Source organism: Callithrix jacchus, chromosome 3 (genome assembly GCF_049354715.1).
Source record: "Callithrix jacchus isolate 240 chromosome 3, calJac240_pri, whole genome shotgun sequence".
Classification (NCBI taxonomy): domain Eukaryota; kingdom Metazoa; phylum Chordata; class Mammalia; order Primates; family Cebidae; genus Callithrix; species Callithrix jacchus.
In genome coordinates, this window is record NC_133504.1 from 89046308 (window position 1) to 89623023 (window position 576716).

A 576716-nucleotide genomic window follows, 5' to 3' on the forward strand; every position below is an offset into this window, starting at 1 on the left:
CTCTCTTTCATCCAGCATTTAAGGGGAAATGTGGAAGGAAAAGTAAAAGAGACTCTTCTTCCCAACCTTCCATGGAACCCACATTCTTTGATAGAGAGTAATCAAGCAAAATATACTCCTTAATGGCACAATTTTACAGAAACAAAGAGAGATTATAACACATGGCACGTGATTTCAGATCAATGTGAAGTTGTTTTCTGCATGTTTGCTGAGATGTTACAAACATACATGTTGCCTCGTGCTGTGGTCATCTCCCTTACATGGAGTGCACTGTTTCTTTCCTACCTCTGCTAAACTCCTCAATTTTTCTGGTAGAACACTTAGTCAAGGAAAGACTTTGAAGGCAGGAAACCATGCCCAGTTAAACCTCCCATGCCCATCAATGGTGGGTTGGATAAAGAAATGCAGTAAATATACATCATGGAATAGTATGCTACCGTAACAAATAACAAAATTATATTTTTTGAAACAACATGGATGGACATGGAGACCATTATCCTGAGTGAACTGTCACAGGAACAGAAAACCAAGTACTGCTTGTTCTTACTTATAAGTGGGAGCTAAACATTGAAGACACAGGGATACAAAGAAGGGAATAATAGACACCAGGGCGTTCTTGAGGGCGAAGTTTGGGAGGAAGGTAAGGATTGAAGAATTACCTGTTGGGGTATTATGCTGATAACCTGCATGACAAAATTATCTGGAAACCAAATCCCCACAACACATACATTTCCCATATAACAAACCTGTGCATGTACTGCTTGAACCTAAAATAAAAGTTGGAAAAACTAAAACTAAAATAAAATAAAAACAAAGATTCTAGTGACTATAGACTAAGACATTTAAATAAGATATGAATTATATATGGTGCACTATCTTACACACCTGATGTGAGCTACAATTTTGCATAGAGAATGTCCTCACCTATGGTAAGTGAATGAAATTAGAATATCATCAACTTCTTTCCATTTGTGTATTAAACATTTAACTTACTTAAGTATAGGGTGATAAGGTAAATCAGACCATGCAGACAGGGAAGAAAAGTCTAGTCAGCTTAGAACTGGTCTAATCAGCTCTCCATCTCTTCTTTCCTGGGCTGTCTTTTCTCCATCTCAATGTCCACAATCTGGAGGAGTTATAGAAGCTTGGGGATATGCCTGCACATAGTGGCTTGCTTTTCTTTTGAAAGCTTTAGAAAAAGTTCTGCCTGCAACTGAGTTTAAACCTGGAAAACATTAAAGTAAATGACATTTTCCCTCTGGGTTCTTATCAGGAAAAATGTTCATCTCAACTACTGAGGTCTCAAGGGTCTCCAGAGGTTAGTGTCTTTCAAAGACAGCTCTCAGGACTCCATTCCTGCTTAAGCCAGCAATCCCCACTCACATGTGTGTACTGTACACGCAGCTAGCTCTTGGAGGGCAACATGTGTTCACTGCCAAGAATAACAGGAAGAACATATGAAGGGTCTAGAAACTTATTACATATATGTTTTAACTGACTTTAGGGATGGCAGCTAGAATTTTCTGGCAGAATGCTGCTCGACCCTTGGGGTTGAAGGTATTCCTGCCCCAGCAGAAACAGAAGTAAGCTCATTTTTACCAATATTTGAAAGGATCATGGGAATAGAATAGATTATCATGGATTCCTTTCAAAATAGTTTTTAAAAATCAATTACTCTTTGGAACATCAAAAGCCACGTAAATCCATATTACATATTGTAGGAGCTGAATGAATAATTGTTGAATGAAGAGATGAATATTAGAGTCTGATAGACCTAACATACACAGCTTCTAACCAGGCTTTCAAGGTACTAGATTTTTTTCAGGAGCATAATTCTTACCATATCACTGAATGACATTCTAGAGTATTCCCCCTTAAATAATTCAACGCATGGGTTTGAAAAAAAAAAGTCCTTAAACTGATTCTGTTTCTTATTGATTGGTTTCAGTGCAGTCATGAGGCAGGTTATGAGCTACATTGTGCTTTCTTCTTAAGGTGTTTGTTGGTTGGTTACTAGCTAGGATTTTTTCTCTTTGTGCACATCTCACCGTCAGGAACACGGCTATAATAACACATAGCATGGATGTCATTTTTCTTTAGCATTCACCTCGTCTTACACTTCTTCCTTGCCTGAAGTCACTGTGCTTCCTGATTACACTGTCAAATACTTTGTTAATGAGGTTTTATAGTTTATATTAAGTTACTAAAAGGTTGACATGATTTTAAAAAGTTAAGCTAAAGAAGGAAAGAAAGGATGAAAGCCATGTGCATCCAATGAGGCATCGTGGGGAAGTGGGAGTCCTTGCCATCTTGCAAAACTCTCTGAAATGCATCAAGCAGAGTCTCAGCAAAACAAGAATCTGATTCAGAAAAGTACCTTGCTTGCTGGGAATTTAACTCCCAAGATTGGGATTGAATTCTCCATGAGAAGGTCTACTAGAACAAGATAGGCATGGCACAGATGTCTTAAAAAATTATAACAACTCTGCTTTGCCCTGTGAGAAGCCAACTTTGCTGATCTTGGGTCAGTCATTTAACTTCTGTGGTTTGGTGTCTGAATCTGTAAGAATAATAATTTTGTAACCCTTCGCAGAGACATGGGTTTGATAAATGAGCTGTCGTTAAAGGGCTTCTGGTGCCTTGGATACAACTTTAACTTTAGGCTGTTTATTTGATTGGTAGGTGAGATTATTATTAGATTGAATGGAATTCTTATCTCTGAAAAGACCAAGCTCTACACCAAACAGTGGTGTTCTTAATTCAAAGAAGTTGGTGCACTTAGTATGCGACAGTAACATTTAATACTCTTTATTCACTGAAAGTAAACTTCTTTAATAGTGAGCCCCATGGTGTCTTTGTGCTCTGCCCAAGCTGGTCAAAAGCAAGGCACTCTTCGGCTCTAAAAGCAAGGGCTTGTCTATGTCTGTATGTGGGAACAGTAGCATTTTAATTCCCTACACAGAGTTTAAGAGTTGTCTCCTTTATTTCCTGTTGACTCAGCTATCTTCTTCCCACATTTTGGGATTTGTGGTAAATGAAGAATTTGTATTTGGCCCACTGGAAACAAGGCCTTTGAATAAGCTGAGAATCATGTGGACCCTGTGATTTTTCTAAATGATCTGAAATTCTCCTTTTCTCACAGATTCATCAACATTAATAAGAATTATATATGCATTTGCTAAAAGTGGGACCTCAGTGATAGGAGAAAACTTACTATGAAACAAAACACAGTTTTAAGATTCCCAACTTCCTTGAAATTCCTTCTAAAACAAACCAGCCCTTGTGAAAGATGCACAAAGCCGTGTTTTGTTTCCACAACTTTTCTCTCTCTTGAGAGGCAATAGACCTCCACCAGGGAAAGGAATACTCAAACCCACAATGAGAAAAATAGAAGCTGTCTATGCATATCCCGCACACACTGCAAAAATACTTGATGTAAATTTGACCCAATTTATTTAATATTTTTGAAGAATTTTATAAAATTTTCTATTTCTCTTTCCTTATTCTTTACACAGCTATGGGAAAAAATTCAAAGTATGTAAATGTTCACAATTTTAATTTTAAACTTGCTGAATCAAAAGAATGAATCCATTTTAGTCATTGCCATTATACACACACACACACACACACACCCTATTTTAACCATCTTAAAGTGTACAGTTCAGTGTTGTGTAAGCATCACCATCATTCATCTTCAGAATGCTATTTTCCTTTGTTTTTCCTTAGACACAAGACCTCATTCTGTCACCCAGGTTGGAGTGCAGTGGCCTGATCATAGCTCATTGGAACTTTGAAGCCCTGGGCTCAAGATCCTCCTGTCTCAGCCTCCTAAGTAACTAGAACTACATGCACATGCCATCATACCCAGTTAATTTTTGAATTTTCTGTAGCAATGGAGTCTCACTATGTTGCCCAGGCTGGTCTCAAACTTCTGGCCCCCAGCAATCCTCTCACCTCAGCCTCTCAAAGTGCTAGGATTACATGTGTGAGCCCTCATATTCAGCCCAGAGATCTATTTTCTTTTTAAGCATCAATGTTTAAAACTATAATCCAAAAGACTTATTCTGGATCTTAGTTTAAGACTGGTGGTTACTGGATCCAAGTACAAGAATGGCAGAGTTTTTCAGGGATAGGTCTTGTTTGGAGTGATTAGAGTTTTAGTCCAACTGGTGGAGGCCTGTGTCGAGCAGAAGGAGGAGGCAGATGGGTCAACATAGGCAAGTCTCTCTTCAGAAGACAAACAGGCTATGTTACAATTCTGAGGAACACAGCAAACTACGATGGGAAAATAAATGGTGAAGTCAGTGGCAAAACTCCCGAGGGATAGAAATCAATGTACAAAGTACAGCAGAGGTAAGAAGTTCTTCAGTTAGATCTTCAATGGATTAATGTCCAGAAGTCTTTTTTTTTTTAACCAAGTCTCTAAAGCACAGGAGTCTTCCTGATATGCGTTCTTTGTATAGCTGCAGGACAAAAGCATCATTTAAGACGTCATTTCCTAATTTATTTATCTTCTTCTTCTTCTTCTTCTTCACTCTTTTGGCTCCCATTTCCCCATGTTTACTAGGGAAAGAATAAACTCCTTTTTCGGCAGTCATAATGCTATATTTCATAATATTTAAGGCATTTTGAAACAGCATTTTGAGTAGGAAGAATTGCTACCTAAATTCTGCTAGTGAAGACAATATCCTTCTTTCTTCCTTCTCTCCCCTATTCCATTAAACTTATTTTTTCCTTCTCTTAATATGCATTGGAGTTTTGTGGCTGCTGTTGTTTGGTAACTGGAAAAGAAGAGAGGAGTTTTGGTGAAGGCCTTGCCAGAAGAGTTTGAAGGGGATGGTGCAGTATTCATTTCCGAACTTTTTCCATGAAGGTCTTTTTTATGAAAGGGGATAACCAGAAGCTTACAAAACTGTGAGACCATGAGCCTAGGAGCTCTGTGATAAAACGTGGCCCAGAATTATGGAAAAAGTTATTTTCTCAGCCTCTGCATAGAAGCTAATATTACTTTGATATGCCAAAGATGGAAAGCTTCACAGCTTTTTCCATGGCCATTACTGTTCACATCACAGACAGAAGCAGCATATTTCTAAGTGGCTTCCCAGACAGCAGACATCACAGTTTGGAACGAAAGCAAGAGAAGAGTAGAGTGGGTACCATGTGACGACAGTATCAGACAGTCTGATTTGTGGACGCAAGAAATGCATCCCTCTAGGGATTTCTTCAAGTAACCTATGGATACTTTGAGGAGGGTCTTAGAAACCTACTATTGCAGGGTGGAGGCTTTAAGCTAAGTGACCTTTGGGTTACATTGTATTACTCCAAAGTATTGGATTATTTATTCCTAAATTTTCTCTGCCAAGTGGCAAATATACTAATTACCTAAAATATGGAACTGGGTGGGCCCAGTGGCTCACTCCTATAATCCCAGCACTTTAGGAGGCCAAGGTGGGTGGATCTCTTGAGGTCAGGAATTGAAGACCAGCCTGGCCAACATGGTGAAACCTCATCTCTACTAAGAGTACAAAATATTAGCTAGGCATGGTGGTGCGTGCCTGTAGTCCCAGCTACTCAGGAGGGTGAGGCAAGAGAATCACTTGAACTCGGGAGGCAGAGGTTGCAATGAGCTGAGATCATACCACTACACTCCAGCATAGGTGACATAGAGGGAGACTCCATCTCAAAAATAAATAAATAAATAAAATAATGAAATAAAACATAAAACTTACCATCCTATAGGGTCAGTATCTCAACAAAGGCATCGCTGCTTGGAAGTATCTACAAATATTTATTTGCAGGCCAAAGATATGGCACTATATAATCTTAAAGTGGCAAAGATGCTGTAAGATTTCAATTCAGTGCCGGATGCACCAAAGTTAATTCATTCATCTGATAAATATACTCTGAAATTCAATTATAAGCCAAGCTCTAGAGGTAAAAGTATGAACCAACATCCATGCTTTAGACTCAAAGACACAAATTTGAGGACAATCTGTGTGAAACATGAGCTACGTTTAGGGCCAGAAGAGCGCTGGTGTGGAGAAAGCATCAGCATTGGAGGAACAGAAAGAGGAGGAGGAGTCCTCACAAGGGACACAAGAGCATTTGAGAAGAGTGTTCTCTACAACCCAGAGTCCCTCTGCACCCCATATTTCCAGCAGGGGCACTTGGGACATCTGGATATCTTCTATGCCAAGTGGAGGGATTTAGGGAGGACACGACCTATATCAGGGCTTCCCTCCACCTAAATGTGGCATTTCTTTAACTTTTCTTTCTTGACTGTGGTTACTCCATGTTACCAGGACCATTGTAAGGAAGAGCCTCATTTCAGAGTCTCAGCTGAAAAGGATTACACAATTCTTTCGGTTCCAGGATTCCCAGATCTTTCCAGGAGATATCCATGCTGCCTCCTTACCTTCTACCCCAACCCCAGTAAAGTTTTCAACCCACAGTCACCTCTCAGTGTTCTAGTGTTCCTATGCCTCTCGCATCAAGTTACAGTCCTTCAGACCAGGAAGAGTTTCTGTTTTGTTTTGTTTTGCTTTGCCTTCTTGCCCTCTGGTTTGACAGGAAACCGCCATACACCACAGCACATCATTCATCCTCCCCACTCTATGGTTTTTGCGATAAACTATGCTCTAGTTTTCCATTTTGTTTCCTTAGAACCCACAAATCCTCTCCTCTCTCAACAAAGCCTGGATCTTGCAAATGAAAATCTTGGCTTTCACATCTATTTTCCCTGAAATGAGCTTCAGAAGCCTGTTCTGGAAGTCAGAAGCTCAACACTGACTCCTTTGTTCTTGGCTGGCTACTACTGCCTTCCCCCTGAAGTAAGGGATGCTCTTGGCTTCAAATGGATGGCAGGAGGAATGACCAGAAAGGAAAAATACATCCGATAATATTTTAAAATATTGTCCCATTATAGAAGACCATCAGATAGCTGCCGAGGTTAGAAATCGTGAACTTGTAGCAGTGCTAATCTCACAGTTGAATGATTTTCCCTAGCAACACTCAGAAGACTGGGTTTAAGCCTGGACTGTCAGGGGTGGGGTGTTTAAAGGCAAATGCTTTGAAAAGACAAGAGACAGACCAGATGTGGTGGCTCACACTTGTAATCCAGCACTTTGGAAGGCTGGTGCAGGAGATCACTTGATATCAAGAGTTCAAGACCAGCCTGGCCAACATGATGAAACCCCCATCTCCACTAAAAATACAAAAAAAAAAAATTAGTTGGGCATGGTGGCAGGCACCTAGATCCAGCTACTCAGGAGGCGGAGGCAGGAGAATTGCTTGAACCAGGAGGTAGAGGTTGCAGGGAACTGATATCATGCCACTGCACTTTTAGCCTGGGTGACAGAGAGAGACCCTTTCTCAAAAAAGAAAGAAAAAGCAGTTGAAGCTATTGACAAGAGAATGATTACTAGATAATAGAAAAGTAAAGTTAAAAGAGGGGTGGAGGGTGAAGAGGCTAGAATTTTTGGTACTACAATGAGTAACATTCCTAAATTTGTGAGTTCAGAGATGAAACAGTTTATGGAAATTCAACTCAGATGGGGTCACACTCAAACATGCAGAAAAGCATCTTGTTGCTCTCTAAATTATGTCATTTTATGGCTACTAGAAGTCACCTAAAACCTAGTGCATTCTTTCTTTTGTATGACCTTGAGTGGTTGCTGCCAGCATGAAAGGACTGTACCAAAGGCTTTGTCCCCTGCCTTCTTAACACTCCTCACCACAGCACCTGAACCTCACCTTACAGAGGGCTTGGTAAACCACACCCAGGGAAGAGCATAATGTTGGTAACACTGAAGTCACTCAGCCTTGGCTGGTCTTAAATACCATGTCTTCGCTGCTTAGCTTATGAAAAACAACTAGAAGATATGAATAATAATTGACATTTATAAAGCATTTTATAATTTACAAAATCATTTTCTTTATTTTTTTAACCCGCACGTTGTTATTATACCTATTTTACAGATGAGGAAATGGAGGCTTAACGAGGCTAAATCCAAGTTCACAAAGGTAATCCATCTTCTTCATCCCTCACCCCTGGCCCAGGTACCAGCTCCTTGCCTGACATGGCTCCCCATCCTCTTAACTGTATCCCAGTTCATCTTGCCCCAAGCTACCTCCTGACCTGTGCCTACCCCCCACATATCTCTTTGCATTGGACTTAGGGCACTCCATCGTAATGTAACAACTCACCTATCTGTGCTCTGTACCAGGCCCAACAACTAGCACAGAGCATAGCTCCTGCCAAGCCCTCTCAAGTGGTTCTTCAGTGAAGAAGTGGGAAACCTTGAAAAGAACACAGAGGACAAAGAGCATCTGTGAATAAACCATGGCTTTCCCTAGTCCATTTGCTGACAACTCTCAAGCTATCTGGGGTTTCCAGTCTGCATGCTCACAAATTGATTTGCGAAAACAGAAGGCCTTAGGGCCTGGAGTACACTGCAGGTTATACTATAGGGGAGACTGGTATTTACGAAATGGAAGTTTCATAGGCAGATAATCTCTCCTGGACCTTTGGGCTTAAGGGAAAAAAAAGGGCAGGAAGGAGAACAGAATTTTTACAGCCTTGTATATAAAGATCTTCTTGTAAAATCAAACTTCAAAGGACTAGAGAATATCACTCTTTTCCAAGGAGTCTCATTAATTATCACAGCATCTCTGCAAGGCAAGCACATTGGATGGCATATTTCTTAAATGAAGAAACTGAGTGTGAAAGGTTTGATTATCAGCAAACTAGGAAAGTATAACATGGTACTTCCAGGCTCCTCTTCTAATAATGCCAGCAACCTCCACCAGGCCATTTAGACACTTGTTAAAGACACATTTATGGAGATCCTGCTTTTTTTTGCCAGGCACTGTGCAGGAAATATGGTCCCTGGTTTGTAGGGTTCCACATGTCACTTGGTCACCAGGGAAGTTTGTGGAGTCTAAACAGGCAAACAAATATGTGTGACACAAGGTGCTAAGTAGAAGGATAGAAGAATGGAGAAAGGGCAAAGAAGTTGCAGAAAGGAAAGTGAAGATTATGTTTGCCTGGGAAGATTAAAAAAGAGGTTAACTGAAATCGTTGGTTCCATCACAAGGTTTTGAGAGCAGGCATTAGCAAAGTTCTGGATTAACACCTTGAACAAATTTGTTTAATGAGGATAAGCCTTCCCTCCACATTACTGTGCTTTCACGATCTTACAGAATTTGTTATCCACACCTCACCTCCGTCCGCAGTTGAAATGTACTGTGTAGACAGCTGTCATAATCCGCAACATTTACTCACTACTTACCAAGTACTATGCTAACGTCGTTCCATGAACTATCTCATTTAATTCTCACAAAAAAAATCTATAAGTAAAAAATATGTGTGTCTCCACTGTACAGATGGAGGTTAAAGGGATTAAGTAACTTGCCCAAGTGTTCACACTGAGAAAAATCAGATTTCAGACCACTGGTATTTTAGGAGAAACAGTCCTTGCTGGAATTTAGGAGGGTAATTAGTTGTTTTGGTTACATGTTTATTGAGTTGCACAAATTGGCATTGATTTTTGGAGCTGAAAATTAATTAATAGCATTTATTTAAATACAGTAAATATTCACCTTTCGTGTAAAATTTTCCTGCTTCTCTCTTTGTAACACCCAAACTGCCTCTCCCCTAAAAAACACTCTTAATAGAAATGTAAATAAAATCACTAATTTTATGTCATATGATGAGCTACATAGCTGAGCTGATGGACACTAGTTCCCCAAGTTCAAAATACCTTTCATCCAAGCATTAATCGTGACTTATAAAGAGGCAGCTTCGGCTCAAAATATCCTTGACTGGGTGTGTTAAACCAAAGCACCTAATTAGAGATGACTTAAAATAATACCTTCCTTTGTCACTTAATATCTTCTAACACGAAAATCCTGAGGTTTTTACCTGTACCACAGAAACCTCACTTCCAAATACATATAATCACTGTAGGCTTTTAGCCTCCTGAATTCAGGCAATGTGGAATGCCAGGACTCATCTCCACAGTTTCCATAGTGGAACATTTCTGATTACCCCCAATCTTCCAGCAGAGCTAAGTAGAATCCCACAACAAATAACCATTTAGAGGAAAAGTGTCTCGCCAATGAATTAATTATTCAGAGAGTCAGTGTACGTGGCATTTAAATGCTCAGTTTTTAGCCTCACATTGCCTGGGTTTGAATCCCATTGCCTCTACTAAGTATGTGACATTGGGCTAGTTCTTTAAACTCACCAAATCGACGTTGCCTCATTAGTAAAATATAGATGATAACTGGTGGAGACTGAAAGTTGCCTGGAGACCTAACGGGTTTAGTTAAAGTTTCAAAGAAGACTGAATGTCTATAATTAAATGACAAGTGCCAGCACTGAAATCCTTTCTATCACTGTAGTATAATAATGGTTGAGTACATGCCTGTTCTACCAGACTGTATTTCCTTCTCTCTCTTATAGCCAGGTGCAGTGATGACTGAATTATCTCCAAGGGAATAGGAATGGGAATGAGATCAGGACACAGGGATCCTGGAGGTGCACTCCTCATGCTCTCATTTCCCTTTCTCCTGCCTATAGATGGTAACAACTGCAGCAGTTATGGAAGCCACATGTCAAGGAACCACACCAGCATCCTGGCTCCCTGGATGGAACAGAGGCATATATTTACTAAACTTAGGAGAAAAATAGACTTCTATCTTGTTTGAGTCATTACATTTTGGCATATTTATATAATAATAGTACCTAATCATAAAATGCTTATAAGGATAGAGAAAGCTAATGCATAAGCTCTTAGAACATTGTCTGGATTTTAATATAACTAAGCATCAGCTATCCATGTAAGAGACAGTTGTAGGGGGTAACAGGGGAGTTTTGCACCAAGAATCTGTGTTCAAATTCTGGCTGTGTTTCCTAAAAAACTGTTTAAACTGAGAGATGTTTTGCAATAGGGAAAGAAAAAAATCAAAAAGTTTTTCCTTCTTATTCAGGATCTGGCTGAGAAAACCCGGGGGCAAAGCTGGGGATTCTTTGCATTATCACCCTGATGTTAGTTCGTGTCTACAGTGAAATCACGCTACTTCAGAGTTCCAAGTGCTATGACTCAGAAGCCCTCAGCTGACCCAGAAAACCTTCAGCCAGATTATAGAAGACCCAAGGTCAAATAGATAAGAATCTAAAAGCCAAGCAGAAGTCTCTAATTAATGCCAGCAATCTGCCCTTTATAGCTCCAGTTTGGTCACTAGTTGACGGTTAAATTAACTGTAGTTCATTTCCTGGTACAGTCAACTTACAATTAGACATAATAATGAAGGGAAGTAATGGCACTCATGATCTAAAATAGCAAGTAATACAAAAATAATTTTATTTGGCTTTGGAATTGTGTGCGTGTAGCATGTACATGTATATTTACTCTTTATTGTATAACCAGGGACGTGCCCCCTCCCAAAAGAACTGAAAACAATTGGTTATACCACTTTTCTGTTGTTAATTTTCTATTCCTGTGATTAACTTCACACAGGACTAAAATAAAATTAATTGCTTTTTTACTAATTATGTGAAATCATTTCTGGACTGATATTTTATTAAAAGACATTCACATCTTTTAAATCTTAACTTGACTCATCAGGTTTCTTGAAAATATGAACTGTATTTCCTCCAGCACAGTCACAAGCTCTGTTCTGGTTGAGGCTGAAAGACCATGTCCAGGATGCTATGGTCCAGCTACGTCTCTCTGCCGATTCCCTTCTGTGCATGTGCCCTGTTATAAAAGGAGGGTCAATGTAGAGACCTGAAATTCTTTAATGAACCATTTTCAGTCTGGTTGTTTTATTTCTAAGGAGCTTCACTTTTAGTGGGGCTCTTCAGGAAGAAGGCTATTTAAGGACTACAGGAGACAATTTGCTTCCTAACCTTTTGACCCAAGTTGAGGGTCTGGTTTTCTCCAGGCACATTCTATTATCAACAGCAGGATATACAAGACCACAGAAGAGTACAGAGGGGATAATTAACACTGGGAGGAAAAAAGTAACCTGCACTCCATAGCTACTGATAAGAAAGCAGCAACATTACCTCCTAAATCAGTGCCTGGAATCTCAAAGAAAGTTGGGTGAGTAAACATCATTTAATATATTTCTGACCCTTTAAATGCTTCCCTTAAACTCTCAAATTCTGTTGGTGTTAAAAGCGATTTGGTAACATCTAATAACGGTGAAGATACATGTCCCTAAGGACCAGCAATTCTACCCATTTTTATTTATAATGTAGACAAGCACTTGCCTATACACAGAAGAACACATGCAGGTATGTGTTTATTGGGGTATTATTTAAGTAGAGATAGTCTAAATGTCTACCAATGAGAGAATGGAAAAACTAATTCATGAAATGGACATTTCAACTGCAGTACAAATCTATATCTATTTGTTTATAAAAATAAATAAATATGACTAAATATAAAAACATAATATTAAGAGAAAAAGCCAGTGGTGGATTTATATGTTAAGTATAATACCACTTAAATAAAGACCAAATTATGAAATTAGCTGGATGTGCACTGCCTCCCATATTCCTCAAGACAGGGAGAAAATGCAACGATTATTCCCATTTTATAGATGAAGAAACTGAGTTATTGAGAGTGATCTGGCCAAGGTTTCCTGGTGAGTGGAGAAGCCAAGAGTCAAACTATGCCCTCTTAGACTCTAGCCACCCCTTTATACTCCCTCCTCATGCTTGGTGTCCACTGTCTTTACAAGTAGTTATTGTCCAGAATTGTCAGATTCAAAAGGTCATTCAAGTTCCCAGTAGGGGAGGTATCGGAGTTACTGTGTAGTAACCCTCTGACACTGGTGGTAGTTCCACAAGGAATCTCACTGCTTCACACCTGCCTGGTGCAGCTGCCACTGTGTGCTCATGACAGCACCCCCATGAACTTGAAAGTTGTCCTCCCGTAAGACCTTGATGCGTGAGTCAGATGGACCGAGGCCTCTTGTCATGATAGCATGGGAGGCAGCTACATTCATTCACAGTTTAGATCTATTCAGCAGCAGGCCTGAAACAGAGATGTCGCAAATCCCATCAAAATCTCCTCCATTATGTGACACACTTTGTTAGAACAGAATAAGGGGTTCGGCTCTGTTGGACCAAATCAAGTTGGTCTATGTGGAGTATCGCATTTTAGATTCAAATCCCTGTTAAACCCTCTGCTTAGGCTCGTGGTTAACAATATTTTTATATCTGTCTGCAGAGATGACAGGCAGCCCAGCTCTCGAGCAGGCCTAGAGGCCTCTGCACGGCTGCTTTTAGAGGCAGGCTCCATAGATGAAAGGCAGAAATCCCACCACCCCAGTGTCTCCTGATTAGCCTGGAGAAAAGCTGAATGACAAACATGTTTCCAATCTGCCTGGCCCATGCAGGGAAATGGGGCAATCTGGCCTGAAAAGGGATTTAGACTTTTGTTATGTGCAAGGGAGGTGGGATGGAGAAAAAAAGCTGATTTAAATCCATCCACAATGCTTTCCCACTTGGTGAACTCTTCGATAAGAAACAGGCTGGCTGTGGTTCAGACCCCCCCCACACCCGTGCGTCTTCCTTCTGCCTGCCTTGCCAGTAGGTAATCTTGGCCCTGTCAGACAAAGTCAAATGCTATGGAGATGACTGCAACTGGTCATTTCAGAGCACTCACCCTTTTGGCCAGAATTCTATGTGTTTGTTGATGAATAAAATTGGCCTAGACTTTTTTGCTTAAAGCAAAATTCTCTATAGAATTTCTAGGCTAAAATAAGCATCGGTAATAGGGTATACATTTCCTAGGTAGCTATTTAGTTGTTGTGCTAATTACATTGCAATACACTAGTTTCACAGTAGTATAAAATACTACATTAAATGACTGCAAGGCTCATGTGGCAAATACTGAGTTAAAGACACTGCATTAAAACAGGGTATTTTCATTTCTCTCTTCCCAATAGAGAGAAGAGCCTCACAGATACTGAAATTATACACAGTTGATACAGAGCTTTTATTAACTGTGTAAGTTAATAAATCATTTTCCACATTTTATTACATAATTGTATACTCAGGTGGGCAGGGTTTCCGTGTTAAATATGTTTTTTAATCCACAAGCCACATAGATAGAAACACCGTACTCTGATGACATTTATTCTGGCTTCAAACAAATCATCCTTTTCCTCTCTCAATGTATACACTTGTGTATCAGGCTGATGGAATAAATGGTAGAGTTGAGGGGAGTCTGTCCCCTCCAATAGTCCCTTTCTTAGGATGTGGATATGTAAAAAGCACCTGTAAGATGGCTGCCTGCCACATGGCGGTGGCTGCCTGGGTATAGCTAAGTTGCCTTGCTCTGCCGACATCAATACAGGGCTTCTTCAAACGCAATTATCAAGACAGTCCTCCACGACCTCTTATTGCTGCCCTATTTGGGAAACAGCATTCAGATGCAGATTGACTTAAATCCTATCAATCCATTCAACCATGTGTGTGAGTGTGTTTGTATGTGTGTGTGCACATGCACGTTTGTGAACACACATCACACATGTATTTGCACTTCTATAAGTTTTCCCTAGGGCATTTAAACCCCCAACCTAAAATGTCCAAATGAGGAGAAATGCTTATTTTCCCAGGCAACTTTGTCAATTGCTCCTGTGCTCTTCTTATAAATATTTCATAGCAAATATTTAACATGATTCTTTCCCCAATCGGATCAGCTTTGAAATGCTACTCAAAGTGAATTCTCCCCTAACGATAGCTTGATGCAAAAGCACTTCTTTTCTCTCTCTTAAGCACAAGGTCTGCTGCCATAGCAGCATGAATAGTTCTTATTTAATGGAAAAGAAAAGATACTTTCCATTAATTTAGTAGTCAGTGCAGGTGCGGGTGGTGACAGGCACAGCACATGCGTAACTTGGGTTTCCAATATGGAGGCACAGCCTACCTTGACCTCCCCTCCTCCAGCACGCCTGTGATTATTACCCAGCCGACATTAGAACTGTAATAGGAAGTGACAAGTTTATGTAAATGATCCGCATACGGATTTTGCCCTTGTAAAACAGAGCAGTTACTCTGGGTTTTCTAATTATTTCATGCCTCGTGGTTCTCTGATGGGGCAGAGATGACTATACTTGAAAAGTACCCTGTGATTGACAGACTTCTGTCCCCCTGGAGCTCATTAGGGCTTAGGCTTTGGAAGATGGGAAATAACCCCACCAGGCACCAAAAAAGAAAAAAAGAATTCTCCCCAGCACCAGTGATTCTGTAAGATTCATTTGTTCAGATTTATGTTTTGTTGGGGAAATAGTGTTATCAGAGAAGTGCACTATTGCTTTCCTGATCCAACCAAACTCGCTGCTTTGGTGCTTTTGATTTTTAAAACCTGCGTTTAGAGCCACACCAGCTGTATGATGTAGAACTTGAAGGGTATGAAATGCCAGTGGAATTTTTCACAATGAACTATTCTCAAGAAGGAAGTGAGGAAGAAGGGAGGTGAGAGAGGCAATATGCCATATAGAGCAAGCTGCAGAATCTAACTGGACTTGAACCACTGTTATCATTTTGTAGACACAGCGTGACCTGTTCCTATGTCAAATCCACAGAGACATCAGTGAAGAGAGCAAATAAAATGGAATCATTGATTAGGAAAGTCTGACTATCCTCTCACTTGAAATATACCCTGATGAGAAGGAGAAGAAAGAGCTGGGATAGCGGAAGACTATGAAAAAAAATATCTATAAGCTGGAGAGACTTCAAGGTTTATTTCTTTTAGTCTTCTGATTTTATGAGTTAGAAAATTAAGAGGCAGAGTAGTCACATAGCTGGCTAGCAGTATAGCCAGTATGGACTGCAGCTTCCTACCCAGTACCCATTTCTCTGGCACAGAACAAGGGAGGGGATAGGATCTGGGGAGGAATGGGAAATGAGGTCTTCTATGGGTAAGGTTACAAAATAAGGAAGCCGAAATTATTAGTCTCATTGTAGTACGGTCAGATTTTTATCCACTGCACTGAAATACATAAACATTGGAGCATTCTTTATGCTTCTATAACTGAATAGTAAGAAAAAAATACTAAAACTTCAGTGTCTATCAGTATTAAAACTTTCATTCGGGTTGGTTTATTTTCATTCAATTTCGATGGCCATTTGTCTAGTATTAAAAGTTCCCCAATCCCCATGACTACTTCCCCAAGAAGGCATCTAGTATGTTATCTGCCTGTGTTGTGATTAGAGGGACTGAATGGTTCAAGTTCAAATGCTTGGGCTGCTGTCTGGTCCTCTGACGCCTCTTCAGTGTGTTCACTGCCAAGTAAATGCACATGCAGATAGCCAGCTTACCTTCCCCTCATCGACACAAATGCAAGAAAAGGTCCCTCAAACCTAAGAAATCATCATAGGACCTAAGAGAGAGAGAGAGGGTGAGAATATTTATTCAAAATGCAATTGTGTTAAAACATGTTGCTGACATACTTTCTTTATATTTTGCAAATTTCAGTACCACCACATGCCCTTATAGTGTCCTTCCCTACCTCTATTATTGACAATGAAGTGATCATAAGGAAGTCTGAGTAAGTCATAAAAAAATTATTACCATTAAATGCACATCTGAGCCAAATCATATAAATCCCCACCCCCCCCCCGCCCCTGCTATATAAAAACAACACAGACTCAGAAAAGAAGGCACAGACCATGAAGGAGTGCATGTAAACCTAACCAGGCATGAGAAGATGGAAGTGTGGAAAGGAAAAGAAGGCCACCCTGTAACAGAGGCATGCCACAGAACTTCCAAGTTAAAAAATACAGAAAAGGAGGAAAGCTGCTTAATCCATTTCAGGAGACTAATAAAATACTGATTTCTAAAACCAACATGAGCAGCACAGGAAAAAAAATTGCAGGTCTATTTAATTTATGAATATAGGTGGTAATATCTTATAACATGTGATAAGTAAATACAATAATGTATTTAAAAACAAGACAAGTGTGGTTCTTCCAAAAAATGCAACAATGGTTTAATATCAGAAACCCCAATGTTAAAAGAGAAAAGAAAGAAAAAACATCTATGAATGCAAAAGTGTTTCATGAAATTTATATTTCCTGTGTATAACAACAGAATAGAAGATAATGTCTTTCATTTGCTACGGATGCTATACCAAAAAACCAAGGTCAACATTATAGCTGGTGGAGAAACCCTGGGCTCTATTCTTTTAACATCTGGAACAAAACAAATTCCCCTTTGTCTCTGCGACTCTACAACCTGTCATGGGATGTTCTTGCCAACAAGAATTAAAAAATAGAAAACAAGAAGGGTCCAAGATTACAGGATGTGGTGGCTTGAAATATATTCACAGAGTCTTTGAAAGTCCCTTGAAAAAGTGGAGACTAATTTTTCTCCCCTTAGTTTGGACTGAATGTAATGTATTGCTTCTAACAAGTAGAATAAGGTGAAGTAATGCTTTGTCATTTATAACACTAGGTCAGAATCCAGGATTCTTAATCTCAGAGACTGTATGTATGATCATAAATGTCTATCGTTTTAAGCTTCCAAGTTTTGAAATAATTTGTTTGCAGCGATTAATAACTGGTTTACACCAGCACTGGAATAAAAGATGTTAAATTCATTTAACATCATTCAAAATATGTTCATTGCTGACAATATGATCATCTCCATAGAAAATCCAACAGAGCCAACAGACTATTCAAAGTAGTGAGAGTTTGGCAAATTTGTCTTATGGCAAGATCAACTTACAAAAGTCAATAGCGTTCCTCCGTCCAAGCAATAACCAAGTGGAAAATTAAGTACCATTCACAGTAAGAAGAGAACTGTAATGCATCTGAGAGTCAACTTTATAATAAACGTACATTTAGGGAAAAACATTAAAATTCTACTAAGAGACATAGAAGACTGAATAAATGAAAACATATACCACAGTTATGGTTGCTGACTTGATATTTAAAAATATTTTAATTCTTTCTCAATTGATGTATAATATCTACACAAAGACAATAAAAATTCCAGCCGGGTTTTACACCTGGATGGATGGCTTATTATTGCCTATCACTGCATTCTACACTGAATACTTTTAAATATGTTCAAATATTAATCTATGCCTCTATCATTAGAGTTCCTCAGGTTGCCTTCAGCTGGGTCGATATCAAGGGCCTGTCTCACCTCACTGTCCACATTTCTTTTCCAAGCCTCCATCCTATGTGGTTGGGCTCACTTTGTTATTTACTGAGCTACAAGATTCTGTTGTGAGTTGAGTGATGATAAGAAAGGGCAAACGAGGAGGGAAGGGAAAGGAGGAGGAGTGAGAAAAGCAGGAAGAAGACAGGCACTACAAAAATAGTAGTAACAAATTTGGATGCTGTGAAGATTGGACCCCTTTCAAGACAGTTTTATTATGAAGTCAAGAGAGCATAAGATGGGAGGGAACCTGGTTACCAATTTATTTGAATAAACCCATGGGGCATATTTATTTTCATTAATTAAAACTATTAAAAGTGAGGACTTTTACGAAAAGTTTAGAAAATATATCAGAAGAAAGATGTCAGAACTGTGTGGCTATTTTAGCTAACAGATTAATGCAACAACATTTTTATTGTCTTCATGAATACAATAGTAGTTTTAAAAATTATAGACTAGTTTAGATTGGCAGTGAGGAGATAATTATAAATAGGGCTTTATCAAAAAAGAACACAGGATTACCTAAGCAGCAATTCTTTTCATTTATTAGCCAGGGAAGGTTATAGTTGAGAAGGAATGCAGCTACAGGACATCCTGTAGCTAGGTTTTAATAAATCATCTGAAGCAATGAGTAGTCAAGTGATTAAGCTATGAAAGATTTTTCCTCTGTTTTTTATTTTAGATTCAGGGGTACATGTCCAGGTTTGTTACAAGATTATAGTGTGATGATGAGGTGTAGGGTCTAGTTGAACCCATCACCCAGGTACTGAGCACAGTATCTCAGTAGTTTTTCAGTCCTTGTCCCCCCGCTCCCTCCTGATTCTAATAGTCTTCGATGTCTGTTGTTCCCATCTTTCTGACCATGTGTATCCAATGTTTAGCTCTCATTTACAAATGAAAACATATGGTGTTCGGTTTTCTGTTTCCACATTAGTTCACTAGGATATTAGCCTCCAGTTGCATCCATATTGCTGCAAAGGACATGATTTCATTCTTTTTATGGCTGCAGAGTATTCCATGTTGTATATGTACCACATTTTCTGTATCGAATCCACTGTTAGTGAGCACCTAGCTTGATTCCATTACTATGAATAGTGCTGTGATGAACATACAGGTGCGTGTGTCTTTTTGGTAGAATTATTTATTTTCCTTTGAGTATATATTCAGTCATGAGATTGCTGAGTCAACTGGTAGTTCTGTTTTTAGTTCTTGAGAAACCAAATGGTTTTCCACAGTGGCTGAACGACTTTATATTCCCCAACTATAAAGGATTTGACTCAATGCAGAGTCAAACATTGGCCCCTCCACTACTTAGAATCAGCACTCCCGACATATTCACGCACCACACCTCCTGCCTTATTTCTTTTCGTGCTTTGAAACTCAACTCTGATGTCAACAGTTCTGGAATGCTTTCCTTCATACTTCTTCCTTCCACCTCAATTTCTACTAATTGCCCCTTCTCAATTTACCCTGTATTGGCCCTTTCATAGACATGTTACAGAAGTGAAATTTGTTTATTCTTCTGCTTCCCCACTAGACTATGAGCTCTTTAAGAGCAGGAACTGTGCCTTTAATTTCTGTCTTCCAAAGACTCAATCCAGTTCCTTGAAGATGGCAGGCTTTTAATAATATTCACTCGATGAATGAATAAATGAATGCTATTTCTCTTTATAGAAGACAATTATATGTAATCTCTACAAAGATGAAAAGAACATGTACGCGTAAGAGAATAGTGTCACTGAGCCAAATGTGAAGGACAAGTATGAAAAGGGAAAAGAAACAAGAGTGTCCAAGGGCACAATGGAAAGTCATCAGAGACTGGAGGAGATGGAAGAGGTGGTAAGCAGGAATGTAAATAAATCACAGGAAATAAAGAAGATAGAGTTCAAGGGCACTATAGGCAAAGAATGGTATTTCCAGAAGCTGAGGATAAACAAGAAAGTACAAGAAGACAGGAGGAACAAAGTGCCTGCTAAGAAGTGAAGACAGGGTAGCAGCTTTCAGAGTACTTAATCTCATGTGAAGTTTCCACAGAGGAAAGATGAATAAGGAAGAAATTGGGGAAACTAACCAATTAATGCCTATACCAAAAAGGTATAGAAAGGGCAGAAATGCCCAAAAGAAGAGTGGCATAACAGTCAACATTTTTTGGGAATTTTCTCAGGCCACTGTGCTACCTTGTGTGTGTTAACACATTTACTCTTCATAAGTAGGTGCTATTTTACAGATGTGGACACAATGACCCAGAGTAATAAAACATATTTAAATTCACAAAGTTAGTACACGGTGGAGATAAGATTCCAGTTCAAATCTTTCAGTCTCTGCAGCTCAGAACCTGAGACAAATAGGCACTGAGGGGAGGGGAAGAAGGAATGGCTTATGGAGGAAGCCTGAGTGTACCAAGTACATCCATGAAACACAGGTAATGCATGCCTCCCAGTAGAATCCCACCATACGAATAGCATGAGAATGTCAGAATTTGACAGTCAGTGCTTTAAGGAAGTAACATAAGGGAAAAAAGAGAAGGACAAATGTTTTCCTCGATGTAGTTAGGGTCTGAGAATTTCTTTGTAGGAAGAGACACAAACAAATATGTTGAAACCTAAAGAAAACAGGACAAGCTAGAAGCAAACACCTGCATCTCTACAAGGAGCCCTGGTTTCATAAGAAGGTGAGCAGGTGCTGTACTGGTGAAATAGGGGGAGCCATTTAAGTTTTGGGGGAGAAAATGCAATCAGGAGAATGAAGAAGGAAGTAGGCAAGAATGTGGCTGGAAGAAAAACATTCCCCTAGTCAAGAGAGCATCCTTAGAGAGATGATACAGAAAAGTAAATGTCTGACTGGGATTTATGAAGTGTTTTGTTGTGGGTTGTGTTAGAATTAGGGTTAGAGACTCCTGTATGATCTTCAGCAAAGGCAATGAAAAGTACAAATTTAACGTTCTGAATATGGCTGTGTTTTTTATATAAAATTCTGAAGGATGCTGGGTCAGAATGGTGGTTTTACATTTGGTCCACGGCCTGTTTGACAAAAGGACAGCTAGATCTGGAGTAGGTACGTAATATATGAATGCTTTTAGAGCAAACCCATGAAGCATCACATATCAAAATCCTGAAAAACTGAGAGTAACACCTTTTGTACCAGCAGTTGTACTACTTGGACCTCATCTTACGGAAGTAGTAGGTGACGATTTTGCCTGCCATTATTTCAATGGAGAAAGAATGTGAGGAATATAAACTGCCTGAAGTGACTGATTGAGTAAATTACAATAAATCCTTACAATTGAGGACTATCTGCCTGCAAAAATTACACTGTAGAGTCAGTCATTCATTCATGTGGCAAATGTTTATCAATTGCCTGCAATGTGGCCAGTGTTATTCTAGGCACAAGTGACACAGCTGAGAACAAGTAAATGTCTCTGATCTGCTGGAAATTGCATTCTAGTGGAGGAGAGAGAAAGACAATATGCAAGTAAACATATAAATAAGCAATATAATTCAGATAGTGATAAGTGCCAGGCAGAAGAAAGAGAGATAGAGACTGATTCAAATGTAGAAGAAATGGCTATTTTGTAAGGGTGCTCAAGGAAAGTCTCCTTGAACCTAGGGTCAGCTACACACAAAGCCATGTGTCCCCTGGCCAGAAGTGTTTCCTGTTTGGGAATCATGATCTCTTTGGATGAATAGGTAATCCCAATGGATTACCAGAAGAGATGGTAAGCAGGATCGACCACTCCTACTTCTGCTGGTTCCTAGACACATATTTCACTTACTGAGACATGTCTTCATTTAAGTTTGTTGATTTAAAGTGACCACTGCATTCGCAAGGATTGCTCCCCATCCTGCAAGCTGACCCTGCAACTATGCCTTCTCTTCCCGTTCCGTTGTTCTAGCAGACTGGCAATGTCTGGATGTGTCACATGAAGTTTGACCAATAGATCCCATGGAGATTGAAAGGAGGGTCTTGGTCTGATGTAATGTTATGTGTAATCCCATGCAGGTGGATCAAACAGTTTTTAAGCTTCTGGAACATGATGCTGGCTGAGATCTTGAAGTCAGAAAAGGCAAACATAGGTTTGAAATATTGTATCTCTTCCAGTCAAGGTAAATGCTGCCCTTTTTCAGGTAGAAGGAGCCCAATGTAGTCGACTTGCCACAGGCCCTGTATCTGGGACTCACAATAGATCTCTGTTACACACAGCTTGAACATTTGGCAATGACAGCTATATCGTCTTTGGTTAATGAGATCGTACAGGGATTTCTAACTCTACCCTGGCCACACAGCAAAACACTTCATAAATTTCCATTCGCTTATATTTATTTCAGTAGACATTTCAGTTCTTCCAGCCTCTAAGGCTACTCTTTTGGCCCAAAGCTTTTCTCATCGAGTTTTCTCTTCATAGAGCCTCATTCTGGCTTGCTCACTTCTCATTTCCATTCTTAACCGCCATGACTAATCTGTTCAGGCATTCATGTGGCAGGACTGGGGTGATGACAGAGACTGGCTGATGTCAACCAGGCTAAGTCATTGTGACTACTCACTAAGTGGCTAGTCTCCCATGGTGGATGCTTTCTCATGGGCATTAACAAGCAATGTGAAGACCGTCACACTGCATGGCCATCCCTTTGTTGATCCACAGGCCTCTACCCCTGGTCTCCTCTCTTCTAATCCTTCTCCCAGGACCCTCATAAGCTGGCCATTTGCCACAGCCTAATAAAGACTCTACCCTCAGGCCATTCTCTTTCCACACAAAGTGGGTGACTGTGTGCACCACCCAAACTTCTGCCATTGGGAGGATTTCCCACACTGAATATGGTAGCAATGCAACTGCCTTCCGTTTTCAGTTTGCACACACAGATTACACCCAGGCTGACACACCCACGAACCAAAGAGGGCTTGCTACTCCTCTGTCAGTTTGTCATGAAGGACCCACAGGAGGCCACAGATACAAGCTGAGAGAACGGCCAGCCCAACAGTGGTGGGTGGCGTGAGGGCCTGGACTGCCTTGCACAGCTTGCCCATGCTCTCCAGCCTTGCTCCTGCTGGATCCTGGATATGCCATTTGCATCCTCTGATGATTTGAGCTGGGCTTGTCTCCCCTTATGACTTGGTCTGACAGGACCCAGCTCAAGATGAATTGTTCTGGTGGCCTGATCACTTAGTGTTCTATGATCCAGCACTTCATCTCTACCGGGGCACAAGGCTAGAAGCTGTTTTTCAAAAGGTGTATAATTCTCCATGGCAGATGGCATACTTCTGCTCCAAAAACCCAGGGCTCTGTCATCTGATTCTTCCACTGGGGCCTGTCACAAATACCACATGGTGTCTTTTCCTACCATGACATCTCTAATACCATAGGTTCTGCTGGGTCATGTGGCCCAAATGGAAGGGCTGCTTGTACCACAGCCTAGACCTGCTGCAGAACTGTTTCCTGATTTCTACTCAAATACAGTAGCTTTTTGTGTCATCTGACATATGGATCAGAACAGTATTTGCAAGTGTGAAATACACTACTTCCAGATCCCAATGACGTGTTATGCTTTCCTTTTTTTATGATGGGAGATACAAGATGAAATAATTTATTATTTATTTTGGAGTGAGTTTAGGGATTTTCCCCATGCCCACACCACTGGATCCTCAAATTTTTCACTAACGTGAAAATGCCTCTGGATCTTTGTCATGTTTATCTCTCTCTCTCTGGAGGGGATGTTGTCTCACCAACAGACAAGCCAGCAGGATGTCATCACTACAGTGGACCGGTGTGATGTCTGGTAAACTGTTCAACTATTCAAGACTCTTCAGACGATATTATGATAGAGGTCAGAAGACTTAATATAGTCGCAGGGCAAGATTGTAAGTGTATTCTTTTGTCCATTCCAAATGAATGTGAATGGTATTTGATCCTTTTTACAGATCATCGGCAACATATCATGGACCTAATAGCTAGTTAATCTGTTGTAGCAAAGAGACCACACCTGACACAGCAGCTGCAATTATAAGTACTACATGTCTGAGTTTGCAGTAGTCCACTGTCATCCTCCAGTATCTGTTTTTCACAGGGGTCAGACCGACAAATTAAATAGAGGTATGATGGGGCCCAACACCTCGGCATCTTCTCATTTTTAAAGGTGGCTGATGTATGATATTATTTTTGACTATTTTGGCTGTGAGTGGCAAGCGAGCTGCAGGATTCAGAGCTCCACTTGGCCTTCCCACCATAATAGATATCATTCGAAAGTTGAGGGAACCGGGACAGGGTTGTGCCAAATACAAAGTACACGTGCTCCTCATTTTACAAGGAGGTTGTGTCCTGATTGACCCACCATAAGGTGAAAATATTAAGTCAAAAGTGCGTTTAATACACCTAACCTACTGCACATCACAGTTTAGCCTACCTTAAATTTGCTCAGAACACTTACCTTAACCTACAATTGGGCAAAATTATCTAACACAATGTCTATTTTATAATAAAGTGTCAAGTAGCTCATGTAATGTATTTAATACTGTACTGAAAGTGAAAAATAGAATGTCCATATAGGACTCGAAGTACTGTTTCTACTGAATGCTTAGCACTTTCTTTTCCTTTTTCTTTTTTTGAGTTGGAGTCTCGCCCTGTTGCCAGGCTGCAGTGCAGTGGTGTGATCTCTGCTCACTGCAACCTCTGCCTCATGTGTTCAAGAGATTCTTCTGCCTCAGCCTCCTGAGGAGGCATGAGCCTCCACTCCCAGCTAATTTTCGTATTTTTAGTAGAGACAGAGTTTCACCATGTTGGCCAGGATGATCTCAATCACTTGACCTCGTGATCTGCCCATCTCAGCCTCCCAAAGTGCTGGGATTACAGGTGTGTGCCACTGCACCCGGCCGCTTATCATTCTTATACCATCATATGGCTGAAAAATCCTGTCACACCACTGTAAGTTGGGGACCAGCTGTATACCTTCTCCCATTACACATCTGGGAACAGCGAACTGACCACTGGATGGATCTGTGGACACAGTGGAGCCATTGTGAGCCAGGCCTGAGTCAGGATTCTACTTATTACTTGACTTCTATATGACCACACGATGATGCTTCAGGTCTCTGGATATCAACGTTAACTTTGAGCCTGTGTTTAGTTAGGTACTCCCCTTTCCCTAGTATATGGTCACCCAAGTAAACAGCCATAGGTCCCTTTGAAGAAGGACTGGGGACCCATTACCATGTCTTCTTGTCATGCATGATATCGCAGGATCCTTCATCCTGCAGATGGCAGCTCCCTCAGGCAGGGATTTCTGAGAATCAAAACTGTCTCAGGGTCAGAAAGTAAGCAAGAGACTGTGATTTTTTTTTTATAAGTGTGATGACTCTCAGTCTCCTGACCAGTTATCCATGATTTCTTTTGATCAAACAGCTTGAGTAGCACCCCTGTTGTCTGCCTATCTATTTTCCCCCAGGGGTGCTATATTCTATTAACCAACTATATAATTTTCTCTTTTTTCATTTTATTTTAAAAATTTTATTATTTTTAATTTGGGCGCACTTAGTAGGTGTATATATGTATGGGATATGTGAGCTGTTTTGATACAGGCACGCTATGTGTAATAACCACCATGGAGAATAGGGTGTCCATCCCCTCAAGCACTTTTCCTTTGTATTACAAACAATCCAATTATACTCTTTTAGTTATTTTTAAATGTATAATTAAGTTATTGACTATAATCACTCTGTTGTACTATCAAATAGTAGGTCTTATTTATTCTATTTTTTTTTTTTTGGTACCTATTAATCATCCCCTTCTCCTCCACACCCCCTGCTATCCTTCCCAGCCTCTGGTCACCAATCTTCTACTCTCCATGAGTTTTATTTTTTTGGCTTTTAGCACTCACAAATAAGTGAGAACATGTGATGTTTGTCTTTCTGTGCCTTGCTTATTTCACTTAACATAACGATCCCCAGTTCCATCCTGTTTTTGCAAATGACAGGATCTCATTCTTTTTCATGGCTGAATAGTATTCCATGTGTACACATATCACAATTTCTTTATCCACTCATCGTTCATGGACACTTAGGCTGCTTAAAAATCCTAGCTATTGTGAACAGTGCTGCAACAAACATGGGAGTGCAGATATCTCTTCGATATGCTGATTTCCTTTCTTTTGGGCACATACCCAGCAGTTGGATTGCTGAATCATATGGTAGCTCTGCTTTTAGATTTTAAGGAAACTCCAAATTGTTCTCCATAGTGGTTGCACTAATTTGCATTCTCACATAGTGTATGAGGGCTTCCTTTTCTTTACATTTTCACCAGCATTTGCTATTGCCTGTCTTTTAGATATAAGCCATTTTAACCAGAGTGAGATAACATCTCACTGAACCAACTACATAACTTTCTGTGGGGCAGGTACCCCTGCACTTCATTCTGACCTTACTCAATATATTAACTGCATTTACTTGGCCTCTGATGGTCAAATGCTGCCACTTAGCCTCTGATGTTTGGGATTCTCTGATCCCCATTGCTATTGATGAAGCCATAGCACTATTTGGTGCATGTTTCTTCTGTTAATATCCCATTCCACTTCCCCATTCAGTGAAAGCTTTAACAGCGCTCTGCTTCCTTGGGCCAGTGGTTGTCTATTTTCCACCCACCACCACTCACAGGGTCTTGGGGAGAAGATGAACCAGCCAGAAACATGTATCAGCTGCTTTCTTAGACCATTCCTGATGTAGCTGTTATAGATTGGGCCACCCAGAGAAAAAATTCTGAGGCCGAGATTAACATATAGAAGTTGATAAAAGAGTACTCTTAGGGTTGTGTCTCTGGAAAGGAAGTCATGGGTTGACAGGACTGAGCAGAGGGAGAGGAGGGGCCATAGTGCTGTCTCAATGAAGGCCTCAGTCTACCCCAAAGTAAATTCTGAAGCTGGAATAACCCTTCAGATAACTACTGATGGATTAAAGATCTAAACATAAGACCCAACATCAAAAAACCTTAGAAGAAAACCTAGGCAAAACCATCCAGGGCATAGGCAAGGACTTCATGACTAAAACACCAAAAGCAATGGCAGCAAAAGCCAAAATAGACAAATGGGATCTAATTAAACTTCAGAGCTTCTGTACAGCAAAAGAAACAATCATTAGAGTGAATTGGCAGCCAATGGAATGGGAAAAAATTTTTGCAATCTACCCATCTGACAAAGGGCTAATATCCAGAATCTACAGAGAACTAAAGCAGATTTACAAGAAACAAACAAACCAACCCACTAAAATGTGGGCAAAGGAAATGAACAGAGACTTCTCAAAAGAAAACATATATGAGGTGAACAAATATGTAAAAAAATGCTCATCATCACTGGTCATCAGAGAAATGCAAATTAAAACTATATTGAGATACCATTTCACGCCAGTTAGAATGGGGATCATTAAAAAAATCTGGAGACAACAGATGCTGGACAGGATGTGGAGAAATAGGAACACTTTTACACTGTTGATAGGAGGATAAATTAGTTCAATCATTGTGAAAGACAGTGTGGCGATTCCTCAAGGACCCAGAAATAGAAATTCCATTTGACCCAGCAATCCCATTACTGGGTATATACCCAAAGGATTATAAATCATTCTGCTATAAAGACACACGCACACGTATATTCATTGCGGCACTGTTTATAATAGTTAAGAACTGGAACCAACCCAAATGCCCATCAATGATAGACTGGACAAAGAAAATATGGCACATACACAGCATGGAATACTATGCACCATAAAAAATGATGAGTTCGTGTCCTTTGTAGGGACATGGATGAATCTGGAAACCATCATTCTCAGCAAACTGACACAAGAACAGAAAATCAAACACTGCATGTTCTCACTCATAGGTGGGTGTTGAACAGTGAGAACACATGGACACTGGGAGGGGAGCATCACACACTGGGGTCAGTTGGAGGGGCTAGGGGAGGGACAGCAGGAGGTGGGGAGAGTGAGGAAGGATAACATGGGGAGAAATACCAGATATAGATGGTGGGGGAATGGAGGCAGCAAACCACCTTGCCATGTATGTACATATGCAACAACCCTGCATGATCTGCACATTACCCCAGAGCCTAAAGTACAAAAAAAAAAAAAAAGAATTATCCCAAGTCAGGGCAAGAGAACCTGGTCTTTATATCCCTCCATCTTGCAGGCACTGGAAGCCTGCAGCTGATGGATATGGGTTTACTCTTGGGCAAGGCAAATACCTTCATCCAACAGTTCTAAACAGAGCAGAGGGGTTAAGGGGTGCCTGGCAGCAGCATGCAGATGGGTAATTAAGTCTTCTAATTTTGAAGGGAGATCTGGGTGGGATAATATAGCATCGGCTTATCATTATTTATAATGAACAAGAATGATACTGAAACTAGACTAATAAATGAAAAAATAGTCAGGTTATAAAAGGATATAACTAGATGATCCCTTCTGGAACAGCAGACGGTACCAAGATTTCCTGTCTACCTCCTGTCACATGCAGAGCCTTCCCCGTTATCAACATCCCCCAGCAGAGGAGTACATTTGTTACAAATGATGAACCTGTCTTGACACATGATTTTCTGATTTGTTTTTCCTCCTACATATCTACATTTTCTGATATTCCTTCAGTTGATTACTTCTATAATAAAATTTTAATTTAAAAATTTTCTGAGGATAAAATTGGTCATTATATAAGAAATTAGAAATAAAGTGTTATTTTTTATTTCCCTTTATATTTTAAGCTATTTAATTTAAAAGTTTTTTTATTTTTTATTTTTTTTGTAGATGGAGTTTTGCTCTGTCGCCGAGATTGGAGTGCAGCGGCATAATTTTGGCTCACTGCAACCTCCTCTCCCTAGGTTCAAGAGGTTCTCCTGCCTCAGCCTTGGGAGTAGCTGGGATTACAGGCGCCCACTACCATGCCTGGCTAATTTTTTGTATTTTTAGTAGAGATGGGGTTTTACCACATTGGCCAGGCTGGTCTCGAACTCCTGACCTCAGATGATCTGCCCGCCTTGGCCTCCCAAAGTGCTGGGATTACAAACATGAAGCACTGCACCGAGCCTTAACTTAAAACATTTAAATTGTGACCTTTATTGATTTAAGCAGGTAAAAGTATAAATGTGAGTTAAGGAAAATATATTGGATTTCATAACTAGTAAAAATATTCACATTGCCTAGTTCTTCTAAAAGTTATATTGCTATCATATTGTGATTTTCATCTGTGCACCCAAGAACTCTTAATGAGAATTGTAACTCCTATTTAACTGATGGACAAAATAAAATATAGAGAGGTAAAGGCATCCAGCACAAGCTACACAAATTACTGGCAGAAAAAACTTCACAGCTTCTGATTTGGAACTCCATTTTCTAATTACTCAGCTATCCTTTCTCCAAGTAAAGTTTAGGTCAAGGACATTCAATACCCAACTCACTGGTTCTAAAATGGCCCTCTTAATTACCAGTGCTCATTAACTTTATGTGTCATTATAGAGCAAGGAGGTGGGGAGGGAAGTGAGAGATATAAAGGAAACAGGAAGTAATAAATTAATTTCTAACCAAGGTCAGCTGTTCCCCAGAGTGCAAAGCAATGGATGGTGGATTGCCCCAGGGGCTTATATTGGCAAGAAAGTTATTTTGACAAAGTTCTTATGAAGTGGACAAAAAATTCTTTCAATGACAGCAAATATTCACCAGATAAAAACTATGGTTTTTTTTTTTTAAAGATATTTGAGTTTAAATGTTTCCCTACAAGTCCTTTCTTCTGTATGTCTGTTCTGCATAGAATAAGTTTAAATAAAAGCAACCTAGAGGGAAACAGAATGAGATGGTCTTAGTAAAAGGAATCAGAGAGAGAGAGATAGAGAGAGAGAGAGAAACTGAGAGAGAGAGGCTGAAAGAGATGAAAGAGACACAGATAGAGTCATCTCTAAGCATTCTTTCAGTTTGCCAGGCAGTTTGGACAAGCATTTCAGTTTCTGTCATCCTCTTCAAGAAGCCATGAATGTTTCTGAGAATCATACATTACTATAGCCATCAGTTATAGTAATGAATAAAAAAAAAAACAAGCCTGTAGATATAAACAAATAATAGTTTGGCATATGAGCTACATAGATATTCAAGACATAACATTTTCTATATAGACACTACAAAGTCTGGAGATTTTGTAGACGAAGACCAAAAAAACTTAAACAAGTGACCAATGTCCAGCTGACACTGAGTCCCCTGAAGGGAGGCAAAGGGAGACACTCTCAATGGGGTAGTCTTATTAGAAGGCTTTATCTGGACCTATTAGCAAGCCCAGCCCAGAACGCTGGCTGGCACCCTCACAATGTCATTGCCATGAAAGAAAAAAAATTCAAAAGTGGGAGTTGGGGGGTCTGTTCTAGATTAAAGTTGACTAAAGAGACATGACAACTAAATGTAATGAATGATATTTGACAGAATCCTAGATTTTTTTTAAAAAAAACACTATAAAGAATGTTTTATTACAGCATACCTGTAATCCCAGCTATTCAGGAGCCTGAGGCATGAGAATTGCTTGAACCCAAGAGGCAGAGGCTGCAGTGAGCCAAGATTGTGCCACCGCACTGCAGCAAGGGCAACAGAGTGAGGGAGATTCCATCTCAAAAAAAAAAAAAAGGTCAGGAAATAACTGAATGTTCATACATAGAAATGTTTATACGTGTGTTTATATACACATTCTATGTATGTACATATATAGAAATGTTTATATGTGTGTATATAGAGAAAAAGAGAGAGAATATGACAAATTGATAAATGTTAATTAGTAAATCTAGATGATGTTCTGTTTTTTCAACTTTTCCATAGGTTTGACTTTTTTCAAAACAAAAAATTGAGGGGAAAAAAAAAGAATGAACTCAAAATGGAGTCAATTCTTTGTCCATAGACGTGATCTACACACCAAAGGAACTATGTATCCTGTTCTCTGAGCTTTACATCCTTGAATTGCAGGCCAAAGGAAAAGGTGCTGGCTCTTAATTCTAAGGTTGGAGCCCTTTTCAAAGAATTGATGTTCAAAGTCATAAATCCAGTCTTTTAATTTTCATTATTTGGTCAAAGGAGATATATTTTAACACTACTTTTTGATCTATATGAAATACTATCTATCAGATACACTCTGCTATAGTATTTTTTTTATTCTGAAGAAATTTGAACTCCAGTTCCTTCCTTTAGGACTATGCAAGAAAACTTTGAAAATACATAAAATATAATCAAAAGCAACTAGTGATCTGGCTACAGAAATTAAAATTTTGAATTATAAAGATCTAAGACTATTATTATAAAAATACATTTTTCTAGTTAATGATGTCACAGAAAAATATGTAAATTTGGTTGAACATATGAACTTGACGTTTTTATAAATCAAAGAGTTGAGTAGAGGCAATTTTATATCATTCAATTATATATTTTTCTATTTACTATACAGATCCAATTAAAATATAAGGTGCTTTTATTTATTAAAAAAATCATTCTGAAAAACATTTATTCAAGTCCTTGCAAATCCTCTAGCATCATAGGGAGCTCTATAATTACTTTATTTTGAACCACAAAATATCTGGGGGGAAAACACATGATCCTGAACTGACATTTCCCAATATCTACCTTGCAAAAAAATCAGTTAAAATTGTTTTTAAAAAATAAATTAACAGAGATTTAATAATTATTCCCCGTCTTAAATGTTCTAATTCATTTAATTTTTGTTTATTTATTTCAGTTGTGGTAAGATATACATACACAGAGCCAATCTCATGCAGAGAGACGATGACGATGATGATGATGATGATGATGACAGCAACTTCCTTGAGAACTATATCACAGGCACATTCCTAAGTAATTTATGTGAATCAATTGCTGTAATTCTCACAGCAATCTGTGAGGTAGCCTATGAAGCCCTCCATGATCTGGCTCAAGGATCTATCCTGACCTCATTTCCTAGCATTCTTCCTGCTGGATGGTCATTCTTCTTCAACCACACCGGTCTCCATGGATTCCTGAGCACATCAAGAAGGTTCCATTCTCAGGGTCTTAACACTGCCTGTGCTCCCTCTGCCTGGTATGCTCTTTCCTACGATATCTGCAAGGCTTAATCTTCTCTGTCTTCAAATCTCTCCTCGAATGTCGCCATGTCAGAGAAAGCTTCTTTTGCCACCACATAAATAGCACATCCCTTATAAATGTGTGTTTTTAAATATAAAACTGTGTTATAATCTATGTACCCTATCTATAGTGGAGACGGTTATATGCCACCTCCATCCCCTTCAGGACTGAAGGGTTTATTCTTCCAGGTGCTGGGAGTAAGGTCCGTTGACAACCCTAAATTCTCAGCCATCTCTAAAAATTGCCATCAGCTGAAGAGAGCCATTTTTCTAGGGGCAGCCCATGCCCAGTGGCTGATCAAGGCAGGGGTATAAAGACCCGAAGCTCGTGTCCCAATTTAGGCCAATTCAGAAAAGCCATCCTAGCTTCAGAATCCCCATGATTCTGAAGTCAACTGAGCCCTTTCCCCTTCTCATATCTCTCTGTCCCCACCAGGTATTGATCCCGTGTCTCCATCACAAAACCTGTTTTTCAGGAAACGCAACCTGCAGGATCATCCATCATTCTCTTTCCCACTCTGCTTTATTGTTCTTCAAATAACTTAGCACATCTGGATATATTACATGTTTATTTACTTGTTGTCTCTCTAACCCTCTGTAGGTGAATCCATGGAGGCAAGGACTTGTTTTGTTTGTTGCTGTATCCCTAGAGGACATAGATGACCTAGAGTAGCACCTGGCATGGAGGCAGAGCTCTTGAAACACTTGGTGAATCAGTGGACGGGCAAATGAATTAACAAACACCACTAGGAAGTTATTTTTTACAGTTGAGAAAACCAGGATTCAGAAAGATTAACTTGCCCAAGGTCACACAGCTAATAATCAGTGAGGGGGATAGAAAGATTTACATGAAATGTTTTAATAGAATGTGGGCAGGAAGACCTGTGCAAAATGTGCTAGGGAAACTTGAAGCAAGTCAAATAAAGGGACACACTGGTCGGGGAGAGAGCCAAGAGAGACAAGACACAAATCGTGGTTTCTGCATCAAAACTTGCAAAGTGTCAGGGTGTGACACTTATTTTTTTAAAAATCAAGAAAGCAAAAAGAAGCATTTTACCACCCTGTTGAAAGGCTAAATACTCTGGACTCTTAAGTCCAGAATAAGTGATGAAAGATCAATCACTTCCTAATCTATGCCTTCATTTAGATCCAGAGCCATCTAAAATTAAGTATTTCCACTGAATTTTTTTATATTTCCTAAACCATCAGTTACTGAGTGCACCATATAAACTAAGATTTGAACCATAATGAAAAATCAAATTTGTTATGTCACTCCCAGTATTCCTGGCTGTTCCAAAGTGGTGAGGGCATGGTAGGAATAGAAAAGGAGAACCTTTCCCTGTCACAGTCACGGAGAATTTCAGTGACACCAACAACTGATGGGTGACAAAGTTGTGGAATATCATTCCTTAGAGAAGCCTCAACATTTCAAGTCTAAAACTCCATCTTTAAATAACTGAACAGCTGCTTAGAAAAGTTACCATTTCTTTGTCTCTTTTGTCTCTTGTAAGAACCAAAAAAAATTTTTTTTTTGAATAATCTGTGTCTCTGCCACAGACAGAAGCAGTAGAAGATTATACTATTTTTTGGAACCAAAACAAGGAGCATTTAGGACCTGGGTGAATGTAGTGTGAAGGGTGGGGCAGAGGGATATTGAAAGCAAGTTGGGTGTCCTAGGGCCGAGAAGGAGTCTTGACTTTCTTTTCCCCACAACAAGTAGCAGTCACTTTGACCTTGTGGGGGATATTTCAAAGATCACAAGGAAAAAAATCTACATAAAGGTATGTGGGACCATAGAAAGAAATCAAAGGCGAACACATGACTTTCGGTGGCTTGCAAAAGAAAAGATAAAGGAAGCAAAGAGACAAAATAAGCTACATACACCACAGAGTTAGAAAAAAATAATGCTTTCACAAGTCTATCAAAGGGAATAAAGTCCCCAAAGGGAAGCATATCACTACATAAGGAAGGCAAAGATGAGATGAAAACTCTAACGATTAAAATGCTTCACAGACCATACTGCAAACTGAAACCTCGCAGGCTCATTAGAAATTCCCAACACACAGTATATTTTCCCCTAATTATTGAGATATCTTGGTTGACCATCAGTGAATTGAATTCAATGTGATTAAACTTTGCTCATTCATCATCTCTCCTCACCAGACGCTAGTGTGGAGCTGATCTGGCTTCTGAGGATGACCAGATTGGGAGCATCAGGTATCTGAGCCTGGAAGTCAACAGGCAAAGGACATTCAGCTTCGCTTCAGATCCTTCCAGAGGTTACCTCCCCTCAGTGCACCTCTCACCTCAATAACCTCTTCCCACCCTCCCTTCCACCCCCTCCCCCCACAACATCTCCAGACAGGATTACCCTGGGCTTCTCCCTTATCCTTCCCTTTCACAACTGTTTACTGAGTGTTTGCTGTAAGTGCCTGGCACTGTGCTAGGCCTTGAACCTACAAAAGTGAACAGAAGACACACAGTCCCTGCCTCATGTAGAACCACATGGTAATTGAGACACTAATCCAATGATCATACAGAGATTTAATTACAGATTGTGGTAGATGCTGAAGAAGCACCATGAGAATATACAACATGGGGTTCAGTTTAGCCTGGTGGGTCAGTGCTTTCCTGAGAAATTAAGGTCTGATCTCAGAACTGAAGGACAAGCAAGCAATAGGAGCCAGATCTGGGGAGTGGGGCTGGGGAAGAGTATTCCAGGCAGAGAAAACAGACTGGGCAAAGGCCCTGCGGTAAGAGGGGACGTGGTGCAGTTGAGGACTGCAAGAAGGCCAGAGTGCAGATAGCAAGAAGGAAATTGGCACAACCCAGGGCTGGAGAGTGAATTGAGGCCCCACAAAGCAGGGTTTTATACACCATCATAAGGACTTGTGTGTACTCCAATAACAATCAAGAAGAGTGTTAGAGGGGCAGGGGGCATTTGACATCCCAGATATTTTTAATGTGTTGTAAGTGGAGCCAGGAGCAACTATAATACATAATGAGCAGGATTCAAACCAAAATAAAAATACAGGGTCCTTTGTTTCAAAATAATTTAAAATGTCAAGGCTCTAACAGCAGAGCATTATAAACAAGCAGGGCCCTTCTAAGCCAGCCCTGGAGGAGCAGCCCTGAGTCCCTGGGGTGTCTTGGTCTTGGGTTAGTCAGGATGGCTCCAGGATTGGTCTCAGCCTTTGTATAGTCAGCCCCCTCTGAGCTCAACAAGAAAGCAATGTGGGCCCCTTGCTCTGCATTTTAAGATGCATGCAAGGTTTCTGGTCTTCAGATTCTTTAAAATGACTAATATAGAGAGAAGTTAGTTGAGGTAAACAGAAGAACTATCGAGAAGAATGAGAGTGATCTGGCTGTGAGGCTTCCTGAATTAACACAATCCACAGATCCCTCACCAGAGACTCTGGAGTCAAAGGCCCGGACTAGGGTGAGGCAAGGGAAGCTCCTGGGTGCAAAATTTAAGGAAGAACTTATTCTCAAGGAAGTATGAAAGCAGGTTTGGAATCTGAGATGGAGTGCCTCCTTAAATTTACCCCTCCCACCCTACAGTCTGGCTTGCCTCTCATCCTGGTTCCAGCCCTGATGGGGGCAATGCACCAGAGGTGATCTGGAGTTTTGGAAGCCCAGTAGGCAGCAAGTCAGCTCTGTGCCAGGATTAGAGAAATGCCTGAAGGTTGAGAAAGCAGGCCATCTTTGGGGTGGAAACACCTGAAACTCAGTGACAACGGGCAGGTCCTTTGGAGCTCTCTACTTGCCAACTCTGGACAAACAGGCTTGAGCCAACTAAAGATCTAGGTGACCCAATGGGCATCTTTGCTGTGTTATACTTTGTATATTACGGTGACCTATATAGGGTCTGGTCAGTTGGAAATGCAGTTTAGCTGACTTATTTGTCTAGGAATTCAGACAGTACATTGCTGATAGGAAAAGGGATCTACCAGTGTTAGCTCAGCCTTGTCTTATCAACGCTGTATTTATTTCAACCAAATCTCAACATACAGGCTCCAACTCTTTTATGTGAAGAGAAGCAAGACAGTGATTCTGTTATCTTATCTTTCCTTCCATCTCAGCACTTGTATTCTCCTACCCTCTTCTCCCTGTCCCTTCGTGAAGAAGAGCACTTCTTCATGCCCCACTGTTCATTAATAAACTTTAAAGTTGATTTCATTTGTGGCCAAATAAAAGCTCTCTGCAAGTCCCATCAGCAGCCCAGGCAGGCAAGCAGATAAATTTCCCGAAGTGCAGACTATCTCCATAAAGTAGTTTGACCCAGCAACCCTGTCTGATTTTGTCTGTCTTCTGTCTATTGCTTTGTCTGGATTTTTGCTCCCCTTTGCATGGAAAAGTGCAATTATTCCATAGTAACTGATTTTCCTGTTAGAGGATGGAAAGGCCGTTATTAATTTGTCCTCACGTTAATATACTCCATTTCCTTTCATCTTTATTACCCATCTATATATTCCTCAGAGGTCTTGTTTACATAAAACAGGACTCTTAGATGCAGAAAGTACTTAATGAGTCTCAGCATAACCACTACAGAGCAAACATGGTACATTCACCCTTTATAATTACGAATCATTTGACAGTATTAAAAAACATCTTCAGCAAATGGTGCCAGGCAGTTTCTTTCTAGATTTTTTTTATTACCATAAAGATCACCCATAAACTAAATTATGAGCTTGGTCTATGACATTCTGGCTTTAAGCTCTAACAGTAAGGGCATATATCTTAAACTGTACTCAGATTATAGGCTTAAACAATTTGGTTCTTCTTACCCTTACAAATTCTCCTTCCTTCTTTCTCTCCTTCCCTCCTTCCCTCCCTCCTTTCTTCCTTCCCTCTTCTTACCCTCACAAGTTCCCCCTTCCTTTTTTCCTTCCTTCCTTCTGTCTTCGTACTCTCAGAACTTCTCTTCCTTCTTTCCTTCCTTCCCTTTTCTTACCCTCACAAGTTCTCCTTCCTCATTCCTTCCTTCCTGTTTCAAGCATTTGCACACAATTGGAGCATTATGCACAGAGAATTAAGTCTTCAGGGGCATCAGCTCCCTGAATCCTACTCACATCCTGTTTCCTCACTTATGGTACTCTGCTTTAGCAAGACTGATCTGAGAGCCTGAGTTGCTGACTGGCATTCTTTCTTCTAACTGAAACTGTGCTATAAACAAAGAACTTGGAGCAATGGATTCAGTTTCAACAACTAGTTACTGAGCACTGACTATGGCAGCTGGCATTATTTTAAGCACTGACAGAAAACAAATATGAGAGCAATTAATTCTGTCTTGGTAGGATGAGAAAGCCTATGAGATTCACAGGATATTTTACCGGGCTTTGAAGGATGAGTAGGAGTTTGCTAGACAGATAAGGAGAAAGGACATGCCATACAGAAGGTCCAGGATAACAAAAATCTGGAAATACAAAAGGGCACCAGGGATTGGAGAGCCCTGCCACATCCTGGTATGTTTGGGTTAGAGGGATTCTAGGAAGGTGTGACTGGAATGGAAGATGAAAATGGAAATGAGGGATGGGTGGCGTGTGAAGAGTCTTGTTTTTATGCAGTCATAAGTTACACAGAGGTGATCTCCTCTAGTGTTTGTTAATCATAAACACAGTTCAAAGGGAATTCAAGGGTGAACAATGTAGAATAATCCATTCTTTCATATAAACATTTTCCAGTGTCTTCTACATGCAAGTAGGTGTTAGGGTGGAATACAGAATGTGGTCCCCAACCACTGGGGGGCTTACAGCCCACCTAGGAATAGAGAGGTCCATAACTAAGGACAACTCAAGGCAGTGTGAGACAAAGGGGTCATAAGAAGCCTATAACGCAAGTACACAGGAGGGAGCAGTGAATAACAGAAGGATTGGCTTCAAGAAGGGTTGGCTGGGGGGAGATATGTGCCTAGGGGTACAAAGAATGGAGTAAAACAAGGCAAGAGAAAGCCACGTAAAAAGACTGGCCTGAGCAAAATGAACAGGATGTGAGAGATCAGTTTGCTTTTAGAAAAAGGTGGAGCATAGAGTTTGGCTTTGAGGTAGAAGATGATGGTGGAAAGATGAGCTGGGATGAGTTCACGGAAGGCCTTGAATGCCATAACAAGAAACCTAGGCTTTATCCAGGAGAAAATGGAGATAAATAAATGACTACTTAACAGTAACACTTTTTCAGGCATAAAGTTGAAGCAAATATATTTCATCTTTAGCAAGTACTTATTTTAATTTATTAATACCCATTACTGCCAGGGAAACACGGGATAGTTCCCTTGACCCCTTTGCGGGGATCACAAAGGGGTTGGCTCCTTTACTCAGCCTGCAGCTCTCAACCCCTCATGGGGGGTGGGGGGCAGGCGAGGGAGAGCATGCAGGTGAGCAGGGGCAGGGACCGGGAGGAGTGCTTCTGGGCATTGGCAGCAGTAGAACTCCATGAGGCCCCACAGCAGCATCTAGTAGGCTACCTGGGACCCCTGAAGCCCCAGAGGCTGTGTGTTACAGTGTTTTCTTTTAGCTTTGTCACCCATGGATGGTTTAAGTGTTTAACAGCTTAGTGGAGCATCAGGGTGACAGTCTTTTGCACCCACCCTCTTGGTACTCGAGTTCTTGTCTGGTGTTCAGGAAGAATCAGGCTGCATGAACAAATTGAGAGGTGGCAAATGTAAAGGATATTACTGAGCGGTAGAAGTGGATCTTAATAGGATGGGGAGTGGGAAGGGGATGAAGTGGGAAGGTGAACTTACCGCAGAGTTGGCCATCCTCAGCTGAACTCTTCTCCAAAGTCCCACTGTCAAACTTCCCTCTGAAGTCAAGCTGCTTCTCTCTGATGTCTGGCTGCTTCTTCTCTTCTCTCCTTTTCTGCTGCTCCACTCTGCCTCTCAGCCACTCTGGTGCACCTCTGCCATTGGAGCCTGGGGATTTTCTAGGTACAGAATCAAGGGGAGGGCAGGCCGGGTGGTCTTGTAAAAGGCAACATTTGGGTGGGAAAACAGGAATGCATGTTGTCACTTTGGGCCATGGTCCCAGGCTTGAGGGTGTGGCCCTCACTGGGGGCTGTCCACTTCTACCCAGGATTTCCCTGCCTCCTGTCCATATCACCAGGAATATTGTCTTGAGGAGGATTTGGGGTTCAGTGAGGAAGAAATGGATTCATTTATCCACATAGTTATATGCCATCACTAGCCTGAGGGGCACATCTTCCATGTGAGTAGTAGACACTATCTGGGTCAACAATAGTTTAATTGTCCCTGGGCATATTTCCCTTTTATTCACCTCAATAAGATCTCAGAAATAGTGGGGCAACATTCACCAGAGAAAGCAATCCTACCCTCAACAAGTCAACATTAGAACTGAAGTATCATTAGCTATTAATACTGGCCAAATCTTTTGAAGTTCAAAAGTACCATAAACACAGTACAAATTGTTATTAGTAACCAACGAAGGAGAGACATCTTTCCAGCACCCAACATGAAAGGACAACTAGAAAGTCTGAAGATCCCAGGCTGGGCACAGTGGCTTACGCCTATAATCTCAGCACTTTGGGAGACTCCTGTCTCCTGCACAGCAGGTGGATCACTTGAGGTCAGGAGTTTGAGACCAGTCTGGCCAACGTGGTGAAAATCCACCTCTACTAAAAATACAAAAATTAGCTGGGCATGGTGGTGCATGCCTATAGTCCCAGCTATTTGGGAGGCTGAGGCAGGAGAATGGCTTGAACCTAGGAGGTTGCAGTGAGCCAAGATTGTGCCACTGCACTTTAGCCTGCGACAGAGCAAGACTCTGTCTCAAAAAAAAAAAAAAAAAAAAGGAAGTTTGAAGATCCCATAAGTGGTACTCCCTCCTTCTTCTCAGCAATAAGCTACAATGTCTCAGGACATTGCTTCAGTTCATGTCACGGGCAGGTTTGATTTCAGAAGACACTGGGAATATGCAGGGGGTCACCTGGCTCTAGAAATCACTGGCATTACTTGCCAGACAACAAAGAGAAAAACAGATGAGTTGTTAAAACCTTAGAAGACAAAAATGGAACATAGCAATAGTCTTTGAGATAAGGAAATTGGACCAATTGTATTCTAGGTCTAGACAGAGCGTCCGTAATCGGGGATCCATAGGATACCCTCCTCCCCGAAGGGTGTCCTGGATGACATTTGAGGAAGTGGTCACTGAGCTGGGATGGAAAATAATTTCCATCTTCATTTTCAATTACTTGTAATTGAAATTTAGCATTTCCTTTCATTATCAATGTAATAAACCACAATAGAATTAGCAGTACTTGTGATTTTTTTCACCAATAGAAATCAGAGTCATTTTCATGTCGCATTACAATAGTTTTGGATATCTTGAAATATTGTTTATAGTCATCACTAATTTGAATGATGGTAGTTAGACTCAGTGCTAGAGCTTCTTAAGTGTTAATAAAAAAATGTATTTATTAGTATAGTACAAATGTAGGATTTTAAAAACATACCAACTATTTCTTAAAGTACTGTTAGGTTCACAGCAAAATGGAGTGGAAGGTACAGAGTTCCCATGTTCCCTCCCCGACATGCATGCCTAGCCTTCGCCACCATGGATATCTTGCACCAGAATAGTAACCATTTGTTACAATTGATGAACCAACATTGAGAAAGCATTGTCACCCAAAGTCCATAGTGCACATTAGGGTTCACTTTTGGTGATGTACATTTTATGCATTTTGACATGTATAATATCATTTACCCACCACTGAAACCCCGATTGCAAAATTATAACTAGAAAATGATTACAGTGAAAGAGATCTGACCTAACTCCATCTTGCTTCTAACCTCCATGCTGTCCTGTTTATTCCTGGGCATAGGCCAAACTAACTTTAGGAGGAACTTAGTTTACAGTTTAACTTTGAAACAAAGATAATAACAGCCCTTTCCCAAAACAAAACCCCTTCCTGCCTGGAGACTTGACTGCCTTCGGAGGACTAACAAATTAGCCACAAGATTAGAAATTATGGTGAAGGAGTCAGGCATCTGGAAGCTACAAGATTCTGACCCTCCCCAAATCTCTCCTGGGGTTAACATCACTATTGTAAAACCCAAGATCGGTGCTTGAGGTATTGTGCAGACCCTGCACTTGATGGATCAGCTGCCACCACCCAGATCAATGAACTGGCTCATCTGGTCTCATGGCCCCCACTCAGGAACTGACTCAGGGCAAGAGGAAGCCTTCGACTCCCTGTGATTTCATCTCTGACCTAACTAATCAGCATTCCTGACTCACCGGCCCCCAACCCCCCACCAAACTATCCTTAAAAATTCTGATCCCCAAAAGTTCTAGGAGACTGATGTGAATAATAATAAAACTCCTGTCTCCTGCACAGCAAGCTCTGTGGGAATTACTCTTTATTGCAATTCCTGTCTTGATAAATCAGCTGTCCATGCAGCGGGCCAGAGGAACCAGTTGGGTGGCTACACCATTACAGTATCATGCAGAATAGTTTCACTGCCCTAAAAATCTCCAGTACTCTACCTATTCACCACTTCTTCCCCCCAAACAAATGTGATTTAAAATTTTTTTATTACTATTTTACTATAACTGTTTTTAAAAATCCTGTATCTCTTGTGTGTTTAAAAATTTTGAAAAGGGGCCAATTGGCTTTACTGAACTCCAAAAGTCCAAAGCAGAAATCAGCTTAAGGACACTGTGTGCCTTTCCCCAGCTCCCACATCCCCAGGGGTGGGGTCTCCTCTCTCTCTCCCTTCCAGCATACTGCCTTTTCTCCTTCATCTTCTTGGTACCTCTCCCATCTCTCCCTTTTTATGTAAAGCTATTTCACTTTTCCCAGTTTCATTTTCTAAGTTTGCATACTTAATGCTTTATACTGAGATTGAGGAATTTGTCATTAGAAAACAAAAGATTATCTAGTTACCAAGATTCACCCTCCTTGAAGACAGTGGAGATTATACACAGCAATTTTTTCCCCTGTGACATGTTCAAATTAAGAACCAGAGATTACGCAGGGCACGGTGGCTCAAGCCAGTAATCCCAGCATTTTGGGAGGCTGACATGGGTGGATCACCTGAGGTCAGGAGTTTGAGACCAGCCTGGCCAACATAGTGAAACATCATCTCTACCAAAAATACAAAATTAGCCAGGCACCTGGTGTGCACCTGTAATCCCAGCTACTTGGGAGGCTGGAGCAGGAGAATCTCTTGAACCCAGGAGGCAGAGGTTGTAGTGATCAGAGATTGCACCACTCAACTCCAGCCTGGGCAACAAGAGTGAAACTCTGTCTCGAGAAAAAAAAAAACTAGAACCAGAGACTGCATGTCCAAAACAGGAGCCAGACCACTTTGCATTTTACCCATTACATAATAATGTGGGAAAACTACAGCCAAACATATTTCTTTCTCTAGAGGTATTTTCCCCATAATAATGTGGGAAAACTACAGGCATCATATTTCATTCTCTAGAGGTATTTTTGTACCCTTTCTAGAAAGGCACCTGGGAGCCAGTGGCTTGCCCATCCTTTAGTTCAGTTCTCCCTCCATCTGGAGTGCCCTTTCCCTGCCCCACTTGGTCTTGTCCATCTGCCTTGTTACTACCACCTCTTCTGTAAGGTTTTTGTTTCCTAGCCCTTTAGGCATGGTCTCCTGTCTATGGACCTAGCATTTACTATATAAAAATTGTTTGCTTAGTAATACTGGCTATTAGTATTACTTAATAAGTAAGACTTATTAAGTATCTGCCATGTGCCGGGCACTTCTTTCCACCATCTCAACAGTGGTTTATTAAATGCTTAACATACACTGCATCATACTAGGACTTCATAAAATTTATCCAATATTCACAACTCTAATGATATTAGATTCTTCCCCAGGTCACAGCTAAGGAATCTGAGGTCCAGGAAGGTTATATAATATTTCAAAGGTCACAAAAACCGGATCAGCTTGACTTTAAACCTTGTGTCAAAGTCCAAAATTTGAACATTAATTGGATGTTTTACATTAAGGAATTAGTGTGAACTGTCCTTGTGATAATGGTATTGTGGGTGTTTTTAAAGTCCTTATCTTTTAGAAGTACACTCAGAAATATTAATGATGAAAAACATTAAACTCGAGTCAATCAATCAAATCAGACTCTAAGTATTCCATCCATGCAAACCCCAGGACACAGTGGTCTAGAAAGGGCCAAACCCAGTGGCCAGAGCAGGGTCTTTCCTAATAAGCTTTTGTTACCACTTCACCCCTTCCTTCCATAAATGAAGGAGCTGGGCATGTGGCTTTCCATGCCCTGTTGAGTTGGTGATTCTCAAGCAGGGTAATAGTTACTTACCTCAGTCTTGTGGACAGTTCCATCATCCATGATGATTCTGTAAGAGTATAGATCGTAGCCAGGTATGATCCAATCTGCCTGAGTTTAGACATAATTTTAATCAAGAAACTATTCTCTTATACGAAGCCAGAAGCCTTGATATTTAAACTTCTTGTGTTTGTTTGCATATGCAGTAGAAACTTTTCTTCAAATGAAATGTTACACAGATGCCTAATTTATAAAACCTTTGAAGATAGTTGCCCTGGTTTGACTGAGAGATGAGACTCTCCCAAAATATCACTCTTTAAAAACTCACTTGTCTAATACCATCCAGAAAACGTTTCAATGATCTATAGTTGTTTATCAACGCATTTAATTCTCATATCATCCAAATGAGATGGACCCCATTTGAAAATAAGGAAATGGAGGCACGGAGAGGTTAAGAAAGTTGACCAGGTCATACACAGGAAACGCATGAGCTGAGATTCATGTCTGAGCAGGCTGGCTCCAGAACCTGTGCTCTTAGCAGTTACACTGCTCTCTGCTCAAGGTGATTACACACTGATCCCCATTAAACTGCAAGCTCTTGGGGGAAGGGTGGGACTAGGTGACTTTGTATCCCTAGTGCCCAGCCTATTGCCCAGTTCCAAATAGATGTACAATGAACATTTGTAGAATAAATGAAATGTATTGAACACTTTCCTGGGAGGCTAAATCAAAGCTCATTAAACTTTGTGGGCATGAATCCATCATGAAGATCAACCGAAGCCCCTTATTTTAAAAATTAAAACAACTGAAGCCCTGCAAAGTTAAGTGATTTGCCCAAAACCAGTGAGTTATTAGCAGAACTAGAACTAGCATCTAGGTCTCCTGATTAGTAGATACTAAATATTATAAAAAGATTAATTTAATAAATGCTTATGTCTCTTCTATCTTGAAGCTGTTGTTTTTCTGGTCATGGGATGTTGATGATTAGGGGAGTGGGAAAATCGTCCTGTTCACAGGAGAGCCAGAGGGGACCCAAGAGGTAGACTCCAAGGGAGGTCCCATTGTATTCAAAATACCCTTAAGGGGCACCAGTTGGCAAACCACGAAGTGTCTACTAGCTAATATCATTACTAACAATACTGCCTGGCTCTCCCAAAACTTTTCTTCCCTCGAGCTTGAGCGAGGAGACCACAGACTATAGCCTGAGCCCTTATTCTAGGCCCCACAACCAGTAGGATATATTATAATTGAAGAGTCCCAATTCAATATTCAGGTGACTGAGTAGTAAATCAATCTATATGTCTAGTCCTTTGCTAGCCTAGTTCTAGGAACTGGGCTTCTTTCTTGTTTTTGAGAACAAACTCTCACATATAACCCAATTCTGGACCATGTCTTTTTTTTAATTGGGCCTAAGATATAATCTTAGTAGTTGGCTTACTACAAAATGCAGGAATAGAAAACATCTCAGCAGATGTCACTAATTGATCACAGCATTCTTTCCTGCAGGCTCGAGAAGTGACTTCAGGATCTTTTTCTAGGAAGCCACGACACTCAAGAGGAAACCAATTTGGCACAGCTGTATTCCCTTAGGGTCTGGCACTTATGTCAGTCTGGTTTTCTTCTCTTGAAGAACTAGAGTTCTACCACGGGCCTTGCTGCCTGCCAAGTGACCTTTCTGATGCCAAGCATGACCTGCACTCATAGGATCACTGGAGAAGATAGACTGCCCTCCCAGCCTCCCTGAAGGAGTGATTTAGTAGAGGTCACTGGGTTAAAGCCAGAATAATACATACATCTCACTTAGAATTCAAGGACATAGTATAAGAAAAATAAAAATAAGAAATGTTAACTTCTTACAGCCAGGAAAGGAATTTGAGGAAGACAATAAGCAGCAACTGAGGGCCAGCAGAGAGAAAGGAAACTGGAAAGCGAAGCACACTAGATGGTGGTGGAACAGATCAAGCCAGTGGGTGGGTGAGGGGTGAGGACATAATTATACAATCCAGCACACTTCTCTTATTGTTACCAGAAGCTCAGAGTGAAACTTATGATATAAAAATAGTAACTATATTGGTTCTCATCACTAGACTATTTGCTCTCACCTCCCTTTAGATGGTTTAGGGTTTTTGTTTTGTTTGAACAATACGAGGTGTACCTAAATAGGTACATATTGCATATGTATTAATTTTTACATTTTTAATTTACTGATTCACAGATCAGTCCTATTTTGAAAACCCTCGCTAAAAGCCCATGTGACCTCAGACTTCTATATGGAAGGAGCAATTTTAAAAAGTAGCATGAAATAAAAAGCCAGAAATCTGTTGATCGTCCTCTCTCAGTATAGCTCAAGAAGTCTACTTTGGGAATTGAATTCTGAATTAAATGCTGTCAAAAACATAAACTCAAAATGGTGACCATGCTGCTTAGAAGCTTAGCATCTTGGAGAGGCTGACTATACGAAAACATAATAGTCTGCAGAAAAAGCTGACTCATGTGGATATGTTGTATGAGCAGTAAACCTCTGTTGTTGTAAGCCATTGAGATTTTGCAGGTCTCCCTCACACAGCATATCCTCACCCAGTTATTCTCACGGTGTGGGGCCCAGACCAGCCTCATCAGCATCACCTAAATATTGTTAAAAACAAAAATCTTCAGGTCCCACCTTAGACATACTGAACCAGAAACTCAGGGGTGGGGCCACAAATCTGTATAGTATGTCAGGTGTTTCTGATGTGCCAGAGTTTAGAAAATTCCAACCACAATATTCTTCATTTTTTTTGGTCTCACTCTGTTGCCAGGCTGGAGTGCAGTGGCACAATCTCGGCTCACTGCAACCTCCACCTCCTGCGTTCAAGCAAGTCTCCTGCCTCAGCCTCCTGCCAGCCACAGTATTCTTTACCATGCTCCACATTTCCCCCTGTTCCAACTCCTGTAACACAGGGCCAGATCATGCAACTCTACATAATCCAAAATGCAATGGCAGATAGATGAGGAACAGAATTCAAACAGAAGCCACTTTACTGAAGGTCAAGCTAACTGTTCCCTTTATAAAATTAACTCAAAGATTTAAGCAAGAGGCTTTGTTTAAAATGGTCTGAGCTCAAGGGAAGATGGCCTGAAAGACACAAAGAACAGAAAAGACCACAATCATTGATCGTCTCTTATGTGTTACTTGATCCACCACTTCCTTACCTATTTCCCTACCCCAAGCCTATAAAAGAAGACCAAATTATCACTTCCAATTTACAGAGGAAAACACAGAACCTGAGAGCATTCAAGGTACTTTCCCGAGACTCTACAGTTTGTATATGGTAGAGCAGATTTGAATGCAAATCTGTCTGACCACAGAGTCTGTGTCCCCCACAACTCAACTCTATTAAAGAAATGAGCTATTTTGTGAGAGTGCCTCAGAGCTCAGAGGCCTGAGTAATGAGTCAACCCCATCATCTTATTACCAACTCTACCCCTAATTTGTTGGGCGTCACTTCACTATTGTGCCTTTAGGGTTTTTTGCTTGAAAAATGAGAGATTCTGCTACTTACCACCCACTTACTTACCTGGAATGAATCGAGGTATGTAAAACTTGAGAGAACTAAGGATGAAAAGTGTTATAAATGGTATTATTACAAGTAGCAATAAATCAGGTAAAGAATGTAATGTGCAAGTTGGAACATAAACTGGAATTAAGTCTCATAAATATAAAATAACCCAAGGAATGTGGCTCTTTGAATTCTAACAGTAAAAGGTTTCACCTAAATTTTAGGTTACAGAGGCACTCAAGGAGCCACCTCAGAAAGGCACCCTCCAAGAACACTGGGGTAGAAAAATAACAAGGATCTTTTTTTTTTTTTGGAGACAGAGTTTCGATCTTGTTGCCCAAGCTGGAGTGCAGTGGTGTGATCTTGGCTCATTCCAACCTCTGCCTAGTGGGTTCAAGTGATTCTCCTGCCTCAACCTCCCAAGTAACTGGGATTACAGACATGCACCACCATGCCTGGCTAATTTTGTATTTTTAGTAGAGACAGGGTTTCTCCATTTTGGTCAGGCTGGTCTCAAACTTCTGACCTCAGGTGATCCACCCACCCTGGCCTCCCAAAGTGCTGGGATTATAGACGTGACCCACTGCACCTGGCTAAAGAACATTTTGCAAAGGTGACTAATCTGGTGTATATGTTTAATGTTTTTAGGAACTATTATAGTAATAAAACTTGACCAGTTACTATGTGCCTGAGATGGTCTCTAAGCCCTTTGCATTATTTAACTCATTTACTTTTCACAACAATTCTTTGAAGTAAATCATATTATCCCGCATTTTAAAGATGGGAACACCAAGAAACTGAGTTCACATAACTGTCAAGTGGCAAGCTGGAATAAGAACCTAGGTTGTCTGGCTCCAGAGAGTACAGTCTTAAGCCTAATGTTATGCCTCTGCCTGCTGGGTTCAAGCAATTCTCTTGCCTCAGCCTCCTGAGAACCTGGTACTACAGGTGTGCACCACTACACCTGGCTAATTTTTGTATTTTTAGTACAGACGGAGCTTCACCATGTTGGCTAGGCTGGTCTCAAACTCCTGACCTCAAGTGGTCTGCCCGCCTCAGCCTCCCAAAGTGCTGGGATTACAGGCAGGATGTATCTATTGATAAGTCATTTTAAAAATCTCTTCCTCTTTTTCCACTGACTTGCTCATTTATCCCTCTTCTCTGTTTTTTACCGTTATGCCTGGCTCACTCTCCTTACACAGAATTCCAGTAGTGGGTCAATGAGTGTTACAATAAGCTGTTAATACAATAAAACACCACTGCAATGATACATGAACTTTTCAGTCTTCTCAGATAAGACCATCTAGACAAGAATGTTAATTACACAGATTTGTGTGGAAGAACCCCCAAACAAGAGGCAACTATTTTGCCCTGGCACACAGCATAACAAAAGGAAGAGCAGATATTTATATCAATTCTTTGTTCTTAGTGATAACTGCTGCTCTAACAACCTCACACACTTCCTTCCTCCAGCAAGTCTCATCACTCGGTTTCTCTTATCTAAAAAGTCTGCCCCAAATTGATGCTTTCTAGATAAACTTTCCAATGTAATTCAATTTCAGAGTATCTTCGAGTTGGTCAGATTCTTAGAAATCAACTACCTCGATCCCATGAGTCCCTGAGAAGTGAGATTTGCTTAGCCTAGAGCAATGGGTCCATGCCTACCACAGCAGGCCACGCTGTACCTGCCAGATCTGCCCTGAGCTTGCCTGAAACATTCTTGAATAAACAGGACATCTGAGCACAGACTCATCTCTCCAACAGATTCCAGTGCTGGGTCCAGTTTCACCATTTCCTAGATATGTTATCTTAAGAAATTAAGCAGACGTTACTATCAGAATGAGATTCAAATAAAATTATTTGTGAAGGGTACATGATTGCATACTTTAAAAAGCCAAAAAAATTCACTAAAAAGCTGTTTACTTTCATAGATAATATTTTCTCTCTCTAGATGCATAATAAACATAAAAATCAATCACATTCCAGTATGCCAATAATAACCAGTTAAATCTTTGATTAATTTCTTCCTGAATAGCTACCAAAGATACAAAATACAAATTTTTGAAGAGAGATATATTACTTATATGCTGAGAGAGAAGTCAATTGATTAGGTAGAAGAAAAAATGTTTCTTCTCCTAAATAGAAAAATTAGATATATAAATTATGTGTAATTTTTTACCAAAATAATGTATGTCTTAACTGCAAAATAACAAATCTGGAAGCATCACATTTGATGGCATTTGCAGCAATCTGGATGGAATTGGAGACTATTATCTAAGTGAAGTAACTCAGAAATGGAAAACCAAACTTCGTATGTTCCCACTTACAAGTGAGAGCTAAGCTATGAGGATGCAAAGACGTAAGAATGATACAATGGACTTTGGGGACTCAGACGGAAAGGGTGGAATGTGAGTGGCAGATAAAAGCCTACAAAGTGGGTTCAGTGTATACTGCTTGGGTGATGGGTGCACCAAAATCACATAAATCACCACTGAAGAACTTACTCATGTAGCCAAATACCCCGTTTTCCTCAAAAAATCATGGAAATAAAATAATAATAATAATAATAATAAAAGAATTAAGGGGGCCAGGTGTGGTGGCTTATGTCTATAGTGCCAGCACTTTGGGAGGTAGAAGCAGGAGGATCACTTGAGCGCAGGAGTTCCAGACCAGCCTGGAGGCTGAGGGGGGAAGATTATTTGAGGCTAGGAATTTGAGACCAGTCTGGAAAACATAAAGACCCATCTCTGCAAAAAATTAAAAATAAAGCTGCCTGGTATGGTGGCCGGGCCTGGAGCCTCAGCTTCTTGGGAGGCTGAGGTGGGAGGATTGCTTGAGCCTGGGAGGTCAAGGCTGCAGTGAGCCTGGGAGGTCAAGGCTGTGGTGAGCCTTGATAGCACCACTGCATTCCAGGCTGGGTGATGGAGCAAGACCCTGTCTCGAGAGAAAAAAAAAAAAAAAAAGGAAAATAAAATAAAAGAAAGAGCTCATGTTAAAATTTTTCTAAAATTATAAATATTAAAATGAAAAGGCAAATAGACTAAAAAGAAAATCAGTAAAAAATGTCAAATTGTCATGTTTATATCATCTTTACAATGTGAAACACCAGTTTAAATGAAAACATGTGGACACAGGAAGGGTTACATCACACACCAGGGCCTACTGGGGATGAGGGGAAGGGGTGGGATAGCATTAGGAGAAATGCCTAATGAAGATGATGGGTTGATTGATGGGTGCAGCAAACCAGCATGGCATGTTTATACCTATGTAACAAAACTGCACGTTCTGCACATGTATCCCAGAACTTAGAGTATAATTTTTTTAAAAAAACCAGTTCAAGTCCATTTTTAAATGATATTGAAATATTACTAAAATAAATTATATAAAGAGCTCTCATACATAGACAAGAAAATAATAAGACCTTAGTGGACAATTAGGCAAAGGACAAAACACAGACAATTTGAACAAGAAGAAATACAATTAATAAACAAGTCTATGGAAAAATATAAACATCACATTTGCAAAGACATGCAAATTAAAGCTACAATGGGTCACCATTTTCTAGCTGTAAAATTAACAAACATTATTTTCCACCAAAAATATTCAGTGTTGGTGAGGTTATAATGAAGCTGTACAGGCATGTATTTCTGGTAGCAGTGTAGAGGAATATAGACATTTTAAGCCATAAAAGTATAATTCACTTTGTGTTAAAAAAAAAAAAGTAGTTCTAAAAAAAAACAAGAAAAACTGGAAGCACAAAGGTGTTTACAGTAGTTTTGTATTTTTTAGTAACAACCCCCTGACCTGCTGCTTCCTCACCTTGAGGCCATGTCAGTGTCACTCCCCTGTGTGTGCCTCTTGCTGGCATGTCCTTGACTGCTGGCACAGGACCTGGCACATGGTAGGGCCTTAATAATTATTTGTTGAATGAATGAATAAATCAAATGAATCCATCTTAAAGAGTACCAGATTGCCGTAGTATCGTTCTTGATGAAATATGAACCTATTAATTTGCTAATTATGAAAATTATGTTGCAACTTGGAAAATGCTTCAGGGTAGTAAAGCAAAGTGGGGGGAAAACAGAATGCATAATTGTACATATATTATGATTGTAACTAGATAGCTGTTGTCGGCACAATGACAAACCCTGGAAGATAATATGCAAATTTGATAATGTTTTTGTTGGAATCGTGGCATTATGGATGTTTCAAAATTTTTCTTTTTTAAAAAACATATTAGTTTTTCTCTTTTTACAATGGAAAAAAGAGGCAGAGGAAAAAATTCACTAGCTTTAGAGTCAGAATAGCTGAGTACCAGCCCCGGCTCTACTGTTTAATAACTTTGTGACCTTGGACAAATTACTGAAACTCTCTGAGCCTCAGTTTCTTCATCTATTAAATGGAAACTATAATAGCTACCTCTCAGAGCTGCTGTGAGGTATAAATGACCTAATGCATGTGAAAGGATTTTATAAGCAATAAAGTGCTATATAAATGTAAGGTGCCATTATTATTGAAGTAGGTACTGTTTCCTGAGAAATAAGCTTTTTATTTCTTCCAAATTGTTTACATTTAGTAATTTACATACAATGCAAAAATAATTTTAAAGTCACTGAAACACACACCATCAAAACTATGTTTCACAAGCCCTAAACACAACCCACCAGGCAGCAATGGACTTCTAACTGGGTAAACAGAAAGGATCTAAGAGATTCTGGGAATGAACAGGAAATGCACCCAAGGTGAAAATTTTCCCTGGGTAATCAAATAAGAAAAATCACAGAAAATCTATCACCAACTGTATTAGTCCATTCTCACACTGCTATAAAGAACTGCCCGAGGCTGGGTAATTTATAAAGGAAAGTTTCCTCAGGAAACTTATAATCATGGGAGAAGGGGAAGCAAACATGTCCTTCTTTGCATGATGGCAGGATGGAGAAGTGCCAAGCATAGAGAGAAAAGCCCCTTATAAAACCATCAATCTAACTCGAACTCACTCACTCTCTTGCCAGAACAGCAGCATGGGGGTAACCACCTCTCATGATTTAATTACCTTCCACTGGGTCTCTCCCATGACATGTGGGGATTATGGGAACTACAACTCAAGAGGAGATTTGGGTGGGGACACAGCCAAACCATATCACCTACTTTTAAATGTTAATAATTTTATTATTTCAAAACTCGAAAATATATATAAGGAAAAAGAAAAACGCCACCCTCCCATTCCTGTCCCTAATCACCTAGTGCCCTTTCTTCCAGATGGCTACTATTATTTGTCCTGTATGTGTCCTTCTAGAATATGCACATGTAGACAAACACAAATGTGTTACTTTTTCCTATTCAAAAATTAGCAATACATCTTGGTGCTATTTATCTACTAGTCCATAAACCACTTCCCTATTTTTTTTTTTTTTTTTGGCAGCTGTGATCCATCCATTGAACTAATGTGCCTTTATGTTGTGCATTTTATCAGTCCTCTTCAAATAAAGAAACATCTAGGCTGTTTCCAGTCATTTGCTATGCCCTCTGAGGAAGGAAGTTTCACTTTGCCCTAAGCAGTGACAGCTAGACAGGCAGGGAAAGAGAGCCCATTGCTTGCTTCTCTTCTGATCCATGAGACAGGCCTTTGGAATCTCTTCAGTTGTTTTTCTCAACCTTGCTCAGAACTACATGGTTGGAGAGCTGTACCTCAGCCTTTTTCATAAAAGTCAGTATCATGTTATGTTTAAGACTCTGAAGCCAGACTCCCTGAGTCCGAGAGCTGGTTATTCTTTTACTATTCAGATTATCTCTGCCTCAGAGTGGGGATAAACATAGTACACCCCTCACAGGGTTTCACATGATTTAATGAGTTACGATGTACACCAGTGGCTCTTATGAAGTCCTCCATCTTTTGGAGGATATTTGGTTAGAAGGATCCACCACAGCAAATAAAAGGCATCTTAATCTCAAGAAATTATGCCCTAAATATTCCAAGTGTAGTCATGGACCGACAGTATCACCTGAGAACTTGTGGGAACTGCAAACCTACTGAATCAGAAATTCTAAGGGTAGGACTTAGCAATCAGTGTTTTAACAAGCCTTCTAGGTAATTCTGTTGCATGCTATAGTTGAAGAACTATTGCTCTAAAATATAGGAATTGGCAGGGCAAAGTGGTTTTTAAACATATTCAGATCATGGAACACCTGAAAATCATGTCACCATGAATTGCTGACAATTTTTTGAGACATTGTCTCACTCTGTCACCCAGGCTGGAGTACAGTGGGTGCAATATCGGCTCACTGCAATCTCCACCTCCTGTTCTCAACTGATCCTTCCATCTCAGCTTCTTGAGTAGCTGGGACTACAAGAAGCTGGTTACCATGCCCAACTAATTCTTTTTTTTAATAAGAAATTGAGTTTCTTCATGTTGCCCAAGCTAGTCTAGAACTCCTGGGCTCAAGTAATCTGCCCACCTCAGCTTTCCAAAGTGCTGGAACTAAAGGAATGAGCTACTGCTCCCGGCCATTTTTTTCATTCATTTATTAATTCAGCACATATGTACTGAGTATTAACTACATGTCAAAGACAGCTAAGCGCTTGGAATGCTGGTGCAAACAAGGCAGGCATGAGGAAGACATTACTTTTCCATAGATCTATCATATGATCTCTCCACAGAAAATAACAGTCTACTTGTACTACACCCATGTTTTCAAGGTATTAGGCAGACCTTCCAGAAAAAAAACAAGCAATTACTGTTCCTACTCTTCTGGGGTCCAGCACAGTGCTTTCCCCAATAAAGAAATGCCGCTATCCTACAGCATAAATCAAGGATGTGAAATCAGTCTGAGGTTGACTTCAGCCAGTTGGTAAGGCCTCCTTGGAACATTACTTTGAGACGGATTCTCAGAAGATATCCTGGCTGGGCAGGAAAGAGTGCTGTGATGAGCTGTCATACACAAGAAAGAAGGTAGTACCAAGAAAAAGGTCTTTCATTTGCAGCCCCTGAATAGTTCAGCCTTCCTTTTCCTTTGAGATGTGGTAGGTTTTTTTCTCAGCATTTCTTGGATTACAAAATCAGAACCTGCCTAAGGCTACCAGTATTGTCCTTCTCTGTCCCCTTGTACTTACCAATGGCTTCACGAGTCATTGGGAATGGCCTGGCCAAGTTTAGAGTCGGTGAACAGTGGTTTCCTGATGTCAAATACATTCCCGTGGAAGATGATCTCTGCAGCGTTTGGGCTGAGGTCCAAGTGCCCAGCCCTTATGCTTTCTTCCACTGGCTTTGAGACACCTGGCTTCCTCCTAAGTATGAAGCAGCAGGATTTATACTCCTGAATGAGAGAGCACGCACTTTCTCCTTTGCTATTTGGCTTGCGTTGCATAGATGTGAATAAACAGTTCTTTACTTTCCACCTCCACGTAAACCACCCTCTCCGAATAAAAATAAAGAAAAGTCACACTGCAAGCTTTATGCAAGAGAACACAAGAGAAGACAAGGTGGGCATTATAGTCAAGAATCCACTGGTTGGGATTGTTCTTCATTTTCTCTACAATTTAAAGGGTGGATAAGATATTTCTAGATAATTCTTTATTTGCTTACATGCCTCTCCTATAAGAAAACCATAAATCCCTATTTAGGCTCCATTACACTCACAGGTATAGTAGTTTTATCAGCTCAGTCTGGATCATATGGTCAGCGAGAACCATAATTTGGAATGTATGGTGCAGGAAACCTGTTCCATAATTTAAGAAATGACAAGGACCCAGGATCTCTAAGTCTGAAGGTCAGAGGTTTTGTTTTCTAACCAATTTTCTTCAAGAAGATCCAATATGCAACATTCCTAGAAGATTCTTCATTAGTTCTACTGAAAGTAAATGGAGATTGTATTTATCTTCATTTGCTAGATATCTAGAAATCATTTTTTCCCAAAAATGTTATTTTATTTCCCTTTCCTCATATTTTGCTTCTTTATTAAAATCCAAAAACGTTCACAATACTCACTTGTCATTTGATTATTTTGGGGTACTATTTGGATCTCCATTTACTGGCTTTTCTCTCTAAATATTTCTGTTTTTAATTAGTTTTCTATTTTAAGTATCAAACATACTGTTTTTAAGATCTTATTTTACTTTTCTTTCCAGTCATGAAAAAGTACATACATGTTCTGGAGTTATCTAATTCTAAACCCCACCACGAAAGCATGCTTTATACTTTCCGTAAAGTTGTAAACAGGAAATTAAATCAATCTTTCCCACAAGATAATTAACTGTAAAACTAATAGGTTTTCACTTGGTTGATTCTAATTTTAGATCACTATGTCATCTGATTAAAAGATGAACAACTCTCAGTTACTCCCTAGTAATAATGGACAGGAAGAGCAGTCTATAATACATTAAATTATAAATCACTTTTTAAAAATATTATTTTTAGAGACAGAGTCTTACTTCGTCACCAAGGCTGGAGTGCAGTGTCATGATCGTAGTGCATGATGGCCTTGAACTCCTGCGCTCAAGCGATCCTCCTGCTTGAGCCTCCCGAGTAGCTGGGACTTCAGGCACATGCCACCATGCCTGGCTGTAGATTGCTATTGTACTAAATCACTTTCCTTCCTCACCAAATGTGTACACAAAGGTAACACTGAAGAGTAAAACTGATCGATGAATGCTCACTTTCTGGTCATTTTCCTTCCCATCTTCTTTCAGAAGAAAAGCAAACAAAGAGTAAAGGGGAAAAAAAGAGAGTAAAGTGGAGGGAAGGTGCTCTGCTGACATGTTAATTTTGGACTTCGAGCTTCCAGAACTGTGAGAGAATTCCTTTCTGCTGCTTTTGTTTTTAAGAGAGAGAGAGTAAAGGATGAACATCAGAAAATGGAAAAATGCCATGTAGAGTAAATGCCCTGGAGAGCGAAAAATTGGCTTTGGTTGGGACTTTCAAGATTGTGGACAAAAAAAAAAAGAAATGTAAGCCATGTCCATTCATTGGCTCTAAGCAAGTTTTTTACAGCCAGTCATAAAAGGGAAAGTAAAGGTTCATTGTGAAACAGTTGGCACATATTTAACAAAGGTAAGACAAGCTGGCACCACTATAATTTATACTTATTAGTCTTAGGTGGTGATTCTATGGTGGAGGGCACAGCTAATAAAGGACTTCAAAAGAAGAGAGAACAAATGATGAAGCATAGATTTGTGTGAGCAGTTCACAATTTCAACCATGGTGAAACTAAATTCTACTTGCAAAGATTAGAAAATATCACTATTAGCACATATAAATAGCCCAACCATTCTGTACATGAATACAGACTTCACACAATGAGTTTTGCCATAAAAAAAGACCCCATTATCACTGCACTATTTAACTTTTAAAAGAAATGAAATGGCAGCTCTTGAAAGCACTTAAGAGAGGTTATCTGTCAAATCTTCCCTTGTAAAGATTGTCCTAGTGAAGAAAAATAGCTGGATCTCTTTGCCTTGTAATGACCTTCCATATTTCTAAAAATGAAAATTAAGTGACTCCTTCATCTATACCTTTGCAGGTAAAACAATTCCAGCCACATCAACTTTTTCTCGTAGAACCCATTTCAGTCTCCACGGTTATTTGGTTACTTTCCTCTGGATCTTCTCCCTGCCCCCACTTTTCTTTTAAAATAAGAACAGTAGTTAAGTCTCACCAAAAACTCTTCCAAACCTCACCCAGAAGCATTTCCACTTCTTCCCCTTGTGTACGTTTCTTTAGCTTGGGCAATTTCATCAAAAACAAAATGAGACAATTTTAAATTCCTGAGAGAAGAGATTTGACCACAAATCAAAGATGACAACTCACCCCCCAACATCGTAATAATACCAATCTCTCCATTAAGTGTATGGAGGGTCTGCAAACCACAAGAGCTCATCCTAGCAAACATGCTCTTTACCTGTGAACCCACAGCTTTACATGAGTGAGGCTCTCTGATCCTCTTTTAGGTTTTGGCCAAAGAGCTTACAGTGTAACACAATATAGAAGGGAGGGAGAGCAAAATGTTGTGATTAGGACGCTTAAATTTCTTTGGTTTTGGTACCTTATGTTAATTGTGAGAAAGCTGAATGAGTCAAAGTCTTTCTGAGACCCCAGAGATCAAAGAGAATTCAGTTAAGGGAAATTGTTTGAAGAGTAGCAACTATACTATCCTTTGGCAAAGGTTCTGTGAAATGTGGGTCTTGACACATTTATTTCTGTCATTGTTAGGCACATTTCACATGTCACGGAAATCTGTGAAAAAGTGTCTGTGTGACCATTTGAAATTTGTATGGACGAGCATTTTGTTGTAGGATGGCAGATTGTGCCATGGCTCAAACTGAAGGAAGGTCTTGATGCTATTTACCACTGCCACAATGGTTACGTCAATCAAATCCCTCAAACGTTATGAAATAAATACACACAACTGCAAAGTGCTCGGTAGTCAAACCAAAACAGAGACTTTATTTTTGTTTAACCAGAAGGACTACACTTCAGACCTGAAAGAAGTGCCTTAGAAACAACATTCATAAACCCCTATCTCTGTTTTTCGCCCATGTCCTTTAGCGCCTTGTTGCTCAAAGTGTGGTCCCCAGATCAGCAGCACAGGCATCACCTGTAGCCTTGATAGAAATGCAGAATCTCTCATGCGTGTAATCCCAGTACTTTGGGAGGCCGAGGCGGGTGAATCACGAGGTCAAGAGATCGAGACTATCCTGGTCAACATGGTGAAACCCCGTCTCTACTAAAAATACAAAAAATTAGCTGGGCACGGTGGCGCATGCCTGTAATCCCAGCTACTCAGGAGGCTGAGGCAGGAGAATTGCCTGAACCCAGGAGGCGGAGGTTGCGGTGAGCCGAGGTCGGCCATTGCACTCCAGCCTGGATAACAAGAGCAAAACTCCGTCTCAAAAAAAAAAAAAAAAAGAAAAAAAAGAAAAAGAAATGCAGAATCTCTAGTCCCATCTCAGATCAGTTATTAAATTAGTTAAAAACACTAATTTAACAAAAAATATAGCTGCTGCAACTCCCTTGTACAGTCATCAGCAAAGCCTTCTTTCTGTCTTTGATTCATAGGCTGGCCTACTTCACCATTTCACCCAAGCACTAAGGCAAGGGAAGAAGAAATAGTTAAAAGAGTGCTCTGGGTCATCAGATACACCCTTCAGTGTCTTACCTTGTCTACTGAAGGATCTCTCTAGAAGCAGCTTTTTTTTTTTTTTTACTTCACACGCATTCCTACTACTTAGAATTTTTTAAAACTTCAAAGAAGAACCACTTACTCTAAGATTAACAGCCATTCCTTAGTGTAATTAATTTACTGAAATAGATTGTTTAATTCCATAGTCATCCTAAGGAGATTTTGAACAAAACCAAAAGAGCGAGCAGACTATAGGTATAGTCACCAAAGATCCCTCTATCCTGCAATTTGTAACAAATGAACCTTAAAAGATAGGGAAGGGGGGAATATTCTATTACCAAAAGTTCTTGGAATCTTCACCTGTTCAAATGAACACAAGAATTGAATTTTGCAGATCTAACTTGAGGGGAATTGCTTTTCTTTTGCAAGGACCTCCAAACAAGCCTGTGGTTTAGTCTCTCATGATGTCAAGCACTGAGCAAAACTTCCCTGTGTGAGGATTTTAGGAATGGAGGCATGGGTTCTGATGGAGGTAGATCTGAAGGGTAGATTTCCAAAGTTTGGTTTCAAATTATTTCTCATAATTCTAGATCATTTTCACTGGGGACAAAACAAAAATTGGTGGTCATTCTTGCTGGTTCCGTAACCTATCCTTCTCCAGAAAGTACTTATTTTCGGGCATTTTAAGGAATCCATTATAAATGGGTTGTTAATTTCCCCTTTCTTGCTTTTTCTGCCTACGATATCTGTAGCAGCATCTTCAGGGGATAGTCTGTAAGACAAGTGCTGTAAATGATTCCTCACAGTAGTGCTTTTTAAAAACTGGACAGAAAGTTGCCTGTACCAGAATCGCTTGGAATGCTTGTTAAAATAAAGAAATGTGGGTTTCACTCCAAATCTACTAAAATGGAATATATAGGAGTTACATTTTAGGATCCCCTTTTTTAGCAAGCTCCTGGGTGATTTTTGCTTGTGTGAACTCCTGCTTACTGTTTTTAATCAGCTGCATTTTGGCCTGCATAGTACTCTAACATTGAGCTAGAGGTGTGTAAGCCTGAGGTGTTTTATTAGCCTAGAAAATTCAAACCCAGCCCAGGTTGTTTCTCCATGTAAATGTATTAGGGGAAGGAACAAAGTGTATCAGTAGACACTTTGATACACTGAAATGCTTTCCCAGTGACTTAAATTGTAGCTTGGTGGCCCGATGTGGTGACTCAGGCCTATAATCTCAGTACTTTAGAAGGCCAAGCGGGGTGGATTACCTGAGATCAGGAGTTTGAAACCAACCTGAACAACACAGAAAAATCCCATCTCTACTAAAAATACAGTCAGCCAGGCATGGTGGTGCTTGCCTGTAATCCCAGCTACTCCGGAGGCTGAGGCAGGAGAATCGCTTGAACCTAGGAGGCAGAGGTTGCAGTGAGCCAAGATTGCATCATTGTACTCTAGTCTGGACAACAAGAGCAAAACTGTCTCAAAAAAAAAAAAAATTGTAGCATGGTGGATCTCTAATCCAGATCCTCTCTGCCCAGTTAAAAGGTGTTTTCACACCAGCTAGCTCCTAACTGTGGGAATAGAACAATCACTGCAGGAAAAGAAGTGGTACTCCAGCTATATAATTGTAGAAACCTCTGAAGTTTCACCCTAGGAGAATGCCTTGGGACATACAGACTTCCCATTCGGTATCTGGTTAGTCCATGCTTGAATTTACCTTGCAGCTGATTGATTACATCTTGTGTTGTTTTAGAATTTGAAATGCCACCAAAATTATGCTCCCAATTCTTGGTTTGTACACTAATAAATGGTTAGGTTTAAATTTTCCATCCGGGTGAGTAGTAGTCAGCTGTGGTTGAGTGTGCCTGTTCATCAACCTCTAAATTCACTGTGTTTTTGTCACACTATAGGTGTTGGGTTGTTTTTTGTCTGTTTCTGTTTTTTGTTTTTATCTTTCTCTGGTAGAAAGTGAACATTCATATGAACAGTAGAATAAGAAGGTGGTCCAGAAGGAGAACCATCACAATAGTCAGTGTTTATAAGTGAGTACTGACGCACATTTTAATTTAAGCTCCAAAAACAAGTGAATTAATTATCCAGTACACACTTTAAGAAGCCTGTAAAGCAAAGGAGTTCCTTTTCAATTATCTATTTCTTATCAACATAAATTCAGTCTTCCACTGAAATCAGCAATGACATAACAGATTTTCGACAGGGTTTTCCCACAAACCCACATACCCAGTCCAGATTCATAAGCCATAATCTGGACACCTATATATTATGATTAATAGCCAACAGTGTCATGTTTCACTTAATGTGAGATTTCCTCTTTGAGGTCCTGTATTAAAAAAAAATACACAAAGAATTAAGTTGCGCTTCAAAGGAGCAATAAAGAAATGTTATGCTTGGCCCAAGATCTAAATGCTTTCCATTCTCATGAAAAGCAGACAGCCATAGGAGTATGACCAAGGATTGATTCAGACCCCTAGTATATAGTCATCAATTCTTTTTTCCTAAAATGACCTACAACTAGCAAAACTCAGAATGAAGTAAGCTTGGCCTTTGAATGACAGGAAGTGAGCATACCTGAACCTTGAGTGACATGTAGCCACTCTCGCTTACATTTTCAACCCTTTGTTCTTTGTCCTCCAAACATCACTGATATGTAAAGCAGAGATTTATTCAGGATGACTCAAAAAAATTATTAGTCAGCCCTAAGAGCTACCTATTTAGTGTTTGGCATTTCTTGATCTGAAGTGTCCACATACTTTGCCAATTTATTTTGAATGCTTTAACAAAGCTTTGTGTGCTCAAATGATAAAAAGGCAAATCGTGTAAGACAGCAAGTCAGAGGTAGGGGAAAAAATGGCTGTTTTCAATATGAGCTTTGCGAAGCACACTTTCATGATCAGGTAGAAGTGAAGAAGTGGCTCCCTGAGCATTCATGAAGCCCTGTGGAGACACGATGCACCCTTATTCCAAAGTTCATATTGCTCCCAGCAGAGGTGTGCAGTTTTCACTGATCATCAGTTTACGAAATTATTAAGAGCTTGTTTTCCCTTAATTTCCAAGATTAGTGGAAAATATCATCAAAGATTATTGAATAGATAAAAAATACAGTACTTTTCAAATAAGTTGAATGATTTGACTCAAGTTATGTAATATTACATGCTGAAGTTAGGTTAAAACTCAGAATATAAAGAGGCCTGGGAATAGGATGTAGAGTGTGTTCTCTAGGTCCATACCTTATCTAACATAACAACATAACAAAGTAGGTTTTCTTATACCCATTTTAAAGGTGAAGAAATAGAGACTTCATTTAGGTAATTTGGCTATCTTTGCAGCACTAGAAAATGTAAGAGCCAGGAATTAAACACAAGCCTCCTTCAAAGCTCATGCATGCTAAGTTCTAAATCTAGTGTTTCCCAAAGTATAACGAGCACATCACCAGCTGGTATATGGAAGAAAACTTTTCCAGTTCCGCAGTAGTTCTCAAACTTTATTTTTTATTTTTAAGACAGGGTCTCACTCTGCCACCCAAGCTAGAATGCAGTGGCACTGTCTCAGCTCACTGCTGCCTTGACTTTCTAGGCTCAAGCAATCCTTCCACCTCAGCCTCCTGAGTAGCTGGGACCACAGGCACATGCCACCATGTGTGGTTAATTTTGTATTTTTTGTAGAGATGGGATTTCGTCATGTTGCTTAGGCTGGTCTTGAACTCCTGGAATCAAGCAATCTGCCCACCTCAGCCTCCCAAAGTGCTGGAATTACAGGTATGAGCCACCGCCCTCAGCCTCAAACTGCTTTGGGTGAGAATCACCTGTGAAGCTCATTAAGTGCTCCCCTGAGCTTCTGAGTCAGTGCTGTTCACCAGGTGATTCTCCAGCAAGTTCTGATGGTCTCACACTAGGGATGAAAATGTAATTAGCACTATAAGCCCACTTCATAGGCATTTTCCTCTTTCAATAAACTTATGATTTGGGTAATAGGTACACTAAAACCCTAGACTTGACTCCTACACAATAGATACATGTAAGAAATCTGCGCTTGTGCCTCTGAATATATAAAATAAATTTGGAAGTTTTAAAATAAACTTGCCTCAAAAGACTTGGGTGAAAAAGTGGGGGTGGGGGGTGGGGTGTTAAACCCACACACATTAACACTATTTTTAAAATTTTACTTTATTTGAAGAGGCAAACAGTAAGGAAATAATAGTAGCAGTGATGGCAGATCTGCCAGTTTGGAGAGGTGGTCTGTGATAACTGACATTTGGGAAACCCAGTAACTCACTATTCTGAGATTGAAAAGAAAGAAACATACCTCTGTTTGTCCAGATATAGGCATAATCTGGTGAGCAAAGACCTGTCTGGAAATTGCTTCAGAGCCTGATCCTGATACTGGGGACATGATGGAGGTGAGGGCACAAGAAAGATCACTGGAGTCCAGAGAGCCAGACCTTCTCCCCAGTTAGCCAAAGGCACAAAGAAGCACCCCTCTACCACAGTGGTTCCGTTGCACAGAGGAACATCACAGCTTGTGCAGCTCCCCCTGGGCTTTGAGGGTTCGTGAACTTTGGGGTCACAAATCCCTTTGATAATTAATAAAAGCTTTCTACCCTTTTCCTAGAAAAATGCTCATACACAGAAAAAAAAGTCTCATAACATTTCAGGAGATTCTCAGGCACCTTGAAGTTCAGTCAAAGACTCCAATTTAAGAATCCCTTCTTTATGTGAAAATGGAGAACATTTCAGCTCATGGCAAGCTAGTTCTATTAACTTCATTTGCTATGATTAATATTGAATTTTGTTTGAATTCACCTTATCCCTCCCTGAGTGAAATGTATTTTAAACAGGATTTCTTTATCTGGAGTTCATAGTTCCCAATGGGGTGGAGCTGGGGAGGTGGGAATTGGAGGTGTCCACAGATCCCTCAACACCTCAAGAAAGAATCAGGTGTTGGTACAGTTTTCTGGTCAGGACTTTGATCAGAATGTCAGAGACGCTTATGAATTAAAAAAAAAAAAGTTTTCAAAATACATCTTTTAAAAAAAACTTTTAAAAATCTTTAGAAATCTACAATAAAATACAGATAACAGAAAACCCTCACAAAGCAAAAGTCTGGCTTAGTGAATTATTACTGAGGCAGGAGAATAGGGTCTGAAGGCAGGTTAGTTCACAACTTCCTAGAACCAAATCAAAAGGAAAACCCCAATTTTCCATGCTCAAGTAACAAAAGGACCAGAAGTTATTCCTTTTGCAACTCCCCTGCTTTTTTCTGCATGGCAGGTGAAAAATTAAAAGTACCTCTGATTGGTCCCCTTCCACAACCAGTCAGGTTGGTCATGGGCCAAGTCTTCATTTGCATAGGGTGTAACTTTATAACTTCACTTCAGCCTCTGATGGCTCCCCTCCCACAGCCAATCAGACTGATAACAGGCCACTACTTCATTTACATAAGGTGTACACCATGTAACCAATGGGAAACATCTAGAGGGTACATAAACCCCAGAAAATTCTGTAACTGGCTTGGCCCACTCCCACCCTGTGGAGTGCCCTTTCATTTTCAATAAATCTGCTTTTGTTGTTTCATTATTTCCTTGCTTTGTTTGTACATTTTGTGCAATTCTGTGTTCAAAGTGCCAAGAACCTGGGTACCTTCCATCTGTAACATTATCAGGGTAACATCCTGTAACCACCAAAGTCAAGAAACAGAACTTTGCCATCAACCATTGCTATCAACCAGCAGCTCCTCTCTGTGCCTCATTCCAATTACAGCCTCCTCCCTCTTTCCAGAATAACTACTATGCTAAGACTAAAAGTAATCATGTCCTAATAATATTTTGCTTGAGTAGTGAATGCTATGTGATCAAATAGACTTTATTATTTTTAATATCTTATATTGAAACTTTGTGATTCAACAGTAATAGTAAATGTAATCATGTCCTTGCAATTCTTTATGGTTTTATCACCCAAGTGTGCATCCTGAGACACTATAGTTAATTCCTGCCCACTCTTTAATTCTTTAACATTTTAGATACATTTTCCATTTCTTTTAATCTACTTGTTATGTTCCAATCCTTCTTTTGATTATTATTTTTAATTCATATGTTTAAGGTGTGGAACATGATATTTTTATACACTTATCTTGATATACATATACATCGTGATCACAACAGTCAAGGAAGTTAACATACCAAGGATCTCATATACCTTTCTTCTTTTCTCCATATCTTGGCTATTGTGAATAATGCTGTAATAAACATGGGAGTGCAGCTATCTTTACAAGGTGATGATTTCTTTCCTTTGGATATATACAGAGAGGATTGCTGGGTCATATGATAGTTCTATTTTTAATTTCTTTAGGAACCTCCATAGTGTTTCCATAATGGTTGCACCAATCTGCATTCTCATCAACAATATACAAGAGTTTCCTTTCCTCCACATCCTCCCCAACTCTTGTTATTTCTTGTCTTTTTGGTATTAGCCATCCTAACAGGTGTTAAGATGATACCTCATTGTGGTTTTGATTTGCATTTCCCTGATGATTAGTGATTGTTAAACATCTTTTCATATATGCATGTTGGCCACTTTTTATGTCTTCTTTTTAGAAATGTCTATTCAGGTCCTTTGTCTATTTTATAACCTGGTTATTTGGTTTTTTGCTGTTCTTTGCATGAGTTTCTTATATCCATTGGATATTAACCCCTTATCAGATATATGGTGCACAAATATTTTCTTCCAATCTGTAGACTGTTTTTATTTCCTTTGTAATTTATCTGTTGAAAAAATCTCTGGCTATTTGATCTGTAGAGTTTCCCACAGGCTGGATTTTGCTGAGTGCATACCCTTGGTGTGGTTCAATACGTTCCTCCATCCTTGGTATTTCCTGCAAATTGGTAGCTGGTTTCAGAAACCAGATCAGATTCAGTTTGTTAAAACTCTAGACGGTGTTGTGTTCTTTCATCAAGAAGTACAGAATGTCTGGTTTCCCTCCTTTTTGATGTAAGCAGCCACTGATATTCATTGTCTGGATCTGTTAATTCGTTAGGAGTTGTAAAACTGACATTCTAATTGTATCATTTTGTTTTTGTTAGCTGTAATAATTTTATAAGGAGATATTTATTTAGTAGTACAGTTCACAGAAGAAAAGCAGATAAATGCTTGATTTTTCTCTTTTATCAGCCCAGTTTTCAAATCAACAAATTGGCCCTTGTTACATATGCACACATAGCAGCTTGCTCTCTAAGATGTCCTGGGCCTGTGCTCTCAACCCACCCACTTTTGCCTGAATCTTTTCTTCTCATCTCTCTGGTGTGGGTTTCTACCTTGGAAGAAAGCCTGGGAGGTCAGTTTAAAAAGCTCACAAGGGATATGCAGCTCCAGTCATTTAAGCCTCACCATGGGCATCAGCAGCAACTGGGTGCGCAAACATTTGACAGCTTCAACAGTTGTTATCAAATTGACCTAGTGTGATTTCCACTTTCATCTATTTTGGGTTCTTCCATTCTCAAATCCATCCAATTCAACCTCATTGCTTCCCTGTTTTCTCTTACACAGATGCCAGAAAGCCACAGTCTTGTGGCTAATATTTTAGGGTTCCTAGGTTCACTTTGTCCTCTGGTTTTGTCATACATGTTGCCCATGAGTTTTTGGTTTTATGATCTATTTGGTCCGGTTTTTTCCTTAAGAGTTTAGGATCCTGAGCTTTCACATATACATGCATAGATGTACAAATGTATATATATGTATATACCACATAGTTTTAAATATAGGATCTCACTCTTTGGCCCAGGCTGCAGTAGCCTCAAATTCTTGGGCTCAAGAAGCTAGCTGAGAGTACAAATGTGAGCCACCAATGCTTAGCTACTTAAAAAAATTTTTTTGTAGTGACAAGTTCTCACTATGTTGCCCAGGCTGTTCTTGAACTCCTGGTTTCAAGCAATCCTCCCTCCTCAGCCTTCCAAAGCACTGGGATCAAAGTTATCAGTCACTGTGTCCAGCCATGTTAATATATATGTGTATGCATATATATTATTACATATTATATATACTTGTAATATGTATAATATATACATATGTAATAATATTATACATATTATATATGTATGTATACATATGTAATAATATATACATATGTAATAATATTATACATATTATATATGTATATATACATATGTAATAATATATACATATGTAATAATATTATATATATTATATATATGTATATATACATATGTATTATATATTATACATATTATACATTATATATGATACATTTTATATATATGATACATATATACGTATATATATTATATATATGATACATATATATAATATATATTAATATATATGTATTTTTTCCAACAGCTTTATTGAGAAGTAATTCATATACCATACAATTCACCCTCTGGTTTTTTTTTTGCGGGGGGCAGAATTCAGGATAATCCAAAAATCACAGTGCCACATTTTTTCAGTATTCCAAAACCACCCTTTAAGACTATCATCAACATTAGACTTTTGAGATAATGGAGATTTTATTATGGTAGCAGATCCAATGGCTAGAGACAGATTGGGAATATGTAATGGGTGGCAGAGACATGGTGCTGTAATTTTCCGTGTATTTAAAAGCAGAAATTCCAAGGGCTTATTATCACATGTGGTACATGAGCAGTTCACAATTATTGACAGTGCTATGATAGTGACATTGATAAGGTTTGGCTCTGTGTCCTCACCCAAATCTCATCTCGAACTATAGTCCTCATGTATTGGAGGAGGTGCCTGGTGGGAGGCGATTGGATCGTGTGAGCAGATTTTCCCCTTGCTGTTCACATGATAATGAGTGAGTTCTCATGAGATCTGATGATTTAAACATGTGGGCACTTTCCCCTTCGTGTGCTCTCTCCTGCTCCGCCGTGGAAAGACATGTATGCTTCCTCTTCGCCTTCCACCATGATGGTAAGTTTCCTGAGGCCTTCCAGTTATGTAGTTAATAATACTGTGTTGAACACTTAACATTCATTAAAAGCACAGCTCTCATGTTAAATGTCCTTACTACAGTAAATAAATAAATAAAATTGCACAAGTGTAAATTTTCCACCTTCTACCAGGGCCTCCCCATCTGTGTGGAATTTTCCCTTTCTCACCTAAGAAACACAGCTCTGCACTGAAGAGGGTCTCAATGATTAAAAACCCAGGTCATCTTGGAACAATCAACACACTGTGAAACAACATATTGGGTTGGCACAAATAGGCCATTTTTTACCATTACTTTTAATGGCAAAAGCCACTATTACTTTTGTACCAATATAATAGCTCATTTCCAGGGGCTCATTTCTGAAAACTTCTAAACACAAAAACAAACAAAACACCCAAGGTTTCATCTGTGTCTCTTCTGGCTTTTACAATTTGGAGGACACAGAAGCCTGTAATATTTTGAAAAGTGTGTTCCAGGCCTATCTGAAAAGAAGGCTATATTTTCTGTCCAGGCCTATGAACTTCTGAATCTACTATTAACTCTGATAGACATTTCTAGCAGAGCCTGATCATACAACAGTCTGTAAACTGCTAACTAAGCAGAATTAAACTTGTTGGAAAGAATCTATTCAGCCTCCAACAATTTCTTCCCAGAGGTGTTAATAAGTCTCAGTATAAATGTATACAAATCTCCTCTCTTCTGTCTGCCCTTGCCCATTCTTTAGGCAATGTGTTGAAAGGCAGCCAAGGAGAGGAAGTAGAGCACCCTCACATCACCCACAGTGTGGATAATCAATCCCTAAGAAACGGATACGAGGATTCATAATTTTTTATTTTACATAATATTCATAACATTTTATTTTATAGCTGCGCCTGTACCTTGTAGGTACAAGACAGCAGCTCTTTCTCCCCAGAACAGTCTAAGGACAGAGGCCACCCTCAGAATGCCACCCTAACACAAACTGGTTCTCATACACACCCCACTAGTCATGATTTGTTTTCTTAAACAGCAAAAGTTTATTTTATTTCACTGCTCCATCAAAATTATTTATCTCATTTATCATACAGTTCCTGTCTAGTGCATTTTGCCAGAACTAACATGCATGAAAATTATGTTAATGGACCTTGGACTGGTTCTAATGTACTTCATATAATCAAGAAACTAAACTAACAGAAAGTGTTCTGAAAGGTGCTCATTCTACCAGGAAGGATCTCTTGCTCTCCTAAGACACGTTTTTGAGGGAAGGAACTGCCAAGAATCAAACCACCAGCAGTGTCCTTAGAAAAAGACCCGTTTATTCAAAGAAGAAAATCTACTGAGGACTTATCGTCGTATCCCACTCCATCAAGTACCCGAGGTTTCCATTAACCAGCAGTGGTTTCATGGAGAGAGACTGGGAAGTGATTTGGAAAAGATTTTTAACACGAAAACTAACCGACAGAAAAACGAAGTTTTGATTTTTGAGGAGCCGCCAGTTTGGTGAGACTGGTCCACTGCATGAGGAAGTCACTGTGGGAACACACAGGATGTCACTATCATGCCGGCTGGTGGGCCACTCCAGAGCACACTGATGTAGGGAAAAGCCGGATTATAAAGAGGTCTTTCTGCTGCTTCTGAGAAGTGAATACCCTAGGATTTAGTAGAAGAGGAACTCACATTATCATAAATCTTCCTCTGTAAATAGGTCTTATGGAAAAGCTCTATTAAACTTGTTCAAGAACTGAAATTTTGAAGTGCAAACTTTAAATAGCTTTGTGATACTGCTTGGAATAGTGATACTCACATGCTGATTTTTTATAAGGAACTACAAAAAAATTATTGAGAGCCAGGAATTGGGCTAGTCTCTGCAATACAACCACCCTCACAGGAACAACACCACAAAAAGCCTTACTGGCAATATCAAAAGAATGCTAAAATCAAGTAAAATCTATTATCTGAAATGAAAATAAAGACATTGATTTTTTTAAGCTAATTTAATGATAGTAGCAGATAAATCAATTGATGAATCAAACCCGTGGAACTGGACTTAGTAGTTAAGAGGGTCAAAGTATGTGATCTCTAAAGGATTTCAATGGGCAAAATATATAACTTTTATTTTTATCTCAGATTTCATCCAGGACATTGACATCATCTCTGTACCAGTGACAGGAGGACCTTTGTGGATTTTACAGGAGAAACGGCTTCCAAGTTTTTGTTTTTGTTTTGTTTCATTTTTCCCTTATCTCTCTTCCATTGAGAACAAGTATTTTGATTGTTTAACAATAGGAGAGCAAAAAACACAGCTAGACGTCACCAAGCTCAGAAGAGCAGGCCCTAACCATGCTGGGCCATGGGACAGGTTGCTGGAGGAGGCTGGAGATTGCTGGCTGGCAAAGAATCTACAAATGAAGTAGGGAACAAAATACATGATATAATTTCAGAAAATCAACAACAGCTACAGCTCCACAATTGGAACATGTGTTTTTCTTGAAACTAATCAAGTCTTGGTGTATGGAAATAAAAATCTATACTCCTGAAGAGAGGTGGCATATTAAGCTTATCACTTATTTTGCACTTCAACGCAAATTCACTCCTTACTGTTTCTTGTCATAAGGACCAGCATGGTGGGAAGGGGTTGTGGGGTGGAGTAGGGATAAAGGCAGCAGTGGTGGGGCAGACAGAAGGGGACAAAAAGTGAGAGGACCCCTATGGTGGAAAGAGAAAATAAACTCTGAAGGAGTGAAATAATAGAAATAGAATTAAAAATAGAAATGGAAGTCAAGTCTTAATCATGTATTTCCACACTTCACTTACAATCAGTCCTGCGGATAGAACAAGACAGTAATTCCTCTCTAAACTATTCAATTTTGTGACAAATGTTAGGTCTATGAGTATGCCACATGTAAAAAAAGACATTGACCAACTTTCATATGTCCAGCACAGTATGACTAGAAAGATGAGAATTATGTAGAATCTTTTAGGAGGCTAAGTATGTTTAGCTAGGGATGTCTTAGCAGAGACATCGGAGTCTCTGCTAAACTCTGATAATTAACTCAGAGTTTATAAAGGGCATAAGACAAGTACATGTACACTTATGACAAGCCTGGCCAACGTAAGGAGAACTTGTCTCTACAACAAAAGTAAAAAGTTTGAGCTGGGCCTGTAGTCCCAGGTACTCAGGAGGCTGAGGCAGGAGAATCTCTTGAGCCCAGGAAGTTGAAGCTGCAGTGAGCCATGATCTCACCACTGCACTCTAGCCTGCGTGACAAAGCAATACCCTGTCTCAAAAAAAAAAAAAAGTACAGTCACAACACAAGTGTTGCCACTGATAGCAGATTTAGGATCAATGAGCTCACACCAATTTGGAATCAATATAGAACTTTGTAATATTCAGAATCACCAAAAAGGAAATGAACTGCTTCACAGAATGGAGGCGACACCTATCACTAGATGAATTCAAGAGTTGGCTGCTGAGTACTCATTAGATTTATTATAGAAATGAATTATATTTGTCAGAGCTTTCAATTGCAAGTGACAAAATACCAATTCAAATGGCTTGAGCAAAAAAAAAAAAATGGATTTGGTTCAATATAATTCCAGATTCAGGCATAAATGGGTCCAAAAACTCAAATGATATTATCAGGAATCTCTATCCATTGCTCAGTTCTGACTGCTTTTGTGTTGGCTTCATACATAGCAATGTTACCCCTAAAATAGCAACCTACCGCTCCAGTCTTACACTCCAGCAGCAATGCCTTTTTCTTGATAGGACCAGCGATTGGTAGAATCACTCCAGCTCAGGTCAAGTGCCTCACCTAAGCCTATTGCTGTGGCCATGAGAAAGCCATGGTCCCATCAGCCAGAAGGCATTTGCTTACTCCTGCACACATCTTGGTGGCCATAGGCATAGAGCATTCTCTCTGGCCAGGTCTGAGTCATTTGTATACACCAGAGCAGAAGACAGGGGTGAGGACCAAAAATCCCTCCTTCCTAGATCATGTGGACTGAGAGCTGGCAAGAGAAAACTCAAGATGTTATTGTCAGAAGAGGGAAAGATTCACCACAAACAAAACTAAAGGCCATCCTGTAACAAGAGTTCTTCGTAAAATTGGAGGCTGGCCCACAAAACTTTTACAGCCTCTTCCAGTTAAGTTTATATTTATTTCTTTTTTTTTGAGATGGAGTTTCGCTCTTGTTACCCAGGCTGGAGTGCAATGGCGTCATCTCGGCTCACTGCAACCTCCGCCTCCTGGGTTCAGGCAATTCTCCTGCCTCAGACTCCTGAGTAGATGGGATTACAGGCATGCGCCACCGTGCCCAGCTAATTTTTTGTGTTTTTAGTAGAGACGGGGTTTCACCATGTTGACAAGGATGGTCTCGATCTCTTGACCTCGTGATCCACCCGCTGCGGCCTCCCAAAGTTCTGGGATTACAGGCTTGAGCCACTGCGCCCGGCCAAGTTTATATTTATTTCTAAGTCACACATGCTATGTCCAAAACTAGGTACTCATTCTATAATTTAAAGCCGCATTTTTGACATTGTAGGTACTTAATCCCTTTAGATAGTCTGTAAAATCAACATAGAAAGTTTTATTTAAGTAGTAGCTTGTTACCTTCCTTTGTAGGATGAGTATAGACAGAAACAAGCAATGTGCTAATATGATCTGATAGCTATCTGAAAAATGAACCCCTGATTTATAGCATTTGCCAATTTCCACGGTGTTAATACTCCCATAATTGCCAATTTCAAGCTATCAATATTAGGTCACTAAACACAGGGTTGGGAAGAGATGCAATGCTCATGTATCTTCATCTCCCTGAGCTGGTGCCATCCGGCTCTAACACATCACTTGACAAGAGCTATTAAATGTTACAAGTCTGTGAAAAATGATCTCAGATGATGGTGCCCAGTTTTATCCCATTTCATCTGAGGACATAGTAAAAGACTGTGGATCGCAGTGGCTCACCCCTGTATTTTCAGCACTTTGGAAGGCTGAAGCCGGCAGATCACCTGAGGTCAGGAGTTCAAAACCAGCCCGGCCAACATGATAAAACCCCATGTCTACAAAAATAAAAAAATTACCCGGGCCAGGTGGTGGGCACCTATAATCCCAGGTACATGGGAGGTGGAGGCAGAAGAATCACTTGAACCCGGGAGGCAGAGGTTGCAGTAAGTAGACATTGCTCCATTACACTCCAGCCTGGGTGATAGAGCGAGACTCCATCTCTCTCTCTCTCTCTCTCTCTATATATATATACACACACACACACACACACACACACACACACACACACATATATATACATATATATATACACGCATATATATACACACATACACACACATATATATACACATATATATATATACATACACACACATATATAATATAGATAGAATATAACTAAATATATTTCTTAGTTTGTTCATAAGTGTATCAATTTCCCTACAGCAGATGCTATTAACTACATCAGCGGGTTTTTTTCAGCACAATATGGAATTCTTAGTGAGGTCATCATAAAACAGTTCTCATTCTCAAAGTTTGATTGGAATGATCTTGAAAGGAAACAGAAGCACTGTTAATTATTGATAGCTAATGATGACACCCCCAGCCCTGTTTGAAAAGCTTCATATAAGACCCCTCTCCACCTAGCAAAAACTGGTATAAATTTTGGCAAAAAACACCAAACTTAATTGGGAATGCAACATATTAAGTTTATGATAGCTTATCAATGACTTATTTTGTAATTAATACAAAAAAATCACAAAAACAAATATAACTACTTATCAATATCACATGGCAGGCAATCAGCCAGGGCAGAAAATATGGGGAAGTGACACAGAAACTCAACAGGAAAGTCATTCCTTATAGTGTGAGAATGCATTAAAGGTTTCTTTAGCCAAGCTTCTTCTTATGTTTCACTCTCAAATGCCTCAGATCCAACTTCAAGCAGCTTGTATCCCAGAGCGACAATGGCTTATTTAAAAGGAACTGCTTATAATTCAACCTTCTACAAATATTGTAAAATAGAATATAGCTAAATATATTTCTTAGTTTGTTCATAATATCCTGTATAAATTTTGAAAATTAGTTTTTGTCCTAACCATCAGCAGCCTCAACTATTTAACTATTTTTGAATGGTGATAAAGATAATTTCAATTCAACACTTGGAAATAGTGACAGTTAACACTTACACAAGCTTATTTGTCTCAGGCACTGTTTTACTTAACATCAGTCCTTTGATGCATTCATTCAATAAACAATATTACACCAGACTGTGGTCTATAGGCCCAATAAATGGGTCCCAAGAGGTCATTCAAACATGTAAGTGCTGAATCAGGGGTCAGCAGCTGAAACCCAAGCCCAGAGGTTGCACAGAATGACAAGAATGAGGGAGGCCTGAGAATAGCCAGGAATGCCAGAAACAGGATCTTTCTTTGCTCTTTGAAGTCTCTCAGAGTGTTTGTTCCACTTATTCCATAGATAGAATAAATATAGAACACCTTTTTAAAAATTAGAAATCTGGGGCCGGGCGTGGTGGCTCACGCCTGTAATCCCAGCACTTTGGGAGGCCAAGGTGGGTGGATTATGAGGTCCAGAAATCGAGACCATCCTGGTCAACATGGTGAAACCCCGTCTCTACTAAAAATGCAAAAAATTAGCTGGGCATGGTGGCGCGCGCCTGTAATCCCAGCTACTCAGGAGTCTGAGGCAGGAGAATTGCCTGAACCCAGGAGGCGGAGGTTGCAGTGAGCCGAGATCGTGCCATTGCACTCCAGCCTGGGTAACAAGAGTGAAAACTCCGTCTCAAAAAAAAAAAAAAAATTAGAAATCTGAATTTACAATGAGATAATTTTTACAAATTCTGTAGAGAAAGTATTTTTAAGGAAACCAGAAACCACAAAAAAGATTAATCTACTGAATTTGTCCCAAAATTTAAAACTACTATAGGAAAAATATGCCACAAATAAAGTCAAGGGAGAAACAACAAGCTTGAATACAACTTTTGCAATACATGTTGTTTCACACAAAAAGATCTCTTATAAATCAGTGGAGGGAGAGAAACAGAAAGAGAGCGAAGGAAGAAAAAAGGTAGCCTTAAGAAAGAAAGGCAAAAAAAGCAACAAACAAACACAAAAAGCATCTCATAATTTTATATACAGTATTCAAAAGTTAAAAATAAAAACATCCCTCATAATTTTAAAAAGTCAAATTAGCACCACCATGAATTATCCCTTTTTAACCTACACATTCAAAATTATAGCAAGCATGTCAGCAAGTGTGTGGTGAGAGATAAATTATACAACTTCTCTCGAGGACAAATTTGGCAAAACATCAATTTAAAATACATATATTCTTTGACTTTGAAATTTGATCAGAATTCAGAAAATAAATGACATCAGGATTTTGACTAGTGAACAAGCAAGCTACCTAAAAATGAATAGTACTGTCCCTAGGTGACTGATGATGTGACTTGTAATATGGGAGAATCTGAGTTTTCTTGGACTGTCCTAATGGATACAGGTCAACTTAGCGGAATATTTATGAACAGAGCTAATAACAAATTCTGGGCCCAATTTGATCTGTGACTTGCTTGAATTGATTTTGCCTTTGCCCTCCTCCAGACTTATCAACCCAGAGAAACCAAGGCTGTTCAATACCCAGCATATTCCAACCCACATTAGTAAACCATGTGCTGCATTGTGCTGGGGACCTGGGAGGAGAGAGAGAATGAGAAAGGCCAAGTAACAGGGAAACCAAAGGCTGTGTGAATGCATGACGGAAACAGCTTCACAGAAGAATACTACACGAAACGGACCCTGAATGACAGGAAGAAATTGGAGAGCTGCAGAGGATTAGAAGAGCATTGCAAGGGTACGGAAGACCAAGGCTGAGTCAGAAATGGGCAGGAAAATTCAAGACTTAAAGACAAATCTAGAAGATACTGGAAAAAGAGCCATAAGATTCTTGGCACTGATCCATAGCCATCAACAGACAAAGGAAAACAGTCTCTGTATCACAAGATGCCCTATAATGGTGTCTCAAACTTTACACATTCATGAATTTCCTTCAAAAGTCTTGCCATATTGACTTATAGGCATATGTACTGTAATTTTTTTAAGTCTACTTTTTGTTTCTTCAGCCCTATTTTAGAAAATAATATCCATGAATTAGTAGGTTTGGTATGCTAGAAATAGTCTTCTAATACATATTATATAAATATATAGCCAATAAGATGGCTTTAAAAGTTCATGGTATACCACCATATCCCATTGTGAGGAATGTTGCTCCTTAGAGATAGTCACTTCAAACTGAGCACCATGAAAGCTATATTTGTTCATGTTTATGCCACATACGACAACTTAGACCAAAAATGGAGTGTGAAATTGGGGATACCCGATGGCATCGTAGAAGTGTGCTGAGGCATAAATTAACTTACTCAGTAGAATGAGAAACTTACATATTTTGAACAACAATTATGTGCAGCCTCTGTACTACTTACATAAAACAGCTTATGAATGGAGATGGAGTTTATGCAAAATCAAATAATGTAACCAAGTAAGTAAGCTCCTAATGCAAACACCTTCATATTCTAAAACCTTGACAACCTGATATTAAATATCATTTCAAAGTCATTTGGCTCAGTTTTGACTCCCAACCTTTGAGGAAGGTTGTTGGATCCCACTTAAAAGGATGACTATCCTTTAACGGGGAAGACCACAATACCACAAGAAACAAGAAAAAAGATACAACCATCAATTATCCTACAACATTTACTAAAGACGGGAGAGGTTTCATAATAGTGTGGCAGCTGGTTGGAGTCATGGTGTGGTTTCTCTTTATCTGTTTATTTGCTCAAGGTACATGCATTCATGTCTCCCACCAGCATAGTTTCCTGGGTGACTAAGGAAGATGTTTTAACTAGAATTCTAATTGTGTTAATATACACCTCTCTTCAAGGAAAACTAAATGACTCATCTTCCATGGGTCACAGTAAGAAATAAAGAAATTGTTGTCTTCTCTCCTAGTTAAATGGCCTATGGCTTTGGGAATTTGAGCAGTCCTGTTTCTGTTCCCCTGTTTACCCCTAAACCATACAAAACCCCTCTTCTTCAAGTAGCCATATGTGTTTGCTGAAGCGGAACAGGACAGAAGGTACCAGTTGAAGCATGTTCTGGGACACTTGGAGAGAACAACCAAAATGATTAAATGTTTGGGAAATAATTTTCAAAACAAAAGAAGTAAAGGAATTTAGGTATATTGTGTCTTAAGAAGGCTGAAGGCAGACATGTGACTATATTCCCAAGGGATGGGGGTGGTTATTGACAGGCAGAGGACAAGGATATGTAGGCATATACATGCAAGTGAAGCAACATCGACCTTAACACATGTGTAATGTGAGCTGTAATTCCCTGTAGGTGAGAGGCAGGACAGAAAACAATTTAGGTAACACGAACTTTGGAGCTACATTGCAGCACTCCTGATTGCATGACTATGAGCTCTCTAAGCCTCAGTTTCCTTGCCTGTAAAATAACAACAGTAATAGTGCCTACCTTAATAAGTTTTTTTGTGAAAATTAAATTTGTTACTGTATATAAAATGCCTGAACCGGTACCTGGTGCATAGTAAGTGCTATGTGTTTGTTACTGTTGTGGTTTTGTTAGGATTACATTAATTCTAAGCATTTGCTGTATTTCCATTAAGAATAAGAAGTTTGGGAATTAAAGTGCATGAAATTGAGGTGAGATGTTGAATAGAATGAAATTTGTTACTAAGGGAGGCTGGGAGTTTTAACCTTCAGGATTGTTTTGACTTATTTTTATATGTTTTTCTTGTTTAAGCTAGGCTGGTATGGACATAGTTCTTCCTAGAAGGTAAGGTGGATACAAGATGACCCACTGAGTTGTTCACAGCCAGCTCATTTGGTATTAACAATGTGACCACACCAGTCTTAGATAGAAAAATTTTTCCTAAATGCAACTCATAAGAAACATCTCTTGTCAAGGTCAATGTTGTTTCACTTGCATGCATATGGCCAACAGATCCTTGCCATCTACCAGGCAATAAACAGGTGTGATGACGTCTCTTCCTACAGTAGGAGCAGGGGTAGGGGAGTGTCCCTGGATCCAAACTTTACAAAAGGCTCTGTATGTCTCTGCAGTCCACGTCAGTTAATAAAATTAGATCCTTAACATCTCCCTTTTCTTGCAGGCACTTAATGAGTTACATATTCATTGTTTTAAGAAGCACACTTGAGTAACAATACAGCTTGTGGGCAGAAAAAAGGAACAGTCAGGCTGGTTCTGATGCCATTAAAAAACTTGGTGATAAGAAGTAACCTCAAACCCTGGTGAAGTTTTCTGAGGGAAGTGGGAGTCTGCCTGCTGAAAAACTATAGGATTCGATCTGAGGGGAGCCACTTAGTAGAAGACAGATGTGGCTCAGTGGGTGTTTAAATCCTGTAGAGCCTCAACATTTGCAGATTCAGCTACTCACAGTAGACCATTGGAGAGAAACTTCAACAGTAATCATGTGCAATTCTACTGCAAGACTGGAGTTCATGAGAGACCACATAGCTAGTGATGGAATACAGTGGACTATCCGAGGGCAGCTCAACATATTGTCAAAATTGAGACAACTTATTTATTGTACATATTGGGACAACTTTTGACAGTAAAAGGGGGGTTATTAATAATTACAAGAGTACAACAAGCATAATCTGAGTATGTTTTGGGCAAACAGAAACATACTATAAGCCTATCTGTCTTAGTCCATTTTGTTTTGCTGTAACAGAATACCACAGACTGGGTAGTTTATAAACAATAGAAGTCTATTCAGCTTACAGTTCTGCAGTCTGAGAAGTCCAAGATGGAGGAGCCACATCGGTGAGAGCCTTCTTGCTGTGTCATAACATGTGGAAGGCATCACAGGATGAGAGTGTGCAAGAAAGAGAGAGAAGGGGGCAGAACCTATCCTTTATAAGGATGCCACTCCCAAGATAGTGGCATTAATCCACTCATGAGGGCAGAGCCTTATTATCTACCCATCTCTTAAATGTCCCACCTGTCAAATGCTGTTGCACTGGGAATTAAGTTTCCAAAACGTGAACTTCAGGGGAACATGCAAACCATCACGCTACCCAGTGTCCAACTCCAGGATCCTCTATTAGTGTAAGCCATTTCTCTGATTACTTTTTAAAAAATAATTTCTTTATTTAAAATAGCAATAAATGAGACAGAAATTTTTAATTGTTCGATTAACTTGTGTGAAGCTTTACAGACAAAATGGATAATGGTGGGAAAGCCAGGGAGCTATATAAACATTTCCATTTTGGAGACTCATCAACATCTTGCCCTAGAACCATTGTGAGACTCCAAAGACTTTACTAAATTGTCACACAGATAATAAATCTGAAGATTGTATGTCCTAGTCCTATTTCTATCAAGTTCAGCCAGGGCACTTAAATAACAAGACCACCTGAGGTCAACTCCAAACACCAGCACCAGGGTTTGTTATTATTCTGATAACTAAAATAAATGGTCAAGTGGGTCATTGGTGATATTGATTTCTTGTAAGGCATTAATGGGTAGCTGAAACTAATTATTTGACTTGGAAAATTTTGAAATCAGGAACATCAAATTTTGGTATTAGCAGCCCTACTAAGGCTCCAGGTAAAAGGAAATAATTAACATGTGTCATATACTCAGAATTGCCAGGCTCCAGGCTAGATTACTTATATGAATGCTTTAATTTAATCTTTCCACTCTGTGAAGGAGATATCATCCTCATTTATCAGCTTGAGAAATCAGACAGTTGGTATAACTTGCTCAAGGAAAGTCATTTGTATTTTTCCTAAATGTTTTTACACAATCATGGCAAGAGGCAAGCTTAAAGTTGACAGCAGAAAAGCAACTTTTATCTTCTGTTTACCTGGGAAGATGAAGAGATATTAGTTCCTTGCTGCTCCTAAGAAACCACTACTATTCAGTCTATCATGCACAGACAAACTTCTAGAAACTAACCGGGCTAAACAGAGCTTTCCTACAAACTAGTCTGTCTATCTGTTGGTCGTGACTTTGTTACTCTGCGCAATTCCCAGGAGATGTCGAGGAATTTTGGAGCCTAAGTGACATAAACAGGACAGTGGTTTGCAAATATTTTACTATCAACAATCAGAAAACCCTGTTCTGGGTAATCTTTTTCCTAATCTTCAATTAAACATCTGTATTGAGTCATTAAAATGCAGAGGAAGAAATTGGCATTACAGGGTGTAATGGGAACAGACAGTAACTTCAAACTGAAGCCAAGAAGTGGCTGAGAAGCATTTTCTTACAAATGCAATGATAAAGAGAGCACCAGTGTGTTCAAAAACTAGCCACCATCTGCAATATGTGACCTCCAGTTGAACTCACTTCAGGTTAGAAGGTGAACAGACTGAGATCTATGCTACAGTAATTACCTGTAATTATCATTTTGGAATGTTTTTTACATAAAAGGAAATCGGTTATAGTTATGCTGTAATCATCTACTTATGTATAGTTTTTGTCAGTTCTGCCTATGACAGAAGATGGGAGGGTACAGGGAAGAACACTCTCCAGTCAAAGCTCTATATGAAAATGTGCCTCATGTTACAAGTTGAGCAAATAAAATGACCCAGGATTTTTAAAGCATCTATGAAACATTGAAAGTCTGGCACTGGCAGATTTCAAAAGTTAAATAAAAATTTGAATAACCTAGCAACGATCACCTGGTTCTGTATATCCAGCTGGGAAATGTGTTCAAAGATGAAGAATCATTTTTGGCTGACTTTCTCCAGGACACCCCTTCGCTCTGGAAAACTCCCTTGGTAGAAACAGCCTTCCCACTCCATGCATGCCCCGTAGCAAACTCCTGCTCCTAGTTCAAGATGCATCTGAAATGTCGCCTCTGCTGCGAAGCCTCTCCTGAACTTCAAGGCAAAGGTGTGTAATCTTTTGGCAGGCTCTTCTAGCTTCTTCTACAGAAACACCTTTCCCATGGCTCAGTGCACACGGTGTGAGTGCTTGAGAGTGGTCTGCCTCCAGCATGTCAGCCCACTGACCTCCAGGGCTGATTCTAGCAACCTTAAGGATTCAACGCAGGAATTCTTCTTCATTCAATATCCAAGAAAAGGATGTGCTCACCTGGTGGAAGGCTTTTGTTCAGTACAGGGCAAGGAAGTAGGTCACATATGTGTGTTTCTGTTGTTCATATGTGTGTTGTCTGCTAGATGTGAGTTTCTAGAGCCCAAGTAATTAGGTCTGATGTTTTATAATCTGTATGTATGTAATATAGAGTATAAATGTCTTATACATAAGTGTATCCTCATACAATAAACCACAAAGTAAATAATGTAACCCTTCTCCTTTTCTAGAAATGCCACTTTCCCAATTTTTACTTGCTAGGATTTATCTCAATTTGAAAACTTTTTTTTCACCGTTACTGAGGTAGCCTCAAATTAGCAAAGGAATTCAAACTTCTATCTCCAGCCCTGAGCTCCAGATACGTATATGCAACTTCCAACCAGACTCTCTACTTGTAAATCTAATAGGCATTTCAAGTTTATCAACTTAATAGAACTATGGCGTTTATCTTCACCCCATCCCTGAAAGTGATCTTCCCCAACACTTCTTATCTCAGCAACTTCAATCTCAAATCTCACCACAGCTATCACTTTGATCCCAGCCATCACCATCTACCTGAATGATTTCCATCTAGTCTCCCCATTGCCATTCTTGTTCCCCTATACACAGGAATAGCTTTAGTGTTCTTCTTAAATTATTATTGTCATGTCATTCTTGAGTTCAAAAGTCTCCAATGTATTTTTAAGATACAATCATGCATTGCTTAACACAGGTACACTCTGAAAAATTTGTCCTTGGATGATTTCGTTGTTGTGCAAACATCATAGAGAGTACTTTACACAAACCTAGACGGTAGAGCCTACTACTTACCTAGGCTATCTGGTATAGCTTATTGCTCCTCGGCTACAAACCGTACAGCATGTTACTATACCAAATACTGTAGGCAACTGTAACACAATGGCAAGTAATTGTATATCTAAACATACAAAAGATGTAATAAAAATATGGTATAAACATGAAAAATGGTCCACCTGTCTAGGGCACATATCATGAATGGAGCTTGCAGGACTAGAAGCTGCTCTGGGTGAGTCAGTGAGGGAGTGGTGAGTGAATGTGAAGGCCTAGGACATTGCTATACACTACTATAGATTTTATGAACACTGTACACTTAGGCTACACTTAATTCACACAAAAATTTTCCTTCTTCAATAATAAATTAACCTTAGCTTACAACTTTTTTACTTTATAAACTTTTTAATATTTTTAAGCTTTTTGACTCTTGTTACACGTAGTTTAAAACAGATTGTACAGCTGTACACAATGTTGTCTTTATATCCTTATCCTATAAGTTTTTTTCTATTTTTAAAAAGTTTTGTTTTTTACTTTTTAAACATTTTTGTTAAAAACTGAGACACACACATATACATTTGCCTAGGGTCAGAATCATCAAGACATCACTAGGTAACCAGAATTTTTCAGCTCCATTATAATCTTATGGGACAAGTGTTGTACATGAAGTCTATCATTGATGGAAACGTTGTTATGCAGCCCATGACTATACTGAAGACAACATCCAAACCCTTTAAGGGTCTCCAATGTTGAATATGGTCTGTGTGCTGACAACCTCTCTGAGTTCATCTCCTACCTCTCTCCACCGTATACATTGGACCCACATGCCTTCTTTTCCAGGAACCTGCCAGGATTTTCTCCTCTTAGGACATTGCTTTTGGACTTCCCTTTCCCTGGAATGCACTGCCGGGTCTTCTCCTGGCTGGCTCCATCTGGTCATTCTAGTTTCAACCTGAGCATTGACAATTAGAGAAACCCTCCTCAACCAACCCTCTACAACAGATCTCCACGTACTCTCCAGAGCACCCCACTATTTTGTTTGCTTTGAAAGTTATTTTGTTCATTGTCTTACCAACCGCACTAGATGTACACACCATGACAGCAGGGACCTTGCCTGTCTCATTCACTACCGAATCACCAGCTCTTAGAACAGGAGAAGTGTTTGCTTATGGAAAGTAGAGGGAGGAATCCTGACAACAAAACAAAAACACTGTCATAAGAAACTGAATTTTAGTGCAAATGCCAGGAGGTGGCTGTCCTATAGACACATGATGCCTTCTTTGTCGTGAGCTGCAGGAGTAAGTGAGAACCACACACAAAGAATCATCTATTGACAAATGTGCAACAGTTTGCTTGGTGACCTCCCTAACATGGAAGTTTGTCAGTGTGCTGGCAGAACAGATGTTATCCAAATTGCCTGTATGGCCAACACAGTTATATTAGACATGTGTCCTGCTCAAAAGTTAATGGGCAGGACCCTCGCCTCATGGAACAGGTTCTCATGACTGAAAACACGGTAGCAGATCCAAAACATACTGAACCAAACAAATAGCCCAGCCCTTCAGTACAATGGAAAGAGGGTGAAGAATCGGTCAACGTTATAAGTTACAAATCTCAATCCTACGGGTCTCAAATCCAGATCAGGGTGACTAATTAGCTCCAAATTCTAGTACCCTCGTTGTGTGATGGACAAGTTAGTGAACTTTTGTGATCCGTTATTTCCTCCGGTATTTAATGTCCCTGTTTTAAGCCCTTCTGTGATCAACAAGTAACAGTATGGCCATCACCTATCACCTAAGCAGAAATGCTATATGTCTTAAAAAATATCTTTCTGTGCTGTTTCTTACACAACGCAGCTTACCTTCTAGTGACAGTGCAGCGATGGGAAGAGAAGGACCTCCAGGTTCTGGGGAGAGGTTACTGGAGAAAGAACACAGGGGCATACCCCATATCTTCCACGGCTGTGAGCGAAATAAAGGACATGTAACAGAACTGGGTTTTGAATGAGGCAGTTAGGAATTCAAACTCTGGAATTTAAAATGCCAGATTTTTGCCATTTCTTGGTTGTGTGATATCAGGTGACTAACAATCTCTTTAATTTTAATTTCTGAAAATGAAAAAATAATACAGCACCTAAATTGCAGGCTACTGAAAGGATTAAATTAGGTAATACATGTGAAGGGTTTAGCATAGTTCCCATCAACAAACAGTAGCTTTTATTTTGGCAGTATGCAGAATTTGAGTTTTCAGATGCTATTTACTGATGAATAGTGGTTAAATGCATCCTCAGTTACACTTACTGTTTGATGACTTTGTTGGAAGGGTTTGGGCAAGAAAGGTGGCAGCCCCTTCCTGCCATGTATTTCCAATGTTCCTGCAAGGGCTACAGGATACAGAGAATGTGCCGACAGAGGTTTTAGTCCACAGAACCTGATTACCTGGGAGTCTAATGCACAGGTGTCCTGGCGTGGGTAAGGCATGAAAAAAATGATAGAAATGATCACTTTATAGGATAATTATGAGAAGTGAGATAAATTATGTAAAAGTACCTGGAGTCTAAGAAGTAATTTTTTTTCCTGTTTTCTTTGCACGGTTTGGAAAATGCTTAGTCTTTACATATTAATTAAAAATAATTTTGTTTTTACCTGAAATCTAAAAAGAGATTGTTTCTTTCCATGATAAATTCCTGAAATGCTATGTGTTTATTGAACATTTTTTTCTAATAATCTCCCTTTCCCTTTTTTTTTCCCTTCTCACCCTTTGATCCTTTCCCTTGCAGTCCCTCCATTTTTCACATTCCATTAATTTACATGTTATTGCAGAATTCAGTACAAGAGCTTTATTGTGGCACCAATCATAGAAAGACTTTTTTAAATGGTCAGTTTCTGTAGAAAAGAGAAGAATCCTAGCAGGATACATCCTGCCACACTCTGATAGATATTCTTTCTCTGAATTAAAAAAAAAAAATGGCTTTTTTGGTATTCTATGCAAATGATCTTTGACTGTAAGTTGGAAACACATTCAGCTGCCTCCTGAAGCAAAGATGTCTTTTCAATGTCAGAATTCTTAAAAGTCCTTGAATAAAAATTCACTTCCCTCTAGAGTTGTATTTGATGTATTTTTAATATTGCTATTTTTCTTTCATTGTTGCATAGAGATGTATTCTAATTTTGTTTGTTTGTAGTTTATAATAAAAGGGAACCAAGGGAAAAATTACTAAGAGTCTATTGAAAGAGTTAAATCATTTCCCTACAGCTTCCCTAAGCGGAACTGATAGTCTTAGTCTGACTTAGGGAGCTGGAATAGAAAGGCTGCCAACATCTGTTTTGGTCAGAGTCAGATAAAAGAGACTAATTCATAGTGGGAATAACCCATGTATGGCATTCTGTATTCCATTACCCTTTTCACAAAAAAACACGCATGATATAGATACACAGATATATTTCTACCTAAACTTTTCCACAGTGGAAGTAAAAGAAAGATGAAAGGATCAAAAGAGCTGTTATTGATTTATTTACCTAGAATAAAGCCAGGAGGCATAGCACATCAACATTACCACCACTATACTCTAGGGGCTAGGTCTCAGCCATTTGACAAAACTGATTTTGAATTTTTTTAAATAGATGTGAGAATAACTTATCAAATACCAATAGAACCAGAGGTTAGAGCTGACATAAACAACCAAACCACCAGAACAATGCAAAATCCTAGTTTTATGCATTAGTTGCAACTTTCCTTCTATTAAAAGTAATTCAAGAACTGTTAATACATGACCAAATGCAAAAACAAATGAACTAGTTCGAGATCATCTTCTCTCATTACTGGTAAAGATGCTAACAGGTAGGCAAGAGAAAACTATCTGAATAATTGACAAAATGAGCAAGCCACAAAGAAATAATCAGTTCGTGGCTATATCAAGAGCTCAGCAACAGAGACAATGTTTTACATTTGGCAGGGGTGCAGCAGTAGAGATGAGTGAAGAGACTGGTTTCATTGATTGATTGGTTGGTTGTATGGGAATGAAGACTCAGTTCCATTTCTTACCGAAGGATACACAAAAAGCCTCCAACATCAGGGTCATCAAGAAACTTGTTTACCTCTGAATTCCTTAATGCAAACAGCTCAGGCTTAACTTTTTTTTTTTTTTTTTTAGAAATCTTTGCATGATTGAAATAGTGTTATGATAGGAAGAGAGTTTTATGATATCCTGTTGACAATGGGCAGGGAAGTCTTGAGTCAAAACAGCCCAGTGGAGGAACTGCATGCCACAGTTTTGATACCTAGAGCCTATGATTCCCATTAGAAGACAGGCTCCACCTCACCTCAGGCGCTCCAGAAGTGGATGGCACTGGCGTTCTTTGTAGAGTTTGAATTCTGCTCTCCTTAACTTAAAAATTAAGCACAAGTTCTGTGTGACTAGCCCTGCTCTTTTCCTCTTCTATCTCTTTCCTTCTTGCTTATCTTTCTCACACTCCCTTTCTCTTTCATTGCCTTGGAAATTGGTCTTGGTCTGGGCAGGGAATATATCTGGTACCTGAACACTAGAATGCAACCTCCTTGGAGGCTAAGACTGCATAAAGAGAACACAGAGATGGTGCTCCAAAAAGCACTTAAAAATTGAAGAGTAAAACCATGACAACCCCAAAATCCAATACTGAGAAATTAATTGCATCTGAGGAAAAGTAGCTCCTGCCACAGGGTGGGTCAGGCTGAAAACATTTGCTTATGAGCAACTGTCTTGTTAAATAACAACTGTAGTCTTTGATACCCAGAACACAGTACAAATGTTTTATGTTTCTGGATTCTTTAAACATCTTAGCACTTTAATTAAGCAGAACCTAGCAAAATGGAACACTACCACCACCACCACCTAAAAAATATTTGAAACTTTTTTTGAAGTTCCAGTTTTATGAGAAAGATTTAAACTTTAAGTGATACATGGAGAGCACAGACATAATAAATAAAATATATTATGTAATCAATAAAAATGTCTAAGCATGAAGTAAAAATACAATTAATAAATGCTGTCTCCTAAGACAGTATATGTTCAGGACAATCTCTTGAATCTTCTACAGTAAAAGTAAATGATGCTGAATGCATAACGATCACTCATATTCTGAATCTCAATCCTACAGCAGAACAGAGCCATGATAATAGGAAAAATACTGTTATTTTCTCTGTTTTTACGAAAGTGAGAAAAACTGCTACTGCCCTTCAAAAACATTTTCAACAGGAGAGAACACTCTCTTTTTTTTTTTTTTATTTGCATTCCAGATAACTGAATTTCTTTTTTCATCTGCCAAAGAATGTCAGTGCTCTGATCCTTCTAAGAAATCTGGGAGTAGAAGCCTGGAATTATTTATGATTTATGCCCACTGCCATAAAGAATTTGAGGCCTGGGATTCAAAGAATTGATATGACCAATATGCTAGAGTCTGCCCTTGACTTTCTGACCAAAGACCTGTGTGTCATTTACCCCGTGAAACAAAAGACGAAGTGTCATAGAGTGACAGAGTTATAAGGAACCATTTCTACTGGAAACTGTTGATAATTTTATACAAAACTAATTTCCAAGGAAGTAAAATAACCTGTCCAAAGCCAAAGGGCTCATTAGTAACAGAAATGAGAGTAGAACCAAGTCCCCTGACTTCACATCTTTTCCCATTGATCCATACAGTCCTCCCTCTGTGCAGGAGCCGTTAGAAGGATATCGCTATGAGGGTGAGAACATTTTCTCAAGTCTATGAATGCTTGAATATGCCCAGAGAGTACAAACTAGTAAGTTTAATTTTCTTTCAAATACCATATTCTATCTGATACTTAGACTAACTCCAGGGGCACCCCAAATGACTCACAAGCAAGCCATCATGTAGCCACCACCATGATCCTCCTTTCCCTGCTACTGTCCCTGGCAAAGCCACTGGTTAAATGGCATCCAGGGAACCCCTGCCTTTTGCTAGACACTATTAGGCTACCAGTCTGCCCTTTCTTGATGGTGTGGGGATGTGGGTGTTGGGAGGTACCGTCTGACTCACAGGCTATGAGCCAAAGCTGGTGACATTAACAGTTCTCAGACCATTAAGCTTGGGTGTGGTTGCATTAAAGAGAAGGAGGTGTAACAGGCTGTCAAACTAAAATGGGTCTGAAGCATGTATTGGGAGATAGAATATGGCTCCATGGGCTCAGAGTACTAGAACAAAAAATGCCATTGGAAGGCAGTCTGGGTAATGAAAAATTTTTTCATGTGTATTTTTTCTGATGAATAGAATCCACGTTTAGGGCCTAGGGAAGGCATGAACAGAAATACGTCCTGTTGCCTCTTCTCTTCTGGCAAAGCTGTAGCTCCTTTTGTGGGGCATTCCAAGAGCCATCTTAAGGGGGCCAAGCATCTTTCTCCCTCACTTGGGCCATTGCTATTCCAGTATCTAATAAAGGAGGAACTTTGGCTCTGGGAAAACAAAAGCAAATTTCAAGCAGGAGTAAGAAACTCAAATTTATTTATGGGTAGTGATGTGCCAGTAAAAGTCTAACTATCAACTCTCCAGGAAGAAATGTATACACAAATATGTGCATTGATTTACTATAAGTGTTACTAGCATAAAGGATATAAGGACATAATTTATAAGTATAATAAAATACACAAAACTCTATATTGTAAATTCTATATAGTAAATTTATTTCTTATGGATGCTTTCCTTGATTTTTATCTAACTCTTGTCCTTAGTCAACCTATTTTGGCAGTTAACAAACAAGTATAATTCCTGTGCAAATTGTTGGTTAATATATTCACATATTAAGGAAAAACAAACAAAAAGACTTATGTGAGTACAATGTTTGCTCATTGATGACATGAGCAACTTCTTTGCTGAATTAGATAATGCTTTAATAGTTGTTAAATACTAGAAGAATCTTCTGTCAATTTTTAGGCTATTCATATATAATAACTACAGGCACAACACACGTTTAAATTTAGTATGCATTACTAACATTTTGTCCACTTTCTTGTCTGGATCATAAATGAAATGATAAGTCTACGCCCTGATTTGTAGTCAGTTTCTGTGATGTAAATACTCCCATCATGTTGACTTCAAACAACCCATGTGATGTCACTGACCATGGAGATGTAATGGGATACACAGTGGTCCACCATTATACAGTATGTCCACCAAACAGGTAGGAGAGATGTAACTAACCTCAAAAATGTAGATCCATAATCAAATGTAACAAAATAATTAGGAAGCAATGATGAGTGTGGGGCATTTCTTGTCCTGGTTTTTAAGATAACTTATATAACTGAAAGTTTATGTAATTTAATTTGAATATCAGCTGTGTTTGACAACTGGCTCACAAAATTCCTGAAAACTTAACAATCAGCTCTCATAAGCTAGTGTGCCCTGGTTCCAGCACTCCATGAAGTGGGGAAGGACAGGCTTTGAAAATGAAGTATCAGGAAAAAGATGACTAGTTTATAAGATATATGTTCATATTAAGTTATAAAGCTTTGTAAAACCATTTGTTTAAAAAATGAGTTTCCAAAATCTTGTCCCGTCAGTAGATCTGGCATTTCTGTCCAAGGGTTAGAGTTTCTCCACTTTCCCCACAGCAGGGTTAGAGTTTCTCCACTTTCCCCACAGCCTTTGAGCACCTCCTCCAGCTCTCCCGCAGCCACCCACTGCACAGAGGGATGCATTTAACACACCTCATGAGAGCTTCACCTTGTCCTATCCAAAATAATTCTTTCCGGAGCCAATTTTTTAGTGTAATTTATTCCAAACCTTTGATGGGGAAACTTGTACTCTTGAAGCCGTTCAGATGTGCAGCCAGCAGGGAGCTCCTGGGCCACATTGGCTTCTCCAGCCACAGATGTTGCGGCCAAGCCTGACGCCCAGGGACACCATGTGGATTTATAACATTCCTTGAGGGAGAGTGGACCCATAGCCTGTAAATGAATGCATTATGTTTATCCGCGTTCTTGTTTTTCATCTGTGACAGGTATTTTATGGATTGGAGGCTTCATTTAAATGTTGCATAATCCCCCTTTAATAATGTGAATATTCAATATAATTGAAATAAGAAAGACTGCTTTTGTTTCAGCATAACTGATTCAAAAATAAAAGGACTCACTATGGCTAGAAGTTGATCATCAAAAATATCAGTTACATTGGGAGTTATGATCAAATGTGTATCACAGTTTAATCGTAATGAAAGAAGAATAAACGATGCAAGAATTTTTGCCTTTTTATATCGTTATCTTGAACTCCTCAGAGATAAGAAGCTAGAGAATGTACCATTTGGTCAAATTACCAATTTGGCTTAGTTCAAAGCAAAGCCAAGATGAATCAATAAAAGATGTTAAGTTAACACTTTCGAGAGAAATTAAGTTGCATTACCCTGTAGTACAAGGTACAATTGAAACTGCTATCCATATTATCAAGTAGAGCTCTTGCTTAGGCAGCTTGAATGCATGGGAGAGTGTGTGAAAAAGGGAATCTGTGACTAAGTCTTAAGGAGTTTGTACCTGTAACATTTATCACAATGCCTGACATGTAGTAAACACTCTAAAGGAGTTACTAGAATGAAGGAATTAATAAATGTCTTAATGGTTCAAGAAAATGTATTAACAATATTTGTAAAGCTCCTTCTGTTATATAGACTAAACATAATTAGTAATGCCATCTATAAAATTAATTTATTTAAATAAATATTTCTCTATTAATACCATTAAAATTTAGGCATTTACCTAAATTATCATCCTTTGGATTATGGGAGTCAATAATTAAGAAATTATAAGGCTGGGCACTGTGGCTCACGCCTGTAATCCTAGCACTTTGGGAAGCCAAGGCGGGCAGATCACCTGAGGTTGGGAGTTCAAGACCAGCGTGACCAACATGGAGAAACCTCATCTCTATTAAAAATACAAAATTAGCTGGGCATGTGGTGGTACATGCCTGTAATCCCAGCTACTTGGGAGGCTAAGGCAGGAGAATAGCTTGAACCTGAGAGGTGGAGGTTATGGTGAGCCAAGATCACACCATTGCACTCCAACCTAGGAAACAAGAGCAACGCTCTGTCTCAAAAAAAAAAAAAGTTATACTGCTCTTCTGTTGTTTTTTTCCGGCCCAGGATCCATTTCCCTTTCTACCACTAATAGCACTCTTATTTTCCCTTGAGAAACCATGTGTCCGCTTCTCACAGTCCATGAAGACATTTTGAAGCTGACTGCAACCCTGTCCAGAAGTGGGCATATGGTCTAGGCCGGGCCAGCAGGGCTGCCCACAGTGACTGATTTAGGGATGAGCTTATGACCTATTACAGATCAATAAAATAAACTCCAAAGACCCTTCCTAGAACTATTATGAGAGAGATGCTCTCTTTCTGCTAGTATGCTAATCTGGTAGGATGTAGGCCTGGTGTTGATGGCTGTCACATTTAAGCCTAGGAAAAAAGCAGGACCAGGACTAAGGCCAGAGCAGGAGAATGCAGAGCTGAGAGATAAGGGAAGACAGACTCCAGATGGATGACATTATCTGCATATCTTCGCAGTGACAAAAGGCTGCTCTACCCTTGGAGTTTTCCATTACAGAAGCATGTAATTTAGCGGGGTTTCTGTCATTAGTAATCAAATGAGTCTATTCCATAAGTTTGTTCTCTGTATATTTTCATAGTATGTTCTCCTTGGTTATATTTTAAATCCCAATAAAAGTACATAGGTTTCTTCTGCTGACAAAACATGAAATTTTAAATTCTGCTAATCATTTCAAGCATTTAAATTATGGACTTCAGTAATTGAGAACTTATTATATAAATTAAGCCAAGAACTTTTTTGTTCTTTTTTCTAGGAAAAAAAGAATATTTGTGTATTTTGATCACTTACAAAAACTAAGACACTACCTTGCTTTCAGAAAACAACTCAAATGTTGAGACACTATGATTTGAAAAGTCCTTTCTCTATACAGGACCTTGTGCACCGGCTTAGTCATACCATCACTGCCAAGGGATGAGGGATTCACGGTACCCAGAAGTAAGTAAGCCATTAGGGTGACAAGAAGTACACAGAACCACAAAATGACAATCAGGGTGCTCTTCTTCTAGAATGCGGGAAATGCCTCACAAAGCTCTTGTCTTCAGAGAGGAACTAGGAACTTTTAAAGATTCTGAAACAATTTCTTACCAACCCAAATACAGTCTTATGAAATCAAAAAGGAGGAGGAGAAGGAGCCCTGATCTTGCTGTAAGGTCCACTTCTGATCTTAACCACCTCTGTGACCCACCGTGTTATTTTTGGTCTCTCCATCTAGAAAATGGGGACCATACTCTCTTCTTCATGAGAATCAGTGGAGATAGTCAATTTTAAGTACACTAGAGTTTGTGAATGAGCGTCAACTACATTTTCATCAATGTATTATTAATATTGTTATGCTTTTTGACAGAGTTCCCATTCTTAAAAGAAGCTCTGGTAAGGTAAGTATTTAGTATACAGGAGATTTTATTCACGAGTCTTCTGTTTATACACCTGAGACAGACTTATACAAGGCTAAGTACCTGTAATAAGAGGATAAACAGCATGGGTGCTCCTCTGCTTTTGAACTGTGCTCAACTTTGGCTTGGCATAGTTAACCTTGCTTTTCTGTGCAAGCAGGATGCTAAGCACTATCAGTTACAAAGGTGTGTGTAGGACAGTCTCTAATTTCTAGGAATATACAGACCAGCTGTGGAGCAGATATATCTCATACCAAGCACAGTGTGGGTGCTAGCACTGATGGGCATGCAGAGGACTATCTCAGTGGCACATAAAACGTGGTTCAATCTAGTTAGCCTTCATCAAAAAGGGCATTTCAGTAGAATTTCAAAAATAGCATGGTTTTTAACAGATGCTGTGAAAGATCCCTCACAAGGGAAAGGAAAAGTGTATAGCAAGGCACTGAGCTGTGGACATGCATAAGGGAATCACAAAAAGGTGGAGTTGGAGAATAAACTATGAATGAAGGCTTTGTCAGATTGGGACAAAACCAAGCTAAGAATTTGGACTTCATTCCATAGGCAATGAGGAGTTATTACAGATTTTTAAATAAATGAGCAATAAAAACCAAGATAAAATTTAAGAAGAAAACTCAAGCATCAGTGTGAAGAATTTTTTGAATAAGAGAAATTATGTTGGCAGGGAAAAGAAGGAAGGAGTTGCTATGATTTATCTGGGCAAGGAAATGTTAGAACCTGATTATGAAAGAGCCAGTGGGCATAAAAATGAAGAAAGATATTTTACAGACTTCTGCATATAGAATACAAATACTGGTTGATAAATAATTAGATATGGGAAATAAAGAGAGGCACCAATATTTTTTGATAGCATGACTGGGAAGTTGGTAATAGCATTATTGAGGTAGAGAATTTAAGTAGAGGTATATGTTTGAAAATGAAGGCACATTTTGTACTTTTAGAGTTTGAGGTACTGTGACACTGTGTAAGACACGTTAGAAGCCAACTGGAAATGAAGATGTCAAGTCAGAAAGAAGATTAAAGCTGGAGATTTAGAAATCATTAGATTTCCCAGAGAGAAATTGTAGTCAGGCATATAAAATTACCTGAGAAAAGATGCAAAAGTAATTCAAAAAGCAGAGTTCAAAACCAAAAGAGTCCAGAGTCATTGAAGTGAAGAAATGGAGGATTTTAAGGAAGATGTGGTCCCCACCTAACAGGCTGCAGAAAGAGCAAGAGAGAAGGAAGATGAAGAGCATTTGCCAACTAAAAGCTAAATCTGCCCATTTGACTTTAACCAAAAGCTTCCAATTTTTAAGAAATCACATTGCATATATAAATATTTTCGAGAGCTTTTTTTTGTTTTGTCCCCAGGACTAAGGCCAATAACACACTAGTTGTAAAACTAGATATTATAGAAATCTGGTACCACAAGAATTATTATTTACCTTTCTTAAATCCCAACTTCTCTCTCTAATATTATTTTTCCAGTTTTTCTCTCCCCAAATTGCTCTTTTTTTTCCAACAAAAAGTGACATTTGGGATTCAGATGATTTTTGGTTTTTTTTTTTAGTCTTTCCCTTTTAGGTATTTTTCTATTTTTAACCTGGGTGCAGTGGCTCACACCTATAATCCGAGCACTTGGGAGGCCAAAGCAGTTGGATCGATTGAGCTTAGGAGTTTGAGACCAGCCTGAGCAACATAAAGAAAACGGTTTCTACAAAAAAATCTAAAAATTAGCCAGGCGTGGTGGTGTGCACCTGTGGTCCCAGCTACTCAGGAGGTTGAGGTGGGAGGATTGCTTGAGCCTGGGAGGATAAGGCTGTAGTGAGTTGAGATCACGCCACTGTACTCCAGCCTGGGCAACAGAGTGAGACTCAGATAGATAGATAGAGAGAGAGAGAGAGAGAGAGAGATAGATAGATGATAGATATGATACATATATATATCAGGCTGCAGATACATATATATGTATATATATATATATATACACTTTGTTTACAGAGCACTTATCTACAAATTATAATTTTAAATAGCTCTTATTTGAGAAAATTATAATTACTTAGATAATAAGAGAGAATTCAAAATTACTTTAGAAAACAAAACAAAAATAAGCCTTCAATTTCTCCCTCTTCTGGAAGCTCAGCAATGGGAGGAAATCTATGGAGAGGAAAATGACAATTCTTTGTTGGATAGATGCTTCTTACTTTGATAGAAAAATGTTGCAGGCCACCAAAATGGCTTGGTTGAAAACATCCTCATGGTGGTCCACACAAGCCTTCTGGAGGAGCAAGAGGATGAGGTCCTGGTGTCATGAACTATCCTTTTGGATCCACCAGCATCACAGGAGGTTGCATTGGAGTTAGAGGTGGAAGAACAAGGGCCTGGACACCAAGATGAGATTCTGATAAGAGAGAAAGAAAGAGGTTTCTTCGATGACAGGTGACCTTTTGCAGAGGACCCTGCTGGGTTATTCTCAGCTGGGTGCTCTAATGCGAGAAGCCACCAGTGATTTCACGGCTTGATTTTTGCCCTAGTGACTCTACATTTCCAGAAATGTCAGCCCTCAATCTGCCTGGAGCTAATTATTTCGATTTATTTGTCTAGATTTGTTGTTTTTTGTTTTAGCATAAAATCTATTCCACTCAGAAGAATTGGTTAAATGGAATTAACTTTTACCAGTCACCTCTCTTCAAGCTGTTTCTGATCACTCATTATTAAGGCTGACATCTTTTAAGGGTGACTTGAAATCACTAAATGTTCATCTAAGTTTAAACATCTCAAGAATTTTACATTTTCTTTCAAATACGTTAGAAAGTGCATAGCAAGGTGTTTCCCTTTTCTCACAGTTAATATTTGAGTAAAAACTTTTGCCCCCTCCAAAAAAAATTACCCCAAATCCAAGGATTGCTGCCCATGCCATCATTTCCCAAAGAAATATGCAATAATGAGGTCCCTGGATTCAGGTTTTCTGCTGTCACAATCTCATACAAGGAGAAGCCTGAACAAATCTAAAGCAGCACACAGCCTCTCTGTGGCTACGATGACTAACACAGAGCTGCTTCTGGTTGCCAGTGTCCTAGGAGTCACAACAAACAAGTAGGACACTCTACATAATTCAACCTCATTCCCAAACTGCTCCCAGTAAATGGGAAAACACATCAGTTAAGCTGATCAATGGCAAAAGAGAGGCACATCCAAGGCAGAGCTGTTCAGTGTTTTCTTTCACTCCCTCCTCCTTCCCTCTTTTCCTCCTTCCTCTCTTCCTTCCCCTCTCTCTTTTTCTGTCTATCTTTCTCTCTCTCCCCCACTCCTCGCTTTATTAAGGAACAGACATACAATAAACTGCCCATATTTAAATCATACAATTTGACAAGCTTTTGACATATTTATATAGGTATAAGCCCAACATCACAATCAAAATAACAGACATTTCCATCACCCCAAATTGTTTCCTTGTGGCCTTTTGTAATTCATTTCTCCCCACTCCCAGTCTGCAGACAACAACTAATCTGTTTTCTGCCACTATAGATTTGTTTACATTTTCTAGAATTTTATATGAATGAAATCACAGAGTATCCAATGCTTTTTGTCTAGCTTCTTCAGCCTAAGAATTTTGAGATTCATCCATGTTATTCTGTGTATCAATACTTCATTTTATAGTAGTATTCTAGTATCTGTATATACCACAATTGTCTTAACTATTTGCCTATTAATGAGCCCAGTTCTACAAATAAAGCTTCTATAAACATGCATACAAGTATTTGTGTGAAATATGCTTTTCTTTCTCTTGGGTAAATACCTGGGAGTAGAATGTCTATGTTATATGGTAGGTAGATGTTTGACATTTTAAGAAAGTGTCACATTTTTTGTTAGAATTGGCATTATTTCTTCCTTAAATGTTTGGTAAGAATTACAAGTAAAATCATCTGGACCTAGGGTTTTCTATACTACAAAAATTTTAACTACAAATGTAATATCTTTAAAAATATAAGATTACTTAATGTTGTCCCAACGTTAATTAATACTGTTTGGGGTTTTTTTCTTTTACTTTTTTCTTTATTTTGTTTTCCTTATTGTTTTTTCAGTCTTTTTTCTTTCTGATTTGAGATAGTTTCTATGGCTATGCCTTCAAAATCATGAACCTTTTCTTCTGCAGTGTCTAATCTACTATTCATACCATCTGATATATTTTTCATCTGAAGCATCAATTTATCATATCTAGAAGTGTGATTTTGATCTTTTTAAATATCTTCCATGTCTTTCCTTATCATGTTCTTGCTTTACTCTATTTTCCTGAACATAAGAAGTATAATAGCTCATTTAACATCCTTATCTACTAAATTTATAATTCATGTCATTTCTGTGTCTGTGTGTTGATTGATTCTTCTCCTCACTATATTATGTGTTTTCCTCCTTCTTTGCTTGCCTGGGAATCTTTTATTAGATACCAGACATTGTGAATTTTGGGTCATGGGGTAATACATTTCTTTTGTTATTATGTTTCTTTAAATATTCTTGAACATTCTTCTGAGAAGGGTAAATTACATAAAAACAGGTTTGTTAGGCAGATCTAGAACCACATTTAGTGTAGAGCTTGACTGCGCTACTAAGGAAATGCCTTTCTGAGACCTCTACTCAATGCCCTACGTGTTAAGAGGTCTTTCCACCTTGAATTTTGGTGAGAAGATGAACTATTCCTGGCTTTGTGTGAGCTCCAGTGAGCTGCTTCCAACTGATTCCTTCCCCAGGCACAGAACTTTCCTTATATACATGCGCTGATCAGTAATTAGGTAAAGACCTGGAGTACCCTCTGCATCTCTCCAGAGCATTTTCTCTGTTGCTCTTTCCTGTCTGTATTCTGACCTGTGAATTCTAGCCAACTTGGTCTCTTCAAGCTACAAACTCTCTCTCCTCAACTCAGGGAGGATAGCACCGAAGCCTGAAAACATTGACCAGGCATCAAGCTGGGCCCGTCGTAGAGCTCACCTAATTTGTTTCCCTTCTGTTACACATGACGGTCCTGTACTATCTATTTTTAAATAACATGATTTTTCCACATATTTTTGTCCTTTTGCTAAAGTTGTTTAAGGCAGAGGGCAAACCCAGTACTTGTTACTCCATCATAGCTCATTGCAAATAGCTGATTCAGGGGATATAATGCCAGGTTCTGAAATCTGAATTATCATTTCTAAGGGTTAATGTTTAATAGTTGCTACAAATTTCTCAGTCCAACCCAGAGTCATGTATGTGGACTAAGTGAATTCCTTATATAATCCCTATTTTCATTCCCATAAATTATGGTTCTAAGTATTATTGTGTTTTATGCCACATTTTCAGATCAAAGCTCAATGAACTATTGCTATTTTCTCTCTAGCTGTGTGCATGTGTGCATGTTTGGGAGGTGTTCCTGTAAACACACTGCATATATATTTTGTATCCAGCTGTGTGCCTGGACTTAGGCTTAAAAGAAAACTTATGAGTACACTTTGTTTAATGCCCATAAACAGGAAATAACTACTTGTTAATTCATTAATTAGAATCCTATTTATGGAAGTATTGTAAAGGATAATCCTTGGTTTGTGTAAGTGAGGTCCTGCCGTCAGTATGGAAAAAATATGGAGTGAGGTCCTGCTAAGAAACCACCTGGGAACTTCACTGCACAGCCAGACAGTCTCTCAAGAGCCCTCTGCACTACCCATATCTAAAGATTGGGTGTTACTCTCAAAGGCATTAGCTCCTAGCTGGACTAGAGCCTTGTATGAGAGTCAGTGGACTGTTGACCTGCCCCCTTCCTTTGACTCTGTTCCTAGAGCTGCCTTGGCTGCCTGCCCAGACCCTTGACAGCTGCTCGAGTTTGAGCCCACCTTGTTTCTCATGCCTGACTGAACCCAAGACCATTCACCTATTCTTGACTTTTGGTATAAACTTTCTAGCCTCCTGTCTGCCTGTCCACCTGGCCATTGCTTGGCCTGATGCCCAGCATATACTAAAAGCAAAAGGCAGGATATAGGAATCTACTTGTTTCCTCTGAACTACACAAAGTCAGCCAGCAGGCAAGAGAGATGAATATGGTGCATATTTATAAAGTTAAATGAACCAATGACACAGCTACAATATTAATGCAATTGAACAGAACATTTCTTAAGCCAAGCACTATGCAGAGGTCTGTAAGACAAGCTGAATAAGTTATTACATTAGCCTTGATGATGAGCCCTCACCCTATAGTGTGGGAGACAGGCAAGAAAACAGATTGTAACATACCACTGAGGGGACCATAGCTTCTCTGTGCCTTCCTCCTTTCTAATTCATTACATATATATACATATACATATATACACATACATATACACACACACATATATATATGTTTGTACAACAGACTACTTGACACCACCAACACCTTGCCCAGACTGACGTCTACCAGCAGTTTATATGCCTGTGTTTCTAACTAAATTGGAAATTCCCAAAGAATATGGGTCATGTCTTACTCCCTCTCTTGTCACTCTCAGTGACTAATATAGATTTTCCTTGAATTGAAATATATGCAATGCATATATATAAGGGTCTACTACAAAGTAATAAATCCATCATACAAGCAACACATAATAAACTAAAGCATACTTCTTGATAAATAGTAATGATCTTGACTTAAGAAAATATAGATTGTTACAGTTCACACTGGGAAGTGTTACAAAGACTAACAAAGTAAACACATTAAAGGTTTTCATTGTTCACCTTCCGGCAAGGTGCATCTTTAATATATGTGTGTGACCAGGTTACATCCACATATAAGCAACCCTGGCACTGCCAGCACCACACATTTGGGTGACTGACAAGATGGCAAGTAGAATTCATATTTTCAAACAAGAAAAATCCTAGCTCCTGCCACTGCTACCATTTTCTGGTTCCTTGGCCATGACTTCAGCTACCATACCTCTATCTTTGCCTGGAGGAGAGAGGATAACTCCAGATAGTTTTGTGCCTAGGCAGTGGTAGCAACGGTTTAGCAAGCAGTCAAGGAAAGGCAGGATGGGGCGGGGGATGGTGGTGGTAAGGCCAACTTTGGTTAGTACTCTTCCAAGTGACAAAAAGCCAGACTCACACTGCTAGAGCAGTCAATAAATAATAAAGGGAAAATGTTCATGCTTCAGGCACAGTGAGACTCAGGGGGCTCAAACAATGTCATCAGAACCCTGTCCCTCCATCACATGGCTCTACTGTCCTCCACATTGGTTTCATTCTCAGCCTTCATTCAGCTCATTGAACAATTCTCCCTTTGGTGGAAGCTGAATGCATATTTTCCAAAAACTTCTTAACATGGCATTTGATAATGAATAAAGGATAAATGAAATTGTTTAACCACTCTTTGCTTTAGTAGGCTGCAATGTCAATCTCATTGACAACTAAAAGAATTAAAACATGATCTAACCAAGAGAGGGCTGCCACCTTCTATTTTAGCACTCTCTGAACTCAGTGGTGGTCAAGTCTCATAAATGCACACTATGTTATACAAAATGATGGATACACAGTTCTGTAAGTCTGTTTATGGATCCTAACCTTAATAAGTAGTACTTACATATTTTATGTCTTGAAGTCCATGATAGGATTTATAATCCAGTTTGTATATGTGTGTTTTGGAGTCTGTTTGTTTGAAGACAGGGTCTCATTCTCATTCTGTTGCCCAGGCTAAAGTGCTATGGCACTGCCATAGCTCACTGCAGCCTCGACCTCCTGGGCTCAAGTGATTTTCTGGCCTCAACCTCCCAAAATGTTGGGCTTACAGGCCTCAGCCACCATACCCAGGCTATAATCCAGTTTTTAATTACATTTTATATACTCAGTTGCCCATTTGTCATGGTAAAATAATATAATTCGGTTTTTGCTCTCATCTCTGCATTGGCCTGGCTTGGCACACAGAATTTGCAAGATTAGATTGTGTTAATTCAAGTATTTTTCTCCAGCAGAGTGCTTGGTCTGAAGTAGATGAACAATAAGTGTATTTTAAATTAATGGCTTGTATCTTCAACAGTCTGTCAGTCCCTGCTATTTGCTGACTCTGCCAGTCCCTGCATACCTGCTTGATGACTCATCCAACACATTTGGATCATATGCTCTGTGTGTGTGTGTGTGTGTGTGTGTGTGTGTGTGTGTGTGTACCATTCTCAAGTGTACAGATTGATGAATTTCTACCAAGTGAATAGACTTGTGTGACCACAAACAAGCTCAAACATTTCCCAGAAAGGTTCCCTATGCCTCCTTCCAGCCAATACTAGTTGTCAGATAACAATAGTCAGATAACTACTATTCTGATCTCTATCACTGTAGATGAGCCTGTTTTTGAACTTCAGATAATAAAATCATGCAGCCTATCAGTGATCTTTGCTGTGTAACAAACCACCCTAAAACTTAATCACTTAAAACAACCACCATTTCATTTGCCTACAGTTTCCTGGGTTAGCAATTTGGCTTGGGCTCAGCTGGGCAGTTCTTCTGTTTGTCTCACTTTGGGTCATTCACATGGCTGCAGCATCTGATAACCCAATTTGGTGCTTTATGATCTGATGGGACCCAAATAAATCTCTTTCAACCAATAGCCTCAAACTGAAAACAACCCAAATGGTGTTTTTGTGGGCTGTCAGTTGGGCTGTATGTCTTTAGCAGGGTGGTCTGGGCTTTATCACATGGCATCCATGTTCCAACAGAGTGATAGCTGCAAGCCTCTAAGGTTTAGGCTGAGTAGTCACACAATGTCACATCGTGTTGAGCAAAGCACTCTGCTGGAGAAGCAGCCGGCATTCAAGGGGCAAGTAAACAAACTCTGGTCTCCTGAGAAGAGTAATTGCAAAATATATGACAACATTTTTAATTCACCATATACAATACGCACTATTTTGTGTCTAACTTCTTTCAGTCAACTTCTTGTCTGTGAGATTTATACACGAGATTGCATGTATTAGTAGTTCATTCTTTTGTATTGCTGTGTAGTATCATATTATATGAAAACACCACAAACCATTTATCTGTTCCACTGGTGATGGACATTTGTGTTGTTTTCAGTCTGAGGCTATTCTAAATAAGGCTGCTGTGGATATTCCTGCTCATGTCTTTTGGTGGACACAGGCACTCATTTTTATTGGGTATATACCCAGGAGTGAAATTATTGGATCATGAGGTATGTGTATGTTTAGCTTTAGTTGTACTGAAAAATATTTTTCTAAGTGGTTACTGCAAAGTATTTTGGTCTAGAAGTTTCACAGTGGCTTTGGAGACTATTTCAACACCACTACCCATGTGTTTTCTTGGGTTCTCAAACAAAACTATGGATTGTTTGTCTTCTGTTGGGGACCCCTGCTACTCCTTTAATAATAAAATGATTTCAACATAGCCATTTCTTAATTCATTTGATCCTAATCAAATTTCCTTGAGCAAAAAAAATCAATCTTTTTTTTCCTAATTGTGCAGAAATATATGAAAAATCTAGTCTGTGTAATTGACAAGGTATCCAGCAGCTGACTCAGACATGATGAGAATCACACCAACATCAAGGTAGGGGAGGCGAGGAAAGGGAAGGAAATTAGTATGTACTGGAGACCTACTACACGATAAGCACTCTGCTGTATATTCTGCCTATTGAATCATTTAATCACCACAGTACTGTGAGGCAGGCTTAATGATTCCACTTTATAGATGGGTAAGTGAGACTCAAAGAGGTAACCTAAAATCCCACTCACTTGCCAAGTGGCAGAGTCTAAATCTGAGTTTTCATATGTAATACCTAGCACTATATCATTATCAGTGTGAAATAAGTATCTTCAAGACGACCAAGATTCATGAATTGTAGCAGATCAGGCTGAAACTAATTGCTTGATTCGAACATGAATATATTGAGGTTCAGAGAAAGCCAAAATGACAAGCACTGCAAACTCCTCAGCAAGTCCTCAAAACACAAACTAAAAATGTCTCATACAGTTCGTTATGAATGACTTTTCAAACCAAATTTCCTCCACTTCTCTCAGCCTGCCCAGGAGTGAGGATCGTATTGTGTGGTTGGAATAACCCAGAGTTCAAGGAAAGCATACCTGAGTCCACATTCATGCATTCTATTTCCTCACAGTATTCTCCCAGTTCTAAATTCTATCTTGCCCCTAGATTGCAGCCTTTCAAGCTCCTTGATGAAGCTCTTTGTGCCTTGTTAGAGTCCCTATTCCCACCTTCACCATTCATCCCTCACTCACTCTGACCCCTGGCATTGGATGAGTTTGTCTCTCTCCTGTGCACACTGCACAACGACCTCATAAATCCTAATGTCTTTGCTTAGTCCTTTCATTGGGCATAACACAACCCATCCTAACATATACATGGGACATGATTGCCATTTTTTTTTTTTTAAGACAGGATCTCTGTCTCTCAGGTTGAAGTAAAGTGATGCGATTTAGGCTCACTGCAACCCCATTCTCCCAGGCTCAAGCAATCCTCCCACCTTGGTCTCCTGAGTAGCTGAAACTATAAGCACGCACCACCACACACAGCTAATTTTTTTATTTTTTGTACAGACAAGGTCTCACTATGTTGCCCAGCTAGTCTCAAACTCCTGGACTCAAATGATCCGCCTGCCTTAGCCTCCCAAGGTTCTGAGATTACGGAGTGAACCACCGCACCCAGCCGATTGGCAATTTAAGAAGTATTTCTTAAATTGGCCTGCCTTGTATGCTATCAAAACAATGTGCCTCTACACACAACTGTTAATTCTCCCATACTTCCACACATACACACAAATGAGCACACACAGACACACACATTAACACATACATACAATGCAACTCTCTCTTCGTGGAAGATAACCAAAGTCCTTGTCCTTTTCAGTCTGTTATTAAACGAGGCATTTTTCTTCTGTCAAAGTTGAATCGTTTTCATAATTACCTAGGCCTTTCTTAAGAAAGAAAAAAAAAAGCAAATAATCTATGCATGCTGCAATTGCCTCAGTCTTTGAAGTGCTTTTCGAGGCTGGGGTTCACTGTGCAGCTTTAAAGATCTCTCACCCCAGGCTAACCAAAAATGAATGTCCTTCTCCTGATAACTACCTAAAAAAACACAGGACCATGCTGGGCAGTGGTTCATGCCTGTAATCTCACCACTTTGGGAGACTGAGGCAGGTGGATCATGAGTTCAGGAGTTTGAGACCAGCCTGGTCAATATGGTGAAACCCTGTCTCTACTAAAAATACAAAAATTAGCCGGACATGGTGGCAGGTAACTGTAATCCCAGCTACTCAGGAGGTTGAGGCAGGAGAATCGGTTAAACCCTGGAGGCAGAGGTTGCAGTTAGCTGAGATCACACCACTGCACTCCAGCCTGGGCCACAGGGCAAGACTCCACCAACAGAACCTGAAATTTTCTAAGTTTTTAGAACTTTTACCCCGGGTGACACCTGGAAAATGTCTGTGAAAAGGCAACACTATGTTGGAGTTTATTTTGGAGTCTGGATGTGTGATGATTAAGAGGACAGGCTCTGGACATTTGAATCCTAATCCTACCACTGGCCAACAGTGGGGAGGTTTCTTCACTTTTTAGAAGATAGAAATTGTATTAATTAATTTCATATTACTGCCATGGGACTTGGAGAGAGAACTCACAGAAAGTGCTTTGTACAGTGCCTGGCACATAAGACCTCAATACACGTTAGCTGTGATTATTTCAGCAACCTCGGTCAGCACCACCACTGCATCTTCAGCCTGTCTCCCAATCTCCTTCCTCCTCCTATTGCTGAAATATTGCCCTAGATGGAAATAGTCACCATCTGTCTTCACTTCATTCTGTCTTCACTCTCATTCTGATCTGGCTCAACCCAAACCTTCTCCACAAGACGAATCCCTGAACCCTACTGGGCTGTGTCACCATGTACTGGAAACCTCTGTTCTAATGTAAACACACACCTTCTTTGTTCATTCTCCTCAACATTGGCTTATGCCTGAGGATACCATTTCTCTTACAACCCTTCCTCATGGTAACCACTCACCTTATGACCCATCGTCTTGTGAGGTGAGCATGCTTCAGTCACAATCAAGTCTCTCCCCACATCGGCTTACTCCTGAAATCAAGGCCATTCATAAATAGTACCTTTCTCCATTTTTGTTGCTGCCATGTATCTTAGCTTTTTCACAAATTAGACCTGGTTAAAATTTTGTTTTTATTTATACAATTATATAACATTAATGGGTGCATGAAATTCTGCACCAGGCACTGGGGAAATAAAGGTAAATAAAACCTTATTGAGGCTATAAAGGAAATACCTGGTGAACAGGAAGAAGGCAGATACATGACAGGAAGATAACCATATAACTAGCTTTATCAAGGAGATAAGTACTGGTATAGTGGAAGCTCAAACCCTAAAGGTACCTCAATATCTACATGTCAATTATTCCTCATATTTTCTCGATTATCTCAACTATTCGTCTTGTGCTTCCTATAAAGAGACTCTCAATTTAGATCAGGTGATCTATAATTTAGAACTGGACACTTCCAAGACCTGAAACGCAAATTTCTTCTCTTTGCTGATAACTTCCAATCCCTACTAAACTTGCTCTCTGCTCTCATTTTCCTTCTATTCCTAAAACATTCCCCATTCACACTATTCATTGGTCCTTTTGAGACCTTTTCATAATCTCTATTTATTGCCATTAATTCTACTAGCCCAAGCTCTCCAGCCTTACTCATCTTAACAATCCCTAACCTGGGTCTTCATCCATACTCAAGTTTCCTCCCAAGGTATTAACCATTACTGGAGACACTAATTTTTTTTTAATCTTTGAAAGCTCTGAATAGCTCCATTAAAATTTATATACTCAATTTCATCCTTCCCCTTTTCCTACTCAACAATTTTTAATTCCATAATCCTCAATCACATTCCCTACAAAGCCAATTCTACATTATTCCTTTTCTCCAAATCCTCCTACCACCCTGCCTCAGGTCATGGGATGTCCCTTTCAACTTCCCCAGTTTCTCCTCAAAATGTCTTTAAATTTTTTTCCATTTTTCTTCTTTCCTTCCCAGCACAGAGAATGGTTCCCGCTTTCCATACCTTAACCATCCCTTTCCCCTTAAGCATCCCTATCAGCTGCCAGTCCATAGGACTGTTCCCTTTCTCCTTCTCCACTGAGTCTTTCCTCTCAGCCAACAAGCAAGTTCAGACCTCTCTTCCTATCCTAGAAGAGCACTCTCTCTTCTTCTCTTCACTGAAAACTTCTTAAAAGAAATCTACACTTGCTGACTTCTACTTCCTGACCACCCGCTGCTGCCCCATGGCTTTGCAATCTGGCTTCCAGCCCTGTGGTCTAATAACAGTGCTTTAGCATGACCACAGAGGAGAATACAGGATCCTAGAAGGATCACTTGAAACCAGCATTAAAATAGAACAGAGTTAGGCCTTGTCACTGGAATTCTCACAAGAATTAACCACCACCCAAGTCTCACAGTGGTGTGTTGTTGATTTTAAAAGAAAACAAAAAATGTTCTTAGTTGCTTTTCTGAAAGAGAAAGAAACTCCAGGATGTAAATTACAAATCATATGGCACTTTTTCATCTTCCCTCCAATACTCTAACTTTAGAGCATAATGACAATATATGGTGATTTATATAACTATCTTGATTTATAATCAGTAACATTTTTCCATTTAGCATAGAATGAGTCATATCAGATCTTGAGGGTCATACAGTACTCTTATATTTGTTAAAGTAGTTTCCAGGAATGGTGACATGGTTTGGCTCTGTGTCCCAACCCAAATCTCATCTTGTAACTCCCATAATTCCCATGTGTTGTGGGAGGGACCCAGTGGGAGACAATTGAATCATGGGGGTGGGTCTTTCCTGTGCTGTTCTCGTGATAGTGAAAGGGTCTCACGACATTGGATGGTTTTAAAAACAGGAGTTTCTCTGCTCTCTCTTTGCCTGCTGCCATCCACATAAGATGCGACTTGCTCTTTCTTGCCTTCCATCCTGGTTGTGAGGCCTCCTCAGTCATATAGAACAGTAAATCCAAAAAGCCTTTCTTTTGTAACTTGCCCAGTCTCAGGTATGTTTTTAACAGCAGCGTGAAAAATGGACTAATACAAGTGGTTATGAGTTAATTTAACAAATTCTTCCACTAAGCCAGGAAAATAGGGAATTAAAATTTAGAAAAACCTATCTAATGTGAAGATATAATATGTCTATCATCTCTAGCCCCTTGGTCCTATCTAACCAAGAACCAAGATACACACCCTTCTAACTAAGAATAAAATTCAATATTAATTTTCTGTTTTGGTGAGTTTGGGGTGGTTTGTACATGTAGCTGGTTCCAACCAAGCCTTTACTGTGGTTCACTTTCACTACGATTCCGCTGACAATGACTTCTAATGTGTTCCTGTCTTGCAAAATGTGTCATTACTCCTGCCTTAACATATCTATATTAGTGTCATCATCAGTTAACCCCATGCTTGCCAATTTCACAATATAGGGTGCTTTGCAATTATTATAATGACATTCAATCATAATATAAGAATCAACTGAACCTTCAGAACACTTAGGGTGTGGGCTGTTTGCCTGGTATCCCCATGTTTTAGACAACTAAGGAATTTTCTATTTTTGCCTTCTGCTTTATGCCTCATGCTATGTAGGGTGATACCTGAAAACATCTGCAGAGTGTTGTAGAGTGTTGTAAAATGACAGTTTTGTCATTTTAAACAAATTGTAAAATAATTGACGTTTCATTATTTTAGAAAAAGGGTGAGACGAAAGTATGATTTGAAGAGTGTTACTACTCATAATTCTTGGTTCATAGATTTTGTTTTTTAGAGTGCTCCTTTTATGGGTACTTTTTTTTTGAGATGGAGTTTTGCTCTTGTTGGTCAGGCTGGAGTACAATGGCATGATCTCGGCTCACTGCAAGCTTGGCCTCCCAGGTTCAAGCGATTCTCCTGACTCAGCCTCCTGAGTGGCTAGGATTACAGGCACATGTCACTATGCCCAGCTAATTCTGTATTTTTAGTAGAGATAGGGTTATTCACCATGTTGTTAGAGCTGGTTTCAAACTCCTGTCCTCAGGTAATCCACCTGCCTTGGCCACCCAAAGTACTGGGATTACAGGCATGAGCCACTGCACCCAGCCTATGGGTACATTTTTAAGTAGAAGAAGCTCATTACAAAGACTATTCATGGAGAGAGATCCAAGATGACTGATTACTAGCAGCTCAGGATTGTAGCTCCCAGTGAAAGCGCAAAGAACAAGAGGACACCACATTTTCAGACGAATTTTTGTTGCTCACGGACCAGGAGATTCCCAGCAGAGGAGCCCCACGGGTCACCAGCACGACTCTTATGGCCAGCATGGCAGTTCTTGGTGCAGAGTATACGGGACTGGGTCCCCTTTTGGTCGACGTTTGGAACTCCAGGAAGGCAGAGTCGCCTATTCAGCTGATTGAAAAAGAGACTCAAGAAGGAAGCCATACCAGAGATTCCCCGGGCAGAAAAGCACCATGAATCTTAACGCCACTGTTTTAGCTGGCACAGTGGGTTGCTCAGATTCTGGCACTGAGAATCAACAAGTTGGACGTCCACTCAGAGAGCTAATTTGAAAGTCAGTAATTACAAAGGTGACAGGTGGATAAATTTACAATGACGGGAAGAAACCAGCATGAAAAGGCTGAGAATACTCAAAATCAGAATGCCTCTTCCTCTACAGGGGATCATAGTTCCTCATCAACAAGGGAACAAGGCCTGATGGAGAATGAGTGCATTCCATTAGCAGAATCAGGCTTCAGAAGGTCGATAATAAGAAACTTCTGTGAGTTAAAAGAACATGTTCTAGCCCAATGTAAAGAAACTAAGAACCTTGAAAAAAGGTTTCACGAAATCCTAACAAGAATAGACAATTTAGAGAGGAATATAAGTGAATTAATGGAACTGAAGAATACAATACGAGGACTCCGCAAAGTATGCACAAGTTTTAACAGTCAAATTGATCAAGCAGAAGAAAGGATATCAGAGGTCAAAGACCAACTTAATGAAATGAAACGAGAAGACAAGATTAGAGACAAATGAGTAAAAGGAATGAGCCAAGTCTCCAAGAAATATGGGACTATGTGAAAAGACCTAATTTACATTTGATTGGTGTACCTGAATGTCATGAAGAGAATGAATCCAAGCTGGAAAATACTCTTCAGGAAAACTTTCCTAACCTAGTAATGCAGGACAATACACTCAACTCCAGGTAATACAGAGACCACCACAAAGATATTCCTCAAGTAGAGCAACACATAATCATTAGATTCACCAGGGTTGAAATAAAGGAGAAAATTCTAAGGGCAGCTAGAGAAAAAGGTCAGGTTACCCTATAAAGGGAATCCTATCAGACTCACAGCAGAAACCCTACAAACTAGAAGAGAGTGGGGATTAATATTCAATATCCTCAAAGAAAAGAGTTTTCAACCCAGAATCTCATATCCAGCCAAACTAAGCTTCATAAATGAAGGAAAAATAAAATTTTTTGTGAACAAGCGAGCACTCAGAGATTTCATCACCACCAGGCCTGCTTTACAAGAGCTTCTGAAAGAAGCACTATATGCAGAAAGGAACAACCAGTATCAGTCATCCCAAAATCTAACCAAAAGGTAAAGAGTAGCTCCATAATGAAGAATCTCTATCAACTAATTGGCAAAATAGCCAGCTAGCATTAAACGACAATATTAAACTCACAAATATCAATATTAATCCTAAATTTAAATGGATTAAATGCCCCAATCAAAGACACAGACCGGCAAATTGAATAAAAAGTCAAAACCCATCAGTACGCTGTATCCAGATCCATCTTATAAGCAAGGACACAAAAAGACTCAAAACAAAGGGTTGGTGGAAGACTTATCAATCAAATGGAGAGAAAAAAAAAGGAGTTTTAAATTTGGCTCTGACAAAATAGACTTTAATAGTAACAAAGACTAAAAGAAACAAAGAAGGACATTACATAATGGTAAAAGGATCAATGCAACAACAGGAGTCAATGATCATAAGTATTTATGCACCCAGTATAGGAGCACCCAGATACATAAGACAAGTTCTTAATGACTTATAAAGAGACTTGGACTCCCACACAATAATAGCAGGAGACTTTGACACCACATTGTTAATATTTGATGGATCAACGAGATAGAAAATTAACAGGAACATCTATGATTCGAACTCAGACCTGGAACAAGTAAACTCAGTGAATATTTATAGAATTCTTCACCCCAGGTCCACAGAACATACATTTTTCTCAGTATCACATTACACCTATTTTGAAAGTAACCACATAATTGGAGTAAATCACTCTTCAGCATTTGTATAGCATTTCAGAGACTTAAATGAAATATTGGTTGGCTATTTGTTTATTTTCTTCCCTTGTTCCTTCCCGTCTCCACTGTTAAGCACAATTATCGGCATAAAAGAGGTTTTTAACACCTATTTTTAGATTGTATTCCAGCCTGGGCAATAGAACAAGACTCCTGTTCTCTCTTCCCCTTTCTTTTTCTTTCTTTAAAAAAACAAAACAAAACAAAACAAAAAAGACTATTCACCATCACATAACTAAGCAAGAAAAAGGGCTGAATGCTGTTTGAAAGTATCTAAAAAAACACAAGAGAAAGACAGCCAATTACATGGAGGCTATCCACTCTACTGTAAGATCATGAAAGTAGAAAAGTACAGATAGCCAGAACTGTCTCCTAGGTTCAATAATCTAAGAATACAGAGTAAAGAAATTCTGCTTATTTTTATGTTTCACCAAGAGTATATTCAATTAGGAAACTTCATTGTTAACAATAATGCACCTTTCCATGGCTATTTTCTGGCAAGCAAAATCAGAAGCCTAAGGTAAAACTCCTCTACACCATAATTAAGGCTGGAATACATCTTATTCTTTGTCCAACACAGCTTACTTATGCAATGTCATTCACATACCAAGGGAATTCTAGTTACAACGAAATACAAGCCACAGGGACACTATAGAAATTTCCCACAATTATTTGTTCCAAAGTAAATATATTTCCTTTGATTTTGACAAAACCATAAAACACAGAAGTGTATTGTGAGGCTCTATTTAGCTGTATGTTTACCAATACCCTGGAGGCTTTACTCTTTGAAACACAACTATATTACATCATGCTGTTTCATCTCTCTTCACTTGGCATGCATATGTATTATATCTAACAAACATCAGCATGGCAAAACAATGAACTAATTCATAAATCAAGGTTCTGTTTTATATTTCATTTGTGAGGGATAATCATGATTTAGCTTAAATAAGACTCCATGCCTTGATTAAGGTTTCAAACTATGAACATGTTGACTGAGCCTGGGTCCCTGATATAACACACAGAAAACATGGAACATTCATATTCTCTTTGCAGAAGGAACTCAAAGGTTTTAGCTCATATACAGCATATGAAGGAACAACAGAGTATACAGAAGACCACCATCCTGAGTGTTATCACTACTTGGCCATAACAACAATAACTTCATTTTCACTGAACTTTGTTTCCTCTTCCAATTAAAAAGCCTTTCAAATGTTTGAGTCTCTGTAACTCAAACTTCCATAATCAAATAATTACTTCAAGGGAGCACTTTGCTTTCAACTTAGATGGCCATCTTCTTTTTTCTCTCTTCATCTATTTTATTATATAATGGGTTAGATGAGATTATGAAATAGTGCTAAATTTTCACCAATCACACAACTAAAGAAGTCTCACTACTTCATAGTTTCTATTTGTGGTTACCTTTTTATTTATTCATTCATTCAGTAAATACTGAGCAGGCACTAACCTTCCAAGAAACAATACAGAGGACCTTGGAGTTCCATGTCCTCCTTTAGCCTGGTTTATTCTCATCCATTCTCATGAGCACACCTTAGCTTTATTGCCGCCTGGAATTGGGCCACTCTGAACTCATAAATGCAAACTACATCTTCCTATGTATGCCTCTCTTCTTTTCCTTTACTCTTTGTAAGCCTATCCTTTGATATTACTGACACCTTTAGTTCCTCATCACTTGGATATCTCCAAACATACCTGGGTTCAGACACCAGCTCATTAATAGTTAATCACTCTATCAACACTCTAGCCAGTATGCTTCTTTCTGGCCTCCTTGGTCATTTCACTGCCTTCATTATAACCATCCCTAGCTCAGGTCAACCCATCTGGACCCACAGAAGCTGCAGCAGAATGGCATGGACCCAAAGTCCTGGCCCTTGGAGTTAGTCTGTGGTTTGTAGCTGCTTCTGTCACTTGCAAGCTATGTGACTTACATTAAGTTATTAACCTTTACAAGCCTCAGTTTCTCCATCCAAATGATGGAGATAATGAGTGATACCTGTGTCACAGCCTTCTTATGAGGAATATAGAGCAGGCAATTGAAGCATATAGCATAGCTCCCTGCATATAGCAGACATGAGTAAATAGCAACTAGCAATATTTTCCCTATATCTTGTTCAGGACTGCTAAGCCTTTCTGGAGAAAATTGCATATTCATGTGGCTGGGCTCCATTATAAATTTATGAATTCCAATCTCAGCTGGGCCCTCAAGGGTTTCTCATCTACTCCATTTCCGTTCTCCATACAAGCTGTTCCAAACCTTTACTGCTTTCCTCAAGGGTCCTCCCAGCTCCCTGCTTCCCTCACTCTCAGCAGGTGGCCTAACCTCCCCCTCCCCTGAGATAACAGGTGTCTGTGAGCAAGTGCAACTTCCACTTCGGTCCTGACTTCTCCAATCAGCTCTGTCTTCACGTCTCTTCTTCCATTTCATGCCTCTCTCAGACAAGAGGTATCCCTGCTCACTTGATCATTACCTAAATGATTCAAGAAGTATTTATTGAGTGCTACTGTATATCAGGTCACAGCTGGGTGCAAGCCTGCCTTCAAACAACTATACTGTTTGTTGTTTAGTATAGGATGAGACCGATCAGTAAACAAATAGAAAATAAACAGTGAGACTCACGCTCCAATTGATGTAAAAACACGTACTCTCCAAGACTTAGAAAGTCAGCCAGGACAGCTTCCCGTGGAAGATTGCAACTGTGCTAAAAGCTGAAGGAATAATAGCAGTCAGGTTGGGGGGAGGGGGAGGAAGCTTTAAGTTAAAGAAAGTGGGCCAGGGTCAGTGGCTCACACCTGTAATCCCAGCACTTTGAGAGGCTGAGGCAGGCAGATCACCTGAGGTCAGGAGTTTGAGACCAGCCTGACCAACATGGAGAAACCCCATCTCTACTAAAAATACAAAATCAGCCAGGCATAATGGTGCATGCCTGTAATCTCAGCTACTCAGGAGGCTGAGGAAGGAGAATCACTTGAACCTAGGAGGCGGAGGTTGCGGTGAGCTGAGATAGTGCCATTGCATTCCAGCCTGGGCAACAAGAGAGAAACTCCAACCCCCCAAAAAAAAGTGTGGTGTACAAAATCATAGAGATGTGGAAGAGCCAGGTGATGGCCCTGGATTTCATTATAGATGTATGATACAGGGAGCAGCACAGCAGTTGGATCTAACAGCAAGGCTCAATGCTCAGTTCATGGCACCAAGGGTGACTGGCATGGAGTAGCCAGGCAGACCCTCCTGCCCTGCTCCAAGGCATGTCATGTTATAGAGGATGATCAGGAAAACCCCTAATGGGGCATAATGCACTGTGCTGGACATTAGGGCTTTGCTGCACATGACTCAGGTAGGATGAATAGATTTTGACCTTGAGGTTTAAGAAAGACAGACCAATGTCATTTGCTGTCTGCACTGAAGGAAATTGTAGTTAAAATAACATTTTCGTTTAGAAATCCCATTTGCTTCCTTTTTTTTTTTTTTTGCTATAAATAGATTTGAGAGGAACTTGTTCTTTTGTATCCTAAATAAGGCAAAAGGAAGTTATAAATAACCTTTAAATTATGGGCTCACAGTTTCTTCTCTAAGAGTACAAAAAAGGTTGAAAACCTTCAGCTTTTACTAGAAAGACAAGCCGTAGTGACCCTGTTGTGGGCCATGGTGGTTTCTGACATGCACCTCCAGGTGCTGGAGAACCAGTGCTTGCTCTGAGATCTGGGACCTTCCAGACAGCTGCAGTTTCTCATCTTCAAGCAGAGGGTTCAACACCATGTGGATCACATCTGAATGCTGTTTAGATACTATTTCTGAAAGGCATATAAAATCATTTGATTTGTTTCTATCCTGTCATGCACAGAATTTTGTCTCATTACACTGAAAGAAAAGTCAAGTCATTCTCTTTGGTGGTGGTCTCGCGGCTTTAACAATATCAATATTCCAGTGTCTGTGAAATTTGGACCTTTAAAGCATGCCTATCTCCTGAGTTCTGATGATATATTATTATGTTTTTGAGGTGAAATCTGGCTCTGTCACCCAGGCTAAAGTACAGTGGCACAATCTCATCTTACTGCAACCTCTGCCTCTGGGTTCAAGCAATTCTTTTACCTCAGCCTCCCAAGTAGCCTGCCACCACACCCAGCTAATTTTTTCATTTTTCATGGAGATGAGGTTTCACCATGTTGATCAGGCTGGTCTTGAACTCCTGACTTCAAGTGATCTGCCCACCTCAGCCTCCCAAAGTGCTGGGATTACAGGCATGGGCCAACCCTCCCGTCCTGATAAATTATTATTATAGCCTCCTAACTAGTCTTACTACTTTCACCCTAGCCCTATCTACACAGAGGCCAAGGAACCTCTCTTACAATGTAAGTCAGATCACCCCATTCTCTTTTACATGCTCCCAAATGGCTCTGCTTTTCACTCAGTAAAAACATCAAAAATTTCACATTGGCTACAAGGGCCCCACATGATCAGGCTTGCAGTGAGTGCCTTCTAAGATGGCACCCAATGAGCCAGTTCTCAGGTAGTCATGATCTTGCATAATACTCTCCCCGTATTGACTTGCTTCTAATTACAGAAGACAGCAGAAGTGATGGAATGTTACTTCTGAGATTAGATTTTAAAAGACAATGGTTTCCATCTTGAATTCTCTGTTACTTACCTCTGAGAGCAGCAAGCTGCTACTTTGTGAGCTGTGTATGGAATGGCCCATGTCGCAAAGTTCTAAGACCAAAAAGGACCTACAACCTGTGAATGGCTGTGTGAATAAGCTTGGAATCAGATCCTTCCTGAGCTGAGCCTTGGGATAACTATGGTGCAGGCCAACATCTATGAAGCCTCACAAGAGAACCTGAGCCAGTGGTACTCGGCTACCCTGTTCCTGAGACCCACAGAAACTCTCATGAGATGATCAATGTTTATTGTTTTAAGCTGCTAAATTTTTTTTTTTTTCTTAAAAGCCAGATTTTATTTGTATTTAAAAACAATGCTCAGGAGAGTTAGTTCCAAAGAAGAAGATTCCAGGGTTCAATGTACAGCTACAGCGCCGTGCTGGCAATCACTGACTGAGCTGTGGACGGCTCTGTAGTTCCTGGGGGACTTCTGCTTCTTTGTGTCACTCCTAGTCTCAGCCTTGTGATTTGCTCCAAGTTCTCAACAACTCTAACTATGCACAGGGCTGTCAGCCCAATAAGGACAATAAAAAAAGCACCTATGGCTATCATTGTTAATCCAGTAGAGAAAACCACAGAGATCCGACCTCCAGCCCCGTATAGGGTGAACCTCTTGATAAGCTCTCTGCCTCCTCCTCCCTTTCTCCCTTGTGGGGAATGTTTGGAGGAATCACTGGCATTGGATGGGGAGAAAGAGAAGCCCAGGCTCTGAGCCTCAGCTGAGCCCTAGAAGATCCTCCCTACGGGGCAGAGTGGTCTCCTCACATGCTCACACCCAGTCAGATTGGGTCCCTATCTCTGGCCAGAGTTTGGCAGGAGTGCCATTATCTGGGGTGTGGTCTCTGCCAGCAAGGGAAGTATCCTGGGTGTTTTTAATCATGTTTGAATGTTAGGGGTTGGCTCCTAGAGTAGACCCCTGAGGCCACATCTGAACAGACCTGTCAGCCAGGCCTGTTGCCTGAATCACGTTGAGGATTCAACTGGCCAATCACAGGGCAGGTGTCCTGGCCTTTCTTCCTGAGGTCTCTAGGGGAGGGGCATGGATAAGGGTGTTTCCTCCACACCTTCCTAGGGTGGGGGAAGGTGGGGATTGTGACTGCTTTCGTGTCTGGGTCTTTGGGGTAGGACAGGCTGTGGTATGAGAGGTGGGAGTCTCCAAAAGGCTCCTTGTGGCCCCTCATAGGGCAGGCCCTGCCCTCTGAGAAGGTCCCATCATGCTGGAGGCACGCAGCTTTAAGGAAGTAGGTTGAAGTAGGACTCCTTTGTCCTCTCACTGGCTTTGGCTCCCTCAATAAACTCTGTGTGGGAACCTGAAAAAAAAAAAAAAAAAAAAAAGAGGCCTGCAGTGTCTGTGAGGCCGCCTTGCTTGACGTGGACTTCAACAAGGCCAAGTCCCCACTCCCGGGTGATGAGACACAGCACATGGGCTGCGTCTTCTGTGACCCCGTCTTCCAGGAGCTGGTGGAGCTGAAGCATGCAGCCTCCTGCCACCCCATGCACCGCAGTGGACCAGGGAGGAGACAGGGTCGAGGGCAGGGCCGGGCCAGGAGGCCCCCTGGGAAGCCCAACCCCAGGCGGCCCAAGGACAAGATGTCAGCCCTGGCCGCCTACTTTGTATGATGGACCTGCCCTCCCTCACTCAGGCTGTGGTGCTGTGCAGACACCTCATCACACTTCAAACTATTAAAATGCATTTTTGTCTTCTGAAAAAAAAAAAAAAAATTTTTTTTTTTTTACGGCCACAGATAACTAACATAGGCCTCATTTACCTTCCTGCTCTAACTTTTTTTCCTTTCTCACTTTTTTTCCCTTTGAGATGGGGTCTCACTCTGTTGCCCAGGCTGGAGTGCAGTGGTGCAATCCTGCTCAATCTAGCCTCTGCCTCCCAGACCCAAGTGATTCTCATGCCTCAGCCTCCCAGGTAGCTTGGGACTATGCACACAACACCATACCCAGCTAATTTTTTTTTTTTTTTTTTTTTTTTTTTTTAGAGACAGGGTTTTGCCATGTTGCCCAGGCTGGTCTCAAACTCCTGAGTTCAAGCAATGCAACCACCTTGGCCTCCCAAAGTGCCTGGACTACAAGGCGTGAGTCACCACTCCCAGCTTCACCCCTTCCATCCACACTGGCATCCTTACTGTTCCTTAAGTATGCCAAGGACTCTCCCTTAGAGTCTTTGCACTATTTCTTCTACCCAGACAACCATTTCTGCATGGCTACCTTCCTCACCTTCTCAATGAGGCCCCTTGGGATCACCATATTTACAATTGCAAACCTCCCATCTAAGCTCTCTTTTTGCCTTCATTCTACTATACTTTTCCATAGTCTCCATAAACTTTCCACATATGGGTGTTGGGTTTTTTCTTTTCTTTTTTTTTTTTTTCCGAGATGGAGTCTTGCTCTGTCTCCCAGGCTGGAGTACAGTGGCACCATCTTGGCTCACTGCAACCTCTGCCTGCTGGGTTTCACAATTCTCCTGCCTCAGCCTCCCAAGTAGCTGGGGTTAAAGGTGCATGCCACAATGCCCAGCTAATTTTGTATTTTTAGAAGAGATACGGTCTCACCATGTTATGTTGGCCAGGCTGTTCTCAACTTCTGACCTCTAGTGATCCACCTGCCTCAGTCTCCCAAAGTTCTGAGATATATTTTGAATAATTAAGTTTTCCTGAATTAATGAAAATGTGGTATATATACACCAGGGAATACTACGGTGCCATAAAAAATAATAAGTTCATGTCCTTTAAAGCAGCATGGAAAGAGCTGGAAGCCATTATTCTAAGCAAATTAACACAGGAACAGAAAACCAAATACCACTGTTCTCACTTACAAGTGGAGCTAAACAATGAATACACACAGAAACAAAGAAGGGAACAGCAAACACCGGGGCCTACTTGAGGGTAGAGGGTGAGGGGAGTGAGCATTTAAAAACTACCTTTTGGGGCTGGGAGTGGTGGCTCACAATTATAATCCCAGTACTTGATGAGTCCAAGGCAGGTGGATTGCCTGAGGTCAGGAGTTCAAGAACAGCCTGGCCAACATGGTGAAACACCGTCTCTACTAAAAATACAAAAATTAGCCAGGCGGGGTGGTGCACACCTGTAATCCCAGCTACTAAGAAGCTGAGGCATGAGAATCGCTTGAACTTGGGAATCCAGGAGGCAGAGGTTGCAGTGAGCCAAGATTACACCACTGTACTCCAGCATGGACAAGAGCGAAATTCCATCTAAACACACACACACACACACACACACACACACACACACACACACACAGAAACAAAAACAAATTTTAAAAAACTACCTCTTAGGTACTATGCTGATTACCTATGTGACAAAATTATCTATACACCAAAACCCTGCAACACACAATTTACTCACATAAAAATACCTGTACATGTACCCAAACCTTAAATAAAAGCTAAAAGAAAATAAATAGACAAAATGGGCCCGTTTAAAAATATTCATAAATATTGACAAATTCCTCTCCAGAAATAAATATTTTATCAATCCACATTTCTGCCAAGAGCACTCGAGAGGACTGGTTTCCTCACATCTTTACAAACACTAAAATATTAACTTTTAAAAAATGGTTGCCAATTAGACATGGAAGAAATATTTTACGTGGTTTTAATCTGTATTTTTTTACTATGAGGAAGTCACAGACTTTTCAATATGTTTAATGAACATTGTGTTTATCCTTCTATGAACTACCTATTAGTATTCTTTGCTTGTTCATATTTTGGAGTGTTGATATCTTTCTAATTAATTTGTAAGAGCTTTTGTTTTGTAAGGTTGTTAACCTTTTGTCCGCCATATTGCTTGCAAATAGTTTTCAATTCAATGAGGCATTTTTTTCAGTGCATAAAGGCTATATATCCTTGGCAAATTGTATCTTTCATTGATATTAAAATAGTTCTCTATGTTTTGTTCAATATATCCTGTATCATATTCTTCTTTTATATATATTTCTATCTCTAATTTCCTTTTGCATATATTTACCTGACACATCTTTCCGTTGCTTGTTTTTAAAATAATCTGTTGTTATTTAAATTTTATTGTTTACTTTTAAATGTATCTCATAAATAGAAACAAGTGATTTTGCTCTTTCACTCAAAAAGATTTTGCTTTCTAGTTTAGGAATTGATAAGTGTTGAGAGAGAAGAATTAATCATTCACATTTATTTAACCATTAATAGACTCTTACTATGAGAATATATTAGGCAAAGCACAGTGGCTCAAGTCTGTAATCCCAGCATTTAGGGAAGCTGAGGCAGGAGGACTGCTTGAGCCCAGGAGTTTGAGACCAGCCTGGGCAACATGATGAAATACTTTCTTTATAAAAAACACAAAAATTAGGTGAGCATGGTGGTGCACACCTATAGTCCCAGCTACTCAGGATGCTGAGGCAGGAGGATTAATTCAGTCCTGGAGGTAGAGGCTGCAGTGAGCTATGATTGTGCCACTGCACTCCAGCCTAGAGTGACAGAGGGAGACCCTGTATCAAAAAAAAAAAAGGTAATATATTAAATAAGGTCAGTTTAGCCTTATTCCTGCCATCTTATCGTGTGCGTTTAATTTATATTTATTATTCTTGCTTTTTACATCCTTTCTTTTGTATTAGCTTTTGTTTATTTAAACTTGAACAAATATAACTGATGTTGTATTTCCCTGGAAAAGTCAAGAATTATTCAGAATCTATAACTAAGCTCCACATAACCATCAAAATTGATCTTCAGCAGATTTTAACTCCTCTCCCCATCTCTTAGGCTTCTTTGAAGTAAACTACAGTTTAGTTACAGATTGTTTTATTGTCATTTGTCCCTTCCTGTATCCTTACAATCTGCATTAAACTTTATAACTGCATCATTAGTGAGCTACTATAAATTTTAATGTGATTCTATCATATATACTGGATTTCCCTTCTTGATTTCTTTATTACGATTTACTTTTCATTTGGCTGGAGTATTTCTTTGAATAACTCTTTAAATAAATAGTACGTAGGAGCATATTTTCCATGTGTTTTCACATCTTGACAATAGCTGGACTATGTGTGAAATTCTAGGGCATCTGGTCTTTCATCCTTAAAATCCATAATCTCTTAGCATATACAATTTGCTGATTTAAAGTTAGATTTCAATCTAATTATCTTTCTTGGTAAACAATCTGGTTTTTCTGCTGAGAAGCTTAGACTAAGAGTTTTCAAATGATACAAAGTCAAAGGTTACTTAAAAAGAAACATTAATTACACAGCAAAAGAATGAACAAAATAAAAAGACAAACTATGAATTTGAAAAAATATTTGCAAACTCTATATCTAATAAGAGGTTAATACCCAAAACTTAAAAAAACTCCACAACTTCATAGCAGAAAAACAAATAATCCATTTAAAAAATGGGCAAAGGACTTGAATGGACATTTCTAAAGAGAAGACATGAAAACGGTCAACAGGTGTATTGGTTCATTCTCACACTGCTATAAAGAACTGCCTAAGACCTGGGTGATTTATAAAGAAAGAGGTTTAATTGGCTCACGGTTCTGCAGGCTCTACAGGAAGCACGGCTGGGGAGGCCTCAGGAAACTTACAGTCGTGGTAGAAGGTGAAGGAAAAAAAAGCACATCTTACATGGCCAGAGCAAAAGGAAGAGGGAGAGGAAGAAGGTACTATACACTTTAAAACAACCAGATCTCTTGAGAACTCACTACTAACACAAGAACAGCAAGGGAGAACTCCACTCCCACAGCCAATCACTTCCCACAAGGCCCCTCCTCCAACACTAGAGATTACAATTCAACATGAGATTTGGGCAAGGACACAAATCCAAACCATATTGACAGATACATGTAAAGTTTGTTAACATCAGTAACTATAGGGGAATTGTGAATCAAAACCACACTGAGAGAGCACCTCACACCCTTCAGGATGGCTATTATCAAAAGCAAAAGTGATAAAACTATAAGTGATAACAAGAGAAAAGGATCCCTTGTACACTGTTGATGGGAATGTAGATTGGTGCAGCCATTATGGAAAACAGTATGGAGGTTTCTTTAAAAATTAAAACTAGGGCTGGTTGTGATGTCTTCCCAAACTTTGGGAAGCTGAGGCTGGTGGATCACTTGAGGTCAGGAATTCAAGACCAGCTTGGCCAACATGGTGTGTCTCTAATAAAAATACAAAATTTAGCCAGTAGTGGTCGTGGGCATCTGTAATTCCAGCTCCTTGAGAGGTTGAGGCAGGAAAATTGCCTGAACTGGGAAGGCAGAGGTTGCAGTGAGCTGAGATCACACCAGTGCATTCCAGCCTGGGCAATGGAGTGAGACTCCATCTTTAAAAAAAAAAGAAGGCCTGGCACAGTGATTCATGCCTGTAATCCCAGAACTTTGGGAGGCCAAGGCAGGCAGATCACAAGGTCAGGACATCGAGACCATCCTGGTGAAACCCCTTGTCTCTACTAAAAATACAAAAATTAGCTGAGTGTGGTGCTGTGTGCCTGTAATCCCAGCTACTCAGGAGGCTGAAGCCAGAGGATCACTTGAACCAAAGAGTCAGAGGTTGCATTACTGCGCTCCAGCCTGGCAACAGAGTGAGACACTGTCTCAGAAAAAAAGAAAGAAAGAAAGAAAAAAAATAAAACTATAAAAACTACCATATAGCCTAGCAATCCCTCTTCCGTGTATACATGCAAAGAAAATGAAATCACTACCTCATAAAGATAACTGCATTCCATGTTCACTGCAGCATTATTCACAATACCCAAGATACAGAAACGATTGAAGTGTTTGTCAATGGACTAATGGATAAAGAAACTATATATATATATATAATTATATATATTATATATATATATAATTCAGCCTTTAAGAAAAAAAAAAGGAGATATTGCCTGATGTGGTTTGAATTTGTGTCTCTGCCCAAATTCCATGTCTAATTGAAGCAGGAGCCAGGTGGGAGGTGATTAAATCATGGGGGTGGATTCCTCCTTTGCTGCTCAGTGAGTGAGTTTTCTCCAAACCTGATGGCTTAAACAGTGTGTGGCACTTCCTCCTTCGCTCTCTCTCTCTCTCTCTCTCTCTCTCTCCTGCCATAATGTGAAGAAGGTTCTTGCTTCTCCTTCACCTTCTGCCATGATTGTAAGTTTCCTGAGGCCTCCCAGTCATTCTTCCTGTTAAGTCTGCAGAACTGTGAATCAATTAAATCTCTTTTCTTCATGAAGTACCCAGTCTCTGATAGTTCTTTATAGCAGTGTGAAAACAGACTAACACAGTGACAATTGCCACAACATACATGAGCCTGGAGTACCTTAGGCTGAATGAAATAAGTCAGACACAGAAAGAAAAATAATGCCTGACCTAACTTATATGTGGAATCTTAAAACAAAAAACTCATATATACAGAGCTAGAGAATAAAACACTGGGTGATGCAGGTCAAAGGATACAAAGTAGAAGAAATTTAGGATTAAGTCTAGACATCTAATGTACAAGCTGAACACCAAATTTAATAATGCTGTATTGTATTTGAGATTTTTGCTAAATTAGACTTTAGCAGTTTTTGCTATTAAAAAGGGGGAAGTCATTATGTGAGATGATGGATACGTTAATTTTCTTTACTATAGTAGCCATTTTGATATCTGTATATATCCATAATATCATGTTTTATGCCTTAAATAGACACAATAACATTTACTTTTTTAAAAGAAACATTAACATTTGTGATACAAAATTAATTATTTCACAAAAGTGATTAATATTTACAAAGGCATAATAGCTGGAGTTTTTTTTTAACTGCATAGCTAAAAAGCAAATGTGGTTTATCTTCACGATGAGAAAAAAAGTTAGGAAGTTATTTTCTTAGGGCAATATTTTTTTTTAATTCTCTAAGAGTAAGCACTGCAAAAAAAGTTTCTCAAGAGTCCCACGAGGATCTGCGGAATTGGGAGAGAACTCTGATCCCCAGATTCCACCACACAACAATCAACAATGGCAAAGAATGTGTCAGGTACTTTTTCTACACTATTTTATTCAGGGCTCACAAGAAACTTGAAAGGTAGATGTTATTACTGATCTCCAACTTCTGGAAGGGGAAATTGGTTCTCAGAGAAGGCACTCTGAGACTGACTTACTTAAGAGCCCACCACTAGTAAATATGTGGTAGGGCTAAAATGTGAACCCAGGATTCTCTGACCCCACTACACATCCTCTTTGTAGTATGCAATACAAAGGATCTCTCCCATGTTCAAGGCATTAGGCTGAAAACTGTGAATGATGCAAAAGTAAATGCCACAGAGTCCCCACCTCAAATTCTTATCTAGGTGGAACCTATTCAATGTACAGTCAGCCCTCCACATTCATGAGTTCCACCTTTGTGAAGTCAACCAACCACAGATCAAAAATATTGGCGGCAGGGGATGGGGGTGGAATCTATACTTAACATGTACAGACCTTTTTTTCCCTACCATTATTCCTTAAACAGTACAGTATAACAACTATTTACATAGCATTTAAATTGTATTAGGTATCATAAGAAATCTATAGGTGATTTGAAATATACAGAAGGATATGTGTAGGTTATATGCAAGTACTAGGCCATTTTATATAAGGAACGTGAGCATCCTTAAATTTTGGTATCTGCAGAGGTCCTGGAACCAATCCGCCATGAATATGGAGGGACAATTGTACTTAGTTAGTTTAAAAAAAAAAAACTAGCACTTTTCTTCTTGATAGTAAAAATTAATTAGGCCATGAATCTGTGATTCAGAAGAAAAATGTCCTTATCCAGGTGCATATTTATACATTAGCATTTAGGGCAAATTGCCCAGAAATCCAATACTAATTTACTCCCAGGATCTCAGCCCATAGTTACTGTTGGAATTTTTGGCAAGTAGATTTCCCTGGGGGTAATAGTCAAATTAAGAAGTCTTCTTAAAGAGAAGGTGTTAGAGTCTTAGGCAACATTTCAAAGCTTAGTGTTCAAAGGTGGAGAGGGATACCCAAGCAGGCAGTGCTCCAATGGCAAACGAGGCGAGAGGCGGCCTGTCTCCTGCCCCATGTTCCTGCTTAATGGATCCACTGGTAGAGTTTGATGTGCAGTGGTGACCACTTTTGCCTTGACTCAAACTTATAATGGAACCTATTTTGACTTCTAATTGCCAAATTATTTTAGTAGATTTGGGAGGTGAACACTTCCAGGGCCACACCTGAACTCTCTGCAAGTGTGAATTACCAATAAGAGTTTCACAGTCCAAATCAGCGTTTCCCACACCTCTACCCAACCTGACACCAGAACCCAAATAGATGGATTCTACTCCCACTGAATTGAGAGTTCCCTTAGATCAACCAGGAAAATAATAATAGTAACAACAATTACTAACTTTATTGGTCATTTACTATGTGACACACACTGTTTTAATGGTGTTACAATTCATTTAATCCTCCCAACAACTCTACAAGCTTGTATATCTATTTTATAGATAGGAAAAAGAGAGATAAAGTGATTTTCCCAGGACTGTACAGCTTGTAAGTGGCAGACCTAGGATCTGAATTCATATGGACAGGTCCCCCAGCATGCGTTATTAACCACTGCCATCCACAAGTTTGCATGTGTTCATAACTGACCTTTAGAGACAATTTCCTTCATCAGTTAGATTAATCTTGCTTGGACTAAGCGCAAGTTTGGTTGAAGAAATTGACTTACACTAGTACCAGCTCCTACAAGGTGATGCAGTATCCTCTGCAGACTCCAAAGGGATCTAAAAGAAGGAATGTCAAGGAAATTTAAACATTAAGATTGGATAGGATGAAAATCAGGGGACAATATTAGGAGAAAGCTACAACTAAATGGGCCAGTCGGTACTCATCCCCAAAACACAGTCTGTGGCAACAAGATTAAGTCATGCTCCACTACCTGGTAAGACAAGGGTACTGAACCTGCTTGCTGTCCTGATCAGAACAGAGTTATAATAAAAATTTGATAAAACGAATCTGCAAATGGAAGGACTTATGGGCTGAGAAGACAGGCTGGAAACTAGAATAAACATAAAAAGAACAGTTTTCAGGTCCATGTCCAATTCCAACTTGGAAATACATTTACTGATAATTTCCCAATTTGAATTACAGTTCTACTGTTAAGATATCTGATCTACCTAATGTCTCCTTAATGTAATGTTCAATAAAGGTTTGTTGATTGATGTCATGTGTAGGACAAAAGGAAGGATTGCATGTCATGTCTCCCTGTCTCCCTAGTGATCCTCTGGGAAAGCCACTTCTGTTTTGCTCATAAACACCTCCCTGAGATAGAAGCTTTCCTCTAGATAACCAAAGATGAACTCACCACGAGGAGCTAGCTGGCTATGTTCCAGCTAGCCTAGCTGAGCTCAACCAGTAGGATATGGTGTGTGGCAAACCCAGGAAGCAGCAGTCCTGCATAAAACAGCTAATGAGGCATTTTTACTGTTTTAGAGTCACAAAAAGAATGTCTCACATTGATTAAAATTCCTCGTTGTCAAAGTGAGACTGACCAGGAACCCAGAGATAAGAACCTCAAGTATGGGCATTCCTGGTTGGCTTTTTTAACTTATATGGCTGTGAAAGACATGGGCTTTTTAATTATTTGCATTTTCCCACATTGAAGGTTTTCAGTCAAGGACATCTCTGGCTGTCAAGGGAAGACATTGGCAGCAAGAAGGGGAGACTAGCCACCTTTTATTTCCATCAAACTCTAAGGCACTGCTTTCCGCCAAACTGCCCACCCCATAGGACAAGATTCTCTTTCTTCCAGTTCCCTGGCAAGATGGATGTGATTTTTCTTAGCACTCCTCTTCTTTCTGCCAAGGCACAGGCTGTTGGGACACATGGTCTCATTTCTACAATCCTTTAACCTTCAGGAGACTTGTGCAGCAGGGTTGACGTCAGGTCTGTTGGGCCCCATCTGGAATGAAGGTGTCGTCAGGAGGTCACTTCCTCATGTGATACGTAAGCTCCATGAAGTTAGGATGTGTTGGTATCATGCAGCCCTTATTCCTGGCAGTGGCACAAAATGGGCATGCAATAAATGCATGTGTTCAATGGCATCTTTGCAGTGAATTTCTCAGCAAATTTACTTTTGCATAGAATCTAGTGGTGCTAAACGGCAATATGTGGGATAACATGGAAGAAATTCTGCCCCACCTTTATTCTGTGTGGCTAGCACTGTAAGTTATAACATCTTTTCTTAAGGTATTTTATGGGACACTAGACTCAAAAAGTGCTCAGCAAAACATTGATTTGTGATCAAGTAAGCTTTTAAACACTGCATACCAGAATACCCTTCCAAGAGTTCCCATGTACATTAACTCATTAAAGAGACTTTTCTCCTCTCCCTCATCCTAACAACCCTCCCACCCTCCACCCTCAAGTAGGCTCCAGTATCTGTTGCTCTCCTCTTAGTATCCATGTGTTTCTTGCTTTAGCTCTGACTTATAAGTGAGAACATGCAATATTTGGTTTTCTGTTCCTGTGTTAGTTTGTTTAGGATCATGGCCTTCAGCTCCATCCATGATGCCGTAAAGGAAATGATCTTATTCTTTTTTGTGGCCACAGAGTATTCCACAGTGTATATGTATGACATTTTCTTTATCCAGTCTATCATTGATATTAAAGCAGAATTTCTTAAATATTTTTTTTTACCTCAGAATCTTCACCTTGCACCGATTATTTGCTATCCCATGGATCTAGTGTTCCCGTGAACTCATGTTGGAATCATATTTGGAATCACTGACTTATACCATGATTAATCCTCTGACCCTCTCCACCATAGTCTTTAGAGTGGATATTTCAGACCTCCCTCTGAAATCATTTATGACATGACCCTGATGATCTGTAATTTTCAGATCACCCTGCATGAAAACAGGAATAACAAGCTCCCTTATGCCTTTATATGCAGAGAGTTTAGCACAATCTTCTCTCAGAAGAAGAGCTGGCTAAGGGCAGTTCTCCATCAGCCCAGAAATTGTGCACATTGCCTGGTATGGCACTCAAGGGGGGCTTAGGGACTTGGTAGGAACAGAAGTCAGGCCACCCTTCATGAACACTTCTTATTCTTGTGACTGTCTGTGATGGCCAGTCATATGGGTCAATTGGCCAGGCTAATGCACCTGGTAAATAAATTAAACACTAAGCTGGCATATTGGCCCATACTGTAGCCCCAGCTATTTAGCAAGCTAAAACAGGTGGATCACTTGAGCTCAGGAATTTGAATCTAGCCTGAGCAACACAGTGAGACCTTGTTTCTAAAAAAAAAAAAAATTTTTTTTTTGAGACAGTCTTGCCCTGTCACCCAGGCTAGAGTGCACTGGCACAATCTCAGCTCACTGCAACCTCTGCTTCCTGAGTTGAAGCAATTTTCCTGTCTCAGCCTCCCGAGTAGCTGAGACTACAGGCACCGGCCACCATGCCCAGCTAATTCTTTGTATCTTTAGTAGAGATGGGGTTTCACATTGGCCAGGCTGGCCTCAAACTCTTGACCTCATGATCCACCCACCTCAGCCTCCCAAAGTGCTGGGATTACAGGAGTGAGCCACCATGCCCAGCCAAGAAAAAAATTTTTTAACACTAATCTAGTTGTTATGGTGAGGTTCTCCTCAATCAGTTCATGAAAGACCTTAAGGACAAAACTCAGGTTTCCCTGCAGAAGAAGAAATCCCACTTGGGGACAGCAGGTTTGGCACCTGTGGAGAGTCTCCAGTCCCCTGCTGGTTCTGGGTCTGTGGAAGAACCTGGCTGACACATTGCCCATTGTGGCATTCCCTCATCAGTATCCCTGTTAGGCTGGCCGTGATTTGAGCGAACAAACCTCTCAAATGGAGTCAGAAGCCAGCAGAGATGGCAACAGCATCTTCTTCCAAGGTTGTGGAAAGGGTCTGCCTCAGAGCCATGAGGAAGGATCAGAATCTGCACGTCCAACAAGGATGAGGAGGGAAAGTGGGAGGCCCTCTTGCCCTCCACCTTGGAGGAGCTGCAGTTTGTGTCTCTTTTACTGCTTTTGCCCAGTAGTGACGCTGGGGGTGAATTGCTTACCATGGATGTATATGCCTAGCCACAACCTGGCGAATTAATTTCCAGAAAAAAGTGTTTGCCTTAAGATTTAATTAATTTTCACAGTTTAATAATATCTCAGGCATTTATTCTGCATTTAAGATAAAGAGTATAGATTTGAATATATTATGGAAATAAGTGGAAATCTCATTTTGATAAGAAAATGTGAAAGCCCAACCATTTTACTAGCATTGATAAGAGGGAGAGATGGGACGTGTTTGTTCACTTAGTGGATGCTGTGTGTAAGGAAGACTTTAATTATCATAATATATATTTAGAACCTTAATATGTAAACACTAAATGATTCCATGTCTAGAACCTCAATATGCAAATACTAAGTGATTCCAAGTCTAGAATTTATCCTGAGAATGTATTTAAAAAACCTATGAAAAATTATAAATCACTTGAATGCTCAAAAGTAAGATATTAGTAAACTACAGTGTATCAATATACAATGGAATACAATAAAAATAGCTATCATTCATTGAATTGTGTCCAAAGCACTGTTCTATAAGGTTTTCATGTGTATTAACTCACTGAATTGCCACAATAATCTTACAAGGTAGACTCTATCATCCTCTTTTTACTAAGGCTCAAAGTGGAATGGTGAACTGTCTGAAGTCACACAGTTAGTGAGGGATGGAGCCAGGATTCCAACGTGAACGTTTTGGCTCCAAAGTCTACACTCTGAGTCTATGCTGTGCCCCACTCTCAAGAAGTATGATGTCATTTAAAACATCCATATGTTCATTTACGTATATACAAAACACAGCAACAACAAGTGGAAAATTCTATACTTTAACATCAGTGATCTTCCTGTTCTCTTTTTTGCTCATCTGTATTTCAAAATTTTCTATAATAAACATCTACTATTTTACAGTTTAAAAATAAAAATAATGAAATTATTTGCCTGGTCAGAGACTAGAATCAGTGCAGCTACTTAAGCCAATGCATTCTAGAAGAATACAAACGTAGGTGGCATGGGAGGGCTCTCAGAAGGCCCAGGGCCCAGGCCCCTCATCACATATACTATCCATGAGTCTGTAAATCAGTGCACCCTGCTGGGAACAGAGCTAGTCAGACAACATCTTCTGGATCTTTTTTTAGCCAACTTCCAAACCTCGATTTTTTCTAACCCACCCAAGTTTTATAATTATCAACACTGACCATGAATTTCAAGTCCATAACACTTCAAAAACTCAGGAAATAAAATGAGTAATAAATGGGATAATCTGGCCCAGCCTGTAATCCCAGCACATTGGGAGGCCGAGGCGGTGGATCACGAGGTCAAGAGATCGAGACCATCCTGGTCAACATGGTGAAACCCTGTCTCTACTGAAAATACAAAAAAATTACTGGGCACGGTGGCGTGCGCCTGTAATCCCAGCTACTCAGGAGGCTGAGGCAGGAGAATTGCCTGAACCCAGGAGGCGGAGGTTGCGGTGAGCCGAGATCACGCCATTGCACTCCAGCCTGGGTAACAAGAGCAAAACTCCGTCTCAGTAAATAAATAAATAAATAAATAAATGGGATAATCTGGGACTTCACACAAAAACTTTGTGTGACTGCTGTGATCTCTTGCGATGGTAAATGTATTGAATGATATAAGAAATCATTAGAAAAGTAAAGATTAGAACAGCATGAAACCCTTATATATTTTCATTTGACATACAAAGATGCTAACACTTAGAGAAATTAAATAATTTGCTCTCGAGTTTTCAGTCTTTCAAAGGCCAAACCAGGAAGAAAAGATAACTTTTAGTTCCTAGTCCAACACTCTCTCCATTGATCCATGCTACTTCAGGGGCTTGGGCTCAGTTGAAAAGAGAGAAGGAAGTATTGGCTATTAGAGCAATCAATCTTTTATGAAAATCACTTTCTATTCACTTTTATTACACTAGCAATATAAACAAAAGAGAAGCATACAGAGTAAATGGTGAAGGTCCCTATCCACAAACTACAACTCTCTCCCTCCCCCTGGGTGGGGGATGGTGATTACCACAGTCAATAACTTGCCATCATATATGTATTTAGCAGTGTGCTAGAACCAGCTTGTATGGGTTCTTAAGAGCCAGCTTAAATTTTCAGGAAAGCTATGAGCAGGCTGTTAAAAAAAAAAGTCATTATTAAGTATTAAATCACACAAACTTACAATTAAACTATATTAAAAACAAAGATAAAAGTACTCAAAAATTATCACCTGCCCCCAGCTCTTAATTACATTTTACCATTGTCTATGTTCTTGGGGCCATTTACATCTACTGTATCTCTCTGGTGGAAACCCCAGCGGTGTGTTCCCAGATTCACACTCAGTGACTCATGGTGGTAGAATCCACCACATGGGGAGTATTTACACCACAGAAATTGACAAATGCTGCACAACAAGGCCTTCCCTTCCTTCACCCCCATAGCCAGTGTTTAAAGAATTTGCTAGCATATCATAACAGACACATTTTTTCAAGTATCTTTTTTCCTTACATCAATAGACTATTGAAAACTTTTAAAAGTTGGTTAAATGCATTTCTTTCCATTTGTAGAAATAAAGGAAAAGCAGCCAGTTTTTTAAAGTACTACAGTCATGCACCACATGATATTTTGGTCAAGACAGGTCACATATCCAAGGTGGTCCCATAGGATTATAATATTGTATTTTTACTGTGCCTTTTTTACGTTTAGACAAGTTTAGATACACAGATACTTACCATTGTGTTACTATTGCCTACAGTAGTCAGTACATAACCTGCTGTACAGGTTTGTAGCCGAGGAGCAATAGGCTATCCCACAGAGCCTAGGTGTGTAGTAGGCTATGCCATCTAGGATTGTGTAAGTAAGTACACTGTATGTTTACACAATGACAAAATTGCCTAACCATGCATTTCTCAGAATGTATCCCCCATTGTTAAGTGATGCATGACTGCATTTGTCTTCTCTCCTTCAGTGCTCTCCCTGTTCCCTTGATAATCTAGTCTCCTATTTTAACTAAATCCCGGTTCCTTTGAACTTTCTTCTTTGAGTACATTCTACCTCCCCTCTTCAATTCCCCACACCTTTCAAGCCTTCTTAGACAGACAGAAAGATGGGAAAGGTGCAATTTTCTGAAGGTAATTAATTAGCAGGAAACAAAACAAGAATGGCTGGATTTGCTTTGCCGGGGTAAGCTCTATATCCTGCTAGCTGCTACTTCACCACTTCTGGGCTGCTGAGTGTCAGAGGGGGAGTGATATACTTAGTCCCTTTTGTTTACACACCAAAAGATTAGGTTTCCTTACATTCCTAAGTAATTTCAGAAGATTAACTTTTAGATAGGGAACTTCATAGGCTGAGCAGGCTGAGAAAAGAAAAAAGAAAAAAAATCATGTCGCCCTCAAGCAGTTCCATCAAGGGATGAAATTTTAAATCACATCATGTCTCACACCCATTTCTTAGTGCAAAATAAATCACTTGAACAGAGTGCAAGCCAATTTTTACTTTAAAAATGTTGTGTCCTAAGGCTGTCTTCTTGAACTTCAAAAGCACACTTTGTAATTACTCTACCTATCAAAGGAAACTCAACATTTCACCTCCAATCTTCTTCAGCTTGTGTTATCATTTTTAATTGTTAATAAACCACGTTAATTTTAAACTGATTATTCCGTTTGGGAATTCAATGTTTTCCAAGAGAATACACTGAATTATAGACAAATAAACTTGTTTACATACACCTGTTAAATACACTTGTTTACACAAGCTAAAGTTAAATGGGGCTTTTTCTTGCTACCTGTCATTGGTTTTAGTAATGTCTGTCATTTTGGAGATTCACAACATTTCATGTCTCTCATTTTTTAAAGAAATAGTATTCTGGAAACTATTTTTATCTCTGAATTTAAAATGCCAGAGATTTTATCGAGGTTTGTGCCTGACACTGATATCATTTGATTGTGAGTTGTGAGCCTTTCTGGTACCTCTTTTTTCTTTTTTTCTTAAGATAAGTAGAAATAGAGAGCCCAGAAATAAGGCTGCACACCTACAGCCACCTGATATTCAACAAAGCTGACCAAAACAAGCAATGGAGGAGGACTCCCTATTCAATAAATGGTGCTGGGACAACTGGTCAGTCATATGCAGAAGACTGAAGCTAAACCCCTTTTCTTTCGATTATATACAAAAATCAACTCACAATGGATTAAAGACTTGAATGGAAAACCCAAAACTCTAAAAGCGCTGGAAGAAAACCTAGGCAATACCATACTGGACATAGGAATGCAGGAAGATTTCATGACAAAGACACCAAAACCAATTTCAATGAAAGCAAAAATTGACAAGGTGGGATCTAATTAAGAGCTTCTACATAGCAAAAGAAACTATCAACAGAGTAAACAGACAACCTACAGAATGGGAGAAAATATTTGCAAACCATGCATCTGATAAAGGTCTAATATCCAGTATCTATGAGGAACTTAAATAAATTTACAAGGGAAAAACAAACAACACCATTAAAAAGTGGTCAGAGGACATGAACAGACACTTTTCAAAAGAAGAGATACATGTGGCCAACAAGCATATGAAAAAAGCTCAATATTACTGATCATTAGAGAAATATAAATCAAAACTATGAGACAGCATCTCATACCAGTCAGAAAGGCTGCCATTAAAATGTTCAAAAAAATTGGCCAGGAGCAGTGGCTCAAGCCTATAATCCCAGCACTTTGAGAGGCTGAGGTGGGCAGATCACCTGAGGTCAGGATTTTGAGATCAGCCTGGCCAACATGGTGAAACCTATCTCTACTAAAAATCCAAGAATGAGCCAGGCCTGTAATCCCAGCACTTTGGGAGGCTGGGGTAGGCAGATCACCTGAGGTCACGAGTTTGAGCCTGGCCAACATAACAGAGGCTGACAAGGTTGTGGAGAAAGGGAACACTTATACACTGTTGGTGGGACTATCAATTATTTCAACCATGTGGAAAGCAGTATGGTGATTCCTCAAAGAGCTAAAAATAGAACTGTTATTCAACCCAGCAATCTCATTACTGGGTATATACCCAGAGGAATATAGAGCATTCTATCATAAAGACACATATACACAATTGTTCATTGCAATGCTGTTAATAATAGCAAAGTCCTGGAATCAATCTAAATGCTCATCAATAGGCTGGATAAAGAAAATATGGTACATGTACACCATGGAATACTATGCAGCCCCAAAAAGAACAAAATCATTTATTTTGCAGGAACATGGATAGAGCTGCAAACTAACACAAGAACTGAAAACCAAATACCACATGTTCTCACTTGTAAGTGGAAGCTAAATGATGAGAACTTATGAGCACAAAGAAGGAAACAACAGACTCCAGGGCCTACTTGAGGGTAAAGGGTGGGAGGAGGGAGAGAAGCAGAAAAGTAACGATTGGTGCTGAGCTAAATTCCTGGGTGATGAGATAATCTGTACAACAAATCCCCGTGACATAACTTTACCTATGTAACAATCCTTCACATGGACCCCCGAACCTAAAATAAAAGCTGAAAAAAGAAAAGAGGGCTAAAAAAATAATTTACCAAACTCAGACCACAGTACCAACCTGTATAATTCATTTAGATTTGTCTAGATCCTTACTTTTTTAACAAGTTTTTCCCCCAACCTGGAGTTAACTAGGTAAGTGCTTTTTGTTATCAACCTCTCTGCACTGTCAGTATGGATTATGTCTGTTGAACAAACTCAATTATTTAAAAACCATATTTTTCCAGCTACTTTATATTCTCTCCTGGTAACAAACAAAATGTTCTTGAGATAAAAACATCATGCTTGCTTCTACTTTGTCACCAAGTTCAGAATTCAGGAGCTGAGAACAGTTCCTACCTAACTAAAAAGTTCTCAGAACATCTTTCTCTCCATTCTAGCTAAGTCCGTGTGCTGAATCCTCCATCTGAAAGGCACGCTCTCTCTCTGCTCAGCAAGATCGTGTTTCAGTGCCCTCCTTAGCCTCCTTGATAAAAGTGATATGCATTAGTCAGGCTGGTACTCTGAAGCAGTATCACTACCACCACCACCACCATCCTCCTCTATCTGGGGCTTGCTGTGATGCCAGGCACTGTTTTATGTGTATTGATTCAAGTAATCTTTACCACAACCCTATTTGTTAAGTGCCATAATTATTCCCATTTTGTAGATATGGACACTGAGGCACGGAGATGTTAGTGCTGAAGGTCACTCAGCTGGTAAGTGGCAGAGCAGGCCAGCTCCAGGGAGCATGCACACAAGCACTCTACCATTGAACTACTTAGCTACCTACATAGTTGTCTCTCCACTGGACTACAGAGTCTCAGAGGGCAGGCCCATCTCTTATCTATTCTCACATCACCTAGAGTGCCTGCCATGGTAACTGGTAAGTCATTAACTGTTTATGGAATAAATAAATGGCTTTCCTGGCATTTCCAGTGTGAACTGAAAGATATTGTCACAGAAAGACGGCCTGTGATGGCATCAGAGAAAGAGTGCACCAACCTGGTGGCCCTGGAGTATACATGGCTTGAAGCTAAGATCTGTCCATGCTGGGCTATACAAGGTGACCAACGCAGCTGATCTTTTCAGTCAGATAAACACTGATCAAGTTTCATTTCCTTCAGAAAGTGATAATAAGGGCCAGGCAACGCGGCTCACACCTGTAATCCCGGCACTTTGGGAGGCCAAGGCAGGTGGATCACGAGGTCAGGAGTTTGAGACCAGCCTGGACAACATAGTGAAACCCCATCTCTACTAAAAATACAAAAATTAGCCTGGTGTGGTGGCATGCGCCTGAAGTCCCAGCTGCTCAGGAGGCTGAGGTGGGAAAATCGCTTGAACACGGGAGGCAGAGGTTGCAGTCTGGCAACCGAGACCATGCCAAGGCACTCCAGCCTGGGTGACAGAGTGAGACTCTGTCTCAAAACAAAGAAAGAAAGAAAAAGAAAGTGACATTAAGTAAAGAACCACAGATGATGCCTGACATAACATATTTCAGTGATTGAGGTTGGTATGAGTTAGCAGGGCTCATGTTGCGTTGTGGTAAAGTTATGAAGGTTGGAATTAGCATATTTTTCTAATTATTCTAGTGCTCCACTAGCAAAATGGTTGAACCTTATTCAATTATTTATACATACTCTGTCTTTTCCCAAAAACTATATGTGTATATGTATGTACATATATGTATATATATTTATAAATCTGCTGAATATAAACATATATATATTCAGCAGATTTATATACTGGAAGGGGGAAAGAAACAAGAAAACAAAAATAGAGACAAAAATGGAGCTCAGAATGAAACATACAGAAAATATGTACATAATAGAATCATTACATATTTGTTATGGCTGGGGCAAAAGATTGAAATATATATAGTATTTTATCACATATTAATAAAGGTTCTTCTTACATCTTCAAAGTGGCCATTTCCTACAGCTAATGTCATTAGGTCCAGGTTGCAGGTGAGGAGCTTGAGGCTCAAAGAGATCCAGAAACTTGGTTGAGTTCACCACCAATAAGTGTGACTGGAACCAAGGCTGTACTCTCCAGAGGTAAGGAACTAATTGTAAAGCCTGCTGCCTGAGAGGCCTCACAACTCAGCCACGCCTAACCCATCTTTTCCAAATGGAAGAAAACAATCAAACATAATTTCGGTAAAATATTTATTTGTTCCTCGAACCTACAATTATTGCCGTATAATAATAAGCACTGCAGCTGTATGAAATCTAAGTTTGATTCCAAAACTAGTGTTTTGTGGAGTCTAATGGTGCATCTTCCTGCATTCCTGCTGACTTAAGTCACATTCTCTATCTCCCTCCTCTTTGCTTAGGCATAGACACTTGTCTTCAACCAGCTTTCTGGGTTAAGAGCAGAAACTTAAGATCTGGGTTAAGATCAAAACCTCCACATCCTTTACTGTACGTCCCTTGGGGCTTCCTGAGCCCTCCTGGGGAGGGCTGCTGCAGAGGGGCATGGTCCTGGGAAGACTGCTGTTCACTCTGCACCTGACACAAGGAAACTCGGACCAGCAGCCAGACATCCAGAACCCTGATGCTGCCTCCCTGCTTCTAGTTAGTTAGGTTGGAATCAAAATACGAACCAGAAGGAATGCAGACATAGATGCCTGAAAAATTGTAAAAAGCCAGCAAAAGAAAATTTTGATGATGAAAAAAGATTACTCACAGTAATTTAGGGGACAGGTAATTTATGGCACAGTTGCTTCCTAAGAATGGCCTGTATCTCACTGGCCTCAGTGAACCCAGAGTCTTCTCCCTCCCTTTCTGTCCCCTCCATCCTCAGCACTCTCTCCCATCCCCCTCACTGCCACCATCTGCCTAAGGACAGTTCCTCGGTTCCTTGGCTGAGTGGTCTTAAGAAAGGTGAGGCAGACACTGTCTCCTCAGAATGTGTCTGCACCTCTGCTGCTGCTGTCAACATCTACGGAAGGCCCCACTGCGGGGCGTTCCAGTCAACACAGTGAACACATAATACTATCCACTTAGACATGAGATTAGTGCTAGCCAGACACACAAAGGAATAAAAATTCCTTAGCCACCTGCTGACTTATTGTGTGAAGGAGAGGCCCAGCTGATGCGCTAGCAATCTTCCCTGAACAATAAAATCATATAGTGCTTTCTATTTAGAGACAGAATTACCTCTAATGGGATTCTGCCAATGACACAAACACCTTTACTGCCCCATCTTTCCTGATTTTCCTAACGTGGCCTGTTTCTGACTGTGATAATGACCAACGTGCACAACATAGCTACTTCTCTTCAGAAAATTAACCGCAATTCTGGGGGAGAAAACTCCAATATCATTTTGAGACTATCTGGAGTCCAGTTACTTTATCCATAAAACAGTCCGTAATCCACAGACTGGGTTTGTTCTTTAAATGCTTGTGGAGGTACATGAAATAAATACCAAAGATACTTCAAAAGAAGAAAATAAATTTTAGAAAATAGTTTAACCATCTTAGTAAAATACTTTGACAAACTACCACAAAATAGCATACAATGCATTTACTGGAACAAGCTTTGGAGAAAATGTCCTAATTTTCATTTTACGAATAAAGAGACTGAGGCACAAAGAAGTTAAATGAATGTCCTAAGGTCATAGTACAAGTTAGTGTAAGGACAAGAAACTACGTGAGCAATGCAAACAGGAGAAGAAAAATAGTCAAAGAAAACAGCTTTGAGGATCCAAGACTGCTGAGATTAGGCAAATCAGAGACACATAGACCCTGTGGTCACCACTGACCCCGTATGATTCCTTTGAGTCCCACTCCAATGTCCACTGCTCACACCCCTGCTAACCATCCTGGAGTAGATGCCATTTCACAGCAAGGAACACCGATGTCACAGATGATAAGAAACAGTGGAGGACAGAAGTCATTTGAGCCTGTGCCTATTCTTATTGCTCGCCTTGCACCTGCAGCAGTAGTTTATCTGTATTTATATATGCACCTCTTCCCACCAAAAAAAAAACTTGTTGCAAAAATAGGTAAGACACTTATTTTTTAAGGCTTAAGCAGAAGAAGTATGTGACCTTCAATGTTTAACAAAAAATGCAGCTATGAAAAATGAGTTCAGAACATCTTCATCTTCTCACAAATGGTTAGCTAAAATACCCTCTTCAAGTTGCTTACAAAAATAAACTAAAGGGGAATTGGAGAGAAGACTGCAGTCAATGTTACTGAGTTTCAGGTTCTTTAAACAAATCAATGTTATCACTTATGAACAAGCTTCCTTTTATCTACCACGTGGTACTTGTAGATTGAAGCAACAGTTCATCCTTGGTGACAGTGGTCAATAATGAAAACACATCGCCCTCTAAGGATTCTCATGGAGGCTGAAGACCAAGATGGGAGGCCTTAATGGAGACCCAAAGACTGTCTGGATCCAAATTTATTTACTGTTGACTCATTTACAGACTCTTTTATTTTCTCAACTCCTTTGTGATGTTTAATAATACACGAAGGTAAGTTGTACCATATAAATTAAACTAATCACCACTGCCAATTGCATCAAAGATAACTGTTAAACTGCGAATCTTGGCAAAGATAGAGAGTGTTCAGAGCCTGGATGTGCAAACCAGCATCTGATACTGCATGTTATGAGTAACTGAACACATCTGGGACAAGAAACCCGCTGCAGCTTAAAATACCTACTCTATTCTCCAGCACATCCCTGGTGCAATTAAAGAACCTAGTGCACCATTAAAATTCAGGTCAGCACACAGCAACAATGGGGCTCTTTGATGTGAGGTCAGCTTTGGTCATTCTCATATACTCATTAAACAGGTTAATCAACTTAGTGAAGAATATAGGATAGGAGTAACCAAACATCTATTTAATTACCATTACCCTGAGAGTTTTGGCAGAAAGAATCTGTTTTATGTGTTTGACATGGCAAGTGCAGTTGACTTGTCAGTGCATGCTGGGGCTAAAGGTGCTATTTCTGGAATTATGTGATTTTTTTTTCAGGTTATGAAATGGAGATATTAGACAAATATTTGTGTATTATACTTCTATCCATCTATTTTTCTATTTAATTATTAATTAAATATTCAATTAATTATTTAATTATTAATTAAAATAGAAAAATAGATGGTTTGGTAGGTGTATTTCTCTTTCTCTCCTGTACAGTTCTCTTTCTTGGGTAAAGTAACAAACCATGAGTCAAATTTGTAGATTCTGTCTCATGCTTATTACATTGTTGACCATCCCTTGAGTCAAGATGGCGCTGATGTGACACATTCAATTCAGATGAGTAAACTTGATTCATGTTCTCCTAATGTGCTTTGTGCAGTATACAAAAGGAAGAACAATCAACATGAACTTTTAGTGCCTATTGCAAATGCTTTAGTAGAAAGACCTGGACTTTAAGGTCTAACAGATGTGGATTTAAATCCAGCTCCCTGATCTGCAGATGCTCATTTGTGAAATTAATGTAAGTACTATTTTGCAGGGTTGTTGTGAAGATACAATAAAATAATGTATCTAAAGTGTGTAGTACAGTGCTTGGAACATGGTAGAACTTAATGGCAACTACTTTCATCATTAGGAAAATGCTTTCCTAACCAAGTGCAGTGGCTTATGCTTGTAATCCAAGCGCTTTGGGAGACCAACACGGACAAATCACTTGAGATTGGTAGTTCAAGACCAGCCTGGCCAACATAGTGAAATCCCGTCTCTACTAAAAATATAAAAATTTGCTGGGCATGGTGGCACACACCTGTAATCCCAGCTATTCGAGAGGCTGACACAGAAGAATCGCTGGAACCCGAGAGGCCAAGGTTGCAGTGAGCCAAGATCATGCCATTGTACTCCAGCCTGGGTGACAGAATGAGAGACTCCATCTCAAAAAAAAGAAGTCACTGAGAAATCCATAACATCATTAATCAGAGTGCAATTGCACTTTCCCCCCTAAAAACTATATTCAGTACTCCTTAATAAAAAGCATTGTTTTTTAATGAAGAAACTGAATATACAATCTAAAATGTGAAATTAAACAATGAACCCCCCTCACTAGACATTTAAATAACAAGGTCTAAATGACCTCAAGAGGAAGGCATAGTAAATGCTTCTTGTTTCATGCTCAAGTAAGATACAGAGGACTCCCATCTTTGGGGAGTGAGGAGTATCATGAATACACTCAAGGTTGAAATTCACAAATAGCCCAAATAATCCTGGAATATTCTTTAGAAAAGGGCACTTGATTCTCATTATTTGTGGTAGGTATGTTCTATAAAGTTATTGCAAACACTAAATTAGGAGAACCTGAGCTGTTTTCCTAATTTATTCCTTGCTCCTAAAGAATATACCAAGTTAGGGTCCTTCAAGCCTCTAGTCAAAACTTTCATATTCAGGATGTAACCTTGTTTTATATGTGTTTCTATTTAAAGAAATATTCCTTAATATATATTGTTGATTCATTAACATTGAACTTATAGCCAACAGCACTATAACTCATGCCTGAACAAAGCTTATCAAACACACATTTTTTTTCTCTGTAAGGCACATCAAAGACTTTTTGAGCTTAGGAACACTAAGCAGCACTTCAGCACTGTGCTTGGAGGGCATCTTAAACAGCAAAACCATCAACAAGAGCACAAAAATGCAAAAAAATGGCATTAAATTGATCTCAGAAAGGACAGTTGGCAATATGAGAAATGAAACAGGACAGCAAAGCCTGGTTCAGCCTCAGCTGGGAAACTTATGCACTGCACAAATCAAAGTTTTTCACTATTTGTTGCAGGTCTGTAAATGAGTGTGAAAGTCCAGCAAATATTGATTTGGGTGTTACAAATGAATCTGAGCAGGTAGGTGGGTTCACAGAGGTACAATCTGCAAATAATGAGGATCTACTGAAAACTGACATACCACCTTTCACTAGGTCCAACATAGCAAGTCTTTTCTTTAGCATTTGAAGGAAAGCTATTTCTTCAGATAAGCACCAGATGAAGTAATTGACTTGCATTTAGGGGCCACATTGTGCAAAAAACATGAGAACAAAACTAACACTAGAACAAAATTTGAAGAGTCTTAGAATGAGAAGATTTTAACTCTATAAGAAGGAAGAGTGAACTGAGACCAGCTAAAGAATGAATAGATTCAGATCTCCCATCTCAACATTTATTATGAAATAGTCAATTTAAAAATAACAACAAGATATGACAGCTAGTAATTATGTAATGTTTATATGTACCAGGTACAGTTCTTAGTTTAACTTATTGATTAAATATAGATCAACAACATAGTAATTTATTATTTTTGCTATTATTATTTAATGGTCTGAGTTGTTGTTTCCCTCTATTTTTTCTTTAGAAATGACAGCTTTGGAGCCTGAGGAATGAAGCTATTGGGCTTGTCAGGAAAAGTGAAGTGTACTGGCAGGAAGACTAGAGGCTACTGAGTTTCCAGAAGGGCTGTCACCTCACACCTTACTTACAGGCACGTATTGGTTCATGCGGAAAGCAACCATTACTGAGTTCAGTATGGTCAATATGTGGAATCTTCTTCAGAGACAGACAATTCTTAGGATAATAAAATGTTAGATATGGACGGGAGCCTGACAGTCACCTAATCAAACACCTTCTTTGGGGGGAAGAAAATTGAAGCTCAATGTTATATAATACAGAGCTAAGTAATAATATGCATATAAATTGATCAGTTAGAAAAATTATATGATCAGATCAATAAATGTTGAAAGCCATTTGATGAAATCCATACTAATTTGAAAGAAAAAAGTCCAGGCACTGTGGCTTACTCATATAATCCTACCAATCTGGGAGACCAAGGCAGGTGGATCACCTGAGGTCAGGGATTCAAGACCAGCCTGACCAACATGGTGAAATCCTGTCTCTACCAAAAATACAAAATTAGCCGGGCATGGTGGTGGGCACCTGTAATCCCAGCTACTCAGGAGGCTGAGGCTGGAGAATTGCTTGAACCCATGAGGCAGAGGTTGCAGTGAGCAGAGATGGTGTCACTGCACTCCTGCCTGGGTAACAGAACGAGACTCCGTCTCAAAAAATACAAAAAGGTAAAATAAAATAAATGAGGATGGGTGCTTCCCCTATCACAATAAAAATATGTTGTAAAACCATTACTTTTTAAAACATGACAAAAGGATCAGCAGACCACTGGAGTGGCACATATAGTCCGCAAATAGAATACAGTGTTTGCATGTATGTTTGGGTATATATATATACATATGCACATAATATTGGGAAAATGGGTTAGGAATTAGTGAAAAAAAATCACTGGTAGCATCACTTGACATTATTCACCAAAATAAGTTATAGATAGAATAGAGTTGAGTATTTTTATGAACTAGAAAATACAGAGAAAATATAGATTGGCATTTATTAGATCTCTGTTTAAGAACGGCATTGTAACTTTGTAATATTAGAAGGAATTACAAAATAAAATATCTACTATGTAAAAGTTTTAATTGTTTTTAAAATGACCAAAAGTTAAAACTAAATGAAAAATAATTTTCACAGAGTCTGATGGTTGCCTACCTAGATTCGTTCTCTCCTTTTTACTTTACTAACAGACCCCCAATTTTTTTTTTTTTTTTTTTGAGACAGATTCTCACTCTATCATCCAGGCTGGAGCGCAGTAACACTATCTGGGCTCACTTCAACCTCTGCCTCCCAGATTTAAGTGAGTCTCCTGTCTCAGCCTCCCAAGTAGCTAAGATTACAAGTACACACCAGCACACCCAGCTGATTTTTACATTTTTAGTAGGGACAGGGTTTTGCCATGTTGGCCAGACTGGTCGTGAACTCATGACCTCAAGTGGTCCACCTGCCTTAGTCTCCCAAAGTGCTGGAATTACAGGCATAAACCACAGCACCCAGCCAGCCCCCCAGTTTTGTAAAAGCGGCAATGTATCCTGGTAGAAATCTCGTTTTAGACACCTTTGCAGCTAGAGGTGGCTATATGGTAAGTCTAGATGGAAGGACTGTATTGGAGCTTGCTAAATAGGGCATTTAGAGAAGCTTTATATAATAAAAGACACAAACTGCAGCAAAGGCATGGTGCTCCACCCAGATTACCTCCAACTCTCTGCCTGCCCATGAGCTCACTCCCTTATTTCTCTGAGTTATCCCTAACAACAGGCACCTGTTACTATCTTCAGAGCACTACTTTGGGCTGGTACAGCCTCTTTGCCCGGATGTCTGAAGGGCCTGGGCGGTCAATCTCTACCACCGCCACCATCACTACTCCTCATGCATCAGCTGGAGGAGAAGTCTGTACAGTCAGCTACTTTGCTTCAAGCTGACACAAACTCTAGTGTAATTTATGCTCAAGGTTCCTCCTGAAACCAGGCTGAAGCTGGTTCTTGACCCAAAATCACACTTTCTCCGCTTTCTCTTCTCTATGCTATCTTCTTTATTCCATTTACAGATTTCTCCTGGAAACACTTCCTTAGTAAATCACTAACACATGAATGGGTGAGGGGCTGCTTCCAGAGAATCTGACCTAGGACATATACTCAGCTGGCATGGCCTTCCATCTTTCACCCCTTTGCCTTCACACGGCCACTTTTCTTCTTTCCTGGAGCATGGATGAAATGCCTGGATACCCAACAACCATCTGGCAACCATGAGGCAACAAGCACAGAGTCAAGGGTTCATCAGCTAAGGATGGCATAGCAGAAAGATGGAAAGAGACTGGATACTTGACGGCATCATTAAATTGTTACACTAGCCCTAGCCTTCTTTTTTGTTTATCTTTCTCTTTGTGATCCTCTCCACCACTCCCCCTAAACTTCTTTTTATATAAGGCCAATAACACTTCCACTTGTTTATATGCCTGGTATGGAAGGTAGACTAATGTCCCCACCCCTTCCCCACCCAAGGATATCTACATTCTAATCCCTTGAACTTGTGGCTATGTTATGTTACATGGCAAAGAGGAATTAAGGTTGCAGATGGAATCAGGGTTGCTACTCATCTAACTTTAAACTAGGAAGATTATTCTGGATTATCCAGATAAGCTCAATGTCATTTTTAAAATGTCTATGAAAGTGGACCAGGTTCAGAGGCTTATTCCCGTAATCACAGTGCTTTGGGAGGCAGAGATGGGAGGATCACTTGAGGCCAGTAGTTCTAGACTAGCCTGCGCAGCATGGTGAGACCCCATCTCTACAAAAAAAATTAAAACAATTAGCCAAGTGTGGTGACATGCACCTGTTTTAGCTGCTTGAAAGCTGAGGCAGAAGGACTGCTTGAGCCTAGAAGGCTGAGGCTGCAATGAGCTGTGATTGTGCCACTGCACTCCTGCCGGGGTGATAAAGCGAGACACTGGCTTAAAAAAAAAATAAGTGGAAGAGGGAGGCAGGAGAGAGATCAGAGTTAGAGAAGGAGGTGTGAACAAAAGTATAGGTGGGAATGATTATACGTGCAAACGACTCAGCTTGCCATTGCTGGCTTTGAAGACAGAGGCAGGGATCATGAGTCAGGGAATACAGGCAGCCTCCAGAGACTAGACAAGGCAGGGAAACACATGCTCCTTTGGAGCCCCCAGAAGGAAGCACAGCCTTGACGACACTTCCATTTTGGCCCCCTGACCTCCAGAACCGTAAGATGATATATTTGTTTGGTTTAAGCCATCAAATGTGTGATCATTTATTATACAGCAATGGAAAAAATAATGACCTAGTTTTCTGCTTTTTGCAGCCTAGAACAGCTCTAAATGACATTTTTTAAACTGAAAATTGATTATTTTTATATATAAAAAGCTTACACAAATCAATAAAAGCACTACATCCAATAAATTGATGGTCAAATACCACATGTAAAACAAAACAAATAACGTAGGTGCTGAGAAGCAACATGGAAATAGGTTTTTCACAAAAATACGTAAAGCATTTTTAAATATCTAGAGAAAAATAATTGTTATTACATGAAAAAGTAAGAATTTATATTGTATGTTTTAAACTATGTTAGAAGAAAATGGCATTTAAAAAAGACTGAAAGGAGAGATTTTTATATGGTGAGATTTGGGGTGCTTTTTCCTTCTATTACTTTTTTGTATAGGTCATATCTAATGGCTAATTCCCTCACTTTATTCAGGTTTCTTTAATAGAAATAGAAAATAAACTTGGCCTTAAAAAATAATTACAGACTGGGCGTGGTGGCTCCTGCCTGTAATCCCAACAATTTGGGAGGCCAAGGCGGTGGATCACAAGGACAGGAGTTCGAGATCAGCCTGGTCAACATAGTGAAACCCCATCTCTACTAAAAATACAAAACAATTAGCCAGGCATGGTGGTGGGCGTCTGTAATCTCAGCTACTTGGGAGGCTGAGGCAGGAGAATCACTTGAACTTGTGAGGCAAAGGTTGCAGTGAACTGAGATGGCGCCACTGCACTCCAGCCCGAGTGACAGTGCGAGATTCTGTCTCAAAAAAAAAAAAAAGAAGTAACTTTTGTCAGGAAAGAGCCGTGATCAGATTTGTATTTTATAGAGATGTTCCTGCCATAGTGTAAGGATAGACAGGGGACCAGAGTCAATGAGACAAATTAGTTGTGCTGCAATTGTCCAGGCAAGAGGTCTGAACTGAAACATGAACAGAGGAGATGGAAAGAAAGAGTAAATTCAACAGACAGTTGAAAAGAAGAGTCTATGAGTCAAGGGGATGAGTTAAAGGAAGTGGTGAGCCTGACTCTCAGTATTTATTAAACATCTTTCTACCAAATTTTTCTTAGGTTTTTCAGTGAGAGCCAATATATATAATATTGCGGAAAGCCATGCAAATAATGCACAGTATTTACAGCTCCATGATTTATCAAAAGTGAACACATTCATGTATTCCCCATGCATCCAGTCACTTATTGGTCTACTGGAGCCTCAGAAGAAGTGACAACCACTTGCTAAGGCCAAAAACCATGTTACATTTCATTTCTTGCCACCTCTCATACCACAGATCTCAGCCATCCGCAAGTGCTGTAAGCTCTATCTTCAAAATACGTCCAGAATTCGACCTGTTCTCACCATCTTCACTGCTACTATGCTACTCCAAACTCATTTCTAACTTGGACTCTTGCCATAACCTCCTGTGTGTTCTCCCACTCTTTCTAACCTTGCTTCCCTGCAATTTGCTGTCATCACAGCTGCTGGAGTGGTCCTTGTAACATAGAAATGGTATCATGCTACTCCCTATAGTGGATTGCCTTAATGGCCCTAGTTCTTCACCTCTCCGTGTATCAGTGCCCTTTGCCATGTAACTTTGCAGTAATCTGCCCTGCCTCTTTGACTCTAGGTTGAGTTATGAGATGGTTTAGTAGTGGATACAATGCAAGCCAAAGTTTGAACTGGATTCAGGCAGTATGACTTTATCTTCAGCAAAATTGTGTTGTACGCTATGTTTCTCCCGCCTTAGGTCTGGATTCACATCTCACAAGATGTAGCTGATTGGTTCAACCTAATTCACCTCCAAAACTCTAGCTGTAAGGGTTATCTATGAACCATAGGCTCTGCAACACAAGAAGGAGCACTAGAATTAAGTTGCCATGAATGGGGAATGATCCAAGTCATAGTACCCACCACCTCTCTCCTGCTTCAATGTGCCTTTCTGGATTGCCTTGCGTAGTCTTGCCCCTGTCCCTGCCATTACCCCAAAGATCCCCTATTCTACTCTCTGGATCTCAGAGTCCTGGCCAGGGTCTCAGGACCCATGGAAGATCACATCTTTCTCAGGGGCCCTTCCCTACCCACAATGTCCCATGTTGGTCTCTGCCCCACCCTGCACAGTGTCTTTTAGAAATCTCCTCCCACACTACACAACTGGCATCAGATAAAAAGGGATCTCCAGCCTCTCTCACTATGCACCTGTCCCCACTTCCTTCTCACTGCACTCGAGACTCGACCCAGCTGCCCATTCTTTCTCCACTTCGCCCTGGACACTAACCACTTAGCATCATCTTTTTGGCTAAATTTGAATCCCACAGAGCCAGAGTTCACATCAAATCTCCTCTTCGGACTTTTTTCTCACTGTGTCTTTTATTTGAAATCAGGACCATTCTTCTCCATCAGCATAGTGCCTAGAGGTTCACAAAAATGCTTAATTTCTTTTAAAATGAAAATTAAAAAAACAAAATAAGAATAACAAATACAGCCTGGATTATATTCTTTATCGAACACATTTATAGGACATATTTTTACATTTTTCTTTGATGAAGAAAGAGGCCCACAAAGGCAAAAGTGCTTAAGGCAAACAGAAATCATAATATAATCATGGTTGCTTCTTAATACACTGTCACCTTTTGTAGGTATATATATGCTTCAACTTCATACTATAAACATTGCCCAGGCTGGGGTACAGTTGTGCAATCATGGCTCACTGCAGCCTTGACCTCCCAGGCTCAAGCGATCTACCCACCTCAGCCTCCCAAGTAACTGGGACTGCAGGTGTGAGCCACCACGTTCCACTAAATTTTTTTATTTTTTGTAGAGGCAGGGTCTCCCAATGTTGCCCAGGCTGGTCTCAAACTCCTAGACTCAAACAATCTTCCTGCCTCCGTCTCCCAACGTGCTGGGATAACAGGCATGAGCCACAGTGTCCAGCTGGCATTTTTTTTTCCTTTTTGTAAAAGACAGGATCTCATTCTGTTCCCAGGCTGGAGTGCAGTGGTACAATCATAGCTCACGGCAGCCTCAAATTCCTGGGCTCAAGTGATCCTCCCACCTCAGCGTCCCCAGTAGCTGGTACTATAGGCATGTGTCACTTGGCCCAGCTAAATTTAAAAATATATATATTGTAGGGGCTGGGCTCAGTGGCTCAAGCCTGTAATCCAGCACTTTTGGAGGCCAAGGTGGGTGGATCATGAGGTCAAGAGATTGAGACCATCCTGGTCAACATGGTGAAACCCCGTCTCTACTAAAAATACAAAAATTAGCTGGGCATGGTGGTGCATGCCTGTAGTCCCAGCTACTCGGGAGGCTGAGGCAGGAGAATTGCTTGAACCCAGGAGGCGGAGGTTGTGGTGAGCCAAGATCGTGCCATTATACTCCAGCCTGGGTAATAAGAGTGAAACTCGGTCTCAAAAAAAAAAAAAAAAAAATATATATATATATAGTAGAGATGAGGTCTCACTCTGCTGTTCAGGCTGGTCTCAAACTCCTGGCCTCAAGTGATCCTCTGGCCTTGGCCTCCCAAAGTCCTGGGATTATAGGTGTCGGCCACTATGCTTAACCAAGGTGGCCTTTTTACATATTCGTTTTCCTTGCAGAAATGATCTTAGTATTAGAAACTTGTTAGAATTGACTAAATGCAACATGGTCCCCACAACATAGAAAGGTCAGTGATTGCATTTCCCTTCTCCATTCTAGGGTCAGAGTCACAGATGGTGGACTGAGTGGGCTTAATCTACATGAAGACAGTGAAGATCACCCATTGTTGGCTGAATGATCACAATTAGATAGCATTCTCCCATGGTATCCCAGGCAAATGAGAGGAGGTGGTACATATTGCTCTTTCATTACCTTATTCATCTGTATCCATCTCGGCTCCTTCCACTTACTAGTTATGTGACCTGGGCAAGTAATTTAAGCTTTCTCTGCCTCAGCTTCCTGAACTGGACACTGGGGATAAATAGTCCACAGCCTCAGAGGCCTGGGGTGAAGAAAAAAATGAGAGAATCCATGAGAATCAAGGTTGTGCCTGATGAGCACTTGAGAGGTGGTCACTATCATCATCACCAATTATTACCTGGGTAAAAATGTGAGTGCTGACATGTTTATTAAATTGACATATGTTGACCGAATGAACCAGGAAGTGATAAACATCCAAATGCCTTGACTTGGAGCTCTATTCTCTTCAGCACTCCTCAATTGAGCACACAGGCTGCTTGGCCCTGGATTGTTCCAACCTGGCTACACGAATCTTGCATGTTCTTATTCACAGGTCTTTGGTGCAACATAGGCACTTAGTGCCTTACCATGCTGAATGTCTGCAGACAGAGGAGAGAATTTGTCTGCATCCCCACAGGTGGAGTTATAAAAGAAATATCTCCAACTCCCAACTAATGCCTTTCCTCACCCAGTTTTGCCTCCATTTCGGAACATTCTCCGCTGAGCGGTGAGAGATCTTTTTGATGGTGTGTACTAGATGGCATCACTTCCCTGATTATCCCTTTAAAGGTTTCTCTTTGGAGGTAAAGTACCCGCTCACAGTGGCCTACTGAGCCCTCCACCCTCCATGCTGCTGGCCTCTCCAGTGTCTGTTTCCTACTGTCTCTCACTCCCAGCTCCACACTCCAAATCTAACCTGAGTGTTCAGTTCCTCAGGCAACAACTTCTCTTTATCTCACAGTCCTCCTACCTGCCTCCCCCTGGGCTTTCCTCTGTAAAGGCCAATTTTCTCTTTTCTCTTCACTTGGCTACTTTTCAGTCCCCTGCTGGGAAATGACTCTGACCCCAAGACTGGATTAGATTCCCCTGCTTAGCTATCTCAACAGCATCTAGTATTTCCCCAACCACCACTGCAGTCTACTGTTCTACCTGTGTAACATCAGTGTTCCTGAGAGACTATACGCTTTGTGGGGGCACCATTATGTCTGTCTTGTTTGTGACTATATCCTCAGCACCTACCATAGTGCTTGTCCCATGGTGTCCCTCAACATATTTATTGACTGAAAGAATAAATTAATACTTTAAAGAAGAAAAAGTCCCAAAAAGATAAACCAAAAATATGTCTCAATGCCAAGAATCAGTTCGCATTCACTTAATAAACACAGTTGTGGGATCAGAGAATAAGAAAGATATATGGGTAACCACTCTGCCTCACTTTCCTCATCGGTTAATCAGGTCTATTTAAAAAGTCCACTTTACAGGTTTGATGTGAGTATTAAGGTAATTAAATAGCCCAAGCATGGTGGCCTTATGCCTGTAATCCCAGCATTTTGGGAGGCCAAGGTAGAAGGATCACTTGAGCCCAGGGTTTGGAGAGCAGCCTGGGTAACAAAGTGAGACCCTGTTTCTACAAAAAATACAAAAATTAGCTAGGCATGGTGGTATACGCCTGTGGTTCCAGCTGCTCAGGAGACTGAGGTGGGAGGATCACTTGAGCCCATGAGTTTTAGACTGCCGTGAGCCAAGACCATGCCACTGCACTACAGACTGGACAACAGAGTGAGACTGGTCTCAAAAAAGTAATTTTAAAAAAAGAATGTTTCTAGAAGCCTCTAAAAATTAATTAAAGAAAAAAGAAGGTAGTTAAGGCCAGGCACAGTGGTTCATGCTTGTAATTTCAACACTTTGGGAGGCCAAGGCAGGAGAATAGCTTGAGTCCAGGAGTTCAAGACTAGCCTGAACAACATAATGGGACTCCATCTCTACAATAAATTTAAAACTCAGCCAGTGTGGTGGCATGCACTTCTGGTCTCAGCCACTCAGGAGGCTGAGGTGGTAGTATCACTTGAGCACAGGAGTTTGAGGCTACACTGAGCTGTGACTGTACCACTGCACTCCAGCCTGGGCAACAGAGTGAGACCCAGTCTCAAAAAAAAGAACAAAACAAAACCAGAACAAGGTAGTTAATACACATAAAGCACTTAGAACAGGATTTAGGATATGCTGGTATTGTATATGAGGATGAGGATGACGATGATTTACTTTAGACATCTTTCCTGGGTAGGATAATCCACACGACACAGTGAATGTGCAAGCAGTTTACTGAGGCAAGCATGTGCTAGAAAGCACATTTGTGCACTGATGATGCCCACTGCCCCATCCTAGAGGGGCAGGAGCAAAATCAGCTGAGACTGCTACTTCCTGAAGTTTCCTGTTATCTACAACATGGTACAGAATAGAAAGTTACAACCTTGCTCTGTGGAAATGCACATAAACTACTGCTGCATTTTCAGCCCATCTGGAGAACTGGGCCAAATGAGTATTCCATCTTTATCCGCCCAAGTCCCCAAGAATAACACATCAAAGAGCATGTTTGCATCCCTACAACAGATAACGGCACTGCCATAAGCTTCAGGGTCCACACGTGCTACAGATAGAATGAATTAATAATTTCACATATTTATAAAATATAAATTAACCCAAGAAATATATCACTCCAAGTAAAATTCATGCTTTTTGAAACTGAGAAGAGAAAGACACTTTGATAAATGAAAATCTAGTAAATTTTCATTATATGGCATCACCAAAATTGCATTTATCACATGGAAAAAAATCATTCCTTTCTGATATACAGGTGTTGACACACCAGAAGCATCAGGGAGGGGGAATCCAGAAAACTGACTTTTTAAATTACATTTGATGAGTTAGCTATTTTTTTAACAATAGATAGGAAAGTAATATGATCAGTAAGAATTCTAGAGGCTCTAGTGCATTTATATAAGCACAGTAAATTATTCATAAAAACCATGGAGCACTTACCATCGTCTTTGTGTATAATAAACCATGTCTGTGTGGAACCCAGTTGCTTTGATGGTAAACAGCTATTCTCTCTGAAACCTGGCCTTATCTTGCTCTGCTCTGTGTCGACAGGTTCCCTTAATAGCCAAACTGGTTTTCCTGGAAGAAGAAAAAGAAAGCAAAAGTGCAAGAAATGTATGTATTAGACTTATTTCTTTTCCATAATACTGTCATGATAATTTATATTCATATTCAAAGATGTAAGAATCCATACACCAGCTTTGAAGAGAAGTGGTAAAAATGTAAAACAGAATCCTATATTAAATATACCATGGCAAAGAAAAAAATTCTACAATAATACAATATACTAAAAATCAACCTTTTCTAGTCTCATGTCCCTGATCCTGAAACAAAACAGTGTTTATATCTGCAAGAATGATGTAGGCATGCAGATTATTTATCACTGGGTTTAGGGATTATTTTATTATTGGATAAGCTTGAAGGAGGCTGTGTGTTATCTATGAGATATTTCCAAACCTTTTTAAAAATAACATCATTAGAGATGAGAGCAACTCAGGAACATAAGGCTCTGTCTGTCCCATAAAGAAGTTTCTGTTCAGCACCTGAAACAATTTTATAGCTTGAAAATTTTCCATATATATATATACACACACACACACACATATGTATACGTATACATATATATGTGTATATATACGTATATACGTATACATATATATGTGTATATACGTATATACGTATACATATATATGTATGTACATATATGTATATGTGTATATGTATATATACACATATATACGTATGTACATATATACGTATATATATGTACAGTGTATGATTTCATACCTATAATAGAGAAAAGCAAGATTAAGGAAAGAAGAAATCATTAGAATCACCCCTAGGTAAAGAAATACATGAGCTGAGATGGAAGGCCTATAAATGTAAAGCCAGGAAACACTTATTTCCATATTGCAAAATGTGTCAAGTTTTAGAGATAATAACATTGGCTAAACAATGTTAATGACAATAAATCTCTCAGAAATACCCAGAACTGGAATCTCTCCCTCTAGCTCAGGATGGTCTGTGGAACAAACCAAGGAGCCCACCTTTGCTCTCCTCTCCTATTCTGTGCCATTTTCCAATTGCTCCCAGGTGAACTAGAAAATTTCCCTTTAGCAGCAGAATCTAGATGTGGCAAACAGAAGGACCCAAAGTTACCCTTAGTGGAAGCTCTCTAAGAGCCCCCACCGCTGCAGCCACAAAACAGACAGCAGGAGATTCTGCTAGAATCAGGCCTGTGAATTCTGCCCAGACCAGGCCACCCAGCCTCTTGGCAAGGCCCACCTGGGCAGACACTCAAAGGCTGTGGCCACACTCAGGGCCACCTGAGAGAAGGGGATTCTTCCTGCTCCACACTCCTGCACCCCACTAGGTTTTATTAGGAATTTCTATTGTAGAAGAATTCTTCATAAATCATATATATATGAGCCAATTTCATCCTTCCCACCAGCACTCCAGGGAAAGCATTCAGTATGGAGTAAAAGAGCAACACACAGGAAAATGAGAAGCTGGAGTAGTGTGTGGTCTCTGTTTTGACCATATTATCCAAACTTCTTCCCAGACCTGTTCTTTCACAGCATAAAAATCACACTGATAATTCCCAAGCAGTAGGCCTGGATAATATGCTGGATATAAACCTTATTCAATAAGAATAATAGATGATACCAGAGTATAAACACTGCATTTTATTAGGAATTGCTACTGTATAAGAACTCTGCATAAATCATCTCTGGAAGTTTCTATTATCATTCCACTCTACAGGAGACAAAAGTGAAGCTCAGAGACATTAAGTAATTTGCCCAAGATTATATAGCTGGTAAGTATATGAGCTAAGATTTCAACCAGATATTTAAGACTGCATGCTCTTTTTTAACCACTGAGCCAAATCATACTATTGATCTTTGTAGATCAGGCAAATGTGGAGAGTATGAAAACAAGTAATGGTTTCATCAAAATATGCATGTCAACTTTATCCATGTATTTGAATGAGGGATATTATAAGGCATTAAAAATGTTGATTTGTCATATACACATTTATTTATTTATTTTTATAAAGACAGGGTTTCACCATGTTGGTCAGGCTGGTCTTGAACTCCCGACCTCAGGTGATCCGCCTGCCTTGGCCTCCAAAGTGCTTGGATTACAGGCGTGAGCCACCACGCCCAGCCTGAATTGTCATACACACACACACACACACATGCACGCACACTTAGGCTAAATTAATGGAACAGTGCAAACACAGGAAGGCATATGCAGGACAGAAAGGCTGTATCATGTAATCAGATGATCTGATTCTGTGGCCATAAAGGGTTTCCTCCAGCCTTATGAATAAAGGCCTATGTGGATAACTCCAGAGACTGCAAAGTATAAAGCTGCTGCTTCCCTCTTCAGACTAATCAAATAGAAATACTTCTAAAAGCAATGTGATATCCTGATTGGATACTAGAACAGAAAAAAATGACATGAAGAGAAAAATTAATGAAATCTGAAAAAAGTTTAGAGTTTAGTTAATAGTAACATACCAACATTAATGTCTCAGTTTTAACAGATACACCATAGTTATGTAAAATATAAATAGTAGGGCAAACTGGGTGGAGGGAACACAGGAATACTGTACTATATTTTTTATTTTTTGAGATTGGGTCTCCTTCTGTTGCCCAGGCTGTAGTGCAGTGATGATGATAGCTCACTGCAGCCTCAATCTTCCTGGCTCAAGCAATCCTCCTGCTTCAGCCTCCTAGTAGCTGGAACTACCAGAATGCACTTCTACATTTGACTAATTTTTTAATTTTTGTAGAGACAATGTCTCACTATGTTGTCCAGGCTGGTCTTGAGCTCCTGGGCTCAAACGATTCCCTGGCCTTGGCTTCCTAGTGTTGGGATTACAGGCATAAGCCACAGTGCCCAGCCTATACAATCTTAAGAACTTTTCTGTAAATCTAAAGTTATTCCAATATAAAAATATTCTGTTTTAAACATTAAGTAAAATATAAATATAGGAGAGAGCAAGAGCACAATCCTAGGGGCCAGAAAATCACCTTGCTAGCCTCTTAAATCCATAGAGCAAAACCATGCAGGATAATCTTGTAATGCTTTTTTATGTTACTGATATGGTACACAGGTGTAAAAGCCTTACCTGTGTATATTTAAATGAACTGAAAAATAATTCTCAAAATTCTCAAAGATGAGAAACACACAAGTTAGATCAAAATTTTGCTTTGTCAGAACAGCTCTCCAAGAAGCTCATGCTCTTGTGAGCATGTCATTAACAGGGATTCCCTTTGCTGGGGATGGGTATGAGAAGAATCTGCTGCCAGACACAAAAAAGAATTGAAAAAAATGGCAAAAGATACCATGTTCTTAGAAAAAGAATCAATATCCTTAAATGTAAATTTTTTCCTAAATCAATCTGTAAATGTATTAATAACATGTTTCCAACAGAAAGGTTGAAAGTATTTTTTAGGGGAACTAAGCAAGCTGATTTTAATGTTCATAAACAAGCAAGGACAGCCATGAAAATTCAGAAAAGGAGCAGTATTAAAGGGAGCAAACTAAAATATATAATAAAAGTAAAATGTTTAAAACAAAGTGAGATTGGTGTCTAACTAGAAAAACGGATCAAGGGAATAAAACAGAATGTCCAGAAATAGTATCGAGGCAAATGGGTGGTGATATGGAAATATTACTAACCTGGTTTTTTGGTGTTTTGTTTTGAGACAGAGTCTCACTCTGTCACCTGGGCTAGAGTGCAATGGCATGATCTTGGCTCACTACAAGCTCCACCTCCCAGGTTTAAGTGACTCTCCTGCCTCAGCCTTCTAAATAGTTGGGATTACAAGCACCCGCCACCATGTCTGGCTAATTTTTGTATTTTTAGTAGAGACATGTTGGCCAGGCTGGTCTCGAACTCTTGACCTCAAGTGATCCACCCATTTTGGCCTCCCAAATTGCAGAGATTACAAGAGTGAGTCACTGCACTTGGCCCTAAAGATGGGTTTTTTTATATTATATGTTCCACTAAAACAAATGCCAGATGTATTAAACATGCATTCATATACAAAGTAGGTAAAAATATAGAAAGATGTTTTAAAAATTTGTGGGAAAAGCTTCCTTAATTATAACATAAAAACCTAAAGTCAGAAAAGATAAGAAATGAGTATCTGACTATATGCAAATAAAAACTTTCTAAATAAAAATAAAAAGTTTTTGTATTTTACTTTATTACGCAAAGTAATATTACAAACATATTTACCAGTTTGCTGTTTATATTTTACTTTACTTAACATAGAAAAGTACAAACAGCAAACTGGTAAATATGCAATTCATATCCCAGAAAAAGGGTACTAACATTATCAATACATAAAGAGCAATAACAAATCAATAAGAGTAACAAACCAATAAAGAAATAAGTAAAGGATATGAATATACAGTTCAGCAGAATATGAAATATATATATACTCAGGAAGCTAAAACAGGAGGATCACTTGAGGCCCAGAGTTTGAGGTTGCAGTGAGCTATGATTGTACTCCAGCCTGGGAAACACAGCATGACTCCTACCTCAAAAAAAAAAAAAAAAAAAAAAAAAGAAAGGAAATATGAAGAGCTCTTTGAACTTTTGCAGAGATGTTCATCCTTACGTGTATAAAGCAGACACATTAAAATACATTGATGCAATATTTTCACCTTATGGACTGTCAAAGAGAATTTTGATCACTGTGAGGAAACAGGCACTCTCATATGTGGGTGGTGGATGTATAAATTGGTATGATCTTTATGGAATGCAATATGGCAAAACAATTTCAATCACAATCACAAATGCTCATATCGTCTGACCTAGCAATTTCAATTCTAATCATTTGCATTTCATGCACAGTCTCACAATTGCAAAATCACCACAAACACAAGAATATTAATTACCACATTCTTGGTGCTAGCAAAAGATTAGATACTACCTAAATATCCATCAGGAGAGGACAGGTAAAATAAACTAGAAAACATCCACGTAGAATACTATGTTACAGATATAAAGAAGGAAGCAGCTCTAGAAACACTAAAAGTAAAAGGCTTCCAGAATATGTTAAGTTAAAAAGGTAAACAATGAAACAATGAAGGGTATGCTATCATTTGTGGGGGTGGCGAGGGTGTATATATATATTTAAAAATGGATATAAAATCTCCAGATTTGGTAATGGAACTTTGTAAGTTTTATCTTTTGTCCTAATTTTTAAAATAATAAACATTAATTTCATTTTAAATAAGAAAAATAAACACAGTTAATTTTTTAAGGAACTCAATCAAATGCCCTATAACTACCCAAACTCATTTCTGGAAAGAGAAGAAAGTGAAAACAAATAAAACCACCTGGTTCTTTAGGTCTCTCTCCCTGATCCTAAGCAGTCCCCATCCTCTCCCTGGGAAAACAATGCAGTGTTAAACCCTCAAAGCCTCCCAGCTCAGTTGTTAAGGTAATTGTGTTTACTCTTTTCCAAACAAAGTAATTTGAATCAGAAAAGTAAATGTGCTCTGTCTTCAGGTTCTTTGATGTCATCTTCCTCCTTGCGCAGGAGTGTATAATGCCTGCCTGCTGCCCAGAGCATTACACACAGATTTTCTAAGCATTGCCATAGCTACACCACTCTGCTTGGAATAATGATGTAAAACAAATAAAACATAAGTAAAATCAAATTTGAAATAAAACAATAGGTCCTAAAAACATAAGCTGTGTGTGTTTTTCTCTTCCCTTTGAAAACTTGTGCTGATTATGAAACTTTGGAGTATTTTAAAATTTCAGAACAATTTTGTGTGCTAAAGCCCCAGAGGCATGACTATTTTCTTTCCTGAAAATAACATCTGATCAAGGCCAATGGTATGTTTGAAACATTAAGAGCCAGTGTTTGTACCTCCTAAGCCTATCAGATGATTTCCCTCTAGATGACCCTTGTTAAACATCACATCAGCTCTAAATGTGATTTTAGGATTTTAGGTTCTTAAGACTCCGAAGCTGGTAGCTGTTTAGTCATCCCGGCCGGATCTATGCGGCCAAAGCACTGAGTGGTTCATGCTGTATTAGATGAATTATATGAGTTAGCCAAATAAAATCCTATGGCCTGTGGGATACCGACTGTCCCAAACCACCCCAGTCACTTCATTCTCACTCTGGGCTGTCCTGGGTCTACTCGCCTGCAGCTTTAGCTTCTTTTTCCTGTTTTCCTCTTTTTAACATTCCTTTGCTCCCTCTTTTTTTTTGTAACAACAAATTTGGAGTTGGAAGTTACTTTAAGAAGAAAAGAAAGTTAGGAAAATATTTAAAATAAATCTACTAGAATGTCTCTTGCTCATTTAACACCCTGAGGTTAAGTTTCTATAATGGCATTTAAATCCTTGGTTTTTTTTTTTCATTACTTTATGTACTTGCAATAAAAACATTCCTTTAGACTTTAGAAATTCTAAATAAAACAAGAACAAAAGATTGTTCCTTCTTTTCAACTCTCCACCCAAATGTGACCATTGTAAATCAAGGTAGCAAAGTAAATTAACTACTGGCATTTAAATGTTTGCTGTCCCAAATATTTATTCCTTCCCACTCCCCCAATTTGTTTTATACAAAACAATGCTCATAAAAACAATAAATACTCATTCTTTGTCTACTAAAAATTTTAGATCAAAGTACTGTGTGGCCCAAATCCTGAATTGTAAAAAGTAATGTTGTTTGTTCAGCAGGAAGCCTTCGACTTCCCAACAGCAACCTGACCAAGTTTGGTTTCCAATTTTCTCTAAGCACTGGCAGTGCTAGGTGTAGACATAATAATATGATTCACTCCACATTTGCATAATAGACTTTGCATCTGGAGTTTTACTTACCCCTTGTGCATGATGTGCTAGAATGGGATGTATTTTGGTGTCAAGAAAGACCTGAATTTACTGTCACTTGACGCTCTTATGCGGCTACAATTCAGTTCTGTCACGGGTAAGAACGAGAGTGTATGTATGCCTACTTCCCTGGGACGTTGAGATGATCGGGTGAAATAGCACACCCATGGCTGCTGGCCCACAGTGGGCCTGCCCACTGTTGCACATGCCATACCAGGTTGTTTTTCTATGTTTGTATATTTGCCTCCCACTACTAGAATGTCTACTCCTCTGGGAAGGAACTAGGACCCCCCCCAATTCCCACCTCCTTCTGCAGCCTCAGAGTAGCTTCCATGTACATTCTTAAAAACTGATTTAAGCATACTGATTTTTAAATTCTTTTCTTGGGCTCACAAAAATTACTATACCCCGTACCACTACTCCCCACCAAGAGGACACTAGAGCCTCCATTTCCCCTGCCACATTCCTACCTCTGGAGCCCTATTCAGGCTGAACATTTACAGGAGCTGTGAGAACCGATGTTTCCCTCACCTGTGTTAGCCCTGAAACAAGCTAGGTTGCCACAAACTATCCTGACCCTTGTCAGCCCCAGACTGCCCAGTGCCTCCCTGTCCTTCATTTGCTGTGCTTCAGCCCCAGCCCCGCCCCTACATGCACATATGCGTGTGCACATCACTCCCAGGTGTAGAGTGCCAGGCAGTCCACAGCTTTCCATCCAGGCTGGCACAGGATTTCCACAGCACTCACCACTCACACCTTTCTGCTAGCCTGATTCCCTCTGCCCAGAGGGTGAGAACAGCTCTGTGTTTCCCTGAGGTGGAAGCCCTACCCCAGAGCCTTTGTGTGTGCCTTGTTCAGTGACAAGGTTGCCCCTGGGGACATGCTCTTGAGTAATGACCTTGGCAAACAACTTTAAAATGACTACCAACAATCCACTCCAGGGCAGATTATTCAAGGGCAGATACACACTGCCCACCCCCTGCAAACTCCTTTGTGGTCCTATAATTGCCCTTGGGCTCATCTTTCAGAGAGTACAAGGAGAAATGACTGGAGGCTCATTCACAGTCTGGGTAAATTGTTTCCGGTGAGGTGGACTACTCTCCTCCTAAATTATTCAGGAACTCATACTGATTGAAGCACTATCGAGCAGCCAGTTGTGCTGGTTGCTACTAGGGAGATAATTATAAGACACAGCCCTGCCTTCAGCAGCTTTATTAGAAGCAGCATAGAGCACAGGTTCCAAATCCCAGCTCTGCCACAAACCACCTGCATGACCCTTAGCCTAACTCTGAGCGTCAGTTTTCATATCTGTGAAATGGAGCTACTCTACAGATTGTTTCCAGGACTAGAAATCACATATGCAATAGGCAGGGCAAGCAGTAAATAGGGTGTAAATGACAAGCATTTGTTTCTGTGTTGTTTTATTGTTTTCTGAGTGCTTGCTGAGAGGTGCAGTCCATGCTCTCAGGAGACTTACGGACACAGGAAGGAAGAGGAGGCAAACAAATCACCTAGTACCAGAGTAGACTTCTCCATAGGGTAAAGTTCTAGAGTTGGGCCAAAGGAAGCTGCAGTCCTATCTCCCTAGGGTGGGGAAGTCCTTCATAGAAAAGGTGACACAAGCTAGACCATGAAGGATGTTTAAGCACAGCTCAAGTAATGAAGACTGGGACCACATTTCAGATGCAGGGGAAGCCTGAGAAAAGGCCTGGAAAACTGCATGGGGTTAAACACCTGGAGCCTATGGTGAAAGCCTGGGTCATGTGGTATGACTGTTGTATGGAAGAAGACAGAGGGAGAATCAGAGGCAGAGCACAAAGTGATTTCTTGTAAGCAACTGAGGCAGGCAGTTGCTATTGAGCATGTTTTTCTTTTGATAATCTTTATTCATTTTAATTGTAACAAATAGCATATACTCATTGTTAAAGAAAAATCACTTAGTAAAGAAGTGCAGGGAATAAAAAGCAAATGATGCTGCCCAATTCCCTACAAGTAAGAGTTTACCCTTCTGGACCTTTCATTAGAGAGTATTTTAGGCAAGAAGATGCAATGCTCAGATTTCTATTTTAAAAAATCACTTTGGGGCTGGGCACAGTGGCTCATGCCTGTAATCCTAGCACTTTGGGAGACCAAGGCAAGCGGATCGCTTGAGCTTAGAAGTTCAAGGCCAGCCTGGGCAACAAGGAGAAAGCTCGTCTCTACTAAAAATATAAAAAATTAGCCGGGTGTGGTGTTGCCTGCCTGTAATTCCAGCTACTGGGAGGCTGAGGCACAAGAATTGCTTGAACCTGGGAGGTGGAGGTTGCAGTGAGCCAAGATCATGCCATTGCACTCCAGCCTGGGTGACAGAGCAAGACTCTGTCTCAAAAAGTATAAATAAAAATCACTTTGGACAGAAGGTAGTGGATGAGGTGACTGAAGCCAGAGAGACTCCCCAAGTGATGGGGCACTTGTCTCACTTGTCTCTCTTTCAGAGAGACAGTGAGAGTCTGTAGGTACTGAGGCAGTGCTGGGCACTCACCGTCATGCAGGTGAGGGAGCGAGAGGAATTACAAATGGTACCCTGGTTTTGGCTTATGAGAATGAGATTAGACATACAGAAGAGCCAGAGGTTTGCAGGGGGAAGTTATGAGTATAGTTTTAGACATGATGAGTTTGATGTGGCCATCAGACAGGCAGAAAAGGATGTCCAAGGTCTGGGGCTTAGGAGAGAAATGTGGCCTAAAGAAGCAGGTGTGGAGTACTTTTCATGAGGTGGAGATTGCTCAGGGAGAACCAGAGGAAAGCTTATATTTAAGAAGCAAGCAGATTTAAGAGACCTTTCCAGGGAGAAGGAGCAGGCAAAGGAGGAGAAAGAGGAGAGCAGTGTGATGGCAAATTGGAGAGAATTTCAGGAAGGATCAAGGGCATCAAATGCTGTGCAGGGAACAAGGAGTCCAACGGAAGTGAGGGCCAGGTTGCCCTTAGCAGTCATCAAGGAAGGGGCTGAGAGTGGAACAGGTTCAGAGCTTTGTTTATATTATCAGAATAGAACAGGGAGGAAATATGACACAATGTCCACAAGTGTTACTTCTAGGTGTTCAGATGACAGTGATTGCTATTTTCTTCTGTCCCTAGAAAAAGGGTGAGGGAGGAAGATGAAAGTGCAACATTCCAAAAGGAAACCCTTTAAAATTACACAGATGAAGCAAGTTTATTCAACTCGCTTAAGCATTTAAAGTCTGAAAGTCTGAAGATACCAGCTTTATGAGGACTATGGCATAAAATATAATCGTTACATACTGCTGCTTGCCATTGTGTAAAGGCCCTACACGAAGCACAGTGTGAAACTTTCTGGTTCTTGCAAAGATCCTCCAGAGCCAGGTCAGAAACTCACAGCAGGTTTTTCCCAAGCTTCAGCCATTTGCATCTAGGATTTTTGACACATCTCTTTACCACCAGTCTTATTATAAGCATTTTATTTAAACCAACTACTTAGATGGATCCAGTTATATCACAATAGTAAATGGAAAATCAGTATCAAAATAGAAGGCAACTAAAAAATAAACATAATGAAGGAAAAAAACTCTCTTAGTATTAATTCTAGCAAGATTCTCTCAACAACTGACCATTTCTAGCCTGAGGCCTGATCTAGCTCTTGGTAAAAACTAAAATAAACAAGCCCTAGAAATGGTTACAGATTTGCAGGTAGTGCCATTTGAGTTTTCCCAGAGGCAAACCTGTGACTAGAATTCGGTTGTAATTAGTTTACTTGAGAGGTGGAGGAAATGTGGAAACATAATGAGGGAGGTGGGAAGTGAGGCAGAAAAGAGAAAGAAGTCATTGAATAACATCTTATCAAGCCAGCTCTCACTCTGGACAGCTGGAGCTTTATCCCCCTGGGGAAACTCAGGGAGCCAGTATAGAACACACCTCAGAATTCCCTACATGAAGAATGAGAGAGACGAGGTATTTATACACCAACTGTTGTTAGTTACTTGTTGAAGGTCAATCCCTGGGACATTACTTCCCCAGAATTCCTGGGCTGCCTTACCGGCAGCAAAGCAGTTCTCAGAGTGAGGAGAAGGCCTTGGGCAAAGAATATAGGGGATGCAGGTGGAACTCTGACAGGCATATACCCACTTGACAAAGGTGAAAGGTATGGGTCAGGTTCCAAGAGAGGCTGCTACGGGTAGTAGATTGATAGAGATTGGAAAAGGAAATAGCTTTCCCATTATTTGAGTAAAAGGAATTTATTGTTGCTAGTCCTGTAAATCACTCAATATCATCTCCCATACGACCAAGCCAAGGCTCCTCAACCCCTGGAAACCTTCAAATACCCTTGTAAAGCCTGAAACAGCTCAGCAAGGATAGAGCCGTGCCCAACAACGGTCCTGAGGGGCCTGGCAGAATTCCATCCAGGCCACTGAAAAACAGAACTTCTCAGATATTTTGTTTACTCTTATCCCTATCAATTAGAAATAGCCTCACAATGCCTGCCTGCTCAACAGAGAGTTCTGAAGGAGTTATCTCTCTAGAAACAGGTCATTAAGATGAAAATCCACATTGACAACACAGACAAATGAGAGTATGACTGTTTACTTTTAAAAGGAATTTTTACCTTTAAAAAAGGACCATCAAATGCCTACTAATAACAGCTTCCCTGATTTGTTTAAAATATGATTTATTATAGTTATATATATCAAGCTATATCCTTTTAGGAGATCACAAGAGATAAATTATATAGGTACTATGTGCTACGATACTTGTGTGTACGTATTGTTGTAGATATTCTTTCATTTAATAAACATTTATTAGATTCTATCTACAAATTAGGAACTGTTTGAGGTGCCTAGATTTATAGCAAAGAAGGAAACAGACAAAAATCCCTTCCCTCCAAGGAATTACATTCTACTAGGGAAGATAGTAAAAAAAATGAATGAATAAAACATATAGGATATCAGCCAGCGATAAGTACTACAAATATAGTGAGAGAAGAGGATAAAGAGTACCAACAGCTAGGAGAGGAGTTAGAATTTTAAATAGCGTGATCAGGGAAGACCTTACAGACAAGGGATATTTGGAAAGACCTGAAGGAGGTCAGGGAGTGAGCCATGTGAAGATCTGGGGAAACATTACCATAGAGAGAGGAAATAGCCTCTGCAAAGATCCTGGGGAAAGAACATGCCCAAGATTTGAGAAAGCAAAGAAACTCAAGTGGCCAATGCACAGAAAGAAAGGGAAACAGTGAGAGATGAGATCAGAAAGTAAGAGGTGAGCGTAGGTCACACAGACCCTGCAGAACATAAAGAAACGGTAAACTACTAGGGTGTTCTGAGCAGAGGAGAGACATAAACTGACCTACGTTTGTAAACCAAAAAAAGTCCTAAGGCCCCCAACTGACTGAACAGACCTCCTCTGGACCATGGGGATCCCGGAGAAACTGAAAAACTAAATTCCCAGCCATAAGAGGAAGGGATGTCAGGCATGCCTGGTTATACCCCTCCCTTCTGGAGTTTAGGCACAACTGACCAGCATTAACACTGAAATAGAGATCATAAGACTGTCAGAAACAGACTCTTTGTGGCAATAAGATACCAAATTCCAACCTGATTCTGATATAGCATTACATGAATAGAAGACTGAAGAATATAAAGTGATTTTACCCTAATAATATTTTTTTTTTTTGACATATTTTGAAATGGCCCTGGAAAGCCCTCTCTTGGGGAAATTTGCATCTCTAGAAAATCTCCTTCTCTTTCTAGTTTTTTCCTGGATCTGAAAGGAACTAAACGAGAGTCTGACACTTTTAAGTTTTGAAAAGAGACATTTACCAGCTATTCTAAGGCTGGAGGTTTAATCTAAATAACAAGAACCTTGGATTTCACAACCCTCCCGCATCTTGACTCTAGTATGTCTTTGTACTGATTTCAAGTCTAGACAAAGGTTAACTCTTTCAACTAAAACGTCAGTCAGAAAATCTTTGAATCCACCTATGACCTATGAGTAACCTTCTCATACTATGACATGCCCTGCCTTTTGGGGCCAAACCATTGTATACCTTACATGTATTGATCTACATCTTTGCTTGTAACTTGTTTCCCTAAAATGTATAAAACTGACCTGCAGCCAGGCACAGCAGCTCACACTTAAAATTCCTAAACTTTGGTCAGTGCAAACGGATCACTTGAGTCCAGGAGTTTGAGACCCGACTGAGCAACATGGCAAGATCCTGTCTCTATGAAAAATACAAAAATTAGCCAGACATGGTGGCATGTGCCTGTGGGCCCAGCTAGACAGGAGACTGAGGTGGGCAAATCACTTGAGCCCACAAGGTGGAGGATTTAGTAAGCCATGATTGTGCCACTCCACTCCAAAAAATTGTAACCCAATGACCTGGGCATACTTTCTCAGGACCTCTTGAGACCGTTCCCAAGGCCTGGGTCACTCATATTAGCTTGGAATAAACCTCTTTAAATATTGTACAGAATTTGGCTTATCATTAATCGTTTTAAGATCACTCTGTGAGCTTTGCAGACAATAGCAGGTATAGCATGGTAAAAACAGTGAGACCTGTTTAGGAGGCTATTATAAATATTTAGATGATAAATGATTGCAGCTTGAACTAGGCTGGTTCTGGTTATACTTCACAAGTAAATAATTTGTAGATAAGGCTGGGTACAGTGGCTCACGCCTGCAATCCCAGTACTTTGGGAGGTTGAGGCGGGTGGATCACCTGTGGTCAGGCGTTCAAGACCAGCCTGGTTAACATGGCAAAACCCTGTCACTACTAAAAATACAAAAAATAAAAATAAAAATAAAAACATAGCAGGGCATGGTAGTACATGTCTGTAATCTTAGCTACTCAGGAGGCTGAGGCAGGAGAATTGCTTGAACCTGGGAGGCATAGGTTGCAGTGAGCAGAGCGTGCCACTACACTCTAGCCTGGATGACAGAGCAAGATTCTGTCAAAAAAAAAAAATCGTAGATAGATTGGATGTGGAGAGTAAGAGAAAGAGAAGGGTGAAGATGGCTGTACAGCATTTGGCATGAACAACTAAAAGAATAGATGTGCCATTTCCTAAGAGAGAGAAGACCATGAAAGAACAGATTTGGGGGAAGGTCATAAGCTGGGTTTTGAACATGTTGAGTTTCACATACCTATTAGACATCCAAATAAAGGTTTGCAGGCAGCTGGATATATAAGTCTACAAATCTGGGGCTAGGTCTAAGCCAAAGATATAACTCAAAGTTGTTAGCCTACATAACATATTCAGAGGCATAAGACTGGATGAGGTCATTAAGGAAATGAATTAGATAGAAGATAAGAGGGTGGGAGTCTAAGCCTTACGGGCACTCCACCAACTAGAGGTCAGGAAGATGACAAAACAAGCAAAGGAGACTAATGAGTAGCCCAGGAGACCAGGAAAGTACCAGAAGCTGATGGCATCCTGGAAGTAAGGGAAGAAAGTGTTTGAAGAAAGTGTGATCAACTGTGTCAAATGCTTAAGATGGGTCAAATAAGCGGGATGAAAATTGACCGTCAGATGTAGCAGTTTCGGTGGAGAGCTGGGGCAAAAAGCATGTGTTCAAAAGAGAATGGCAGAAGAGGAACGTATGTTCATTTGCTACCCTCTTTGAGACTGTGATTTCAGTACTGCTTGGAATCTAAAGAAATATCTAATTATTTCCTTAATGAAATAAAGCATGATTGAATATTAGCTCTGTTTGAATTAATTGATTAATTTGGGTTTAAGAAAAGGTTTTTCTTCAACAGTGTTTTACTTACCTTATTTAAATGGTTGGTATAATTCTCTACTTTTCACATGAACAAAATATTGGCTACATATTACAGTATGTGTGGTATATATGATGGGTATTCTGCATATGTAATCTCTACGGTAAGTTAATGAATGCTTTATGTAGTAAGTCTCTCCTCTGTTCTCTTCTCATGAGGCACCAATAATCTGGGAAGATGAGAAAAATGAGACAGTAGAAAGAAAAAGAGGAGCAAGCAATACTTTTGAATTATCTCCAGCCTGAATGATGAAGTTAGTTCTATTTTAATCCAGTGTCAACATAATAGATGGACACAAAGTCAATTCACCAGTGTTCACAGTGAGGCTTGCAGCATAATTACTGAGTCATGGCACAATGTAAATTGAGTTACCAAAATAAAAAAAGAAATTCCCCCTTTTTCCTTTTAAATTAAATCTTATGTCATGTTCCTGGTCAGACCTGGATACAATTCTGAGTTTATAACTATATAAATTCGTTGTAAAGTCTGCAATAACACTCTTATTTGATTGTAAATTCCTCTTTCATCTCACTAAGACTAGACGAAACTATAAAGAAATATGATATCACTCATCTTCTGATTAACAGAAAGTGAGGGCAGAATTTTATTCACAGGATTGTATTTCTAGGCTACAAATACAATTATTATTGCTTTATTTCTTTTTCTTTTCTTTTCCTTCTTTTCTTCAATAAAAAAAGGAGCAGAAAGACACACTACAGCTGAAATAGAGTTACTTCCATGAAATGTTTCTTCCACAGTGCTGGGAGCCCTAAGATAACAGCCTTGTATTCAAATGTGAGAGGCAGAAAATGTAATTTACTTGAAGCATTAAGTGAAACAGAATAGGTTATTTTTTTAATCATTCATAGTAAGTGAAATACTCATAGTAAGTAAAGTACAATGTCTATGTGATTTTCAATATTTTTTCAATTTTAGCAACCAAGAAATAAATAGATATAATGACAATGATTTTCATTTAAAGTTCATTGTTGCTATTATTGGAATAATGAATACAATTAACCATAGAACATTAACTCTTATATAGAAAACAAACAGGCCTATCTTGGTTTATAAGTGAAGGAAAAAGATAAAAGAAAATATTTAGTTATTAAGTAAACTCTTACCTGCTTTACTTCTTAGATTGTACCTTATCTTATTGCTCTCTGTCCAACTGATATGCTCGTGGAAATTAACCTTTTTTACTTTAATTTTCAGCTCACTTATTTCTAACTTACACAGCCACCAAGCAAAGGCATTTCTTATGAAGGTGACCTTCCGGCAACCAATTCACCACTTTGGGTACCAAATCATCCTTCCTATCAATTCCAATTCCCTTCATTTTCAGGGGTCAAACTATGAAATTATCATAGCATACCAGTGGAAACAGTTTCTCAAGTGATTTCACACCCCACATGCTACCGGGCCCATGAGTGGGGAGGGGTGATGTAAAGCACAGGGGTGCAAGAGCACGCAGTTCAGGAGTGTTTTGTGGGCCTTACTTGGAGTAGATCCTTAATGTTGTTTTCACATTATTGTTTTTATTTCCCTCACTGCATGCAATGTCTTTTTGGACTACCAGGCTAGTAATCCCAGAAATCATCTGACCTGAACCATGTTGCAACCCATTCTATAGTCCTCTTTAGGGGAATTTTAACCTATGTATTGATCACATTGTTTTGGCATGGACTTTTGAACCCATATTTAAGTTGATTAAATTTCCCCTTCCTGGAAATTGCGGTTTATCTTCATCTTAGAAACAGAGAGAAAAGAGAAAAAGATGGGGAGGGGGAGAGAGAGAGAGAGAGAGAGAGAGAGAGAGAGAGAGAGACTTTAGCTATTTTGCAATAAGGGGGGAAAAAGTCAGACTACATCCTGTATCTTTTAACATTTCCCATAATAGAAACTCAGGAAATGGTATCTTTTTTACATTAAGTACAATATTGTGCTACAGCCAAAAGATGTTTCTGGTTGTTGTGTTCAACTGCATGTAGGCAGTGGACTAGAGCCGACAGAGGCCAGAGGAATGCTAAGCCTGGAAGGTATGTGCAGGGGGCATGCACAAATCCACTGTGTTGCTCTCCTGTGCTGCTGCCTCACATTCCCAAGTCTCTAGCACACAGCTGCCTCTGGAAATCACCCTATCACGTCCTTAGTCACTTGCTCCCCTAATACCTGTACCCAAACACCCATGTCTGGAGCAAACTTAGACCTCTTCTGACTGTTAGTCTGTTGATACTACAGACATTTCATTTACTACAATGAAAAACAGCTTACAATGCAAATTATTTCATTCAATTTACTTGGTCAGTATTTCAGTTCAGCACTTTGATAAGCAACCCAATAATCTGAGTGCCATCTCTCTTCTTCCTATTAAGTACATTACTGTATTGGTATATTTTCTAGAAAGTCATATTCTAAGGTGACAAGTTGTTCGGATACAGAAAATAAATTACAGAGAGTTAAGGAATATATCCAAAGAGCCAGGAAGAAATCTACAAACTACCAACAAATGACATTTCACCAAAAATGTAACTTAAGAAGTTGCTTTGAAATAAGTTCATCCCATAGGGGAAACTTCTGGGATGACTGAAATGTTCTATATCTTGATGGAGTGATAGTTTCACAGGTATACATACTAATCAAAACACATTGTGGAGTCTTTCAGAATCTCCTGTGATTCTGAGGGCTGCCTGATTAAAAAAACACACACACACGTGTTGAGTTGTACACTTAAGACCTATGCATCTCATTGTGTTTAAATGTTATCTTTTTTTAAAAAAAAGCCTATCTTTCTGATCATTATAAACAGGGTTGTCCAATCTTTTGGCTTCCCTGAGCCACACTAGAAGAAGAATTGTCTTGGGCCACACATAAAATATATTAACAATAGCTGATGAGCTAAAAAATTTTTTTAAATTGTGTTTTAAGAAAGTTTACAAATTCATATTCAGCTGCATCTGAAGTTGTCCTGGGCCATATGTGGGCTGTAGGCCATGGGTTGGTCAAGCTTGCCATAAACTGTCAGAGCTCTTTTGTATTGACCTCTACGTGACCAGCAGGTGGCCCTGAAATTGTGTCTGCTGTGAGGCAGTGGCTCCAATACTGTCCCCAGTTCCTGACACTCTTCCTATATGATTTACTAATTTTTGTTGTCAAAATTACGTAGGATCAGCAATTTCACTTTTTAAGATTTTTGATTATATAACACTTAAAATGATGTTTTATTAAATTAATAATGCTGGTTCATTGCATATAAAATTTTCTAAAAGCAGCCAGGTGCAGTGGCTCACACCTGTAATCCCAGCACTTTGGAAGGCTGAGGCAGGTGGATCATCTGAGGTCAGAAGTTTGATATCAGCCTGGCCAACACGGTGAAACCCCATCTCTACTAAAAATACAAAAATTAGCTGGGCATGTGGTGCACACCTGTAATCCCAGCTACTCAGGAGGCTGAGGCAGGAGAATCAATTGAACCTGGAGGCAGAGGTTGCATAAGCCGAGATTGTGCCATTGCACTTCAGTCTTAAGTGACAGAGTGAGACTCTGTCTCAAAGAAAAAAAAAATTTCTAAAAGCAAAAAATAAAAAATAAAAATCACTCACGCCTTCACTATTGAGAGAAAACTACTATTAGTATCTTACTGTCTATCCTTCCAGATAAAGTCAACATATACTGACTAAATACCTACTTTGTGCCAGGAATTGTTCTAGATATCAGATATACTGTGATAAACCAGACAGAGCCCCTGCTAATAAATGATCTGCAGACAGAAACTTTTTTAAATGAGGCATGATTGCACTTATTCCTTATAACTTGCTTTTTAAACTTAGCAATGTATCACTAATATCTTCATGTGAATAAAAATAATTGAGCATCATTATTAAAGCTGTGTGATATTTCATGATCAAGCTGTATTAGAATTTCACAAATCCACAGCTAGACCTTTCAGTTTTTTAAAGTTATAAAAGCTTCTTTTTCTTTCTCCTCCTCTTCTTCCTCTTCCTTTCTTATTTTTCTCCTTCTTCCTTCTCTTCCCTCCTTCTCCTTTTCTTCTTTTCTTCCTCTTCTCCTCTTCCTCTTCTTTCTCTTCCTCTTCTCTTCCTTTCTTCTCCTCTACTTTTTTCCTTCTTTTTCCTTCTCGTCCCTCTTCCTCCTTCTCCTCCTCAAATTCCTTCTTCCTCTTCTCCTCCTCTTCTCCTTTTCTCCTCTTCCTCTCCTTCTTCCTCCTCTCCTCCTCCTTTTCTTTTTCTCCTTCCTCCTCCTCTTGTTTTTCTTCATCTTCTTCTTCTTCCTCTTTTTGAGGTGGGATCTCATCTGTTGCCCAGGCAAGAGTGCAGTGGCACGAACTGGACCTACTGGTGCACACCACCACATCCAGCTAATTAATTTTATTTGTAGAGATGGGGTCTTGCTGTGTTGGCCAGGCTGGTCTTGAACTCCCAGCTTCAAGCAATCCTCTTGCCTTGACCCCAAAGTGCTGGGATTACAGGTGTGAGCCACTGTGCCCAGTCTACTCTCTGTACTTTAGTGAAAATCTATGGGTCATTTTTATTTATTTTTTTTCTTGAGATGGAGTTTTGCTCTTGTTGCCCAGGCTGGAGTGCAACTTCCGCCTCAAATAATTCTCCTGCCTCAGTCTCCTGAATAGCTGGGTTCAAGCAATTCTCCTGCCTCGGCCTCCTGAGTAGCTGAGATTACAGGGGCCTGCCACCACGCTTGGCTAATATTGTATTTTCAGTAAAGACAGGGTTTCATCATGTGGGCCAGGCTGGTCTCGAACTCCTGACCTCAGGTGATCCTCCAACTTTGACCTCTTGAAGTGCTGAGATTACAGGTGTGAGCCACTGCGCCCGGCCTATAGGTCATTTTTAAAGTCACATGTTCTCTACCATAAAAGCACATCAAGGCTTTAGAGGTACATCTCTCGACAGAAGAGTGTTTACCCATTTCTTCTAGAAAATGACCCTGCTCTTTTGTTCATTTTCGTCCTCTTACTGCATCAGGTTTAAGTCTCTGAAATAGTGGCAGGGGGTGGGTGGTGGTCGGGGGAGGGGGAAAGACTATTGCAACTCAAAGCATTTGCCAGGCCTAAAGCTAATGCCTTATTAAAGCATTTTAGTGAAAACTGGAGGAACAGAAAAGAATAGACTTACTGTTATATCTGGCCCATGTGTCCCATGAAGTATACCTGAAAATGAAATCTGCAATGGAAATAGGCACTCTGTATGGTGTATATTTCCTGAGAAACCTTAGAACCTGGATGACCCTTATAGAACTGCAGGTTTGGCAGTTTTACAGGGAGGAGAAAGCCATCCTAGAAAATATGATACAGAAAACCTTCAACTTACATATTTCCTAAAGTTCAATGGCAAATCTACCATTTACAATGTAGAAAAAGCACTCAACTCAGCAACACACGAGAACAACAACTACTCACTGCACACCTCTATTATGGGCAAAGCACTGTTATATAATACACTTAGAATGATGATAATATAATCTCAAGCTACTTCACCAAGACTTCTTTCACCCTCCAATAAGTTGAAAGTCTGAATTTGCCATGAAAAATTGTATGTAACAATATATTGTTACGATATTCTTTGATACATTTTCGATCATCTACCATTTGGAGGAAAATGTGTAAGGCAGCATGGGGGTTACTAAGATGAATCTGACAAAACCTGTCTTTAAAGAGCTGACTGACCTTAACTGCGCTGATACAGTAGTGTCTCCATACTGTGCTACCAAGCACTCAAAATCTGGCCAGTTTGAACTGACTCATGCTGTAAGTAAACTGCACTGGATTACAGAGACTTAATATGATAAAAACGTAAAATCTTTCATTAATAAGTTTTTCTAATGATTATATATTAAAATGGTAATAATTTCAACATTTGGGTTAAGTCAAATGTATTATTAAAATTAATATGTTTCTAGCTTTTTAATTTAAAATTACATATGTGACTTGCATTATATTTCATTTGGCAGTGCTGATCTATATAATTCTAGTTATCACCTACTTAGTGTATCTACTGTATGTCAGGTAATTTTATATCAATTATTTGTAATCTTCCATAAGGGAGGTATTACAGATAAGAAACCTGAGGTTGTCAAAGGCCATGTTAATTCATTCTTCTACACACCTTACTAGTATATTTTCTATGCACCAAGAGCTGCCACGGGCAGTGAGGATAAAACAAAGCAAAGTCCCTACCCTCATGGAACTGATGAACCAGTGGGAGAGAAAGGTAATAAATATAGTAAGTAAGGATAAAAAAGATGCCAGGCAATGACAGCAAAAGAAGATGAAGTCCATAAAAAATAGAGTGACCAGAATTGGAGTGAAGGCAGGAGGTTTGGGGGATGGCTATTTTTTAAGATAACAAGTCTAAGAAGGAGTTACCCAAGCAGAACCTGAATGAGGTCAGGCAGTGAGCCCTGTGAACACCTACCTGGCCAGGAGCTTCTGGGCAGAGGCAACAAAGACTGATGTATGTAGTGTGTGTGTGCATGTGTGTGTTCGCACACACACGCAAGTGTGTATGTGCTCTGTACTCTGAAGGAACAGTTGGAGAGCCAGTGGTGCTACAGAGCAGTGAGCAAGAGGAAGCCAGGAAACAGTTCACGTAGGGAGTTGGAAGCCACTAGTAGGAAATGTTAAAGGATGACTTTGCTCTATGAGGCATGAACTGTTGCGCGGCATGCATGGAGCCCAGCAAGAATGGAAGCCAGAGCACTTCGAGAGGACAAGGCAGGCAGATTGCTTGAGGTCAAAACTTCAAGACCAGCCTGGCCAATATGGCAAAACCCTATCTCTACTAAAAATGCAAAAAAATTAGCTGGGCATGGCAGTGCATGCATATACTCCCTAGTCCCAGCTACTTGGGAGACTGAGGCAGAAGAATCGCTTGAACCTGCGAGGTGGAGGTTGCAGTGGGCAGAGATTGCACCACTGCACTCCAGCCTGGGCAACAGAGGGAGACTGTCTCAAAAAAAAAAAAAAAAAAAAGAATGAAAGCCAGAGACTCTGGAGTCAACTGCAAAGGTGACTCCTTTGCTGACAGTGAGAGAGCTAGAGCTTCAACAAGGTCTGTCTGACTCAGCCACTGTGAGACACAAATTAAAACAGTCTAAAAATTATCCCAAGTATTTCAACTGCAAAAATCAAATATCTGGGTAACCCAAGCCTCAAAATATATTTGCGAGTCTGTAGTTATCAGAACTGGCAGTCAAAAATTACCATCTAACCTCACAGGATAGTAGTTTATCTCTGTCCTTTGCTTTCTGCCAGTTTTACCTAAGGGAAGTGGACCTGAGATCTGTTGATTGGCAGAGCAGGATTGCAAGGCCTTTAAGTCAAATTCAGATAAGGCAAATTAGCTTTATTGTTGCCAGAGAAAAGTGTTTAGTGGAGCCAGATGACAATTTTGTAGTCTATGCTATTTGCATCGGCTCTACCATCTGAATTCACTCCCATCATTGTTAATTCTGAATTTAAGCAGAGTCATACAAGCAAGACGGAATTAAGGAAAGAACCAGAAATTGTCTGTGTCTTGGATAAATGTATGTATGAGTACAGATAACCTCACGAGAAGAGTCTGTTTTTATAGACAGAAGTGCTTTAAAACAAAGCATCCTCAAGGTCAAATGTCATACAGGCCAAGTTCTTCCTCTGAGAGGTAAATAAGTATTTAAAGCAGTTACCCAGTTTCAAATGAAAACAAATACAGACCATTCCCAAGGACACTCAAAAGTCATGTCATGAGAAAAACGAGGCTCAATCCTGAGCCTCTAGGTTGGTTTATTTACTTTGATGGAACTCACTGGAAAATTGTTCAACTCCATGGTTTGCTGTGCCTGTAGTAGGATGTGTTTTCTGTGCATTGGATGTAGAACTTGTCAATCAGGCGCTTTCCTAGAGCACTAAAATGTACAGATTACACACATCAAAGGCAGGCTACAACCACTGGAGCTGAAATTTACACAAATCTGTGCAGCTAGTAACTGGATAAACAATGAGACTAATGACCTTGTTCTGCATTAATCTCCCTATGGCTCAATTGGTACTGGAAGAAGGTTGTGGCTTTGGCTTCAAGCCTCAAACCAGAGATTACGTGCTTGCCCAATGCCAATGGAACCCAGGAAGCCTGAGAATACAACCCTAGTCCTTCCATTTTATGAGGTGCATTTACCACAATTCAAGAAACACATCCATTACCATATCCACCTGGGAAAGAGATTTATAAAAATAAGTAAATTCCTTGGCTATGCCTCCCTCTCAGGGAGTTTATTTTCTTTAATAGAAGGCCCCAGGTTTTCCTTGAGTGTTTTCAGGGTCTCTCCATTGCCCCCCAAAAACAAGATAGAATCCTTGATCTATGTTCCTCTTTCCGCCAAGAATAAATTTCAAAAAAGCTGCATGTGTAAAGAACAGAGAAAAGAAGAATTGAAGTTGACCAGTAAACTTGATCAGCATCCACTTCTAATTTGGAACATTTGGGGAAAGGAGCATTGAAAATAGAAGGTGCTTTCTAAGAGCCAATAAAAATTGCTATAGAGTCCCTTCCACACAACTGGCAAAGGCTGAGGGTTGCTGCTGGCAGGAGGAAGCCAAAAGAGACGGAGCATCTCAGGAGGAGTCTGCACCCTGGGCAGCCTTGGGCCATGCCAAAGGGACCTAGGAACCCTGGAACCCTACCCATCTCCCAGCCCTTCCGCTTTCATCACTTTGTCCACAGGTCACACTGAAAAGCTTATATTGGAAAATGGCTCCCAATGAACCCAGGAAATGGTTCCATTGTTGGGGGTCACCTTAGGTCAGAAAGGACACACTGAATGCCCTATGTATTACACCTGTGGTACTCCTGTCCCTTCACAGCTAGCCCTAGCAATCATCTTTACTGCATTTGTAAACTTGAGATACCTCTGCCTGAGATACATCATGACATTCTATTCTAAAACATAGATTTTGGTGGCACTTAAACAGTCCCAAGACACACCTTTCTAGTCACTATCCCCACCTCTGAGCCCTTACAACTGTTGTTGGGAGTATTTTATACACATATACATTACTGCTTTCTCAGGTCACTATACTAAGACTGTTTTCAGAGCTACTGTAATGTGTGTCAAATGTCTCACAAAAATATATTGTTTTCAGTGCTATTTTCTTCATCCACTTATGAATTCATTAAGAGCCCACGATAAACACGAGTTAAAGCATATTCGCTCTGTTCTTTTCATTTCATTTGCGAGAGTCTCTCTCACCCAGGTTGGAGTGCAGTGGCGGGATCTCAGCTCACTGGAACCTCCGCCTCCTGGATTCAAGCAATTCCCTGCCTCAGCCTCCTGAGTAGCTGGGATTACAGGTGCCTCCCACCACACCTAGCTAATTTTTGTATTTTTAGTAGAGACAAGCATTTTTAGTTCAAGACCATAGTGGCCAGGCTGGTCTTGAACTCCTGACCTTGTGATTCACCTGCCTTGGCCTTCCAAAGTGCTGGGATTACAGGTGTGAGCCACTGTGCCCGACGTTCTTTTTTTTTGAGGCAGAGTCTCGGTCTATCGCCCAGGCTGGAGTGCAGTGGCACAATCTCGGAGGAGGCAGTAGCACTGCATCCTCCGCCTCCCGGGTTCAAGCAATTCTCCTGACTTAGCTGCCCAAGTAGCTGGGATTACAGGCATGCGCCACCACACCCAGCAAATTTTTTCAGTTTTAGTAGAGACAGGATTTCACCAGGCTGGTCTCGAACTCCCGACCTCAAGTGTTCCACCCGCCTTGACCTCCCAAAGTGCTGGGATTACAGGGGTGAGCCACTGCGCCCGGACGGCCACTCTGTTCTTAAAATGATCTCTCATCATGCTCACTTAGGGGGTAACAAACGCGTCAATAATTTTGGTGGCCTTTGTAACACAACTGATGGAGGCGTGGAGATGGTCATAGCAGCGGACCTGAGAGTGTAGCTTCCCATTTGCTCGTGGTAATGGTTCTTAGCACTTGAGAAGTTTTTGGTTTTGCAACTTAACAGGTCCCCTAAAAAGGATCGTCTTTGCTTCTTGCTCTAATAATACATTTGCACATACTTTCGCATGCATGAGCTCACTTAATAGTACGGTATTATTACACCCATTTTTCAGAGAGGAAACTGACTCTGGGAGAGGTTAAATGGCTTGCCTGAGGTCACCAATGGCATGAGAGGGAGCTGCAGGGCCCATCTCCTGGCTTCGGATCACAGTATTTCAAAGCTGTCTCTTTATTTTAGTTACTTCCATAACAATAGAAGGGAAGGGACCTACAATTTTTTAACCATAAAAACAGAAAGGTTTCTGACTAGTGGCCTATAGGAAAAGATCTCTGCAGACTATCGACAAGAGGTTTTCAAATCATAGGGACCAACTATGATACTACTTTGATAAAAACATTAACATTGGGTTTCCAGAATCTAAGTTCTGTGGAACAAAACTATGCAGTGCACCATATCATGTGTAGAAAAAAAGGACCACTATACATAATGAACATATGCACACGTGTTGCGTCAACGTTCTCTTCCCAAATGTGGTCGCAGAAGAAAGTGCGAAGCATGCTGAAATAAGACGATATTTACTGCTGAAGAAATTCGGCTTCACATATCGGTGATTAAGAACAAGATATTATCCCTAATAAAATTATTACAAAACGAAATCTAGAGAAACTAAGTATTTCCCTATGTTCTCTTTATTTTATCCCATGTGCTCAAGAATGGTCGCAGGGAGCAGAGAAAGAAAGAAAGCCATAGAGAGCCAGCCTCTGCTGAGGGTTGGTTTTGCTTTAGAATCTGGAATGTGTCCAGGCTTGATTTTTATTTTCAATTCACATTTCAGATCCAGCTCCCCAAACTCTTTGATCTTTCTCCCTGTCTCCTTACCCGGAAGAGAACCCTTGGCCTTCTCAGCTGGGAGCTGGGAGCACACGTGGAAAGACTGGCTGGGATCCATATTCTTGCCAAATTTAGTCACACAAAGGGGCCTGCAAGGGAAAAAAGAAAGGATGAAAGCGGCAGCCGCCACGACTTCAAAGGCCGCGCCGCCGCGCCAGGCCCTGCGCAGGCGCCGCCCTCAGCCGATATAAGCCTCGACTCGCGCGCGCGGGCGGCCTTTCCGCGCGCGTCCCCGACCCGGGGTGCGAGCCGAGGGGCACTGAGGGGCCGGGGCGAGGAGTGCGAAGGGCTGGATGCCGCGGCCGTGCTACCCGCCGGCCTTCCGAGGCCGGTCCTCATGCCAAGTTCAGGCGCCTGAGAAAAGTTTTTCAGAAAGGAGGGAAAAGAATGTCACGTCCTGCCCAAGAAATGAGCAGTCCTGTGACCCGCAAAATGACTCCAGCTCCCACTTCCATTCCAGCTCCATTCTAGGCATTCCCCGTGCGTGGGAGCCCGAGTTCTCGGCGCAGAGCGGAGCCGACCGGCGAGGGCGTGTGGCGGGGCCCTGCCTGGCTCCTTCGGCTCCCCTGGGCCCGCCTCGCGTCCCTGAGTCCCGGGCGCTCTCCTCTCGGCGGGATTCCTCTCCTTCTGGGCAGCCCTGGGACGTGCGCCCTCGCCTCCCAGGTGGCAGAGGGGCGGCCCGCAGAGCGAGGTGGGATGCGCCCCTTCCTTGCGGGCCGCGGGAGGAGGCGGCCCTCTGGACCACTGCGCCTCGGACCCCCACCCGGCGAGGCGCGGACGCGGGGCCCAGCCTGCCTTGGCCCAGCGCGGGGAAATCCGCAGGAGGGCGCGAGGAGTGGCGGACCCCCCTCACTCCAGCCCCGCGAGGCTACACCGAGCTGCAGACGCCAACGGGCGCCGGCCCCGCGGAAGCCCGACGTCCGCAGGCGGCCGGATTTGGGAACGACTTTTTCACGGTCCCACGAGTTCCCTGATACCCCGGAGGGTGGGGGGTTGAGTTTGTTTGTCTTTAGGAGGTGGTAAGAAGAAGCGGAAGAACCCCTGGGACACAAACTGCCATTTCCCTCGCCCCCCTTCTCTCCTTTTCCGCGAAGTCCGTTAAACCGAAGATGCCCGCAGCTTTCGTCTCCGGGCGAACCCAGGGTGGGAAACGGAGGGGGTCGGAGTTCCGCCTCTGGAATCACATTTTTCGTTTTCTAACCCTTTCTCTCCGGCTTCTGAGTATCCTCTTCTGTAGGCCCCGCCACCTCCTTCCCTTGGGATCCCACCAAAGTTGTAGCTGGGAGAGAGTCCAGGCCACACAAAGGGGAAGACCCGGAGCCTGGGCCGGGGTTAGGACGAGGGGGCGGAGAGGACTTGAGGGGGGAGGCACCGTGTTTTTCTCTGGTCCTTGTAATTAAGGACTCACTGGACTGTCTGTAGCCGACTCGAATTGGCAGCAAAATCGCCGGGGGGAGGGGTTTTCTAGTGTGAGTGGGGCTCACTCCCCTTGCTCTCCTGCACACTCCCAAGCGGGGCTGGGCTCCTCTTACCCCGTGGGCAGAGAGGCCGTCTCTCCTCCCCCCTACCCCGCTCCTCTGTTCTTGCGGGGGGTGGGCGCCTCGCCCCCCACGCAGTTGAGGAGACGGCGCCCGATGCAGAAGGAAGTGTTGACGGGGATAAAACAAGTTTGCTCCTAAACTAAACCCAAACCAAGCAAAGCCACCAGGAGGGGAAAAACCGACAGCAATCCAGCCAGCCCCTAGCGATTGTTTTCACGGTCGGAATTAAATCACATCAAAACGCCCCCTGAAACCCACATCCTGAAGGAGTGAACCTGCAACAGTCAACCTCCAGTCGTTCGCTCGAGTTCACACGAACAACTTGCCTCTACATCCGAGGGAAGGGGGCGGCGAGCGGCGGGTGCCTCTCCCGCACCGCACCCACCACATCCCGGACCCGGGATCCCACTCGCACCCGTAGAGGCGGCTGCTTATGTTAATAGCAGCCCCCACACGAATTAGAAAAGACCGCCCGGTGACAGAATTGTGTTTGCCAGAAACTACAATGAATCCGTAAGGGAGAGGAGGAACGTCTTCCCGGGGTTACTTTGCACCTCCTGCGTCCTTCCGCGTCCTCCTGCTTTTTCCGAAAGACAGACTTCAAGTGGAAATGTCAACCTCTCTCCAAAACGAAGCTTTATAAATCTGGGGCGCATGTTTTTTAGTAAAGCCCCTTATAAGTGCTGCTTATCAGAAGATTTACAATAATCCTAAAGACAATCAGCCAACACCGGTTATACTACTGTAAAGAAATCAGCCACGCAAATACAGCAAGGTGCTGGGTGATTTCGTTAGAAACAATGTTTTCAATGGACAGAGTCACAGTAAAATACCAAACACAGCCACCTACCCTTGGCCCTTCAGATAAACAGTTTCCACTAGTTATTGTAAAAATTCCCATCTTCTTGAACTCCTGATCTTCAGGACACCTGGAGCATGGGCTCCAAATGACTCGGGGAATCCAGAGAGTTAGCATGAAGGAGAAAATGGGATCCGAATTAGTTTCAGCACTTAAACAGGGGGGATGCAAGAGTCGTCATTTAATCTCCTTTTAGTTTCCAGAAACTCCCCCCTGGCAGTTCTGTGTTTCCCCTCCCCCTCCTAAGGGTTTGATGAAAAGGATCCTCTACTCTGCTTTGGTGAAGCTGCATTTTCCAGTTCTTTTCCTATTGGTCAAATTGGTGCAGTTTATGAGAGGACTTTTGACTTTGTTTTCCCTTATGTCTTTTAAGAATGGGGCTATAAATGTCTGACACAGCTACATGTTCACTTCTCTGGGACGCTCACTCGCACTGGTACCTAACTTTAAGAGAAGTGACATACCACCATCATCCAAAAACAAAAATTGGATTTCTCACACACTGTAGCAGAATATACTCTTTTTCTTCTCTTGGGGCACAGCATTGTCAGTTATTAAAAAAGGATTTAATGTTTTACTTTTCCTGGCTTCCTTTAACAATCCCTTAATTTCACCCCAACTCCCAGATAAAATTTACATGTGACTACTGGCCATGTTCTAGGGACCAACTAGAGCCTTCATAAAGTTTAAAAATTGCTTCCTAGTAAATTCTCATTCCCAAGAAGAAGTAGTTATTAGTAGGTGAAGTTTTAAATGCTCTCTTAGATATAGGATTGTTAAAAATCTTTACCCATTCAATGTCCAGCAGCCTGAAATTTCACCTTTAGGAAAAAAAGAGGGATCTTTGCCTGACCATTTATAAAATAGAGCAAAATCTGATTCTGTAATGTTTTCTTTATTTTCAATTTAAGGGCGATAAAGATACATTTCTTTATGTCCTTTGTTTACTGTTCTGAAGTTTTACAGATGGCTACTGTATTGGATATAATAATTTTGCCTAGATTTTTAACTGAGGGGGGTTGAGAACCAAGGGACAAAATGTTTTCAAACTTCAGCTTCCCTTCTCTTGTAACTTTCACAGAGTACCTCTTGAAAACTCCTGTCCTTGTACAAAATGCATCAAAGAGACAGTGGAGACTGGGGAATTTTTGAGGTTGTATTCGGATTTGCATCTTCAAGGGTCCCTTTCAGCTTGCAGTCCAAGGTGCCAGGGACTGCCCCATCCTCCCCCCCTCTTCTGGCTTTGCTGTCCTGAGTCTTTGCCTTCTCTTCCCCCTTCTTGGATTATCTTTTCATTCTCTGTGAGGTTCCCACACATTGCGGCGTGTCTCTGAAAACCCACGAGAGACCTAGCATAACTCTCCGTACATCCCGTGGTGAGGACAGAATGAAAGAGATACTGTTTAAAAAGCAATAATTAAGATCCAGTCTTCAGTTCCTTCTTCCTCGTCATATGTTTTTCTCGGTAAGCCTGGAGATTTTATTTTTCTCTAGCGTGTTCCCTTGTTTCCAAAGAGTGTGTGATATTATATTCGGGAAAGCCACAACTCTCTTTTCCTTGTTCTTCTGTTCTCTCTTATTAGTTGAGCAATGTCTGTTATATTTTCGCCTTTTCCTTCTTTTCCCCAGTCCCGAATTCCCGCCTCTCCTCTCTGTCAGAGCATCTATCAATGTGGTGTCGATCACAGCGGCGGCGGCTTTCTCTTTCATCTTCCTCCCCCTGCCACAGCGAGGGAGGGAGAGTGGGAGGCGTCAAGGAGGTAGGGGAGAGACTGGCAGAGGAAAAGGAGTGGGTGGGTGAGGGCCAAGAAAATAGATACTTAGATGGTGAAGTTAAGCCATTCCGCCAATGTTTCTTGTCAATTTCACGCGGGCAAAGCTTGCCTCTCGGTGGGTTATAAGCAGCGCCCGGTCCTTCTCTCGCCAAGTTGCTTGATCTTTCCCTCCAGGCGCGCGATCGCGCGCTCGGGCGCGCGCGCGCGCGCACACACACACACACACACACTCACTCACTCACTCACTCACACACCCCAAAACCAAGACTCGTCCTACAGGATCTGGGAAAAGAAAAAGAAAAAAAAAAAGCCCTCAATCACCACCTCCTTCTCGCCGGCTCCCTCTTACCACCCCCCCTCCGCCTCCCCTCCAGCGGGCAGCCAAGGAGAGTTGGAGGCGGGGGAGGGGAGAGGGAGGAGAAGCGACGCAAGTGGGTAGCTTTTCAGCGCCGGCGAGGCGCGGGAGGAGGAGAAGCGGTGGGGAGGCGCAGCCGCTCACCTGCGGGGCAGGGCGCGGAGGAGGGACCCGGGCTGCGGGCTCTTGGGCCAAGGAACCCGGACGCGCCCGGAGCCTCGCACACGGCCAAGCTCGGGGCGTCCCCTCCCCTCAGCTGGGCGAACCCAAGGGGCGCAGCTCTTTGCTTTGATAGAGCTAGCTGGCGGAGGCGTGCAGAGCCGCGAGCCGGTGAGCCAGGCTGAGAAACTCGAGCTGGGAACAAAGAGGGTCGGGCTGAGTGTGTCTGTCGGCTCGAGCTCCGGGCAGAAGCTTTTGGGCCCGAGGCCCCTGCTGTGACTCCCGGAGACTCCGTTGTGCCCTCCACTACGGAGTCCCGGTGCTCCCCGGCAAAAACTTTATTCTTGGCAAACTTCTCTTTCTCTTCCCGTCGTCTACGGCCCCCACCTTCTCCTCCTCCTCCTCCTCTAGCAGATTAAATGAACCTCGAGAAGGAAAACCGAAGCAAAAAGGAAGAAAATAAGAAGCTCTAAAACGGACATCTCCAGTGTGGGTGGCTCTTTTTCTTTTTTTTCCCCACCCTTCAGGAAGTGGACATTTCGTTATCTTCTGATCCTTGCACCTTCTTTGCTGGGACAAACGGCCTTTTTGCCCAGATCCCCTCTCTTTTTCTCGGAAAACAAACTACTAAGTCGGCATCCGGGGTAACTACAGTGGAGAGGTTTCCGCGGAGACGCGCCGCCAGACCCTCCTCTGCACTTTGGATAGTCGCACTCCCTCAAGAACCGGCGTCCTCCGCGCGCAAATCCCGGCGACGCGGGGGGCGTGGGGTGGCCGCCGGGGCAGCCTAGCCTAGCCCGCGCCTCGCAGACGCCCCCGGAGGCGCCAGCTACTGCGGCCCTCGCCGCCCAGTGCCCTTCGGCCTCGGGGGCGGGCGCCGGCGTAGGTCTCCGAGAAGCGGGAAAGCGCGGCGGCCGCCGGGATTCGGGCGCCGCGGCAGCTGCGGCCGGCGGCCCCGCGTTCGCCCGCCCTGCTTCCGCCCGCGGTCTTCCCGCACGAACCCTTCCAACTTTCCTCTCCTCCTCCACCCTTGAGTTACCCCCCTGTCTTTCCTGCTGTCGCCGCGGGTGCTCCCACCGCGGAGCGGAGATTACAGAGCCGTCGGGATGCCTCAACTCTCCGGGGGAGGTGGCGGCGGCGGGGGGGACCCGGAACTCTGCGCCACGGACGAGATGATCCCCTTCAAGGACGAGGGCGATCCTCAGAAGGAGAAGATCTTCGCCGAGATCAGCCACCCCGAAGAGGAAGGCGATTTAGCTGACATCAAGTCCTCCTTGGTGAACGAGTCTGAAATCATCCCTACCAGCAATGGACACGAGGTGAGCTGGCCAGTGCCCCAGTCAGTTCCGAGAGGCGTGGCGGGTCCCTGGGAAACGCAGAGCGGGAGGAAGGGAACGAAGGCGCCCGGCATCCGGGCTGAGGGTCCCGAGTCGATCCCTCGTTTGTTTTGGGGTGTGTGCGTGGCTGGGCCCCCGGTCCGCATTCCGTGTGTGTGTGTGTGTGTGAACTTCAAGTGGATCAGTTTAGGGGGTTCGGTGGCTGAACGGTTGGTTCGCGGGCAGGAAAACGTGCCCTTAACCCACAACGCTTCGCCTTCGCTCTTTTTGTTGGGGCTGAGAGGTGACATGCTTTAAAGCGAGTAGGGCTGAACAACGCTACTGAGAAATTCTTCCGTGAGACGGAAAACAAAGTGCACCCGCTATCTCTTGGTAGACGTCTCTGTAAAAGTGCGTTAAACCACCAAAGGCTTAGGTGGGGACCCGCAGAGCGATAGGCGGGAGGAAGGGGAGGCGGGCGTGGGCCGGGGCAGGCGGGGCCGTCCCAACCACAGCCGAGCCGGTCCGCGGGAGCCGGCCGGCCGAGGGTCGCGCGCCCGGACTGCGGGGGCTGTGCGGGGCTCAGTCTCTGCGGCCGCTGGTGCTCCAGCGCCTGGGTCGGCAGCCTGGAGCTTGGGAGCGCCGAGCGGAGCCACGCCAAGGGTACACCCGACTCTAGTTTTCTCCAAGCTCCATCACTTGGAAACAAACCCACAACATTTATTTGGAGTTTGAGCCCAGATCAGGGCTTAAATCTTCGCGAAAGAAAGGCGACTCCGAGCGGAGAAGCCGCGGAAGCCGGGCATTAGTCTGGCAGGGTCGAAGGCGCTTTTTCGGTTCTCTGGCCCGCTGCAGGCGATCGCGCCGGTAACCTGAGTAGAGTAAATAGAGACACGTGGGTGCTGGAGAAAGAAAGCGCGGAGCCGGGCGGCGCGGGAGGGCTGTTTGAAGCCACTTCCAGAGCTGGTGGGGGGGGGGGGGGCGGATGGACCCAGATACCGGACACTCCACTGGTCACCCTTGTTCCACAACTGGGAAACCCTCTCGAGAAAATCCGGTAGAAAAGTCCTGACACCCGAATGATTTAACAAAAGTCTTTTCCCTCCAAAGAAACTTGGAGGATATACCTTTTTTTTTTCCCTTAAATGGCATCCTTCTACCCCCAAAAAGAAAGTGTGTGGTTTTGAGGGCGGGGACATTTTGGGTTTTAAACTGCGCGTTTAAGAACACCTCAGAGCTGCCTTCTCTATCCCAATGGCAGAGGTGAGTACGCATTTCGAAAGGCCGGGGGCCTGCGTTCAGAGAGCAGAAAGGTGTTCTTTATCAGTTGAATCCAGTTTGAGCGGGGTCGGGGCGGGGGTAGGGTGCACCTAACCCGGCGTAAAAGATTTGTGACTACTGTGTGTACTGGGAAAAGGAGGTCAGTGTGAGGACACACGTCCAGAGAACCAAATGACATCCCAAACACGGGCTTTTTGCCAAACTCTCCTATTTGTAGAGCAGCCTCTCTTTCTACCCATTTTGCTAGTCCTGCCTTAGTCCATGCATAATTTTGCCACCCGCTTCATATTCTCCACACTTTTCTGGTCCAGGTGAAGGACACTGAGTTGGAATCCGAGCACTCGGATGTTTAAAGCGTTACCCTTTGCTAAGTGTTTAGTGGGTATGAGGAGGCCTGAGGGTGAGGGGGTTGCACCACTGATTTGCACGTGGTTGAGTCTGTCTGGGTGGATGGTGATTACCAAAACTGATATCAACGGGCTACCTTTTAGATGTCTGTAACCTGAGTCTAATTTTCCTCCCTGTAACCACAGAACCGTTCTACTTTTGTAAGCCTGCACTCAGCCAGCCATGGTAGGTTATAAGCTCGAGCTGGAGCTTCTGCTGGAACTTCGCTCAGGGTAGTTGCCTTAAGACCTCATCTGAATGGTTGGCTTATGTTTAAATGTCATTTTCAGTAACAAAATGATATTTTAGCTTTGAGAGATCTGGTTGAACAGTTGTTGAAGAGGCTATCAAAACCATCAACCCCATTAACTCCTACTCCTATCATGTTAGGCATCCAAGTAGGCTTGATATGGTTTAATAAACAGCAGTCAGAACACCATGTGGATCTTTCCCAAATTTAACTATATTTTTATTGCTTTTGTTACTGTATATATGTTTTTGGTCTTGGGTGGCTAATAATCACACAAAACTACATGTTGACAAGAAAAAGATTTTGCAGTACTAAACACTAGCATATGTCTCTCAGAGTAATAAAGCAGAGTTGCCCCTACACCTCTTCCTTTGAATTACCAGCGCACACACATTTATATCATTATTGTCACAAACTCTAAGGTGATTTTTTTTTTCTTTTGGGTGTGGGGATTCATGATATTAGGTGGCCAGACAAGCACAAACCTCTCAGGAGCCCTACCACGACAAGGCCAGAGAACATCCCGATGACGGTAAGATAACCAATTCTAATTCTGACTTTAGCATATAAGATGTGCAGTTCTTATAAATAGGTGTGTTTTTTTACTTTCAAGTTCAAGAAACTGAGACTCAGTCAGACTATGCCCTCTATTTTAGTAAAATGGTAAAGAAAACGCAGGAAACGTATGGCTTACCTCTAATGTATATTATTACATAATTTAAGAATGTTTTTGTATGAGTTAGGGACCTTTGGATTTCAGGTGGGTTCCAGATTCTTTGGGGAAGAGGGGATGTCTATAATGAATTTTTCTCTTCCTCATCTTACCTTAAGTTCCAATTAGCCTACATCTTTAGTATTTTAATATATTATTAAGAAGAATGACAGTATTCATCAATTTATTTTCCAACCAGAATAGTTGTGAGTGGATTTGCACTTGCAAAATTGCTGGATTTTGTTTCTTATTACAGTGAAACGGCAGGCAGTGAATGAGCAGAGCAGAATCTAAATAGTAAAAATTTATAATTAGGAATATGCATATCAGAGATGATACACTTTCTCCCTATTTCTGAATCTTGCTAAAAACTTAAAATTACATACATATGTATTTAGACTTAAGGAGAATTCCTTGTGACTTTAAAAGAATCAAGTAACTTTAGAGTTTCCTTGTCAGTCTGTCTGTTCTCTATTAATTACTTAACTATTGGCCTAACTAAAATGAAGTGTTTTTACATACAATATGTTAACCAGAAGAAGGCAAGAGAATTATATATTAAGCTTCTTCCTCATCTACAAAATAGTTGCACAGATTAACAAGAAGAAATATACATATTGAACAAAAATTTCTTTGGTATAGTGATCTAAGTGTAGCAGATAAAATTAAGCCTCCCAGAGTTAATCCTTCATAAATTTGGATAGTTGCCTATATACTAAATAACAACTCTCTCCCTTAGTAGAATCTAGAATTTTTCTAGAAATCTGCAAGCACAAGTAGTTAGAATTTTTGAGTTTCTCTAAAAGGCAAAATATATAACTTCAAGTATGTAAATATCTCTCTGTGTGTGTGTAGCTAGATGGCCTAATATGTTTATATTACAGTTTTAGATTTGTGTGTGTTCTGTATTTTTTAGTCCAGTTTGTTAGTATTAGAACAAATTACGTTAGATAGATAACACTTATTTTTGTGAAAACATCAGTCAGTAGTGGAAGAACTGTTTGAATCACATGTTTTTAAAGCATCTGGTTTACTGCTATAAGAGAATAACTACTGTCGATCTAAAATAGAGCATAATAATCCAGTTACAGTATTTTGTAAACAAATCTTTTATGTAAGGTCTGATTTATCTTAGAACCATTAGATTTTCAGATGAAAAATATAGCGATATAAAAGGGAAGTCAGTGCATCATTGATTGTTCTTTGGATCCTCCCAGGAAAGCATCCAGATGGAGGCCTCTACAACAAGGGACCCTCCTACTCGAGTTATTCCGGGTACATAATGATGCCAAATATGAATAATGACCCATACATGTCAAATGGATCGCTTTCTCCACCTATCCCAAGAACAGTAAGTAATATGCTGATGTTGCAAATTATGTTCAGAAGTGTAAATTGATTTGTACTTTGGAGAATGTTTATTTTTCCAAACTCATTGGAAATGCTTTCACTATATATAACCATTCATTGCTAAATAAGAGCTGTTACGCAGAAGGGCCACCTTAAAATAGTGCTACCTTTGATGTCTTGCCTTTGGAATTTTAGCTTTTGGCTTATTGGTTAAAATAAATATGTAACAGATCATGAATTATAGAATCAAGTGAAGTGGCAACAAATCCATGATTTTATAAGTTGTGCTTTCTATGCTGATGAGAGGGAAAATTTTGATTTACTTTTAAAGCTACATAAGGACTGTATAGCTTTTAAATTAGTTTGTCTAAAAGGCAAAACACAAGCTATCTAGAATCAAGATGGCTTTAGCTATTTGGAGCTGAACGTTTGTTATGTTACTTTGGCTTTTAAAACAGTGTCTTATTTTATTGTATCAGCTAATGTTTCTTTAGGATCAGTTTGGTGGGGGAGGATGAGCTATTTTTACTCTACCGTCAATTGTTGAGAAAGCATCACTCAAAGATAACCCTAATGAAAGTTGTTCCTTTTTTTTTAATCTTGTGGTTTAGTTAACTTTTAAAATTCTAAAAATGCAGTGGTATTATAACTGTATTATGCAAATGCATAACATTATAAAGAATTTCATGTTGGTTATTTGATATTTTTCTTAGGAAGTAGAAACCTCATTTATAGTGCGAAAACACCTAAATGGTAACTTGTGTAATAGGTAGGTGTAAAATGTGCTGGTGATGGAGTTCTCTCTTAGAATTATCCCACCAGCAGTGGTGATGGATTTTTTTACTGACCCATCAATATATTTACCTTCTCTCCAACCCCTCTCTCCCTTTACCACCTAACCCCCAATGAAAAACACATGTGTATGATGGGTCTCGGGGATTAGAGTTTCAGTCTCACTGACAGCCCTGGAGGTCACATCTAGGATTGTAAAATGGAACCTATAGTGTGACTCATTTGTTCAGTGTTTCTACCAACTGAAAAAAAAAATCAGTCAGAAACATCTGGAAAGAGTAATGTTGTTAATACCTTAGTTAACAAAATCTGGAAGTGGGGAGATTCACCAAAGTAGCAGAGAATATTGGCTCAAAATCAACAGTTATTAACAAGAGTATTTGTGGTTATCATGATTATACATAGTCCTCAATTGTTGAAATGATACTTATATCAAATATGATCACTTTGTGTGAGCACTGTGATTTAGATGTTATTGTAATTATTTTCCAATAAATTTCAAAAGGATATTTGATCTCTCAAGGAATAAAATTTTTCTAATTTTGATATAGTTGTTAAAATGAAGATCTTGTAGTTTTGTATAGTAGTTAAAATGGAGATATAGTAGTTAAAACGGGGTTCTAATCTTGAGGGAGATCTTCTGATGGTTGCTATAGGAAATAGATATTTCATATTTTAAGGCTTTTCAAGTATTTAATGATAAAGACCTCTGTGTGATGAGGATGAATCTCCTACCTAAAAAGTGAACTAATAAAAGCAAAAATGGTTTAATATTTAGAGACCCCTCAAATAAATTATTGAGTTTTAATTATTGTAGGAGACTAAATTTTTGAACAAAACATGCTAAATATAGATAACTCTTTAATATTTGGGGAGGTTTTTTGTTGTTTTTTTTGGAGGGGGGTGAAGAAGGGAAGGAGAATATGTTTTAGATAAGGAGTAATTGAAGATTCCTGTTAAGTCATTTTCAGAATAACAAATAATCTTTCCAAATCAAAGGGCAGTGTTGGTGACAATAGAAAATAGCCCCCAAAGCAGTCTTACATTTTTCAGCTGTGCTTATCCAGCATTTGTGGAATCGATTCCTTAAAAAGATCAGCTACTTACCCTTTCAAAATGATAATTTTAAAAAGTCAGTATAATGAAAATGTATTGGTATTTACAAATAATCCCTAAGAATATTGAAAATTAAGCTGATCTTTCTCTTTATGCCAGCATTCTGCCTTCTGTTTCCACAATCTTGTCTCCCAATCTACCAGTATACTGGTCATTTTGAAATTTTGATAGTAAATATCTTCTGATGGAAGTTATTTATTGTTAGTTTATGTGTGAAAATTTTGAGGTCAGTGAAATCAAACAGTCATTCATTGTTTAGGAAAGATTCGTGGCCAGAATAAATGTTGGTCTGGGTAGAGTGTAGGAAAGGGGTGTGGTCAGGAAACAGTTACCTTACCCTGTTATCTGCTGCTTTACTTTATCCTGTTACATATTAGGATGTATTTATTCTAGGCAAGTTTTCTTGAGATATTCTGCAGTTTGCACAATTCCAGAAGCTTTTCAGCTGTAACCACAAGACTATGTCAATTTTTTTTTTTAGGTCCAACCGAAGTGAGTTACAATCTTTGGTTTTTAATACCTAACAGCTGTTTTTAATGTGTCTGAGATCAAAAACACTAACCGGAAGACAGCCTCTCTTCTTCACCCCAAACCACACTTCTGCCTTCTTGCTCTTTAACTCTATCCTTAGCAGGGCTGAGTGTTTGTGTCACTGACATCCACAGTGATAGATTCTCATCTAGGGTGTCAGGAGCATGGCAACCATTTGTGTTTGGGCTTAGGATGGGAGCATCCCCTTGGCCTCCTGCTACTTGAATTTGCATTACAAGCAATTGCTTGTTTACTGCATCTGCTTCCCAAAAGTGTTAGGACTGGAAAAATACCTGGGGTTGGGAGGGACCTGACCACTCCTTCCCTAAATAGTCTTCTGTTTGTAGGTAACTGCAGATAATCCAGAGGATACCAGCTATGGCCAACTGGTCTGCAGAGAAATGTTTCCCCTGGAATCTAATTATTAAAAGTGCATATGTTTTTGCTTATTTTTTAGAAGAACGCTAACGTAGGTATGCGTGAACAGATTGTACCTATGACCAGTATACAGTATTACCTATTCAGGAGAACCACTTTCACCTACTCAGCTTTTTTCCTTCTCAAGGGGAGTTTTAACTGGCAAATTACATCCTTCTAGAACTGGAATCCTCAGGGGTATGAATGTCCATATTGTCTACACCAGAAATCTTATGAATGGGTCTCTCACAGAACTTTAAATAAGAATTCTTAGTTCAGATAAATCGGGCCCAGAATAAAGCACCTAAGATCCTGACGTGTGGTGTCAGCGTGAGTTCTTAGGGCACAGTAAACCTTGGCTTGAGTTGGTCTTCTTCACAGAGAGAAGAGGTACACGCCTGTTAAATATTTTAGAGCCAGGACCCTGGAGAGTTTATTAAAAGCATACTCCCAAACCTTTCTTTCTCTGAACTTTATTTATGAAAATCCCTGTAGACCAATGGTAAAGTATTAAAAGAAAAAAACTGTTCTTTACATCCCTGGTTTGACTCTGGCAGTTGTGTGCCTGAACACCTTGTGAATGGTGAGCTTGGCTAGCTTTAAGTAGTGAAAGTTCCCACTGGCTTAATGCACTGTGGTTATTCATCTTAGGTGTCAATCTTCCATTTGTCCTGCATGCAACCCAAATGTTTAACACCTCAGAAAAGAAACATCTCATTTCTCTTCAGATGCTTGGGGAGGGAAAAGCAACACAGTGCAGGAAGCTGCAGCTCAGTGACGCCAAACCACAATAACACCTGGTCAGCGTAGCGCTGCGAACTTCATTGTTTTTAGTTTTTTGTGATCTAAGAGTGAATTTTTAGGTGGGAAAAGAAAGGTATAGGTGTTCTCATTTCAGCTATCTTTTAAAATGTTTATTTATTTTTTAAAGTAGAAATTGCATGAGTTCTTTTTTAATTATTTTATATAACTTAGTTCTGTTGCAACTTTTACCTTAGGGGAATCAACGCTTTGGTTTCTGATAAACAGAATTATACCTATTATAACTTTGTCTTACCTACCCTCCACATTTGTATTTGCTTGTAAACAGCTAAAATCTGATTTTGTCATTGTTCACATCTGGAATTAAGGAACTAAGTTGGACTTGTCTAATCAGTAAGCTTCTGAATACCACTGTACGTGACATTGTTGCATACCTTTGAAAATAATAATGAATAATAATCAAGGATAGATGGAGACTAAAGCTTATATCTCATGCAAGATTTTTAAGGTAGACTATCTTTTCACTTTATTGCAAGAAGCTACTGAATTTGGCTTACCTCTAAATTATTTTCACTTTTCCATTTTAAGTTGTGCACTTTTTGAAGCTAAATGTACTGAGTTTTCCCGTTCAAGTGAAGAACAAGTTTTAGAAAGTGTATTATTCTAATTCAAATGTATACGTAGATGTCATGAGAATGTGTGGGAAAATTCCTCAGAGCCCCCAAAGTTTCCTGTTTGATATCTTCTAAATTGCATTGCTACAGTTTGGGACAGAATGATAGTCAGAATAGTTGGGAGCTCTTGCTGTTCCCCCATCAAATATCTAATGGCCAGTTTGCTTACTTATGTGTCCCAAGGAGCCATGTTACATGCAACCCTTTCAGAGCTAATATTGCATTTACATGCCTGGTCCTTACTTAGTTTTTTTGAAATGACCCTAGTAGTTTCTTCTTCATTCGTTAAGACATGAGAACAACCCAAAAGATATTCTAAAAAAAGACTACACACTAAAAAAGACAATTAAACCAATCGGCAAAAAACTTGCTTTTGAAGTATTCTTTTCATCCCCATACAGGTCTTAGATTTGCTGTCATCCACCTCATTATTTTGATCCAGTCTTTCCTGTGGTCCAAGACTCTTACATGATTTAACAGAGCAGAGAGTGGACCTCACAAATGGGACCCTCTGGACTTGAATTTGCAGACTCACAAGTACTTGCTATGCTATCAGTTTTGTAGCAGTTGAGTTTTCATTTTTTTTAATGTTGTTTATTACGCAGAACCATTTTGGATTTATGTGATTGAATTTTTTTTGAGCAATCAAATCACTTCATTTTTGACTCCTTTTGTTCCTGATTTATGTATTGGAATTTTACAAAGCTGATTTCCTTTTGATTTTGATAAAAGACTTGGAATTTAAAGAGAAAACATGGCAGCACTCTCTGTGGCAAGCAGAGAAACATGTATGTTTTAGTCCCAGGTAAAAGTAGAGGTCAGCATTACATAGGTGCTGCTCTCCTGGGACTAAAAGTCTCTCTCTCTCTCTCTTGTTTTTTTTTTTTTTTTTATGGAATGTTCATTTAAAACTTGTCATCTTTAAAGCTGTTGCTTAAGTGATTGTGCTGAACTGAGGCAGTCTGTAAGAAGTGAATACTGTAGTAATTAAGAGACTTAGTACTGCTTTGGGCTAGTAGTCCTTACTTATGTAGAAAAGGCAGTCATTGGACTTTATTCAAATAATTTAAAATATATACTTTAGGTTCATGATTACTTTATAAATATTATGATCTTGTGAAGTTACCATCTAGGAACTGTAGACTCTGCTATGAACTCTTTTAGGGATATACATGATCTAATCTCTAAGATTCAAGAGGTGAAAGCCTTAAAATGTCCTGGTGAACAACAAAGACTGGGGGTGCGGTGGGGGTAGGGAGAGTTGGGAGTTAAACTGTACCAAAGTGAAGAGTGGGGAGTTGAGCAGAAGACTGGACAGGGAACAGCTAACTCAGAAATTCTGATAATCTAGCTGGCACTATTTGCAGAGTGTTTGAGGCTGTGTAGAGGATTATAAAGCCTCTGTAAAAGAGTGCATTTATGTATAATACCCACTCTAGCTAAACCTGTAAACCTGCTGAAATTATCCACTTGTTATCTGTAAATCACTTACAAAGCACACTGAGCGATGGTACTCACATGCCTTCAGTCCGTCCATATGGGGAAGATTGAAAGGGCAGTGCAGAGCAAGTAAGAGTTTTGTTGCCAACCCTATTTTTCCATGTGTAGGAGAAATAGAGCTAGCAGAGAGGTTGCATCACAGAGTATCTAGAAATATGTTTTATTTTTGCAGCTAACTGGGGACAGGTAAAATCTTTAAAAAGCTGGATGTATTGACCATTGTGTCTACCTATGCTCACAGATAATCCTGTGTGGAACTTGATGACAGTTTGCAGATAAAATTTTGATGTTCATTATGGTAAATTATTGCCATTGTTATGTTCACTTGTAAAAAGTTGCCTATTGCTTGAGGCAGGTGAGTCACCTGAGGTCAGGAGTTCAAGACCATTCTGACCAACAGGGTGATACCTCGTCTCTACTAAAACATACAAAAATTAACCGGGCATGGTGGTGGGCGCCTGTAATCCCAGGTAATCAGAAAACTAAGGCAGGAGAATCGGTTGAACTGGGAGGTGGAGGTTGCAGTGAGCTGAGATCATGCCACTGCACTCCAGCCTGGACAAAAGAGCAAGACTCTGTCTCAAAAAAAAAAAAAAAAGTATATATATTTATATATATGTACAGATATATGTGTGTGTGTATATATATATGTGTATATATATATAGCGGGGGGGAATGAAGAGGTAGATAGAGGGTAGGCTTTCTAAAAAAAAGAGTGGTTCTAGGGTACATTTAATTCCCTTTTATTGTTGTCAGCTTCTGAATGAAACAGTCACCAAAGCAAAGTTTTAAACTTGGACATACTAAGATATATTTCTTTTATTTGTACAAGTTTATGGAATGCATGGGTAATTTGATTATATACATAGATTGCATAATGGCGAAGTCAGGGCTTTTAGAGAGCCCATCATCTAGATAATGTATATTATATCCATTAAGAAATTTCTCATCATCTAGCCCCCCACCTAGTCCCTCACCCTTCCAAGTCTCTACTGTCTTATCATTTGACACTCTATGTCCACATTATTTAGCACACACTTATATACAGTAATGTGATTATTTTTTACTAAGATACTTCTATAAATTTTATTTTTGTTAATCCTGGAAAACCTTACAGTAAAAATTATAAAAAATATTGATGATATTTAATCATCTAGTGATCAGTTATCATCATAAAGTAACTGGGGGACTATCATCAGCAGTCCTCCAGTTTAAACTCAGGGACAACTGATGAATTATGATAGTTAAAATCAGCCCAGCATAGAGTAGATACCTCAGTAAATTCACTGAGTTAATAAAAAACAAGTAGAAGAAATTTTGCATGTATGTTTTCTGGATATTTTCAAATGATCTGTCTTTATGAAACCAAATGCTATGTGAAAAGTAAAACTTTTCATTGTTTGCTAAGTAATCCTTAGTATTTTATTACTTTATTTTTTCTCTTTTTTGTATTTTTTTGTCAATAAAATAGCATTAAACCAGTTTTTTTAATGAGGAAGTTAAAACTACTCCTTGTAGAATGTTGAGTTTCCAGGTAACTCCTGAAAACAGTCAGCCAGGGGAGCACAGTATTGGAATAAATAAAGAATGGACTAGACCCTCATATGAGGATTTATCTTTAGAAGTACTTATCTCTTACTTAGATCCTGGAAACCTAATTGAAGAAATGGAGATGATAGAAATGCTTTTTTCTGAAGGATTCTTGAGATGGAAACACAATACTAATAAAAAGAAAACCATCTTCAAGTACTTTTTAGAATCATGTGGTTAATACTTTTCAATTCATTTTTATTCTTTTGGAGATAGAAAGGACTTTTTTTTTTTCAGCAACACAAGCTGTATTCAGGTATTAAAAAGTTCTGTTTTTTTTTTTCAAATAGACATGGCAGCCTCAGTGCTGACTTTTCCAGGTCATTGTGTGTTGTAAATTGATCCTATCCTTTTGCTATGTGGTGAGCAAAATTTTTGAGCCTTAATTAGGGAAAGATAGGTAGGCAGTCTCCTGTGAAGGCTAAACATAGAGGAGAGAAGGACTAGGCTGGATGTTAAAAGACCTGAGATCTAGTGTCAGGTCTCCATCATCTTCTGAAAACTTTGGGAAGGTAAAGTGGTATATTAATATCTGGCTTGCCTAGCTGATCTGGTTAACAAGAAGTTCAGACAGCATAAAGCCTGCAAAAGGAGTTTTCTAGCTGTGGCTACAGAGCAGGAGGCTAAGATGGTGTAAGTCAGTGACCTGGGCCCCACCTGGTGGGATTTCTGCAGCCATAAGAAGTGCTTGACTTTACCCGGGAAACTCCCGAGACAGGGAAGAAACTTTCAGTTCCTATTGTGCCATCATGCTGAAATGGCATGACTCAGAATTTGGATACTGGCTGAAGGCCTTCTGCAAACCTTTAGAAAATGTTTGCATAAATAAAAATTTAGGGAATGTCGTTGTATTTTTACAGATCTGATTTTCTTCTCTTGGGCTCCCTTTCCTTGTGGTTGTTAGGAGAGCAGCACATTTTTCTCCTTACCACCATAATCCACTATTAAAGGGAATGAGGTGTATGAGGGAACAGATTTATAAATTTCAGGTTTGTTCACCAAAAGTCTCATATCCTTCTAGTATTTGATATGAAGTTGCCAGATAACTCTTAACTACTTGAATGGGGGTAAGAATATCTTTTTGGTTAGGAGATTTTTTTTTTTCCTTAATCCTATAGGAGCTAGGATTTTTCTCCCCACTGCAAAAATTATAGGGAAAGGATATCCAGAAGCCATGTGAAGGACAACAGGCGAGTTATTTTCTTTGCCCTTCAAATTTCCTTCTGGCTTAAATTTTTCTAGCTTTCTTGTGACGAAAAAGGATCAGGTCCAAAGGGACATGTTGGCTGGACAGCAAGGAGAAATCAATGTTTTTCTATCCTTCTGGGAAATTCCAGCTTCCATCCTTTCAGGATTTTTCTTTTTCTTTCAGTAAAATCCAATGATTGTTAAATATTAATATATTGGATGCAGCTTTTTTTGTACAGGATTCCTCAATTTTGAACACTATAAATCATACCTTAAAATAATTATGGTCATATCATCCTGGTGTACTAGTTAAAATGACTTTGATCAAGAGAAAAAGGTGCAGAAATCTTATCTCAAATATATTCGACTTTGTTTTAGCATTTTAAAGTCTGTAACAAAACCAAAAGTACTGAAGTAAATAATAATTGCTGTTTATTACAGTTGAGCTAACCAGCCGGCTATCTGGCAGTGTTAGGAAAACAATCATTGCTTGAATTATTTTTTTTTCTTATTTTTATTAGAATTTTAAGTTAAAACTTTTTTTTTTTTTTCTTGAAAGGGAGAAGGGAAAGCAACTGATTTGTTTTTTTAACTACTACCTTGTGCTACATCCTGTGCAAGCCACCCTACAGGGATGTCATATTTAATTTAATCCTAATGTGAGTGTTACACTCCTGATGTCATAGTGGCAAGGAATCCATCCTCAGGGACAGCAGTAACATGCCCCAATTTAATACGCTCCCTTAAGGTCTAAAGACTTGTATGTTTTCATTAAAAATAGCCATATTTACCTTTAAGAATACAAAGCATTTATTAAATTCATCATAATATTGACTAAAATTGAAAGAAGAGCAGTTGTTATAATTTTCTTGGAAATTTAAAAAATGCTTAACCATTTTTATTAAAAAGAAATTTAAAAAGCAATACATGTTCACTAAAAAAATAGAAAACTCAAGTAAGCAAAAATAATAACAAATGTGAAATTTCCAGGATCCCCTTGTTAAAGATGACCACTTTTTCTGTGTGGTATTTTAGACTTCTTTCTATGCACACATATGAATGTAAGTAAACAAACACTGATATTTGTTATATATTCATGGCAATAGGAACATAATATATCATTTTGCAACTTGCTTTTCCCCCACCAACACATAATGGGTATCTTTTTCTGTTAATAAATACTCTCTGTAACATCATTTTTAATAGATTACCTAATTTATTTAACCCGTATTTTTATTGGTAGACATTTAGATTGTATTGTCTTTTTCCCCACCTTATGCAATACTGTGCTGGAATGCATATATTCTAACTAAACTTCACACCAATTCTGAAACAAATTGCCAGAATTGTAGACAAAGGCAATACACCTTCTTAAGTAGGAGTTATCCGCATTGCAGTTTAACCTTAAAAACATGTTTTTTAAGTCAATATTTAAAAATATGTACTTGTTTACAGTCAGCTTTGGTTGTGGTTAGTGTGTTGGTGCTGATAATTTTCATGCCTTTTCCAGTCAAGAATCGGTCCCGCAAAGTCAGACAGAGGGAAAGTATATCATCAGCTTTATTATTAATAAGGCCAGACAATATCAGGCAGTATAATATCAACTCTATTATCAATAAGGCTGGATTGGAGAATCTGACTTGACCTGTCATACAAACTGTGGAGACTTCCTTTGATTTTCCTAAATTGAACACACCACCAAGCCACATGCCTCTCCCACAGAGGCAGGGCACTCACTTCCTTTAGAACTGGAGACGAGACCAAACCTATGTTTGGGCAAGCTGCCCCAACAGAGAGGACAAAGGGTCAGTCTGTCCTTGCCTAGTTCCTTCTTCCAGGTTACCAAAGAGATGAGTGTCCTTACTTGTAGAGAGTGCATGAGGTGCTGGGGAGGGAAAAGGGCTGCAGCCACTGCTGAGAGGGCAGCACTTCCTACCATTAAATGGTCAAGCTAGGGAGGAAGGGAAAAGGGGAGGTGATTGTCTCTTTAGACATGACTTGCAGTCAGTGAGACTGGGACAATGGTAAAATAAACGGTAAATAAATAAGATGAGAGCAGCAGCAAAGCCCTGCTGTTGGAGTCCATATACAGATGGCCCCACTCTGCTACTGGTAGATGTGTGTTCATACTCTCTGACCCTTGGTCTTCTCACCTGGCATTGGTGGTGGTATATCTGGAAGGTGGCCAGTGGCCTCTGAATTACTGGTGTTTCTGTTAGAAAGGCAGATTACTGGCCCTCTCTACAAATGTCCTGAATCACCCATTACAAGCAGGTCACATAGATGCACTTTTAACAAACTCTCCATTGATTCTTCTATAAAATAAATTTTGGAATAACACTGGCACAGTAGATGTGTAGTAATTTAACTGAGGTTCAGATAATGTAAATGGCTTGTCAGAGGTCTCACACCCAGAAAGCAGTGGAGCTGGGACTCCAAGTGTGGCCCTTTGGCCCCAAGCTCACTTTCTCTTCACTCAACCTATCCAGGCCCTAACTGAGACCACTGGCAGTGTTCACCTCCAGTCATACCTCATGAGGTTTTCTCCCCAAGTGCCTTCCCCCAATGACTGTGGGATGAAACCACATTCTGTGGCATTATTTTTTTAAGTTTTCCATACTCTGGAACCATCTGCCTTTCAAGTCTTACCTCCTCACCACTCTACCTTGCAGCTTACGTACAATTCAGCTACATTCCCATATCTGCATCCTAAACCCTTTTCCAAAACCCTGTCTTTGGATTCTTATAGCTTGCTCTTGCTGAAATGCCCTGTTCTCTCTTCCCTGCCAGCAGGGTCTTGTCCGTCCTTAAAAGTTTGGGGTAATTGGTGCCTCCTTAATGAAGTTCCTCTGGATCCCACCATCAGTCAAGACTGACTACTATCTCTTGTGGGTCTTCATGAGTCCTCCCTCAGCTCTGCTGTAGCCATGTTTTCTAATAGCTTGTCTTTGTGTTTGTATTTTTCATTAATTGTTACTTTCTTTAGGATAGGAAGCATGTCTTTTTCATCTTTGCTGCCCAGAACCTGTTATACTGCTTGCAGAGAACAGGTTACTCACCAGATGTTTGTAGAATAAATAGAATGGAAAATTTAAAACCTCAGGAATGGAAGACACCAACACCGGATATCAGTCCATATTTCAATGGAATCTCTTAAAAACATTTAAATTTGTATTGAATCGCTAAGCTGAAATAGAGCTTAGAAATTATTTGAGCATTTAGTATGGAGTCCATGCACTAGATGTTAGTCATGAGTTTTGAGTACTTAGTACATGCCAGGAACTGTTCTAAACACCTTCTATGCATTAGCCCATTTAATCCTCATGGTAACTGTGCTATCTCTAATATACCTGTGTTACAGTTGAGGGAACTAAAGTATAGAGAAGGTTGAGAAATGGCATCAGGGCATAGAAAAGGGTAGAGACTACCGTAAAACAGGTCAAGAAGTAGAAGGTCAGATCATTTACTCTGAACAACTGGTAAGTAGTGGTACCAGATTGAGGCTCAAGCCTTCACTCTCACAGCAGGGCACTTTCTGCAACTTCGGTTTCTGATGACCATTTCTGCCACTAGCATGCAGAAGATGCTAAATGATTATTGAATTAGTGAATTTCTCATAGGTAAGATGGAAATGATTCTTAGTGGGGTTTTGTGAGAATAAAATGAGAAATTGTACATTTCTTTACCATATATTTGGTAGTGATCGCTATTGTGGTGCTAGTGGGGAACACAGAGTTGAAAGGCGGCCAATTAGATGTGGAGGAGGGAAGGAGTGTGTAAACGAGGATGAGTGTTCTAGCCTGATGATGAGACGACAATATTAATGGAAATAATGAATTTGGAAAGAGAAGTCAGTTTGAAGACAGGCAGTCATGAGTTTGACTTAGGGAACATTGTTTTTCGTTTTGTGCCAAGAAAACAAAATCAACCAAGATCTGGAACCAAACCATTTTACATTACAGGAGTCTTTTTGGTCCATACTTTATTTAATGTAAGTCAACGATGCCTCACAAAATCACTTCACTTACCTATGAAGCTCCCTGGACTGTGACCAGAAACCTCCATGTAATTATGAGAAATAGGCATTTTATCCAGTGGTGAAAAGAGTACTGGTATTAATAATACACTAGTATGTAATATTTAATGAATACACTCTACATGCATTTTTCTTACTAAATGTTTAACACTATGAAGTGAATGCTACTAATATGCCTATGTTTTCAGTGAAGAAACTGAGGCACAGAGAAGTTACTTGAATGTCCATAGTCCCAACCAGAGTTTAATAAGTGGTAGAGAATTTGGAATCAAAGTCAGGTATTTTTGATTCAGGAGCTGGGGCCTGATTCATAAATCAGTACATCTCTCAGAAGTGTTGAGAATAACCTTTAGTCAATAAACTACTTTGAGGATTAAAAGTATCTGTTATACTTTTATTAAGTAATGTAAATGGCTTAAATAAAGGGTCATAAGAATATTTGGAAATGGTCTTCTGGTTCATTCAACATATAACCATGTGATTGCTCAATGTATTCTTGAAAATTCCCAGGAAAAACTGCTTTCTGGAGTATATCAGACATATTTTGATAAGTATCTGATTTTTATGGGAATCTCTATTGCTCATTTCTAGAGGCCAAGTGTCCCCAAGTCTTAAGGACTAAATGGATTAATCAAAATAGCTGTATGACCAAAGGTTTTGTGATTCTTAGAATCATTTTAGCAAATGATGTTGCTTCCTTATTACATAAGAACTGAGCATTTACAGGCAAAAATCTGCCAAAGAGCATTCTTTGCACAACAAGCAATTAAAATATGGTGTGTGCTTCATTTTTAGGAGCTGTTGGTGGTGATTTTTGTGATATCATGATGTTAGCTTAAATAAGAGTAAATTAGTTTAGAATTAACTGGAATTGTGATCATTCCTGAGAAGTTGCAGCAGTAAGTTTCCTTTAAAAAGTGAAGAAACTTTTCTTACTAAGGTGACACTTATTAGGAACAATCTTTTCTTCTTTTTCTAAAAAAGAATTATCTTTTTCTTTTTTTTGGTTGTTTGTTTAACAGTAATATATAAAAATGGGGGAAAACCCACGAAAGAACAGAAAAAATAAATAAAAGTACCTATATTTCTATCATTCAGATAGAATGGTTTCACTTTGATGAATTGTTTCATTTCATACATTCTTTCTGTATCTGTACCTGTAATGCAAACATTTTTATAAATTAGCTCATAAGATTATTATTTTATTGTAATCTTTTAAAATTAAAAACATACTACATGTGCTCATCTTTTTATGTGAATAAATACAGGTCTGTGTCATCAGTTGTAATAGCTTGATACTATCCAGTTTGTGTGTGTATTATGTACAATTCAGCTACATTCCCAGACCTGCATCCTAAACTCTTTTCTAAAACCCTGTCTTTGGATTCTTATAGCTTGCTCTTGCTGAAATGCCCTATTCTCTCTTCCCTGCCAGAAGGGTCTTGTCCATCCTTAAAGGTCTGGAGTAATATAAAGTATGTATGTTATATATAAAAAAAACTTTAACATCCATAACTGAGGATAAATCTAATATATTAAAGTATATACTTTAATTAATGTATATATACATTAATTAATATACATTAATTAAAGTATATATGTATATACTTTAATATACATATGTATGTATATACATTAATTAAAATATATATATGTATATACTTTAATATACATATGTATGTATACACTTTAATTCATTGGATTTATCCTCAGTTATGGATGTTAAAGTTTTTTTTGTTGTTTTAAATACTGCAATGAAACCATGTTCAAAATATGTGTATAATCTATTTTGTTTATGTTACTTGTTGGCTCATAGCTTTCTTGATTTATGAGACCTTTTTTACATATTAGGTATGTAAACAGTTTTGACAAACTGTTCATGAAATAATGGTTCAAAACTATTTTACACCAACATTATGTATTTGCTTTTTTACTCCTGCCCAATTGAGATCTACTTGCAAGTTGATAGGTAAAAAACTAGCTACTTAATATAAAAAATACTTTGCAGCATTAGTTTGGTTCGTTATTTGTATTTAATTTCAGGAGTGAAGATGTTAATGCAGCTATTTTGACCCTCATAGGATGGTGCAATAACCAGAAAGCACATCTCATTCCAGTTCACTAATCAGAAGATATCTGTTGTCACATGAGTTTCTCATCTAATCCTAAAGTTTAAGGATAAACAAGTTTCCTGGTAGACTGAAGATAAATACTAAAGGATGTTTTCTGAAATGATTTATCATTCATGTCATAAATATTCACTGAAAGTACTTAGTTTGACAGTCAATGTTCTGATCCCTGTTGTGGATACATGATGTTAAAAGCAGAGTCACCACCCTCAAGAAGTTTACAGATTAGTGAGGGAGAGCCCCTTGTGCAATCATCCACAGCTGAACAGAGTGAGGCAGGCATGACATCACTACTACAACCTGGGGATACAGATGTGGACAGAGCCTACCTTGCTCCCGCTGGAGTGTTGCAGCCTAGTAGAGCACTTCTGGAGGACTGTCTTTATATGTGCTTTTCATTCTTTTTTTTTTTTTGAGACTGAGTTTCGCTCTTGTTACCCAGGCTGTAGTGCAATGGCGCAATCTCGGCTCACCACAACCTCTGACTCCTGGGTTCAGGCAATTCTCCTGCCTCAGCCTCCTGTGTAGCTGGGATTACAGGCATGCGCCACCATGCCCAGCTAATTTTTTGTATCTTTAGTAGAGACGGGGTTTCACCATTTTGACCAGGATGGTCTCGATCTCTTGACCTGTGATCCACCTGCCTCGGCCTCCCAAAGTGCTGGGATTACAGGCTTGAGCCACTGCGCCTAGCTGTGCTTTCCATTCTTTACCTGCTTTCAGTTCCATGTGGCCCATTTGAAGCATGGTGAGGAATATTTACTTGTTTACTTGTTTAAAAAGGGTTGTATAGACAGCTCTGGGTTGGGCCAGGAAAGTTGCTTTATATATCTATTTTATTTATTAAAAGAGCGCACATGCTAACCTAAGATTATTTAAGAATAGAACTCAGAAACTCAGAACTATCTACAGAGCATTTGAAATGAACAAGTTTATAAATATTGCTGCCAAGTTTACTGATGGTTAGAAAGAGTAGAGGCTAGGACTTAGCCCTTCTTCTGTTTTATGCTGTTGGTACTGTGTCACTGTTCTTTAGTACCACTACCACCAGAAACCTTTACCGGCACTTGCTCTGTGTACTATTTAACCACATTTTAAATCGCTGTTGTTAAATTCGACTGCAAGTTGAATTGGGCAAACAGAATCTTATGAAGGTTGGTAAGTTAACATTTATTTACCTGTGTCAAGTAGTGGCTGAGAGCACATGCTCTGCATCTGAAATGCCTGAGCTCAAATCCAGGCTTAGATACTTACTACAGTGGGAACATTACTTTACTTTTTTGTTTCTGTTCCTTTACTCACAAGTACTTTAAAAAATTTTATGACATCCTAAATATAGTTGGAAAGAGTAGGAAATGACTATTTTCAAACATATTAGTTACCGCATATAGAAAATATTTGGTCACAATTCATCACAGGGAATACTGTACTGCTAGGAATAAGGTATCAACATAGGACTGTGAATCACAGGCTAGAGGATGTTAGATCCCATTAAGTGAATAATGGGAAGCCATCAAAAAGTTACATAATACAGGATTACATGCACTAGATTTTTATGAGGGCTTCTTATGTATCTATAGAGGAAAACAGATTAAATTAAAAAAAAATGTTTCCTCCTAAGATGGCTGGGTATCAGGAAAAAAAGCAAAGGCCTCTGTGTAGTGGTGAGAGAAATGTGACATTTAAGCTACAAATGAAAAAAATGGTTCATAATACAGGGATATCTGAGATGTTTGTTCTTATTTGTTATTTTAATAGTTCTTGAGTTAATTTAATATTTATGCAGATTTGAAGATACCATATACCTGAGAAAAACCTTTTAAAGACTTTTTTTAGACTTCCATTGTTGCTAGTCTCATGGTAGGGGAAACAATACTGGCATGGAGTTAGGCGAGTCATTGACTAGCCATGTATCCTTGAACAAGTCTGTGACCTCTGCCTGCCTCCCTTTCCTTTCCTTTCCTTTCCTTTCCTTTCCTTTCCTTTCCTTTCCTTTCCTTTCCTTTCCTTTCCTTTCCTTTCCTTTCCTTTCCTTTCCTTTCCTTTCCTTTCCTTTCCTTTCCTTTCCTTTCCTTTCCTTTCCTTTCCTTTCCTTTCCTTTCCTTTCCTTTCCTTTCCTTTCCTTTCCTTTCCTTTCCTTTCCTTTCCTTTCCTTTCCTTTCCTTTCCTTTCCTTTCCTTTCCTTTCCTTTCCTTTCCTTTCCTTTCCTTTCCTTTCCTTTCCTTTCCTTCCTTTTCCTTTTCCTTTTCCTTTTTCCTTTCCTTCCCTTCCCCTTTCCCTTCCTTTCCCCTACCTACCTACCTACCTGCCTGCCTATCTACCTGCCTACCTACAAGGCCTCTCTCTGTAATCCAGGCAGGAGTACAATGATGTAATTATAGCGCACTGCAGCTTCAACCTCCTGGGCCCAGGTGCTCCTCCTGCACTTCCCAGAGATTCAGGTATGAGCCCCACACCTCACTGAACCTCATTTTTCTTACCTGAAGTTCTGACAAAGGACTGTTGTGTAGTCCAAGAGAAACAGTCATGTCAGTGTGCTTTCCTTGTTGAAAAGCTCCTGGGTTTCTTATGATGCCAGACTTTAGAGCTTACTCTAAGAAAACACACTTGCATTTCTCTTGAGTTGTTTTATTAATACAGGTTGAGTAACCCTAATCCAAAATCTGAAATGCTTCAAACTCTGAAACTCTTTAAACACTAACATGAAGCTCAAACAACAACAACAAAAACTTGTCGGAGCATTTAGGATATTGATTTTCTGTTCAGAGGTATTGAACTAATAGATCTATAATGCAGATATTTTGAAATCTGACAAAACACCTAAACTGCTTCTGGACCCAAGAATTTTGAATACGGAATACTCAACCTGTATTGAAAGCATAAGAACTTACTTCAGTGCTTTAAGAAAGGAGGTTTTTTCTGTTCTAAAGGTGAAGCAAGGTCTGATGGTATGAGAAAGGTAGAAGTTTGACTAATACTACTTTTTGCCTGGTTCTGGGAGGGCATCTTACTCATTAATAACTTTGTAGGGGCACCACAAGTGCAAACTTATTATACCAAATCAGATCTGGACATCTAACATGAATAATTGCACCAGGTTGAACTGCTTACCATTAAAGGTCTGCCTTCAGAGCACCAACCCATACTTACTTTCTGCTCATCCTCTGCTCACTCTCTCATAGAATCCTGGAATTCCTTGGCCCCAGTCATCACCCAGATGCTCCTTTTCATGAGCAAACATTTGGTGTTTGAAAGTCACAAGGTCTCTGCATGGACAAAGACTAAGCAACACAGTTGTTTGTTTTTACTAATAGAGAACATCTCCAGGAGAGCTTTTCCTCTGACTTTTGTTTAATTGGGATAGGAGGAATTCATTCACTTCTTCATTCAGCGAATGTTTTTTCAGTGGTTACTTATTTTTAAAAGTTTCATTTTTATTGAGATATAATTCACTTGGCATACATTTTACCCGTTTTGACTGTACACTGTAGTGGTTTTTAGTATATTCACATAGTTAGTGCAGCCTAATCCATAGTCAATTTTAGGACATTGTCATCACCTCGGAAAGTAACTCCACAGCCTTTAGCTACCCTTATCTCTCATTCCCTCAGTGCTCACCCGGGCCTAAGCAACTGCTAACCTATTTTGTCTGAGTGCATTTTCCTATTTGGGACATTTCATAAGAACAGAATTATATGCACATATAGTGTGTAGTCCTTTATGACTGGCTTCTTTCACTTAGCATAATGTATTCAGTGTTCATTCATGGCACAGTGAGTACCACAGCTTCCTTTGTTTTCTGCTCTGGCTTTCCATGGTTCCATCTTGCATCCTGAAAGTTAGATCAGTACAGTGAGGAAAGGAGTTGATTCAGTCTGTATTGGGAGGAAGGAAAATCAAAATATTTGATATTTCAGATGTCTAAATCTGGTGAGAATTATCTTATTGCAAGTCCTTATCAATTAAAAATTTTGGCCACTGTGTATTTATGAAGTATATAACTGAATTACATAATTATCTAGTAGCTGTTATTTCAAATAAAATTGATAATTTCTCATTATTTTGGTCAGCTTCTTGGCAAGTCTTGTCCAGTGTCATTATAGATTTTAGCTCTAATGCAAGTTCTTAAAGGGTTGGTATTAGAGGGAGAACTGTTGGCTTTGCCATTTCCTTGATGTTTCTTGTGCTTACATTATTACTGTTATCTTCAATCCACTTAGTGTTCTTGACCATCTGCAGAGCAAAAGGGGGCCCCAATGGCAATCTGTATGTTGTTTTTGGTAAAGCTTAAAATTTTTCATATAAAAATATATACTGAAGTTGTAGTATTTTCTTTCTGCTGCACCCCAGTGGATAATGCTGTGTAATCTTTGCATGGCGTGTGATAACCAAATATTCTAGATTGGTTGCTGGGGAAAGTAAACAGGAACTCTATTTCTGTTTGTTCCAATAAGAAACTTCTGAAACTGTGGCTCTCAAGTGTTTCATAGGAAGGTTTTTTGGAGACCTGCAGATCATTCAGTTTTCATGAGAATACTTCTTGTTTTTGGCTGGTTGGGTTGATTTTTTGCTGTCCAGATTACTCGCAGACTGCTCAGAATCACCTGGGTTTGCTGCACACTGAGCTGCGGGCTCAGGCTGTGCTTCATCCTCGTGTGGCCTAGCTGAGTGACATCATTTGAGGTCATGCTTCACAGTGACCGTGTGGCATCTCCTGTTCACCCCTCCAATGGCCCTGCCTTCCAGCAGCTGTGTGGGAATTTTGCCCCCTTCCTTCTCTCTAGATTAGATGTCTGCACTAGAGTGCTTGCTATTTTAAACCAAAGATGTACTGTGTGTGCAAGTGTTGAAACTGCTTGAAAAGAAGGCTCTGTGCTATCTGAGACAGTTCTCAGTCTTTCATGAGCATGTTGAAAATTGGGCACCATCCAATTTTTGACATATGATTGTAGATCTTGATGGCAGAACCCTTTGCCAGTTCCCAGGGGGATCTGCTTGTTAAGAAGCTGTTCATTTGACTTGGGGAAGACAGGACAGCCGTTTAAACTCAGCTCCACATATAAGGACTGTTTCTTTAACATGTGTCTGAGACCAGCTTTGTTCTTCACTGAAGGAATAACCAAAGGAAATGGACTTAAGTTGTTGAAAGAATTGAGGCTAGAAGAATTACTTCAGAGGGAGGGATTAATAAACATTGGAATCGTTTATCAAAGGAAAGCATGGAATCTGATTATTGAAAGGTTTTAAGAAGAAATGTGTATTTGCATGAAGCGATTGGAATACCTCACCTGGAGGGATCCCAGGCTGTGGGCAGTGCCTGTTAACTCCTGCTCCCCACCCGGCTTGCCTCCCCCACTCCTCACCTCTGAGGCAGTTTTATTTTCTTTCAGTAAGGAGCATATGAACCCTCCAGGTTCTTCAAGAGATTATATTCCTTCCTAAAGGGAAAAATAAATAGGCCAGCACATAGATTATTCTATATAACGAGTCTCCTGTGTATCATTACAGTGCTGTCACCTCCATTCTCAATTATGGCAATTTTTGCTGAGGGGGAGTCTGAGGAATGCGTGGAGCCCACGGCTCTGGAGGTTACTGAGATTCCATATGCTTTTAGTTTGTCTTTGCTTAGCCACTGGAGTGCCTCTGTCAAGGTTGGTGGCTGAGCAAGTGGTGCTGTGTTCTCTCATATGCTGTTCAGGTGACTAAAATTCTAAATACAGGTTTCTCTGAGAAGCACCTTGAAGAACGTTGGGCTCACTGGAAAGAGTTTGGGAAAAGCTGAACACTGACTTTTCCTTTGGTTCGAATGAGAAGCCTGGGATGCTTTCAGTGGCTGTTTTGCTTGTTACTTTGCAGAAAAGGCTAATGATACAATCACACAAGAAATTTATTTTGCCTGATAATCTGAAATTAGAAGGGGGCCTTGGGATATGGAAATTGCGATAATCTTATTAAGAATGCAACCTACAGAAAAATATTTAAAAACACTGGAACTTATTTTTGGCATTTCCCAAAAATGGTAAAATTAAGGAAAGATGGCACTTTTCCAAGAGAAAAAAAGCTAGATTTTGAGATGTTATTATTCAGTTTTTCTTTCTGATTTTGCTTTTGCATTTCTGAATTCACATAGTTTGTACCTTTTCCTCTAAAACAAAACAAACCCTCAGTGAAACAAACATCATAACTGTAACGCAGTAAACTGAGGTAGGCAGACTGTTAAAAGAGAGAGTTTTCTAGTTCAGCACTGTTACAGACAAATTTTCAAAAAAAAATCTACTGTTGAGTACCTTACGGCCAGGTCTGTTGATTCAAAATCCTTTTAAACAAAGGTGGCTTTTGTTTGCCAATTACTTGGTGTTTCAGAACTAAGAAGTTTTGTACAGAATGAAAGGAAGCAGTTATTTCGCAGTCACTTTTCCTATGTCAATAAGTTTTAGAACTTCGTAGACTTGGAAAAGTTAAAGACTGATGGTTCATTGACTACTGTCTATATAAACAATGTTAAATCTTTGTGAAAAGGGGACTTTATTAAACAAGATGCATTTTATTTTGTAAATTCCCTTAAGATTCTACTTTTCTGCTCTCTCTGTCCAAAATCTTGTCATTTCGATGTGAATGTAAATTCAGAGTTTCTCTGTAGAGCTATGTACATTGATTAAGGCAGACATTTTCAAAAGCAGCAGTTAAAAATTGGAATTGGAATAACAGAAGGTTTTCTTACTAGGGAGTGATTACTGGACATACATACCACTATATGCAACCCCAGAGACACAGTGATTTATGGTCACCCTGCTTGTTTTTTATGTTGATTTAAAATGTAGTAATGGATGATTACACAGTGTATTTAATCATAAGTCCAAATGTCTTAATTATTTAAAAAAACTCAGAAATAGCTTTACTCCTTTTTTTTAATTCTAAGACATAGAATACTAATGTTGATGTATTTTGGTTATTACATTCTTGGGGATTTTTCTGCCTCTTTTGGTGGCATTAGGATTTGATTCAGTTGTCAGGATGTGATCCTGTCAGACTGATCTGTGTCTCTGTATCTGGAGCCAGAATTGAAAGCCTCCTTTGACTTTCCTGTTCTTCCTCTTCTGTTAAAGGAGTCATGCCTTTACAGCTTCCCAAATAAACCTGTGATTCATTACAAATGCAAATATCTTCTCTGTCTAGTTGACTAGAAAGGGCTAAGGAGGAGCAGGTAAGGGGGAGGGGCAGGTCTTGAGCAGCTGCACCGGTTCACCTTGCATCAGGTGTCTGCAAAGTCTTCAGACCAAATACATGTTAGAGTCCCTTTCCCAATTGGAATCACTTACCCCATCATTTTCATTTTACCCTCTAGGCTCGAAAAAGTGTGTATTTAGCCATCGGTTCATTTTGTGTGGTCTGAGTTATAAAATGCCCCTGCTGGTTTTTCCATATGAAAAACATGGTTTTCATTTGTGGAAACTTATATAATTTTTTTTTCTGGGCCTTCTTTTGTGCTGCTTTAAATTAAAAGCAAATGTATTTCCCTCCCCTTCATTCTTGCTTCCCCACCCCCATCTTTGCATGTTCCAATTACAGAGTTGTGAAAATAAGTCATCTTTCGGCTTTTGTTACTTTAAAACAGCTATCGGTGATGTCAGAGTCAATACTAAAAGCATTAAGAATGCTGGCAGAATGTAATGCAGCTGCAATCCAACAGGATGCTGGAAATGGGGTTGAGAGCATAAAGGCTTTCCATATTCCCAGGGCGCACAACTGCTTGCGGCCTTGGCTTTGATCTCTTCAAAGGCTGCTGCCTCCTCCTAGATGGAGAGACTTGGCTGCCACTCGCTTGCATTGAAAAAAGGCAGAGGTCTCTATTCAGGCAGAAATCAATCACTGTGCAGAAACAATTATGTGTAATTCAACCATCATGAAAACAGGACGAGATTACGGGTTTGTTACCTGAGTGACTGTGTGAAGACGGGGAGCAGAGAACACTGGAGTCCCGCTGACATGCCACATCTCGATGACAATTATAGACATATGAATGATGTGGCGGGCGGGGGAAGCACGATGACAAATGCTGGTCACGCTGTCCAGCAGAGCAGAAAATGAGGTTACAATTGGGAGATAATGTTTGCATATGTAACCATATTTCAGCAAGCTGAACAACTTCAGGGAACAGACCCTCAAAACTCTTGTGAATATTTGTATGTACAGAGACTAGCATATGAATTTGATATTGGCTGAATTAGGGCAAAAATAATTCTAATAATTTGAGGATGGTACTGAAAGAGAGAAGGAAAGTGAATTTAACTTTGGTTTATTATACTTGCTAATTTGGAATATATACTACTGCTAATACCAAACTCTGAAAACACAACTTTCTAACCTAATATATGTGGATCTGTCTTTAAACATCTTCTCATTTAAGGATAACATTTTAATTTTGAATCTGTAAATCTGTCTCAAAAAAGCATTGTGTTTTTTCATCTTGATTGAAGCCCTTTTGGGGGAATGATTTTTGTCAGTTTTACCATCTTCCCCTGTTTGCATATTTAATTTTTGAAAAGCAACTTTCTGAAATATGTTGAAGTTTCCTTTCACTGAGAAGAAAAGCGAGCCATTTTTCTATGTAGGAAATAACTTTTTGCTTTAGATACAAGTATGTTTAATCTTGGAGCCCTGGCATGCAAAGCTATCAAGGTATTTATTTTTATTTTAACTTGCTCTTGTCACCTAACAAAGGCGTAGGAGTAACCTCACACTTTGCTAGCTAACCCGACTCCGGGTAGGGAAAGGCAAAATAAGATGAAAACCTAGATGGCTGATTATAAAATGGTATTGCTGCTGCTCAGTTTGATACCCAGGCCCGGGTTTACCTTTTATGCTGCTCCAGCTTAGACATCAGAGGCGTGAGAGCTGCTTTGAGTTACAGATCTTCAAACAATAAGTCAAAACAAAAAATCAATCCCCTCTGGTCCCTGGGTGCAGTTATCGAAAGATAAAAGAGAAAAATAAAGTTATGCTAAAGCAGATAGAGGAAAGGAGCAGATATGCCAAGGAAACACGGAGGACAAGTGCAGAGTTGAAGTGGGCCTCGTATGAGCCAACATCAATGAATTTTTATCTTATCAAAAAGTTTTAGGGTTGCCAGTTCTTTTCAAACTGGATCCAGTCTGCTCCAGGGCTGCCTAGAGCGTTAGCTTCAATGAAGTTGCTTTTCCCCGCCTCTCTCTTAAGTATAACCACATAGGAATTAGATTGCATTTTACTCAAGGTATAAAACTTGCCACAGACTTCAACAGCAAATTAGGGGTTTTGATAATCCCTTGATATTTTGAATATAAATTGAGGGGGGAGAGAGAGAGAGAGAGTGTGTGTGTGTGTATGTTTATTGAAAGCTGAGATTTACATGAAAAGTAAGGCAAATCTCTATAGTGTATTTTTTATTTCAAGCCAAATTTCTAAGGAGAGCTGGAAAGTCCCCATGGATTCTTTTTGAGGTAAGAAATCTGTGTTTTTTCTTTGTTTCTTGTGGGTAATAGCAGATATTTTTGGAGACTAATTATAACTATCTGAAGCATTTTAGACAGTATTTTAATATATGAGCCAGTATATATTTTTATGAATCTAAGTTACAGTTTGAAAAAAAAGCTTACATTTATACATATTTTTAGAAAATAGTAAACCACTTAATTGTTTTACAGCTGTAAACATTTCTGAGGTTATCCAAGATATAGTTCCCCTGTTAACATCCCTAAAGGTCTCTCAGAAAATGGCAGCACATACTTCATTCTTGTCCTTCCCTTTGCTTCCTCTTTGTTTTCCTTACTGAGAGAGTCATGTTCCTAAGCTGATGCCAGCAGGGCCAGGGTGGAGGGCCAGGCTCTGCATCCACCTCCCTAACTACTGTGGAGCCCAGCTTGCACCTTGCTTGCCCTTTGATGTGTGCTGGATGTAGTCACGTTTCACAGCTTTTCAGGATTTCAAGTTTCCAGGTGTTAAGGGAGAAAAGGATAGTTAACTTGGCATTGTAGATGTAGATGCCATGCTATTTAAAGCTGCATGTTCTATATATAAACTCTAGTTAATCATTTGAGTAAAACCATCATAACTTTCCTTTGCATAGTTTAGATGACTCACTGTTTTGAAAACTAAGTAAACTCAAATGGAAAACAACCGTGCACTGATGGTTGTAAATTTTATTTCCCAGTATAGAGTTAATGAGCAGAAAAATGGCAAAGCCACTTCCACACATCTAAGGCTGAACATTTTTTTGAACTATTAATGAATGTACTTTACAGTAAACACTGAAGCTTAGCAGTATGTTCTAGAGGCTCTGAGAGGAGTGGAATGAAGATTCTTTCTAGTTTCTTACAGTTACACCATAGCAGGGAATCTCAGTCTGTATTTTTAGGCCTTTGTCCTCCAACTCTCCTTTAGTCTGGGTTCAGCTAGCATTTCCATTCCAGTCTCTCTGTACCATTTCCTATCCTTAATCCCTTCTTGTTATCCTTCCAGGCTACTTAGAGGATGTTGCTACAAGTGGCTTCATGTTTACTTGCAAGGAAGGGAAGGCAAAGGAGGAAAATGGGGCAAGGTGGTACATGCAGGTCACGTAGGCATCATGCGTCAGCAAGCTCTGTTCTGCCCTCTGTGGAAGCACCTTTGAATTCCTGACGTTCTCAGCCCTTAATTCTCAACTCTTCTATTCTCATACAGGCAGTGGAAACTTCAAGGAGTTTGGAGGAAAGACGGATAGCCCCCATAATCTCCAGTAATACCCCTCACCACCCCAAAGCTAAGTAAAAATATCAGGATACAACTTTGCGTCAATCTTGGCAACCAGATTGCTGTTCCTAAGCCCCCTTTATGTAGAAATGTATATGATAGGTAAACTGTCAGGCATACTTTTGTGTGTGTGTGTGTGTGTGCGCGCGCACGCGCTTGTACATATAAGCAGTGTTTAATGAGTTGGATTGCCTGTGCTTGAATTTCACCGCCACCACTTAATGCATAGCTGTGGGACTTCAGGCAAGTTTCTAAAGTATGCTAATGCTCACTCTCCTTATCTGTGTACTAGGAGTAATCATAGTAGCTACCCATAGGCTTGTGTAAAGGCAATGCAGATACAGAACATACTCGATACCTCTTGTTGCTGTTGGAAAAGAACAAGTCTGTTCCATACATCATGAAAACATTATTTGCATTTCATTACTGACCTTTTGAGATATACTCTTTCATCTTTTTATTTTGTAAATATTTGATATTTGAAATTCCACATTTGACCAGCTCCCAGAATAGAGGCCAGGGGTGGAGGAAAGTACTGAGTCCAACAAGTCTCATCTAAACCTATATTTCTGTTGAAGAAGCAAAAATTGGAGATTTTGTTGGGATCATCCTAAAGACTGCATAATCATAAGAGAAAATATGTGGTTAATAATTTCTTAACCTCTTAGGTTTCAGTAATTTAGAATTTAGGAAAGCAAAATCATAGTTACCATTTTACTCTATTCTTTTTTAATGTTAATATACTAAAGGAAATTAGCTGTCTCTTTCAAAGGAAAAATGTTTTAAAACTAGGTGAATGCTATATTTTGGCATATTATATTGGTTTACGTATTCTATAAGACAATATTAAGTTTTTATTACAGACTCTATGAGTGTGTTATTCATTAGTATTTGGAATGGTAACAGGAAAACCATATTCAGATATTTTGAATCACAAAATAGGAATTAGGATTTAAAATTTATATCATATTCAGGGATATGGTGAGTGAGACAAGCAAGATTCAAGTTAATAGATTATTATAGTCTTCTGAATAAAACCACACTCTGGACAGTGAAGTAACCAGTACTGCTCCTTCCTACGTTCAGACTTTGCTCTTCTTCCCCCCAGCAAACACAGCCTCTAATCATCATGCCCACAAATCAGTGCCACTTTACCCTTCTCTCTTCCTGAGGGCATTTTATCATATACAAATGTCACACTGAAAATCTACATTGCAGTATGAAGATAGCTTTACGATGTTTAAAATATTGCTTGGACTTTGTGTTTTATTTAAAAATTTTTCTTGGTTGTATGAATCAGGTTTTTAGTGGTGATTTCTGAGATTTTGGTGCATCTGTCACCTGAGCAGTGTACATACTCTGTACTCAGTGTGGAGTTTTTATCCCTCACCCCACTCCCACCCTTTCCCTTGAGTCCCCAAAGTCCATTGTATTATTCTTATGCCTTTGCAGTGGACTTTCTGGTTTAATAGGAAATTGCTAGCTTTGATGATTTATGGTGTTTTGTAAAAAATGTTGAAAATAACTGTTGAAAAAATGATTCTTTGTAGCTTCAAATTTCTGTACTGTTTAAAGAATAATTACAATACCAAATATATATTTCAACTAACATTAAAGTCTATTTTAAAATACTTATAATAAAGAAAAAGATGACTTTTTAATAAGCCAAAAGAAACTTAGTCTGAGTTAAATAGGTTTATCCTTAGCAAAAATGACCAGACAGCCTCTTAGAATTTTAAAGGAAGACTTAGAGCTCTTATTGGTAGCTAGTTTTCAGTGACTACATACTTACATATAGTAATTTCACAAAAATTACTGGAAATTATTTCCCTTTTTACCCTTGGATATTTTGAGTTAGAACATTATTTTCAAAATCTTACAAGCATGGTAGGGTAAATAATCACAAACATTTATGTTTGTTTTTTTAAGAAAAAGATACTTTATTGGAGGGCAGATGACCCTATATTATTTGATTTATCTATTCAGTCACTGTGAGAATTACACAGCATGTGTTATACAATGTGTAAATCATAACTCTAGGTGTACAGTTATAAGACCCCCTGAAAGGAAAACTTACGGCATTTGATTATATGTTTTGCTGAATTTTCCAGATCTGGGTAGGGTATCAAAACCTGGAATCGTTATAATACTATGCAGCATAAGCATCTAAAGGTTTTTTATAAAAAGGAAATTTAAGGAGATGAGAAGTATTTGAACTGGCATTATACTATATAGCTATATATATTTTTATAAAGTTTAATACTTTGATTTTAGAATATTTGGTCAAATAGCCAGTAGAATTTAAGTTTTGAAGGTTTGGGGGAAATCTGCATATAGTAGAAAGACAAAGTGGAAATGGTGTAAGAAAGAGATGAATTTTATAAAATGCTAAACCAATACCACATGAAATTTTATAAGTGCAGGTTCTTCATGGAACTTCAAATGTTTGCATATTTATTTTAGAAAAGATGAACTATGCTTCTGAAAGTTATTTTACATTTAAGTTCAGAGTTATTTCCTGTTTTCTTCTCTTGTCTATCATAACTTGTTTTTTCTACCTGAATTTTAACCCTTGAAGGATTTCATTATTTTCACATCTCATCATCACCTTCCGCTGAGCAGCTGAGGCCAGTTTTTGCTCATTCGGCCCGTTTTGTGTAGTAATTTTGTGACTGATTTTCTTTATGGATAGGCAAGGAAGAAGTCTCTTTGTACAGTTTGCATTTGGACAGGACTGGGGAAAAGGGGGATGAAGCCAAAAAAAAGTTCCTTGGAGCCAGCCAATGGGGTGTGTGGGAGGAGGGCAGAAGGAATTGCAGGCTTCAAGGGGGTTAGCTTGAAGGACTTACAGTGGATAATTATCTACACTATATGGCTGGAGGAGGGCTACAAGTCTCCACTTGCCTAAAAACATCTCCCCCGCTGGCAGGCCATTGAAGTGTCACTCAGCCAGCTTCCTTGCCCCCAGTTCCCACTGCTAGAGGCTTCCAAAGACAAAGCGGGGCGTTGTTGCCTAGAGGCCCCTGTTCTTGCTGGTTAGCAGACACAGCATTGTACCTCTCCTGGGGAGGCCAGCCTCCCTCCACCTTCATTCTCACCATCCTGAACCCCTACTGGAAGGGATGCTTGCATTTCAGGGCCATCACCAAAAACAGATGGAAGTGCATCTCCATCTGTATTTGAACCTGCTGTCATTTGCCTCCTCCCACCCTTTATCACTCTTCCAGGCTGAACAATCTTAGTTCTCCAGGCCTTCTGGTTTCAGAATGTTTGCTGTTCTGGTCCCACTACTAGTTACATTCTTGGTTTTGGCCCAATAAAAGTTTGGGTTTTGAAGTACACTCAGTGCTTCAGATTGAGCTGCTCGCCACCCAGGGTAGGAGGGGTCCATACCATCCCTCATTCTGGATATTTGAGTTCTGTTAATGCAGCAGCAGGTTTTAGAGTCTTAATAGCCTCTTGACACCTGGGCTCAAAGTAGAGTTTAAGCAGCTAAAACTCCTGTCTTCCTCTAACAAGATTGGTTTATGGACCCATCAGCTAGCAATGTTTTACTGTAATCTACACAAGCAACCCCCTTCTCAATGTCACTTGCTCATTTTAGTCATTTGGGGTCTTTTTAGACCCAGTGGTGCAGTGTTGTTTTATTCCTTCAATTTTCTTGTCATATGGGAATTTGAAAGGCAGGCATCTGCCTTTAAAAGTCATTGATTAAAATGTGTGAAGAAGCAGGGCTTACTGGGTGGTTTATCATCACCTTTTGAGTTATATCGAAAGGGTTCTGCTTAAACTTTGGAATCAGATAAGCATCCTGGATCTGCCCTTGGCTTGCTTTGTTACCTTGAGCCATTTACTTTAACTTCTCAGAGTCTTAATTTCCTCATGTATAAAATGATGTTACCTCCTACTTCATAGAGCAGAGTAAAGACTGGAGAGTATGCATGCAAACCATTAGATGTGCCTCACACAATGTAGTGGTCAATATGTATTAGTTCTTTTCTGTCCTGTTTTAGAATCACATTGATAGAGTTTCCTTCATCGGTATGTCTTGACCTGTTTGGAATAACTCTGTATGGCCCATCAGCTTCTCCAATCTCTCCTTCTCCAGGATGGAGTGCCAGTGCTGTAGCCTGCTCCTCAAGCATTATTCCACATTTGAACTTTTTTAAAAATATATTTTAAACTTGAAAGAAATTAAGCTGCTCTGGATGAGTAGTGGAGCCCTTCCCCAGCCTTCTTTGATTACACTAGATTAATTTGTCAGTTGATAATTTAGAAGTATGACGTGTGGCAGCACAGTGGTTAAGGGAGAAGTGTTAAGAGCTGTCTTCCGATAGTTGAAGGACTGCTTGCATGGAAGAGGAAGTGGACTTGTGTATTCACTGAGGACAAAATAATACATGTCCACAGTTCTTTATTTGTAAATTTGGAATTGAAAGATATATGAAAGTTGATTTTTTTTGATTTTTTGGTAAATTTGGTGGCAAATCCGACTTTAATTAATGTGAAGTTATTTATACTCGTTAGCCCACTAATTATGAATATTTATATGCTTCACTGCAAAAATACAATTGTGTTTGATTATAGAGTGCTTCCCTGGACGCCACTGGGGACAGTACAAAATATTTGGTATTTGTACCCTACCTAAAACCTGAAAAATTAAGTTTTAAGATGTGCAGCCCCAGGTTTCAGATAAGAGATTAGGGGCCTGTACCAACAGGTATATAGAAGTCTTGACAAATACAACCAGGTTTAAGGAAGACATCCTCACACATTTGACAATAAAATGAGATTATTTTCTGATGTAAGGACATCTCAGACACAGATCATTCATGGTGGAGGTGAGGGTTGCCATGAAACTATCTATTAAGAATGTTATCAAAGGAGTTTATTGAGTAGGAAACTGGACCTCTAAAGTCCCTTTCAAACCCTACATTTATTGATTTAAAAGACTCAGTTTTGCCACTGTAGTAGTTACATGCCTGTAGTCTCAGCTATCTGTGAGGCTGAGGCAGGACAATCACTTGAGCCCAGGAGTTCAAGTCCAGCTTAGGCAATATAGCAAGACCCTATTTCCTTAAAGAAAAAAAAAATTTTTTTTTTTTAAAAAGCCCATAGTTTGTTTAGCCCTGGGTGGATGAGCTCCAATAGAGGTTTCTCTAATAGTGTTAGCCCACAGCCCTGGCCCATTCTGAGAATTAGGCCATAAACTGAACGTGGGACACTAAGCTGGAGAGTCCAGGCACCTAATGAAGGACGAGTCTGTAACTGCTTAACATTTATTACTTGTGTTCCATGATTACAGTCACTGTCACATTTAAATAAAAGTTACAGAATAAACTCTAATTTAATAAGGTTGATCTAACCCAGTGCTTTTCACAGTGTGGTCCCTAGATCATCTCCAGATCAGCCATGTCGGCATCACCTGGGAACTTGTTAGAAATGCAGATTTCAGGCTGGGTGTGTCTGTAAGCCCAATGCTTTGGGAGTTAGGGGCAGGCAGATTGCTTGAGCCCAGGGGTTGGAGACCAGCCTGGGTAACATGACAAAACCCAATCTCTACTAAAAAAAACAAAAACAAACGTTAGCTGGGTGTTGTGGCACATGCCTATAGTTCAGCTGCTCAGCATGATGAGGTGGGAAGATGATTGGAGCCTGGGAAGTGAAGATTGCAGTGAGCTGCTGTGCTCTAGCCTGGATGACAGAGGGAGACCCTGTCTCAAAAAACAAAAAAAAAAAAGCAAATTTCCACTTCCATCCCATATCTACTGAGAATGCTTGAGAATGTTGTAGGTGAGGGCTAGAAACCTGTATTTTATTAATCCCTCCAGGTGATTCTGATGCAGGCTACTTCAGGAAACAATATCAGCTACTTTTCATAAAAGAAACCTCTGGAGGGCCTATAGTGCCTGCACTCCAGGTCTCAAAGTGTACTTGAAGATCTAGGTTATTCTATGCCAAGGTGCTATCTTGAATGGACTCTAAATGAGACTTGAGATACAGAAACAGAATAGAAGAGGAATAAAGGGATTCTAATTGGGGTGCCAAGACAAAGCTTTTTGGGAAGTATGTGCTTTAAGACAGGGGTAAGATTTTGAGGGGTACAGAATGGGATAGTATTCTTCGCTGAAGGGAAGGAACAGTAAAACTCTCCATTGGCTGGGGAACAGAACCATCTCTAGAATGTCAGTGGGGATATAATACTAACGAGGGAGAGCTCCTATCAGCCAGACTAATTATTTACAGTTTTTACATAAGTGAATATAAAATGAATTCTTTTTGGACCCAAGTGCCTGCCTTTAACTATCCTTATCAAGGGTAAGCGTATGAGTCTAGTCCTATGATATGTTTTAGATTCCTGAATCTGTAGCCCCATTGCCTAATTAGATCATCATGCAAATTGTCAATAAAAACCTTTACGTTGAATTTGAAATTTCCTTCCAGGTTGACCTAAATCCTAACACTGCTTCAGTGCATTTTGTTGCACTAGAAGGAAATAACCCTGATTTCCTATGTGTCACTGATTTCCAGCATGTCACTGAACTCAATATTACATCATCATACCCTATACAATGCACTTAAGTTTTTTACTGGGAATGTTTAAATTTTAAGCTTTTTATTATGAGATGTACTTGATACAATAAGCTGCATAAAGGCAGGGTTTTGTCTAGGACTCTTAGCCTGTCCAAAAAAATAATAAGTTTATTTTCCCGAAGAGCCCATGTCTCATGAAGCCATAATTGTGCCTGGTAGCTTATATCAGCTTGTATCCGAATTCTACTCAAAAACGCAGGCATTTGGTGCATATTCAATAACCTTGTTTTTAGCCCATGTAGGCAATTTGTGGAGACTGGCTTTGATGCTGTTGCTTGAGAGTTTACAGTGTTTTCAAACGTCTTTCAGCCAAAATTATGTCCAGTGATACATGGAAGTGTGTTTTTGTGGTGGTCTCTTGCATAACTGTACACATTGTGTAGATAGTCTTGAGTGGATTTTTATTTAATTTTTTTTTTTTTTAGAGACAGGGTTTTGCTGTGTTACCTCACCCAGGCTGGAGTGCAGTGGCACCATGGTAGCTCCCTGCAGCTTGGACCTACAAATTAAATACCTAGCTAATTTTAAAACATTTTTTAATAGGGACAGGTCCTTGCTGTGTCTTCCAGGCCAGTCTCGAACTCCTGGCCTGAAGTGATCCTCCTGCCTTGGCCTTCCCCCCAGAGCACTGGGATTACAGGCATGAGCCACTGCTTGAGTGGCTGGATGTGGTGGTGCCCACCTATAGTCCCAGCTGGTTGGGTGGCTGAGGCAGAGGATCACCTGAGTTCAGGAGTTCAAATTCAGCCTGGAAAATATACTAAGACTCCTTCTCAAAAAAAGATAAATAAAAAGAACCTGGGAGGAAAGATATCACAATCACAAGTTTGGCAAAAACTTCCTAGGTGATTTAAATTAAAGAAAATATTTCTCTTTAGCACCTTATTACCACCACCATCAAAATGCAATAGTTTAATATTGTTTAAGAAAAAAAAATTGTATGCCTCATTAATTTTCTTTCTTAGATTGTTAGTGAAATGTTTAAGTTCTTAGAAGCAACTCAGGAAGGGAATGTGTTATTTTTATTTAGTAGCAAATTAACTGGAAAGTCTTTTTTTTTTTTTAATGTAGTCTCATTTGTTGCCCAGGCTGGAGTGCAGTGGCATGATCTTGGCATACTGCAACCTCTGCCTTCCAGGTGCAAAGGATTCTCATACCTCAGCCTCCCTAGTACCTGGGATTACAGGTGCACACCACCATGCCTTGCTAATTTTTTTTTTTTTAGTAGAGGTGGGGTTTCTCCATGCGGACCAGGCTGGTCTCGAATTCCTGACCTCAAGTGATTTGCCTGCCTCAGCCCCAGAAAGTCCTAGGATTACAGGCATGAGGTACCATGCCCTGCCTGGAAAGTCTTTCGATGAACTGTAAACAGTTAATAATATGATCTAAGGCTCATATTGCAGCATCGTAGGACTGACAGGTAGCAAAGAGAGCATTCTGTGCCTTTAGAGATCTCATCAAAATTATCCAGGTAGATGGTTATCTGTCAGGCCTTAATGGTTTCATTTAAGGAGAATCATATAAGCAGTCTTATTAACTGATTCTGGTCACCAGTGTTATCATCTGTCCTCCTCTTTTTTTTTAACCTTAGTTCTAATTGCTGCTCTGGATGTCCTTGTATGAAGGAGTGTCTTGAAGGGCTGTTTTAGCTCACCCTGAAACTCAAAATAGAAATATATGATGTAATATTTTCTTCTAGGTGATCATTGGAATTGTTCTTATGGAAGAAAAGAAATGAAAAATAGGATCACTACTGAATAGCTTGGTTGTCATTCACCCTGTAAATAGTATCTTTACTCATAACACAGCTTAAGAGGGCCATGTTTCTTTCCTAAATAGATATCATTTGTTATTGGTACTTTTGACACGCTAAGAAAATTGTTCAAAGCATACATGGTGTTATTGCTGTGTGTAATCACAGTATGATTATACCCTACTAAGTACTCAAATTTGTATCACATTTTTTGTGCCTAGGATTTGCAGCCAGCTTTCACTAACATAAACTAGGCATGTTTCTAACTTTAATGAACAATTAGAATGCTAAGGTATGACCTTTTCATCAATAGGGAATATTTTGTTGTTGTTGAAAAGACTTATAGAGAATGAGTAGAACAACCTTAGTTTTGTTGTTTATGAAGTGGAACATCCTGGCAAGGTTTTTGTTCTCTGTCTGGAATTTTCTCAGAATCCAGAAAAGTGTTGTTTTACTTGGGTTGTTCTCTCTTTCCTTTGCTTCTACATTATTCATGAAGGACCATGTTTTTATAGAACAAAGCATTCAAAATTTATGCAATCCATACACGGTTTGAGTTTCTAACTATTACAGGAAAAATTATGACTCTGAGGCTTAGAGAAACTATGATTCAGTGACATTTTTTCTTCCTAAAATTATAATTTGCTTTGGAACTCTAGTACTCTTGGAATGCTAGAGGTAAAGAAAGCATTCTAATTGGCCACTGGTTCTTGAGAATGGGAAGTATTTGTGTTTTTTGACTTCCTTCTAGTGATTTGGTTGACTATTCTACATTTTATGGTAGAAACAATGTGGAGTTGACCAGAGCCATATACTCAGAAGGACTTTGAAGTGGCCAGAATCCTGCAGACATATTCAAGGATACTTGCTGCTCTGTATTCCCCTAGAAGCAGCAGCAGATACAGTAATATGAGGAATTGGAGAAAGAATAGAAGCAGAAAGGATGTCCTGATTGGGCATTGAGTGGCGGGAAAGGAGGGAGTGAGGAAGCTGGTGCCCAGTGGACCCTCTCCAGGATTTTTCCTGGCCTTACTTTTTAAAGTGAAAATGTTGGCCTGTAATTTGGGAAATATTCTTTCATTTTATCTAATAATTATTTGACTGCTACCGATAACCACTTATGATGGACATTTTTATGGGTTTCTTTTTTTTGTCTTTTAATCTCTATTAAACAAATCACAAAGGAAATATGTTGAACTGTAGTGCCCTAATAGAGAATTCTTCTTATGATTTACATTTTTTCTAGTCCTGTCCATATATATAGATATTTTGTATATTTTTGTAGTCTTATCTGATTAGGATCATAATAATCAATAGGATCATACTGATTATCCCTTCAATAAATATGGCTTCTGTATCTTTACTTACTTATTTGCTACTTTAAATGAACATATTTTACATTTTAGAGAATAACTCCTTTAGAATCAGCCTTAAAATAAGTAATGTCTTTCCAAAGGGCAAAAGAAAATCTAAATTATAATTTCAGTCATCAGTTTATCCTAGGGAAAAAAAAGCCCCTCCTCTTTTTTAATTATTTTTTCCCTGGAGAATTTTAATCCCACCTTGTTTTTCTGCCAGTGACTTACTGATATCTGGCCAAGCTTTTATGACAAATAAATAATTTTGTTTATATTGCAATCAGTGACATTTAGGAGCTCTTATTCCACTTTGTTCATCTTTTTACTTTTTTTTCTTGAATCCATAACTTGTGTTTAGAGGGCAGGACCGAAGATTCTTCCTGACTTGATTGCTGGCTTGATTTTATCTGCTGCCACTGGTAAAATTTCCTTGGTGAGAACTCTACTCCCTCTCAAATAGGTGAATGCTCTCACTTTTATAATAAAGTTTGCATGTGTATTTATTTTGAGAGTCTGCCACTCTCTTCTGAGAATGGTTACATGATTCATTTGCTAATTTTTTCCAATAATCATACACACACACATTTATAAACACAAAATATAACACAAAAGTGAACTTTCAGTGGTTGAAGTTAAGGATGTAGAGCCTATGGGGCTGAAATGGTCAGGACAGACCCTACAGAGAGGATTCAGGGTCATGTGGAAACTCCAGAAAAAGGGACACAAGGACAAACACCGAGTCAGTCCCTGACCTCGTTCTTTTTGACTAGTCCCAAACACTTCAGATCTTAAATTTCTGTTTCCCATAATCCAGACTTTTTTTCTGTCTTGTACAAATTACATAGCCCACTATTGCATCTTTAAGTTCTCTGAACTGCCATTTTCCTACTATTTATATTTCTAAAATCTTTTATTTCTTACAGTCATGATAATTTGTTTTCTGCTTAAATAAGTGAGAAATGGCTTCAATAGACATTCTGCTGAAGTGAGATGAGCTTTAAAACCTCTTCAGGATACTACCACTAGTCCCATTGAGGTGGTTTTCAAGTACAAGGGGAGAAGGAGAGAGAACATAACATTTATGACAACATGATAGTAATCGCACATAATTTGTCATCAGTGAATCCCTGGGTTTGCGTCTTTCTTGCCACTTCTTTCTCCAGTTCTCTTTAGCCTATCCCTGAAGAGTCACATGAGATTCAGCTTCAGTGATATATATAGCCTATTCAGATGGTAAACATTTCCATAGATACAAAACTTTATAAATGACATAAGTAATTTGTAGATATTTTTATTCCTTTAACAGTCCCCCAGATTAAAGGGCTTTGACATGACATGAGAAGCCTTCCCAAAAAATAACCCGAAGAATTAACTTGTCAACTGAGAAGTCGGACGTCTGATCATGCAGCCTCTCCCTAGTTTTAGCATACTGTTCTTGGCCTCTGGGCCTTCACCTGCACTGTTTTTTCTGCCAAAATGACCGTCTACCACACATGAAAAACTCCTGCTTGCAGCCTATTTCCTATGTCTCCTGAGAAGCATTCTTCTAGCCTATCATAGGACATATAATTACCCCTGTAGTATTTCATCCATATCTCACATACAGCATTTTCCGCAATGTATTGAAAGTGGTTCATTTACATCTCATCCCCCTCATTAGACTACATACAGATTCTTAAAGACAGAGACCATGTTTTTATGACTAGCCCCTAAAATAGAGCTACACACACACACACACACACACACACCCCAGTAAGTAATAAATGAATGACATTTTCTACCTTTTTTTTTTTTTTTTGAGAGAAAGTCTCCTTTGTCACCCAGGCTGGACTGCAGTAGCTCGATCTTGACTCACTGCAAGCTCTGCTTCCTGGGTTTAAGCAATTCTCATTCCTCAGTCTCTTGGGTGGCTGAAACTACAGGCAAGCACAATCATGTCCCGCTAATTTTTGTATTTTTAGTAGAGATGGGGTTTTACCATGTTGGCCAGGCTTGTCTCAAACACCTGGCCTCAAGTGATCCACCCATCTTGGCCTCCCAAAGTGCTGGGATTACAGGCCTGGGCGACCATGCCCGGCCGCATTTTCCACCTAATTTTTATTAAAAAAATTAAAAAATCAGGAAATGAGCATGTTGAGAAACTCTTAAGTTGTAATTTATCCTAAATCATGATTATTCCCATTGCAGTCTATCCTGGTTCTTTTAGACACTTTTTTTTTCTTTTCTGTCACACCCTAATGTACATACCAAAGTCATGGGAAGATCAAATTCTGTAATCAGTTTAAGTCCTAGTTGGGGACTTAGATGAAAAATCTTCAGTGGAGAGATTGATAAAATTGACTAAAATAACTTCTAAATACTTAAAAAAATGTCTATTATGTCTGTTTTTGATTACTGTCAAAAATCTAGAATTGGCTCCTTATTCATGTGTATTTTGCAATTTAAGAAACTTATAACTGGAGCTTAAGTCCTTGGTGGAAAATGGAAGAAGGTTTCAGAACATAATTAAGACCACTAGACTCAGGAATAGGAATATTTTCTGAAATAAACAACAGTAAAAAATTCTCTATTCCAGTAAAGTTGTTTCATGTACATCTAAGAACTTAAACATTGTAATTGGCAAGTTACGGTTAGTTTTGTGAATTTTGTGGTGAAAAATCTGATTGGTGTTAACACTGTTATTATTAGTAACATTTTTGAACTTAGAGTTTTAAGTAAAACATGTACTTTTTAGGATTCATAATACGTCTTGGATTACCTTATACATGAATCATAGTGGATTTTATGGATTGTATTAAATTGAAGTCTCAGGCAAGCTGTGGCCTCTGGAGGTGAGACTGCACAGTCACACTGCTTACTTAAACTGTTGTGGGTCATTTGTTTCCAAAATTTGACCACTAAACTTTTCTAGATATGTGTGCTTAAAAAAAAAAAAAGCATTTCAAGGTGTGTTATGTACCAAGCAAGTGATTTTTCTGGAAGAGCTTAAAGTTGTAAGAATTCCTGTAATATCATGAAAACTATCCATAATATGTATGTGTCTGCTGAACTTTCACAAATTTTTATTAATTTATTTAGTAAGTTCTCAAACACTAAATATTTTACCTGTAATGGTGGGAAACTGGAAAATGATAGCATGTGGAAGGATATATTTAAACGAGTTAGTCATATCATTGTAAATAATATTGGTATGGCCAGGTGTGGTAGCTCATGTCTGTAGTCTCAGCACTTCAGGAGGCTGAGGAGGGTGGGTCACCTGAGGTCAGGAGTTCAAGACCGGCCTGGCTAAGATCATGAAACCCTGTCTCTACTAAAAATACAAAATTAACCAGCATGGTGGCAGGAGCATGTAATCCTAGCTACTCTGGAGGCTGAGGCAGGAAAATCACTTGAACCTGGAAGGTGAAGGTTGCAGTGAGCCGAGATGACACGATTGCACACCAGCCTGGGTGATAGAGCGAGAGACTCTGCCTCAAAATAATAATATTGGTACACTGATGATGAAATTATATTGAATTGATAAATGCGGTGAACTAGTAAGTTCAGTGCATTAGTTCAGAGACAGATAATTGCTGGCCTGTCATGGGAAAATATGTTGGTATGTTAGCATTCTAAGTCAGGAGGAGCTAAATTCTATATGATTAGCCTTTTAGTAGAAAAGTCATTTCAGATACAACCAGTCAAGAATAATGGCCTACAGGTTGGTACCAGCTATGCACCATCAAAGTATATGGAACAAACCTAGTGATACCTAGAAAGGAGTGTTAGAAAATCTGTTTTAATCCTAGGTCGAAGTTGACCTATGGACAAATTACTTGAAGACAAAATAATGTGGAAATCTACCAAAGCTTTGAAATCTTAAAGTGTTTTCATAACTTTTATGTGGTGGCCAAAACGGACCAAAATTGATGTAAGACTTTTTATAGCCTTGTCTTTCCTTCTTGGACGTTTTGCTAAAGAAATGTTCATGTATCTGTTTAAGGGGTATATACTCCCCATACTTTGCTAGGGGTGTTACCTAATAAGTAGTGTGCATTCTGTATTACTTTCATATATGTGAATATTTTGGAAACTGAAAAATATCTGGCTTCATGGTTTCACGTAACACATACAAACCAAAGTAATATCAGTTGTCTCATGTAAGTTAGAATAATAATACCATACAATCTTAGTAAGAGAAAAGGTTTTTTTTTTTTTTAAGGTAGAGTCTCTCTGTTGCACAGGCTGGAGTGCAATTATAGCTCACTGAAGCCTCAACCTCCTGGGCTCAAGCAATGCTCCCACTTCAGCCTCTGGAGCAGCAGGGGCTACAGGGACATGCCATCACACATGGCTATTTTTAGCTTTTATTTTTTTGTAGGGATAGGGGTTTCTCTATGTTGTCTAAGCTGGTCTTGAACTCCTGATCTCAAGTGATCCTCCTGTCTCAGTCTCCCAAATTGCTGGGATTTACAGATGTGAGCCACTGCACCTGGCCCGGAAAAGTTTTTGATATCAGATTATAGATTATTAATTTTAGATTTAAAGGTGATGTTAGGCATCTTAAAAATTGGTAGTCTGACATTATGGTAGATGTGCTACCCTAACCAACATCTGCTGAAGTACACTAAAAATATGAAAATATATTCTACTTGTACACACACACAATATGGCATATACATAATATATACTCACAATCATGCATACACATATCCAATCTGTACAGTTTTTTCCCCAAAACATACATTTTGAATGTATCCATGGGCTGACTGAAAGTTACGGTACTCAGAAGGCAGTAAATGGACCACTAAAGTTGGCTGTTGTAGAATGTGGTGAACCAAGAGTCTATCTTGTATGGTACACAGGACAAAAAGTAGACTAATAGGAAAAAAAAGAAAAAAAAAAAAAAAAAACCAACCCTAGCAGAAAGCTGGGGTCCCAAAGGCTATATCTAAACCTACCTTCCAAGGGAACTGCAGTGAAAATTTCTTGTCTCAAGTACTGTCACTGAAGAAGCATTTTTCACCTAGAAGAGGAAAAATGCTGTCCTGAGAATTATAACTGCAACCGGCTTTCATGTAGGTTTGCAGTCTGAGTTCATATTATCGTGGGAGACTGAAGGGCCCCACGCTGAGAATTTCCTCTAACAGAGACCTGGTTTGGTAATGCTCCACAGCATATGGCAGATGTGAAGATAGATCCATTCTGGAAGCACATACTATATAGGCCTCATGTAATTTCTGCAGATAAACTTAAAAGAAATGGACACTTACAGTAAAGAAAAAGAAAAAAGAATAGAAAATTACTACATACAGGAAACATGACCCCATGAGCCAGAGTCTACATATTCAGTTGAGTCAGACAACAAAAATCTTTAAATCTGTGTTGTCATATGTGTTGTCCAAAATGGTGTTACTGCATGCATGTGACTATTGAGCACTTAGTGTAACTGAGAAACTGAATTTTTAGTTTTATTTAATATTAATGTAGGTTAAATAGCTACATAGCTGATGACTATTCCATTGGGCAGTGGAGCTTTAGAAAATAGAATTATTGGCTGGGCATGGTGGCTCATACCTTTAATCTCAGCATTTTAGGAGGCCAAGGTCGGAGGATTGCTTGAGTCCAGGAACTCAAGACCAGCCTGGGCAACATAGTGGGACCCTGTCTCTACAAAAATAAAAAAATAGCAGGACATGGTGGTGCATGCTTATAGTCCCAGTTGCTCAAGAGGCTGAGGTAGAAGGATCACTTGAGCCCAGGAGGTCGAGGCTGCATTGAGCCACCGCATTCTAACCTGGGCGACAGAGTGAGACTCTGTCTCAAAAACAACAATGAATGCGTGGTAACAGCAGATTAGACTTGACTAAGTTAGTGAAATGAGGGATCTGAAGAAATTATGCAGAATTAATAGAGGACAAAAGGAAAATTATGAAAGGTATGAAAAAAATATGCCACGCTCAATCCAGAATAAGTTGATGGAGCTGTGATAATAACAGATGAAGGAAGATATAATTCTGAATCATTATGCATATAATAATGTAGCTTTAAGATCTATAAAGGAAAAATGGGCAGAACCGTAAAGAAACAAAGACAAATCTGCCTTCTAGTAAGAGATTTCAACTTTATCAATAGTAAATCAGCAGGAGTCCCCCCACCACCTTAAAAAAGTAAATAGTCTATAAAAGATTTGAACAAAAGTTAAGTTTGATCAAATGGGTTATATGAGCTGCTATATCTGACAACTCTAGAATATAAAATATTGGGCCACAGTAAGGTGTTAAAAAACTTCAGAGGATTAGTTCTGACACAGACCATATTCTCTGCTCAGAAAACCATTAATTTAGAAGGAAACAACTAGAAAAGCCCTCATTTATCAATAAGGAAAACTCTTCAAAGGTCAAAGGAAAGATTCAGGACTGAATGGTAATAAAAAGTTTACATATCAAAACCAGTAATGTGCAGCCAACAGGTACTTAGAGGAAAGTTATAGCCGTAAGTACTTATAGCAGCAAATAAGAAGGACTAAAAGGTGCAGTAAAAATGTGGTGGATCAAAGAGAATGAATGAGGCATGAAAGATGACTGTAGCACAGTACAGAGAGGGACTAGTGGCCTTTGCTGCTAGCAATCCATTGGCCCCTGTATTTCTGGGGAGCACTCATGACTTTCTTAGGTGTCAGTTTTTAATGATCTTGGTCAGAAAATGTTATCCAAGTTATTGGCAATACCTGGGCTAGCAAGTAAGAATATGAAAGTGACAACTCTGTCGTGCCTGAAATATTGGGATGTAATTGGTTTGTGCATTGTTATCTGTATTTTTCCTCAAGAGTTAAAAAAATATCCAGCTCCTTTTGTTGGGTATATCAGTAGCAGCAACTTTGATTTAGTAGATAAATTCTCAAAGTGTAGTCTTGGAACCTCTGGGGTCCTTGAGACATTTTTAGGGGGTCCATGAGATCAAAACTCTTTTCACGATAATGCTATCATTTTTTTTTTTTTTTTGCCAACATTTTTACTGTGTTGACATTTGCACTTGTATGAAAACAGTAGTGGGAAAACTGCTGCTCACTTAGCACAAACCATGGCAGTGGCACCAACTGTAGTAGGAGTAGTTATTATATTCATCACTGTGGACTCTCAGTTAAAAAATGCCAGTGTTACTTAATAAAGCAGAAGTTATTAATTTTGTTAAACCCAGGCCCTTAAGCTCATGAGTCTTTTAAATATTCTAGTGATGAGATGGGAAGTACATATAAAGAAAGCACTTTCACAATGTGGCAAAGTGCCATGTTGTCACAAAAATACCAGTGTGATTGAGTTTTTACTTTGCAGATTGATTGACAGATCAGCTATGGCTCTTCAGACTTGGTTATTTGGTAGACTTGGTTATCAAAAGTAAAGGAGCCTATCATTTTAAGGAAAGCATTTATCATGTATAATATTCAGGCTTTCAAGTAAAAATTAGAGTTTTGGAAATCTTGTATTCCTCAACAGAAGCTTGACAGCTTTTCTTTCCTTTAATGTCTCTTCTGATGAGTACAGTGGAGATATTGACAAACACAATTGTGATATTATTGTATAAATGAAACAGGTCAACATTGGGAAAATCTGCATGACTCAATAAACAAACATTTCTCAAATTATCAGTGTTTGTTGCAAAAACATATGTGGATGAGAGATTCATTCAAAGTGCAGGACTTTGATAGACTAATGGATTTTAATGTAATAGAGTAGGAAAAGTTCACTGATGCCTTCAGATTCCACATTGTAGCTAACCTTTACAAAATTATTGCTTTGTCCAGTGTAGTATCAAAGAAGAATATTCATAATTATCTTAAAAAGCTATTAAAATAATTATTTTCTTTCCAGTTATATATCTGTGTGAAGCTAGAATTTCTACATATACTTCACAACAGATTTTATACAGAAGCAGGCATGAAAATTTCGTTGTCTTCTATTAAGTCGGATGTTAAAGAGATTTTCAAAAATACAAAATGGTAGCCAGACACAGTAGCTCATGCCTGTAATCCTAGCACTTTGGGAGGCTGAGGCAGGAGGACTGCTTGAGTCTAGGAGTTTGAGACCAGCCTGGGCAACAAAGTGAGACCCCATCACTACAAAATATAAAGAATTATCTGGGCGTGGTGGCACATGCCTGTAGTCACAGTCTCTTGGGAGGTTGAGGCAAGAGGATTCCTTGAGCCCAGGAGTTCAAGGCTGCAGTGAGCCGTGATCACACCACTGTACTCCAGCTGGGGTGACAGAGTGAGACCCCTTTAAATAAATAAATAAATATTTATTGTATATGCATATTTATATATGTATTATATATGTAAAATAAGATATATACATGTAATGGGTTCAACTATCTATAAAAATATTTACGTTCACATGTAACAATTTAAACAGATTGCTTTTTAAGCAAATTAATAAATATTTTTTTAATTTTCTCAGTTTCATTTTCCAATATGGTAAATATTGGTAGATGTAAGCCACATAAACAAAAGCTCCTTGGGTATCCTCAGTAATTTTTAAGATTATAAATGGATGCTGAAACCAAAAGTTTGAGAACCACCAGTTTACTAAATTAAACTTTTAGACTGCCTTATAGGAAACACTTGAGGCTACCAAATGCACAGATACATATGGGTTTCATTTTGTAATAAAGGCTATCGGTGATGAGCCAGATCATTCAGCATACACCCAAACAGGCTACATCCTGAAATTGGCAAAGCGAGGGTTTTTTAATTTTTTGCATTACAGTGGGACTTGTCTAAAAGTGTGGTGATTCTCAGTATTTCATTTTGTACATAACATAATACTCTTACATGATGTTTTGAGCATCATAATCTGAACCCTATTATATATTAGGTTCAATATGTAATAGAGATTCAGAAATTTCTTGAGTGAAAATTCATGATGAGAATTAGTCATGCCCTTAGGGTTTACTCAGTGAAAACAAAACTTCAGAATGTGCATTCAGAGGAGATCGGGAATAGCAGTGATCTAAATGAAAGAAGAAAGATAGAAAATTTCCCCATTTTAACAGAAAACAAAGACAAATGATTTAGAACCCAAGGGCTTGCTTTTCTCCTTAATATGTGATTTTCCATCACCTGATGATGGACTTTTATCTTGTATGTGGGAGTTGGCTTTCATTTCTACAGTTATAATCTGTATATCTGACCTGCTTGAAAGACAAAGAAATTGAAAAAAAAATGTTTTTTCAAAAATGCGATTTTTGTATGTTTTTCTTTTGTACTGCATTTGTTCACAAACCATGTGCTGTGCAGTATAGTTCCACAAAGATGCATGCTGTTGAATATATATAAAAAAAATCTGTGTTAGAAAAAAAATAGTTATAAAGTTTGGGCTTTACACAGAAAGAAGGTCAAGAATAGATTAAACCGTAACAACAAATTATGTAAAACAAAACCCAGAAAACAGGTCTGGTGGATGTCGTGTGTTATACTGTCTCATTAAAGAAAATGAGTCAAGATTGATCTAATTAATGCACACAGGTTCAGTAGGTTTTACCTACTCTAGCAGGCTGCAGTGGCCTCTCCTGCCACAGCTGTTTAAGTTGTTCACATGAGTCATACTGAGAAAGAGCCTTTAAAAAAAAATAGGTAAACAAACTATTTGAAATCTCTGTCTGCTACCTGATAATCATCTAAGAGAAGCATTGTAATTATGTACTTGGGAGAGTCCCTGGCCTTAGGCCTTTCTAAACCTGAAGTGGCCTTACATACATATTTAGAAGTAATGTCTTTTCACATGTCATTCATTGGATGTATAATGTTTTATGCAGTCTTTTACCTTTATATTAGTTTAACTGTAGCATGATAATTGACAGTTCACACTAAACCTAAGTTTCGCACTCAAAATCATTTTTGTACAAAATACATGGAACTTGACTATTGACAAATCGATCTGTTGAGTATTTTTATGTCACCGTTTAGCAAATGCAGAAATGTAGATTTGTAAAAAGATGACTAGAGATGAACGCATGAATTCTTTGGTACCTTTTAAGTTAGCAGTAAGTATTAATAAGCTCATCTTTTAGAAAACAGTGCAGTGGAAATAAAAATAATTATTCGTTCCTGTGGTATGCTTGGTAGGAACATGGACTTTGGTGAAAAACAGATCTGGGTTTGACTCCTGCCTCTACTACTTATTAGCTGTGTGATCTCACGCAACTCATTTAGTCTAAGCCTCATCAGTCCCCACTCCCTAAAATGGAAATAATGATAGCGAATTTCACAGGGTTGTCACTGGGACTAAACATTTATTTAGCATAATACTTGGCTCATAATAACTGCCCCAAATGCTAGTAATAGTAATTGTGGCTGTTATCACTGCTAATATTAAGTTGTATTTCACAAGTGCTAATTAAGTCCTGTTATCTTCCTGAGGCTTGGTTTTCTTATCTCTAAAATGGGAACTTGGGAGCTTATCTCTAAGATTCTTCCAGTCAGACCTTTCCAGTCACCCTGCAGAGGTTGGTGAGCTGCTTATTGCTGGGGTCCTCCCCACCCACCCTGATCCGCTTCCTGCTCCCCTCACCCCCACTGCCTCTCCAAAGCTTCTCTGGCCAGTTCTGTTCAGCAGGAGGTCATCTGGTCAAAGCCCTGGGAAAGGTGAGACATTCCTGGAGTGGTGACACTCAGCGGGCTGCAAGAGCTGCCCTTACAGAACCTTGCACTGCAGAAGCTCCAGCTCAAATGGAGACACTTTTCTAGGAGCCATTTTCTGAGCACTGTGGCTTAGCCCAGCTGGGAAGAAAGTTTGTGAAGAACACCTGTCTGGGAGTTGCTGTCAAAAGCTTTGTTATGCTTTCATTTTCTTTTGGGATGTGCAAACGGTGGGAATAGAAAGGTAGAGGTTATATCTTGTCATAAAGATGCTAACAAGTGGTAAATTACAGTATAGTTAAACCGGGTAACTATTAAAAATTCTGCTAAAATATTTAATCAAGGGAAAATATTCCCAAAATATGGAGTAAACTAGATCATAAAACAATATCAGGTTTTTAAAAAATAAATGTTTTATGTGAAGATATAATGGAGAAAAAAGGTTAGAAAGAAATTTATCTCTGTTTAAGTTTTTTTTCTGGGTGGCAGTATTAGGTAGTTTTTGTTTTTGTTTCGATTTTCTAAATGTTTTACCTGAGTTGATTCTAATGAGGAGAAACAAAAGAAGAAATAAAATCAAACAACCCTAATTGCTATTCAGATGAAAAGGCTAACCTCTTCACAGAAAAGAGGATGTGTGAGTGTGAATTGTGTACAGTGATGTCTCACCGTGAGGGCGTCCTGTGTCACATGTTGCCACCTTTGGAGGCTTGCAGGCTTGAAGCTGTGGAATGCCACTAGTCCCTTTATTTGTGAGCACTTACACCGTGCTTATGATGTGCCCAGCACTGTTCCTGGCACTGTAGATAGACTAACTTACTGAATCCTGTTCACAACTTTCTGAAGCAGATCCTTTAATCCTTACCTTACAGGAAACTGAGACACAAGGATGTGAAAACACACAGGGCACACAGCCAGTGAGAAGCAAAGCTAAGATTCAGACTCAGGTTCATCGGGCCTTGGAATCCAGGCTCCCACCATACACTGTTCCACTTTGCCCTGAGCCAAGAGTCTGACAGCCCTTGGGGCAAACAGCTCTCAAGTTGGATTATGTGTGTGTGGCCATGGTGAGGGTTAGTTGAGGGGTCTCATTCTGTCACCCAGGCTGGAATGCAGTGGTGCTTTCACAGCTTACTGCAGCCTCTACCTCCTGGGCTCAAGCAATTCTCTGACCTCAGCCTCTCAAGTAACTGGGACCACAGGCATGTGCCACCATGCCCAGCTAACTTTTATATTTTTTTGTAGAGATGGAGTTTCACCACGTTGCCCAGGTTGGTTTTGAACTCCTGGGCTCAAGCGCAATCCTCTCACCTGGACCTCCCAGAGTACTGGGATTACAGGTGTAAGCCACTGTGCTCTGCCTGGACCCTTTTTTGTTGCTTACTGTTTCCCCTTTCCTGTCAGCTGAGTCCAGCTAATGTCCCCCTGCCCTTTTCACTATTTGAGTTCCAAGCCAACTCCCACAAAGCTACCTTGACCAGATTTGACTCTTTATTTTATCCCAGAGTCAAAGTCTTGACTGGGCAGGAGCACAGCAGTGAGCCTATAGCTTAAGTTGGAATTGAAACGACCATTTATTTTCCTTCTGTCATTGTCAAGCACCTCAGTTCTCTCTATAAAAATAGCTTTCCATAACTGCCCCTCAGTAAAGGGAAGAAAGTAGTAAAGAGGAAGGGGCACTGCAGCCTTTAGACCACAGGCCTGCCTTACAGCCATGCGTGTGTGTGTGTGTGTGTGTGTGCGCGCGCGCGTGTGTGCGTGTGTGTGCGTGTGTGTGTGTCTGTGTTACATTATAGGCAGAACTCTTAACCTCTCTGGGCCTTAGTTTCCTTACTGGTAAAATGCAAGGACTGAAGTAAGTGAATTTAAAGGTCTTACTGCTCTGATTTTTTGAAAAGCTTCAGTATATCTTTCAACATTTTCCATTAGATTCTTTTTTTCTCGTGCTGTAAATGCCAGAAGCAGAGAGAGGTTAGTCTTATCACCTATTTCTGCAGCAGCAGCCACACAACTGTCATATTCTTTTTCTCTTTAACCTCTTCCAGTCTGATTAGGACTCAGCTTCATCCTACTGTTTTGATGATTATCTATTCTGCGGTATAAGCTACTATTTATTTTTTATATAGAGCTCAGAGTTACCAATTCTTGGGTGATTAGCACACTTCATTTAGAAAGATGAGTAATGTGAACCATCTTAAAATTAACACTTAAATAGAATAAACCAACTTTCAATTGGATCTGTCGTTTCTTTTATTCAAAATGATTGTTCTAAGCAGTGGTGACAGTGGGTAGCTGAGTAGTAGAAATAGCCACATAGTGCTTCATCCTCTCTGCCTCTCTTTCTCTCTTACTTTTCTCTCAACGTGCATACCTGCAATGTATCCATGGTCCCACCCTTCCTGCACGTTACTGCTGTTTTGCATTTGCCCATCCTCCCATTTGAAAGGGTGCCAGGGAAGTCCTGTTGCATTCTTCGAAGAGCAGATTTGTAGGTGTTGTATGTTTTGGTATTTTGGCAGCACTAGATGTAAACTTGGGTTTAGGGCACTGTGATCTGTGGCAAAAACAGGATGTTTTAGGTGAGCCTGACTGTACAGGCAGTGGGCTTGTGGCAGGGTGGGTACTCCCTAACTTTGGTCCCCATTTCCCTCCCACCCCCACAACAGTTTTTTTGTGTGTGGGTTTGTTTCAGGACTTGTCAAAAGACAGTCGTTCGGTAGGTGTTCCCTTCTCCCCTGTACCACAGCTGCGGAGATCTGCACTTCCCCACCCAAACCCAGCCAGCTCTCCTCCCTGACACGTCTTTTTTGGGGGGCCTCTTCTACCTGTCTTTTTGCTGCCATCCTCAAAACACTATCTGGTTCCACGTATCTTTCTCTCTGGTTTCCAGATTGAAAAATCTGAATTGATTTATTGGCAAAATCCTTTTCTTCCTTTTAAACAAAGAGAATGGTTTCCACCATTGTATTAATTAAAAAAAAACACTGTGTCTGTTTCACTTTAAGAACATCTCACCTCAGAGAGTATCCCACAGCTCAGAGATGTGGTCGTATCAGGCTTCCATTCCTTGTCTTCTGCCTCTTCTAATGTTTTTCCTCCAACAGGGTGGTTTCTGACAGTGCCTCAATGACTTGTCTAATGGTGTACTTTATGGATAGGTGGGGGATGTCTTAGAGACAAATAACATTTTACTTTGTAGAGTTAGGCGCTGGTTTAGCTCTGCCTTTTCTGAGAAGGTTGTTTCTATACAAGGGTATAGAATTAAAATCAGGAGCATATACTTACTATGTCATGTGAAACTATTTGTACTAGTCCCACTTGTAAGGTAATGACATTTGTTTACTGTGCAGCTGATGTTGATTTATCTTTACATCTTATCCATATAACAAACATATTTATATATCATTATTATGAGCCAGGAACCATTCTAATAACTAATAGCAGCTCACTTAATCCTTAACAACCCTCTGAAATAGGTACGGTCATCATGATCCTTATTTTCCAATAAGGAAAAATCAAGGCACAGAAAGTATAAGTAACTTACCTGACATTGTACAATAAGTGGCAGAGCTGAGATTCAGACCTTGGCAGTCCGGCTTCAGCATGCCATCCTCTTAACCACTACCCTACGGCTATGTGCCTGTGGGTCGGTGAGGGTGGCCACCACACAGTCCTGAATGGCACTGCAAGGGACATTTTCTCGTTGCCTGGAGAAACCAGGATCAGAACACTCTACTCCAGGGATGAGGCGCACAGTGAAAAACTGACTCTTGAGCTTAGGAGCTATTTGTACTGACTTTGGCCCTTCTTGGATCTCTGCTCACAGAAGCAGATACTTTAGAGCCGTCATCTGACCACATAGGATGGGGTTCCAGTGATGGAATCTTCTAAAGCCCCAGCAGCCACACAATGTATCTCAATGCCCGACTTCCCAGCATCCTAGCACCACTGAACTCCTAATAGGTCATTACCACTGTTTTTTGCCTGTCTCCAACAGCCCAGCTCTTTGCATACTCAGATCACTATCTGCTGAGCCTCGAAGGGGAGTTAGGGCAGGGCTTGATTTCACACATGAGAAGATACAGTGTCAATAGTCCACTGGAAGACTGGGACCTGAATCCTGCTTTCCTTTCTTTTGTATGTCAACACTTTTTCTTTTTAACCTGAGACAGGGTCCCACTCTGTCACGCAGGCTAGATTACAGTGGTGTAGTCACAGCTCACTGCAGCCTCAACCTTGCAAGCTTAGGTGATTCTCCTACCTCAGCCTTTCAAGTAGCTGGACGAGAAGCATGCCCAGCTAATTTTATATATATATATATATTTTTTTTTTGTAGAGATGGCGTTGCACCATGTTGCCCAGGCTGGTTTCAAACTCTTGAGCTCAAGCAATTCACCTGTCTTGGCCTCCCAAAGTGCTGGTATCATAGGCGTGAGCCACCATACCTGGCCTGTGTGCCAGCATCATTCTTGCCTCCCTCTACCTTGTTCTTTTTTGTTTTGTTTTTTTTTAGACAAAGTCTTGCTCTTGTCCCCCAGGCTGGAGTGCAATGGCACAATCTCGGCTCACTGCAACCTCCACCTCCCAGGTTTGAGAGATTCTCCTGCCTCAGCCTCCCAAGTAGCTGGGATTACAGGCACCCGCCACCATGCCCAGCTAATTTTTGTATTTTTAGTAGAAATGGGATGGGATTTCACCATGTTGGCTAGGCTGGTCTCGAACTCCTGACCTCAGGTGATCTCCCTGCCTTGGCCTCCCAAAGTGCTGAGATTACAGCCGTGAGCCACTGCACCGGCCTACCTCATTCTTTTTTCACTCTTTCTCCTCTGATTAAATAAGGTGAATGGGGATAAATGACGGTTAGAGCTGGAAATATATATAGTGGCTACAAAAGGTAAATAATCACTTTTTGCAAGCATCTCCTGTTTTTCCCTCCATTTCAGGCAGGAGTTGTGTGGCTTTCAAGATGGCTTGGTTGCTGGAAGGTGACTTAGCCTTCCAATACAGTGCATTGGCTGGGTCCCCAGGTGTACTCAGCAGGTGGTGCTTTCAAAGATTAGCTACAGGCCAATGTGCTGAGAATCAGAATAATAATACAGCTCTTGTGCAGTCATCACAGCGTTAGATATATTTAGGAAAAAAGCCAGTGGGAATGGAAGGAAGGCAGAGACTGTCACAACCACCTGGGCACATCTTACATTTCATGTGCCCTTTCAGGGGTTCTGTTTGCATTATTAACACAAATAATCCTTTCTTCCTTTTAGTCATGTGTTCTTTCATTTGTTGTATTATGGAAATATTGGGAATAGTTATTATTAGCACTATATTTTGCCTTGGAAGAACTTAAAAGTATTGATCCAATTTTACCCAATTGTTAGGTAATCCAGCATACAGAATGATCACCTTTCATCTAATTTAGTAAGTACTCATTTTCACTGAAATGCCATAAAATGAATTGTAACCCAGAGTCTGAACAGATACCAGAGATATTATGGTTCTAGGACCTACTCAAAGTTTGAAATAATGTGAAAGATTGCAGTGTACTTACTAAGCAGCTATGAAGGGCTTTGAATTCTGCATATTTAATTCTTACTACAACACTGTAAGATGTATACTATCATCTTTATTTTACAGTTGAGGAAACAGGTTAAGTCACTCAACAAGGGTGAGGGAAGGGAGCAGGGTCAAGGTCTGAGCCCAAGTCTGTCCGTCTTGTCACGCATTCCAGGAGGCCGGCATCGAGTGCTCATGCAGGGTGTGGGGCACAGACCAGCTGCTGTGATTTCCCTAGAGAAGTAGTGAGAGTAGGCTGGGCATGGAGGCTCACGCCTGTAATCTCAGCACTCTGGGAGGCTGAGATAGGTGGATCACCTGAGGTTAGGAGTTCGAGACCAGTCTGACCAACATGGAGAAGCCCCATCTCTACTAAAAACATAAAATTAGCCAGGCATGGTAGCACATGCCAGTAATCCCAGCTACTCGGGAGGCTGAGGCAGGAGAATCCATTGAACACGGGAGGCAGAGGTTGCAGTTAGCCAAGATTGTGTCATTGCACTCCAGCTTGGGCAAAAAGAATGAAACTGTCTCCAAAAAAAAAAAAAAAAAGAAAGAAAAGAAAAAGAAAGAGAGAGAGAGAGAGACAGAAGTGGTGTGGTGATAGCATTTTTAGGAGAGTAAAGAAAGAAAGAACATTGATGTGCCTGTCTCTTTCATTGTGTTGTTGTTGTTGTTGGTTTTTTTTTTTTTTTTTTTTTTTTTTTTTGCTTTAAAGTATCAGTACAAATTCAATCTCAAAAACAATTGCAGTCATCCTATTAGCAGCCGTCTAGGCAACAAACAGTAGTCTCACTAGGGACATATTGAGGCTCTTAAGTTGTAGAGATAGTAAATGCCCATAATGTATGTTTGAGAAAAATTCTGACTTCAGAGAAACAAGAGTAGTGAAAATTGTTAATTTTAGAAAGTGAAAACATGCTCCATAAGGAAATGATTTCTAATACTTAGTGACCCCTGCTGCTGTACTCAAAATAGTAGAGACAGAAAAATTTAACAATTAAGTATTGTTTGGAGAATGTTAATTTTCTGCCTGGAGAACTGTTTAGCCAACAATGCCACCTGCCTGTCTTCCACATCTCCCCTCCCACTGGAGGCTGCAGGCTCTTGCTGAAGGGAAGAACAGTTCTAATACAAATCTTCATTACTTTCCCTTTCACACCTTTCCCCCACTAGACTTTAAAAGTGATAATTGCTTGAAATACTGGGAGAAAGCAATTTGTATTGGTAAAGCTCTAATGAACTTCAAACGAATCTGTGTTCTCTAATGGTGACTTCTTTTTAATTATGGGGCTGGGCAGGTGTGTATTTTGTGGACCTGCTGCACCTGCCCCTACCCGAAAAGCCTCTCACCTCAGCCTGGGACACTTACTGATGGAAAATAACTTCTCTGGATTAAAAAAAAAAACTCTATGTATACAATAAGAGGCCATAGTTTAGAACCTGAGGGAACGCCTTAGTATTCAGAGCCCTGAATGTTTTGCTTTCTGTTTTCTAGATTAAAACTTATATTAGACGGGATCGGTAATATCTAGTGCTTAATTGATCCCCATTCTAAGCACTTCACATGTCTAGTTTTGTTTAACACTTACATAGTACTTGCTATGTGCCAGATGCTGTTATAAGTGGTTTGCAAATATTAATGCATGTCCTGCTCATACAGTCCTTCAAGGATGACCCTGTTCTTGATACCACTGTACAAATGAGGAAGCTAGGCACATGAAGATGGAGACTTGCCAAAGGTCATCCAGTTGGTAAGTGACAGAAGTGATATTCAAACCCAGGCAGCCTGTCTCTGGAGTTCATGCTTAATCGTCTTCCTTACTGGAAAACAACTTGTCCCTTTTTCATTTTTAGAGGCCTTTCTTGATGATTACAGCCTCCAGCAAGTCAACAGCATTTAGCTTCCATCTCTTAATAATTGAAACAAATTGAGCGCTGAGGAAGTGCTCAGGCTAAAACACTGAGACATAATAGTTGATGGCCTTACAAGGAATGGATTTCTCTTCTTTCCTCCAATTTAATTAGTTCTACACAGGTGCTAACTGAAATATGCCTAAAGATTGCAAGCCTACAGCAGATAAGTAGCTTCTAGCAGATTTAACAAATTACCCTTTGTCTGCCAAGCTCCTTTGTTACCAAAAGTACATCCCTAGGTAGAAATGTTAAGTTTTTACACATCGAAGTTTGCATGCTAAGCTGGGGACACTGGAGAGACCTACTGAATTTTATGCTTGGTCTGGATCCAATCCTGTATTCCTGGTTGCAGATACAGAATGAAATACACACAAGTCAACTCTAATTATTTGTACGATCTTCACTCCAGATCTTTTTAATGTAATTAAGAGGCTAAGAGTGTGAGGGAGGAGAGAGAAACTTGCAGCTCAACAGGAAGGGCTTGTTTGCTTGTTTTCTGTTTATTTTTTAACCTAATATTTAACTGCTGATCCTAACTCAGCGCATGTGTATCTTATAAATAAAGAAACTGAGAAGTTAGTGATTTGTATCGGTTTCATGAGTGATCCTGTTTACCACAGGGAAGAGATCTGGTAAGATGAACAAGCAGGATTCCAGACACTTGAGTGTTTCTCCTGACAGTGTGACTGCTCTTATTTTGATGGACATATCCCCAGTTCCAAGGCCACGGGACATCTCCCACATTTTAATATAATTTATTTTACACGTGCAGAAGCAGAACAGCAATCTTTATCCATGCCATGTTTTAATTTGGATAGAAAAATTCAAGTCCAGTAAAACATTATTAGTGCTGCACCTCTTAACCAGGTCAGGTTGCAAGGAGAAAGGGTATACTACGAGTGAGTCAAATCTAGAAGAAGCTGAAAGTAAGAAAGAGGCGCTATGACAAATTGATTGCAGATAAGATGCTAAACTAAGGCTTTTTAAAAATTACCAGCATAGTGTTAGGGCTTGTTACAAAACAGTCATCTCTTGCAAAGCACCTGAAGGTTGATGTGGAAAATCTGAGCAATTGGAAAGGAAACCTCAAAGTCAAAGCACACAATTAAAAGCCATGTGTCAAGGTTGAGGTCCTTTCCGACTATACACTTTCCAGAGTGATTGAATAGATGGTTGGGTCTCGTCGAAACTTCTATTTCTTTCTTGAATTAATGTGAAGACGAGCCTCACTTCTTAGCTTCCTTTGCTTTTTTCTATCCCTGCCCAGGAGACCTGTCCCTTTCTAGCCCGCTTTAGCCTGCTAGACCCTTTCAGAGTCTGTTTGACTGAATTGAATTATGAGAGCTGTGCTTTCTGGGGATCTCCTAGCTGTAAGCATCTAGAAGATCAGTATAAGCATCCTCATGTAGTAACTGTCCTTTTGAGTTATGTGCGTGTAGTAGGTTTTCTGTCTTTTATTGTTTTTCTTATCCATAACAGAGAAAATGGCAGTGAGAAGCAGCAGGTTGGGAGGGTGTGAAGAGTGAAATTAGACTGTTAGACTCCATGATAGTCAGAGGGCATAACATCCCATTTTACTTTCCTTCAGAAGAGCTAAAATGTTCTCAAAGAGTGACAAAAAGATGATAATTATTTCCTTCACAGCAGCATAGGGAGAAACTTTATGAAAAGCCAAAAAATTTACATGCATCTGAGTTCAGTGACTATCCAAAATAAATTTCAAAGTATACAACTTTTTTATTTTTACAAGACAGGTCATGTAGCACTATCATTTCCTTTTTAAAAAAATAAAATAAAGCCTTTTCTCTGATTGTAAGGATAATGCACAATATTCTAGAAAAAAATTTTGGAAAGCATAAGAGGTGAAAATTTTGTGTAGTCTCACAAGTTAACATTGTGGTTTACATTTCATGCAGATACTTCTGGTCTTTTTTTTTTCTTTGTAGACTTTATACGAATTTCATATTTTTCCCAGAAGTCAGGCAGCTAAATCTGTGTGATCTTTACAAGAAAAAAAAAAAAAACACCTTTCTCTCTCTGTGCTCATAAATGCTATCATGTTTGCCTGCAAAGGTCATTGACCTCAGCTCTTCTTCCGAGGCATGAGTCCATACATTTGTGCAGAATAAAAACGATAAAAGTCATAATGAGGGGCAGAGAGAGTGGACTGTTTAAAGGCTCAGTCCTTTCAACTAAGATCAATGAGTCTTTTTATCTTAAGAGGCATGTGAGATGTGGGGTTTTTTTGTATTTTCCAATCATGCACAAGTGACCAGCCAGCTGTTGGACTCTGGGTGACAATGCTTGTGTCTGACCTGCTGTCTGATTTCTTCTCATTCCTCTGTCACTATCCATTTTTCAACCTGTCTACCACCTCCAGTCATATGGATTTCCTCTATGCACTCATAGAAAAGGAATGTAAATATGTATAAACTACCCTTCATTGGTGAGTGTTTTTAGATGACCATGTAATGTCACTTGTTCTTGCATATTTTTGACCAACTTGACTGGGTTTTGGAAAAATAATTTGTATTTCTTCCACTGATCTTTGCAACTCATTCATGACAGGTAGTCTTCTGGAGCTACAAGATAGCTTATAAACAGAAGTTGAGCCTTAGAGTCTGGAGCTGGCTCTACTACTTTGCAGCCCAGTGACCTCATACAAGTCACTTTGTAACTTTTTTAAAAAAATTATCATACTTTAAGTTCTGGGTTACATGGGCAGAACATGCAGGTTTGTTACATAGATATTCACATGCCTTAGTGGTTTGCTGCATCCATCTACCCATCCCCCCATCTTTATAACTTTTGTTGCATGAAACCACAACAACAAAAGTACCCTAATCAGTACATCAGTATACCATATTGTTGCTGACTTGCTTCCACTGGACGTAGAAAATGGAGCCCATCATCTTTCCTCATTCTGCCTGCCTTCCCTATCCTAGTCCATAAAGGCAGCCTCAGGCTTGAAAACCTGGAAGCCTCTTCCTCCTGGCCTTTCCCCTTCACCCAGCACACCCAAGCTTTCACTGTCTTCTTCCCATCCTTTTTACCTCCTGTCTGGACTTTCGTCTCCTAATGGCTGGTTTTTCTTAACAATTCACATTATAGGTGTTTGCATATAGGTCTTACGTCCTTGAGTAGATACTAAGTTCCTTGGGAATAGTGATGAGATTTTACTTATCTTTGCCTCCTTGACATGTTTCCTTGGGATAGCACCTTAACATGGTAGGCGTTCACTTAAGTGCTTATTGGGTTGGATAGATGAATGTAATTGATGGAACCATTGATCTCACTGAAGCACATCTGGAGTCACCTCTGGAAATTTGTTTGGTAGTAGCTTGGTGTCCCAGGTGGGGCACTGGATGTGAAGTGGCAACATTTGGAGCTCAACTGCAGACCCAGCTGCCTGATTTCTCCGAATATCACTGACGGAAGGTAATCAGAATTTATTGAACCCTCAGGCTCCTTCAGCTCTGGAATTCTACATTAATAAACTGCTTTGCACTTGATCACTTTGAAGTGACAGTTTTTCCCCTTTCTTTATAAGGTAAATGAATATTTCATCTCAAGCCCAGGAGTCACTTTGCACGTATCCTGTGATGGAAGGCTAATGAAAGCTTTGATAGAGACCTTAAATTGGGAGAGATGGGATCATATCCATTGCTCTATCATAAGAATTTCACCAGTGCTATAGAGAAATGAGATAAAAGACTTAAAATTCTCATTCATATCTGCATGATTTGAAACATTATTGAAGTCAGTTTTGAAAACACTTAGGAAAATGGAGAACTGTGAGGTAAAAACAAGTTTTGAAATTCTTAATGGCTTTTAACCTTTTCATTAAAACTCTAGGAGACTACAAGAGTAGATATTAAAAGTGGATTCAGGCTGAGCATGGTGGCTCACACCTGTAATTCCATCACTTTGGGAGGCTAAGATGGGAGATCACCTGAGGTCAGGAGTTCGAGACCAGGCCAGCCAGCATAGTGAAACCCCGCCTCTAGTAAAAATACAAAAATTAACCAGGCATGGTGGCGTGTGCCTGTAATCCCAGCTACTCAGGAGGCAGAGGCAGGAGAATCACTTGAACCGGGGAGGCAGAGGTTGCAGTGAGCTGAGATTGTGCCACTGCACTCCCGCCCGGTGACAGAGCAAGATTACGTCTCACACACAAAAAAAGTGGATTCTTTGTGCAGTTCTGAGTTTAAAAAAACAGTGTTTTTAAATGTAGGAAAAACATAAACCCGTAGTATTACGCTCTGAGGGTTAAATATGTATAGCTTCCAGGTTATCGATGAAGACTATAGACTGGGCCTGGTGACAGAGACCTTTGCTCGTGCCTGTGATTTTAGAGTCTGCAAGGCACATTCTCTTCAGCTCTGTGTCACATACCTGTCTCCACCTGGCAGCTGAGAACAAGCCTAGAAGACAGTGCCAGTTCTCAGGAGGCTTGCACACTCCCTAATTGTCCTCTGGCAGTTTGGAGGATACCTGAAAAGGCATACTTCCAGCTCACAGCTGTCAGTTCATAGTCATGCCCACAGAGAGTCAGATTGATGCCATTTATGGAACTCCAGAGAAAGCCGTGGAAGGGGAGGGGCAAGGAAGACTAATAACAGCCCTTTTGCCATCATGGGGAGATAGGCCCAGGGAATGGGGTGGGGAGTGGGAAGGAGCATTCCTAGGTATGTCCTTCATATGATAGTTTGGATGTCATCTATTTGCCTAAACATACACAGTATGTCATACTTTTGCTGTGGGTTGTACATTGGTTATATAGAATCCCAATTTTAGCTTGCTGGGATTCCCCTGTCATCACTACATGTGAAATTACAATATTCAGAGGTATAATATGTATACATGGTAAAATTTCATTTGGGTTTGCCTTCTGTATAAAGTAAAATTAGCCTTCAGTTAGTCCAAATCAGTTGTTGTGCCTTTGGTTTTTTTTTTTTTTTTTTTTTTTTGTCTCATTAAACTTTTTTAATGGGTCTCAAAATTCTGTGACAAATTTTTGGTCAAGATGTTTCCATTAAAAAGTACTGATTTTAAAAACTAATAACTTAAAACTGTCACACGCAAAAAAGAAAACCAAAGTGGTCCACAAAACATTCTCCTTTCCTCCTGAAGGTTTTACGATGCATTGTTATCATTAACCAGTCTTTTACTACTAAACTTAAATGGCCAATTGAAACAAACAGTTCTGAGACCGTTCTTCCTCCACCACTGATTAAGACTGAGGTGGCAGGCACTAGGGATAATATTCATTTAGCCTTCTGAGCTTTCTGGGCAGACTTGGTGACCTTGCCAGCTCCAGCAGCCTTCTTGTCCACTGCTTTGATGACACCCACGGCAACTGTCTGTCTCATATCACGAACAGCAAAGCGACCGAGAGGTGAGTAGTCTGAAAAGCTCTCAACACACATGGGCTTTCCAGGAACCATATCAACGATGGCAGCATCATCAGACTTCAAGAACTTACGGCCATCTTCCAGCTTTTTACCAGAACAGCGATCAATCTTTTCCTTCAGCTCAGCAAACTTGCATGCAATATGAGCCGTGTGGCAATCCAGTACAGGGGCATAGCCAGCACTGATTTGGCCTGGATGGTTCAGGATAATCACCTGAGCAGTGAAGCCAGCTGCTTCCATTGGTGGGTCGTTCTTGCTGTCACCAGCAACGTTGCCACGACGAACATCCTTGACAGACACATTCTTGACATTGAAGCCCACATTGTCCCCAGGAAGAGCTTCACTCAAAGCTTCATGGTGCATTTCAACAGATTTCACTTCAGTTGTAACGTTGACTGGAGCAAAGGTGACCACCATACCAGGTTTGAGAACACCAGTCTCCACTCGACCAATAGGAACAGTACCAATACCACCAATTTTATAGACATCCTGGAGAGGCAGACACAAGGGCTTGTCAGTTGGACGAGTTGGTGGTAGGATGCAGTCCAGAGCCTCAAGCAGTGTAGTCCCGCTGGCATTGCCATCCTTACGGGTGACTTTCCAACCCTTGAACCAAGGCATGTTAGCACTTGGCTCCAGCATGTTGTCACCATTCCAACCAGAAATTGGCACAAATGCTACTGTGTCGGGGTTGTAGCCAATTTTCTTAATGTAAGTGCTGACTTCCTTAATGATTTCCTCATATCTCTTCTGGCTGTAGGGTGGCTCAGTGGAATCCATTTTGTTAACACCAACAATTAGTTGTTTCACACCTAGTGTGTAAGCCAGGAGGGCATGCTCTCGGGTTTGCCCGTTCTTGGAGATACCAGCTTCGAATTCACGAACACCAGCAGTGACAATCAGGACAGCACAGTCAGCCTGAGATGTCCCTGTAATCATGTTTTTGATGAAGTCTCTATGTCCTGGGGCATCAATGATAGTCACGTAGTACTTGCTGGTCTCGAATTTCCACAAGGAGATATCAATGGTGATACCTCGTTCACGCTCGGCTTTCAGTTTATCCAAGACCCAGGCATACTTGAAGGAGCCCTTTCCCATCTCAGCAGCCTCCTTCTCAAATTTTTCAATGGTTCTTTTGTCAATGCCACCGCATTTGTAGATTAGATGGCCAGTAGTGGTGGACTTGCCCGAATCTACATGTCCAATGACGACAATGTTGATATGAGTCTTTTCCTTTCCCATTTTGGCTTTTAGGGGTAGTTTTCACGACACCTATGTTCCGGCGGCAAACCCGTTGCGAAAAAGCGCCTTTGGTTTTTTTTTTAAATTGGGATATAATTCACACAACTTGTAATTCACCCTGAAATGTGTACAGTTCAGTGGTTGTTAGCATATTCACTGTGCTGTACAAGTATCACCACTGTCTAATTCTATCATTCTAAATAGAAACCTGGTATGAGGGTCTCTAAATTGAGAATGTTAGCAGTCATTCTCAATTACTCCCTCCACTTAGCCTCTACTTTGTTACTATGGCTTTGCCCAGTCTGGACATTTCACATACATGGAATTACATAGTATGTGGCCTTTTTGTTTATTCACTTAACAAAATGTTTTCGGAGTTCATTCCATTGAATGTCAGTACTTTGTTCTTTTTCATGGATGAATAATATTCCATTGTATGTGTATATACCACAGTTTGTTTATCCATTCATGGTTGATGGACATTTTGAGTTTTTAACGTTGTTAAGAACATTTGTGTACATGTATTTGTGTGAATATAAGATTTCAGTTCTCTCAGGTAGGAGGAGTGGAATCACTGGGTTATTCTGTGTTTACCTTTTTGAGAAACTGCAAAACTGTTTTCTGTTTCTTTTGGACATCTTTAAACCTCAGAACATCAACTACTTAGAATTTTTTTAAGAGGGAGAGGGCGTTAAATTAACACATTTGGTTAGAGAAAACACAACTGAAATAGTAGTAAGAGAAGGAAAAATTCAGGTTGTGTGAAGCAAAAGAAAACGTTATTTACATTGACTCATAGTATCTCCACATTCACACACTGAAATGATTAAATAGAGTGGGTGGAGAAAATGAATTCCCAAATTTTTTTTTAATAGACATATCCAAATTCTGGTGAAAAAAGTTGTAATTATTGTCAAGAATTAGCTCTAACAAGGTAGAGAAGATATCCTGAGCATTGCTAGTTAGCTGAAGGAATTGAGAATGTGAAGACATTACCATTATTAGCATAAAATGGAAAATTAAGGGGAAGGTGAAAAACATGGGCACATAAATTCATTCCTTAAAATGGATGCTTCTTTGTTCTAGGGACAGGAAGTTTCTGAATATGCAGGAGTAGCTTACATTCTTTCTTGACATCCCATTCATCAGCTTGTCCTGGGAATCACAAGGCTGGTGAATAATTTATTGATTGATTGTAGTATTCATTAGCACGTTCACGTGATATTGCATAACCATTTCCAAATCATAAACACAGATGATGACAGCATTTTAGGAGGAAGGAAAAGGTTTCATGATGATTCTTTGTTGTTTGGCTGGGCATGTTTGCAGCTTTAAATTGCCTCTGGGGCCTCGTGGCTCACTCTAGGCCAGCTTTTGAGACCCATGTAGTGACAGGAGCTGCGTGCTCCTAGAGAACCAGAAAATGGACTGCATCATGGTTTGGTGAAAGAAAACAGGATTGAGTTCTACTTTTCTACTTACTGTGTACTTTTGGACTTTTCTGAGATTTCTTGTTCTTCTCTGAAACATGGGATATTTATTAATACCTTCCTCACAGGGTGATAGTGAGATCCAAATGAGATAAGGATCATGGAAGCACTTTGTAGACTAATGTAAATTTGACAGTTTTCATTATTGTTTAGTTCTAGCTTTCTTCCTCAAGACATCACCCTTTTGTTGGAGGAGCTTATTCATAGCTATAACACACTGCCAAAGACGTGTCCTCTTTGAAATAAAGTACTTACTGAAGACCCAAAATCCAGACCAGTGGAATAAGGCAGGACTCGGATTCCACAATTGCTGTGTGTAAGACCCTAGTTCTATAATCATATAAGGCATAGAACTTAGAACCACTGTATCAGCTGGAGACTTTGGACTGATTTTATGCAGCTAACTCTAGGTGCCTGCCACCTCCTTCCCTTCTTCTGAGATTGAGAAATGCCACTTTCCTCATCACAGACTTGCCCAACTGAGTTTGTCTATGGAAGTTAATTTAGTGGTAGAGATTCAATGCCGGTCACGGTCACAGGAGTACAGAGTGGTGCCTTTGCTGAAGAAAGGGCATAGCCCTTTGTGGAATTTTGGCAGGATGTCCCCCTCTCATCTGTATGTTCTATCCCTAGGTTGTAATGATTAGCACAACCTTATAGATTGATGCACCAAAAGAAATCAGGTTAATAATAACTTTAATGACAATTCAAGTAACATAATGACAACATTCTCCTGCTCTCTGCCTTAAATCTGTTCTGTAAGCTTTATTAATGTTCCCTCAAATTATCATTGATGTTCTTTCATATTCCCAGCGCATGCTGCCAGTAAACCAGTGACCACCATCAGCAGTGTGGCATTGACCCATCTTAAAACTGATTCTTAAAATGTTCAGTAAATAAGCCCCCTTTTTTTTTGAGACAGAGTTTCACTCTGGTTGCCCAGGCTGGAGTGCAGTGGCACGATCTCAGCTCACTGCAACCTCTGCCTCCCAGGTTTAAGTGATTCTCCTGCCTCAGCCTCCCTTAGTAGCTGGGATTACAGGCACATGCCACCACGCCTAGCTAATTTTGTATATTTAACAGAGACAGGTTTGTCCATGTTGGTGAGGCTGGTCTCAGACTCCTGACCTCAGGTGATTCACCTGCCTTGGCCTCCACATGAAGTTCTTACTTTTGCTTTCCTGACTTTTTTTTTCCATAGCTGCTTTTAACCATAGTGTCGGATCTACAAAATACTAGAGCGTTGAAATTCAAAGCTTTAGAACCCATAAGATCACGGGGTCACTGGAACAGGAAAGGGCATCAAAGATAATTATTCCCATACTTTATCATTTGTTGGTAGCAGGAATCCAATGCTCATATCTTATCATTTCTTGATAGCAGGAATCTGATACTCATGGGTCACAAACTCCAAGCTGTTGTACACAGGGTCGTGCCTACCCACTCCTCTCCCTTGTGTTTACCATTCTTGCTACCAGCAAGAGTAGACTGTCTTGAGAACATTCTTCAATATGCCCTAAATTATTTTTACTTTTTTACACATTAACCATGGTTTTCAGGAATCCCTAAGCTGATTTTCATATTCTCTAGAAAGAATTTGTTTCTTGAGTGAACCTGCTGCAAAGGCAAAAGTGCCTCATCTTTCTCTGTTTTAATACCGTATTTAGCCCAATGTCAGCTTCTGTGCATTTGGCCCGGACAACTGCTCTCTGATATACTGCCTCATGTCGAAAGCTGCATTAGTTCTTCTTTAATGCACTTGTGAAATAGTCTCAATTATTTGCTTTTTTGTGTAAAATTTGTTTCTTACGATAACTTTCTAAAATAATCACATAAAGTGTTTTATATTATGCTTTATATTGACTATTTCCTTGAGAAGTAAAAAAAAAAAGAAAATGCCTGTGAATCTTCGACACATCTCTTCTCATTGCTGTGCAGTAGAGTTCCTCCTTCTATCCAGTGACTCAAACCCAATGCTGTTTAGGCCTGAGGCAAGGAACCAGAGTAATTAGGGACCAATGCCTGCTTGTCCCTCCCGTGTTAGCAGGAAGTGGGTCATGAAGCAGGTCACCCTAGATCATGTTAAATGACGACCTTTGAAATTTTTCATTCTGAAATGGTTTCAGACAAAGATCAAGATTATGAACCTGTTGTTTGTCAAAGAGAAATAAAAGAGTTTTTCACCTAGTAATTTAGGAAGAGATTCAGTGTTCGCCAGTGGGGTGCTGTTATATGTGAAACAATTGGCTCAAGGGAGAGGGGAGTTTTCACATTTGCCAATTTCCATGGTGTAAATAATCCTACCATGACCAATTTCAGGCTGCCAACATGATAATAACAGGATCTCAAAATTCCTGAAAATTTAGCAATCAGGTGTCTACGCTAGAACAAGTTGGCTCATGCACACTACTGTAAATTCAGGGCAGTGTAGATCGCTCTTGTGAAAGATCTGTAGATTAGGGATTCAGAATCTGTCTTGAGTTTTTCAGCATGTTCTCCTAAAAGAGATGGAAATGAAAATAAAATTCAGGAGGCAAATTTTCTATTTTTAATACATGGTACAAAATGGAGTTTATCTTTGATTTTATATTCACACAAGTGCCCTTTTTCACTAGCAGAGAATAGCTAATATTGTCTTTGCTACTACAGTTTTCTATGAGCTATAGACTATTTCCTTTTTATAATTTATTAATAGAATTGAAAATCTTTTAAAAGGTCTTGAGATTTTGCTTCCTCTTTTTTTGAAACAAATGTTTTCAGGGGAAATATTCTTTTCTGGCTTGACTTACTTGGGAGCTTTAAGATGAAGCAAAATTACACAGAACCCAGTTTACATAATCTGCTTTCTTTCTCATTTAGGTTTCCAGACTGAATTTCCAACTCATTTCAGGTTTTGTTTTTAAGTCTAGAACAAAAGGTTCTGTTTTTCTTGACTCATATAAGTATATCCTATGAATGGTGTTGTCTGCAGCGTCATTTTTCACTCAAGATAAGCTCTACTTTTTCTTCGTAGATAATGTGCTATGGTGTGAAATGGAAAAGATGGTTACCTGTCAAGGAATGAGTTTATTAGTAACCTGCAATGAATCTGAAAATGTGTAGTAGGCATTTATAAAAGCTATCTCAGTTGACTGGCAAGTTGAACAAGTTAATGTAACTTCTGGGAGACACAACATTTATTCATAAGGATCATTCTACCCTGTAAAAGAGTGATACCTTTTAGTAATTTTTTTACATGATAAAATGAAATGTTATAGTTCTATATTAGTTGGCATATAAATACTTGGTTTTAAATATATTGACTTGTCCTCAGTATGAGATATTGAAATCCAGTGTTAAATTGCCAGCTCTGCCACTTACCTTCTCTGATTTTCCATTTTTTTTACCCATAAATTTTCTTTTCCATAAAAGGAACCTTTGTTTACAACATGTCAATTTTTTGTTTAAGTCAAATTTGAGTACAAGAGAGAAAGGGGGCTATTCCATCTACAGATGTTTAAACTGTAAGCAGAACTGCCTGATAGAAATATAATGCAGATCACAAATGCAAGTCATATATGTAATTTTAGGTTTTCTTCAGCTATGTCAAAGAGTAAAGACAGGTAAAATTAATTTTAGTAATGAATTTATTGAACATAATATGTCAGCAATGTTATTTGAACATGTAATCAATGTAAACATATTGAGATAGTTTACATTTTTCTTTTCACACAAAGTATTTGAATTCTAGTATGTTATTCTTATGGCATGTCTCAGCTTGGACTAGCCACCTTTCCAGGGCTTGACCAAATGCCTAATGGCTACCATATTGGACAGCACAATCCTACAAAATTAATGCTAATCTTACAGTGTAAATATCAAATTTGTATGTTTATAGAAAATGATTTAAGTTCCCCAATAACTTTAGCTCTCAATTAATTATACTTTTAGTCCCAATCTTACTGATAGTAGCTGAACCAATTCCCCCTTCGATTTCTGAAAGACTTTTCAGAAGTTCTGTAGGAAAATGAGTACCCCTATAGACATAAATGTTGCTTTTTCACTTATTAAAACACCCCATTTTAAGCAGAGAATACTGCATACATATGGAACTTATTAAAATCAGAGAAGGTTCAATGGGACAAAATTGTACACATAAGCATTTCTGTTACTGTTCTGTAAATCTTTCATACATAATCTTTTAAAAATCAGTTTTATTTAAACTAAAATAAGGCAAATGCTTCTCATAGATAGATATTTAAATGTGAAACCTTATATATGGAATAAATAGATTTAAGTCTGTTGGCTTCTCCCCTATGGCATTTTGCACCATCCATTTGTAATCTGAACATATAAACAGATCATCTGTACTTCACATCTGGGTAGCTGTGGGACTTCTCTAACCTCAACCTTGTGCAGGCTCCAGCCTGCCTACCCCCTCTACCCCGCCAGGGGAGATCTAGAGTCCATCCCTCAGGCCCCAACCATTCTTCCTTTCCTGCTGGACATTCTGAGTGCCAAGGAGAGCTCGTCCACCTTCTAAACTGGGTAGTAGAGAGGTGTGGCTGTGGTGGCAGTTGGAAGTCCCTCCCTCTGAATATGCCATCCCTGGGCAGTGGAGGCAGAAAGCCTTTTTAACCAACGTGTCCCCAAACCAGCACCAGAAAACCTTGTTGGATCTATTCAACAAGATGGCTGAATGAGGTTCTGAGGAAACCTTTCTGGAATTTGTCCCCCTCCCCTCCACCAACTCGCCCCAAACACCGTCTTCCCTCTCTGGTTCTGGAGTCCCTTCGGTTGCCTCATGCTGCCTCTGGTCCAAGCTCTCTGCATGGTAGACAAAGAAAGCTCTTGCCCTGACATCTCACTTACCTTCATTGATTTGTGTACCTTCCATTATTTTCCACTGACCTGCACAAATACTACTTTGACCAAACTGACTATACTTCAGCTTATTAATCACAACAAGTTATTATGCAGATTGAATTGGTAAAATACTTCTCTCAGAATAAGGCAACAGTTTTAAAAAATTTTCTAAGCTTTAATTATTATGGGTACATAATAGATATGTATATTTATGGGGTACATGTGATGTTTTGATACAAGATGTAATCACGTCAGGGTAATGGGGGTATCCATTGCCACAAGCATCTATCATTTTATTGTGTTAGGAACATTCCAATTCTACTGTTAGTTATTTTTAAAATTACGATAAATTATTGTTGGTTCTAGTCACCCTGTAGTGCTGTCAAAACTAGATCTTATTCTAAATATATATTTGCACTTATTAACCATCCCCATGCCCCTCATCCCCAATTCCAAGCCACTTGTAACCATCATTCTACTCTGTGTCTCCATGAGTTTAATTATATTAATTTTTAGCTCCCACAAATAAGTGAGAACATGTGATTTTTTTTTGTGTGTGCCTGGCTTATTTCACATAACATAATGTCATCCAGCTCCATCCATGTTGCAAATGCAAAGATATTATTCGATTTTGTGGCCAAATAATATTCCATTGTGTATATACCACATTTTCTCTATTCATTCACCCATTAATGGATGGTAAGGTTGATTCCAAATGTTAGCTATTGTGAATAGTGCTGCAGTAGACATGGGAATGTGAATAGCTCTTTGACAGACTGATTTCCTTTCTTTTGAGTATACCTCGCAGTGGGATTACTAGATAATAAGGTAGTACTGTTTTTAGTTTTTTGAGGCAACTCCACACTGTTCTCCATAGTCGTCATATTAATTTACATTTCCATGAGCAGTGTATGAGGGCTGTCTTTTCTTTACACCCACGCCACCATTCGTTATTACCCATCTTTTGGATAAAAGCCATTTTAACTGGGGTGAGATGATGTCTCATTATTTTGATTTGCATTTCTCTGATGATTAATGATGTTGAGTACCTTTTCTTATGCCTGTTTGCCATTTGTGCGTCTTCTTTTGAGAAATGTCTATTCAGATCATTTGCCCATTTTACAATGGGACTATTTCACTTTTTCCTATTGAGTTGTTTGAGTACTTTGTATATTCTAGTTATTAATCCCTTGTCAGATGGGGAGTTTGCAGACATTTTCCCCCATGCTGTGGGTTGTCTCTTCACATTGTTGACTATTCCCTTTGCTCTCCAGGAGCTTTATAACTTAATGTGATCCCATTTGTCCGTTTGCTTTGTAAGGCAGCAGGTTTCCATCTAGGGATCCTGGACCACTTCTTCCCCTGCCCTCCCCTGTGCATACTGCAACTCCCCTGCCCCAGTCCATTGATGCGTGATTGTATTTGTTTATGAAAACATTGATACACACCTTTCATCTTATTTTCATGTTTGTGATCCAAAAAGGATGAATCACTGGACTCTTGCTCTGCCCATGTCCTTCCACTGGAAAGTTTTCCATATCCCATAGAATCCCTGCACTGCTGCTGCTGCTGCTGTTGCTGTCCCTCCCCTTCCCCCTCCCCCTCCTCCTCCCCCTCTTCCCCTCCTCTTCCTCTTGCCTCCTTAGAATCTGGCGGTCCTTTCTTTTACTTTTGCCCCATCCCTTTATTTGACCTCTTAATTAACCACTTTAATGCCTTACTTATACTATTTTACCACTAAATAGTGTAAGTAAGTAAATTTCAAATATTTTAATTTTGGGGGGGCTTGTTTATCTTGAATGTCTCTAGTTCCTTCTCTTAATTTACAAAGTATTTTCTTCAACATGAAAAATTAATGGAATACTTAGATGATTGGGGTGTGGTGAGGGTGTTGTGAAATCAATCAGATAATAGGATGTTGCAACTTTGCATAATTAGATGTCATTTTCCATTTACCCTGATTTTTCTTCAACCTCTAACCTTAACCCAAGTCTCTCTGTTTTCAGGCTCCAGTTACTGAAAATAGTGCATCTCCCTTTGTCTCCCAGAATGAATTATTCTCAGAGCCTCGTTTCCTTCTCTGTAAAAGAGAAATCTTAATACGTAACTTAGCAGTGGCTTTAAGATTAAATGATGTAGTGTTTGTAATTCATCACCTTACAGAGAACATGGAGAATAGTGGGTTTTCCATGCTTTTTAAAAGACAGCCCTTCCAGCATTCTATTTGTAGTCTGATTGATGCTGGGTGATATCAATCTTCTCCAAGTGGTCCACTGTTCCTGTCTAGATGCTTCATTACAGTTGAGCCACAGCAGGCCATATGCACTTGGTCGGGTGGTTTGGAACAGAGAATAAGAGAGCAGCTGAGCACCAAGCAGTGTGGGACAGGAACAGGAGGGACTTTTCTATCAAACAAATGCCAGCACAGATCCTCTCTCCACTAATTATTACTTAGCTCTGTGTTCAAAAAGACTCAGCCTTCTCATCTATAAATATGGAGGTAATAATACCCACTTACATGGATAAGTGCCAGAGTATATAAAAGCACTACTGTAATGACTGGTACTTACTAAGTGTGCAACCCATGTTAATTCCTTTCCCTGTGATATGTTCCTTTCCCTCTTAAGAAAACATTTCAGTTGTCTGATTATGGTGCAGGTCTCTAGACCATCCCTTTCCCTCCAGAGTTGAGCTCATGGATTGTTTGAATCTTAAGTGCCTAGGGCCTCATTCTTACCTGAAAAATGCAGCTGCATCACCACCCGTAGGAGTCTTAGATTTGAAAGCCACATTAGACCTGAAGCAGGTGTTTGGCTTTGGTGGATCTTAGGAAATATTTCCAGTACCTTACTTCTGAGGTCTAGATGCAAGAATCAATGTATCCTTTTGAAGTCAATCTGCCTCTCTTTCTGGAAGGCTTGAGAAGTTCAGATTCTCAGAAAAGGAGGGGAAGGCGAATATGAAGTTACATGGCTTTATCTCACGAGTACCAGACTTCTTAAGGATTTAATGAAAAGCAAAAATACCACCATAACAATAGAGGCCAGATGAAATTCCTCATCTCAGTAAGTTGATGAAGTGTTCGAATTCTCCTGGATTCAGTTATTACCAGAAGATTATTGATTAAATAAATGCACACCCAGTTGAAACTCGAGGCCTTTATGCACAGCCAGATCCCGCCCTTTGGGGTTAGTTGAGTTAGAACCTGGAGATGTGGAGAATGAGGACCAGCTACCGGGCAAGCAGGTTTCTCCCCCAGTTACTCCTCTTACCAGTAGGCCCCAGGCCTTAGCCAGTAGGCAGTTGAACCACCTTTTTAGTTCTTCCCAGAACCACATCCTCAGAGGCTAACAGCTTTCATGACACCTTCAATTCCTGCCAGTGGTGAGTGGGTCATTTCTGGGAATGCTGCTTTGAGGGTGGCTCTCAGGATCCGTAAGTGGCACCCACTTTGTGTCCACAGGAGTTATGGGTTTTATTGGCTGTGATGCCAAAGAGGTCCTTACCTGAAGGGACCAGCCTGGGTGGCAGCCAACAAAGCTTCCTTGGAATGTGTTCTAGTCTTGGAGAGAAAGGCTGTAGTTGAGTCTCTGTAGTACTAACCACTTCTGCTGAGGTGCTTCTTTGTCTGAGGTGATTCCTGTGCCTGGGACAGAGACCACACAGCCATTTCATAGATGTCACATGCTGTCAGGTGTGGCTCAGATGAACATCCCAGTGTTCAAGATTTTATGAACTTGGCTTTCAGGAAGGCCACATGGTGTATGGGGTAATGAGCTTGGCCTCTAGAGCCAGACTTCTGCCTTTGAATCCTGGCTTGCTGCTTGCTAGGGCACATACCCTTCAAGAATATTTTCTTCTCCATGCCTCTTTTCTCATCTGTAAAATGGGGATAATCATAATACCTGTCTCAAAGCTGTTGTGAGGTTAAAATGCTTAGCAAACAGTAAGCACTTGGTAAGTGTTAATTGCTATAATTATTATGTATTATGTGAGTAGGTTGTCCTGATGGTGATTTGCAAATTCAAGAAAGAATTTCAGGCTTCTCCCTAAACAGCCATGTATGAGTGCTAGGTGTGTGCCAGAGAATTTTCTTCCAGAATCCACTCTTTATATTTTTTACCTTTTTTTTTTTTAAATATCCACTGTTTTTATCTTTTCCTTTGCTCATCCACCAATCACCTGCCTGAGATTAAAGAATGTGCAGTTGGAATCAAAACCAAGGGTTTTGGTCTTAGCCACTTACTGCCCTGTGTGTGAGCTTAAACAAGTCACTGAACCTCTGAGCAGAAGTGGATAATTTGGGGTAACTTAGGGCTGCCAAGTATCTTGCAAAGATGGAGTAACTGTGCATCCTGTTACCCTGGGGTAATGAAACAGAGCATAGGTTGGGACTACCTGGTGATTCTCCACTGGAAGCTAAGACTTATCTGATTGTATCTGTGAATAAAAAAGAAGGTGATTTTTACCCTTTCTTCCTCCTTCCCTCCCTTACAGCAAGAAGTATAGTAGGAAAAGCACCTGAGTAGGAATCAGAAGACTTGGGTTCCTGATTGAGAGCCAAGTCAGCCAATTTGTGACTTGGAATCAAGTGTTGAATTTCTCTACTATTTGATTCCACTGTACTGGGGAGCCTCGGGGATTCACTCCCATTCTACTCAAAGTGTCCCTGTGTTGCTGGTTGTGTAGTGAGCAGGGAGGTACTGTTTTGTACAGTGGTCTTGCCTTGACCCCCCAATTCCCTGGTGACCTCTGTTTCTCAGCTTCCATTCTGTAAAATTAAAATAAGGAGCTAAAATAAGCTACTACATGTACTTGAGGTTTCTTACAGCTTAAACATAATACAAATGCACAGACTTAGAGATACATTTTTTCCTATCATCAGGTTTATTTTCTTCATAGTATTTGATACTGCCTTTTCATCAGATTTTGCTTTTCTTTTTAGTTTTTTTTTTTTTTTTTTTTTTTACGTATTCTTTATTTCCAGTACCTACCCCCTGCTGCTTGACCCCACTTCCAGAACCACAGAAAGTAAGCTGCATGAATTAGAGACCCTATCTCTGTGTTGGACATTGGTGCTAGAATAGTGCTTGGAACATTTTTAGGTGCTTAATAAATACACACATATGCACACAGTCTTGTATAACTCTGCATATAATGTAGCCACTTAGGTTTCTACAGACAGTCGGTTGATTATTTTTCCCCTTACCTACTCCCCACAAGAAAATATATACCACATTTTATTAGGAGATTAGATGAATGCCAAAGTAGCAATGCTAGGGTTCTCACCTTGTGTGTGCACGTAGTGTCAACAGTCAGTATCTCCTGAAATCAGAAGGAAGCCTGCAGATTTTTGGGCTGAGGACCCTGGACCGTGATGACGATGTGCCACGTATCTGCAGTGTAAGTTGGATTCCACTTTGTTCTGTTTATGTACGTGGTGGAGATGATTGGCAGCAAGCTAAGCATAACCTTTGGAATTCTGCTCACACGTGCTATTGAAATTTCATATTACTTTTATTATTTGGCCACAAAAATGGACATAATTCTTGTTGGCTGTAACACACCTACTAGTACTGCTTTAGCTATCCATCTTGCAAAATATAAGACAAGGCCAGAGCTTAAATTAAAATCCTCGGCTTCTTATCTCCTTCCCACAGGAAAGCAAATCTGTGTTGAAAACCGTAAAATTAAGAGGAGAGCAAGGATAGCATAATTTAGCAAAAATTCATGGCACCAGATTCTGAGCTATATGACTGGAGGGATAGGTCAGACATTAAGATGCTGCCTGCTAATGCAAGTTCCTTAAGGTGGTGCTCTGGAAAAAAGAATATTTCCAGAAGATTTCGGCAATGTTTATTTACTCTTTATAAGTACCCTAAGAAAATATCTTTGTAGATTGTTTGGCAATTATGCTGCCTTATGAAACTTTCAAAATGAAATTAAAAGCCATTATTCTAAAGTATATTTGAAATCTATTCATTTTAACATTTGAGTGTTGAGATTTGTGTTTCTATTTTAAAAGAGTTTGTGATACCCTCCTCCTATCCCTACCCCCACTTCTAGCATTCTGAATTCCATATCTTTAAGAAGCTCATTCTGCTATTTGAAAAACTACATCATTAAAACTTGAAAAGCATTAAAAGATTTGCTTAACCTTTTACAAATTTATATGCATAGATGTTTGTGCTGAGGTGTATAGAGAAAAACCATGTGGCTTTGATAATAGTGCTCTATTTAATATACGCCAAGAGCTATATGAGCTATGCAAGTTTTGCCAGTAACGAGGAGCTGATAATTATAAAATGAGGAAAATCTAGTATGGAAATTATATCATTTTCTAAAAACAAGTGTGTTTTTTTTCCTTTGCTTCTTCCCCCCTCTATTTTGGGTGGAGGGTGTAATGATAGGGTGTAAGGAGAATTACTAGGGTAATCATTTCTAATTTTCCTGAGGGGAGTCCTTCCCATTGGAGCCACATATTTTTTATGCCTAATTTGTAAAAAATATCAGGTTCAAACTTAGTGTATGTCTTAGATACAGCCACCATACACAAGTCTGTTATGGGGCCCTCTTAACCAGTCAGATATGGACTGACATTTTAAGCAGTTCACATTGTGCGGTTTTAGGCACTTTGTCAAATTTTTAAAAGCTATGAATATTTGCATCAGGAGAAAACTGATTTCACATTCATTTTAGTCAATAATATAATAAGATCTTACTAATTCAAACTAATTATGATGAAGGCATGTCTGAACTAGTGAATTCATTATGCTCCATTTCTCTTAAATTCATGTTACCCATTACTGTAGTGTTTTTAGAGATTTTTCTGCAACTGCTTTAATTATTAGATTAGTTTAAAATCAAATAGACACCTCTAACAGGTATATCATTGTGTTGAGTCTCCTTATATTTGGTAAAGGAGTTATTGGGTTTCTTTAAAATGATCCCCCTAAAGCAGTTGTTAATGGGTATAAAAGTACAGTTAGATAGAAGGAATATGTTGTAGTAAGTACAGTGGGGAAATTATAGCTAACAATAGACTCTTTAACAACTAGAAGGGAAGAATTGTAATGTTCACAACACAAAGAAAAGAAAATGTTTGAGGTGATGAATATTCCAGTTATCCTGATTTGATCATTCTACATTTTATACATGTATCAAAATATCACGTGTACTGTAAAATTTCTACAACTATGCCATATCAATAAAAATAAATAAGTGATTTTTCAAATTAGGTTAAACCTACCTAAGTCTTCTTTATATTTTTTGATTATTTAGTAAGCACTTTCTGGTTGCGAGGGGATCATCCTTAACTTTGTAACCCAAGTGATCACAGATTTCAAATTGATGAAGTTAAAATAGATAACCTGAATTAACAAGTGTTACTGTTGACTTCCAAATTAAATAATAAAATACGTTTGTAAACAAGTGTAAGATATAGAAAGTGTGTTAAAATATACAATGTTAACAATTAAAAATATTTTTAAAAGCAGTATCTTGGCTGGGTGTGGTAGCTCACACCTGTAATCCCAGTACTTTGGGAGGCCAAGAGGGGTGGATCACGAGGTTGTGAGTTCAAGACCAGCCTGGCCAACGTAGTGAAACCCTGTCTCTACTAAAAATACAAAAAAAAAAAAAAAAAAATTAGCCAGGCATGGTGGTGGACACCTGTAGTCCCAGCTATTTGGGAGGTTGAGGCAGGAGAATCTCTTGAACCCAGGAGGTAGAGGTTGTAGTGAACCAAGATTGTGCCACTGCATTCCAGCCTGGGGGACATAGTGAGACTCTGTCTCAAAAAAAAGGCAGCATTTTATATCATGAAGTTCAACTCGAGATTGGAAATTCCCTTTTATCAATGAATAATTCTGAAAACTAGAGAAGCAAATGAACTGAGGGGCCAAAGCATAATTGATAGTTGTGTTTGATTGACAAAGCTATAAAACTTGAAAAAATGGTGTAACATGGTTCTTAAAGATGTACAACCATAGAATTATGAATTCTATAAGTTGAGGGGATATCAGTACAGAAAATTTATACTTATTGGGTTGTTTAAAAATTTCTCTTTCAAATTGACAATATTTATTCATTTATTTATTCATTGGACAGTTTTTTGCTATTTTGTGCCAGGCATATGTAATGAATAAAAATGTTGTCAAGCATTCATAAATTTTATTCTAATTAGCTCTTTATTGACTTAACCTGAGGAAATAATCTAAAAGAGAGTGTAAAGATACATGTACAGAGATTTGGACGGGTGCTGGCTCATGCCTATAATTCCAGCACTTTGGGAGGCTGAGGCGGGTGGATCACGAGATCCACAAGGTCAAGAGATTGAAACCATCCTGGCTTACATGGTGATGACCCATCTCTACTAAGAATACAAAAATTAGCTGGGCCTGGTGGTGCATTCCTGCAGTCTCAGCTACTTGGGAGGCTGAGGCAGGAGAATCGCTTGATCCTAGGGGGCTGAGGTTGCAGTGAGCCTAGATTGTGCCACTGCATTCCAGCCTGGCAACAGAGCAAGACTCTGTCTCCAAAAAAAAAAAAAAAAAAAAAAGAGAGATTCATGCCATATGGAAGAGTAGTGAGTGAGCAGTGATCAACCTAAATCTCTGAAGAAGCCCTGGTGAAATAACTAATACTTCATGAATATCAGTGACATATTCATATGTTTGAGAAGTATTTATCATGGAAAAATTCTAAAAGAGACAGTTCCACTTGTCCAGGTCTGAAGGTGCTTCTTGGTTTATGTCAATGACTGGTTACTGCTACTATGTGATTTTTTTTCTTTGGGAGAAAAGACTGTAGCTGGACATCCATATTAACTGCTGACCTTGTGGTTACTTTGCAGTCAAATAAAGTGCCCGTGGTGCAGCCATCCCATGCGGTCCATCCTCTCACTCCCCTCATCACTTACAGCGACGAGCACTTTTCTCCAGGATCACACCCATCACACATCCCATCAGATGTCAACTCCAAACAAGGTGAGAGTCCCTGTCTTTCCAGGCCTCTTTTGCTAAGTGAAGAGCCAAGTCTCGTCAGTGTGAGTGACCCTCCAGATGCCAGTGCTCCATGTCCCTGGGTGGATCAGAATGCATTTGGCAAGACAAGAGTAATTCATTTGATAGCAGTTATTTAGAAACACACAAGAATTTGTTGCTTTTACTATTCATGATTAAAAAGCAGAAGAAAAGCATAGCAGGGCCACCTTCCAAGTGGCGGCTCTGAAAATCTTTCCTTCACAATGTAAGCCAATAGGTTGTGCAAATATACTAAAAATTCAGTACCCTCCAATATGCATTTATTTCAGCATGAGCAAGGTGTTGATGCTGGTAATTTTAAAATAGGAATGAGGAAAGTAGGATATTTTGACTTCAGACATTATTCTTTTGAATCTCTTTTGGTTATTCCATTATATCCCCATGTTGTTTCATCTTCTTTTATTTACCAGCAGTTAGATTACGTATTATAAATAATCCTTGACGTATACAATCTATTTAAAGTCCAAGAATCTTAAACCTTATTTTGCACTTCTACATTAATATTTGCTTCTACTTTGTTTATAGAAAAAATATATAGTACAAGATGTCTGAAAATTTAAAACATTTCATTTCTACCTGACATGTATGGGTACGAGATGGGAGTAGAACAAAGAGCTCTGGTCCACAGGCCTTCTGGTCCCATCTGCTCAGGGCAAAGCTCAAAGGTGGATTTGCTCTCAGGGTGGCTCGTTCCTCTTTGCATACACATGCACACTTGGACTTCAACAGGGTCTTTCAAAGTTCAAAATAAAATATTAAAAAAAGAAAAAAAGATGTGAAGGCAGAGAACAACATAAAGGGGGAAAATTTGCCACTGTCTACATTTTACCCTTTTGTTCACCCCTTTTTGAGACTTACAATGGACAACAAAATTTAATAACTGTGTGAAATAGAGTGGCATAGAGGCTAGGTGTTGTTTCCACTACTTGTGTGTATTTCCTCATTAAATACTTAACGCTTTCACTTCCCTTCATTGTTAAAATAGAATGCTTATTTGAACACTTAGTTACTAGTGCACTAGACTTGAGTAGAGTCTGAGTACTTTAACTTCAAGAAGGCTGGAGTCACTTATGCAGACATTTCCAGGTTTGTCTCTGTTTTATGCCTTATTCCCAAACCTTCCTCCACCATGCTTCCTTTAATCAAGAGCTTCCAAAGAATTAGGGATGTCAAAAAGTCAGGTCTGTGGCTATATAGTGAGAAAGGGAATTAAGAAAGGGGTCTCAGGAGGCGGGTGAGTTTGAGGGGGACCAGTCTTGGTTGTGGTGAATTTGAAGTGTCTGTGAGATACCCAAGGGGAGACAGGAGGTAGGCCACTGAAATATGGGGATCATAATCACAGACCAGGATCTGAGCAGGAGGTGCACATCTGGGAACATATTTAGTTGTTAATTATTTATTTAACTACTTATTTAACTATTTATTTAATTAAATAGTGTTTACCCTGTCCTAGGTCCTGTTTTGAAACATTAACTTATTAAAAGAATAAGAAATCAACCATAGTTCAGTAGTTTTTCTCTCAAGAATAATAGGACAGTTCAATTTTTTAAAATAGTTAAATTTATAAATGGCTCTCAATTACACTTACAGTTTCTCTTCTGTTTCCATCTCTTACTGTCACTGTACCTTGTTTTCCATAATTGTAAGTTATATCTTTTTTTTTTTAAACAAACTCTCCAAAACTACAGAGAAGAGACTAATGGTCATCACCAGAAGTTGTCTGCTTGCAGTTTCTTAAGTCTTTATTTTGTTCTAAAGATTGGTGTGATTTTTGTATTATAGTCTACACAATGTTTGTGCTTGTTTTAATATAAAGATTCTGTTTTGTCCCTGGTTTCATGTTCCTTATCATCATGGACTTCCAGAGTTATATAACCTCCAATTTGAAAAAGGCACCCACTTACATGAATGATACTGAGTTTGTATCATTCCAGTTGGGTACTTTGGTTGCCAAGAAAACAAGCTTACTAGATCTCTTGCTTTTAATTCTTTCTCTCTCCTGTCTTTTGGGGTATATCATGAGCTCAGCTGGTTAGCACATGATGGTACTGAGTCCAGAGCAGCTGGTTTCAAAGTTCCTAGCAGACTAGTTAGCTGTATCTTCCCCCAACCCCTCTGCCTCGGCCAAAAAAAAAAGCAAGTGCTTATAGGAAATCCTAGGTTTATGTGTCTGTTTTTATCTACCTATTATTAATTTTATCCTTACAAATAGCAACAAATACTTATACTTTATACCAGGCACTTTTCTGTAGCACATATATTAATACATTTATTCTTCACAACAATCTTATTCTGATTTTATAAAACAGTAGCAATTAATAACTTCCTCAAAAATACCTATCTATTTAGCAGTATATCCATATAGTCCGACTTCAGTATTATTTCATCTATGTCTTTAGAAGTTACCTATAAAAGTTTAAAAATATTGAAGGCTATGCTGAGTATATCTTCTAGCACATAGTAAGTGTTCAATAAATGATGTGAAATGTGCTGTGCACGGTAGTTCATGCCTGTAATCCCAGCTACCCTGGAGGGTGAAGCAAGAATCACTTGAAACCAGGAGTTTGAGGCCAGCCTGGGCACCAGGGTGAGACCCCCTCAGCTCTAAAAAAGTTTAAAAAAAAAAATCTTAAAAAAAATGATGTGAAATGTGTCTTCAGTGGCATAGCAGTTGGTGGAGAGACACACACTTCTGGGAATCTTTGAAAATAGGATCTTAAAAGGACAGTGACCTATTTAGAAAACCCAGATCCACTTTCTGCTCATATAATGACCTAAGCCACATCATGTATTTGCATGTACATGCAAAATGGTTGATTATATTGACCCAGCATATGGAATGGGTCTACTTTAACACTTTTGATTTCACTTATTTGTTCAGCTGGTCAGAAATACTGAGAGCCTCCTCTGCAGAAAACCATGGTTTGATACATAAATTGGTAAAATATCTTTTTCTCCAAGCAGTATATAAGTTCATGTTGGAAATCATTTGTACAGACTGACTATAAAACACAATGAAGAGCATCCCAGGTACCATGTTAAAAGTACAAATAAAAAACTTTTGTAGATTCAAAGAAAGATTTCTCAGAGAAAATTACCTGTAAGAGGAGCATTTGAAAGAATAGAATTTCTATAGATACAGTCCAATTAAATGCCTAGCATAGGACCTTCTGTGTAGTTCCTGCCTTCTAGCAGAAGTGTGAAATCCAACTAGTTTTTATTTTTTGTTCTGCTAAATAACTTCTGAATATTATCACTACTGCTGTGTTCTAAGCGTACTTAGAACATGGAGTAGCATGGAGAGTGAGAGTTTAAGCTTAAAGACATGTGACTGCAAGCAAGTTACCCCTCCATGTCCTAGTGACAAAAATTTAGGACAGAAAACAGATGACTTAACAGTCACTTAGCCCCTCTAGACCTCAATTTCCACACCTGTGAAACAGAGGAATTAAGATAATTCAGGACCAGGCATAGTGGTTCATGCCTGTAATCCCAGCACTTTGGGAGGATGAGGCAGGTGGATCATGTGAGGTCATGAGTTCAAGACCAGCCTGACCAACATGGTGAAACCCCTCTCTAGTAAAAATATAAAAATTAGCCAGGCGTGGTGGCACACAACTGTAGTCCCAGCTACTTGGGAGGCTAAGGCAAAAGAATCCCTTGAATCTGGAAGGTACAGGTTGTGGTGAGCCGAAATTGTGCCAGTGTACTCCAGCCTGGGTAACAGAGTGAGACTCGTGTCTCAAAAATAAAATAGGTAATTCAGATAGTCTGTGACTCCTATGACTTTCAAGTAAGTAGAATAAAACATTCAAATTTCTACTAAGTTTCTAATGTTTTTCAGAGTTGGTCTAGTTGTATTGATTTTATTTTATTTTATTTTGTTCCCCAACCCCCGGCCCGTGACTGAGCAATCCCCTTACAGACCCTGAGATTTGGGGAGGTATCTGGATCTCAGAGTTAAGGGAGCAGCAAGTTGAAAAAACTCCTCAATGATTCTGATATGTCAAGAATCACCACTTCAAACTCCCCCCCCCCGCAAAAAATCCTAGGGTAAAAAATTTATGTTCCACTGTAACTGAAAGAGTCAGTATTTCTAACAAAACCAATTTTTTTTTAAATAAAGGAGATTTGAGACCATTGTTTTAAAAACAGCAAAACATGAGATGATTTAAAGTAAGCCCTCTGTTGAGAGATTAAAGATTTTTTTCTTTCCAACTACTTTCTGTAAGAATTGAGAAATAGTTTGTTCTAACTTCAAAGTTGAATTAACACCAACTTTGAAGATAGCACTTCTTGTCATTCCCAGCTTCAAGGCTTTCAATATCTTTAAGATACAAATGAAATTCGTAGTCATTTTAAATAGTAAAAGGCAGAATATTTAAGAAACATCTTCCATGTACTCATCTAATTCCACCTATTAGCCAGTATATAATATTTATAGTCACTGAATGTATAACCTGGGTATTAAACCTTGGAATATGTGCTGGTATATGGAAGTGGTCTTTTAAAGCCATCTTTAGCTATGTGAAGACACTTCTGTGGCTTTTTTCTATTCTGAATCAGTTTCCCCCAAATACACTGAGTCTAAGTTTTTATATTTTATATTTTCTGCATTTGTCTTGTCATTTTTTTCTTCTGTACCTGGGGTAAGGTATAAACAAAGGGACGTCACTTGGGACTAGGATTACGTATAATCTTTAGGTGGTTTTCACAGTTACTCCTGGGCAGTGTACTCCAGGGAGTGTGAGCTCAAGAAACAATTTGGTGGCACTCTCATTTTCTGTGGAATTCAGCTAATTCAGAACAACTTAACCTTGCAGCCCAGAGGACTCAACTTGATGAAGAGCTTAGTTGGAGCTGAAGTGGCAGACAGAGACCAAATGAATCATATCAAGTGTGACCATTATGGGGCTGAAGATGATTCCTAATTAATCTTTGATCCTCTGAGGTGTCACATTTCCCAAATCTATGTGTCCGTAAGGGAACCAATGAAAATATGAAAACGGCAATTTAACTAATCCTTGAACACCATGGCAAGCCATCTACTTATGAAGGGCTGTCATTTTCCATTCTACAAAAAAACCATTTTCATGCTATACAAAACAATTGTCTACCATTTTCTTAAGTAACATGAAATAATGAGGGCAAAATAAATAATTTAAAAGTCTATTTTGATGACTGTATTACTAGCAGCATCTTTACTCCTTTAGGAGTTCCTTAAGATAATATAATCTGAAGGCCAGTTTTCCCAGATGTTGAAATCTTGAGAAACGCTAAAAATATTGACTCCTGTTCTTTGGATCTGGTGAATAAATATTGCTTCATTCTGAACTTTAAGTATGAATGGTATAAAACATGTAGTTACTTTTCTCGTTCAATATCCTTTAAATCTGAAAATGATACCTCTGTTCTGTTTAACAGGCATGTCCCGACATCCTCCAGCTCCTGATATCCCTACTTTTTATCCCCTGTCTCCTGGTGGTGTTGGACAAATCACCCCACCTCTTGGCTGGTAAGAACCTTGCCGCAACCTTCAGCCAGGCATTTGAACACATGTTCTTCCACTTTCCATTCATGGATATTAGATTTGCGAATGGTAACACTTGTGGAGTTGAAGAAATTTCACATCAACAAGCAAGGTGCTAACTTTATTCATTTCAATTTAAAAGATTAAAAACCATACAGACTTTGAAATGGATTGAATCTGTTTGCTAATACAGGTAGAAAATGACTGTAGCATTTGCTTTGAAGCTTATAGTTTCATGGATTCAATTTGTGGCTTTGGGCATTTGCTATGCCTGTATAGTTAGTGCTCAGTGTGGTTTTCCTTTTTCTAGGTTTTTTTTTTTAATGAACAACTTATATTTTTGAAACATGAACTTACACACATAGAATATCTACCTTTGCTTGTAAGTGGGCAAATGAGGTAAATGACAAAAAAAGCTAGAGAGAAATTCAGCAATATAAGAGCATTTTTGGATGTTAAAGAAATAAGTGTCCAATATGAGTGCAAAGTAGTAAAAAACTGATTTGGAGGCCTTGTTTTTTTTGGACTATAAATGCGAATGCTCTTTATTTTGTTGTTTATTACTAAAAATATGCTTACTGCTGCCTCCAAAATCTTCTCAATTATGAAGGTGAAGGAAGTATATTTTGGGAAGAAAGAATAATACAGTATAGCCTATTTTTATTATTTTATGATTAGCCTACAACGTTTTTTCCTCCCATTCCTATACTGTCTCTACTCTTCCCTCCCCACTTCTCCATAGGAATAATTCTCAACTCTAGCACTTGTTTCTCTCCTTTTTCCACTTGGCTCTCTATGTCACAGCCCCCATGTCATCGGCCCACATCGCCATACCTGGACATCCTTGCATTATCCTTCTTCAGCCAGGAAGGCTCATCCTGCCATGAACAATCCAGCTTTCTCTCTTTCTTTTTCTCTCCCTAGCATTACATCTCTTAGTCAGTAACTGCTTGAACTTAATTGATTATGCATACACTTTCAAACCTAGATCAATTATTCTGTCTGAACTTAGCGACTTAGGGGCAATAGTCCTGTGCTGAATTGTACCACTGGCAGCTAGAAATAAAGTCTGTGTAAGTGAAAAATGAGAGATGTAGAAAGAACAGAGGGAAAGATGGACTTAGGATGGAGGGAAAATAATTCCAGTGAATTAGTCTTTTATTTCTTGACTTTAACATATATATTGGGGGAAAGGTATGGTGTTTTTTAAATGTTTATTTTTATATAAATATAAAGTTTTATTTTCTTCTTTCTTCCCTTGCCTGAAATTCTCAAAAACTCTGATAAGTCACTCAGCTCCTTCTCTGAAGGGAATATTTCAATATTCTCAGGGTTCTGTTATATTCAATAAACATTCAAGTGCCTACTTTGTTCAAAGCATTAATGGGGTTGGGAGAGGGGACGGAATAAAAGAGACATAATTTGTGAACAGTTTGTTTCCAAGTTGAGGGTGGGAGATTTCCTTCAAGGCAAATTATGCTTTGATTGGGTGGAGGGTGAGGAAGGGGAACGGTTACATATCTGAAACCATGTGGAGGTCTGTAATACTTCCACAAGATTCTGTTTGAATATCTCCCTCTTCTCCCCTCATCCAACTCTTACTGCTGGTTGGTAACTCGTGTTTTGTCATTGATGGGTTCCTTTCTTCTGTGACCTCAGGCAAGGTCAGCCTGTATATCCCATCACGGGTGGATTCAGGCAACCCTACCCATCCTCACTGTCAGTCGACACTTCCATGTCCAGGTAGGTGGAGGTGGAAACTGGGGCGCTCAAGGACAAGTTGCTCTTCTCGTGCTTGCATCCTGTGCGCCTCTGCTTGCCTTTTGGTCAGCTAGGAGGGTGCATACCTCAGCCATGTGTCTGTCTGTGCAGTGTGCCTGGCTCCCACACTAGGTGTCAGAGAGAGTCCCGGGTAGGAGCCCTGCACTGTGCCGCAGCCGCACCAGCCACACCATCGGGGGATGGACACAGCCTCCCTGGAAAGCATTGCCTCCAAACCAATCCATGACCGCCTGACTGTGGGATGGAACTGTCCGGAAAGCGGACATTACAAGAAGAGTTTGTTTGATTCAAAATATGCCGGAGGAGGATAAAAACTGGTTTGATCTCAGTTCTATAATATGCTTCATTTGTGGAAAGTTGTATCAGTTTGATGCGGCAGTGTTTGAAAATGCCCAGAGCCTAGAGCCTTCCTGGACGGAGGCTGTCAGAAGAGACAGAACGGTGGGGACAGGCTGGCAGGCCGTACAGGGTGTGTGTCCTAGTGTGTGAATCAGGCCTGTGTGGACATGGTTGTGCCAGCGGAGCTCGGGAGGCCTGCTGCGCTTCCCCGAGAAGCTGCTGTGTGTGATGCTTTTGCTTCTGGAGAGGATGGCTCTGTGCCCTGTGCTTGATGTACACACACATTTGGTATGCATTATCTGTGTGTTCGATGTGGCTTTGTCAAGGGAGCTAGCATTATTGTGCCGGAAGTCAAACTGGTAGGTTATTAACTGGTTGTGAATCTGTCTTTTTTATATGGGTATAAATTTCATATTTTCTGGGGTGAATTACAGCTTAAAAAATTTTTTTTCAGTGACTTGTAAATGTAGCCGATTGTGGGAGGAGATGGAATTACTATCTTTCCCCTTAAAACATATTTTTATACTTTTTAACATTGTAAGAACTATCTGATGATAGGATTCTGACAGGCAAATAACTAGCATCATATATTTTTGCAAGTAATACAGCTAACAAAGCATCGTTATTTGGTCAAATATTTGTATTTTTACCGTGCTTCCTTAATATTTTAAGACTTGTTCTTGAAAAATATATGTCCCAGCAGAGTTTCTTTCCAGATGAGGAAATTAATTGTGTAGGCTGTGATGAAAGACCTGAGAATGTTGTCTTGCTGAGTTAAATGTTTACTTTAAAACAGTTTGAAAAGCAAAGATTTCTAAAACGTATCCAAATTTATCTAGAGAGCATATTGAAAGGAATGTCTCTATTTATTTTATTTTTCTTGCATGGCAGTTTCCCTCCTTTGTGTTGGCTGGTGGTGGATATTTGGAGACTTTTTGATACTGTACAAGCATACTTGGGAAAAAGCCTTTGGCGGGTGTAGTTTTTAACCTTGATGCAGAACTGTATCCTTCCTTTTAATTAAATTCTTCTCCTTATTTCTGTTACCAGTTTTCCATAAGATGTCATCTCTGAAACATTAGTTTATATCTGCACAGAAAATCATTTTGGATGATGTTAATGGAAACCTTATTAAATGGGAGACTGATTCCTATCCCTTTTCTCAGTTGTTCCTTCCTCGTATGGATGAGGAAGCCAACAAGATGAGAACATTTTCATTGTGATGGTTTGCTTAGGAATATAGGCAGAGATTTTAACATGTGGTGTCTTTTGCTTTCATTTAAAAATCACTTTAAAAGCTAAGTCTTAAAGTGCTATATTTCCAATAATGACTTTTAATGAAATTCTTATTTTGAAATTGCTTTGCAAGAAAAATGATTCACTTTTTTTTTTAATGATTCACTTTTTTTTCCAAATCTTATGGCCTACAGCCTTCCTAGAAAAATGTCATATTCTACTATTAGTTTGAAAAAACTACAGGGAATAATTGTAAATATTTCCACCTGAATACAGAAGGAAAAAAAAATTATCGGCCCACTCTAATTTATAGTTAATGCTTCTGTGCATAAAGATGCGTTTTTACTCTTAGCCAGTAGCCGTTAGTGGATTGCTTTGAAATTCTATCTGGCTTTTGCTACAACAGCCAGTAGTACATTGTTTTCTTCTCTTTCCTTCTTTTAGGTTTTCCCATCATATGATTCCCGGTCCTCCTGGTCCCCACACAACTGGCATCCCTCATCCAGCTATTGTAACACCTCAGGTCAAACAAGAACATCCCCACACGGACAGTGACCTAATGCACGTGTAAGTATCCACTCGGGCTCTGCTGTGGTTGCCTTACGCTACGCAGGATTTCTACACTGTTGCTCCTTTGCAGCAGTGATCCTTCACTTCTTTCTGTTACTGTAAAACTCAGTGGACCTCTGCCTTGAAAGCTGTGTCCCTGAGGACATTAAGCAGCTTGATTCCTACTGTGCTGATTTTGATTCTGAAGTTGGAAAGGAGCACGGACCTCAAAAGATCATGGGAACCCCACCAAAATGGAGAAATCTTCAGAACGTGGGCACTCAAGACTCTGGAGCTGTTTAGCCATTTATCACTGAATTTTCATTTGGTTCAGATTTTTGGCAAGAACCTATTCCTACCTGAGTGAAGTAGACTGGAGGGTCTAATGCACCTTCTTCTGGAAGTACAGTTACCCTGGCTCCAAGCTTCAACAGCACAGAATTCGAGGGAAAGAAATAAAGCCCAAGATTCCCTGTTGGGCCAGGGTTGTCTCAGACTGTTGGAGCAGGGCTAAATTAATTTACTCTGAAGAGATTAGTAATTGAGCTTCTTAATCTAGGTTTTGTGGATGGGAGGGTGGAGGTGGTAGGCAGCATATGGTAGTCCATAAAGCCCTTGCAAATGTATGCAAAGGCAGCTTGCATTTGTTTGGGGGAAAAGGTCTAAAATTTATTAGCTTCTCTAAGTGGTCCTTGAGCCCCCGCAAAAGTTAAGAACCTCTGTTCTGAAAGAGGAATGATTACCTGTACTGTGTGTTCAGCTTCTTCAGAGCCCACCTGGAGCACCTTCACTATGCCCAGTCCACTTCTACTTGGAGCTCATAGTTCTATAATGACAGGTCCACTTTCTCAAACCAAAGGGTTTTATTCACAGAATCACTGAGTGGATAGGAAGTTCCTATTGGATTGGTTGTTTGCCTCTCAGTGTTTTGTCAAATGAGTCAAGAGCTGCTCTTCCAAGTTGATGGTGTTCTGGGGCAAGAGGGTTGTCCCCAGCCTGAGCAGATGCTCTGCTTCTCTCCCCCTGATCCCTTCCTCATTCCTTCCACCCCTTCCCCTAACCACCACCACTATCACCTTTTAGGAAGCCTCAGCATGAACAGAGAAAGGAGCAGGAGCCAAAAAGACCTCACATTAAGAAGCCTCTGAATGCTTTTATGTTATACATGAAAGAAATGAGAGCGAATGTCGTCGCTGAGTGTACTCTAAAAGAAAGTGCAGCTATCAACCAGATTCTCGGCAGAAGGGTAAGTAGTGGAGTCAGGCATAAATGTTTATGGCAACCGTGGAACTGCTTCATGAAAATCTGCCCCAATTTAATCACCTATTAGGTGGTCATGGAACGTGTTTTCACTTTTTTTTTTTTTGAGACAGAGTCTTGCTCTGTTGCCCAAGCTGTACTGGAGTACAGTGACATGATCATGGTTCACTGCAGCCTTAACCTCCTGGGTTCAAGCAATCCTCCAACCTCAGCCTCCCAAGTAGCTGGGACTACAGTTGTGGCCACCATGCCTGGCTAATTAAAAAAAAATTTTTTTGTAGGGAATGTGTATTGCTATGTTGCCTGGGCTGGTCTCAAACTCCTGGGCTCAAGCAAACCTCCCACACTGGCTTCACATAGTGCTGGGTGAACAAGTGTGAGCCACCTTGCCTGGCCCCATTATCATTCTTTTTCTTTTTCTTCTTTTTTTTTTTTTGAAATGAGTCTTGCTCTGTTACCCAGGTTGGAGTACAGTGGCATGATCCTGGTTCACTGCAACTTCTGCCTCCTGGCTTCAAGTGATTCTCCTGCCTCAGCCTCCCAACTAGCTGGGATTACAGATGCCTACCTGGATAAGTTTTGTATTTTTTTTAGTAGATACAATGTTTCACTGTGTTGGTCAGGTTGGTCTTGAATTCCAGACCTCAAGTAATCCACCCACCTTGACCTCCTAAAGTGTTGGGATTACAGGCGTGTGACACTGTGCCCTGCCCCATTATCATTCTTGTGTGTGTGTGTGTGTGTGTGTGTGTGTGTGTGTGATGTAGTCCTGCTCTGTCACCAGGCTGGAGTACAGTGGTATGATCTTGGCTCTTGGCTCACTGCAGCCTCCGCCTCTAGGATTCAAGTGATTCTCCTGCCTCAGCCTCTTGAGTAGCTGGGATTACAGGCACACATCACCATGGCTGGCTAATTTTTGTATTTTTAGTAGAGATGGGGTTTCACCATGTTGGTCAGGCTGGTCTCAAACTCCTGACCTCATGATCCACCCACCTCAGCTTCCCAAAATGCTGGAATTACAGGCATAAGCCACACATGCAGTCCCCTTTGTCATTCTTTAAACAAGTATTTATTATCTTTTCAGGCCAGGCATGATGCCTGGACATTAGGTAATAATTGCTGAATAAAATATTCAGCCACCGGGCATGGTGGCTGGCTCACTCACACCTATAATTCCAGCACTTTGGGAGACCGAGGTGGGTGGATCACCTGAGGTCAGGAGTGCGAGACCAGCCTGGCCGACATGGTGAAACCCCATCTCTACCAAAAATACAAAAAATTAGCCGATGTGTAGTGGTGGACATCTATAATCTCAGCTGCTCAGGAAATGGGGGCAGGAGAATCACTTGAACCTGGGAGGCGGAGGTTGCAGTGAGCCAAGATCATGCCATTGCTCTATAGCCTGGACAACAGAGAGAGACTCCGTCTCAAAAAAATAAAAATAAATAAATAAATATCCACCTAGAATTTACAGATAAATAAATCATTGTTCAGTTATATACTAGCCAAAATAGATATAGCCCTTGCCTTGCCTTTCTGGAGCTTCAAGTTTTGTGACAGAATATAGACCTTAGAAAAATAATTACCCAATAAATATATAATAAAACTTATGATAAATTCTGTGAATGTAAGGAATAAGATTCAGTGAGAAAGAACACCAGGGGCATGGGCAGGGCCCTCTGAGGAAACTGTATCTAAGCTGAGATGTGAGAGCTAAGCAGAGACGAATGAGGAGAGGTAGACTTCCCCTCCTTCTGTGTAGACACAGAAGGAGCAGCATATGTGTGCCGCCTCTGAAACAGGAAAGTGCTTAGCCCTCTTAGGGAGTTACGGCAATGCCTGTGGGGGACCAGCCTGGCAAAGAGAGGTGGCCGCTCCTTCCAGGACAGAAGCAGAGCTGTTCTACCATGAGGCTTTACATGGGCAAATGTGTATGATCCTGAGAAGTCTTGATTCTAGAAAGACTGTTCTCTAAATCTCAAAGTGTACACCCGCCAAGTTTCTGGGTTACCCTTTTCTTTTCATTCATCCTTTTACCAATGCTATGATATTTATCTGAGCACCTATTGTGTACCAGGCACCAGGCTACAACTAGGATAGACACTCTAAGATTGTTTATCCAACTGTCAGCCAAAAGGCACAGTCCTTCCAGGTACTTTGCATGGGATTGAAGTGCTTTGATTTAGTTGGCTGAAGAGTGGTAGAAAAAGTTTGAATTTCTCTTAATTCAAATTACATTTTCACTATAATCAAATTATAATTTTAGAAATGTTTCATCTTAATTTGTTGATGTTCTTCATATCTGTGTGGTGGCCTCTTAATTCATTGACCCTGTGTTTGTTTTTGCGACCTCTGAAGAAATTCATGATCGGCAAATGAACGTTCAGCTGAGGAGGATCTAAGAACCCCTGTGAAACATGGAGGATCATGTGTTAGCTATTGTTAATGATTACTTTACCATGTCTGTTCCAAAACTAATAAATTTGTGCATCTGTAACAGAAAACATGCAGGGGATTTCCAGTCGATGTGAACAGGAGGGAAGCAGCCCTTCTTACATTATTGATTCCCATTGAAGAGCCTCAAAATGCAGCTATTTCCAATCTGCAAGACACCAGGGTTTCTGGGGAAGGGTGCGGTGAGATTATAGCTTTTTTGGTGTCCTGTGTACAATGCCCTATTTCCCCGTGGACTCTTAAACATTTAATAACAATAATTACAGTTTCCCAAGCCAGATCATGGCAGATGAGTGATTCCCATCATCTTGGAAGAACTCCGCCTTAAAAGCTTAAAAACTGATCATCATTTTCCCTGACTCTTTAATAGAAGAAATCAGATGAAAAGAAGGGCTGATGTTTTTATTTCAGCTTGTATGCAACTCTTAGTTTTTTCTTTTTTCTTTTTTGAGTTAAGGGCCCCCTGGCCCTCCAGTGGGAGTTACTTTCCTGCTCAAGAGAGTAAGTGAGGATATGATATGAAGGTATGCTTCCTATTCTTAATGCACGTTTCCCATAGTTGCTACTTTCTCAGCTCCCTTAACAATCCCCAGATCTGAGCATGTGTCCTAAAGGATGGTTCTTATTTGGGTTCCCTGTCTGTCTCTCATTTAGACACCTGTTTCTATTTATAGGTCTCTGAGATCTTTGATTAAGATCAGGTTTTCTGTCCTTTTGTAATTCCCCTCTGGCAGGGCAACGCTTGCTAACTCTTTAAAGTCTCTGGCTTCAAAAATCATGAAGTTTTACACTGGGATAATTTGAGTTCTCAAAAGCGGATCTTAAATCCATCCCAGAATGTTTTATCTTTTGATTTTTATTCACTTTTACTATATCTCTAAAATAGAAGTGTTCATTCATATGAATTAGCCAAAATTTTATTTTTAATCCATATTATAAATAATAGCACAAATTTTATTTTTAATCCATATTATAGAATTTATTTAAAATTTAATACATATTATAATCCATATTTAATCCATATTAAAATTTTTATTTTAATCCATACAATAAATAATAATAGCACAAATTTTATTTTAAAATAAGCCTTTTCTCTTCAGACCTTCCTGGCTATGAAAGGAAATCCACTTATCACAAATTTATCATTAGAATGTTTTATCTTGGAACTGTACAAGTTTCTTCAAAATAAATGGTATTTTTCCCACAACGTGGTGGAATCTTGGCAATGAGATTTGATTTTTAAAAAGTTTGACCCTTTATTTTGCAGTAAAGAGAGATAGAGAAGCATTTTTAGTTAATCGTGTTTCAGAAATTCCCATAAAGAAAGACCATCTTTCCAAGTCTGTACTAGACTTTTTGCTTTCATTGCAAAACTTTAATAACATCATTTTATCTTCTGTCTCATTTTGGTAAGTGATCTTCTATTTGTGAGTCGGTTTTATACATTAGAAATAACAGAGAATTTAAAGTAATCGAACTTGTAAATAAATAGTTTAGTTTATGCCTACTTTGCCTCCTTGCCTTCTATTCAGTTTTATTAGCTGAGGTCTTTTGTCAACCTGTTTCTTGTTTTAACTGAAAAATACCTGATTGTTCGGGTAGAAGACCCAACCTTGATACATATTTTGGGAGTTAATTTGTATTTATGATTCCAGATTTTCTCAGTTGCTGTAAGTTATGTAAAATTATACTGACACATTACAGTAACAAAAGGTGTTTTGTATAGGGGAATGATACTTGTCAAATAAATGAACAAACAAATTTAAAATGGAAGACTTCTTTTCCTTTTTGTCCCTAATTTTTTTTCCTTATTGATAAAACTTTACCTCTTGCCAATCATCTTTATTTAGCACTAAAGCTAACTGTGTAAATATCAGTTTTCTTTTTGAGACAGAGTCTTGCTCTATCAGCCAGGCTGGAGTACAGTGGTGCAATCTTGGCTCACTGCCACCTCCACCTCCCGGATTCAAGCAGTTCTCATGCCTCAGCCTCATGAGTAGCTGGGATTACAGGCATGCACTGCCACACCTGGCTAATTTTTGTATTTTTAGTCGAAACAGGATTTTGCCATGTTTGCCAGGCTGGTCTCGAACCACTGGCCTCCAGTGATCTGCCCACCTCAGCCTCCCAAAGTGCTGGGATTACAGGCATGAGCCACTGTACCCCACCATAAATATCCCTTTTCTTTAAAAAATCAGGGATTAGCCGGCACGGTAATGTATTCCTGTAATCCTGTTGGCTCAGGGCTGCCATGGGAAGATTGCTGGAACCCAGGAGTTCGAGACTGCAGTGAGCTATGATTACACTACTGCACTACAGCAATACAGCGAGACCCTGTCTTAAAAAAAAAAAAAAAAAAGCAAAAAAAGGATGATGTTTTTCCTTTTGTGTCCAGTTTGGTTTTTCTCCCTGTGAAGGTCTGTAATACTAGGTCAGTTGTTCTAGGTTTAAAAAGCTGTCAGTTGCTAGAGGCAGTGTGACTTTGCCATCCCAATTTAAACCACGGCTGCTGCCCCAGACACACCTTCTTCTTTGACTCAATTGGTCTAATGTTTATGCTACTAATACAAAGAACTGTGCTTCAGGTAACTGTTTCCAGGTTGTTTTGTTTTTCTGGCACCTCCCTCTACTTTGTTTTTTAAGCAAAAGCACATCACCTGATTTGCCTGTAGGCTCAGGGCAAGCTCCGCTGTGTGTCAAGCTTTTTAACTTCACAGTCTATACTTGTAAAGCAATTAAAAAATAAATCACCTATCCTATTTAGCACAGACCACCTGACTTTTAAGGGGCTTTCAAAGGAAATGGACTCTTGCCTTGGTAGTGGGAACTGCTGCTTCTTGCACTAGAGGCTGGAACTGGAGGTGGGGTGTGGCTGGAAGGTGCTGTCATGTCTCATGAAATCAGCTTCATGTTCTGTTGTCAAACAAGAGCAGCAGGTGTTTCTGTTTTCTTAGCTACTCTTTAGGGGCTGAGTCCAAGTTGATTAGGACTTAGACATAGCCTCCTCCAGAAGTTTTTCCTCTCTCATCAAGCTCTCTCACTGTTCTTCTTATTTAAAAATCATTAAAAAAAAAAAAAAAAAAAAAAAAGGAGATCAAAATTAGTATGCAGGGCAGCCATGAATGGGAAAAGATCTCATAGCCTGGGATGGGAAGGAAGCAAAATGGGAAGCTCCACACCTGAGAGTTGGGGGAGAGCAGGAGCCGGGAGGCTGCCAGCTGACAGATTGTGTGTGCGCACAGGTGAGCACGTGGGGGTGCAAAGGTGAGCGTGTGTGCTGTGCATGTAGTTTATGTGCACAGAGGAGCATGTGTGTTATGCCTGTGGGTGTGGGTATATGCGCTTGAGTGAGAATGTGAGTGTTGTGTGTTTTGTGTGTGTATGTGCTCAGGTGAGAATGTATGTGTGCGTAGTGTGGGCTCTGGTCTCCTCCTTGGATAGGCACCATCACCTCTGGGTCTTTACCCTCATGGACAGTGGTTCCGCAAAATCTCAGATGGTTCTTTCTGGAAAATTCTACTGGCAGATCCTGGCATTGGGGAAGTTGGGAAAATACATGAAAATTGTCTGCTGGGGACTGGGGTGAGTCATGCACTAGTGTTGTTTGCAAAGCAGTGTGCAATTGTAAACCTCTTAAAATCCCAAATACCAGGCTGGGCGTGGTGGCTCACACCTGTAATCCCAGCACTTTGGGAGGCCAAGGCGGGCAGATCACCTTAGGGTGAGGAGTTCGAGACCAGCCTGACCAACATAGAGAAACCCCATCTCTGCTAAAAAATACAGAATTAGCTGGGCATGGTGACGCATGCCTGTAATCTCAGCTACTAGGGAGGCTGAAGCAGGAGAATTGCTTGAACCCAGGAAGCAGAGGTTGCAGTGAGCAGAGATCACACCGTTGCACTCCAGCGTGGGCAACAAGAGTGAAACTCCGTCTCAAAAAAAAAAGAAAAAAAAAATCCAGATACCTTTCCTACATAAAGTACTTTATTATATGTGCATGTAATCAGTTATATAAAAAGGAGACAAAAAGTTTGAAGGATATTAGCAGCTACATTATTCATATTAGAAACTACAGTCTCAAATTCTAGATGGCAAAATAAATACCCCCCCTTGCATTATTCCTTCCATCAGAAGGAAGCTAAAAGCTATAGCCATAAAGTGTGCTTGGGTGACTGGACAGTGTCATCAGCATTCTCCCTATAGACAACGTAGTATCTATGCGAGTGTGAGGAGACAGTGAAGAGATGGAGACAGAAAGGCTGACTTTTCATATCTTTATAGACAGGGTCATATGATTAAGGTTTCAGACCCTTCATGTGACAAAATGGGAAAGTATTCATGTGAGGAGAGGGTGTATCTGTTTTGAAAGACATCTGGAAATTATCACATTTTGCATAAATAAAAAGTGCTTGGGCTCAGATATCAGAATATGCAACTAACTGTGAAAAACGGTCAAGTTGGGTGTGGAGGTTCACCAGTGAAAGTACTTTTTAATTTATATTGGAAAAGAGAAAGGGTGGGCGACAGAGATCATTTTACTTTGAATACTTTGATTGACTTTGATGTGTTTCATGTGATATCGGAGAACAGGATAGAGAAACCAAAGTTTGAGTTTCACTCTAGCCACCAGACTCTAAGTAGATTTCTACAGCACTTGGCACTTGGTCTTCGGCAATTTAAAAATAAATCAAAGTTTAAATGCTTAATATTTTCATTTTTTGATGTTTGAAGCATGAACTATACTGTTGCTATTTTGCTTACTTTTGTTTTTTTTCTTCTTTCCTCTCTTTGTTTTAGTGGCATGCCCTCTCCCGTGAAGAGCAGGCTAAATATTATGAACTAGCACGGAAAGAAAGACAGCTACATATGCAGCTTTATCCAGGCTGGTCTGCAAGAGACAATTATGTAAGCCCCTTCTCCATACCAACGACTCTCTACTCTCATTCATTCGCTCTTTAGCTTTCAAGAAGGAAACGTGTTTTAGGGTGTATACAGTGCTGGCACTACTTATTTTTGGACGTTAATGAATGTTGTAATAAGGATTTTATGGATATATTGCATTATGAAAGCTTTGAGCTACCATTTTTTTTTCTTTTTGCTATGGGTGCTAATGAATGCTTTTAAATAAAAATTTTTAAAAATAAAAGTAATAGTATTAAAAATAATTTTTAGTTTAAAGTAATAGTAATAAAAGTAATTTTTAAATCAAAGTAATATTATAAAAATTTGGTTAAAAATGATTAAAAAAAAAGAAGCCCATAATCTTACTATGTAAAGGCAACATTAGTAATAACTATTTATTTACCTTTTAATGTTTTTTCTATGTGTAGTTTTATTTTTTTACTTGGATATTTGTGTGCATGTGTGTATATATGTACACGTTTGTTGCATGCCTCTTGTTCTTATATATAAAAGACATTTCTCTGTTATGGCATAGTGTTTATGTATATCAATACTCCACTAAGTGAATGTCATAATTTACTTGTCTAATTTTTTCCTGCTTTTAGACATTTAAGTTGCTTCCTATTTTTCTTACAATGGCAAATATTCCTTCAACAAACATGTCTGTACATCAGTTTTTTCCTTGTAAAAGGAAAAAATAATAGGACTATTATTTATGTTGAATATATACATTGTGGAGGTAAAGAATATAAATATCTTTAATTTTTTTTTTTTTTTTTTTTTTTTTTTTTTTGAGATGAAGTCTCGCCCTGTCACCCAGGCTAGAGTGCAGTATCGTGATCTGGCTCACCTCCGCCTCCTGGGTTCAAGGGATTCTCCTGCCTCAGCCTCCGGAGTAGCTGGGATTACAGGCACGCACCACCACACCCAGCTGTTTTTTTGTATTTTTAGTAGAAATAGGGTTTCACCATGTTGGCCAGACTGGTCTCAAACACCTGACCTCAGGTGATTTGCCCGCTTCGACCTCCCAAAATTCTGGGATTACAGGCGTGAGCCGCTGCCCCCAGCTATTTTAAAGTTCTTGATACATAATGTCACGTTGCTTTCCAAAGAACTGTATTATTTTACACTTTTTATAAACAGTGTATTCAGATGACTGTTCTGCCACAGACTACTTAGAACTGGGTAAAGAATTCTTTTTTAATGTTACTGTACCCCAGCATCATGTATTCTATTCAGTGTAGGTATGTCATGTTTAAGTCATACTAATTTTATCAGCAAAAAAATACCTCATTTATAGTGCCAATTGTTTTATGACTGTAGAATTTGAGCATCTTATTTAACGTAGTCTTGATAGGGCAAAGACTGTTTTAGCTTATAGAGGGGAATAATTTTCACTATTTAAGCCCTTAAAATAATTGAATATTTTGCAGTTATTATGTCTGAGTTCATGCAGCCTGCTATATAATAAAAGAGACATGGTGGGTTATAAACAACACGTTTATTTCTCATACTTCTGGAGCCTGTGAAGTCCAAGATCAGGACGCAGGCAGGTTTGGTGTCTGGTGAGGGCCTGCTCCCAGTCTTCTGGCTGTATCTTCGCAAGGTGGAAAAAGGAGGAAGAGAGTGCTTCAGGGTCTCTTTTAGAAGGACATTATCTCCTTCATGAGAGCTCCTTGCTCAGGCCGTAATCACCTCCCAAAGGCTCTGCCTCGTTGTACCATCACACTGGGGTTTAGAATTTCAGCATATGCATTTGGGAGAACACAACATTCAGTCTGTAGTAATTCTCAGGTTCTATGTGAGATGAGCATTAGAAATGCCAGCCAGGCCAATCTTAATAAAAGTGGAGTGATTGCTTTTTAAAAGGGCAAGAGCAAAACCACTAATCAATTTACAATTTAATATGCAGCCATTGTTTTAGGTGCTCCTGTGGGGCTCAAGATCTCACAGAGATGATGACAAGGATGTGTATATGAGGACATAAGCTCAAGGAAATTTACTTCTGGAAATGGGTTACACAATTTATTTTCTATAATGTGCTCCACAGAAAAGGTCACTTGACTGCTCAAGGTTTGGAGCTCAGACACTGGATACAAGCTTGACACAGGAAGTAGGAGTTTGTTACTTATGGGAAACAGCCTAGTCAGCTCTTCTGAGTTGTTTTGGTTGCTTCAGTAACTACCATATGCTGATGGTTAGGAACTGTCTTAAATTCTTCACAGCAACCCAGTGGTGGAGTGAATATTATTACATGAATATGATTGCTCAGTTTTTCAGGTGAGGAAATTGAGAGGCTGAAGAGGTTAGGTAATTTGTCCAAGGCCTTGTAGTAGGTGGCTAAGCTGAAGTTTTTATTCGGGTCACTCAGACTTCAAAATCTACATGGTTTTCGGTCTGGGTGCAGTGGTTCATGCCTGAAATGTCAGCACTTTGGGAGGCAAAGGTGGGCAGATCATGAGGTCAGGAGTTTGAGACCAGCCTGACCAACATAGTGAAACCCTGTCTCTACTAAAATATAAAAATTAGCTGGGCGTAGTGGCACACACCTATAGTCCAAGCTACTCAGGAGGCTGAGGCAAGAGAATTGCTTGAACCCAGGAGGAAGAGGTTGCAGTCAGCTGAGATTGTGCCACTGCACTCCAGCCTGGGCGACAGAGCCAGACTCCATCTCAAAGAAAACAAAAAACACTATGTGGTTTTCCTCCTCCTGAGTAGGTTAGCTCAGTCTTCCAGTGCCTTCTTTCTTTCTTCTTCTTTTTTTGGAGATGGAGTTTCGTTCTTATTGTTTAGGCTGGAGTGCAATAGCACAATCTTGGCTCACCGCAACCTCTGCCTCCCAGGTTCAAGCATTTCTCCTGACTCAGCCTCCTGAGTAGCTGGGATTACAGGCATGTGCTACCATGCCTGGCTAATTTTGTATTTTTGGTAGAGACAGGGTTTCTTCATGTTGGTCAGGCTGGTCTTGAACTCCCAAGCTCAGGTGATCCACCTGCCTCAGCCTCCCAAAGTGCTGGGATTACAGGTGTGAGCCACTGTACCCAGCCCAGTGCCTTCTTAAGACTGCTGTAGTTGAAGACTTTTCACCCCTGAACCAGGCTTCTGTTTTCTGAGCAACAATTACCAACTCTGTATAGAACCCCTGCCGTGCCCTGTAAGTGGGAAGATCAGTGTTCACCCAGACGGTTTCAAAAGTGTCTCCTTCTGGCCAGTGTAGTGGCTTACCCCTGTAATCCTAGCACTTTGGGAGTCAGAGGTGGAGGTTGGTGGATCACTTGAGGTCAGAAGTTCGAGACCAGCCTGACCAACATGGTGAAGTGTCTACTAAAAATACAAAAATTAGCTGGGTATAGTGGTGTGCACCTGTAATCCCAGCTACTTGGGAGGCTGAGGCAGAATTGCTTGAACCTGAGAGGCAGAGGTTTTAGTAAGCCCACATCATGGCAGTACACTTCAGTCTGGGTGACAAGAGCAAAACTCAGTCTCAAAGAAAAAAAAAAGTGTCTTCTTCTAATCCTGCCCTGGGTGTCTTTTAGATGTAGTTTGTCTAAAAGGGGAGAGCTAATCTTCCTCTGTGACCTTTATAAACTTTATTGTGCTGTGAATTTTATTTAGCATTGCTTGTTGAATGCCTTTAATTTTTTTTTCTAATTCTTAAGTAATGAATTTTGACTTTTAAAAAGACATTTAAAAAACACCTACATATTCTCTCTCTCTCCCTCTATCTTGTTCTCTCTTCTCCATGTCAATGGGTGGGAAGAAAGTAGTTTTAAAGAAAGCTACAGTAATATGAATGTGAATTTACCTTTAAAGATTTTCCTCTGCACAACTTTTAAAGGAAATTGTTTTGCATATTCTTTGAATGAAGGGAAAGCCCAGCTTCATTCATAGGATTGTCAGCATAATTAAAATAAGTCAGTCAATTACTGAGGCAACCAGAAGCTGATCAATGATAGTACTTTACCTAAAGATATTGTTCTTAAAATAACAGTACTGTACAGGATAGAATGAAGGTAAAATCGAGGCATTTAGTGCCACAATGGTAGCCTGATCCTCAGTGAAATATGTATGTCAATGATTCAATATTGAAATACCCTATTCTGTGACATAGATTTATAATTTCAATTTGCTTTTATAACTTTGGCTAATAACTGAGCTTTTCATAAATTAATGGTGCACAAATTTTCTTGGGTGAGATTAGCCAAATATTTATAATGTTAGAACTTTTCAGTTGAGTTTTTAATGCTCCCAATATCATATAGTCTGTATAATTTTAACAAAAAAATTTTTTTTTTTTACCATACATGAATGTTGGTTTTTGTGTATCTTGACATTAATACATCCAAACTACGTAGTTCTTTTTGCATATCATAAATGTAGTGTCTTTTGAAGAACTGGTTGATACCTAGAAGGTAACAGGTTATTTGACTTAGTGGTAGAGGCATAAAATGCAGGCCTCAGATGGTCACTGTGTGCCAGCTATGATCTAGGCATGTGTGAGTTGGGGAGCATGGTGCTGAGAGACCCAGGCGGTGCTCTGGGGACAGAGCCCATTACAGCACCTGTGAGGCATTCAGTAAGCAGTGAGCCCAGGGTCATGGGGAGCTCAGAGAGGAGCCCCAGCTCTCCCTAAGGGATGGACAAACAAGTGGGGAGCAGAAAAGGTTCATAGAATAGATATCACTTGAGAGATGTCACTATTGAGGGTTGAAGGGTAAATGGAGCAGGGAAAGAAGAAAGGGTGACATATAAGGTTCCAGACACACGAAACCACCTTGTAGTAACTTCTGAACCTTGCAGTAATTCCATTGAAAGGACCATGTGGATTCCTGAAAGAAGCATGCAACCCCTCTCTGCTCCCTGACTTCAGAGCACCTTTAATAATCCTGAAAGAAGACTCCATTGTTTTTGATGTGCTGTTTCTCAGGATCACTGATATCTGCTCTTGGCCTCAGTGTTTGTTAGGATGATTTTAGTCACTCTTCTGAAGCTGTACAGCCTCAATGGCCACGTGACATGAAGTACTATCTTGAGGTGCAGAAATAGGCACTTTTATAGAGCCACAAAATATATACAGTACAATCTTAAGGCTTTGTTTATTATTTGTTAATGTGATTATTACAACAGACAGAAGATAGAGATATTGAATATGATATGTGTTCTGTTTTAGTTATTTGAAAATACCTGATGCAGGTTGGTCATTTACTATAAGTGGACTATGGCTATACACCATTAAAATTATTATAATTTTGAGACAAGGTCTTGCTCTGTTATCTAGGCTGGAGTACAGTGGCACAATCATAGTTTACTATAGCCTCTACCTCCTGTGCTCAAGCAATCCTCCTGTCTGTGCCTTCCAAAGTGCTGGAATTACAAGTGTGAGCTACTGTGCCTGGCCTGGCCTAAAATAATAATTATATATTATATTTATTATTTTAATATTATTAAATTATTATTTATTTATTATTTAATAATTTATTTTATAACAAATTATAAATGATTTAATTTATATATAATTATATAATTTATATAATTAAATTATTTATTATAAATCTATTATATAATAAATTATTATAAATTATTTAGTATAAAATAAATTTATAATTTATAATACTAAATTAATAATTTATTATTTATAATAATTATAATTATTATTATTATTTGAGACAGGGTCTCATGCTGTTGCCTGCAGTGGCATGATCGTGGCTCACTGCAGCCTCTGCCTCCCCAGTTCAAGCAGTGCTCCTGCCTAAGCCTCCCAAGTAGGTGGGATTGCAGACGCACACCACCACGCCTAACTAATTTTTGTATTTTTAGTAAAGACAGGGTTTCACCGTGTTGTCCAGGCTGGCCTTGAACTCCTCACCTCAAGTGATTCGCTTCTCAAAGTGCTGGGATTACAGGTGTGGGCCACCATACCGGGCCTAAAATTATTTTTGAGGGCAAAGTAGTTATGAAGAAATAGGAAAAATTAGACCACTGTGAGTGGGATCTAAATTTTTAATTTGGCATTGAGATGATTTGGAAATACATTTAAAATGGTATGCATATCCATGTTATTTTGTCTGTCTTAGGAAGCAAGGTCCTTAACTGCCAGAAGTAAGTCTTTGAAATATCTTCATTTTCTAGGTTCTCTCATTCTCCTCTCCCTTTCTCCTTTGTTTTGTTGTGCCTGTGCCACAAGGCCTATGGTTACTTGATTAACACCAGAGAACTTTCAATTAGACAATGGAATTCACAGTAAGGTTTATCATAGGCACTACCAGAAGTGGGTTCTAAGTGTGGTGGTTAGTAAGAAGAAGAATGCCTCATTAAGCTGGCTTTCCTTTAAGAGGGTCCTATGGCCACAGCTTTAGGACATCGTTATCCATTTGTGGGTGTGTGTGTGTGGGTGGGTGTGTGTGTGCGCACCCATGGTGTCAATATTGATGTTAAATACGAAGCTATGGAGACAGAGGTCACCAGGTCACTGTTTTCTCCCATTCTCTTGCTCTCTAAATGGTGAGAGGGAGAGAGTGAGTCATCCTTACTGCTTTGTTGACCGCCTGCCTGTGCTTTTACATCACATTCATCCGTGTGTTTATGGTGCAATCTGTAGCCTCACAGTGTCCCTTTCTTCTTCCAGGGTAAGAAAAAGAAGAGGAAGAGAGAGAAACTACAGGAATCTACATCAGGTAAGCACCATGAAACTTTCCAGTCCATCCTCAGGCTTCTGACAAACAACTTTAAAAGCAGTCTGCATCTCTCTACACACTGCTTTCTTCTGTAACTGTAACTCGTGATTCTGTAACTCTGCTTTTTCTTCCTGAAATTCTTTTTAAAAATGTAAAAGACGTTCTTTTAAATGTGACTGTGTGAAGGTATATGTAAAAACTGTTTCCCAAACCCTGTCACCTCGATCCTGGTTGTTAACTGTGAGATTTTGTTTGTTTGTTTATTCATTTTATTTTTGCTTCTGTTGCCTGTGTTTACTTTGCTTTAACACTCTTGCTTTTATACTATTTTATCTAACTCCTTAAAGATACAATATTTTATGATGATTATGATATATTACTTGGTATTCCCTTGAGAAGCTCTTGTGATTTGGGTTTTTAAAAAATGTAAACATAATGATAGGGTTTGTCTTTCTTGTACATTAGTTCAAGACATCAGGGAGGTGCCATTTATTTCCCTTTTTTCTTTCATTAAAAATGAGGCCACTACTTGTACTGCACAAATAAAAATGGCTGGTATAAGAACCATGAAAAGTAAAGCAAACAAGTTCACATGATATTGTAGCTTCTACGTATTTGGAATGTACAAAAACCTCGTCAATAAAAATTTGTTAAAGACACAATTTTCTGCAGGTACAGGTCCAAGAATGACAGCTGCCTACATCTGAAACATGGTAAGAATGACTCTCTGGTCCTACTGCTGACGTTAGTTGTTATAAAAAGAGGCACTTGCTTGTGAATCTTCTTGCTCATATTGAGTTCATTCTACATTGCTCCTTAAAGAGGAGAACTCAGCAAAATCAAATTAGCACTTTTAAAAATCTGATGGTTTTTATACCGGCTATATATTTGCAATATAGTAAGCTTTTATCTTTTCTGTCCTATCCCTTTGGCCCATTTATTCTTTCTCCATTTCCTTTCCCCTAACTCCTTCTTCTAAACCATTTCTTACTGATAAGTGGCAAATTGGTCTGCTTAAAAAAAAAGAACACATGACAACACACAGTAAGCCAAATGCTGTCGTACTCAGCAAATCAAGGGTGGGATTGAGGAGTACCATTTTAGCCCAGGACTTAAAGTTTTTGCTCAGTAGAGATTTTTTTTTTCAATTGAAATCACATGTAGTCACTCAAAAGTAATTTATGTGTGTCTAGTCAGAAAGCTACATATGCTTTATATATTTTTTCTATTAATAATATGGCATGGGCCCTTATTTAACTGTATTTCTTCTATCAGGTATTTCTCTTTATTGGTAACCATTGCTAGATTTCACTCTAGTATGTATAAGTAATTTGTTTTTTACTGTAATTTTTAAATTTATATCCACATGACTGCTAGCCCAAGGAACCTGAAATTGTGATGTAAGTCTTGGTCTTTATTAAGCTTTGAATTAGCAGTATGCATACATGTTCTCCTGGTAACAGTTCTCAAAGGAGCTGCCTTTGGTTATCCTCTCTAGAAACCTACATCCAGTCAATCATCAGGTCTTCTATCCCTGCCTTTGGGGCCTTTCTTGAGCCTTGTCTCTCACACTTAGCACTGCCACAGCCCTGGTTCAGGTGCTCAGACTTTCCAGCTGGAGTACTGTAATACACGTTAATCATTTTTCTGCCTCCAGACATTTCTGTCTACCATTCCATCCTTTACCTTGATCCCAGAAGGATTTCCTGCAACTCAGATTGTGTGTCACTTCCCAACATGGAAACAGTTGGTACTTCCCATTGGCTGAAAGATAAAGCACCCAGCACTTAGTGTGTGGGTCTGCCCCGCCGTGCCCTTGTGGTTTTGCCCCCAGTCACTCTTGCTCTCTGCCTCTCCTCACTTTCAGCCTAGCTTCTGAGTCCTGTGCACAGTCCAAACAAAATTATTAGCAGTTCCCCACATGGCTGGAGGGCACCACACATGCTGTTCCTGAGCTGCAAAACCCAATTTCTCTACAGAGGAATGGGTAGACCTGTGCAATGTTTCTTAGGAGAAGAGTGTTCTCTTATAGTTCGTTTGGTCCTTGACTAAACCAAACCAGGTGGTCTTCACCTAAATTTTTAGAACTTAATTTTGGTGCTGAGTTTTCAAACAACTTGCCCAAAGGTGCCAGCAGAGATTTTGGTACCAAGTAGATCTGAATTTTAAATCAGTTGATTGCCTGAGCAATCTACTTCAGCTTTTTAATCTTCTTTTTCTTACCTGGAAAAAGGGAATATTGATACCGACCCCCTGCGGTGGTTGATGTGCAGGATTTGCCTGCGGCCGGCACAGTTGGAGCTCAGACACATCCTTTCTTCCTTCTGAGACCTAAGTCAAGGGCCCTGTCCTCTGTGAAGCTTTCTTCATCTTTATTCAGATTCCCCAGGTTTTTCCAAATCCTGTCACTGTATTTTTATGATATCAAAACTCTTCTAAACTAATTCTGAGTGACAAGCTTTCCTCCAAGTGAACAGAAGATCATCCCTTCATATAAGATCAAAAACTAATATAATCATTTTAACTTAGTGGCTGTTAGCTGAGAACCTCTTCTGAGCCAGCCACCTGGCTTGATTATTAGAAGCACAGATAGGAGGTAAGCATGGCCAATGACCCCCACCCCAGAAGCTCATGGCTTCATAATAGAAGTAAATCTAGTAAAAATCACAAGGTTTAAAAAAAAAGAAAAACTTTTAATTACTGAGCACCTAGGAATGGCCAGAAGGTTTTTCATGTTCTGCCTGTAAACAGAAAGCTCTCAGAAGGGCAGTGTGCTAAGGGCTGGTACCCAATTTACTTCACTTCTGTTTGCACCAAAAATCTGTGAAGCTAATTATTTTTATTAAAAATCATGCCAAAATCTACTTTTGTATTTCAGAGCTTGGTACTTGATTTGGTGTACTTCATGAATAGCATCCTATGGTATTTTAGATGTAAAAGGTAGCTATTTTTTGTCCTAAGGTGTATCCCAAACATCTTTCTCTAGGAAGTCACAGGTGTCATTGTGCTTTCTTGTCACTTATTTATATTTTTTTAAGGTTAAGATGTTACCTCTTTCCTGCACAAAAAAAAACAGAAATAACCCTTTCTCTCTGCCCTGCCCCTCAAAAATATTCTCAGGCCATCCTGCCGCTGGTGAGGCTCCAGTTGGTTGAGCTTCCTGTAATCAGAGTCTCTGATGTTGCCCTCCCTCTCATTCCCGGATCAGTCATGTAGCCTTTGAAGTCACTGCCCTGCACACCATCCAAGTTTGGACACCAGAACTGGCAGCTACTGGCTAAGAATTGGAGAGTAGAGAGGAGCTCAGATCCACCTTCATAAAGATTTCCATAAATTAGACACGATAATATTCCTGTTGTACCCTACCCCTTCCTTTGCAGGAATTCGGAAACTATTCTCTTTGTGTTGTAGCTAACTTTTTTGGTCATGATTCAGCGTTTATTGAGCACGTAAGATAGGCCCTGTGGAGACTTGAATGACCTGGAAATAGAGTGTTGGATGGAGCAAAGAAGGTCCCTGTTGTCACAGTGTTTGTTATGTTGCTGTGAGGGTAGTTGATTGAAAAAACGAACAGGAAAATATAAATAATATAATAAAAATTAATTAGGGGGTAACTTGGGGGTCTGCTTTTAGGTTGGATTGTCAGGAAAGGCACCTCTAAAGAGGTGGCAGTCAGAAATAACTACCATTACCACAGAAAAATGGAGGGGTCTTCTGTTCTGGAACAGAGCCCTGGCAAATACATGAAAGACAAAGGGAACACAGCATCATGTTATGAAAAGAGCAGAGCCCGGGAATGAGGCCACCCAGTCTTTAGGTTAGTGCTGGTGTAAATTGCGTAGCCTGGGACAGGTCGCCTAAAGCCTGTGGTTTATTGATGTAAGCAAAGGATTGTGCCCAGTGGCCTCTGAGATCCTTGTCGGTCTCTCCCTCAAGTCCAGCTTTCTGGTCTGCTTTGTTTTTGTGTGGTCTGCACTGCCTCCCAGTGTTATTAGGGGCACTCAGATCTCTTTTTTATTTTCTAATTTGTAGTCATCATTCTATGTCTGAGTGGCTCTGTATTACTGTAAATCCTCTGCATGACCTTGAAAATGGCTTATACATGACGAGGTTGTTCTTCAGTTCCTGTACAGATCAGCCCTTGTTCCCATTCTTCCTCCCCAGGATGGCTGCCTCACATCCTGGGATATTAGATGCATTGCCTCTAGTTACAAGGTCTGATTTTCTACTAATGTAATAATATGGTTCCTTATTTGCCATACTACAGTCATACTAGTGCTGACCTCACCTTCGAAGTAAGCCAGAGACAGATAAAATACTTGATTAGAACCAACCCTACAGGGTTGGCATGGTGGCTCATGCTTGTAATCCCAGTACTTTGGGAGGCTGAGGTAAGTGAATTGCTTAAGCCCAGGAATTTGAGACCAGCCTGAGCAACATGGCAAGATCCCTTCTCTACAAAAATTATCTGGGTGTAGTGGCATGCGCATATAGTTCTAGCTACTGGGGAGGGCTGAGGTTGTTGGATCTGTTGAGCCTGGGTTGTGCCACTGCACTCCAGTCCAGGTGACAGTGTGAGACTCTGTCTCAAAAAGAAAAAAGAAAAAAAGATTTTAAAAAATCCGCTGTTTAAACACATTTTGCTAAATAAAAACTTCAGCCTTTATTTCCCTAGGGCCAGGAGATGAGCAGGAGAGGTGCTAAGCTCAATATAGTAGTTAATGTTCAGTGCTTGGATTTACATTTTAAAAAAGATTGTTCTGGCTTTTTCTGTGATGGTGATGTTTGACAGCCTGGTGAGGTCGTTAATTTGAGAACTTGGGTCTCCTGGATCCTGTCAAGCTGTCCTCCAGAGCTGACAAGTTGCCAAGTGGGAATAGAAGCAGTATCTGGACCAGTGAGAGGACTGCAACCCTGAGGGTCTGCCAGGAGCTGTGCCTGGTGTCCAACATTTAGCCCTGTCCTCTTAAAGCAGCCAGGGAGTGTTAATATTTTCAGTGGTCTCACTGAGAAAAATATTTATTTCCTATGATTTTTGAAACTTAATCTGGTAAGTTTGAGACTTTCGCCTAATCTTTGTTCCAAATTCTGTTCCACAATGTAGTCACCAACATGAAGTATCAGTAAGCTTCTAGGTTGGTATGTTTAGTTAGAAAACAAAGCCAGGTTCTTAAAAATTAAAAGGAAGTTGGAGGTATCTGAAGAATTCTTAAACTTTGTCCAAGTCTCAAACTAAAAATTAAGGTTTCAGCAACTAGAAAGTGAAAAAATGCATCCTGTTTTCCATTCTTTATCTTTTGTAACATACTTAGAAACCACCCCAGATAGAATTGTTACCAAAGAAGCAGAAGAGCCCTGGGGATTCAGAACTCTTGGGGAGGAAGCAACCTCTAGGGAGAGGAAGGGGGCTGTCAAACTGGGGAGAACCAAGCGTCCCACGGCAGCCCAGGCAACACGTGGCTGCACAGCTCCCCTGGGGCACAGGTCGGCCTCTCCTGGGGAGATGTCTGCACCCTGCTCAGCACTGTCGCACACTTGGCCCGCAGTAGTTTTTTGAATAGTGACCTAGCCCCGTTTAGGGGGGACATTGTGCCACCACTTTACCACAGTGGTGAGGTCCTGTGAAAGCTACTGCTGGTGTGCTGTTTATCTTGTATGGATTGCCAGATTGCTGCCTAGGAGGTGGAGGTTATGGCAGCCCGGAGAGGCTCCCTTATGCATCTTTCCTGGGAATGGTCCAATCTGAGGTGATGGCCTTCCCGTATCTTCCTTCTTCCTTTTATGTTTGTGTTCACAAATCCCTGTGATACCTGTCACAGACTAGTAGGAAATGTATACAGGATCCACAAGGTGATGACACTTGACTACAGATAAGCTCAGGCTTGTTCTCATTGTCTGAAATAGCAGTGGCAGCATAATGACAGTGTGGTTAGACTGAGTGATGCATGGACTGCGGGTTTTCACATCCTGGCCATTGCGCCAGCATCCCTAGGTGCATTCATCGGAGCCTTTTGATTGCAAGTGCCAGAAACAAACCATGCTCACCTAAAGAGAAAGGGGAAATTTATTTTAAGGATATTAGTATCTTGTGGAAACCAAGGACAGTAGTACAGTTGAGCCAAAAAGAAGGGTAGAAATTGGAAAGCTGTCCAGATACTTTTCCTGCCTTTCCCATGTGCCCCTCCCTGAAAATCACTTCCTTCTTCGCTTTGCAGATTGACTTACTCAGTTCTTGGAGCCATATGTTCAGAGCACTCAAGCTATGTGTTGTTACAATATCATCTCCCAAAGAGACAATGATTCTTTCACATTCTGTAGAAGTGACTCTGGTTAGCTCAGCTTGGGTCAAACTTCTGTGCCAATCCATAATCAGCTGTGGCCAGAGAAGGTCACATTTGTATAAAATGGCCATCAGGAGATAACTGCTCTAACAGCGTCGGAGTTGGGATAATGGAGAGGAGAGATGGGCAGCAGCCTGACAGATGTGCACTGTAGCTCACTAGTAGGCTGTTGGTTGGGGTGTTTTTTTTGCCAATCAGTTTGAGCTTATGAGGTTGCTCAGGTTAGCCTTGAACTGATGACCTCGCCTTCGCAAGCACCACGACCTCCGGCGGGAGCCACTTTGGACCCCTGGTTGGGGTGGTTTTATCTAAGCAGCTGTGTGTTAATGAAGAAATTGGGTTAGGTTCATATGTACAGTGAAAGCTTTTAAGAATGGGCAGCATCCCTTCCGTCAATTCTCTTTTCTCTCCTTAATGATCAGAAGAACCAGAATTGTGTTTAAGTTGCGTTGGGAAGCAGAAACAGAGAAATAGACTTCAGGTAGCATGGTCGATCAGATGCCATTAAAAAAATGACAGCAGAGGAAGAGAAGCATGTGAGGTTCAATAAAACCCTCTTGAGATACTTCATGTTTAGTATTGTTCATGAAAACTGATAAAATGGAATTCAGATCAATGCACTAGAAGAGTTTATAGAATAAAAAAGAATTGATTTGAACAGAATTTTTTTTTTTTTTTTTTTTTTTGAGACAGAGTCTTGCTCTGTCATCCAGGCTGAAGTGCAGTGGCACGATCCCAGCTCACTGCAACCTCTGCCTCCTGGGTTCAGTCGATTCTCTTGTCTCAGCTTCCCGATTAGCTGGTACTACAGGCACATGCCACCATGCTCAGATAATTTTTTGTATTTATAGTAGAGATGGGGTTTCACCGCATTAGCCAGGAAGGTCTGGATCTCCTGACCTCGTGATCCACCTGTCTCAGCCACCCAAAGCGCTGGGATTACGGGCCTGAGCCGCCATGCCTGGCCTTGAACAGATTTTAATGGAACTTTTTTCTTACTGAGTTATGAGGAACTGTGTGGAAATGAGCCCTTGTGGATAATGGAGTTTTTCAGAGAACCTATATGGTTTACATCTTTAAGTGTCAAAACATGTAATTTTTAAAAACACTTTTGGATACAACTCTGTCTTCTTCAGAAGAGTACATTGAAATTGATTTTAATACGAATGCCTCATGCCATTATTTTACAGTGTGTATCACATATGCTACAAGGAGTATATAGTGGTTTATATAATACTATTCTAAATGACCCCAAATAATGTGGATTTTTAAGAAACTGCTTTTTAATAATTCCTTTTTGGCTTCCTTTGCTTTTGGGACTAAACCCTCTACCCACAGAAATATGTTTCTTCTGAGCTGTATGGATTTAGGAACAGAAAAATGAAGCTTAATTGAATCATATATAAATCAAAAGTAAATGGGGTCTGAGTTGGGGTGAAAGGGTAGTGCTCTTTAAGAAAGGCTAAGATGTGCTATTTCTGTGCATAAATTTCATGACATTATTATAATACCTTCAGGTCATTTGACTATGTTTTTCCTTGGCAGTGTTCTTCATAAATGAAGGTGCCATTTACTGAGAGTCAGATGAGTGGGGAATCCTGCTGCTCATAGCTGTCTATGACCTTTAGCAAAATAACTGTTCTTTTTGACAGAATGAGAGAAAAATTAAAAGCATTTCAGTTGAACACTACTGTTTGCTTTTTGGCTCAAAGTTTACATCTAGCCTAAACTTTTCTAAATGCTTAGATATCATTTTTGTGAATCTAGCTTTTTTTTCTTCTGTGAGATTACCCTATCTCAGCTAGCATCACACTTTTAGAAACATTCTGTTTCATGAGAGATACTTTAATTATTTGGCAGAATACTCCGTTGGTCTTCATTTTCTACCAGAAGTTCTGTAATAGTATGAATCTTGCTTGCTGCCCCAAATGTGTTGCATGAAGTTGGAGCAGCAGAAATGGTACCAACCTATATGGACCACCTGTCACACCCTAGGGGCTTTAGTAGACGCCTCTGCATGTGTTGCCTTCTCTCGTTCTATAGCAGCCTTGTTGGAGGTGGGGTTGGGGCAGGGACAGATCTCAGTCCTATCTGAACATGAGAAAACATCACTTGTCCAGGGTCATGCTGCTGGGTTGCAGGGTGACTTACTAGCAGCTCTGAGCCCCAGTTCTCCATCCTCTGCTGTTACGGCACTCGCTGTGCTGCTTCAGGGCGCCTGCCTGGCACTCGCCTGGCTCTGTACATATGTCTACTGCACCCTGCAGCACACCTGATGAGGTTGAGCAGCTTCTTATCTTCACTTTACAGATGAGGAAACATGTTTGGTACATTCAAAGTGTGCATGCCTAAGATTTACAGGTGGTAACCAATGGACCCAGGATCCAAACCCAACACAGGACTGTCTGTCCTCAGAGCCCACGCTAAGCCACACAGGTTATCACGTTCCTGCACTTACCCAGATGGACAGGGGCACACACAAATGTGGGCATAACTGTGGAAGGGCTTGGTTTGAAAAAAAAAAAGACAAAAGTATGCGCAGATCCTGTCACCTCATTTGTTGAAGGTGAACTTCACATCTTTAGTGTGAGAGAATGTCTGTTGAGAGAAATGTGGATTGGATGAAGAGTCTGGAGGTGAGTAGATGAGGGAGGGCTACCTCTAGCTAGTTATCGTCCTCTGGAAACACTTCAGCTGACAGAACTACAAAGGGCTTTTGAGGCTCTCTCCTTCAAAACTTGCTCAAGAGCATTTTTCCAGTGTTTCCGGTGGTAGGAAGATCTAGCGGTCATGACCTGCACCAGGAGGTCCAGCCTACAAATAGGACCCATGTCCTCACAAAGGGCACAGACACAGAGAGCTAGGCTGACCAGGAAAAGAAAACAGTAACTACAAAAAAATTCCCCTGGAGTAATTCATTAATGGTCACAGGCCTGTCTCAAAGTCATTTTGACATTGCCGAAGTCTGGTTGACCTGATAATTCACTCTGAATAGCCACAGGGAAAGAAGCCGCACGGGTCAACCTTGCCTTGGTAGAACCTGAATCCAGGAGTGGCCAGTGACCTGTTTCCTCCCACCTCCAGCGTCTGGGAATCTTTTTGCCTTAGAGCTTTGTGGTTAGGGGACTAACTAGTCTCGAATGCCGGGACTAAGGAGTCCTTCAGCTGCAGAAATAAAACCCAATGTTCACCTTCCTAACTACACATTTTCATTTTTCCTTTTTCTCAAATGTTGGGTAATGTTTACTGTCAAGGAGCTGAAGCTGGCTTTTGTAGGTTATATTTCCAATCTTAGAGACTTGAATTTGAAAGTTAACCTACTTGTTTGATTCTCTTTATTGTCCTTCAAACAGAGTGTGGTATTTTGGGGGTGGCTGCACTGTTACAGATGTAGACTGCCTCCATAAGAGGCAGTTGCCTAGGGAGGGGCAGACAGAATGATGGAAGGTAGGAAGGAGAGGAGAAAGTCAATGATATTTAGCTCCAAGGTATGGTGGAGAGAGCACGTGTTGAGAGTTCAGAAGCTCATTCTGCTGCCCAGTAGTTTTGTGACTTTTGGCAAGTTATTGAACCTCACACAGCCTCAGTGTCCTTATCTGTAAGTGGGTGGGAAGATACAAACTGTAATGACGATTATGTGAAATTCTAAAGTGCATGTTCCAGTGCCTGACAAATCAGTGCTCAGCAGACAATGTTTTTGTTCCTTCCCCCTCACCAGCTTCTTACAGACAAGACCACCTTCAAGTCAACGAGACTGTCACTTTTGTGGTGCCAGGAGGACTGGGGAATAGCCTGGCACTGAGACTCTCTAGGAGTCACCTTGGGTCAGTCACTTTTTGACCATATACCTCAGTTTCTGCTAAAACAACAGGATTAGACTAGCTCTGTCATGCTTGATTCCTGCTCTAGAAGTCTGTACCTCTCTTCCTTCATACACATATGACATTGTGTAACAGAAGAGTTAAAATCAGTTTTTCCCAAGTAGTGAAAATGGAGACAATTGGCATGAGGTGTGTGGTGTGCTGCTGGAATGCAGTTTTTGCAAGTTAAATCCGTCAATCTGTTCCCCTCTCATAAAACGAATCTCTAATATTCTCCCTTCAAACTGCACGTCGTTTAAGGCCCCTGCCTCTTGTTAGTAGCATTTGAAAGTGACGTACAAGGAAGAGGAGGATGAAGAAAGGGTCTCGTATTCCAACTCACTTTTTTTGTGTCCTCACCAATTCTGAACAAGGAATTGATATTATATGATGGGGCAGGGATGCATTTTGTTTCTGGAAACCAGCTTCGCTGCCCCTGCCTTGGCCTGGACAGCTTGAGCCCTAGTGGTACCCTGACAAGGCTGGCCCTTGCCTACTCCTGACCACACTCTGCCACCCCAGAGCTCATCCATAGGCTTGTCTCCTTGGCCTTCCCTGCCAGAGGACAGCCTGGGGGAGGCTGAGGAATCCCCAGAACATGAGCTGGCCAAGTGCTCTGCTTTTGGTTAGATTTTACATTTGTTTGGGCTGAGAGACAAGGAATTTCCCCCTTTCCGTTTCTTTACTCCAGAGTCAGGGTCTGTAAAGCCCTGCTGGCCCAGGGTCAATGCTATTGATCTCCCAGAAACAGGCCCACTCTTGAAATCTTTAGATTCACCTTTATTGCTTGGGGTCTTAGTAAGGGACTCCGCCCATTTGAGTTCCTGGTTCCATTTGGTTGGTGGGATATTTTGTCAGGATTGGAATTTGATCCAGGAGAGCATCGGCGGGGGTGGGGGGTGGGGTTTGGTTATATGGGGTGGGGTAGGGTCTTGTGCTGCCTTTGTATCCACAGTACAAATGGGTGGTGACTCCTGGTGGAGGGAGCCCAAGTCTGAACATATGTAAGATGGGCCTTGCTGCACTCCCTTTGAAGCGCAGCCGCAGCCAGGGAACAGTAATTGCTGGCTTTGATTGCGCAGACTTCACTGGTGGGTTGGGCTGTGCTGGGGCTCGCCTGGCCTGGCCCAGCTTCAGCCGCAGCCCCCCAGTGAAGCCTTAGATGTGGGAAAGCCCTAGCCTCTGGAGCCTCATGCCTGTGGTTTCTTGAAAAGAATCTGGACTGGACCTGTTTTATATCTGTAAAGCAATACCAGGCCCCCATTTCTCCCACTTGGAGGTAAGACTTGGTCTCCCCTGACATCCCTGAATTTTAAAAGAGCCACCAGGGACAAACTGCCCCATTTGATAGTGAAGGAATTTCTTTGCCTCTTTTTTTTTTTTTTTTTTTTAAAGCACTAGTTATATTATTAGGAAAGCATCCCTGGAAGGGATTAGTTGCTTTTTGGTAAGCAACTATACAGAAGATCTCTGAAGCCAACTTTCCAGGAGAATGTGCAAGGTGACCCCGTGGAATAAAAAAATAACAGGTGGGAAAATGTGAGACTATGGAAAGAAATGACCTTATTAGGATATACAGATTCTTTCTAGGCAAGTGACATATTATCCTTTAGGTAAATGGCCATCTCTGGGCACCCATGTTTCTGTTAATCACTATTTTACCACTTGTACTCAGCTCAAGAAGACAGGAGGAGAAGGCACCCTTAGGCAAGGCAGTGAAGGGACAGGAAGACTCTGGTTGAGCCAGAAGTGCAGGGTGCTGATTGGAGGTGGCAGCCCTGCTTGAGAATGGGGCCACAACAGGGCCGTGGAAGTTGTCTGTGCAACCCTCGGTACTTCAGGGTTCACTGTGCCAGGCAGTGGTGGGATGGCCCAACAGAAGGACAGGTTGTCCCCTCAGGCGTTCCTGGCTGCCAGTGGCCAGTTTACTCTGAGACCCAATGCTTGTCTCAGGCACTAGCTTAGGACTTCAAGGCCAGGCCTCATCAGGAAACTAAATGTTTTTATATCAGACTGAGAGGAAAACCTTCCCAGGAAGAGCAACCTGGACCAAGCCTTTGAAAATCTGTGATGCAAACTTATAATGTAAATAGGAATCTGTGGGGTGCCCTCTCTCCCACCCCAGGCTCCTCTAAAGCCCTGTTTCTTTCTCTATGGAAAGGCAGGATCCATCACAGCTCTTTGATCCTCCTACGTAAGGGATCCATACCTCCGTTTAGTTAAAATATCAGCATGCTATAGTGTTTTCCTGTTAAGCAGGGAATGAATGGTTAATTTTCCCAAGAGAATAGGAATTGCAATGGTCATCGAAAAACCTCAGTTGAAATAATTCTGTGTCTGATTTCCTCCTGTTTTGTTTTTGTTGATTGGTTGGTTTTTGCTTTTTCAGCAGCTACCCAGATACACAAAGAGCTTCTTTGCAGATTTGATCATTTTTAGGGGCAGCATTGGGCATAATTGGAACACAAATACTGGCTAACCTGCTTGCAGGGCTCCCTCTCTGCTGTGCACTTTGTAAGCACCTTAAGTATAGGAGCCAAACCTCTCCTTTCAACAGCCCGAGGGGTAGGTGTCCTCGCACTTCCCATCCCATAGGTCACCATCCTTCTGTGGAAAGTACTTCATGGACCGTAACTTGCCATCCAGAGTTTTGTATTCATCATTAAACTATGTCAGAGCTTCCCTTTATATATCTTTTATTTTCTTTTTCCATTCAAATGGAAGTGTACAATAAATAATCCACTATTATTTGAATGAGTTTCTAAAAGGAAACTTCTGCTTGTAACATGAATAGCACAATTACAGGCACAAAGAGTTGGGATTCATCTGAGGCTGTTCAGGGACCCAGATTGAGAAGGTGCTTCCAGCATCACTGCCACCAAAGGAAAGCAGCCTCCCCAAGTTCAAAGCCGCGGAAGCAGGTGCTCTCTGTAGTAGAGGAACGGAATTGCCATGCTTTTACTTTCCTTCTGTCTTGTCTCATCTTATTACAGTGTTACATTTTATTTTAATCACTTTTTAAAAAAATCTCAGATTATTAAACCTTTGGGGATGTGGGAATTCTTTTTTGAAAATCATTATCATGACCAATATCTGGCAACATTACTTTAACATACTTGCTGAGTGTCCTTTCCAAGGCTAACATTAGAGATCCTAGCTGTTAGGAAGGAAAAAAAAATCTTGAAAATTGTAAAGTCTTAAGCAAAAAGGGAGAGGTTTATATCCCCTGGACTGTGAATATGAGTGGACACAGCACATAACATCACGGGAGCTGGCAGTGCACTGTGTAATGTGCATATGTCTGTCCTATGTAGAATCATACGATGGCTTCCCACAGTGAACTAAAAGCACCAAACACTGCAGAATGACACATCTTTCCCTGATCTGGCTGTTGGCCGCCTTCCCTGTTTCTGTTTGACTCTTTCCCATTGGTGTTTTTCAGACTTTTTTTTTTCTTTTTACCATGACCCAGAGTATTAGCTACATTTCACATCATAACTCTGTGCATACATATACATGGAACCAAAGTAAAAATGTCACTATATTAACTCTGTAGTATACTCTCAGGATTTTTGGCTGCATAGAGCAGTTTGTTTTAGCTATCCATCCCCAAATCAACAAAATGGATTAATTAAATGCAGAGGTTATAAGATATGTACAGTATGGAATAGACGTTATAATCTAAAGACCTACAGCAAATTCATATTAATAGCATTTCATTTGTTCCTTCTTGAGGTGGAAAACGAAGCTCATTCCCGACATGCAAAGCCAAGGCAGCGACCCCAGGACCTCTTCTGGAGATGGAAGCTTGTTGAAAACCCAGACTGTCTCCACGGCCTGCCTAGTCGACCCCTAAGGAACACTGACACCAACTTTACCCTGTGGTCACTGCTAGAGACGCTGATCCATAAAGACAATCACTGCCAAACCCCCTTTTGTCTACTGCGAGAGCCAAGTTCCAAAATAAAGCATAAAAAGATTTTTTAAAAGGAAATGTAAAAGCACATGAGAAGCTAGCAGGCTGTGGGGCAGCTGAGCAGCGCTTCTCCCCTCATTCTGTGTGCACTTCCCAGAGCATCTTGCATCCAAACCGGTAACCTTTCGGCAAGGACAGTAACTTGGCTGCATTTGCCTGCCATGCGCAACTGGAGCCAGCAACCAGCACATCCATCAGCACCCCAGTGGAGGAGTTCGTGGAAGAGTTCCCTCTTTGTTTCTGTCTTCATTTTTCTCTCTCTTCTTTTCTCCTACAGCTTTTATTTAACAGTGCAAAAGGATCAGTTTTTTTTGTTTGTTTGCTTTTTTTTAAACTTGAATTTTTTAAATTTACACTTTTTAGTTTTAATTTTCTTGTATATTTTGCTAGCTATGAGCTTTTAAATAAAATTCAAAGGTCTGGAAAAGTTTGAAATAATGAAATAAAAAGAAGCCTTTTTCTGAGATAGCTTGTCCAATAAGTGGCTTCTCTGTGAATTGCCTGTAACAAATAGTGGCTTCTCCGTCCTTGTAAGATGTTTGATAGAGCTAAATAAATGTAATAGCCAAATCTACTCTGTTGGTAACCATTGGCAGCCCTGTTTCAGTTTATTTTTTCTTCTGTTTTCTTATCTTTTTTTAAACAGTAAACCTTAACAGATGCATTCAGCAGACTGGTTTGCAGTGAATTTTCATTTCTTTCCTTCTTACCCCCTTGTTGTAAAAAGCCCAGCACTTGAATTGTTACTACTTTAAATGTTCTGTATTTGTATATGTTTTTATTAGCCAATTAGTGGGATTTTATGCCAGTTGTTAAAATGAGCATCGATGTACCCATTTTTTTTTAAATAGCAAGGCACAGCCTTTGCCCACAACTGTCATCTAATGTTTGTCATTCCAGTTTGAGTTAACGTGCTGAGCATTTTTTAAAAGAAGCTTTGTAATAAAACATTCTTAAAAAGTATCATTTTATTAAGAGTGAAGTTCCTGATAACCTAAAATTGGTAATGAACTAAATCCACAAGCCAGGACGGAGCTGGTTTTTAAAGAGGAGCAGTCCATGACAGAGGGGTGCAGCCTTCTCCAGGGACAGGCCAGCAGCAGCGATAAAGGGGCACCCTGCCCTGTCTCCTAGACATGCAGTCCTCAAAAGCTCTTGTATAAACCATACAAGGGAGGGAGGGCCTCTTCCTCCTCCTTTTCCAGATGTAGGTATGAAACAGGGTTAAAGGCAAAAAGGGTTGCCAGGATTCAGTTGGAAGTGAGTCCTTTCCTGAGCACAGATTCTTGTGGGCTCCCACCATCTGGTGTGCTGCTCATTGGAAGGGCGCAGGTTCCGCCTCTCTTCACAGCTCATTGGTGTTCAAACTGGGCTTCCACATCGTGGGGTCCCAGTGGTGAAGGAATGTCATAACACCCCCACCTATCTTCCCAGTCAACATTTTCTAGGTCTTGAGTCATATTTCATAATTTTTACCTCACTAGTACATGTTATAAGTTGGTATCTGGTTAGGAAAAACTGTATTTTAAAAGTGAATATGTCATGGTCTTCCACAATGGTTTTCTATCCCTTCAGCTACTTTGAGAACCATGATCACTGGTCCAACTTAAACCTCTCTGCTGAAATTCTAGTTTGATTTCCCCTTTCTAACCTTCAGTGCAGCTGGGGAACAGCTGGCTCCCATACTTATAATAACCCTCCTCATACTGTACTTGAAGATTGCCATTAAATCACCCCTCAAATTTCTCTTCTCCACGCTAAGTAGTCCCAATTCCTTGAACCTTTCATCATCAGTCCTTTAATCATTTTCATTACTATCCTCTGGAACCCTTCCAATTCCTCTTCATTTAGTCCTAAACTTGAACCAGGAAAAAAATAAGTATTATGTTCAGGGGACCTACTTGTTATAAAGGTTTCATATTCAGCCCTCGCCAGAACTTCATTTGAAAATTCTCTCTCTCAGAGTTTTCTTAACATGCATAAACCAAATAGTTTTTAAAAGCAGTCTAAAGCTGCCACCATGATCTTTTGGGGAGTTAACTAAAAAATCCAACAAAATAAAGGAAGTGACAGTGAAACATTTCACCAACACATGAATGGGCTCTTCTGGATCTTGAGAGAAAGCAATTAATAAAAGTCTGGGCCGGGCGCAGTGGCTCAGGCCTGTAATCCCAGCACTTTGGGAGGCTGAGGCGGGTGGATCACGAGGTCAAGAGATCAAGACCATCCTGGTCATCATGGTGAAACCCCGTCTCTACTAAAAATACAAAAAAATTATCTGGGCATGGTGGCGCATGCCTCTAATCCCAGCTACTTGGGAGGCTGAGGCAGGAGAATTGCCTGAACCCAGGAGGCGGAGGTTGCGGTGAGCCAAGATCGCGCCATTGCACTCCAGCCTGAATAACAAGAGCGAAACTCCGTCTCAAAAAATAAATAAATAAAATTAATAATAATAATAAAAGTCTGTTATCAAGGTAACAGGCATTGCAGGATCTATACCTGAGACTCAAGGCTTGGCCAAAGCCCACTCAACTCTTCTCTCCCTTGGCGTGCAGAGGCCACGCCCTGAGTCTCAGGTGTTTATATCCTGCCATGTCCAAATAATCCATTTCTTTCAACTTTACAAAAAATAAGTGAAGTTGAAAGAAATGGGTTGTTTGGACCCTCAGCCAGTTCTTTCCACAAACTTAGTTCCTTCTTAGTTTCCTGTATTTCTTCCAGAATAATTTTTCCCAAATAACTTTGATGTCAGTGCACAGTGCTCATTCCTGGCTCATTCTGCCCAAATCCTGCTTTCTGTAGGCAGCAGTTCTGGGGGAGAGTCAAGAGTCCCCCTAGAGATATTGATAAAGGGGGTGTATGTGGGGAGAGGGACACTCCTCTGGCCACTACTGCTGTTTGATCTTGAAGGGATTTGGCCTCCTTCCCTGCAGCGAACTAAGAGCTGAATTGTGTGCCAAGAAGAGGCTAGGTCAGCTTTCTTTCTGGGAGCAGAGCTTTCTCTGAGGTCACAGCTGGCATGCAAGTCCTTGTGAAGGGGTGTTTTCCTCCTGATTTTAGTTTGGTTGCTAGGGCTGCTGGCAACTACCTGTTTAGCTGGAAGGCGACTTTGAACTGTTTCATGACTACAGTTGTCTTAAGTATTATACAGTAATTTTTTCTTCTAGTTTGGTCTAAGGCTGCAACAATACAGAAACTCTAATAAAGGGCCTATGAAAAATAACAAGATGTCTGTGTGGCTGTGCTTTTAAAGAATGGTCACGAGGGAGTAATGCACAGTTCTGACAGAGAAGAGGCACCCAAGATCCACATGATGTAGTAGTGTTGAAAAAATCACATTTACCACTTCTGCCACAGAATGTGGTCTTCCAGGCATGGGGGATGAGAACTTTAAGAGCTGCCCTGTGAAACCCAACTTCTAAAGATACACACACAAGAAAATGTGGACTACTTTTTAATAGAATATAAAATTTGATGGCAATTAAGTATCTTCATACTAACAGAAGGATATCACTCTGTATGCCATTTATACTGATGTATTGTGGGAAAAAATAAGATCATTGGTTTTCTTAGCTATAATTCAGTGCATATTATTCTGGAAGTGGCTGTTCTAAATTTCTTCAACTCTCTTCTGAGAAAACTTTATTATCTTTACTCAGCAGCCAGGCGTGACTCAGGGAGAGTGTACCAAGGTGACTCAAATACACCTCTAAGCAGGGTATACCAACAGCAGCTATTTAAACACTAGCATGAATCAAAGTAAACTGAAACTGTATACATGTTAATTAAAACTAATAATTTATAGTAAAACCTGAGACAAGTGATAACTGTCTGCTTGCCTTTGTTGATGAAGCAGTGCTAATGTTGTTTATGGCATTGTTCATCAACAGTAAACTGGTGTTTAATAATAGATGCACTCATTCAATACATTTTTACTGAACACTTTCTGATGGGCTATGCTCAAATTACTGGACACCAGAAAAATGCTTTGTATTGTCTGTCTGCTCTAGGCATATAATAAATGCCTACTGTCTGCATTTGCTATAATGTGCAAGGGTCCTTTTCCCTGAATGGGAATTTGGACTTAAAACAGGTTATATCAGGAAGAAAGTGGCACAGTGGGGAAAGCCTAGGTTTAGCATCTGCAGACCTAGACAAAGTCTACTCAACCCGCTGTTGGGAACTGCACTCTAAACCCCTCTGGGCACACTTCCTCATGGGCTAAGGTATCACAGACCTCTGCCAGGGTATATGAGAGGCAAAGGAGAGAGAAGCCTGATAGGAAGTGACTAGCAAATTAATTTCCCCTGGAATTATTTTATAATGTGTTAGAAAACATGCTTTTTTGTCCAGGGCAAAAAATACCTTGTTTATGTATTGCCTTGCAGCCACAGAACATATGAGTATACTCCTGCCCAGGGAAGCAGCTGGTAACAGGACTAAGCACTCTGTTTTGGAGTCAGGATCACAGAAGTACTTGTACAGAAGGGGCAGAGTTTGGATTTTATTGGGTCATCTACACTGATGTGTTCATATAACTATTTTTCTTCATATATAATAGCTTGAGATGTTACCAGCTAAATTAACTAAGTTTTTGATCCCCACTAAATAAATGAGAGAAATTGGTAGAAAAATTATTTGCCAGATGGAATGAAAACACTGCATACAAATAGATGTCATCACACATCATCTTAACTGTTTTCTCTCTGGTCACTGTGGAATTCATAGACATTTTCTCTTCTCCATCTTTAACTTGTCTCAGAATCTGAACTCAGTGGAATCACTGAATATTCTATACCATAGTGATTTTTTTCCCCAACAGGAAGATGCACGAGGCAATCTCAGTAAAACAGAGCCCCACAAGTTGGCCTGGTTGTCATTACAGGTCCTTTCAAAGTTAGTTCGGTCCCACTGCTCAACGGGAGCAAGGCAACAGTGGCTTTAAAGTCTCGTCTGCCCTCCACACTCAGCCCTGGAGACAACCTTCAGCGCTGCACAAAGCCAGGGCTGTGCAGTGCTTACTGCAGGGCTCACCAAAGCCTAGAGGTACTTTGTGAGCAATCTCATCTGTTCACCACATGCTGGCATCTGGTACAGGCTGTGCCTGCTTTGCTTCTCAGGTTCCAATTAGCTGCGGCTGATCTTTCCTCAATGCCTGGTCCTAGAGCGTGCAAACTCATCCAGGCGGCAGCTCTTACAAAAACCACACTACTTTCAAGTGCTTTCCACCTGAATGAAAGACAACATTGTGGGCCACTGCAACTTTTATACTCAGATTTGTTTAGACTGTCTCTGTTCTTCCCCAGGCCTTTGCTCCCAGAACAGCATCTCTCAGACTGGGTGATGAGCTCTTAAGCTGGCAGGGATGAGGATGTCAAGGAGTGAGCAGGGACCATGGGGTGTAGAGTCCCACAGAGGCTGTGGTTAAATGGGAAGGGGCAGGCACTGCAAACTGCAAATCACGTGAATGAGATGTGCTGTCCTCTCCTGGCATTTGGGATTAACTGTGATTATTTTAATAAAGGGATGTATTTAATAAAGGATATATGTGAGGGTGCACACGTGCATGCACACATACACACACAAGACTTAAGAATCAAGATAAAAGTATTAATACCCTTACATTAGGCCTGTGACTTGTGATAACATTGTGCCAGCTAATGGCAGAATCCACCATGAGACTGAGTGCTGAAAGGGTAGCTGGTTTTAAGCATCCTGTGTGTGCTGTTCACTCTGACTAAACAGAGAGAGAGAGAGAGAGAGAGAGAGAGAGAGAGAGAGAGAGAGAGAGAGAGACAGAGAGAGAGAGAGAGACAGAGAGAGAGAATGTGTGTAAGCTTAAGTCTCTGCCTGACATGTAGACTCGGGTTGGACAGACCTTTTCCATTCTACCTCCTTTGGTCCTACTACAAATCGGTGTGGTGAAGGGATAGATTATGCTGCACTCCCACCCTTCCCTACAACTTGAATATTAAGGCTAAAGGGCTCCAGAAAACTACTTTCCCAGCAGCATATACCAAAACCTCCACACAGCTCCGGAACGAGGCAGTTGGGAGCCATTGAAACTGCCTCAAGTAGAAAATTCCATTTCAAAAATGCCATTCTCCCTCACTACTAGTTTTAGAGGCATCCCAGTTTCCTGTCTTCTACACCTGCAATCTGGGTGAAGAGTTCAAGTGGCTGTTCAAGAGCAGGTAGCAAGGGCAGAGTTCTTATTATACCTGCTTGCCTGAGAACAGACTACATTTTCTGGTAGAATATTCCAGTAGCTGCATCTATAGAAGTGAGGCTGAGGTGTCTTGGTGAAGTTTATCGATACCATGAAGGCCTGCATTGCTACTCTGCCATCCAACAGTTCTACCTTGACAGACTAATTTTTTTCTAAGAGATGGGGTCTTGCTACGTTGCCTCAAGTACCTGGTATTACACGTATGCGCCACCACACCCAGCTTGACCAACTATTGTTTAAGTTAACTATGGTATCCTCTCCCCTCCTTGATGATGAATCAAGAGCAGCTTGAATTTGTTTCAACCCTAGGGGCTATCCTATTGCTCCCTTTGCTAAATAATAGACCTAGTCGGGATTCACTCCCGCAATTTTGTTCTGAAGAAATCTTTAGGAGTCACCAATGTCATTTAAAACTATGTTACAGGCCAGGCATGACGGCTCATGCCTGTAATCCTAGCACTTTGGGAGGCCAAGGCAGGTGGACCACTGAGATCAGGAGTTTCAGCCTGGCCAACAAGGTGAAACCCCATCTCTACTGAAAATTAAAAAATTATCTAGGTGTGGTGGTGGGAGCTTGTAATCCCAGCTACTGGGGGGCTGAGGCAGAAGAATTGCTTGAACCCAAGAGGTGGAGGTTGCAGTGAGCCAAGATCGCATCACTGTACTCCAGCCTAGGTGACAGAGCAAGACTCCATCTCAAATGAATAAACAAATAAAACTACATTATGATAGAGTGAAGCATCATTCTGCTCCTGTTCAGATGCCACCACTTCTCTAATTATCATGTGTTAGGAGAATCTTGGGAACTTCCCTCCTACATACTTGCTGTTTTTCTGGGGTCTTAAATCATCCAGTCTACTGCTCACACCCAACATGTAGCATACCTGAGTGACAGCCACCCCTTTCTGACTAGCCTCAACCAGCGCCTCTCTGAAAGTGTGGGAAGACCTTCCAGAGGAGCTGTGGGGTAGCAAGAGTGCCCACTCCAGCCTGGGCAACAAGAGTGAAACTCTGTCCCAAAAAAAAAAAGCCCACCACTGGGCTTTTTGCCAGGTAGCCTAACTGCTTAACTTCTGACACTCACTTTTCCAAGACTCAGGCTTGTTCTGAATCTTCAGCCTACTCCCCACTGCTGTCACATGTTCAGGGCTGTTATGTGTAACCCTAGTGAACACAGGTTACTGGGCCTTCCTTTACAATTGGCTTATAGATGCAAGCCAGTGTGCTCAGCACTTGAAACCTGCTTCACTCCGTCCCTATGGCATAGGTTCCATCCTTATGCTCATTCTTCCAGACACACCCAGAAAACAAACAACTTCTCGAGGTTACACAGGTAAAGACAGTGGAACTGAGAACTAGAACCCAAGTCGGTTTAATTTCAAAGCCCAAGCTGACAATTAGTTGTACTGGTTAATCCTGCAGCAGCTACAGTTAATGATTTTCACTAAAACATTGAATAATATCAGTATCAATGAAAGGATTCTCTGCCTTTCAGGAGTTTTGTTCTGCCGTGTCAAATAGTAGCAAGAACAATATGCTAAAATAGGTGTTAAAACTGTGATGATGAAACACTGAGATCAATTTAAAAAATTGAATTTACACAGCCAAATGGGTTCTTTCAAAGTATAGTACTGAAAGCACAGCCATGATTTCACTGTTCAAAGCATTTTTTTTCAGATTACTATTTATGTAGCATCAATGCCTGTTTACAAGAAAATTAGTCTCATAAAATTACAGCCACACCTTGTATTTTTGGTAGACTTAATGAGTTACTTAGGTTGAAATGTTAAAGGGATTAAAATCAAGGTGGGACAAGACAAAAGCTTATTTCAAATACGTGAACAGTACAACTCACAAAGAGAAAGCATGATGAGTGTATGTTGTTATATAACCATGATGAACATAGTGGCCCTCTCCAGTGATGACTGGTTGAATCTCAAATGCCTTTCTGAAAGCTGACGTGTTGGTGAAAAACGTACTATACAATGGTACCCAGTGGAGAGGCATTTTCTAACACCGGATTTGTAAATGGTAGTTTCCCAGTTCCAAGACCTGGTCCCATCTTACCCCGCGCTGCATCACAGCACAGTTCCCACTGACAGGACCCACGGCACAGTTCCGTAAAGTGACATACACTTTACGACTAATGTCAGAAAAACTTAACCGGTCATTTTCCCCCTGAAAAACTACTACTAACAGTGAATCTTAAGAACATTAAAGGGCCATGAATTTTATTTTACAATGACATCTTAGTAAGCGTTAACACGATCCTTCAGAGAACTCCGTTTTACTAAACAATTGAAGTACAGGTGATGGCTATGCTCAGAGGCGCACTGTCTTTTTCAGCAAGTCATCTCATACACTGCCTGGTTTTCTTTTTAATATCAAACTTTCACTTATATTATAGATGAATAAAAATATCACTAAGAGGAAGTACAGGAAAAAAAAAAGTATCCTCTTGGCTGGGCGTGGTGGCTCACATCTGTAATCCCAGCACTTTGGGAAGCTGAGACAGGTGGATCACCTGAGGTCAGGAGTTCGAGACCAGCCTGATCAACATTTTAGTCTCTACTAAAAATACAAAATTAGCTGGGCGCAGTGGCACATGCCTGCAATCCCAGCTACTCGGGAGGCTGAAGCAGGAGCATCACTTGAACCTGGGAGGTGGAGGTTGCAGTGAGCCGTGATTGCGCCATTGCACTCCAGCCTGGGCAACAATAGTGAAACTCTGTCTCAAAAAAAAGTATCCTCTTGACCTAAAACTTGTTCCTGACTTTCAAATGTCATAAAAGATGTATGATGGTTAGGAGGCAAATCTGGGGAGGTGAGGAGAACCAAGAGTGGTGACGCCAGACCCAGCAGCACTGACAGGACCCACCTTCTCTCTTGAACAAATGCTCCCAAAACACAGTGGAGGATGATGCAAGGCACCTGGGGTTCTCACTAAGCCTCATTTCCCAACTACAGGCTGAAGCAAATGGCAGCAGCAGGCCTATATTTGGAAGTAGAGAACCTGACAGACATGACCTTCCTTCCCCCGCCACCCCAAGAGCTCTCCATGGCAAGCAGCTACATTCACCTGAGAACACAGAGACGTGGAGTCGGAAAAGAAAAGCCACTCCCTCACCTCCCAGGTCTAAGGAAAGGATGTTCAATATCCCTTCCTACTCCCAAATATGGTGCATGGAAAATATTTTTTGAAAACGATAAAAGGATGCTGAGAGGCCAGCCCTTCTGACTATTTGGTAGGCTTCAAGAGCATTTTAAAACACCAGCCAGAAAGACTGCTGCAGCCCCCACCCTCTCATCCTGGCAGACTCATGGTTGCACTGCTGAGTTACATCTTTCCTCGAATTCAGTAATCAAGGAAGAATCCTGCCATTTCCAGGACAAGGACCTGCATCCTATGGGGAGTCTGGTGAGACAGTAAGGAAGTGAGGCCCCCTCTTAGACCCAGGCCTCATGTCAAAGGTCAAGAGCCAGCCTCAGAAAAAGCAGGGAGCTGCCAGACCACAAGGGTAACCTTTAGCAATGGAAATGCGGGTGGCCTCACAGGTGCTTCCTTTTGTTCGTTAGGCAGGGTTTTATAAGAATAATCTAAAAATGTGTCCTACTCAGGTTCTGTGTGTGGTAGAAATGTACCAATGTATTTATTTTCACACTATGCTATAGATTCAATTTTTTTTAAATTAATAAGTTCCCTTTTATCAGTCATAAAATGAAGAAAATAAAATCTCTCAACTATTAGAACTATGATCAAGGACAACAAACAAGGACGCCCATTTTAGGGAGAGTCCTAACTGAAAGTGTGGGTCTAAGATTTTCAAATGGGCTATTTTGTATTTCATTTTATCAAAACCTAGTTCTAGGCGAGGCTCTGCTACAAAATATCTGAGCTTTTGGGCATATCACTTAAGCTTTCCGCTAATGAGGCTACTGGACCTCAGGATTTCTGATCTCTTTCCAACTCTAAAATTCTATCTTGGAAGACACTTTCTCAAGCCAATGATTAAAAGAAGCTTAAGTTACACAATTTCACTTTGTTGGCAAAGAAGAAACAGATGTTCCTTAAAAATTGTTCTCTGTACCCTCACTACTGCTTTCCTGGTAAGAAATCTGGCAGCGACGGCCACAGGCAGGTTTCACACAAATGCCTTCGCCTGCCATTCCCTCCCCGTCGCTCCCACTTCAAAAATTAATAGCAGGCCAAAGAAGATGGGAAAGAGTTTCTGCCTAAATTATCAACTTTTTACTTTTATAATCATTTGAGTGTATTACAATTTTATATTATACAACTTTTTTCAATTCAAATTTTCACAGACTAAAACATCGTATTTTAGTAGAGTCAATTTTTATAGGCAATTTGCAACAGTGATTTCTCGTGGAAAAAAGACACAGACAGACAGTAATCATTAAGATGTGTGGAACTGAATGACCATGGAAACCGACCTCCTCCTGCAAACCATGCACACAGAGACACGCCGACCCATCCAGCAGCAGCATCTTGACGATGAGCTGAATAAAGACACAATATCTTATGTCGTGTCCAGAATGCAGGGCAAGGCTCAAAGCTGCAGGTAGTAAAATGTTCTTATAAAGGCAAGATCTAGGTGCTGCTCGCTGTAGTGCTTTAGACACACCAGGTGTGTGCCAGTGGCTTGTGACTCTCCCACGCAGCAACAGTGAACACGGTGTACTTGCACTGTCACAGGAAGTACTTCCCCTTGATGAAAGAACCAATCCAAGCAATTCTTCACAAAAATGACAAGGCTCAAAAAAAATGTTTGCTCCAAGGCACCAAGGGTGTAAAGCTGTTTAGAAAATACACAGAAATGAACAGACTAAAAAAGAAAATTAGTTCTTAATAGAGAATCTATTACTGCTGTAATTGGTGTAATAATCACTTCAGCTAGATTACAATCAAAATGCACATTGATTAGACTGTGCTGTGTGAGGGAACATCTGACCAGAGCATTCCCGCAGGCACTCGGGTGCTGGCTGGTGAGCGCTCTCAGGGCTTCTTCTCAGAGCCGGAGAAGTTGCGCATCATTTGTATTTGTAAAATCCTTCTCCAGTCTTCTTGCCCAACTTGTTCTCTGTTACCAGCTTATTCAAAGATGGGCTGGGCTGAAACAATGGGTTCTTCGCATCTATTTCATGCCACCCTATTGAGAGGAGGGGAAAGAACTCAGGATAAAGTGCTGGGTTTACTTTTACACTTTGGCATTCCCAAGGATGAGTCTGGAGGCCTGCCTCTGATGTGCGAGAGCAACTCAGGCAGGCTGTGCTGGTGCGGCCACATCAGCCCCAAAGCTGCTGCACTGCCACCCACCTGTGCTGCCTGAAGCCTGGCCCTACTCCAGGCCCTCCTGTTTATCCAGTGTCTTTCCAGAAATCACTAAGGCCAAAGGCCCAGGTACACTACCAGAAGCCATTCGTTTGCTGGTTGGATTCACCAGTGGCACAGTTAACTTTCAGAATGCATGTTTAAAAATATGAATTCCTGCTATTGGTATTTTGCATCCACATAATATTCAAAATTTCATTCTTCAACTAGCATTCTGTTAAACTTGGGAATAGATAGCTACATTCAACTTCAGTAGTCCAGTTTCATTATATATACTGTCTTCAGAGCTGTTACATTACAATGGATATTTTTAAAAACGGATGTGTATCTTGCTTGCAATGGAGGTTACACAAATCAATGTATGTGATAAAATAACACAGACCTGTCTGTGCTATATTTGTAGATTTTTGTGAATCCATAAAGTTGTTGTTTTTTAAAGGTTACCCTGTTAAGAGATACTAGACAGTTACATTCTTCCTTCTCCTGCCATCTGTTCATGAATCCTCAACCTGGTGAGGCAGGATTTTGGAAGGTCTTTGCTAAGACCTATGCTAACTTCTGTTTTAAAAAGGCATGATAATTTAAAAACGACCTCAACTCAATTAAAGACAACAAAGAATTCCAATTCCTACCATCTACGATGAACTTCGTAGTATCCAGCCCGACATAATCTAGAAGCTCAAATGGGCCCATGGGGTAACCAGCTCCTAACTTCATAGCAGTGTCAATGTCTTCTTTGGATGCATCACCTAAAGAGAAAAGGGCAGCACTGGGTCACCACCACCTTTCCTTGAATTCTCCCTATCACAGGGTTAGCCCTGGAATTACTAGAATGTTATATGCTGCACATTCAAAAAATGTCTAGAGTGAGAATTTCTAACTTGGGTAAAATTTTGTCTCTAAAGTACATGCCAAATAGATCTTAAGTTTTTTGTTTGTTTGTTTTTGTTTTTTGAGACAGTCTTGCTCTGTCATTCAGGCTGAAGTGCAGTGGCACAATCTTCGCTCACTACAACCTCCACCTCCTGGGTGCAAGTGATTCTCCTGCATCAGCCTCCTGAGTGGCTGGGACTACAGGTGTGTGCCACCACACCCGGCTAATATTTTTATTTTTAGTATAGACAGGGTTTCATTATGTTGACCAGGCTGATCTTGAATTCCTGACCTTAAGTGATCCTCCTGCCTCAGCTTCCCAAAGTGCTGAGATTACAGGTGTGAGCCACAGTGGCCAGCCTAAGATTTTCAAAGCTACTGCATCACTGAGGTGAATTCTGGAGTACTGATACCCTGTTCATGGAGACAGAGGCCTCCATGCCTGGAAACTTCAGTTATTTTCAAATAAATTGGGGTTTTCCAACTCTAGAATTATTTATTAAAATATCACTTAATGCTAAGAGCATACTTTTGATTTATAAATAAATTTTCTTAAAAAAGAAAACTAAGCTTTCTGCTTTTTATGTATAGTTACTGTATGTATATTTTTTCCCCAGCTTTTTGGGTTTTACAAGTAAGGAGAATTCCCCTGACACATTCACACAAACCTATTAGTCAAGATACCTTTTAAAGAAAAGCCCAAACCCAAGTTAGAACTACCATACATGTTTGGAAGTATATTAAGTAGACTAAGACAAGGATCAATGTGCTTTTCCCTTGGAAATGTATTCGTACTATGTCCTTTGGCCCCAAGAGGCCTTGCAGAGACCAACCTGTTCCCTTAAAGTAGAACAGTCTGCAACAAGTGGCTATGTAGAATTTTGCTCCAAAGCATAAAGAAGCCAATCAGACCAAAGCTAAAGAAAAATGGGGAAAATGTGAAGACATTCAGAGAGAAACTACTTCAAAACTGATAAAGACAATATTTTTAAAAACCATGTAAAGTACTAAAGTTATGCCAAAGAATTTCAAGGCATTTTAAGGTGATTAAAAGACGACTCAATTATTTATTATGGTTGACGTTACTAATAACTACACTACTTAGGATTAGAGACTCCTGAGAAATCATGAGTTGAGTTTTAGGCCATAAGAAAGCAAAGAAACAGGCCGGGTGTAGTGGCTCACAACTGTAATCCCAGCACTTTGGGAGGCCGAGGTGGGTGGATCACGAGGTCAAGAGATCAAGACCATCCTGGTCAACATGGTGAAACCCCATCTCTACTAAAAATACAAAACATTAGCTGGGCACAGTGGCACATGCCTATAATCCCAGCTACTCAGGAGGCTGAGGCAGGAGAATTGCCTGAACCCAGGAGGTAGAGGTGAGCCGAGATTGCGCCATTGCACTCCAGCCTGGGTAACGAGCAAAACTCCATCTCAAAAAAAAAAAAAAAAAAAAGAAAGAAAGCAAAGAAACAAAAATAATCATATAGGCAGCCTCATTCATTCATTCATTCATTCAACTTCTATTTATTACGTAACAGGCACTAGAGATGTAGAATAAGATAAAGAGAAACAAGACAAGCATTCAGGGTACTCATGATATAATGGGAGAACTCAGACGTGTAAGCCAAAAGCTTCAACATAACAAGACATGAAGATTCACGATTCACACAGCTCTGTGTGGGCAGAGATGGAGAGATTTACTCACATCTCCAGGGCTTCACCAAAACCACCCCCATGCCTGGGTCCTAAAAGGTGAAGAGAATCCTGAGATGAGCAGACCAGGAAGGGCATTCTAGGTAGAGAGAACAGCACACGCAGAGTCAGGAATGGGAAGGAAAACAGCATCTTTGGGGTATGGCTATGAAGCTTAAAGTTGGATTCCAGTCAGAGGATTTCATTAGGAAGGCCCGTGGCTTCTGTACTAGTAGAGCCCTGGAATGCTGGAAGTACCGGCCTTGTAGGCTCCTCAGGGCTTGAGATATACTCCTTGTGCCTAGGGCACCGCCCTCAGACAGCTTTGGGGCTCAGTTGCTCACTTCCTCCAGGCCTCTGCTCAGTTGTCACCTTTCAGAGTCTCTTCTCCTCCCTCATATAAAAAAAGCAACTCCTAGCACCAAAAAAAAAAAAGGCCAGGACAAGACTTGCTATCTTCTGACTTTACTATCCTCTTCTCCACAATTACTTATCACAACCTAACATGCTCATGTGCTGGTTTATTTATTATGGGACAGAAATCTGACAGCATAATGGTTATAACTCAGCTAAAGCCATTTAATGAAATCTATATTCAAGGACAGGACAGTGAACCCTAGAAGCAAGGCTATAATTCCAGATCCAGAGACTCACTTGAGGACTGTTTTATTTGAAGAAATAATATGAAGATACAGCACATGATAGAAAAATATCTAAATAACTCTACAAAGTCAGCACAACTCTAAAAATCCTGTTCTTAATAATGCAGAATAAAAGAGGAAAACTTACAGAATGAGAGAAATCAAATACAGAGATTGGTGTACCAAGTGAGAGTTAGCTGTGGAATCATGTTTTAGACCAATAATTCCTAAACTTCTTCAGAATCAAGTACTTCTCTGACAATTGGATACCTTCTCCATAAAAAATGCACATAGACCCCAAATTCTTTATCAATCTTAGGAGGTTCATGGGATACCCTCTCCCACTCCCTCTGGTTAAGAGCCCATAACTCCAGACAAGACAGCAAAGGATAGCTTCCTCAGTGAACTCCAGATCAGCACAGCTGAGGGCCTGGGACTTGCCCAACATCTCTTCTTTGGCTGGCTCAGCAGCACCACCTGCCAACCATTCTTAGCATGAACAACAGAGGTGTCCAGCAACAACTCAGAAACAGCACTTTTACTCATCAGCAGCTGCCTATGTGCCCGTCCTACCCAGGCACCTTGGGGCATATGAAGATGAGAAGGACCCAGAGAGTGCTCCAGAAAGGAGAGTACAGTAAGGAAAAGAAAACACCTGCCATGTCACAGGGAAGACAGTGACAAGTGACCCAGGGGAGAGCCAAAGCAGGAAGAGGTGTGATGACAGAGATGACATCCAGCTGGGAGCTCTGCAGACACTCAGGTGGGCCATGTGGGGATGGCAGGAGTAGAGTCTGCAGTGGTGACAGCAGGGGCAGAGGGTGGTCAGAAGGAAGGCTCTCTGGCAGAGCTTGTTTATGGCAGGTCACCAGAGAACCATTGACCTGGCTTGAGCAGGGGCGACAATGCGAGCGGGATGTCATGTGGTGACTGAGGGGGAGGCTATGGTTCTCCCAAGAGCTGACCATTCAGCCCCACCACCCTGCCCACACTGGCCATTAGGAATGGGTGCCTGACAAGGGCAGTGGTTTACTGTCAGGCACAGCCTATCCAGCCTCTGTCCCTCTGATCCACAGGAGTGACAGTGACTGGGGCATACATCAGGCCTCAGTCATAGTATGAAGGAACAAGAGCAACAGGAAGAGTGAGGGCAGAGCTGGGACACTGGGAAAGAAGGCACAACATGGTAGCTAGGATGAGTGGTCAAACAGCAGAGAAAAAGGGCATGAGCCTCCATGAGATCCCATGGGGAAAGGCAAGAAGTGCTGGTGGCAGGGGCCGGTCATCCAGGAGGCCTGACCAACGACAGCCCACACAGTGAGCCTGCACCACTCCAGGCAGCATTGGCCAAATCATGTGTGTGGAGCCCCAGGTATATCAACAGTGTGGTACAGAAACGTTCTCCCTGCACGAGTACAGAAACAGTCACAGAGCGTCTGCTGAGGCTGTGCAGGGGCGTGTGGGCAGATGCAGTAGGCGTCTCAACTTCCTGGACAACATGATACTTTCTCAATAAGTGCGTAGTGGAGACCAGTCTGGAAAAGACATGAGTAGTGTGAATTCCTCTGCTGCCTGAGGAACTTCATGAAGGCAGCCTGACTAGGATGGGGAGAAGCTGGGATGAAGAGGTGGAACAGGCATAACAGGAAGGAATCAAAAGTGATGAACAGATGTGGCAGACAAGAGAGGGGGCCTCCAGATGCTTGAAGCTTCAAGGTGGAACTGCAGGAGGGAGACGGTGTGGTGGGCATGCTCTGAACACTCCTCTGTGCTGGCTGAGAGGAGGGAGCAGGGGGTCGGCACAGAGACATGGTGAGAGGTCTGGGGTGTGACCATACTGTGCAGTGCGGAAGCAGCACCCACCCCAGGCAGGATACCCAGCTCCTTCAGAAGCAGATTGTGAGAAGGAGGTGGAAAAAGAAGCAGAGGGACCAGCAATGGCAGGCTTTCAAAGCCCATGCCCACAGCAAGCTAAGAGCATGTCCAGAGGCCAGGTCGTCCCCTTCCAGCTTCACCGCACAGGTGGCAGGAGATGGTGAGGGCCAAAGGGCATCCACCTGTACAAAAAGGGACCTTAGCCAAGAAGAGGGCTTTCAACTTACCATCTGATACTTGGTACAGTGGAGAATGTATCAAAGGGACAGCAAGGAAAACACCATTAAGAGGTGGATCTCTCACATGCTACATTCTAAAACATTACATTTTGTTAAAAAACACACACACACACATACAACTGCCTTTCAAGGTAGCTCTGTGCCTTCTTTGAGGTGTAATTAGGCATATTTGTTGATAGATAAACAGAGAAGTGTTGGTTTGATCTTGGAGCAAAAGTGAGGCAATTGCTCCCATAAACCATAGATAAAAGTTTTAATATTTAAAGCAGATTTTGAGGAAGCAAATGTGCTTTCATCTCTCTGGAAGAGCTGGTGTAAATGTTTTGTTTCAAAAATGACACTCTCGGGAGTGAGCATTTATGAATGAAGTTATTGAAAACAATTACACTTGCTTTTTATCCAGTCCTATTAAGGGTTGTTTGCCTTTGAAGCAGACATGATAGCTACCTTTCCAGAAACCAGGGAGGGAAAGCAGGCAGGAGGATGCTGATCAATTTAGAAAACTGGACCCTGTCCCAAGCCCGTTATCTCTACAGCAGAGAAAAGCATTCTTTGTCAATCAAGTATTGAGGAAAAAGGTTTAGACCATTCTTAAGGTTACAAAAAGTACATCATGGCATCATTCAGTAAGGACAGACACAAGACTGCTAAAAACTGTTCTTAACATATTTCGGCCTTGTCACATATTTCTCATCACCTGTCAGTCACAAGTTTTAGAACAAGAAGGAACTTCCAAGATCCCCTAGCCTAGTAATTTTTACATGATGATTATTTTTAAAAGCAGTAAATCTTTTAATCAAAAACAGAGATCCAGGATATAAATCTGGGCCGGCCGTGCAATTGCTCTGGCTGGGACTGTAGGGCGGGTGGTGGGAGTTCTAGAACCCCTTCTCAGAGGCCTCACAGGGAAGCCAGGAGGCTTTGGGCAAACTGTGAAACAGGTACTAGGGCCCCGGATGCAGCTGAGCTCACATAGCTAGAAAACAGACACTGCTTCTTCCACTCTGCATGGCCCAACCCCTCCCAGAGACACCAAGAATTCCAGACAGGGGTGCCAGAAGCTGTGGCCTGCTCCTCCTGGCCTGGGTCAGGAAGGGTACCTCGTTCATACAGCCTGATTGCTTCCATGAGGTATGGAACCAGGAGGCGGTTCACAACAAACCCAGGAGTGTCCTGTTTTGGGAGAGAAAAACAAAAAACTAGTACACTTTCATGAAATGGTATCTTTTGTAAAGTCACCAAATCGCCCCTTCTTACCCTGGATCACGTTTGCCCCCATTTATCAAGCTGTACGTTTTCAAAATTTGCAGCGCAACCTTATTTCTATCTCATATGGCAATTTATCCAACAATCATAGTACTTAAAAAATATTCAAGCCCAGATGCCCCACTGCACAGATCCTGACATAAAGGCAGATCAAGGCACAGGGGTCACCTGGAAGAGCATGGCTCTGGGACAGGCAGATTTGGGCTCAATCTTGAATACTCTCTTCATCCTTCTGCTGCTTTGAACTTCAGTTTCATCCTCTGTGAATTGAGGGTGACAGTTTCTGTCTCAAAGTTGTGAAGATAAATCAGAAAACACATAAAATGCTGTACACACAGCCCTATACTCAAATGGTAGCCCCTTTCCTCCTGCTCTTTCCTCCCACTTCCCTTTCAAGAATCTATAAACATCACATTCCATCTTGAACAGTCCTCAAAGGAGCACTGCTTTCCAGGCTCCTTGGAGCCACTCCTAGGCTACTCAGCATCTTCTCAGGTTCCAGTGCACAGTGCAGCAGATCTGAGTTGGGAGCAGGTGCTGGGACAAAGGAGCAGAGTTCCTGGCAGAAAGCTGGGCTTACACGCCACACCCCCTAAGACCTCTACATCCTGGGGTGACCCCTGTGCCACACACCCCCTTCATCCATTTCCCTTCCCAGCAACTAATATTAACCATCTTTCCGGAAGACAGGTGTGAGATTTGGATTTTATCTAGTGATCTCTTCTGGGGAATTTTAGAGAAAAATAGACAGGGGATTTTTTGTTGAAGCTTATTTCCAAAGGCAAATGGTGCCTCCTCTTTTGTCAAAAGGCTGTCATCCTCCTGAGGGCAGAAATCCTCACCCTGGCCCGAGCTGTGCATTCTGGTTCTAGCACACACCAGGCACTCCCTTAATGTCTGAATTATAGATGACCATGCACTCCTCACAGAGCTAACCTGACTGCATGCGGGGAAACTGGAAAGTAACGCAAACAATGTGAACCTCCTTTAACCTTGGGCAAGCTGAAACCAAGCCTCAACCCCATCTATCGCCACACAAGCACAAAGATGCACAAACAAGTTTTATCAGCTTAATCAAGATTATGGAAAAATACTGATTGTATAATTGAGGCAAAGATACTCTTTTCAGCTTCAAAAGGTTCACTACAGAAACTCAAGATAGGGTACCTAAGAACATGAGGTACACCACAGATAAGGTCACAGTCAGAAAGCAGCCTGAGAAAAACATTTGCTCCAATTAGCATAGTTAATATCTTCTACAGAAAGAGCTCATAGAGCTCAATAGAAAAAAGTGCCAAGACTCAATAAATATTTAAACACACTGAGCAGGCACAGTGGCTCACACCTGTAATCCCAGCACTTTGGGAGGCCAAGGTGGGAGGATCATGAGGTCAGGAGTTCAAGACTAGCCTGGCCAACATAGTGGAACCCCCTCTCTACTAAAAATACAAAAATTAGCTGGATGTGGTGGCATGTGCCTGTAGTCCCAGCTACTTGGGTGGTGGAGGCAAAAGAATAGCTTAAACCCAGGAGGTGGAGGTTGCAGTGAGCCAAGACTGTGCCACTGCACTCCAGCATGGGAGACAAAGTAAGACTCTGTCTCAAAAAGAAAAAAAAAAAAAAAAAGAAAAAATTAAACTCACTAGTAATCAAAGAAATACGCATTTTTGTTAATAAGATTATCAAAGTTTTTTTCCCTCGTTGTAATAATATTTGATGCTATTGAGAATGCAGAGAGACAGATACTCTTAGGATATTGGTGGAATCTGAAGAGACATAGTCTTTTTTTTTTTTTTCGTTTTGAGACAGAGTCTTGCTCTGCTGCCCAGGCTGGAGTGCAGTGGTGTGATCTCAGCTCACTGCAGTCTCCACTTCCTGGGCTCAAGTGACCCTCCCACCTCAGCCTCCCAAGTAGCTAGGACCACATGCCCAGCTATTTTTTTTTTTTTTTTTTTTGTATTTTTTCGTAGAGAGGGATTTTGCCATGTTGCCCAGGCTGGTCTCGAACTCCTGGGCTTAAGTGATCCACCTGGCTTGGCCTCTGAAAGTGCTGGGATTATGGGTATGAGGCACTGTGCCTGGCAGGAAACATAATCTTTAAATAAAGCAATTTTATTTTATGTAACCAAATCCATTATATTTTTTCAGATTCTTATTTATTAAACACATTATATTTACTTACTATGTGCCAGGTACTGTTTTAAATACTTTAAAAATATTAATTTTTTCATTCCTCATAATAACCCTGTGAGACAGGTACTATGATTATCCTATGTGAGGCATGAGGACACTGAGGCACAGCAAGGTTAAGTAGCTTGCCTAACGTTACACAGCTAATAAGTGCCGGTGCCAGGATTTGAATCCAGCTAGGTTAGGTCATACCCTTAACCTTTATACCACAATCTCCTCATAACTCAACTAGGAAGGCACATTCCAGGCACATGAATGTCCCTCTTCCATGTCACATATTGGTAAACTACAATACTGTAGGCCAAATCCAGCCTGCAGCCTGTTTTTGTAAGTCAAGTTTTACTGGAGCACAGCCACACTCACGCTACATATGCTGTCTATGGCTCTTTTTATGCTACAACAATAGAACTGAGTACTTGCAACAGAGACTATATGACAAAAATATTCACTATCCAGTCTTTTACAGAAGTTTGCTGACCCTTGTCCTATGTGGTTGTCATATACTGTCCGAATGACTCATCAAGAGCTTCTATAAATGACCCAGAAAGTCCCTCTGAAAGCCCTTAAGATATCACACAGAGAAAGAGTTTTGGAATGACCTAACATGGACAATTTTATGAGAACAAAGAGTTCCCACCTCTGCAGCTGCCATGGCCATTCTGATGGAAGACGAATCATCACTTTGTGAATTAATGAGTATGCTGCTGAAGATAATCATTAGCTATTCCCTGTACTTCCATTTCCATATCTTTTTGTCTTGCACTGATGTTCTTTTCAATACTATTATTAATTTCTTCCACTAACAAAGCATAATTGGGTAAGAAAGTACAATCATAACATCCACTTCTTAATATATGATGTTAAAAATCTAGATGACTTAAAACCACAGAACTAAACCAACAAAAAATGGGTGTTAAGACATGACACTCCCTAGCAACATTTTACCCACAGACGGGGAGGAGCAGGACACACAAGTCTGCTCTCTTTGGCTGCTGGAGTCCACCTTAACAGATGGCTTCTTCAGATGATTCATGAACAACATGATTTTTCATGGGTTAGTACAGTACTGTGAGTTCAAACTCGAGAATATTTTAGAAAGCAAAAGTATGCTATGAGAAGAACTATAATGATATAAAGGATTATGGTAAAAAAGGAAAGTAAATGACTTATATGTAAATCTTTATAATGGTGTAGCATCTCGTGACACAACTATCCCTTTAGAAAAACTGCATGCATAGGTGTAGTTCCCAGATATTGGGGGAACTAAAGAGGAACAAAAGCAAATAGAGAAACTGAAGGTAATAAAAATAATTACCTTCAGGCAGGTTATCATTTCAGCAACTGGGATTATTTTACATACAATAAACAATAGCTTAAGAAAGAGGGAAAAAAGCTGGAGGTCAAGCAGGCTTCCCACTAAACCGTGCTTCTTTCTTGAAAAACAAAACAACAAACAAAAATATAATGCAACTTTGCGTGAAAAACAGCTTCCTTATTGCACTTTGGGCAGGTTGGTTTCTTACTGTCTTATCATTTATTTATCTGTAGTATTTTTCCCAAAAGGAAAGCTCTCATTTTCTGTTAGGGATGTATGTGTTTACCAGGTTGAACCTGACACACAGGGTTCTGACTCCCATTGGCCCAAAGGAAGTTAAAGCTGATTGGGCAACCAAACCATTTATGAAAATACAGCCATTCATCGGGAGACAAAAGCCAGGACCCAGAGAGCAGACCCATGTCTTCTGCTTAGCTGGAGTCCTGAGCTCCATTCAGGTCTCAGACTGCCCACCTGATGGCCTTAGGCATGGTTTAGGGGTCCACTTTCCCTGTCTGCAAACTAGAACAGGAAGCATAGCCTGCTCTTTGCAGCACGTAGACGGGCTTGCAGTAACCAATGCTCCTTCTCTCACATCAGTCTACTAAGTCAGGTTCTAAGAAGAAAACAACTACCTTCTTTCCAAGCTACCCATACTCTTACCTTGCAAGAAACAGGATGCTTTCCTAGGGTTTTGGTAAAGTCTACCAAAGATTCAAATGTCTTCTGGCTGGTCATTGGTGTTTTAATGACCTGAAAATGCAAAGCAGAGAATTATGACCAGAGAGTCAGCAAGTAACTTCAGTAGAAACAGTAGAACAGTTCAAGGAATGATTGATTAAAAGGCTCCATATAGGCAACAAACTAGTTTGCGTTTCAGCACAGAAGTAGGAATCTCAAGCCAGAAACAATGTGTTTCCCAAAATGATTATTTTACGACAATAGGGGCCAGGCTCGGTGGCTCAGGCCTTTAATCCCAGTACTCTGGGAGGCTGAAGCGGGTAGATCACAAGGTCAAGAGATTGAGAACATCCTGGCCAACATGGTGTAACCCTGTCTCTACTAAAAATACAAAAGTTAGCTGGGTGTGGTGGCGCATGTCTGTAGTCCCAGCTACTCAGGAGGCTGAGGTAGGAGAATCACTTGAACCCAGGAGGCGGAGGTTGCAGTGAGCCGAGATCACGCCACTGCATTCCAGTCTGGCAACAGATTGAGACTCCATCTCAAAAAAAAAAAAAAAAAAAAGACAGAGTACTGTAGATGTACAAAATCAAGGCTTAAGATACAAGTGTGTATGCATACATGTATGTATAGAACAGTGTTACAGGTTTTGTTGTAGAGACAAGCCTGGGTTCAGTTGCACCACTTACTGTCTGTGTGACCCTGAGCACGTTTCTTGAAACTGAAATCACTCTGTCTACCTTAAGGAGTTGAGGTAAGAATGAAATTAGATTAGGAGTAAAACACTAGGCCTCAGCACAAATGCTCAATAAATGCTGACTTTCATTATTTAATTATTTGAAGTCCGGAAGTATATGATACTTGCCCTTAAAGTCCTCTGCATTGGACCTGACCTTCTATTATAGATGAGCAGGAGTCCCAGGAAAGTGGAGTAATTTGCCCAAGTCACAGGTCTCCTGGATTCCTACCTGAGTATTCCTCTCAGGACCCCACCCTCTCCCACACAGATGCTCTGGAGGCCAGTGGCCCCTTGGCTTCAGAACAGACTCATCCTGCTGGGGAAGGCTTTCATTTACAGCAAGTGGGCCCTGCCACCTGCTCCAGCAGCCCTCCTGACCTCTGTGAGGTGCAGGCAAGGGCACAAGGGCTGCCCTACTGGCATCTGTAGGGGACGGTACCAAGCACAATGTCTTGCAGTTGGTCCTCAGTAAACATTTAAATATCTCATCCGTCAGGAATTAGATTTTGGGAAATGGAAAGAACCAGATGAAGTTAAACGTGTGTCTGTGTGTGTGTGTGTGTGTGTGTGTGTGTGTGTGTGTGTGTGAAATGTAAAGAAAGGCCTGTAAAGAACTTCAACCAGAGTCAAAGCAATAAAGCTTAACTTCTACTTCAGACCCTTCATGTGGTCTTAGGCAGTGCCTCACCTCTCTTCTCTGAAATGGGGATCATGGGCATGCCTTCCCTGTGCAAGAGGACCGTGTGATTTGGTGAACTAATGAACTAGTGTCTGTGCAGGGATGAAAGATGCTATATAAACGAAGAAGAGTTCTCACTCCTGTGAGAACTGGACTGTGGTGTCCTGTCATGACACTAAGAGAAGTGAATGGATGGAAACAGGAAAAGGCATAATGAAGATGCAGATGATCAGCAGGATGAGAAAGATCAGAAGCCACCCTGAGGGTACCACAAATCAAACAATCCCAGAGTCTCCATCAAAACCACAGACTGAACTGGGACAAACACTGATGACTATGGTGTCTTCAAAATCAGTTTTTGGTTTAAAAGGGTTAACAACAGTGAAGGCTTGTTGTTTTTAAGCAGGAAAGATGCATGTTTATTCATTTGTTCATTCATTCATTCAACAAACTGCAATTTGTACAGATATGCTGCTCATAGTTCCAACAGAGTCTGAAAATATATATATACCACACACATACATATATACACACATTTAAATGAGCCCAGTCCTAAGTAAAGGAGCCACTCAGCTTATTATACAAGTCATTTTGGTGCACACCAGCAACACTAGCAAGAGCTAAAGTTTAACAATAAAAATGGAACAGAGAAGAGCACTTTTACCAAATGCTTTATAGAAAAATGGTAACATTTGCTAAATATCAGGTGTTAACAACCAACACACTACATTTCCAAAGACATAAGCATACATTACCAGATAAATGCAGTTGAAAACATTATTAAAATAAATCTACAGAATGTATCTATCTCTAAAACACTTATATGTACAATATAATAACTAAAGAAATCAATTAGACCAAGTACTAAAATGTTGGACATGCACGCCACTTCTTTGCTTTTATCTGCAGGAGGATAAATGCTGTTTCTTCTGTTACCCAAACCCCTCCCCTTCATTCTTCGACTTCTTCAAAAACAGCCTTAGGGCATAGGAGAAAGTAGGAAGAAGCTGAGAAGCAATGTTAGCAACACAGGTAAAAGTCCTATTGCAAGATGGTCAAAGTTGTTACTTGAGAGAAAACTCTAAAAAAATGCAGTCATTGTTATAACTTATTAAAAATGCTTATGCTAAGTAGTGGTGGGGGAAATGAGGAGGATAAAGGAAGGAAAAGGGAATTGAACAAGGCAATAACCATAATGAAAACAGACGATACACACTCCCAGAGAGGCCACGGCCAGTTTCTGGAGGTTTGCCTGGCTCCACATCACCCACATGGCAGCATCAGCGTCCCCCACACTTCGCAGGGCAATAACTACTCAACCTCAGAACAAATGCTACTTTAATAGGCGGCTGCTCCTCAGACGCTGTAATTAGGGCCCTGTAAAAGGCAAGTTGCCACTTTTCAGGTGCAAATTGCCTACTGTGACTCCAACTCGAGCAGACTGGAGTCTCCAAGCATTCCAAACAGGATATTGGGGAAACCCTCCCTGCCTCCCCCACACCTTCCAGGTTTGTGGTCAAGAGGCTCAAGGCTATCAGAAGCTGCTTTTATTTTATCTTATTTTTTTTACTTTTATGGTATTTTTTTAAAATATAGGATCTTGCTCTGTCATCCAGGCTGTAGTGCAGGGGTGCAATCACAGCTCACTTCAGCCTCAACCTCCCGGGTTCAATCAATCCTCTCACTTCAGCCTTCCAAGTACCTGAGACTACATGCATGCACCAAAACACCTGGCTAATTTTTTTATTTTTTGTAGAGATGGGGTCTTGCCATGTTGCCCAGGCTGGTCTCAAACCCCTGGGTTTCATGTAATCCACTCACTTCCACCTCCAGAGTCTGGCTGTGGCCTCTATGGGATTGTGTATCATCCGTTTTCTTCATTATTGCTGTTTCCAACTACCTTTTCCTTCCTTTATCCTCCTCATTCCCCCAAAAGTTCTGGGATTACAGGCATGAGCTGCCACACCCAGTGGGAGCTGCTTTTAATAGCTCTAATCACAACACACAGAAGATGTACCTCATCTGGGGACAACGCTAAGGCATCATTACATGGGGTCAGAATTCACCCCAGGACTGTGGACAAGGTAGTATAGTAGATCTAATGAGAACTGCATTTACAGCATGGGCAAGCTGACCTCAATGAGATAACACAAACACATGGAGCTGCCCTCTCTGTGGCCCCATGGTTTCTAGTTGCGCCTTCCCATTCTGATGTCTCTCAGCACTGCCCATCAGCTCTGGCACAAATAAGTAAACGACATTCCACAAAGTTAACAGCCCTTCTGGATACCACTAAGGAAAACACAGGGCTGCAAAGAAACAAAGTATAGAGGCCTTCCTAGATAGGAGGCTCAGAGACAACCTTCTACCCTCAGGTCAAAACCTGTCCTATGCAACTGGTGACAGGGCTGGTGTAACTCAGAAAAGCAGGACTGAGAGAGCTGGCAGAGCAGGCAGACACACACAAGCTGACACCCACTGACCTCCACAAGTTTCATCATGGGCACTGGGTTGAAGAAATGGAGGCCAGCGAATCGGTCTTGTCTAGTGGTGGCATTGGCTATGCTTGTAATCTGCAAGGAGGAAGTGTTGCTGGCAAAGATTGTATGTCTGTGGAGAGAAAATATTGTGGCGCATCAGAGTGAATCTCATCTTTCGAAACAGCATGACTTTTGGGTGCAGTGAGCAAGGTGACTGTTTACTGCCAGATCTGCTGTCTGGACCCACTGCAGAAATCAGGGAAAAGATACATCTTTGCCGGGCGCGGTGGCTCACGCCTGTAATCCCAGCACTTTGGGAGGCCGAGGCGGGTGGATCACGAGGTCAAGAGATTGAGACCATCCTGGTCAACGTGGTGAAACCCCATCACTACTAAAAATACAAAAAATTAGCTGGGCATGGTGGTATGTGCCTGTAATCCCAGCTACTCAGGAGGCTGAGGCAAGAGAATTGCCTGAACCCAGGAGGCGGAGGTTGCGGTGAGCCGAGATCGCACCATTGCACTCCTGCCTGGGTAACAAGAGTGAAACTCCATCTCAAAAAAAAAAAAAAGATACATCTTTATACAAGCGGCTGAAATCAAGTGACTTCAGCTTTATTTAAATTCTGAAATTTGAAAGTAAACAGTATTAGAATTTCCTGTTCCAAAGGGTATTTATCCTTCACCAATACTTCCTTGATTTTCGGGAACAAAATTTCCTTTATCTACTTGCATTAGTTAACCTCGTGGTATGTGAGATAATAGGAGGTGGCTAATTGATCAACCTACTTTAACCAATCCCAGTCACAAAATGAAACTCTCAATGATCAAAGAATAATGAAAGAAAGACACTTAAAAGCAACAAAAAAAAATTCTAAATGAACACATTAAACCTCAATCAGAAACATCTGATAATAAACATGAATTAAGATATCTTCCCTCAAGTGAAAAGCTGTATTTTTCCATTGGATGGGAATTAAAATGAAATTTTAAGGTTACACAGGTAGATCTGGGGAAAACAGAATATATATATGTGCCTGTGTAAATATTAACCTATTAATTTTAAGAAGATCCATACTAACTTAAACCAAATTTAGTTTTTTAAGGCCACAGTAAAGTGGGGGTGCCAAAGGCAAGAGAGGAAAAGCTTTAGACAGGCCAACTTCCAGGCTTTCCTGCAGCGCCACCTTGTGGATAAAAATACACAAACCAGCCTGCTACTAATTCCAACCATAAGGGCCTGTCCTGTGAAAGGCAAAGATCTCTTACCCACCAGACTTGGGGGTTCCTGCTTACCTAAAAGGCAATAGTATAATCTGCTCAAATAAGGGACAGGTGGGAGGAGAGGAAAAGAGAAGGGAGAATAAACCAGTTATTTGCAGAGGAGGGAAGAAAGCCTTGTATCAAGACAAGAGAGGTAGTCAGGATCTAAGAGTCCATATTTTGTCTGAAAGAGAAAGTAAGGACTTCGCTCCGGCTGCCTGTGGACCTGGTCAAACTTTTCGTTTGTGTGTCTTAGGCTGCTGCTAGAGAAGTCATGTTTCTCTCCAGGATGCAACTCTTTCATCAGGGCTTCCAACGGGAAATACATCAGTTGACTTTATTTTCTTCTCCCATTACAGGATCAAACTACAACTTGCCAGTAAAGTACCTTTCAATACAGCTGTTTAAAAAATTTAGCAAGTATTCAATAATGGTGGCAATCTAAAATGAAAACAAAGAGTGCCAAGAAAGGTGGTGGTCAGAAGCAAAGCCACATCCTCAGTGTGACTATGGGTCATGCCTTCTTTTCACACGTCACATCTGTTCTGCATCAATTCAGGTGAAAGAGCCTAGTATAGTGCCTGATACACAGCAGGCACTCAGAAAATGTGAGCGAAATTAAATGAGTTTCCTAAACAACTTTATACAATAGGTACCAATGCTGCTATCCCTATTTTACATGTAGGGGGAAGCAAGTCATGGAGAGTTAGAACCAGAAAGGTCTGGGAAATTATTTACCCCAAGCCCCTCAACTTGCCTTACAGACGATGAAACTGAGGATCTTTCCAAGGTTGGAAGTGGTGGGGGGTTGGCACCAGGACCAGGCCTCCTGACTTTCCCCAAAGATTCTTCTGTCCCAGACACAGACAACAAAGGGCAGTCGGGCATTTCACTGTCACCAAGAATGACCAATCTTTCAATAAAGATCAAACTGCTTGACAAAACTCCTTTTTGGGGTGGGTGTTTATTGTCCCAGAGGGCTCCCTGCTGACCTGGGAGCCAGCACTGGTATATAATTGTCTTTTGGTTTTGTCAGATGTCTCTGCAGCCTCTAGATGACGGTGTGAAATGCATGAGGACACCAATTGGCAGTGATGTACGAATAACAGAAAGGCAAGTCTCTTCTCTTTGTCAAGGGCAGGGTTTCTCTGGCCACAAGGCCACCTATCTCTGAGCGCTGACATTCTGGCAGGCTGGTATGCAAGTGTCTCTCTTTAGCCACTGCCCCCGGGAAGTGCCCTGAGAATTGCTTTTGTCATATAATATTCTGCCATTCAATTTCAACCAAGAAGCATGAAGTATAGTCAAGCAAGTCACTAGAAGAGCACTGATCAGCGAGTCAGGTGTCACACACTCAAAGGTTGTGGATCCTGAGGTGCATTCTGCCAGGAGGAATTTCACCAAGAAGCCAGGCAGCTAAAAGGTCAATGCTCCTTTAACGCTCCCAAGAGTACTTGGAATGAACCCAGAAAAAGCTCAAAACAGCAAAGTTCTCTCTGTCTACAGGCATTCCCTTCAATTATACCATTCTGTTTGCTCCATCCAAAGAAAGGAGGAAACATGAAACTCCTCTGAGGGTCCTTGGCAAACAGTGAAGGACGCATAGGGTACTCCTATGCCTGAGAACGGAGCACAGGAATATCCTAACTGTCTGCTGTCAGATGTCTCTGCAGCCTCTAGATGCCAGTGTGAAATGAACCAAGGAACTTCAGACCAAGCCTCCTCCATTCTCAGGCATAGGAATACCCATGAACTACACATTTTAAGAAACATATAGGCTTGTCCCTGGATGGACCCCTCCATGTTACCATGAGTATTCTAGCCTCATTCGGGACAAGGATCAGATCAGGGCAGCCCAAGCCTCAGGAAGCAAACTGGGAGTGGGAGGATGGAGAACAAAGGAAAACATATTGGCTCTTCTTGAAATAGCTGTGGGGTACGAGAGAGAGAAGTGGATGAACTTAGAAGATCCCTTCCTCGGAGAAGGCAATAAATAAGGAGCAAAGCTCAAGGCCCAGGGAGGGACCCCTCAGAACCTGCCAAGAATGTCCAGGAATCATGAACAAATATTTAAAAAAAAAAAGAAGACATACAAGTGGTTAATAAACATATGAGAAAATGCTCAGCATCACTAATCATCAGAGAAATGGAAATTAAAACCACAATGATTTTAGCACCTGATACCAGTCAGAATGGCTTTTATTAAAAAGTCAAGAAACAACAGATACTGGTGAGGATCCGGAGAAAAGGGAACCCTTGCATGCTGCCAGTGGCAATGTAAATTAGTACAACCTTTAAGGAAAACAGTATGGAAATTTCTCAGAAAACTAAAAATAAAATTATCATTTGATCCAGCAGCCCCACTATTGGGTATATAACTAAAGGAAAATAACTCATTCTATCAAAAAGATACCTGCACTCATGTTTATTGCAGCACTATTCGCAAAAGCAAAGACATGAAATCAACCTAAGTATCCATCAATGGCTGACTAGATAAAGCAAATGTAGCATATATATATCATGGAATACTACTCAATTATAAAAAAGAATAAAATCATGTCTTTTGAAGCAACATGAACAGGAATGGAGGCCATCGTCTTAAGTGAAACAACTCAATCAAATACCGTTATGTTCTCACATATAAGTGACAACTAAACAACAGGTATCCATGACATACAGAGGAAAATAACAGACACTGGAGATCCAAAAAGTGGGAGGGTGGCGAGGGTTGAAATTACCTATTGGGTACAGTGTTCACTATGTGAGTGATGGGTATACTAAAATCCCAGACTTCATCACTACACAACATATCCATGGAACAAAACTGCATTTGTACCCACAAATCTATAAAATAAAAAATAAAAATGAAAAACAAAAACGATTGTCCAGAGGTTACATACTCAGCAGCAAACTTGTCCAGCCTTTTGAAGAGTTCATTTTTCAACTGCAGATTCTCCGCAATGGCTTCCACCACCAAGTCTGTGCTGTGGACAACGGAGGCTGCATCTGTGCTGGTCGTTATGCTGCTCAGGGTCTTCACCACAAATTCATCGCCAGCCTAATGCAGTGGGAGGAAGAAGAGAACATTCACCGGGCCCACTGAAAATGATCTTTCAAGTTCTTAGCTCTGCTGTAGTGGTAAACTGTGTGTTCAGAGCACCTGTATTGGCCCACCCTATCTGTTCTCAAAATGTCCACAAAGCCTGTAATTTATCCTTCCATAGCTCCGTACCATCCATTAGTCTTGAGGTGGTGCTGAGTATTCCTCACTAATAAGAGCAGAGACTAGCTCGTATCAGAGCAAGGGCAAGAGCCAGGGTAGGAAAGCTGACTTAGCACTTATTAAATAATTATTGCCCATCGTGTGACTGAAAATGGTGCTCCTAAAACAAGCTAGACACAGCCTCTGCTGCCAAAGAGCCTGTAGTTTCATTGTTTCCTCCTTTTCCTACTTTGATTCAGGTTTCCACAGACCTCAATACAGGCAGAATTAGGGATGGTGCCTCTATAAGCCCCCATTGTATTTCATGGTGTAATTTGTCCCCAGGGCATCAAAACACTCATAGTCATCCCAAGTCATCATGGACTAAGCAGCTAGATCTCGGCTATTCTACAGAAATAACATAATGTGAGATAACAGGTAATTTTAAATATTCTACCAGCCACATTTTAAAAAAGGAAAAGACATTTTCAGGTGAAATGAATGTTATTTAACCCAATATATCTAAGATGTCATCACTTCAACAGGTAATCTGAGGTGTTTTATATTTTTTTCCCCTATTACATATTTGAAATCTGGTGTCTATTTTACACTCAAAGCACATCTCTAGCTGGACTAGCCACATTTCAAGCACTCAGTAGCCACTTGTGGCTAGTGGTTATTGTACTCGTGGTCAGTAAAGAGCTAGATACATATAGTACGTCAACTAGGCAAAGTGAAACCTCTTCAGTGGTGTCCCTGGCAGAGGAGAGAAACCTCAGGAAGATAGACTCCTAAGGAGTAGTTGGCCAGAGCTGAGCAACTTGAGCACAGGGGTCATCCTTTTATCCTTAGGGTGTGGCTCAGAAACTCAGTCCAAGGAGACAATTAGCTGAAAGTTTGTAGAGTAAACAAGGAGAAAATGCAGGCTATCTGGGTCAAACTCACTCTGTCCTAGACTCCAGCCCAGGGCTCTTATAATCTCATCTGTCTGGATCCTCATAACATCCCCTGTGTGGTGTCCCACTACCGTTAAGAATATAAGGGACAGGTAAGAGATCTTAATCTGCCTGTGCTATTTACTCTTTGAATTTCATCAAAAAGAAGGTAAAATTATTTCCACCCTCACCTCTCTGGCTTTTAAAGGCCACTAGACACTGGGGAAAAATGCAAATCAAAACCATAATGATAGCAGGACCTGGTAGCTTATGCTTGTAATCCCAGCACTTTGAGAGGCCAAGGCAGGAGGATCATTTGAGGCCAGGAGTTTGAGAGCAGCCTGGGCAACAGCTTGACTCCATGTCTAAAAAAAATTTTTTTTTGAAACGGAGTTTCACTCTTGTTACCCAGGCTGGAGTGCAATGGCACGATCTCAGCTCACCGCAACCTCCGCCTCCTGGGTTCAGGCAATTCTCCTGCCTCAGCCTCTCGAGTAGCTGGGATTACAGGCATGAGCCACCATGCCCAGCTAAGTTTTTGTATTTTTAGTAGAGATGGGGTTTCACCATGTTGGCCAGGATGGTCTCGATCTGTTGACCTCGTGATCCACCCGCCTCGGCCTCCCAAAGTGCTGGGATTACAGGCGTAAGCCACCGCGCCCAGTCTAAAAAAATTTTTTTTAATTAGCCAGCTGTGGTGGCTCACATCTATAGTCCAGCTACTGGGGAGGCTGAAGTGAGAAAATGGCTTGAGCCTAGGAGTTCAAGGCTACAGTGAGCTATGATCATGCCACCGCTCTCCAGCCTGGGTAGCAGAGCAAGATCCCATTTCCAAAACAAAAGAAAAAAATACCACAATGAGATACTACTTCACACCTAAGACGGGTACAATAAAAAACAAAACAAAACAAACATAAAAAATAGCAAGTATTGGCCAGGATGTGGGGAAATTATGACTTTTGTACTTTGTTGGTGGGAATGTAAAATAGCACAGTCACTATAGAAAACAATTTGGTGGTTCCTCAGAAAGCTAAATATAGAATTACCATACAACCCAGCAATTCTACTTGTACGTATATAACCCAAACAATTGAAAACAGAGACTCGGCCGGGCGTGGTGGCTCAAGCCTGTAATCCCAGCACTTTGGGAGGCCGAGGCGGTGGATCACGAGGTCAAGAGATCGAGACCATCCTGGTCAACATGGTGAAACCCCGTCTCTACTAAAAATACAAAAAATTAGCTGGGCATGGTGGTGCGCGCCTGTAATCCCAGCTACTCAGGAGGCTGAGGCAGGAGAATTGCCTGAACCCAGGAGGCGGAGGTTGCGGTGAGCCGAGATCGCACCATTGCACTCCAGACTGGGTAACAAGAGCGAAACTCCGTCTCAAAAAAAAGAAAAGAAAACAGAGACTCCAAACCAATAGTATACCAATGTTTACTGCAGCATTATTCAAAATAGCCAAAAGGTGAAAACAACCCAATTCCACTAACAGATGAATGAGTGACATGTTCCCACCCAAATCTCACCCTGAATTGTAATAACCCCCATGTGTCGTGGGAGGGACCCAGTGGGATGTAAATTATAAAGGACAGCTCCCCTGCACATGCTCTCTCTCTCGCCTGCCACCATGGAAGACATGGCTTTGTTCTTCCTTTGCCTTTCACCATGATTGTGAGGCCTCCCCAGCCATGTGGAACTATGAGTCAATTAAACCTCTTTCCTTTATAAATTACCCAGTCTCGGGTATGTCTTTATTAGCAATGTGAGAACAGACTGATAACAATGGGTTAAAAAAAGTGGTATAAATCCAATGGAATATTAAATTGGAATATGGTAATAACTCAGTGGAATATTAACTCTTAAAAAGGAATGAAGTGTGACATGTTACAACATGGATGAACCTTGAAAACTTTATGCTTAGTGAAATAAATCAGACACAAAAGGACAAATATTGTATGATTCCACTTATATGACATATGAATGTGTGAGTGTAATTAATCCTACTGAATTGTATAGTTTAAAATGGCAAATTTTATGTTATATATATTTGACCACAATAATTTTTTTTTTTTTGAGATGGAGTCTCGCTTAATGCTCTGTTGCCCAGGCTGTGTGTAGTGGCACAATCTTGGCTTACTGCAACCTCCGCCTCCTGGGCTCAAGTAATTCTCCTGCCTCATTCTCCCAAGTAGTTGTGACTACAGGCCCTTGCCACCATGCCCAGCTAATTTTTGGTATTTTTAATAGAGATGGGGTTTCACCATGTTAGCCAGGATGGTCTCCATCTCTTGACCTTGTGATCCGCCTGCCTCAGCCTCCCAAAGTGCTGGGATTACATGCATGAGCCACTGTGCCTGGCCTAAAAAAATTTTTTTAAAGCATCTAGATATACCACCTTGGAGACTTGAAGTGAGAAACAACAAATGTCCTATGGGTACTTTGCTCTGCATACAGAGAGAAATTCCATCTAAGCCCTAAGGAAATCAATCTTAAGTAACTTTAAAAAGGTGACAAAGGTAAATTAAAATTCACTTGGGTGATTTGTGTTGTATTTCTAATTAAATGCAGAATCCTAAGTGAAAGTACACTGAAAAAGCAGCACAGTCCTCAGTCACCAACTCCTTCTCATCCCACCATGCTGTTTTTTCCCAACCTCCACAGAGTTCCTCAAATTCTTCTATCTCTTCTGCTCCTGGTAAATGAGAATGATTCACTCTTAGTTTCTACAAATACCATATTTATTATATCATTCTCTTCTTAACTTGTAGTACAAAAATTATCTTCCTGTTTGTTCTTCCTCCATCCTTTCAGCAAAACAAGTATTCTTCAATTCCAAATTCTCAATGTTCTTCTAGAATGAGTTCACCACCTGTACAAGCTTTCTTCTCAACCTTAAATTCCATGCAACAAAATGGTTATTGACTTCTCCTGTTTTGTAATCAGTACCCCCGAATGTTTAGTGATTATGTTATCATACTGATTTAAAGTTGTGGGAAAATGAATTTTACACCAACAAACTGAAAACAGAAAGAAAGCAAGCCAGAAATCCCCATTGCCCTGCAAATGTGAAGAAGTCAGAGGATTTGGCTTAAAGACATCGATAATAAGAAATTACCTTAGGGTCTTCTGCAAACTTCTTCTTTGCCACTTTCCTAAGGCTTTCCTCAATTCCCTTTTTGGATTTTGCCAGGATGTCCTCTGTCTGGTCTACCAACACTACTGTGTGACCAGTTGCTGCAGCAACCTGGAGCAACAAAAGAACAATTTCTTTTTAAAAGAAAGAAAACATAAAACACACATACACACACTCCACACCCCAAAAAGCAGTAGCATTTTATATTCCACATGAACTCTACCACCATTCCATTCAAAATACTGAGTGAACATATGATAAGCCAACATTAACTATACACACATTTCTTGCCAGGCACTGTTCTAAACTCTTTACATTGAATACAACAAATTCTCAAAACAACTGCAGGTTAGGAAGCATCCCCATGGTCAATCAGCGGGTAGACAACAGAGCTGGAATCTCAATCAAAGTCCTGAAGGTCACGTTCTAAACGCTTCCCTGTACTGATTCTAACATTGCACTGTTCCATTCAGGGGCCACTAGGTACGTGTGGCTATTTAAATTAATTGGAATTAAGTAAAATTAAACATTCAGTTCCTCAGTGGCACTAGCCATATTTCAAAGTGCTCAGCAGACTATTCCCAGAACACCCACTCCCCAGCCACCATCCCTTTCTCCTTGGAGCTGGAGCCCCCTGTGTCGCTTGGCTTCTTGGCCCTTCTCTTCTGCAGTCCTTAAATCAGCAATAGCTAAGACTTTAAACTCTAATAATGTTGGCAAAAAGACTCCTGTCCCCTAGGGCTTTTGGTGACAAGACTTCCATGAAGATGAAGTCTTTGGTCAGCTGATTTAGGACAGGCAAATACCATGCCACCCTGGCTGACGGAGGAATCCTAGGGTATGGGGTATGTTTAGTGAAGCTTCCCAAGCTCACACATAGCCAGCTTAGCTCAGTCACAGTGAGTGATAAATGAATCCCTATTTCATCACTGTCTGACAATAGCTTCAGCAAGGATTATGGAATAGGTAGCGTGGCTAAAAACAGGCAATTAGTTCACCTTGATCATCTTAGAGGCACATGTAAGTGAATCAGTTCAGGCCAGAGGCAAGAGGACAGACATGATCTAATACAAACATAAATGATGCAAGAGGCCAGCAGAGCTGAGCTGTCCCTCAGGATCTGAGAAGCCCTCTGCAGACCACTGCTTTGGAACCTCCTTGCCATCAACAGTGTGCAGGAGAGGGGCAAGTTATCTGGAATGACCCTGCCCAGAGAAGAACAAGGAGATGACAAAAATAGTTCCAAACCATGGTTGTAATATAAGATTTTTGAAGCCAGGCAACAAAAACTCAAAAGCAGAAAAACAATGAGTAAAAAAACAGAAACAAGGCTGGCTGCAGTGGCTCACGCCTGTAATCCCAGCACTTTGGGAGGCTGAGGCAGGCAGATCATGAGGTCAGAAGATCAACACCATCCTAGCCAACACAGTGAAACTCTGTCTCTACTAAAAATACAAAAATTAGCTGGGCGTGGTGGTGTGTCCCTGTAATCCCAGCTACTCAGGAGGCTGAGGCAGGAGAATTGCCAGGGAGTCTGAGGTTGCAGTGAGCCAAGATTGCACTACTGCACTCCAGCCTAGGTGACAGAGTGAGACTCGGTCTCAAAAACAAAATAAACATTGCAAAACAAAATAAGAAACAAGAAAAAGAACAAAAGCTAAAGGCAAAGACATTCAAATCCCAAGAAACAGTTTCCTAAATGGTAAGACAGGTTTAAGCAAGGTTATTTCAACTGCACTCATGGCTCCCTAAGAAAGCAGCACATAGCGTGCTTATGTTTGAGCCTGTGGACCTGTAGGCTGTATCAGCACCATCTGGGAACCAAGGCATGAAAATGCTCCCACAAGCAAAAAGTCTGACAACCAGGACAGGGCAATTGGGGCAATGCGGGATGAATTATCTTGATACAAAGACAGAGGCAAGTAGGAAACTAGCCCATCAGCAGACACATTCCACAGGCTGCAGGCAGGCAGCAAAGTCAAACAATGTCCCAAAAGCAAAACCCCATCAATCCAAACCAAGGTTTCCCCCTAAGTGACAATGGACCAAGGCCCAACTAGCCAATGATTCAAATCATCTGATGCGAATTTGAACCTCCAATTCAATAAATTCAATGAAAAAAAAAAAAAGCAAGAGGAAATTTATTGCAGGAAAGACTTAAACTGGCAGGCTGAGACTGCTATCCTTAGAAAAAGGCCTGTTTGCAAGGTTGGCCCTTGGCTGGCATCTGAAACTTGGATTCCAGGAGGGTTCCCAGCATTCCCTGATAAGTATGCCTTGCTGTGCCTAAACTGTGTGTGCAAACAATGCAGTTTATGCTGCATACCTGCTTTCCTTATGACAGTATGCAATTTTCAAACTTGCCAGGCAGAGGGTGTTACATGACCAATCCCAACAAAAAACCTGGATACTGAGTCTCTAATGAGCGCCCCTGTGTTAACAGAAAAACCAAACTCTGTAAAATATTGTAAAGAGATGTATTCTGAGCCAGTATGAGGGACTATGGCCCAGAGAACACAGTCTCAAGAGGTCCTGAGAGTGTGCTGGAGGTGGGCTGGTGGGCAGTCAGGTTGGTTTGGTTTATCCAGTTTAGGGAGATGAGAATTGCAGGTAACGTCATGAATCAATGCATAGTAGGTAAACATTGGTTCAGCCTAAATAGGTGGGATATCTTAAAGCTGGGGCTTACAAGTCATAGGTGGATTCAAAGATTTTCTGATTAGCAATTAGCTGAAAGAATTAAGCTGTGTCTCAAGACTTGAAGTCAGTACAAAGGAATGCTTAAATTAAAAAGGGGAGTCTGCTGTCACATGATGCTATACAAAATGTTGGAAAGTAACCCACATTATTGCAGGTTAATTTAAAAAATCTGTTTAACAAGAGTGTGGTTTGTAGGGTGTGACTTAATACTTGCCTGGCATGGTCTTAGGTCTCGTTTATACTTCGGTATTTCATTGCCACAAAGAGTCTGTTCTGTCAGACTTTTGGTTTCTATTTTAACATTAATGCTGATCATTTGTGCCTAAACTCCAAAAGACAGGGAGTTAGAATGAGGTGTGTCTGACCTCCCTTCCCATCATGGCTGGAAAGCCAGTTTTTAAGGTTTTTCTAGGGTCCCGTGGCCAACAGAGGGTCCTTTCAGTCAGTTAGGGACTTAGGATTTTATTTTTAGTTGACACCAGATAGACAACACTTCACGTGCTGTCACAACTTGTTGCTAAGGGAACTGAGCATGTCCTGTGTGACTCCACTGGAAAAGGACTCTCAGAAACTCTTGCCTGGTCTCCTCTGGACTTCACCCCACATACCTTCCCCCTTTGCTGATTTTGCTTTGTATCCTTTTGCTGAAATAAATTACACTTGTAAGTACAACTCTGGGTCCTATGAGCCCTTCTAGTGATTCATCAGACCTGGTGGGGTATGGATGACTGGTGAGGAACCCCAATGCAGGACTAGGGAAATAAATCTCAAAGCCCAGTTGGAGCTGTCGGAGATGGACAGCCTTGGAGAGCAACAGCTGACAGGCAGGAGTGATGGTCACTGACAGGGGTACATCATCTGCAAGGCTGGGGCAAGCAGAGGTGCTGGCTTGGGAACATTCCATTTTTATTTTGGCTCTGCTATCTGGCAGTCCTTCTGGAATGACACATTGATTTTCATTTTGTTCTTCTTAACTTCTGCCCTAGTTTATCCTTTGAATAGGCAAAGCAGGATTCCTCCCTGCCTAGGTACCAACCCATTTTCCCCCATTCACCTCCAAGAGGCATCCCTCAGGCCTTTTTAGCTCTTAAAGGAGTTAGGAGGAAGAGTCAAGCATATTTGACACAAGATCGTGGCAAAGCTGAAGGGAACAGAGACGAAGAAAGACAACAAGGGCAGTGTCCTTTTATTCTGGGAATTTATAGTCCCACCGAGAAAACATAAACAAACCCAACAATATAAGGCTCTATACATGGGATGTCAAAATAGAAAACACCAAGTGAAAAATCCTGTCAGCCAGCAAATCTGAGAATGTTTAAGAGGACACCTAGCATGATCCCAGCTTCCTAAGGAATAAAGTATTAATCATAAAAGGGTACAGTGAGTGAGGGATGTCACAGTCTTATTTCTAGAAAGCCATTTTCATAATTATAATCATGTTGGACTGTGATTGTTACTGGACATTTTTGGTGGTATGGCAGCTAGGCCATCATGCCAGCCTCACAATTACTTTTTTTAAAAGCTGTAAGTAGAAACAAACCAAGAGAGGGAGTATCCTCAAATAGCTCAGTAAAACAAAAGAGATATGCACATTTATAAAAACACTAAAATTCAGCCAAGAAAAACCACGGCCAAAAAGCATTTTCAGCCTAAATGCTAACTTTCCACTTCTAGCCAAAGTCCTCTAATAAACGCCTGCAATTCCTACACCTCCACCCCTATGTACAGAAGACACTGGGCTAATTCAGTGACTGCCTTTCTTCATCCTGCCATCCAGATGAGCACACATGAGACAAGCCATATATGCAGACATTGGCCAAAAATGCAGCTATTAAATCAAGGCTCTCCAGGCAATGTTCCAGGAGAGCAAAGTGCACAGGTCAAATGATGTCTAAGTGACTGAGTGTGAAACCTCTGTCTGTATTCCCTTCTCAGCCAGAAGATATAGGAGAGCAAGGAGGGGCCACACCGAATAGAAGGGGAAAAGAACACATCTTTCCTAGAGTGCTACTAACTGATCATATTCCTGCTCTGCAGAATTTCCCTTGGCTTCATTCTTCCTCACATGTCTGAAAGGGGCTACATCTTTTTTTGGGATCTTCAGCTCAATTTTTCTCCCTACCTCAGTTAAAAGGCTGGAGCATTTCCTACAATTTTGGACTCTCTAAAATGCCTACACTTGCATATATGGTCTAGTGAGAAGGCAACAGTTGTATGCTGTAAATGGTGATTCCTGGCAAACTTTAAAGAGAAATTCTTTTTACTTCAGCTTTTCTGTCCTCAATTCTCTCACAAAGCTTCAGCAAAATACAAAGGAAATCTTACAGTGTAGACATTTCACAGACATAGAAAAGACACTCCTGCTTGAACCCAAAGTGCATATGGTTAGGTCTGAAAGGAGAAAATACAGGCAATAAGAGAAATTTTAACTCTTCTTAAAATATTTTTCCATTTTATGGTAAATCTCTGTGAGACAAGTCACAATTTATTGTGTTGCAATAAACTACCACTACAGCATAACTTTAAGTGATTTCAAGTTATAGTAGCATTTTCATTTCACGCATGTGCAGAGATCAACCCGATCTAAAAGTGCAAGGTTCCCTGCCATTATTTCTTACAGTCATACCCTAGAGACACAAGGTCAGCAACTTCTAAGGACAACTTCAAGTCTTAATCATCTTTACAAATCCCAGTGCCTGACCCATGACCCATAGTGAGCAATCAATGCATGAGCAACATATAACCTGATGCCTGGTACATATTAGATGCTTAATAAAATACACACAGGATTATAGGTCCCATGTTCTTTGATTAATCTATCCACATGGGGTTGGTGTTCATCTCCTACTGGTGTGTTAGTCTAAATGGTCTATCACAGAGATGGACTCAAGATATTAGGTAGGCTATTTCTTTCCTCCACGTGGACCATGAAAACTGTACAACTTCCATCCCAGACTGGTTCGACAGCCTAAGGTACTCTTAAGCATGGCTAGGCAGCCATAGGCCATCTGAAGGCCACATTGTTTATTTCTGAATTATTAGTGCACTTGTTTTATTTGTCCTATGAGACCCCCAAGAGCTGAGAGAGCCAACAGAAGGTAATCTCTACCTACCCCCAGAAAGAACTTAAGTCTTTAAAAGGAAAAAAGGCAAATGCGGCAAAAATAAGAGGTGCCACATACTGAGCATGTGCCAGGCTTATAATCTGCATTTTCTAAGACTATTTCTGATTAATCCAACAACCCTAATAAAATTGACAATATTCCCATTTTGCAAAAGAAGAAATGGGATCAGAGAGTTAGAATCACTTGCCTGAGACCAGTCAGTTTGTTAAGCCACAAAGCCAGGATTTTAATTCCAAGAATGCCTGGCTCCAGAACTTGTCTTCTTGTAATCTAGTTAGGGGAGTACAAGAAATGTTGCCTTATTTGCTGACACAACTAGCTTTCAAGGTTCAATAATAATAAAATACCATGCTACGGAAATGTCCTGTCATTTACTTTTGTATTCTTTTCTCCCCCACATCTTACTTGGCAACGATTATAGACCTGGTGACAATATTATTAAAAAGTTCTCCGAAATAACTCTATGACAGTTCTTCCCCAAACAGAAGTCCTAATTAATACACCTTAACAGTCCTGATGAAATTGGCATCACCATTCCATTTTATAGATGAGAAAAACTGAGGCTTAGAGAAGTTAAAAAACGTGTCTAAGGTCCCAGGTCTAGTAAGTGAAACTAATCCAAACCCTCAACAAACGTCCTTCAGCTTCAATCAAATTAAAGTCATAGTAATAGCAAAAATTACTTGATAAACAAGAGCACCTATCCAGACAAATGACAGTTTCCATGTCATCATTACTGAATACACCCTAACACTTTTGTGGTTCTAAGACAGGATTCTCAAAGTTTGGGTCCTGGATCAGCAGCAGCAATCACCTGGGAACTTGTTAAAAATGCAAATTCTCAGAACCAATGAATCAAACTCTGGGTAGGGCCCAGTGAACTGCGGGTTAGCAAGTCTTCCATATGATTCTGATGCTCACCAAGGTTTCAGAACCACTGCTCTAAGATCTATGCTTCAATCTGGCACAGATTAGAAAGAACTGGGAATATTTAAAAAGCCCAAACCCCAGGCCCCACCTACAGATATTCTAACTCCTTTAGCCTGGGGTGGTGCCTAGGCATTGGTATTTTTAAAAACATCCCCAGATGCTGAGCACTGCTCTAAAATAACCTGTCGGCCCTGAGCCCTGACCCCACCTACACCAGCCACTCCTGGGTTGCCATCTGTCTCCTCAAACCACTGCAAGGCCTTAAACCAATGGAGTTCCAAAGTCTTCCTACTGCTCTCTGAAAATTTCAGACACTACCCTGAAAACACTATTGGGAAGGCTTCCCCAACACATTCCCCAAGGAAAGGTCAGACCCCACCAGGCCTCCTGCCTGGGACTCTTCACATCAGGGCCTTGCTATGTCACTCCTACATAAAGCGTGCTTCTTAATTCCTTTTTTGAAGGTCAGGCCCTGCACTTGCTTCCCTGATTATGTTTGTTCCAGCCCCTTTCTCTGCAATAGCGCTGTTTTGGCCTTGACCTCTGGCCACACTTGTATCTACCATCCTCTGTATAGATCCTTGATGGTCACCTGCTCACTCCTGGCTGACTACCCACCTTTGAGCTTGGATCCTCCTTTCTTCTCCACAGGCTACAATGCTGGGAGAAAATCCTAAACCTCCTAGAGAAGACATTCCTTGAAAGACTCCACAACCAACTGAAACCAGAGCCCACTGAGATTTGCCAGCCTTAATAACAGCTCCCATAGACAGTGTGTTCCAAGTGCGAGACACCAGGCCTACCCTATCTTATTTTATTTAACCAGTTCTCCAAGGTCAAATGTCAATTTTAATGAAGTGTCACTTTACAGTTATGTAGTTTGTTCTCTTGGAAACAAGATAATTGTGATATTAAAATCTGGATCAAACGAGTATATGACTGTTTTTGATATTTTAAACAGGAAAATTCCTCACAGTTACCATTATGCCTATAACTAATTATTCTTCCAAACAGAGAATCCAGGCAACACATACATTTACAACATAAATACTGACCATTGTGAGGCTCCATTCTTTAACATTCGAAGTCCCGACACCAACATCAAAAGCAGCGCAGAACAACCTAACACAACATTACCAAGTGCTTGTAATAGCTCCATTCTCCCACCACTTTTCTTTCTTCAACTTATGGCAAAATGTCCTTGGAGAAGGCACTGTGGCTTCACTTGGCACAAATAAGCAAATAAGCAAATTTTAAGATTTTTAATATAAGTTTTAGATCCCTAAAGACCCTAGTTTGAAAAACAATGGGGATTCAGCTTCGACATAAATTTTGGAGGAAACACAAACATTCCCATCAGAGTAGTTTCCTCCACCGCCACTGCTGCATGAAATTAGATACAATGGTCCCCCCTTACCTGTGGTCTTGCTTTCTGCAGTTTCAGTTACCAATAGTCCAAAATATTTTGGACCATATACTATGGTCCAAAATATTAAATGGGAAATTATAGAAATAAACAGTGCATGTTTTAAATTGTACGTCATTCTGAGAAGTGTGATGAGATCTCGTGTTGTTCTGTGTGGAAGAAGAATCATGCCTTGGTCCAGCATATGCTGCCTGTATACTACCCAATCCATTAGTCACTTAGTAGCTGACTGGGTTATCAGATAAAAAGAAAAAAACATAGTATATATAGGATTTGGTACTATCTGCACTTTCTTTTTTTTTTTTTTTTTTTTGAGACAGGGTGTTGTTCTGTCGCTAGGCGCCAGGCTGGAGTGCAGTAGCACGATCTCCGCTCACTGCAACCTCCGCCTCCCAGGTTCAAGCAATTCTCCTGCCTCAGCCTCCCAAGCAGCTGGGACTACAGACGCGCACCACCACGCCCAGCTAATTTTTTATAAATATAAAAAGTAGAGACGGCGTTTCACTATGTTGGCCAGGATGGTCTTGATCCCTTGACCTCATAATCCGCCCGCCTCGGCCTCCCAAAGTGCTGGGATTATCTGCACTTTCATGCATCCACTGAGGGTCTTGGAATGTACTCCCTCTCCTCTGGTAAGCGGGGACTATTGTAGCTTATCCACAGTCTACTAAATTGCTAGTCAATGCCTGTTCTTTGGCTTCATCTGCTACGTCTACAACAGCCCTGCACATTGCCAATAAAAGTTTCCTTTTAGAAACTCCTCCATTTCTTATCTGTCTGTGCCTTTTAGCCGTATTAACTGACCTCTCTTCATCTTCCAAGCCTATAAACAAAGACATCCTTTAAGGTTGTGTTTCCAATATCATTTCATTCTGAAATTCCAATCATTCTCACTTCCAACTGTGCCTGAAACCAAAATATTCTAAGCTACAGTCATCACCTTGACCCTAAAATCAATTCTCCTTGACCTTCATTAATGGCACCACTATTCTGCAGGTCACAATTTTCTGGACAACACTTTTTTCTTAACCCCAACTCTTAACTACTGTCCAAAAATTTCCTATCCATTACTCAGGCCCATTTCAAATGCTACCCTCTCCATGAAGCCTTTTTCCAAATGAATGTACTTTCTGTTTTGAAAACTCAGAGCTAGATTTTCACTGCTCTTATTACACTACTTTACACCAAAGTAAACTGTACCATTTAGAGCTGTGTCTAATCTTTGCTCTTAGATTTAAAATCCCTTAATGGAAAAAATTGATTTGGTCTTTATATTCCTTACTACTTATTACATGCCTCGAACATGACAGCTGTTCAATAAATAACTGCTAAATAACAAATGCTTTGGATGGTACTAACCTGATTTTGTAGTCTTCCCCAGCCACACCACACGTCTCCCTCCTCTGTGCTATCTCACAGGTCTGTGCCCTTGCTCATGTGGTTTCCTCTACCAGACATGTACCACTCCCTCATTTCTGCTTCAGAGACTTCAACTCACCCTTCATAATCTAACATGGATACCATCTCTCCTTTGGTGAAACTTCTCCCAACCCTTAGTAGAGGTAATCACTTCTTCTTTGTTCCTCTAGTGATTACAGATATAGAAGATCTTTTGTGCAGGACTTCAAATACTGAAAGAAAACGACTGGATGCAGAGCTGATGTGAACCCCCAATGGCTGCTCAGTTATGTAATGGCAGCCAAGTCCCCAGGTTGTGAACAGAACAGAGAAATAAAAACTTAACCGGTTATAGAATATTTCATGTCATAAGAATCTGACCAATTTCAGAATAAAGGTTACAACCAACCAGATCACAGGAGAAATCCCAAATGTGAAAGATGAACGATACACTTGAAATAGAAAAGCTGACCACACCAACTTTTTTTCTTCTTAAAAAAATTGATATGTATTAGCTGTATACATTTTTGGGGTACATGTGATATTTTGATAACTGCCTACAATATGTAATAATCAAATCAGGGTAACTGGGATATTCATCACACTGAACACTTATCTTCTCTACCAACACCAACTTTAGATGATGAACTCAAGATAGTAGAGAGAGACCTTTTCAAAAGGGGTCTTGCGTCACCCACTTCAGATTCTCAAGCTGTTGTTACCACACATCCCAATATAGGGTGGTTAGGCACACTCCTATCTGCAGCGCAACTAGGATTTCCAGTAAATAAAAATCATAAACATATAAAGGCAGTACAATGTATACATATATCTTTCTTTAACATAAGCTTTTTTAATGTCCTTTTTTCCTTAGCATAAGATATATAGATAGGTGTGTGTGTGTGTGTGTGTGTGTGTGTGTATATTGCTGTATGTCATATCATATCTTAAGAATTTAAAAACTATACTTTAAGGTAAGGCATATAAACTATTAAAACTTTCATCTGTTTCAGATCAAATCCCAGATATCACAGGTAGGCTGTCTATGCCTTCATTGTTCATAGCTGTATTTCTTCCACTAGACAGCAGGCTTCTCAAGAGCAGCCATTACATCTCACCTTTCACCTGCCCTGATGTCTAGCACAAGGGAGATACTTCATACTCATGAAATAAACCCATGAATGACAGAGCTATGTTTTCATAAGCCTCAATTTGTAAATTATTTTAGAAATAAGTTCTCAATTAGTCATGACTGGTTTTGTTGCTAGAAATCTTTATGACAAATTTTGTGTAAGCTTCAAGTTACTTTAAAATTATGAGAAATCACATTATCAGTTTGAAAAGGACAGTAAGAACAAAAAAGGAGCTAATAGCCAGAGTCTTTAGTCAATTACCAAGTGGGAAAAAAGTCTCTCTCTGTTATTTTGGTGAGCAGATTGACTGCTTTCTGGTACTGGTGGTTGTAACACTAGGTAGAAGGGGAAATGTGATGCCTAAAGCAAGATCAATACTCTTTGTGCGGTATCCAGTCCTGTGATTTCAAAATGGATGTGTGCTTAATTCACTCCAACATGTGAATGTGTCTTATACCTTTCATTAAAGAGGCTAAGGGTAAGGCCAGAGGCATGCCAACCCTGTGTCTGTGCCTGTCTGTCAGAGGCACATGTATGAGTCAGGTCAGAGATGGCCACAGACACACAAGCTTACTGCTCTCCCATATGGGTTTCTTCTTTATCACAGAAGAGAAACTAAGACACCTAGCTTCTCAACTACTTTAAGAGATTGGCAAAAACATTTATTGTTCAGGTTTATTAGCTACAGATAATCAGGATCATCAACTTTTAGAGCAGGAAGATAACACAGAAATCATTCAATGTGGTAGCTCTCAAATATGTTAGCCATGAACGCCTTTCTCCATAAGAATGAATATTGAAGACCAATATGTAAAACAAAGGTCAGAGAAGAAATCTTTGCTAACCTTCTGGAAACCATGAAGGAGATTCATGGAACCTCTAATGTCCATCACAGTATAATGTAAAAGCCTCTGATCTATTCATACCCATCAGGATGGCTATTATTGAAAAAAAAAAAAGAAAAAAACAAGTGTTGGCAAGAACATGGAGAAACAGGAACCCTTGTGCATTGCTGATGCACCGTAAAATGGTGCAGCTCCTAGGGAAAACAGTACAGCAATTCATCAAAAATTTAAAAATAGAATCAGCATATGATCCAGTGAATTCTACTCCTAGGTGTACACCCCGAAGTACTGAAAACAGCCACCTGAATAGCTATTTGTACAATCACGTTCAAGAAGCGTTATTCACAATAACCAAAAAATGGATACAGCTCAAGTGTCCATTGATGGATGAATGGATAAACAAAATATGGTTTAGACATACAATGGAAGATTACTCAGCTGAAAAAGGAAGGGGATTCTGGCACATGCTACAACATGAATGAAACATGAAGATACTATGCTAAGTGAAATAGGCCAGTCACAAAAGGACAAATATTTTATGAGTCCACTAATACGAAGTAACTAGAATAGTCAAATTCATAGAAACAAAGTGGAAGAGTGGTTGCCAAGGGATGAGGGCAGGGGGAATGGCGAGTTGCTGTTTAATGGGTACAGAGTTTCAGTTTTGGAAGAAGAAAAGAATTCTGGAGATGAACAGTGCTGATGGTTACACAACACTGTGAATGTACTTAATGCCACTGAACTCTACCCTAAAAAATGGTTAAGTAGGGCTGGGCACGGTGGCTCACACCTGCAATCCCAGCACTTTGGGAGGCCAAGGCAAACAGATCACCCGAGGTCAGGAGTTTGAGACCAGTCTGTCCAACATGGCAAAATGGCCTGCTTCTACTAAAAAATACAAAAATTAGCTTGGCGTGATAGTGCGCACCTGTAATCCCAGCTACTCGAAAGGCTGAGGCACAAGAATTGCTTGAACCTGGGAGGTAGAAGTTGCAGTGAGCCAAAATTATGCCACTGTACTCCAGCCTGGTGACAGAATGAAACTGTCTCAAAAATAATAATAATAAAAAGGTTAAGAGGGTAAATTTTATGTATATTTCATCACAACTGAAACAAAAACAAACCTAAAATTAGCTGGGTATGGTGACACAAGCCTGTAATCCCAGCTACTTGAAAGGCTGAGGCAAGAAAATTGCTTGAACCCAGAGGCTGCAGTGAGCTGAGATTGTGCCCCTGCACTCCAGCCTGGGTGACAGAGCAAGGCTCTGTCTCAGAATAAAAAAAAAAAAAGAAAAAAGAAAAGATATGTTATACATGTAGGCAATAGTGTTCCATCTGAAATGCAATTCTGTGCAAGGTACTTCTGTCTGTGTCACTTATTCCACCAAACTTCCATGGCTCCCCATGACCCGCGAATAAAGCTTAACTTCTACAAAAGCCATTCAAGGCCCTTAAAGGACTGGGATTCACCTCCTCTCCAGACATACCACTCACTCACTGTGGCCTGATCACCACAAGGCTGGTAGCTCCCTACATCTGCCTCTCAACTCCAGCCCTTCTCTTGGCCTCACCTTCTCCCCAACTTGACCTGTTAACTGATCCTAAGAATCATTTCCAGGTAGTAAGCCCACTCCCCAAGATCCTCTCAGCCCCAAGCGAGGTGTCCTCCATGTGCCCTGTAACATCTCTGCATCCCTGTACCACGGCATCTACCAAACTGTATTATAGTAATCTGAACTCCTCTACTGTAGGCTCCTGACCAAATGTCATTCATCTCTGTACATTGAGAACCTAGACCCTGCCTAGCTGTGGCTGGCCCTCAGGGAATGTTGACTGAACAAACATATTTGTTGGTAAAGCCAAGATGAGATCTGGTGGCTCTTTCCACTGCTACAGCTGATGGCTTCTCCTGACAGTGTGAGCTCTTATTTAGAAAAGAACTGCATGTATCTTAGATGCAAAGAAACAAGTAGCATTCATTCTCCTGAGTTATCCAATACCACCTGAGTTATTGCCAACTTTCTGGGATGGAGAAGGCAGTGGAGGAGTGAACCACAAAAAAAGAAAAGCCTTCTTTTTCTCCTTTCATAGACATCCATTATTTTTACAAAAAATGAGGAACTCTTCCTGGCAGTTTAACTTGAGTGACCATAATTTAAATCAACCCACCATAATATAAATCAATTCATGTTTTATATTCAGTGACCTAGAAACTGGTAAGACCTTGAGGACAAGCAGTCTGCAATGGAAAAAAAAATTATTTGAAGGCTATGTCCTCAGCTTCATGACTTTTTAGGCCTGGTGGAAGACAGGCTTAGCCAGAGAGGAAATATTTTTAGACATGAGTGCTTCAGAGCTATAAAAATAGGCTAAGTGATTAGCACACTTGTCAAAGCCCCAGAGTACTCTGACCACAGGACCAAGTAAATACAGCAAGCAGAAACATGCTGGATTTATACATTTTTGTAAGTCTATTAACAAGATCTGAAGCAGCTTTCTCTGAAGCACAACTTGAGTGGTGAGTTTATGAGACCTGCATCAACTAGTGTGGTGACTGGTCTCTCTCCCATCTCCTTCTTCAATAGTTCCACTGCATGACCCATGTGCCCAGACATTACAAGGAAGGCCACCATTTTCATCAATGTCATGCTCTCTCCGGAAGATCCCAAAGTTTTGCGAACTATCTACCACACCTGATTTCTGACTTCCTCCAGATCCCTAGAATAAATAGACTGAGTCAGAGGTCCCTGAGGCCAACTATGCTTTAGAGGCTGCCGCACCTTCATAGCAAAGGCTGCCCTTAATGGTTCTCATGGTTTGCTCCAGAAAGGAAACAGTTGGTCAGTTGCATCTCTCAGGGCTGGCATTTCTGGGTTTATGATTGTCTCTGGTTGTGTAATATCTCGAACTCTGCCATCAGCACAAGTCATCTTCCCTAACTTCAACAATCAGCAAAAGGTGTTCTGTTGAGAATGTCAATCACCACCACCACAACCAGCTGATTTGTTCTTTTTTTTTTAAGAAGGAGTCTTGCTCTGCTGGCCAGGCTGGAGTGTAGTGGTACAATCTTGGCTCACTGCATCCTCCGCCTCCTGGGGTCAAGTGATTCTCCCACCTCAGTCTCCTGAGTAGCTGGGACTACAGGCATGTGCCACCATGCTTGGCTAATTTTTGTGTTTTTAGTAGAGACGGGGTTTCACTATGTTGGCCAGGCTGGTCCCGAACTCTGGACTTCAAGTGATCTGCTTGCCTTGGCCTCCCAAAGTGATCCGGTGTGAGCCACCACATCTGGCCTGGTTTATTCTTAAAACAGTTAAATTAAATGACCAGCCTCCTTTTATTAGACTTCAAATTTTACATTTCAAAAAGTATTTCTAAAAGGCAAAGCAAATATGTCCCCATTTTTAGACTAGAATTTTGTTATATATATATTTTTAAAAATTCAGTAAGCATGTAGATTTCATAATAACCCAGACAACCTCTCCCAGACTTCTCACCACCCACAAATTCTGAAAAGGGAAAGGGATAACCAGACATGTCAATAGCATCAACCGAGTCTTAGGTTATATTTAAGAATCTCTGGAAGATACTGGACATTTTCCAGGTAGAGGAGAGTTAGAAATCCAAACGTCTCTCCAGGAAGATTAATATGGCAATGTTTGTCATGGTGAATGGGATTTTTCTTTTAGTTTTTGCTGAAAGGACCAATTAAGAGGCTCCCATGACAATTCAGGTTAACACACCTGGTCTAGAAACTGCAAATTAATTAGAGGGCAGAGGAAACAGCCCTCCCTGGATAGAAAAGTTACAGAGCCATTTCTGGTATAGAGACACAGATTGCGACCACCATCTTCAGAGTACATGTGGCTGGAAAAACAACCGCAGTAACAGGAGGAGCAAGCTCTCTAGAAAAAGTTGGAGGGGTGAGAGGGAAGGAATATAATGAATTAGATCTTGGCTGGTGAGTTTGAGTCTACTATGGGCAGAAGGAATGGCAGCACAGCATCCTGATGGAGATGACCAGCAGGTGACTAACTTTTCAGTCCAGAGACAAGGAAACATCAACAGCCCAACAAAGAGTTAGGGATGCACTGATTCCAGGGAGCCACAGAGGATCCCCTGCCATGGTTGCCACACTCCCACAATACAGCACAGGACAGAGGTGCAGGCAGAACTGAATTCAGCCTTGGAGATTTACAGGCAGCAGAACAGAAGAGAGACTCACGTTCTGGCCCTGGCTCTGCCTCTGACCCTTGACTCCAGGAACTATCTCTGCAGGGGTGATTATTATAATGGTCACATGAAATGAAAGAAATCAAAATTCTTTGATCAGAATAAAGGGTCATATTTTGTAGAGTGGTTTTAGCTCTATAAATTCCAGTAAATGGTAGACTATCTTTCTCATCAACCTATGTTAGGTCTTAACATCTTTAGAATTGTTGGAACTCACTATATCAAATCTCTTCAGACAATTAAGACAATCTAAGAGAACTCCTCACTAGATCAGGTGTGATGGGTCTATTTGAAAGCAGCTAGTATTTATTGGACACTAATCTTATTCTAGGAGCTTGTATATGAGTTCATTTAACTTTCACAACTGTGAGGCAAGTCTCACATTATTCCCAGGTAAGTAAAGAGGCAGAGAGGAGTTAAGTGATTCACCTAAGATTCCTGAAGGCAGGATAGGAAGGCTAGCATCTAAACCCTGGCAGGGACCTCATAGCCTGTACTTTTGAGCTTCGAATACCACTACTGGAAAAAATCCCATCACGAACATAACAGGGGGAGCCACAGAGAGCAGCCACATTATCTTCCTGTGATCCCAGTACAGCTAGAGATAAGGATAAACTACCACAGATAAGGAAGAAAGAAGGGAGAGGGAAAGAAAGAAGAAACTCAAGCAAGCGGCAAGTGACTAAAGCTGGAGGCAGGACACAGCAGGAGAACACCAAAACCTGACTGAATGAAGTGTCATTTCTGCTCTACAAAATGTCCAAACATATCCCATAGCATTATTTTCTGTTGCCTGTTAGCCCTACCTCTTCTACCTTCTGGGAATGACAGTATCTCCAATCCCATCCCAAGTCCAATAATTAATAAGCTAATAGAGGGTGGTGCTACATCTCAGTACCTCAACCAAAAGCCGAGAACAGCCCAACAAAGATTAAGCAACAACTCGGGATGCAAGGGAAAAACATGACAGACACATCTGATGCCCTTGAATAGGAAGGTAACAACTGGGAATACAGATATTCCCTCCAAAGTCAAAAAGGACAGCTGGCTGGGTGCAGTGGCTCACTCCTATTATCCCAGCACTTTGGGAGGCCCAGGTAGGCGGATCACGAGGTCAAGAGATTGAGACCATCCTAACCAACATGGTGAAACCCCATCCCTATTAAAAATACAAAAATTAGCTGGGCATGGTGGTGGGCGCCTGTAGTCCCAGCTACTTGGGAGGCTGAAGCAGGAGAATTGCTTGAACTCAGGAGGTGGAGGTTGCAGTGAGCTGAGATTGGGCCACTGCACTCCAATGTGGTAACAGTGCAAGACTTCGTATCAAAAAAAAAAAAAAAAAAAAAAAAAAGGAGAGCTTACAGCCAAGTAACTGTGCAGGTCTCCTGTGATCCTGAAACTTCTCCTAGGTGTCTGCACTGCTTTTCAAGCAAACTTCAACAGAGTTGTAGTCACAGTAGAAAATAATAAAGCTAAAAAAAAAAAATACGAAACAACTCTGATCACTCTCCTTTTCAACATCAGAAAATGAAAATGCAGAGTTGGGGGCAAATAGAAGACATGAGAAAACAAATCTAGTGGTCAGGGAGAAGCTTTCAGGTCTACCTGAATCCTTATCAAGCATGTCAGAGCAACACAAAATGACTAAAGCTTAGCAGGCTCTCCCTGTTCTTACTTTGTTTTTAATAGCCAAAGAACCTCTCTCTCTAGAAAAAATATGAACCTTTTGCTTTTTAAAAAGGAGAAGGGCCGGGCGCAGTGGCTCAAACCTGTAATCCCAGCACTTTGGGAGACCGAGGCGGGTGGATCACCAGGTCAAGAGATCGAGACCATCCCGGTCAACATGGTGAAACCCCGTCTCTACTAAAAATACAAAAAATTAGCTGAGTGTGGTGGCACATGCCTGTAATCCCGGCTACTCGGGAGGCTGAGGCAGGAGAATTGCCTGAACCCAGGAGGCGGAGATTGCGGTGAGCCAAGATCACGCCATTGCACTCCAGCCTGGGTAACAAGAGCGAAACTCCGTCTCAAAAAAAAAAAGAAAAGAAAAGGAGAAAACCCAGCACTTCCAGAGGCCGAGGCGGGCGAATCACCTGAGGTCAGGAGTTTGAGACCAGCCTGGCCAACATGGCGAAATCCTGTCTCTACTACAAATACAAAAATTAGCTGGGTGTGGTGGCATACACCTGTAATACCAGCTACTCAGGAGGCTAAAGCAGGAGAATCGCTTGAACCCAGGAGGCAAAGGTTGCAGAAAGCTGAGATCACACCTTTGTTCTCTGGCCTGGGTCACAGAATAAGACTGTCTCAAAAAAAAAAAAGGAGATAAAATAAAATAAAGCAAGCTTTTAGAGAGAATAACCTACTCCCAACCCCCTTTAAGATCCAAATTTTGTTACTTCCTCTAAGAAGTGTAGTGCACTAAAGTGTACTGGAGAGAACGTGAAGTGTCCGAAGTGGAACATCTGAAGTGCCTCATTCCCAGGGAGCCCACTGGCTCCTACAAGTAATCTAATGAAAGCTATGCATTCTCTCTGGGCTCCTCATACAAAAAAAGGTGATGTATGAAGCAAACCTTAGAAAGGATTCATTACTGGAGAATGCATACAGCTACTGGCTTTCTTCTTTTCTTTTTTTCCTCCTCTATAAAGCAAAAAAACAACTTGTCCCCCACTCAAGGCTCATTTAATCCTATAAGCTTCTTTGCTGGCCTAAGTATCCAGTGAAAATAAATTAGCAATCAAAACCAAGTCAGAAGTATATAATAAGCAAACACATGAAACAAGTTAACTTTAAATATTAACCTGCAGTCTAAGGGATTTTTTAAAAAAATTTAAAACAAACAAAAGAAATGACAGGCAAACTAGATACTCTCGGAAAATACACATGTACAAATGGCCTGTGCTCTGATCAAATGTAATTAAGCACTGAAGTTACTTGTCTTACATTGCTTAATTGCTTGAGAAATGCATCAGGCTCCCACAAAACCTAAGTATTTTTTCATCTGGCTCAGCACAAACTGGAACACATGTTTAAAATGACAAATAAAACTATTAAAATTATAAGCAGAACTGCACCTTGACTAACATTTAAAACTACATCAGAAAGTTCAAGAAAATTAAGCTAATGCAAATTAGTAGCATAACCTCGATACTAGTTCGTGATTATATTTTTATGGCTTTACTAAGGTTTAACAATAAAATGGGGTGTAGGTAAAAACTGTTCCCCCTCTTTTCAGAGGCCCCTGAAATAACAAATTGCAGCATCAGCTGGTATGTGCATTCAAGATTAAGCAAGATCGAACAGGGAATCATGACCAATATGCTCCATCTAAACATTACAGGCCTACCTCAGCAGCTATGATCAGGATGGGAGTGGATATGAGGGGAAAGGAGCAAAAGGACAAGGACAACTACAACGAAGATAATAATTATCATTTTTAATTTTTATTTTTTTGAGACAGAGTCTTGCTCTGTCACCAGGCTGGAGTGCAGTGATGCATTCTTGGCTCACTGCTACCTCTGCCTCCTGGGTTCAAGTGATTCTTCTGCCTCAGTCTCCTGAGTAGCTGCGACCACAGCCATCATGCCTGGATAATTTTTTTCTATTTTTAGAAGAGACAGGGTTTTACCATATTAGCCAGGCTGGTCTCTAACTCCTGACCTCATGATCCGCCTGCCTCAGCCTCCCAAAGTGCTGGGATTACAGACATGAGCCACCGCTCAAGGCCAAAGATAATTATTATAAAGGCAGCTAACTTTCTGTGAACTCTTATTATGTGCCAGACACTGTGTAAGTGCTTGACATATGGTAATTCATTCAGTTCTCTCCCTACAGGGCCAGTACTAGTATTAGCCCTACTTTAGAAATAAGAAAATCAAGACACGGAGGTAAAGTAACTTTCCTGTGTTAACACAGCATGAGGCGGAGCCAGCATGCAGACCATCCAACTTCCTATACTGAACTGTAGCCCATCTGTACTCAAAACACATCAACTAATTAGTCTCTGGCACTCAATAAGCAAAACAGATTTTCCCTATGCCAAAAGCTGTTGGTCAAGGAGCATAAAGAATAAAGCAATACTGCCTAAAACTGCATGCTATGGGGTAGAGTGCAAAACCAGATCACCTAAACCACTGGAAAAAAACATTGCTCACAAATGTTTTATAGGAAAGATGGTTTCCTTCCACAGGATTAGAGCTGTCAACTAAAGTAACTGAGGTTCTTCCAAACTGTGTGACATAAGGATGAAACTACTGTTTCTTATGGTCATCCACTTTACAGATTTCTGGTCTCTATAAGCTTTCAGAATGACATTTCTATTATGTGTCCAGCCTATGGCATAAATAGATTTTTTCCCCTTAAGTTTCAAATGCACTTCTGGTCCAACTACACAAGGGTTTCACTGACAAGCACAAGCCTGTATTCTCCATTAATGTCAATCATTTCTCCTCCCTCCTTTAGCAGGTGAAAGCTCCAACACTATACCCATAATTGTAGGTGTTGCCCCTCTGCCTTTTAATGCAACACAACTTCCTTTTTTGGCCAATGATGGATGTAGCATTCCACAAACTGAGCACCCTGATTTTTTACAAAAGTTGAAGTGATGCTTTCTACTTAGTATCTAATCCTTTTCCACTGCTGTCTTCAAGGACACCAGCGGCAGTTTCTGGACCCATTTCCTATAATGTTACTGGGTTGCTTAAGGCCCTAATGTCTTGTTACTAAGATGTTGTTAAAATGTTTTTAAACAAATATATTGTTCTACTTCTGTCCACAACAAATCTCACTCCCACAGCTTTGGGAGATTTTGGTGGAGCCTGGGAATACAAACATACTCAAACTACACTTTCTCTTGAGTACAAGGCGTGGAACTTTTAGGTTAAAGGGAGTTACTCCTCCCAGCCCACATACAACATAGATTATGGGGATACTATAACCTAGCAGCCAGGGGTGCCACACAGGAAAAAGGGCAATGTATGTCCAAAATTACGGTCTCAGAGGAAATCCGGGACTATAAGAAGTCAGATAAATAAAACATTACAGGAATATACATGTTAGAAGACAATGCCATCAAATAAAAATGTTGCGAAAAACTTGCAAGGAGGAGAAAATTGAGATTTATAATACCTAACAGCAAAGGGTTTTTTTGTTTCTGTTTTTAAAAAGCAAGCATGAAAGAATAGACTTTGTTAGAAACAGATATTGAAAAGCAAACTTTCTCATGATTGTAGCCACTGTAGTATTGTCCCTAAGAAAAATTAGACGACTGTAACTGCCTCCCACAACAAAACAAATTGCAAAGGACTGAAATGCTAATATAATCAGCTAGGAAATGAAAACCATGGTTCTCCAATGTGAGCTGAAATGGAATAATTTTTAAAAAATTACAAGCATTACAGTACCCAGGTAATCAATCACGCGCACAACTGGGCCTGCATCACAGCCCAGCAGAGCAATGGAAAAGTCTTGAAGATGCACAATGGATAAGAGACTTGTTCCGGCTGGGCGCAGTGGCTCACACCTGTAATCTCAGCACTTTGGGAGGCCAGGCGGGCGGATCACCTGAGGTCAGGAGTTCGAGACCAGCCTGACCCAAATGGTGAAGCCCTATCTCTACTAAAAATACAAAATTAACCGGGCGTGGTGGTGGGGACCTATAATCCCAGCTACTTGGGAGGCTGAGACAGGAGAATTACTTGAACCCGGGAGGAGGCGGTTGCAGTAGGCCGAGATTGCGCCATTGCACTTCAGCCTGGGCAACAAAAGCAAAACTCCATCTCAAAAAAAAAAAAGAGAGAGAGAGAGGGTGAGAGAGAGCCTAGTTCCGCAGCTTCATCCGCCCCTCCCACTCTCCTCAGCGCCAAAATCACAAGTAAGCTCAGAACTCTGCACAGACAGCATGATGTCAAAGGTCAAAACCAAGACTTCAGCAAGCTTCCATTAGGTGACTTTACAAAGTGCTACAAAAGTCATGTCTATTATTATTCTTTACAACTCGGCAAGCGAAGGAAACACCGGGGAGAGCCGTGTGGGAGAGAAAACTACTTTGACAGACTACACGATTACAAAATAAAAAATTTTAAAACTGATAAAATTAAAACTGATCACAGTTCAAGTCTCTGGCAGCAAACTCCCGTTGGAGCCGAGCAGCGGCAAACGCATTATGCCTGAACTTTGTGCACACATAATTCTTTCTTCTCTCGCACCGCCCGGTTCCAAAATACATTCAGCGCCCCTCTCCACTGAACCTTCATCGGGCCTTAGGGGCGGCCAGAATTTTCCAAACGAGGAAACTCAGGATTGGCCCGGAACCCTGAATTTTGAGGGGAGTGAGACTTGCGCCCTCACAGGCCCAGACACGTTGTATTTCAACTACATCCGGGAGGGGCGGTGTGAAAACTCCCGGGTGTTGGGCGGGCGCAGGCCCCTCGCGGCCAGTCCCACCAGAGCCTCCACCTCGGGATGGGCGGCCAAGCGCGTGGGCACGCTGCAGGGAGGGCCGCTTACCTGGGCGATGCCGGAGCCCATCAGCCCGCCGCCGATGACCGTCACATGCTTGACGATGATCTTCTTGACTGAGGCCGAGGCGGTGGACGAGGAGGACACGGAACGCACGAACTGCCTTGTGACGAAGGCCATGGTGCGGCAGCAGCGGCGACAGCGACAGGACGCGGGAGGGGAAAGCGCGCGCGGCAGGCAGCAGAAGACAGCCAGCCTCTGGGGGCGGGGACCCAAGTAGCGCTGCCGCCTGCGCGCCCCCGACGTCTTTGTGACGTCACTAGGGGGAGGGGCGGGGCCTCGAGGCCCGCTCTGCCCATTGGCCTGGGTCGCCCGGGACCGCTTTCTAACATCCCAGCGCCGCGCGGGTACAAGTGCGTGGGCTCGCAGCTGTCTGCCGCGGCAGCCCCGGGTGAGCATGGGCTTGGGACCTACTGAGCAGCGGGACCTGGCGGCTGGCGTTCTGGTGTGGGGCCGAGAATAAACCCTTCTTCTGAAAAGCCACTGGCCCGTTGTTAAATGAAGTGAGTGGTGTCGACTTTGTAAATGCTGTCCTTTGATGCGTGTGCATATCTAGTCTCTGAAGAAATATGTGCTGCTCAAAATGTGCACCCCTGATTGATGTTTCCAAATAACCAACTCGGGATTATTTAAATCCCGTGGATAGTGATTGTTTACCCTAAAAGGGAAAGAAATTTAGACTGCGAACACCCAAAACCAATGTCTAGTGACCCATGAGTTCCAGTGCAAAAATCAGGCTCAGGGAGGGTAAAGGGAGAGTTGACCTTTAGTTACCCATCTTGACATTAAAGGTCTATCAGTGCAGCGAACGTGTGGACGGTTTAGCATCATAGAGCAACCTTTGTGGAATAACCAATACTATTAGAAAGCATAGGAAAGAAATGTCAGCTAACGGAAGACTTGATTGCAATTTGGCCAATCTTCTCACTCAGGTAAATACTTTCTCATTACTTTTACCTTAGTGATATAGGATTTTTATTAATTTATTAGCTTTATGTTTAAATATTGTTAACAAAAACCTTAAACAAATTAAGTTTGGCAGAGTTTATTTGAGCAAAGAAACCGTGAATCAGATAGTACCCTAAACCAGTAAAGGTTCAGAGAGCTCCAGCCAGTAACAGTGGGCAAGCAGTGTTTACTGACAGTATTTTTCGCAGCCTGTAATGGGCTAAAAGCCCTGCTGCTGTGATTGGCCAAGACTTGGCTACTAAGTCTTGGCTACTAAGTAAGAACATACTCTCAAGTTACACTGCAGTTTATTTACATATTAAGTTTGACTATACTTTGCTAGGTAGGAAGGCAACTTTAGGCCAAATTTATTTTAACAACAATTTCCTCCTTTGGGTCAGCCTCTCAGTTTTAAGAGATTAACCAGAGCATTGTTTTGTCTCAGTTTGGAAGTCACAATGTCAAATTAGTTGAGTTACTATACTTTCTTCATGTTGTTATTCTAACTGTAATAACACCATTTGGTGTACAAAGGTTGGCGGCATAGAGACATTTAAGACTCTGGAGGGGAAACACCGCATGAGGGAAACTATTATCACCACGAGGAGAACAGCAGTAAACTGAGGTACGTGCCTTAACAGGAGACTCTACAAGCTGAACCGATAAAAATCAAACAATTCAAAGTTCAGGCAATAAAGGTAGTTCAAAGTATTTGACTCCAGTTGGTCATAGTCTAATTTAGGGCATTATGGTGATTAAGGACCATAGTTCGCTGAATGACCTGATTCGGCCTTATGGCCTTATTTAAAGAGATATCCATTTTTGTAGTTAGCGTGGTAACACAAGTTATAGTAACCTGGAGACCCGCTAAGGAGACGTAAAAGTTAGAAAAGTTTGGAATAGCCTAGCTTGCCATTTCCTACTCAGGGTGCCTGCAGAACAACTATTAGCCACTCCCATAAATGTATCATGTGTTCCTTTCCCCTGAGAAATTTCCTTACAATATTCAGTGGCAGTGTCTAGTGAAACAGCAGTGTCTGCCACCTTTTAAATTAAGTTTTCTGTGGTAGGAAAAATAAGTCCAACATTCAGTTTTATTCAGCATCATACAAAAGCCACCAGCACGAGCAAAGGGGGATCCAAAGCTGTGTAATGTTCCATGAAGTGTGTTTGTTAAATGAGGAGATCCAAAGCTGTGTAATGTTCCATGAGGTATGTTTGCTGAACACAAATGTTTTCATCCACTGAGAACATTTGAGTAGTAGCTTCTACCCTCTGAACCTCTGGGAGGTCTGACTTGCTACAATTAAAAGATTTTCCCTGATTTACAGATTAGTTTCAAATTCCATACAACAGGCACCCTGCTAACGCTAAGAGTAAGTTCCAGCAACTCCATTGGAACCTTTCCTCAGTAGAAACTACTTATCTTCATCTATTTTTAAATTGGTGCTAACTTTGGTTATTGGTTATTTGGTTATAGACTGCTTTAACCTCTGATTATGGAAGGTATTTGGGAACTTTCAGGGAAAGCTATTCGGAGGTAGGAGCAAGCCTGGCCAAATAGCAAGATCTGAACCAGTGAGGAAACAGCAGAGTGAGCAGATTATCCACTGACCCAATATAGGCCCCTTATCCACTGACCCAATATGGGCCTTGGGGACTTGATAAGAGGGCCACCTAGTGGTGTTTGAGCAGAGGTCAGTTAAGTGTGTCCGCTCATAAGACAAAATCCAGTGGTAAACTTACTCCTCTGGTCCCTGTATAGCATGTTGTAAGGATGCAAACCACATCTAGTAGAAAGACTTTGCTGGATTTAATACAGTGATATCATATAAGCAATTATTCATACCCACATAGGTAGTCCCCAACATCTTGAGTGTGCAATGCCTGGAAGCACAAGATGCCTTTTGCAGACATCACTATGATAGTTTTTTTTTTTTTACTTTTATTTACAATTGGCAGATAATAATTGTACATATTTATGGAGTACAGTGTTATGTCTCAATGCATGTATATGTTGAACTATGGTCAAATCAAAGTAATTATTAAATAATATGTCTATCACTTTAAACATTTATTTTGAAGATAGCATTCAAAATCATCTCTTCTAGCTATCTTGAAATATACAATACATTATTATTAGCTGTAGTCATTCTCCTGTGTAATAGAATACCAGCTTTTATTCTTCCTCACTATAACTTTATACCCATTGACCAATCCCTTTGATCCAGATTTTCTATATTTGGTAATAGTTCAGTTATTAACTGGAAAGATCAAGATACTAATTTCAGCAAGTAGCAGTGATGTGTAGCGTATCAAGGATAACTTTCCTCTCTTTCCATGGGGTTGCAGGGTAACTCTCATTAGGAACACAGAGAGGCATTAGCGTTAATGAAATTGTTTCCAGATTTTGGAGCGTTAACTCATAAACCCAACAGTTACTCTGGTTTCTTAGAGACCATGAGACTTTGCCAAAGCCATCCACAGAGTGTCATCCCAAGTTGACAAGGAAATTCAGTTATTTCTGTTGCATACAACATTTTGAGATAATAACTAGAAAGATTATTAATAATCTTTTAGATTAAACTGTTAGATTTCTGTTAATTTCTTACAACTTCTAAAATACATATTAATAACATATCTATACATATATAATTCAAAAAAGGTTTAGCATTATTTAGGGTTTTCCTAAAGAAAGGGAAGGAATTAGTATTGCAGGAAATAGAGGGAAAAAAAGGAAAAAAAGATAAGGCTTTCCTGATAGCAAAGAACTCTTGATCTGCAATATTATGAAAGCTGTCTACATATAGGATGCCATCTGTTTCTAGGGAAAAACTTCCCTGATCAGTTTTCTTTCTTTTTTTTTTTCTTTCCCCAGGCAGGAGTACAGTGCTGTGATCTCAGCTCACTGCAACCAGCGCCTCCCAGGTTCAAGTATTTCTCTGCTTCAGCCTCCTGAGTAGCTGAGACTACAGGTGCATGCTACCACACCCAGCTAATTTTCATATTTTTAGTAGAGATGGGGTTTTACCTTGTTGGCCAGATGGTCTCAATCTTTGACCTTGTGATCCACCCACATCGGTCTTCCAAAGTGCTGGGATTACAGGTGTGAGCCACGGCACCCAGCCCAATCAGCTTTATTTCAAGTTCTTCAATAGGTGTACAGTTCCAGAAGTCTACAGGAGCTCTTTTGTGGTGAGAAATGCAGATCCAAGATTCAAGGCCTTGAAGTTTGTTGCAGAAAAGAACTTGGTATGGTCCCTTTCAACCGAGTTCAAGTAATGTGACTTCTCTGGTGTTATTTCCAAAATACCCCATCTCCAGGTTCTATATTATGAAACATTTCTTTGTCATCAGTTGATGGGTCATGAAGGACTTCTTTCACCTGGTAAAAATATGCTTTGGCAGATGCATTCAGTAGAAGATACATGAGACTTTATTATTAGGGGTATAAGCCTTCCAGTAACTATTTTATAAGGGATCAATTTATGTTTTCCAGTGGGAATGATCTTATTGCCCTCAACCAAACTGACCAAGGCAACCTAATCAATTCAATTAGCTTTTCTTATACTGTTATATTTATAATACCTATTTAACTGTTTGACAACTTGTCTAGTGAAACGAGTACCTCTGTTGCTGGAAATTTCTCCAGCAGTGCTCCATAAGGGAAACACGTTTTTCAGTAACCTTTTAGCATTGGCCTTCCGGCATTGGAACTCTTCTATATAACCAGAAAACATGTATTTAAAGTAGAAATTGAATGAAAGCCATTTGTAAGTGTTCAGGAACTGTATCATTTGAAGTTTTTATTGTCTTGCCACAATTATGGGTTTGACAAACCAAGCATTAACTGTTTTAGCAATTTTGTAACAGTCACTCCACTGATCTTTTTTTCATAATTTGAATCATTTTATCTCCTCCATAATGAATTATAGAATGCAGAGCTTTTAATATTGAAAGATTTAAGACTCCAGAAGAACCAAGCAGCCATCCAAGTTCTTCCTGCATTCAGACTTAACACCGGATTTACATTCTCTTAAATACCAACTTTGTCTCTCCAGTTCAGGTGCTTATAGCACTGTTTATTAAATATGTTTTATCAAATGTAATTTGACTTGGATCAATATTATAGAGTTAATTCAAATTGTAAATCTTAATTTCAGTACTGGCTTAATCAGCACAAAATTCTGCCCAGGTAATCTCCTTGTTATTATTTCTTGTTCTGCATGATATTAGGTTAGCAATTTTATGAATCGGTCAATTTCTTCATTAGAGTCCTGGAAATTCTTACCCAATCCAATGGTATGACTTTAAAGTTAGCAGAAACCTATACTTCTCAGAGTTTTTCCATGAATCTCCTTAAAGACGAACAGTTTAGGCTTACGGTTTTTCAGGAAAGTGTCAGAATAAACAATTATCTGTGAATGACAAGTCTTAAAATGGCCATGACTTTAAAGTTCTGGTAAGAGTTCATTACGATAGTGACAAGAAAACTCAGTTACTTCTATTGTAGTCAATATTTTAAGACAATAACTAGAATTATGACTGATAGCTTTATAGCAGGACTATTAGATTTCTATGAATTTTACACAATTTCTGAGATAGAGTTTCACTCTTGTTACCCAGGCTGGAATGCAATGGTGCAATCTCAGTTCACTGCAACCTCCCCCTCCTGGGTTCAGGAAATTCTCCTGCCTCGGCCTCCTGAGTAGCTGGGATTACAGGCACGCGCCACCATGCCCAGCTAATTTTTATATTTTTAGTAGAGACGGGGTTTTACCAAGTTGACCAGGATGGTCTTGATCTCTTGACCTCGTGATCCACCTGCCTCAGCCTCCCAAAGTGCTGGGATTACAGGCTTGAGCCACTGCACCCAGCCCTTCTGAAATTCATATTAATAACACATTCATATAAATATAATTCCAAAAAATTTAATATTATTTGATAATGCTTCCCATATGATTTAATATATCAGATCAGCTCAAGTAGTTTAATATGTCTCTTTCTATAAGGAGAGATATTCTTTTGAGATTTTCTAAAGGCGCATATGGAAAATCTCAAAGTTAAGACTTAATTTAGAGTTTTATTTTGGAAAGTTTATCAAAAATATTAAAGGTTTAAAACATTTTATCAAAAAAATTCACAGGTCACTGTGAACAATAGTTGTTCATTTAATCAAAGTGATAATTTAAAGACTTCAAAGGCAAATACAGAAAGTTGCATAGTTGTAACTTACATCTTTTAATAAAGGGGACTTGGTTTTCATAAGTGATCAAAAACCTGATAAACACAATGTGAAGCACCAGAAATTATCTTGGTAAAATACAGAATCTTTGCTTCCTAGGCCAATTATATAAAAAGTAAAGGAAACCTTTTTAAAATTTCCTCTCAAGAGCAGGCCAATAATTCAAGAAAACCTTATTGTTTTAACAGAGAGGACTACATTCTAGTTTTGCATCAGCGTATGTTTGATATTAATACTCAACTTTTGGAGAAACTCATAATTAATTTTTTTCTAATATTAGCCAGCTTAATCACACGTAAAATTCCATTCATAAGATTCATCTTCCAGAAAACTTCTGTAACTTCCTTATCTGTTCAATTTTTCTCCTATACGTTTTCTCTTCATATTTTGGAACAACTAGTCATTCTACTTGATGATAAAAGCTATTCTTTTTTTTCCCTTAACAAAAAAATTTTTATACCTTATAACTTTTTCTTACCCAAGAAGCACATCTTAACTTCCTTATATACTTGCATATAGAGTTTTTCTCTATTTCTAATAATTCTATATATTAAATAAAATATGTTAATTAGAATTCTTTTTTTTTTTTTTAGATGGAGTCTTGCTCTGTTGCCCAGGCTGGAGTGCAGTGGCGTAATCTTAGCTCACTGCAACTTCCACCTCCCAGGTTCAAACGATTCTCCTGTCTCAGCCTCCCATGTAGCTGGGACTACAGGCACCCACCACCACACCAGGCTAATTTTTGTATTTTTAGTAGAGACGAGGTTTCACCATATTATTGGCCAGACTGGTCTTGAACTTCTGACCTCATGATCTGCCCATCTCTGCCTCCCAAAGTGCTGTGATTACAGGCTTGAGCTACTGTGACGGGCCAATTAGAATTCTTAATCCTTAGTGACCTTAATTGCCTATAAATACTAGGAAGCAAGCAATTGTGAACTGTCACATCACTCATCTGTACCTTGGCAAATCTATGAATCATTACTTCCAGGAAAATGTGCTGTCTTATAGTACAATTTGACTGTGCCCCAGAACATGTTTGTTAACAATTACAAATATCTTTGGTCTGTCAGTAATAAAAAACTGTAGAGGAGACAAAATTTCATCTCTACCCTCTTAGGTTTTCTTTTTTCATGGCTAAGCCTGAGAATTAAATTGTTTGTATAGATTTCCTTCAACTTCAGTTTTCCATCTTAAGGATAAGAATCTTAAAACCTTCTAGTATAGGAAGGACTCCTATATGGGAAGTTTTCTTACATCTGTTTAACTCACTTATTTTTAACAATTATGCTTAGATTGCTTATAAAGATGAAACAGTAACAGCTAGTCATCATCTAAGTTATTTCTCTTGCTGACATATCTTGTAATCCAGAGATAACATAAGTTCATTTTACCAGTTACATATTCAGAGTTTTAAGCATTAAATATATTATAGACATGTAACTTTTCCTACAGTAGGACAATGGAATCAACAATATTCTTATTTACCAAGATCACCCAAGTAATGTGAACTTGAAAGGATTTGAGCTCTTAATTTTCTGAGTGAATACTTTATTTATATTAGGACTTATTTTTTAAAAAGCCAAAGAAATAAAGCTTTTTTTCAGTTTAATTTGCCAATATTATAAGGAGATATAAAAATATCGCATATATGTATCTTACCTACACATCTGTCCATAAACAGATAAACAGACACAAGTCTTCTATAGCTTTTATTTAAAAAATTTAGCCATTTGCTAGGCACAATAATATAAAACTCACTAATTCATTTAAAAATATCTGAACCAAAATTGCTTTCCTGGCCAGTAGAATAAGATTTCCTGCCCCCATGGGTAAAGCTTTAAATTATATTTGTGGAAAAGATATTTAAGATTTTTTTCATTTGCTTTCTGTAAGGAACCTTATAAAGAGACAATCTTTGCTTTATTTAATATTTTAGATGCCTCTACATACCAATTGTAAAATGTATCCCATTGCTTTTTGGCATTTTGTATTCTTTTTTTAATGTCCCCACAAGTGAACAATTTTATGTATGTTAAAATTTCCCCATTATAACAACTATAATTCTAAGTTGTCCTGTTAAGGGACATTTTTTTAAAAAACACTGGGCCCATAATTTTTGTGCACAAAGTTAGCTGGTGTACCAAAAAGTGGAGTCCCAGATTCTTGGAATCCCAGACATTTGTTGTTGTTGTTGTTGTTATTGTTGTTGATGAGATGGAGTTTCACTCTGTCACTCAGACTGGAGTGCAGTGGTGTGATCTTGGCTCACTGCTATCTCTGCCTCCTGAGTTCAAGTGATTCTCCTGCCTTAGCCTCCCAAGTAGCTGGGATTACAGGTGCCTGCCACCACACCTTAGTAAAGATAGGGTTTCACCATGTTGACCAGGCTGGTCTTAAACTCCTGACCTCAGGTGATCCGCACACCTTGGCCTCCCAAAGTGTGAGCCACTGTGCCCAGCTAGAATACCAGACTTTTTAAATTTGGAGAAACCCATTTTCAAAAGATACCAACCTCAGGCCTCTGACTGGATCCAATCCAGTTACTTAGATCCAATCAGATCCCAGACCCAGTTCAGGAAAACTCCTCAAACTCAGAGAGGTCAAAACAAAAATTCATAGAGCTTGAATTTAAGAGAGAATGCTGCCATGATCCCAGTTGCCGTGAGAGATCAGTGGGCACATGATCCCTGGTGAGTATCTTCACTTGGTCATACAGTGCTCCTTTGTGTCCCTGGAGGTCTACTTTGGGTCCTACTTTTGATACCAATCTATTAAAATAAATACTTTAGACAAATTAAATATTAGTAGAGTTTATTTGAACAAAGAAAGTGCATGAATTGGGTAGCACCTTGAACCAGTAACAGTTCAGAGAGCTTCACCCAGCAATAGTGGATAGGCAGTATTTATAGACAGAAAAAGAAAGTGACATAAAGAAATAACTTGGTTACAACTCTTTATCTGCCTTATTTTGTCATGGTCTGAGCAGTGGTAGCTTGTAATTGGCTGAAATCTCAGTTGGTATGATTGGCTGAGACATGGCTACTTGTTATAAGAATATACTCTCAAGTTAGATTGTAGTGTGTTTACATATTAACATAGGTTAAAGTTTGCTGTGTATGGAGAACTTTAGGCCACATTTAATTTAACAATATATAATAAAGACCCACAAACATCAAACAAGTCCTTCCCCTACTAGAAGTAACTGTCATAGTGGGTCCTGTGCTCCCTTTTTCTTTTTTTGCTTTGATCTCATCTTTATATCTAATTCTGTAAAAAAAACATTCAGAAAGCACTGTTGTTGAGCACCCTTGTTAGACTTAGGAGATCACTACGGGCAGAAGAGAAAGTGTTAGATTCAAGTAATTAAAGTCCATTACATGCTAGACTGTAGCAAATGCAAAAACTTATAGTATATAAATGTAAAAGGAAGATTACACAGACAAACTTAGTAACTTGAAGCATGAGTCAATTTATGAAGAAAGAGAATTTGCTTCAGCGGAAGCAACAAATTCAAAGGCAGAAGCATGAGAAAATGCAACAGGTAAAGTGAGCGAGGAATTAGGTGTGGTTAGAAATGAAGCTAGGATGGTAGGTTGGGAGGATGATTAGGTGGGTTTTAACTTTTAGATCTCATTTATAACATATAAAGTTATAAATTTTATAAAATTTATAAATTGTATAATGTTATAAAATTTATATATATATATAATTTATATCTATCTATCTATATATATATATATATATGCCAAAGACAGTCTAATTACAGTGTTGTCATATATGTTTTTTTTTTTAGACGGAGTTTCACTCTTGTTACCCAGGCTGGAGTGCAATGGCATGATCTCCGCTCACCGCAACCTCCGCCTCCTGAGTTTAAGCAATTCTCCCGCCTCTGCCTCCCGAGTAGCTGGTACTACAGGCATGTGCCATCATGCCCAGCTAATTTTTGTATTTTTAGTAAAGATGGGATTTCACCATGTTGACCAGGATGGTCTCGATCTCTTGACCTTGTGATCCACTCACCTCAGGCTCCCAAAGTGCTGGGATTATAGGCGTGAGCTGCCGCTCCCAGACCCATATATGTTTTTAAATGAAATTTGTGTGTAATGGGCAGCAGTGATGCCTAAGTATGGTACATTTTCAGATCTGTAATTCTTTTCCTCAGAAAAAAAGAATAGCTACTTGTCTTAGTCTATTTGAGATGCTAAACAAAATACCACTAGTTTGGTGGATTATAAACAATAGAAATTTATTTCTCACAGTTCTGGAGGCTTGGAAGCCCAAGATCAAGGCATCAGCAGATTCATCCTTCTTCCTGTTTAATAGATTACTTCTTCTCGTTGTAACCTCATATGGTAGAAGGGGCAAGTGAGCTAGCTCTCTGTGGTCTCTTTTATAAGGTCACTAACCATTCATGAGTCTGCCCTCATGACCTAATTACCTCCCAAAGGCCCACCTCCAAATATCTTCACAGTAGGATTCAACATACGAATTTTGAGAGGACACAAACATTCAGTCCACAATACTGCTGTAGTATTTTTTTTTCACAATTCTCAAATATGAGGTACCTATAGTATGTAAAGATGTGGTGTGGCCAGGTGCAGCAGCTCATGCCTGTAATTACAGCACTTTGAGAGACCAAGGTGGACAGATCACTTAAGCCCAGGAATTTGAGACCAGCCTGGGAAACATGGTAAAGCCCTGTTTCTACGGAAAAAGAAAAATTAGCTGGACATGGTGGTGCTTGCATGTAGTCCCAGCTACTCGGGAGCCTGAGGTGGGAGCATCACCTCAGCCCAGGAAGGTTGAGCTACAGTCAGCCATTATCATGCCACTGCACTCCAGCCTGGATGACAGTGAGACCCCATCTGAAACAAAACAAAACAAAACAAAACACAAAGTGATGTAAAGGAAGGGGCACTGTAGCTAGAATTCAGTGTCCTGGCATGGTTGTTAGTGTGCCATATGACCTTCTACAAACACCCTTTCTTGGCTGCAGTGTCCTCATCCCTCAAAATAAATGGTTGGACAAACAGCATTCCAGCTGTTTTCTACTAAGAGTCTAACTAACAACGCTTACAGACTTCTGAAGCAGGAGGTCCACCACTACCCCTCGTCCTGCTGAGTGCTGATCAGATGAGTTACAATAGACTCATTCTTCTTTTGCCAGAGTGCAAATCATTTCCCAAATGTGGCCTTGGGCTTTCAGGAGCCCAGTAGTGACTTCTTTGGTCCCTGACTTGCACCCTCACCCTGTTATTGGAGTTGTGCTTCATTTATCTCTGTGAGAAGAGTGAAGTTTTGGCAAGTATGACCCTGGTCACTGAACTGGCTCAGAGACAGGAAGTGCTTTGGCAAAGGAAAGGGCTGGCACAGAGAACAGAGTAAGTAATGACTGCTTTTATTTTTGTGCCCTAAATGGATAATTATAGTACTTAGAAAATAGACATCATCACCATACCCCATGTAGAGATGAGACTCCCATGGGGGATGGGCTGATTTACAAAATGTATTGATTGGCTTGGGGCTGCTTTGCATTGAAATACATGGTAAAATCACTGGACTGTCTTCTACCCTTGCATTTCCCTCATTTGGGTGATTCAGGATCGTAAATAAAAATGTGACCATTAATGCTGGGGATCTGCTTTTGCCTTCCAGCTGTGCCTGTTTATTAGTTCCTAGAAATTGCATGCTTTCCTGGCCCTGTTTCTCCAAGGACTCTACCCTGAAGCCAGTAATCCAATTAAAAACCTGGCAAATAAAAAAATCTTAAACTACTGGATCTTTTGTCTGTCTGTGTATCTATATGTATTTTGTGTGTGATGTTTACATAAAAGAGCTCTGATTAATTGTCTTAGAAAATAAGCACTTAAATAAAATGTTTTGTCAAGAAAAAAATAGACATCAAAAAAACATTATTTAACAACATATATGATGGTGGGCTCTGAGAAGCAGGGTGTACAGTAGGTCTTTTGCCTCCAACATAGCAGTGGTGAGCAAAAAATATCAATGCTTTTCTGGTGTTCAAGCTTTATGAAGTAGGCAGGGAGAGAGCCGAGCTGACACAGTCTTTACACTGTCAAGTGATAGGAACATTGACTCAAGCACAGGATTTTTTAACCGCTAGGAGCATTTGGGGTTGGGATTCATAAGTAAGTTGGGATTTTCCTTCTATTTGTGGAAAATTAATAATTTCTGGCTTACTGGATAAAAAGTGAAAAATTAATACAGCCTCTCCTGTTTTGTTAAGCAATTTAAAAATTTCATACGGCAGAAAATCAGAAGTTGTGGCTGCTCAGAGTGGGCGCAACAGGAAAGTCCAGAAAGTTCAATCAAAAGCATACCTACTGCAAAATTAAAGATGGGTGACATGACCAGTCTTGTCAGAAGAGTTTTCAAGGAAATTGTCACATGATTTGCATAATTAAGACATAATTAGTTCAGAAGGGAATGATCATGTATTTGTATAGCCAACTGAAACATGCTCTCAGGATGACTTTATAAGGCGTATTAAGTAAAATCTCTAATAATACTGAATAATTTATCAAATAATTTTGTGCTGTTGAGCTTTTAGGTAAAAACTTTATCCTGGCAGACTTTAAACATCTTGTTATTTTCTTATTATGCTAGCAGTTGTTGCAATACCAGCTGCTTTCTACCTCCATTTTCTCCTTTACTTAGGAGAGCATTATGGCCTTCCCAAATAACAAGTTGAAATTAAAGTCTAGAAAGTATGAAGCATAGGACTCCTGGGAATAAAGTAGTCAAAACACATGCAAAACAAACATTTGTATTAAATACTGCCTTAGGAAAAAAGAAGGTGATGTGTAGTACAGCTTATGCAATCTTGATTCAGGGTTTTAGGCATGTTCTACAATCTGGGTGAGAGTTTATTTGGACTCTTTTGCTAAGGAGATGAAATGCTCATTCCACTCCATACATAGATTTTGCACACAGAGGGAAACAATTTCCTATTTTACTATAAGTATTAATGGCTCTGGGGATTCATTGAGTATAGATCAGCATTCTTTTTCTATTTTATGGGAAGGGAAAGATTTCTGAATTATTGAGAATGAACTATTTTTTCTAACCTCAGCCAGCAGTCTCCAAAATGCTTGCATGAGATCTTAAGACTCACCAAGTGAGACAATGAGGACCATGCAGTACCCATTCATTACTACCCAAGGGGGGAAGCACCTGCAGAATGTGTCCTTTCACATAAATTGCACCTTCTGATTTGTTTTCTTAGGATTTCCAGGTATAAAGTTTTATACAACGAAAACTAACCATTTACTAGCCTTAAAAACAATGATAATAATCATGGCCATCCCTTTGAGTAGTTTTTATATACCACTCAGGTTAAATGGTTTTGCATATAATATGAGCATTTACTGAACCCATTACTATTTTTACATCGTTCTGCGTACTTCATGTGAATTCATTCATTCACATGTATGAATGAATTATATGAATCCTTATAATAACCCTATGTGGTAGGTGCCAAGGGTACCCATCTTTTATAGGTAAGAACACTGAAGCCCAGAAAGGTTCAGAAACTTAACCAAGGCCACATGGCTAATGAATGGCACTGGCAGAATGCAAACCCAGGACAGTCTGTTTTCAGGGGTCATGTTCTTGACTGCATGCTGTTTTGCTTTTTCATAACAACCCTCAGGCTTTCATGCTATCCTCATCTAAAATGAAGAAACTGAGGTTTAGAGCATTTTAGCCATTTATTAAATGTAGCTCACATAATAACTGACCAGGCTCAGATTTTATCCTGGTCTGACTTCAAGGCTCTCATGCTTTTTGTAATTCCGTACTTATTAGACAGTACCCCTGCTTCTAGAGGGGGAAAAAGGAGGGAGATGTTCTCCAGTAAACATTATCTATGTTTAGATTTGGAGGTTTTGCTGTTATACTATTATCATAAAAATCAGGCAGATTAATATATTTGGCTATTCTTACTAATAAACCTCAGAGCTGCATGTTTCCCACAGTGATTCCCAATGCTTCTACCTGAAGAATCTGTAAGAATCATGTGTTTATACCATCTGATTTCCAGCATGTGGACTCTTTTTTTTAATTGCACTTTAGGTTTTGGGGTACATGTGAAGGACATGCAAGATTGTTGCATAGGCACACACATGGCAGTGTGATGTACTGCCTTCCTCCCCATCACCTATATCTGGTATTTCTCCCCATGCTATCTCTCCCCAACTCCCCACCCCTGCTGTCCTCCCCTGTTTCCCCCCTACAGACCCCAGTATGTAGTGCTCCCCTCCCTGTGTCCATGTGTTCTCATCGTACAACACCCATCAGTGAGTGAGAACATGTGGTGTTTGATTTTCTGTTCCTGTGTCAGTTTGCTAAGAATGATGGTTTCCAGGTTCATCCATGTCCCTACAAAGGACATGGACTCATCATTTTTTATGGCTGCTTAGTATTCCATGGTGTATATGTGCCACATTTTCCCTGTCCAGTCTATCATTGATGAGCATTTGGACTCTTGTTTCTCAAATACAAACATCCATTTTTAATTGTTTATTGCTCACCTCTCCTTGATAATTCAAATACTTATCAGATACTTCAAATGTAACTTGTCAAAATTTGAGCCTATTATTTCCTACCCACCACCCCAGTCAAATAGCTTCCACCTCTTCTTTCATTTGATATCTCAGTTCATTATGACCCCAGCCCCAACCAAGGGGCCTTGTGGTATACTGTGTATCAGCAGTTTGTTATTTTTATTACTGGATAGTATTCCATTGGATGGCTCTACCAGGTTTTGTCTATACATTCAGCAATTGATGGACATTGAGGTTGGTTCCAATTTAGAGTTATGAATAATGCTGCTATGAATATTCAAAAGCAAGTCATGGAGTCTCGCTCTGTTGGCGAGGCTGGTCTCCAGCTCCTCTCAAGCATTCCTCTCACCTCAGCTTTTTGAGTAGATAGAATTACAGACATGCACCACTGTGCCCAGCTTGGACACACATTTTCATTTCTTTTGGGTAGATACCTAGGAATGGAATTGCTGGGAAGTATGGATAGTTTTATGTTTAATTTTTTGAGAAACCACAAAACTGTTTCCATAATGACTGCACAAATTTTTTAATCACCAGGAATATATGAGTTCCTTTTTCTCCACATCTTCACCAACGCTTATTATTTTCTGTTTATTTATTATAGCCATCCTAGTGTGTGTGAAAAGGCATATTTTATCCTCTTCCCTAATTACTAATGATGTTGAGCATTTTCTCATGTGCCTATTAGCCATTCATATATCTTCTTTATTAAAATATTTCTTCTTAATCTTTTGACTACTCTTTGACTTATTTTCAGTATGTATTCATGAATTCTTGATCTTTCCAGAGGTGCATAATTTATTATTGTATTTAATTATTTTGATGTTTCAATTCAACCGTATTTGGCCAGTGGGAATCTCTCCAAGGTGGTTCCTTGTGACATGTCCCCAATATCTTCTTACTTCTTGATTCCTCACTGTCTTCTCACTTCCTGATTTTTGGACGTAACAAGGCTCATCTTATACCTCTTCTGCCCTAGCTCCAGAAACAGCCATTTTATTTAGAAGCTCTGGTTCCTTTGAGTGGAAACAGTGTTGGAAACCAAGGTCTTGGCACAACTGTACTTTAATTTAAAGAGAGTACTCTGGCAGCTGAGTGAAGTATGCATTAGTTCTCTATTACCCTGTGTATTAGTCTGTTCTCACGCTGCTATGAAGAAATGCCTGAGACGGGATAATTTATAAAGAAAAATGGTTTAATTGACTCTCAGTTCCATATGGCTTGGGAGGCCTCAGGAAACTTACAATCATGGCAGAAGGTGAAGGGGAAGCAAGGCACTTTCCTCACAAGGCAGCAGGAAGGAGAATTGCAGAGCAAAGGAGGAAAAGCCCTTTATAAAACCATCAGATCTTGTGAGAACTCACTCATTATCATGAGAACAGCATGGGGTAACTGCCCCTATGATTCAGTTACCTCCCACTGGGTCCCTTATGACACGTGGGGATTATAGGAACTAGAAGATGAGGTTTGGGTAGGGACACAGCCAAACCATATCACTGTGTGACAAATTACCACAGCTTGGTGGCCAAAAAAAGAAAAAAAAAGATCTCACAGTTTGTCTCTGTCAAAGAATCAGGGGTAGCTTAGCTGGGTGGTTTTAGCTAATGGTTCCTCATGAAACTATAGTCAAAATGTTGTCTTAAGCCTGCAATCATCTAAAGGCTTGCCGGGAACAGGAATGTCTGTTTCTGAGATGGCTTACTCACATACAGTAGTTGACAGGATGCACTGTATTTTTACTGGCTGTTGGCAGGAGACCTCGGTGCCTTGCCACATGGGCATCTCCACAGGACTGCTTGTGTGTCTTCACATCACAGCAGCTGGCTTCCCCTGGAGCAAGTGACCCATAGAGAGCAAGGCAGAGGCCACAATGTTTTTTTTATGACCTAGTTTCAAAAGTTGCCTGTCATTTCCACAATAGCCTACTGGTTTTACAGAAGTCAGTGTTATTCAGTGTGGGAGGGAACCATATAAAGAATCATCAGGGGCCATCTTGGACTGTGGCCACCACACAAGCCCAAGGTGGAAAAAAAGACTTTTCTACATTATTTTCATGTTATTTTCTATGTTATGTTTTACTTTTCACATGTAGATCTATCACCCATCAGGAATTGTTTTTAAGATACGGTGTGAGATAGGGAGTCAAGGTTCATTTATTCCTTTACTGATAGGCAGTTAATATGGCACCATTTATTGAAACTTCCACTCATTCCCCCACCATACTGCAGGGGCATCTTTGTCACAAATCAGGTGCTCTTATGTATATAGGTCTATTGGTCTATTTGTGTTCATGCCAGTGCTACCCTGTTTTGCTTATTGTAGCTTTTTAAGGAGTTTTGACATCTGCTACCATGATTGTTTTGGCTATTCCTGGCCCTTTGCTTTTACAAATACATTTTATTTAGCATGGGCCACTTTTTGCAACTACTTCTGCTCAGGCCTAACCCTGGTAAGGTCCTGATTTAATTGGCCTGGGGTGAAGCGTAGGCATCAATATTTTTATCAAACACCCCAAGTGATTCTAATATACTGCCATTGTTAAGAACCGTGGGTCCAGTTGAACTCTAGTCTGTGGCAGCAGGGAAAATTAGAGCCCAAGGAAATTGAGTGCTTACTAAAGGTATCACAGAGAGGCAGTTGTGGAGCCAGGGCTCCAGTCCAGGTGCCATGTTTTCCAGTGCAGTCCTTTCCACCGTCTATATTTACTCCTGGACATGCCACTGTACATAAGTAGCAGAAAGGCAGGGAGGAGAGAGGTACCCAGAGACTTTTCAACTCCTTACATCTGGGAGCTACAGAGGAAATGACAGCTGGGGGACAAGGGAGATACTAGATTATTTGTCTACAGACACCCAAAATGCTCATCAGGGAGGCTGTTACAATGGAGTAGTAAAGCTACACAGAGACCTGAGAGATCATCTTTCTAAATCTTTGATAGATGAAGAAACAGGCCAAAGAGATCACATAGCTGGTTACTAAGAGGGGCAGGACTTGGGTCTGAGGTGTGCCACACTCCTGGTTTAGTCCTCATTGTTCCACCATTGTCATAGACTGACGAGATCTTCTTGCCTGCTGCTCGGAAAAACTGATGCACTGAGAGCAGCAGGTATCACAGAAAAAAAATAGTTTAATTATTGTGGGGCCAGACAAGCAGGGAGAATGGGAGAAATTTCTTAAATCTGTCTCTCCAAGAATTAAGAGGGTAACATTTTTAAGGATAAATTGGTAGGCAGGTGGTGGGGGAACTGAAATGATTGGATGAAGATGAAATCGCGGGTTGTCTAAATTGTCTTCACACAGCTAAGTCTTTTCCTAGGAAAGGGGGAAAGGGTATCCTCAGAACCAGGTGGAATCTCTGTTGAAATGCTAAATCTGAAAAATATCTCAAAGACCACTTCTTTAGGTTTCACAGTAGTGATGTTATCTATAGGAGTAGTTGGGGAAGTTATAAATCTTGTGACTTCTCATGTAACTTTGGAGCAGAAAGCAATGTCTAAAAAAGCAAGCTAAGCAGTGGCAGGTTATTGTTTAACCATGCTTTTTCTTTAGCAAAGTTCAAGCCCCAACCATAATTCTAATCTTGTATTATGAACGCAGAGTCAGACTCCAGCAAGGAAGGGGGTCAGTTTTCCTTGCTTCAAAGTTTATAAACTAAATTCCTTTCATATTATCTTGGCCTCCATGCCAGAGTAAAAAACAGAAGGAAAGAAGAAAAGGAAAGAAGGAAAGGAAAGAAAGAAAGAAGGAAGAAAGGATGGAAGGAAGGAAGAAAGGAAGCAAGGAAGGAAGGAAGGAGAAGGGAAGGGAAAGAGGAAGGATGGACAGAGAGGGAGGGAGGGAAGGAGGGAAGAGAGGGGAGGGGAGAGAAGAGGAAAAGAAAAAGAAAAGAATAGCCTTTGAGGTTAAAAGCAAGACAGTCAGTCATGTTAGATTTCTCTCATTACTTATAAATCTACAATGTTCAACATTATGCTCAGGTGCATTTAGGCAAAATTCTTCATCTTAAAGATTTTAACAGTGTTGGCATATACTAACCATTCAACATACTTCTTGAATGAATAAGTGAATAGCTTTAAATTTATGGACATTTAAAAACAATACTATTTAATATAGTGACTCCCACCAGAGGCTTGAGTTGTGGTCCCTGAGGAGTTGCTATTTCCAACTTGCCTTTGTGTACCTGGTCAGACATTTCCTGAAAGGAGCAAGGGTTTATTGTTTTTCAGACAATTATGTTTCTTATTAATAGGGCAGAAAGAATGTACAGCATATACAGATAAGAGCCAGTCTTTACCCCCTGCCCTCCCTTCCAACATTATCAGCTACTCTCTTTCTAGTCCTTCTTGCTCACTCTGCTTCAGCTGAGTGAGTCCTCAGACCTTGCAGACACACTCTTGCTATGAGGGCTTTGGGCCTGCTGTTCCCTCTGCCTCGGATGTTCCTTCCCTAGACATCTACTGGGCTCGTGCCTCAGTTCCTTGGCTGTTCACTCAAAAACCACCTTCCCAGTGAAGCCTTCTCTGGTCTTGCCACCTAAAATTGTAACCTCTTCCTGACATTTTATATCTCCTTCCTCGTTTTATTACTTAACACTTATCACTAACGTGCTACACATTTTGTTTTTCTTATTCATTTCGCTCCCCCGCCCACCTGCCCCAGCCAGATTTCAGGAATTAAGCCTCTTTTTTTTTTCCTTTTACGATAGAGTCTCACTCTGTTGCCCAGGCTGGTGTGCAGTGGTATGATCTCTGTTCACTGTAACCTCCACCTCACGGGGTTCAAGTGATTCTCTTGCCTCCGCCTCCTGAGTAGCTAGGATTGCAGGTGCCTGCCACCATGCCCAGCTAATTTTTTGTATTTTTAGTAGAGATGGGATTTCACCATGTTGGCCAGGCTGGTCTTGAACTCCTGACATCAAGTGACCCACCTTCCCCGGCCTCCCAAAGTACTGGGATTACAGGCATGAACCACTGCACCTCGCCAGGCACTTCTTACATCACAGATTTTTCTTTTGTTCACTGCTGTGCCCCATCATCTAGAATGGCTCTCATAATCACTCGGTGCACAAATGAAGGTGGGTTTCCACTGCCCATAGTGTTGAGCATGTGGATTTTTTTCCTTTTTTTCTTTTATTTCCATTTCTCTTCTCTTTTGCTATCACATATATCACTGCAATGAATAACTTATCCCAAACTATTTTTCATCTGATTATCTCCCGTAGTTAATATCTTAGAGTAGAATTTATTGGGTTAAATGACATAAATATCTAATTTTTTAAATTTTGGGATGCTTTTCAGTTACAGAAAAATTGCAAAAATTGTCCGTAATTTTCATATTTCCTTCAGCCAACCTCTACTAATTTTGACATCTTACATAACCGTGGTTCATTTGTCAAAACTAAGAAATTAACTTTGGTATAATGTTGTTAACTAAACTACAGACTTTATTTGAATTCACCAGTTTTTCCACTGAAATCAATATTCTGTTCCAGGATTCAATCTAGGATATCACTCTGCATTTAGGAATAATTAAAATCTTGGTTTTTAATTATTAAATTTTAATAATTAAGATTAAAAATCTTAAATTTTAATAATCCTTAAATTTTCTCCAGATATGTGGTTCCAGTCTGTATTGCCAACAGAAATGTACAAATGCTTCTCCTTTGTCAATACTTAGTATTTCCCTTTTTCAAAAATATCTGTAAAACTCAATGGTTAAAAATAATATCTCACTGTAGTAATTCCATTATGATGAGTTTGAAAAATGGCTATTTGTAGTCTTAAAAAATTGTGGCCAGGCATGGTGGCTGATGCCTATAATCCCAGCACTTTGGGGGGCCGAGGCAGGTGGATCACTTGAGGCCAGAAGTTCAAGACCAGCCTGGCCAACAGGGCAAAACCCCATCTCTATTAAAAATACAAAAATTAGCTGAGGATGGTGGCACATGCTTGTAATCCCAACTGCTCAGGAGGCTGAGGCATGAGAATCACTTGAACCCAGTAGTTGCAGTGAACTGAGTTTGAGCCACTGCACTCCAGCCTGTGTGATAGAGTCAGACTGTCTCAAAAAAATTTAAAAAGCACTAAAGAAAAAAATTTGTATTTCAAAAGTTAACTCAAGATGGATTAAAGACTTTAAAACTCCAATCTACAAAACCCTAGAAGAAAACCTAGGTAATACCATTCAGGAGACAGGCATGAGCAAAGATTTCATGATGAAGATTCCAAAAGCAATTGCAACAAAAGCAAAAATTGATAAATGGGATCTAATTAAACTAAAGAGCTTCTGCACAGCAGAAGAAACTATCATCAACAGAGTAAACAGTCTACAGAATGGGAGAAAAATTTTGCAAACTATACATCCAACAAAGGTCTAATATCAAAAGTCTATAAGGAACTTAAACAAATTTACAAGAAAAAACAAACAACCCTATTAAAAAGTGGGCAAAGGATATGAAGAGATACTTCTCAAAAGAAGGCATACATGTGGCCATCAAGAATATGAAAAAAAAAAAAATCTCAATATCACTGATCTTTTGAGAAATGCAAATCAAAACCACAGTGAGAAACCATTTCACACCAGTCAAATTGGCTATCATGAAAATAAAAAAATAACAGGTGCTGGTGAGGTTGTGGAGAAAAAATGCTTATCCATTGTTGATGGGAGTGTAAATTAGTTCAACCATTGTGGAAGACAGAGTGGTGATTCCTCAAAGACCTAAATACAGAAATACCTTTGGAGCCAGAGATCCATTACTGGGTATCTTCCCAAAGAAATATAAATCATTCTATTATAAAGACACATGCAAACATATGTTCATTGCAGTACTATTCACAATAATAAAAACATGGAATCATTCTAAATACTCATCAATGATAGACTGGATAAAGAAAATGTGGTACATATACATCATGGAATACTATGCAGCCATAAGAAAGAATGAGATTATATCCTTCACAGGGATGATCTCCTTCACAGTGGATGGAGCTAGAGGCCATTATCCTTAGCAAACTAATGCAGGAACAGAAAATGAAATGCCTCGTGCTCTCACTTATAAGCGAGAGCAAAATGATGGGAACACTTGGACACATCGAGGGGAACAACACACACTGAGGCCTATTGCAGGATAGAGGGTGGGAGGAGGGAGAGGATCAGGAAAAAATCACTAATGGGTGCTAAGTTTAATAACTGGGTAATGAAATAATCTGTACAACAAACTCCCACTGAAGTGGCTACGTTGTCTGAGGTATATACCCTGGGGTAGGTGGTCACACACCAGGAAAATGTTACACATGGACACACACAAGGGGTTTAGGAGTAGAGATTTAATAGGCAGAAGAGAAGAGAAAGAGAAACAGCTTTCTCTATAGAGAGAGTATGGTCCCAAGTGGAAAGGACCTGAAGAGAGCACTGAATTTTATAGTCAGGTTTGAGATGGCCATGTCTGGTTTACATAGTGTTCATAGATTAGTTCCATTAGGTGTGACATTTACATAGCAGGGGACATTATATAGCAGATTTTGCATAATCTTATTATGCAAATGGGCTTTTCAGTCCATCTGAGCCATCTTGTCTGCTTCTTACTGTACATGTAGCTGGCAGAAAAGGGAAGATGAAGCCCCCATCTTAAAACATGTCTAACCCTAGTTCCTGCCAGCATTCACCTGTGCAGACTCCCAGCTTGCTTGTCTCTGTCTGCAGCTGGACTTTACAGGCTGCTCTTTGTTAGACAATGATTTGGGGCTGCTTTTCATTAAAGAGAAAGCCTTACTGAGGACTTTCGTACCCTCACTATCTGCCTAGGTGATTTCTTAACTGCTGTATCACCATGACACAAGTTATTCCATGTAATAAATCTGCACACGTACCCCTGAACTTAAAAGTTTAACAAAAAATTTTGTATCTTTTGCCTATTTTTAAAATTAGGGTCTTCTACTACTGAATTATAGCACAGTTCAGTAGTAGAAATACTATGCTATAGTATATGAAAATTCTAAAGATACTACATATTATGGCATATATGGATTTATAAGCACTGACTTATAAGCACTTTATATATTATGGATGTAGAATTTTTGCCAAGACTGATACAAATTTTTTTTCATGATTCACCAGCTGTTTTTTGGAATAGAAGAGTTTTCTATTGTTATGTCATTAAGTATATTGCTTTAGTTTTCTGATTCTATTACTTTTTTTAAGAGTTGGAGTTTTTCTTTGTTTTTTTAAACAGCCTTATTGAAGAACATCGACAGATAAAAATTGTACATATTTAAGGTATACAACTTGATGCTTTGATATTTGTATACGTTGTGAAATGGTCTCCACAATCAAGTCAATTAACATATCTATCACCTCACAAAGTTACCATTTCCTTTTATTACTATCATTTTTTTGTGGTAAAAGCATTTAAGATCTTCAAAAATTTCAAGTAAAGAATATTGTTAACCATAGCCACCAGGCTGTACATTAGATCTGTAGAATGTATTAATCCTTCATGATGAAACTTTTTATTCTTTGACCAATATTACCGTTTTCCCCTCCCGACTGCCCCTGGCAACCACCATTCTTTATTATTCTATGAGTTTGACTATTTTAGATTTCACACATCAGTGAGATCAAGCAGTATTTGTCTTCTATGTCTGCTTTATTTCATTTAGCATATCCTCTAGGTTCATCCATATTGTTGCAAATGGCAAAATTTCTTTCTTTTCTGAGGCTGAATAATATTCCATTTGTGTGTGTGTGTGTGTGCATTTGTGTGTGTGTGTGTGTGTGTGTGTGTGTACACACCATATTTTCTTTTGTTCATTTATCCATTGGTGTATACTTACAATGTTTTCATATCTTGGCTATTGTGAATAATGCTGCAGTGAACACAGAAGTACAGATAAATCTTCAAGATCTTAATCCTGATTTCCATTTCTGTGGGTGTATCCCAGAGGAGAGAGAGCTAGATCAGATGGTAGTTCTATTTTTTATTTTTTTGAGGAGTCTGTATACTGTTTTTGATAATGGCTGTACCAATATACATTCTTATGAACACTATGCAAGAGTTCCCTTCCTCCTACATCTTTGTCAATATTTTTAATCTCTTGTCTTTTTGGTAATAGTCATCCTAATAGGTATGAGGTGATGCTTCATTGTGTTTTTGATCTGCGTTTCCCTAATGATTAGTGATGATGAGCACCTTTGCATATACTTATGTTGGTCATTTGTATGTCTTCTTTTTAGAAATGCCTGTTTAGGTACTTTGCCCATTTTATAATTGGATTATTTGTTTCTGCTATTGACTCATGTGAGTTCCTTATATATTTTGCATATTACCCTCTATAAGATATAGTTTGCAAATATTTTCTCCCATTCCATAGGTTGCTTTTTCACTTTGTGATTTTTTTCTTTGCTGTGCAGCAGCTTTTTAATTTGATGTGATTCCACTTGTCTATTTTTGCTTTTGTTGCCTGTGCTCTTGGTTTCTTATTCAAACATATTATAGCCAAGACAAATGTCAAAAAGCTTTTTCTGTATGCTTTCTTTTAGTAGTTTTACAGCTCTGAGTCCTATGTTAAAGTTATTAATCCATTTTGAGTTTATTTATTTATTTTTATTGTACTTTAAGTTCTGGGGTACATGTGCAGATCTTGCAAGATTGTTGCATAGGTACACACATGGCATGGTGGTTTGCTGTCTCTATCACACCATCACCTAAATCAGGCATTTCTCCCAGTGTTATCCCTCCTCAACCTCCCCGCCACCTGCTGTCTCCCCCCAGCCTCCCACCCCTCAACAGACCCCAGTGTATGATGTACCCCTCCCTGTGCCCATGTGTTCTCATTGTTCATCACCCACCTATGAGTGAGAACATGCAGTGTTTGGTTTTCCGAGTTTGCTTTTGTATATGGTATAAGATAAGGTCTAATTTTATCCTTTTGCCTGTGAATATACAGTTTTCTCAACATTAGTTATTGAAGAGAGTATCCTTTCACCATTGTGTGCTCTCGGCACTCTTGTGAAGATTAATTGACTGTAAATGCATGGATTTATTTCTGGGCTCTCTATTCTGTTCCATTAATCTATATGTCTGTTTTTATGCCAGTATCATCTCATTTAGATTATTGTAGCTTTGAAATATCTTTTGAAATCAGGAAGTGTGATGTCTCCAGCTTCATTGTTCTTTCTCAAGATTGCTTTCACTGTGGGCAACATGGCAAAACTCCATCTCTACATACACACGCAAAAATACAAAAATTAGCTGGCTATGGTAATGTGCATCTGTAGTCTCAGCTATTCAGGGGTATGTGGCAGAAGGATCACTTGAGCCTCAAGGGTCAAGGCTGGAATGAGCCATGATTGCACCACTGCACTCCAGCCTGGGTGACAGAGCAAGACCCTGTCTTAAAAATAAAAAGCCCAAACAAACAAGATTGTTTTGGCTGTTTAAGTTTCATATGAATTTTAGAATTGTTTTTTCAATATGTGTGTAGGGAGTGCCATTTGAAATTTGTTACGGATTGCCTTGAATCTGTAGATCATTTTGGGTAGTTATTATATTCCTCTAATTCACAAACATGGGATGTCCTTCCATATATCTAATCATCTTTAATTTCCTTCATTAGTATCTTGTAATTTTGAGTGTACAAGTCTTTCTCCTCTTTGGTTAAGTTTATTCCTATGTATTTTATTGTTTTTGTTGCTATCATAAATGGGAATGTTTGCTTATTTCCTTTTTGGATAATTTATTGTTAGTGTATAAAAACACTGCAGAATTTTGTATGTTGATTTTGTACCCTGAAGATTTATTGAATTTGTTAATTAGTTCTAGCAGATTTTTTATTGAGTTTTTAGAGTTTTCTACATGTGTAAATAATCTTTTTTTTTTTTTTTGAGACGGTCTCACTCCGTCACCCAGGCTGGAGTACAGTGGCATAATCTCTGCTCACTGCAACCTCTGACTCCTGGGTTCAAGCAATTCTCTTGACTCAGCCTCCCTAGTAGCTGGAATTACAGGCACCTGCCACCATGCCTGGCTAGTTTTTGTATTTTTAGTAGAGACAGGTTTCAGCATGTTGGCCAGGCTGGTCTCGAACTCCTGACCTCAAGTGATCCACCTGCCTCGGCCTCCCAAAGTGCTGGAATTACAGGTGTGAGTCACTGTGCCTGGCCATGTGTAAATAATCTTGTCATTTGCAGAGATAATTTTATTCCTTTCTCTTCAACTGGGATGCTTTTTACTTCTTTCTTCTGTCTGGTGTGTTTTGGTTAGGCTTTCCAGTATTATGTTGATAACAGTAGTAAGAGTGGGCATCCCTTCCTTGTATCAGATCTTAGAGGAAAAGCTTTCAGTTTTTCTCCATTGACTATGAAGTTAGCTGTTACCTTTACATATATGACTTTTATGTATTGAGGTATGTTCTTTCTATACCTATATTGTTGAAAGTTTTTTTTTTTTTTTGGTCATGAAAGGATTTTAAATTGTGTCAAATGATTTTTCTGTTATCTATTAAGATGATCATGTGGTTTTTACCTGTCATTCTGTTAATGTAGCATATATGGCATTAATTGATTTGCATATGCTGAACCATTCTTGCATTCCAGAGATAAATCCCACCTGTTCATGGTGTATGATCTTTTTTTTTTTTTTTTGAGATGGAGTTTCGCTCTTGTTACCCAGGCTGGAGTGCAATGGCGCGATCTCGGCTCACTGCAACCTCCACCTCCTGGGTTCAGGCAATTCTCCTGCCTCAGCCTCCTGAGTAGCTGGGATTACAGGCACGCGCCACCGCGCCCAGCTAATTTTTTTTGTATTCTTAGTAGAGACGGGGTTTCACCATGTTGACCAGGATGATCTCGATCTCTTGACCTCGTAATCCACCCGCCTCAGCCTCCCAAAGTGCTGGGATTACAGGCGTGAGCCACCGCGCCCGGCCCTGGTGTATGACCTTTTTAATATGCTGTTGAATTTGGTTTGCTGGTATTACATTGAGGATTTTCGTGGCTATATTCATCAGTGGTAGTGGCCTATGGTTTTCTTTTCTTGTGATATTTTTGTCTGGCTTTTATATTAGGGTGATGCTGAGCTCTAAAGTGAGTATGAAAGTGTTCCCTATTCTTCTGTTTTTTTAAAGAGTCTAAGAGGGATTGGTATTAGTTCTTCTTGGAATGCTTGTTAGAAAAACCCATGGTCCTGGGCTTTTCTTTGGATTAGGAGGTATTTGATTACTGATTCAATGTTATTTCCTTTCAGATTTTTATTTCTTCTTGATTTATTTCTGGTAGGTTGTATGTTACTAGGGATTTTCTATTTCTTCTAGATTATCCAATTTGTTGGTGTATAATTGTTTGCAAATTGTCCCTTATAACCTTTTAATTACTGAGTCATCCGTTGTAATGTCTTCTTCCTTATTCGTCTTTTTTTCTTAGTTTAGCTGAGGATTTGTTGATGTTATCTTTCCAAAAAAATCAACTCATCGTTTTTTAAATTTTTTTCTATTGTGTTTCTATTTGCTATTTATTTCTGCTCCAATCTTTACTATTTCCTTTTCTCTGCTAACTTTGAGCTTAGTTTGGTTTGTTTCCCCTAGTCTCTTAAGGTATAAATTCAGTCTATTTATTTGAGATCTTTCTCCTTTACTGTATCCATTTATCACTATAAATCTGTCTTGTAACATAGCTTTTACTGCATCCCATACATGTATGTTGTATTTAGATTTTTATTTGTCCCAAGATATTTCTTGAATTTCCTTTTGATTTCTTCTTTGACCCAAGCTTTGTTAGAGTGTTGTTTTCCCATATTTGTAATTTTTTTCATTTTCTTACTGTTCTTGATTTCTAGTTTCATTCCATTGTGGTTAGAAAAGATCTTTGGTATGATTTCCACATTTTTTACATTTGTTAATACTTGTTTTACTTAATATATGATCTATCCTGGAGAATGTTTTGTGTGCACTTGAGAAGAATGTATATTCTTCTGTTGGATGAAAAGTTATATATTTATCTGTTAGGTCCATGTTGTCCATAGTGTTGTTCAAGCTGTTTTTTTTAAATTGATTTTCTGTCCAGATGTCCTATCCATTATTGAAATCAGGGTGTTGAAGTCTCCTACTGTTATTGTATTACAGCATTTCTCTCTTTAGATAAATCAATATTTGCTTATCTAGGTACTGATGTTGGGTGTGTATGTATTTATAATTGTATCTTCTTGTTCAGTTGGCCCTTTTATCATTATATAATGATCATTTTGCCTCTAGTTGCAGTTTTTTACCTATAGTCTATTTTGTCTGGCATCAGTATAGCCATCCTTGCTCTCTTTTGGTTAAAATATGCATGGAATATCTTTTACTATTGCTTTACTTTCAGCCTATGTGTGTCTTTAAATCTGAAGGGAGTCTCTTGTAGACAACATACAGTTGGATCTTGTTTTTAAATCCATTCGGTTATTCTATGTCTTTTGATTGGGGAGGTTAGTCTATTTGCATTTAAAGTAATTATCAATAGGCAAAGGCTTACTTATTGCCAATTTGGTAATTGTTTCTGGTCTGTTTTGTTGCTCTGTATTCATTTCTCCTCTCTGTCTTCCCTTGTGATTTGATTATGTCTTGGGCTTGCAAAAAGCATCTTACAGTTAAAACTATCTATTTCAAGCTGATACTAACTTCAGTCTCATACGAAAACGCTATTCCCCCCAACCTTTTGTGTTCTTGAAGTCAATGTTTAATTCTCTTTATAGTGTGTATCCATTAACAATTTTTTGTGGTTATAATTATTCTTAATATTTTTGTATTTTAGCTTTTATATTAGGGTAAAAAGTAATTTATATACTACTATACTGTTACATTATTCTATATTTGGTTGTATATTTACTTTTACCAGTGAGATTTATACTTTCATGTTGCTATTTAACATATTTTCATTTCAATTTGAAGAATTTCCTTAAGCATTTCTTATAAGGTAGATCTAGCAGTAACTCCCTCAGTTTCATTTGTCTGGGAATGACTTTCTCTTTCCTTTATTTTTAAAGGCTATTTTTGTCAAATACAGTGTTCTTGTTTGGTAGTTTTTTTCTTTTAGAATTTTGAATACATCATCCTATTCTATCATTGGCTGAAAAAAGATTCTGCTGAGCAATCCACTGAGAGTCTTACGGACAATTAGCCTTATCCCTTAACAAAAACTGATGATTTGATCCTCATACAAAGGGAAGAACTGATAAGAATATGAGATATCTTAGGCAGGCATGGTAGCATGTACCTGTTGTCCTACCTACTTAGGAGGCTGAGGTGGGAGGATCACTTGAGCCTAACAGTGACCTGTGATCATGCCACTGCACCCTAGTCTGGGCAACAAAGTGAGACCCTGTCTCAAAAAAAAAAAAAGAATATAATTTCAATCATTATAATAGTTTAATAAAAGTAACCACTAGCTAATAAAACCAAATTATTTTCTAATGAACAAATACCCTACTTAAATGAATTTGATTTCTAAAAACAATGCAGCAAAACTGAAGTCAATTTGAGGGAGCCACATTATTCAGTGTTCTCCTTTTTTTGCTACTGTTAATTTACTAAAACTCATACTCTGGTGGCATAGCCACAGTCACTGAAGCAGCAGACAGAAAACAGTGACAGGTTTTGCCTCTCTAGCCTACAGGGTCAAACAATCACCTTCCATCAAACTCACTTAATTCTTCATTTGTCTAACATATTTACTGATGCCTGCTCTGTGTAAGGCATCCACTCTGTTATGGTATCAGATACAGTCGGTTCCTGACATCCACATGGGGTGGAGAAGACAGAGACGATAGAAACAGAGGGTTTAAATAAACAAGGTAGTTGCAGTTAGGGACGAAGGCTCTGGAGGAAATAAACTGGGCGATGAGATAGGGAGTTCTCAGGAAAGGCCACTTTGGATGCCTGAGGAGATGCTGTCTGAGCTGTGACTTCAGGAGGGAGAGCAGACTGTGGAAAAATCTGATAGGGTGTCCCTCCACAGGCAAAATAAATAGGGTTCAGGTATGAAAAAGCTCTTTTTCCTGAGCTGGGAAGTATAAGTGGGACCACCATTCAATACTTGGCCACAGTAGGCTCACGTGGGTCCATCTCCTCTCAATTCATGCTGAGTTTCTATATGGAATATAAGACACCTGGGCTGTGATGTAGTTCTCTAAGGAACTTCACTCCAAGGGGAAATTTTGAAAGAATGACCCTTGTTTCTAAGGACTGTGCTTACATTCTATTGTGGACATATGCCTTTGGAGGCCTATTCTCTTTTTTTTGTTAACTTGACATCTGGTAAAACAAAATTTTGTGTAGCAATTAAAACAAAAAAATAGACATGGCACTTTCTCAGTTAAAATAGTTTAATAAAAGCATCAAAACTGTGCTAAAGATGAGAACCAAAAATGAGATATTAGGCAGACTTATAAAACAAAGTACAGTTATTTTTTCATTTCACATAAACTATGATGTGCAAAATTGTAAATGCCAACATGTCTGAGAAAACCGTTAACAGTCCTTTTAGCAATTTACATATGAAGATGTTTTTTAAAGTGCCACAGCTTAAGGCATTATATTTTAAAGTTTAATAAACATCTAATTTCAACATCTCACAAAGAACAGACTTCTTCTCAAGTAAGCTCTAAACTCTTTGGTTAGGAATACTGAAAATGCATGTATAATTTAAGGAGTAATACATTTGTTAATGCTTAGTTATTAGTGCAATTCAAAAGCATATGAATTCCATATCAAGAACAAACTGTCCTGCTTAAGGTACAGTGTAATCCACACTGTGTCATCTCATCTAAAAATCTGTACAGCAGCCACCCCATCCACTCAGTTCCTTGCAGTTAGTCTATTATCTTTTCTTTTGCAAAAAGCAAAATTCCTAAGACACCTAAAGATTAGTCTGTATTTCATTTATCTGCATTGAAGGTGTTTAATAATATTTCTAAAAGGACAAGAGCAGTATGGTAGATAATGTAAACAATGTAGAGTCAAAAACCAATCAATACTTTTATTGATAATCATTTTAAAATAAAATAATATTTTTTTCTTCCTCTGATTATGTTTTGATTAAGCTGATATTATTTTAATTTTTTTGAGCTTGCAAAAATCTGCCTAGCAATGTGCCAAATGAAATGAAAAATCTAGCCTCATGTTCACAATTGCCCTGGAATGCCATTCACAGACTAAGATCTAACTACACAGAGTGTGGCTAATGGCAGATGAAGTCAGAGGTTAGGGAGATCTGGTGTCTCCATTTATCTGGAAAATGGAGCATAGAGGGTGATCAGTTACAGGAGGCTGGTCAAACAGAAGTGCTTAAGTTCAGGGTTTCATCTTATGTTTAATTCTCAAAGTAACAACGACTCTGGATCTTTTCTCAATCTCTTCTCTATCAATCAGTAGGAACAGGAGTAGCTGCTTCTCTCCTTTAGGAAAGTGAATGAGAGGCCCCTGGATGTGGCCTAGTCTCCAGGTGCTGGGAGCTTACATTCTGTTATATAAAAACAGCTAAGGCATCATTCCAAGTTTGTTTAAAATGGTTGTTTTAAATGATAAAAATCCAGTTTTTTTTTAAAAAAAAAAAACTGGGTTTAATGGACATTAACAAATAACATGCACTCACTTTTTATCACCTTTAAGCAAAAACTAAAATCTTGAACAAAAAGATAATAACAAAAATACAACCTGTAATAATTAAAATAAGGTAGGATTTTTCTCTTAAGTACACTTCTTAAAAGTCATTCACAAGATGACTGGGCATCCACCAAGACGAAGGCACTGTAAGGGAGTCAAACAGCACATCTTCACCTCAAGGAGCTCAGCATGGGATGAAGATGGACATATACAACTCCAGCATGAGGCCAAGTGGGTAGTCTGCTATGGGATCAAGTGGAGGCAGAGTTGAGAAGTGGTTCTGAAAGGGTTCTTTAGTCACAAAGACCAGTAGGTTTGAAATGCAGTCATGTAACTTTTTAACTTTTTGCCTTACCTTCTCTAAGCCTCAGCTTCATCAGCTACAGAATGCCACCCTCTTAGTAGAATTTCTGTAAGAATTATAGAAACATACAAGTAAAGCATTAAGTGGAGAGCCAGCATGAGGAGAGGTTCAGGAATATGGTTGCTCATATGACTGCTATGCTTACTTCTGTACATGGAGCACTGGGGGAGAATAAAAGAAAGGGGTGGTCATTCTTTGGAGCATGTTCTTGTTGGGGGAAATCCTGGCATCTTGAGCAGGACAATTCTTCACTGTATAGGACTACCTTGACATTTAGCATCTGGTCCCATAGCAGCAGAAGGCCAGTAGCACCCCCTTCATTATGATAACCAAGAAACACACCCACACATTTCCAAACACCCTCTGAAGGGGTTACCACCTCTGCTGAAAACTGCTCTTCCAGAGGGCCTTCTACATTTAGAAAAAATTTAAGTTTTCTTAAGAAAAAGAATAAGAATGTCTTCCTGTTTTTGAGAGTATATTCAAGGATCAGATACATTGGGCCTGGTGGCAGGGAGGCTAGGACAGGAATGTTCAGTATAGTTTGAAAGCAGAATCCTTTTCTGATGAGTCCCAGTATCAAAATCCCCAAGCTCACCATTCAGGCCTTAAGTCAAAAGGTAGAGCTGCATCTTTGCAAATAACTTAGCAGAAAGAAATTCTGCCATGAAGCCACTTATTTAGGAAGGCTCACTTCCTGTAGTTGAAGTGGAAGGTAGACATATAAATTTAGACAATAATCCTACAAGGGATTTTAAAAAATCATAATTTCTTTTTTCCTCCATATACACAACAGGGTCCACTTCATCCCATGTCTACAAAAAGTAAAAACTAAAATCATAAAAAGGTAATAACAGAACAAGTCCAAAGAAGCTGGCATAGAATCTGTGCTGAGAAAAGTTCTCCCCCAGTATAACCTAAATCCACAGTCATCTCTGACAAAGCATTCCAGGCTGAACACCACTTTCATGTTGTCACAGGTCTTTAAAAGCCAGCAGGTAGATCTTCTCCTGAATTTCTTCTCCAGAACTAAACAGCATTTTAGAGATACCAGAAAAGATGTAAGGCATTTCACCATCATTAGTGCTGAGAGGTAGAGAGAAGCCAATTTTTATTACTCTCATTTTACATATGGAATGTCTGAGGCACTGAGAAATGAGAAATTGGCCCATCAGTGGAAGCCACTGCAAATAAAATCCAGATCTCCTGTTTCGTAGGCACTTTGGTTTCTATCCCCCAAATCCTGCATTACTAAAATGGCTCAAGTATCCTGCTGAGGAATCCTCCAAGATGAAAGCTCCCAGTGTGCTCTACTCTCCTTCCTATCTCTCCAGTCTGAGCCTAACCTGGATCTACTGAGTTGCTGGATTCACTGTCTCTTGCAGTAGGAAGAATCTGCTTAGAAGGATATGTATGTATATATCTTTTTACCATCTCTTCTTGGAGATGCTCTTCATCTCCTTGAAATGGTTATATTAAATGGATGTGGAGCTAAAGTTAGACCAAATCTTCCAGTCAGGCGGGGCTTCTTACAATCCTTAGGTAAAGCAAATGCAAAACTCTGCATTAGGCTCACAAACATCAGGAATAATTCCATCTTTGCCAGTTGTTCTCCCATACACACCCGCTTCCCTAAAAATGAGATCAGAAAAAAAAAATTAAGGATTATAATACCATTCCTTCTCCTATTTCAAAAAGTGCAAATTTATATGAAATATCTAAATTGAGTATTTTAAATGCAGATAGAGTTTTTAAATCAAATTGCCATATATACCACATAGCTTCCTACAACATATGCTGATCAGAATTTTTACATATCAAATCCACATTTTAATTCCTACTCATAAAAACCTATCCTCATTCTACACAGGAATTAGAGACGGATCCAATGTGGCAGCTACCCTGTCTCTCCCATGCCAACTTATCTTTTTCCTTCACTTTTCCCTGAAAGATAAAGGGAAAAAAATCCAGATAAGAATCCCTGGAGCCTCCCTTTTTCCATAGAAAGAATCCTATGTTCCTAATCTAGGAACCTAAAAGAGGAAGTGTTGAGATTGGAGAGCCCATCCTCTCACCCACCAGACCAGATCAGAAATTGCTCTTAACCTCAGTAGCTCCCTGGGACCCCCCAAAATCACCTGATCAGCTCTAAAAGTAAGATTTCCAGTCACATTTAGAGATTTTAAACCAATTGCTTTATTAAAATCTGAAATGAACATAATGGAGATGCCTTATTTAAATTATTGATCCCTTCTTTTATATTAGCTGGCCAAGAAAGAAACATTTTTAAAACAACATGAAATAATAAAATACTATTTTAGTTCTACTTATTTTAAAAATTATGCAATTTTAAAAAGGTATAACTGACCTATCCCGAAAGGAATAAAGGTTTCTTTTTTAATTAGTTGCCCTTGGTCATCCAGAAATCGATTAGGGTAGAAATCCTCTGGTTTCTCCCAAATGGCTGGGTCTCTGTGTACTGACCACAGGTTGGGTAAAATTAATGTGCCTTTAGGAATGGTATACCCTTGGAGCACTAAAACAAAAGAAAACATAGGGATGTTATTCATTATGCTTTTACTAGTAGTTCTCCCTAAACATCATTTTCTGAAAAAAAAAAAAAAAGTAGTTATATACCTAGCCCCTTAATTGGCCGAGACCAAACTGTGAGGTACTTGAGGGCAGGGATAAGGTCTTATCAACTGGCATCCCTCTCCTCACACCATCCCAGGACTCACCTGAGACAGGGAGCAGGCAGTGCTCCAATGAATGTTGAGTTAATAAATTAAATAAAACCATAAAAACATTACAATAAAGAGAAAACACTAAAATAGAAACAACAGGCATTCCAAGTAAACTTTCCCTAAAAATTAAAATTCCTAATATGTATGCAACTTAGTTTATAGGGTCACTTATGTCCATATAACAATGTGATGAGGATGTAAACTAAGATAAAGAGATGTACAGGGCAGCCAACCCTGGCTCTTACTAGGTAACAAGTCAATATGCACTTTAAACAATGCCCAAAAGATGCTGTACACACAGTCTATATAACTTGTACCAAAAAAACCTGTTACATGATCCAATGTCATTTATAAGCAACAGCATGCTATACCTGTCTTAAATCTAGATCAAGCCCATTATATTATGGGCTCTCTCCAGAGGTAAATTCCCTGTTAATAGGGATAAAGAGAGTCTGGACATGACTAAATAGACATATTTCACTGTAGTTGAGAGGTTAAAACTGGTGACTTTGGAATAAGATGGGCTATTCTAATTCTTTTTTTGGACAGGGTCTCATTCTGTTACCCAGGGTGAAGTGCAGTGGCGCAATCTTCACTCACTGCAACCTCCGCCTCCCAGGTTCAAGTGATTCTCCTGCCTTAGCCTACTGGGTAGCTGGGACTATGGGAGTATGCCACCGTGTCTGACTAATTTTTGTATTTTTAGTAGAGATGGATTTTCACCATGTTGGCTAGGCTGGTCTTGAACTCCTGGCCTCAAGTGATCCACCCTCCTGGGCCTCCCAAAGTGCTGGGATTTCAGGTGTGAGCCACTGTGCCTGGACTTTTTTTTTTTTTTGAGATAGTCTTGCTCTATTACACAGGCTGGAGTGCAAAGGCACACTCTCAGCTCACTGCAACCTCCCAGGTCCAAGTGATTCTCCTGCCTCAGCCTCCTGAATAGCTGGGACTACAGATATGCACCATCATGCCTGGCTAATTTCTGTATTTTTAGTAGGGATGATGTTTCACCATCTTGTCCAGGCTGGTCTTGAACTCATGACCTCAAGAGATCTGTCTGCCTGCCTTGGCCTCCCAAAATGCTGGGATTACAAGTGTGAGCCACCATGCCCAACCTTCTAATTCTTTAATATTATGCTTCAGCTGCAGAATTTTAAAAGTTGAAGTAAGATAACTTTCAGGCAAAATCCTTAACTCCACATTTAGACTAGCTCTTCTGACCTCCATGAAAAGGAGCCTTTGTCAATTCTGGAACTTTTTCTGCCAACGTAGCCAATTTAAATTGTGGCATTATTTGTTTTGCCATTATAAGTGTGTATGCTCGGAAGGCTAGAGAGCTACTAATAAAACTAAGCAGTGGTGGAATTCTAGTACAACAGTAATGCACAGCGGAGGGCTGGACATTCCCTAGACTTTTTATTATCTATGATACAATGGAAAATCTTCAGAAGGATCAAGCCAGGCAACAGTCACCACACCCCTCACCTCAACTACCCTGGATTAGAGAGGGCCCTACGTCCATCAAGGGTATTCAAAGAGGAAGACCCTGGACTTGCCTGTGTTCTCTGAGGTCATATGAGGAATGGCAAGCGGCACCACCACAGTTAGCCTCTGCACTTCCATGATGGTGGCTTCTGTATAGGGCATCTGGGCTTTGTCCATGAGAGAAGGAGCTCGGTTGGTGCCAATGACCCTTTCAATTTCTTCATGAACCTTTTCTATGTATAAAGGGAAGAATAAACCAGAAGATAAGCATGGGAGAGAGTTGAACCTGCCTTCTGCATATTTTCCATCACCACTAACATATAATTGATCAGCTGGCAGTTCAGGCCTGACTCTTCCTCAGTGAAACTGAAGCATTGGTCAGAAATTTCAAGTAGAGACAGCTAGCCGCAGGGTCCCTGTGCCACCCTGTGACTTAGAAGTGGAATAGCAGAACAGATAGAGGGGCCAAAGAGAAAGCACTCTGGATTCAGGAGCAACCTAAGTCAAACTCTCATGTGAACATGGGATTGCTCTCTAAATAGACTGTGACCCCATATGATAGCTTAAGGTGTCCTCCAGTGATCCCCATTCTTGTGGTTTATATCCTGGTGCAGTCCTCTCTGTACTAAGTCCCCACTCTGTACTAAGTTGGTGTATGTGACCAAGAGAATAAGAGAGAAGTGAGGGCATGTCACTTCTGAGACTAGATTATAAAAGACAGTGTGGCTCCTCATCTTTGCCAATCTCTCTCTCTCTCTCTCAGGTTGCTCACTTTTAGGGAAGGAAGCCACTAAGTGAAGCAGCCTTATGAAGGGGTCAGAGTGGTAAGGAACTTGGCCAACAGTCATATGGATAGCCACCTTGGATGTGGATCCTTTGGTCTCAGTCAGGTCTGCAGCCCCAGCCAACATGTTAACTCTAACTTCATGAGAAACCCTAAACTGGAAGTCATTCCTGGATTCTGGACCCTCAGAAAATGGGAGATAATATATCGTGGTGATTTTTTTAAAGCTGGTAAATTTTGGGGTAGTTGTTACTCAGCAATAATTAACTAATTAAGTCAGGTATAATAACATGTATAGTAGGCAGAATAATGGTCCATATAAGATGTCCACACCCTAATCCCCTGGAGCCTGTAAATATAATACCTTACATGGCAAAAGGGACTAAACTGATATAATTAACTTAAGGACATAGAGATGGGAAGATTATCCTGGGTCATCTGGGTGTGCTCAATCTAAGAACATGGGTTTTTCAGTCAGATTACATTTGCCTGTTGAGTTCAGAGTCAGAGGAAGATGTGACTATGAACAAATGGTTAGAGAAATGCAACACTGCTGTCTTCAAAGAGAGAAGAAGGAAGCCGTGAGCTGTGGAAGCCAGAAACTGCAAGGAAAATGATTCTTCTTTAGTGCCTCCAGAAAGGAATGCAGCCCTGACAACCTGATTTTCAGCCCAATGAGACACATACCAGACTTCCAATGTGTAGAACTCTAAGAAACTTGTGTTGTTTTAAGCCACTCAATTTGTGGCAATTTTATGACAGCAACAGAAACTAATATACAGCATACTCCTTGTATTCTTCTACTCTGAACTGCCACTGACTTTCAGGATCTATTTGGACTGAGGTGGTAGAACTAGTTGTGTGACCTTGTGAAAGTCACACAACTTCTCTGAGCCTCTGTTCTCCAGTTTCACACACACACAATGTTCAGATGAACATTATGATTCCTTCAATTCTAGAATGTCCTTCTCTAAAGGTCTTTCACAATCATAGATTTCACACAGAATCAGACCTGTAGAGATTTAAGCAGGGGTAAGCAAGTTATGACATTAGGCCTACTGTCTAGAAACTTGGGTTTCACTGTTAACATCTTACCAACTCCCTCTGATTTGCAAGTATTTGTTTCCCAGCCTGAAGACACTGGCTCAGGGTTAGGAGCCACCAGATCACTGAGGTTGCTAATCCTAATTTAAACTACCTGGTTTTGCCATGAACAAAGGAAACACCTATTAATTACCTTGTACTTCGGGGTTCAGCGACATATACAGCAGGCACCAAAGCAAAGAGTTCGTTGTTGTATCAGTCCCAGCAATAAAGAGATCCCCAATGATATAAAATAAGTACTCTTCATCAAAACTGCTATTACTATTATTTTTCCTCTCCTCTTCCATGTGGAGAAGGTACATGTCTATGAAATCCTGAGGGTTCTCTCTGTCCAGAGACTCTTGATGGTCTTTGATGATTTTTTTAAGGAAACTTGTTATATTCTTTTCAATTTGTCTTAATTCCTTAAATGGTCCAAAGGGAAGGTAATAAAGCCAAGGGCATATGTTGACCAGGAGAACTTGACTGTTCAGACAGATTTCTAGCCCTCGTGACATAAAATTAAGCATTTTCTTAAATTCACTATTGGTGTAATCAAAGCGCTGGCCAAAGCACAAGGAGCAGATGATGTTAGAGACGGCATTGCTGATGATAGAGAAAGGGCAGAAGGGGTCTTCTCCGTGCTTTTGCATTTCCGCTTTCACATATTTGAACTCCTCAATAATTTTGGGCTCCAAGCTAAGTTTTCCCAACCCAAAATGACGAAGAGTTGAATGAGAGAACTTCCTTTGTTGTCTCCAGACAGGACCATAATGTGCAAACACAACCCCTGCAAAGGGACATCAAGAAAGGAAGATGAGAAACGGCATTCCTGATAACACTGAACAGGATGTACCACGGAGTGGATTCTATATTTTTCAAGTCACTTATGGAAAACTCCTCATATACAGCTAAAGACCACTAGTCAAGAAGAATGATTGGTAAAATTTAGTTATCAAGATAGTATGTTTTTCTAATAATAACAAAAATCATATCTAATTAAATTAGGAGAATTTGCTCTAAAGATTATTATAGATAGTAACTCCCGATGAAATGAAAAGCAGTGAATTTCAATTTCCAAAGTTAGTGTGCATTTCAAAGTATTAGATTTCATAAGTCTGAATCCAGGCTTAGGAAATTTCTCAGGTGGCCAGATACAGTGGCTCATGTCTATAATCCCAGAGCTCTGGGAAGCTGAGGTGGGTAGACTGCTTGAGGACAGGAGTTTAAGTCCAGTTTGGGTACAGAGCAAGAGCCCTTCTCAAATAAATAAATAAATAGTAAGCCGGATGGGGTAGCATGCATCTGTAAGCCCAGGTACTCAAGAGGCTAAGGTGGGAGAATCACTTAAGCCCAGGGGTTGGAGACTGCAGTCAACTACGATCATGCCACTGCACTCCAGCCTGGGTGACAGAGCAAGACCCTGCCTCTAAAAAAAGAAAAAAAGACAGAAAAATATTTCAGGCTATATATTCCCATATTCTAAAATCTTATATTCTAAACATTCTGAACTGAGGAATAATTTTAGTAACATATTAACATGAGGGCAGAGACCATATCTCCAGCTTCTAGCATAGTACTTGGTACATAAGAGGAGGCTGTTAAATATTGCCTGACTAAATGAATAGCCCAAGTAGATTAGAGCTATTGGACATCAAAATTTGGAATCTAATAAACTGGCAGGTGATCTAAAATGTCTGTTAATGGCAGCAGCCCTGATTTTAAAACATATGAACTTGTTAAGGTCATCCACAACTACATCTTATTTGATTTTCACTTATACATCCCACCATCAAACTCCACAATATTGCTCCCAGATGTTGTATCAAATTGTTCTCAAATATTCTTTGTTTTCTGTCACCTAATTCATCCTATTTTCCGTGGTATACTCTTATCATTTCAGCTAGTTCTCCCTCCTTCCTACATTACTTCTGAATTCTTACTATCTGCCAGGCATGGGGGTTCAGTAGATACAACTGCAAGTGAAATAAAGACCATGCTCTGTGGTTAAATTTTCTCATATTCTATAATATTCCTATAAAATGTCTTTCGATCTAAACATCCATGCAGTCAAATGTATCACACAATTTATCAGTTCTGCTTCCCTTGCTGGAATCTTCCAAATGCCTGCTCAAATCTGCAGTGGTTGCTCTGTAGGCCTTTGGTTCAGGTTTTATAACTTCTATTAGTTATCATTTAGGAATTTCTGTGTCAGGGCTGGGCATGGTAGCTCACACCTGTAATCCCAGCACTTTGGGGGCTGAGGCAGGCAGATCACCAGGTCAGCAGTTCAAGACCAGCTTGTCCGACATGATGAAACCTAGTGTCTCCTAAAAATACAAAAATTAGCCAGGCGTGGTGGTGCACGCCTGTAATCCCAGCTACTCATGAGGCTAAGGCAGGAGAATTGCTTGAACCCAGGAGGCAGAGGTTGCAGTGAACCGAGATCATGTCACTACACTCCAGCCTGAGCAACAGAGCAAGACTCTGTTTCAAAAAAAAAAAAAAAAAGACTCCTCTGTGTTGGAACCCATATCCTGAATTATATTCTTCTTTGTTTTACTCCCTCATTTTGCTGAAGCATATCCTCTGAGAAAGGATGCATGGGAGGGGAATTTCTAAAGACTTTCAATGTTATTTAATCTACCATTGGACTTCCTCAGAATTTTAAAGACATTGCTAAGACTGGACTGACTGATGAGCCATAAGATAGGTACATATTTAGTATGACTCAACATTGCAGTTTACTCTCTGAAGTGCAGAGTACTCTGAAAGTTTTTTCACTGAAGTGTTTAAATGTTCTCATTTGTTCAGAATAGTTGCCATCACTTGATATTTGTCAATGTTTTTAGTTTTGTTAATCAGAAGGCTGAAACGTATCTCATCTGATTTTTATTTGCATTTCTCTGTTACCAGTGGGTCAAAGCAGCTTCTTATATGGTTATTGGCCAGGTTTCCTATTCTGTAATTTGCATTTATCTGCTGTGCAATTTTCTTTTTCTTATATATTTGATATCCATAGCAGATCTTTTCTCTTATCGTGTGATTTTTTTTTTTACTTTTTAAATTGTATTATTTAATAAACAGAAGTTTTAAATATAGTGGGATTTTCTTTGATTTGTGCTGCATGTCTTCTTTTAGAAATCTACCATGGGTTCATAAACACATTCTCTATTTTCTTGTACAAATTTAAATTTTGTTTTTACATTTAAGTTTCTATAATCTACCTGGAATTTATATTTGTGTTGGGTATACCTACCTATTGTGAGGTAGGAATCCAAACACTTTTTCCCCGTGTAGACAACCTATTGTTCAAGCATCATTTGTCAGTTGGTCCCCACTACACCTTACCCTTCACCACCAATCTGTAATGCTATCTCTGACACACATTTCCTGTATATGGGTGGGCCAGTTTACAGGCTTTCTAGTTGGTTATATTGGTCTCTGTGTTTATCACTGTGCTTAAAGCTCATTGTCTTAATTACTGTTATTTTATAATAAGATATAGACTTTATAGTTATTTTTTGTCTCTAATAGGGAAGTCCCTCTTCCCTACAAAACCTCGTTCTTTTTAAAAACTGTTTCAAAAACTTCAAAATCAGTTTCTCAAACTTATCTTGGGATTTTAGTTAGAACTGCATTTACTTTCTTTTTCTTCTTTTTTTTTTTTGTTTAAAAAAAAAACAGAGGTCTGGGGGATCCACAGAGCAAGGAAGTGTTTGTTGAGGTGCAGGCAGTGGATGGAAGAGCCTAATAGGTGGTGACTGGCAGCTAAGTTGATTCCTGGGAGGGCTCGGGTTCATCCCCAGGCCTCAGGCCCACTCTGAGCCTGTTTTTCTCCTGATGTGGCCTCCAAGACCCTAGGAGAGGCATAATTTCTGCTGGTAGAACTTGGCTTGGATGACCACTTTGCAGCTCCTATGTCTTCATTCTCAGGCAGCTACACTTAATTTCTAGATTAATTTGAAAATTGCCTTCTTGATGATGATTGAGCTTGTAATCTAAGAATGAATCTAAACTTGCTTGTTTTTAAGTTTCTTTTAAACATTGCTGGATTTGGTTTCCTAATGTAAGTTTTTTAAAATAGTATATTCACGAATGACAATGGCTTATAGGTTTTCTTTCTCATGCTGTATTTGTCTGAATATACTGGCCTCCTAAAATAAGCCAGGGTATAGTCTTTGTCTCTGAAATAATTCATCTAAAATTGGAATATGTTTCTATGTTTCTCTTTTCCTTAGGTTATTCTCTTCTTTTTTATAATACATAAAGTTAGCCATCTGACTCATTAATTTTCAGACCTTTATCTTAATAAATAATTTAAAGCTCTACATTTACCTTGTCTGGGTATGACTCTAGCTGCAATCCACAAGTCTTGTTCCATGTATTTTCATTATTTAGTTTTAAGTACAACAACAATAACAAAATATGCTTCTATTTTGAGTCTTCTTTGCTTTCTTACCTGGTTTATCTTATGCTGACATTTGCTTGCTGTTTTACCCTAGTATGTGGCCAATGAAATTTCTAAATAAAGTTGAGAAGAATGTTTGTCCAAGTAATTTTGAGGAATATGTCCTCTGTATATCTCCAATAGGGAAAGCTTGGTAACAGTCAAAACCAAATTTTCTGTATCCTTAACAAATTTTTAACTGCTTGATCTCTCAACCAAATACTTACATTAAGCTGTTTTGTTTTAATGGTGGATTTTTCAGTTTCTCTTTAGAGTTCTGTAAGTTTTTGCTAAAGGTAGATAAATATCAATGTAGCTATACAGATTTATATTTATCTATGGTATTAGATGCAGATATATGTTAGATAACATTGTTAGGTACATTCAAACTTAGAATTATATCTTCCTGTTTTTTCATTTTTTAAAAAATTGATCCTTTTATCATGAATGCCCTCCTTTTTTTTTTTTTTTAAATAAAGTATCACTTAGAGTACATTTCGTCAAAAAGGAACCCGCTTTCCTTTTTAAAGTATTTCCTTGGTACTATAAAACCTTTCCATTTTGAACTTTTCTATTCCCTTATGTGGGGGAATGTCTTTTTTTGGGGGGGAAGACAGATTATGTCTCCTAAAACACTATATAATTAGATTTTTAAAAAATCCATCCTGGCAAGCTGTCCTTTAGCCAGTAAGTTTAGTCCTTTTACATTTATTCTAATTACTCATTTCTAACATTACTATTTTGAGATTCACCTGCTTTGTTAATTCCTGCCCCACCTTGTTCTCATCTTCTTTTAAGTAGAGACAAACAGAGTGAACGTTCAATCTTACATTTTTTTTCTCTTTTTTTTGAGATGGAGTCTCACTGTGTCACCCAGGCTAGAGTGCAGTGGCACAATCTTAGCTCACTATAGCCCTAACTCCCAGGTTCAAGCGATTCTCCTGCCTCAGCCTCCCAAGTAGCTGGGCCTATAGGCATGAGCCGCCATGCCCAGCTAATTGTGTTTTCAGTAGAGATGGGGTTTTACCATATTGGCCAAGATAGTCTCGATCTCTTGACCTCGTGATCTGCCCGCCTTGGCCTCCCAAAGTGCTCGGATTATAGGCATGCACCACTGCACCCAGCCTACTCTTACATTTTTAACATGCTTAAAGACTAGTTGAGTGGTTGTCAAACTACAGCCCAAGGGCCAATTCCAGCCTGCTGCCATTGTACAGCCAGAGAGCCAAGACTAGCTTTTACACTTATAAATGGTTGAAAAGAAATCAAAAGATTATTTTGTGATATGTGAAAATCATATGAAATTTAAATCTTTCCTTTAATGTAAGTAAAATCAAGGGGCAAAAAAGAAATTCAAATTTCATGGTCTGTAAATAAAGTTTAACTGGAACACAGCCAGTTCATGAGTTACACTAATTTGTTTACATATGTTCTATGGCTGTTTTTGCATTAAAATAGCAAAATCTGCTGGGCATGGTGGCTCATGCCTATAATCCTAGAGGTTGGGAGGCCAAGGTGGGAGGATCACTTGAACCCAGGAGTTTGAGACCAGCCTGGCAACACAGTGAGATCCTGTCTTTAAAACACACATACACACACACACACACACACACACACACACACACACGTGTGTGTATATATATAAAATTAGCTGGGTGTAAGTAGCTCAAACCTATAGTTCCAGCTACTCAGGAAGCTGAGGTGATAGGATCACTTGAGCCTGCAGAAGGTCAAGGCTGCAGTAAGCTGGTATCATGCCAATGTACTCCAGCCTGGGTGACAGTGAAACTCTGTCTAAAAAAAGAAAGAAAGAAAGAGAAAAAGAAATGGCAGCATCAAGTATGTAGTTGCCACTTAAGACAGAGAGTGAGAAAACATTTTCTGTGCCAAGGTCTAGGCCAAGACAGAGAAACGTCCTTGTTTTCTTTTGTTGGCGGCCAGGGTTGCTGAGTGTTCTTTGTCAAACTTTCACCTAGTTGAAGCATTTCAAGAGTTCTGTCTTTGTCTAGAAGCAACTTTTCATTTTGCCAGGCTATATCTGTTTCCCACCTCCTATTCCCCAGCCAAGGCTCTCCAGAGCATCTACCTACTATTTTTTACAGAGGTGGGGGCCGTGATAAGGACCTGATCTTATTTTATGTGCATTTCAAACTATCCTCGTTCTCAGTCTACTGGCTCATTTCTGTCTCTTACGATCACTGCCACCTCCAATTCCTAACTCTTTCTGAGATTCTGCATGGTAAACAAGGGGAGTAGTTATTCTATTCTCTCATGCTCCATGGCATTCTTCTCTGTAGATGCTTAGGGGTAGTCATCCTCCACTCTATTAAGTCATTTGCCAATCCTACAGCCACTTTGTCTTCAGGTGTTGTGGTGCAGAAACGTAGATGTGTCATTTCATTTCATTGTTGATAGAGTGTGTGCTTCTGTTCTGCACCCCTCTGGTATGGTGTGTGATTGTTGAGACAAAGAAGGAATGGAAATGTCTTAACCACTCCTGAAACCAGAACTCTCCCTTTGTTAAATAAAGGCCCATAAACTATTTCCTAGGCTACCAAAGTTTAATCATTCCTCCTGTCTTTAACCATGACCAAATCTGCTGCAGAGTATTCAGAGGCTAAGTGTTGTTGGGCCTCCTCTTTTCTTGGATAGAAAGGGTCTTCCACACCAGTTTCAGGATTTGATACTAATTCCACCTACCCTTTCTCCTTCTTTTTTTGAGATGGAGTCACATTCTTACCCAGGCTGGAATGCAGTGACACAATCTAGGCTCACTGCAACCTCTGCCTCCCAGGTTCAAGCGATTCTCCTGCCTCAACTTCCTGAGTAGCTGGGACTACAGGCACGTGCCACCATGCCTGGCCAATTTTTGCATTTTTAGTAGAGACGGAGTTTCACTATGTTGGCCAGGCTGGTCTTGAACTCCTGACCTCAAGTGATCTACCCACCTCAGTCTCCGAGAGTGCTAGGATTACAGGCATGAGCTACTGCACCCAACCCTGTCCTTATTTAATATATCACATATAACATCTCTGCTTTGTCCTGTTTATTAAAAAAAACATTATTTTTTCTTTGTTAGGTCCTTGATCTTATCATCTAGTAACCATTTTTTAAACTACACATTTGTATTTTAGAAATATATTGCCTAGCAAAATGGCTCCAAAGCAAAAATCAGGACTCTTTTGGTTGGGAATAACAAAAATATACTCTCAAGCTAGTTCATTGAACAGGCCAGTTAGGCTATGTAATGAAAAAACAGGAAGGAAAGGGTATTGCCACTTCGGGAAATACTAAATGTCACAGAACTCTTTCTCCCTGCACCTATTTTTCCCTCCTCTCTCTCTGTCTTCATTCTTTCCAACTGCAAACCAGCTTTTCTATAAAACGTGAGCTATCCTGAGATTCCTGTTTTCCCAGCTTCACCACCAAAAGGAAAAGTCCTCTATTTTCTAGATTCGACCTGAGAAATTCTGGGGAAGGATTCAAATGCTTCAGCAAGGTGTCCTATGGTGATACCAACTTGGGACACCTGAAATTAATTTTGTGGCTTGAGGTTTCTAAATATTCCATGCTATTCTTATCCCAAAACTATGTGAGGATAGATGTGTAGTTGTGAATTGCTGAGTTCTGTGCCTAGCCTACAGACTAACCAGTTACAAAAAGGTTAGAAATTCTCATCAGTCCACCTTTGGTCAGTGTGTCCCTCAACTTATCACTGTGGCCAACAAGATGACTTCATGTAAAGATACGACATCTCCCATTCCAACCAAAGTTAAGGGTAAAGGGACTGAGGTAAGGAATAAAGAATTCCTGAGAAGAAGTGGGTATTCTTGTCCAAGGAACAGGTGGTAGTCAGTGGAAACATAAAAATCCAACTCAAACCAAATAAAGGATATACTAAATTTACAATGATACATTCTCACAAAGGGATATTATACAGCTCCTAAGAACTTTACAGGAGTCTATTTAATAATATGAAAATATGTTCATGATTCTTTCAGTGATAAAAAGCAATTTTAAAAATTATGAAAATTCAATTTTAAGGAGGCAAATATATTTTTAAGAATACATGTACATTTAGAAAAAAGACTGGAAGGTGATACATAAAAATGTCAATACTATCTCGAAATAATGCTGATTACAGATGATTTTCAGTCCTTCTCATTTTCCATGTTTTGTTTTCCAGTAACACACACTACTATGATAAAAAATATGCAAAATACATCAAACATGAAGCAATTTTACATTGACCACATACACGTCTTTACCTACTGAACACAGAGGGTACGGCACGCTGATTACATTTACCCTTTCCTTCCATGGGGTCATAGAAGTGTTCCTATTGGGGGAATTCAGAGCCGTCTCAATGCGAGTGCATAACTATTTCAAAATCATTTCAAACACCTATTTTACTGCATACTCAGTTAACTTGTTTTCCTTATTCATTTTCAAATTCCCCAGATGAACTTTCATTTTCTGTTTATCTTCTTTTCCTGATTTCATTTTGTGTCTTGTTCCCCTTCAGATGTATATCAGACTGATCTATCCTATACTTTTAAACTTCTTCAAAATTTCTTTTGCCTTCTTTTATGGCCTTTCTTTTAAGGCCTTACAACTTGCTTTGACTCTTGCTCCAGTTCTCCCGTGATATTAACTGAGCGATACCAGGTTTTAAGAGTCAAATCAGTATTTCTTTTTCTACTTTTACAACCACTATCCTACAAACATTTGTGTTAGCATAGTTTGTAGGAGCAAAAAAATGTAAAATTTACCTAATCTTTATCAACAGTGAAAGAGAAATAATATGATACCATTTTATTCAATCTATTTAGTAGAATACGGCACAATACAGATAAAACAACACTTTTAAATAACAAAAGCTAGTTAGAGAAAGATACGTTAAGTATCCAACATATGCAAGTTTTAGAAAACCATACCAAATAAAGCTATGTATTATTTATGAGTCTGAAGCAAATCTGAGCTGCAGATAATCAAGTTTATACTGTTCTTTGAGCTTTATATCTGAATACTTTATAATAAAAATGTGATGTATACAAACGTTTTAGAAGAAACAGATCACATGTCTCGGCCTGTTTTGTGCTGCTAAACAGGCTGGGCAATTTATAAAGAACAGAGATTTATTTCTTACAGTTCTGAAGGCTGGGAAGTCCATGAGTATAGCACCGGCATCTGGCAAGGGCCTTCATACTGCATTATCCCATGGTGGAAGGCAGAAGGGTAAGAGAGGATGAAAGAAAGAGGGAGAGAGAAAGGGGGCCAAACTCATCCTTCTTATCAGAAACACACTCCCACAATAACTAACCCACTCTGGTGATAACATTAATTAATCCATTGATAATGGCAGAGCCCTGAAGACCTAATTATCTTTTAAAGTTCCCACCTCTCAACATTGTTGCATTAAGGATTACGCTTCCAATACATAAACTTTTGGGGACACCTTCAAACCATAGCAGCACACTTACAGCGAAATACTCCTTTGGTAGCCTTAGCTCTGATTTTGTAATTTTCTTTTCTTTTTGTGCTTAGGAAATGCATCAATTAGCATGATGGACACAGCATCTTTATGGCCTGTCTAGTTTACTATAGTTTTTCTGGCCTTAAGAAGAACATCAACTTGTCTAATCATGAAATTGTGAAAAATTTAAACATAATAAACTTCCTACATTCTAGAACTTCTCAGCAAATGTGTTAAGTCAGCTATTTCTAGCCTCTCTTTGCACATCACTGTTTATAAAACATACCCTTCTCTGCTAGTCTCACCAACTTCAGCAGCAAAGTTCTTTCAAAATATAATAAATATTGAAATAATGTTATTGGCCTTTAGTTCCTAACATAATTTCTTTTCTCTTACGGCCTACAAATCTTGTTTCTGGACAATATCACATTTACTCCTTTGCTCCTGGGCACAGTAGCCAATGGTGGTTTGAGCTGTCCTCACATCTTGCTGAGCTGAGCATCTTGACTGTAGTCACAGAGGCCACTCTTCTTCAGGCTAATAATGCTGTCCATTTCTTGATCTGGGAAGTCCCCTCACAACTCATCTGCCCCTTCATCCTTTGATGATCATCTTGAAATAAACTCACATCCTCCCTTTTTATTCTTCACTCTTGAAAAAGTTCTATTTTAAAAAATCCTTTGCTAGTTACATTTTCTTATTCAGATGATCTGTTCTTCATTCCAAGTTAAGTCCACAAGCATTTTCTTTGTGCCATATGGTTCTTGCCTTGCATTATCCTGTGAACACCTTCTCCAGCCACTGAAATTTCTCTCATTAATTCTTTTACAGCACATTCACCCAACACACACCAGAGCAGCACTGCCTAAGAAAATTCTGTCTCTTGAGGGAATAAATACTTTAGTTGAGATACTGAAGCACTAAATTGACCCCAGGCTCCCAGCTCTTTTCTAAATAGAGATTTAACCATAAACAGTGGTCGAACTAATGCTTAGAAACGACCTTGTTATAGATTCTTAACGAAACAATAGTCACCAAGAAGCACTCTGATAAACTGCACTGTGATAAACTGTTTTGTTAAGAATTGGGAACTATACTGTTAGGATCTCAAAGAAGAAAATCTAATTCCTGCCTGAAGAAATTCAGAAGAGACAGACACACAAAACAAATTATAATCAAATGTGGTAGGTACATCAATAGATGCTTGTATGCATTAATTCATTCATCTTTTAGTTATCTATTCTGTGCCAAGAAGTAGGGATACAGTGGTTAACAAAAGGAAGAAACTCTCTGCCCTAAAGAAACTCACATTCCATTGGGAGGTGTGAGTGATAATAGGCTAAATACTTTCCAGTGTTTAATGAGAAAAATATGAATGAGATAAAATAAGAGATGGTACTTGGCATTGACCAAAATAGTGCTGAAAGGTGACAATTGGCCTGAGAGGCCTGAGAGATGACAAGCAATCAGTCAAGTCAGAAGTTATTCCAGGCCGAAAGAAGACAAATGTCACACCTTGAGGCAGACCCAGGCATGGCAGAAATCAGCTTAGTGTGTCTAGAGTAGGAAGGCCAGGTTGAAATGTACAAGTGAAGGGAGAGCTGAAAAAGAGAAGGGCAGCAGCCAGATCCTTCAGGCCACAGTAGGTCAACTATGGAGTGGGGGGGGCCATTGGTTTCAGCCAGAGAGCTACATGATTTGATTCCTGGTTTATGTAAAAGATCCTTTTGGCTGCTCTGTGGATGAAAATCTGGAGTGGAAGCAAGCAGGCTAGTTAAGAGGATTCTAAAGTATCAGATTAGAAATGATGGTAGCTTTAGAGAAAAAGAAGAAAAAATAAATGATGGAGCTTGGATGAGGGTGCTGGCAGTGGAAACGGAGAAAAGTAGATGGATGTAGCACACATATCTGCTGTTGGAATCGATAAGACTTATGGATTGATTGGAAGGGACTGGGAAGGTCTTAAAATGAGACAATGGTATAGAAGTTCACCTCATTCTGCACGGTAGGGAAGCATCTCAGGGAACACAGTCTCAAAGAGGTAACATTTAAGCCTAATCTTAAAAGCAAGTGTGAAAAAAAAAAAAAAGAAGTATTGGTGAGAACGTGGAGAAATTGGGACCCCTGTGAGAATGTAAACTGGTGTACCCACTGGAAAATGGTATGGCAGTTCTTCAAAAAATTAAACACAGAATTACCACATGATCAAGCAACAACTAAGAACTCAGATATTTATACCCTTCTATTCATAGCAGCATTATTTACAACAGCCCAAAGGTAGAAGCACAAGTGTCTATCAATGGATGAACAGGTAAACAACATATGGTATATACAGTTGACCCTTCACATTTGTGGGTTCCACATCTGTGGGTTCCACCAACCACAGATCAAAAAAACCGCATCTGTACTGAACGTGTAGACTTTTTTCTTGTCATCCCTTAATACAGTGTGATAACTATTTACATAGCATTTACATTGTAGTAGGTATCATAAAGAATCTAGAGATGTTTTAAAGCATCCAAGAGGATCTACATAGGCTATCTGCAAATACTACACCGTTTTATATCAGGGACTTGAGCATCCTAGGGTTTTGTTATTCACAGAAGTTCCTGGAATAAATACTCTACAGATAAGGAGGGATAATTGTACATATGACAGAATATTATTCAGTCTTCAAAAGAAAATTTTCACATATGCTGCAACATGGATAAGCACTAAGACATTATGTTAATGATTTTTAATGACTAGGGATAAAGATCATAATACTTTAAATGCCTCACTGAAAAATGTCACAGTTCACACCTTGCCCATTGCATGCCTTCGTAATACTACTTCTACCTAGAATTCTCTTCTGAGAATTCATGGCTGCCTGGAGAAAACTTAACTGCTTTTCTTTTTTAAAACTTCTGGTGAAATACATATAAAATTTACCATCTTAAGCATGTTTAAGCACACACCTTAATGGCATTAGGTACTTTCACATTGTTGTGCAACCACTACTACCATCCATTCACGGAACTTTTTTCATCTTGCAAAACTGAGACTTTCTGTCTCTACGAATTTACTACCCTAGGAGACACCTCATATAAGTGGATCATATAATATTTGTCCTTTTCATTTAAAATCCTAATGCAAAACTCTGGCTTTATCAGATTCTGAAAAGCCTAGATCTCTCCTTGCCATGTTCTAGGGACAGGAAATTGCATTCATTTATTTAATAGATACTTGAGCTCCTACTATGTTTCAGGCAGTAATGACTCTGTCCTCCTCGATGTCAGTCCAATGATGAAGACTGGCATCCAGGCCTAAGGTCATAAAGTTAGTAGCTTCAGTTTTGAAAAGTGTAGTGAAGGAAAAATGTTTGGGCAAGGCACCTTGTTCTAACAAGGGAGCCTACCCTACTCGCCGAGGCCATGAGAAAAGGCTTCCCTGAGGAAACGGCATTTAACACCTAATTGATGGGTAGGAGTGAATCAGAAAAGAAGTCAGAGACCTAAGCCAGCCAGTAAGACAAAGCGGGACGGTAGAGACAGGATAGATTGGACATTCCATTGCAGTAGATAACATGTTTCTCAACCCGCAAAAATGTCCAATTAGACTCCCATACGCAGGAATCAGAGGCTATGAATCAGGGCCCGCGGTTTGGTAACAGGCTTCTACTGTGTTTTCTGGACTTTTTATCTTATTGGAAAATATCTTCTTAAGTTTTTGCATTCGAAACTCACAAGGTAAAAAGAATATCCTTCTCTCTTTTTAACATGGGGGCCAAAGTTTCTCTCCGAGGTCACAGCTCGTGGAAGGGGAGACTACTTTTGGAAAGATGGAACCTGGCTTGCCACCTTGTCCCTCCACTATCCCTATTACTTTCTGTCAACCTCCCGATGAGTTTTCTACTTCTTATCTTGTAGTGTGAACAAGTCACGTGTCTGTCACTACTTGATGGGATCTTAAAGGCATCAGAAAAGAGAGGCGCAGCCGCCACCGTCACCTGTTCAGGATGCAGGTGTGAGGCAGGCTGGGCACGCGCGGCCGGAATGGGCACAGGAACCGCAGCCTCCACGCACCTGGAGCTTCATCCCCGGCATCTGCGTACCCACAGCCCGCGACCCCCAGCTCACCCTTCTCCTTGGTTACGATGGAGATGAGCGGCACTCGCGGGCGGTCGCTGAAGACCTCGGCCTGCTGCACCAGTGCCTCGCGGACGCTGTGGAAGTCGCTGAGGACCACCACCAGGTAGTGGCCGATAAAGAAACTGAAGATGCTGCCGTACACGCGGGCTAGGTGAGCCAGGAGCAATTGTGGGCCCACGACCGAGGGATCAATCCCTGCGGCCCTGGTCCTGCTGCTCAGCCAGCTCCGCCGCCGGAGGAAGGGGGGCAGCAGCACGTAACCGAAGTTGCCCACCAGGGGCCAGGGCGTGGGCCCGGGTGGGATGCCCAGTGCCCGGCGCCGCCGCAGCCAGCTCCAGCCCAGCAGCGTTACGAGGCTGCACAGCAGCAGCGCACAGCAGCTCGGGTCCAGCCGCAGCAGTCCCAGAAGGGCACGCAGGAGGCGCGTGGGCCAGGGCGGGTCCTCAGCTGGGGGCTGCGGCGGCCCGGGAGAGGACATGGTCGGGGCGCCGGCAGTCTCGGGTTCACCTCGCTGCCGGTAGGAGACGCGCACGCAGCTGCTAGCGCCGTGGCGCCACTGTCCTGCTCTACACTGGAAGGTCGGGGGCGGTCTGGGAGCGGAGGAGCGCGCCCCGGATTGGCTGCGCCGCGCGCATTCTCCCCGCCGCCTTTACTCAGCGAGGCCCAGGCGGAAGCTGAGGACGCGCCGGCTGCCCTGCGGCGGGGGTCGGCGGACGAGCGGACACAGGACCTGAAGCTTGCCCCGAGGTCCCGTTACGCCCCTTTGCTGGGTCAGGCTTGGCGGTGTCTGTCCCTGAAACTAGGATGCTGGCAACACAACCCTGTGCTCTGATTGGCTGTTGGATTTCCTCGTGTCATTCGTTTGTTAATGTCATTTGTTTGTCAACTAACAAACGCATGGTTATCAAGTGCATAAACAGTGCCAGGATCTGTACTGAGTGCGCGAAACTGGTGAGCAGGCCCCTGAGATGGCTCGGCCTTAGCACCTGTGACCGGAGCCGGGAGAATGGGGTCTCCGACCTATTCCCGCAGGCCTCGGTGTAGCAGTGAAAAGACAGGGTTCTTTATCCAAACTGGGATTCGCAGGACCCTTTCCTCCACGCCGAGACAGCAGGATGCTGGGAAGCCTTGGAATGCAGAACCTGGAGGTGTCCGCAGCCAACGCTGCGGAAGGGATGATGGCGAGAGTTGGGGGAACGAGGGGTGGGCAGCGAGGCAGGAGGAGTGCCGTTGGGAGAGCTCGCCCTGGGCTAGAAAATTTTTATGCGAAAAGCGAAAGCGACGTCCATTCCTGCGTGTGACCTGGGTGCAGCAGAAAATGTACTTAAATCCAGAAATAGCGAAGCCAGAATTTGCTGGGGGGATTTAAGTAGTTAGAAATATAAAAAGAAAATAACCGGTTGAGGCGGGGCGGGAATATTATTGGTGTTAGACAAAACTTGAAAGGCTGAGGTTGAAATATTAAATATCAATTGTATAATACTTTAAAAACAAAGTCTTACTTTATTTGATCTTCCCAGATAAGGATAATAGCTTCCCTGATAAGGGCTTTCCTTTCTGTCTTGTTGAGGCCAAATCCTGTGGTTTCTGTTCAAGTTGGGTTGATCATAGAATTATCTGTACTGGACTATTTTTCTAGCCTTTTCATTTTTCTCCATACATTAAAAGTTTGAACACCACGTTATACCTATAAAAATGTGACCGAAGAAAGCATAGTGAGCCCTCTATTTAAATAAATACATGATCCGTTTTATTTTCTATAAACAAGTGATGTCAGTAAGATATGCCTAATTTCCAGTCCACTCTGTTCTCATATTCTTTTTGACATGCTTTTCATGTTATTTTAAGTCTATGCACACAAAATACAACCCTCCACACCTCTCTTCTATAATTAACCACTACTTGTGAGACTACTTTTCTCATTTTTTTGAATTTTTAAATTGTTAGAGAATTTTTTAAAAAAATTAAACTACTTGTTTGCAGATGTAATCTTCAACATGACATTCTGGATGTCATCTGATACTAGGGCTTTGCTCTCTAAAACAGTAGCCACTGTATACATCTTCCCATACAAGCAATTGAAATTTACAAATCATTTTAAAATAATTGAAGCTGTGACTAATTTAACAACTCCAACAGCTACCTTTTTCTATTGTATAGGATGTAACTGAATGTATAGTGTTTTCCTATATCTTTCATTTTCACTAGGTTAACAGCTGTGAGGCAGATAGGAAATCTGGGCTGTATTTGGCCTTTAAAGAGGTAGTTAAGCTAAAATGGAGTCCAGTGGGTGGTTCTTATCTATTAAGACTGGTGTCTAAAGGAAATAAAGACACAAAGAAGAAAGAAGATGTGAGGACACAGGGAGAAGGCAGCCATCTACAAGTCAGGAGAGAAGTCTCAGAAGAAACCAACCCTGCTGACACCTTGAGTTTTGACTTCTAGTCTCCAGAAGGGTGAGCATACAAATTTCTGTTTAAAACATCTGTAGTACTGTTATGGCTGCCCTGGCAAACTAATACAGGAAGTGATATTGTTCATAATATTGTGGATACACTATTTTATTTTATTTTAGTATTTTTTTTTTGAGATGGAAAAAAAAATTCCATCTGTCACCCAGCCTGTCACCCAGGCTGGAATGCAATGGTGCAATCTTGGCTCACTGCAGCCTCCACCTCCCAGGTTCAAGTGATTCTCCTGTGTCAGCCTCCTAAGTAGCTGAGATTACAGGCCTGCACCACCACAACAGGATAATTTTTCTGTACTTTTAGTAGAGATGGGTTTTTACCATGTTGGCCAGGCTGGTTTCAGACTCTTGATCTCAGGTAATCTGCCCACCTCAGTCTCCCAAAGTGCTGGGATTACAAGACAAGAGCCACCGTGCTCGGCTGGATATACTATTTTAAACATGAAACCACACAGTTCATTCAGTGCTCCTTAAGGATGAATTTCTCCAAATTCCATTCAGGGTGATTTTGCCACATAAAAGAATACTTTCTGCTTCATTTCTTTTATTTTATATAGGTAAAGATATAATAGCAGAAGCATTAACGGAAGAGAATACTAAGAGATCTTTTGGGTGGGTAGAAGTGGTAAGAAAGATGGTGAGAGGATTATGGGAAAAATCATTTTTATTGAGACCCTAAAGATAACTTTAAACCACCCACTTTCCTACTGCTATCCTTCTTGCTCTACATGTATTCTGGTCAGAATTGTTGGTTACAGTATATTCAAGGAATATACACGCAGGAATGGACAAACAGCTGAGTACTTATTTTGTTATAAAGAGTGGTGTTAAATTACTTTCTCTGTAAAAAAACGATTGTCCAGTTGGCTTGTAATTCTCTGGGAGGTAAATCCCACACACCACACCCATCCAGAGTCAATGAGGATGAACAGAGAGAGTGCACGGCTTAAGAAGGGTTTGCAAAATGCTAATTAATGAAAAGAGAAAGTGGAAATGTTATTAACACTATTTAGCTGCACAACTCCACTGGTCATTTAAAAATTAACACCTTGGTTCCCTTTAAGTTCTTATGATTTGCTTCATATATACTCCTTTGAGTATCTTCTATATATGTGTTTATGTGCTTTATGTACTCGCTGAGCCTCCATGTTCCTGAGCTGAAATTGGGATAATAAATATACCTTTATCAGGCCTAGGGATTAAATAAAGTAACTAACACAATGTCTAGCAATTATTACTCAGTAAATAAAAGCCGTAAATATAATAGTTATCTCTGGGTCCTTGATAATAGTTTAAACTTAATAGGTTGTCACTATTGCTGCCTCTTTTTTGCACCTTGCAAATTTACCAAGATTAGAATGTGATACTGGCCAGGATATTGTTTCCTATGTTTAGCCTTTATGTCTTATATAATGAATAAATAAACGTGCCTATTTTCAATGTTAACCATGTCATTCCTCTCCACTTGCATGTATTATGTATTACTTGGAGAAGAGATAAAGGGAGAAAGGCCCCTGAAAAGAAATCTGAATTTCAACATAAGGCAGAATCTCAAAGGTCACAAAATCCAATTCCCAAAACTTCCCTTTATTTGGTCAAAGTGGTGCCAGGATTAGCACACAATTTTTTATTTAACACAGTCCAGACATCTTTCAATAAAATAGGGGAGCAGGGGAAAGGGAAACTATGGTATATTTATTTGATAGACGACTACACCACAATTAAAAATGAATCAATTCTGACACACTCTACAGCATAAATAGCAGAAAATGTGCTGAGTGAAAAAGCCAGGCACAAGAGTACATTCTGAATAGCTGTGTTTATACGAAGTTCTAGAATATGCAAAATGAACCTATGGTGATAGAAATCAGAACGAGATAGACTGGCTCAAAAGGGACATTGAGAAATTTTTCTAGGGTGGTAGAAATGTTCTATATCTTGACTGAAGTGTTGGTTACTTGGATGTATGCACTTGTTAAAACTTAACTGTGTATTTCACTGTAGTTAAATTATACCTCATTAAAACAAAAAAAGCCAGTATCTTGAAGAAAAAGACATGGTGAAGTAAGCAGACTTAGCAGGTTTAATTTATGAGATGCACCTTTTGTGAGGTGGGTACTTATAGGAACAGTTAGTCACTTTAGTTAGCCTGGCCACCATTGTTACCAATTCCTGACGTTTCTAGTCCAAGCGTTGCTGAAATCTCTGTTCCTTATTTCTCCTTCATTTACTTCCATTTACTATGCAGAAACCATCGTGGAAACCACATGGGGACCTCTGCCTAAATCTCACTGGGTTGGCCAGGGTACGTTGTTAACCTTTCTGACTTGTTTGCTTCATCTGTCAGATGAGAAAGTTGTAACACAAGGACTCTAAGATTCCTCTGGTTCTAACATTCTCCTTCTTAAGTGGATTCTCAGGAGTTTGACCTTGGCCTCGGATTACAGCCTGCTTAATAAAATCTGAAAGAATAAATTATATTTACACAGCAGAGTATAAGCCGGTTACTTCAATAAAACTAACAAAAGGGGGCCAGATGCTGTGGCCCACACCTGTAATCCCAGCACTTTGGGAGGCCGAGGCAGGCAGATCACTTGACGTCAGGAATTCCAGACCAGCCTGGCCAACATAGTGAAAACCCATTTCCACTAAAAATGCAAAAAAATTAGCTGGGTGTGGTGGCAGCTGCAATTCCAGCTACTCAGGAGGCTTAAGTAGGAGAATCGCTTGAATCCAGGAGGCGGAGGTTGCAGTAAACTGAGATCACACCACTGCATTCCACCCTGAGCAAGAGAGCAAGACTCCATCTCAAAATACAAAAAAATAAAAACAAAAACAAAGAAAACAAGGTTGTTACCTCCTTGTGTAGGTAACTCCTGTGCCTGATAATGAAGTCTTACTTCTAAACCTCACTAAGAATGAAGTTTTAGAAAGGAAGGACATTGAAAGGTTACCTACTTCTTCTTTTAGGCAAGAACATACTCATAGCAAACCAGATATTTTATTCTCATTTTTAAAAGAGTAATACAGTTTTTGTAGAAAATTTAAAAATTCAGGAAACTATAAAGGACGAAACTATCACCTTTTTATTCTTACCACTCAGAGGTAATAGTTATAACATTTGTGTATATATTTTTCTAGTCTTATATATGTATTTCTAAACCTTATAAATATTTCTATTTATATATTTACAAATTTATAAATATATGAATAAAATATATCATTAAAATTTTGCATGTTGTTCTCCCACAAATCTTTTTTTTTTTTTTTGAGATGGAGTCTCACTCTGTCAGCCAGGCTGGAGTGCAGTGGTGTGATCTCGTCTCATTGCAACCTCTGCCTCCTGGGTTCAAGTGATCCTCTTTCCTCAGTCTCCCTAGTAGCTGGGATGACAGGGGCATACCACCTCGCCCAGCTAATATTTGTATTTTTAGTAGACACGGGGTTTTACCATGATAGCCAGGCTGGTCTTGAACTCCTGATCTTGTCTTTCCATCTATTTAGATCCTTAATTTCTTTCAGCAATGCTTTCTACTTTTAGCACACAAGGCTTTTGCCTCCTTGGTTAAACTGATTCCAAAGTACTTTATTCTTTTGATGCTATTATGAATGGAACTGTTTTCTTAATTTCCTTTTCAGACTGTTCATTGTTAGTGTACAGAAACAATTGTTTTTGTCTGCACATTTGCTGAATACATTCATTAGATACAACAGTTTAAAATTTTTTAACTTTTCATTTTTCATTCAGACTCATATGATTTGAAATCTAAACAAGTTTTTCCGTCAAATTTTTATTTTTCTACATATAAGATCATGTCATATACAGATAGTTAATTTTTCTTCTTCCTTTCTAATTTCAATGCCTCTTATTTCTTTTTCTTGCTTAATTGCTCTAGCAAGAACTTCCAATACTATGTTGAATGGAAGCGGAGAACTGGGCATTCTTCACTTGTTCCTGATCATTCTTAACATTTCCCTTTTAGAGGAAAAGCTTTCAGTCACCATTGAGCATGATGTTAGCTGGCTTTTTATAACTTCCTTATGTTGAGGTAACTTCCTTTTATTCCTAGTTTGTTTAGTTTTATCATGAAATGATAAATGTTGAATTTTGTAAAATGCTTTTTCTGCATCAATTGAAATGATCATGTCCTTTTTACCCAACATTCAGTTAATATAGTGTATTATGTTGATTGATTTTCATGTTAAACCATCCTTACATTTCAGGAATAAATCTCATTTGGTCTTGTTATATATCCCTTTTGATATGTTGCTAAATTCAGCTGGCTAGTAGTTTGTTGAAGATTTCATGCCAATGTTTATAAAGGATATTAGTCTGAATTTTTTTTTTTGTAGTGTTTTTGTCTGGCCTTGGTAGTGGTGATAATTCTGGCTTCATAGACTGAATGAGGAAGTGTTCCTCTTTCTGGAAAAGTTTGAGGATTGGTGTTAATTATTTATTTCTTTTTGAGAGAGGATCTTGCTCTGTTGCCCAGGCAGGAGTGCAGTGGTGTGATCACAGCTCACTGCAGCCTTAACTTCCCAGGCTCAAACCGTCCTCCTACTTTGTGCTCAAGTAGCTGGAACCAGAGGCATGTGTCACCATGCCCAGCTTTTTTTTTTTTTTTTTTTTTTTTTGTAGAGATGGAGTTTTGTTATGTTGCCCAGGCTAGTTTCAAACTCCTGGGCTCAAGTGATCCATCTACCTTAGCCTCCCAAAGAGTTGGGATTACAGGGAGGCTACTTTTTCCTTAAATGTTTAGTAGAATTCACCAGCAAAGTGAAGTTTCAGGGTTTTTGTTTGTTGAAAAGTTTCTGATTACTCATTCTACCTCCTTGCTAATTAGAGGTCTATTTAGATTTTCTATTGCTTCATGATTCAGTACCCAAAGGTTTTGTGTACGTTTGTTCATTGTAATCTTATAGTCCTATTTCTGTATAATCAGTAGTAATATCTCCATTTTCTTTTCTGATTTTAGTAATTTGAGCCACCTTTTCCTCTTAGGCAATCTAGCTAAAGGTTTGTCAATTCTGTTGCTCTCTACAAAAAAAACAACTTCTCATTTCATCGATTTCTCTGTTGTTTTTCTATTCTCTATTTATCTCTACTCTAGTCTTTATTATTTCCTTCCTCCTGCTAACTTTGGATTTTATTTGGTATTCTTTTTCAAGCCCCTTAAGATCTAAAGTTACATGATTGATTTCTTCTTTTCTAAAACGTATGCATTTACAGCTATACATTTCATTCAGTGCTGTTTTTGCTGCATCCCACAGTTTTTTGGTATGCTGTATTTTTGTTATTTGTCTCAAAGTATTTTCAAATTTCTCTTGCAACTTCTTCTTTGTTCCATTGTTAAGTGTGTTGATTAATTTCCACATATTTGTGATTTTTTTCAAATTAGGCAATTTCATTTTAAATAGCTCCAGGAGAAGACTTGTCACCACTTCTTTTGGAAGGACTGCTATACAGCAAAACAACATTGAACAATTATTTTTGTTTTTGAACTGAACTCTGATATAATCTCAAAATGCTCTGAGAACTGCGCAAACTCTGATATTCTCTCCCACATAGAGAAAGGTTATTAAAAAATCACCTCACTAGTTATTGGTGAAATACTTTTCACTAGTAACTTTGTTGGTAGTACAGGATGGTATTAAACATATTGTGCCACTGTGATTGATCAGCTATAGTTATTAGGTTGGTGCAAAAGTAACTGCAGTTTTTGAAATTAAAAGCAATGGCAAAAACCAAAATTACTTTTATACCAACCTAATACTTGGGACTAGAATAACAGGATCACTCTTAATCCCATAGTCAAGGGCATCATAGAGTGAAATGTTCTCTTTTTATTAGAAAAAAAACATTTCCACACTAGCAATTCATCATTCACTTTTCTGGAAGTTTCTGGAGAGATTTTGGCAAAACAGTTCAAGTATCTGATTAGTGTACACAATGTGGGAAAGGCTGGCAGAATGGGGGCTTTAGAAACATAATCTTAGCAAACAGTATGTTTGCTTTATTCTAACAAACTCGTGGACTCAGACATGTGAGGATTCTTTTGCCTTCAAGGTCATTTTGTGCTAGAAGGCAACTTTTCTCCCCTTTGAAATTTAGTAAATTGCAATTTTAAGAAAAATCTGTAGCATGTGACAAAGAACCTGTTCCAAGGACAGTTTGCTTCTGAAACTAATTGCCTGATAAGGGAATAAAGACCATGACCTTTATTTTAAAAATAACAAAATCCTAACAAAACTGATGGTGGCCACAGTGATTATGACAGGGAAGCAGCAAGCAATAAACCACAATAACAAAACTCAACTTCTAGCTCTAACATTTATGAACCCTTTCATCTCATAAAATGGGGTCACCTTCTCTTGCCTTGCTTACTTCATAGGGTTTTGTGAAGATTAAAGAATGTCAAGTGTTAACTGTAAAATGTTATGTTTGATTACAGGTGCCACATATGAATTAAATGTGTACTATATATATATACATATATATATACACACACACATGCATAGTAGTACATAATTCATTACTATCCTAACATATATTAGTAATACAGTATAACACTTCTGATATCCTTATATATTAGAAGAAAATAAAATTTACATGCCAGTTTATGAAGCATCTATGACTTTACTTACAAGCCCACATGGATGGGCTTTCATTGGATGCTGGGAGAAGACACAAGACTCCTGAGTCAGAGACAAAGGACTTCACTACTCATAGCACAACAGTAGCCAAAGTGTCAGCATGGTCCCTTTGGTTCCCTTGTCTCTTAAATCCCATGGGGATGATTTGGAGAGGTCAAGACAAGACAGATGCTACATACTCAGTGGGTTGGCACCTCAGCTGAGGACCACTGAGCTTGGTGTTTTTACTGCTTTACAATAAACAGGAAAAAACCCTTCTCTTTATTCAGAGTGATATGCTACCTGATTTCTTAACATTGCTTACTGCAAACACAATCCTGAGAAATGGCCTGGGTAACACGAGTTTGGGCCTTGCACTCAGCATGCCCAGCAAAAATGTGCTAGATGGATGCTCAGGGCCTATGACACACGTTACCTCTCCCAACCTTTGGATGAGATAAAATTTGATGTCTATTTTGTGATTTTGCTAAATATTAAATAGAAAAGAATGGTAACATTTAGTGACAATGCATTCAGAAAAGTAATTCACTTCTACTTCTGGAATATCTAGCTGGCTATGAAGGCCGTGACCAATATTTCCTAAAACTTAAAAACATTTTATAAGACTTGCCTATATTTTATACAATTGAATATTTTTTATTGCATTTTAGGTTTTGGGGTACATGTGCAGAACATGCAAGATAGTTACATAGGTACACTCGTGGCAGTGTGATTTACTGTCTTCCTCCCCTTCACCCACATCTGGCATTTCTCCCTGTGCTATTCCCCCCCAGCTCCTCCTCCCCCACTGTCCCTCTCCTATTCCCCCCAGTAGACCCCAGTAATTAGTGCTCCCTTCCCTGTGTCCATGTGTTCTCATTGTTCATCACCCACCTATGAGTGAGAATATGCAGTACTTCATTTTCTGTTCTTGTGTCAGTTTGCCGAGATTGATGCTCTCCAGATTCATCCATGTCCCTACAAACAACACAAACTCATCGTTTTTGATGGCTGCATAATATTCCATGGTGTATATGTGCCACATTTTCCCAGTCTAGTCTATCATCGATGGGCACTTGGGTTAGTTCCCGGTATTTGCTATTGTAAACAGTGCTGCAATGAACATTCGTGTACATGTGTCCTTATAGTAGAACGATTTATAGTCCTTTGGATATATACCCAGTAATGGGATTGCTGGGTCAAATGGAATTTCTATTTCTAGGTCTTTGAGGAATGGCCACACTGTCTTCCACAATGGTTGAACTAATTTACACTCCCACCAGCAGTGTAAAAGGGTTCCTATTTCTCCACATCCTCTCCAGCATCTGTTGTCTCCAGATTTTTAAATGATTGCCATTCTAACTGGCATGAGATGGTATCTCAATGTAGTTTTGATTTGCATTTCTCTGATAACCAGTGACGATGAGCATTTTTTCATATGTTTGTTGGCCTCATGTATGTCTTCTCTTGTAAAGTGTCTGTTTGTATCCTTTGCCCATTTTTGAATGGGCTTGTTTGTTTTTTTCTTGTAAATCTGTTTGAGTTCTTTGTAAATTCTGGATATCAGCCCTTTGTCAGATGGGTAAACTGCAAAAATTTTTTCCCATTCTGTTGGTTGCTGATTCACTCTAGTGACTGTATCTTTTGCCATACAGAAGCTGTGGAGTTTGATTAGGTCCCATTTGTCTATTTTGGCTTTTGTTGCCAATGCTTTTGGTGTTTTGGTCATGAAGTCCTTGCCTACTCCTATGTCCTGAATGGTTTTGCCTAGATTTTCTTCGAGGGTTTTTATGGTGCCAGGTCTTATGTTTAAGTCTTTAATCCATCTGGAGTTAATTTTAGTGTAAGGTGTCAGGAAGGGGTCCAGTTTCTGCTTTCTGCACATGGCTAGCCAGTTTTCCCAACACCATTTATTAAACGGGGAATCCTTTCCCCATTGCTTGTTTTTGTCAGGTTTATCAAAGATTGTATGGTTGTAGATATGTTGTGTTGACTCCGATGCCTCTGTTCTGTTTCATTGGTCTATATCTCTGTTTTGGTAGCAGTACTGTGCTGTTTTGATTACTGTAGCCTTGTAGTATAGTTTGAAGTTTGGTAGTGTGATGCCCCCTGCTGCGTTCTTTTTCTTAGAATTGACTTGGCTATGCGGGCTCTCTTTTGGTTCCATATGAAGTTCATGGTGGTTTTTTCCAGTTCTGTGAAGAAAGTCAATGGTAGCTTGATGGGGATAGCATTGAGTCTGTAAATTACTTTGAGCAGTATGGCTAGTTTCACGATATTGATTCTTCCTAACCATGAACATGGAATGTTTCTCCATCTGTTTGTGTCCTCTCTGATTTCGTTGAGCAGTGGTTTGTAGTTCTCCTTGAAGAGGTCCCTTACGTTCCTTGTGAGTTGTATTCCAAGGTATTTTATTCTTTTTGTAGCAATTGTGAATGGCAGTTTGTCCTTGATTTGGCTGTCTTTAAGTCTATTATTGGTGTATAGGAATGCTTGTGATTTTTTCACATTGATTTTATATCCTGAGACTTTGCTGAAGTTGCTTATCAGTTTCAGGAGTTTTTGGGCTGAGATGATGGGGTCTTCTAGATATACTATCATGTTGTCTGCAAATAGAGACAATGTGGCTTCCTCCTTTCCTATTTGAATACCCTTTTTTTCTTTTTCTTGCCTGATTGCTCTGGCTAGAACTTCCAGTACTATATTGAATAGAAGTGGTGAAAGAGGGCATCCTTGTCTAGTGCCAGATTTCAAAGGGAAGGCTTCCAGTTTTTGCCCATTCAGTATGATATTGGCTGTTGGTTTGTCGTAAATAGCTTTTATTACTTTGAGATACGTTCCATCAATACCGAGTTTATTGAGGGTTTTTAGCATAAAGGGCTGTTGAATTTTGTCAAAGGCCTTCTCCGCGTCAATTGAGATAATCATGTGGTTTTTGTTTTTGTTTCTGTTTATGCGGTGAATTACGTTTATAGACTTGCGTATGTTGAACCAGCCTTGCATCCCCGGGATGAATCCTACTTGATCATGGTGGATAAGCTTTTTGATGTGCTGTTGCAATCGGCTTGCCAGTATTTTATTGAAGATTTTCGCGTCTATGTTCATCATGGATATTGGCCTGAAGTTTTCTTTTCTTGTTGAGTCTCTGCCGGGTTTTGGTATCAGGATGATGTTGGTCTCATAAAATGGTTTGGGAAGGATTCCCTCTTTTTTGATTATTTGGAATAGTTTCAGAAGGAATGGTACCAGTTCCTCTTTGTGTGTCTGGTAGAATTTGGCTGTGAACCCACCTGGACCTGGGCTTTTTCTGTGTGGTAGGCTCTTAATTGCTGCCTCGACTTCAGACCTTGTTATTGGTCTATTCATAGTTTTGGCTTCCTCCTGGTTTAGAGTTGGGAGGACACAGATGTCCAGGAATTTATCCATTTCTTCCAGGTTTACTAGTTTATGTGCATAGAGTTGTTTATAATATTCTCTGATGATGGTTTGAATTTCTGTGGGATCTGTGGTGATTTCCCCTTTATCATCATCTATTTGGTTATTCTGTCTTATCTTTTTTATTATTCTGGCTAGTGGTCTATTTTGTTGATCTTTTCAAAAAACCAGCTCTTGGATTTATTGATTTTTTGAAGGGTTTTTCATGTCTCTATCTCCTTCACTTCTGCTCTGATCTTAGTTATTTCTTGTCTTCTGCTAGGTTTTGAGTTTTTTTATCTTGCTCCTCTAGCTCTTTCAATTTTGATGATAGGGTGTCAATTTTGGATCTCTCCACTCTTCTCATGTGGGCACTTATAGCTATATATTTTCCTCTAGAGACTGCTTTAAATGTGTCCCAGAGATTCTGGTATGTTGTATCTTCGTTCTCACTGGTTTTGAAGAACTTCTTTTTTTCTGCCTTCATTTCATTGTTTATCCAGTCAACATTCAAGAGTCAGTTGTTCAGTTTCCATGAAGCTGTGCGGTTCTGAGTTAGTTTCTGAATTCTAAGTTCTAACTTGATTGCAGTATGGTCTGAGAGACTGTTTGTTATTATTTCAGTTGTTTTGCATTTGCTGAGGAGTGATTTACTTCCAATTATGTGGTCAGTTTTCGAGTAGGTGTGATGTGGTGCTGAGAAGAATGTATATTTTGTGGATTTGGGGTGGAGAGTTCTGTAAATGTCTATCAGGTTTGCTTGTTCCAGGTCTGAGTTCAAGTCCTGGATATCCTTGTTAATTTTCTGTCTGGTTGATCTGTCTAATATTGACAGTAGAGTGTTAAAGTCTCCCACTATTATTGCATAGGAGTCTAAGTCTTTTTGTAAGTTGTTAAGAACTTGCCTTGTATATCTGGGTGCTCCTGTATTGGGTCCGTATATATTTAGGATCGTTAGCTCTTCTTGTTGTATTGATCTTTTTACCATTATGTAATGTCCTATTTTGTCTCTTTTGATCTTTGTTGCTTTAAAGTCTATTTTATCAGAGATGAGAATTGCAACTCCTGCTTTTTTTTGCTCTCCATTTGCTTGGTAAATCTTCCTCCATCCCTTTATTTTGAGCCTTTATGTATCCTTGCATGTAAGATGGGTTCCCTGGATACAGCACATCAATGGGTTTTGGCTTTTTATCCAGTTTGCCAGTCTGTGTCTTTTGATTGGTGCATTTAGCCCATTTACATTTAGGGTTAATATTGTTATGTGTAAATTTGATACTGCCATTTTGATGCTAGCTGACTGTTTTGCCCATTAGTTGATGCAGATTCTTCATTTTGTTGATGCTCTTTAGCATTTGGTATGTTTTTGGAATGTCTGGTACTGGTTGTTCCTTTCTATGTGTAGTGCCTCTTTCAGGAGCTCTTGTAAAGCAGGCCTGGTGGTGACAAAATCTCTGAGTACTTGGTTGTTTGCAAAGGATTTTATTTTTCCTTCACTTATGAAGCTCAGTTTGGCTGGATATGAAATTCTGGGTTGAAAGTTATTTTCTTTAAGGATGTTGAATATTGGCCCCCACTCTCTTCTGGCTTGTAGGGTTTCTGCCAAGAGATCTGCTGTGAGTCTGATGGGCTTCACTTTGTGGATAACCCGACCTTTCTTTCTGGCTGTCTTTAGCATTTTCTCCTTCATTTTAACCCTGGTGAATCTGATGATTATGTGCCTTGGGGTTGCTCTTCTTGAGGAATATCTTTGCGGTATTCTCTGTATTTCCTGGAGTTGAATATTGGCCTGCCTTGTTAGGTTGGGTAAATTTTCCTGGATAATACCCCGAAGGGTATTTTCCAGCTTGGATTCATTCTCTTCATCACATTCAGGTACACCTATCAAACGTAGATTAGGTCTCTTCATATAGTCCCACATTTCTTGGAGACTTTGTTCATTCCTTTTTGCACTTTTTTCTCTAATCTTGGCTTCTCTTTTTACTTCATTGAGTTGATCTTCGACTTCTGATATCCTTTCTTCTGCTTGGTCAATTCGGCTCTTGAAACTTGTGCATGCTTCGCAAAGTTCTCGTGTTGTGTTTTTCAGCTCCTTCAATTCACTCATATTCCTAAGTTGTCCATTCTTGTTATCATTTCCTCAAATCTTTTTTCAATGTTCTTAGTTTCTTTGCATTGAGTTAGAACATGTTTTTTTAGTTCACGGAAGTTTCTCATTACCCACTTTCTGAAGTCTGATTCTGTCATTTCATCACAGTCATTCTCCATCCAGCTTTGTTCCCTTGCTGGTGAGGAGTTGTGGTCCCTTGTAGGAGACGAGGTGTTCTGGTTTCAGGTGTTTTCTTCCTTTTTGCGCTGGTTTCTTCCCATCTTTGTGGATTCATCCACCTGTCGTCTAAGTAGTTGTTGATTTTCAGATTGGATCTCTGAGTGGACGTCCAGATTGTTGATGATGAAGTATTTCTGTTTCTTAGTTTTCCTTCTAACAGTCTGGCCCCTCTGCTGTAGGACTACTGAGGTCCACTCCAGGCCCTGCTTGCCTGGGGTACACCTGTAGCAGCTGCGGAACCGTGAGGGTTGCTACCCGTTTCTTCTTCTGCTATCTTTGTCCCTGCATGATGCCCACCAAATGTCAGTATGATCAGTCCTTTGTGAGGTGACTCTTTGGATATGCGGGGGTCAGGGAGCTGCTTGAGGAGACTGTCTATACTTTATAGGAGCTCAAGTGATGAGCTGTGAGCTCCATTGTTCATTCAGAGCTGCTAGGCAGATACGTTTAAGTTTGCTGCAGCAAAACTCATAAAGCCCCTTTTTTTCCTCAGGTGCTCTGTCCCAGGGTGTTAGGGCTTTATTTATGAGTATCCATTGCACTGTCCTGCCCAGCAAGGAGGCAGTCTAATCACTGCCTGCCTGTAGTGGTTATGCTGAACTGCCGTGGGCTCTGCCCTGTTGCTGTGAGCTCCACCCTGCTGCTGTGGGCTCTGCCCTGCTGCCATGTGTAATTCCCTGTAGTCCTGTTTATATGGGTGTGGTTAGAGCTGCCGTGGTGATGATGGCCTGCCTCTGTAGTGGCGTACTCTGTTATGGCGGGTTGCCTTGGCAATGGCGGGTTGCCTCAGCAATGGCAGTGTACCTCTGTAGGGGTCGAGTGCCTTGGTAATGGCAGATGCCCCTCTCCCTCAGAGCTGCACCGTCCTGGGTTCAGCTGTGCTTGGGTTCAGCTGTGCTTGCCATGAAACTCTCAACCCTGAGCATTTCCAATTACTGTTTTGTTTTTGTGGGGGTGGGACTCGCCAAGCCTGATCACCTGGCTCCCTGCCTCAGAGCCCCCCCCTTCTTTTTTAAGTTGAATGGTTGACTCTCTCCCAGGTGTTCTGGTCGCCTGCTGAAAGGGCACCGGGATCTGTGTGATTTCACATGCAGCGACCCACTGCGCTGGCTGGAACAACGTTGCTGCCCAGGAATATCCTGGCCTGGCTTTCTGTTTAAGTCCCATTTAATCAGATGAATGTGCTAATCTGCCTTCTGAAATCTCCAATTGCCGGTTTAACAGGGCAACCAAACCAGTGAATTTTGTACAGAGTGCCATTGTGCTGTGGCCCCAGCCCAAACAGCCATGCTGGACCAAACAGCTGCGCTGGTGGCCCATGCGGCTCCTACACCTAGGAATCTCCTGGTCTGTAGGCAATAGAGATCTGTCTGGAAATGGCGTGCACTCACCATCTGTGGTTTCACTGGGAACTACAATCCTGAGTTGGTCCTACAGCACCATCTTCTTCCTCCAACACTGTAATCTTCTACAATTTAATTTCTTATGATGTGACTTAGGAGTTATGGGCAAGACATTCACACTTTGATGTCAAGAATTTTATATATCAGCAGCTCTAGTGCATGGCATACAAACACTAAATGCTTGATGAACAAAATCTAGTTTCCTGCCTTCCTATGGCTCAGGAGATTCAAAATATCAGAGAAGATGAATATTATCAAAACTTGTGGCCACCACTTAATAGCATGATCATCTGGAGAGACTAAAGGCTTTACCTGGGGCCAAGGCTGTAATGACCTACAATCAACAAATCTTACAGACTTGAAGCTGAGTCCGTGGTTAAATAAGCATGTAGATGACACTTTTCTATCTTTAAATGTGGTGGGGATGGGATGGGGGGTTGAAGTAAGCAAATTTAAATTCACTTTATAGTGAAACTAGCATCTAATCCTGGTGGCAAAACCTGGACACACTACTACACTCAAATTCTAAAATTAACAGCTGTGAGGCAGAGGTCTCAAACCAAGCATGAATAATCACCATTCTTTTCGTTTAAGTGGTTTTATTACTTAAGAAATTTGCCCATGATTAGTGTGATTGAAAATGCCACTTTAACTGCAGTTGTAAAGTTCCTCTTGATTCCTTATTGGAGTAAGAGACAGTTACTACTTTAAAAGACTTCATTATCCACAGCACTTTAAATGCCCAGAGAGTTTTATCCTCTCATAGAAGGCACACTCAAGAGCTTTTCTAGGAAGAAAACAAATGGAACCCAGAATGAATTAGCCCATTAGTAAAAGTTCCTGTTAGTCCCTTGCATAATGAACAAGAGTTCATGTTAGTTTCTTGCACCATGCATTCTAGGTAAGGGCAGCCTTTGAAGCCATATGGCCAGCAAAATCAGCATGCCAGTGTTTCTGCAGGATGATGAGAACATCACTGTGATAAGCTTTTCATCCAAGGTCTGAGTGGAGTGGCAGAAAAACTGTTCTGATCTATGCTGTCTCATTTCTAGATAATCCAAGCATAAAGCGTGGACTATCTCCTGTAAGTTACTCTTTGAACCTTATTATCTTATCCTATTCACCCCACGGAATTGCTTTTACAAAATTTATCTTGGGGGAGGGGTGTTTGTTATCAGCAGGTCCAAAACCAACTTACTGCATCCTGCTGTTGCAATGTCTAGTAAACTCCAGTTGAGGACATTACCCTAGGCTTCTGTCTTGTGAAGGCATGAGGTGACTGAGTGACAGAAAGGAGTCTGCTTTTCATGACTGACTTTGTCCTACTGTGAACAATAAAAATCAGCATCATGTGTGATTATTTTCTTCTCCATGAATGACCTTGTATCATTCTGAATTATTTTCACCTTAAATCCATTAATTGAAAGTTACTATTTTCAAAATACCGCTTAAATATCTCTTCTGCAACTTTAACAAGTACTCTAAAACTAGACCTGTTTTAAAAATAATACATTTTGTAAATGGAAAGAAATAGTAATACTAATTTTGAAAAGACTGTTGATGTCACTGTGATTTATTAAGTAAATACAAAGTATAGGCTCTTGCATTTTTTTAAAAGCAAAACCAAAGAGATTAGAAACCAAGTACACATATCCTCTTTAGAAGAGAAACATAACTCAGTTTTAAAATTAGGCACTTAAAAATGTAAATGAAAGATAACATTTTAGAAGTATAAAAATAGTTACACTCCTAAATTCCTCCTAAAATGTTTACAAACACAAAATCACAAGCATGAAAAACAAATTTCCTCTTTATCAGAAAAGAAACCTGAATTCAAATACAATATGATAAACCAATGATTAAGGTACTGGTGGGTAGGAGAAAAGAGCTTCTGAAATTTACACATTTGATTTAAATGTAAGCATTTCATAAAACTATCACAACAGCATACAGTAGATATCATAATGAAAAATATATGTCAGGAAAATAATGAATTCTAGACTTAAAATTTTACTTTACAACAAGGCACTTAACACATGGAAACAGTACAGTAAATTTCCAAAAGAATGCAATTGGCTACCTCTCAAATCTTGTAATAATATTTCTTTTTTGAATATACGGTAACATAACCATACATTTTGCAGCATTAATCATTGCATAGGAAGGAAATTAAATAATGAATTCCAACTTGGCAACTAGATTAGTTTATATTCATAGTTTCCTCTTTTCCTTTAAAGGACAGTTTTAAATAATTCCACAATAAAGTACTCTTCTCATTCAGGATTTATTTAGAACACAGCATATATTAATGAGTAATAAAATATATCAGAACTTATAAGGTGAATGAATATCTGTATAAAAACTTATCTTTGGGTACCATTGACATGATCTTCAGTGTTTGGGTGTTGAAGTCAAGAGCACTTCTTTTTTTTTTTTTTTTTTTTTTGAGATGGAGTTTCACTCTTATTACCCAGGCTGGAGTGCAATGGCGCAATCTCGGCTCACCACAACCTCTGCCTCCTGGGTTCAGGCAATTCTCCTGCCTCAGCCTCCTGAGTAGCTGGGATTACAGGCATGCGCCACCATGCCCAGCTCATTTTTTGTATTTTTAGTAGAGACGTGGTTTCACCATGTTTACCAGGATGGTCTTGATCTCTTGACCTCGTGATCCACCTGCCTCGGCCTCCCAAAGTTCTGGGTTTACAGGCGTGAGCCACCGCGCCCAGCGAGAGCACTTCTTAATGAAGAAATATTTTTAGCAACTGATTTAAAGGAGTTAAATTATTGCAACACAAGGACACTTAAAACAAAAATACCAAAAGTCTTTACATATATAAATAGAAAAGCCTTCAACACATGGCATCTAACTTATAATATGCTTGATTTAAACATGTAAACTCATTTATTAAGAGATTCCTTCTTACAGTTCCTTATATTACAGGGGCTAGTGTGTTAAGACTGGCTTAAAGTTTTTATCAGTTTTACAGTGCAAAACAAAAACAAAAAAGAATTAAGAAAAAAATGGTCAAACTATTTGAGGGGCAAGATGTGAACTTTCAATTAAAAAAAAAAAACCGCATGAGTTCTATCATGTAAAAAAAAACCAAGAACGAATTTGGTGTTTCAAAGTAAACAAAATATAGGTAGTTATAAAGGGAGACAGTAATGATTGTGATCATGAGAGGTAAAAATGTTCTACAAATTTTCTTTGATCAAATGAATAAAAGGTTAGAATTACAAGTTCTTAGATAATCTGAGCACATTTTTCCTTTGGGAAAGGTTTAAAATGCTTTTAAAATAATTCATTTCACATGAAAATTTCAGATTATTGGCAAACATAACAAAAATCAAATGCCTTTTAAAAACTTGAAAATATGTTTTTAAAAAGTGGTGTTTACGTTCCAAATCATAGAGTGTATTGCCACAAGGGGTCACTAGTAATACAGCAAAGAACCCTAATGCAGTATCACCCACAAACCACAGTAGATTCGATGCTCACTCTCAAAACAGCCTTCCTTCCCCACAGCAAAACTTGTTTCCCAAGATGGCAGTAAATTAAGTAACAAATTCACAATTAGTTTAAGTGGACTCAGGGAAGGATGCTTTATTTTCAGATCTAGTGGAGGAGCACAAAAACTAGAATCTGAAGGAACTTCATTTGAAAGCATTTACAAAAAAATGTGGTATGCTTTATAGGAATTATATGTTATAGGTATTTCTCAGACAACCTAAATTACAGGAAAAGCTTCAAACAGGAGCACAGAGAGAAAAATCAAGGATAATATGTATCTTAATTGGCAAAGAACAGGTGCTCCAAACATTTACCCTTTCAAAGGCAAGATCATACTTGTTTCATATCCCAAAGTGGCACATTGGGTTGAAGCTCAAGTTTGCTTTCCTGCATGTAAATGGGTTTTACTATTTGTTTTATTTTTCCCCATCTTGAAATACTGACTCCCTCACCCTTATTTTCAAACCATGGATTTCAATGACATGGCAGCAGCATTGTCCACGCTGGCATCATAGGTGTCTTTAAAGTTCTTTAAAAGGTGATTTTTTAAATTAAAAAACTGGATTACTTGACTAAAATACAAGGCTTACTGTTTCAAGGGTGTGTAGTAATTGGTACACAACGGTTTTTTGAAATTAAGTTTAAACACTTTCCCTTATTCAATAGAAGAAAAATGGGTTATCCAGACACAGCTGAATAAGGCTCTAAGGTGTATCAGCTTGTTTTATTTGAATTAGAGGCTCAATGAAAATACCAGTGTTCAGAGAGCAAAACCCAGGCTTCTGTGTCAGATGATTTTCCTCATGATCGGGTGAGAGGAACTTAAAAATCAGTGTTTTCAAGCAGAACACCTTGTTCTCGCACAAGTGTTGCTATTTAATAAATGAACATAAGCAAACGTTATATAGAATTATGTCTAAACTCATCAGGTAAACTAGGTATGTGTTTATTATTGGTGTATTTGATAAGAAATACCAGAAAATTCCTTGTGCTTCAAAGCCTGCCAACGATGTTTAGGGTTTTAATTCTTGTTTAAAAGAACAGAATTAAAGAGTCTTGCTTCATGACTTTAAATTCAACTATCTTTTCTTTAGTGACTACTCTATGATACACAGAAAAAGCAATTCTGAAAACATACACAGGATTTTAGCACCGAAGGATGTTGACCCTTCTGAATGATTTGTATTGTGCTTTCTCAAGCAATTTAAAGGTCAATTTTGTGTAATAAAGGCTGACTAGTTTATAATGATAAATTTGGGGATGTTTTCCATTCTAAATGAAAGAAAAATTTCACCTTCAATATAAACATACTGCCTCCTTCTGCCCACACTGGCCTCTCTACCCTCTGCCCTAGTGTTAATAATTTTGTAAACTTAAAACTTTCTAAGGTTTCTAAAAGTCTTGCAAATTGACTTTTAGAAATGTAGTTAAGAAATGAAGCCAAGAATTGTTCAAAAGATCCAATAGCACTAAATAATGCACTAAATCTGATAACATAAGTCCGATCAATGTTTTAAAATCTATTTTTTGGCATCACCTTAAAGAGATTTAGAAACAGTTATCCCCCTTTACTGTGTAGCTGTAACTCACACACTGATTCTGAGGGTATATTATAGTGCAGCACCATGTTATCATTTTCACAGGGTCAAAGTAAAATTACTCAATTGTGGCATATGTCCCTAGCCCTAGTTTATGAGAAGCTGAGTCTCTTGCTAAAAGCAAGGACACATTAACTTTCAGGTTCCATCTTGGTTTTTCCATAAACCGCAAACATAAGAAGGAAGAAATCATGACCAAATATATTTCTGCATTCCGATTAGGAGCCCTAAAATTGATCTCACACCAGGGCCTGACCTGGAAGGGAAACAGGCTCATTTCCCACGTGGCATGAGCCTCAGTTGACACACACGTTTTCATCTGTGCTAGAAGAGCTGACTGCCCTGGGGTACCAGATCCAAATTTACAAGATGGACAGCATCTATGCATGTACTCAACGGCCAGTCATTAGCAGAAACAACCTCATGTTTCCTGTTTATCTGACATAGAGATTTTAAAGTGAAACATTTACACATACGTAAAATCTGTGGGGTGTGTCAAATACTTTCATGTTTACTTGGATCATCTTTCCTTTTTAAGATAAAATGTTCTGTTAAAAACAAAACAAAACAAAAAATTTAAAGTGCTGAACACTGGGTGGCAGCAGCAGTGTGCACTCCGGACACAATCCTAACTCTCCCCATGACAGGGTAGAAACAAAATTCACCCAAAGCTGACACACAACCCACCGATCTCCCCCTTGCTAAACCTAATGTTAAAAACCACTCTCAACATTAGGTTGTTCTATTTACACAGTGGCTGTAGATGTCCAGATATTTTATTTAAAATATTAACACATTCTTCTGATCTTGCGAGGAAAAATATCCTGAAAAAATTCTGAAGCAGAGGGTCTCAGTGGAGAAAGAATAAAGAAAGGAGGAATATGTTCTTTGGCACCTCTTTAACAAGCTCATTAGTAAAGTCCCAGGGTCGGGGCTTGTCACCAATGAATGAAGAACTGCGAGAGAATGTATCTTTCTCAAGATGAAAAAGAAAACCAACCAGTCAGAGGGTAATACTTTGTTCATTTTTCTAATCATTTACACAATATTTGGTCCGTTTCTTCATTTACCAGTCCCTTCTCCTAAAATAAAACACAAAACTATACCTTTGGTAACAGCGTTAACTCTTTTGGTGTAAGAGCTGATGCCTTTGTTTTGCTCCTCAGGTAGATTTCTCATTGTCTTCACCAATCTTCTGAACCCGTGAATACTTTTTGCATGATGATTTGAAGCAGCCAGGAGGCCAAGACAGTGGCCAGGAGAAGCAGCAAGGAATTGAGCCTTGGACATTTTTCTCAAAAAAATAAAAGATGGGGAACCACCATGCTCGAGATAAGAAATTAGTCTGTGAAGAGACCTTCAAGTTCTGCAAATGGTAGACAAAAAAGTAAAATGAGTCATATCTCTCTTGATTTGCATTGTAATTCTTTTCTTAAATTGGCATTCACCGTATCCTAGGGAAAACCAGAATTCAGATCACATGGCAGTAATGATTTTCCTGTCCTTTCCCTAACTCTACCATGACTCTGGTCCCCTCATACACCTAGATATCTTTCCTTCCTTTGTGGCTCATGCAATTTCTTCTGCCTGCAATTCTAGTAAGAATGGAGACTCAGGGAATGGATGTCAAAATTATTCTGGTGGAGTAATTTTCAGGATGTGTGAGTGATCAAATCTAGGAGCCAAGCAAGTCAAGGAGTGAAAGAAAAGCTCAGAAAGTTGAACACATTTAAGAGGAAAGATAAAAATTTTGGTTCAGTAGTCATCATCTAGATGGAAGTGTAAGGAGGAAGATGGAAATAGCAGACTATAAAATAGGAAACAGAGCTACAAAGAGAAATAAAGTAATCCAGAGAAAGAGCATTTATTAGTGGACACCAAGAGTTAGATGTAGATTTGGAAATGCCATATTTCAATTGCTCACATATTCTCCAAATTGACAATATGGCAAGTCTATTCAAAGATAAGTAAGTCATGGTACACAGACCAAGACTAGGAGAAAACAGAGATGAGGAGGAATAATTCTGCCTTGGGACCAAGGAAGAGAACAAGAGTTAGAGAAGGCTTCCCAGAAGAGGTGGCATTTGAACTAGCTCTTTAAGTATGAATGGGAGAAGAAAGAAAAGCGTATCTGGAAACAAGGAAGCAGCAGAAGCAAATGAGGAAGAATCAGAAGGGAAGCCAGAGAGCACCATTATCACCAGAGGATATACCAAATCCAAATTCATAAGCTAATTATTTTGTGTGATTTTAAAAAAATAGCTGTTACTGGCTGGGTGCAGTGGCTCATGCCTGTAATCCTAGCACTTTGGGAGGCCAAGGCTGGAGGATCACTTGAGGTCGGGAGTTCAAGACCAGCCTGGCCAACATGGTGAAACCCTGTCTCTACTAAAAATACAAAACAAAAATTAGCCAGACATGGTGCCGTGCACCTGTAATCCCAGCTATTTGCGAGGCTGAAGCACAAGAATCACTTGAACCTGGGAGGTGGAGGTTGCAGTGAGCCAAGATTGTGCCACTGTACTCTAGCCTGGGCAATAGAGCAAGACTCTTATCTCCAAAAAAAAAAAAAAAAAAAAACCCTGTTACCTTCTCCTTAAAATGAATTTAAGGCAGGAATTATGTCTTATTCAGTTGCACTACAATGCTTTTACAGAGAAGTTTCCTAAATTTTAATTTAGTACATATATTTCTTCAATTCTAGTTTAAATTACCTGAATTAGTAACACACTGTGCTCTATAAACTTATGGCATTTTTATCCATAAATGGCATTTACATTTGTGAAGTTCTTTGCTTTATTTTAAAAAACAGTCATGGATATATGTTTAAGTGAGTGGACCTAAGCCACACATTTGAGTGGCAATATCAATAATCCCCATTGAGCTATCTAAAACTCCACAACATAAAAAGGGTCCACTGCATTAAAAGAAAAGAAATTATCCAAGCATCTTCACTGCTCTCACCTTTTCATTGGCCATTGAATGGTACCACCAAAACAGCCGTGTTGTGATATAATAAGCAATGATCACATCGATAGTGTAGTGTTCATGTGCTACAAGAATGCAGATGATCCCGGCAGCACTCAGCAGCCAGCAGATTAAATGATACCACCAGAAGTGACGAGGCGAATCTGGACAGTAGAAAAATTAGAGTTAATAAGATTCCCAGAGATAAATTTAATGATTACAGTCTGTCCTAACAACCTTAAGTAGAATAACCCAGAATCAGGAAGTCACCAGAAGGAGAAAACTGATACCCTAAACTGAGTCACTACGAATTGCCCAGGATCTGCTCAGGTCAGAGGGAGGCAGAAGGGCTCCCTGGCAGCAAGTGTAATAGTCATTCACTGGGGAAGCTGGTAACATTAGATACTCTAGGCCTTGCCCATGTGAATGAGCTGCTTAATAAGAAAGGGAACAGAATTGTTTCTTATTAGGTTGGCAGAAATTGCTGTATACTGACTCACATAAGGGAGCCACTTTCCCACTGGAAAGAAGGATAGTAGGGGTCAAAAGAAGAGGTGGTTGTCTATGAAAATAGCGGGGTGGAAATAGGAAAGCAGGAGTAATTTCAGGTTTTAAATTTCTCCAGGGGTATATGTACGGTAAGCATGTTCAGGTCAGAATGAATGGTATTGTGGCTAGCAATATTTTGATTCTCAGCAATTTTACTCTGTTACTGCCAAGAGTAACTATAAAACATTCCCTCTGTAAAGGCTAAGATTCCTGACCATTCACTTATGGACCCAGCCTTCCTGGTAAGGCAGCTTAAAAATTCATTCTACTTACCAGGTGTAAAAGACAACTACGGCACTCACTGGTTTAAACATGATGGTCCTCCCCTTCTCACAGATGTGTTAAATGACAAATATAATTGAAACCAGAGTTCATCTCTAATAACTTGATAATCTGTTTTATTTTAAAGCTGTATTAGCTCACAATAAAAGTCCAATAAGCTGAAATTGATTTCATATTTAACTATGTTTACATTCATAGTGATATTTACTTTCACATGTAGCAGGGAGATTGAATAGCAAAAGGATCCATTTCCAGAACTTATTTATTTATTTATTTATTTAGAGACAGAGTTTCACTCCTGTCACCCATGCTGGAGTACAATGTGTGATCTCAGCTCACTGCAACTTCTGCCTCCTGGGTTCAAATGATTCTCCTGCTTTAGCCTCCCAAATAGCTGGGATTACAGGGGTGCATTATGCCTGGCTAATTTTGTATTATTACTAGAGAGAGGGTTTCACCATGTTGGCCAGGCTGGTCTTGAACTCCTGACCTCAGGTGACCTGCCTGCCTTGGCCTCCCAAAGTGCTGGGATTACAGGCATGGGCCATTGCACCCGGCCCATTTCAAGAACTTTAAATGAAATACCAAATCAGGTATCATTCAAATATAATTTTTTGCTAAAATTAGCTATTGCTCTGTTTGTCCCAAATGGAACAGTAAGAAAATAAAACTGCCTTTTAAAGTCTGATTTTCTAATTTTGGATATATTCCTTACTACTTGTCAGTTACTTCATTCTGCCACTAAGTTCTGGCAGACAACTCATGGAATCTCAGAATTGTAATGGGAGAGGCCTTACTCTTGCAGTCTTGGGGGCCAGATCCAGTCTCCATAACTGTTATCTTAAGCTTAAGATGTTAAAAATTGAACTGACATTGAGAAATCTGGAGGGCTCACAAAATATGCATTCTCCAGCACCTCAGACCCTACCCTTCCCTAAGGTCTCTTAGCAACCCTGCTTCCCTACTTACAGGTCATCTGGTATTTACCTTAGAAGTTCAAAATGTTTGGGCAAACTAGAACTATTTTGCATTTGTTTATTCGCAAGAAGCCAAGCTGAAGTAGGTACAGAGGTGGGTTGAATCTTCATTTTCCTACTCATGGGACTGCAAGTGAGATTTTAGGAATGGCTGGAAACCCCAGCAGTGCTTTCTCATAAAAATGTATTTCCTATTATGCTCTACCACATTGGGCTCACCACTCATTAACAGAACCCTGGCTGGCCCAAAGAAAAGATTGAATAGAAGCTGTTTTGAAACAGAAAAGGAAAAATGGTAATACTATTACTTTCTCATTCATCCTATAGGGTTAACAATGAGCTAGACTACAACACAAATAATAGTTAACTTCACTGTCTGTGTGGGATTCTAGCCCTAGGGGTCATGAAATAATAGGGACAATGGACTTGGTAGGGTGGCCAGGAAAAAACCCAAAAATCTGTTTTCTACTAGCCAGTTGTTTGGCACTAACAGCTAGTCTGATTTCTCCTGGCTAATTTTATCAGGAACCTACGTGGTAATTATAATATTGCACGACTGTACAAACGAAGCACTCCCTTGCTAATCCCCAAATGGTCCTGGTGCCACATTTTCATGTGCTCTCACAACTAAATTTAAATCTACTCATGACAACAGAGCAAACAAGGGAAGAGTCCAAACTGATCAAAAGGCAGGAAAGTAAAAAAAAAACATAAATGATGCATCTAATTCTAGAAGCAGACTTTTCAAAGAAACCACTGGAACCACTACTTACTCAGAACAAGAACATACAGTATAATTTAGAAGATAAATGTTTTTCTTAATTGCATAGAAAAAATAGACAGAAACATGAAATGTTCTACTTACATACAGAACTGACTATAAAACAGAGTTTGTGTTAAGTATTACAGATTTGCCCTTCTATTTCTCACCAAAAATTGGAGAAAGCAGAATGTTATTCCTTGCATGCTACATGTAAATTTACACAATTTTAGAAACCTCTAGTCAAAATCAAGTCTTAGGGAAAAAAAAAGTCTCTACATACTGAGTGGCCTTCATTAAAGTACAAAATCAGTCACAAGTTGCCTTGTCCTTGCTCTGAGATGAAAGAATGTACAATAAAGAGCAATGTCCCTGCTTATAGATAAGTAGACTATTCCTTGGCAATACAATAGAGTCAACCAGCTTGAATATCCAAAGTTCTGAACAGAGCCAAGAAATTAAGAGCAAACCCACTGGATTCAGCTTGCTTCAACCTGAATACCTGCCTCTCCAAATAATGGCTGTGCACTGTGGCCAAGTCACTTCCTTTATGTTTAAGTTTACTCATCTGAAAAATGGGAAAAAATAGTGCATCCCTCAGTTGGTGAATGAAAGGATCAAAAGAGTTAATTTACATCAAGACCCTAGAATAATGCCTGGGAAAGAGTAAGTATTGTCTGTTTGCTATTATTATTGATGATATGGTTTGGCTGTGTTCCCACCCAAATCTCATCTTAAATTGTAGCTCCCATAATTCCCATGTGTTGTGGGAGGGACCTGGTGGGAGATAACTGAATCATGGGGGTGGTTCCCCCATACTGTTCTTGTGGTAATGAGTAAGTCTCACCAGATCTGATAGTTTTATAAGGGAAAACCCCTTTTGCTTGGTTCTCATTGTCTCTTGTCTGCTGCCATGTAAAACATGCCTTTCACCTTCCACTATGATTGTGAGGCCTCCTCAGCCACATGGAACTGTGAGTCCATTAAACCACTTTTTCTTTATAAATTACCCAGTGTTGGTTATGTCTTTATCAGCAGCATGAAAATAGACTAATACAGTTAATATCAGTTGGTTTTCAGTTATTTTAGAAAACTGAATTGCAGTTTCCTGGGAGTGGTTTTTATTACCTTAAACCTAGAGTGCCTTCACTCTGAAATGTACCTCTTCCCCCAACTCCACCCTCATCCCCATCTTCTTCTGTAAGTTTTTTGTGATCTTCAGATTAGAGAGAAGATCCTAAACTCAAATGTACATCTGGACTAGAAAATGACTGATATTACATAGCATACTGATGGAACTTTCCTTGGCAAGAGTTAGAGTTAGAACCATAGCAACATATATCATTCCGCTCAATCCCCCAGAACCAATAACTCAACATTAGAAATGGAGTGACTAAATTTAAGGAAGAGACTATCCTCTGATGATGGTGCAGAGACAGATGCAGGTCACCACCCTAAGAGTGTGAGGATAGAAATAAGGGAAAAGGTGCAGAGCTTTCAGCTTTTAAGTCAAGTATGATGAAGATCCCACACGTATCCCACAACTTTCCCTATTGCAGATCTGTATGTAGAATCTACAAAGTAAGGAACAAAAAGATGCTACAATTTTCACAAAAAAGACTTGATCTCATCTACCACAGAGAACTTCTGCCCTCAAAGCAGAACTTAAACCGAATACCCCAGGTAATCAAAGGGGCAATAATTCACTTCTGCCCCACTAAAGATAACTCTTGACTTCCACACCACCATTCAATTAGGATATTCCTCTTTGGATTAACAAAGGGCCTAGAGAGGAGGGAAAAGCAAGGAGGACAGGGGAGGGGAAGCTGCCTTCTGCTGCTCTCTGATGAAAGACCTCCTTTTAAATATGCCAATGAAGAGGATTAAGATAAACCTCTAAAAAACACTGGCATGAGGTAACTTGGAACTAAAGATGAAGGGTAACCCTGACCGGCTTTGCAAACACAAAGGAAGAAGCATTCTTACTTCAAAAGGATTTTGAGGTAATAGGCCTAAATATACAAAACCTTGGAAATATATAAAAATGGGATCTACTGGGCAGCTAAAACAGTACAACTCTACAAAAAACAAGGCATTATTTCTGCCATAAAACCTACTAGAAAAAAAACAAGGATTTTGTATAATGTGAACTAAGCACATAAATATTGAAAGAGATTTTTATTTCTTGCCTCCACATTTCTTCTTGAGAAGAAAATGATTGGTATTGGCAAAATGGTCCATGAAGACTCCTGTGAAAGCATAGAAAGTGCTGGAAGATGATGAAATTAGAATAAAGTGGGACATGGAAATGTTTTAAAAAGGGGAACATGATAACTGAATTATTTCAAATGCTAGAATGGAAGTGTCATACAAATAATTCAAAGGTCATTACATCTGTCTTTAGAAAGTACCAATCTTTTTTGCAATAAAATTAACAATTAGTTCCAATAGTAAGATAGCTTTTCACCCCTTAAGAAGTACTAACGAAGAAGGGAGATATTTTAAAGGCATGTTAAATACTAGAGAGAAGCCAGGGCCATGTTTTAAGCCTTCAGGTTCAGATCACATATAACTAGTTGAAATGATATAAATATAAAGATACACACACATATCTGCCTCTTTCACAGCTTATCAATCCCAAGAGAATAAGGGGCTCCTATTGATTTCAGGTCTGGGGATCCCTCCCAGTACAGGTATCAGTTCAGTGGAAATGGGCTATTACTTACATTCTTTGATGAACAAATAAGTCAGTGTCAGCGTAACTGTGTGACCACTGAAGAGGAAGTCTCCACACAAAATATGTGATCCAGTTATGGACAATCCACCACCAGAAATCAATCGCAGAATTCGCTGTACTTTTGCCTGAGAGTCTCCATTAAGCTGAATGACACAAGAAAATTAAGAAGGGAATTTACAAGCAGCTAAAATCATGTTTCAGTCTAATTGTGTGACTCTTAGGTCACCAGGTTGGGATTTTCTTTTTCTTTTTAACTTAAAAATTCAAAAAGAGGAGTGAAGAGAGAAGCTCCTTAAACTGGGTTTTATTCATTTATTGGCAAGTTTTATTGACATGTTTTAAATTATTCAATATGTTACTAATAATACGTCTTAGTGGTGGTGTGTCCTTGGGCAAAGCTTTTAAAAATATTAATAACTGATGACTTCACCATAGCTGTGTGCTAAAAAGCAGATCAAAGCTACTTTCTTTCCTTTTTGCAGGGGGAAGTGAGGGTTTTGAATGGTTAATATTTGATTCAGCTGCATACCACATTACCGATATTCTCTACAGTGTATTGGTACCTTGTATTAGGCGGGCAGCCTAAAGTGGACAGATATATAGCTGTATTAATATCTGATCAAAACATTTACAATTAAGAAGAGGAGCTGCAACTCATTAAATAATTTATATAAGTTTGAAAATGATGGATTAGGGATGTACTGGCAGCTTTAAAAATGAGTAGCTTTGATTAGGAAAAACATCCCCTAAAGAAATAGCCTGTGTGCAATGGCAGGAGGCTGAGAGAGTGACTTTGGACAAGGGTGCAGCAGCCCCACAAAGCTACTGTGATGACATGAGAAACAAGCTGGGCTAGGGTAGGGGCCGGAGCTGTGTACCCCATCAAAATCTAATCACACAGGAAGGAGTTAGTTAAAATTGTAGGCATAGAAAATTGGAATACTGAACTATCAAGGGCCTAGATAGGATGGCGGGTTCAGATCGGATGAGTACAGAGCAAATTAGTGGAGAAAATCAAAGAAAAATGTTCAGAAAAAAATCATGTAATAGAATACATGGAAGAGAAATACAGAATGACTTTTTGCTTGTTTGTTTTGAGACAGGGTCTTGCTCTTTCACCCAGGCTGGAGTGCAACAGGTGGTACATTAGGTACAGGAGAGACCAACTTGGCTGCTGCCAAACAGGAAACCTTATCATCTACACTGTTTCTTCCATTAAAAAGATAAGCACCTGAGGTCAGGAGTTGAAGACCAGCCTGACCAACATGGAGAAACCCCGTCTCTACTACGAAAAAAAAAAATTAGCCAGGTATGGTGGTGCATGCCTGTAACATGCCTGTAATCCCAGCTACTCAGGAGGCTGAGGCAAGAGAATCACTTGAACCCAGGAGGCAGAAGGTGCGGTGAGCCAGCATTCCACCATTGCACTCCAGCTTGGGCAACAAGAGTGAAACTCTGTCTCCCAGAGAAAAAAAAAAAAAAAAAGTCTTTGGCCACTTATGGGCAAGGTGAGGGACAGCTAGCCACAGAAGGCTTTCTCAGGGAAGAGGAGTACTGCTGTCCAGCCAAACATTCTTGTATGTGGAAAAAAATAGGTTTGCAAATCTAAATCATTTCATGTAATCCTTTTACAATAACTGGGCCTACACTTATCTAAACATACTTTGAAGAACACAAATTGTCTGACTGTAAATTAAAGCTTGGGTTGGTGGTTGAAGCAAATTGTAAGCAAAAGGTTAAAAGTGAACCACAGGATACATAAGGAAGAAGGCAATTGGAAAATTATGAAAGTAAAGCTTTCACTTTGATGGCTCTTGTGAGCATGCCTGGTGAGTTAAAAGTTGTACAGGCATCAATTACTATAACAGATATGACACTTCCACAGTGAGTGGCTTCTATATACAAAGTTCCGCCATTGCTTATAGTCATGAAGGATATTCTGTAGAGGCAGCAACACAGGACACAATTAGATTATCTAATAGCTTCATAACCATAAAAATCTAAGCAGCACTCAAAGCCAGCAGATGAACTAAATTTAGAACACAACTCAGACGCCTGTTCTGTAACACTACCTCACCTCTAGTCAAACTAAGTCATTTGTGTTTGTTTTACTGAACCATGATTCAGGCATATATGGATTGCTTATGCTTCAGGAAGAGGTCCTGACAAGTAAACCTGGCAGATGATTAGTAAAGATGTTACCGGAGGTTCCACTATTACTATTTGTAGCTTGGCTATCCATTGGCACTGATGTGGCTTCCAAGACTGCAACTCTTCCATGAAGGACAATCTTTAATTTGCTTTCTTTCTGTAATCATAGCAATTCATCCCTGCAAACCTCAGACGTTACTATGATGGACTTGACTTCCTTTCTGTGGCCATTTCTCCATTTAACACATTGCAATAGCCCCTTAGAAGTGTTTATTACACTTCTGAACTTCTCCCACGTCTTAAATTAGCTTCACTAAAAATCAGCCAGTGTTTAAATTCAATATGTACACTGTTTTAATTACAGATATTTTCTGCTTTGATGGCTTTGGAAAAGTATAGCTTCTCCAAACCACACCTATATTTGGTGAGGGAGACTGTGGAGACTGTGGACGTCTTCAGAGAAGCTCTATTTTTCTTTCACCTCAGACATCTGGTTAGTGTTCAGTAAAATATGATGTTAGACTTCATTCCTTTGTCCAGAAAGCACATGATTTGTAATTTTCCACTTTATAAACCAAGGTGCACTGGAGTCTGAGATGATTACAGCTCTCTCAAGAACTCGACCTGAAGAAACTGTAATTCCTGCTTAGGATGGTTTCAGAAAATATTCTCACAAACTATCTCAGTCAAAGGCCACTCTATCTTTCCAGCTGCTAAAAACCTTGAGGTCATCCTTGACTTCTTTCTCTCAAACCCATATCCAACTTATTAGCATATCCTATATCCCGACCTGAACAACTTCTCATTATTTCCACTGCCACCACTAAGGCTGAAGTTCCTATACTGGGCTGCAAGACCCTATATGATCTGTGGTCTGCATACCTCCACCCTTCACAACTCCACTCAGACACATTGGCCTCCCGACTCTTCCTTTAACCCACTGTAAATAAGCAATATTTTATCCTGGAGCTCTCATCTCACCCACATGGCTCACTTTGTCTTGGTTCCTGCCCAAATGCTTTGTGATTAAAGAAGCCCTTCCTGACCTCTATATCAAATAGTTCCTACCCTCAAGCACCCTCTCACCTTACTCAGCTCTGCTGTTTTCCATCTGACAATCACTGATTTATCATCATATGACAAATTATGAATTTGTTTATAATTTGTCATCCCTCAGTAGAATTTAAGCTCCAGAAGAGGGACTTTGTTTTGGTTACCAAAATCCCTGGTACACAAGCTTAATGCTTGTAAAATGAATACATTAATGAATAAATAAATGAGAAGGTAAAAACGCAGAGTTGAACCCCAATGGTGATTTTCAGTTAGTAGACAATAAATTTTTTTAGCACCAAAGATATTTATTTTATAAATACATTTTAATTTCTTCCCCTCAAATCTAAATAGAAAATAGAAAAGATGCTAAATTTCAGTTAATGCATAAGAAGTGTCTAAAAGAATGTATAATAGAGAATAGGTCAATAAAAAAATAAAATTAAAAGAAAAAAATAAAAGAAAAAAAATAGAGGATAGGTGTTCGATAACTGTTTTCCTGATTCCTTCTAAGTGGTAATTTGGAGGTTCTTACCTTTGGAGCACACTGGAAATGCATTCCAGGCACAGGTAGAGTAGTTACATACATTGTAATGCAGCGATACAGGTATAAAGTTCCAATAATAAAAAAGAATCTGCGCCCCACTATTGACCTAAAGGAAAAAATATGGATGGGGAAAAACAAGTTTATTGGTTGTTTTAATTCCTAATGCAAAATAAAACAATGTTTAACAGGATAAAGAATAATCAGTACAGAATGGCATTAACAAACAAACCACAGTTTCACAGAGTTTAAAGGCTTATTTGTAAGTTGCCCATCCCTACAGTTCCATGGAGAGATTGCACCAGTTTTCAGAAATGAAGATTCACATACTGCAATAAATTAGGTGGTTTGGCTTCCAAAGGACACATGTGTGTGTGTGTGTAGTGGGGGAACTAAAGTAGACAAAGAGTCTACTTATGTAGACCTTTTCTCAAAGTCACTTTTTGCCAGAGAATTCAATGAAGCTGTCTATATTTTCAGTCAACTCATTGCATTAATAAAAACCTCTCTTGAGAACATAAGAAAGGAATAAGCAAGCCACAGTAACAGAGGAATTAACTAATGAGCCAAGGTGACATTACATAATTGGACACATAGGGAAATGTGACAATCTAACCCATCGTATATAAGCAGGGTTTATTTGAGGACCATCCGAAGGTATTCTGACAACACAGGCATGAACTATTTTCTCTATGACTAAATAGATTTTCAAAAAACTCTATCTTGAAAATGTTCAAAGTGTCCTCATACAGTTAATTACATTTAATAGTGAAGTTGTAAGCTGACTGATTTATTTTATTTTATCTTGATCAATAAAAGGGCAAAAAAAAATTCCCACAAGTCCTTTTTCACTTTATATTTCTGTGGGAAGAAAGCTGTCTTAACTAACATTAGTCTCTGTGCTTCACACCCTGGGTCCTCAGCCTAACACAGGCTTCCAAGTAGATGACTGAGGATCCTGTCTTCAAAATGGAAGGGCTCTGCCATTGTACCACTGCCTAATGGATGTATCTGAATGGGCATCATGGGTCTGAATGTCCTCAGTCCAGCTGAAAAGGACAGCTCCCTTTCTGTTATATAGTGAGGTCTATAAGCTCTGGGCTCTGGGATTAAGAGATGAGTGGGACTCCACATAAAGCCCCTAGACTTGCTAGGTGTAACTTCCTTAGTACATAAAACATATTACTCTAGGTCTTTCATTTTTAGAGCTCTCAAGCTTCCAAGACTGGTAGTGATCAAAGACTTCTGGAAAAACAGGCAGTGTCAGGTAATGTGACATATTTTAAGTTTTCCCTAAGACTGTGGTTCTGACATGAATCAAGGTCTAATTCAGGTAACATTTGGAACTTCTAATTTGAAGAACTATGTATAAATACATATTTTAACTGTCTGTTCCCAGCAGCTATTTTAAGAATATTTCAGGGTTTCTGGGGTCAAAAAAAAAAATAGAAGGGGACACCACCTAGACTGGTAGATGACAGTATTGGTTTATCCCAAGGCATTTCCTTAAAGGCTTGCTATTCTAGCTCTGCCTTTCCTGGTACTGAAAAGGAGCAGGTAATAAACAGTGCTGAGTTTCTCCCCCTGGTTAAGGGAAAACTGATTCAGCCTTTGATTCAACCCCAGGTTCCAAAAGAGTGCTGTTTTGAATTGTGCTCCATGCTGTTAGACAAGGTGAATAAGCAGAAATTATTGTGAGTCAATTACATTAATTCCAGCATTCTGAGTTCAGCTGTACTCAGAACTGAAAACTAACTTAGAAGGTAAAGATGTACTTTACAGCCTTATTTAGAAAAAGAACTAGTGCTAATGATTTTTCCCATAGGTTTGAAAGGTTTTAAAAGAGAGAGAGAACAAGCAAGATTTCTCATTCAGCTGGGATGTTCAAAACAGGTTATAAAAATTATTCCACTAGTTACTAAAATGTAAGATCCAATTCTACTTCAAACATAAAAAGGCAAATGTGTGTGAATTGTGACTGAAATAGTGGATATCATGAAAATGTATGGTCTGGCTATGTGACCATGTGTTTTGACATGTTGAAACCTAGGGTGGTTAAGTAGAGGCAGTTAACAATAACTATCTAATGAAAATTCAAAAAGTATCTAGATGAAAATATAAACTGAGGGAAAGATTGTACTTCAGGATGGAGTCCAGATACTTACCAGACCCTGGACAATTTCTCTTTTCACACACATATCAATAAAACTTTGCTCTAAATAAAGGAGAAAGCAAATATCTGCGGCCTTAGCAGGCTCTCTTACATTGTGTCAATTTCCAGACACTAAAAAGAAAAACACTAAAGTTCATAAATACATTCTTTGCTTTTAGCATAAAGCATTCTTTAACAATTTCAGAAGCAGGTTACTTCTACTAAGTAAAAGAACTGATAGCTAGATCTATTAAGCATACTAAGGAAACATATGAAGAGTTCTATTAAGGAAAATGCTTAGGAATGACTGCAGTTTGTGAAATAAGGTTTTAAGACTGCAAAGTTGCATTTGGGGAACTCTTTAACAAAAACAGACTGAATTTGTCTAATCATAAAACAGTAGCAATGCTAGGGTCTGAGTGCATATACCACATTGAGAGTCCTGTAACTGATCATGTAATGAAAAGTGTTACCAACTGAAAACGATACAGAATAAATTGTTTCTTCTAAAGATCTTCTGGCATTAATACTGAAATCCTATTTGACTTGGAACCTTCATATTGTAGCCAAACTAGCATACATTACATTTTTAAACTCCGTATTATGGTCAGTGTTTTGATCAAAATCATATTTTAGTGATTTAATCACTAGCATTCCAGTAGAAAACAAACATCTAAATGATGAATGAGAGGCTCCTTGGAATTAAGGAGACTTCATTTTTATGGACTAGAAGTCAGAATTCACATAGAGAAGCAGAAATAACCACTTCGGGGTGATGTCCAATTATTAAGTGTCTTCAAAGCAAAAGTACCTGGCTTATTTCTTCTTGATTCCCTACTATTTCAAAAATAAGGAGGCTGAACCCAGTGAACTGTGAGCTCCTTTGCGGTGACCAAAGGAAATCAGAGGGTAAGTTTACCTTAGAAATCTAAAAATCAAAACCACATGGATACCGTTCTAAACTCGGTTTCTTAAACTCTTGTAACTAGATAGCAAACAAACAGCAAACTGAAACCACACCCACACCCCCAACCCCACAGAAATATAAAATTTGAGAACCGAATCCAGGTAAACCTTACAGCAGACTACTGACTCTACACCAATAGAGACATCACATCACGAGTAATGGAGAAAAAAGTTTCTCAACCTATTCCTTTTCCCACCTGTCAAGAGCCTGAAATAACATAAGCATGATAGAAGTGAGTGTTATTCCTTTCCAAGCCTCTCGATTTATCATACAAATACCACAGCACCAAGTTGCTGGAAGTGAGGAACTGCACCTTAAATTCATAAACTCTGAGTCACCCACCATAGCACTGCTGTACACAGCCACTTTCATACACAGTTACTCAACAAACACTTACTGAATAGTGACTTAGTTTACTCAGTGTGGTAGAGCTTTCTACTGCTTTTTTATCATCAAATATTTGGATAAGACTGAATTTACTGGAGAAAATGGAAAAATAATCTCAATTACCCATCTATTCACTTAAAAACAAACCAATGGCAAATCCCCAACACATATTAGATTTACTTACTTGTATCTCAGAAACAGCCACTGGGTGATCCATAATCCAAATAATACAATTCCATTTATTTCTGATACAGAAAATGCCCATTTTACCCTATCAATGTAATCAAAAAACTTGTCTGGGAGTGGAGGGCTAAGCTCCTTGGGAGGGACCCTCTCATGTACAACTGTGATCATGACGGTTGTCAAGACAAGGTTGAAAGCCGCATAGATGAAGGCAATGCCCGTTTTCCACCACTCTAGTGGAAATTTGTTCCTCGATTCGGTGGGCATAGCAATTTGGATATAGTCTGGGTACTTTTTGGTGCCTTTTCGCAGTCCACTGGATAAGCTCTTGGGTTTACCATTGCCATTTTTGTCTTCTTCTTCAACAGGTTCAGCCGGTCTTGTGTAAGTGCTCGTAGCTTCACTGGTTTGATTTTCCAAATGTTCTTCAAGTTTTGCTGTCTCTATGATATCCATTGTCCCCTAGTCTTCAGATCAAAAAGGAGATGGTCAAGTTCTTGTTCTTTGTAGAAATTTAGCTATTTTTCAATCCTTCTATTTCCAAGATCAACATGGACTCTTACAATGGACTTTGTTTCCTAATACAAAATGTAGAAGGTAGCCATCCAATTACTGTTCCTTCCATGCAGTTATCTGCTGTACCTTCACCACTTTCAAGAAAGGAAGCCAATTCTTCCCCCAAAAAGATGTTACTATCCCACCTAAAAGCAAAACAAAATTAGGTTCAGAAACTTTGCTTGTCCAATTGTCAACCATCCAAAACAAAAACATTCTCAAAATAAGGAAACTAATACCAAAGCCATTTGTTTTACAAACATAACATCAGAACCTACTTAAAGCTGCTGAGATCAAGTTTATTTACAAAATACTGCTTTATTTTGGAATTTGTCTCTTTTTGAACTAGTATCGGTAGAATTAGGAACATTTTAACAATTTCCTTAAAAATCAGGACCCAACATTGCAAACATTTCATCAGACACTATCACTTGTTGCTAACCATGAAGTCATAATAAGCTGGAAGTCACATCAAGCCTTCCAAGACTGTATTTCTATAAGCCATAAAGAAAGAATAAAAACTGGTAACTCACTTACATGCACTGAATAATTGTTACTCTCTGTGTTTGTCAAAATAGTCAATTTTCTCATTAAAAAATAGAAGCCTTTTTAAGTGACCACTTTTAAGAATATATTCAAGTACAATACATTCAAAATACTTAAAATGACACAGCCTCAGTTTATCCTTTTATATTCAGAGAACCACACCATATACAAGCAAAGCTGGCAGCCTTCAAAATAACTCTGAAAAGATACACCAAGCCTTAGCTATGTCTCTTACGTAGGTAACAAGTAGAATTTATTTGAAGGACAAAATACCTCACTACCATTGACATGATAAATTAGTAACTAGCATTTTGATGCAACCAATTTCTACCTAACAATAGAAACGGGCCTCCAGAGGACCAGCTCAGGGGACTCACCCACCACGACACCAATGAGGATGACTACCTTCAGCTTCAGTTCTACAGGCTCCAGAGAGCGCAGATTTCTTTAGGACACAGCACCACTGCCACCTCTTTTATACTTGCTAGCACACGGCCCCAGCTGTTTTCAATTTAGGAAAGCAGTCTTTTAGTCCTGCTACAGAAGCCAGCCACCTGATGAGGTTTTCAAACCTTGTAATTATTCCCCTCCCTGGATACACTGCTCAACTTAAGTACAATCCGCTGCATTTTAAAGGCCTCCCCTTTCAGGGTAACTTCAGGGAAAACTGAAGAGGACAAACTCAAAGTGATGACAGCTAAGCCTTTACTTATAATGAAAGAAAAAGAAAAAAAAAACAGTGAAAATGGCACAGTCAATATGTACAGGCAATGTCTGTTTATAATTATGGGTGGCAAACAGATAAACCACAAGTGTTTACTGTGCACCTAAATGTCCCAATGCTGAGGGCTATGTAGGGGAAATTAAAAGGAGTGAAAAACATCTGACCTGAACATGCAGCCAAAGAGCTTGCAGTCTAACCAAAGAAATAGGACTAAAACGATGAAAGACTACTGGAGAAGACCGAATGGTATATTGTGAAAGGAAGGAAAGGGATGAGCTAACCAACAGATAAAATGAGAGGTTGAATTGTACTGTTTCCCTGCTCCCGGGACAAGACGTATCCACACACAGGCTCTGTTTCTGAGAAAGCAAAAACATGTGGAAAGCTGACCCGGTAGAGAAATGGGGGCTCAAGGGAACATGAGACCAGCTAAAAGGTACTACTGGGAATTATGAACACCTCACCTTTCTCTTGTCCTTCTGCAGAGTCCCCAGCTATTAGTAGATTACAGCAGGATGAGAAAGGCCCAATGGCCCTCTGGCTTGACAGTGTCTTGGTACAATGTTGTAGGAAGAATAAGCACAATGTAGAGGTGCCTCAGGAAGATATTTTCAACAACAAACCTTCAACATCATGAACTACTACTTTTAATGGCGGTCGGAAGCACTAACGCAGCCATTTCCTGTTTCTCTTTAGCAGCCTTGCCTAATCCACTTACAGCATCTTGCCAAACCATCATCCAAATCCCCTTCCACTTTACTCTTCCATATGTGCTTCTACTCTTGTGTTCATGTGTGAAAGAAGCTTGAGATTTTGCAACTCCATTTCACAGTGGATGTACAGATAGTCTTTACAAGGTAGCTACTCAGTTCTAGAACACAGAATGTGGAACAGAAGAAAATCCAATTAGTAACCTTTTTTCTTCCTAAGAGGAAACACTCAGCCACCCACCTCTTGGGACTGCTGAGAGAATGACTGAAATAATTAATTGTGAAGAGCTTTGTGCCCCTGAGAGTAAGAACACTATGTGAGTACAATGCCCATTTATCATCATTAGCATTAAAATTAATATTTTCCTTGGGATTTGATTAAGATTACATATACACAGCACATTCATCATGTGTCAACGACTCTTGGGATGAAATGTTTGTCATCAAGATAATGATCACAACATACTCATTCCAACTGTGAAAGGAAAATATCTCAGGGCCCCAAAATCACTAAGCTAAAGGGAAAAGTCAAGGTGTGAACTGCTTAGGGCAAACCTGCCTCCCATTCTATCCAAAGTCACACATCTGCTCAGTGAGATAAATGCATATCTGATCGCCTCCTTTGGAGAGGCTAATGAGAAACCCAAAATCATGCAACCATCTATCTTTGTTCTACCCTTTGACCTAGAAGCCCCCTTCCCGCCTTGAGTTGTCCTGCCTTTCAGAGCAAACCAATGTTCATCTTACATATGATTAGTGTCTCATGTCCCCCTAAAATGTATAAAACCAAACAAACTGTGCTGTGACCACCTTGGGCACATGTCTTCAAGGACCTCCTGAGGCTGTGTCATGGGTGTGCGTCCTCAACACTGGCAAAATAAACTTTTTAAATTAACTGAGGCCTCAGATTTTCAGGGTTCACATTTTAGTAACCACAGAGGGATTCTGAATGGAGGTGCCCCTAACCTTTGACAAATCTCCTATCAGTGGTTGGTTCAACCTTGAGCTATCTTTATGACTCAAACCAATAGGACAATTTGCTGAGGCCTAGAAGCACTCATTCCAGAGAATCACTGATCTCCCCAACTTTGGTCGGGATTTAAAGTTTATTTTGCCATACAACTTCTTTTTTTGGAGTTTTACTTGCTTCCAACACAAGGAAGGCAAGTTTTTCCTGCTTCCATGATGATGGGAGACAAGTACTCCTTTATGGAGTTTCCCTTTCAACAGGAAAGATGAGGTGTTTTTTTTTTTTCACCTGCTCCTAGTGACACAGGAGATAGAAGTTACTTAGGCAGATAGTGAGGGTAAAAATCCTTGTCAAGGCTTCCCTTCTAACAGAAAGCAGCCCGAGAAACTTTTTTTTTTTCCTGAAGACTACAGCTGCAAACACAGATAAGCAAGCTGGAAGCTTGCACAGGTTAATGCTGGCAGCTGTGCCAATACAAAATGGCTACCTGGGGGTCAGGTATGTTCAACATGGAGGCTCCATCTTCCCTTTTGTCACCATGTGTACAGTAAAGAAATAGGCAGCATGGTGCTGGCCAGGTAGAGAATCCATATGCATAATAAAAGATTAGGGTGGGGCAGCCAGCTTTTTGCACCCTATGCAAACGGCACACCTGGTCTGACCAATCTTTCATGCCCTATGAAAATCAAACACCACCTCCTCAAGCTCATCTATAAAACCTCCTGCATTTCACTGAGGAAGGAGAAACCCTTTTGGGACCCCTCTCTCTGCAGGGGAGAGCTCTTCTCTTTGTTTTGCCTATTAATCCTCCACTTTTAACCTCACTCCTTGTGTGTCCACATCCTTGATTTCCTTCACATGAGACAATGAACTTTGGATATCACCCAGACAACAAGGCTGCTTCACTAGGATGATAGAGAGCAGTCTTCAGCCTGAGACCCACCCCTAGATAACTAACTGAATTGAGGTCTGTCTTGGCTCAAGTTAAAATTAACAACCAGCTGGTCTTAATGTCTCCTTACCATTAGAGTGCAGAGTCATCATAGAAGTTGTGCAATCATTTGGTTTCTTTAACTGGTTTTGTTGTTGTTTCTGTTTTTGTTGTTGTTTTAGTCTTTTTCCCATTGGGTTTGACCAACTCTATCTGACTTTATCAAATCTGAAAGAGAGCTCCAAATTATGGGAAACAAGGTCTCTGAAGTGGCTAAATTCCCATAGGCACACACAAAAAAGGCAATGTGGCATGGTGGTATAGTGGAGGAAGAAAAACAGCCAGCAAAAGAAGAGAAAAAAAAAAGGAAAGACTTCTGATTTTGACTATTTAAGGGGCTTTATTTACGTAACAAGGCCACCTTTTTGCTAGCCAGGTCAAACTGAAAGTAATGGCTGTCACCCCACACTGCAATTCAATAGGTAAGCTCCTGCTTTTTCCACCATGACAGCCTGGGTTTCGGTTCCTAAATCAAGCCCTTTCTGGTTTGATACTTGGTACTTCTGAAATAGTGGCAATTTGTCCTAGTTCATGAAATATGGAAATGAGATTTAAAGAGTTTTTTTTTTTAAAGGAACACAATGGTTAAAGTCAGCTTAATTAAAAGCTACCACATCCAAGATATGTTTCTGTACGTATGCATCTGTTTGTATTTTAAAGGCCGTTATGTTTTTCTTTTTTCTCTCCTAGGACTTTCTCCTTTTTTTTGAGATGGAGTCTTGCTCTGTTGCCCAGGCTGGAGTGCAGTGGCATGATCTTGGCTCACTGCAACCTTCGCCTCCTGGGTTCAAGCGATTCTCCTGCCTCAGTTTTCCAAGTAGCTAGGATTATACAGGCATGTACCCACCACACCTGGCTAATTTTTGTATTTTTAGTAGAGATGGGGTTTTGCCATGTTGGCCAGGCTGGTCTTGAACTCCTGACCTCAGCTGATCCACCTGCCTCAGCCTCCCAAAATGCTGGGATTATAAGCATGAGCCACTGTGCCCAGCCCTCCCCCCTTTTTTTGAGCAAGTTTTTTTCTTTTCAGTTGACTGGATTCTGTTTACTTCATTTACTTCTGCTTTCTCTCCTTTCTTTTCCAACCTCTGCTGCATGAGGGACCTAACACAGTTTATAATAGCCTGGGATTCCTTAAAGAAAATGGGGCCGGGCGTGGTGGCTCACGCCTGTAATACCAGCACTTTGGGAGGCCGAGGCGGGTGGATCACGAGGTCAAGAGATCGAGACCATCCTGGTCAACATGGTGAAACCCCATCTCTACTAAAAATACAAAAAACTAGCTGGGCATGGTGGTGCACGCCTGTAATCCCAGCTACTTGGGAGGGTGAGGCAGGAGAATTGCCTGCACCCAGGAGGTGGAGATTGCGGTGAGCCGAGATCACGCCATTGCACTCCAGCCTGGGTAACAAGAGTGAAACTCCATCTCAAAAAAAAAAAGGAAAATGGAGAAGGCCGCAAACTCCCTTTCAGGGAGAAACCTGTTTCTCCTTATGAAACCAGAAGAGTGTAAACAGACAAGTTCATTTCAGCTTTTAAACTGCTTTTGTATTGTTATCTGATTTACTGACTAAAATAGTAATTGCAACAGAGGCTACTCTTGGGTTTTTAAAGAAGAGTGTAGTTTAGACACTTAGAAATGTCTTTGTTTAAAAATTTTTTTACTAAGTGCACCATAAAAACATCACATGGTCTAGCCTCATAAATAATCTCAGGATTCAATGTGGGCTCTGCCCAGAGCTCAGACATCTGGTTTAAAAATAGGTAGTGCCTATCTAAATAAAATTTGTCTCCTTACACAATCCTATGATAGATTTTTATAATTTGATGTTAGATTTGGCATCCATCTTTAATCTCCCTCTAGCACAACAGACTTTTTCTTTCTGAATCTTATGATGTAAATTTTGCTATTTGATTTTTGCCTGAGTTGTTTCCTTTAATATGCAAATTTAAGGCTATTTAACTGACAGCTATCTAAGGTTGTGAAACAGGTTATCTAGAACCTGAAAGTTTAGGGTAGGGGGAAAAAAAGTGTTCTGTGAATCTCTAAGATGTATTTCTATCAGCATGCCTAATATGTCTATGCATTTATATGTTTTGTACACATTGTTTCACTACTGAAAATATATTAAAAAGCTCTAATTAATTGGCTTAAAGAAAAATAAAAGCATTTGAATCAAATAGTTTATCATGAAAAAAGAAGAGACTAGTCCAGTGGTTTTTCAAGTTTATGTAACTTAAGTGTAATCTTCAATAAATAAGCTTGCTTTAAAATTATTGGTAAAGTAATATTAGAAATGTCTTAAGAATTGCCAGCATACATTCTTGTTTGCATTTATTAATCAAGCAATTTCATACTTATCCCTGCCAAATACTACAAGGTGTCAAAATTTGACATGGGGGTTTTATAAAAACTATGAGCCCAACCCAAAGCAGAATGAATTTCCTTGTGTAACCTTTAATAAATAAGACATTTATATTGGTTTAATAAAAGATAGCTACATCTTGAATTTAGTAAGATTACCATAACTTCTAATTTTGTGGCTTTGTGCAGTTTAGTTCACAGGCAGTGAGGTTTGTTTTGAGAAAGGGCTGTTACTGTCTTTGTTTCAAAGTTAAACTATAAGCTAAAGTCCCAAAGTTAGTTTGGCCTATGCCCAGGAATGAACAAGGACAGCTTGGAGGTTAAATACAAGATGGAGTCAGTTAGGTCAAATCTTTTTCACTGTTTCAGTTATAGTGAACCACACAATGGTGGTTCCAAAACTTTAAATGATTATTGCAGTTTTCATAAATAATCTAAGTAAACAATCAAAATAAAATAATTAGGTAAATGAAATGGGATACTTGTAGACAAACATTTAGAATTTAAAGTTATATCAAATTTAATCAAATTAAATCATAGATATTTCATTATTTGAGTATATTCCTATAAAAATATATTTGTAGGAAAACATACTTTCTTAAAAAAAAAGTGGCTTTTAAAAAAAGTGAACAATTTTGCTTATTTAAAGGTCATGTATAAAATAAAGTAAAAGGAACCAGGAAATAAGAGAGATGTAGAGAACATTATAAAAAGGGTTTTTGTTTTTTGGTAAGAAAGCTTAAAGAGAAATAATTTTTTATGGGAAATAATCTTGTATGAGATTCTTCACATGAGAAAGAATTTAGTCTTAGAATAGAATGACTGGTTGTTTAGGAAAGAGGGATGTTCTGGACAAACCAGAAAGTCCAAGCATGTCATGAACAGTCTATGTAAGTCACAATACAAGGATTAAAAAAAACTTATATAATCAGGTTGTCATATTATTAAATTTTGGTTTGCTTAGGAAAAAACTGAGATTAAAAGGGTTTTTTTTTAAATTAAGGTTATTACATCTATGTATCTCTGTATGAGCTTTTAAAGTACTTGCGACATTGAGTTACAGGGCTTTGACTCTTGTGTCTAAAAGAGACACCAAGTCCTGTTTAAATTTATCAGTTAAACACTGATGGTAATTAAACCCCATCCTCAGGCCCAGTAGAAGATGACAATCAAAATAAACTGCATTCCTGAGACACTGGGCCAGAAATTAAAGCTATTTAACTCCTAAAGATCCATGAACTATCAAGGAAGAGATGTGAGTATATGAGACTGCAGGAGCTGATTTTTAGAGATAAAATCAGTTGTTTCCTTATAAAGTAATCATCAATATCAAAGACACACTGATACAAGACCAGCATATGGGCCCTTGTGTCTGATTAACAAGGCTTTCTTGAAGCATTAACTGACTGCTTAATAAAGTTATAAAAGGTTTATGCAAGTTTTATCTTATAGTCAAGATTAAAACTTTATAGTATACAAAATTTTGAAAATCAAATTTAATTGGCTTCATTCTGTTTTTACTAGGGCTTATTGTTGGGAAAATTAAGTCTCCTCTCTCAAAGAACGAAGGTTTTGCCTTTTTAAAAAATCCAGTGTTATCACTTTGGTTAAATGAAATGACTCATTTTACAATGACTTGTGATATCAAGTGTTTTAAAATTTTGACAACTTTCCAAATCAAATTATAAATTATGTCTTTTTCATACCAAATTAATCCTTTAAGATATTAGGTTCCCTAAAGTCCAAAAATGTCATATTTGGCTTTGGTATAAAAATTATACTGAAAGTCAAATATAAAATGGTGTTTGGTTTTCTTTGGGCTGTTTTTGTATAAATATGTTATTGGGATGTGTTCTAAAATTATGGGTAACTTCCATAATTCTGATATGACTTAATGTACATTATCAGTAATAATTACAATTGTTATGTTAATTTATAAGTGTGCCACAGAGGTAACAAATTTCCTTATCAATTGTGTCTTTTACTATGGCTGCCCTAAAATTTTTCGTAATCTACTGACAATTGTTGTCTTGTTTTGGTCCTCTTTAGAAGGAGGTTTTATAATCAACTGTAAAACTCTTACAGGTGCTCCTGAGTGCAGGTTTCTAATAACTTTGGAAACTGTTATATCAGAATAGAGGAAAAACTTTCAGGACTCATAGAGAGCTGAAATGTTCATGAATATCAAGCAGAACAGGAATTAACTGCATGGATGAAATTAATGGAAGTCTGAAGTAATCTTTTTAACTTTGTTTAAAACCTGCTGATCCTTTGGTTTGTTTTTCAGAGTCAGAAAAACTTTCCTTTTAAGCTATTTACTGCTTTTAACAATTGAGTAAAGTATACTCTGATGAACAAAATTTGGAGCATATTTGTTTTCTATCTGATTTCTCCAGAATTTGGAAACTATTTGTGAGTATTCTTACGGCCATACAGTTATTTTCATAAGTGCAATAAGAATTTGTTTTCATTTATAAAAGGACACAACTGGAGAAACTGGTTATTTTACCAAGGCTTTGGCTGGATTAGTGTGCTTTCCTTTCAAGAATTAAACTTGACTTACAGAGCAATAAAAGGACTTTGGGAAAACTAGCTTCATACTGTTTACACAGTCCATGTACAGGGTCCTGAACTGTGGTAAGTAAAGAATCCTAGGTGTTCCAAGTTTTATCTTGGAAACTCAAGAGGAGAGAATCACCCAATTCATAGGTATTTGATGACACAAATCCATGACTGGGCTTGGTTTTAAAAAAGTTTTATCTGAGATTCCTTCTATGGGTGTGGTGGCTCATACCTGTAATTTCAGTACTTTGGGAAGCCAAGACAAGAAGTCACTAGTGCCTAGAAGTTCGAAACTTGTCTGGGCAATGTGGCAAAACACCGTGTTTACAAAAAAATACAAAACATTAGCTGGGTATGGTGGTGCACCTGTCGTCCCAGTTACTTGGGAGGCTGAGGTTGGAGGACCGCTTGAGCCCAAGAGGTTGAGACTGCAGTGAGTGGTGACTACCCCACTGCATTCCAGCCTGGATGATGGAATGAGAACCTATCTCAAGGAAAAAAAAAGTTGCTGTTACCCAATATTAGTTATGTAATGTAGGCTAGTAATATAAACCTGCTGCCACCATTTTTACTGTCTGATGAACTTTAGAATCATTTTGTCAGATGACAGAAAAAATCCTATTGGCAGTATTAAAAGGAAATAACTCAAAGTATATATTAATATGGCAACATCAAATCTTTACTGGTATAATATCTCAGCTTCCCACCTATGAATACTGTATAGCTTTATGCTTGCATTTATCCACCTTAGCTAATTTTTATAGCTTTCTTTGTATAAGTTCTGAACATCTATTTTAATTATTAGGACTTGAGGCCATTTTTGTCGTTGTGGTAGTGGCTACATCAGTAATCAACAGTCAAGTATGTTACCATATTTGTATTAGGTTTTTTAACTAGTTATTACTGATTCTATAATGATATTTTGTTTTTAATTTGTGAACAAAACCTAAACTTCCAGTTGAATATTGTATGTTTTAGTTATTTTTACATATATATTTCTTTTTTGCCGTTTTAGTCATTACCTGCTTGTTTTCTTTTTATTGTCTTGGCTTAATTGGCTAGAGCAATGTTAAATAGTAGAGATGCAGAAGTAAAACATGGAAGCACAATGGTGTTTTCTTGTAATTTCACAAAAAGATTCTAAAGCTCATTTAGGAGTGAAAGTGAATGCAGCAGAAGACTTTTCCCACTAGGTATTAGAATATATATTACATAGCTAAAATGGTGTTATATTGACATTAAAAGAGCCTATCTATACATACTTCTATTAAAATAAAATGCTGAATATTTTTCCCTTGCAATATCAATTGGATATTGAGTTTTACCAAATGCCATTTTGGCTTCACTCCAGATAATGCTCTTTTCCTTGTACACGTTTGTGATATATTTTATTACAATCATTTTCTCATTTTAAATCTTCTTACATTTCTGGAATAAATCGTTTTTTTTTTTTAAAAAAAAAGTAACAAAACACTAGCAGTGTACCGTAAGGTTCAGAGTTTGGCATTTGCATTTTAAAGGGAGATGAATCTATAGAGATCTTCAACTTGTTCAGTATTATCTAGTTTAACTTCCAGTATGTTGCAATGTAAGAGGACTCAGAAGATTTGGCATCTGCTTTGTACTTTGGCATAGTACCCTAAACAAATGAGCTAATGGAATTGCCATCCACTGAGAGAGGAACTATTGTGGCTTCTGTCGCTTTCCCAGACACTGGTAAGAAAGGATGACTATAGTGTGAACCCTGAAAACCTGAGACAGGTCTCAGTTAATTCATTAAGTTTATTTTGCCAAAGTTGAGGATGCACACCCATGACACAGCCTCAGGAGGTCCTGACGACATGTGCCCAAGGTGGTCAGAACACACTTTGGTTTTACGCATTTTAGGGAAACATGAGACATCAATCAACATAGGTAAAATGAACATTGGTTTGGTCTAGAAAGGCGAGACAACTCAAAGCGGGGAAGGGGCTTCCAGGTTATAAGCAGATAAGAGACAAATGGTTGCATTCTTTTGGGTTTTTGATTAGCCTCTTCAAAGGAGGTAATCAGATATGCATTGATCTCAGTGAGTAGAGGGGTGACTGAATAAAATGGAAAGCAGGTTTGCCCTAAGCAGGTCCCAGCTTGACTTTTCCCTTTAGCTTAGTGATTTTTGGGGCCCCAAGATATTTTCATTTCACATTTCCCCACTTTTGTTTTTAAAAATCTTTTGAAGAAAGCATTTTAGAAGAAAAAGTCTCTGGGCTTAGGTTTGGTCTCATCTCTCATGGCTAGGGTGGTTTGTTCCTAGATGGGTAGGTCCTGAGTTATTAGGAAAGCTCGTTTTTGAAGGTTGTGAAGTCTCATGTCCTATGAAGAGAAAATAGGGGGAGAAAGGGAGAACAACAACAACAAATGAAAGAACAATCCTGGAAAATCTATATACGCCACATTACTCTGAAGTCCATATATCAGTAGGCAGGTGTAAAAGTGGCTTATGTATATGAATAGGTTGTTATTTTCTTCTGAAGTTTAAGTTATCTAGCTTCAGTTCACAGGGCTTTAGAAAAATCAGCTTAGTTTTCAGTGATTTCAACTTAGGATAAATGGAAGAAAAAAGAAGAAAAAAATTGAAACCATTATTTTGAAGACTTGTAGCCAAGAACAATTAGAATTTGGTCCAAACTCTAGAAAATATTAAAAACTGAAAAACATCAGGCAAGACTAGAATCTAACAACAGGTGTACTATAGTTTTGGAAACATAATGTTTCTCTCTCTAGTTTCCCATTTTTACTGAAGACAAATCATGCTAGGACTAGTTTGCTTTATTATACTTGGCCTAATTTGTATACAGTGCAGCAAGAATAATTATTTTTTACATAGGCTTTTAAATTGTCTTTGAATAGCATTTTTAATCAGCTATCCTATTTTATGTCTTTGTCTTAAGGAAATTAGATGTACAAAACATATTTTTACAAGTATGTTTTCAACAGCTACATATAAGGGAAAATTGGAAATAATCTAATATCCAAGAATGTGGGATTAGCTAAATGAATTAGGGTTACCTTAATATTACACATAATGTGTAGTACCACAGTAACTATCAAACTTCAAGACAGATATATAAATACTATATAAGAAGAAAACAGTGCTGAGGCAAGCAGATCACCTGAGGCCAGTAGTTTGAGTCCAGTCTGGCCAACATGGCAAAACCCTATCTCTACCAAAAATACAAAAAATTAGCTGGGTGTGGTGGCACATGCCCATAATCCCAGCTACTTCAGAGGCTGAGGCACCAGAATCCCTCCAACCCAAGAGGCAGAGGTTGAAGTGAGCTGAGATTGCACCATTGCTCTCTAGCCTGGTGACAGAGCAAGACTCTGTCCCCCCACAAAAGAAGTATCAAATTAGGAAGAAACTTCAATATGAATAGAAACTGCAGAATCTCAATAATTCATATCAAAGGTTACGGTTTCAAAAAATGGAAAAGTCCATGTGATCGATACTCATGGCTACAGAAAAAGGTGGAGGTATGGCAGGCCCACGTCCATGAGTTCCCATGGCAGTTCAGATCTGAAGCTCATTGACAGCAGCTGCAAAGGTGACTGAGTATAGACATGGGCTCCAGTAGAAGGCTTAGAAATACTTTGTGTTCCAAAATTGTGTAAGTGTGCCTGGTGGTGCATACAAAGTTGTTTAAGGTAAGATATATTAAATGTGTTAATATAATTTAAAAATTAAGAGATTTTATCTACAGTTTATTATAGTTTTAATATTTAAAATAATTTAATCTGCTCAAGATAGATGCAAAACATTGACCAAAGAAAACATGTTCTTGCATTTATAAACTGCAATAAGGAATAATAGACATATATGCATTAAGCTTAAAGATTTAAGAAAAACTAGGTCTTGAAACAGAATTGTATTGAATTGAGTATCAGTTGAAACAATCAGCTGATGAATTTAACAGACACAAGAGCTTTCTTAGACCTCAAAAAAGAAAATTCTGTTGTCACCCTAAAGCCATTTAAAAATCAACTTGGAAATGCCAGATATAGGTGATGGGGAGGAAGGCAGCAAATCACACTGCCACGTGTGTTACCTATGCAACAATCTTGCATGTTCTTCACACATGTACCCCAAAACCTAAAATGCAATTAAAAAAAAAATAACCCCTTAAGTTTAATATAATTAAATTTTCCCATTACCTTTCTTATAGTGAACTGTTAGTTTTTCTGATGAAAAGATATTTTGCTATTGTAAAAATTGAGAGGTCTTATTTCTTTGTTTTATTCTAATAGAATCATCTTTATTGGTGTAAAAATAAAAAAATCAACTTGTAGAATAAAATAGTCACAACGTAATAGTTCTCAGTAGATCTTACTTATGTGGCAGGTCCTACCTATGCTTATGTATTATCTAATTAATCACTATAACAACCCTAGGAAATATTGTTAGCCAGATTTGTTTTTAAAAAAATGAAACAATCAAAGAGATAACACACAGAATGGCAGAAAATATTTGCAAAGTATCCATCTGACAAGAGATTAATAACCAGAATATGTAACAACAGAGAAAAAAAAATCTAATAGTCTGAGTAAAAAATAAGCAAAAATTCCGAATAGACATTTCTCGAATGACAAATGGCAAACAGGTATATGAAAAAGGGCTTAACATCATTGATTATCACAAAAATACAAGTCAAAACTACAATGAGATAATCATCTCACCCCAGTTAAAATGGCTTCTATCCAAAAGATAGCCAGTAATGAATGTTGGTGAGGATGCAGAGACAGGGGAATCCTTGTAGACTGTTGGTGGGAATGTTAGTTAGTAAAGCCACTATGGAGAACAGTATGGAGGTACCTCAGAAAACTAAAAATAGAGCAACCATATGATCCAGCTATCCCACTGCTGGGTATATCCAAAAGAAAGAAAATCAATATATCAAAGAGATATCTTCACTCTCATGTTTACTGCAACATTATTCACAATAGCCAAGATTTGGAAGCAACCTAAATGTCCATTGACAGATGGACGGATAAAGAAAATGTAGTACACATACACAATGGAGTACTATTCAGCCATAAAAAAGAATGAGATCTCATCATTTGCAACAACATGGATGGAACTGAAGGTCATTATGTGAAATGAAATAAGCCAGGCACAGAAAGACAAACTTCACATGTTCTCCCTCATTTGTAGGAGTTAAATATTAAAACAATTGAACTTACAGACATAGAGAGTAGAAAGATGATTACCAGAGGATGGGAAGGGTAGTGGTGGGTGGTGGGGCATGCAAAGTGGGGATAGTTAATGAGTAAAAAAATATAGTTAGATAGAATGAGTGAGTTCTGGTATTTGATAGCATAATAGGGTGACTACAGTCAACAATGTTTAAAAATAACTAAAAGTATAATTGGAATATTTATGACACAAATAAGTGATGGATGCTTGAGGTGATGGATACACCATTTACCCCAATTTGATTATTACACATTGTAATAATCAAAAGGTCAACATACAAAAAGGTCAGCAAAAGCATTAGTGAAAAAGATTGAGTCAATCAACTATGAACTTGGTTTTTTAGTTTAAATTTCAGCTTTTATTTGAGATCAGGGGTACAGGTTTGTTACCTGGGTATATTGCATGGCACTGAAGTTTTCTAGATTGCAATACAGGCAATTCTTCAGTCTTTGTAAATTTGTAAAAATCAATATAAACTTAGAAAAAAATTTAACTTATAATTCACCATTATTGTGAGGAAAAAAATTTCCCTATCACCCATATCTGCCATTTAATTATAGTTAATGTTACTATTAACTATTGTAACTATATAGGGAAATTTCCCTATTTAGGAAAATTTTTAACAGACTCCTTTTAACAGACACCATATTAAATCCGTAAAACAGGTAATATCATTTTATGTTAACAGCATCCAGTTTAGCTTAGAAATCTCATGCCCATAAAGTTTTTCCTAAACACCAAGACATCGTACCTTTTTATTTTTTATTTTTTTTGTTTTTTGTTTCTGAGACAGAGTCTCACTCTGTCACCCAGGCTGGAGTGCAGTGGCGCAATCCTGGCTCACTGCAACCTCAGCCTCCCAGGCTCAAGCAATCCTCATACCTCAGCCTCCCGAGTAGCTGGGATTACAGACATGCTCTCACACCCAGCTAATTTTTGTATTTTTAGTAGAGGCAGGGTTTTGTCTTGTTGGCCAGGTTGGTCTCGAACATCTGGCCTCAAGTGATCCACCCATCTCAGCCTCCTAAATTTCTGAGATTACTGGTGTGAGCTACTGTACCCGGCCAGTTTTTTCTTATTAACAGTGTTAGAGTTTAACTTGTTTGTAAAATTCTTTCCATTCAAAATGGGTATTTTATAAGTGATGGGATTCTATTTCAGAAGCACTCACAAAATTTTGGTATTTTTACTAACAAGTTCTTGAAAACAGACAGACGATCCACTGCTTACCAAAAAGTTATCATATATTTCTGAAATACTTTCCCAACAAAAGTAATATCTAAAAGAGTCCTTGTCAGATCATTACAAGTTTTTATACTGCCACTAAGTCCTACATCTTTGGTAGTATGATAGGATTTTTAATTTTGGAAATGGGAAAGCTTGAAGGTATCTTGATGACACTTTCTTCTGAGAATGGCTTGGTGTAAAAAAAAAAAAATTAAGGTGAAAGATATAATTGAAAAATCAGCTACCAGTAGCTGTACTTCTGAACTTTAGGGGAAATAGGCTTGGGTAGGGGACAGATATTTCAGTTTCTGGTACTTATTTTCCACCCTATATTAAGGCAGATTGGACTACTTTGGTTCTATATCCAGTTTTTATAAGAAGAGAAAGATACATCCTGTCAAACAGAGATAGAAAGTAATTAGTGGTTATCTGAGAATGCAGGTGGGAATGGCAGTGACTGCAAGTGGGCTGGAAGTTTCTTTTTGGGGTGACAGAAATATTCTAAAATTAGTAATGATGGCTGCATAATTCTGTAAATTTATTAAAAACCATTTCATTTTACCCTTAAAACAATTTAATTTTATAATATTGAGTTATCACTCAATTAAGCTGTTAAAAAAGGTATAGCCCACCAGGTACGGTGGCTCATGCCTGTAATCCCAGCACTTTGGGAGGCTGAGGCAGGTGGATCACTTGAGTCCAGGAGTTCAAGAACAGCCTGGACAACATGACAAAATCTTGTCTCTACTAAAAATGCAAAAATTAGCCAGGTGTGCTGGGGTGCACCTGTAATCCCAGCTACTCAGGAGGCTGAGGAGAATCGCTTGAATCTGGGAGGCAGGGGTTGCAGTGAGATAAGATTGGGCCACTGCACTCCAGCCTGGGCGACAGAGAGAGACTTAGTCTCAAAATAATAAAAATAAAAGAATAGTCCATGAAGATAAATTATTTCTAAAGAACTAGAAAAGCAAGGAAGAGCCCATACTCCGTATTAACTTCTGGGCTCACTTATCCCTTTAAAACTGTTGTACTTACCAGCTGAGCACTTCTTTTGCAATGACTGAAATAACACATATTTCTAAGTTTTCTACAGATAAGATCAAGAACCACCTAATGAAAAGCACACCTGTTTATTTGTGTAAACTATGTTCTAAAAATAAACTTGTAACAACATGAATTGACAAAAAAGATGGATTTTCTAAGAAAATTCATAAAAACTTACTGTGAGTTAGGTTAAAAGGGGGAAAATTGGTCTGTTTTATTTCTCACTAAAAAAAAAAATCACCAGGTAGACCATTTAATACTTGTTGAAATGAACACAATACTTACCCACAGCAAATATTAGCTGTACAAATTTGAAAACAATAAACTGGAACTGAGAGTATCTCACAAGCAGGGATAATCAGCAGTCCACAGTGTAACATATAGAGATGGTGGAAGACTGCTCACCTGTATCAACTGTTTCTGCCTTAATCACACTGATATAATAAAGTAACTTCAATAAAACTGAAAGTTCCACAAGATATTTTAAAATCTGCCTTCTTTTTGTAGACATTTCCTAGCTCTGAGGCTTTCCATTGGTGACTGGAAAATTTGATGATCAAATCTGAATCTTAGCAGATTTTGGAAAGAGAGAAATTGCAACCCTGGGATTGTGAAGCTAAAGCTCTCAAGAAGGAAAAGAATCTTAGAAGAAGATGGAGTCGTAGCAGAAGTCACTTAAATAATCCATGGTGCAATATGGAACATGCAGTAAGGTGAAAGAATTGACAAATAAAAAAGCAGATGAGTAAATAAACAGGTAGGTAGGTAGATTAGCTAGATAGGTATGTTACTGGAAAGATATATAGGGTTACCCAGACCCTGAAGATAGAAGAAGACTGTAAAACAAGGTCAAAGACTAGCGGATATTTAAAATGATTCTTCACATTTCTATTCATATACCCTAAATCAGAGGTTCTCAAAATTATGAGATTGGGGAGCATATCATGCATTTGAGCTGTTCCCAGATGATGATTTATGCTTGCTCTCGACCTCTTTTCCCCAGTTCCATTCTTGACACATCTAGAGTTTCTGTAGGGTGGGGAATAGGGGACTCCCCAGATAGAGTCTTCCTTCTTGATGTAGGTGTTTTTAGTGTTTAGTAGAAAGAGTGAGGCTGAGGTTGGGCACAGTGGCTCACTCCTGTAGTCCCAGAACTTTGGGAGGCTGAGGCTGGTGGATCACAAGGTCAGGAGATCGAGACCATCCTGGTCAACATGGTGAAACCCCATCTCTACTAAAAATACAAAAATTAGCCAGGCATGGTGGCATGTGCCTGTAGTTCCAGCTACTCTGCAGGCTGAAATTTTCTACTTTCCACCCCTTTCTGGACTTATTGCTAGTGAAGTATGACATACCCATTGCCTCAGAGAACAAGTTGGGTTGAAGGCTTACCTTTGTGTTAAAATGCTTATCTTCTTTAGCAGATCAACAAAATCAAGTCCCTATAATATAAACAGACATTTACACTTTCAATAACCTGAACTATAATTTTACTAATGAACTTTACAGGATAGATATATGGTCACTAGAATCATTTCATGTAAGACAGACATATGGTCACTAGAATAATTTCATACAACTTGAATTACCTGTTCCATGTTTAATGGTCAAACAAAAGCAGCTAGCACTTGTTTAGGCCAAACACCCTGGGGGCTTTATTAGCAAGGTTAAATATAATGGCCTAACTGAACAACAGTGATAATTATCTGCTTCTACATTCCTAGCTTTCCTTATATACCCCAAAGATTTATATACCTAGAAACTGATTCTCTTAGGTTTTAATACATTAGAGTTTAATTTACTCTGTAATAGGAGACTGCATAGATTACCTATTGAATTGAGAGGTGTTGTAAAGCTTTAAAAAAATCCCATTTAGTTATTTGTGTTTTTTTTTGTTTAGACAGGGTGTCTCTGTGTCATTCAGGCTGCAGTAAACTCCTAGGCTCAAAGGATCCTCCCGCCATAGCCTCCCGAGTAGCTAGGACTACAGGTGTACAACATCATGCCAGCTAATTTTTCAAGTAGTTTTTTTGTAGAAATATGGGTCTTGCTATGTTTCCCAGGCTGGTTTCACACTCCTAATTCCAAGTGATCCTCCCACCTCAGCCTCCTAAAATGTTGGGATTATGGGTGTGAGCCACCACACCCAGTCCCATTTAATATTTTAAAATAAGATATGTAAGACTTAAATTGGAGTTAATATTTTCTCTTAAGAATAATGGCTAGTCCAGGGAAGAAAGAAAAGCAAACCTGACTCTAATAGTTTAACATTATATTCACCAAACCACATAACACTCTCTAAATGAAAGTAGAGATCTCCTTCTAAGTAAACAGATCATAATCAACGTCAACAGTATATTTCCTTGTCAACAACAAAAAATTTCCTAGATTTGGAAGCATAATCTTATTGTAGAAAAATCAGGATAAAAAATGAAAAAAGAAAAAAGAATAGTTCCCTTAAAATAACTTTATAATTCTCTGTTTTAATACAGCTCTTGTATTCCATGACCTTCAGATTATTTTAGAAATCCACATATTGATTGTTCCCTCTACCACATGGAGACCAGTGTATACATTTCATACTATTTCAAAAAAAAATTGCAAATAAAACAGGCAACTGAAATATATATTTAGAAATGACTTCTTGAAATATTGCTTGCTGTTTACTAGTGCATTCTAAGAGATATCACTCTGTTTTGACATTTAAGCAAAGTTACCTTTAAGCAAAAATCTATAGAAATGAGTTCGATAATCCTGCTATAGTATGGAGATAAAGGCAGAGACTTGAGGAGAAACATTTAACCAAGTGCTTGCAGCTAGTACAGTTGGTGGTTCTAGCTAAAGGCACATGCCTAAGAACAGGAAATGTACTCAGTCACCGTGCTGCTGCAGAAATGGCACCTGGATACACTTCAATGTCATTTCGCTGTACAAGTCTAACGTCTAGAATTAGACATTGATATTTATTTAAAATATAATGGGTTACTGGTTATTACATTTGTGCTCTGTGCTAACGAAATGAGTTCAAGAAATAGCTTAATACAGCCTGAGAAGTTTAAGGGTGCACTTCCTAAAAGCAGGAATTAGGCTCTGAAAAATTATTAAGGAGAAGGAAGTTTCTAGAATCTGTACCTCAAGCAGTTTAGTTCCATTGCTTGCTGCAATTTACCAGGCCTTAGAAAAGGGCAATGTGGAGTGGGGAACATGAGGGCTAGAAAGCTCCTTTTGTCCTGAAGTCCTGTGCTTCAGTCCACCTGCATTCTTCAAGGTAGAGCAGGGTCTTCATTATAAGGAAAGGAGAAAATAGAGAAAGGGAGACAACACAGAAGACCCAGAAAGAACTGTAAATCCTCTATTTTTCATTCTCTTATGCCAACCACAAAAATGTTCCACAGATGAAGTAACAAACAATGTAGACCATTCATATACAGTCTATACTATTTTCAGCTTCCATTTAAAAATGCAGGGCTGTTTTTCTTTTCTTTTTTAACTTTTATCTTAAGTTCAGGGATACAAGTGCAGTCTTGTTGACCAGGTAAATGTATGACATGGGTGTTTACTGCACAGATTATTTCATCACCCAGGTATTAAGCCCAGCATCCATTAGCTATTCTTCCTCCTCTTACTCTCCACCATTCACTAGATAGGCAGAAGTATATTTTGTTTCCCTCTGTGTCCACGTGTTTTCATTATTTAGCTCCCACTTATAAGTAAGAACACGTGGTATTTGGTTTTCTGTTCCTGCATTAGTTTGCTAAGGATAAGGGCCTCCAGCTCCATCCATGTCCCTGCACAGGACATTATCTCATTCTTTCTTATGGCTGCATAGTATTCCATAGTATCTATGTACCACATTTTCTTTATCTAGTCTATCACTAATGGGCATTTAGATTGATTCTATGTCTTTGCTATTGTGAATAGGTCTGCAATGAACAGAAGTGTGCATGTGTCTTTATAACAGAATGATTTATGCAGGGCTGTTTTTCCAGAGTTGCTTTTGCATGAGTCAGTAAATAAGCCACTTCTTTCAAGTGGTATGAGACTGTAAAAAAGAATACCTTCTCTTAAGCCATTAAGGTCATTGAAATAGGCTCTAGGTTCTCCTAGAATTTAAACTGTTAGGTTGCTTTTAAATGTCTCTCAAAAGCACTTATTTGACCAATCCATAGGCTTCAGAGATTGGTTTCTGCAAATGACCTAACTGTGATGACTTGTGATTTTTAAATTTGGCTCTAGGAAGAGGGACCCAGATATTTCAACCTAACCCAACACTTCATTGAAGGAATTGGACACATGAGGTAGAGACACCTAGATAATGACTTAGAGATGAAATTTACCTAAAAGATTAAAATTTTGAATCTAATAGAATGACATTTAAACAATTTTAAGGAATACAGGTGACAATGATATTGATACCTAAAACACACCTATAAAATATTTATCTATTGAGTTTTCATTTATTCTAATACATCAAGGAAATGAAGAAACTGCCATAAAATGTAAATTTCCAAAATTTTCACTACAAAGTTTGTATACTTAAAAAAATTCACTTGGAAATAAATACAAATTCACTTGGAAATTAATAAATAAATAAGTAAATTGGGAATAAGTTTATTCACCATAATACTTAAGTACTGTTTTAGATAATATTAGTGGCTTAGTATACGGATATTCATAATGGCTACCAACAGACATAGTCTCCTGGGGAAAAACAAGGTTCTTTAGAACTAAATTCCCATGTTGTTAGCTCTAGAGCAACTAAACTAATCCTTAACTTTCAGGGAATGATGCATTTCTCGCTTAAAACAGGCAGAACAGCTCACTCAAGACTTTGATTTCCATTTGTGACCAACTATCCTGGTTCACAAAGGTGCAAAGCAAAGTTTCTAATAAACAAATGTGTCTTTTGTTGCCTACTCTACTAAAGTAATGCCCCTGTACAGAGCTTGAATAGTTCATCATAGAGCTTTGGTGACTGCTGGCACAATAATGATCATGGAGTGTCTATTTGCACACCATTAATTATGCTGTGATCCCTAGTGAACTGCCTGTTTTTCTTTTGCAAAAATCTAGAACAGGGCGTACAGCTCTTATTTTGTATTTCTTTTAGGTATATTATAACATAAAACATTTAGTTCCAACGTATCCAAGCTGTCCCTTCAGAAGGTGATCAGAAGACAGAAATGAGTTTGGAAAAGAAAAGGAATAGCTGCACAAGAGTAACAGTTTCTGCAATGAAGTCTTAAAAGAGAATAAAAATGGGGAAAAGTAAAGGTAGACACTGGAGCTACACTGAAATAGTTCTTAGGAGCTCAAAGTAAGACATGTTTTGTAAAAGTATCATTTAAAGGGGTATCAACCCTTGTCATTAAAATCCTGAGTATCTGGATGTAAAACCAAACTGTGGTGGGAACTGTGGGCAGCTGCTCTTACACAGCAACATGATATTAAAATTCTGCAGACAACTATTTCTACTGTGGCAACCATAAATCATATACACAACCACAATTAAAACTAATTTAACATGTGAAAAACTCAGATACTCTATTTAGCAGGAACAGTTCACTAGTATATGTAAAGAAACAGACAGCATAAGTATATAAATTTTAGATTAATAATTTATAAAATATGATTATTTATACAATCACAGCTTTCATTTCGGGCCCTGATGCTCATCTTTCTTTGCACATTAAGTCAGTTTTTCATTTTCATATTCTTTTCATATCCCTCATATATATATGAAGGCAAGTAATTTCAGGAATCTAAGAAATTTCTCCCCTGAGAAAACATGGGGAACAGAGAAGAACTTCTGCTGTGATATCTACTTTTGCAGTGAGTAGAGAAACAGAAGTAGAAGATAAATTTGAGGTGAGACAGAACTCATTTCTTTAATTCCTATTTGGAGCTGATTTCCCCCATACCTTCTCTGGCAAATCACAGGCAAAAGAGTTCCTGTGACTAAATATATCCCAGTTACCAATAATAATAACTTCCTACAGACTGTCGCATTGATAAATTAGCACACAAGCTTCTACCCTATTCTAATTCATGGATAAGAAACCTGGAAAGTTATTTTGAAACAAATCCCATTATAATGTAATTTAAGCTGTAATCAGAAAGGAGCATAAAAACTGCACTGAATTGCTGGTAGAATCATAAATTGGTACCATTCTTTTGAAAATCTCTTTGTAAACATGTGATGAGTTTCAGAAATGCTTCTATCTTTTGACATAGTAATTCTACTACTGTTCAGATTTTGAAATTGCAGATAAGTGATTCCGGATCTGTAAAACTAAAAAACTAGAACCACACTGTCCATCAAATTGCAACCAGTTTACATTATAAATAGATGTATATTATATAATAAAATTGTGCTATATAAATTAAATGGTTACTGGAAAGGGTGATATTACATGGAACATTTACTGCACTTTTTATCTTTTTTGCATTGAAAAATAAATAAGCAGTATGTTTTAATTGTACTGCCTAGAAAGACAAAGGTGGTTGTTCTAATTCTTATTCTTATTTTTTAGAGGAGGCTCGCTCTGTCATCAAGGCTGGAGCACAGTGGCACAATCATAGCTCACTGCAGCATCTAACTCCTGGGCTCAAGCAATCCTGCCTTAGCCTCCTGAGTAGGTGGCACTACAGGTGCACAATACTATCCTTGGCTAAGATAATGATTCATTCAATGATGTTAATAAGTGCCAACTATGTACTAGTCATTGTTCTAGGGATACAATAGCTTTTAAAAAGTCACTTCCCTCATGGAGCTTGTATTCTGCTAATATAAGACAATAATAAAGATTAAAAGTGCCACAAAGACAAATAAAGCAGGATGGGGCATTAAAGTAACAGGGTGACTATTCAAACTAGGCTCACCAGGCTTATGAGGTAACACTCAATTTAAAATTTTTAAATGAACAATCATTGTCAGAAAGAAAAACCAGTGCACGATCAAGTCAAAAGAACATTAGGAACATCTATGTTCCAAACCACTGAGATCCAGTTACAGTAAATGCCCTCTAGAAACCTGTACTAATATAACTTTCTAAAACTAAAAAGATTCCTCTGAAAATGCTCTCATACTTACTCAATTATGGATTTTTTGCCTTTGAGTTCTTTTCCTTTTATAATAGATCAAAATACCATGTGTACAGTATTCTAATGACACTGGTCATAATGGACTTTTATTTAATTGATCATCCAAGTGCTGTTTTTTAATAAGTGTTTAATGCATATTACACTTTTTTAGAAAGGCTAAAGATGCAATATTACAAGCAGAGGAAGAATAAAAACAAAAGCATTATGTGGAGTCATACAAGTTAAGGCCATCAAATATCCAACAGGATTTCAGAATTCGATTTGACCTTCAATGCAGAAATTTTTAAATTTTATCTTAAGTAAATGGGATAGAAACTACAGGATAGAAAACTTTTAAAACTGCACCCTGGGTTGAATGAAAAAGAGTGACCAAACTCAAGATATCAGTACTTGCTGGTTAAATATGGAGAATTGTTAAACGATTGCTGATAGCCTAGAAGGTAAAGTAAATAAACAGCCAACAAAGACAGAATTATTTATGTCCTCCTGTTCTGTGCAGAATTCTGTCAGAAGTGCTAAGGAAGGGAACAGAAGAGAAGGCTGGCTCCTGTCCTCAAGGCATTTTTGATTCAGTAACTGCCTTTCCCCACCCCCCACTTCCCAAGCAAAAGTCACTTAAAAAGAACAGTAAGAGGTAAAAACTTTACAAATTAGAAAACAGCCTGAAATAACATTTGAAGTTTAGTGAAACCATATACCAGGAAGATATAAAAGTGAAAAGAAAATCCAAATTATGGAAACAGAATGGGAAAAAAATGACTGGTTATATATATAACTTAACAGGAGTTTTTAAAAAGTCTAGAGTACATAGATAAAAACTGAAAATAGGATCAAAAATATGTAAAACAGCCTCTCTCTGTTAATATCCTTTTAAAATGCCAAGCTCCACCTATCAGTAGTGAATAGAAAATCAGCAAAGTAGTTATCCTATTTGGTTTGGCACTCGTCTATCCATGGGAGTGAACTCTGATCAGAACTATTTTCTGAAGGGTAAAATGGGCTTAGAAAAACACAGGATGATTAAAAGCACTGTCTCTAAACCTGAACATAATGCCAAGAGGTAGTCAGGAAACATTACAAACTCAATGTTCAATTAGCATTAGGAAGCTAAAAGATGTAATTTTATAATCTTATTTCCATTAAATCTAATTTTCATTGATGACCCTATATAAATAAAAGTGCTTACCTATAAATAATCACTTTGAATTGCTTTTTAAAATATAAACATGCTATCAAAAATTTATATTTAAAAATATCAAAGAATTAGACTTCTTTGCTTCCCATGAAACAAAGAAACAGCCTAGAAAATGAGTTTTTGTTTTTATTGTTTCTAAAATTATCTCTTGTAGCATAATCTGCAGCAGTAAGCATAGGACACTGGGAGCCCATTTCCAAAGCTCATACCGAACTGAACAAGACCAAAAATGGCATTCTGGTTAATGTGTATCTATACTTTGAAGGCAACCTTAAAAATGGCAAAAGTTATTATGGGTTAATGGGGGGTATCTTTAAAGGAAGAGAATGAATTCCATCTAAGAGTTCATACCTTTAAGAACAACAACAAGAAAACAAAGCAGATGCTTGCAACTCATGTACCAAAACACACTTGCTATTTCCTTCCAGTCATCTGCTTCCTCTTCCATTTCTTATCACAGGAAACTGTGCCACCATCCACTCAGGTACTCAGAGTAAATAAAATGTTAGCTATCACTTAACTTCAAACTCCCTACCCTACTCACCTTAAAATCACTCTAAATCCTGTCCATTTAAATCTCTCTTCTATTTACCTCTGCTCTCTTTTCACAGACACCTCTTATAGAGGACAAAGCCCAAACAAATCAACAGCCACAGCAAATTTTAAATGGATCCAATCCATCCACTGTAAAGATACATACAAGATTATTTTGTAAAGAAAAGGCTGATACAGTATTAGGAATAGCATTACTAGTACTTTTACAGCTAGAGTACAAAGTAAAAGTATTAAGAGAAAATAGATAATAGAGAACAGCTTACCAAGAAAATATAAAATCATGGACATTCTTACACAAGGAAAAACTGACAGCTCCACAATCATGGTATTTAATGCAGCACTCCCTTCCTAGTCTACTTCCTGCTTTACTGACCACTTTAAAGCCCTTAAATGGCTCCCTAAAAGTCCACTGCTTATTTTGACTTAAGAAAAAATTTATAATAGAAAATCTCAAACATAATGAAAGTAGAAAATATAGAGTGAACCTCATTAGCTACAACAATTATCTTTTTTTTTTAATATGTCCTCTACTCTGTATTTTTTGGACACAATCTCAGAGACTACGTAATTTCATCTGTAAGTATGTCAGTATACTTCTCTAGGATAGAGATTTTTTCCCCCCTAACATGACCCAAACACCATTTTTACATCTAACAAAATTAACACAATTTCTTTAAAGCAAATATCCAGTCAGGTCACCTTTATCCAATTACTTATTTTCAAGACTGCTTTTCAGATGGTAGCATGTCCTTCTGACATCTATTGTTTCTTGGCATTGCTTACCAGGTTTTTCATACTCTGGCCTCTACCTGTGCTTCCAAGCTCAGTTTTTGAAACTGGTTTTTTTGTCCATCCCCTAATCCTGGGCTTCCACCATATTTACAGAATTTCTGTTTACTTCACATGCAATATCTTATCAAGCATTATATAAAAATGTTTTAGCAGACTAAAATTCTTCCTACCCCCATCCACTTGTTTACACACTTGCCTCTGGTGCTTCAGGTCTCAGCATAGGTGTCACATCCTCCAACAAACCTTTCCTGCTACAATTTCCTGGTATGTGCTACTAGTCCGAGAAATGAACTTTCAAATATAGCACTTACTACCCATCGGGTTATAAAACCCAGTGTCCCCTCTCCCCTAAACTCCCTTTCAAAAAGAAACACCAATTTATAATTTTCTGCTTCTTAAGGAACCAGCCTTCCCCTCTTGGGTGCTTTGTGCCCAACGTGTTCACAGTATGGCTACTATTCTTTACTTCTACCTTTTGACCTACATTCACACACAATTATACAAACCTCTTAAAAGTGGTGTTCTGTAAGTGCAAATCAGACTTGTTCAAAGATTGTCAATAGTAAGAAAACGCACAAAATTACTTGAACATAATATTTAATAATCATAAAGCTTTCAAATGTGAAAAAGATCTGGGTGTGATAAAGACAGCTACAAAACGGATAGTGGATAAAGAAAATCCTAACTCTAAAATAGAGCTCCAGAATCCTATGGTTACAGGAGCAGGAAAAGGCTTCATTTTACTCTGAAAGTAGCAGCGACTTTAAAAACAAGAATGCACTAATCAAGGGCATTATTGCTCTTCAACAGATAACTGCCTAAATATACACTTTCTTTGCAGAGGTTTTTACTGAAGTGCAATCAGTAACTTGAAAATAAACTGTCAAAAAGAGTTTTCTAGGAAATGTTGTTTGACTGTTTTATATAGCGTTCCTTACCTACAACAATAAAATCATGCAGAACTGAGAAGTGAAAATTTCTCGAAGCACTTTAACAATCTAATTTATACTGCAAAGCCAAGTGATTATTATAGTGTGGCTTTGTTGTTATTTTGAGCTTTTATTTGGAAAATTATTTAAAAATATATACTTTAAACAATTTCATCAACATCGTGATCATGCAAAGCTAATTGGGCTTTATCACTATTATGCTAATATTTCCTCTGCCAAAAACATATTTTATTTCAGTTTAACAATACTAGATTGGAATATTTGCCAAATATTTAAAATTTTTTACTACTTATCCTATTAATGATTTAAATTTAATTAGCCTGTGATTGCTTCAGCAGTACATATACTAAAATGGGAACAGTACCGAGACTAGTATGGCCCCCACACAAGGATAATACACAAATGCTCAAAAAACGTAGTTCTAAATGCTTTAGTTATCTTATTTAATCATCCCCACAACTCTATGAAGTTAAATTGCCCAAGGTCACCAGCTAGTAAGCAGTGAAGCCAGCACTTGGTACTTTGGTAGCTCAGACTCAGCAGGCTGTTCTACCCCTCTTTGGGAAAAGCATTACAAATGAGCACAGCACACACCTTCAAGGTGAATTCTTACAGCAAAGAAAAGGAAATGGTATAGCACAGCCCTGCTATGTCAGAAGAACCAACATCAGACATCAGTGGATTCTCATAGCATCATCTTCCCTGCTGGTTCCTCTTGACACACAGAAAAAATGTTCCAGAATCAACTGGGAAGACTAGCATTGCATTGATAAATGTGATTCCCAGGCTGGGTTGGAATCTCCCCAAACATTTCCATGTACATTCATTTCAGATATAATGGACTGAAAAGAACTAGACCATATTTGGAGGAGGAGAGGAAGACCACACACTTCATCTGTGTTATGAACTATGTTGAGAAGAGACCAGTCTGTTACAGTAAAGATTCTTGGGGAGATCTGTGTGTGTGTCTTCAGGCCTCCATCCTTTCAATGAGGAGCTCTGCTTCTCCTATTTTAGAAAGATTATATAAAATCTTAACTGAAATCTGGGTTCCACGGCTAAAGAAGTTTAAAAGCTGATAGTGCCATGACAAAGCCCTGGATCAGAAGTCAGGAGACCAGAATCTTTCCCTCAGTTTGGCTACAAACAAGACATGATAAATCCTGGGTGGGTAATTCTGCAATCTTCGGTTGTAGTTTTCTCACTGTAATAGCATAACTTTAGATTTCTAAGACTCTTGGCCATATTAAAAATATATCATTATACAAAAACAAAGAAAAGATATGTTAGTGTTCTCACCAAAGAAAGTTAAAGAAGGTAAATAAAAATCCCATGTCTCACAGAAAGAAAAGAAGTAGGGTAAGATAATTTATTGATAAAGAGTGTAATAACCATCTTATAATCTAGTGCTCAGAACACCACCATGAGACTGATCATATGAGAAACCAATATTTCCCAAATAGATTTTTTTTTTTTTTTTTGAGACAGAGCTTTGCTCTAGTTGCCTAGGCTGGAGTGCAGTGGTGCAAACTTGGCTCACTGCAACCTCCGCCTCCCAGGTTAAAGTGATTCTCCTGCCTCGGCCTCCTGAGTAGCTGGGATTACAGGTGCGCATCACCACACCCGGTTAATTTTTGTATTTTTAGTAGAGATGAGGTTTCACCATGTTAACCAGGCTGGTCTCGAACTCCTGACCTCAAATGATCTATCTGCCTCAGCCTCCCAAAGTGCTGGGATTATGGTGTGAACCACTGCACCCAACCAAGAGTTTTTTTTTTTAATTTGGTATTTTTATTTAGCTTGATGTAGATAATTTATGGATAACATGTCCATATGAATTTACTATTAGTAGATAACAAAAGTTTATTCAATAACCATGGCCCCTACAATATGCCCTTGCTAGTCTCAGAAGCAAATTAAACACAGGTCAAATGTATATTGTAACATCTTAGATTCCTAAAATCTAGGTTATAACCCTGACTCTGCCATTTGATAAGAATTAATGCAATCTCCTTAGTCCTTAGTTTCTTCTATCCTACCCCCATCACATTCTCAAATAAGAGACTATGCTAAATGATTGGCCATTGGCATATTATAGTTGATCCTATACCTTTATTTCACATGGCAATCACACAGTCAGAATAAATCACATGAGAAGGAAAATAAATTCATGGAAGAATCACCCACTAGGTTCCAATCACTACTTAAGGCATCTGAATGGAAAAAAAGAAAACTATGGGAATGGGGGTGGGGGTGGGGGTGGGGGTGGGGTTTCCACTAGGACTGACACCAATTAAATAGGATCTTAATGAAGAGCTCCTTATTCAGGTTTATTAGAGAAGAAATAAGGCATTAAAGCCAATGAAAATAATTTTATAAAGTTGAAGGTGAAAGGTCATACTCCCTAGAACAAGAGATGGTTAATAAGAAGGTTAAACAATAGAAAAGTTACTGGGTGAGCTTAGAGGCCAGCAAGAAAGAATATAAAAGAGTAAAGTATTATGCTTTATAATGCTAACTGGCCAATATACAGATGAAGATTCAAAATCAGGAAATAGAATAATACCAATTAGTATAAACTGCTTAGTGTTTATAAATAGTTGGTGCTTTAAAAGGCCTTTTCCAAAATACCTAAAATTGAAATACAACAATATCCCAACTAATCTGAAACTGCGTATTTTGATTTAAAGTTAAACTACCAATTCCATTATTATTAATGTTTAAAGGTAGACAATTTATGGTAACAGGCTAGATGAGACCTCTCTGGTAATAGATTAGCAATCCCAGAATGTGTAATTTTTTCTGGGTTGCAGACTATTCCAGTTCTAACATCAAACATGACATACACTCCTAAGTCAGACAGCTTTGAGAAAGCAGCTGATTCTGTTTTAGAATTTTGTTAATTAAAACCATAAATTCCTATCTCAAATGCTTTTTGGAACAAATATAAACAATGTGAATTCTAGCAAAGCTTTTTTATTTGAATTATTTGAAGCATTATTTATGGCTATTTTAGAAAATGTTATGTTTGTTCAGTAATATTTTATGAATAATGTTAATACAGTTTTCTACCAAGTAACATAGAGATACCTGATGAAAGACTGAAAATCTAAATTCATGTAAATGGTAATAAAATAGAAAAACCTCTAGGTTATTCAGAAAATAAACCAAACTTAAATGCATTTCCCCCAAACCAACATACACTTATAAAAAGTTATTCAAGGCATAAGACTGCATATAAAACAGGGATTCTGCCTTCAACAGTAAACTCAGGTAAATGCTTTCTGTATTGTGACTTCAAGGAAAGCTGGGAAATTTTATAGCTCAATGGGCTTTCTCCTTTACTTTTTGTAGAGATTGAAAAGTTAACCTTAAGTCACTAGGCCATTATTTTGGCAAAAATAAATCATTATATCATGTTTTACACCTTAACATATACAATTTTTATTTGCCAATTAAAAATACATATTTTAAAAGAAATCTTTATAGGTATTGAATAAAGCATCATGTACTTATGTTGTACCACTGACCAGAGTTTCTACATAAGTCAAAATTAACTATTATGACTGGCTTTTGAGGTAACCCTGAGAGTCACTCCCTAATCCCTTTCATCCTTTTGACTTTTACACCAACTTCTTCCTCGGGAAACACCATCATCTCTTGGTCAGCCAAGACAGAACCAGAGAGAGACTCTACAAGTTCAGGACGAAAGTTTCCAACTACTTTTACTCTCCACTAATCTCCTAATGCCACCACTCGTTCAGGGCAGAGTTTAATCACTGCTACAAAACACGGTTCAGGAACTGGGGAGTCACTAGCCTGTCATGTGGTGACACATTTCCAACACAATTTTCTAGCATTCTGATTTCCCTTCCAAAAATATATTCAAGGGAAATTAGAACTCTTAAGGATCAGATTGAGACAATGTCATTGGCTTTCTCCCTGTACCTATGCTTCTACACATCACTTTAGCCCAGCACAGGGTTTTAAAGCTCACTGCTTACACAGGGCTGTCTCCTCTGCTGGTTATGAGCTGCAAGGTCAGAGTCCATGTCATATTTGTGTTGGTGTAGCTGGCCACTAGCCAAGAACCTGCAGCCCAGCCCTAGAATAACTGTTGAATGAATGTGGCAGACACTCAAAGACATCAGAATTATCTTACCCTTTCCCAGACAGCTTCAGGTACCTTTCTTTTCCTAAGTGAGTCACTAATGTGTCTCTATAATTATGGTTTCCATATGTGACACAGAGCTCAAAAATTTCATCTGACTTACTGTGGTTTACTTTTTGTGATTGCATTTTTATTATAACATATCTTATATAAAAGGGGGGACATAACAGAAGGAAAAAACAGTAGAGCAAAACCCCTATCTAGCTTCAGACCATTACATATCCACTGGAAGCCCTAAAGCAATGCTCCGTGATCACATGGCCTGTCTGCTGCATAACCCTGATGTCATTTTTGGATACATAATTCTCGAAGTATACGATGCTGAAAGACCTTGAAGAGCTTTCTTAAATGATTTATGGTTAAAATTTCTATAATTGCAGTCCTCAAAATCATAAAAGAATAAATAAATCCTTGGAAAAGACCTCATTTATCCTTTTCTTCATTTCTTCACAATTCAGCCCCCACCTCTCAAGGAGCTGTCTAGAGCATGGAGGGCAAGCTAATCCTTCTCCAGAGTTTATGACCGACACTGGTTCCAGTGTTTCCCAAATACTAATAACATTAGTACACAAAACCACTCTATAGGGTAGTCACCATTACCACCCCTATCTGAGGTATGAGAAGTTAGAAATCTAACAAGTAACAGAGGTAGGATTTGAACCCATCTGAGTCCAGGCTCCTGACCACTATGCTATGTTGTGATTTTCTGGGATCTTGGACTATTTTTACAATTAGAAATGTGACCTAAGGGCAGTGGATTTCCATCTTGGTGAGTTCTTCTGGGGAGAGACTGCACTTCTCGTGGCCCTGTCACCAACTCTTCCTCCTCATAGTTACCATGTAGGTAACTATCAATGTTTGCCCAGTAGGGTGACATTCTTCCAAACATTAGCTGGCCCCACCTCCTAACACACAAGCTAGAAGCTCTAGGTCATTGACCTTAGTGCCTGTGCAAATGTTTATCAGGCTTGCCCAGTGACTTATAGAGGGGGCATTTCCTGGAAATATTGTGGTTAGACGTTTCATTCAGTGAGGTGTTCAGAACATGTGAATCACTCCTGTTGCCTAGTAACTTGTTTGTATTTGGCAGGATGAAGACAACTCAGGCATAGGCACAGTCAGACACAAAGCAGACATCTGTTCAACATGATGTCCACCCACCGCTAGACTGCTGATTTCGTGCTTAAACTTGACACTGTTTTTTCCCACTTTCTCACTGTTGGTAGATGCTCCTTCAGTTATTCTCTTTAAGTCAGGAGCATTCAAAAGGCACTATGTTGTACATAGAATCAACAGATCCTTTGTCACCAAAGTATAGGCTACTGTTTTTCCTATTGAGTTTTGAGGGAAAAAGAACTTTAAGACAAAGCTGCAGGGTTCTTATATATAAAAGGGAAAGGAGTTATATGGTATCATGGAAATTACTTGCCATTCCTAAAAGAATTCATTCTCTCATATATTCGCATATCTGCTCCTTTTTTAAATAACAAAAATCGATTACCACAATATCAAGAGCTTCAGAATCAAGGAGATTCACCCTCCAATACCACCATGAATACAAATATACAGCACAGCCAACCTAAAGTCACCTTGCTAATGTTCGTCTTCAAATTTAAGTTAGCATGTGTGCCTAGGTTACTCGAGGAGTCAAAAGTCTAGAATAAAACACTCTGGACTTACAGTCCATGTAATTTCACTGACAGTTACAGCTTTTCCTCTAATATTTTATGTCTCCACTATTTTCCCAGTCATTTCTATGCGTTAAATATTCAGTGGAGGAAAAGTAGTTTTAAAAAGGCCACCCTGCCACTGCCCCAGTACTGGGGTTTCTGTTGTTTCTTTCATTTTTGCTCTTGTCAGAGGACATGCCTGCTATGGAAACAAGAAAATAAGATGCAAGGGTGTGCTTAAATGTTACTCCTAATCTTAGTGGGAAAGTCCTGAGTTCTACATTTATTTAATGTTTATGGACAGGAGGATACAAAAGTTGTTTAGAAAATTTTCTTCTTTCTTCCTTTCGTCCAATAATATTCATCCTATCCTTGGGGTTTCAGTACACCTGCTATTCAGAAGCACTATTAAAAATCACAGATATTAATTACTTTACTTTTTTAACAACTGTAAAATGGGTATGAGTTTCCTTAGCAAAGATTTTCGACTTAAACATATATTAATCCTTTAATTCCTCCAAAATATTTTTTCTTTTTGAAAGGCATAGTTAAGGAAAAAAATCTTACCATATTAAAAAAATTCTTGAATTCCAGCAAAGTCCATAACAGATTTAAGGAAACAGTACTCTCATTATCTAGAACTGGCTAACTGTAGGCTGCAATTACTAGTAGCAAGAAATAAGTGGGTTGAATCACTCTCCAAAATATTGCAAAGTCCTTAATCGTGTCTCTTAAGCAGGTTTTTACACTCTGTGCAAAAAAACAGGAGGACCTCCTGAAGCCCTGTAAAATGTTTCAGCTCATGCAGATAACCGGAAATAGAAAGTTTAGTTCTTCAGATTCTGAAAATAGAGTTTAGGTCTTGAGAAATCAAATTGCCAGCAGGTAACTAGCTCACGAATTTGTTGCCAACTACCTGTTTAATATAAATTTCAGTAACATAAAAGAATGTTTGTTACCATGCTGTAACTGAAGATTTCTAATAATTAAATAGCAGAAGAGCCCCAGCTATGACAGCAAGGCAGTTTACTGCATTTGTATACTCTGAGAGCTAAATTACCACTAATTGTCTCATCTTTTGAAAATTTATTTAAACTTCATGTTTAATGTCTGTTATGGTCAGGTGAATGAGACAGACCTTGTCCCTGGCCTCACAAAGCTTGCAGTCTAGTTGGAGAAACAAACAAATCATTATCGCACAGGGAGATAAATGTTTAGATAATTGAAAGTTCAGGATGCTATAAGAACACACTGCCAAGGCACGCAACCTGGTGTAGTACTTAAGCTATGAGAATTGGCAAAATATCCAGACCCTGATGACAGCAGGTACTCTCACAAGTTTCTAGTAGATGGGTAATAAGAAAACCTTCCTCTCAGAGAGGCAATTTAACAATATCTATCAAAATTACACATATACCTTATGACCTGCAATTCTACTTTACAAGTTTATATAGATGTATTGCATACATGCAAAAGAACCTACATACAGTTACTTACTGCAGTGTTGTTTAAGAGTGAACAGCTGGCCACAACCCAAATGTTGTCCAACAACAGATCAGTATTTTAACTGTGGTACATCCATAAATGGACTGTTACTCTATAACTGCTTTATAAAAGAGAATGAGGAAAGTATCTCAGTACTCACTTATAAAATCCTCCTACATACATTTTAAGGACAAAAAAAAATACATAAATTGCCGAGAAATATAGTATGCTATCTTTTACATTATAAAGGGGGCAAATAGGAATTAATACTACTATTTGCTTATTTATGCATAAAGAAATTCTGGAAAGATGCATTAGACAATGACAGACGCTGAGAGGATGGTAGAGGCAGAATTTGGGCAGACTCTGTGTATGCAAAAACATGTATGAATATGGTACACTTAAAAACTAATCCTTACATCAAGTGTGTGGGACATTAAAAAGGGAAAAAAAACAGTCATCCTTTATTTTTTAAGCCCAAGTTATATCAACCTAGCACCTTTTTTTGGTTTATTATTTTAACACGTTTCTAAAATTCTGCAGTGATTACATTAGAACATAAGACTGCTTTATTTTCCAAATCAGGGTTCCGCTGTCTCCTTTCCTGCTTGTGCCCATCTGCCATCCTGGAGGGGGTTTTCCCAGAATACCTTCGAGCGAGGCGAGTCCTCTGTGCCTCTCTGCTCTGGTTTGTGGGCTGAGGATATTTGAGAGTTTTCTTAAAGCTCATGAAAGGATTTTGTTTTGTTCACTGCCTCATTTGCAACACTGAAAAGAACGCCTGGCACACAGAAAGCGTTCAGTAAGTATTTGTTGAATAAATGAATTCTTTTCTTCACTCAGCTTCAATGAGACAGACACCACCAGACAAAAGGAAAGATATCAATGGTGTCAAATATTTAGAAATAGCTGCCATTTCTAGTACTGGTTCAAAATAGGCATTCTAACCTTAGCAACATTCTTAGAATTATTGTGAATTTCACAGAAGACAAATAATGCTATAGAATACTGTGCTGAATAATTTTAACTACCCACAAATATTTATTTTAAATAATTTGGGATTACATGGCCCTGGTGTCTATCTTAGGGTGAAAATCTCCTTAGGCAAACACCACGCTAGACAGTAATGAAAAAAAGAAAAAAATAAAAACACAAAACAGCTATCATCAGGGTCAAATGAGCCCCAGTCGTAAGATGCCCAGAGATACAGCAGGAAAAGAGAAAATCTTTTGCACTAAAAAATGCAACTGCTATTTTTACTTTCAAGAATAAAATTGTACTTGAAATTAAACTCAAAGTACTCTAGGCAGTGAACTGAGTTGCACAGCTTCAACCACAGAAAGCAAAACCTCTTCCTCCTCAGTGGGCGTAGAATGGGTATAACTACTGCGGCTCTTTAATTTTGGTTTAGATAACTATAAAAACAGAATAACTTTGCTAGTAATAATTTTAGTACTGTTGCTAAAAGGTGCATGGCTGACTGATATTTCTTTGAATATTTTCTGTTTTCTTAAGGCATTGTGGAGACAGTTAATTGAATACTCTCTTTTGGCAGTAATGCAAGGAGGTTAGGAAGTTGTGGGGTTACCTCTGTTTCTCTGGCTGTCATTTAAAATGGCAATCCAAGACTGAGAAAATGTCCATTCACCTGAAAGAGCTTGAAATTTAAGATTCCTGCCGGGCACAGTGGCTCACGCCTATAATCCCAGCAATTTGGGAGGCCAAGGCGGGTCAAGAGATCGAGACCACCCTGGCCAACATGGTGAAACCCCGTCTCTACTAAAAGTACAAAAAATTAGCCGGCCATGGTGGTGTGTGCATGTATTCCCAGCTACTCGGGAGGCTGAGGCAGGAGAATTGCTTGAAACCAGAAAACGGAAGTTGCAGTAAACCGGGATCGCGCTACTGTACTCCAGCCTGGCGACAGACTGAGACTCTGTCTCAAAAAAAAAAAAAAGACTCTTCTGAGGATAAACTAAAAATTCTCAGAGTTAAGGCATTTATGAAATGTCTTAATCAGAGAAGGGAAGATAGCAGCAAAGCTGCAGGATAACTGATAAGACAGCCAACCTTCAGCTGATGCAAGTTAGACACATGATGTCGCAGCAGGAAGCACCAAACCTACTGTTTCCACATGTAGCACAGCAAATCCCACCTTGGTCCTTGCAGCAGTCAATACTCCCAGTATCTGGCAGATCCTTTCCAAAAAGAGTGTTAGGGCCAGAGGAGGACCGCTCTAAGGGAAGAAAAAGACAGAGGTTAAATAAGAATGAGGCTTTGTTGCTATGTTTTGCTAGTCTTCTGAGGGTAGAGGTGAAATGAAGAGCCCTCTAATGCTGCCCTCCTAGATCTCTCTGATACTGGCCCTCCAGGTGAGTTACCAGGAAAACATTGCCTCTAACAGGTACTGGCATTTCAGGACAAGATGAGCAACTCAGCCCTTCATTCCAATAACATTTACTTAACACCTGCCAGCCCCTGTTTAAAGTTGGAGCAGGGCAGGCAGGCAGATTCCCTTCCCTCCTATGTTCACATTCTAACACAGGAACACACAGATAAACAAGAAGACCAGTCAATGCCACTCAGAAAAGTCAGACAGTCAGGGGAAGGCTGGTGTGGCTGATGTAGAACAAGTGGTCAGGGAAGGCTTTCTGAGGGGATACTTAAGTTAAGACTTAATAAGGTCTAGGAAGTGGGGGCCAGCTACAAAACAAGAGTAAGCGAGGCAGAGGGGAGCAGCTGGCCCAAAAGCCCAGAGGCAGGAATGAGCCAGGAAGGTTTAAAAACAATGGAAAGGCAAGCACTACCAGAGTATTGTGAACTGGGCATAGAGAAGGGAACAGGAGGGCAGAGGGCTTTATAGGATAGCAGAAGAACCACATACATACAGGGTTGATGTGCGCAGAAACTTAGGTTGATATGCTGTGCATAATCTGTCACCTTGTACTAAATGGAGGAACATTTGCTTTGAAACCCATACAGTTGTTGCAGTTTTTTAATGACTTGAAATTTGCCTTGTAGGTGGATGCAAAAATATATGCCACTGGCCAGAGGTCTATAGTTCAGAGAACCACAATATGAATATCCAAAAAGTACAGCCTGAGACTACCCAACAGTGCATACATGTATTTCTTTTAACTCCCTAAGAAATTTCATTAAAGTCTATGTTTAACAATTGCAGGATGTACACTCATCTGCAACCAGAAATTGATTTTTTAGGTGAGATCCCATCTTCATCAAAAATACTCAACTCTTGGAAGAAACTCAAGAACAAATGTGTCACTCTTAGGTATATACCCAAGAAAAATGAAACCACCAGTCCAAGCAAAAACTGCACACAAACATTCATAACAGCATTATTCATAATGGCCTCCAAGTGGAAACAACCCAAGTGTCCATCAACCATTAAATGGATAAACAAAATGTGGCAAGCACCTATAATATTATTGGGCAACAGAAAGGAATAAAGTAGTGATACACACTGCAGCATGAATGAATCCTGACAACACTATTCTAAGTGAAAGAAGCCAGTCACAAAGACCACATGTTATATAATCCCATTTATATGAAATGTGCAGAATAGGCAAATCCATAAAGACAGAAAGATCTGTGGTTGCCAAGGGCTGGGGGAAGAAGAGAAAAGTCAATGCTAATGGGTATAGGGTTTCTTCTGAAGTGCAGTAAATATTCTAGAATTAAGGAGTGAGTGGGCATGGTTGCACAACTCTGTGAATATACTAAAAACTACTGATTTGTGTACTTTAAAAAGACCAGTTTCATGGTATGTGAATTATATCTCAGTAAAACTGTTATAAAAGAACAAAAGAATATCTGAAATGCTGTGAAGAGATGAAATAAACTTCAACTGGCCCAAAATGCTATACTCCAGTCTGCATTTCTAGACCCCATTAAAAAGGAGAAGCAGTTTAGTTTTATGCTTCGATACTGTACACTACACTCCCTGTGGGACACATTTACCCCTCCGGAAAGACCACCTGGTCCTTGGAGTTTGTTTGTCTCGTTTCGCTTGGAACGCTTCTCCAGTTATTACCCTCTCTTGACTCCACCTACCAAACCTACTCCATTCACGCAAATAAAATCAAAGCAGTTGTTGCTTTTGCACTCTCACTGAAGTCTGTGGACAATTACAATCATTTAGAGCATGTTATTAATGATATTTCTAATATTGTCAGCTTACAGAATTTATTCAGTTACATGGCCAAACCTGGCGCTTTTCATCTAGTCAAGCTGAAAATGCGTGCCCTTGTCAAAAAGGAGAATGGGCAAAAGGGTAGATACAGGAATGCAAAACAAATTCAAGCTTACTACTCCAAAGTCTCTTCCTGTATACATCTTAACATGGTGTTGCATTAAGACTACATTCACTTTAAATAGTATTTTTGAAGTTCATGATTTATTTTAATGTATATGTAGAATGTATAATTTCACAAAGAAATAAAGTAAATTATATGACAGCAACAACTGCAAAATACTACTGTGAGATGATTAATGTAGAATCAGAGACCCAGGTAAACATAGAGAAGGGTTCTTGATCACAAGATGGAGTGGAAGAAGGAGAGCTATCTCCTGGGACTGAATATTGCTCTACCTGCTCCCGGTAGCAAATCACCGCAGAGGCAGCAAAGCTTTTATGAACAAGGATTCTGAAGCCCAATCCACACTTTGCATGACTCCACGATTAAGTATTGTGGCTCCAGGCACAATACTTAATTTCCCTGTGTTTTAGTTCCCTCATCTATAAATAGGGACAATAACAGTACTAATTTAACAAGGCTCTTAAAACAATCTAAGGTTATATAAAAACAAATAAGAGAGCTAAAGGGAGAGGCAGATTGCAACACAATAATAGTAGAGGACTTCAACACTCCACTTTTGGTAACGGACAGATCATCCAGGTAGAAAGTCAATAAAAAACATTGGGATTAAAGTATACTCTAGACCAAATGACCTGACAGACATTTGCAGTACACTTCACCCAACAGCTGTAGAATACACATTCCTCGCCGGGCTCAGTGGCTCACGCCTGTAATCCCAGCACTTTGGGAGGCCAAGGCGGGTGGATCACGAGGTCAAGAGATCAAGACCATCCTGGTCAAAATGGTGAAACCCCATCTCTACTAAAAATACAAAAAATTAGCTGGGCACAGTGGCACATGCCTGTAATCCCAGCTACTCAGGAGGCTGAGGCAGGAGAATTGCCTGAACCCAGGAGGTGGAGGTTGCAGTGAGCTGAGATCATGCCATTGCACTCCAGCCTGGGTAACAAGAGTGAAACTCAGTCTCAAAAAAAAAAAAAAAAAAAGAATACACATTCCTCTCAGCAGCACATGGAACATTCTCCAGAATAGAACATACCTAATAGAACATATCTTAGGCCGCAAAACAAGTCTCCACAAATTCAAAAAAGTCACTATCATATCCAAGTGTCTTTTCTGGCGCCAATGGAATAAAACTAAAAATCAATAACAAGAACTTTGGAAACTGCCCAAATGCATGGAAATTAAACAACATCCTCCTGAACAATGAGTGAAATAATGAAGAAGAAAATTTAAACATTTCTTGAAATAAATGAAAATGGAAACGTAACATACCAGAATCTAACAGATAAGGCAAAGGCAGTACTGAGGGAATACTGAGGGCACCATATGCCTACATCAAAAACATAGAGAGAATCCAAATAAATAAACTAATGATGCACCTCAATGAACTAGAAAAGAACAAACCCAAAATTAGTATAAGGAAGGAAAGAATAAAGCAGAAATAAATGGAGAAAAAAGAATCCAAGGAGCTAATACTAATAAAAGAGATCAGAAACAGCACCTAGTAAACAGTACGCATTATATGTATGTATTTGTTAAATGACTAAAATAGAGCGTACTAGTTAAGTCTTGCAAAATGAATAAAACTATGCTACATATTTGGCTCTCAACTCCTTTGTAGCTAGAGGGGAAAAATAATTTCCAAACTCAGAGAGAGAAAGAAAATGTGTGTATCTCCATATGTTAGGAGGAAGGGGAGTGGGAACCATATTTTGTTCTCCAGGAGGGAAAAGAAAGCATTTCACACTTAGCTTCAACACATTCACTGCAGGCCTGTACACAAGAGGTAACAAGCAATAGTGCAGACCAGAGAAGACCACCATATGCTGTCATTTGATAGTTTTTTTACCATGTCTCTCAATAAATCCCAAGGCATAACTCTCTAGAATTTCTTTAAGAGGAAGACAAGGCAATGTGATACAAATATACAACTCTGATGGTCGGCTCACAACTGCACCAGAAATCTCCAGTCCATCTTTTACTTTCATTTCCCTCTGTCATGCTTCTGATAACCAGAGCTGAGGAGGAGACAGTTCCAGATTTCTGAAACAAATTCTCTAACATTAGGAGATGGCCAAAATATCGCCACATAAAAACACTGAGTAACCTGATGCATTGAAAAGCAACTCCCCCAGAAGCATCTGTTTTTAAGTTTAATGGACGTTAGAGTCATTGTCTGGCAAAAGAACAGCCATAATCATCTCAGGGGATTAAACAACTTGGAAGAATATTCCTATTAGTCATAGTCATCTCGGGCTCTACGTAACAGTACAACACGGAACTTTTCCAAATTACAAAAGCTATTATGCTTAAGCTACATTTTATTGTAAATTGGAAAGTAGATAAATTTTCTTTAAAAGACTAGTTATATGGTCCAAACCTTAGCTAGAAGAGGACCTGTGTTACTTCATATAGTCCCATATTGTACATGGAAGACATGATAAAGTTGAATTTCCACGGCTATTACACAGTCCCATGAATAAGCTGATGTCCCAGTGATTTATCAACCTTTTTCATTCCATTTGACAAAGTACATTGTTCTTAAGGCTAATTATTTAATAATGTTTTCCTCAGATAAAATAGTACTAATGTTTTACTGGTTAATCAACTATAGTAATGTATTTTCACTTTAATACCTGTGGAGTATTGCTAAAAAGAGTAGAAATAGATTAATTCCCTTGCAGTTCATGGACACTAAATGTAGCATTCTGCAAGGGAGGAGAGCAAGAGATGGCATTTATAACTAACCCCTGTGTGTTCTCAGAGAAGCCTTTCTTGACCCTCCCAGACCACACTTGGTTTCCTTTCCCTTGCTCCACATTACTCTATACGTTTTCTCCGACATCACAGCTTGCTAACTGTAACTTTGGTCAATTATTTGTCAAGATTTACTCATCTGTTTCCGGTCAGACTGCAAGCTCTGTGAGGGAAGGGATCAGATGTGTCAGATTCTTTGCTTTCTGGCACAGAATTGAGGGTTATAAATATTTGGTCACTGACTAACTCCCACTTTATAAGACAAGATGTATCCCTAAAGAGTCACATGTCAGTTCCCCTCAAGATAAGGAAGTCACTGAAGTAATCTTATAAGGGGCGGAGTAGGCCTCACTAATATCATTTAATATTATGAAACAGTGACCCACAAGTTTGAACTCTGAAAATTACCGAAGCAGAGTCCATGGACATAGCTTTGACCAATGTGACTGTGAGGGGGAGGGATAAAAGGAGTGGGGAGGAATGACCCACTAATTTAGATGGGTGCTTTCAGAATGAAAGTTTATTATAAGAACTCAAATAGTGTTTTCTAATTATAGACTGTTAAATTTAAAATATATTGAAAGGCCACTCTGTACTTCTCTCTGCCCAACACAGACCAAATTAAAATATCCAAGAAACAGGACTTTTTCTTTAAGCCCAGAAAGGCTGACACACCTATTAAAAAGTTCTGTCTCATAATCTCTGCTTTCTACAGTTTCTGTTAGGTCTTCCATGGCGTAGACAATTGTCAATCTTTTCTTTCATGACACAAAGTTGTTATATCCAAACACTTAACCCCCTAAAGTCAAAGTCATGAGCAATGACAAGAAGGTCATATAGTATCATAACAGTGATACTATTACTTTGTTTAAATAATTTTAAACAAAAGCTTTCAAACCTTCTGCAATAAAAGAAAATAAACTCTTATACCTTAACATTTAAAGTGAGAAAGTGTTTAACCTTACTAGTGAGCAAAGAAACTCAAAGAAGTGAGATACCTTTTTTCCACATATTAAATTGGCTCTTTAAATTCCAACATAAAATTATTAAGCTGCTCTTTAGAGCTACTGTAAATATATTTCTTATACTCTATAAACATCCTAAGAATGTGAACAAAGATTTAGCTCTGATCACATTAACCATGACATTGCCAATAACAGTTTAAGAAAAAAAAAGGAAACAAGTGTCCAAGAATAAAGAACTGTTAAAAAAATAACATGGTGGGTACATACAATGAAATAATGAAATGCTCCTATCACATTTAGTGGGGAATGATGACAAAAGGTGCATTATATGTCTACGGGCACAAAATAATATGTGTATGATCCTATTCCTCCTGTTTTACAAGCTGCATGTATAAATATAAATGTGACTAGAAAGACAATGCAAAATGTTAACAGATAATAGATTTATAGATACATTTTTATTTTGCTTATCCAGGCAAAACATTTCCTAAAATAACATGAGTCACTATTAGAATGTTAAAGAGAAAAAATGACACAAAAACTCCCAAAACACATTTCCAAATAGCTACCATAGTCCCATTCTCTTTACAAAAATTATTATGACAAGCACATTGTCTGTTTCAAATCACTATGCTCTAAGGATAAAATGGTACACCTCATTTTTCATTTTGGTCAGACTGTGTGTGGGGCAAGCAAAAAAAAGACATTTAGTCTGGAACCTTAAAAGTCTTCCTTTTAGCAAGATGCCATTTGTGGTGATGTACCACCTAGTAGCAAAGAGGCCAGCCTCTCAAGTTAAATCTAGCCTAATTACATAGTTGATAAAAATAAAGGAAAATGTACATATTTACTCATGCTCAAATAAAATCCTGTCTTTGAAATAGAAATGAAACTAAAAGTAAAAATAAAACAAGAAACTTAACTCATAAAAGTGAATTAAGAGAGAAGCAAATTTGGGAGGAGGTTATTATAGAGAAGCTGCCCTCTGATCAGGGACAGAGGACATTTGCCTGGGGGGCAGGGCAGAGTAACTCACCAGGATATACAGATGTGTTACTATCAAAACTGTAGGATCCTGCAGAATATACACCTGAGTAGGTTAACAGAATGTGCAGAATGTCTATACCTAAGTAATTCTGCCAGAGCCAAGTTTGTGTTAACTATCCAGGTTAGGCAGTGCCCTTCAGCTTTCTAGCCATCTAAGTCTCTTGTTGGCTGGATGGTAATTACTTGGATTACTTGGTTGGCAATCCACGTCCTCTAGTTTTTATTTTCCTCTCTCCTAATCTTTTGTTGTCCTTGTTCTTAAGATTTCTAAGAGGTGCTTACTCTAGTCTCCTCCGTAGTTATCAGGAGGAGTTTGCTTCTCTTGTGAGAAACTTGTTTGAGAGATGAATGATTTGTACTTTTCATAACTCTTAGAAAGACTTCCACCAGGTGTACCATGAACACTGCACATACCGTAGACGTCCATACCCTGCAGGCTTCCAACATTCCTTCCAAGCAATCAGAAAGCAAGTTACATATTACCATATTTATGTAAACCCCAGTTTCACAAAGCAAAGTCTTTAAGGTCTTCTTTTAAGTCTTGGAGGGAGGGTGCCATGTAGAGAGAACAAAATGGAAGTCAAGAAACTAAATATTCAGGATTCCAAGAAGTTATTTGGTGTCCATATAGAAGAGATTACTAAAGTGCCAGGAATCACTGGAGAAAGAGAAAAGAAAGTAAATGAGGGGTACACCAGTAGAAGGTTTTGCAACTGAATCTTGAGCAACATAAAGGAAGATAAAGCAAAGCCCCCCAAAGCTGGGAAAATGATCACATTAGGGGTGTGCATCAAGGTGGAAATCAGAGGACCTGCCAGCGAAACCTCAGAAACCACCCAAGCTCTAATGGGCTGTCACAAAATGGGATGGTGATGCTGACCATGTAAATAGGTCAGTCATACGTTTTTACCTCAAACTTGTAAGGCATGCAAGGTCAGAGCCTACACTTCAGGCACTATAGGAAGGGAAAATGAAAGGAAAAAATGTTACTAATGTCATTTTCAGTGACTACATCACTTTTCCTGAGCTACATACCTTGGATGCCCCCTTGATCTCAGAATATGGCATCTTCAAGAGAAGGATGAGGTTTAGCACACAGAAAGAGAACCTCTGAGGTTTTCCCTAACCTCCATAAAGAATCTAAAGCTTGCTATAGAAAAAACTAAAGTATAATTCTTATCTTTCCAAAAAAACTTAGAAATAGTAAACAATACCAGTTTTCCATCACATTTCTAAACAAACAAAATATATTAAGGGAAACATTAGCACACTGTGTTAGTCCATTCTTGCACTGCTATAAAGAAATACCTGAGATTGGGTAATTTATAAAGAAAAGAGGCTTAATTGCAATTCTGCAGACTTTATAGGAAGCATTATGCTGGCATCCGCTTGGCTTCTGGGAAGACCTTAGGAAACTTAAAATCATGGCAGAAGGTAAAGGAAGAGCAAGTACATCACATGGCCATTGCAGGAGCAAGAGACAGTGAGAGGGGAGATGCCATACACTTTTAAATGACCAGATCTTCTGAGAACTCACTATTGTGAGAACAGTACCAAGAGGATGGTACTAAACCATTCATGAGAAATCTACCACCATGATCTAATCACCTCCCTGCAGGCCCCACATCCAACACTGGGGATTATAATTCAACATGAGATTTGGCTGGGGACACATGTCCAAACTATATCACACGTGTATTCTTCCCAGTGGGGATACAAACACTCAGTTTCCACTTTGTTTTTCATGCATGTTGGTTACATTATAATAATGTAGTAATAATAAAATAATATAATTTGTGTAATTGAGAGCAGTTAGAAATATGATGAAAACATGGAGCCATGGAGCTTTCTGTGGAAAAGACCATGGGCAAAAAAATATGTATTACAATTAGGAAATCTGGTTTTAATCTGGATTATGACATTGTGATCTTTAAAAAGTCACTTTGATTCTATGGACCACAGTGAACTCAACCAAAATTTGCAGTTCATCTGTACCCCCAGAACCCAAAAATCTCCTAGTACATAGTAGGTATTATTAAGTATTTGCTGAAGGAGAAAAACAAAGACACTGACTTAAGAGTCTCCCAAATCTGTTCTTTCTAATGCTAGACTGTTCAATACAACAGCTACAAGGTACATGGGGCTACTTAAGTTCGAATTTAAATTAATTAAAATGTAAAATTCAGTTCCTCAGTCACACTGGCCACATTTCAAGTACTCATGTAGCCACATGTAGCTTGTGGATACTATACTCGACAGTCCAAAATTATGGAACATTTCATCATTTTAGTCAGTTTTGCTGGACAGGAGTGCTCTCGGACATGACTGAGGAAAAAGACAATGCATTGTACCTTCCTGTAGACATGGCTCTCTGTTCTATGAAACTTCATGAAAGGCTTACAGAGGGAACACAAGGAACCCCAGCAGAAATTAAGCATTCCCTTAGAGAACCAGTCTGTTTCTGGCATGTTGAAAGCACTGCTTCTCAGGATAGTATTTTCAACTAATTGTGCTGAACAATTGAACTTCCAAAAGCAAAAAAAAAAAAAAAAAAAAAAAATCTAGACTAATTTATAAGACAATGTAGGAGAAAATCTAAGTGACCTCAGGTTTGACAATAGGTCGTTAGATGTAACACCAAAAGCACCAAAGAAAAAAATTGATAAGTTGGACTCCATTACAATTAAAAACTTCTACTCTAAGAAAAACACTGTTAAGAAAATAAAGACAAGTCATAGACTAGGAGAAAGTATTTGCAAAATACATATCTGATAACAGATATATCCAAAATATAAATAGAGCTCCTAAAACACAAAACAAAAATAACCTAATTAAAAGGTAGGCAAAATATCTGAACAGGTGCCTCATCTAACACATACAGATGGCAAAAAAAAAAAAAAAAAAAAAAAAACGTGAAAAGCTGCTCAATATCATATGTAATTAGGGAGGTGCAATTTAAAAACAATAATGAGATACAACTATACACACACCTACAATCCATACTAACACTACCAAATGCTGGTGAGGATGTGGAGCAACAGGAACTCTCATCCATTGCTGGTGGGAATGCAAAATAATCCACCCACTCTGGAAGACAGTAAGGCAGTTTCTTATGAAACTAAACAGTCTTATGTGACAAGGCAATGGTACTCCTTGGTATTTACTCAAATGAACTGAAAACTTTTGTCCCCACAAAAACCTGCACATAAATGTTTATAGCTACTTTATTCATAATTGCCTGAAACTGGAGACAACCAAGAGGTCCTGCAATAGGTAAATGAGTAAACAAACTATGGTACGTCATGCAGTACAGTTTTATTATTCAGTGCTTAAAAGAAATGAGCTGTTTCAAACTACAAAGACATAAAGAAACATTAAACGCAAATTTCTAAATGAAAGAAGCCAATCTGAAAAGGCTAGATGCTGTTATGATTCCAACTACATGAAATTCTGGAAAATGTAAAACTATGGAGACAGTAAAGAGATCAGTGGTTGCCAGAGGCTGAGGGTTGGGGAGGAGCGAATAGGCAGAGGACAGATTTTTCAGGGCAGTGAAAACACTCTATATAGTATTACAATGAGAGCTACATGTCATTACATATTTTTCAAAACTCATAGATTGTACAATATAAAAAGTGAACTCTAAACTACTGACTTTGGTTAATAACATATCACAGTGGCTCATTAACTGTACAAAGTGTACTACATTAATGTGGGAAAGTGAGGGGTAGGGATATAGCTCATGGGAACTTTGTACTTTCTGCTTATTTTTTCTGTAAATCTGTAACTGCTCTTTTAAAAACGCCTAAGAATTTACCAAAAAAAAAGTCCTTCTCAGAATTAGCTATAAACTCTTAGTAATATCTAAGACAGCAATAATCTGTTTTCAAAAAGTAAAACAAGACATACTCAAGTGTGTGATTTAAGCCACAGAGCAACACCCAAACATTAATGAAAAACAGCTTTCCCCACCCCTAGTTAGGTGGGGAAAGCTTTAAGAATATTGACAATCTGCTCAAATACAATCACTGATCTAAATTTGCCTTATAATTCGAAAGCACTTAAGCCTTCTAAAAGTAAAGAGCATTCTAAACGCAGCTTAATGTTGATGAAACAACATTTGTGGTCAGGGCAGCATTCCATTTTGTGGCATAACCTTTAGATATAACTCCATCGCTGCCTCCTATAGCTTTCCTATTCAACATACATAGCCACGAAGGTGAAGCTTTATATAACAAATGGCAGGGTACACCTTATCCCTCATTCAGTGTACAACACAAGCACATGTAGGAAAGCTTAACACAAGGCCTTAACGTGCATCTACAAAATTGTATCGTGATGAAACAATGCCTAAGACTTGCTTTACTGCCAAAATGACATCTTTTGGACATCCCTTAAGAACATACTTGTAGCTCAAGATTCACTTTAATAGTGCCCCTAATTAGACAGTTTCCTAGCTGCTTGTCTCAAGAAACCATACTACAAACCACATTTCTGTTTTTTAAAACCTTTCCTCAAGGAGAGATAGTTATCCTATACTTTCTTTGGCTTGTGAGTTCCCATTAGGTTCGCAATAGTAAAGCACCCTCGGGAACCAGTTGATTATGTTGAGAATGTTGGGGTACAAACCATATACAAAAGAGGAAGGTGCAGAACACACCTCACAAGGCTTCTCAGCAACCCTGTTTTCACCAAATGGCTACACACTCCTTTTCCTCCCTTTCAGATCACAGGCTCCTTTACTACTCCTGCAACATATGATAATCACTCTTTTCCCGAGTGTTTCCTGCTTCCAGTACCAAATCCAGACTGTTCTCCTCAGGGCCTCAGAGAAGGCCTCAGGGCTAATCCAGACCTCAAATTTGCTTGCAGGATGCTACAACATCACCCTCCCTATCCTGTGGCCAAAAAGTCTCCATCTCTAGGGAGTTCTATAACTGGCTGCTCCCTGGCCGGGGGCATTCAGCCCAGCCTCTTATCTCATTTTTCCTGATTAGTTCCCTTTCCTGGCTCAGCAAAACTGATCTTGCATGTACGGGCTCTGGCTTGCCCCTGACTTGAGGGGGACAGGAAAGAAAGGCTACACCAATTAGCACCTGAAAGGAACTTAATCTGCATTTGACTATAAACCTGGTTAAATCCCATTTAAACATGAACTCTCTGAAGAGATGGGCTGTCATTTCATTGGTACATTTGAGAATCTAAAATTAAGTCTTAATGAGAGTAGAGACTTTTTTTTGAGATAGGATCTCATTCTGTTGCTCAGGCTGGAGAACAGTGGCACAATCACGGCTCCCTGCGGCCTCGACCTCCTGAGCTCAGGTGATCCTCCCAACTCAGACTCTCCAGTAGAGTAGCTGGGACCACAGGTGTGCGCCTCTATGCCTGGCTAATTTTATTTTTATTTTTGTAGAGATGATCTTTCCTTAAGTCACCCAGGCTGGCCTCAAATTCCTAGGCTCATGTGATCCTTCAGCCTCAGCCTCCCAAAGTGCTGGGATTACAGGTATGAGCCACCATGTCCATCTGACACTTTATTTTTTTAACACCCCTAGCCACTTTAGTTACATGCCCACCCAACCTGGCCAAATGCAAGATGATTTTAAAAAGAGGTATTTTAATCACGTCTTAAAACTATCTACTCATCAACTAGGAACATATAGTTAACATGAAGCATAACTACAAATAAGATTCTACCATAAGACAGAAAACTGACTGCAGAAATAACAGGCCGGTTCCCCAAAATAATTTTCTGCCATTTTCAAAATTCCATGCAAGTTTTATACTTTATTTTAAATAAAAACATCTCAATTTCAAACAACCTTTTGGTGGTTTCTGTGAATTACATCTAAAATTCAATGGGCTCTGCCTTGCTCCAGACTTGAGACAGGAAAGAAGACATCCAAGCCTTAATGGAACCTAGCTGGTCACTCTGAATGCCCTTCATAACATAGCACTCTGTTGCACAATAAATTAACTCTTCAGTCCTAACCCAAAGGATGTGACATCTTTGAGCCTTTTCAAGTGAAAGCACCCAGAGGATGGAGGTTGACCTGAGAACTCGGCCTCAGAGCTCCTCCTCCAATCTCTGTTGCCATGACACTCAGCTTATTTGGCTTCACTTTGTTGACAAGCATGTCCATGGCAATTCACAGCTGACACCACATATCTTCCACTACTTCTGTTCCCAAACACCAAATTAAGAAACTATTAGGAACATCTGTGCTTTATAAACAAACATTTAATAATTTGTTAAATTTGAGATATGTTTAAAGTCTCAATCTAAATTATCTTTAGAATAGAATCAACTCTCATATAAATCAGTAAATATGTTTTTGAGGACAAATTATTCAAATTAAGCATTTTGTCAATATTTCTTCAAGTTGAAGAGATCAAAGGATTCTCAGAATGCCAGAACAGCTAATTACTTGTAGAAAAAAGGAGGAAGGTTTCATTAAAAAAAAAAAAAAAAAAAAAAAGTGAGTCCGTAGTCAACCCTAAGATTGTTTCACAAATAACATTTTAGTAGCAGATTCAAGTACACCATTTAAATCCAAACTTACGGCCTTGTTTTCTTTAGTGATGATGGCAAAGTAGGGCAGGGGCTCAACTGCTTGTGCAAATGGGGCAAACAGAACAGAAATAAAATATAGCGACTAATACCATATATTGCCTTTCTTTTGCCTTTCCTACTAAACCATTAGAAAGAACTTTTATAAATTACATTTTTTCTGGATGTTCCCGCCCCTTGCATACCTAACTAAAGGCAATTTGCTCGTTAAGAAGGAAAACAAAAAGATTAAAAGGAGGAAAATCAGCTTGGATTATACCACAGGATAAAGAGTTGAAAAATAAATTAAGATCTATCCGGCACTACTGGCTGATGAAACAATAAAAGGATATAACACCTTTAAAATGTTGAAATCTGTTTCATAGAATGAGCCTATCTCAAAAATTCTTTGAGGCACACATGGGAATTATGAAACATGTCATTAAGCCATGTATACCTTACTCTAGTTTCCATGACTGTCTACCAGACAACTAGAATGTGTTTGATCTAAATGTCTCTTTCACACACATCTTGACATAGTTTAGATGTTCATCCCTGCCAAATCTCATGTGGAAATGTAATCCCCACTGTTGGAGATGAGACCTGGTAGATCCCTCATGAATTGGTTTAGTACCATCCCCTTGGAGATAAACAAGTTCTCACTTTGAGTTCACGTGAGATCTGGTTATTTAAAAGTGTGTGACATCTCGCCCCTCTCTCTTGTTTCCACTCTAGTCATGTGAGCTTCCCTTCACTTTGTGCCATGATTATAAGCTGCCTGAGGCCCTCACCAGCAGAAAATGTTGGCATTACACTTCTTGTACTGTCTACAGAGCAGTGAGCCAATTAAAACCTTTTTTTTTTTGAGACAGAGTCTTGCTCTGTTGCCTAGCCTGGAATGCAGTGGCACGATCTTGGCTCACCGCAGCCTCCATCTGCTGGGTTCAAGTGATTCTCTTGTCTCAGCCTTCTGAGTAGCTGGGATTACAGGCACGCACCAACACACCCAGCTAATTTTTATATTTTTAATAGAGATGGGGTTTCACCATGTTGGCCAGGATGGTCTTGATCTCCTGACATCATGATCCACCTGCCTTGGCCTCCCAAAGCGCTGGGATTCCAGACATGAGACACTGCACCCAGCCTTAAAACCTCTTTTTGAAATAATTTAGCCAGCCTCAGGTATTTCTTTATAGCAATGCAAGAACAGCATCCTACACACCTTAACACACAGACAGATACAGAGGAAAAGATCCAGACTATAGCTTTCTTACCTATGCAACCTAATATGTATTACATGATTACCCTTAATAAGCCATCTAAGAACTTTCAAGCTCTACTTCCAACATCTTTATTTCACCTCTCCCAACGTCATGGAATATTTAAAAAAAAAATTTTAAAGGTCAGGCACAGTGGCTCATGCCTGTAAGTTCCAGATTTTTGAGAGGCCAAGGCAGGAGGATTGCTTGAGCCCAGGAGTTCAAGATCAGCCTGGGTAACAATGCTAGACCCTATCTCAGCAAAAACATTTAAGAGCTTAGCTGGGCATGATGGCTGGTACTGTAGTTCCAGTTAGGAGGCTGAGGTGGGATGATCATTTGAGCTGCAGTGAGCTGTGACTGTACCACTGTACTCCAGCCTAGGCAACATAGTGAGACCCTGTCTCTTAAAAAAAAAAAAAAAAAAAAAGCCCATAATACAACTATTCTGTACTCACAAAAAATAAAAATTGTTTAAAAAGTACCATGGTAAATAGCATTTATTATTACAGCTTTCCCAACTAGGGTTGGTCTCTACCTCAAGAGACTTGAAGATCTAAGGACAATTTCTGACTGCCTCAAAATGAGCCCTACTAACAGACCATGCATTCTCAACAAGGGCAAAGATTGGCACTTGAAAGGTATATTTAAAAAGCAAAACAAACAAACAAAAAAAGGTTTGTAATCTTCCAAAGGCATTAAAATGTCATGGGGGAAAAAGGATGGCTAGGAAAAAAAAGGTGTCTAAAAAGGTGTCTTCAGGGGTCAATAATGAAAAAGATGAACAAATCCTGCCAGAGGAACCCAGAAGGGCCTCATGTTTGCTAATAGTTGGTTCAATTAGCCTGAAAAATTACTTAACGACTCTCACCTTGATATACCAGCAACTTCATAGAGTTTTGGTTTGGTTTAATAACTACACATGGTCAGCACCTCCTCAACTTTAATATTCCTTCCCCAAAGGTGCCTTTTACTAATCACTCTCTAAAGTGGGTCTCTTATCTTATTTTCCCAGCACCCCTGTTCCTCTTCCATAACTTGTAATTATATGCCTCTTTTCTTGTTTTAACTGAGTATCTCCCACACTAGGTGGCAGCCTCCATGAGGGTAGAGACCACACATCTGTTTTGTTTACAACAGTACAATCAGCCTGGCACGAAATAGGTACTCGCTTGGTTCTCACCAAGCTCTTCCCTTCACCAACCCTGATTTTGCTGACATGTTGAAGAGTGCAACAGGACTTTTTTCTAGGATTAACCCTGAGAGATGGGCTCCAATACTAGTAATTCACTAACTCTTACTTTTACAACTACTTCAAGATCCCATCGGTCCCAGAGCATAACCTGTCCCAAAGTTTCTTTAGGATCTTTCATTAAATTATAAAAATTTTAGTATGATTTTCGGAGATTTCACAATATACTTGATATTTAAGAGGAAGTTGTTAGGAAAAGAATGTGAATATCTGAGTATCTTTTTTTTTTTTTTTTTTTTGAGGCAGAGTTTTACTCTTGTGGCCCAGGCTGGTGTGCAACGGCATGATCTTGGCTCACCACAACCTCTGCCCCCTGGGTTCAAGAGATTCTCCTGCCTCAGCCTCCCAAGTAGCTGGGATTACAGGCATGCGCCACCACACCCAGCTAATTTTGTGTTTTTAGTAGAGACAGGGTTTCTCCATGTTGGTCAGGCTGATCTTGAACTCCTGACCTCAGGTGATCTGCCTGCCTTAGCCTCCCAAAGTGTTGAGATTACAGGCATGATTCACTGCGCCCCGCCTGTGACTATCTTCTAAATGCAAGATTGTATATCAACAAGGAACATTTTACCCCTCACCATGTCCAAGTTTTAAAAGATTTTTCCCTTCCTCCTCACTCCACTGGCTGTTATTCTACCCTTGGGTCTATCAATAACTGAGCTGCTAATAGAGAGATGAGGCTATGAGCAATCTAGGGTATAAACCTATTCCACATCTATTGTGATCATGAGGTGAAAATGTACATGGAGGAAGGAATCAAAATTGAGATACAATCTTTTCAAATCACAACAGCTAATATTTGTACAATACTCACCACCCAAAAACAGCCCTTGCTCAGTTAGGAGGAGAGAAGTCAGGCATATTACAGTGCAGTGAATCTTAGTGAAAAGTTAATGTGAGGAAATCAGGGCTCTCTATCAAGAAAAGTTCTTTTGACTCACAACAATAACAAGAAAATATATATATTTCTGCAGTTTCAAGACATTGGGGCAAGACTTTATACTACAAGTTTAGTTGAAAAAAGTGAAACAATTACATATGTATGTACATATGTATATAAAAGTTACGTGGATTAAAATGAAAGATGTATGAAATCCTTCATTCCTACAGTTTTCTATTAAATGTAGTCTTTAGGGTGACCATATAATTTAACATCCAAACCTGGCCAGTTTTGAGAGTGAAAGACAGCTTTACTAATGAACAAGTGCACTAGGACAATAGGTGTACATTATGACTAGGGTGAACTAGGACACACAATCACCTTAATTATTACAGAATAAGGGCCATGGAAAGCTGCAAGAGTTCATGAAATAGAAATCAGATGTAACAATATTCAAAAGTGTGTCTCCCATTAGCAAAGTTTTTAAAAGGTTTCAAAAATGAATTTTAAAAGATCACTTCAACAAAGTATTTTGTCCATGTAGGGAATTTATGTTCAAGAGACTTAAAGAATAAATAGTAAAGTATTAAAATAGAGTATTGATCTCAAATACGAGCAGAATCTTAAGTTAATATTTTCTTTAATTAAGAAATTCAAAGGCCAGGTGCAGTGGCTCAAGTCTGTAATCCCAGCACTTTGGGAGGCCGAGGCGGGTGGATCACGAGGTCAAGAGATCGAGACCATCCTGGTCTACATGGTGAAACCCCATCTCTACTAAAAATACAAAAAATTAGCTGGGCATGGTGGTGCGTGCCTGTAATCCCAGCCATTCAGGAGGCTGAGGCAGGAGAATTGCCTGAACCCAGGAGGCGGAGGTTGCAGTGAGCCGAGATCATGCCATTGCACTCCAGCCTGGGTAACAAGAGCGAAACTCCATCTCAAAAAAAAAAGAAATTCAATCCCTTCTAAAAACGTAAGGAAATCCCATATAGCCATTCCTATACCAGTCTCTAGTAGCATTAATTATTTTTCTTACTATGAAATATTTGCACAAAACAAAAATTTATAACCTCCTCTTGCTTCTACTCCTCCACCTAAAGGAATAATCCTCCATTAGCAATACACTTGAAGTCTCTGCAGCACCTAGTATAATTGGGGTGTTGCAACAGGAGATAATGAAGTGGAAAACAAACTGATAGAAGTAGGAGAGAAGAAGAAGAAGAAAAAAACACTTCCACATAGCCCTGGTAGCAAAATAATCACCAAAGCTGGGAAGAAAGGAAACTTCCTAAAAACCCTTTTGAAGTTGTCATAGTCAACTGCTACCAGGTAAATAAAACCCAAACTTTCTACATCGCTAAGACAATACGGCAAATGAAAGTTTCAAAAATGGTAAATTATAGGAAGTAAATTCAGAGATGTCTTCACCCAAAGAACTCAGAGGTAGGGGAAAGATGGAATTTCTGAAATAGGTAAGAAGGGGATTTCCACAGGTTTTCATATATGACTCCCAAGAAAGTACAGGTTACAATGAAACATCCAAGGAGAAAGGAATGGAGCTAAGCAAGCCTTCAGAATCAATCACTGGCGATTGGTTTGGTGGTGGTGGAGGAAGAGTCAGAGAGGAGAGAGAGTGGTGTCATTCTGGGCAAAGATATCCTCAGCCCAGGCAAGGCAGTGGCTACAGAAGGCAGATGGCACAGGAAGAGGTTAGCAGATTGATTGGAAAACAGGAAACCTGGGCTCTTCATTTGCCTCTGCCTAAGAGAACACAGTAGCAGATGATATAAGCAAAAACAGAGCGTTCAAGAATATTCAACTCATTAATTCAGCAAACACGTATGAAGTGGCACCATGCTAGGAAATACCAGAAAGGAAAAAGGATGAACTCTGCTCAAGGCACTCTGTCTAGAAGAAATCTAGCAGAAACACAATATAAACAGAAAACCAGATTATAATATGGTAGTAGAGTGACAAAGAAAGGCCTACAAACTTTGGAACAAAAAGAAGGCTGGTTCTGATACTGTGCTAGAGTTACACAAGACGCAACTATTGGGAGGAACCGGTGAAAACTAACGAAACCCTCTGAATCATCTTTGTAACTTCCCATAAATACACAATTATTTCAAAATTTAAAAAATTTTTTAATATGCAACTTCAAAAAAAAAAAAAAGAAGGCCTCTAGCAAGATCTCAAATATCCTCCACATTGCTAAACCCAACAAACACTATGTTCTCAACTTACTCAACTCAGTGAGAACTTACAAGAGAACTGATTACTCCACCCTGTCTTAAACATTTGGTTCCTGCGGCGTCTGGGACACTGTTCTTCTGGTCCTCCTCACTGGTTACCCCACAGTCTCCTACTTGACTTATTACCTGTTACTCCTCAGGGCTTCTCTGCCTATAGAATATTCCCTGGTGATTCCAGACTTCCCATAACTTTATATATCACTTCTATACTTACTGACACAACTCTGGGCCTGATCTCCCTTCTGAATGCAGGCCTCTGCATCACAACTGGCTACATGACATCAGTCACCATTGGGATGACTAATGAGCAACTCAAATCAATGGCTAAACTACAACTCCATTCACTACAACTCTTCACCTACAAAAAAACTAGGCGTCATGCTTAATTTTTTCTATTATGCCACACACTGTACCTGTAAGTCTCCAAAACTCTCACACCCACCCATTATTCTCAATCTCCAACACCCTCTCCAAGCGGCATCAATTCTTATATAGAATGCTCCCAACAGCCTCATAATATCTCCTTCCTTCTACTCTAACCCCATCCTATTCCACTCTCTGCTCAGCAGCCAGAGGGATCAGAACTCATTCTCTTTCTTAGGTCACAAGAATAAGACTCATTCTCCTTACAAAGCCTGCAAGCCCTACACAATTTGGTCCCGCCTACTTTGCCACACCCATCTCTCTCACCTATCTTTGCTCACCGGCTGGAGCAGATTGGCCTTCTTCCCATTCCTGTGTAAGCATGCTCTTTCCATCCACAAGCTACACATGCTGGGTTCACTCTGCTGAGTCTTTTTCAGCCTTCACATCTCAGTGTAAATCTGACCTCTTCTGATGAACCTTTTCTGACTGTCCTAGGGTAGGCCACCCCAGTCACTCTTTACTTCCTTCAAAGAACTAGTCCAAATCTCAAAGTATTCATTGGTTTTACTTGCCTATCGTCTTATCAATCCTGTTTTTCAATACCTTTTCCTCTCTTAACATATACAACCAATTTCCACTGGAGGAGAAACCTAGACTCCTGTTTACTGATGAATCCCAGAATCAAAAATGAGGTCTAGCACCTAGCAAGTGCAAAAATAAAAAATGTGTTAAATACATTAATCAATTTCTGAAAGAATGGAAGAGAGCTTGGGACTACGTCTCAGCAATCTGTGTTGTGTAGGTATTTGATTAAGTCAACTTATTTATGAAATCCAAGGCAATCTATCCTGGGGGCTTGATGAATGCAGTGGCTTCCCCAGTGGTCAGCTGCATTTTCTGCTATGATATTCTTCATCTGCACTGAGTTATTATTTTTCCCCCAAAGAATTGTAATTTTCTCCCTTCCCTCCCCTGCCTATCCTCTCTCCCAGTCTCTCTACTATGCCTATGTCTTCTTACATTCTAATCATAGCTGTTCGTGGCCACCAAATATTTGATATCAAGTAATGATTTCTCTGATCTAGGTTTTACAGAGGTCTTCCTTCACAAATTGTCACAATAAGCAACTGAAGAAGAGCACAAATTAGAAGACAACATTACAGACAAAACAAGGCAAGGAGAGGGTAAAGATGGTGATCTATCAACGAGGTGATAGACGAAGAGTTAAATGTACTGATGCATTGGAGCTATGAGACCAGCCCAGATGCAAAAGTGTATGAGTGCCCATCTTTTCCATAATCATGAATCAAATAATCTAAACATTTCATGTACAGGCCCAGGCACATCTCTTGGCATTGATATTCACAACTCAAAGGTACAGATAACCTCAGAGGGAAGTTTCACTTAACGTTTGTTAACTCGTACTAGCAAAAGACAGTGGAACGAGTGTGCTGTGCACTCACTGAGTAACTCCATGATATAATTCAGTTTGTAAAATATCATACGCCAAAGTCATTGGATGGCGACGCTTAATGAATTGTCTTCAGATGTATGAGGGGTATTGTTCCTTAAGGATAAGGCTGATTAGAGCTGCACTGCCCAGTACAGGAGCTGCCAGCCACATGTGGCAACTGAGTGATTGAAATGTGGCCAGTCTGAACTGAGATGTGCTATAATTGTAGAATATACATCATCATACTGTAGAATATAGACTTGGAAAAGAATATTAAAATTCTTGAAATTTTTATATTAATTATAACTGGTAACATTACATATGATAATATTTTTGTATACTGGGTTAAATAAAATGTTATAGGCTGGGCGCAGTGGATCACGAGGTCAACAGATTGAGACCATCCTGGTCAACATGGTGAAACCCCGTCTCTACTACAAATACAAAAAATTAGCTGGGCATGGTGGCGCATGCCTGTAATCCCAGCTACTCAGGAGGCTGAGGCAGGAGAATTGCCTGAACCCAGGAGGCAGAGGTTGCGGTGAGCCAAGATCGTGCCATTGCACTCCAGCCTGGGTAACAAGAGCGAAACTCCATCTCAAAAAATAAATAAATAAATAAAATATTATAAAAATAATTTCATCTGTTTTTACTTTTTGTAATGTGGCTGTAGGAAAACTAAAATTACATAAATGACCATCATGTATGGCTCACATTATATTTCCACTGACAGTACTGGGTTCTCAGGGATGGTTAACTCTTTAGGGATGCTTGGCCCATTGGTTCGGAGTCTGCTCTGGAGTAAGCTCAGAAACCAGTTCATCAAAGAGAAATAAGCTCTGGTTCATATTAACAAAAGATATAACAGAGAACATCAATCTTTTAACATCAACAATTGCTGGAAGATGGAACAGATCCTCTTCTGGTACTAGTGAAGGTTTCTTACTTGGCTACTTATATAGCCAAGACATCCCCATTCTGTCATGGAGATATTGGCGGGACAAAGCAAACTATTAACCAAGAATTGCTTGACAAGGATAAAATGTAAGTAAATGAGTCAGAGTCTGACAGGACACTGTGCCCACAGAGCCTAATCTAGACTCAAGAAGTTTCTAGATTAGAGAAGCAAAGGCCTAGAGAAATCCCCAAAAGCATTTTAGAATACAGACCAAAACTTTCTATCCTCCCACATCAAGTTTTTATTCAAACATGTACATTTATAAGAGAAATTCAATCCATCTTATATGTGTATTTTCCTCTTAAAGTCACAAAGTGACTCCAAATCTGAAAAGAATGCATTTTAAAGAACTGCAAATATGAAAATATTCTATCTCTATGGTTTCAGAGTTTCCTAATTTTTTATACTTCTACACAAGACAGTCTCTTCCCGCTAGAAACTGTTATTTATATTAACACCATCTAGCTAATTTTCCACCTGTATTTCTTAAAAATTACCAAAATTCTACACTATTTCTGAATCCATTTTTTTTAAGACACAAGAAAATTCCAAAGATTTTATTTCTTACTCTAGTGCTATTGCTACATAGTACAAACAGAAGACCTTCAACTAAATGTAACATTGTTATCACGGAGTTCCTTAAAAAAAAGACCCCATCTATTGTTATAATTCTTATTCATTTTATTTTTATTGATACTAAACTGTCGCCCAGGCTGGAGTAAAGTGGCATGATCATAGCTCACTGCAGCCTCCAAATCCTAGGCTCAAGAGACTCACCTGCCTCAGCTTCCTGAGTACCTGGGACTACCTGTGCGTGCCACCATGCCTGGCTAAGTTTTGCGGGGGATAGGGATGGGGGGTCTGGCTATGTTGCCCAGACTGGTCTCAAACTCCTCACCTTAAGTGATCCTCCCACCTTGGCCTCCAAAGCACTGGGATTACAGGATGAGCCACTGGGCCTGACCTCTTGTTCTTTTTAGTTTCAGAAGTTGACACTGTGATTCTGAGATACAGTATTTCAGAATGATGGGTCATATCTCAAAATGACCCATATTCATTGGGTTATCTATTGTATGTATGTAGAGGGCTGTAGATCTACTGTATGTGTATAGAGTCTATAGCCCTCTACATACATACAATAGATGACCCAATGAATGATGCCACCTTTTGTTTATAGCTGTTGTCCTCTGGGATTTCATAATAACATTGCTAGACAAACAGAGAAAATATCAAATCTTGAAAAATTAAAAGGAAACTGGAGGAAAAAAAAATAAGTGATAATCTTTACTATCCCAGTATCACCATGCTGGGACTATCATTTCATCCTAAACAAATGCAAAGGTATGACACAACTACACAGGACGCAGAGCCACATTCCCGTTAGGCAACTCTGATGAAAGAGGTTCATGTGGCTCTACCTGCTCCCGAATCACTAAGATACCTCTTTCCTGGAAACCTGGGTGCTGTCATTTTAAATAACTGCTAGGTATAGAAATATATAGAATTATCAAAAGTTAACTCCCCCGCCCACAAAGTGGGTAATTTTACATGTAAAATAAAGCAGCCCTCAAAATGTAAACCTTGCTACACTTAATGTGTCTGTAATCATGAGATAAGGCTGCCCTTTCCTAGGACTGGCATATGGAATAAGTCAAAATAGATTGCTCCGTATTTGTTTCTACTGCTGCTCTATCAAGTTACCACAAAGTTAGTGGCTTAAAAGAACACAAGTTTTTTTCTCTTACAGTTCTGGAGGTCAGAAGTCCAAAATGGATCCCTCTGAGCTAAACATCACAGTGTCAGGAGGACTATGCTTCTTTCTGGGGGCTCCAAAGGAGAACTCATTCCCTTGCCTCCTCCAACTTCTAGAGACTATGTGCATTCCTTGGCTCATGGCCTCCTTCCATTTTCAAAGCCAGCAATGGCTGTTTGAGTTTTTCCAATAATGTGAACTCTCCTGTTGTGACTCTTTTGCTTCCCTTTCCCCACCAAAGGTCCCTGTAATTACACTGGGCTCACCCAGATGACCCAGGATGATCTTAATATCAACGTCAGCTGGTCAGCACCCTTAACTCCATCTGCAACCTGAATTCCCCTTCCTATGAAGGATGAGTGACAATCCTTTATCTGAAATGCTTGGGACTAGAAGTGTTTTAGACTTTGGATTTTTAAAAAATTTTGTAATATTTTCATTTATTTTTCATATACATCTTATACACACAGCTTGAAGGTAATTTTCTATGTTTTAAATAATTTTGTGCATGAAACAAAGTTCTGACTATTCTAACTGTGACCCATCACATGAGGTTAGGTGTAGAATTTTTCACTTATGGTGTCACACTGGCACTCAAAAAGTTTCAGATAGTGGAGCATTTTGAATATTTGGGTTAGAAATGTTCAAGCTGTGTAACACAACAGATTCATAGGTTCTGGGAATTAGGATGTGAATATCTTTGGGGAGCCATTATTCTGCTTACTACCATCTCCAACAGTAATTAGAAAACAAAGAAACCTCAAGTGTACAAGCTACTCTCCTTCAATGAAGATTTTTAACTAATTTACAGCAAATGAAAACACTAAAGCTTAAAAAAAAAAAGAATGCTGCAGGCCTGAGATTGCTGCTCTTCTTGCTCAGCTGAGTGAGGGTCGGAAGAATGCATGCTTCCTTCCCAGACTCACCACCAGGGTCAACCATGCACTCAGAAGCGTTTACAGAGAAATGCTTGACAACACCATAGTGAAAATTAGTATCATCGTCTTTTTTGGTGGGGGAGGGGAAGAATCTCACTCTGTCACCCAGGCTGGAGTGCAGGGATGCATCTTGGCTCACTGTAGCCTCAACCTCCCAGGCTTAGGCAATCCTCCCACCTCGGCCTTGCAACTAGCTGGGACTTCAGGTGCATACCACCAGGCCTGGCAAATTTTTGTGTTTTTTATAGCTGTGGGGTTGCATCATGTTGTCTGGGCTGGTTTCGAACTCCTAGACTCAAGCCATCCACCCTCCTTCGCCTCCCAAAGCGCTGGGACTACATGCATGAGCCACAGTGCCCAGTCTATCAATGTCTTTCAATAGCAACATTGAAATATATAATCCAGTTGTAATCCTCCACATGGTAAATCACAAGGAGTTGATCATATGTTTGACTAGGTGCAATTTTTTCTTTGGCAAAATTGCATACACAAGGACACAAATAGGGCCCAAACTATGAGAAACATGCTAGATTCCATTAGCAACAGGGCGGTTATCAGTCAGACTGCCTGCTTTCAAAATCTAATTCAACTATTTACTACCTGTGTGGCCTTAGGCAAGTGTCTTATCCTCGCAGTGTCTCAAGTGGGGATCCTTAAAGTGTTTTTTAGGAGTAAATGAGTAACAGTTCTACGTACTTAGAGCAAATCCTGGCACATAGTGAACATAAGTATTTGCTAAATAAACTTTCAAATGTTCCTGCTTGCTGCTTATAAGTTGCCAATCAAACTATATTTCAAGGGAGCAAACTTCTCAGCCCTAGCTAATTTACCATATGGCACATATTTTACATATATGCAAATATATTCAATGGCATTCATGCAGAAGAAGTGGTATATTACACTAACCAGAACAATACCCTTTGTTGCTATTACAGTTCGGTAGCAACTACTGGGATAGTAATAACTGGGTGGTTAAAAAACTCGCTGAACAAATGCAAATATCAGAAGACAGTAGCAGCTGTGTTAAATAAACTGTCTCAGAGCCTCCTAAAGAAAGACGCACAGCATCGGCGAGGACAGTAGGGTTTGTGATTCTTAATGGGCCAGGCATTTCCTGGGACAGTGGTGTTCATGGTACAATACTCCCCAGAAGCCTAAGCTCTGTGAGGGACAGTACCAGTTGTGCTAGACTACGGCTACCAGCATCTGCTGAGAGGGCAGGCATATTGTAGCTGTGGCTTCAAAAGCTTTTCAGCATTCACAGCTGATGTTATATACTTCTTATGAAAGTTCTTCAATTCAATGGCAGTGTACAAACCAACTTCAATCATATTATTTTAACTCACCCAAAAAGTGGGAGGGAAAACTACAGGGCAGGATCCAGCTCCTATCAGCACAGGCAAGATGTAACACATGAATGTGGAAATACCATTCCAAAACAAACATGCTACCTTAACGAGAAAGTATGATTCCATTTGACGCAATAGGATTAAAATTTTTGTTTTAAAAGTTAGAATTGCAGCTTATATGCAAAAAATGATTGCTGAGCCCCTGAATGTGTACTATGAAGCAGGCTTACTCTCAATGTTTTCTACATGGGAGCCATGTAATTTGTATAGTCACCTTATGGGGTAAATATTCTTTTACTCCCATTATGCAGCCAGGAAATGAAAGCTCACCTGTGGAAGCTGCTCCAGGGCATCTAGTGATGAGCAGCAGTGCTTTGACTCAAGTCCAAGCCGGCCTGACTAAGCCTGTCAGGGTTCACCTCTGGCATAATTTCATGACCTTAAGGCAGCACAGGCCAGAGTTCCAGGAGAACTCTGAACAGGAGAGTTCCAGGAGAGCGTACACATACAATCCTATATCAAATAATATCTCTCAAAACCTAACATATCTCTGAAGCTAGTGGAGAGAAGACAGAAAGCCATGCAGGGTACTGGGAAGTGCATGGCATTAGCATCAGCTGGGCCTGGCCTCAAATCCCCGCTCCACTTTCCACCGGCTCTGTACTATTTGCTTCCTTAAGGGGACTTTTGCCCTATTTCATCTTTAAACACTTTCCAAATTGTTTCCATACCTCCAGAGTGGATACAATTCCTATTTTGCAGAGCTGTCTGAAGATGAAGATAGCAGTTCATTTAATCTTCGCTTGTACTTATAATATGTATCATTATTTAACCACCACTATTTGTCAACACTAATTCCAACTTCTGTGTTTGGGGAAGCTTGGAGAACCCAACTGTGTGGACAATTAACCTCTGTTTCAAAGACTTAACTTCACATTCAACTAATGCTGAAAGTCTTCCTGAACGGTCTCCAGTTATCTTTGGAAACAGGACTCTATCTAAGGTTTAATATCCAGAATCTATGAGGAACTTAAATTCACACGAAAAAAACAACCTCATTAAACAATGGGCAAAAGCCACAAATGGACATTTCTCCAAAGACAACATACACACAGTCAACAAGCATACTAAAAAAATGCTCAACATCATTAATTACTAGAGAAATGCAAATCAAAATCACAATAGATACCATCTCATACTAGTCAGAATGGTTATTAGTAAAGTTGAAAAAACATGCTGGCAAGGTTTCAGAGATAAGGGAACACTTATATACCACTGGTGGGAATGTAAATTAGCTCAGCTAATGACTGTGGAAAGCAGTTTAGAGATTTCTCAAAGAACTTAAAACAGAACTACCATTTAACCCAGCAATCCCATTACTAGCTATAGAGACAAAGGAATATAAATCAAACTCATTCAACCATAAAAGTGATGCACATGTATGTTCATCACAGCATTATTCACAATAGCAAACACATGTAATCAACCTAGATGCCCATCAACAGTGGACTGGATGAAGAAAATGTACATATACACCATGGAATACTATGCAGTCATAAAAAAATGAAATAATGTCTTTTGCAGCAACATGGATGTAGCTGGAGGCCATTATACTAAGTGAATTACCAAAGGAACAGAAAACCAAATACTGCATGTTCTCACTTATACGTGGGAGCTAAACACTGAGTACACATGAACCCTAAGAAGGGAACAACAGACACTGGGGCCTACCTGAGGGTAGAGGGTGGGAGGAGGGTGAAGACTGAAAAACTACCTATCGGGGTACTATGCTATCTGAGTGACAAAATAATATGTACATCGAACCCCTGTGACACACAATCTACCCATGTAACAAACCTGCACACCCAAAATAAAAGCTGGAAGGAAAAACAAAGGAATTGCATGGCTGAGCAGGGTGGCTCACATCTGTTATCCAAGTACTTTGGAAGGCTGCGGTGGGTGGATTGCTTGAGTTCAGGCATTCAAGATCAGCCTGGGCAGCATAGCAAGACTCTATCTCAATTTAAAAAATTAATTAAAAGAATAATAATATAAATAGTATATAGGAGTATGGTGGAAGAAAAAGCTGTACATATAAGAGAAACACTCAATTCAGTTAAAGCTTCTTCAAAAAAATATGCACTAGTTTGAAAACTTTAAGCAAGATATCAATTTAAATAAAATCAATATAAACATGAAATTATAAGGCTGAATTTCAAACTGTGTAGGGGTTTGGCAATAGAAGGAAAACCAGTTATAAAATAACTCATTATCCAATTTGACTTTAATTCTATTAGCTTTTTCTTTAAACTTTGCTTTGACTTACAAGTCATTGTAGAAATCAAGAAAGAAAACTGATCTGGGGGTCTGTATGAAGGGGCTGAAACGAACACTATTCATATTCTAACATCCATTATCAAAACCTTAAAGATAAATCAACTAACTGGAAATCAAAATAGAAAACTCAAGAAAAAATTAAAATTTTGACTCAGAGTAGCAAAGATGTGTTATTGTAAAACTTGAGAATGTTTCAAGAAATGCTTTATATTTAGAATGAAAATTTCTTGCACTTTCATTAAATCATCCCCAAAATTTCAAACAACGGATGTGCAATGTTTTTAAAGAAAAAGGTGCCCTGTTTAAAAATGATGGAACTTATTCTAAAGCTAGTGACAAATCTGCTAATGCAACACCTGACTGTATTTAATTCATCACTGGGTTCTAACGCTTCCTCAAACTGTAGAAGTAGAACGTCCTTCAGAGAGTTCCCCAGCAAAATTAGCACCACTCCATTCTGCTATATTTCCCCACAAGACATTTAGCTGCATGGCTAATAAAAATAACAAACACAAACAGTACTTTAAGAAAGTTTGTATGTTCCCTTTTCAAGAGATAAATCCCTCGCATAATGAGCTACTGCTCCACTGTGTGGCTCCACAAAGAAGGTTGATCCTGCTGCTGAATCTTATGAGACACACTAAAGGAAGGCAGAAATTAAGACTTACATTTTAAGTTAAAGAGACAGGGAAAAGCTCTCAAATTCTGAATACAGTTTAGGAAAAAGGGCAGCTAAATTAAACATTATGTTTCACCTTTTAAAATGCAAAATAACTGAAATATTTGTAAATGTGTACAGATATAGCTAGAACGATTTCAGGCAGACCTGCTTAATATAGTGAGAAACTAAGTGTTCAGCAAGACGGGTTTGGTTGAGACACAGCCACTAAAACAGAAAACTAAAAATGATGCTGTGTAAGCCTATGTTAGTGACATACAGCTGTCCATATGTGGATGAGGAGAGAAAAAGTAAGTTGGAATATAGAGAATGAACCCATTTTTGTAGAGATAAATGTTAGCTTTGCCAACTTCAGGAAAGTTACTTAATTTCCCTAAACAGTTTTATCCTCAGTAAAAGAAGGTAATAAGAGCACCTACGTCACTGCGGAGTGCGCATTACAAGAAATTTGATGTATAAAGCAACTGTCAGGTTGCCTGACACGTACTGGGATCAATACCTTGTCAGCTCTTTGTGTTATCTGTTGTATAGGGGCGAAAAATAGAGAAGGCGCAGATATAAATGTTAAATGATTTTCTAGATGGTAAAATTATGGCAGACTTGTTTTACCTATACTTTTAAATTTCCATAAGTAACACATTACGTATAATATGTGGAAAACTAATACATTAGAATACTCATACACTGATAATCCTCTTAAAAATCTATGATAGTGCTTTGTTCACAGCAAATAATTCTTTTTTTTTTTTTTTTTTGAGACAGAGTATCGCTCTTTCACCCAGGCTGGAGTGCAGTGGCGCAATCTCACTGCAACCTCCGCCTCCTGGGTTCCAGCAATTCTCCTGCCTCAGCCTCCCGAGTAGCTGGGACTACAAGCACACGCCATCATGCTCAGCTAATTTTTGTATTTTTAGTAGAAATAGTTTCCCCATGTTGGCCAGGCTGGTCTTGAACGTCAGACATCAGGTGGTCTGCCTGCCTTGGCCTCCCAAAGTGCTGGGATTACAGGTGTGAGCCACTGTGCCTGGCCACACAGCAAATATATCTTAGTCTAGGTGAACTGGCCTTTGAGATTTCATTTAAGCAGGCTTGGTTTGAATATTTAAAATTATTTAAACTGAAGCGCTACAATTGTCTATATTTTATTGGATAAAGCAAGGAATACTTCTATTATTCAGTTTCATAAAGAATTTATGAGCCCCTATTCAAGACCATTCAAAATGCCACCAGATCTCCCAGTAACAGTGGGAGCCTAATCACTTCTCGTCTCTTCCCAAATTCTCAGCACTCTTTTTTTTGACTCCTTTTTTCCCCCTTAATAATCACAGCCTGAGATCTCTACTGGACTGTAAGTCTTCTGTAGCAACTATCTCCTTCATTTGCATTGCTAGCACACAGCAAGGTGGCTGTTACATATAATATTATATATATTATATTTAATATATATAATACATATATATTAAAGGTTCTGCAAATAAATACAAATAAATATCTGGTACTAGTAGTTCAAAACAAAGTCTTCACTTTCCCAATTGAGACAATGAGCTAAAGGTGGGTAGAACATCGCTTAGTCTAAAACTGTCCAAAACTCTCAGTAATTATTCCTTTAAAAAAGAAACATCTCACCTCAAAGTATCACTTCAAAAAAAGTTCTCACTGGTATTCCACTGTCTATTTTAATAGTTTTAAGATTATTTGTTTTTTCCCCCTATATTTTGTTTAAAGTCCCACAGAAATCCCAGAGAGTTTAAGTAAACTTGCTTAAAGGAACACAGCTTAGAGAGCCTCAGGCCTCCTGGATTCCCGTGTCTATGATCTCACACTAACTGTGGTAAGACAGCTCCCAAATCTTTCACCCTAAGAGTTGTTGTTATAGTTATGGTAAGAGGAAATGTCTTCACTAACACGGGTACAAGTTCTAAAGTTTCTTCCAAACATTTCCTAGGGTTTTCACGAGATTCTGGGAGGGGAGAAACTCAGAACAGGTTGTAGCCACCTCAAGGTGTCCAAGTCAACCAGCTTTACTTAAAAATGAAACTAAAGGAATCAAATTAAACATTAACTTGTTTAAAAAAAAAAAAAAGCACACTTCAACCAGACTATTGTGAAGAATATTAGATGATCAATGAAAGGGCCTAAAGAGAAAATTTTGCACTGCTTCTTTAAAAAAAAAAAAAAAGGTAAAGGTAAAGTTAGCTTCCTACACCTCCTTTCTTCCTGTAAATTCCAGGTTGTCACTTTCAGCCATTGCTCTGACATTGTTTAAACAGTAAATGGCAGTTCCCATGACACAGGATGGAAACCATAACCTTCTCAGGTATCCTCAGTCAAATGTTTAACTTGCTGGAAACCTCACTTCCCTATCTAAGGAACTTGCCAAAGAATTTCACACACTAACCCTCAGCCCCCTAGGCTTATAAGGACATTCTGTGGAAATTAATTGGTTGTTACCTAAGCATACTATTATTTATATATAAACAGCTATAATTTGTTGGGGTCTGCTTTGTATTAGACATGAGAGGTCTTTTGCGCTTTAATCCTCATTATTATCCTCATTATTAATCCTTATTTAATCCATCTTATCTTAAGTAGTTATAATCCCATTTTACTGGTTCAGAATGTTTAATGTGCCTGAGCATCCACCGTTAATAGAGGAAACTGGGAATGAAACCAAGGATTTGAAAAGTTAGGTACAGATTCAAAATTCACACCGAATCCAGTGACACTAAACAGCTGAATCTCTTCAAAACATAACGCACGTGTCGAAATGACTTTAAGGTCATTTTATAGAGCAGGCAAGACTTGAAACAGAGGAATGGCAACACTAATAAATAAAAAGACTACAGGACATAATATTGTGAGTTGGTTTCAAGATGTGGATAATTAATAATTATCCATACCGCTAGATGGATGTTGACAGTGGTTCACTTCCCCTTATTTTCACTGAGAAACCAAGTCTCCCCTTCTGTAAGGGGAGCAGCTCTGGAATGCCACACGTTGAAGGGTTTCCGTGTGGGTTGCCCAGAGCTGAGCTGTTACTGTTCACACATCATCAGTAGGTGCCTCTCGGAAAAAAAAAAGAAAGAAAGAAAAGAAAAACAAACCACACACACAGTCCCTCCTCCACCACCTGAACTTCAGCCCTGATCTCCAGAGTGGCTCTGGACAATTTGTGGTTTAACCTGTGCCCTTTCAACGCCAGGACCCAGGTGCCCGACACAGGTTACAAATGAATGAGCTGACTGCTTGAGCTAGGAGACTAAGGCACACATCCCTCCTCCAGCCGACAAAATCGAGGAAGGATGCCCTGGGCGGGGAGGGTGGGGGCCAGATTAGAGCCACGTACCTGCTTCGCAATCCACCTTCCCCCTACCGCGCTTCGGAGGACTCGCGGCACCCCAGCCCATCCTCCTCCCGGCCCCTCCGCGCGCTCCTTACCCGCTGGCGGCCGGGGCTCCAGACACTCCCAGCTGAAGGCACTTGCTCCCGGAAAAGGGATCTGCCAGGGGACAGAGTCTGCTGCCGCAGCCGCGGCGGCCAGCTCCCGGCGTCACCACCACCCGGCCGAAGCCGCTAGAAAGTTTGCACGGGGTCTCGCCCTCCCACGCCGCAGCCCGGAGAGGGGAAGCAGCTCTCCTGGTCCCTCTCGCGGCCGCCGCCCCCGAGGCCGCACTCGGCGGCGCTGCAGCACGGGCCAGACTCCTAGAGGCGGAGGGCGGCTCCGTGCGCGCTGAGGGCGGGGTCTCCCCGCCCCACTCGGCCCGCAGCGCGGCGCTCAGTGTTGACCGCGGCCCGGCGCCCGCTCTCCCCGCCTGCCGCGCGCGGCCCGCTCCTTGCGCCCTGCGCCCAGCGCGCTCCTGACATCATTCATTCTCTTACACCCTCGCCCGCCCACTCCATTTCCAAACAGTGACTCACCCGTCGGCCCGGTGGCAGCAGTGCCCGTCCCTGCTGCCGTGGCTCTCCTGGAGCAGAGTGGAGCTCGAAAAACATGCGCGACTTCTTAAGAAGAAAATCGCAGCCGACCCTCCCCTCGTGGCTGTTTAAGGTGCAGGGAAGGAGGGGCTTGGCAGGCAGGGCAGATTGGCTCCGGGCGGAAAGGCTGAGGGCCTGGAGCTGACTTCCCCGAGCGGTGACAGAGATCAATCTGGGAAAGTTCTTCGGGTGCCACTCCCAGCAACTTTCAGGGGTGGGGCTGAAACGGGATCCCCCACTCCTGAACCCGGCCTATTTCGGAAACTGCTTCCTGACAGCGTGTGAGTGGGCTTGGGAGCGCCAGCGTTGATTCAGAGGGTGTTGACTGGGCCTAGGTCAAAGAGGTGGGTTTCCAAACCTCACAGCGTTGCCTGGCAAGGTTAGTCATCAGTCCGCATGATGTGAGCTGGAAGGGTGCTCCAAGCTAAAGAGTCTGGCAGTACTGTCCCTTTCATGCCTAACCATAGTGTCATTTGTCCTGTTAATTGATCTGCTTCTCATTTAAGGATAAGGAACAGTCACTAAAATAAACAGTGAAAGTTGTTATTTGCTTAACTGAATACTGCGCTTTTCCACAGCTTTTGGGATGCACAGCAGCCATGCGTGGCTTCATCGAAGGCCTCTGTAGTTCTGTTTTTAAAGGGGGATTGCCGTCTTTAAAATGGTCACGATTCTACATTGTCCTGGAGTTGCTATTCATACACCTCTGGGCAGTTTTCAAAGTGAATGATGGCACCCTCAGGGAATCTAACTAGGAATGACCAGTCCGAGGGAATTTGGCCAAATCTTTATTGACGTATGTTTTACATTAATGTCTACTTCTGGACAAGGTAATTATGTTTAGGATTTGCACTGGTTTATGGGTGCTTCCACATAATCCAACAAAAATAATGAGGGGAATCTGGGTTTTTGGTACAGGTATCATGTGGGTCAACGTCATTTGTCTGCGGTTATTAAAGATAATGGTAATAGCAAAGAATATGCAGGGCACGCAGTCCCCAAACTCACAACCTTAAGATGTCACAGCACAGGCAACCAAAGAAAAAAATGGACAAATGGGATCATATCAAGCTAAAAAGCTTCTGCACAGCAAAGGAAACAAAGTGAAGAGACAACCCCCCGAATGGGAACTATCTGTCTGACAAGGGATTAATAACCAGAATATATGAGGAGTTCCAACAACTCTATAGGGAAAAAAAATCTAATAACCCAAATAATAAATGGGCAAAAGATCTGAATAGACATTTCTCAAAAGAAGACCTACAAATAGCAAACAGGTATATGAAAAGGTGCTCAGGCAGTAACAAAGGCTGACAAGGATGTCGAAAAAAAGGAACCCTCGTACACTGTTTCTGGGAATGTAAATTAGTAAAACCACTATGTAACAGTGTGGAAGAAGTTCCTCATAAAACTAAAAATAGAGATACCATATGACCCAGCAATTCCACTGCTAGGTTTATACCCCCCAAAAAGGAAATCAATATATCAAAGAGATACCTGCACTTCTATGTTTATTGCACCAGTGTTCAAAATAGCCAGGATTTGGAATCAACCTAAGTGTCCATCAACAGATGAATGGATAAAGAAACGGTTAGGTCAGTCATAAAAAAGAATGAGATCCTGGCATTTGCAACAACATAGTTGGAACTGGAGGTCATTATGTTAAGTGAAATAAACCAGGCACAGAAACACAAATTTCACATGTTCTCAGTTTTTCGTGGGAGCTAACATTTAAAACAAACTAATGGAGATAGACAGTAGAATGATGGTTCAGAGGCTGAGCAGGGTAGAGGGGTTGGTTAATGGGTAAAAAAATATATAGCTAGGTAGAATGAATAAGATCTAGTAGTTGATAGCAAAACAGGAAGACTAGAATTGTACATTTTAAAATAATTAAGAATATAATTAGATTGTTTGTAACACAAAGGATAAACACTTGAGGTGGTGGATACTCCATTTACCCTGATGTGATTATTACGCATTATATGCCTATATCAAAGTAGTCTGTGTACCCCATAAATATATTTTCCTACTATGCACCTATAAAGATAAAATTTTAAAAAAATATAAAACCGGCCGGGCACGGTGGCTCATGCCTGTAATCCCAGCACTTTGGGAGGCCAAGGTGGGTGGATCACGAGGTCAAGAGATCGGGACCATCCTGGTAAATATGGTGAAACCCTGTCTCTACTAAAAATACAAAAAATTAGCTGGGCACGGTGGCGCGTGCCTGTAATCCCCGCTACTCAGGACGCTGAGGCAGGAGAATTGCTTGAACCCAGGAGGTGGAGGTTGCAGTGAGCCGAGATCCCGCCATTGCACTCCAGCCTGGGTAACAAGAACGAAACTCCGTCTCAAAAAAAAAAATATATATATATATATGTGTGTGTGTGTGTGTGTGTGTGTGTGTGTATATATATATAACCAAAGAAAAAAGATATTGTCACAATACAGAAGTTTCCCCCAAATCAAAATGCTCCTAAAATTATCCAAGGGCTCAACATCATTGCTGTGGAAAATAGACTCTTTTAAAGCTACTTTTAAAGGTAAGAACCCAAATTGAGTTATTTCAAAAGTTATTGTGCTGGGGCTTATGTTTTTCTTCTTCAATAAGGAGCTCATTTTCAAATTTACGAAGCCTAGGCATTTTGCCTAGAAGACAATAGCAAATGGATTGGTTTGCTAGGATGCAGTTAAAATTCAAACCAGCAGTTTTTATAGACAATCACAGAGCTAATTCAGAAGCGTGGGTGTCCTATCCATTGGTAACACTGAATGACTCGATTCAAATGTGTAGCCATCTGTAAGCAAGTTTGGGTGAATATCCCACCTACTCCCTACTTCATGATCCAAATATTTGGACATTTTGGGATATGTCTAAATACAATTTTCTGCAGATCTCAAATGATATTGCAGGCTTTTTGGCCTGTGTACATGGATAAAGTCAAAATGCTCCAAGCAAAGCCTGCAGTTCTGTCTGCACCGTTGTCTGATGTAAGTCCCGAAGTTCCCTCATAAGCCTCTGTATGGAAGGCTATTGAGTGACTAGTTTGAATTAGTGGTTACTACTGTGCCTCAGTTTAAATATTCTGAAATAAATAATTTTATTATACCACTTAAATATCCCCAGGTAAATAAATAATATAATTGATAATGGATGATCTGAAATTTTCAATCTATTCATTGTCAACATATAAGAAAGCAAATTATTCATCTTAATTTCTATCTTTTAAAAAGAGTAACATTCTTTTCACAGGTGATTTTTTTTGTTTTTTTTTTAACTGCACCTTTTGTTCTTACCATGTATGAAAGGTGACAAAATTTGTGATTCATCACCTTTCAAAAATAATGGCACTGAGTGCTTCAAGAGAGAGTGATAAGTATGTGCTTGTCAGTTGTTTTCTCTAAGGCAATGTAAATCAAATTTTACGGGTATTTCTTTGATTTGATAAAACATATGATTAAGTTAGGAAAAACGTATATCTGTAGTACTTATCTCCTCGTATAACTCAACTCTAAATATGTCTTAAGTCATTTACTCAACCAACAAATTTTTATTGAATTCCCACTTTGTGCCAATGGCTGTTTGTCTAAGAATCACCATGGTCTGGGTGCAGTGGCTCATGGCTGTAATCTAAGCACTTTTGGAAGCCAAGGCAAGCAGATTACTTCAGGCCAGGAGTTCAAGACCAACCTGGCCAATATAGTGAAATCTATACTAAAAATACAAAAAATTAGCCAGGCATGGTAGCACATGCCTGTAATTCCAGCTACTTGGGAGCCTGAGGCATGAAACTCACTTTTACCTGGGAAGGGGAGTTTGCAGTGACCTGAGATTTTGTTTCACCGCACTCCAGCCTAGGCAACAGAGTCAGACAGTATCAAAAGAAAATAAAAAATGAAAAGAATCACCATGTTACCTTCTTAACAAACGTATGTCTCAGTAATGGAAAGGTTTTTCTTTTTTTAATTTTGCATGAGGATGTTTGTTGCAGGATTTGTAAATCAGTTGGGATATGAGGATGAAGCCTAAGATGACTCCTACATTTCTTTTTTGTTTGAGCTCTTTGGTGGATGGTGATGCCCTTTACCAAGACAGAAAGTGCGAGACAGCAGCAGCTTTTGTGGGGCAAATGATGAGTTTTAAACTTGATGCATTTAAGGTGTGAGATGTATAAATGGAGACGCCAAGTGAGCAGCTGATACTGGCCTGAAACTCAGAAAAAAGGCATGGACTGGAGATACAAATTTGAGAATAGCCAGCATGTAATAATAAGGGAAGCCACAGAAAATCAACCGAGAAGATCCAGAAAGATTAGAGAGTTAGAGGAGGTCCGGGGGAAGACCAAACATTATAGTTTAGGTAAAGTGGGAAAACATAGCAGATGAGGCTGCAAATATACATCCAGAGAGCAAAGAAAACCAGGAGAACGTGATGACAAGGAAGCCGAGGAAAAGCCTCTTTTTGAGAAAGATGAGATACCATTATCTTTCTCAGGTGTTCCTGAGAAAGCAAGTGAAATAGCGACTAGAAAATGTCCATTGTGTTTGGTGACATTGAGGTCTTTGTTGACCTTAACCAGAGGGAGTTTGCTTATGCTATAGAGGTGTGGATCCTGATTGAGTGGGATGAGGAAGAGCTGATTCAGCAGAGGGCCCATGAGCTGGCTTCCTGGAGAGCTGGTCAGTAAAGAGTGCACACCTGGCATAGTGGCTCACACCTGTAATCCCAGCACTTCAAGAGGCTGAGGTGGGAGAATTGTTTAAGCCTAGCAGCTCGAGACCAGCCTGGGAAAGAAGGTGAAACCCCATCTCTACAATTAAAAAAAAATAGCCAGGTATAGTGACATACCTATAGTCTTAGCTACTTGGGAGGCTGAGGTGGGAAGATCACTTGAGCCCAGGAGATTGAGGCTACAGTGAGCTGTAATAGGGCCACTGCACTCCAGCCTGGAAAACAGTGCAAGACCCTGTCTCATAAATAAATAAATAAACAGAAATAAGTAAATAAATAAATACAAGAGGTGCTAAAGCATTCCCAGAATAAGGCTGTAAAAGATAATTTGGGTTGGTGGGAATGAAGAGTGACTACCAATGGGTACAGGGGTTTCTCTCTAAACTAATGAAAATCTTCTAAAATTGATGGACCACCGATGGGAAAGAATCTGTAAAGGAAATAAGGAAAGAGGTAATGGGGAGGAGAATGAGGAGTTGAGGTTCATGAGAAGTCAGGAGGAAACAGCATCTGAACACAGATGGAAGAAATAGCCTGAGAGATGAGAGGGAACAACTCCTCCAAAACAACAAGGGTGAGGAAGAGAAAAGAAAGCATAAGAGTGGTGCACTGTGTTCATAGGCTGCTATACAAAGTTGAAAAACTTCTTTTCAGGTGGGGCGTGATGGGTCACAACTGTCACCCCAGCACTTTGGAAAGCCTAGATAAGTGGATTGCTTGAGACCAGGAGTTTGAGACCAGCCTGGGAGACATGGTGAAAGCCCATTTCTACAAAAAACACAAAAATGAGCCAGGCATGGTAATGAATGCCTATAGTTCCAGCTACTAGGGAGGCTGAGGTGGGAGGATGGCCAGAGTCGGGGAGATGGAGGTTGTAGTGGGCCTGGATTGTGCCACTGCACTACAAACTGGGTGACAGACTCTGTCTCAAAAAAATAAAAGGAAAAAGTTCCTTTTGATGCTTCAATTTTTTTTTCTGTATGAAGGTATGTATCAGTTTTCAATTGCTGCCACACCAAATGAATTAGAAATTTACCAGCCTAAAGCAACACCAAATGTATTATCTCACAGTATTATCTCTGCAAGTCAGAAGTTCTGTAGACTTCTCTGCTCGTTTCTCATTTCTGAGTTTCATGAGGCTAACTAACATCAAGGTGTTGGCCAGTTGGGTTCTCGTTAGGAGACTCTGGCAAGCTTCCAAACTCATTCAAGTTGTTAGCAGAATCTAGTTGCTTCCAGTTGCAGGATGAAGGTTTATAATATGTTACTGGCTCTCAACTGTGGACACTCTTAGTCCTAGAGGCATCTGTTCCAAATCAGTGTGTGGAATGCTCTCACACGTGGAATGTTTCTGCCTTCTCCTTCAGCCTCATCTTCCTGCCTGAGCTGCAGAAACTTCTCTACTTTTAAGGGCTCATGTGATTAAATCGGGCCCACCTGGATAATCCAGGATACTCTCACTATTTTAATGTCTATAATCCAATCACATCTTCAAAGTCCCTTTTGCAATGTGATATAATACATTCACGGGTTCCACAGATTAGGGTGTGGTCAACTTTGTGGGCCCATTCTACTGACCACAAGGTGACATCAACTGAGAATAAGGAAGTAGAACAGTTGGAAGGAACCATTCTGGAAAGTAAGAACAAGAACTTCATAAAATTGACAGATGACACCAAGGGCTGAATCAAATTCAGCACTGTAGATTACTATAATCTTGTATGATCAACTTAATCTTGGTATTAACCAAGAGTGGCTTTCTCTAGTAGCACTCAGCCACCTGGGCGTGAGCACAGAGAATGTGGGTGGTGGATGGAACAGATAGATCAAAAAAGAAAAAGTCTGGGATGGCATCAATGAAAGAAGGGACTAGGAAATAAAAGATGGTCAGGGAGATAAGCACTCAGAGGAGGAGGCTAACGAATAAGGGAAAAGCAAAAGGATCAATGGCCTAGAGATTCTGAAGACAGTGCAGAACAAACGGACCTGAGGTAACAGAAGAATTTGGAAACATAAGAGGTCAGGTGGTGAGATTTACAATTTATTTTTACAAATTGAATTGACAAGATTGTATATATTCAAAGTGTACAATGTGATTTGATATATGTATACATTGTGTAATGATAATCACAACACATCTGACACCACTCATGTTGTACATTAGATCCCCAGAACTTGCTCATCTTACGACTAAAAGTGTGTACACTTTGGTCAACATCTCCCCATTTCCTCCTCCCCCAGTCCCCAGAAACCATCGTTCTACTCTGTTTCTACGAGTTTAACTTATTGATTGATTGATTGATTGATTTGAGACAGAATCTGACTCTGTTGCCTAGGCTGGAGGGCAGTGGCACGATATCTGCTCACTGCAACCACTGCCTCCCAGGTTCAAATGATTCTTTTATCTCAGCCTCCTAAGTAGCTGGGATCATAGGCACACCACCATGCCATGCTAACCTTGTATATTAGTAGAGGCAGGGTTTCACCATGCTGGCTAGGCTGGTCTCGAACTCCTAACCTGAAGTGATTCACCTGCCTGGGCCTCCCAAGGTGCTGCGATTACAGGCATAAGCCACAGCACCCAGCCAGTTTGTCTTTTTTTTTTTAGATTCCATAGTGAGAAAAGAACTTTTATCTGAGGATGCAAGTCTTTTAATTATCAGGTGCATAGAGACCTTAAATCGAGACCAGAGTGATGTCCTACTCCCTGCTTTGAGCTATGTATTCATGTCTTGAAACTACTTGCTATTGCTACAAGTGGCTATAAATTAGCCTAATAATGCCACACTGGACACTATAACTCACACCCTATAGCTTAAAATATTTGGCCAATCACTAATCAATGTTATTTCTGTAAGCCAATGAGAATTTCTAACAAACAATTCTGTATCAGTCCACTCTTTGTCTCCATTTTTTGCCATTAAAAATCCACTTGTAACTGCTGCTAATTGGAATGTATATTCAGGGCAACTTGCATCTGTGCTCCTGAGCTGCAATCCTTAAGCTTGGCCCAAATAAACTCTCCACTTCTATTAATCTGCCTCAACTTCTTCCTTTTAGGTTGACACTGCTATGAAGATTCCTGCCTTTCACCTTTTCCTTTCTCAGGACCCAAAGACCACTAACCTGTACTTAGATATATGTGATAATGAATGACAAATCATGATGAAGATTATGGAAATAGGTAGGAGAAAAACAGTTAAAAAGTACTGAGCAGCTCTTGGGGAAGACAGAGATTCCAGGTGAGGTAGAGTTTGGGGGAGCCACTCTGCTGATCAAGAGAGGAAGCCAGGGGGTCTGCTGGGATAATATACAGCTGTGGATGGAGCAGGGGTGGTTAGAGAGTAAACCGATAGGGTAAGAGAGAACAGTACAAATATCCATCACTCAGGGAATCTGGTTGAAACATAATGCTGAGTGATGGTTGAAACCTTAATTCTGGTTGAAATCAGAAGTAAGGCTGGCCTAACCGCTGAATTCTTTGTGTGTGCTTGACTGGCTAACATTGCTTTGGTTTTACCATATGACCTTCGCTTCCGTCATCAAGGGGTAAGTGTTGGGGCCACATAGGACATGGCAGATATAGGCAGGGAGTCTTCTGGAGAGTAGTGGGAACACATGCCTTGGAAAATTCAGCAGCAGGAAAGAAAAGGAGTTCTGTACATTGACAATGATTTGATTCCCAGGGGGATTAGACAGCATTGCCTGAACTTGCATGTTTCCTAAGGCAGATCACCATGTGGGATTCACGCATGATTTAATGAACCCTCAGGGGGGATTCCAGACACTATTTCAAGTAAGTGCCTGAGATGATTTTTATATTGAGACAAATTTGGACATTTTTAGGCTAAGGTGATAATCCTCAACATTTTTTTGCTATGTAGTTGAGGCAAATTACATACTATCTAAAGAAATATTAGCTAACATGTTCATCAGGGATGATGTCATCTTTTTGGAAGTGGCTATCAAAATTTTAACACTGTCTGGGATTGGATAAGAGGAAGAAGGGAAGGGAGGACAGACGTGGCTTAAGTAGTTTGAAAAGCTTCTCCAGGGAGACTGAGGCTTCCTCTCAGTGGCCTCAATAGAAAGAAGAGGCCTCACCATCTCATTCCCAATCTCCTTCTTGTTTGTCAGTCACTGGCCTAGACTAGTCTAGAGGAAGGGAATCTACTAATCAGCTTCATAGTTATATTCTGGTTTTGAGAGTGTCCTGTGACTATAATTCTTATAAGTCAGTCACTAGAAGGCCAGTCATCTTAGTGTTTTAGCAAAATTGAATGTCGAGCCTACCAAACTAAAGCCAGACTTAAGACTGGTGCTCACCCCAGGAAAGTGCCTCCCTGTAGGATACATCTAGACAGCCTGCTAGCCTTCTAGCCCGCACATTGCTTCACTGACTGCCTCCCCAGTGGTTTCCCCTGGCTCTATTCCAATCAGAAGTACACATACATCCTCCTTTACAGTTTATTGGGGCACTACATATGATTAAATCACCTTACTCCAACTTGCCCTTCTTAAAAGAACTTGAATTGCAAATTAGAACAGAATTCTTTTCTAATTATAGTGTAAAGAAGAGTGACATTGCTGGCGGACAGGCTAACTTTTTTTTTTTGAGACAGACTCTCACTCTGTCGCCAGGCTGGAGTGCAGTGGCATGATTTCAGCTCATTGCAATCTCCGCCTCTTGGGTTCAAGCAATTCCTCTGCCTCAGCCTCCCAAGTAGCTGGGACTACAGGCATACACCACCATGCCCAGCTAATTTTTTTGTGTTTCAGTAAAGACAGGGTTTCACCATGTTGGCCAGGATGTTCGTGATCTACCCGCTTTGGCCTCCCAAAGTGCTGAGATTACAGGTGTGAGCCAACACGCCTGGCCAGGACATGCTAAATTTATGCAGACCTGACTTTTCAGCAGTTAGCTCAAGCTAAAATATCTCATGAGCAATGTACAAAGTCTACTTGATTATCCAAACCTTTTTTTATAATGAAAGGAAGGTACTAATTGTACAGTGCTGTATTTTCCATATGAAAGTATCCAGTCAATGATCTCCAACATGTAATAAATACTACGACAGTCATCTTCACAATTTTATAGTAGTTAATATGGTCAGGGATAAAGAGACTGAAAAAGGAGTAATAATAGACTGAAATCTTGACTTCTCTTCCACCTCTTCAACTCTCCTAAGCTTAAGTGTGTTTTCAGATAGTAACCATTAAAGTATATATCATATATACAATGTATAAATTCAATGTGAAATAATGCCTTGCATTTGTACTAATGGTGTTACTGAAAAGAATCCAGAGTGCTTACATATACCATTAACTCATTTATTATATCCTTACAACATCCCCTTAAATTAAGTTTCTATGACTTTTTAGTCTGCATTCAGCATTTAATATCAAATGCTTAAAGATTCAAAAGAAAGGAATTTCCTATCATTCTTTTTTTTAATTTCTTATTTCTTTTTGGGATTTCAAAATTCAATGTTTTCTACTGGATTTCCTGACATAATACCCCAGCTCCATACACACACCCAACCTGATATTCTATATTCTCTCTTCCCCGTGCCCTGTTCTGGCAGGTTTGCATAAATTAATCTTGTCTTTCTTTTAATCCTCTCTTCTTCTCATCAGTTTAACTTATTACATCTACTTTTCTTCTGATTAAATTTGAAGGAGAAATTTACCTTATTTTATGGCATGTATTCCAGGTTTCATTATTAGCAACTTGTTGCTACTCAATAAATACATTTAATTAAGTATACTTTTCACCTGTTTTGAATCCCTCTAACCCATAAACATTTATCAAGTATTTATTGTATGCTGAGTTCTATTTATTTACTTATTTAAAAAAAATTTTTTTTATTTTTAGCTTTTGAGACAGGGTCTCACTTTGTCACCCAGGCTGGAGTGCAGTGGCACAATCACAGCTTACCACAGCCTTGACTTCCTGGGCTCAGGTGACCCTTCCACCTTAGCCTCCTGAGTAGGTAGGACTATAGGTGCCCACCACCATACCCAGCTAATTCTTGTATTTTTTGTAGAGATGAAGTTTTACCATGTTGCCCAAGCTGGTCTTGAACTCATGGGCTCAAGCAACCAGCTTACCTCAGCCTCCCAAAGTGCTAGGATTATACACATGAGCCACCATGCCTGGCTTGAGTTTTATAAAAAAGATAAAAGAGTTGCATATATTCCTGGTTTCAAAGTGTTCTCAGGACAGGTATGGTGGCTCACACCTGTAATCCCAACACTTTGGGAGGCCAAAGCAAGATGATCTGTTGAGAACAGGAGTTCTGGACCACCCTGGGTGACATAGTGAGACCCTGTCTCTAAAAAAATTAAAAAGTTAGCCAGGCATGGTGGCATGCACCTGTAGTCCCAGCTACTTAGGAGGTGGGAGGGTCACTTGAGCTCAGGAGTTCCAGGCTGCAATGAGCCTGGACTGCACCATCACATTCCAACCTCGGCGATAGAGCTCTCAAAAAAAAAAGTTGGGGGGGTGTTCTCAATATGGTGGGGAAAAATAAGATACACACTTAGAATTATATTTATCATAATGTAATAATATTTCACCTGGAAGTTAATTAAAGCAGTGTACTTGTTCCACATTTATTTTCATCTGTTTTAAACCCAACTCATGGGCGACTTGCCATTCCACTTAGAACTGGTTTCAGCTGTTTCTGGCAGTGCCAACAAGCTAGCTTCTGGCCTCCCACTGCCCCTCCTACATGCTAAGTAATTTAAGTTGTAGATAACTACATAAATAGAAAAAGTTAAAAGAAAACCCTAGAATAATAATAGTAATTATATTCACTGAAATGCAGAACCATAGGCATATAGCTATGTATGTACTCATATGGTTGGGATCTTGGCAAGGAAAAGATGGCGTACTCAAAGAGTTTAACAAAAAAGGGTTTAATGAAGGCCCTATTTATAAAGGGTGTAGCAGGGAGGCCAATACAAAGATACAATAAAAAATGATGAAGAACTCAGTGTCTACTGGGAAGTCATTACCACCTGTAGGCTGTAAGGGGAAGGAAAAATGTTTCCAGAGCGGAAGAGAGCTGGAATTATGCAACGGGGGTTGTCTGAGTGAAGCTGCTGGGAGAGAGCTGTGGTCTTAGGAGGAGGACTGGAGCATCTCCGAACTGCAGCAAAAGAGGGAGAGAGTGAGAGGTGTAGTTATCCCAATCTCTCTTCCTACTCTCAGATTTCTTCCTGGAATCTCCTGCCGATGGACCCCCCAATCAGAAGCTGAAGGGTGAGGACACCCGGAAGATGCAGTCAGCGTCCAGGGGTAGAGAACAGTGCTGAGAAGTGTGGAGAATGGATTTGGAAGAGCAAATGAGTAGCCAGCACAGCTCCCTAAAGCAGTAAATTCCAGCATCCCTGCCCAGTATGGTATAGGAATAAGAAGACCAATGGAAGAGGCTGTAATCTCAGAATTTGACTTAGCCAATTACTCTATCAGGCCACTATACCGACTGCTATATAGCTTAGATATATAGTTGTATGCCAAGTTGTTAACATTCTGTCCTCTCTTATTTTAGTGGAAAAATGCTCTATTCTCAGACCAAACCTTACCTCTATAGTAAGAGCCAAAAAGAAGAAAAGGAATCTATGTAAAGGTATGGCAAACATATAGTAAGGGCCAAAAAGGAGAAAAGGAATCTATGTAAAGTTATGGCAGACAGGTTTTCCCTGGACAATCCCAAGTTAAAACACGCACATACATACATACATACACTCTCTCACACACACAGACAATAATCATGTTAAGGTTTCTAATGTAAAAACTCCTTGAATGGCCTCTCAGAAACATGCAGATAATCTCTGTTCAGGGTCTTAATTACTTAAAATTAATTTGTGAGACCATTATAGGGGTACAGGAATATATAATTCTTTTTTTTTTTTTTTTTGAAATGGAGTCTCACAGTGTTGCCCAGGCTGGGAGTGCAATGGTGCAATCTCTGCTCACTGCAACCTCTGCCTTCCGGGTTCAAGTGATTCTCCTGCCTCAGCCTCCTGAGTAGCTGAGATTACAGGTGCCCACCACCACACCTGCCTAATTTTGTATTTTTAGTAGAGATTGGGGTTTAATCATGTTGGCTAGGCTGGTTTTGAACTCCTAACCTCAAATGATCCACATGCCTTGGCCTCCCAAAGTGCTGGCATTACAGGCGTGAGCCACCACACCCCACCTACAAGTAATTCTTCAGTGTCACCATTTACCCATTGCTTAGCCAATTAAGACTCTAAGGCCCTTTGCCTGTAGTAATGACTATCTCTGGCCACCTAATCTTTGCATGGATTTCAAGGCATTACCTGTTGATGGCAGAGTTCTCTCAAACAATTTAATTCAGGAGACAGTGAAAGGAAAGTAGCTTTCTCTTATTCTCACCTACTTTCTGGTTTCCAACTCCACATTATCTTGACCAAACTGTGACCATTTTAACTAAAGAATGTTAATGATCAGTAAACTCTGCTACAGAACAGATGAGGACAGAGAAGCAGATGTTGCCCTTGAAAATGGGGGTCCCTAGTGTCCCTCACCAGAGCAGCTCAGTTGAGCAGACCTTCCTACCTCGCATGCTAAGGCGGGCTGGTAAGTCGTGAATGATTACAGGTGAGCTGAAGATAAGCCCCTTCAGTTTCTGATATGGCCAGGAATAGCTAAAGTGACCTCATTGGTTGTCCTCAAGATGCCAAATAAACATAATAATTTTCATGACATGAAAAAATTGGGAAGAAGTCCTATAGAGGGATAGCATTGGAAATCAAGTTGCAAATATGAAGGAGTAAGTGGAGAAAAGTAGGTTGTGGCCACAAGTATAGGGAATTCTTTCAGGATATAGGTCAGTGAATGGAGAGAGAGGAAATGGAGTGATTCAAAGCAGATTCCGCAGACAGATGCTTGAGCACATTTGTAGAGAGTGGAGAAGAGAGAAATGAAAAATACAAGGGTAAAAAAGGTGTAGTGTTAATGTAGAGAGGAAGATCAGTGAGGGAGTTTACTACCATGTCTGTGATTTTCTTTTTAAATAAGTTGAATTATCAGCTAAGAGTAGAGAGACAGGATCCCAATGGGTGTTTAAGAGAGAGATAAAGGTTTGAAATATCTACTAGCAGAAATGAGAAAGGGAGTTGGCAAAATATAAGTAAAAATTTTCCAGTGTTGAAAGCTAAGCTGAGAATGGAGCTCATACGTTTGTAATGGAGCTAATCAGCAGTCACATGTTAAACACAGCTGTGCCAGGACACCTGGGTGCTTGAGTCCAGACAATGGTTTGATGGTTTCATTTAAGACCAAAACCTGAAAGAGCAACTATAGTAAGAGAACAAGCTGGCAAGAGAATTGAGGCAGCTGGCCAGGCATGGTGGCTCACGTCTGTAATCCTAGCACTCTGGGAGGCTGAGGTGGAGGATCATTTGAGGTCAGGAGTTCATGAACAGCCCGACTAACAAGGTAAAACACCATCTCTACTAAAAACACAAAAAAATTAGCCAGGTATGGTGGCATATGCCTGTAGTCCTGGCTACTAGGGAGGCTGAGGCAGGAGAATTACTTGAACCTGGGAGTCAGAGGTTGCATTGGGCCAAGATCATGCCACTGCACTCCAGCCTGGGCAACAAAGTGAGGCTCTGTCTCAAGGAAAAAAAAAAAGAGAGAGAAAGAATAGAGGCAGCTGATAATAAATAAGAAGAGGAATAGAGTTTGAGCTTGTTAGAATATGGGCTCTGCCTTAGTTGTCTTTTTATTGATATATCTTCAGCACCTGGATCAGTACTTGCTTTCCTTAACCTTACCTGTGGATTAGAATCACCTGGAGAACTTTAACAATTCTTATGCCTAAGCTGTACTATGAACCAATTATATTAGAATCTCTAGGTGGGGACCACTCACAGTGTTTGTTTGTTTGTTTGAGCTCTGTGAATGATTCCAGTGTACAATCAGGTTGAGAATAACTGGTCTAGAATAATGTCTGATATAAAGTAGAAGCCTAATAAATTTAACTCAGTGTGGGGCTGGAATTCAGGTTAGACTACAAAGTCCATGAAGGGGAGGAGGAAACTGGGAGTCTGGGAAAGGAGTAAAGACTGAGGTCTCCATGAACTTGAAGTGTAGATTTGAGGACATTGTTGTCATAGAGAAAGAGAAAGAAAGAGGGAGATTTATAAGTTTGTTGTTTTGAACTGGGCACAGTTCCAAGTAATGGTATGATTTAATCTAATAGTGACCAGGGGTCTTTTTTGCACTAGTGACATGGAGCAAAGCTTGCTGTTATAGTGGCAGGAAAAATCTGAAGTTTGTGAAGTTACCTGTTAAGTTGCACAGGGGAGGATCAGAGGTGGGGAGAAGGGGAGTTAGACTTGCTGTTCATGACTCTCAGACTGGACATTTATCTCAACTGAATTGGCTCTGATTTGCACTTCCTTCTGCTATCTTCATGACCCCAAATCCACGTTTTTCAGCAGGTTCTTCTTGCTTTCTGAATCCATGATCATCTCTGCTTCCCTGGGACTGGACCTATCAAGGTTGAAGGCTGGGAAAGCAAACAGTTAAGTGGGAAATGCTGTCTAAGTTCACCTCCTTTACTTACAATTTTGCTTGAGGTCATTCTGTTCAGGGTATCTATTGGACAAAAATAAAAACAAAAACGAGCCATAAACCCTCTCCTCTGCATATCCCATAATGCTTTATGAGAAAAACAGTTGAAGTCAATGACCTTTAACATGTCATTTCTTCTTTATTTGAATAAGCTAGTTATTGCTCATTCATCTTATCACAACTCATAACCCCTATATGGATTATGCCAAGTCACGTTGTACTCTGATGCAGAAGTGGGTAATTAGAGGTGGTGGGGCTCACGTGAAAGAGCTAATTTACACTCATCTTGTTCCCCACCAGCCAAGTCATTACCAAGGAATTAAAAAAACATTGTTAGTGTGTGGTCAGGCGGTGAAGAAATGTGTAACTCATTATTTGATTTTTATGAAGAAGTACTTGTACTCCTCCTCCAGGTAAGGTAAACATTAACCTTCTAGATAGAAAACTGCTGTCCTAATAATTTCTGTGGCACTGCTGGTCACATGGCATATCTGGGGGCAGCTCCAGACAGCAGCATGTAAAACCCATGGTATGAGGCTTAACCAACATCTGATTAAGAATTGTGGGAGATACCTTTGTGGGAGATAGTAAGCACCGAAGCCAGCAAACACTGGTGAATGCTCCTCTAGCACCTGCAGTGGTGGCACCACATTTTGAGAAGTTTCAGGAGGGCAAATAATACTCCTCACTACAGAGAATAGTTGAACCAAAGAAATGGTCCCAGTGAACTGTGTACATACAGAATTCTCTATGAAAAAAAGAGGACATTTCAAACTGAAGATGTGAAGTGCTCATCAAAGCAGCGTGACTGAGGAAGGATACTAGGTCTCCACCTTTTGTCACTACCTTGCCCAAGTGTCCCCTTCCATCTCTCATTTAGAATCAGCAGCAGCTTCCCCAAGGCATCTCCAGCCTCCAGTCTTGGTCCCCTCCATTCCATTCCACTCTCTATGGCCACCAAACTCTTTTTAAGATGCCTCTGGTTTTATGACTCTCCTGCTTAAGCCCATTGCATAGCTTCTTATTTCTCCTATTTGTCAGGATCAAGTATAACTGTGGGTGTAGCCTAAAATGTCTATTGTGATTTCTGTCTACCACTTCATTTGTTTCTTTTGCCATTCCCAGCTCCCATTATGTGTTAAATTTCTCTTGGTTCATCTAAAATGGTGAGGCTCTCAGGCCTCCTTTTCTGGAAACTCTCTTTCCCTTCTTCTTTAACTGGCTAAATCCTGCTTACTTATCAGGAATCAATTCAGATATCCTGGTGGGTGCTCCTTTAGCACCCTGAACTTTTTCTATCATAGATTATTACATTTCTTTGGCTGCTTAATTATCTGCTTTTCTTAGGACAATATTAGTTCTCACTGAGTGTTTAATATTTACCATACTCCAAATTATGCATGTTTGTTTGTATATCTCATGATTTTCACAACAATCTTGTGAGAGAGGCACACCGTTACAAATAATTAAACTGAGGCTATGTTAACTAATTTATCTAAACCTTAATAAGCTGTGTAAGAGCAGGATGGTGTCAGTCTTGCCTCATATGATCCATAGCAACAAGTGTATACCTAACTCTTGAATGTTGCTAGCACTTACATTGCTCTTAGAATGTGCTGAGCGTATCTTATTTCTACATCTCAATAGGATGAGGAAACTGAAGGAACACCCATGAATATACCGCTAAGACGTACCCAGGTTTGAACTAAGCAGCTGACTTCAGAGATCATGCTCTTAATTGCAACACTGTTCTTACTCTGCATGAACAGAAATGCTTAGAATTTCAGAAATATTAGGGAGATGAAATAGTCAACAAGGAAAAAAAAATTGAGATACCACCATTTAATAAGGCAATTTCTTAGTCCTTGACACTCCTTAAGATTGACTCCATGAAGTCTTCCACTGAAACAACAGAAAGATGGATGTATAGTTCTGGCCAAATGAAAACATGTCTGAAAGAAGAATCTGTTTTTATCCTGGAGAATCCGAGCTTCACTGTGTAGTAATCAATGATATAAAAATATTCGACTGGGCATAGCGGCTCACGCCTGTAATCTCAGCACTTTGGGAGGCCGAGGCAGGTGGATCACATGAGGTCAGGAGTTTGAGACCTGCCTGGCCAACATGGTGAAAACCCATCTCTACTAAAAATGACAAAAAATTAGCCAGGTGAGGTGGCACATGCCTGTAATCCCAGCTATTTGAGAGGCTGAGGCAGGAGAACCACTTGAACCTGGGAGGCAGAGGTTGCACTGAGCCGAGATTGCGCCATTGCACTCCAGCCTGGGCAACAAGAGCGAAACTCTGTCTCAACAACAACAACAAAATTCAGCTAAAACATTTCCCTCATTCTTTTGGCACTGAAACATGTACTCAAAAGACATTCTCTTGAGAAAACTGGGAAAAGAAATCTAATGGGATTAAGGTGAAAAGTTGAAATCAACCAGCTATACTTAAGGAGGCCTGTTGTGGTCTGGGAATAAAAGAATTGGAAAAATCCTTGAAGTTCCTAACAAGGCAAAACGTTTAGTTTGGCTTTGTCAAGTACAAATAGAACTTGGGTGGCAGAGGGAAAAAAAAAGCAAAGGAATGCTTTTATCGTTGTGTTTTCCCCCTTCCCAAACTGGAAATTTTTATTGTGCTGTTTCTTCTGATTTCTATATTGTTTTGGCAGTTTTTATCCCTAAATAATGGTTTTGAAAGACCATCTCAGCAATTTTTTTAATAAAATATAATAAATTTGAATAAAACAGAAAAAAAAATTTTTTTTTAGGAGATCATGACTTGGGAGGAATGAAGTGCAGGGGTTGGCTGAGTAACAGATACCCCCAGTCATCAGATGATATGTCTCTGCTGCTGTGGTGGCCAGAGTGAAGGAGGCCCCAGTAATTGTCACAGTTTGACGCTGGGGCCTTATTGATCTTTCTTGGCTGCTGTCCTTTTTTTTTTGGACACTGCACTATCCTGTAACTTATATCTGGGATTACATCATGGAGAATAGCACTAGTTGGTGACCTCAGCCTCTTATCCCCTCAGTCAAATATACTTAACTCAGTGCACCCCATGTGCATCCTATCGGATTATTGATAAAGGCTATTCTCAGGGTTTTTTTTTTTTTTTTAATGTGAAAGAGAAATAAACTTCTGTGTTGTTTAAGTCTCTATTATTTTGGGTTTTCTGAAACTTGCCCCAAATCTGCACCTAAGTATATAGTAATAAATGTTTTTATTTTAAATGCAATGATTAGCCATCAAAGGGTTTTAAAAAATTTATTGAGGTGAAATTCATATAACACAAAATTAACCATTTAAAGGTGAACAATCTAGTGGTTTTAGTACATTTGTGGTGTTGTGCAGACCCCACTTTTATCTAATTCGCAAACATGTCATCACTCCAAATACAACTCTTACTTATTGAGCAGTTTCTCTCCATGTCCTGTCAATGGAGTTTAAGCAAGGAATGATGTGACTTGATTTACATTTTCAAAAGGTTACTGTATGGAAGAAAAATGGACTGTGGTCAGAGTGAAAGCAGGATATAAATTAGGAGGCAGTTGTGACAGACCAGGCAAAAGACAATGTTGTTGAACAGGTAGGGTGGCTGCAGAGATGATGGAGTTGAAAGGATAGGGCTGAGATTTACTGATGGGTTTAAAGAGAAGGAGGTGATAGAAAAGGAGAAAGTGACCTTGACTCATAGCTGTCTAGCCTCAGCTTCTGGGCAGAGATAGAGAAAACTGTGGGGAAGAATAGATTTAGGGGAGAATAGTTCAAAATTCAGTTTTAGACATGTTAAGTTTGTCATGTCTGCTCTAGACAAATCCAGTCTCTTACTTGTTTTACCCATACTCCATTACGGTATCTATTCAAAGGGGAACATTTAAAGTATTTTTTTCAAAACTACCCAATGAATCCACGTCTAATTCTGGAGTTAAAGCCAAAGTCATTTCAATGATATATAACCTTTATATTTTCTCCCCACCTCCAACCCACTCCTCATTACCTCATCGTCTACACTCTCCTTGCTCATTCTGTCCTACTGGTCTCCATGCCAGGCACATTCCTATCTCAGGACCTTTGTAGTCTCTTCTTTTTGCCTGGAATGATTTTTCTACAGGTATCTTAGATACCTGCCTGACCTCATTTCCTTCAAGTCTTTGGCCACATTTCGGTATCTCAATGAGATCTACACTGACAATCCTATTTAAAATCCCAACTTCTTTTTCATCCCCAGCACTCTACTCTTTTGTTTTTGTATCACTTCTATTTCATCACCTTTTGTTACACTATAACTCTTTAATAAGGTCTATTATTAATCTTTGTCTTTTTTGGGGGGGGAGGAGGAAGGGAGGGAAGAAGGACGGTAGGGAGGAAGGAAGGGATGAAGGAAGGAAGGAAGGAAGGGAGGAAGCGGGGAGGGAGGGAGGGAAGGGAAGGAAGGAAATCAAGCAATGAGAGAGACATTGCCGACCTGGATCTAGAGGTTTACAAGTTGATTTCTTTTTTTTTTGAGAGAAGGAAAGAAAAATAAAATAAGTAAAGGAGAGGAAGAAAGAGGAAGAGAAAGAGGGAGAGTAAATGGAAATATTGCTTTATTTTGAAAAAAATTGGATATTATTAATGGCCAATCAATGTTTCATTTAAACTTATGGGTAGGTGTGATGTGGTATTGACAAGAATGTATATTTTGTGTATTTGAAGTGGAGAGCTCTATAAATATTTATTAAGTTTACTTGTTCCAGATCTGAGTTCGAGTCCTTGATATCCTTATTAATTTTCTGTCTCATTGAGTCTAAGTCTCTATGTAACTGGGTGTTAGGATCGTTAGCTCTTGTTGTTGCATTGATCCTTTTACCACTGTATCTTTGTTGCTTTAAAATCTATTTTATCCGCTATGAGATTTGCAACTCCTGCTTTTTATTTATTTATTATTTATTTTTGCTCTCTATTTGGTTGGTAGATCTTCCTCCATCCCTTTGTTTTGAGTCTTTGTGTATCCTTGCATGTGAAACAGGTCTGGATGTAACATGCCATTGGGTTTTGGCTGTGTCTTTTGATTGGGGGATTTAGTCAATTTAAATTTAGGGTTACTGCCATTTGATGTTGACTGGCTGTTTTATCCATTCGTTGGTGTAAATTCTTCTTTATGTTCGTGTTCTTTACTTTTTGGTGTATTTTTAGAAAGGCTAATACTGGTTGTTTCTTTCTGTGTGTAATGCTTCTTTCAGAAGCTCTTGTAAAGCAGGCCTGGTGGTAATAAAATCTCTGAGTTCTTGCTTGTTCATAAAAGATTTTATTTTTCCTTCAGTTGTGAAGCTTAGTTTGGCTGGATATGAAATTCAGGGCTGAAGGTTCTGTTCTTTGAGGATGTTGAATATTGGCCCCCACTCTCTTCTGGCTTGTAGAGTTTCTGCTGAGAGATCTGCTGTAAGTCTGATAGGCTTGCCTTTGTGGGTAACATGACCTTTCTCTCTGGCTGCCCTTAGTATTTTCTCCTTCGTTTCAACCCTGGTGAATCTAACGATTATGTGCCTTAGGGTTGCTCTTCTTGAGGAATATCTTTGTGGTGTTCTCTGTATTACCTGGGGTTGAATGTTGACCTGCTTTGCTAGTTTAGGAAAATTTTCCTGAATAATATCCTGAAGGGTATTTTCCAGCTTGGATTCATTCTCTCCGTCGCATTCTGGTACACCTATCAAACGTAAATTTGGTCTTTTCACATAGTCCCACATTTCTTGGAGACTTTGCTCATTCCTTTTTATCCTTTTTTCTCTAATCTTTTCTTCACGTTTTATTTCATTAAGTTGGACTTTGACCTCTGATATCCTTTCTTCTGCTTGAACAATTTGAGTGTTTAAACCTGTGCGTACTTCTCAGAGTTCCTGTATTGTATTCTTCAGTTCCATTAATTCACTCATACTCCTCTCTAAGTTGTCTATTCTCAATAGGATTTCATCAAACCTTTTTTCAAAGTTCCTAGTTTCTTTACGTTGGGCTACAACATGTTCTTTTAACTCACCGAAGTTTGTTATTATCCATTTTTTGAAGAGTGATTCTGTCATCAGGATGCGCTTGTTCTCCATCAAGCCTTGTTCCATTGTTGATGTGGAACTGTGATCATCTTTAGAGGGAGAGGCGTTCTGACTTTGAGTATTTGCAGCTTTTTTATGCTGGTTTCTTCCTGTCATTGTAAATTTATCCTCCTGCCGTCTTTGAATTTACCAACTTTCAGATTAGGTCTCTTGAGTGGGCGTCCAGGTTGTTAGTTCCCAGGGCCAGAGTAGCGGCGTTAAAACTGATGGTGCTTTTCTGCCCAGGATTCTCCTGTCTGGCTTCCTTCCTGTGTCCGTAGTAGGCCACTCTGCCTTCCTGGGGCTCCAAACCTCGGTCAGAAGGGGAACCGGTCCCGTTTACTCTGAGCCGAGCGCTGCCGCACCGAGGTGCTGTCACAGCCGCTGAGCCGGGCTCTGGTGTCGTGCTGGGGGCCCTTGTGGGTCCTCCGAACCTGTTTACTCTGCTCCAAGAGCTGCTGCGCAGAGGTGCCCACGGAACCGCTGCGCCGGCCACGAGAGTCGCGCTGGCTACCCGTGTGTTTCCTCCACTGGGGGATCTTCTGCTCCGTGAGCGACCAGAATTTGTCTGAAAGTGTGGCGTCCTCTAGTTCTCTGCGCCTTCCCTGAGAGCTGCAATCCCGGGATGTTAGCAATCGGCCATCTTGGATCGTTCCTTATTAATCTTTGTCTTATCTCCTCAGAAAGCATCATGAGGGACAGGGATTTGATGTTGATCAGTCCCAAGAACCTAGAATATTCCCTGACACATAGTAGGTACCCAATAAATGTTGGCTGGATGAGTAAAAATAATTACTTGATGTCTAAAAGGAGATGTTAAATAGGGGTTTGGGTAGATGAATCTGGACCTCAGAGGAGAGATGAGGTCTAGAAATACTAATCTGTAAGTGGATGGTAGTGAAAGCCATGAGAATGGATGAAATTACCCAGAGAAAAAGCCTGGCTAGAAAAGAGAGGTTCCAATATTAAGACTTGGGGAATTCCAGTATGTCAAGATCAGGTGGAGGTGAAGAATCCAAGAGAGAAGGCAGATAATTAGGACCAGTAATGTATGAGAAAAATCAGGAGATGCCTGGAGAGATGTTGTATGGAGAATGGTCAACAGTATCATCTCTGGCTGTGCAGCTGGGGAAGATAAAGCTGAATAAGTCCCCATTATATTGGCAACATGGAGATCTTTGCTGACCTTGATAAGAGAAGTTTCTGTGGCAGTGGAAATGGCTCAAGGATAAGCTGGAGGATTGCACTGTCGTACATCCCCACCAAATAAGAAAAGAGGAATAACAAGAGATAATAACACAGAATGTCAAAACATGTAGGAAAGAAAAGAAGAGCAGACAAGCAATGCCAATACATTTTTGGAAGATGGAAAGTATGTGAAGCAGTAGAAGTGGATTTGACACCTGTGTACCAGGAAGCAGTGGCAGGAATGAGAAATTTAATGAGGAATGAGGCAGTTTGTCATGTAGGAGCCATTAGATGTTCTCCACTTGGATTCTTCAGGTACTCCAGGTACTACAGAAGGTGGAAGTGAGAAGCCTGGATGAAAACAGGAATGCTTACTGAAAATTTTTATAGAATGATTGAGCTCACCAATCCCCTTCCTTACATGGGCCAGCCAGAGGACTCTATCCCCATGTGCCTCTAACCTGCCCAAAGAGTGTTATTCTCTGGAGAGTTTGATTAGAGACTCTTCACTCTGAGACACTAGGACCAGCAAAAGGACAAGGCATGAAGTCCTAATAAGGGGAAAATGGTCACACTGAATTGCAGTTTCTGGACCCCCTTCTGCTCTACTCCCAGAATTTTGGCAACAGACTGGATGGTAGATTGGAGGATTCTTCTCTGGAGAATCTAAGTTACCTCTAAGAAAATACTGACATGTACTGATATTTTCAGAATTATCCAGTGAAAAGGCACTGTCATGATCAGTTTGGGCTTCCCTAACAAAACACTATATAGTCAGGGTGGGTCAAACAACACATATTTATTTCTCATAATTCTGGAGGCTGGGAAGTCCAAGGTCAAGGAGTGTAAAGATTCCATTCCTAGTGAGGGCTCTCTTCCTGGTTTATACATAGGCACTGTCTTGCTGTGTCCTCACATGTTGCGTGCGCATGTGCACACACACACACACACACACAGAGAAAGAAAGAGAGAGAGAGAGCTCTAGCCTTTCTTTCTTTTCTTATAAGAATAAGGATATACTTTATATTCTTATAATTATATATAGTTCTTACTCTATAAGGATACTAATTCCATCATGGAGTCCAACCTTCATGTCTTCATCTAAACCTAATTACTTCCCAAAGGCTCCACTTCGAAATACCATCACATTGAGGCTTAGACCTTCAATAAATATTCAGTCCACAATAAGCACCCTAATATTTGTAGCTGAGAAGCACCCCTCAATCTTGACATGCATGCAGAGATTCCTTTCAGAATTTGGAGTAAGGCAAAGCATGATTGCTTTATTGGGAGGTTCAATCCCAGGTAGAAAATAAGGGGAAAAGGAAGCAGGAAGAATGGGAAGCAAGTGTAATGTGATACAGTGACCACTGCTTCCCAATAAATCACTAAAAGAAATAGTGATCACTAAAAGGATATATCACTTGACAGGTGTATCCCTTGGCTACATGGAGCACCTCCACATAGGTTATGTGGGGAAAACTGAACAGCCAGTAGACTGTTTCAAAGATGTTTTTCCAATAGACTCTTCCAAAGCAGTAGGTAAGGAAATTAGAATAATTCAGTAAATCCAACTTCTGACTAATCAGAATTTGAGAAAGAGGGAAGAGGGGAAAAATTACCAATGAAATAATATGTCCAAAACTGAACTTCATGGGTTTCCACATTGACAGAGACACTAAATACCTAATACAATCAATACAAAGTGGTATTTTGGAAACAGCAACAGAGATGAGACACCAAAAGATTATTGAGAGAAAAGGAGGAGCATGCAGAATGTCATGGACTGCTGAGTTAAAATACAGAATACTAGATAAGGGTGGGGCTGTGACTTTGATATTCTGAGTCAACTTAGTCAATATGAGGTCAAGTTGTTTTTTGACATGTAAAGACTGAAGAATTTCCCTCCCATGTACATTTGTATTAAAGAAAACTATTGGTGCATTCTAGCAATACAAAAGGAAAATGAGATCCAATGCACAGAGGTGCGGCGGTCAGCTGACCACTCACGCTGACCCATGCTCTTTTCCTCCTGGGACACACTGCTACCTTCCCTAGCTCCTCTTGCTGTTACGTGTGGCCATGTGACTGACTCATAGCCACTTTAACAGTAGTGGTTATGACGGCACCATTTCCGGGTGTGGCCTATAAAATCTTCCCACACGCGTTCCTCTATGTTCATTTCCCCTTTGGGCTGGCTGGAATGGGAATGGCACCCAGGCAAACCTAATGGGGTATGTTAAAGATGGCAGAGTGCCCTGGTCAACTTGGTCTCTGAGTGGCTACACGAAATATGGCTTCCTGCAAACTAGTTCACCCTACCCACTATATAGTTATGCTTGTGTCTTAGTTTGGATTGCCATATCACAATACCACAGGCTGGGGAGCATAAACAATGAACATTTATTTCTCATGGTTTTGAAGCTGGGAAGTAAGTCCAAGATCAAGTCACTGCAATAGCCTCATTTTCTTATAAGATCACCGACCCTGCCCTTAGGACCTGATTTAACCTTAATTACCTCCTAAAATGCCTATCTATAAACACTGAAGTTAGAGCTTCATCATGCACATGACACAGGAAGGGGAGACAGTGCAGTCCACAGCAGTGAGCAAGAAATAGACTTCAATAGTATGTGTTTTTATATCTTTTGGGATCTGTTCATAATGGCAGTTACCTTACCTTGATTAATGATGCAACAGAGGAGAGAGTGAGGTGTCATGCACCAGGTCTTTCTAGAGGGCAACCAGCCTATCCTACCTGGGGTAGAAGTCAGAGGTCTTTAGGAGGGAGGCTGCCAGCTGAAAAAGAAACTGATGTGTTCAGACGTCTGGCAAAAATTATTAGTAGAGTTTCAGCAGCTCTGTCAGAACATTTAGAAAAAAATAAATGTTAGCTACATGGAAAGCTAAGCAAAGACAGTTTCAACTCTAGGATAAACCATAATACTCATAAGGAACAACTCGGGTCAAGTGAATGGTTACTGCTTATAGTACGTCAATGGCTGTGACTGCTGACTTAGCCAAACATAGTAAAGTGATATTGAGAAGATGAAGAAAGGAAAGTTCTCTCTCTCTCTCTCTCTGTGTGTGTGTGTGTGTGTGTGTGTATGTTTGTGTCTTGACAGAGTTCAACTTCTATAACAGGAAGTGAATTTAAAAAAATGAAAATAGTTGAAGAAATAGCAGTAAATAATTACCAGTAAAAACAGCATAAAAGTCGAAGGTGGTTTCCATTGGGAGTGGGGTGGGGGACAGCATTGTGGACTGGGCAGGGGAGTATGAGTTTCCTTGTAGTACTACTACAAGGGTAGTACTAGCCAAATATTTAAAATTCTGTGCACATATTGATAAAAATCATTTACACATTATACCTTTTTATCCTTTTCTTTTTTCAGTAAGATTGAAGGAAAGGTGAAGAAGGAGCTACAGGAACTGCAGACAATTCCTTCAAGAAGCTTTGCCTGCAAAGAGTAGCAAAGGGTTGGGGCAGCAGCCCACACATTTAAGGGAGGACTTAAACTTAAAAAAATTATAGTAATAATATTTAGTTAACACATCAATTAGTACAGCATTTACAATGAAGAACAAAGTCTCCTGCTCCAAAAAAATTATAGTAATAATATTTAGTTAACACATCAATTAGTGCAGGGTTTATAATGAAGAACAAAGACTTCTGCTCCACCCTTTCCAACTCATTGTTTTCTGTTCACTTATAAACATTGCAATGCTGGCTGTTCCCAATACCCTACTGTCCACATGAGCACAGTTTCCTGACCAGTGAGAGAAAGGCACAGACAGTGATATCTGCTAAGGGACAGGGGCAACCCCTCTCCAGTGAGGGAGCAGCTGCCTTTGGCACAATCCTCTGCCTTGTTCTTTCCACAGCCCAGGCCCTTCAGAGGGAATGAGTGCCCAGAGGGGAGGCAAAGTCAGAAGTTAGGGCATTTCCACAGTACTGCTCTGCAAAATCCCACGGACTCTGAGAGTCACAAAGTCCCACTAGGAAAATGCTGGTGCAAAGGTGAAAGAAAAAAATCAATTTCATTTACAGCATCGCTGAAAGTGAGAACCAAATTTGATTGGGGAAGTGAAATTAGTATCTTCGCCCTTCTTGAGAAGCAAAGGAAAAAATGGGCTCAAAAAAGCTTTTCTGTTGACATCTTTGTCCAGACCTCCTGTGACCGTAATTATTAACGTAAACAGGCATAGAGTAGTTCTTGTGGTGATGCTTCTACTGAGAGTATTGTGATTAGGGATGTATTTTATTGCACTCAAGTGCCTATAACCATAACAATATGTTGTAAGCATACAATGTGTACTTTCTGAACATTAGTGAAGCAACCTTACTGGTACAGAACAACCCAAACTACAAAACTATGAAAAATTTCAAAACAAAAATCACCTTAGGAAAATGACTTAGCTGGTCTGCAGATCATTATCTAATGATTTTTAAAGATTACGTTTTAAATTACTTGGCATCCTGTGCTTCTTCTTTTCCCCCCACATTTAAGAGGATGATAGATCTGCCTAGTTTCATGTAATATAATCCATTATATAAAGAACTGAACTCGAATACTGAATAGGAAGGACTTGTGCAAATATGTATATACCACTGCTCTAGAGTGGAAATTCATTTTGGAGGCAGGTTGTGGTAAGTAACACAACATACCTGCTGAAAATGGTTGGGAAGAATCAGCCAACTATTTTCAAGATACTTCATAGGTCTTCCCTATTGGGGACCTTGGGGACCTTCCTCTCTGATGTTTTCCGTGATACTCTCAGTCATACTGAAATGTTGACAGGGGTGTAAAGGCACCTCATCTTTTAGGTGTGCATGAGATTACATCAGCCCAGAGAGAGGAACTCAGATGACTTCCAGAACTGGACAGGAAAGTGAAATGGGAGGGATGGTGAGTCCCAAGAGTAAATACATGAAATTAAACCTATATGTACACATTCACATACATATACACATGCACCAGCCACATCATGTTGTCCAAACAAGGATCTGCTGGTCACATCTTCCTAAGGACTACCAGTTTATTATCTCTGCTTAGCTGTAGGAAAATTCCTCTGTCCAAACTGTGGGATCATAACAGATCTCAAGAGTCGGTAGGATGTCTGACCCCAACCTGGAACACAGCAATTTTGTCCTAAGGTAGTTAATCCAAAATGATTGCCTGAAGTCCCACCCATCCTTCAAGGCCCACTCAAGCCCGCCTCCTCCATGCAATCATCCCATCCTCCCGTGAGGCTGTGCCTTACCTCCGCAGTCCTTGCTGTGTCACAGTGTCACAGTCATTCCAGTGTCTTCTATTTCTGTGGCTGGGACATGTGTCAGCTTCGGCACATGGATCTCAATGCCCGGCCTTTCCTATAAACCCTATAAAACTCTTTGTAAAATTTAAACTAAGGGATTTCTGAGCATTTTGATTGGCTTATAGAAATTATAAAAGATTCTAGAACTATATCCAAATGAAAGTGTACCTCCTACCCAAGGTAGTCTCTTAGTGTTTCCCAGGTTGGTGTTCTTCAGAACAGTAGTCTCAAGAAGTGCTCTAAAAAGTGCTCTGTGGTCAAACGCTGTATTCCATATCCTGATTAGGAGTCACAAGGCATGTTGGCATTGTAAGGACCCTGAGAAAATTAGAAGAGATTAAATAAAACATTTCTTTTCACGTAGGGTTCTCTTCATAAATTTGACCACAGAATCCCTTTTATTTTATTTATTTATTTTTTTATTGAAGAAAAGGCATACAAATGTATTAATATGTACACAGGGAGGATCACAGTCACTACCCTTAGAATCCCTTGTAGTATAACAATTTATGGCTTTTTCCTTCGAATGTAGCCCTTGCGAAGGCAGCATCTTTTAGTGGGTGAGGACACAGACTCTGGCCCCAGGCTGCCTGCAGTTCAGTTCTCAGCATTCATTGTCCTTGAGAAAATTATGTGACCTCCTCATGCCTAAACTCTCTCATCTATAAAATTGGCATAATAATAGGACATATTCTTACAGGCTTCTTATGAAGATTACTTGCATTAATACATGTAAAGTATGTACCTCAGCCTAGATTTGGGGTTTAGGCTAGAAAATCAGGCCTTTCTCCCCACTCCAAACTCAGGAACAACTGAGAAATAAGATACACATCAAATGATTTGCTTTGCTACCAATGAACTCTGGTGAGAGAAGGCGACCCACTTCCTGGCCATCCTCACTTCACTTTTATTCAATTCAACCCTTTTAGTCACTAAACAGGATGAAAATGCAGGTTTCTTTGTAGGGGAAGGCAGTCTACAGCAGGGGGAGTGGAGGAAGTGTCTCGTGTACTAGTTTGCTAGAGCTTCAAACAACAGAAATGTATGGTCTCACAGCGCTGGAGACTAGAAGTCTGAAATTAAGATGTTAGGAGGGCCATGCTTCCTCTGAGGCCTATCGGGGAAGAATCCTTCCTTGCCTCTTCCAGCTTCTGGAAGTCCCACCCATTCCTTGGCTGTGGCAGCATTAACTCTAATCTCTGCCTTCACTGTCACATGGTGTTCTGCCTGCCTGTGACTTTACCTTCCCTCTCCTCCCCGTCTCTGTTCAAATGTCCTCATTTTATAAGGAAATCCATCATATTGAATTAGGGACCATACTAATAACCTCATTTTTACTTGATTACTTCTTTAAAACTCTAATTCCAAATAACATCACACTCTAAGGCATTGGGGGGTTGGGAATTTAACATCGTTTTCCTAGGGGAACATAATTCAGCCCAAAGCATCCTGTGATCAGGCCCTCTAAAGAGAGAGAAAAGCTATCAAAGACCAACATTATTTCTTCTTTCCTACGTCACCAATCAGAGATATCATCATTCCTCCTTTATTGGGAAGGAGACAAGGAGGGGTCAAGAGTCCAGAAGTGTTTCTAGTCCCATCCTCCTAGGGCTGGAGTTTAGAAATTTCCCCTTTTCCCAATGAAAAATGAAGAGGTAGGGACGGACTTCTTTACCCCCAACCCTAAAACATAACCCAAGGATAGCATTGGGATTAAATAGGTATTTGGAACTGCCTGTGGCCATGCCTTAAAATTTCTCCGTTGGAGTCCCTCCAGCTCTCCTTGGGCTCAATGGTGTACCTGTTTGTACTGGAACAACTGGTTGCCTAGACACTGGGAGACTTGAATTCTCTTTCATGTTGCACTAGCGGCCACCTCCAATTGGCTGGTTTTGGGACCTATGTCCTTTCAAGCCTGATTTTTTTTATTGTTGTTGCCAACACGCTCATTGGCCTTGGAAATAGCTTTTAACAGCTAATGCTCAACAACAATTTGTGTTTATATTTTTAGCAAAGACTTGGGAGACCGTAATTGATATTCAGTAATGAGAAGAAAATGGAGTGACACATGGGCAAAGATCATTTAAAATAGCAATGGATAGAACAAGCCTGATATCTTCATTTGGGGAGAGAACCTAACAACTGAGTGTTCATCAAGTGCTTGTACGAACTCATTTACTCCTCACACCCTGTGAGGCTTGATGGTGGGCTGTGGGTTGGGCCATCCATTTCCAGAGCTTGCATTCTTAACCACTGAGCTACACAGTCTCCATTGTATAAATTACAGCAGGTTTCACTTACCTCTTTACTGTAAGAACAGTTTGTATAAATTCTTCCACATCACTTAATAAATTCAGAGTAATCCTCCTTCCTTTGACCTCCTCTTACTCCTTAGATCTTGAGCCCTCCAGGACAGATCCCGTCTATACTCATCTTTATTGGCTAATTTACTGTCTCTCATTTTGTAGGTAAGTTTTTAGTTAAATGCATGACTACTATTCTTGCCAAAGAAGCTTTTGAAGAGTTTTCTGTTCTACACAGTTACCACAGTCTTTTTTCTTATTTATTTATATTGCTCTTTCATAATCTGCCACAATTATCATAGTCTTGAAAGTAACATGGTTCATGTATGGAGATTGCTTCAAACCCAGAAACAAAAATGTCCAGGCTAATGATCTATATGCAGACAAGTGAGATCATTCTTCTTCACCAACTAGAACTTTCCCCAGAGTTTTAATGGACAAAGCCCAATTTCTTCCTAGACCTCTAAGTGGAAGCATCCAGAGGGTGGTGTTTGGTGCTGAGTGCCTGAATGTCTTCAGGGAGCCTGCTGAGTGGTCATTTCCTAGGCTCCGGGGGACAGGGTGACTCTGGGCCATTGTTAGTAAAGAACTGCAGATTGATTCCATGGCCTGCCCAAACGTGGGGCTCGAATACATAGTGAAATTGAGGACAAAAGAATGACTTTTTTGCTACATTCTACTCCCTATGAGGCACCAGATTCCTGGGTTACCTGTGGTGTGGCTCAGGCCTGATCTAATAAATTCACAGAAGAAAATGCATATATTAGATGAATCTCAAAAGCTAGCAATAACCCACCATGTGACCTGTTTTGGGAGATAGAAGGTGAAGAAGCCCCAGCTAATTAGCTACTTATTAAACTAAACAGCTTGCTCTTTGTGTTACTCTGGACAACCTTTTCATACAGAACAAATGAAAGAGCAGGAGGAAATAATACATTCATAGGAAAATGGCAGCTGGAGGCTGATTGGGAGCCAGATGGTAGGAATGATGGCAAAGAGTAAGTCTATTTTACTTTCTAAACTCAAAGAAGAGAGAGAAAAATGGATATTGCTTCTTAGTCCAATGGTCTCTGGGCTACCTAGATCTTTAGATACTCGTTCAGTAGCTTCTGTGTCTTAAGTCATTCCTTTGTTTATTTATTCACTTATGCAGCAAGCCTTCATTGTGGATCTATTGTTTGCCAGGCACTCAGTAGGACACTGAGAGCACAGAGATGAATGAAACCTAGTGCCCATTCTCCAGAGTTTAATGAAAAATTCAAATGTAGAAATGGAGCAGACTAAAAGCAGCACCTTGAAGGCAGGGAGAGAGACTTATTTTCCTGTCTATCACCAACACTGTGGTGACTGGTATGTAGCAGGCATTTAATAAATATTTACTGAGTGACTTAGTGAAGGCATTAGCCGTATGTTAATAAAAGTTACATGGTAGTGTTAAACAACCAAAAATACATGTAATATGGTTAAAGACTTCAGTAATTACCAAAAAAGTGATGTGCAGGGCAGGAATTTAGTTAGGATTTGCTAGTTGGGAAAAATATCTCAATGTAATGTACACAATAGACATTCTCTAATATATTGAATCCTCAACTGTGCTGCAGTGCTGCTGAGTTTCGACTATGCCTCAAATGATTCGTCCTGACTTACAAGTTCCAGGGTATAGCATGTTCTTTCTTAAGCTAGTAATTCATTTAGCTGTGGCTCAACCTGAGCAAAACAACTGACATAAAAAGGACGTCAATTGTTCTAGTTACCGCTGCGAAAAGAATAACATGGCATTGGAAAACCGTTGCTTTGAAGACATTTATAACAGTTGGTGTGTTTATATTCTTATTGATTTCTGATAGCGCTTTAAAAACAGAAGTCATAAATTATGCATAGCCAAGACCAATAGGAACTGCAAGGGAACTACATTTAAAAGAAGTGGCCCAAGAACTGTAAAGTCAGCTGGCATAAAACAAGAATTTCTGATAATAATTTATTTGTTATAGTTACTAGTCATGTTTATGGCCTTGGGAGATGCTAAGGAGTGTCTCCGGTGTGATTACAGCCATGGGTCGGAAGCCAGCTATGGAGAATGCACACCTGACCCAGGGCCTGCCTAGAACTCTGTGATGAACCTAGGGGTAATTAATGGGAGGGGCCCTGGGACTATGCTATTCATCACAGATTGCCTTTGGAGGGCCACTGAATTCTGAGTTCCTCTCATGAGACTCTGTCCTCTATGACTGAGCAGAATTCTCCTCATGTCATGCAAAGGGATTAACAGACATTCCAGATGAGAATGTGATAGGGTTGCATTTATTCAACAGCAGGGCCACTGAAACTGCTAGTTTGAACATTCCTTAACTATGGTTTGCCCATAGGTGCATAAGGAAGTCTAAAGGCAATAGCAATCCTGCAACGAAGTGGTGGCATGCACATTAAGCTCCCCTAGTTAGAGAGCTCTAGGGATGAAGGATTGGACTTGGTGCTTATATGATGTGGTCTCCATGGAGTCCAGGTTTAACAACACGTGACAATTTGATTTGAGCCACTGTGAAAGGTAACATTCCCCAGCTCCACCTAACAACATTGGAAGACAGTTATTGGGAGTGCTTAATGCCTTCTAGCTGTTCGGATGGAGAAAGATATCCAGAGGAAAGTGGGGAAAGTATAAAATCTGTGTGATCTCTAAGGAGAACACAGGGAAACATCCAAATAGCTTCTGCCTATCATGCAAAGGGATTGCATGGCCACCTGTTGTTAGCCCTCTCCTGCTAGGACCAGACAGGACATGAGCTAGTTGCTCTTCTGAAGGATGCCTGAGTGATCCTGGACTGCATAACATCTCTGGGCATGCTACCCTGTGACAATTAAAAGATACATCTCAACCTTTTTTTTAAAAAAAACTTCATCTTAGGGCAGGAACACAGAACCTTTAGAAAATGTTTGATCAATATACTGAGACCTTTTTGCCTGACATGCAATGTGGAAATAAAGTTTATTCTTTCAAAAAATACTTATTTACTGAGTGTTTGCTACATTCTAGTTGCTGGGGCTGCAGTGGTAAGCGAGAAACCCAGACTGCCTTGATGGAGCTTGCTATTAGCCTAATGAGGGAAGACACTTTAAAACCAAGTCACAAAAAAATAGATATGTATTTTCAAATAGTGAAGTTTGTTGTGAAAAAGAAGAATCAGGTACTTGAGGTGGCGATAGGAGGTTCTAATTTAGAAGTAGGGGTTTGGGGAAGGCCATAGTTTGAGTAAATGGTATTAAACTGGAGAGTTGAAGGCTGAGTCAGAGTCAGTAAAGATGTGTATGTGTGTGAGTGTGTGTGTGTGTGTGTGTGTGTGTGTGTACCTGTGCCCGTGTGTTCAAGGGATTGGAGATGAATGTTGGAGAGATGGAAAGTATCCTAGGCTGAAGGTCTTGTGAGGGAAGATGTGCCCTTTTGAGGAACTGAAAGCCAGTGTGTTGTCTCATGGTGGCGGAGGAGAAGATGGCCATTTTGAGCATCTGGGATATTATCACAAAAGTGGGGGTGTGTTTGTCAATGACTTGAAGTGGGATGATGGAGTGGGGCACAACAGTGCTTATCAGCAGAGCTTCCTCAGACGGCTCAGGGATTAGAATGTGACCTTGGGTCCATCGCCCATAAAACAAGGTCACATTTTACAGCACATTTTGTAGGTTACCAATACTGGTGATAGTACTTTTTCAAGATTATAGGAAAGGCATACAGTCATGCAAGGTTATAGGAGATCCAATTGCGATTGGTTCTCCCCGAAATGTTAGATGCCATGAGCATGTTTGTGACCATCGAGAAGGCAGAGACAGTGAGCAGACAGGGTGCCAGCGGAAACAGAATCTGAAGGCAGCTTTTGACCCGATATTCCACCCTAACAGAGCCTCTCCTTGCAAGCTGTTCCCTCCTGCCCCTCAGCTCAAGAAATAGAGGGACAGTTAAATAAAGCATAAATCAATCACCAGACTCTTCGCCTGAGCTTGAAAAAAAATTGCTGTATGTTTTTTAGGAAAGAGTAACCAAAAAATACCAAGCTGCAAAATCTTTCACATCCCAAAGAATGCCTATGGGTCTGCCCACATTTGTAATGACTGGACTGGGATTTTGTTTTCGATAAATACCTTTTTTTCTTTTTAGACAGGGTTTCGCTATTGTTGCCCAGGCTGGAGTGCAAGCCTTGACTCACTGCAACCTCCCCCTCCCAGGTTCAAGCAATTCTCCTGTCTCAGGCTCCCAAGTAGCCTGAGATTACAGGCATGTACCACTATGCCCAGATAATTTTTAAATTTTTAGTAGAGACGGGGTTTCTGAATGTTGGTCAGGCTGGTCTTGAACTCCGAACTCAGGTGATCCACCTGCCTCAGCCTCCCATACTGCTGGGATTACAGACGTGAGTCACCGCTCCAGGCCTCAATAAATATTTCAGCAGTAATCCTAAGGAGCATGTACTTTATGTTTTTTGTAAGCATGCAATTCAACATGCTTTGCATTTCACCTGGAAAGTGATTTCTTTTAAATTTGGTGTATTGGAAGCATGTGTTCGATTGTATCTCAAAACTCCAACCCCAGTGAACCAGGGGAAACCATATGGATTAGCAGAGGAAAAGGCTATCATTTTAAGTTATGGTTTTATTAGTTCGACTGCCAAATATTTCTTTAAAAGGAAGTTTCGTAAAAGGATTCTATATAGGCCACCAGATGGGTCATATAATCCATTGTTTGCAGGTGTATTAAGTCAGAAGAGTAATACATTCTTGGCTTTTAGCAAATATTACAGATCACAATCATGTGTGCCACAGAATGAATCTCAATGGGTTGGAGAGGCAATGGACTAATTGTTTCAGAAGATTGAGAATGAACAAAAATGTGCTAGGAATGTGCCCACACTCTGCTCAGCAGATGACTGGCAGTCTCTGGTCTTAGACAGTAAATCTGCATGAATATAATACCCTATTATATGCCTTACTTCATAGAAAAATAACTCTTCTTTCCTCTGTCTCATTTGCTTAATCTTAAGAAAATAATAGTAACCTACCAGCTAAGAACTATTGCCATGAGGAAAAGTGATTATAAAGCTATTGGCAAATGTAGGCTGGATCCACAGAACTGAGCAGAATAAGGTTTCAACAAATATTTCTCAGGCCCTACTTGCCACAGGATTATGAAGCTGGCCTTCTAGACAATGCAGCCAGACTGTTCTCATTGCCTTGCAAAGTGTGGATTTTGGAGACTGGATATAGCCAGCTGGACTAGACAATCTAACCATAAAATGTGAAATAAACAAGAGCACTACAGACCCAGTATTACAAAAATACTGTATCACTGCTGATTGAGACCCACTTTAAAAATCCAATGATTCTCTACTACAATGCAAAGAAAACTAGCACCTCTCAGCTGTGAAAATGGCATGAAGGTGAGAGAGTTAAATTCTGATTACTATTTTGAGCCCAAATGATTTCAAATGCTTCTTGCCATATTTTAACTGTTTCAAAATTAATTTGTTCTTTGCAGTTACCTCAGGTTCAATGAGTTTATGGGCCCATTTAGGCAAAGTGCTAATGTTTTAAGGAATAATCCCTAAAAGGTGTGGTTGAGGATTTAATAATTAATATTTGGGAAGTAGCGCTAATAAAAAGAGAAAGGATTACTTTGCCCATGCTAAGCACTATTTTATTTAAAATTGGATAGAAATCTCTTCTGATTTAAAAATTTGCGTTGGTACTTTGGTATTACAGCTAAAGTAGATTAGGATATTATGAAAATGGAAAATGCTCTTTAATTTCTCTATTTGTTGAGTCTCATATTTTATGAAGATTTTTTTTGTAATTTCCCAACAAGTAGTGAAGTCCTTAAAAACAAGTAAATACTAAGTGCATCAAGGGGTATAGGTTTTTCAATAAATTGAGTGTTTCTATTATAGCTATAATCAAGAAAAAAACTTCAAAAATAGTAAAATTTAACTTTGCGTATCATATGCTCAGTGTTTTACATATGTTAATAAATTATGTCAGATGAAATCCAAATCTTGTTAATAATTTTAAAAGAGGAGGAGAGAATGTTTAGCGGCTGAGCTACAGTAGTTTGGAGTTGCAACAATTGAGATACTAGTTTTAAGTATACAGTTAAGCACCTTGCTCTCACCAGCTGTGTTTATTTGAATACCCTTCATGTGACACTGAAAACCTGAGGAAAGAATGGCTATTTGACACTGTTTCTTCGGATTCCTTGGCAGAGAAACAAACTCACTGCCTAAAATATCATAAGGTCTTGCAATAGATCAACAAAAACCTTTTAGATATGAACCATGCCTATTTTCAGGTACTTAATGCATTTTAGAGGCTGAAAAAGTAGGCGCCATGAACAGATGCTTTTTTATTATGCTTCTGTCCTGATGCATGAGAACATAAACTCTATCTGCCAACTGTGGAAATTAACTTCAATTAATTAATTTTGTAATACTTAAGATGATTAAAAATTTTTTTTAATGTTAGGTAAAGCATAATACTGTTATTTCTAGTCTTATTAGTTTCAATACCTGAGAGTATGACTATGTTTTCCTCAAGGATCTCTGCTTGGACTTTGATTTGCAGATTCTCTACACTCCATCTTCTAGTTCTCTTTCTAAAATGTTATTTATTTTTTCCTTTGCCGAGTCCTGCTGGATTCTCTTGAGGTCATTTCATAGACTGCTAGCCTCTATTAGAAGGAGGAAAGCCAGTCCAGTGTTAATTTAGGAGTTGTAGTAATTGAGGTGATAAGATAGAAAACTCAGTAACAAATTCCTTTCTTTACACTATTTCAGGAGTTTTGACCCACCTCAGTTGCAATATTATTTCTGTACAACTTTTGCAAGTTGCACTAAACAATAAAATAATACAAGTCTGAAGATATGGTCCATGCATTCTGGGCAATTTCTGTCTAAAGCAATTAGTAAGAATATATGGGGCTTGGCATAGTCTTTAAATGGGATTTGCCTCAGTCATGCTTTAGTGAGCAAATTTGTGATCAATAGCTTATAAAATACTCCTAGGTTTGCATATTATTGAACAACTTGGTATACCCATAGTCTGTAATTCACTTTTGGGACTTTAAAACAGTTTAATTCCATTGTCATTCTGGATAAAATAAGCTGTTATAAATCCAGGTAAGGTGGAAGCTTCCAGCTGTTCAGAGATTATGTTCTTTCCTTATTCTAAATTATAGAGATGTATGTGAGCCCATGGCTTACAAGCTAGGGATGCTGTTTCCAAATTCTCTTGCAGGTAGAGGTGGCCATGTATCCAATGTCTCCCTGATGGAATATTGATGGAAGTGATATGTGCTATTTCCAGGTGAAGACTTGGAAACACTGCATGTTCACCCCTCCACTCTCTTTCCCATCTCTGGTGGTAAACATGGGCCATCCTGGGACTGAGTTTCAACCATGAAGTTGAGGAAAACACCCTATACAATGAAGAATAAAGAAGAGTCATTCGTTCTTTCAACTAATATTTACTGAGTCTACTCCACGCAGGTGATGGTGGCAGCGGCCTGTGTGGAGAAGCTGTTGTGGGGATGTCAGCTGCAGCAGGAGAGGCATGGCTGGGGCTGCATGCTCCGCAGAGCTGGTGGGGGTAACAGCCCTAAAATTTAACTTTGCATATCATATGCTAAAAGTTTTACAAATATGTAAAACATATTTGTAAAACTTTTAGCATATGATATGCAAAGTTAAAATTTGTAAAACTTTGCCAAATTGGCAGGGCAGGAGCCCTGTGCTCCATGGCTCAGCTGCAGCCACCTAGCCTCAGCTCCAGTTTTGGGTATCCCTGCTCTCTTGGGAGACCAGGAAGCTTCTTCCCCCTCCAGGCTTGAAAGTGCTCTTTCCCCTCCTCTTGCTCCCTGGCCTCTTCCCTCTTCCTGGCATTGACTCCTAGGCAAAGAAAAGTTGTGGCTGAGCCTGGGTGCTGTCGCAAACTGGCTGTGTGTGTGTGTGCTTGGGGAAACACTGACATGCCAGCCGCCTGCCGACTTGATCCCCTCCAGATTTTGATAGCACAGAAGTTAGGCTGAAGTGGGGATAAGGGTGGTTCACATACTAGCCTGCAGGCCCCCTTTGGGCATGAACAGCCTTGGTGCCATGGAAGGTATGCTAATGGCAGTGGGAGGCAAACAGGCTCCTGGGTAGAAAGGGGTGGGTCCCTGGTGAAACCCTCCTTCAAGTCAGGGAAGTGCTGAAGTCTAGGGGCCAGGCTGCCAGTTCTGGGTGGAGTCTGCTGCAAAGTGAAAACTTATCATGCTTTTTCCAGGCCTGCTCATGGCCATCCAAGGACCAATCAGCATGAACTTCCTCCCTTCTGAGCCCATAAAAACCCTAGACTCAGGCAGACCCACACAGATGTTGGGACTACCAACTGTAGGAGGGAGCTACCAACCTTGGGTCTACTTGACTCATTGGGAGGACCTGCCTGTGGAAAGGAGCTACCCATCCAGGTCTTCTGAGAGCTGTTCTATCGTTCAGTAAAGCTCCCCTCTGCCTTGCTCACCCTCTAGTCATCCATGTACCTCATTCTTCCTGGACATGGGACAAGAACTCAGAACCCACTAAATGGTGGGGCTGAATGAGCTGTAATACAAACAGAGCTGAAACATGTACCCCCAACATCCACTCACCAGTTGCTGGCATCAAGAAGGAGAGAAGAGCTGTGACCCTTTGGGGAGCTCACACCTACAGGTTATCTGAGCCATGGCTGTGACACCCTCTTTAGGGCTCTGTGGTTCTTAGTGTCTCCAAGCTTTCAGGCACCACTGTGTTCTCCTCATCCAGATGTGGGTACCCACAGCAGAAGCTGCTTGCGGTACACCTGGTCCAGCCGCAGCTTTGAATGACCACCCTTTCTGGTGAAACAGACAGTGTGCCTGGCTATGCACAGTGGCTGGACCCTGCACTTGATCACTCACACACCCCTCACTGTTCTGCGACTGGCTTGACCTTGGCAAGTGTGGGAGCCAGGCCAGTAGCACAAGCCAAGCACAGTATACCAGGCCAAGTGGGCAGAATTAACCTAGTGGACGTGAGCAATGCTCAGGCAGAAGGCACCACCAGCCAAAAAGATTTCTGGTTGATGAAGTGACACCCCAAGGATCCTATGACAGAGGCAGCAATCAAAATGCTGATGATATGTCAGTGAAAAAAGAGAACAAAATCCCTGCCCTCCTTAAACTCAGACAGACAACAAAAAAGGTAAATAAGTATAATGTATAGTTTATTAGGAATAAATGCTAAGGAAAAAAAATAAAGCAGGGAGGAAAGATTTGAAATGCCAACTTGGTACTAGGCCATTATTGGAAATGAAATGAGAGCAAATAGTAGCACAGACAAGTTAATGGCAGTGGGAAGAAAAGCTGTTGAGTTCTGGATATTCTGAAGATAAAGCCAAGAAGATTTGCTGAGGGATTGGAAACAGAGGATAAGAGAGGGGAAAAAAAAAAGTCAAAGGTGACACCAGATTTTTGGCTTGAGGAACTTGAAACACAGGATTACTCTTAAATTAGATTGGGAAGACTATGAGAGGACTTGGGGGGAATACTTGTAACTCTATTTTGGATATGTCATGATGATGATGTCTACTAGACTCTGACTGAGCTGTTGAGTGACCAGGAGAACATCTGGGTCTGCAGGTCAGAAGAGGGACCCAGACTAAAAGTATTAATTTGGAAGCCATCAATATAAATGCTATTTAATACCACAAGACTGGATGAGATCACTTAAGGAGTGAGTGATAATAGAAAAAAGAAATAGTCCAAGAATCATTTAGAGGTAGGGGAGCTGAGGGGAAACCAGTCAAACAAAAACAAACCCTAGAAAAACAAACAAAACCACAGATTTTAATCAACTGAGACAGGCAGCAAAAAAGATAGGAGATATACCAGGTAAGTATGATGTGATGTTCTGAAAGGCAAGTGAAGTAACGGAGAAAGATGGAGAAAACTTGGATCCCTGAATGACTATGTGGAGCAAATCGGCCCATTTACTCACCTGTGGGAGGGTAAATTAGAGAAAAAATTGACTTCATTATTTTGAGCCCATCTATGTGTTGTCTCTTTGATACAAAATTTTAACATTTAATTCTAAAATCGGCAAATTGTCAACAGCATCACCAGATAAATCTCCAACAACAAAATTAACATTTAGAAAAGTTCTCAAATGTTAACTTTGAAATGTGGTGTGTTTGTGTTAAAAGAGTTTAAACATTTTAATGATTTTTTTTTAAAAAGCATAATTTAGAATTCACTACCACTTTTTTAGTCTTAGGTAAGGACTTGTTTCTGAGTAAATAGAATCTTCTTATATATCTAACAATTATTTCCAGCTTCATTTTCCTGAGAGCTCTTCAGAGGGGAAATTGAGATGGTGAGAGCTGGTTGATTCAAAGAGCATTTTCTGTGATCTTTGACTCTATGGTTCTGTTGTATTTAATTCTCCTAACTTTCAAGGGCCAAGAAATCTACCTCCTCAACCAGTTTCTACTAATTATTCTGTCTGAAGGAAATAAACAGGAAGAGGTAAGCTAATTTTGATACACATAATTTGTATGTAGCCTTCAAATTTTGTTTCTGTGCCCAGATATTTTACAGTAAGCAAATATTCACAAGATAGTGGCTGAATACTACATGAGAAAACTACACTAAGATTTTTAGACAAAAATCTGTTTGCCGTCATCTCTTTTCTCTCATCCTGTTATCATCTCGTAACCTGAAGACTGTGAGGATCTTTGACACCATTTTATCACAGTGCTGATTTTGTACCCCAGAAGCTTCCATTTTAGGCAAATAATGTTTGCCATGGTCCCAGTATTTTGTATGATTTAAATGCTATTAAGTGCTCCCTTTTAAGGATGACAGAGAATGCAACAACAGTAAAAACAAAACAAAGTTGCTAATGCAAACCTGACTTTACCAAATATATAGTAATACTAGGAAATATTGAATAGGATCCACATTTTTATATCTGTCCAAAATGGAAAGATCTTAACTCAGAGAAATAAAGAGGAGAATAAGTAGGTAACTTGAGTAGCAGGTTGCCACATTTCTTAATCTTCTATCCCAAAATGGCAGATTTCCTGAGTTTAAATAACATCATCTATCATGAGTCAGAAGACCTGAGTTTCAGTATCAGCTGAAACACACACCAGCTTTGGACTTTAGATTTTGGGGAAACATTAAATCAGGTCAGCGAACAAAACTGAGGGCCAAGGAGGAAGTGCATTCAGTGTGCTAGAAAGTGGTATCTATTCAGGTTTCCAAGATTGAAGGAACCATAAGTATTTCTCAAAGTTCAGTTTATACAACCAGAAATGTGCAAGTCAGGAGAAGAGATCTAGAAGAGGACAGTTGGCTGACTTCTGCCAAGAAGGGCACATTCCATGGAAAATTGTCTAGAATAGGAGTTTGGTGGTGACCAGAATGGGTCAGATGTGGAATGATTGCTGGGTGGATGCATTATATTCTTATAAGATAGTACCTATCCTACATCCATTGTTTGATTTTTCCCTCATTCCCTCATTTGTGCATTGATTCCATCACTCATTTAGCAAACATTTGATGCCAAAGACACAAAACTAGGCAGGACATAAAATGGTAGGCAGAGTGGGCATGTAACCTAGTAGAGACCACAGACTTTAATCAAATGATCTATATAGCTTGCAAACACAGGGCTTACTATGTGCCAGTTACAATATTCTAAGGATTTTATAAATATTGACACATTTAGTACTCGTAGTGACCTATGAGTTAGGTGCCATTATTATCCTCATTTTATAGATGAGGAAATGGAAATATGGAGAAAACTTGGCCAACATCATCTAGCACATGTTAGAGGAGGATTTGAATCCTGGCAGTCTGGCATCAAATTCCACACTCTTAAGCAATTGTTTACAATCTCTGATAAGTGTTCTATAGGAAAGACGTACAGTGCTACAATAGCTTCTAATTAGGGTATCTGGTCTAATTTGGAAAGAAGAAATGAAATTAGACCAGAAGTTTCAAGAAAGGTGTGGTTATTAGTATCAAATGCTCTACGTAGTTTAAGCCAGTTGTCCCTAACCTTTTCAGCACCAGGGACTGGTTTCATGGAAGGCAATTTTTCCACAGATTGGAGAGATGGTTTTGGGATGTAACTGTTCCACCTCAGATCATTAGGTATTCGATAGATTCTCATAAGAAATGTGCAGCCTAGATCTCTCACATGTGTAGCTCACAATAGGGTTTGTGCTCCTGTGAGAATTGAATGCCCCAGTTGCTGTGACAGGAGATGGAACTCAGGCGGTGATGCTCCCTTGCCTGCTGCCTACCTCCTGCTATGCAGCCTGGTTCCTAACAGCCCATGGACCAGTCAGTACAGGGTCAGGACCCAAGGGGTCTGGAGAACCCTGGTTTAAGCAATAGGAAATTAAAGATAGGACATTGAATTTTACAATAGGGAGGTCAATAGCGAATGTATTAAGAACGGTTTCAGAAGATTCAGAATGTATTAAGAGCAGTTTCAGAAGGAGAAGATAAATTGCTCTTAGTTCAGGGATAATTGCTAGAGCTGTCCAATGGCTGCTCTGGGAGGTGGAGAGTTTTTCTTTTAGAGATTTTTTTTTTTAAGAATAGGATTGAAGCCACCTACCACAGGATTGGTACAAAATATGTGCTCAATGAATATATGCTGACTAAATGGTAAGGATGTTATAAAGTGTTGGATGTTCAACTAGATAAACTTAAAGGTCTCTTCCAGTCTTAAGATTCTATGATAGCATTAATTCTGAATTTGTGTTAACACAGCAATTTGGTTATGTTGATGTTTCCTTTTGCCCTGTCAAATGGCTTGATTTAGAAACTTACAACAGATGCAAGATATTTTCTCTTAATTATTACTTTTTTGCATTATAAGAAAACCATCATTTCAGGAACAAAGATTATTATAACTACAGGTTGGCATTGGGTCATATTTAGGCCATTTATAATATGATCATATTTGCCAGCTCAAGAGTTTTATGTGGAAAAATTTAGATCTAGTATTTTATTTTTAAGTACCCAAACAATTTTTGCTCTTGCTTTTGGTATTTTCCTAACTTTCTGTGTGCTATCCTAGTTCTTCATCAGAGACTTTGATTTTTCTCTGCAGATACAGTACAGGGGGCTTGTACTAGGGTACAGGGACCCTAGTCAAGTCTGTATTTAACATTTTAGAGACTGTTTAAGACAAATTGTTTTTATTTTTATTATTTTATTTTATTATTATTATTATTTTTTAATCCTGCCTCAGGTTTATTTGTACAAATAGCACACCAGTCCTTCTGTCCTCACATTGGCAGACAAAGATATCTATTCTGAAGCCTTTGTAGGGGCTTGGGCACCTTTGAGAGCCTGAGCTGGAACTGAAACTGGAGCTGAAGCCTGGGCCTTGGTTTGATCCTTGGCCTTGGCCTTGACCTTGACCTTTGGCCGGCAGAGCCTGAGCCCCTTGGCAATGCGTGCCCGAGCACGCTTCCCAAGCTTGGGGTGGGCAATGTAGGCAAGTCGATCGAGCTTGCGGCTGACACCCTTTGGGATCTTGGGCTTAACCTCCTTGGGCTTTACGAGGGCCTTGATGGCCTCGGCACGTGCACTCATGGCCTTGGCATTGTTGGCCTGCATCTTCTTTAGGCCCTTCTTGTTGCGCTTCTTGGCAAAGCGCATGTTCCTCAGGAACTTGGGGTCCACCCCCTTAAGAGACTCGTATCTTTGTGATCGGGGTTTCTTGATACCATTTCTGTGCCATTTTCGGGGCTGGTTGTGTGTGGTGTGGTTCTTGGACCTGGCCATGTCTGCACCCAAGCCGCGGTTCCCGAAGCTCCTAGGACCGGAAGAGAAAGGACGACAAATTGTTTTTAAACCCTGGCAGTCCAATTTGCATAGGGTTAATGTACTAATCTAAAAAAAGATATTCTATATCCTTTGTTAAGATTCTTGACATGATCCTCATGGTGGATATATGCTGTTACTTTATGCAAATAATAAAATGATATTTATATAAATTAAATATATAATCTAAACTTTGATTTCTACTGAAATTTTCCCTAGTTATAGTTGCATTCATGAAAAAAGGTGGACAATTTCTAGAAAATAACACAATGGCTGGTTGTAATCTCCCATCAAAGATTAACAATTGTTGTTTAATTCCTTTCCAAAGATATGTTTTTCTCACATTTTGAAATATTTGACATTCAGGATATAACACACATTATAATTCTTGTTCTTGAACTACTGCCTGGGGAAAGTGTATCTTCAAAGTTCAACAGGAACCTCATAACGTATGAAGAAATTTCCCTCTTTTTTCATCCTTCCACAGTGTTTGAGAATCGTGGAAATGCTGAAAGGACTCCAGTGGTGGCTCTGGTTTTAAACTCTGATTTGGATACCTAGCTGCCGCTGTCATTGCAAGAGAGTCTGGAAGGCAAACAGAGAATGTGAATTCCTTGCCACTTTGGGGAGAAAAAACATGTTTTAAGGGCTCCAGTACAAAAAAAAAATGTTTAAGGTAGATTCATTTTATGATACTCTTGGAACATTTAAACAAACCAAATAATGCCTCCACTTAGTTGCTCCTGCTATACAGGCATAAAAAAAGCAAATTTTACAATCTTTCAGTGATACCATCTGAGGTAGTAATGGAGCAGTTTTAGAATGCAAACTCATGGAGTGTATTTTTGATGAAGGCAGCAACTTCAGGGTAAGTTAAGCATCCACTAGAATGAAAACTCCACAAGGCGGGAACCTACAAATCCCTCATTGATGAACATATAAGTAATTTCTAATTCCTCTCAATTATAAACAGTGCTCTACTGATATCCTTGTACTTTTCTACTTTTTGTGCACTTATCTGAGTAGGTCTGGAGAATAAATTTCTAGAAAAGAAACTGAAAATTAAACAGTATATTTTAGATTCCAATAGTTATTTCCAAAATGCTCTTCAAAGAAGTCACAACAATCTACACTGTCTGAAATGTGTGTCTCAGAAATATTGGCTCAAGAAGAAAGTCACTAGGGTGACAGTTATAAGCTCTGTGTGTGTGTGTGTGTGTGTGTTTTAGAAATTAGCATTTAGAATTTAGCACACGTTATTAGATTCCTGTTGAACTTTGAAGATACCAGCTTGCACACTATCCATTCTCAAAAGATGGGTTGATGACAACTTTGATCTCTGTGCTGAGACTGGAGACACTGTTTCCCAGTGACACATTATGTTACTTCGGTGTGTCTTCAAAAAATCCTAGGCTTATCTGGTCGTTTGGATTTTTGCTTTAATTCCTTTGCCAGTTACTGATTAGGAATAGACAGGATGGAGGAGGGATGATGACTGTGGGGGAGATATGAAGGAAGAACAGCAGGTGCTCACTCACCATACATTTGTCTGTGTTTCTAACTGAAGCGTAGGTATGATCAGAATGAACAAAGAATCACCAGAATTTCTCAAAAGATGCACACATAATGAAAGCATTTGGGGGTTGGCAGAGCTTTGTACTTAGGAGCACAGGCACTGTGAAAAAAGTATAGCAAAAAAAAAATGAGAGGAAAATATACTAAAATTATTTCCCAGTTATCTTTCAGAGCCAAGCCTTTAATTCTTTTCAAATTTTCTGTGTTTAGAATTTTCCTATAGTAAGCATGTATTTTTGGAATGTCTTAGATTTCCACATTGGAAAAAAGAAACAGAGGACTAAAAAACTTTGATTTTGGCCAGGCACAGTGGCTCACACCTGTAATCCCAGCAATTTGAATGGCCAAAGTGGGCGGATCACCTGAGGTAGGGAGTTCGAGACCAGCCTGATCGACATGGAGAAACCCCGACTCTACTAAAAATGCAAAATTAGCTGGGCACGGTGGCACATGTCTGTAATCCCAGCTACTCAGGAGGCTGAGGCAAGACAATTGCTTGAACCTGGCGGGGAGGAGGTTGCAGTGAACCAAGATAGTGCCATTGCACTCCAGCCTGGGCAACAAGAGTGAAAACTGTCTCAAAACAAACAAACAAAAACTTTTGTTTTAATTATTTTAATTAAGTTAATTAATTAGCTGCTAATTAATTAAATATTTTAATTGAGATCACTTCTTAATTCTGTGATCTTTGGCAAATTTAAAAGTCTTGCTTAGTCTTGGTCCTCTCATTCTTAAACTATGAATAAACGAGTTAATTGTGAAGATTAAATGAGATAATATACATCATGCTTAGTATACCTGAAGGACCTGGCATATAATAGGGACCTGTGAATTGTCATCACCATCACTGTCATCATCGTTAATATTATTGGTAGTGTTGATGGTGTATATCAACTTATACAGGTGTAGTGGGCTGTTCCAAAGATATCTAAGAACTCCTTCAGATAACTAATAATTGAAAAGCATTGATGTTCTCATGGAAACAAGTACAAGAAGACTAGTAAATAAATGTTACAGGTTTCCCCCAAACAATGCCTTTCTTTCCAGGTAGACTTTGAATAGAGATTCATTTTAAATCTGAGGAAAACTATGTATTTTAAATCAATGTCTTGCAACAGGTATTATGTGCCCTCCAGATTTTCCTCAGGAAACATAATTATTAGCACTAACTTTGGAATCAGACCAACATATGTGACTGCTGATTGTAATGCTAATACTAACACTTATTATTCAGATATTCAATTAGGGTACAAGAAATTGTTTATGTTTTTCCTTTCTCTTTTTTTCCCAGACCTGTTCCACAGAAAGTATGTTTATTTTTTTTAAGGCCAATTTCTCAGTTTGTGTAAACGTGCCCCCTTATGGTTCAAATATTTAAATTTGTTCAATTGGGAACTCTAATTCTTTGAGCTTTTAATTGGTTTATTAATAATCTACTGATAATTCCAGCTACCTTTGGAGGAAGTTTTTATTTTCACAGTTGAATATGTACTATTGGAAGGTAACGGATGTGCTTTGGTCAAGGACAGGCCAAAGTAAACATCCTGTATGACTCCGTGAGATTAGAGCACAGGTGCAGTCCCATGTATAATGTAAGCACAGCTATGTAGACATACATAGGTGCTCATCACCTGGCTTGGATTTGATATATGCATTTGCCCTATTTTTAAAGCTGAGAATAAAATAAATTCCCCTGCCCATCACCTCTCCTTCCCCCTCTGTTTTTAGTATTTTTAAGAATTCAACGTGAGAAAAATGGACTAGGAAAGTAACAGAGTTTTTCCATTTTAGCCTTTGTTCTACCCACCGAGGTTATTATGACTTTATCCTTTGGTCACTAGTACCACAATTAGCTCTCGAAATGGCAGTTGGCAAGCACATGTGCATAGTTAGTGAGGGGCCTATTTTACAAATGCTATTTGGGATCAAACAAATAGTGACTTGTGGACTTGAAAAACTCAATGAGAGAGCAGAGCCAACATTTAAAATCTATTTAAAGCTCAAGGAGTTTCTACCCTTCAAAGGCAAAGCAAAGTTAAATTAAGGCGTTTAAAATCATAGTTCTCAGTGTGATGTTTGTGAAAAGACTTACTTTTGTAGCTAGTTTGGGGTATGGTTTTAGATAAGATAATAAACACTGCTTTCTAATCTTTTTCCTTTATAATCTAGCCTGTTTTTATAACTCAAGGGTAAGAAGTACCAGAATTAAAGGGCTTCCTGATGTGCTTTTGTAGGAAAACACTGTATTCTTTCTATAGCAAATAAAACAGCCACAAAAGTTATGATTCCACTTGTAAGATAAATAAATGAATAACTAGAGGGCTTTATAAAGAGCTGTCCCACACGAAAATATACAAAAGAAAATGTTTATCGAGTGAATAAAAATAGTTTATCAGTAAAGCACAAGATTTTGAGGAAATACTTGTTCTGAAGGAATTAGTGTTACTGGAAAATCATGGTAAATAGGTCACTTTAAATTATAAATGAGTAAGTACCTTTATACTAAGTTTATCAAATACAAAGAAATAAATTAACTATTAAGAGAAAATCTAGTCAGTCAAACTAGATCATTTAGGTCACCCAAATTCATTCTAATTGGATTTAGTTAAATTAGCAAGATAATTACCAGCTTTGAATTTATTTTTACATTTTATTACATTATTGTCACTTTTCTTCATTACCATGTATGATTATAATTTTGCTATTTAGTATACAATTCATTCAAAGAAACTTAAAAAATAAATAGAATAATGGGTTTTTTATTTCTTATGATTATGACACTTTTGTGTTAACAAACTACCCAATTGTTTGGTCAGTATCGACACGTGGAGATACTTTGAAGTAAACAAGTCTAAAAGCTAAACTTTGAATAAGTCAGTGTATGTGAATTTATATTTCATTTTATGTTTCCCCTTATACTTTTTAGTGTTTGTAGATGAACTAAATGCTTGAAAAATTTTAGGAATAAATTATGAAGCAGATTGTAATATATTTAAACTGTTGTGATTGTACATGTGTGTCACACGAATTAAATTAATTAAGTAGATTTAGAAAAAGGACAATCAAGTTACCTGTGAAGCTAATAGGAGAGTTCTCCTCCCAAACATGAAATCATGACATATTACTATTGGTCTTACTCTTGACCATGAGTGTTCTGTTTTACTCCTTTATTTTATTTTCTTTCTTTGTTTCCTATCTCCTTCCTTCCTTTCTTTTCCTCTCCTTTCCCCTTTTTCCTTTCTTCCCTCTCTTCCTCTTTCCCTGCCTTTCCTTCATCCCTTTTCTTTCCTTCCTTCCTGCTTCCATAAAATATGCAGTGAGTTTATGCTAGGCACCAAGTATTGTGCTAGCTGTGGAGACATGAGCAAGAGATACCTAATGCCCCCTTGATGGCAATATTTGTTTATTTGTTTGTTTGTTTGTTTTTACTTTTATCTAAGTTCAGGGGTACATGTTTAGGTTTGTTACATGGGTAAATGTGTGTCATGGGAGTTTGTTGTACAGATTGTTTCATAACTCAGGTAGTAAGCCTAGTACCCATTAATTATTTTTCCTAATCCTCTCCCTCCTCCAATAGGCCCCAGTGTGTGTTATTCCCCTCTATGAGTCCATGTGTTCATCATTTAGCTCCCACTTATAAGAACGTGTGGTATTTGGTTTTCTGGTCCTGCATTAGTTTGCTAAAAATAATGACCTTTAGGAGAATCGCTTGAACCCGGAAGGCAAAGGTTGCAAAAAAAAATAATAATAATAATGACCTTCAGCTCCATCCATGTCCATGCAAAGGACACGATCTCATTCTTTTTTGTGGCTGCATAGTATTCCATGGTGTATATATACCACATTTTCTTTATCCAGTCTATCATTCATGGTCATTTAGGATTCCATGTCTTTGCTATTGTGAATAGTACTGCAATGAACATACACATGCATTTTCCTCTATTTTATTTATTTATTTTTGGAGATAGAGTCTCACTCTGTCCTCTGCTGCCCAGGCTGGAGTTCAGTGGGGTTATTTTGGCTCACTTCAACCTCTGCCTCCTGGGTTCAAGCGATTCTTGTGTCTCATCCTCCTAAATAGCTGGAATTACACCCAGATAATTTTTCTATTTTTAGTAGAGATGGGGGTTTTGCCATATTGGCCAGGCTGGTCTTCAACTCCTGACCTCACCTAATCCTCCCCCACTGGCCTCACGAACTGCTGAGATTATAGGTGTGAGCCCCCATGCCCGGCCTGCATTTGTCTTTACAGTAGAATGATTTATATTCCTTTGGGTATATACCCAGTAATGAGATTGCTGGGTATTTCTGTCTTTAGGTCTTTGAGGAATTGTCACACTGTCTTCCACAATAGTTGAACTAATTAACACTCCCATCAACAGTGTGTAAACTATTTAAAAATTCATATGGAACCAAAAAAGAGCCCATATAGCCAAGAAAATCATAAGCAAAAACAACAAAGCTGGAGGCATCATGCTACCCAAACTATACTACAGGGCTACAGTAACCAAATCAGTTGGTACTGGTACAAGAACAGATACCTAGACCAATGGAACAGAATAAAGAACCCAGAAGAAAGACCTCATACCTACAACTATCTGATCTTCGACAAAATTGACAAAAACAAGTAAAGGGGAAAGGCTTCCCTATGCAATAAACGGTGCTGGAATAACTGGCTAACCATATGCAGAAAATTGAAACTGCATTCCTTTATTACACCATAAACAAAAAATAACTTAAGATGGATTAAAGACTTAAATATAAAACCTAGGGCCATGCACGGTGGCTCACGCCTATAATCCCAGCACTTTGGGAGGCCGAGGCGGGTGGATCACGAGGTCAGGAGATCGAGACCATCCTGGTCAACATAGTGAAACCCTGTTTCTATTAAAAATACAAAATATCAGCTGGGCATGGTGGCACATGCCTGTAATTCCAGCTACTCAGGAGGCTGAGGCAGGAGAATTGCCTGAACCCAGGAGGCAGAGGTTGCGGTGAGCCAAGATTGCGCCATTGCACTCCAGCCTGGGTAACAAGAGCGAAACTCCGTCTCAAAAAAAAAAAAAAGATATAGATATAGATATATATATATATGACCTAAAAACTATAAAAACCCTGGAAGACAACCTAAGCAATGCCATTTGGGACATAGGTGTGGGCAGAGATTTCATGATGAATATGCCAAAAACAATTGCAACAACACAAAAATTGACAAATGGGATCTAGTTAGACTAAAGAGCTTCAATACCTCAAAAAATTATCAACAGAATAAACAGGCAACATATGAAATGAAAAAACATTTTCACAAACTATGCATCTGACAAAGGTCTAGTATCCAGCATCTTTAAGAAACTTAAACATTTTTTTTTGAGATAGAGTTTTACTCTTGTTGCCCGGGCTGGAGTGCAGTGGTGAGATCTCAGCTCGCTGCAGCCTCTGCCTCCCCAGTTCGGGCAATTCTCCTGCCTCAGCCTCCTGAGTAGTTGGGATTACAGGTGCCTGCCACCATGCCCAGCTAATTTTTTGTATTTTTAGTAGAGACAGAGTTTCACCATGTTGGCCAGGCTGGTCTTGAACTCTTGGCCTTGGGTGATCCATCTGCCTTGGCCTCCCAAAGTGCTGGGATTATAGGCGTGAGCCACCACACCCAGCCAGGAGCTTACAGAAATGTACAAGAAAAAACCAACCCCTTTTAAAAGTGGGCAAGAGACATGAACAGACACTTGTCAAAAGAAGACATTCATGCAGCCAACACTCATATGAAAAAAAGCTCAACATCACTCATCATTAGAGAAATGCAAATTAAAATTACAATGAGATACCATCTCACACCAGTCAGAATGGTCATTATTAAAAAGTTAAAAAAAAAACAACAAAAAAACAGATGCTGGTGAGGCTAGGAAGAAAAAGGAATGCTTTTACACTGTTGATGGGAATATAAATTTTTTACTGTGGCTTTATATAAATAGAATTTTGACAATATATCTTTCACCTTGATTATGGGGTTTTATCAGTTGTTTTAATAAGGTTTGGTTCATATTTATCCTTTTGTATGTGGAATCTAGTTCTGCTTGGATACATGTTGCAGTTTTTTTTTTTCTTTTTTTTTTTTTTTGGTGAGACAGGGTCTCACTCTGTCACCCAGGCTGGAGTGCAGTGGCATGATATCTGCTCACTACAACCTCTACTTCTCAGACTTGAGCTATTCTCCAGCCTCAGCCTCCTAAGTTGCTGGGACTACAGGCGTGAGCCATCATGCCTGGCTAATTTTTTTATTTTTTGTAGAAGCAGGTTTTGCATGTCACCCAGGCTGGTCTTGAACTACTGAGGTAAAAGCGATCTATCCACGTTGGCTTCCCAAAGTGTTAGGATTACAGGCGTGAGCCACTGTGCCTGGCCATCATGTTCCAATTTTTGACTGCAAAAAGGTGTCTTGGCTACAAACTAGATTGATCAAATAAACTTTCCAAATGAATGGATTTTCAAATGTGTTTGTCAAAAGACATGTGTATGGTAAGATAAATTTCCTGTGTAAGCATTGGTATAATTGTCCTTTAGGAGAAGTTGATTAATATTGCACAACAAGCATTTCTTGTGGCAATTTTGAGATAAATAAAGAAATCCTTCAATTTGGGAATTGATGTACTATCTATAGCTAAAGCCTCATCCAAAAGCTCATATTTCAGATTCTAAAGATGGATGCTTCACTTACTGTGTGTGTGTGTGTGTGTACCACACTATAGCTTTTCTCTGAGATGATAATAATGATAATAATAGTTATTATTATGATAACACCATTTATTTGGTGCTGTGAGCCAGGATCTTTGCTAAGCAAAGCAATGGAATAAAAATGGAATTTCACAAAAGACACTAAGTTCTAAGAGATCAATGACACTTAAATGCTGTCTGTAATATATCTGGAACAGAATGCCATAGATTGAAGGGAAAGGAGAGTAACATGGATTAGCTGAAGCTACCTAATGGTAGTGAAGGATCTTTCTGACAGCTGTCAGGGTGTCCTCAGCTGGAGCTTCTAAATCCTGATGTCCCTTTCACTGCAGGAGCCATTTTGTTTGTTGGATGAACGCTCAAAGTGGAAGGTTCTTCTGCAAGGTAGCAGCAGCCTTTCTATACTTCAATAGCATGAGGCCAGTAGTGAGGGACCATCAGGCCCCTAAACAGGAGACACAACCAGAGATGGTGTAGAAGAGGAGGTATATGTTTGTGATTGCACTCTCCTGAGGTTCCTTAGTGTCCATGTATGAGCACTGACCTGTGGTCATTTGGTGAGGAGAATGCTGGAAATATGCTTGGTGCATACTGCACAGAGATTTTTATGAGGCCTATAAAGCCAGTGACAGAGGCCATTTTAGAGGCCTAATTTGAGGAAGAGTTGGAAATGCTTAGACTGAGGTATAACAATGCAGCTGTTTAACCAGATGTCAGTGCCAGGTAGCTAATGATTTATACCATTTTGGAGACTATTTAGATTCTTGTGTGTAATTTTAGCTACTTTCTTTACCTGCTCACTCCCACATACCTCCCCCTCCCCCACCGCAGAGATAAATAAATATGAAAAAGAGCTGGAAGCAAGGGAGTTTCCACTGAAATCACTAATTGCTAATAAGTTAGCCCCCCCATATTTTCATTGACACTGGCAGAGGACATGAGGCGCTTGGATCAGAGATAAAGGACTTCGATACTCACAGCAAAAGCAGTTACGTGAGTATCAGCAGAGTTGTGCCAGTTCCCCAAATCCCATAGGATAATCAGAAGGCCAGGCAGAGCCTGCATGGCAGTGGGGTGTACCACAGGAGAGGAACCCTAATAAATCCATTGCTTTTTAGATAGCAGCAAGCAACCCTTCCTCTGTCTGCAAGGAGATAGGTACAATGTAAGAGCTACAATTCTTTCCCTGCTGTTCAGAATTGCCAGCTGCATCATTAATCTTGAGAGGTGGCTCACGGTGGGAGGAGTGAAGGGAGTATAGTCAAGACTGCAATCTTGCCTCACTTAGCAAGATATGTGGGGGTACAGGAAGCTCATGGTGGACTGCTTCTCAAGAATTAAAAACAGCAAACTTCATTTTCAGTATTCAATTGGTCACATTTTTATTGGCAGCAACATAGTGATTCTTTGCATTTCTGTGAAACTGGTATTCAGCTCAAAGCAAAACCCCAAAAATTAGCTACCTGGAGGCTCAGTTCCCTAACATCCCAGGAAGGATACTGATGCAGTGGCCTGCCATGATGCTGTTCATTTTTGGTCTAACCAGACCTCCCTTAAGTTTTGTAACCTGAATATAAGCAGGGCCAAGGGAGTTGAACTTTAAAGATCCCTTTCTAGGGATGGAGGAGTAGATAGTGTTCTTTTCTTTTCTCTGTCCCCTCCTTACCCCAACTATATTAAGTTGCATAAGAAACATGTTATAGAAAGATAGGAGTAACACACCTAGAGCTGGGCTGTGGGTGGAAAAAATGAATGATCAGTGAATAAAATTCTAGTAGCATAAGTAGAACTAATTTCATAGGCAAGATTAACTCATAACCTTTATATGAAAATGTATGTGTGTGTATATATATTTCTCTCAGTGTTTCAAGGAGAATATACTTCCTTTTCTTAATCTATATGGTTTCTATTTTTCTCCTCTTTTCTTCTTTCCTTTTATCTCCTACCCTTTTTATAATCTACCTTTCCTTATTTCTCTCAGCTATAAAAATATTTCAAGAAGTTCTGATATGGTTTGGCTGTGTCCCCATCCAAATCTCATCTTGAATTGTACCTACCTCAATTCCCAAGTGTTGTGGGAGGAACCCAGTAGGAGGTGATTAAATTATGGGGGTGGGTCTTTCCCATGCTGTTCTCATGATATTGACTGAGTCTTACAAGACCTGATGGGTTTAAAAATGGGGATTTCCCTGTACAAGTTCTCTCTTTGCCTGCTGCCATCCATGTAAGACATGACTTGCTCCTCCTTGCCTTCCACCATGATTGTGAGGCTTCCCTAGCCATGTGGAACTGTAAGTCCATAAACCTCCTTCTTTTGTAAATTGCTCAGTCTTGGGTATGTCTTTATCAGCAGCATGAAAACAGACTAACACAGTTCCTTTAGAGATCTCCTTGTCCTTGAGTCAGGAAAGACAAGTTTCATTTTTACAAATCATAAGTGAACATTTATTTAAACATAGAGTTGTATGTGTCTCTGGGTGAACGTGCCTATATTATCTTTTTTAGGTTTCTTTGTTTAATTAACAAACTTTATTTTTTAGAGCAGTTTTAGGATCACAGAAAAATTGAGCAGAAGGTACAGAATTTCCATATATCCCCTATGCCTCACACATGCACAACCTTCCCACTATCATCATACTGCTCCCAAATAGTACATTTATTACAACTGATCAATCTATGTTGACACATCATTATCACCCAAAGTCCACAGTTTATACTACCATTCATTCTTGGTGCCATATATTCCAGATTTTGACAAATTATAATAGCATGTATCCACACTGCAGTACCATACAGAACAGTTTCACTGCCTAAAAATCCTCTGTCCTCTTCCACCTGTTCATCCTTCCCTCCTTCGCCAACCAATGATCCTTTCACTGTTTCCATACTTTTGCCTTTTCCAGAATTCATATAGTTGGAATCATACAATATGTAGCCTTTCAGATCGACCTTTTTCACTATTAATATGCACCTAAGTTTTCTCCAAGTCTTTTCTTGACTTGATTACTCGTTTCTTTTTAGTACTGAATAATATTCTATTGTTTGGATGTCCAGACTTCATTTACCCAGTCACATATTGAAGGATATCTTGGAAGCTTCTAAGTTTTGGCAATTATAACTTAAGCTGATATAAACATCTTTGTGCAGGTTTTTGTGTGGACACAAGTTTTCAGTTCATCTGGGTAAATATCAAGGAGTGTGATTTTTGGATTATATGGCAAGAATGTGGTTAGTTTTTAAAAAAATTACTAAGCTTTCTTGAAAATAGCTGTACCATTTTATGTTCCCACAAGTAATGAATGAGAATTCTTATTGCTCCATATCCTTCCCAGCATTTGGTACTGTCAGTATTTTGAATTGTGGCAAATAGGTGTGTAGCAATATCTCACTGTTATTTTAATTTGCAATTTCCTAACGACATATGATGTGGAGCATGTTTTCATATGCTTACTTGCCATCTGTATATCTTCTTTGGTGAGGTGTCTATTCAGGTTTTGCCCATTTAAAAAATTGGTTTGTTCATTTTCTTATTAAGTTTTAAGAGTTATTTGTATACTTTAAATAATAGTTCTTTATCAGATGTATATTTTGTAAATAATTACACCCAGTCTGTAGCTTGTCTTTTCATTCTCTCAGCATTATCTTTCACAGAGAAGAAGTTTTTAAACATTGTAATGATGTCTAGCTTATCAAATATTTCTTTCAAAGATTATGGCTTTGGTGTTGTATCTAAATAGTCATGTCCAAAACCAAGAAAATCTAGATTTTCTCCTATGTTATCTTTTAGGAATTTTATAGTTTTGCATTTTACATTTAGGTCCAGAACGCATTGTAGTTAATTTTTATGAAGGGTGTAAAGTACTTGTCTGGAATAATATTTCTGCATGTGGATGTCTAGTCATTCCAGTACCATTTGTTGGAAAGACTATCTTTGCTGTATTGTATTGCCTTTGCTTCTTTGTCAAAGATCAATTGACAGTGTGCATGTGGGTCTATTTCTGGGCTCTCTGGACCCATCCATTGATCTGTTTTTCTATTTTTTTGTCAGTACCACACTGTCTTGGTTACTGTAGCTTTATGTTAAGTCTTGAAGTCAGTTTGTGTCCATCCTATGACTTTGTTCTTCAATATTGGGTTGTCTATCCTGGATCTTTCACTTCTCCATCTAAACTTTAGAATCAACTTGTTGATATCCAAAAAATAACTTGCTGAGGTTTTGATCATAGTCGGGGTCTATAGATCAAGTTGGGCAGAACTGACATCTAAACAATATTGAATCTTCCTAATCATGAATGTGGAATATCTCTCCATTTATTTAATTATTCTTTGATATCTTTTATTAGAATTTTATGGTTTTTCTCACATATATCTTAAATACATATTGTTAAATTTATGCTTAAGCATTTTATTTTGGGGAGTGCTATTATAAATGGTAATGTGTTTTTAACTTCAAATTTCATTTCTTCCTTGCTGTTATGTAGGAAAGCAATGACATTTGTATTTTAACGTTGTGCCTTGAAACCTTACTATAATTGTTGATTAGTTCCAGGAGTTCGTTGATTCTTTTAGATTGTCTACATAGATGATCATGTCATCCCTACACTGGTTCCTGCCACGATTTCTGCTTGTGAGTTTTTGCTCTGCTGAGTTGTGATTCTGTGTATATCCCTGACTTTCCAGTTTTGGGAGCCATTTATGCTTTGCGATCTCCCTTTCTGATGGATCTAAGAAGAGTTGATTTTTCAGTTTGTTCAGATTTCTACTTATTCTTAGGAGAAGATAGCAACTTCTAAGCTCCTGAAGTCCTGGACCAGAAACTCAGATAGTAGAAGGATAATAATTCTTCTAATATCTTTTAAAAATAGGTTATTCTATTTCATATTTCACTGAAGTGGGCTTTCAGTTGTAAACATTTTCAAATGAATGCATTCCTATCACTATTAGAATGTGTTCTGAAAAATTGCTGCCATTACATTTTAAATTTAATTATAAAGCTTCTCTACTGTTAGACTAATTATAGTATGGACATGTATGCTAATGAGACAACTTGTGTTCAAAATAAGAACAAAAATCACGTTATAAGGCTACATATTTTTTATGCTATTTGCTACTTTACTGTCCTCTTTTTGTGAGCGTTGGACTCAATATAAAGTAAAATGGTTAACCAAAGTTCAGCTAAAACTATTATTATTCTAAAGTAACTGGAAATGAATGAAACTCTTCTGTAATATTTATCCTATTTCCAGGAACAAAAAGAAATGGCAGGATTTGGATGTTACTTGGTTATCTACCAACAAGCAGATTTTTATTATGTTAGCAACAGAGAAAAAATAGCTGCTCAGAAGTTTTGGTGTGCCTTTCAAAAATATATCAGGTAGGGGTAACATGGGGAGAAATGCCAGATGTAGGTGAGAGGGGGATGAGGGCAGCAAACCATATTGTCATGTGTATACCTATGCAACTATCCTGCATGATCTGCACATGTACCCCAGAACCTAAACTACAATAAACAATATATATATATATCGGGTAGGAATCTAACATGTGTTCATAAACCTTTTAAAACTAAATTATCTGTGTAAAATGTTTGAATAGGCAATACTAGAAAAATTCAAAAGCCTTCAAAGAGCATCCAGGATAAAGTAAGTTTTCCCCATTCCCTTAGTCACACCCTTGCCCAGAGGAAATCACTGTCACCAGTTTCCTTATCTGTCTTTCCAGACATAGTCTGTAAATTTCATATTTTCTTTTTTTTTTTTTTTTTTTTTTTTTAAATTTTTTATTGGATTATAGGTTTTGGGGTACATGAGCATAGCATGCAAGACAGTTGCGTAGGTACACACATGGCAGTGTGCTTTGCTTTTCTTCTCCCCTTCACCCACATTTGGCATTTCTCCCCAGGCTATCCCTCCCCACCTCCCCCTCCCACTGGCCCTCCCCTTTTCCCCCCAATAGACCCCAGTGTTTAGTACTCCCCTTTCTGTGTCCATGTGTTCTCATTTTTCATCACCCACCTATGAGTGAGAATATGCGGTGTTTCATTTTCTGTTCTTGTGTCAGTTTGCTGAGGATGATGTTTTCCAGATTCATCCATGTCCCTACAAACGACACGAACTCATCATTTCTGATTGCTGCATAATATTCCATGGTGTATATGTGCCACATTTTTCCAATCCAGTCTATTATCAATGGGCATTTGGGTTGATTCCAGGTCTTTGCTATTGTAAACAGTGCTGCAATGAACATTCGTGTACATGTGTCCTTATAGTAGAACGATTTATAGTCTTTTGGATATATACCCAGTAATGGGATTGCTGGGTCAAATGGAATTTCTATTTCTAAGGCCTTGAGGAATCGCCACACCGTCTTCCACAATGGTTGAACTAATTTACACTCCCACCAACAGTGTAAAAGTGTTCCTTTTTCTCCACATCCTCTCCAGCATCTGTTGTCTCCAGATTTTTTAATGATCGCCATTCTAACTGGCGTGAGATGGTATCTCAATGTGGTTTTGATTTGCATCTCTCTGATGACCAGTGACGATGAGCATTTTTTCATATGATTGTTGGCCTCATATATGTCTTCTTTCGTAAAGTATCTGTTCATATCCTTTGCCCACTTTTGAATGGGCTTGTTTGTTTTTTTCCTGTAAATCTGTTTGAGTTGTTTGTAAATTCTGGATATCAGCCCTTTGTCAGATGGGTAGACTGCGAAAATTTTTTCCCATTCTGTTGGTTGCCGATCCACTCTAGTGACTGTTTCTTTTGCCGTGCAGAAGCTGTGGAGTTTGATTAGGTCCCATTTGTCTATTTTGGCTTTTGTTGCCAATGCTTTTGGTGTTTTGTTCATGAAGTCCTTGCCTACTCCTATGTCCTGGATAGTTTTGCCTAGATTTCCTTCTAGGGTTTTTATGGTGCCAGGTCTTATGTTTAAGTCTTTAATCCATCTGGAGTTAATTTTAGTGTAAGGTGTCAGGAAGGGGTCCAGTTTCTGCTTTCTGCACATGGCTAGCCAGTTTTCCCAACACCATTTGTTAAACATGGAATCCTTGCCCCATTGCTTGTTTTTGTCAGGTTTATCAAAGATTGTATAGTTGTATGTATGTTGTGTTGCCTCCGGTGCCTCTGTTTTGTTCCATTGGTCTATATCTCTGTTTTGGTACCAGTACCATGCTGTTTTGATTACTGTAGCCTTGTAGTATAGTTTGAAATCCGGTAGTGTGATGCCCCCCGCTGTGTTCTTTTTGCTTAGAATTGACTTGGCTATGCGGGCTCTCTTTTGGTTCCATATGAAGTTCATGGTGGTTTTTTCCAGTTCTGTGAAGAAAGTCAATGGTAGCTTGATGGGGATAGCGTTGATTCTGTAAATTACTTTGGGCAGTATAGCCATTTTCACGATATTAATTCTTCCTAACCATGAACATGGAATGTTTCTCCATCTGTTTGTGTCCTCTCTGATTTCGTTGAGCAGTGGTTTGTAGTTCTCCTTGAAGAGGTCCCTTACGTTCCTTGTGAGTTGTATTCCAAGGTATTTTATTCTTTTTGTAGCAATTGTGAATGGCAGTTCGCTCTTGATTTGGCTTTCTTTAAGTCTGTTATTGGTGTAGACGAATGCTTGTGATTTTTGCACATTGATTTTATATCCTGAGACTTTGCTGAAGTTGTTTATCAGTTTCAGGAGTTTTTGGGCTGAGGCGATGGGGTCTTCTAGGTATACTATCATGTCGTCTGCAAATAGAGACAATTTGGCTTCCACCTTTCCTATTTGAATACCCTTTATTTCTTTTTCTTGCCTGATTGCTCTGGCTAGAACTTCCAGTACTATATTGAATAGGAGTGGTGAGAGAGGGCATCCTTGTCTAGTACCAGATTTCAAAGGGAATGCTTCCAGTTTTTGCCCATTCAGTATGATATTGGCTGTTGGTTTGTCATAAATAGCTTTTATTACTTTGAGATACGTTCCATCGATACCGAGTTTATTGAGGGTTTTTAGCATAAAGGGCTGTTGAATTTTGTCAAATGCCTTCTCTGTGTCAATTGAGATAATCATGTGGTTTTTGTTTTTGGTTCTGTTTATGTGGTGAATTACGTTGATAGACTTGCGTATGTTGAACCAGCCTTGCATCCCTGGGATGAATCCTACTTGATCATGATGAATAAGTTTTTTGATTTGCTGTTGCAATCGGCTTGCCAATATTTTATTGAAGATTTTTGCATCTATGTTCATCATGGATATTGGCCTGAAGTTTTCTTTTCTCGTTGGGTCTCTGCCAGGTTTTGGTATCAGGATGATGTTGGTCTCATAAAATGATTTGGGAAGGATTCCCTCTTTTTGGATTGTTTGAAATAGTTTTAGAAGGAATGGTACCAGCTCCTCCTTGTGTGTCTGGTAGAATTCGGCTGTGAACCCATCTGGACCTGGGCTTTTTTTGTGAGGTAGGCTCTTAATTGCTGCCTCAACTTCAGACCTTGTTATTGGTCTATTCATAGTTTCAGCTTCCTCCTGGTTTAGGCTTGGGAGGACACAGGAGTCCAGGAATTTATCCATTTCTTCCAGGTTTACTAGTTTATGTGCATAGAGTTGTTTGTAATATTCTCTGATGATGGTTTGAATTTCTGTGGAATCTGTGGTGATTTCCCCTTTATCATTTTTTATTGCATCTATTTGGTTGTTCTCTCTTTTCTTTTTAATCAATCTGGCTAGTGGTCTGTCTATTTTGTTGATCTTTTCAAAAAACCAGCTCTTGGATTTATTGATTTTTTGAAGGGTTTTTCGTGTCTCAATCTCCTTCAGCTCAGCTCTGATCTTAGTAATTTCTTGTCTTCTGCTGGGTTTTGAGTTTTTTTGA

General features: G+C 39.7%; 4 protein-coding genes, 2 long non-coding RNA genes and 1 pseudogene across 18 annotated transcripts; 1 reads left to right on the forward strand and 6 right to left on the reverse strand.

The window, feature by feature from the left end:
- Positions 1 to 12492: 12492 nt before the first annotated feature.
- On the reverse strand, positions 12493 to 50499 carry LOC118152226 (uncharacterized). The gene is made up of 3 exons (XR_004740744.3): positions 39030 to 50499; positions 16343 to 16404; positions 12493 to 13049 (listed from the first exon to the last, which is right to left on the reverse strand). It is a non-coding gene; the product is annotated as an uncharacterized LOC118152226 (long non-coding RNA).
- A 43166-nt stretch (positions 50500 to 93665) lies between these two features.
- LOC118152227 (uncharacterized) lies at positions 93666 to 181178 on the reverse strand. 2 transcript variants are annotated; one of them, XR_013532999.1, is made up of 8 exons: positions 175189 to 181178; positions 149581 to 149718; positions 146900 to 147140; positions 146674 to 146803; positions 137910 to 145232; positions 124501 to 124642; positions 123318 to 123372; positions 93666 to 93994 (listed from the first exon to the last, which is right to left on the reverse strand). It is a non-coding gene; the product is annotated as an uncharacterized LOC118152227 (long non-coding RNA). The 2 variants fall into 2 exon arrangements; XR_013533000.1 differs by lacking the exon at positions 175189 to 181178 and adding an exon at positions 150097 to 150197.
- On the forward strand, positions 179844 to 300378 carry LEF1 (lymphoid enhancer binding factor 1). Of its 7 annotated transcripts, none has more exons than XM_054253615.2 (12): positions 179844 to 181208; positions 183589 to 183655; positions 185053 to 185186; positions 260323 to 260455; positions 265937 to 266027; positions 267702 to 267785; positions 269844 to 269966; positions 271032 to 271194; positions 278460 to 278567; positions 285190 to 285238; positions 285911 to 285951; positions 299175 to 300378. In XM_054253615.2, exons 1-11 carry the CDS (start codon positions 180996 to 180998, stop codon positions 285943 to 285945), a joined length of 1200 nt encoding a protein of 399 aa, XP_054109590.1. In that variant the 5' UTR covers positions 179844 to 180995; the 3' UTR covers positions 285946 to 285951; positions 299175 to 300378. The 7 variants fall into 7 exon arrangements, with proteins under 7 accessions (XP_054109590.1, XP_054109589.1, XP_054109592.1 ...); XM_078366724.1 differs by lacking the exon at positions 179844 to 181208 and adding an exon at positions 182442 to 182468; XM_054253614.2 differs by lacking the exon at positions 285911 to 285951.
- On the reverse strand, positions 243419 to 245197 carry LOC100398916 (elongation factor 1-alpha 1 pseudogene; annotated as a pseudogene). The gene has a single exon (XR_013532998.1). The product of XR_013532998.1 is annotated as an elongation factor 1-alpha 1 pseudogene (transcript).
- Positions 300379 to 309870: 9492 nt separating the features above from the next.
- HADH (hydroxyacyl-CoA dehydrogenase) lies at positions 309871 to 356713 on the reverse strand. The gene is made up of 8 exons (XM_008992876.5): positions 356502 to 356713; positions 334184 to 334312; positions 329830 to 329987; positions 325671 to 325797; positions 321752 to 321841; positions 317418 to 317490; positions 311624 to 311740; positions 309871 to 310809 (listed from the first exon to the last, which is right to left on the reverse strand). Exons 1-8 carry the CDS (start codon positions 356631 to 356633, stop codon positions 310691 to 310693), a joined length of 945 nt encoding a protein of 314 aa, XP_008991124.1. The 5' UTR covers positions 356634 to 356713; the 3' UTR covers positions 309871 to 310690.
- Positions 356714 to 386628: 29915 nt separating this feature from the next.
- Positions 386629 to 409009, reverse strand: CYP2U1 (cytochrome P450 family 2 subfamily U member 1). Of its 3 annotated transcripts, XR_616764.4 has the most exons (7): positions 408430 to 409009; positions 394540 to 395175; positions 392590 to 392751; positions 390658 to 390825; positions 389721 to 389921; positions 388281 to 388335; positions 386629 to 388168 (listed from the first exon to the last, which is right to left on the reverse strand). XR_616764.4 is itself a non-coding variant. In XM_017968872.4 (6 exons), exons 1-5 carry the CDS (start codon positions 408917 to 408919, stop codon positions 389743 to 389745), a joined length of 1635 nt encoding a protein of 544 aa, XP_017824361.1. In that variant the 5' UTR covers positions 408920 to 409009; the 3' UTR covers positions 386629 to 388335; positions 389721 to 389742. The 3 variants fall into 3 exon arrangements, 2 of the variants coding, with proteins under 2 accessions (XP_017824361.1, XP_054109593.1); XM_017968872.4 differs by having other exon boundaries at positions 386629 to 388335; XM_054253618.2 differs by having other exon boundaries at positions 386629 to 389921.
- A 17232-nt stretch (positions 409010 to 426241) lies between these two features.
- SGMS2 (sphingomyelin synthase 2) lies at positions 426242 to 515457 on the reverse strand. 3 transcript variants are annotated; one of them, XM_078366725.1, is made up of 9 exons: positions 515399 to 515457; positions 482501 to 482581; positions 463816 to 463865; positions 448043 to 448195; positions 445501 to 446200; positions 441802 to 441919; positions 438055 to 438208; positions 432758 to 432924; positions 426242 to 431159 (listed from the first exon to the last, which is right to left on the reverse strand). In XM_078366725.1, the coding sequence occupies exons 5-9, from the start codon at positions 445953 to 445955 to the stop codon at positions 430956 to 430958; spliced, it is 1098 nt and encodes a 365-aa protein (XP_078222851.1). In that variant the 5' UTR covers positions 445956 to 446200; positions 448043 to 448195; positions 463816 to 463865; positions 482501 to 482581; positions 515399 to 515457; the 3' UTR covers positions 426242 to 430955. The 3 variants fall into 3 exon arrangements, with proteins under 3 accessions (XP_078222851.1, XP_017825857.1, XP_002745554.1); XM_017970368.4 differs by having other exon boundaries at positions 447789 to 448195; XM_002745508.6 differs by lacking the exons at positions 448043 to 448195; positions 463816 to 463865.
- Between the last annotated feature and the right edge of the window lie 61259 nt (positions 515458 to 576716).

Coding starts and splice junctions, on each gene's coding strand:
- LEF1 (XM_054253614.2), top strand. CDS start 180,996: ATGCCTCAACTCTCCGGGGGAGGTGGCGGCGGCGGGGGGGACCCGGAA. Junction 185,187..260,322: donor CTCCACCTATCCCAAGAACA/GTAAGTAATATG, acceptor GTTACTTTGCAG/TCAAATAAAGTGCCCGTGGT. Junction 271,195..278,459: donor ACCAGATTCTCGGCAGAAGG/GTAAGTAGTGGA, acceptor TCTTTGTTTTAG/TGGCATGCCCTCTCCCGTGA.
- HADH (XM_008992876.5), bottom strand. CDS start 356,633: ATGGCCTTCGTCACAAGGCAGTTCGTGCGTTCCGTGTCCTCCTCGTCC. Junction 325,798..329,829: donor CTGGACAAGTTTGCTGCTGA/GTATGTAACCTC, acceptor TTCTCTCCACAG/ACATACAATCTTTGCCAGCA. Junction 311,741..317,417: donor AATCAGGCTGTATGAACGAG/GTACCCTTCCTG, acceptor TTTTCTCTTTAG/GTGATGCATCCAAAGAAGAC.
- CYP2U1 (XM_017968872.4), bottom strand. CDS start 408,919: ATGTCCTCTCCCGGGCCGCCGCAGCCCCCAGCTGAGGACCCGCCCTGG. Junction 392,752..394,539: donor GCTGAACCCCGAAGTACAAG/GTAATTAATAGG, acceptor CTTTATACATAG/AAAAGGTTCATGAAGAAATT. Junction 390,826..392,589: donor TATGACCTCAGAGAACACAG/GCAAGTCCAGGG, acceptor CTTTTGTTTTAG/TGCTCCAAGGGTATACCATT.
- SGMS2 (XM_002745508.6), bottom strand. CDS start 445,955: ATGGATATCATAGAGACAGCAAAACTTGAAGAACATTTGGAAAATCAA. Junction 438,209..441,801: donor ATTTCCAGTGTGCTCCAAAG/GTAAGAACCTCC, acceptor TGTGTCATTCAG/CTTAATGGAGACTCTCAGGC. Junction 431,160..432,757: donor ATTCAATGGCCAATGAAAAG/GTGAGAGCAGTG, acceptor TACCATTTGCAG/AACTTGAAGGTCTCTTCACA.